Below are 576,716 nucleotides of genomic sequence, written 5' to 3'. Positions count from 1 at the left end.
TTTACTGTCCAGATTTAAGAAGTGTTATTCTTTGATAAACACCAGTGAGGTCGTGCAGCGTTACTGGAATCAGCAGAAGATTAACAGCTGTTTCTTGCCGTAAGTTAAGAAGCTGAAGTTTTTTTATCATGCAGCAGGTTTATCCATGTTAGCAAAAACATTATACAGCTGTTCATACTAACAGCTGTTAGTCTCCATTGTTGTATAGCTTGTTTCGTCCATACTTTTTCCTGAATGGTGGGATCTACGTGACACGGAAGACGAATATATGCATACCGCAGTTCACTGTGGGCTTTAAGAAACACTTGCACAGCGTGAGAAGTATTTGACTGCCTTTAAGAAATGGAGAGACCCCAGCTGTTAACAAGTAAAGTAACACGTTTTATGCTAATATGCGCGTCACGAACGTTTCATTACCCAGACACACGCAATTTTAGAGCAGCCCATGTCTCGACGAGAGTGCGCCAGCAGCTCGCAATGCATTTTATTATTTCGCCACTCACGGTCACGTTTGCCGTCACATAAATAAATGTTGCGCTTCATGGCCCAGGTTGCAGCGTTCTTTGAAGCCACTCCGTCAAAGACGGGCTAGTTGCACACACATACTCATATATGAAAGAGAACGCTCGTAATCAAATCATTGGGTACACTGGTTCTTTGATCACGATGATGAAAGAAAAAGGAAGAGCTACGAGCAATGTAGTAGAAAGGCGTTGCCGAACGTCTCACGTTTTCCTGAGTTTACTGACATTAGAAAGCTTAGTCAAGCCATGTAATTGACTTCTTCTACAACTTCTTGTCTCGTTAACTACATCAGCAAATTTCCGTACTTCTTTCCTCCAAACCTGAGCATTTATGGCATTCTATACGTTCCATCAGACTGATAAATCTTCGTTGAATCGAAAGGTTTCGGCTACACGCAGATTAAAAGAAAATTGCACGGCGGAACACACTTCAGAGTTCGAAACAAATTTACGTTTTCTTTTTTACAAACGAAACACGATTTGGTTTTTCTTTGCATCAATCCGAACGCATTTTTATATAGGAGGATGTCTGCTTCCGCTTTCTTCCGACTTTCACTGCGAAACAAATTTTCAGGAGTAGGAATAGTATACTAACTACAACAATGCTATTAAATAGCAGTGCAGAGGTATGAGAATGAAATTTTAACATGGTGGAAAAGTGTGTACTCAGTTCTGTGCTATGCTGACGACAGTGTATGGTGCTGGAAGAAGAACAACTACTTCGCCCGCAGAAAAAAAGCACACATGTAGAGTCACATGAACACTAACTGCCACTAAAGACGATTCTTAATAAATTGAGGCGAAATGCTTATTGCAAAACATGAACTGAATTTAACCAGTTGCATGCAGGTGAAACATCGAACCCGTTATTATGCTTAAGGACTTCAGAAATATTTTCAAGTTTTAAAACTCCTGCTCAATATCAACCACCTTTAGTCAACACGTACACATCATTTGCATGCCAACAGACCCAGAAATCAATCAGCGTCCCTGAGTGCTCCTGTCACCCACGGATTCATAATGAGCATTCGCCTATAATGTCGACGGCAATTACAATTACAATACGATCATTTGAGTCACAGTACATTTCGTAATTCCGATGAAGGGCATGATTGAGCCTTGATAACGATGTCACAGGTCACAATAACAAAAAGACTCCCTTTCAGTAGAAGGCAAGCGGCTTTGGGCAGTTCTGGGGAATTTTCCGTGAGTTAAGACGCTTACTACGAGAGTAATGGGACAAACACTTTGAGATGATTCGATCCTAATATGTAGTACGGTGGTAACATTCTCGACACCACCATATTGAAGTGAAGCAATTTTCTTGTGCTGAAGGATAATAAATATCACACAAAGTTTTCAGTTGCTGTCTATGAATTTCAGATCACTTCAAACACAGTATGAAGCCATCCATGTGCAACCTTTGATAAATCGACAACCACAAGAGAAGGGAACTATGTATTCGGCAAGGTGCTGATGTACGATGGAAAAACAACGCAGTATGGTGTTGGGTGACCAGGTTTCTCTGAAACCGCTCCCAACATATATTATAATACTTTATGTTCATTGCCTTGATCAAGTAGTCGATTACTGACAGTGCATGTAATAATTGCCATCGAGATTCAGTATCTCCAGTAACTATTCCTTTTATTGCTTTCTGTTCAGTTCTCTTTTTAGAAAGGAACTGCTCAGTTGGAAGCCTAAAAGCAGAATAGCTAAAGATAAGAATCCTTCTGAAGCCAGCCATTCAGTAGCCGACCAGTCAGTCGACCCCGCCAACATAGCGGCTCAACCCCGACACCTTCGGCCTTGTATGGACGATTTTATAGCTGCAGCGTCGAGGGCCCGGGTGCGTCGGCTCCACCGGCGCACCGCTGCCTTCTAGCCCCAGCCTCTACCTGCAGCTGCACACTGCGTCCTTTACCCTTATGTTTCGGCAGGATGGAAACTGCCACAGGAGCAGGTGCAGGTAGGATCCACAGTGCAGTCGCAGTGTGCCACACACACACAGCCAGACCGGTCGGTGACCCGCTCGGCGGGAGGAGGGGCGGTTGTTCGGTTCGTTGGCCTGTGAATGGGTGGCTTAAGAGGAGTTGGCTGTTCAGAATCTCGGGCAAAGAGACAGCCTCAGTTAAACTGAAAAGAATTGTATTTCCTCTCACCTCGCGTCCTCCAAGTGGGTCTTGGGACGCAGCTTTTCAAAGAATACAAGAGACCTCTTGCCAGGAGTCGCTTCCCAGTGGCACATGTGAATCTTCGTTTGACGCCTCGAAATAACGTTCTTTTTAAACTTTCAGAATCCTGGGATATGGTTGCTTCTTATTGCTATTTTTTCGTAGAGCACGCTCTTTTCGACTGTGCCTACGTGTCCGCTGTTTCACAGGTCCGTTTCACAATTGTGCCACGTAGTGGGAGACATTTTCTGCCTTCCTCCATACCTCAGAGCCCTATTGGTTGAAAACAGCGAAAATCCGCTAGAGTAGGAGCTTGCTTAACATCTTTACTTGTTTTATTGTCCGCCCCCGGTAGCTGAGTGGTCAGTGCGACAGAATGTCAATCCTAAGGGCCCGGGTTTGATTCCTGGCTGGGTCGCATATTTTCTCCGCTCAGGGACTGGGTGTTGTGTTGTCCTAATCATCATCATTTCATCCCCATCGAAGCGCAAGTCGCCGAAGTGGCGTCAAATCGAAAGACTTGCACCGGGCGAACGGTCTACCCGACGGGAGGCCCACGTCACATGACATTTTACTTGTCTTATTGGACGGAATTCACAATCTTTGCCATTATCGGGCTGCGAATTCCTTCTCTGGCGAAAAGTCATAGGGTATCCACCAGGAGGAGACTTCACGTTAGCCTTTGGAAGGGTACACTTCACGCTAGGCAACAAAAGCGCGACAACTTGTGGCTGGGAGATCATATTGTACAGACTCGTTGCTGAACGACTGACGAGGTGAGCCTGGCCGTCGCACGGAAAGATGTCTCCACTCGGGTACTGTGGACGAACAGAGAGCTGAACTGAGGGCGTCCAGCCGCTGTCGTCACCGTCTTCCGCATTACTCTACGAGTGTGATAACATGCGCCATCCTTGCGATCGGGAATTCCGTGGGGGCGCTATATTAGTTCATTCACCTTCGGAGTCACTTATTCCTATTTAATACTTCTCAACCAACTAGTTTGCTTTCACGATGAGGTTTGGTGATCTCATTGATGTAAGATCCTGTTTTTCTTTGTTATTTCCGTAATTTACTAACCATGCTTATAGTCACTGGTAGTATTCACGTATTATCTGTATAACTTGGCATTTATCGTGCCCATGTACCTGGAACGAGATTACTGTTCATTACTAGAAATCCCTTGTAGAAGTACTTAATGCTCAGTTGCTTATATCGGTGAAAAACTCATGTATTTTAATTTATGATAATGAATCTGCTTGTTATAATGACCATTTGCTTCTCTTACACATTAGATGATACCTCCACTTATTAATGTCTATGTGCGGGTGTTGTTACCATATTTTCACGGTTGATAGAACCATTGCTATTAATTTATTTGTATTTTATGTGGTTTCAGGTGGAGCCTATTCGAGTCCGTTTTAACAAGACCCAACAAACGCCACTTATTTTTTTCAAAATACGTTACCTGACCGGGCCTATTACTGTTGTACGAGCCTGACACAATGGCTAAAAGAAAATAGGAAAAAAGTCTGTATTTACCGTTGTAAACTGCACTTGAATGTAGCAAATTTTCATAAACTTCGACATCTCCGTTTTTTAAGAATTCACAAAACTCAGTTAGTCCTTTTATACTGCATGGTTAGCTAAAAAGGGTTCAAATGGCTCTGAGCACTATGGGACTTAACATCTGAGGTCATCAGTCCCCTAGAACTTAGAACTACTTAAACCTAACTAACCTAAGGACATCACACACATCCATGCCCGAGGCAGGATTCGAACCTGCGACCGTATTATTTAATAGTCCTTAGACTTGCACGTGTTTATTGTAAGGCAATCGCACAAACATTCTACAAGAGAAAAACAACTGTTTGCTAAAGGTTAGTTGGACAACAACGCGTATCCTCCCGCTTGATTCTCTTTCATGTCCAGCCACTGTACACTTTTGCACACTCAAATGAAGGTCTGAATATAGACTATAGCCATACTGTAACAACTTAAAGGAGACAACATACAAAGCATAATGTTGTGTTTCAATGATTTTATTCGTTTTAGAGATAGCCTGTATTTGAATAAAACAAAAGTTGAACAAAATCTAGGTTGACAGCTTTAACTGGAGCCAAAACCAGACAACTCAAAAATTTATTATTATTTTTGTTGTTATTACTCACAATACGTTACGCAATACATATGTTATGCACGGTACGGCAGTCAAACCTGCATTTATTATTAGTGCGCGGAAGCGGTGGAAGTAGTGGGGGGCGAGTAACCAAGGTCACCACTGCTTTCCCCACCACAAAGCATTTCAGAAGCCATGGAGCAGTGGACTAAGCAACAACGGTCGTTTGCAGAGAAAGCGTCCCACCAAAACGGTAGCTATGTAGCCGCTCAGCGTCGTTTCCGGGGGCATTTTCAGATTAATAGTAAGAGACCGGTGCATTCGGTTAACTCAATAAAAGCTCGGGTCGAAAACTTTGAAAACGTCGGTGAAACAACAAGGAAAAGAGGTAGCAGAACGAAGAAAGTGCGTGCTCGCGAGAATGTGGAACGTGTAAGAATTACTGTTGGAAGAAGAGCCCGGAGATCAGCGCGTTGACAGTGTTGCGCTTGGAATTTCTGACAGGACTGTTCGAAGGATTTTGAGGTGAGACGTATATCGCCACCCAAACAAAACCCAAGTTGTTAACGCTTTGAATAATAACGACTTCGTGGTCCGACAGAATTTCTTTGAAAGTCTTTCGCAAATGACTGAAGAAAACGAGGAGCTTGTTCACAACCTCTGGATGAGTGACGAGACAAATTTGCACCTCAATGAATATGTGAACAAACAAAACTTTAGATATTGGAGTGATCAGAATCGTCACCAAATCCATGAAAAACCCCTGCACTCAACCAAGGTAACTGTTTGGTGTGCAATGTCTTCGTCGGGAATAATAGACCCTCTTTTTTTTTTTTTTTTTTGAGAAAGAAAGAGAGCAATCTGTTACCATGAATGATGAACGCTATTCAACAATGTTCAGGACATTCTTCATACATCAGCTTCGTCAATATGCAGTGCATGATGAAACATTATTTCAGCAAGCTGGAGCAACAAGTCACACAGCCCGCGTGAGCATTAATGTTCTCAATGAAGTTTTTCCTAACCGGATGATTTCCAAGAATCGACCGATTGCTTGGCCCCCACGTTCACCCGACCTTACAGCTTGTGATTTTTTTTCTTATGGGGTTACCTTAAGAGCAAATCGTACGAAGAAAGACCTCGTAACGTTGGTGATCTCAAAGCAAGAATCCGGCTGGAAATCGAGGGAATTCCTTAGGGTATGCTCCGTCATGTGATGGACAGCTTCGCAGATCGCCTGCGAGAATGCCGTGATCGAGGACGCCATCTTGCTGATTTTATTTTCAAACAATGAAAATGATGTGTTGATGTTTCTTAAATGCTTTTTAACGTGGAGTAAGATCCTATGAATAAAATTTTTATATCTGCATCCGTGTTTATTTTAAATGAATTTAAAATATGCAGGTTTTACTGCCGCACCCTGTTGCTGCTGCAAAAGGAAGCACGCAGTTATTTGACACGATACTCACTGTTAGTACCGCGAATCCATCCATTTCTGCGGACAGCAAGTTTCTTTGCCAGTTATATTTTGAAGTTACACTTCTTTTCTGACTTCACAGCTTTAACAAATTCTTTCCCGTTGTCGGATTTGACAAATTTAGGAAATTTCATGCGGTAGATAAAATTCACAAATCGTTCGACTTTCACCACTTCCACTTCTAATGTCTGTTTCTTTCGTTGCTCCAGATATTTAGCATCAAACTCAAAATCCGCTGTACAAACGCATTGGATGGTGGCACTGCCAGTAAATGTTGAATAACTTTCAACAAACTATCTGCTTTGCATCACTTAAAAAAGTCATTCATTTGTTTTTAAATGTTTGAGTCCAGTAAGTCTTCAATTAAAGGCATGACGGCATTCAGTGCACATATTTCAGGGAATAGTTCGTCACCGTTTATATTTATGATGAAATAATATATAAGTTTCATTATGTTCTTCATACTCTTCAAGATTTAACTGAGAGCCGAGTTTGAAAACTGAATCTTCACTGAAGTCAAACTATTTTTCTAGATATTCCAGAATCCTAATTTGACTTGCTGAGCTTCTCTGACAAATTTTGCTTGTTCGTATTGCCGACATTATCTCAACTCTTATAATACTTTGAATCCGAAGAAATTATTTCTTTGTGTATTAATAGTTTCTGCACGCAACTTCAGGAATATAGAATATATTTCAGTTATCACTTTCCATGCGTTTTATGCTTGTATTAAATTAATACATAACATTGTGGACAAAATAAATATAAATCTCTGGGAGTGTTACTTCATCGTCCACTTCATAGGCTACAAATCTCCAAATACGTCTGGCAGTATTGTCTTCACCCAGGCTTAGAAAATAGGACTTGAACAATGGCCAGTTCTCGAGCAATCTATCGCTCTCTTTAAGCTTCTTGGTTGGATAAGTTAATGTTTCGTCAGCGTTCGCGCAAAAATCTATAACATCTGAAGACGTTCCAATTTCTTGGTCGAAGTATTCTATAGCATCTGGAAATACTTTCGTATTTCCTTTATTTGGAGCCTCACATGCAGTCGAGAATGGAGTTGCACCAATTTTTTTCAAAAGTTATTGCAGAGAATGTGCAACCAGTACACTCTCTACTGTAGCTTCAGTCCGTCCACAGTGGATTTTGGGTGATAGTTTCGAATCTTGAAACAAAAAGAGAGATAGAGAATTTCCATAGTCTTGCGAAGGGTAACTGTGATGATGTTTAACTCCATCGTATGTTAACATTAGTTCCGTTGCTGACACTTCCTCCTCCTGAATAGATTCCGATGGCACGAAATACCTATGAATAGTGGAGTTTCGTAACACACTTCGCACTTTACCAATATGAGTCTTGGTACTAGCATGAAGCTTTACCACTTCCACTGAGTCGTATTTCACTGTATAACTTACATGACATGTTTTACAGCATCCGTTTTTTCATCTTGTTTCGAAAGCCGCCTCGAAAAGTCTGTTTCTTGTAGCCATTTGTCATTGAAATAATACGGTTATATACGCACACGTATAACTCAGATCACTCACTCACTACAATGCCGTTCTTAAATACTTCAATTTTGAGCTAACTCATGCCGTGTACGGTTCACCTAAAACAGGCACAACAAAATACTTCTTTACAATCAACCGCGTGCAACAGTGGGTATACTTGGTGCGTTCATTTCTTCGACAGCGGTATTCTTTTTAAAATTAGTAGGTCTTTATTGCAAGCAACGACAATAAAATGAAAACGTGACATTGACGCGGTTTGTTTTGTTTGTTGCTTTTTGTCACTGTATAATATAGCTGTGCAGAAAAGCAAGTAGACATAAACTGATGTTGTAACTCTGCTTTATTGTCCACACGTAAGTGACATGCAGATGTCATAAGAAAACACAATCTATTATTAGCCTGACTATTCCAGTTCGTTCTTATTGGAGCGGTTTTCAAATGACTTGACAACAGTGAACACCGCGGTGTAATAAAAATACAAAGCCTCTTTGACATTTTTGACACGCCTTCTCGAACAAAAGAACTCGCCAAGCAGGTTCGAATCCTGCCTCGGGCATGGATGTGTGTTATGTCCTTGCGTTAGTTAGGTTTAAGTAGTTCTAAGTTCTAGAGGACTGGTGACCTCAGATGTTAAGTCCCATAGTGCTCAGAGCCATTTGAACCATTTTGAACTCGCCAACTTATATTAAAATACACTGGAATTCGTTGCGGCGAATCTACTTTGCTCTCAACTTGTGACACAATTTGATACAAATTTTTGATAGCAAAGAGTAATCAAACTGAAAACTTTATCTGACTCAATTTTTATTATTTGGCGTCCGTAAAAACTTTTTAAAAAATGAAACTAGTAAATATGAATTTAGCCTAATTTAAGGGGGCCAGAAAACTGGACATTTCACGTCCGGTCGGGACGTTCGATCGGACACCATAGCTGTCATTTGAAAACCGGATTGTCCAGTCTAAAACCGGATAGCTCGCAACGCTAGTGTAGGCTGGGCAATAAATATGCTCAAGCAGAAAATAATTGTAATCGACATTATTCATCCCAAATAAGAGTTAAATGAGTTTTCCGTAATTTCTGGCTTCTGTTTGATTTTTGATGTCCGAAAATCAGGCAACTTCCGTACTTTTCTCAATCTTTTTTTTTTCCTTATAATTCGATAACTATACCTCATACAGATCTCTTTGGACTGATGCAAACAAATGATTATGGAAGTGTTAAGATGTACTGTACTTGTTACTGTGTTCTGTGTGCTAGACAACGAAATTACCGACAAAAACGCGTCTTTATCGCCACATAACCTCACTAGCGCAAACAGCAAAGAAAACTAACGTTACTTCATTTCAATTGCAATGTAAAAGTAATTGTAAATGTGCCTGATGATCGCAGCATGCTGCATAAATAGGTCATGCTAATAAAATGTTAGTAACAAGTGACTGTTGTAGCATACGTTATTTCATAAAAATCTTTCAAAATAGTCACAGCCCTCAAACAACATACATGTAACGTGGATAAATTTAAGTAAAAATAAGAATGTTGTACCTTACAATATAGGTACGAAAACACTGTCAATACAGTGAGAAATGATCCCTCTGAATCACAGAAAGTATCTGTTTAGAATAACTATCGTGTTTTTGAGACGTTAGCCATTTGGTGTGACGGTATTTTATATTGAAAATTGTCCACATGAATCGGAAGTCTTGACAGTCTGCAGCTTCAGCCCCACGTTACAAGCTACAGCGTCTTTAAGGAAATATGTATTACATGAGTCTTCTATGGTGCAAAAAGAAACAATGAAATGTAAAGAGCACAGAACAACAAGAGAATGAGAACAATATCCACTGGTAGGGAGGTATTCGTCGTGCCGTATTTCTGTCACCTAGAGAAGTGGCGGAGTGGTAACGTGCTGCGTTCGTATTCGGGAAGATAGCGGTACCACTACCTGTCCGGCCATCCTGATTTACGTTTTCCGAGGTGTCCCTAAGTCGTTTAAGGCGAATGTCGGGATGGTCCCTTCAAAGGTGACGACCGATTTCTTTCCTTATACTTCACCTGTCCAAGTTTGTGCTCCGTTTCCAGTGAACTCGACACGTCGTCGAGAGGACGTCATATCTTAATCTTCCTTCCGTACCTCTACTAGATTGCGCTTCGACCTTGAACATTATGCCTGCTCTGCGGCAAAGTAACCAAAATCAGCCAATCTGTGTTTGTACTAATTTTTCTGTAATTTTAATTTGCTTTTACCATACAAAGCCGTTTTGATTACCTATTGCTTATCATCGCTTTTTTTTTCCTCCGGAGACTCGGTCTGAAAATCTTAGCCTGACCAGCACATTTGGGCGGTCCTAGAAAGCGCTAGCGGTAGATAATGCAAGTTTTGTGCATTTAAAATGGAAGTCTGCTCCTCTAGACGTTATGGCTAACTCGACGCCGGTTCTATGTTGAAGCAGAGAGCCAAGAAATGACGGTGTGTCACCTTGTTTGAACTTCTTAGTGTCTTTCTGCCCACGTATTCGAACCAAGAACGTATCAATATACTCGTATCAATTAAAGCAGTCTTTCTCAGGGCACTACTTACGAAGTATTCCATACATGCAATGGACACAACCAATGTTACGTACGGTCCTATGAGTGTAGATCTGACATCTGACAAATTTATGTTGCAAGAACTACGTTGGTTCTAACGTGCATTTTGGATAAAATCTTCTTAGTTTTTAAGCCTTGTTATTTTTAATAAAACCCTCGACCTTTCGACAGCATCCTGAGTAAGTATACCAACTGCTGGGTATCGTTTCAGATGCTTAATTGTATTAAATATCCCTTCGAACAACCTGTGTGAAATTCACAGCTACTGTTCTTTCTTGCTAATAGCAAAGGAAGAATAGAAAATCTTCACGAAATTTTAGAAATTGGAAATTTGCGGTAAGTCCTTATGGGAACAAACTGCTGAGGTCATCGGTCCCTAAGCTTACGCACTACTTAATCTAACTTAAACTAACTTACTCTATGGACAACACACACACTCATGCCCGACAGAGGACTCGAACCTCCGACAGGAGGGCGGGGGTGGCAGGGGACAGGGGCGCGGGGATGGGGGGGATGGAGGTTGGGGGTAGAGCCGCGCTGACCGTGCAGACCGTGACAAAATCTTTAAGAGTTACTTCATACGGAGTGTACGATAGTTCTAAGCAGCACATTACTGAAAATTGTTGGCAGGCCAAAAAATTAACAGCCGACTAAAAATGGCCATTAATTTTTATACCGCGAAAGTAACCGCACTTAAAGAAGCAGTTATCCTTGTTATGCCGGACGGAGTGGTCGAGCGGTTGTAGGCGCTTCAGTCAGGAACCACGCGACCGCTACGGTCGCAGGTTCGAATCCTGCCTCGGGCATGGATGTGTGTGATGTTCGTAGGTTAGTTAGATTTAAGTAGTTCTAAGTTCTAAGGGACTGATGACCTCAGAAGTTAAGTCCCATAGTGCTCAGAGCCATTTGAACCCTTGTTATCATGCCAACGCTAGAAGTGCTTCGGAATAATTAGTGCGTCGCAAGTTGAAATCTCATGTTAGTATCCATGTTTATGACACGGTGGAGTAAATAATTACAACAATGAAAGAAAATAAGGGTTAGTCAAGAATTCGGTATAGCGAAGTAGACGATGCCCTTACGAAGATAGCGTGAAAGATGGGGATCCGTAACTTATAAGTGTTCCGTACTCGATTTTTCGCGTTTCAAAAATAGTGGGAATGGAGATGACTACTTCACAGTGGGAAAAACGTTACACAAGCTTCATTCCAGGACGCCATACCAACTAAATTGAGACATAGGAGAATCTTGCAGATAGACATGTTATATCATTTATTCGAAAAAGATTAGGACCCACTTATGTCCCTGTGTGTCACTACAGACTCGGAATGACAGTTTATTGTACCTGCAGTAAATAGCTAGAAGACGAGGATTCCAAGGCACTTTGTGTCAGTATGCAACAATTATGATGCAAACCAAACAACAAAAAAATGTATTTCCGTATTATGAGCCAGAGAAATTTCGGAATGAAGACACGTTACCTCCAAGAAAGAAAGGTAAGAAGGTTTGGTGCTTAAAGTCTAGTGAACGACGAGATCGTTATACGTGGAGCACAAGTTATTATATAGGAAGATTGGAACGGCAGTCAGACGAGGCGTTTCCAAAGGAACCAGACCAGCATTCGCGTTAAACGGATCAGAGAAATCACGGACCACTTAAATCTGGATGGTAGGACGGATGTTTGAATCGCTATCCACCTGAATAGCAATCTAGTGTCTTCCTTTTGCTGCACCTGGCTCATGTTACGTACAAGAAGTAGACACAAATCCCTGATGTACTGTTGTAAAACGACCGTAGGCTGCAGAGAAATACCGTAAGTAAGCGTAGACTACGGTAATCTTCCTACTGGCCTTGGTCAGTTGAGGTCGTACCCACATCATCTTTACGTAAGGTGTATCGCATAACTATTAGGCTTTACCTTAGTTTGATCGCCTTGGTGACTATGCTATCGGTGTCTTACTTAATTCCCGTTGAAACTTGGCGAGGTGAACCATCTAGAAACTGAGTGAGGATATATAAAATGTAACCAACGGAACATTTTTGTTCTACATAGTTATCGTCCTGTCCTTTGATTACAAATAAACAGTATTTATACCAAAAGTGAAACTGATTCAGGTTTTTTCGAAACCTGTCCTTAGTGTACTATAAGCCAATTGTTATAGGGGCATTATTAGTTACCGAAAAGCGGCCGTCAGCTTTACTTCCCAAACATTAGTGTAGTCGTTTCTGCTGGCAGTTCGGCGGTTCCTGATGGCTCAAATAGAGCACCATTTCCATCCCCAAAGTCAATTAATAATGTGGAATTAAACACCGCTTTAATTAAATTTTGTTTGTGCGTCGTATTGAGGCGACGCTAATGGAGCATATTGATCGCATACAGTTATCACTGGTTTAGTTGTCGGGTTTCGAGTATTGGTATATCGCTGAAAAAGCTCATTAACAACTGCTACAGTACAAATGGAAATCACTGCAATCACGTTTGAAGAACACCTTCGGCTGCTGTTATGATAGAATACTAATACTATGCATACACTTCTTCATTTTCTTTTGTCCTTATCCCGTACCTACACGGAGTCGGCATTGTTAAAGTTGGAGGGTGGTCGGATGCCCCTTCCTCTCGCCATCCCTCCACCTCCTAGGACGGAAGTTCTGTGCCACAACAGTCTGTCTGTAGTGTCTTCCATGTGAAAATGTGCGAAGGTTTTCTAAATATTTGAGAATCGTGCAATTTGCGGTATCGGCCACTATCCGGTCTTTACTTTCAAATGCGAACGTCGCCAGGTACGCCGCCGCGTTTCCTGCAGCCATCTCGGCGGCACGAGGGCGCTGCCACGAACGATTACGCCGTTGCCAATGAGATGCAAGCATCCCCTCTCCGAAGCTCCAGCGGCGGTGGCACTTAAGTTAAAACGTTCATGCACTGAGCCCATTTTGTGTGTTTGCCAATGGAATAATATTTACAGACTTCCATAGTAGTCAGGGTTAGACATCTTCTGAATAGACATTGTACTGAAGAGTGACAGATTTATAAATCTTTTTTATCTAATATATTTCTACTTTCAAATCTACTGTTAGCAACGACGCTTCTACTTGAGCAACAAAGTTAAATATTATTTTTCCTAGTTGATGTCAGATGTAGAATAAATTAATATCTGAATGCTCACTTCATGAATGGCATGTGATCCTCGCTTTAGTTTGCTCTAAAGAACCACACAGGATGGACAGTAACACATAACAATTTTGAGGCATGGCTTGGGAACCACCTCGATATTCACCTAGTCTCATGTGGGAAACCGGCTAAAAGCAACATCCAGGCTGGCCAGTACACCGAACCTCGTCATTAATACGCAGTGCGAATGCGATTAGAGGCCACGCGCCTTCCCGAATCCAGGCAGCGGCGTACTACACTACTGGCCGTTAAAATTGCTACACCAAGAAGAAATGCAGATGATAAACGGGTATTCATTGGACAAATATATTATACTAGAACTGACGTGTGATTACATTTTCACGCAGTCTGGGTGCATAGACCCTGAGAAATCAGTACCCAGAACAACCACCTCTGGCCGTAATAACGACCTTGATACGCCTGGGCATTGAGTCAAACAGAGCTTGGATGGCGTGTGCAGGTACAGCTGCCCATGCAGCTTCAACACGATACCACAGTTCATCAAGAGTAGCGACTGGCGTATTGTGATGAGCCAGTTGCTCGGCCACCATTGAACAGACGTTTTCAATTGCTGAGAGATCTGGAGAATGTGCAGGCCAGGGCAGCAGTCGAACATTTTCTGTATGCAGAAAGGCCCGTACAGGAACTGCAACATGCGGTCGTGCATTATCCTGCTGAAATGTAGGGTTTGGCAGGGGTCGAATGAAGGGTAGAGCCACGGGTCGTAATACATCTGAAATGTAACGTCCACTGTTCAAAGAGCGGTCAATGCGAACAAGAGGTGACCGAGATGTGTAACCAATGGCACACCATACCATCACGCCGGGTGATACGCCAGTATGGCGATGACGAATACACGCTTCCAATGTGCGTTCACCGCGATGTTGCCAAACACGGATGCGACCATCGTGATGCTGTCAACAGAACCTGGAATCATAAGAAAAAATGACGTTTTGCCATTCGTGTACCCAGGTTCGTCATTGAGTACACCAACGCAGGCACTCCTGTCTGTGATGCAGCGTCAAGGGTAACCGCAACCATGTTCTCCGAGCTGATCGTCCATGCTGCTGCAAACGTCGTCGAACTGTTGGTGCAGATGGATTTGTCTTGCAAACGTCCCCATCTGTTGACTCAGGGATCGAGACGTGGCTGCACATTCCGTTACAGCGATGTGGATAAGATGCCTGTCATCTCGACTGCTAGTGATGCGATGCCGTTGGGATCCAGCACGGCGTTCCGTATTACCCTCCTGAACCTACCGATTCCATATTCTGCTAACAGTCATTGGATCTAGACCAACGCGAGCAGCAACGTCGCGATACCGTAAACCGCAATCGAGATAGGCTACAATCCGACTTTTATCGAAGGCGGAAACGTGATGATACGCATGTCTCCTCCTTACACGAGGCATCACAACAACGTTTCACCAGGCAACGCCGGTCAACTACTGTTTGTGTATGAAAATCGGTTGGAAACTTTCCTCACGTCAGCACGTTGTAGGTGTCGCCACCGGCGCCAACCTTGTGTGAATGCTCTGAAAAGCTAATCATTAGCATATCACAGCATCTTCTTCCTGTCTGTTAAATTTCACGTCTGGAGCATGTCATCTTCGTGGTGTAGCAATTTCAATGGCGAGTAGTGTAAGAGGTGTGTCTACCCTGGCGGCAATGGTAGGACGTACACTGATGAGCCAAGACAGGGACCGCTGCCCAGCGTGATAATTAATGCCACCTGGTGGCGTTGCGAGCGCGTGACGCGGCAAGGAAAGTCCATAAGCGGAGTAGGGACGAATGAGGAACTGTTCTAGCAAATGAACCAAGCTAAAGACATAAGTGACTTGACAGAGGGCAGACTTTAATGACCCGGTGCCCTAGAACGAGCATCTCGGAAGCGGCCACGCTGGTCGGCTGTTGCTATCCAGTTATGTTGAGTATCTATGGAAACCGGTTGAAGGACGTTGAAATCAAGAGTAGGCGACAGGATGCTACACTTCCACGCCTCCTCACAGAACGTGGCGTTCTCAGGCTTGCCCGTTCCGTGAAGCAGAATAGGCAGCGAAATGTGGCAGATCTGACGGCAGGGTACACTGCTGGAGCGGTTCAGGTTTTTCCGAGCACACGGTTCGGTGCACATTGTCGAACATGGGACTCCGCAGCAAATGACTGCTAGGTGTTAACGTGTCGACCCAACGATGTCCTCAATTGAAGACCTCAGCTGTGAACAGTAAAGCAGAACAGGTTGATTGTTTTGAGAAATTGCACAGTAATGTTTCAATAAATTCTCACAAATAAGATACTTCAAGTAGATCCATTGTGATTTTTTATTTCGGTACGTCAGTGTTGTCAAATATTTTAAACGTAACGTCATCTTTATGAAATAGTAAATTGTATCCAAATTTTCATTATTAAGTAAATCAGTGGTTACTTAACATTATTTCTTGCAAGCTGAGTGTATTCAGTTGCTCCTGATTTGCCACTGTTTTCCTGCTGGACGAGTTAACGAAATACTATTGTGAAACATCACAAAAATACAAATTTGGAATCTCCGGAATGTTTCAGTTTGTGACATTACCAATTTTTGAAATAATGACGTATGATTCAGCGCAATGATAAGGATGGGCCTTAATATTTCTGCCATCACTCTGTAACACCATGGCTCTAATGATCTACTGATCTATTTTTGTCTCTGTTTCATTTAATGTTTCATCATTGAGCTTCTGTAAATGTATTTGTTTGAATCAATAACATAAAATTGTATACTCCTTTCTTTGTACAAAATTTGATGTCATGTTTTGATTGTATGCTGTGTAGCATAACTGTCATTTATATTCTTTGTCCCATTTGGAGGGAACAAAACTTAATATATATAATTGTTATTTTGTGTGAATAATTTTTTGTAGACATGTTAATATGTGCAAATGTTCTGTTTTATTTAATGTGTTTGTTTGCTGTTATATAAACTGCTGACCTTCACTTAGGGCTCTTAGTTATTCTGTATGTAAAAGGTGTAGGGGTTCCCCTCAGGAACGGAACAGCGTAGCGCGCGCAAAATGTGGTTGGCCTAGGTGAAAAAGGTGGAACTGATAGTCAGTCGGAGGCGAGCTACGAGTCGGGGATTGCCGTGTAAAAGTTGCATAGTGCTGGTTTCGAGAGAGGCTTTTCTTTTATTTCCCAATGCCTCGGATGGATGGATAAATAGCTGGGCTATTCTGGAATTTGTATCTATCTTCGCCACCAAGAAATGACAGAGTCCAGCAATTCTGCCTGGAATTCCACCTACCAACATGCTGTGGCCACCACATTGCGCAATCATTGCAACATAACACTATAATGATGTACAGTGAAGGATCAGCGTAATGGATGTGTTATTGTGCTGAAATATAAGGTAATTCATATCTGAATTTATGTACCTACCTTGACTTTTCTCCTCATCATAACACCTATCAGGGTCCTTTCCGTTTGAACTAAAGTGATTACCGAGTATTCTTACTGAAAGTACGTTAAAACTCAGTTTGCTAGTTAATGCCTATTGGACAAAGTAAAGTTAAAGTTAATGTGGCAATTAGTGCAGTTAAAGTAAATATTATTTGCTCAAAATAACTTTCCTATTAAAACTGCTATTTAAAGTGCTGTTGCTAACTTCTATATTAAAAGTTCTTAAGACTGAGGCTTATAAGGCAAATAATCACATTATTGTCTGTAATAAATCCTAAAAAGGTGAGTCAGTTTCTTGCAATTTGGTCATTATTGTGTTTCACTGTAGTAAAAGTGAGAAAGCTGCAGTTGTGAAACTTTATATATATTCATGTTTGCTATGTGTTTGTGTATCTTGTATATTAGAGGTGCAAGTTAATAGTAATATTATAAAGACCATTCACTTTATGTAAGCCTGAAAGTAATAGGGTGTTTCGGTATCTCTTATAATTTAGCAGATAGTTTGCGCTGCTCCAGTTGTTAGCTTCAATCTTAAAATATATGTGTGCCAGGGTTCATTACACTCGCGTGTGGCCAAGTCTAGGTTGTGTTTGTCCATTATAGTTACTTATACCTACTTTCTTGAACGAGAATGTTAATCTTTCTCTTGCCTAGTTAGGCTGGCGGCCGTTTTCTTTATCTGTTGAACAGTGCAGATAGGCAAAATTTTTTTTGGTACTGTTCAAATATTTACGTAATTCTGTTCTTTCATTTCCGATAAGCCACTTCCGTTAGGTACAACACGGTAAATTTAACAAAATTCTTCTCAGAGGGTAACACAGCTCTGTTGATTTGTACTATAATTGCTTTTACAAAATAGTTTTATGTCACAATCTGTTTCTGGCATTGAGGTTATGGTGCAGTAATAACGGCAGAGAGGAGTGTTATAACTCTGTCACGTTAATTCGTACAAACATTGCTAAAGTACACAACTTAATATTGTTAACTTGCTTAAATAATTATTCACATTTGGGTGATTAACAACAATTTTTAAGCCGACTGGCGCCAGGGACGTATTGACATGTTCATGATCTTTATACGAATCGTGCTTACTCCATATCATCACCAAATCTGTGCAAATCGTCCCTGAAAGGCAATTTTCTAGCACCATCACCGCGCATGTTACTATTATTGGCAGCCATCTTTCTGGCACTTACCAATGTTTACACGCACACATCCTGACAAAATTTTCATCACTGAAAATACAAAGTTGCAGAAATATCCACCATTTCTCGGTCTGCAGTGAAGCCGTCAACTAATACGAATAAAACACACTGAAAAATCTCTGTAAGAAACGGTTCAAGTAGTCCCCCTTGTGTTACATTATATTCCCATTCAATATTGGCACCTCGAATTCTTGGTGCGTTTCTTGGCTCATTCAGTGAGAAAAATGATCATTGGAAACGTTTATTTTGTCCTAAATTAACTGAACGATGCACATAACCTGTGTTCTGCATCTCTTCAAAAAGTATTTTCATATCCATATTTATGATATACAGGGTGAGTCACCTAACATTACCGCTGAATTTATTTCGTAAACCACATAACGGTAAATTTAACAAAATTCCTCTCAGAGGGTAACACAGCTCTGTTGATTTGTACTATAATTGCTTTTACAAAATAGTTTTATGTCACAATCTGTTTCTGGCATTGAGGTTATGGTGCAGTAATAACGGCAGAGAGGAGTGTTATAACTCTGTCACGTTAATTCGTACAAACATTGCTAAAGTACACAACTTAATATTGTTAACTTGCTTAAATAATTATTCACATTTGGGTGATTAACAACAATTTTTAAGCCGACTGGCGCCAGGGACGTATTGACATGTTCATGATCTTTATACGAATCGTGCTTACTCCATATCATCACCAAATCTGTGCAAATCGTCCCTGAAAGGCAATTTTCTAGCACCATCACCGCGCATGTTACTATTATTGGCAGCCATCTTTCTGGCACTTACCAATGTTTACACGCACACATCCTGACAAAATTTTCATCACTGAAAATACAAAGTTGCAGAAATATCCACCATTTCTCGGTCTGCAGTGAAGCCGTCAACTAATACGAATAAAACACACTGAAAAATCTCTGTAAGAAACGGTTCAAGTAGTCCCCCTTGTGTTACGAATCGATTCCACAGACCGAACGTGAGGAGAGGGGCTAGTGTAATTGGTTAATACAAACCATAAAAATTGCACGGAAGTATGTTTTTTAACACAAACCTACGTTTTTTTAAATGGAACCCCGTTAGTTTTGCTAGCAAATCTGAACATATAAACAAATACGTAATCAGTGCCGTTTGTTGCATTGTAAAATGTTAATTACATCCGGAGATATTGTAACCTAAAGTTGACGCTCGAGTACCACTCCTCCGCGGTTCGATCGTGTGTATCGGAGAGCACCGAATTACGTAGGAATCCAAAGGGAACGGTGATGGACCTTAGGTACAGAAGAGACTGGAACAGCACATTACGTCCACATGCTAACACCTTTTTATTGGTCTTTTTCACTGACGCACATGTACATTACCATGACTGGTGAGGTACACATACACACGTGGTTTCATTTTTAAATAACGGAGTGTAATAGAGTGTGTCCCGACATGTCAGGCCAATAGATGTTCAATGTGGTGGCCATCATTTGCTGCACACAGTTGCAATCTCTGGCGTAATGAATGTCGTACACGCCGCAGTACATCTGGTGTAATGTCGCCGCAGGCTGCCACAATACGTTGTTTCATATCCTCTGGGGTTGTAGACACATCACGGTACACATTCTCCTTTAACGTACCCCACAGAAAGCAGTCCAGAGGTGTAAGATCAGGAGAACGGGCTGGCCAATTTATGCGTCCTCCACGTCCTATGAAACGCCCGTCGAACATCCTGTCAAGGGTCAGCCTAGTGTTAATTGCGGAATGTGCAGGTGCACCATCATGCTGATACCACATATGTCGACGCGTTTCCAGTGGGACATTTTCGAGCAACGTTGGCAGATCATTCTGTAGAAACGCGATGTATGTTGCAGCTGTTTGGGCCCCTGCAATGAAGTGAGGACCAATGAGGTGGTCGCCAATGATTCCGCACCATACATTTACAGTCCACGGTCGCTGTCGCTCTACCTGTCTGAGCCAGCGAGGATTGTCCACGGACCAGTAATGCATGTTCCGTAGATTCACTACCCCGTGGTTTGTGAAACCCGCTTCATCGGTAAACAGGTAGAACTGTAACGCAGTCCCTGTTAATGCCCATTGACAGAATTGCACTCGATGATTAAAGTCATCACCATGTAATTGCTGATGTAGCGACACATGAAACGGGTGAAAGCGGTGACGATGCAGTATGCGCATGACACTACTTTGACTCAGTCCACCGGCTCTCGCAATGTCCCGTGTACTCATGTGTGGGTTCATGGCAACAGCAGCTAACACACCAACTGCACCCGCTTCTCCTGTGACGGGCCTGTTACGGACCCGTTTGCGTGCTACGACCATACCTGTTGCATACATTTGGTGCCCGCATCTCGTGGTCGTGCGGTAGCGTTCTCGCTTCCCACGCCCGGGTTCCCGGGTTCGATTCCCGGCGGGGTCAGGGATTTTCTCTGCCTCGTGATGGCTGGGTGTTGTGTGATGTCCTTAGGTTAGTTAGGTTTAAGTAGTTCTAAGTTCTAGGGGACTGATGACCATAGATGTTAAGTCCCATAGTGCTCAGAGCCATTTGAACCATACATTTGGCGGTAGATGTTTTGCAATGTGCGGCACGTGGGATGCTCTCTGTCCAGGTACCGTTCTGCATACACTCGCCATAGATGAGTATCATCTCCGCCTTTTCAGAGTTCGAATACACCATGGTCACAGTTCCTACAACACTACACTATCTCAGACGTCTGGTAACACGGTGTACTACAGTTGGTCTGCGTGCGGAGACGAATGCAGAATAACAATAGCAGCAAGCGCTACATGCGGACACTGCGACAGCTAGACCAAACCACAACAGTGCACTACAGCTACACTCGTAAACACGATCGTCATCGTAAACATGTCCCTGCAGATGCTGCTCGCCGACCGTGGCCCGTCTTTGTTACAACACGCAACTGAACGTCGGAGGTTTCAAGCGTCAACTTTAGGTTACAATATCTCCGGATGTAATTAACATTTTACAATGCAACAAACGGCACTGATCACGTATTTGTTTATATGTTCAGATGTGCTAACAAAACTAACGTGGTTCCATTTAAAAAAATGTAGGTTTGTGTTAAAAAACATACTTCCGTGCATTTTTGTATGGTTTGTATTAACCAACTACACTAGCCCCTCTCCTCACGTTCGGTCTGTGGAATCGGTTCGTCAGTATTTGATGTGGATTACGAAATATATCCAGCAGTAACGCTAGGTGACTCTCTCTCTCTCTCTCTCTCTCTCTCTCTCTCTCTCTCTCTCTCTCTCTCTCTCTCTCTCCATATATATATATATATATATATATATATATATATATATATATATATATATATGCTTCCACATCTCATTTCTTTACTTATTCTTTGTGTGAAGGGATAAGTGAATCTCTATTTCTTTATTTCTTTCGTAGTTACTAGGACAGCCCCTTTCTGTCTGCTATAGTCACAGTGTGACCAATATTCAGGCGAGCCAAAGAGGTTTTTGATCTTTAAGTAGACGCACAGTAAAGTGAAAACAGCCTTCGGTGAAATTAAAAGCAAGGGTGGTAACATTAAAAGTCACGCCGCCTAGCGGAAGCACGTGAATGTGGAATTTTACTGTAGTCAGTAGCGAGCCAGGGAGTGAACAGGACATTCAACAAAGCTACCATCCTCCCTTGAAAATGTGCTCCGTAGATGGGGACGAAACGTCGGTTTTTAACGTGAAATCCATTCGACCACGGTATAATAGCCCGGAACATTTTTTTGGTTGTGAGTGCAACGGGAATTCCACTGATAAATGAAAAGGAGAGAGAGCGTAGGTGGAAAGAGTACATTGAAAGCCTCTATGAGGGAAAAAATTTGTCCGATGTGACAGAAGAAGAAACGAGCCGATTTAGAAGAGATAGGGCATCCAGTATTAGAATCAGAATCTAAGGGAGATTTGGAGGACTTAAGACCAAATAAAGCAGAAGGGATAGATAATATTTCATAATAAATTCTAAAATCATTTGAGGAAGTGGCAACAAAACGACTGCTCACGTCGGTGTGCAGAATGTATGAGTCTGGCGCCATACCACCTGACTTTCAGAAAAATTTCACCCGCACAATTCCGAAGGCTGGAAGTTCTGAATTATTACACTATCAGCTTAACAGCCCATGCATCCAAGTTGCTCACAAGAATAATGTACAGAAGAATGGAAAAAATTGAGGAGATGTTATATGACGATCAGTTCGGCTTTAGGAAAGGTAAAGTCATCAGAGAGGCAATTCTGACGTTGTGTTTGCAAATGGAAGCAAGACTAAAGAAAAATCAAGACACGTTCGTAGGATATGTCAACTTGGAGAAAGCGTTCGACAACGTAAAATAGTGCAAGATGTTCGAAATTTTTGAGAAAAATAGGATAAGCCGTAAGGAGTGAAGTCTAATATACAATATGTACAAGAGCCAAGAGGAAACAACAAGAGTGGACAACCAAAAACGAAGTGCTCGGATTAAAAGGGCTGTAAGACAAGAATGTAGTCTTTCGCCCCTACTGTTCAATCTGTACATTGAAGAAGCAATGATGGAAATAAAAGAAAGGTTCAGGAATGGAATTTTAATCCAAGGTTAAAGGATATCAATGATACGATTCGCAGATGACATTGCTATTCTGAGTGAGAGTGAAGAAGAAATACATGACTGGTGAATGGAATGAACAATCTAAGGAGTACAGAACCGGGATTGAGTGTAAACCGAAGAAAGACGACAGTAATATGAAGTACCAGAAATGAGAACAGCGAGAAACTTAACATCAGGACTGATGGTCACGAAGTACACGAAGTTAAGGAATTCTACTACCAAGGCAGCAAAATAACCAAAGACTGACGAAGCAAGGAAGATATCAAAAGCAGACTAGCACTGGCAAAAAGGGCATTCCTGGCCAAAAGAAGTATACTAGTATCAAACATAGCCCTTAATTTGAGGAAGAAATTTCTGAGAATGTACTTTTTAAGAACAGCATTGCATGGTAGTGAAACATGGTTTGGGGGAAAACCAGAACAGAAGAGAATCGTATCATTTTAGATATGGCGCTACAGACGAACGTCGGAAATTAGATGGACTGATAATCTAAAGAACGAGGAGATTCTGCGCAGAATCGGAGAGGAAAGGAATATGTGGAAAACACTGCAAGGTGAAGGTACAGGATGATATGACATCTGTTAAGACATCAGGGAGTGATTTCCCGACTAGAGGGAGCTGTAGAGGACAAACACTGTAGAGGAAGACACAGATTGCAATACAACAAGTAATTGAGGACGTAGGCTGCAAGTGTTACTATGACATGAAGAGGTTGGCACAGGAGAAGAAACAGTGGTGGGCAGCATCAAACCAGTCAGAAGACTGATGACTCGAAAAAAAAAAAAAGAAAAGAAAAGAAAGTAATCATCCGGCTTGAAACGTCCCCTTTGAAAAATTATACACGTGACTGGGCTTAAACTGACACACAATATTTTTAGCGCAACGCAATCTGACTTTCAATAATCCCTACAAAAGAATGGCCCTGACTAACATTAAACTATACCTTTCACAAATCACTTACCTCACCAAAATCTTCGTTACTCGAACTACTGCAATACAGCGAGCGCCACTACTGCCAGCTAAATAAAACATTCAAACTACGGAAGGCAGTATCTACTAATAGGCATAGTTAGCAAATGAAAGATTTTAATAGAGAACAAACAATGTATTTACCTTAATAGTGTTGAAAAATCATAATATACATAGCAGTTCATGACATCCAGTCTTACAAATTTCAAAACTCCCCCATTTCTCTCCCCACATCCACCACTGCTGGCGGCTCACCTCCAACTGCGCAACACTAGGCGCTGTTAACAGCAGCTGCCGCTGCCCAACACTACAATGGCAGACAACAACGCAAACTAGCCACAGACTGCACACAGCACAGCCAGTGATTTTCATACAGAGCGTTACGTGGCGTTACCAATAATAAAACCTAAACAACCTACTTACATAGCCCCCATGCTCCCCACAAAAAATTTTACAAATTGTTTTGGGCACTGGCCAATACAGATTTGAAAAATTTTTTTCATAATTATGGTAAGAAACATATCAAATGCACACACTTATTGATACAGTGTTGGTCAAAAGCTAAAATTTTCTCACAGCCCATAAAGACAGTCCTGATCGTTCATCATAGTAAAATAACAGTTTTTTTCTCAATGTCTAAGCAGTAAAAGAAAATGCACACGGAAGTAGTGGATTTCCATGCAGTCTTGAAGAAGTAGTGTTGTCCTTCCTACAGAAAGACAGTGCTGACTCTTGACATGCAGCCAGGTAATGGGCCACAACAGAGCAAACCCACCGCAGAGTCAGTCGAAGTTTTGAAGAATATTGGTAGGTAGGTCATCACAGAGCAGACCACTGTAGTCCTGGTAGAGAGTATGGTATTGGTAGGCCACCAGAGGTGCAGACCCACTGCAGTCCTTGTAGAAATAATGGTATTGGTGGGTCATCAAAGGTGCAGACCCACTGTAGACCTTGTAGAGACGGCCAACAGCCATCTGTTGCGACTGTGCAGGTGCACAATCACCATCGAAGAGTCTTGCGGAGAATATAGCAAGTCCATAAACCACCACTTGTCCACTCACAAAAAATTTGTTTGAAATGTCCTCAGAACCAGCAATGCTGTTATCCAGTCCCTTGCTGAATTATTAACACACGTGCAAACACCATCAGTCCCTACTTCTCACATATTGTCCATATACTATGACCAACAGGAATGTGTGCAGTGAAATGTAACTTATAAGTTACGTAATTTGATGAACTGGTGTCAAGTACAATTTTATAACATAAGAACACAATAACAAAGGTACAAAACACATCATTAAAAACATAATAATACAGATAACATTTGTAGTAATAGGGGCTTTACGAAAGAATAGAAATAAACATATACATCAGTGTTGCAGGAATTATGACATAAGTAAATACATAAAGGATCAGAATAACTTTTGAAACATCAACTTCACACATGAGCATTAAAATAAAACAGAATAAATAATGTCTAAGCATCTTTACAAGGTAAATAACATAGTATTTGAAAAATTCTACAACATAAATCTTATTAGCTAAACACTTAAAGACAGGAAAAAGACAGATACACAATGGTACATAAACACATAGCAAAATAACACAAGAGGAAAGGGCAGGGTTTGTTTTCAGTGTAACATTTGGTACTGCAGTCCAACCTAAAAACTTCATTCCATAGCTCTTTCGTCTTATTTCAACATTTTTTCCACCAAAAAAATCCTATCCAAGCATGCTTTCTGTATTTATATGTTCACATATTTCTTACCTCATTATTTATTTCCAAGAAAATCCTACCTAAACCTGTTGTCCCTAAACCCTACTTTTTTGGTTCATATCCTCATTCAAAATACTTTTTTGGCCAAACCATTTTCTTACAGCTTCTCAATGCATTTCTTCCAATTCATCACAACTGGTTCTCTCATATAGCCTACCCCATCTTAAGCTAACTTAAATCTACTGAGCTCAGATGCTAAACTAAGGAACGAGGCAATGCAGCAGCACAAAACAATTAACACAAACAGCAATGACAAAAAAATTCAAATTGGCAAAGTAAGCAACAATATTACAACTAATGTAAGGCAATGAGCAGCAAACAAGAAAAATAAATCAGTAGTAAACTGGCTTAGCAGAGTAACACAAAGTCAAATTCAGTAACACTATGCCTGGCAAACAGCAGCAGCAAATGAAATAACTTATATCTAAACATGACATAGCTCAAGCAAAAAAATAGTACACTAAAGACAAAAATGCACACATCTTAACGTCTCTGTATTTAAAGTGGTGCACCACAAGAAGTTATTCTACCAAAAAAATTACCAAGTAGTTGAAAAGAAAATTCCGTATGCAATTCCTGTGAAGGGAAATGTCTTTTTATGCTCCTTAGTTTTTTTTAATAAATCGTAAAATTATTTTCTGGATCTGTAGGCATAAAATATTTATATTAGTACATCTATTAAATTTTGTTTTAACCAATGCTACTGCAACTAGAAAGTTGATATTAAACAAAATGAGTAAACTCTCAACTAGAAAGACAATAGATGTAAAATGTTTCTCATCATTTCATTAGGCATTTTAGTAAATGTCATAAATTAAGAGCTCCACAGTATAATAATATGTTTTCAAGTTTGAGCGTGTCGTATTTGCAATGCTTTCTACAAAGGAATGTCAATAGCGAGGATAATGGCCTCCCTTTTTTTTTCTACCTGTGCCTCTGAAAAGGCATACACTAATGGCTTTTTCTCCAGGCGTCTGACGCGCAGCTGCCCACGACGCATTACGTGCAGGTGGTCACTTAACTTTCTTACGGAAATATTTACGACAGCAGTTTCCGCTACAGTGACAGTCTCATATAAAAATTTCACAGGTCGAGAATTTGCGTTTCAAATCTGTAGAAACAAAATCGTATTGATATAACAGTGTCCAAAAAATTTTTCGTCGGCATTGTAATACATTCACGCATTTACATACATTTCATAACTCTTAAAGTACGATTCTTGGTTTCCAACAACCTTTTTCACAAACCAGAGTCCCTAACCACTACTCTTTATTCCTTACCTTATTCGTCGACACTTCTTCAATATTTCATCATAACAGATACGTGGCATAATCAAATAACTCATATAGCGTCAGCTTATTGGTCATTGTGGTGTCACAGCTAGACACCACACTTGCTAGGTGGTAACTTAAATCGGCCGCGGTCCTGTAGTACATGTCGGACCCGCGTGTCGCCACTGTGTATTCGCAAACGTAGCGCCACCACAGGGCAGGTCAGAAGACACGGACTTGACCTCGCCCAGTTGTACGGACGACATAGCTTGCGACAAGACGTATCACGTCTTCCTCTCATTTGCCGAGAGACAGATTAAATAGCCTTCAGCTAGTCCATCGCTACTACCTAGCAAGGCGCCATGTGTATCATTGCTAATTGCTTACTACTATGCAAGAGATGTATTTCAACAAGAACAAGACTACATTAAAGTTAAGTATATTAACATCTCTCTTCTTTTCTTTATAGTTTTCATCCAGTCTCCTGTTTCAGAATTTACGCCCGTCTGCGTTAGTTTCGCGTGCACCTAGCCACTCATTGTGTCGAGACCTTAGGGAATCGACACAACAATATTTTGGCGACGAGGATGGGATGCCGCGCCCACGTTGCAGTCTTTGTGTTATACTTGCTCTAATTTGCTTGTGTCATGGCTTCGCCGCAATCTCCAGATGTACTGTCCGAATTTTTTCGCTTGCAGAATCAGCAGACGCAGGCGTTATTGGAAGCCCTTGGACAGCTCGTCCAGGGTCAACGTGCGCTGCAAACCGATGCGGCGGCAGCCGCTTCTTCGCTACCGCAGCCACACAACGCTGTCGCACCGCCATTTAGGCCCTTTGAGGCCACAACCGAGAGCTGGACTGAGTGGGCCGATCAGTTCCGGTTCCACCTCACAGCTTATGGAATTCAAGGTAAAGAGCGGCAGCCGTTTTTGCTTTCTTGTGTCGGTGTGTCTACCTACCGGGTGATAGTGAAATTGTTTCCCCGACGCGACGTAGCAACTCTGACCTACGAGGAAATTTTGTCTGCTTTGGATGCCTATTTCAAAGAAACAGTAAATGTAGTTGCCAAACGGTATACGTTTTTTCGTACAAAACGTACGGCCGGTCAGACTAACAGGGAGTGGGTAGCAACTTTGCAAGGACTTACTAGAGACTGCGCGTTTGCCTGTGAATGTGGCCTCCCATATTCAGATACTATGGTGCGTGATGCAATTGCACAGAACGTTTCTGATGTTCGCATAAGGGAACAGATTTTGAAGCTAGTTAATCCCTCCCTGCAACAAGTGATAGACATATTGGACAGGCAAGACACACTTGACTTTGCTCAGGCATCATTTGAAACTTCGCCAGCAGTGTGTCACATTAATCGGCCCGCCGGGCCCGCAGCACGGGACGCTCAGCGGCCCTCGCGCCCGACTTCGCTGCGGCCGCCTAGCTTGCAACCACGTGCGCCGCGTAAGCAAGCAAATGCAGTGAAATCTTGCCCGCGGTGTGCCACTAGACATTCGCGTGAAAATTGCCCGTCACGCCAAGCTATTTGCTTTTACTGTCACAAGAAAGGACATGTACAAAGTGTTTGCCGGAAAAAGTTAAGATCAGACAATCACACAAATTCCAGGCCCTTTGCTTCGCGCCGGAATCGAACCCAGGACAATCAGGCTCGTGGACCTTCGCCCATGGACATCCATGTAGTTCATTCCCACCCGTCCAGTGACACTTTAGCTGACAGTGACTGTGTTCGTCCCACCCACAGTGTGCGTCGCCGTCGCCGGAAATCCCGTAAAGTTGCAAGTGCTTCTGTACCTGTATCAGTTCAAAGTGCACGAGACAGTCGCTCTTGTCGTCAACAAGACAATAAACTTTTTGTGGACTTAGACTTTGCAGGAAAAGTGATTCCATTCCAGCTCGATACCGGAGCTGCAGTTTCATTGCTCAATCACGACACGTACAAACAACTGGGCGCCCCGCCATTGCGTGCCGCAAATGTTACGTTAACTAGTTACTCAGGACAGCATATACCTGTGTTAGGACAGTGCAGCCTTATTGCAACATACAAGGGACAGACAAAACTTGTGTCATTTTATGTTCTTCGTTCCTCTAGTGCAGTGAACTTGTTTGGTTTAGATTTGTTTCAATTGTTTAATATGTCTATTGTAAATCAGGTCCTTTCAGTGAATCAGACTGTGCCTTCCGCCAGTGTTTCTAGTCTTTGTGAAGAATTTGCAGACATTTTTGCACCGGGCCTTGGTTGCGCTAAGAACTATGAAGCGCATTTGGAACTGAAAGATAACGCGCAACCAAAATTTTTCAGAGCGCGCAATGTTTCCCACGCATTGCGTGATGAGGTCGCAAGAACGTTAGCCGAATTAGAATCTCAAGGTGTCATTGAACGTGTGCAGGCTTCTCTCTGGGCCTCACCCTTAGTAATTTTGCCAAAACCTTCCGGAAAATTGAGACTTTGTGTGGACTTCAAGGCCACTGTGAATCCACAACTTGTGACTGCTACTTTTCCTTTGCCCCGCCCGGAAGATCTTTTTGACAAACTGTGCCCGGGAAAATATTTTTCAAAATTGGACCTAGCAGATGCGTACTTGCAAATACCTGTGGACGAAGAATCCCAGCGCGTCTTAGTGGTTAACACGCATCTTGGCTTGTATCGCTTCAAAAGACTGCCATTCGGGTGTGCATCCGCCCCTGCTTTGTTTCAGCAATATTTACAAACTATTTGTGCGTCGGTCCCTACGGCTGCGAACTATCTGGACGATATTGTAATCTCAGGAAAGACAGAAGCAGAACTTTTGCAAAATCTCCGAACATTATTTCAGGTATTGCGTCAGAATGGTCTTCGCTTGAGGAAGGACAAATGTGTGTTCTTTGCTCGGGACTTACCGTACCTGGGCCATGTCCTTAACGCCCAAGGTATACATCCGAGTCCAGAGCGCCTTCGTGCCATTCAGGACTTGCCGTCACCGCAGAACTTAAAACAGCTACAGAGTGTGCTGGGTAAGGTAAATTATTATCATCGATTTGTGCGCAATGCTTCTTCCATTTCAGCTCCGCTTCATCGCTTACGCCGTAAAGGTGTTCCGTTCGTCTGGACAACGGAATGCGAACGCGCCTTTCGCCAGTTGAAATCGGCGTTACTTTCAAATACTTGCCTTACGCCCTTCGATCCCCGAAAACCCCTTTTGTTGATGGTAGATGCCTCGGATTTCGGGATCGGTGCTGTGCTTGCGCACAAGGATGGCTCGCATGATCGCCCTATTGCCTTTGCGTCCAAATTGCTCTCATCTGCGCAAAGAAATTATTCACAAATAGAGAAAGAAGCTTTAGCTCTCGTGTTTGGTGTTACCAAGTTCCATGACTTCTTGTATGGTCGTCACTTTACAATCATCACGGACCACAAGCCTTTGACATCACTTTTTCATCCGAACAAGACTGTACCTCCCCGTACAGCGCAGAAATTCATTCGCTGGTCACTTTTTCTCTCGCAGTACCGCTACGATATCTTGTATCGGTCCACTGCTAAGCACGGCAACGCTGATGCGTTGTCCCGTTTGCCTGTTGCTGAGGATAAAGCATTCGATTCTTCCGAACTTGCTTGCATGTTCATTGATTCGGAAGCCGATGACGTGGTCGCATCGTTTCCGATTGATTTTCGTCGTGTAGCTACAGCCACAGCTGCTGACCCTGTCCTTGCTCCCGTTTTGCGTTTTGTTGCTACGCAATGGCCCTTGTCAAAGTCACGGATCGAGGATCCTTTGGTTCGCCGTTTTTTTGCTCACAAGGAGAGACTTTTTGTCCGACGTGGTGTTTTGTTGTTGCGTTCCGATAATGATCAATCCCGAGTCGTGGTCCCACGTTCGTTAAAGTCCTCTGTCTTACGGCTTCTTCACCAAGGACATTGGGGTATAGTGCGAACGAAACAACTTGCTCGACGGCACTGTACTTGGTTCGGAATCGATGCTGCGATTACGAATATGTGCTCCTCTTGCGTGGCGTGTGCCGAACAACAATCCGCACCGCCGCGGAAATTCTTTGCATGGCCGAACGCCTCTTCCCCTTGGCAACGCTTGCACATCGATTTTGCTGGTCCATTCTGGAATGCTCGATGGTTGGTTGTGGTCGATGCTTTCAGTAATTTTCCTTTTGTTGTCCGGATGTCTTCCACGACGTCTTCTGCCACCATCCAAGCCTTGTCTGCTATCTTTTGCATTGAAGGTCTTCCGCAGACTATTGTTTCCGACAATGGCCCACAATTCATGTCCGCAGAATTTCAGTCGTTCTGCAAGGCCAATGGTATTCAACATCTGACATCCGCGCCGTTTTCGCCTCAGTCAAACGGTGCCGCGGAACGATTGGTCCGGACTTTCAAGTCACAGATGTTGAAGTTGAAAGAGTCGCATTCTCGGGAGGACGCTTTGTTGCTCTTTTTGTCCTCATATCGCTCTCAGCCCCGCGATGGTCGCTCGCCGGCTGAGTTGCTCCATGGTCGTCCTCATCGAACTCTGATGTCTTTGCTGCATCCGCCACATCAGGTTCCTGTGCAGCGGCAGACTCCTGCTTTTGCTCCTGGCGACGTTGTCTATTATCGCAACTATCGCGGTTCACAGCGTTGGCTCGCAGGGCGCATTCTTCGCTGCCTCGGCCGCGCGATGTATTTGGTTTTGGGGGCCTCTGGTGAGGTGCGTCGGCATCTCAATCAGCTGCGCCTCTGTCGTCGCCTGGGTTCTGCCGCTCCCCGTCTGCTTTCAGCGACGGAGCCGTCGGGTCAGCGCCCTGGGGACCCATCTACTGGCTCGCCTCATCCCCAGGTGTTACCGACGATGCCTTCCATTTTGCCTCATGGCGTCGCGCCGCCGCAGCCGCCGCCGGCGCCGCCAGCAGCGGACGCTTCGCTGCAGCCGCCTCGCGCCTCCCTGGGTCACGCGCCGCCGCTTGCTTCCCGTGACCAGCCGTCCTCCGCCATGGACCTCTTGCCCGCTCCGGACCAGATGTCGTCTTCGCCCGTCGGGTGCTCCGACCACATGGAGGTCGACCCCGCGGCTCCTCTTATATCATTACGTGCGCATACACCTCATGTTGACGTGCACCCTGGACTAGGTTTGCAGGCGTTTCCTAGCTCCCCTCGGACCGAATGGCCGGGTGCGGGTGGCACAGCCTCGCCTGTTGTTAGGCTCCCCACCTCATCGCATACGTCAACATGGGGTCCTCCCCACGGCGGGCGGAAGCCTTATCTCACGACCGTTCGCCGATTTGCGGGGGAGGAATGTGGTGTCACAGCTAGACACCACACTTGCTAGGTGGTAACTTAAATCGGCCGCGGTCCTGTAGTACATGTCGGACCCGCGTGTCGCCACTGTGTATTCGCAAACGTAGCGCCACCACAGGGCAGGTCAGAAGACACGGACTTGACCTCGCCCAGTTGTACGGACGACATAGCTTGCGACAAGACGTATCACGTCTTCCTCTCATTTGCCGAGAGACAGATTAAATAGCCTTCAGCTAGTCCATCGCTACTACCTAGCAAGGCGCCATGTGTATCATTGCTAATTGCTTACTACTATGCAAGAGATGTATTTCAACAAGAACAAGACTACATTAAAGTTAAGTATATTAACATCTCTCTTCTTTTCTTTATAGTTTTCATCCAGTCTCCTGTTTCAGAATTTACGCCCGTCTGCGTTAGTTTCGCGTGCACCTAGCCACTCATTGTGTCGAGACCTTAGGGAATCGACACAACAGTCATAGCATACCGCAACAGCATAATACACATCGTCGTCGTAAAAATAACATCATAACACCTCAGTTAAATCTCAAAAACGTCGTAGCTTTCTGCAATAATGTCAAAACCTAAATAAAAAACCTCTGCTCATTTCAACAGTGTCATCTACCTCCAACGTACTTTAAAAATCATGATCCCATACCAAATATATTATTCAGAGCTCTCATAGTATCACAATGGTTCTGAAAAAATATGAACAGTTCACAAAGTTCAGACAAAATACAATTTCATAAGTGTGACGTTACCCAACTGCATAATTGCGTAAACAAGTGTCACTGATGTAGTAAAAAAAATGTTTATCTCTCAGTTAAATGATCAGATAGCTGTGTAATTTGTGTGTTAGAGAAATATGGTACCGATGTGTAAAGTTGTATAAGCAAATACCATATTAGCTATGGCTCCTTGTGTTTGCCAAACACATGGTACACAAAGTAAGCGTGTACCCCCCTGAGGATTAATGTATAATACCCTCAGGTGTTACAGATTACAGCAATGGAATGAAATGTATCACGGAAAACTTTCTTTGTAATTCAAAAATCTTTAAAAATAAATGTTATAAGTATAAAATTAATCACACAAATGCGTGTCCTGTAGCGCTAATTGCGCATCTTGCTGTAAGATAATTCTGTGGAACTGTCATAGTTATCGTCCTCTGTAAGCAAAGTTATGCTGAAGTCAATGTACATACCTCATCATAAACGAAAGTGAAATGCTTTGCGTATAGATACCGTAGTTATTACGTACCTTACCGTGATCAAGAAAGTACTATAATGTAACGTATTGTTGTGCTACGAAAAAGGCTGTCTCATTGTAGCTATAGCACAAAAGTTACTAATAAAACATGTTTTACTTTCCAGAATAATACATAAAACTGTGCAGACATAAAACAGAAACACCACAAAAGCAACATTGTAAATTGTCACTCATTAGTAGTGTCATGATAAAATCGTGTAGCTGTCACATAAACTAACCACTGGGTCATCTGGTATCTCACAGAAAGTACTTTAAATCCAGAATGTATTTTCAAGTAAACCAAAATGTTGCATTAGAATCTCATTAGCAGTACCAGTATATGTTCTAAGTATGTAAGCCTTATAGTCGTTACTTAATCGTGCAACTAACAAACAAGAATGTACACACACAATAACACTGTGACGTCTGTTCACTATAACAATGCATTCGTAATTTTCTGTTTAAATAAGTTCTCTTTGTTCTTGACTGGATATTTAACTTCAAACATTGTTGCATGTTAACAGATTCTAAGTCTGACAAAGCATACTAGAAATGTGAAGTGAAAAATTTTATGGCAAAGACTAAGTTAAAAAGCAGATTATCTTTCAATAAACGGTTTTACATGTGAAATGTGGTGCAATCCTTTACTCTTCATAGTACTCACAGTTTCATTTGAATGCAATTATCATGCGGTATACGTCGGTAAAGAATACTGGAATTTTTCTCAAGGTTAGCGTTTATGTTATTTTTCTCTGAGCCAGCCGGCGCACGTGGCTGCCTGCGGTGCGAGTCATTGTCTGTCTCTTTGTTGGCGCGCGTCGTTATTGGGATTAGGAGACCTAACTTCTACAAATTCACCTTGTCGAGAGTGCCCTGCTCTGTTTGAATCCCGCCAGTTCTGATGGAATTCAGGTCTGTCGTTTTGTTGGTAGTTTACGTAGTTTCTTGTTTGTCGGTCATGTAGTGGAGAATTTCTCCCGGAATCGTAACTGCGCGCTGAACTGTTGCGTCTGAAGTTGTTCTGTCTCCCTTGATAATAATTGTTTTGGGTCCCATATTGTCTGTTTCTATGGTTATCTCTGTCATATTCATTACTATGGAAGTGCGATCTTTCTCTGTACCTATTATTCTGCCAGTGGTTGTCATAAGGGTGGTGTCCTTTTTGGTCACGATTTGTGTTGTGAGAATAGCCTTGTCGTGTCCAGTTATTATTTGTTTCATCGCGGAATTGCGACGGATGTGACCTGTAATTGATGTGTTCCTGTTTTCGCGTTCCACGATTGTCAGTGTCAATTTCCAGTTCTTGTAACAGTCCCTGAAAAGATTCAATGTCGTCTTTGCAACGTCCTGCCAAAATAATATGTCGTAAATGTTCAGGTAATTTGATTAAGCAAATGCGGATGAGTTCTGAGGGGCTGTATGGGTTTGACAGGTACTGATTCTTGTGCAACATGTCTTCAAAATATTTGACAAGACTGGAAAATTCAGATTGTTCAGAGTGCTTCATCATCATGATGCTATGTTTTACTCGGTCTTGTGTAGCTTGAGACCAATATGCTGAGAGGAACGCATGGTAAAATTCTCCTTCACTGTGACAATCGTGAATGACCGATCGAATTCTTTCAGCTGGTTTATTCTCTAAGTAGCCACACATAAATTCTAATATGTGCTATAACGACTAGTTGGGAGGAAAACAATGAGAGAATTGATGGAGCCATGCTTGTGGATGAATGTCGCTGCCAGAATTCTTAAATGTTTTGAATTTACGTGTAGTAATGAACAGCTTATAGTCAAAATCATCATGTCGGCGAGTCGCATGTCGGACATTGTTACGTCGTTTCGGCCATTCCATCTCAAAATTCGGTGTGCCTTGCCAATTTCTTTCATAATTTGCGAAGTGTCCTGTGTTATTATTTTGTGGTTGTTCCGTATTTCTAAGTCCCTCTTCCCGTATTGGAGCGCGAGTGGCCTCTGAAATGCGTAATTCTTGTATTACCTGTGTCAGCTGATCTTGTACTTCCCGGATTTCTCTTTGGTGTTGCGTATTAATTTGATTCTGATTTTGTTTGAATTTCCTAATTTATTCGCACTCTTCTGTGTCATTAAAGACTACCGGTTTTGTGTCATTCAGATTATCATCTACTTTCGTAGATAAGTTAGTGAACTGATCCGAAAGTTCGGCTACTTTCTCCGATAGTGAACACATTTCCTCAGTGTGTTTTTCTGAACCAAGTTTCAGAGTGTCCATTTGTGTTGAAATCGAATCTACTGTGTCCTTTAAGTTTTCTTGAGTTTTTGCAAGTTGCGTAATCGAATCGGTAGATGCAACTGAGTCAATTTTAGCCCAGAAGGTCTCATGATATTCATGAACAATGGTTTGCAGTTCTTTTATGGCTGCTTCGTGATTCTGTAATGCATTTTCATGCCGCGAAAAAATAGGTTGAAAATGCTCACAAATTTGTGTTTTTACGTCGTTACAGACTTTTTGACATTTCGATTCGATTTTATGTAACTCAGTAGTTAAATCTTCACGTGTTTGTTCAAGCGTGATGTGAAGATTTTGTTCCATTGCGTCTAACTGTTGCTGTGTTTGTCTCTGCTGTTGTTCCATTGTGTCTAACTTTTGAAGCTTTTGCTGTGTTTGTCTCTGGTGTTGTTCCATTGTGTCTAACTTTTGAAGCTTTTGCTGTGTTTGTCTCTGATTTTGTGCCATTTGTTGCATTAGCTGTAATAACTATGCATTAGTGTCTGGAATCTGTTCCTCTACGCTTTTCGGCAGTGCATTTGCACCGGCAACATTCACATTTTGACAAGCAGAAAATGTGTCTTGACTTATTTGAGAAAGCGGTGAGGACGCAAAACCTGAATCTACAGTATTTGCAAAATTGTGTCCTGTCATTTCGGATTCCTGAGGCGAGCTGTTGCCGACCGATCGATCGATAATGCTTCCCTGTTCACTAATTGTTTCACTGCCTACGCCATTGTTTGCCGCCCACTCCATTTCCCTATGCACAATTACCAAATTACTATGTTGAACATTAGTTAATTTATTACACGGTGGCGCTAACACACTGCTTTCGCCTTCACTGTCATTTCTCAGTTTACTTTGGAGCCTAGTATTACGTTTTTCACACGCCATTATTGTCACAATATTTCACACGACAACACAGAAAAACACAATTTGAAGAGCAAAAATAAGAGAACACATTAACATAGCACTGAAAATGATATCTAGTTAATTGCAAGCGCAGCTGCAAAATACTTGGTGCAAATCTACATGCATGCCAAACCTGTTTTACTGTACAACAATGAAAGACTGCAACTACAAAGGAGATTCCCTCTACAATTACGCACTAGCAATAAACAAAATCTACACTAATTACACAAACTGCAAGAAAAAATCAGAAGATTCCAGTGAGGTATCCTCGGCTAAGGGTCGACATATGAAACGTCCCCTTTGAACAATTATTCACGTGACTGGGCTTAAACTGACACACAATATTTTTAGCGCAACGCAATCTGACTTTCAATAATCCCTACAAAAGAATGGCCCTGACTAACATTAAACTATACCTTTCACAAATCACTTACCTCACAAAAATCTTCGTTACTCGAACTACTGCAATACAGCGAGCGCCACTACTGCCAGCTAAATAAAAGATTCAACTACGGAAGGTGTGGTGTCACCGCTAGACACCACACTTGCTAGGTGGTAACTTAAATCGGCCGCGGTCCTGTAGTACATGTCGGACCCGCGTGTCGCCACTGTGTACTCGCAATCCTAGCGCCACCACATGGCAGGTCACAAGACACGGACATGACCTCGCCCCAGTTGTACGGACGACATAGCTTGCGACCAGACCTACCAAGTCTTCCTCTCATTTGCCGAGAGACTGATAGAATAGCCTTCAGCTTATTCCATAGCTACTACCTAGCAAGGCGCCATTTGTATCAGTGCTTATAGCTTACTAATATTCAAGAGATGTATTCCAACAAGAGAATAAAGTTAAGTATATTATTCCAGCTACGTACTTTTCTTCTTATTCATTAATAAGTCTCATGTTCCAGTACTTCACGCCCGTCTGCGTTAGTTTAGCGTGCACTTTCAGCCACTTCGATCTACAAGGTGTTGGCCCAGCTGCCGACACATCACATGGCGACGAGAGAAAGTGTTTTTTCTGCTTTGGACTGAATTGTTCTTTTTCCCTTTTTGTGCTCTGATTTGCTTGTGTCATGGCTTCGCCACAATCTCCAGATGTACTGTCCGAATTTTTTCGCTTGCAGAATCAGCAGACGCAGGTGTTATTGGAAGCCCTTGGACAGCTCGTCCAGGGTCAACGTGCGCTGCAAACCGATGCGGCAGCCGCCGCTTCATCGCTACCGCAGCCACACAACGCTGTCGCGCCGCCATTTAGGCCCTTTGAGGCCACGTGCGAAACCTGGACTGAGTGGGCCAGCCAGTTCCAGTTTCATCTCGCAGCATACAGAATTCAAGGTAAAGAGCGGCAGCCGTTTTTGCTTTCTTGTGTCGGTGTGTCTACCTACCGTGTGATAGTGAAATTGTTTCCCCGACGCGACGTAGCAACTCTGACCTACGAGGAAATTTTGTCGGCTTTAGATGCCTATTTCAAAGAAACAGTAAATGTAGTTGCAAAACGGTATACGTTCTTTCGTACAAAACGTACGGCCGGTCAGACTAATAGGGAGTGGGTTGCAACTTTGCAAGGCCTTACTAGAGACTGCGCGTTTGCCTGTGAATGTGGCCTCCCATATTCCGATACAATGGTGCGTGATGCAATAGCACAGAACGTTTCTGATGTTCGCATACGGGAACAGATTTTGAAACTCGTAAATCCCTCCCTTCAACAAGTGATAGACATATTGGATCGGCAAGACACACTTGACTTTGCTCAGGACTCATTTGAAACTTCGCCAGCTGTGTGTCACATTAATCAGCCCGCCGGGCCCGCTGCACGGGACGCTAAGCGGCCCTCGCGCCCGTCGCAGCCGCGCTCGCAAACACGTGCGCCGCGTAAGCAAGCAACTGCAGTGAAATCATGCCCGCGGTGTGCAACTAGACATTCGCGTGAAACTTGCCCGTCACGCCAAGCTATTTGCTTTTACTGTCAAAAGAAAGGACATGTACAAAGTGTTTGCCAGAAAAAGCTTAGATCAGACAATCGCAATAATTCCAGGCCTTTTGCTTCACGCCGGAATCGAACCCAGGACAATCAGGCTCGTGGACCTTCGCCCATGGACATTAATGTAGTTCATTCCCACCCGTCCAGTGACACGTTAGCTAACAGTGACTGTGTTCGTCCCACCCAAAGTGTGTGTCGACGTCGCGGGAAATCCCGTAAAGTCGCAAGTGCTTCTGTACCTGTATCAGTTCAAATTGCACGTGACAGTCGCTCTTGTCGTCAGCAGGACAATAAACTTTTTGTGGACTTGGACTTTGAAGGCAAAGTGATCCCCTTCCAGCTCGATACCGGAGCTGCAGTTTCATTGATTAATCACGACACGTACAAACAACTGGGCGAACCGCCATTGCGTGCCGCAAAACGTTAAGTGAACTAGTTACTCAGGACAGCCGATCCCTGTGTTAGGACAGTGCAGCCTTCTTGCCACATACAAGGGACAAACAAAACTTGTATCATTTTACGTTCTTCGTTCTACTTCTGCAGTGAACTTGTTTGGTTTAGATTTGTTTCAATTGTTTCATTTGTCTATAGTAAATCAGGTCCTATCAGTGAATCAGACTGTGCCTTCCGCCAGTGTTTCTAGTCTTTGTGAAGAATTTGCAGACATTTTTGCACCGGGCCTTGGTTGCGCTAAGAACTATGCGGCACATTTGGAATTGAAAGACAACGCGCAACCGAAATTTTTCAGAGCGCGCAATGTTCCCCACGCATTGCGTGATGAGGTCGCAAGAACATTGGCCGAGTTAGAATCTCAAGGTGTAATTGAACGTGTGCAGGCTTCTCTCTGGGCCTCACCCTTAGTAATTTTGCCAAAACCTTCCGGAAAATTGAGACTTTGTGTGGACTTCAAGGCCACTGTGAATCCACAACTTGTGACTGCTACTTTTCCTTTGCCCCGCCCGGAAGATCTTTTTGACAAACTGTGCCCGGGAAAATATTTTTCAAAATTGGACCTAGCAGATGCGTACTTGCAAATACCTGTGGACGACGAATCCCAGCGCGTCTTGGTGGTAAACACGCATCTTGGCTTGTATCGCTTCAACAGACTGCCATTCGGGTGTGCCTCCGCCCCTGCATTGTTTCAGCAATATTTACAAACTATTTGTGCGTCGGTCCCTACTGCTGCGAACTATCTGGACGATATTGTGATCTCAGGACAGACAGAAGCAGAACATTTGCAAAATCTCCGAACATTATTTCAGGTCTTGCGTCAGAATGGTCTTCGCTTGAGAAAGGACAAATGTGTGTTCTTTGCTCGGGACTTACCCTACCTGGGGCATGTCATAAATGCCCAAGGTATACATCCGAGTCCAGAGCACCTCCGTGCCATACAGGACTTACCTGCTCCGCAAGATTTGAAACAGCTACAGAGTGTGTTGGGTAAAATAAATTATTATCATAAATTTTTGCGCAATGCTTCTTCCATTTCAGCTCCGCTTCATCGCTTACGCCGTAAAGGTGTTCCGTTCGTCTGGACGGCGGAATGCGAACGCGCCTTTCGCCAGTTGAAATCGGCGTTACTTTCAAATACTTGCCTTACGCCATTCGATCCCCGAAAACCCCTTTTGTTGATGGTAGATGCATCGGATTTCGGGATCGGTGCTGTGCTTGCGCACAAAGATGGCTCGCATGATCGCCCTATTGCCTTTGCGTCCAAATTGCTCTCATCTGCGCAAAGAAATTATTCACAAATAGAGAAAGAAGCTTTAGCTCTCGTGTTTGGTGTTACCAAGTTCCATGACTTCTTGTATGGTCGTCACTTTACCATCATCACAGACCACAAACCGTTGACATCGCTTTTTCATCCGAGCAAGCCTGTACCTCCACGTACAGCGCAGAAATTCATTCGCTGGTCACTTTTTCTCTCGCAGTACCGCTACGATATCTTGTATCGGTCCACTGCTAAGCACGGAAACGCTGATGCGTTGTCCCGTTTGCCTGTTGCTGAGGATAAAGCATTCGATTCTTCCGAACTTGCTTGCATGTTCATTGATTCGGAAGCCGATGACGTGGTCGCATCGTTTCCGATTGATTTTCGTCGTGTAGCTACAGCCACAGCTGCTGACCCTGTCCTTGCTACTGTTTTGCGTTTTGTTGCTACGCAATGGCCCTTGTCAAAGTCACGGATCGAGGATCCTTTGGTTCGCCGTTTTTTTGCTCACAAGGAGAGACTTTTTGTACGACGTGGTGTTTTGTTGTTGCGTTCTGATAATGATCAATCCCGAGTCGTAGTCCCACGTTCGTTACAGTCCTCTGTCTTAAAGCTTCTTCACCAAGGACATTGGGGTATAGTGCGAACGAAACAGCTTGCTCGTCAGCACTGTACTTGGTTCGGAATCGATGCTGCGATTACGAATATGTGCTCCTCTTGCGTGGCGTGTGCAGAACAACAATCCGCACCGCCGCGGAAATTCTTTGCATGGCCGAAAGCCACTTCCCCTTGGCAACGTTTGCACATCGATTTTGCTGGTCCATTCTGGAATGCTCGATGGTTGGTTGTGGTCGATGCTTTCAGTAATTTTCCTTTTGTTGTCCGGATGTCTTCCACGACGTCTTCTGCCACGATCCAGGCCTTGTCTGCTATCTTTTGCATTGAAGGTCTTCCGCAGACTCTTGTTTCCGACAATGGCCCACAATTCATGTCCGCAGACTTTCAGTCATTCTGCAAGGCCAATGGTATTCAACATCTGACATCCGCGCCGTTTTCGCCTCAGTCAAACGGTGCCGCTGAACGATTGGTCCGGACTTTCAAGTCCCAGATGTTGAAATTGAAAGAGTCGCATTCTCGGGAGGACGCTTTGTTGCTCTTTTTGTCTTCGTATCGCTCTCAGCCCCGCGATGGTCGCTCGCCGGCTGAATTGCTCCATGGTCGTCCTCATCGTACCCTGATGTCTTTGCTACATCCGCCGCATCAGGTTCCTGTGCAGCGGCAGGCTCCTGCTTTTGCTCTTGGCGACGTTGTCTATTATCGCAAGTATCGCGGTTCACGGCGTTGGCTCGCAGGGCGCATTCTTCGCTGCCTCGGCCGCGCGATGTATTTGGTTTTGGGGGCCTCTGGTGAGGTGCGTCGGCATCTCAATCAGCTGCGCCTCTGTCGTCGCCTGGGTTCTGCCGCTCCCCGTCTGCTTTCAGCGACGGAGCCGTCAGGTCAGCGCCTTGGGGACCCATCTACTGGCTCGCCTCATCCCCAGGTGTTGCCGACGCTGCCTTCCATTTTGCCCCATGGCGTCGCGCCGCCGCCGCAGCCGCCGCCGGCGCCGCCCGCAGTGGACGCGTCGCTGCAACCGCCTGGCGCCTCCCTGGGTCACGCGCCGCCGCTCGCTTCCCGTGACCAGCCGTCCTCCGCCATGGACCTCTTGCCCGCTCCGGACCAGATGTCGTCTTCGCCCGTCGGGTGCTCCGACCACATGGAGGTCGACCCTTCTGTCTCATTACGTGCGCATACACCTCATGTTGACGTGCACCCTGGACTAGGTTTGCAGGCGTTTCCTAGCTCCCCTCGGACCGAATGGCCGGGTGCGGGTGGCACAGCCTCGCCTGTTGTTAGGCTCCCCACCTCATCGCATACGTCAACATGGGGTCCTCCCCACGGCGGGCGGAAGCCTTATCTCACGACCGTTCGCCGATTTGCGGGGGAGGAATGTGGTGTCACCGCTATACACCACACTTGCTAGGTGGTAACTTAAATCGGCCGCGGTCCTGTAGTACATGTCGGACCCGCGTGTCGCCACTGTGTACTCGCAATCCTAGCGCCACCACATGGCAGGTCACAAGACACGGACATGACCTCGCCCCAGTTGTACGGACGACATAGCTTGCGACCAGACCTACCAAGTCTTCCTCTCATTTGCCGAGAGACTGATAGAATAGCCTTCAGCTTATTCCATAGCTACTACCTAGCAAGGCGCCATTTGTATCAGTGCTTATAGCTTACTACTATTCAAGAGATGTATTCCAACAAGAGAATAAAGTTAAGTATATTATTCCAGCTACGTACTTTTCTTCTTATTCATTAATAAGTCTCATGTTCCAGTACTTCACGCCCGTCTGCGTTAGTTTAGCGTGCACTTTCAGCCACTTCGATCTACAAGGTGTTGGCCCAGCTGCCGACACATCAGAAGGCACTAACTACTGATAGGCATAGTTAGAAAATGAAAGATTTTAATAGAGAACAAACAATGTATTTACCTTAATAGTGCTGAAAAATCATAATATACATAGCAGTTCATGACATCTAGTCTTACAAATTTCAAAACTCCGCTATTTCTCTCCCCACATCCACCACTGCTGGCGGCTCACCTCCAACTGCGCAACGCTACGCGCTGTTAACAGCCAGCTGCCGCTGCCCAACATTTCAATGGCAGACAACAATGCAAACTAGCCACAGACTGCACACAGCACAGCCAGTGATTTTCATACAGAGCGCTACGTGGCGTTACCAATAAGAAAACCTAAACAGCCTACTTACAGGCTGTAGTTAGGTTGGTAGAGGAAGGGACCCCTCTCCTCAGTTCCGGCTACATGGAGGGTTTCGTTGTTCTGAGAGCGTGCTTGTGCCCTTGGCACTAAACGATTAGTGAATCTTATGTCTACGAGTGAGATTAGAGACTTCGACTTAGAACGAAGGTGCATAGGTCTTCAGGTTACCTAAAGCACTTTAGTTGATTTAATTTTATAGCATTAGTATCAGAATTATTTTTCATAGTTTATGCAGAGTAAGCAGTGGTATTACTTCCAGCGTTTATTAACTTCCTTCTTTTTCTACTAGACCTTGTGGTGTGGAATTGCATTCCACCACGAAATGCTGAGTTTTCGATACAATGGTTTGTCCTCAGTGTGACTGCATGTGAGGTGTATATTTCCAAAGGTCGACATCTGCTTCCTAGGTAATTTAAAAAAAAAAAAAATGAATCGATTGTTAACAGTTCTCATATAAATGAAAATTATATTCTATTGTCATTAAAAATAAATCTAAGTATAAAATATATAAGCACGAATAAAATAAATTACCTATTTCATAAGTTTCTTAAACATGAATATGTCATGTTTTGGAAATAATTATTGAATATGTCTCCTTTTGGAACCAACAACAGTGAAAATTTCGGGCTTTGGAACTATTAATAAAGACATATATTCCTTTTTAGTTAATGATGTTCATTTTATTCAAAATGTTGTACATAAAATATTTAAAACATATGTTAGTCTCCTCAGTTATGCTCTTTTTATTTTTCCTTAGTTAGCAACAACTTGCACAATATTTATGTGCTCATATTATATTCATCTTCCTATGGTTCACAAACAACACAGTCTGGATGTGGATGCACATTTTCCTCCTACTCCTACTCCTCCTCCTCCTCTTCCGCCTCCTTCTCATAAATTCGATCTATTATGTTCCTGTAATACACCAAGGATTCCATCTGTCTCGAGCTACCTCCAGAATGTTCCCCAAGTAACTGCTCAACATCACGCAATTTTCCCTTCTTGATGATGAAGGAATCTATGGGAAGTTCCGTTTTCTCAATGTTAGAAAGTATATTTCCCCGTTTTAGTATTCCTCTGTATACATTCGTGTCACTTCTATAATACTGTTCACCTCATACTACAACTGAATTTTTCGACCTTCTTATCATACTTCTCCTGAAAAAATTCGTTTTGAAATGCTAGGCACTTGATGGTTTGAAAACACTTTGTATACTTGTTTTCAGATGTATCCATAGTTGTTGAATATATTGTAATATTCTTCCGGTTTAATAATGGTGTTCATTTTCTTTATGTCCTTTTCAATTCTCCTGCATACTCCGTCAAATAGGATAAAAGAGTAGCCAACAACTGGAAAGACCAACTGAACTTCATCGAAATTCTGTGGTGCTTCATTTCTCATCCATTAGGAAATCATGCCAGTAATTGTACCGGTTTTGTTTTGCCTTGTGCAGCCGTTGGCAACTAGCTTAATATTTATTATGGCAGAGAGATCACGCTTGTTTAATCTGTCATGAAGTGAATTCAGGGAGATATGATTCTAGCCAACATACATGAAAGTATATTCCTTATGTTGTGGAGCATAAGATGAACCAAAACAAGTAGTGACGTTGTACAACTGTCGAGAGTAATTACCTGCCTGATCAGGATTTTCAGCAGTACGAGTTTTTTTTTTGGCACCGATAACTAAAATTGAATTCATTTGTCCCATCCTTTTGTAAAATTTCATATAAAGCTTGCACTCTTTGAACTCTTAGAGTAGTCATCACTTTTAATTTGTCTTGGGGTGTTTTAGAGTGCTTTACTTTTTGTTTCAGCATCAAGCAGGTGGAAAAACGTCAGTTGAGGGACTTCCAAAGCCTACATTGTAATTCATACAAAAATGTTGTCGAAAATAAGCCTATTTAACTCTAATATCGGGAGTAACCAGTTCATCGAACATTCTCCATAGTTTAGTAATATTCAGATCACTTTGCAGGTACTGGCGGCTTTTAATCCGATCTCTGCAATGATGGAGTTCACTTACGTTACCTAACTGTTCGACAAAATTTTTCATAGCCACCTTTTTGATCTCATGTTTCTTGCTACGTGTATCACCTCTTGTTTCTTTGTGGTTGTGGTAGCCCAGTTTGTAAACGCCGCTTGCAGACAAGCACTACCCGATCCTTTGAGACCTCCAAGATTCCCACGATAGTTTGCCAGCACAAAGGGACAACAAGTGAGTCCATCCTTGCAAGTCTCACTCCTCGTTGTACAAAATACTTAACGAAGACAGTTTTTTCGCTTTTTGTTACCTACAGTGATTTTCTTGTCAACCTGGAAGATCAGCTGCTGTGTATTTCAGAATGAATGCATCCTGAACCATCTTTTTAGGAACACTGAAAACACTTTATGAAGATGCTTTATATCACGTAGAGATAAGAAACTACATTGGAAAGCTTCTGCTTTGTGGTTACAAACTGAAGTTCTGGGACTGATTTCCGCTGAATCTCTTCAGTGATGATAAAAACACAATTATAACATAAACAAACATGCAGTGTAGTAGTCATAAGTAAACAGGACGAAAAATACAATTTACCTTTGTCAGTTCAACGAGAAACCAGTCCAAAGTTGCATATTTTACTTTTTTTTAAATTATACAACGACTAGTTTTGGGCTGAGTCACATTTTCAAATCATCGTAACATAGTCAAAAATGGTATTTGCGAAAATGTGAAAACCGTCTCAAAAATGAGGAAAGAATAGTCACAGCGCGATGTTGTTTTGTGGTCTTCGGTCCAGAGACTGGTTTGATGCAGATCTCCATGCTACTCTATCCTTTGTAAGCTTCTATATCTCCCTGTACCTACTGGAGCCTACATCCTTCTGAATCTGCTTAGTGTATTCATCTCTTGGTCTCCCTCTACGATTTTTACCCTCCACGCTGCCCTCCAATGCGAAATTTGTGATCCCTTGAAGCCTCAGAACATGTCCTACCAACCGGTCCCTTCTTCTTGTCAAGTTGTGCCACAAACTCCTCTTCTCCCCAGTTCAATACCTCCTTATTAGTTATGTGATCTACCCATCTAATCTTCAGCATTCTTCTGCAGCACCACATTTCGAAAGCTTCTATTCTCTTCTTGTCCAAACTATTTATCGTCCTTGTTTCACTTCCATACATGGCTACACTCCATACAAATACTTTCAAAAACGACTTCCTGACTCCCAAATATATACTCCATGTTAACAAATTTCTCTTCTTCAGAAGCCCTTTCCTTGCCATTGCCTGTCTACATTTTATATCCTGTCTGCTTCGACCATCATCAGTTATTTTGCTCCCCAAATAACAAAACTCGTCTACTACTTTAAGTGTCTCATTTCCTAACCTAATTACCTCAGCATCACGTGATTTAATTCGACTACATTCCATTATCCTTGTTTTGTTTTTGTTGATGTTCACCTTATATACTCCTTCCAAGACACTGTAAATGATATTCCCTTTTCGACTACCCTGTGCATAGTGAATGTCTCACAGCTTTTGAACAACTTATCTGATTTCTTCAGAACCAAATGACAGACTGAGGGGTTTCAAATAGCATACATGTTTGCTTACATTTGGCCTTATAGGGCAGGCATTTGTGGAACCTCTCCTCCTGACGAGAGAACTGTGGTTTGCAGTGCTGTTACCTTGACAATATTTGATCGAGTACCATTCATGTTATTTCACTGAAGTTCAAATGCCACAGAAAAAATTATACAGTTCCATTGGAAAGAAACAAAATCGGTGTAGTAATTCGGCGACTAGAAATTATGAAATCACTTGCGATTGCCAGCAAATTTATCATATTTTCGACTATAATTTGGCGGAAATCGAACCTCGATATATTTAATCGTTTTAGCTGCCTCACCCTGCATATCCGACGTCGTGGAAGATGGGCAACAACATGAAGTAGATGAATGTCTGTGGGGGTGAAGTGCAGTGGGGAACGCGTGTGCCCCGAGATTGCTACGGTAGTTGTGGAAGTCCTGCAGGAACCCTGAACATTTACGACCAACGGAGGTCTGGTGAAGCTCCGGCAGGCCCAGCAACGCAGTTGTGGATAACCGATTTGCTTTCAACACTCAAGCGAGCCTCGGATCAAAACTAATACAAAAAGAAAGAAAGCTTTCGAGGAGATCTGTCACATATGCCGGCTAACATGGTCCAAAGAAGTATACAGAAACTGGGACTATTAATGTTGTGTCCTTAGACAAAGATTCAAGAACCTAGAAATCACAAGGACAATGACAGAGACGAACACACCGAAAATGGCACGAAGTAAGGGAAAAAAGGAAGATGCCGGGAAAGGGATATAAAATTCGGTGGTCAAGAAGCGACAAAGAAGAAAAAGAGTCGCACTAATAGTAGCTAAAAATTGGTGAACAAAATACTCAACCTGGAAAATGTAGAACCACGCTTAACATAGCGACACGACAGAACGTGAAAATTAAAAATTATACTGTGCAGTTACATTAATGCGACCACCTGTCAAAAGCTTGGATAACCACCTTCTGCAGCGCTGGCCGCTGCGATATGTGCGGGAAGAGAGTCGAGAAGGTTCTGAAAGGTACCGGCAGGGATGTGCCGCTATGCTGACTTACGTGCCATTGCCAACTGCGCCAGGTTTCTCGGCTGAGGATCCATGGCTCGAACTACCGGATCGAAATCGTCTGTGGCCACGGGAGCGCTCTTTGAACATCGCATGTCCTGCTGGTTGATGCCATCACGTCGAAAACAAAAAACTGCATATCTGCAGGCTGTTTGATTTCAGGCGTTTCATGACATACACGGCAATGGCCATCTGTCTGATGGAGAATAAAGCGTGATTCATCTGAAAAAGCCACCTGTCGGCTCTCAGTGGACGTCCAGTTGCGCTACCGACGTGCAAATTCCAGCCTTCGTTGCCGCCGAACAGCAGTCAGTACTGGTGCACGGAGCGGACGCCTGCTGCAGTGTTCGCTGAACTGATGTTGAGGAGACAATGTCAGTAGCCCGTTGGTTCATCCGGGCGGTGAGTTGCTAAACGGTTGACGTTCGCCAGTACACATCTCTGCAGCTGTCGTTCACCTGTAATATACGGGCCATCGTGCACCACACTTACCTTGGCGCCGGTTTTGGCTAGCCCCATTTTCCCACGCGTGGTATACTTAAACCATGATGAGACGCGAATAGTTTACAAACCTAGCTTCTTCTTCTACTTCTTTCATTATGATTTAGGCCATAGGCCTGTTACTTCCAAGTATCGAGCCATCTTCTTCTTAGTCTTTCTCGGATCTTGTACCTCAACATTTATAATTTAGGGTTATTTTGATAGTCTTGAATTTGGCATTCTTTGTAGATGTTCTATCCAGCTCTGTCGATTAGACTTGATCTTCTCATTTACAGCATATATCCCAAGCTCTGCTCTTATGTCTTCGTTTCTTAGACTATCTAATTTTGCATAGTCCTTAACTTCTCTCAGAAATTTCATTTCTGCATCTTGCTTTCCAGTAGTTGTCGATGTTTCGCTTCGAAACAGCAATATCGGGTGACGTAAAACTCCATTTTTGTTTCTTTTATAACTTTATTTCTCAATATTCTATTGACTGATTTTCGTATCGTTTGATATTTATGCAGTTTGTTGTCAATGTCGAGTTCACTCTAATATCTTATAATACGTGCAAAGTAATTGCTGTTTCGGAAACGCTTCTACCCTTTGCCAAAAGTCAATTGATAATGCCGCTATGGATGTCAGATACACTACTGGCCATTAAAATTGCTACACCACGAAGATGACGCGCTACAGACGCGAAATTTAACCGACAGGAAGAAGATGCTGTGATATGCTAATGATTAGCTTTTCAGAGCATTCATACAAGGATGGCGCCGGTGGCGACACCTACAAAGTGCTGACATGAGGAAAGTTTCCAGCCGATTTCTCATACACAAACAGCAGTTGACCGGCGTTGCCTGGTGAAACGTTGTTGTGATGCCTCGTGTAAGGAGTAGAAATGCGTACCATCACGTTTCCGACTTTGATAAAGGTCGGATTGTAACCTAGCGCGATTACAGTTTATCGTATCGCGACATTGCTGCTCGCGTTGGTCTAGATCCAATGACTGTTAGCAGAATATGGAATCGGTGGGTTCAGAAGGGTAATACGGAACGCCGTGCCAGATCCCAAAGGTGTCGTATCACTAGCAGCCGCGATGACAGGCATCTTATCCGCATGGCCACGTCTCGATCCCTGAGTCAACAGATGGGGACGTTTGCAAGACAACAACCATCTGCACGAACAGTTGGACGACGTCCGCAGCAGCATCGACTATCAGCTCGGAGACCATGGCTGCGGTTACCCTTGAAGTTGCATCACAGACAGGAACGCCTGCGATGGTGTACTCAATGACGAACCTGGGTGCACGAATGGCATAATGTCATTTTTTCGGATGAATCCAGGTTCTGTTTACAGCATCATGATGGTCGCATCGTTATTTGGCGATATCGCAATTGACGCACATTGGAAGCGTGTATTCGTCATCGCCATACTGGCGTATCACCCGGCGTGATGGTATGGGGTGCCATTGGTTACACGTCTCTGTCACCTCTTGTTCGCATTGACGGCTCTTTGAACAGTGGACGTCACATTTCAGATGTGTTACGACCCGTGGCTCTACCCTTCATTCGATCCCTGCGAAACCCTACATTTCAGCAGGATAATGCACTACAGCATGTTGCAATTCCTGTACGGGCCTTTCTGGATACAGAAAATGTTCGACTGCTGCACTGGCCAGCACATTCTCCAGACCTCTCACCAATTGAAAGCGTCTGGTCAATGGTGGCCTAGCAACTGGCTCGTCACAATACGCCAGTCCTTACTCTTGATGAACTGTGGTATCGTGTTGAAGCTGCACGGGCAGCTGTACATGTACACGCCATCCAAGCTCTGTTGGACTCAATGCCCAGGCATATCAAGGCCGTTATTACGGCCAGAGGTGGTTGTTCTGGGTACTGGTATCTCAGGATCTATGCACCCAAATTGCGTGAAAATGTAATCACATGTCAGTTCTAGTATAATATATTTGTTCAATGAATACCCGTTTATCATCTGCAGTTCTTCTTGGTGTAGCAATTTTAATGGCCAGTAGTGTAAATTGCTCCGTTTCCGCTTTAAGATATCGACTGCACTGTTTTCACGTGCCCTGACTTGTTTTCTATACGCTCCATGGCATCACTGCGCCCTGAAGTCTGTGAGTGTTTATTGCACGTTAACATCGAACATAAGTGGTTGTCACATCAACGTGACTGGGCGGTGTATAAACATGCTGTTCCGAAGCGTGGCGGAACGACAAATGAAGAGAGACACCAAGGGTATACGGCAGCAGCGTGAAGATGGAATATAGTTTTCCGGGCAAAGGCCAAGCAAGCGCTTTTACAGAGTAAACCAGGTCAGCGCAATAGACTGACTGCCGAAGGAAAACAAACTCTCCTGGTTGCGAAGACTGCAGAGGCAACACCGACAGCCAAAGGGATCCTGCGGCAAAACAGAGACTGTTATGTTTTCGAGGGAGGAAAAAAGCTTCCGATGTTACACGTCGCTCTGCTGCCGAATCGTGTACTTACTTGCTGTTTTCGTGTAGAACTTTGTTCCAGTAAAACGTCCATTCTCATAGTGTAAACTACAAAAATCCTTGTGGTATCGGACGGAAATTAACTTTACATTCCTATAAAAACGAAATACATCTGTTTTAGTTTAAAGCTATATTATGAAAGCCACTAAAATGCTTAGTTTCACAACATCTGCAGCAGTGCAACGATAAGCAGAACCGTTAAAGCAAGAAGAAAGTTTCTGAGCTTGGCACAGGGATAATGCAGATTTAAAACATTTTCTATTTACGTTGTTACATGCAGCAAAATGTGTAAATCACAATAATGTTCTTCTCGGGTTTGCAGCCAGTACATGCAATCATCTGCAATGAATATTTCCGCGGTCCACCTGGCCGTCATTTCAGGCGAGAACGGTATATGCTAATCTCGCCGGAACTTACTGATTCCGAAAACGGCGGCCCTTTTATGCGGTATGCGGTATGCGGTGTGGAGCGCAAACGGCGAATGCGCCGCCAATTGTCGGTGCTGGCTCCTCACTCACTTATACGTACAGCTCTGCTATGGAAAAAACTGGCAAATAGCGATGAATCGCTATCGAGTATTACTGTGAGTATATTCTGACGATCGACTGAACAATCACAGTTTTTTAATCTCTCTCTCATATATATATATATATGTGTATATATATATATACTCCTGGAAATGGAAAAAAGAACACATTGACACCGGTGTGTCAGACCCACCATACTTGCTCCGGACACTGCGAGAGGGCTGTACAAGCAATGATCACACGCACGGCACAGCGGACACACCAGGAACCGCGGTGTTGGCCGTCGAATGGCGCTAGCTGCGCAGCATTTGTGCACCGCCGCCGTCAGTGTCAGCCAGTTTGCCGTGGCATACGGAGCTCCATCGCAGTCTTTAACACTGGTAGCATGCCGCGACAGCGTGGACGTGAACCGTATGTGCAGTTGACGGACTTTGAGCGAGGGCGTATAGTGGGCATGCGGGAGGCCGGGTGGACGTACCGCCGAATTGCTCAACACGTGGGGCGTGAGGTCTCCACAGTACATCGATGTTGTCGCCAGTGGTCGGCGGAAGGTGCACGTGCCCGTCGACCTGGGACCGGACCGCAGCGACGCACGGATGCACGCCAAGACCGTAGGATCCTACGCAGTGCCGTAGGGGACCGCACCGCCACTTCCCAGCAAATTAGGGACACTGTTGCTCCTGGGGTATCGGCGAGGACCATTCGCAACCGTCTCCATGAAGCTGGGCTACGGTCCCGCACACCGTTAGGCCGTCTTCCGCTCACGCCCCAACATCGTGCAGCCCGCCTCCAGTGGTGTCGCGACAGGCGTGAATGGAGGGACGAATGGAGAGGTGTCGTCTTCAGCGATGAGAGTCGCTTCTGCCTTGGTGCCAATGATGGTCGTATGCGTGTTTGGCGCCGTGCAGGTGAGCGCCACAATCAGGACTGCATACGACCGAGGCACACAGGGCCAACACCCGGCATCATGGTGTGGGGAGCGATCTCCTACACTGGCCGTACACCACTGGTGATCGTCGAGGGGACACTGAATAGTGCACGGTACATCCAAACCGTCATCGAACCCATCGTTCTACCATTCCTAGACCGGCAAGGGAACTTGCTGTTCCAACAGGACAATGCACGTCCGCATGTATCCCGTGCCACCCAACGTGCTCTAGAAGGTGTAAGTCAACTACCCTGGCCAGCAAGATCTCCGGATCTGTCCCCCATTGAGCATGTTTGGGACTGGATGAAGCGTCGTCTCACGCGGTCTGCACGTCCAGCACGAACGCTGGTCCAACTGAGGCGCCAGGTGGAAATGGCATGGCAAGCCGTTCCACAGGACTACATCCAGCATCTCTACGATCGTCTCCATGGGAGAATAGCAGCCTGCATTGCTGCGAAAGGTGGATATACACTGTACTAGTGCCGACATTGTGCATGCTCTGTTGCCTGTGTCTATGTGCCTGTGGTTCTGTCAGTGTGATCATGTGATGTATCTGACCCCAGGAATGTGTCAATAAAGTTTCCCCTTCCTGGGACAATGAATTCACGGTGTTCTTATTTCAATTTCCAGGAGTGTATATATATATATATATATATATATATATATATATATATATATATATATATATATATTCGGCGGGCAGCAGTGAGCTGAGCAAATATGAAAATGATAGAGTTAACTGAATCTGCTCAACAGTATGCGGTGCATAAATTAAAGGTTTGCCGTCAGAAAGACACATCACAGGGTCCATAGCATGATGTATTATATTTGCACCTATCTATCATCTAAATATATTAATTATCTCATTGAGTAATGAAGTAAGTCCCTGTAAGGAAAATTAAATCGCTATCGCCCACTCATAGGTGGGTGTAACAGGCCGAGCGTGCTAATGAACGTACCATTGTTCGATAAGCATATTGACAGCGAAAAGTCTTACTTTAATTTCTACCGTAAATGGTGGCAGCAAAAACTGAGTCGGGCTTCGTATTTAAAGAAGCAGTTTCTATTCGGAATACAAAGCTGGCAAATGTTGTGTTTCATATTGTTCTGAATAATAACTAGGCATGTTTATCAAAGGCGTCTACATCTAAAATGTGGTCACCTATAGACTCCTCCCATGAACCATGGACCATGCCGTTGGTGGGGAGGCTTGCGCACCTCAGCGATACAGATAGCCGTACCGTACATCTACATCTACATCTACATCTACGTTTATATTCCACTGGCCACCCAACGGTGTGTGGCGGAGAGCACTTTACGTGCCACTGTCATTGCCTCCCTTTCCGGTTCCAGTCGCGTATGGTCCGCGGGAAGAACGACTGCCGTAAAACGTCCGTGCGCGCTCGAATCTCTCTAATTTTACATTTCTGATCTCCTCGGGAGGTATAAGTAGGGGGAAACAATATATTCGACACCTCATCCAGAAACGCACCCTCTCGAAACCTGGACAGCAAGCTACACCGCGATGCACAGCGCCTCTCTTGCAGAGTCTGCCACTTGAGTTTGCTAAACATGTCCGTAACGCTATCACGGTTACCAAATAACCCTGTGACGAAACGCGCCGCTCTTCTTTGGATCTTCTCTATCTCCTCCGTCAACTCGATCTGGTACGGATCCCACACTGATGAGCAATACTCAAGTATAGGTCGACCGAGTGTTTTGTAAGCCACCTCCTTTGTTGAAGGACTACATTTTCTAAGGACTCTCCCAATGAATCTCAACCTGGTACCCGCCTTACCAACAATTAATTTTATATGATCATTCCACTTCAAATCGTTCCGCACGCATACTCCCAGATATTTTACAGAAGTAATTGCTACCAGTGTTTGTTCCGCTATCATACAATCATACAATAAAGGATCCTTCTTTCTGTGTATTCTCAATACATTACATTTGCTATGTTAAGGGTCAGTTGCCACTCCCTGCACCAAGTGCCTATCCGCTGCAGATCTTCCTGCATTTCGCTACAATTTTCCAATGCTGCAACTTCTCTGTATATTACAGCATCATCCGCGAACAGCTGAGTGGAACTTTTGACACTATCTACTAGGTCATTTATATATATATTGTGAAAAGCAATGGTCCCATAACACTCCCCTGTGGCACACCAGAGGTTACTTTAACGTCTGTAGACGTCTCTCCATTGAAAACAACATGTTGTGTTTGTTTGCTAAAAACTCTTCAATCCAGCCACACAGCTGGTCTGATATTCCGTAGGCTCTTACTTTGTTTATCAGGCGACAGTGTGGAACTGTATCAAACGCCTTCCGGAAGTCAAGGAAAATAGCATCTACCTGGGAGCCTGTATCTAATATTTTCTCGGTATCATGAACAAATAAAGCGAGTTGGGTCTCACACGATCGCTGTTTCAGGAATCCATGATGATTCCTACAGAGTAGATTCTGGGTTTCCAGAAACGACTTGATACGTGAGCAAAAAACATGTTCTAAAATTCTACATCAGATCGACGTCAGAGATATAGGTCTATAGTTTTGCGCATCTGCTCGACGACCCTTCTTGAAGACTGAGACTACCTGTGATCTTTTCCAATCATTTGGAACCTTCCGTTCCTCTAGAGACTTGCGGTACACGGCTGTTAGAAGGGGGGCAAGTTCTTTCGCGTGCTCTGTGTAGAATCGAATTGGTATCCCGTCAGGTCCAGTGGACTTTCCTCTGTTGAGTGATTCCAGTTGCTTTTCTGTTCCTTGGACACTTATTTCGATGTCAGCCATTTTTTCGTTTGTGCGAGGATTTAGAGAGGGAACTGCAGTGCGGTCTTCCTCTGTGAAACAGCTTTGGAAGAAGGTGTTTAGTATTTCTGCTTTACGCGTGTCATCCTCTGTTTCAATGCCATCATCATCCCAGAGTGTCTGGATATGCTGTTTCGAGCCACTTACTGATTTAACGTAAGACCAGAATTTCCAAGGATTTTTTGTCAAGTCGGTACATAGAATTTTACTTTCGAATTCACTGAAAGCTTCACGCATAGCCCTCCTTACGCGAATTTTGACATCGTTTAGCTTCTGTTTGTCTGAGAGGTGTTGGCTGCGTTTAAACTTGCAGTGAAGCTCTCTTTGCTTTCGCGGTAGCTTCCTAACTTCGTTGTTGAACCACGGTGGGTTTTTCCCGTCCCTCACAGTTTTACTCGGAACGTACTTGTCTAAAACGCATTTTACGATTGCTTTGAACTTTTTCCACAAACACTCAACATTTTCAGTGTCGGAACAGAAATTTTCGTTTTGTTAGGTAGTCTGAAACTTGCCTTCTATTACTCTTGCTAAACAGGTAAACCTTCCTCCCGTTTTTTACGTTATTATTTACTTCCATATTCACGGATGCTGCAACGGCCTTATGATCACTGATTCCCTGTTCTGCGCTTACAGAGTCGAAAAGTTCTGGTCTATTTGTTATCATTAGGTCCAAGATGTTATCTCCACGAGTCGGTTTTATGTTTAATTGCTCGAGGTAATTTTCGGATAGTGTACTCAGTATAATGTCACTCGATTCTCTGTCCCTACCACCCGTCCTAAACTCTGAGTGTCCCTGTCTATATCTGGTAAATTGAAATCTCCACCTAAGACTATAACATGCTGAGAAAATTTATGTGAAATGTATTCCAGATTTTCTCTCAGTTGTTCTGCCACTAATGCTGCTGAGTCGGGAGGTCGGTAAAAGGAGCCAAATATTAACCTAGCTCGGATGTTGAGTGTAACCTCCACCCACAATAATTCACAGGAACTATCCACTTCTACTTCACTACAGCTTAAACTACTACTAACAGCGACAAACACGCCACCAACGGTTGCATGCAATCTATCCTTTGTAAACACCGTCTGTGCCTTTGTAAAAATTTTGGTAGAATTTATCTCTCGCTTCAGCCAGCTTTCCGTACTTATAACGATTTCAGCTTCGGTGCTTTCTATCAGCGCTTGTAGTTCCGGTAGTTTAACAATGCAGCTTCGACAGTTTACATTTACAATACCGATTGCTGCTTGGTCCCCGCATGTCCTGACTTTGCCCTGCACCCTCTGAGGCTGTTGCCCTTTCTGTACTTGCCCGAGGCCATCTAACCTAAAAAACCGCCCAGTCCACGCCACACAACCCCTGCTACCCGTGTAGCCGCCTGCAGCGTGTAGTGGACTCCTGACCTATCCAGCCGGCCGGAGTGGCCGTGCGGTTCTAGGCGCTGCAGTCTGGAACCGAGCGACCGCTACGGTCGCAGGCTCGAATCCTGCCTCGGGCATGGATGTGGGTGATGTCCTTAGGTTAGTCAGGTTTAATTAGTTCTGAGTTCTAGGCGACTGATGACTTCAGAAGTTAAGTCGCATAGTGCTCAGAGCCATTTGAACCATTTTTCGACCTATCAAGCGGAACCCGAAACCCCACCACCCTATGGCGAAAGTCGAGGAATCTGCAGCCCACACGGTCGCAGAACCGTCTCAGCCTCTGATTCAGACCCTCCACTCGGCTCTGTACCAAAGGTCCGCAGTCAGTCCTGTCGACAATGCTGCAGATGGTGAGCTCTGCTTTCATCCCACTAACGAGATTGGCAGTCTTCACCAAATCAGGTAGCCGCTGGAAGCCAGAGAGGATTTTCTCCGATCCATAGCGACACACATCATTGGTGCCGACATGAGCGCCCACCTGCACCTGCAGATGGGTGCACCCTGTATCATTCATGGCATCTGGAAGGACCCTTTCCACATCTGGAAATTGGTTTTCTTCCCCTGTCTTGCTGCCATATCCCTAAGGGGCCCCATTACGAGCCTGACGTTGGAGCTCCCAACTACCAGTAAGCCCACCCTCTGTGACTGTCCGGATCTTGCAGACTGAGGGACAACCTCTGGAACAGGGCAAGCAGCCATGTCCGGCCGAAGATCAGTGTCAGCCAGAGACAGAGCCTGAAACCGGTTCATCAGACAAACTGGAGAGGCCTTCCGTTCAGCCCTCCAGAATGTCTTTCGCCCCCTGCCACACCTCAAGACGACCTCCCACTCTACCAGCCTCAATGTGGGCAGTATCCCAGGCGGCCACAGCTCTAGTCCGATCGGGGGATACGTGGGACGAACTGGCCATCCCTGACAAACCCCCATCCGGACCCCCACAGTGATGCCCATTGGCAACAGCCTCAAGCTGTGTGACTGAACCCAACACTGCCTGAAGCTGGGAGCAAAGGGATGCCAACTCAGCCCACATCTGAACACAGCAGTTGCAGTCCCTATCCATTCTAAAAACTGTTGTGCAAAGAATGTCTGAACTAACCTACAGAGAGCACAAACAATTCGACACAAATTTTAAACAGTTATTAAAATACAAGATATCCTAGTAAATGCAGTAATGCTGCTACTTGCGCACTGCTGACCGTAGGTGCAACCACACTGGAGGGATATCTGTTGAGAGGCCAGACAAACGTGTGGTTCCTGAAGAGGGGCAGCAGCCTTTTCAGTAGTTGCAGGGGCAACAGTCTGGGTGATTGACTGATCTGGCCTTGTAACACTAACCAAAACAGCCTTGCTGTGCTGGTACTGCGAACAGCTGAAAGCAAGGGAAAACTACAGCCATAAATATTCCCGAGGGTATGCAGCTTTTCTGTATGATTAAATGATGGCGTCCTCTTAGGTAAAATATTCCAGAGGTAAAATAGTCCCCCATTCGGGACTACTCAAGAGGACGTCGTTATCAGGAGAAAGAAAACTGGCGTTCTATGGATGTGTGGAATGTCAGATCCCTTAATTGGGTACGTGGGTTAGAAAATTTAAAAAGGGAAATGGATAGGATAAAGTTAGATGTAGAGGAAATTAGTGAATTTCGGTGGCAGGAGGAACAAGACTTTTGGTCAGGTGAATACAGGGTAATAAATACAAAATCAAATAGGGGTAACGCAGGAGTGGGTTTAAAAATGAATAAAAAAATAGGAGTGCAGGTAACCTACTACAAGCAGCATAGTGAACTAATTATTGCGGCCAAGATAGATACGAAGCCCACGTCTACCACAGTAGTACAAGTTTATATGCCAACTAGCTCTACAGATGACGAAGAAATTGATGAAATGTATGATGAGATAAAAGAAATTATTCAGCTAGAGAAGGGAAACGAAAATTTAATAGCCATGGATGACTGGAATTCGATAGTAGGAAAAGGGAGAGAAGGAATCGTAGTAGGTGAATATGTATTGGGGATAAGAAATGAAAGAGGAAGCCACCTGGTAGAATTTTGCACAGAGCATAACTTAATCATAACTAATCATAGCTAACACTTTTCGTAGGCCAGTTTGAAATAGGTTTCCGACTTGATAGACCACAAGCGCCCTGTACCAAAATGTTCGTCTCAACTTCCTATATACGAGGTGCATTCTAGTTCTAAGGCCTCCGATTTTTTTTCTAATTAACTACTCACCCAAAATCGATGAAACTGGCTTTACTTCTCGACGTAATCGCCCTGCAGACGTACACATTTTTCACAACGCTGACGCCATGATTCCATGGCAGCGGCGAAGGCTTCTTTAGGAGTCTGTTTTGACCACTGGAAAATCGCTGAGGCAACAGCAGCACGGCTGGTGAATGTGCGGCCACAGAGAGTGTCTTTCATTGTGGGAAAAAGCCAAAAGTCACTAGGAGCCAGGTCAGGTGAGTAGGGAGCATGAGGAATCACTCCAAAGTTGTTATCACGAAGAAACTGTTGCGTAACGTTAGCTCGATGTGCGGGTGCGTTGTCTTGGTGAAACAGCACACGCGCAGCCCTTCCCGGACGTTTTTGTTGCAGTGCAGGAAGGAATTTGTTCTTCAAAACATTTTCGTAGGATGCACCTGTTACCGTAGTGCCCTTTGGAACGCAATCGGTAAGGATTACGCCCTCGCTGTACCAGAACATGGACACCATCATTTTTTCAGCACTGGCGGTTACCCGAAATTTTTTGGTGGCGGTGAATCTGTGTGCTTCCATTGAGCTGACTGGCGCTTTGTTTCTGGATTGAAAAATGGTATCCACGTCTCATCCATTGTCACAGCCGACGAAAAGAAAGTCCCATTCATGCTGTCGTTGCGCGTCAACATTGCTTGGCAACATGCCACATGGGCAGCCGTGTGGTCGTCCGTCTGCATTCGTGGCACCCAACTGGATGACACTTTTCGCATTTTCAGGCCGTCATGCAGGATTGTGTGCTCAGAACTCACAGAAATGCCAACTCTGGAGGCGATCTGTTCAACAGTCATTTGGCGATCCCCCAAAACAATTCTCCCCACTTTCTCGATCATGTCGTCAGACCGGCTTGTGCGAGCCCGAGGTTGTTTCGGTTTGTTGTCACATGATGTTCTGCCTCCATTAAACTGTCGCACCCACGAACGCACTTTCGACACATCCATAACTCCATCACCACATGTCTCCTTCAACTGTCGATGAATTTCAATTGGTTTCACACCACGCAAATTTAGAAAACGAATGATTGCACGCTGTTCAAGTAAGGAAAACGTCGCCATTTTAAGTATTTAAAACAGTTCTCATTCTCGCCACTGGCGGTAAAATTCCATCTGCCATACGGTGCTGCCATCTCTGGGACGTATGGACAATGAACGCGGCCTCATTTTAAAACAATACGCATGTTTCTATCTCTTTCCAGTCCGGAGAAAAAAAATCGGAGGCCTTAGAACTTGAATGCACCTCGTACTACTGTGGTATGTTGTAAACAATGACAATAATATAGAAAATAAATCGAAGTGTACATTAAAAGTGTTCTATCTCGGAAACCATTCAGAAACTTTGGTTCAGAATCACTAATGCTATCACCTGTCAAAACACGTAACTTTCCTCCTGATGTGTTTCTTTTTCTTTATTGTCAATTTGATACCTTACAAACAAGGTAGGCCAGCAGTGGCCTATTTATGCCGCTCTTCGGCCATAGAAAATACATACAGTACAACAGGAATACAAAAAACAGACAGACATGGAGGGCAAGAGCGGGAGACAAACATAATAAAAGAAACGAAGTCGTTCACTGACGCATTGCTCGGATAAAATAAAACGTTCAACACTGCACACAACGGAGAATACAGAATTTCACACGTGGACAGAGGAGCTCGGACAAAGAGACACTGATGCACTGCAGCGACGATCTCCAGTGCACGAAGATGCACTGTTCACAGAAAACAGCTGAGGGCCTGCCAGAGGGAAGATGTGTGGGTAGGAGGGAGAGGGGGAGGAGGTTGATGCCAGTGGGAGAGGAGAAGGGAGGGGGAGAGGGTAGGGGGTTATGGAAGCCCAGGGTGGGAGGGGAGGGAGGAAGAGAGGAGGGAGAGAATGGAAAGACGGTGCCCTGGAGGAAAAACCCAGGGGGAAGAAGGGGAGGATCAAAATTTGTTGGAGCGGTAGATGGAGGGGATGAGGGCATCATCAGGGAGGGGGAGTTGGCGGAATCCACCTTGGGCAAGGGTATGGAGTGTGGAGAGATGGAGCGCAGGTGGGATGTGGGAGTACAGGCGCGGTAGCAGACAGGGGTGGGAAAGGATGGGAGAGACAAGTGGGTGAAGGGGATCAAGTTTGTGGGAGGTGTAAACGATCCATATCTGTTCTAGGAAAAGGAGGAGGTGAGGGAACGGAATTAGATCTTAGAGGGTCCGCGTGGGGGAGGGGATGCGGATGCGATAGTCGAAATGGAGTGCATGGTGTTCCAGAATTTGAAGGAATTTGTAGAAGGTAGGGGGGACGGCGATCCAGGCGAGATGGGCATAACAGAGGATACGTTGGATGAGGCATTTGTAGGTGTGGAGGAAGGTGGAGGGGTCCAGACCACATGTGCTGCCAGAAAGGAGCTTGAGGCGGTGGAGTCGGGAGTGTGCCTTGGCTTGGATCATCTGGAGATGCGGGCCCCAGGAGAGGCGATGGCCAAGGGCGACGCCAAGGGTGGGGGTGCGGTTGATAGGCCAGCAGTAGATAGTGATATAGAAATCAAGAAGACGGGAGGAAGGGGTGGTTTTGCCTACAATGATCGCGTGGGTCTTGGAAGGATTGACCTTGAGCAACCACTGGTTGCATCAAGTGGTGAACTGGTCAAGATGGAATTGGAGAAGGTGCTGCGAGCGTTGCAGGGTGGAGACGAGGGCAAGGAGGTGTCATCGGCATACTGGAGAAGGTGTAAGGGAGGTGAAGGCGACGGCATGTCCGCCGTGTATAGAAAGCAGAGAAGAGAGGAGAGGACAGAACCTTGGGGCAAACCAGCGGAGGGGTAGAAGGTGTAGGAATCCGTGTTAGGGATGGTGGCATAGGAAGGACGGTGGGAAAGTAAGGAGGCAATCAGACAGACATAGTTAGTAGGAGGGGCGAAGGTTTGGAGCTTGAAGAGGAGACCAGAATGCCACATACAGTCGTATGCACGTTCAAGGTCGAGGGAGAGGAAGATGGCGGAGCAACAGGAGTTGAGTTGTTTGGTGAGGAGGTGAGTGAGGTGAAGGAGAAGGTCATCGGCTGAGAAGAATGGCCGAAAGCCACATTGGGTAGCGGGAAGAAGGCAGTGTTGGTTGAGATGCTGGTGGATGCTTCGGGTGAGGATGGATTCCAGGACCTTGCTGAAGACCGAGGTAAGGCTGATGGGATGGTAGGAGGAGACAGCAGATGGCGGTTTGTCGGGTTTGAGGAACATCAGGGTCTGGAAGGTTTTCCACAGGTCGGGGTAGAATCTGGTGGACAAGACCACATTATAGAGTCTGGCCAGGGAGGAGAGGAATCAGGCGGAAGCTTCACAGAGGTGACGATACGTAACACGGTAGTGACCAGGAGTGGTGTTGCGTTTCGTCCGGAGTGTAGATATGATATCTTGAGTAGTGATCGGGTCATTGAGTTTCATGAGTGTAATGTTGTCCAAGTATTGGAAGCCAGGAGCGAGTGGAAGGGCAGAGGTTGAGCAGGTGGGATTCTGGCGCCAGGCGATATCGATTCTTACTTCCATCTTTGATCGTTGTCCCTGTGCCTTGTTCTCTTTGCCTCTTTGAGACAGGCTATTTATGACGGCGCGCGTGGGCAAGTCGAGGAGAGTGGGTCCGCGCATGAGCCGAGTCAGTCCGTGACGTGACGTGCTTTCGATGTCGTCGTTGTGGGGAGTTGGCGACTCCATGTCACGTGGCACGACCGTATGCCGTGAGGACCAGTTGAGTTCGAGCAACGAAGAAGCATGGGCCGCTGCCGGAAAGTATTAAAGTTGTATTGAACCGGCTGGCCAGTGGTGACCAGGATTTGTTAATACCTCGAGAGCTATTTGGATGGATGGCGTGTGAATTTCACATGAAGGAGCAAAAATTAATCGCCAAGCTTTCGTGGTGGGTCCCTCCTTCCATATATAGTGAATATTATTATATACTTAAGGACTGTTGACTGTTGGAGTTGCTCGTGCTAGTGGGCAGCAAAACATTGACTGCAGTGGTGGTGAGGCAAGTTATGTTCTGGAACGGCCATGAAATTATGTTACTAAAGTGGTTAGAAATAGAGCCTCGCATTGGATTTGGTGCTTAGTGGCACGCTGAAGGTAGCTGGTTCACTTGAACGTCATTTCTTAATTTAGTTATAGATTTAGAACTTTCTGGTTTTACGAATTAGTGGTAGTTGTTGTTTCTTAATAATTTCTTGTGTGTATGGATTGTCACGTTAGGTACTTAGTACCTAGATTTTTTTTTTGGACCAAAGGAAACTAAGCTCCTTCATTCTGTTCATTGGTTAACTTGTAATATGTTCATATTAAGGTATTGCGTTTCTATATTTATATTTGTGTAACTTTTATATATTACAGTGTGCCTACCGCTCATTTTTCTTCTTTTCAGAAACGTGTATCGTGGTCAATGCGACTAAATCTCGCCCTGCGAGCTTGCAGTGTGACGGAAATCTCAAGATTTGAACTCGGGGCTATCTGGACCCCGTAAACGCTCGATTTCCCTATTCCATTCAACGAGAGGCTTGTTTTAGGCAGAAGATTTCATACTGCCCAAAGTTGAGTCTAAGTTCACCCTTTAGATCGTGGGTTTGTGAAATCGTAACAGAATAACGTTTGCTCACGTTCATCTAATTGAGTTTTTGCCTTAAGCTTCCATAAATGTAAAACTGAGTGATAATAAAAACAAGTTAGCAAATTTATGAACATAAACACACACACAAAGGGCAAATTGTACCCTGGTTGTACCTATCCCTAAGTTGCATATTGAAAGTAATTTAAGATTTTGTCATATTGCAGTATGGCTGTGGCAAGACTAAAATATCTTCTGTTTGCAAGTTAATTTATGTTACTGCTTCCATTACATCGAAAAGTGATATTCCTGTATAACATTTTTAAAAGACTATATATTTGAAGCTGTTTCTGTGCTCTACAATTCTTTATACTCATTTTTGTGCATTTTCAAATACCAATTGTGAATAGGGCTTTGATATGCAAATGTTGTTAATTGATTATTACTGCTGATGAATTCGTGTGTATGTGTAATCAATAAAGAGTTTCTGTGCTCTACAATTCTTTATACTCATTTTTGTGCATTTTTAAATACTAATTGTGGATAGGGCTTTGATATGCAAATGTTGTTAATTGATTATTACTGCTGATGAATTCGTGTGTATGTGTAATCAATAAAGAAGTGTTGCAACTACAAACTGGTTGTGTTACTGGTATACAAGGTTAGAGTGTGCAATCGCCACACCATAGGTGTCAGTCCGATCGCGGACATCGGGGAAGAGGGAGTCATTTCCTCCTGACTCACTCTATATATATATATGAGATTATTAAAGCTTCTGAAACTGTGTCATTTCATTTGTATAAGTACCTGCACCTGGGTGTCAGGCTGGGTCCCCAGTTTACGTTCGAAGTTGAAGTGCTATTCCATAACATGGAAAACCTGGCCAATTCTGTTCCTGTGTAAGGGAGAATTTAAAGTAGACTGGGAATGGTGGTGAGAATTTAGATCGATGAGGGAGATGTGCCAGTGTACTCCGTGCAGTTGTGCGAACGGTTGTGCCAAGGAGGATTAGTGGCTGGCCCACTTAACTAGTAAACAACAAGCTTCCTTCCATGTACATAAAACGCTACAGCTTTCATTAGACGTCTTGAGGATAGTGAGAAATTCAGAATTGAAAGAGGAGTCAGAGAAGGAGGCTCCATATCACCAAAATTGTTCTCAGCAATCATAGAGGTGAGCGTGCAGATAAAAATGGGAAGCAGCTAGTGCAAATTTGTACCAAGCCCGGGAATCGAACGTTTTAATATAACATATATGAGCCACCTTAGTTTTACTAATGACGTTAACCTTTACATTTTTAGTGTAGATAAATTAAAACAACGAATGGAAGGACTTAATACAGCAGATTTGAAAATCAGTTACAATAAGACTAATATGACAAACAATCGACACATTGGAAAAATTGATAATGAAATCGTGGAAAAATTCGATAAGATTTTGTTTCTAAGGCAGCTCTTATTTCTAAATACAAATGCAATAAAATAACAGACGTGCTTTTCGTAGACTATACAGGGTGTTACAAAAAGGTACGACCAAACTTTCAGGAAACATTCCTCACACACAAATAATACTAATTGTGGATAGGGCTTTGATATGCAAATGTTGTTAATTGATTATTACTGCTGATGAATTCGTGTGTATGTGTAATCAATAAAGAAGTGTTGCAACTACAAACTGGTTGTGTTACTGGTATACAAGGTTAGAGTGTGCTCCCTGCCGCCGTTGGATAAGCAGCTGCAGCAGCAATTCGTATACTCCTAGCTCACTCATTTCTTACATAGTTTAATTCTTAATTTCTTTGCGTGTTTTTGGTACTTGCATTGTTTGATACATAAATTTCGGGCGTATTATAGTATTTGAGAGTTGTAGCATCACGTTTTAGTACCTGAATAGTGTAAATTCGCGTAGTCGTTTGTCTTCTGTTTTTGTTTTGAACGGCCAGTGTCGGTTGGTCACAGTCAGTGTGCTCCCTGCCGCTGTTGGATAAGCAGCTGCAGCAGCAAGTCGTATACTCCTAGCTCACTCATTTCTTACATAGTTTAATTCTTAATTTCTTTGCGTGTTTTTGGTACTTGCATTGTTTGATACATAAATTTCGGGCGTATTATAGTATTTGAGAGTTGTAGCATCGCGTTTTAGTACCTGAATAGAGTAAAATCGCATAGTCTCCTTCCGCTGTCGAGCAGTGTGTCAGCAGTGCGCAAGTAGCAGCATTACTGCATTTACTAGGCAATCTTGTATTTTAATAACCGTTTAAATTTTGTCGATTTGTTTGCGCTCTCTGTAGATTAGTTCAGACGTTCTTTGCAAAACAGTTTTTAGCATGGATAGGGACTGCAACTGCTGTGTTCGGATGCAGGCTGAGTTGGCATCCCTTCGCTCCCAGCTTCAGGCAGTGTTGGCTTCGGTCACACAGCTTGAGGCTGTTGCCAATGGGCATCACTGTGGGGGTCCGGATGGGGGTTTGTCGGGGACGGCCAGCTCGTCCCACGCATCCCCCGATCGGACTACGACTGTGGTTGCCCGGAATACTGCCCGCATTGAGGCTGATCCCTCACCTGTGGTAGAGTGGGAGGTCGTCTCAAGGTGTGGCAGGGGGCGAAAGACATTCCGGAGGGCTGAACGGAAGGCCTCTCCAGTTTGTCTGACGAACCGGTTTCAGGCTCTGTCTCAGGCTGATACTGATCTTCGGCCTGACATGGCTGCTTGTCCTGTTCCAGAGGTTGCCCCTCAGTCTGCAAGATCCGGGCGGTCGCAGAGGGTGGGCTTACTGGTAGTTGGGAGCTCCAACGTCAGGCGCGTAATGGGGCCCCTTAGGGAAATGGCAGCAAGAGAGGGGAAGAAAACCAATGTGCACTCCGTGTGCACACCGGGGGGAGTCATTCCAGATGTGGAAAGGGTCCTTCCGGATGCCATGAAGGGTACAGGGTGCACCCATCTGCAGGTGGTCGCTCATGTCGGCACCAATGATGTGTGTCGCTATGGATCGGAGGAAATCCTCTCTGGCTTCCGGCGGCTATCTGATTTGGTGAAGACTGCCAGTCTCGCTAGCGGGATGAAAGCAGAGCTCACCATCTGCAGCATCGTCGACAGGACTGACTGCGGACCTTTGGAACAGAGCCGCGTGGAGGGTGTGAATCAGAGGCTGAGACGGTTCTGCGACCATGTGGGCTGCAGATTCCTCGACTTGCGCCATAGGGTGGTGGGGTTTCGGGTTCCGCTGGATAGGTCAGGAGTCCACTACACGCAACAAGCGGCTACACGGGTAGCAGGGGTTGTGTGGCGTGGGCTGGGCGGTTTTTTAGGTTAGATGGCCTTGGGCAAGTACAGAAAGGGCAACAGCCTCAACGGGTGCGGGGCAAAGTCAGGACATGCGGGGACCAAGCAGCAATCGGTATTGTAATTGTCAACTGTCGAAGCTGCGTTGGTAAAGTACCGGAACTTCAAGCGCTGATAGAAAGCACCGAAGCTGAAATCGTTATAGGTACAGAAAGCTGGCTGAAGCCAGAGATAAATTCTGCCGAAATTTTTACAAAGGTACAGACGGTGTTTAGAAAGGATAGATTGCATGCAACCGGTGGTGGAGTGTTCGTCGCTGTTAGTAGTAGTTTATCCTGTAGTGAAGTAGAAGTGGATAGTTCCTGTGAATTATTATGTGTGGAGGTTACACTCAACAACCGAGCTAGGTTAATAATTGGCTCCTTTTACCGACCTCCCGACTCAGCAGCATTAGTGGCAGAACAACTGAGAGAAAATTTGGAATACATTTCACATAAATTTCCTCAGCATGTTATAGTCTTAGGTGGAGATTTCAATTTACCAGATATAGACTGGGACACTCAGATGTTTAGGACGGGTGGTAGGGACAGAGCATCGAGTGACATTATATTGAGTGCACTATCCGAAAATTACCTCGAGCAATTAAACAGAGAACCGACTCGTGGAGATAACATCTTGGACCTACTGATAACAAACAGACCCGAACTTTTCGACTCTGTATGTGCAGAACAGGGAATCAGTGATCATAAGGCCGTTGCAGCATCCCTGAATATGGAAGTTAATAGGAATATAAAAAAAGGGAGGAAGGTTTATCTGTTTAGCAAGAGTAATAGAAGGCAGATTTCAGACTACCTAACAGATCAAAAAGAAAATTTCTGTTCCGACACTGACAATGTTGAGTGTTTATGGAAAAAGTTCAAGGCAATCGTAAAATGCGTTTTAGACAGGCACGTGCCAAGTAAAACTGTGAGGGACGAGAAAAACCCACCGTGGCACAACAACGAAGTTAGGAAACTACTGCGAAAGCAAAGAGAGCTTCACTTCAAGTTTAAACGCAGCCAAAACCTCTCAAACAGAAGCTAAGCGATGTCAAAGTTAGCGTAAGGAGGGCTATGCGAGAAGCGTTCAGTGAATTCGAAAGTAAAATTCTATGTACCGCCTTGACAGAAAATCCTAGGAAGTTCTGGTCTTACGTTAAATCAGTAAGTGGCTCGAAACAGCATATCCAGACACTCCGGGATGATGATGGCATTGAAACAGAGGATAACACGCGTAAAGCTGAAATACTAAACACTTTTTTCCAAAGCTGTTTCACAGAGGAAGACCGCACTGCAGTTCCTTCTCTAAATCCTCGCACAAACGAAAAAATGGCTGACATCGAAATAAGTGTCCAAGGAATAGAAAAGCAACTGGAATCACTCAACAGAGGAAAGTCCACTGGACCTGACGGGATACCAATTCGATTCTACACAGAGTATGCGAAAGAACTTGCCCCCCTTCTAACAGCCGTGTACCGCAAGTCTCTAGAGGAACGGAAGGTTCCAAATGATTGGAAAAGAGCACAGGTAGTCTCAGTCTTCAAGAAGGGTCGTCGAGCAGATGCGCAAAACTATAGACCTATATCTCTGACGTCGATCTGTTGTAGAATTTTAGAACATGTTTTTTCCTCGAGTATCATGTCGTTTTTCGAAACCCAGAATCTACTATGTAGGAATCAACATGGATTCCGGAAACAGCGATCGTGTGAGACCCAACTCGCGTTATTTGTTCATGAGACCCAGAAAATATTAGATACAGGCTCCCAGGTAGATGCTATTTTTCTTGACTTCCGGAAGGCGTTCGATACAGTTCCGCACTGTCGCCTGATAAACAAAGTAAGAGCCTACGGAATATCAGACCAGCCGTGTGGCTGGATTGAAGAGTTTTTAGCAAACAGAACACAGCATGTTGTTATCAATGGAGAGACGTCTACAGACGTTAAAGTAACCTCTGGCGTGCCACAGGGGAGTGTTATGGGTCCATTGCTTTTCACAATATATATATAAATGACCTAGTAGATAGTGTCGGAAGTTCCATGCGGCTTTTCGCGGATGATGCTGTAGTACACAGAGAAATTGCAGCATTAGAAAATTGTAGCGAAATGCAGGAAGATCTGCAGCGGATAGGCACTTGGTGCAGGGAGTGGCAACTGTCCCTTAACATAGACAAATGTAATGTATTGCGAATACATAGAAAGAAGGATCCTTTATTGTACGATTATATGATAGCGGAACAAACACTGGTAGCAGTTACTTCTGTAAAATATCTGGCAGTATGCGTGCGGAACGATTTGAAGTGGAATGATCATATACAATTAATTGTCGGTAAGGCGGGTACCAGGTTGAGATTCATTGGAAGAGTGCTTAGAAAATGTAGTCCATCAACAAAGGAGGTCGCTTACAAATCACTCGTTCGACCTATACTTGAGTATTGCTCATCAGTGTGGGATCCGTACCAGATCGGGTTGACGGAGGAGATAGAGAAGATCCAAAGAAGAGCGGCGCGTTTCGTCACAGGGTTATTTGGTAACCGTGATAGCGTTACGGAGATGTTTAATAAACTCAAGTGGCAGACTCTGCAAGAGAGGCGCTCTGCATCGCGGTGTAGCTTGCTCGCCAGGTTTCGAGAGGGTGCGTTTCTGGATGAGGTATCGAATATATTGCTTCCCCCTACCTATACCTCCCGAGGAGATCACGAATGTAAAATTAGAGAGATTAGAGTGCGCACGGAGGCTTTCAGACAGTCGTTCTTCCCGCGAACCATTCGCGACTGGAACAGGAAAGGGAGGTAATGACAGTGGCACGTAAAGTGCCCTCCGCCACACATCTTTGGGTGGCTTGCGGAGTATAAATGTAGATGTAGATGTAGATAAAGAAAAGATGTTATGTGGACATGTGTCTGGAAACGCTTCATTTCCATGTTAGAGCTCATTTTAGTTTCGTCCACCTACGCTCAATGGAGCACGTTATCATGATTTCATACGGGATACTCTACCTGTACTGCTAGAACATGTGCCTTTCAAGTACGACACAACATGTGGTTCATACACGTTGGAGCTCCTGCACATTTCAGTCGAAGTGTTCGTACGCTTCTCAACAACAGATTCGGTGACCGATGGATTGGTAGAGGCGGACCAATTCCATGGTCTCCACGCTCCCCTGACCTCAACCCTCTTGACTTTCATTTATGGGGGCATTTGAAAGCTCTTGTCTACGCAACCACGGCACCAAATATAGAGACTCTTCGTGCTCGTATTGTGGACGGCTGTGATACAATACGCCATTCTCCAGGGCTGCATCAGCGCATCAGGGATTCCATGCGACGGAGGGTTGATGCATGTATCCTCGCTAACGGAGGACATTTTGAACATTTCCTGTAACAAAGTGTTTGAAGTCACGCTGGTACGTTCTGTTGCTGTGTTTTTCCATTCCATGATTAATGTGATTTGAAGAGAAGTAATAAAATGAGCTCTAACAAGGAAAGTAAGCGTTTCCGGACACATGTCGACATAACATATTTTCTTTCTTTGTGTGCGAGGAATGTTTCCTGAAAGTTTGGCCGTACCTTTTTATAGCACCCTGTATAGCGTACTGAAAGCGAAGGTTCCAATACGTGTGGACCATAAACTTTACAATTAGCATTTATAACTTGTATTGATTACTAGCAGTGGAACATGGCTCTTTAAACAGAAAAAAGTCAAAAATTTAAGATTGCTCATCGTTATGGGAATGTTTCCTGAAAGTTTGGCCGTACCTTTTTATAGCACCCTGTATAGCGTACTGAGAGCGAAGGTTCCAATACGTGTGGAACATAAACTTTACAATTAGCATTTATAACTTGTATTGATTACTAGCAGTGGAACATGGCTCTTTAAAGAGAAAAAAGTCAAAAATTTAAGATTGCTCATCGTTATGGGAATTAGTACGTCACACGCTAAAACAGACAGATGGGTCAATAAACAAACTGGAGGACAGAGCTAGTAGCTAGAGGAACGTATGTTATGTGGAACTAGGAATTTCTTTGCTGGTTTCCAAAAGATAAGAAGGACACGTTATAAACCATGCAAGAACAACGTGTGTGATTCCCGCTAAAATGGTGACAAGTAGGAAAACGTAGAGGAGGCCTACCAGTGGATGTTAATCTGATGATGATTATGAGCAAGACGAAGAGGGGGTGAAGAGGGAGATCCTATCTTTCTTTCCTTACTTTTCATTTGCATGAGCAGTTGTCCATTAAGCTCACATTGAGTTCCAGGAGGAAAATCCTTAGTCAGGACTGAGATTCTACATCTATTCGTAGAGCTTTCTCTTTCACATTGCCCAATATGCCGTCAAGGTGTTCCATTATTCAGTATCTTTCTTCAAAGCGGATGCCGGTTACTGCGTTGTGAATTACAGTTTATAAAACGCTAAGAGGAATTATTTTCATGTTAACTGACTGTTCCGTCGGTTTTTGATAAAATATTTTACATTCCATTAATGAAAAAGAGACACCTCTGTCGCGTGTTATATATATATATATATATATATATATATATATATATATATATATATATATATATATATATATATTCGTTAAGTTATTAAGACACAAGACGACAGCATTGAGGACTTGACGCCTCTGCGTTTCAATAAACACTGTAGACTTACTTCTGGAAGGCAAATTCCACAACAGACGTTTGTCACACAACGACGACTAATCCGTAAAGCAGCTACATTTCTCCTTTAAACTTGCAATTCTCACGACACGACATTTAACTTACCCTCAGCTCGCAGCTGAAGCTACTGCGAGTGCTGAGTTGCGCACAGAGGGCCGTGCATTTCCAAAGTTTCTCTGGAGCTGTCCGCGCCTACCTCGACGCCACTGCGCGTGGGTTCACCGTTCCTCCAGTTCACACGTGGGCGGTCGACGTAGAAGAAGAAGATTGGATGTGCGCACGACAGCAGCGGCCGAATGGCTTGCTACGACCTTTCTCATATGGATTTCTCACACACATACATGGTAAGATGGGGGTCGAGAGAAACTTCAACCCACTCAGATTTAGAACCTTAGCATCTCACATTTCGCAGATGACAATTTCACGTTACTAGATACGTGTACCGTTACTTTTGAATTTTCGTTTATGGAGTAAATACGTAACTGAAGAAGAGTTTTTAAGCCTCTAAACACTTGATCCTAAAGCAGTAAATCAAAGTTTCGTAGCTTACAGTCTACAGTTTAGTTGTTTCTACGTTATTATTTTGAGTTGTCACAGTAGAAACGGTACCTAAATATCTGATTTAAAAGGAAAGCTCAGATATCAAAAACGACAATCGAACACGAGAGGTGGAAAGGGAGGCTAGCTTCTCTTCTCTTCAAACACGTTAAAATGTAGGAGCTTCAAGGAAAGCTGCCATAAGCACACGGCTTTGAACGCCATTAAATTCTCATCCTTCAAAGATTACTACTATTGGAAGGCATCTCGAAATACTGTACGTATTACACAAAGGAGTTGCTGTGGATGTACCGGAGGAACTAGAAATCTATAACAGTGTTCTCAACGAATCTGAGAAGTTATTGAACGAGCAAACCGTGTTCAAAGGTATGGCGCTTTTCGATCATATCCGACCAATTTCGTAATAAATTAAGCAAACAGTAATTATTTCATATTCCTGTAATGGGTTTTCATCCATTTGTATTTCCTTTTTTATATAACCGCAGAGCATATGAGCAAGGCATGTAGATCTTGATGACAGAAATGTGCATATGGAATTGTTTCTTTTGATGTAATAACGCCACATCTGAGGTCCGCTAGCTATGTGCATTGTAGGTTGTCCAAATTTTTAGTACATAATGACAGATTTTGAACGTGAAATGTGTAATGCCAGTAAAAAATTACCGTGTGTAGATGAATTTAGTACATATACACAATTGTCTGTGATATTCACCTTCTTAGCTTTTGCCGTGTGCAAATGACGTGTGATCAAGAGCTGATAACGAGGACATTTGTCTTAATACTATTTGATGTTCTGTACTTTACTACATGATTGCACTTTTCACTAAGTGGAAAGTCCGGTTATTTTCACGTATCTGTTGATACCGTTGTAGTCGAGGAAATTCACCCACTATCTGGTATAGGGGTGAGTGGTTTCTAGATCATGATAGGTATAGGCTTCTTTATCTACCCTGATGCCTTTTAGTTAGGACAGACTTCTAGCTTAGTTGTCGCTACTTTCTATATATGATCACTAGCCGGCTTCTGCCTGTAGAGATGACCTGTCGTTATCCTTAACACGGTTCCGTATAATAGTCTTCAGTGCTTGTGTAACATGTATACTAATCTCATTTTTGTACATAAGGGTCTTATGTGACATAGTGGTTTAGACTATTTGTTTCCGATTTTGCGATCATTTGTAGTCACTACAGAGGTTGGTTGTTTGTGTATGATGTCTTCGTTCGTACGGTGCAGTAGGTCTTGATCGTAATGCGAATAGCTAGATTTTCTGCATACCGCAGGTCTATACAGATCGTATTACTATACTATGTAGATAGTTTTCGCATTATATTTGTGCTATGCAATATAGCACTCCCCATTACATGAATTTTAGCACCAGTGTAATTTTCTACCCTACACATACTCACATTGCTACCGGTTACGTAGCAAAAATCTGAAATTGTGGCAGTTCCATAGAACGGCATACGACCATTTCTTGTACGACAGCTTAATTTAAATCGTCTATTGCCCCTGATTATGCAAGAAATCATACAGATATCCTCAAAATTAATGTAATATCGCACGTATGAATGCGCCCCCTAAAGAGTGTAATTCGTGCCACATACACTTGATCTTACTTTACCATACAGTTTTTCCTTCGATAATAAGAGTTCATTTCGATCTGTGATACATATCCAGGTCTACACCCAATTCTTGCAAACAAAAGTCTTACGCCCTTCTAGTGTGTAACCCCTTGATTAATGACTGACATTTGACTACTATGAGCTGTATAATGGAAGCTATATTACTACAGAAAACGATTTGAATATATTTTTCACTTGGTTAGTTACGACATGGAGTACCAGCTTACTTATTAGCATACCTTATGATTAGTTTATCATAACTGACGGTTTTTGTCATTTCTTGTCCTATGCATTACTAATCAGTACTAAGCCGTTCAGACGTCGGTGTATAACTTTTGACTGTCACTGGGAGCACATTCATCCATGATTATGTTCCACAGCCCCTAGTTCGACAGTTTTTACCTCTTTTATATTTCATAATCATGTATTCACAATAGTGTTTTGACTTCATCTTCGTTATAGATGTCATATCCAAATTGGTGTATGCGTTTTTGTTCGACAGCTTTTAGCTCTTCTACATTTCATAATCATATGCTCACGATAGCGTTTTGACTTCATGTTGATTTGAGATGTTACATCCAATTTGGTGTTTGTATTATTGAGTAACTTGAGGTTATATTTTCCCCCCATATGACGCCGTGTGGGGAGCCAAATAACTGATGACGGTCGAAATAGAGAGGATATAAGATGTAGACTGGCAATGGCAAGGAAAGCGTTTCTGAAGGAGAGAAATTTGTTAACATCGAGTATATATTTGGGAGTCAAGAAGTCTTTTATGAAAGTATTTGTGTGGTTTGTGGCCATGTATGGAAGTGAAACATGGACGATAAATAGTTTATACAAGAAGAGAATAGAAGCTTTCGAAATGTGGTGCTACAGAAGAATGCTGCAGATTAGTTGGTTAGATACCGTAACTAATGAGGAGGTACTGAAGAGAATTGGGGAGAAGAGGAATTTATAGCACAACATGACTAGAAGAAGGGATCGATTGGTAGGAAAGGTTCTGAGGCATCAGGGGGTCACCAATTTAGTACTGGAGGGCAGCTTGGAGGGTAAAAATCGTAGAGGGAGAGCAAGAGATGAATACACTAAGCAGATTCAGAAGGATGTACGTTGCAGTAGTTACTTGGACATGAAGAAGCTTGCACAGGACAGAGTAGCATGGGAGCTGCATCAAACCAGTCTCTGGACTGAAGACCGCAACCATAGAAAAAGTAACAACAACAACGTCGTAATTATGTTCGGATGGATTATCTTTGTACCAGACACGGGCTCATAGGTGACTTCCATAGAGGCTGTTATGTTTCTGTTTTACTGACTTAGACTAGGTTTTGTCATATTTTATTACAGGAGATATACAAAGCACTTAGACCCAATTGCACTTTTGATAGCTTACACCTGTGGTGATGGCACTGATTCTAGTGTCTCTTATTGTTAACAACTTGCATTTATCGTGTTGATAATGCCGCTGAAGGTGATTCATAGCCATTTAAGTCGTTACTTAACACATGTGTGATGGTTGGTTACAAGGTGTAGTGTGCTTTGGTAAGACCAGCTGTGTTTCTGTTAACTTTGTGATTCCTTTTTCAGCTGCTTTGTTATTTGGTTACATGACGCATATTAGCAGGACAATTTTTTTTCTAACAACCATAGTGTAGAATGGGGGACTACTTACGTATTCCTTGTCTCTTAGTCAGTGTAACATGGAGCACAGCGCACCATTCTTACTATTACGTTGGAGTAGTACACTCCCTTCTATGTCAGCTGACCTACATAAATAACAAGTACATCGTGTTCTGGGATAGTATTGACGCATCTTACTTGTTTCTAACTACTGTCTCTTCCACTGATTTCTGGTTACAGTTTTCTTGTCACCTATCATGTGATATTGTTTATCAATCTGTTTTGGTACTACTACTACTAATTTACTTAACACTTACAAGGCTTCTACTTTTTTTAGTCTTTGACGTTATATCTGTTTTACTGTACTCTACTGTACTGTACCGTATGTATTCTATTATATATAGTAAGTTGCGTGATATGTACTTTTATTGGTATACTAGAACATACACTTCATTAGCAGTCTACTCACATTCGGTAACTCACTGATTGACAGTTCTTATTCCTACTGTCTTTTAACATAAGGAACATAGCTTGTGGAATATTTCATACATGATGGCCTTAATTTCACACTTCCTCAGATAAGACCATTAATGTCAAATATGTTTTGATGCATCTACTGTATATACCTTTGTTCAGTGTAATTCTTGATGGTAATATGGCTGGCAATTTTGTTGTTTAAGGGCCTGATGATGGCGTATTGTAATGCTGAAAACGGTAGCCAATAAATTGGAGACGAAACTACAGCTGGCGGTGTTCATGACATTTTAACATACATATCAGCTATTGTCCCCCCATTGAGTAAAACGCAAATGGATGCATTTCATCTTCTATAAATATATGTCATCTAATGAATTTTTTCACTTATAATTGGCATGATTTCAAATATCTATGTCTCTTTTTATCAAATCAAATACTGTTGTGCATATCAACTTTTAAATTTACTGCTGCCGCTGCAGTTTCTGTAGACTTCCAGCCGCCAGTACCAGCAGCAGCAGATTCTCTGTGTACGCAATGTTTAGTTTAGCCATTTTCTCCCATGCTCCTTAGATGAAGTGAATAAATTGTGTGTATTTATCTGTGTTGAGTAGTGTTTAAGGTTTTGTAACAGCAGAACATATTTATGGGTCCCAAGTTACCCAGGGCCCATAAATATCTTCTACTATACTACCAATTCTAGGTCAAATTCACTTATTTTCGTTTAATAAACACCTATTTTAGTATTAATTACTTAGAAAATTAGTAATAAATTAATATTTTTCTTATTATGTTCACGTATTATAAAATAATAATTTCTTTATACAAAAAGTGAATGTATGAAAATAAATTTAAAATTGTTTTGTAACACATGCTTGTAAGGAAAAAGCTGGTTCATTCTCACAAAGAATAATTCATATTAAAATTTTACTGGCTCTCCAGTTCAGGTTAATTTATTATAAAAGGTGAATGTAAGTAAACAAATAAAAACTGTTGTATTCCTTATTCAAAATTTTTCTAATTGTTTCTTCTTGAGCAGCAATAAGATTTTTATGAACAATTGATTTCTCTTTATTTAGATAAGTCTTATTTACAGTTTTACCACACTCATATGTAAACGTATCTGGTAATATGATGCACATTTTTCAGAAACCCAACGATATCTATCTTTACAATACTTATCTTTATGAAATTCATTAATATTATTTCTCTCTGGACAGTCACACAGCTGAAAGAACTTACAAAAGAACATTATTATTTATTAGATTTAGATACAACATAAGATTTTGCAAATATTTGTGACAAAGAAGAAATGAGGAAATATTTAATAAATAATTTTAATTGCTGCATACAAGGAGAATATAAAAAAGATTGTAATGTAATAGTTAACAACAATGATTCTGTAGGAGGAGACTGTTTAACTTGGATTAATTATAGTTCTACAGTGAAAATATACAATACATTTCTTTGCCAATTATCGAGTCCAGGAGTTAATAAACAACTTGGTAACCATACTATAGATTTTTGAAAATTGTCCAGACATAAGATTGAGAGAAACATTTTGCTCCCCATCAGCTAAAGAAAATGGAATTACGAGATTAGAAGCAACAGTCTATAATTATATTAAACCAGAATTCGAAAATAAACAAGAATTTCATACATTATCAGATTGTTTGGAATTAATAGCTAACAATAGCAAATATTTCGAGAAAGCTCCTTTTCATACTGTTCCAAAAGCTAAAATGTGGGAAAAATTAATGGATTTCTTGCAAAATATTTAGTTGTTGTACTGTTTTAATGATCTTTTACAATACCTGCATTGTAGTAATAAAAATACTAAAAAATTAACAGAAGTACAAATAAAAATTGGAACAAAAAAGAATGAGGAAAGAGAAAAATTAGTTAAATTTGTTATATCTGAATTTAATTTTAACTATATACCTGTTAACTGTAGAGAAAATTCGGAAAAGACAAATAATATAATTTTGGTAACCCAAAAATGAATTATTAAAGCTGAAGAAACATTTTTATAAATCCCATAGCTTGTTTTCTTCCATATCAGAAAATATAAATACTGAAGAACCAGGATTACGAAAAACAAATAGTATTATTCCATTTGAATTTAAAAAAAGAATAGATATTTACAACAAACTCTACCCATACTCTATTAAAGAAATTGAACCAATTAATATGGTGTGTTTAGAATCCACTAAAACTGAGAACAAGAATTAGAAAATTTAAGCATACATGTAAGAAAAGTAGAATATCTGGATGAAACATAATCCTTAAAGGAAGAACACAAAGATGTTTCATAAAAGGAACAGAAAATAAGAGAAACTGAAGAAGAAATAAGAAATTAGTTCACACAACAATGGATAGACTTCCCTACAAGTGGAGTTTTTAAAATTTATGCTTTTGTGGTAAACAATAAAAACAAGTTTGAATATGTAGGTGTATTCGATGAACAAAATGGTAAAAAATGTGTTATATTGTTAAAGCTAACAATAAAAATAAATTTATAGAAATTTAGAAAAATAGCAATCTTCTTAAAAAAGAAGGATTTACTTGTATTCCATATAACAGTTCTATGTATGAATTAGAAATTCTTATGATCCCAACGAAGAGCTACTTTTGGAAATAAAAACAGGTGGTCTTTCTACTCTTAATGGAACTTCTTTCCCCAAAATATCTTACTTAAAAATACAACCAATCTTCGAAAACAAAGATTGTTTATTGTATAAAGCAGAAGCTAAAGACACAATCGAAAATATAAAATGGGTCATATATTAGGAAATATAAAAATAAAAGTCTGTAAAAGAGTAGAAGTTCTACAAGATGGATTAGATCTATTTCCAGCATTACCATTAAAAAGGTTTCAAGGAAAAGACAGATATATTTTTAAATTCGAAAATGAACTGCATTGTCATTGTTCCATTTATTGGATGGAAGAAGAAATTAGAAAGAAAAAAAAGATCTAAATTACAAGCTCATTAAAACAACACTAAATGAACACCAAGAAAGATTAGTTTTTGTTGTATAATTTTTTTGAACGTATTTTAACTATTCCTAATTTCTCTTGAATGACTATATTATTCTGTTTATTATTCTGGATAGCTTTAATTAAGTCCAACTGAAATTGATATATATTTATGAATATATTAATCTCCAAAAATATAACTAGGAGAAATTAAATTTCCATCTTCTACAGAATAAATATGGTAAACACTATATCCTAAATAATTAAATAATAACAGAAACCATTCCTTTTCTATAATTTTCTTGGTTATATAAATACATACATTCTCTTCCCCAGTTACAATATCTTTAGGAATAATTAGTTTTTCCATTTATTTTAATTGAAATTATTTATAACTTACAAAAATTTGTAGTAATAAATAGAGGAATACATAAATGCTAAAATTTTAGACCTATTGTAGAAGAGTAAAATGCATACCAAGATACGAGAGAAAAATAAAATAGTTTGTTGGACAAAGAATCGAAGAAGAATGTTTGGATTGAATTTTACTTAAAAACATTTGCGTAAAAATTAAATTTTATTATAAAGAAAAAGATGCATTTGTGGGAACAAAAGCTATAAAGGAAGTAGAGGGAAATATATAAAGAAATTTTTAAGGAAATTAATAAATGTTATTTGGAAGAAAACGATTCGGATTCTAGCGAAAAAAAAACCTAATAGATATCGACAAATATTGTTTTTGTTGTTGTCGTCTTCAGTCCTGAGACTGGTTTGATGCAGCTCTCCATGCTACTCTATCCTGTGCAAGCTTCTTCATCTCCCACTACCTACTGCAACCTATATCCTCCTGAATCTGCTTGGTGTATTCATCTCTTGGTCTCCCTCAATGATTTTTACCCTCCACGATGCCCTCCAATACTAAACTGGTGATCCCTTGATGCCTCAGAACATGTCCTACCAACCGATCCCTCCAACTAGTCAAGTTGTGCCACAAACGTCTCTTCTCTCCAATCCTATTCATTACCTCCTCATTAGTTATGTGATTTACCTATCTTCTTCAGCATTCTTCTCTAGCACCACATTTCAAAAGCTTCTATTCTCTTCATGTCTAAACTATTCATCGTTCATGTTTCACTTCCATACATGGCTACATTCCTTACAAATACTTTCAGAAACGACTTCCTCACACTTAAATCTATACTCAATATTAACAAATTTCTCTTCTTCAGAAATTCTTTCCTTGCCATTGCCAGTCTACATTTTATATCCTCTCTACTTCGACCATCATGAGTTATTTTGCCCCCCAAATAGTAAAACTCCTTTACTACTTTAAGTGTCTCATTTCCTAATCTAATTCCATCAGCATCACCCAACTTAATTCGACTACATTCCATTATTCTCGTTTTGCTTTTGTTGATGTTCATCTTATATCCTCCTTACAAGACTCTCTCCATTCCGTTCAGCTGCTCTTGCAGGTCTTTTGCTGTCCCTGACAGAATTGCAATGTCATCAGTGAACCTCAAAGTTTTTATCCTTCTCAATGGATTTTAATTCCTACTCCGAATATTTCTTTTGTTTCCTTTACTGCTTGCTCAATATTCAGATTGAATAACATCGGGGAGAGGCTACAACCCTGTCTCACTCCCTTCCCAACCACTGCTTCCCTTTCATGCCTCTCGACTCGTATATCTCCCATCTGGTTTCTGTACAAATTGTAAATAGCTTTTCCCTCCCTGTATTTTAACACTGCCACCTTAAGAATTTGAAAGAGAGTATTCCAGTCAACATTGCCAAAAGCTTTCTCTAGGTCTACAAATGCTAGAAACATAGGCTTGCCTTTCCTATTTTCTAAGATAAGTCATTATTGCCACACGTGTTCCAACATTTCTATGGATTCCAAACTGATCTTCCCCGAGGTCGGCTTCTACTAGTTTTTCCATTCGTCTGTAAAGAATTCACGTTAGTATTTTGCAGCCGTGACTTATTAACCTGATAGTTCGGTAATTTTCACATTTGTCAACACCTGCTTTCTTTGGGATTGGAATTATTATATTCTTCTTGAAGTCTGAGGGTATTTCGCCTGGTAGAGTTTTGTCAGGACAGGCTCTCCCAAGGATGTCAGTACTTCTAATGGAATGTTGTCAACTCCCAGGGCCTTGTTTCGACTCAGGTCTTTCAGTGCTCTGTCAAACTCTTCACGCAGTATCATATCTCCCATTTCATCTTCATCTACATCCTCTTCCATTTCCATAATATTGTCCTCAAGTGCATCGCCCTTGTATAGACTCTCTATATACTCCTTCCAGCTTTCTGTTTTCCCTTCTTTGCTTAGAACTGGGTTTCCATCTGAGCTCTTGATATTCATACAAGTGGTTCTTTTTTCTCCAGAGCTCTCTAATTTTCCTGTGGGCAGTATTTATCTTATACCTAGTGAGATAAGCCTCTACATCCTGACATTTGTCCTCTGTCCATGCCTGCTCAGCCATTTTGCTCTTCCTGTCGGTCTCATTTACGAGACCTTTGTATTTCTTTTTGCCTGCTTCATTTACTGCATTTTCATATTTTCTCCTTTCATCAATTAAATTCAATATTTCTTCTGTTACCCAAGAATTTCTACTAGCCCTCGTCTTTTTACCTACTTGATCCTCTGCTGTCTTCACTACTTCATCTCTCAAAGCTACCCATTCTTCTTCTACTGTATTTCTTTCCGCCATTCTTGTCAATTGTTCCCTTATGATTTCCCTGAAACTCTGTACAATCTCTGGTTTAGTCAGTTTAAGCAGGTTCCATCTCCTTAAATTCCCACTATTTTGCAGTTTCTTCGGTTTTAATCTACAGTTCATAACCAATAGATTGTGTTCAGAGTCCACATCTGCCCCTGGAAATGTCTTACAATTTAAAACCTGGTTCCTAAATCTCTGTATTACCATTATATAATCTATCTGAAACCTGTCAGTATCTCCAGGCTTCTTCCATGTATACAACCTTCTTTTATGATTCTTGAATATAGTGTTAGCTATGATTAAGTTGTGCTCTGTGCAAAATTCTACCAGGCGGCTTCCTCTTTCATTTCTTATCCCCAATCCATATTCACCTACTACGTTTCCTTCTCTCCCTTTTCCTACTACCGAATTCCAGTCACCCATGACTTTTAAATTTTCGTCTCCCTTCACTATCTGAATAATTTCTTTTATCTCGTCATACATTTCATCAATTTCTTCATCATCTGCAGAGCTAGTTGGCATATAAACTTGTACTACTGTAGTAGGCATGGGCTTTGTGTCTATCTTGGCCACAATAATGCGTTCACTATGCTGTTTGTAGTAGCTAACCCGCACTCCTATTTTTTTATTCATTATTAAACCTACTCCTGCATTACCCCTATTTGATTTTGTATTTAGAACCCTGTATTAGCTTGACCAACAGTCTCGTTCCTCCTGCCACCGAACTTAACTAATTCCCACTATATCTAACTTTAACCTATCCATTTCCCTTTTCAAATTTTCTAACCTACCTGCCCGTTTAAGGGATCTGACATTCCGCGCTCCGATCCGTAGAACGCCAGTTTTCTTTCTCCTGATAACGGCGTCCTCTTGAGTAGTCCGCGCCGGGAGATCCTAATGGGGGACTATTTTACCTCCGGAATATTTTACCCAAGAGGACACCATCATCATTTAATCATACAGTAAAGCTGCATGCCGTTGGGAAAAACTACGGCTGTAGTTTCCCCTTGCTTTCAGCCGTTCGCAGTACCAGCACAAGAAGGCCGTTTTGGTTAGTGTTACAAGGCCAGATCAGTCAATCATCCAGACTGTTGCACTTGCAACTACTGCAAAGGCTGCTGCCATTCTTCAGGAAACACACGTTTGTCTGGCCTCTCAACAAATACCCCTCCGTTGTAGTTGCACCTAGGGTACGGCTATCTGTATCACTAAGGCACGCAAGCCTCCCCCCCCCCCCAACGGCAAGGTTCATGGTTCATGGGGGGGGGGGGGGGGCGATAAATATTATAAAGACGAATTTCCAAAAGAAGAAGCTGTTTATAATCACAATTGTGGTCGAATTTACCAAAGAAGGATAATTCTTAATCTCGGGATTTCCATAATAGCTTCCCTTCAGAAAAAAAAAAATATATATAAGACGTGTCTGCTTCGACACCTCCACAAAAATTCAAATTTTTTAATAATAAATAATGGGGTGGTTATTTGCTACACATGCAAAAATTCAACATGCACTGGAGTGGTCGGAAAAATCGGTCGCTAAAAAGTAAACTCGAAATGAAGATAAACTGATTAACGAGACATTTCTCTTGTTGGAAAAGGGTCGAAATTAATCCACTTAAAACGAAAATAAAATTAACAAATATTTTCTGTTGAACGACGGTCGACTATTGTCGAGACGACGATAAAACAATACAACAACCAAACAATACGTTAAACTAAACATGAATATTAACATAAATATAATTTACCGTTTGTTAAACGCTCGTTTAAATTTTGGCTGGTTGGTTGTTTTATTGCTTTATCGTCGTTTAGAATTTAGTCGATTGAATAAAACAGACCAAGTTAAACATAATTCGGCATTTTTAGACCATCTGAAGGCTAGTGACCATTGTAATACCTAGTGGACCGTCATAAATAGTGACATTGAATATCCAATTTGCCTGCTCTGATCTGTAAACTCGCCTGATACTCTTCCACTGGGTCATCTCTGAGATAGTGTTCGTCAACAAATCGTTCGTGATGGTCCACCAACAGCAGTTGACTGGTGTGATAAGCTTAAAGACGAAAGTAACTGACACATGATGTGTGACTGCCAAGTAACATAGCTCCGTGTAGCTTGGACCATATATAGGACAAAGTACTACAGTATAGTGCAAGAAATACGCAATGAGACGAACGGAAATGACAGTTATTAGAAGACGACAATTAACTGACTTCAGTGTATGATTCAAGCTTCATCGTGCTATATTGCTTGGCAGCCACACATCACGTGACAGCCACTTTCGTCTTTAAGTCTTCCACACTAGTGTATTGTACATGAAGCCACGAAGCTTAAACACAGCTGTTGGAGGACCGTCGCGAACTATTTGTTGACGAACATCTCAGAGATGACCGACTGGTAGAGTATCAAAGGAGTGTACAGATCAGAGATGGCAAATTGGATATGCAATGCCATATGTTGCTGGGTACTGTCCTGCTAAAAAAAAAATGCTCACAAAAAGTTTTCGTTAACACACGTTAACACACGTACTTCAACTCTCTATCGCCCACAGGAAATCGCCAAGTGCAGCCACCTGTCTAATGGAATTGCAAGTAAAGCTATGTTCTCATTGCGGTTCCGTTGCCCATGCTGTTTCGAGTTATGAACAGCAGAATGTGTGGAGTCTGTCAGAAATCCTCTAGAGATAATTTTAGGCTTAGACAGTGTGCGTACTGTCCACTTTGCAGCAAGATGGGTAGTCAGCACGTGGAACTGCTCGCTGCTCGAGTGTACCGTAGTGATGCCAGTGAAACGTTCAGCCCCTACCGTGAGACATACAACATTGAAAATCTGTCATTCATGATGAACACCACCTGCTGATAGCCGCTCCCTACAAACTATGCCTCCTAGGCACCTCGAGGAACGAAAGCAAGACTGTGCACCTTTCTGAGGGCAACTCCGAGGGACGTGTCAGCACATATAGTACACCACGGTCTCCTACTCGTCATCTAGACGTCCATTGCTGTCAACAGTACAAATCCCCCAGCATTGTGGTTGGGGAAATGGTCAGGCGACACATCAGCAATTCAACCTGGGTCCATAGCGTCGGTTTCCCTCCAACGAGTTCAGGATTTTTCTAACGCCTGATGATTTAGATGTGGCCAGGTAGCAACACTAGTCTTGGCAATCTCAAGGATTCGTCAGGGAGGTGGATCGGTCGCGTTCTGTGCATGTATGACGTAGAGATGCATGGCGCCTCTAATCGCTGTCTAGGGTAATTTGATGGGTGTGCAGTATTACGACAGGGTTTTTCAATTTATTGTCCAGTCCTGTAGTCGACATTTCGGTGATGGGTTTGTTTTCAGAATGACAACGCAAGAGAACATAGCGCTCACCTGGTGAATAGCTTTCTCCAGTTGGCAGGAATTAAGCGGATGGAATGGCCTGCTGGAACTGCTGACATGAATCAACCAGGTTTAGGAACAGTTGAAAAACTTACAGTGGGTCGTTGCAGGAATGGGTCTGACACACTGGATGACTCAGAATGGCCGCCCTCGAAGAGTGGGACGGGCTTGAGCAGCAACACACCAAACATCCAGTGGACAGCATGCCAAGGGGGACCTAAGGGTGTTACCATGCATAAGTTGCTCTGGAGCCGCGCCTGCCAACACGCCACTGCACGTGGATATGACTGATCCTCCAGTTCATGAGTGGGCGGCCAACATAGAAGAAGATTGGATAGAGAGTACGATATAGAAGCCGAATGGCTTGCTACCAGTTGCCAAAGATGCATTTCTCACACACTTGCGGGGGAAGTGGGTGAGGGGAAACACCGGTCAACTCAGATTAAGAGCCATAGTATCACGTATTTCGCGGCTTGAGAATGGTGCACTACTAGGTACCTATGTTTTTACTTTCGACTTGTCGTTAATGGCATAGACACGTAAATGAAGAAAAGTATTAAGGCTCAGAATATTTGGTATTAAAATAATAGATCAAAGTTTCATTGCTTACCGTGTCCAGTATTGCTGTTTATATATTATTATCATCTTGAGCAGCAATGGTAGAATAGGCCTCAAATATCTGCTTTAAAAGGTATGGTCTGCTATAAAAAATCACAGTCGAATGTCAGAGCTAGAAAGAAACACTACATTCTGTATTCTATGAGAGTGTACCACGTAATGACATTTTTCTCTCTGATAATTCGTGTAATTTCGAGTACCTATTTTTTTCTTCAAATTAAGTACTACGGTACGTAATAACATTTTTTTCAGTCTCTATAGACCTCCAGCTGCCTGCACCAGCAAGAGGAGTTTCAGTGTGAACATAACGTTTAGTGTTTTTATCCCATGCTTCTGTGATGAAGTAAGTAATATCTGCATATTTACACTGTGCAACAAAGCAAAAGGGTCACTTTTTGGAAACCACGTAATTGTCTCCCATTGCGACTCAGAAGTTTGAAGTTTTTGCCAAAAGGTGCCTACAGGCTTACCCTGTAATAAAGCAAAAGAATGATACCCTGCACCGTCACCCTTGGGCTTGGTGACGCTTCAAACAGCAAGGTCTCGACATAGCGAAAAGATGATCAGAACTCAGAAGTTAGGAAAGTGATGTCACATTGCCACCAAGTTTCACCACAATTCCGCCCATCGCCACAGTGGAGGTGACACACGATGAGAAGTCGTCACGCCCCCTATTACTAAAATTTTACGCTTTCTCTGTACGACTCTGCGATGAAGGTCAATGAGTTGAAGTCTTAACATCTTAAGGGGATACGGAATCACCTATCCCCGCAATGTTAATATATGCCTACTATAGGGAACATTTTCTCACAAACTACTGGAGACAGAGAGGTAAAAATTTTACTGTATGTGCATTCATATGTTACAACAATACTGAAACAACAGTTTATTGTCAAAGTATTTTCTTACAGAGATATTGTACATTTATTTTTAAGTAAATTTTTTCCATCGCTTTTTACTAGACTATCACCCCTAAGTCTTTTGTAAATCAAGTAATTAAAAAATCGTTGTTTCAGTATGTAATAGGGACCTATGTCACTACGTCATAAAAATTTCAGACTTCTAGGTTGACCAGTACCTGAGATAATGTTCCTAGATGAAGTAAAAAGTAAACTTACGGGAAACGGAGAAAGAAGATTAAACCATTCCTGATCCGTAGCTAATACCCCCTTCACAGTCTTCATAATCATTTTCAAGTCTTCTTTTGGCACCCCTCTGCACCTGTCTTGCTTTTTTCACTAATGTCTTGATTATATTATCAGCATGCCTTAGTCTGTGCTGATCTAAAAAGAACATAGCACGTACCGTACGGGAACCAACACACATACCCAACTTTTGAAGGACCTGGCATTTAGTTATATTTCCAAGATTGAAGGTTGCCACAGCATCATACACACCAAAATGTAGTGTATTAATTCCGACAAACACTGTTTTTGGGAGACGATGCCATATCACACTATTCAAGCACTCGTTGGGGTTCTGCGTTTTTCCGTGAAGACATTTCATCAGAAGACTTCTGTCAGCCAGATCTCTGAAAATGGGCTTTATTTCTGCCATGATGGCTGATGGTAGACTGTGGTGGTGAATGTATTTCTCTCCTGTTGTTAGTCCCCTATTGTATTTACACCAGCTGTTTTCACCTTTGGGGCACAAACCATGTTGTGGATGCTTATCCGTGGATGCGGTGTGGAAATATAAAGCCCATATAGCTCTCCTCATTTCTTCAAGATTGCCTGTATTTTGCCTGATTGCAAGGCCATAGCAGTTCTGAATGTGGTCTATTATGGAATCAGTCAATCTTCCTCTGCCATCCAAGGTTTTCCCATCATCTAGTTTTTTCCCTTTCATAACTGATTTTAACCTTCTCAGCCTGGCACCCATTCTCTTCTGCACATGTCCTATACATTCAAGTTTGCTTATATTTACACTGTTCCCATATGGTTTGCTTTCCAAAACTTCTTTGAATGCTTTAGAGTCACCATCTCCCAGATATTTGACATAGCGAACATTATACCACTGTGAAGAGCGATGAAAAATTTTCTTCACCCCAGCAACCTCCATGCCACCACTACTACCATAATAATTAGCAATACAGTCATCACTGTGTTCATTTTTCAGCCTGCCTGTGCACCTACAGTATTTAGACATTATTGCAACATCAATAACCTTGCCAGTATCAACACTAGTTGCTGTTACAACACCATTGTTGGAGGTGTGGCCCCTTTTCTGCCACGTGCCATCAAACGCCACTGTGAGGTCACGACTGCCGTCATTTTCTTCCACTGCTTCTTCCACAGCAACCTGCATTGACTTCTGTGCTACATCTTCAACTGCAGATCCTAGTACATAATTGTAAGCTTCAAACTTTGAAGGTGCACTTGGAAGATTTAGAACACCACATAGCATATCACCAGCTGCTTTGCCCTTACCAATTGCTCGCAATCCATAAACTAACCTAATATTTACACTATAAAGTTCAGTTTTCTTGTATCCATTATTTACAGTTACTGAAACCGAACTTGGAAACTTACAGCTGTATTTACAAACACTGCATATTAAATTAAACTGGGCAGCCAGGCCAACATGGGATTCTACTTTCAGAGAAACGTTTCCATGACATTTTTTGCAGCACCAACTGTTTTCAAGAGCTTCACACAATATATTCGTATCAATGAGTTCAAAAACTTCATTCCCTCTATCAAGTAAATTATATTTCTCTTCCAAATCTCTTAGTTTTTTATGAGAAGCACTGTTTTCATTTGGTGTAAGTTCGTTCGGCAAATCAGTAATAAGTGGATTCACATTTTCCAACAGTGATGATGATGAACTGCTTTGCTTTGCTAATGAATCATTATTTCTTTTCTTTTGCCAGTTCACACGCTTTTTAAATACTTTTGCTTTAGCTCTAGGCATTTTCACTGCGAAAAATGAAGCACTAAATACGAAATAACTCAACAACAACTACTTTCTTATATCGCACTGTTTACAAAACAGTCCCGCCACAAAGTCAAAGAGTAACTTGAGGAAACCAGAGAGAAACATTTTCGGGCAACTAGTGTATAAATAGTCGCTGGAAACCGGGATATTTGAATTCATGTCACTTTAAAGGTACTGCCAAAAAGTTCATGGTCAGCCACGAGAGACGTGTATAACTAAAGCGCAATACCCGATCAAAAAAAAAATAAAAATAAAATAGTTATAATTGTAGTAGAGCTATGTATGATACGTCATTTTAAAGAGGAAACATGGCAGAATATAATACGCCAATAAAAAAAAATTCGATTTTTTAACCCAAAATCCGATTCCGTATCCCCTTAAAACCTTTGAAGTAAACTATTTGCTAACAGAATTGTTCAAACGTGAAACACCAAACTCTGAGGTGAATACAGTCACGCGGTGGTTCAATTTCACCAAGCTCAGTACGAAGCAGCAGAAACTGTTCCGTCAGGACGGACGCCGACTCAGCGGCTCGGGGTCCAACGGCGCCCCCCTCCCCTTAACCCTCGTCAAAGAAAGCTAACAACCGCCCGGGGCGGACAGGGGATTACGGAAATCTATAAGAGTCTATACCAACAATTGTATTATACAATTTCTGGCCGAATAACGGACAAACCAATATACAATCAGAAACAAAGGTCAAGTAAGAGCTTCGTGGTATTAAAATAAATCAGTCTCGACCGAACAAAGGCCAGTTCTAACAACGGATTTGCTTCGCACTATGTATAAAATTTCTGTAAGTGTTACTAAAAATAAAAATTTTGGCTTACTGTTAATTGATTAATGAAAACTCAGAGATTATTTTGTAATATTCTAGGCTATCATGAGCTTAAATAACTATTTTAAACGTTGCACAAGTAACACCATGGTTGTAATTAAGGCTTGGGAGAAATTTCAGGAAACCGCTACTACTAAGGGAAACAGGTTAGAGTAACCCGGACTGCAAATTAGTGACCGAACAGCAAAAGAATTAGTAGAGAGCAGCAAGTCCAACTCCTGATCACGCTTACAATTTAAGTACCAATGCACTCACACTCATGACCTCACAATGTAACAAGCACATGGCGAGCTCAATCACTATGACTGCTTGAAACAATTAACACAATTAGTCACACAAAAGCTCAAAATAGAATTTCACGAAATTAAAAACTGAGTACAGCCCACTGCAATATTACAATCATGGCCCCTACTGTTTTGTCAAACTAAATAGTAGGGAACATTAGTTAAAAACACGAGCTCACTCGGGAATTTCACTATCAGTTGGTATTAGCCTTATGCTTGAGTTAAGGTAACACTCTCACAGTTCTTTTTTCTTTTTTCTTTTTTTTCTTGTTTAGGGAGCATTTGGAAATACATCCAACTTCCTGGACAGCCCAAATATAAATTTCTGCTCAGAAAAACTTCTAACATATTTGGGTAGAATCCTTTGCAGCCAGAAATTCAATAATTGTGCACAAATTAACGACCGCAAGCACTCATGTAAAACACGTAAGTCAACCTGTATCAATCTTTTCTCCAGATTTTTTTCTGGAGGAAGAAAAATTTTTCTTTATTCTGTAATGTGTTTAGGTAATTTTTTGATGATTTAAATGCAAGATTTACATAAAAATATGTATCCATTTTCAAAATATACATTGTACATTTGGCTTATTATTATGAATTAAAATAACTAATTTTGACGTATTCACACTTTCAATACAGAAACACATCACTCAATAATTACCATGCAAAATAACAATGATAATATTCATTTGTACAATGGAATGTAACTAACCAACCTCTTCCGTGTATTGTGGCGGTCACAAGCCACTCCACACTGCTACATTGACTTGATATATTTACAGTGAAGCCCAAAGATGGCAGCGCTTGTACATAGTGAAATGATTCAACATCCACACCTGTGTACATGAAGTTTCCACTGGGGAAAAGCATTTCTGTTTCAAGTAAGATGCAGTAAAATTTAATGTACACAATTGTAGCCAGAGGGTCTGAAAGGGTTAAGAGCACGGTAGGAAAGTTCAGACAGTAACTCCACTACAAGTCCACAACATAAAACAGAGTCCAAAACTGCTCACCAGCTGTGTATTATTCGATATGCGAACCGTGAGTGACTCGGCAGACGTGAATACGGTAATCGAATTCTTGCCATACCCGTCCCAGCATGGCATCGTCTACTGTGACAGTCGCTTCCCATATTCTCTTCCGGAGCTCTGCTACATCACATGGTAAAGCTGGTACATACACCAGATGTTTAATGTGTCCGCACAGAAAAAAGTCACACGGAGTGGGAAGATCTGCTGACCGTGGAGGCCATTTCATGAAACAGCTCGCTCCGCACCTGAACTCGCCATGTTTGTCACTGGCGCTGACTATCGGCAAGTTACCAAACTACGTTGTGGCGATATACATGAAAAAAAAATTCTTTTCAAAATGACATATGTACGATATCTGCACAATGTTTGGTTATTGCACAATAAATAATTGAAAGTGTTCCCAGACTTAATGTACCACCTGTACTTGCTTCGCAGGACATAGGTTTCCGGAGCAAATGACGGACACGCCTCGGTACCCGACATGTAGCATGCATTCAACTCACATTGGCCAGTCGAAGCACGCCCCTGCCCCAACAGGAACACGGTGTCGCTGGCATCACTTGAGCCTCGCATCGCGATTTCTTTCAGCCCTTGCCGTTCGGAGCACTTTCCCCTGATTGCCACGAGGAGGTGCTCCCAGCCCGCCGCCGAGCCGCCCTCCGGCAAAGACGCACGCTCGATCGCGCAATCAGAGGTAGAAGTGAGCCGCAGGGCTCAACGGGTGGCGGAGGATAGCATTTCTTACACACCGCCACTCAGAATTGACTCGAAAAGGTCTCACGACGTGGCACAAAAGGTGTCAATGGAATCACACCTTCCCTTGGCGTGTTGATTCCCGAGTTTTGCACTTTACAGTGCGATAAGTAACACAACAACGTCATTGACATTCTTCGACGCTGCTGAAACACCAGGCGAATAACCCCTTTTCCAAGAACATCGTGGGCATGCAACATGGTGGAAAGTGGTCGCACAGCTTTGGCGTATAGCACAACCACAATTTTTGCCGGATGTAAGCGTTAGAACCAGTTCCAAACCCTTAGGCGAAATTTGAACGCGATCCGAAGCAGCAAAGGATGTTTATGCTTTTACAGCCCGCCAGTTTCGTACCCTCTTGTGGTTTGATATGACAGTGACACTTTCGTGAATAAAACGGTAAAGGTTTTCTAAAAGCCCCTAGTACGACAACAACCTCAGTGCCACCGACGCACGGTTGTTGACCGCTTTAAAAATTTCCCCGTTCAGAGACAGCCATTCATTAATCTCTAGGCACCAGAGTGACAGGCATTCCTTCCAACACCTCTTAGATTTAGTATGTGGCCAGCAGGCGCTGGTTCAGCGATGCAGCGCCACTCAGCTGACGCCTAGTGGGACGCTTTGTCAATGTCGCACCCTCTGTGATCACGCCAAAGGAGTGTGCGAAAAGCGTAAACACACGCTACTGCTTTGGATCGTTCAAATTTTGTCGAACGGTTTTGGACAGTACCTAGTGGTTCCACACTGTACACTACAGCACGAGTTTGGTCGGGCTAAACTTCAAAGGGGTGCTATCATGCTGAGTGGGGTTGCAGGCTTACGATGTCCTTAGAGAATGGTTGAATCGTCCGTGGGGAGCGGTATCAGCAGTGTCAGAGATGGTCAAGAACGTCATCCTATTGATCAGGGCACTGCAAACTCTCGTTTTCGACTGCGAAATGAATGGGTTTATAGAAACCTTTACGCCATTCTGAGATGTTTCCGAGTGGATTCTGAGCTGCAGTGTGTCTGATATGTTTCCCTTCGCCACCAAGAACAAAACCGCGTGATGTCAACGCTGGGAATGGCGTTTCTGGACTCCATACAATAGGTGTGAAGAGAAGCGGTAAGACGTGCGTAAGTGGACGCGCGACGACTTAGCATCTTGTCACGTTCACGGTGTCGCTGGGCAGAATTGTAATGAAATTTTGAGCCAGCGTGATACAACTACCCCACGTTACAGCTCACATGAATTTCCGAGCTCTGGTCTTTTCTCCGCATGTGTCAAAACGTTGGTGTTTGAAGAGTCGCCGAGCCCAAGGGTGACGTTGCACGCTTCTGCACCACTACAGTGGAAGTTTGTAGGCACCTTTGAGGCAAATTTCAAAATTCTGCGTCGCAATGGGAGGCAATTACGAGGCTATGTTAGGTTAGTTTAGGTGTATAGCAGTGAGTATTTCTGTACCGCTGTCTTTTCCTACCTTATATGTTCTGTGTCGTGTAAAGCATTTGGAAAGAATGATTGCTGGTAAACCTCCTTCTGAGCTCTAATTTCTCTGAATTTTTTCGTTGTGCGCATTTTTGCTGAGGTATGTTGAAGTAGTTGCTCGACTCTTACCGGAACTTACACTCTCAGGATTTCAGTGGTAAACCTCTCCAGGATGCACAACACCTCTCTTGTGGATCTGCCACTGGAGTTGTTTAGCTTCTCTGCAAAGCTCTCGTTTTCACTAAACAGACTGGTATCAAACACGCAGCACTTTATTAGATGTCAAATATACTCCTATCATTTCAGTCTGGTAAGGGTCTCATAAGCGAGGTGAGGTAGTAGTTATCGCAATGGACTCAAATCATTATCCAGCCAACCAGGTTTAGGTTTTCTGTCAATTCTGTAAATTGTTCAGGCAAATGCCAGAAGGCGCCTTCTGAAAAGGGAGCGATCAATTTCCTTGCCATCCTTTTGTAACAAGAGTTTTACTGATCCGGCTGTAATGACTTCGCTGCACAATGAACGTTAAGCTCCAATCTTTATTATTATTATTATTAGTTCGCTAAGGCTCAGAGACTGCAGAGTAATACTGAGCAGTTAGTCTTACAAGTGTTTTGTAAGCCACTACTGTCGTGGAGGTATTACATTTGCTCAAGTTTCTGCCAAGTAATCACAGCCAGGTATTTGCTTGATGAAAGCAATATCTGACATTTAGCAGCATGCGGCCACTGAACGAACCCATCTGTGACAGATGAATATTTGTGCCGGACCGCGAATGGAGCCCCGATATCCTGCTTTACGCGACCGGTCCCCTTAACTGCCTCGGTATCAGAGCATGTCCCCAGTCCGAAACACATCTCCATAAGTCACTTGCTACTTAGTTGTGCACACTAACTATTAAGCAACTTGCCTGCAACCTAAGTATATTCCCGTAGTGTTGCGGATACTGTTGTACATGTGCACTGAAGTATCGTAACCCCGTCTGGCGAAGATATATAGGAATGGTGTCTAAAGAAAAGACATCATCCCTATATAATACAGACATGTGCTTTATCTGGAATTTATTATCTGCCGAGCTTTCTCTTTAGGTCCCTCCAGTCAGTTCCCCCTAGATATTCTATAACAGTTGTTGTTTCCAGTAATTACTCGCCAATATGTAAGTGTATACTACGGGATTTCTCTGCATGTTCGTGCGCAATGCGTTACATTTGTAACATTCAGGGTTAGCTGCCAATCCTAGCACCAGTCGCTGTCCTGCAGGTTTTCTTGCAATTCGCTAAATCCTGTTACATTGTTACCTGGCTATTGACAACTGTGTCGTCTGCAATCAGGATCACTGAGTTTCTGGTGTTATCGATTAGATAAAGGCCGTATCACAGCGTGACGTTACGGGAAACCGGCTCACAGGCCGAGAGGCACTGGTATGTATTTGACAATTCCCGACGGCTAGCCGAGTGGGCGAAGCAAGCAAGGCAGTCGAAGAATGCGGGGCACGCAGGTGCCTGACGGCCGGATGCGAGATTTTCGAGAGAACCGAACATGCACTGTGGCTGAATGGTAGAGGCGACACAGTGGCAGCTGAGATGGATGAAATTAAACACGTTAACGGAAACATCATAACATGCAAAAATAATTAAGTCAGAGTAACGAAATTTCAGCCTTGGGAGAGCCAGTCCTGACAAAACTCTACCATCTGGTGAGCAAGATGTACGAGACAGGCGAAATTCCCTCAGACTTCAAGAAGAATATAATAATTCCAATCCGAAATAAAGCAGGTGTTGACAGATGTGAAAATTACCGGACTATCAGTTTAATAAGTCACAGCTGCAAAATACTAATGCGAATTCTTTACAGATGAATGGAAAAACTGGTAGAAGCCGACCTCGGGGAAGATCGGTTTGGATTCCGTAGAAATGTTGGAACACGTGAGGCAATACTGACCCTACGACTTTTCTTAGAAGCTAGATTAAGGAAAGGTAAACCTACGTTTCTAGCATTTGTAGACTTAGAGAAAGCTTTTGACAATGCTGGCTGCAATACTCTCTTTCAAATTCTGAAGGTGGCAGGGGTAAAATACAGGGAGCGAAAGGCTATTTACAATTTGTATAGAAACCAGATGGCAGTTTTAAGAGTCGAGGGGCATGAAAGGGAAGCAGTGGTTGGGAAGGGAGTGAGACAGGGTTGTAGCCTCTCCCCGATGTTATTCAATCTGTATATTGAGCAAGCAGTAAAGGAAACAAAAGAAAAATTCGGAGTAGGAATTAAAATCCATGGAGAAGAAATAAAAACTTTGAGGTTCGCCGATGACATTGTAATTCTATCAGAGACAGCAGAGGACTTGGAAGAGCAGTTGAACGGAATGGATAGTGTCTTAGGAGGGTATAAGACGAACATCAACGAAAGCAAAACGATGATAATGGAATGTAGTCGAATTAAGTCGGGTGATGCTAAGGGAATTAGATTAGGAAATGACACACTTAAAATACTAAAGGAGATTTGCTAATTGGGGAGCAAAGTAACTGATGATGGTCGAAGTAGAGAGGATATAAAATGTAGACTGGCAATGGCAAGGAAAGGGTTTCTGAAGAAGAGAAATTTGTTAACATCGAGTATTGATTTAAGTGTCAGGAAGTCGTTTCTGAAAGTATTTGTATGGAGTGTAGCCATGTATGGAAGTGAAACATGGACGATAAATAGCTTAGACAAGAAGAGAATAGAAGCTTTCGAAATGTGGCGCTACGGAAGAATCCTGAAGATTAGATGGGTAGATCACCTAACTAATGAATAGGTATTGAACAGAATAGGGGAGAAGAGGGGTTTGTGGCACAACTTGACTAGAAGAAGGGATCGGTTGGTAGGACATGTTCTGAGGCATCAAGGCATCACCAATTTAGTACTGGAGGACAGCTTGGAGACCAAGAGATGAATACACTAAGCAGATTCAGAAGGATGTAGGCTGCAGTAGGTACTGGAAGATGAAGAATCTTGCACAGGATAGAGTAGCATGGAGAGCTGCCTCAAACCAGTCTCAGGACTGAAGACCACAACAACAACAACGAAGTTTCCGGAATACGTTTGTCTAGGTTACGTATTAACATAGCAAGATCACAGGTCAATGCAAGCACAGGATAAGCCATTGCAAATGTGAAACGCTGTTACATTAGTAGCCGATGTGACAGCGAGAATGTCTAATTTAAGCATGAAGACCGGCCTGCATTGTATAGTACCGGTGCCGAATGTCAGTTTCTGGGACGGAATTCCATGCCTGTTGCGCTTGGTCGGTCGATGCAGGGATGGTTAATGTTGTTTGTGGATGATGCTGAAGTTGTCAGCCGATGATATCCCATATGTACTCCATTGGAGACAGATCTGGTGATCTAGCAGGCCAAGGCAAGATGTCGACACTCTGAAGAGCATATGGTGTCACAACAGCGGTATATGGGCGAGCATCATCCTGATGGAAAACACCACATGGAATGCTGTTAAAATGACAGCACAATAGATCGAAACATAAGATTGACGTACAAATTTGCAGTTAGGGTGTGTGGGATAGCTACACGTATCCTCCTGCTGTCATACGAAATCACATTCCAGACTGTAGCTCTTGTTGTAGGTCCAGTGTGTCTCCGACGCAGACAGGTTGGTCGCAGGCTTTCAACTCGGCTCCTTCTAACCAACACAGGGCCATCACTGGCACCAAGGCAGAACGAGCTTTCATCAGAAAACACAACAGACTCCATCTTGCCCCCCAGTGAGCCCTCGCTTGGCACCACTGAAGGTGCAAATGGTGGTGGTTTGGAGTCAGTGGAAAGCACACTACGTGGCATCTCGTCTGAGCTGTCATTGAAGTAACCAATTTGCAACAGTTCATTGTGCCACTGTTGTATCAACTGCTGCTCAAACTGCTACAGTGTGCTAGAGCCGTAAGTCGAACATGACTGGCTTAGATCTCAGTAGTGCCACCTGGCCATCCCGAGCCCAGACTTCTTGCGACCATACATTCTCGTGACCTCCGCTGCCAGTAATCATTCCTACCAAGTCTTTCTATGGTATCACAGAAGGAACATCCAGTCTGTCGTAGTCCTACTACTCAACATCAGTCAAATTCAGTGAGGTGTTGATAATCCTGTCTTTGCTACCTTAAAGGCATTCTTGACCAACATCAACTCATCACGTACAATCTCAGTGGTAGTAGGTGAACACAGACGGTTCTGACGCAAATTTTGATATCAAATTGTTATAAAATTAATTATGCAAATTAATTAATTGATCAATTAATAACGCCCAACACCTGAAGACGTCATTAGTTTTCCCCAGCTGGTACGTGGGTCCCATAACGGAGCTCCCCACCTTCTCTCCTCACCCTTCCTGCCCCTTCCCATCCTCTGATGTAATCGAAGATGGCAGCCTGGGAAAAAAATGGCAGGAAATTCGTTCAGTCTGTGTTGAGCAGCTGGACTGGGAGGATCTCACAACAGCAGGCTAGTATAGGTACACAAAGCATTGTTTAAACAATTTGTTTAAAAATATTGTTTATTTATTTCTGACATTGCAATATCTACGAAATTGACTGTGGTGTTTAAACAATTTAGACGATGTTAAACAAATGCGATACTTTTTTTTATCCTGATAGCAAAAGGAATCACGTAATTTCACTGTCACAAATCACACCAAACATATCTGAAAAACTTTCTCACATGCGCTTTGTTCACTGGAGTCACGCGCTCTGGAAGTAGCCATGCTCTGTGTTCTCAGCATTGGCCAGGGTCCAACATGTGGCATCCGCAGCACTGCACTAAATACTCCCTGATACATGGGAAATACCCTAGCCTTCCGCCTCAGTGACGTTCCTCCTTTCTTTGTAGCACATATGTATCCCTTGTTGAACATGAAATGCTTGAGGAATTATTCAATATAGTGTTTAAGCAATGTGCGGAATACTGTCAGACACATGTTTTGAAGATGTCCAAAACTCTGCGTATGCTGCTGCTTCAGATGGTGTGCCTTCGTAAACTGAATATATCACAAAACTACTACTCCAAACATACTTACGCACAAATCACTGTGACAGCTGTGGTTGGAGCTGTGACCATCTCCAGACTCTGGAAATGTATAAATATTTATTTTCTATGCTATGTCAGTGAGAAATGATTCGTTAATCGCGAATTAATTTACCGATGACGAAACAGATATCAGTTGCCACATCCGATATCATACGCGAAAACGATATTATTTGGAAGTCGAAATAAATAACTCTGTAACTCTAAATAGTACGCTCAGCAATTTTCGAATTTCAGCTGCTTGTTTGAAGACATTGCCAGCGAGAGAAAAAAATACCCGACTCCTACTGCTGCTGTGGTGTTCATCACTTTTCTGAAACGATGAGTGGGGTTAGTTTATATTTGCTGCTAGAGTCAGGTATGTTAGGGCTCTTTTATTTTATTTTCCTCACTTTTCGAAGCACACTGTTGTCCTGACAAGTGAAATGAAATGTCGTGTGGGGAGAGCCTCCTGGCGGGTAGCCCTGGTGCAAGTCTTTTGAGGCGACGCCACTTCGACGACTTGCATGTGGACTATCAGATCAATTGTGTCATTGGATCGAAGAGTTCCTAGGTAACAGAACGCAGCATGTTATTCTCAATGGAGAGAAGTCTTCCTGAGTAAGAGTGATTTCAGGTGTGCCGCAGGGGAGTGTCGTGGGACCGTTGCTATTCACAATATACATAAATGACCTTGTGGATGACATCGGAAGTTCACTGAGACTTTTTGCGGATGATGCTGTGGTATATCGAGAGGTTGTAACGATGGAAAATTGTACTGAAATGCAGGAGGATCTGCAGCGAATTGGCGCATGGTGCAGGAAATGGCAATTGAATCTCAATGTAAACAAGTGTAATGTGCTGCGAATGGCTCTGAGCACTATGGGACTCAACTTCTGAGGTCATTAGTCCCCTAGAACTTAGAACTAGTTAAACCTAACTAACCTAAGGACATCACAAACATCCATGCCCGAGGCAGGATTCGAACCTGCGACCGTAGCGGTCCTGCGGTTCCAGACTGCAGCGCCTTTAACCGCACGGCCACTTCGGCCGGCTGTGCTGCGAATACATAGAAAGAAAGATCCCTTATCATTTAGCTACAATATAGCAGGTCAGCAACTGGAAGCAGTTAATTCCATAAATTATCTGGGAGTACGCATTAGCAGTGATTTAAAATGGAATGATCATATAAAGTTGATCGTCGGTAAAGCAGATGCCAGACTGAGATTCATTGGAAGAATCCTAAGGAAATGCAATCCGAAAACAAAGGAAGTGGGTTACAGTACGCTTGTTCGCCCACTGCTTGAATACTGCTCAGCAGTATGGGATCCGTACCAGATAGGGTTAATAGAAGAGATAGAGATGATCCAACGGAGAGCAGCGCGCTTCGTTACAGGATCATTTAGTAATCGCGAAAGCGTTACGGAGATTATAGATAAACTCCAGTGGAAGACTCTGCAGGAGAGATGCTCAGTAGCTCGGTACGGGCTTTTGTTGAAGTTTCGAGAACGTACCTTCACCGAGCAGTCAAGCAGTATATTGCTCCATCCTACGTATATCTCGCGAAGAGACCATGAGGATAAAATCAGAGAGATTAGAGCCCACACAGAGGCATACCGACAATCCTTCTTTCCACGAACAATACGAGACTGGAATAGAAGGGAGAACCGATAGAGGTGCTCAAAGTACCCTCCGCCACACACCGTCAGGTGGCTTGCGGAGTATGGATGTAGATAGATGTAGATAGATAGATAGATACCGTCTGGGCCAGATGCCTTTCTGGCGTCTAAGGATCTTAACTGTTTTACAATCCCGGATACACTAAACACTATGTCAGCCATCCTTTCGTTTGTTCGATAATTGAAAGGGGGAATGGTGCTGCAGTCCTCTATCGTAAACGAGTTTTTGAAAGCTCGGTTTAGAATATCGGCCTTCTTATATTAGAAAAAATAAGCACTCGGTCACAAATATTAAGTCAAAATTGACCAGGTTTCGACGCTACTATGAGCGTCGTCTTCAGATTTAAACTGACTGTTCTAAAACATATTAGGTATATAATACAGTAATAAAATTAAAGTTTGTACTGACTGGAAAGAGATGCAGTACTTACAAGTCACATTTAAAAAAATCTAAGCCGGAAAGGCGACGTCATGAATAGTTGTAAATAAGATAGCGAGCCGCTAAGGGCTGTTCGTACTTGAGTGAACAAGGGTTGCAACAAGACTGAGGTGCCCACATTAGAAAGCGTGGGCAAGTAAACATGGTGTTGCTACGAGCGCCATCTAGTAGCCGCAGAAACAACTAGGCTACTGAACATTCAAAATTAGACACATGAAATTGTGATGCAGCTGATTCAGGTATTGTTGTGGCGTAACAAGCTAGTCACGCCACACTGAGGAGGAAGCCGAAAGGCACGCGTACACACACGCCGACTGGCGTCAAGTCTGGAACAGGATACGTATTGAATACTATAAAGAAAATACGTATCTTTGGAATATACTTAACTTTTAATCAATCCTTGTGATACATCTCTCTTGACTATACAAATGAGACTCGTAAGATACACGCACTGTGACAATTGGCGCCTTGCTAAGTCGTAGCCATTAACTTAGCTGAAGGCTATTCTAACTGTCTCTCGGCAAATGAGAGCAAAGGCTTCGTCAGTGTAGTCGCTAGCAACGTCGTCGTACAACTGGGGCGAGTTCTCGTACGTCTCTCGAGACCTGCCGTGTGGTGGCGCTCGGTCTGCGATCACACAGTGGCGACACGCGGGTCCGACATGTACTAATGGACCGCGGCCGATTTAAGCTACCACCTAGCAAGTGTGGTGTCTGGCAGTGACACCACAGGTATAACGTAAGCACTAATAATAATAGGATGAAGTTACATATTTATCTGCTTTAGATATATATTTGTAACGTAAAAAAACGTTAGTTATGACATACAGGAAAACGGCAAAGATGTAACAGGAACACAACATTTCGGTAAACGGCATGAGGAAATCTGAAACAAGGATCAAGCAATGGCTTTATACAGTTAAAAAACTTTTTATTTCGCAGCTGCAGCTGTTCGTTGAGCATGAGGTCATCATGACGAGAGAGATGTTTGAAAATATCCAATTCCTCTAAAACATCTAACTTACGCCCCTTCTTTTCGGTGTGCAGAATATTGCTATCGCCTATGGCTTTAGGCACGTGTCCAGTAATTAAGAGATGATCGGCAAAGGATGAATTTAGGGGGCTGGTGCCGTTCTTTCTCTAAATATGTTCTTTATATCTGATGTTGAAAGCACGTCCAGTTTGCCCTATATACGAGTAATAGGAGGAGCAGGTATCACAGATGATCTTATAAACGCCAGAACTTTATGTAGGGGAGCGAATGGATTTCAAATTATGAATGAAGTTTCTCTTTAGATTATTATTAGTAGAGAAGGCAACATTGCAGTTGTATTTGTTGCGAAGCATGCGCTAAATCTGATAGGAAATGTGTCCTATGAAAGGAATAGAAGCCGGCCGGAGTGGTCGAGCTGTTCTAGGTGCTACAGTCCGGAACCGCGCGACCGCTACGGTCGCAGGTTCGAATCCTGCCTCGGGCATGGATGTGTGTGTTGTCCTTAGTTTAGTTAGGTTTAAGTAGTTCTGAGTTCTGGGGGACTGATGACCTCAGAAGGTAAGTCCCATAGTACTCAGAGCCATTTGAACCATTTTTGAAAGAAATGGAAAAACGTTTTTTGGTTTAATTTCAGTGCATGAGGTGTTGAGCGTGGTAGTTCTTGCAGTTTTCTTTTTTAGGATATCGTCCACTATGTTAGGCGTATATTCATTACTGACTGCTATGGTTTTAAGTAAATTAATCTCCTCATTAAACTTTTCTGTTGAAAGTGGTATAGAGGTGGCTTGGTGGACGGCAGGTTGAAAAAAGTCCATCTTTTGAGACTGTGGATGAAAAAAAGTTTTATATATATATATATATGTTTAAAACAGATAAATCTGTAACTTCATCCTTCTATTATTAGTGCTTACGTTATACCTGAATCAGCTGCATCACAATTTCATGTGTCTAATTTTGAATGTACAGTAGCCTAGTTGTTTCTGCGGCTACTAGATGGCGCTCGTAGCAACACCATGTTTACTTTCCCACACTTTCTAACGTGGGCACCTCAGTCTTGTTGCAACCCTTGTTCACTGAAGTACGAACAACCCTTAGCGGCTCGCTATCTTATTTACAACTATTCATGGCGTCGCCTTTCCGGCTTAGATTTTTTTAAATGTGACTTGTAAGTACTGCATCTCTTTCCAGTCAGAACAAACTTGTATTTTAGTACTGTATTATATACCTAATATGTTTTAGAACAGTCAGTTTAATTCTGAAGACGACGCTCATAGTAGCGTCGAAACCTGGTCAATTTTGACTTAATATTTGTGACCGAGGGCTTATTTGTTCTAATATAATTCTGACACGGTCACTGAACGTTAGCAGCTATGTTCAAAGTTTATGTTTAAAATGGTTCAAATGGCTCTGAGCACTATGGGACTTAACTGCTGTGGTCATCAGTCCCCTAGAACTTAGAACTACTTCAACCTAACTAACCTAAGGACATCACACACATCCATGCCCGAGGCAGGATTCGAACCTGCGACCGTAGCAGTCGCGCGATTCCAGACTGTAGCGCCTAGAACCGCTCGGCCACACCGGCCGGCATCATCAGTTACATTACCCGAACTGTCAGCAAGGGAAGGTATTGAATTATTTGTAGCGTTCATAGATTTTACGTGCGACCAAATTTTTTTGGGGTTACTTTTAGAATCTGCAGATAAAATATTGCTTTCAAATTCGTTAAAAGAGTCTCTCATTGTCCTTCTGACAACTGCTTTCATTTCGCATAATTTCTGTTTGTCAACGGGGCAGTGACTACGTTTAAAATGACTGTGCAAAATTCTCTGCTTTCTCAGGAACTTACTAATATGTTTGTTGTACCAAGGTGGATCCTTTCCAAAAATGGCTCTGAGCACTATGGGACTCAACATCTGTGGTCGTAAGTCCCCTAGAACTTACAACTACTTAAACCTAACTAACCTAAGGACAGCACACACATCCATGCCCGAGGCAGGATTCGAACCTGCGACCGTAGCAGTCGCGCGGTTCCTGACTGAGCGCCTAGAACCGCTAGACCACCGCGGCCGGCGTGGATCCTTTCCCTCCCCTATACTTTTGCGAGGCACATACTTCTCTAGCACCTGGTCGACATACGCGATGACTTGACAGAAGCCTTAGCATAGGTATACTGGTGTTGTTATGCTCTTGGAAGCAGGTTCCACTTATGTATTAGATATATTATTACTAAGTTACGTTAAATGAAACCTTATGATACTGAAATGTATCAGCCATCATCGTTTTTCTTAATCACGCCTTAGCACGTAGTTTTTATTTCAAAAATCGTGTACAGTCTCCGCCTATGAAGCGTTGTACTCTGTCGCGCTTTTAATGCGCAGTATGAAAATGGCTGAGACTGCTTTCTGTTCCGTAGCGAAACACGAGTATGGAATACAGTTAAAAAGTGCAGACGAAACACGAGTATGGAATACCGTTAAAAAGTGCAGAGAAATAGATTGTTCTTAATGTTTTTCATAAATTTACGGAGATAGCTGGCTTTGAAGTTTTCCCAAGCACTGTATGTAATACACTTGCTAGATAAATACTCAACTAAGGTGTAGCGCAGTGGGCAGCGTAATGGAATGTTAACCTCCTGCAGATGATGGTTCGCTTGTTCAAGTCTCCCCACTCTTACTTGTTTTCTCGTTCAGTTTCAAATATCTACATCTTGTAATTAAAAAAATCATTTTTTTATGAATAATGCACTTCTTCTTGTTTCTTATTACTTAATGGAAGTGAAATTCCTGTTTTCATTTCAAATACACATTCTTAATTATCAATTTTTTGTGAAAGACTGTTCATAAAAGTTGCTTAAGTTAAGAAAACATAACAATTTAATTTTTAAGGCAAAAATGAAAAACCAAATCCTCTTCATCTGGACTATGTCCATCGTTTTATACCACAGAGGTAGATAAGTATCGTAGAAACATGAAAAACAGTCACATTCACAGCGTCGAACACGTCATACAAACGCTGCATTTTTACATTTGCTACTGTACCATTACAATATGAACCCAGCAGAACTGATCCGGAGCCAGGGTGTGGGATTTGGCCCGAGAAGTAACAAGACTGTTAAGGTGCCAGACGTACAGGAACTAACGCACGTAGCTTTTTCAGATGTCACTGCCTAACGCTGGCGGGATATAGAACGGCTCGTAATAAAAGAAGACGAGAAAATGCGGCGCCTGGTTGGCTTCGTGGATCCTTCACCGCCAGCGCCTACCAACATGGTATGAAGTCTGAGGTGGTCAGTAAGTGACCGAAATCGGTAACCACAAAAATAAAGGTTTCATGTGGTCGAGACAGTCTATGTTACTTTTTAAAATATTCTACGAGAAACATTGGTTTTGTAAATAAAACGCCTTTTCTTGCTGCAACTGTAATTTATTTTTCCCACATGCTTTTCACCTTTTTCTTACGCTAAGGCATCTTCAGTGGGATCTATAACGATACGGCTTTGTTATTTCTAGATTATCAAACAGTTCACATCGCGTTTTTTATGTAAATAAGTAATTACTTTTTCAATTAAATACTTATGTAAGTAATTACTTACGGTTTTGGTATCTTCAGATTGTCGAGCAGTTCACAGCGTGTTTTTTAAGTACATAAGTAGTTACTTATTTAATTAATGACTTATTTTAGTAATTACTTACTTACATTAAAAAACGCGACGTGAACTGTTTCATAATCTAAAAATAAAAAAACCTGTATCGTTCTAGATCCCATTGAAGATGCCTTAGATTAAGAAAATACCAAAACGAGTCTGGGAAAAGTAAATTGCAGCTGCAGCAAGAAAAGGTGGTTTTATTTACAAAACAAATATTTCTGTGCTTGCTGCGGAGGACGGCCACGCAAACAAACTTGTTGTTACACGAGAAATGTTCTCAAAAATTAACCATATCTCTTTACACCGGAGCAGCCACAATTCCACCTGGAAAGATCTGGAAGTCTCAACATCCATTTGAAAATACGCTGCTTCATATACAGGAAGTGGCAGGTTGGAAAGCATCCTTCCCGGAATTCATGAATGGTGAAAATTTCGCTCAGATTTTTTTTCTTTTTATTTCTTGCATCATCAGTCTTCTGATTGGTCTGATACCTACTTTCTTTCCCGAGATAAACCTTTCATCTGAAAGCAGCACTTATACCCAGTAACCTCCATTATATTTAGTTGACGCATACGTTCGTAGCATTTTTCCACAAGTTTAAAAACACAACACATAAACGTAACAAATAGTATATTCATCAATAATATACTCTCCTTCACTATTTGCAACAGTCTGCCAACGCTGGGGTAACTTTCCGATTCCGCGACTGTAGAAATCACGTGGTTTTGATGGTTCAAATGGCTCTGAGCACTATGGGACTCAACTGCTGAGGTCATTAGTCCCCTAGAACTTAGAACTAGTTAAACCTAACTAACCTAAGGACATCACAAACATCCATGCCCGAGGCAGGATTCGAACCTGCGACCGTAGCGGTCTTGCGGTTCCAGACTGCAGCGCCTTTAACCGCACGGCCACTTCGGCCGGCTCCGTGGTTTTGAGGCAAAGAACACGTTGAGCCACGTTCGGAGCGCATTTTCATCCGAAAAGGATGGTCCTTGAAGGTTGTTCGATATAGAGCGGGAAAAGTGAAGATCTGAGGGCGCCAGATAAGGCGAATAAGTTGGGTGCGGAATTGCTTTCCAGCCCAGATCCTGTATAGTGCTATCTGACAGCCCAGCTGAATGCAGGCGGGCGTTATCATGCAGAAGCATCACTTCGAGCAGTCTTCCTGGTCGTTGTTCTTGGACTGCGTCTGTAAGACGTCTCAGTTGCTGACAATAAACGTCAGCAGTGGTGGTTACAATCCGGGGAAGCAGTTCGTTGTACACACCACAGGCCATAAATAACATAGACTGAGCACGTTCCTATCCCTGCCGTGTTCCGGTTTTAAACTAACATCTAAGTCATGTAATTCGGGGCAGGAAAGAGAGTTTCTATCATTACAAGCTGTGTGGAGTGTAGTTGATAGCTACAGTTTTTATCATTTACAACTGAAATCAAGCATTGATTTCAACAATAAAACAATGTGCTTCTCAGGAGTAGAAAACAGAATGACGAATCCTCAATAACACATGTGAAATGTTTTGTTATGCTTTTTAAGAAATGAAATCCTTTTATATCCGTAATGTCTGTTTTCTACGCAAAATAAAATCTATATTTTGTGACTTCGGGCAATCCAGTCGGATACCTAAACAATATATATCGTAACATATTAGGAAACGTTGATTATGCAGATAACTCCTGTAGTTAGTTGAATATTAACGTTCTGTCGTTTTAAAACCTTTAGTTTTTTATCAAGTTTTACTTCTAATGACCAATATACATCCTACCTTACAGCTCACGGAAATATATCAGCGAGAATTGTGAAATAGTTCACTTTTACAACTGAGATTTTCGTCGGTTTGCCTAATCTATAGGATTGATAATTAATAATTTGTATTTGAAATGAAAACAGGAATTTCACTTCCATTAAGTAATAAGAAACAAGAAGAAGTGCATTATTCATAAAAAATGATACTCTAAGTATATATGGACTCATTACTTCTGTTCCTAATATAAAACATACAATCAGAATTGAGACAAAATTCCATGATGAAGGAGAACTTTCAGAGATGTAGAATAAGTCACAATTTACATCAACAAAAGACAAGAAAATTGTAGACCTTAATCTGTTTCGGTATTAACATTAATCTACTTACCACTGTATTGATTAGTATTATTCGTGTCTATATTAGAGAAATTTAACTAAGAAAACTAAAAATAAACCATCCTGCACAGTTATTCTAAACAGTAGCTGATCATCTTCTACTGGTAACTTGATATGTAATTGATTACCCCTGTTTTCATAAAAGAAAATAGTTGATTCCATCCGTAAATTACTATTTGACACAGAGCTTTACAAAGAACACTCTTACCTGACGTGTAACTGACACATCATTTAATCCTTCTATCTAGATCTTCTGATAATTTTTAGAAAGAGTAGCTAACTAAGTGATTTTTTCGTTTAAATTGGTAGGAATGCCCCATGCATAGCTCAACCCTGAACTCAGCGAAAAAAGCCAAAGAGTACATGAAGATTACATTGTATCTCTTGTCTGGTGCCTGCGTACGTCACATTGCACCTGAAGCTTGTTGTTGTTGGCTGCAAGAAAAATCATTAAGAACAATATGAATTGGGGAGTGTGTGAAGAGTTCCAAGGGTCTTAAAAATCGTTCACCACAGTTCATTGTTATGTGCTTTACACAATGATCTTGCTGTGCAATTCTGGTGAAAAAGCACTCGATTCATTTTAAATATTTTGCCTTATAGGATAATTCCTTACTAGGTAAACAGCCTCTGTTTAACAGGATCGTTATTAGTTTCATGGTAATTCATTGACGTCTTTAGGATTTGCAGGAGGCTATACGGTATGTGTTAGAGAATCAAGAGTGCTGTCTCTTCTGGTAAGTTGTCAGGGACAAGTTGATTCGTGGTGACCAAAATTTCAACAGGTCCCTTAGGACCCAATGAACACAACAGAATAATGAAATGAACTGTTGATAACAATAGAAGCACTTAATTCATGAGTATTTATGAATATTGGTGTCATAGAAAAACACCACTTATGCAAAGTGGAAATTTGTTACTGTATCAGGTAACACAGATCTTTTAGAATCAACTTTATTTAATCCAATTTTTTCTGCAGTGGAAGCTCTGTATGAAGGGGAAGAAGAAAAAAATCTTTCAGTCATCTTAAAAATTAAGATCATAACACAATTATAACACATAGAAATTTAGATACTAATATTCTGAATAACATACTGAAACAAATATAAGGCATTAATTTCACACTTGTCAGTAACAGAGCTTAAGAAAAGTACAGAGAAGGTTTACAGAATGGGACTCAAATTCATATTAACTGAATCTTCCGTCAATGCTTGATAGAACAACATTATAATAAATGAAAAGCACCAGCTTTCTTTTGTTCTACAGTATTACTTTACCATCACACTGTCAAGATGTTACTTACTGTATGTGTCAGTTTCAATCTACACATAGAACTTCTCCTCCAATGTCGGTTACAAATATTGAAACTTCTTTGGTGTCAATGCTCAGTAAATGTCCGCAGATGGCCTTGTAAGCCGAAAACCGGTTAACACGATAAAAGTACTACTGTAGAGCAAAAGCAAACTGGGACTCAAATTCATTAATTTATTTCACACAAACCTACGCACAAACTATAGTTCAGCTGTAGGTGACTCGAATTCCGAACTGTAGGTGCCACCACTTGTAATTCTATTTTCAAAACAATCAGAAAATAACTGATTATTTAACAAAACTACAGGGTGTTTCAAAAATGACCGGTATATTTGAAACGGCAATAAAAACTAAACGAGCAGCGATAGAAATACACCGTTTGTTGCAATATGCTTGGGACATAGTACCTTTTCAGGCGGACAAACTTTCGAAATTACAGTAGTTACAATTTTCAACAACAGATGGCGCTGCGGTCTGGGAAACTCTATAGTACGATATTTTCCACATATCCACCATGCGTAGCAATAATATGGCGTAGTCTCTGAATGAAATTACCCGAAACCTTTGACAACGTGTCTGGCGGAATGGCTTCACATGCAGATGAGATGTACTGCTTCAGCTGTTCAATTGTTTCTGGATTCTGGCGGTACACCTGGTCTTTCAAGTGTCCCCACAGAAAGAAGTCACAGGGGTTCATGTCTGGCGAATAGGGAGGCCAATCCACGCCGCCTCCTGTATGCTTCGGATAGCCCAAAGCAATCGCACGATCATCGAAATATTCATTCAGGAAATTAAAGACGTCGGCCGTGCGATGTGGCCGGGCACCATCTTGCATAAACCACGAGCTGTTCGCAGTGTCGTCTAAGGCAGTTTGTACCGCCACAAATTCACGAAGAATGTCCAGATAGCGTGATGCAGTAATCGTTTCGGATCTGAAAAATGGGCCAATGATTCCTTTGGAAGAAATGGCGGCCCGGACCAGTACTTTTTGAGGATGCAGGGACGATGGGACTGCAACATGGGGCTTTTCGGTTCCCCATATGCGCCAGTTCTGTTTATTGACGAAGCCGTCCAGGTAAAAATAAGCTTCGTCAGTAAACCAAATGCTGCCCACATGCATATCGCCGTCATCAATCCTGTGCACTATATCGTTAGCGAATGTCTCTCGTGCAGCAATGGTAGCGGCGCTGAGGGGTTGCCGCGTTTGAATTTTGTATGGATAGAGGTGTAAACTCTGGCGCATGAGACGATACGTGGACGTTGGCGTCACTTGGACCGCAGCTGCAACACGGCGAACGGAAACCCGAGGCCGCTGTTGGATCACCTGCTGCACTAGCTGCGCGGTGCCCTCTGTGGTTGCCGTACGCGGTCGCCCTGCCTTTCCAGCACGTTCATCCGTCACGTTCCCAGTCCGTTGAAATTTTTCAAACAGATCCTTTATTGTATCGCTTTTCGGTCCTTTGGTTACATTAAACCTCCGTTGAAAACTTCGTCTTGTTGCAACAACACTGTGTTCTAGGCGGTGGAATTCCAACACCAGAAAAATCCTCTGTTCTAAGGAATAAACCATGTTGTCTACAGCACACTTGCACGTTGTGAACAGCACACGCTTACAGCAGAAAGACGACGTACAGAATGGCGCACCCACAGACTGCGTTGTCTTCTATATCTTTCACATCACTTGCAGCGCCATCTATTGTTGAAAATTGTAACTACTGTAATTTCGAAAGTTTGTCCGCCTGAAAATGTACTGTTGTCCCAAGCATATCGCAACAAACGGTGTATTTCTATCGCTGGACCGCAGCTGCAACACGGCGAACGGAAACCCGAGGCCGCTGTTGGATCACCTGCTGCACTAGCTGCGCGGTGCCCTCTGTGGTTGCCGTACGCGGTCGCCCTGCCTTTCCAGCACGTTCATCCGTCACGTTTTTATTGCCGTTTCAAATATACCGGTCATTTTTGAAACACCCTGTATTTTTGTGTGGACACTTCTAATCAGGGCATGGTGTGGTTTCTTGTTGTGGAGTCTCACTTTATCGTGTAGCCTTAAATTGCAGCACTCAGTGAATACAGTCTTTTTCTGTTGATGAATATGATTACGAAGGGGAAGACTGTTGGAAACACGTTTATTCAGCGAACATCGTTCGTTATGTCCTACAACCTTAGGTAACTGATTTCTTAGAAAGGTTTTTCACGTTAAAGTTAATATTTTCTGGTCCATTTTGCGCAGATAAACGTGATCATTGGATATAATAGATAAGCCACCTTTGTTTTTTTCTGTTCGAGAAATCGGGACCAGAAATTTTAGGACATGGTGAAATTTGCCAAATAGGACATTCCAATTCACGTTCAGATTGCTAGCCAAAGAAAAAGTGTAAAAACTGGATAAAGTATGTAATAATAATCGTTATTTATTAAAATGGCAGAGCAATTAGCACTAGTAGATGTACCAATCTGAATGTGTACCAAAAATATCTTAGAAGCAGCTACAGACTGCTGGATTGATATTCTGCTGCTCCTCGACTTATCACAAAATTGAAAGCACATCCAGCTGGTCTTGAATGAGTTTATATGCTAGTGCGAAAGTCCTTCGAGATGCAGATCTGCTTCTAGGGCGTCATACATAGCAATAGGAGTGTAGGCTGTCAATTACACCTACAAAACCTGTTCTTGTTGAGTGAACCAGTAAAGTTCCCTCAGAAGATTCTTTTGACATAAACTGGCAATATTTTACTTGCTTTACATACCAGCATCACTAAGTGACAAAAGACATAAAACATAAATGCTTATTTTGCGTATTCCGGTTATAAATGGTTATCATTTCTTATAAAAGCATCACAAAACATACCAAAAGTTTTGTTGAGTAATCGCCAGAAAAGTAATGTTGCCTTCCAAACTTATATTTTGTGTTCGACTCCCGTGTAAATGGTGGACTAAAAGAGTTGCAGTGTAACAAAAACAAGCATTCACTGAAGAACTTTAATTTTTCTGCTTATAGACCAGAACTGTCAATAAGTTTCACTGCGCCACATGTAAAAACGACAATCATGGCATTAATATTAGGAATTTCGGAAAAACCTGGTTAACTATACTACCACATGTGTAACAGCAATAAGAAAAATAGTTTTCCTGTTAAAATCGGTGCCTTATTTCAGCTGTAAATGAGGAAAACTGTAACTGTCTACTCTACTCCAATAACAGAAAGTCGTCGTCCTGATCCGAGACACGTTACTTAGTTGTTGGTTTTAGTGTAATGACGTCCAAATGTGTGAATGCCTAAAGGACCAAACTGCTGAGGTCATCGGTCCCTAGACTTACACACTACTGAAACTAACTTACGCAGGTGGAAAACACACCCATGCCCGAGGAAGGATTCGAACTTCCGGCGGGAGGCGCCGCGCGATTCGTGTCTCGGCGCCTCTAACAGCGCGGCAATTGCACGCTGCCTAATGGCATCACGAGCAGTCAGTTTTATCTACGGTCTATGGTACACATCACCGTTGCTGTTCCACCAGGTGCATAATATTATCTTTTGTGGATGCACGCTGGTCTTTGTTCTGGGAGTTGCCGCTTTGTCTTTCTTTCCCACTACTTTAGCATAAGGAAATCCTTTCTCGTTACCAGTAACAATGCAGGACACTAATACTGGTTGCTGTTCACGAGCCAATTGATGACGAAACCATGGTTCAAATGGCTCTGAGCGCTATGGGACTTAACATCTGATATCATCAGTCCCCTAGAACTTAGAACTACTTAAACCTAACTAACCTAAGGACATCACACACATCCATGCCCGAGGCAGGATTCGAACATGCGACCGTAGCGGTCGCGCGGTTCCAGACCGAAGCGCCTAGAACCTGTCGGCCACACCAGCCAGCTAATTGATGACGAGCAAGCAGAGATGGACACATGGCCACCCAACTATTTTTATGATTTTGCCTTAGTGCAGGCGGTACCCATACACCCTATTTTTGAACCTTCCCCACTGCATGCAAATGTCACACGATGGTGAAATGATCATAGTTAATCACATTTGCCATTTCTTGAGTATAGTGACGTGGGTTATCAAACCCCGAAGGTCTTCCTGAACATCGAAAGTCACTAACGTGGATACAAAAGCAAACACCGTCCGAACAAGTCATGAAGAACCAAAGGTACCGAGCGGCCGCCACGTCATTCTCCGTTAAGCGTCACCGGATTCAGATACAGAGAGATATGTGATCAGCACACCATTCTCCCAGCCTTTGTCAGTTTTCGTTACCGGTGCCGCTACTTCTCAACCAAGTACGTCTTCAATTGACCTCACAAGGACTGAGTCCACTCTGTTTGCCAACAGCATTCGGCAGACCTGGGCGGTGATCCATACAAGTGCTAGCCGAGCCCGACAGCGCTTAACTTCGGCGATCTGGCGGGAACTAGTGTTACCAACGCGGCAAGACCTCTGGCCACTAACGTCAAAGCGCTCCTCCTTAAAACGAGAAAACCATTTTCTTGCCCTGCTCTGTCCAATGGCCTTACCCACATAACAAGGCACAAATGTTTATGGCTGTCTCCGCTGCTCTCAATCCTGTGTTGAACTCAACCAGAAGAATATGTCGGAAATGTTCTCCACTCGGCACTCCATTTCCTACAGGCTACAGCTCCACTCACTACCTCCAAATGAGAAAACGACAATATGTAAACTCAAATTGCAATAGTGAACTACCAAAAAAAAATGACAACCGATAAGTAAACCCCATAGCAAACGAAATACCAACACGCAAAATAAAAAGGCTACGAGCTTATGCACCAACCTAATATGTGGGATACATTCCGTCTCTTCTCAATACATCTTTTGCCCTCTACGGCTCCGTCTAGTACCATGGAAGCTACTCCCTCGTGTCTTAATGCCTGTCTTATCGTCGTCTCCCTCATTCCTTATCTTATCATTGCAACTAATTTTCACCCTCGTTCTGAAAAACCGCGTCTCGATTCTCCTCTATTCCTTTTCCCCACAGTATATGCTTCCCTCCCTTACGATGCCAAGCTCCAGACGCACTTTCCCGGAAATTCATTCCTCAGATTATAGCCTATATTGGATATTAGCAGATTTCTTTCAGTGACTGTCTCCTTTACATGCGATTTTCTGCTTCTTATAAAATCACTGCTTCGTCAGCTAAGAGTTATTTTGCTTGCAAGGCAAAAGAGATTCTACACTTTGTCTACTACGTGGTCCCCATTTTCTTTTTTAAGTTTTCCACTTGTCATGTTAAATTTATCGCTCGTTTCTTTTCTGTTACCCTTCATTACTTTCGCCAGTCGAAATTCTGTGCCCATTATATTGTTCATTCCATTCTTCCTCGCTTTCACTGGGAGAAACAATGTCACCATGCGAATCTTATCATTCACGTCTGAACCGTAACTTGGAACGAGTAGTGTGTCGGCTCTTTCCCGTGCCCAAGATTTGCCGCGGTACGACTGGCCGCGGTCGCCTATTTAGGCGCACGTTGAACGATTCGAAGGGGGTTGGCGCAGCAGCGAGACGCGGTGGAAGTTACGCAGGTTACCGAGAGAGGGCAGCGAACCTGTCAGTCGTCGTCGTTGCAGTACGGGTCGTGCTGTGGTCGGTGGTAGCCCCACCAGCCCGGAATTTATTTTGGCCGAGTACGGAAGCAACGCTGGTGAGTGGAAGACGTGGCGTCAGACTTCACGCTAATAGCGGAACTGGGGCCTTGCTACGTCTGGAGGAGAGTGCTGCCGTGCAGAGGCCTGAATACAGCCGTCTGCATCCTCTCACCGTACCAAGACTTCTGTTTGCCGCTGCTACCTTCAGCTGTGTTAATTCTGGGTGGTAAGTCGTTTATCCATCCAGGATCGTTTTTGTACGATTAACTTTTGGGTGGCCCTTTGAGACTTTCGCGCTGAGTTGAGGTACCTCAAATGTGCCGTGGCGTTTTGTGTGTGGAGGTTCCTCGCCCTGTAGGTGCCGTTGTGCTGACAAGTGCTATCTGTGTCTATTGCGTAATTTACTGGGTCTAACTTACGAAAGCTGTGTAGAGTCTTCAAACTGCAAAGAGCTCGAGTCGGGGAAATTTTGCTGGAGTAATATCTGTTTATTTAAAGAACAATGCAAGGCAAGTTCTACAAGCGAGACTGTGGTAAAGTCTATCACTTTGTTTTAAGTATGTTGTATTGAATAGCAGCTTGTGTAGTCTTAACTGTGAGTCAACTAGCCGGTTTTGTGGCCGAGCGGTTGTAGGCGCTTCAGTCTGGAACCGCGCGACCGCTACGGTCGCAGGTTTGAATCCTGCCTCGGGCATGGATGTATATGATGTCCTTAAGTTAGTTAGGTTTAAGTAGTTCTAAGTTCTAGAGGACTGATGACCTCAGATGTTAAGTCCCATAGTGCTCAGAGCCATTTGACTCAACTAGAGTGCTGGTGAACGTTTTTCTGGCAGTACTTGATTACGTACTGCTTACCTCTGCTCGACTGCGTGCGGAGGTAGCTCAAATTATGGAATGCTATTTTATTTGTAATTCTAAAGGTGTAATTTTACCTTAACTCTATAGTGAAATGTGCTGATACTGCTTTGCATACTGCTAGAATATTTCAATAAGCCTCCTACTGAAATCATTTGATGGTTAAAGTTGCAATGAAGATGCCTTACGTGCGTTAAAGTATTGCAATTTGCTTTAATAACTTCGGGCATATTGCCTGTTTGCCAGACTGTACGTTAATATCTGATTAACATCTTGCATGCAAGAAGTTGGTTTCCTTCACAGTTGCGTAAAACGCACTTGTTCCGATAGTTTGTTTGGTGTATTAAAGAAGGAACTTGTTTTCTAAGCCAGCTGGGATGCGCCTCATGCGTTGCCGCCTGACCAATACAACTAAGTGCGTCTACGACCGCGGAGGGCTGCTAAGTTTGAACAGTACTGTAATTTCAATGAAATTAACACCCTTAGGTGCTTACAGGCGTTGGCATACGTCAACGGGGACAGATGAAAATGTGTCCCTCGACCGGGACTCGAACCCGGGATCTCCTGCTTACATTGCAGACGCTCTATCCAACTGAGCCACCGAGGACACAGAAGATAGCGCGACTGCAGGGATTTATCTCTGGCACGCCTCCTGCGAAACCCACATTCTCAACGTATTGTCCCGTAGTACATTTGTAGTGCCCCCGTCCATTATACTCATTACTAGCGGCGCGTTGCCGGTTCCCGTAAGAGTTCGGGCACTGTTTGTGCATTCGCACAGAAGAAGAAGATGGTCAAGTAAACTAGACTATATAGATTTACTATACAGATTTACTAAGATAGTATCTGTTCTTTCGGACAGGCTACGAGCTTATGCTTAAGATACCATCTTAGTCAATATATAAGTACTGTAATTGATGCGTGTATTGTACCTTTAAGAATTTTTTTCCTGATTTAAGTTTGTAGCTTGAAAATAATGTTCTTAGTGTTTTAAAGATTTCAAACCCTTTCGGAGCCGCCAGGCTTCTTAGCCCTCTTTCAATTAATTTTGTCTAAAGTTTTGCATTGTAGTGTCTTAAAGATTTCAAACCATTTCGGAGCCGCCAGACTTCTTAGCCCTCTTTCAAATAATTTTGTCTAAAGTATTTGCATTGAACAAAAAGAACTTCTGTATCGTCTTTTCTTAAAACCTTTTGTTTTCATTTATTAACTAAGAAAAAAGCTATGTATTGCAACTAAGTTTTGTCACAAGAAAAAAATTCTTTTGTTGAGGGAATTCTCTGCCATTTGTCTTAAATTAAAATTTGTTCGCCGCTCGGGATTAGCCGAGCAGTCTAGGGCGCTGCAGTCATGGATTGTGCGGCTGGTCCCGGCGGAGGTTCGAGGCCTCCCTCGGGCATGGGTGTGTGTGTTTGTCCTTAGGCTCATTTAGGATAAGTAGTGTGTAAGCTTAGGAACTGATGACCTTGGCAGTTAAGTCCCATAAGATTTCACATACAATTTTTTTGAACAAAATTTGTTCTTACACGTTACGCTTATTGCTTTGCAAGATTTTTTAGTTTTTTTACTTTATTATTTGAACAATTAATAAGTTGTAATATCATTGTGTCTCTGTGCTATTACCAGTTTTGGTTGCTTCGATGCCTGGTAAATAAGTTTTGTTACTGAGAATCCTCTATGGACTTGGCCCTTTCACTCCCCCTACCCTTGAGACCTGCTATCAATATATCGGTGTCGTTTCAGGCTGAATTTTAATCCGAATCGTGGACCTTTATTTTATTCTTGTCATTGCTTCTACGATGTTCAGGTTGAACAGAGTGGGGGAAAGACTGTATCACTGACTTGCACCCTTCTTAATCCGAGCTATTCTCTCTGGGTATTCCATTCTTGTTGTCTTCACATCAGTCTAGAAACTGATGTGCCGGGTGCCAGACCTGCTGTAAACTGTTACCACAGTGCCTGAACGACACAAAGACGAACATTACACTAGGCGTTCACCTCCAGCGGCGTTTGATCTACGGCAAATCTCCCAGTGCCTCCAATTCGTAATTCACCCAGTAAACGGTACCACTCGGACAAATTGGCTAGCTCAGCTGCTTTCTCTCTCCCTCCTACCCACCTCTCTCTCTCTCTCTCTCTCTCTCTCTCTCTCTCTCTCTCTCTCTCTCTCTCTCTCTCTCTCACACACACACACACACACAAAAGCCCCGACTTCAATACTACTCTCCAACATACAGTTTTCTGCTGAGTGCAGCGCTGCTCGTTTACATTTCGCTGATTAGAACTTGTACTAGCAGGACTCGTTCCGACTGCCACCACTCACAAATGGACCGCGCCTACTCGTCACCGATTTCATCCAAATTTATGTTCGATGCAGGGCTTGTGCAGAAAAAAAAGTAACAGAAGCAAAAACTCCCCAAGGCAAAGGGTTTGCAAGAAATAGTGTTTTATGGGCGAGTGTTGAGCTTTAATGACCTATTTTTGTTATCGTAGTTGCCAGGTAGCTGTTGGAGCGGCCGGAAGAACGCAGAACTGTTATCCGACAGTCGTGGTGTCAATTCTCTATGTGGAAATGAATTCTTTATTTTCAATCTTTAAATTAATCTCACAAATACCAGAAATAATGTTCAGTATATTACATTTATTGTTTTCGTAGTAGGCATGAAAATGAAAGGCAAAGGAAAATTTGGAGATGCAAATAAATTTCCAGGAAGTGATTGTGAAATGTATACGAGAACTTCATGTACAAAATTTGACATCCGTTATTTTACAGTCGATGATTTATACGTGTTGGGATGAAATTAATCGTACCAGCAGAGGAAGCAGTAATGTTATCGAGATGTTGCACACGCTGTAAATGCCCCATTTTTACAGGTGCGAAGTTCTCTGAAAGTTTCTATAGAAATACACTCTTGGCTTACATTCATAAAACTTTGTCTCATCGCACAGTTAGGAAATAAACGTGTAACGCATTTCATCAAATATTGGCTTTGATGGCAGATGATGTAGGTTTGAATGTATCCTGATGCAATCTTCTCGGGATGTGTTTCTTTTCCACGCTCTATGACGTAAGATCAGTTTTGAAGGTTTTTGATCAAATTCTTTCCCGACGATAAAAATCCAAAAAAATTAAGCCATCACGTTAAATCATATTGAAGCAATTAACTAACAACCACTACCGGATATTATTTTGCAAACATACTTTACTAAAGAAAGGCAAAATGCGTCGTGTTAACATAATTGGCAAAGAATGACTGAAACAGCGAAACTGTATTGAGAATATTCCAAATTTTCGTCCAAATCACACAACTCACAGGAACCTACACACGCAACGAGATAAAACTTAAGATAACAGACGAATTTTTGTCACCATCAGGATTTTTCTTTTCATACATAACTCAATCAATAAGTAATACGTTCTGAGAGATGCTAAACGGCAGTCGTACCATAGAGCATGCAAGAACAAGGTGAAAGTTTCTCAACCTGGCATAGAAAAAACTAGTTTTTTGCGGAGAAATTGCAGTTCGTTGTAAGCAGTCCCACTTTTTTTGGCCGCGCACTTTGTCTAATGTTTTATCAGTGAACAGTTTGTCTCCCTTAAGTATTTTTGATGAATCTTCAATAAATGTAGTACGCATTTCGCACAAATTTTCTTCATCGTTTATTTCTTGCGAAAACGTGCGTTCCATTCCTTCTGATATTATTTTAATATCATCTGTTTCATACGCCTTTTGTCATCCCATATGGTTGTCCACCATGTCATCGTTATCCGTAGCTGTAGGCTGGGGGATGTCCTTCGCGCGGTCGTGTTTAATAGAAATATGCTCATGCTTCAAACTGAGCTGCTCAGTTCGTTTTGGATTACAATATTTTGGCATGTGTTAGACAGCGTTATTTCAATCATGACTATTGCAGTTTTAACAGTGACGTCATTTTAAAGTGATAGATTTCGTCTCAAAACACCTCAAAATAATTTGTACATTGCCTTGCAAACAAAAATTTCACGTCGTAGATAACACATTTTAGGGAGAGTTTCTTTAAAGTACCGGGTGATTCAAAAAGAATACCACAACTTTAGGAATTTAAAACTCTGCAACGACAAAAGGCAGAGCTAAGCACTATCTGTCGGCGAATTAAGGAAGCTATAAAGTTTCATTTAGTTGTACATTTGTTCGCTTGAGGCGCTGTTGACTAGGCGTCAGCGTCAGTTGATGCTAAGATGGCGACCGCTCAACAGAAAGCTTTTTGTGTTATTGAGTACGGCAGAAGTGAATCGACGACAGTTGTTCAGCGTGCATTTCGAACGAAGTATGGTGTTAAACCTCCTGATAGGTGGTGTATTAAACGTTGGTATAAACAGTTGACTCGCCTAAGGTGAACGTTTTCTGTGCCATTTCAGCCAATAAAGTTTTTGGTCCCTTTTTCTTCGAAGGTGCTACTGTAACTGGACTACAGTATCTGGAGATGTTAGAGAATTGCCTGTTAGCTCGAACAAGAAGCACAACAATTCATATTTCAGCAGGATGGAGCGCCACCACATTGGCACTTATCTGTCCTTAACTACCTGAACGTCAACTACCCGAGGCGATGGATCGGCCGCCAGGCAGCCCGTGACAGAGCACTTCATCACTGGCCTCCAAGAAGCCCTGATCTTACCCCCTGCGATTTTTTCTTATGGGGGTATGTTAAGGATATGGTGTTTCGGCCACCTCTCCCAGCCACCATTGATAATTTGAAACGAGAAATAACAGCAGCTATCCAAACTGTTACGCCTGATATGCTACAGAGAGTGTAGAACGAGTTGGAGTATCGGGTTGATATTGCTCGAGTGTCTGGAGGGGGCCATATTGAACATCTCTGAACTTGTTTTTGAGTGAAAAAAAAACCTTTTTAAATACTCTTTGTAATGATGTATAACAGAATACACATTTTTAAAGTTGTGGTATTCTTTTTGAATCACCCTGTATTTGACACGAGCACAAGCACTAAATCGTTCACTCGAAAATCTACCTTTATATGGGGCAATCAAATGAAAACGAGACATTCGGTAAAAAGTAAGTAAACTGTTTCTTATTTTAAAAGTGTTCGCCATAACTGTTAATACATTTACCCCACTGTGAGACAAGACAGTCCAAGTCTTCATGGAAAAATGTTAGTGGTTACCTACGGAATGCAGGGATAGGATTAATAATTAATAAATAGGAATGCGGGTAAGCTACTACAAACAGCATGGTGAACGCATTATTGTGGCCAAGATAGACACGAAGCCCACGCCTACTACAGTAGTACAAGTTTATATGCCAACTAGTTCTGCAGATGACGAAGAAATTCAAGAAATGTATGATGAAATAAAAGAAATTATTCAGATAGTGAAGGGAGACGAAAATTTAATAGTCATGGGTGACTGGAATTCGGTAGTAGGAAAAGGGAGAGAAGGAAATGTAGTAGGTGAATATGGATTGGGGCTAACAAATGAAAGAGGAAGCCGCCTGGTAGAATTTTGCACAGAGCACAACTTACTCATAGCTAACACTTGGTTCAAGAATCATAAAAGAAGCTTATATACATGGAAGAAGCCTGGAGATACTGACAGATTTCAGATAGATTATATAATGGTAAGACAGAGATTTAGGAACTAGGTTTTAAATTGTAAGACATTTCCAGGGGCAGATATGGACTGTGACCACAATCTATAGGTTATGAACTGTAGATTAAAACTCAAGACACTGCAAAAAGGTGGGAATTTAAGGAGATGGGACCTGGATAAACTGACTGAACCAGAGGTTGCACAGAGTTTCAGGGAGAGCGTAAGGGAACAAATGGCACGAAAAGGGTAAAGAAATACAGTAGAAGAAGAATGGGTAGCTTTGAGGGATAAGATAGTGAAGGCAGCAGAGGATCAAGTAGGTAAAACGACGAGGGCTAGTAGAAATTCTTGGGTAACAGAAGAAATATTGAATTTAATTGATGAAAGGAGAAAATATAAAAATGCAGTAAATGAAGCAGGCAAAAAGGAATACAAACGTCTCAAAAATGAGATCGACAGGAAGTGCAAAATGGCTAAGCAGGGATGGCTAGAGGATAAACGTAAGGATGCAGAGGCTTGTCTCACTAGGGGTAAGATAGATACTGCCTACAGGAAAATTAAAGAGACCTTTGGAGAAAAGAGAACCACTTGTATGAATATCAAGAGCTCAGATGGAAACCCAGTTCTAAGCAAAGAAAGGAAAGCAGAAAGGTGGAAGGAGTATATAGAGGGTCTATACAAAGGCGATGTACTTGAGGACAATATTATGGAAATGGAAGAGGATGTAGATGAAGATGAAATGGGAGATATGATACTGCGTGAAGAGTTTGACAGAGCACTGAAAGACCTGAGTCGAAACAAGGCCCCGGGAGTAGACAACATTCCATTAGAACTACTGATGGCCTTGGGAGAGCCAGTCATGACAAAACTCTACCATCTGGTGAGCAAGATGTATGAGACAGGCGAAATACCCTCAGACTTCAACAAGAATATAATAATTCCAATTCCAAAGAAAGCAGATGTTGACAGATGTGAAAATTACCGGACTATCAGTTTAATAAGTCACGGCTGCAAAATACTAATGCAAATTCTTTACAGACGAATGGAAAAACTAGTAGAAGCTGACCGTGGGGAAGATCAGTTTGGATTCCGTAGAAATATTGGAACACGTGAGGCAATACTGACCCTACAGCTTACCTTAGAAGCTAGATTAAGGAAAGACAAACCTACGTTTCTAGCATTTGCAGAGTTAGAGAAAGCTTTTGACAATGTTGACTGTAATACTCTTTTTCAAATTATGAAGGTGGCAGGGGTAAAATATAGGGAGCGAAAGGCTATTTACAATTTGTATAGAAATCAAATGGCAGTTATAAGAGTTGAGGGGCATGAAAAGGAAGCAGTGGTTGGGAAGGGAGTGAGACAGGGTTGTAGCCTCTCCCCGATGTTATTCAATCTGTATATTGAGTAAGCAATGAAGGAAACAAAAGAAATATTCGGAGTAGGTATTAAAATCCATGGAGAAGAAATAAAAACTTTGAGGTTCGCCAATGACACTGTAATTCTGTCAGAGACAGCAGTTGAACGGAATGGATAGTGTCTTAAAGGGAAGATATAAGATGAAATCAACAAAAGCAAAACGAGGATAATGGAATGTTGTCAAATTAAATCGGGTAACGCTGAGGGGATTAGATTAGGAAATGAGACACTTAAAGTAGTAAAGGAGTGTTGCTATTTAGGGAGCAAAATAACTGATGATGGTCGAAGTAGAGAGGATATAAAATGTAGACTGGCAATGGGAAGGAAAGCGTTTGTGAAGAAGAGAAATTTGTTAACATCGAGTATAGATTTAAGTGTCAGGAAGTCGTTTCTGAAAGTATTTGTATGGAGTGTAGCCATGTATGGAAGTGAAACGTGGACAATAAATAGTTTAGACAAGAAGAGAATAGAAGCTTTCGAAATGTGGTGCTACAGAAGAATGCTGAAGATTAGATGGGTAGATCACATAACTAATGAGGAGGTGTTGAATAGGATTGGGGAGAGGAGAAGTTTGTGGAAGAACTTGACTAGAAGAAGGGATCGGTTGGTAGGACATGTTCTGAGGCATCAAGGGATCACCAATTTGGTATTGGAGGGCAGCGTGGAGGGTAAAACTCGTAGAGGGAGACCAAGAGATGAATACACCAAGCAGATGCAGAAGGATGTAGGTTGCAATAGGTACTGCAAGATGAAGAAGCTTGCGCAGGATATAGTAGCATGGAGAGCTGCATCAAACCAGTCTTAGGACTGAAGACCACAACAACAACACCTACAGAATCACGATTGTATCCAGGCATTCGGTAAAAAGTAAGTAAACTGTTCATTATTTCAAAAGTATTCGCCACAACTGTTAATACATTTTTGTCCGCAGCTCGTGGTCGTGCGGTAGCGTTCTCACTTCCCGCGCCCGGGTTCCCGGGTTCGATTCCTGGCAGGGTCAGGGATTTCCTCTGCCTCGTGATGACTGGATGTTGTGTGATGTCCTTAGGTTAGTTAGGTTTAAGTAGTTCTAAGTTCTAGGGGACTGATGACCATAGATGTTAAGTCCCATAGTGCTCAGAGCCTCTTTTTTTTTTTTTTTTTTTTTGTTAATACATTTACTCCACTGTGAGACAAGACAGTCCAAGACTTCATGGAAAAATGTTAGTGGTTACCTACGGAATCACGATTGTACCCAGGCTTGCACCTCTTTGTCCGAAGCAAATGTAGGGCCAAACATTTCTCTCTCCTCCGCTGCAAAAATATGGAAATCGCATAGGGAGAGCTCGGGGCTGTACAGACGATGTGTAAGTGCTTCCCAAGGAAAAGTTTGCAGTTAATCGAAACAATCTTGGCAACATGTTGGAATCATTAACCTTGGCAGTCGATATGCTTCGGAAGAAGAGCTGCACGCCTGGGTACAACAACGGTTCCGCAAACAACCAGAAATATTTTCCATGAAGGCTCTGACCAACTTGTCTAACAGTGGAGTAAATGTATTAACAGTCATAGCGATCACTTATAAATAATATAGAGTTTGTTTACTTTTCCCGCGTATCTCGGTTTGATTTTCCTGCCTGTTATGCATCTGCATACACACTGCACAACCCATTACATAAGTATTTTGTGCCGTTATTGCCAATCTTCTGTTCTGCTCCAATGCCGTACTCAGCGAGCGCAAATTGAATAACATTTGCTTCTTTATGAAACATAATCTCTCATTTATCTACATGAGATATAGACTACAATGACAGCAACAAAACTGTTGCATCATCTTCTACCATCGTAGCAGCGTCCCTCTAAATTTAATCTGTGTATGCATCCAGGCATTCTTGATACGGACTCCAAACGGCGGAGCAATAATATGGAACTGGGGGCACTAGTGTCTTGTGTGGTATTTTGCTTTGGAGGTGCGAGGCAATTTGGAACAACCCTTCTGGTATATCTAGGTACGTGCGATCGAAACTGCAAGCGTGGTGACAGGTTCTCTTGCTGTGTCCCGATTGAATAAAGGCAAACTACTCACTCTAAAACCAAGATCGACAGTAAGTCGACATCCGGAAGCGCAGTCTAAATCAAGAAAACGAGTTAACAGTTGTATTCGCGAATCGATATACAGAGGCTTCAGTAATGAGGTACGAACTGCCAATCCACCCTCCGGGCCAGACATTTATTTTCGACAGAGACTCCACGGTCATCTCCCTGTGCCGTGTTTGCCGCGGTTCCAGGTGTTGCGGCAGCTGGAATCTACATGGTACACAAATACACTGGAGTCCAAAATTAAAGCAACAGACGGAAATTTTACAAGGTTGTGTTTATTTTGCCACGGTACAATACAAACAGGCAACAGTAAAGTAGATACAATGTAAAGAACACAGAGCATTAACAATTGCGACAAGCTTAACGGTAGATAAAAATGTCCTTCGTTTCTTCCAACTTACCGGATTTTCACGCACATTCCGATAACTGACTACTGTGCTCAGTATGGGGTGTGACTGCCTGTGGCAACAATACAGACCTGACAATGACGGAAAATGCTGTGAACGGTGTCATCAATCTCATGTTGAGGCAATAACGCCCATTCTTCCTGAAGAGCTCCTAGGAAGTCTTGGAGAGTGGTTGGCGGATGCTGACGTCATTTAATCCGTTAATCTAGTGCATCCCAGATATGCTCTAATGGATTCATATGGGGAGAGCGAGCAGGCCATGCCATTTGTGCAGTATCTTCCAAGAAATCATCAACTGCCCATGGCCTATGAAGTCGAGCATTATCGTCATCGTCGTCCGTCAGTGCGAAGATTGGGCCCCGTAGATACGCCCATAAAATTTCACAAAGAGTTGTTTCAATGGTCAACATAGTCCCTGCCCACACTATTAGGGATGCTCCTCGATATCGGTCCCTTTCTACAGTGTTTTGGTCCCAAAATCGTGTTGTACGTTCCCTCCAGATGCGAATCTGTCAAGAATCACTCTTCAGACCAAATCGGGGCTCATCTAAGGAAAGAACATTGGCCCACTGTTCGACTATCCAGGTGGCGTGTTGACGACTCCACTCTGTACGTTCCCTTATGTGAAATCGCGTCAGAGGTACCCACATAGCAGTTCTCTGACAATAAAGGCCACTCTGCCGATGTCTTCTGTGGACTGTTTGCCTCGATGCAATACGTCCAGTGAATGCTGCGACGTCAGATACCAGTTGCCGTTCAGTACTAAGGCGATACCTGTCGTGCCCTAACAATCGTCCTTTCTGATGTCACACGTGGTCAGCCCTATACTGGTTTTTGGATACAGTTTCGGTCTCTATAAACTATTGCCACATCCGAGAAACAATAGATCGTCACACATTAAGCCATTTGGCCTCATCAGTTTGCGACCATGCTGCTTCCATTCTTTCCATCGCCCCCCACCACAGAGAGTCTTGTAGGTGTCTTCCCTATGCAATACTGCACCGTCTGTGACTATGTACACAGCGATTATGGATGTGGGACTACCCAGCCAACACTAACCCGTTTGACAGACACCCTGACGTCATCGTTTGCATCATTGTTCGTTGACGGGAATGCTGTCTTCCGGGCGGAACAGGACCCTATGCACATCTATTGAGAGTTTGTATGATTATATCATGAATTAGACACAGGACAGGGAAATAGCTGTTTGTTACTTTAATTTTGGACACCAGTGTAATATCGCCGTTACTCACCGACTCCGCCTCCCTGTCACTGGAGTGACGGGATGTTACCAACTGAAATGCGACGTCCTCGCTAGCACGCTTGTCTCACCAAATTTTATTTCCTGATCTCCATCCTTAAAAACATGTTCCGCTACTGCCGATTTGTCGATATGTCCCAAGCGACAGTTTCTTTTGTGCTCCGTCAACTGTGTATTGATGCTTCTTTATGTAGTTCCTATGTAAACCCTGCCACAACTACACGGAATTTTATATACCCCTGGGGTGGCTAGGGGGTGACGAGCATCTTTTGTTGATCTTAGGCGTTCACTAATTTTCTTAGTAGGTCTGAAAATAGTCTCCACCTGAAACTTAGAACCCAAGTTTTTAAAAGTGAGAACAATGTTTCATTCGGCACAAGCTAACAGTATTTATTCTCGTATGGAACTGGCATTACTACGTGAGCGGATACATCAGACACGACGAGGACTGGCGGTATGTGATAGTCAACTGCTAAATCTTCATTTACTTATTAGCAATACTATGCAGTTTTGTCATTGGAACAAAGTGGACAGTTTAACATTTAGATCTATGGAGATTAGTGCAGAAGTGTCTTCTAATAGGCAGAAGGAGAAGTTTGATCGTCTACAAGAGGGTCGACAGGAAACACCGATTCTAAACAATTCCCAAACGGTTATTAATTTATCGGAAAAGGAATTGTCTAAGGAAGAACTTTCTGTTCTGTCTAAAGGAGGGAATTTTGCAATCACTCCATCCAAGGTTCATATGGAGGACATTATTGCTAATATAGAGGCAGGAATTCGTCAGTTACCATCATATTCTGCTGATGAAATTAGGATGGAAACCTCCAGGATATTACGTAAAGCTAAGCCACCCAGCAGCAATCTGTCTCAAGGGGAAAGGAAGGCATTGCGGGAGATCAATGCAGATAAGAATATTATTATAGTTGCCGCTGACAAGGGAAGTGTTACTGTTTTAATGAATACTGAGGATTATCACAAGAAGATCAGTGATCTCCTGGAACCCAGCAGATACAAGAAGTTGAAAAAGGATCCCACAACGAATGTGCTGAATGCCGCCAATCGTCTGATAAAACAGTCTTCCATTCCTACAGAAGTTAAAAAGTATCTTTGTAAAACGGAGGCTTATCCTCCGAGATTATATGGATTACCAAAGATACATAAGCCTGATGTTCCTTTGAGACCGATAGTCAGCGCAATTGGAGCTCCTACCCAAGAACTAGCCAGACACCTCGCCTCTTTGTTACAACCTTACATAGGCAAAACTGAGAGTCATATTAAAAACTCTCTACACTTCATTGAGAAATTGAGGGAAATTACTGTCGGTCCTAATGACTTCCTTGTCAGTTTTGATATAGTGTCTTTGTTCACTATGGATCCAGTTGATGAAGCTCTCTCTCATATAGCCGATATGTTCCCTACTGATATAGTGGCCTTCTTCCAACACTGTCTATCCTCGACCTATTTTCAGTACAATGGTGAATTTTATGAACAGATTGATGGGGTAGCCATGGGAAGCCCCCTAAGCCCCGTAATTGCGAATTTATTCATGGAATATTTTGAACATCAAGCACTGCAGTCGGCCAAAAAAAGCCCGTCGAAGTGGTATCGGTATGTGGATGATACCTTTGTAATATGGAATCATGAGAAAGAAGACTTGAATGATTTCCTGGTGCACCTAAATAGCATCAACCCAAAGATCAAATTTACTATGGAGAAAGAGAAGAATGGACAACTTAACTTTTTGGATGTATCAGTTATCAAACGGGTGGATGGGATCTTAGGCCATAAGGTCTACAGGAAATGTACACATACTGATCGCTACCTCCATAAGAACTCAAACCACCACCATAGGCAAAAGAGGGGGGTCATAAAACACTAGTGGATAGGGCCAATAATATTTGTGAACCAGGCTACTTACAAGAAGAACTAAATCATTTACGAATGGCTTTTGCGAAAAATGGTTATACGAAAAACGAGATTAACCGAGCACTTCACCCAAGTATAAAAAGGCCTAAAAATATGAGACAGCAACGATCAGCTGGAAATGTATTTCTTCCGTTCATCCATAACATCACGTATCGCATTGGGAAAGTACTAGCCAAGTTTCAGGTGGAGACTATTTTCAGACCTACTAAGAAAATTAGTGAATGCCTAAGATTAACAAAAGATGCTCCTCACCCCCTAGCCACCCCAGGGGTATATAAAATTCCGTGCAGTTGTGGCAGGGTTTACATAGGAACTACATAAAGAAGCATCAATACACGGTTGACGGAGCACAAAAGAAACTGTCGCTTGGGACATATCGGCAGTAGCGGAACATGTTTTTAAGGATGGAGATCACGAAATAAAATTTGGTGAGACAAGCGTGCAAGCGAGGACGTCGCATTATTATACACGTATGTATAGAGAGGCAATTTAAATCCACAAACATCAATACAATTTTAATCGTAAAGAAGAAGGATTGAAATTGGACAAGATATGGCGGTCGACGTTGCATCAATCACGTGACAATCGATTGCCTGCAATCGAGAGAACAGACGATAGCCAGAGATAGCTACACATCGACGCCACGTGACGTGCGGTGGCGCCCTCTACGATCTCCATATAAGCGGCGGCCCCAGCTCCTAGCAGCCAGTCGTCGGCTCACCTCGGAAGATGTTCTCCGTAGTTGAGAACGAAACGTCAGGGAGAAGAAGTTCTACAGATCGACCACGGCAACTTAGCCCGGAAGTGTTTACTGATGAAAACGCCGGCCGTGAAAGCCTACATGGGATGGTTGAAGTGTTCATTTTTCAAATGTACTTTTCGAGAATAGAGTGGTCTGAAAAAGTGGTTTTGCGAATCACAGAGTTGTCATGTACACTGAGGTCATTGAATACCTCCAAATATTGTGTCAGAACACCCTTTGCCAGGTGTAGTGCAGCAGCTCTACGTGACTTGGACTCAATAAGTCGTTGGAAGGGCCCTGTAGCAGTGCTGAGCCATGCTGCCTCTATAGCTGTACATAATTGCGAAAGTATTGCCGGTTGCATGTGCATGATTCGTGCACGAACTGACCCCTCTGTTATGTCCCATAAATGTTCGGGCAATTATCAGTGGCCAAGTCTCAATCGAATTGTCCAGAATGTCCCTCAAACCAGTCATGAACAACTGTGGCTCATTGACATGACACCATTCTTTCGGAACATGAAGTCCATGAATACCTGTAAATGGTGTTAAAGTAGCTGAATATAACCATTACCAGCCAATGATCGGTTCAGTTGGACCAGAGGACCCAGTCCATACCATGTAAACACAGTCCATACTGTGGAGCCACCACCAGCTTGCAAGGAGAACATAAGAAAATAAACTTTAATTTTTTTATATAAGGTAGACATAGAACAATAAATAAAACTAATTATGGTGAATGTAAAAAAGTAAATAAATAAATAAATTCATTTTCTAAACATCTAAAATTTTCGCATTACAACTTCAGTATCATGAATTTTATTATTTCTATTTTTAAGTTTTTTCATTCTTTAATATTTCATTTTCATTTGTTCATTTTCAATTAACTGAAGGTCCCAAACAATAATTAATTTCTAAAAATTTGAACATAGCTGCTAAGGTTCACTGACTGTGTCAGAATTATATTAGAACAAATAAGCCCTCGGTCACATATATTAAGTCAAAAATGACCAGGTTTCGACGCTACTATGAGCGTCGTCTTCAGAATTAAACTAACTATTCTAAAACATAATAGGTATATAAGACATTAATAAACTAAAGGGTTTACTGACTTGAAAGAGATGCAGTACTTACAAGCCACATTCTAAAAAAAATAGCTAAGCTGGAAAGGCGACATCATGAAAAGTTGTAAATAAGATAACATGGCGAGCCGCTAAGGGCTGCTCGTAACTCAGTGAACACGGGTTGCAACATAACTGAGGTGCCCAAGTTAGAAAGTGTGAGCAAGTAAACATGGTGTTGCTACGAGCGCCATCTAGTAGCTGCAGAAACAACTAGGCTACTGTACATTCAAAATTAGACACATGAAATTGTAAAGAAGCTGATTCAGGCATAACGTAAGCATTAATAATAATAAGATGAAGTTACATATTTATCTGTAACGTAAAAAAAACGTCAGTTATGACATACAAAAAAACATCAAAGACGTAACAGGAAAATAACATTTTGCAAACTGCATGAGGAAACATGAATCAAAAATCAAGCAACGGCTTTATACAGTCGAAAAAGTTTTTATTTCGCAGCTGCAGCTGTTCGTTGAGAATGAGGCCATCATGACGAGACAGACGTTTGAAAATTTCCAATTCCTCTAAATTTTCTAACCTACGCCCCTTCTTTTCGGTATACAGAATATTGCTATCGCCAATGGCTTTAAGCACGTGTCCACTAATTAAGAGATGATCGGTAAAGGATGAATTTAGGGGATTGGTGCCGTTTTTTTTTTTCTCAAAAGATGTTCTTTATATCTGATGGTGAAAACACATCCAGTTTGCCCTATATAATAGGAGGAGCAGGTATCACAGATGATCTTATAAACGCCAGAACTTTCTGTAGGGAAACGAATGGATTTAAAATTATGAATGAAGTTTCTCTTCAGGTTGTTATTAGTAGAGAAGATAACATTACAGTTGTATTTGTTGCAAAGCATGCACTGAATCTGATAGGAAATGGTTCCTACGAAAGGAATAGAAAAACGTTTGTTTTGGGTTAACTTCAGCACGCGAGGTGTTGAGCGTAGTAGTTCTTGCAATTTTCTTTTTGAGGATATCGTCCACTATGTTAGGCGTATATTCATTATTGGCTGCTATGGCTTTAAGTAAATTAATCTCCTCATTAAACTTTTCTGTTGAAAGTGGTATAGAGGTGGCTCGGTGGACGGCAGAGTGAAAAAAGGCCAATTTTGAGACTGTAGATGAAAAGAGGAAGCAGGCACGATTTTGTCAGTACACGTTTCTATTCGGAAATATTGAAATCGATGTTATTGTCTTCTATTGTAAGTGTCAAGTCTAAATAATGTAATTGGCGGTTTTCGTTTTCGAGTTCTATAGTGAAAGAAATTTTTTCATGGAGGTCGTTAAAAAGTTTAAATATATGATCAATGCTATCAGCGAGTCCGTTATAGATGACTAGAATATCATCAACAGATCTTATGTAAGAAAGGATACCTAGTGACGCGGATGAGAAACAGTTAAACAGCTTTTCTTCCAAGGAATTGATAAAGATGTCGGCAAGGTTGCCAGCTAAAGGGTTGCCCATAGCGAGCCCATCAGATTGCTAGTACAGTTGTCCGTTGTATTCAAAGGTGTTCTACTTGACAACGACATTAATGAGATTCATAAAATAGGTAATCTGTTCATCTTATAGACTGGTGTAGATTTTCTTCCACAATGATGAGTGTCTCATGTACCAGGACATTGGTATAAAGTTTTTTAATATCTAAGGAAAAGAGCTTGGTGTCTGAACTGCATACTAAGTTTTTAATATTTTGGACCAAAACGTAGCCGTTGGGAACAGAATAATTGTTTTCGAAAACGAAAGATTTTTTAAAGTTTCATGTAGAAATCGGGCCAAATCGTGATATGCGCTATTCATGCTATTGGAAATTGGACGTATTGGGTGATTAGGTTCATTAATTTTGAACTGGGACCAATGTTTAGGGGGCTGAGGTTTCATATTAATGAGTAGTTTCTTTGCGAAGGTTTTATAAGAAATTTTGCTGTCTTAAAGGCTGACCTCACTTCTTTCTGCAATTAAGGAGGCGGATCCTCATGCAACTCCGATATGTTGTTTTCACTGAAGAAATTTTCAGTTTTTGAAGTATACTCAGAAATATACGCAATGACTAGACAACAACCTTTATCAGATTTAATTTTTTAAGCATTTGCTGTTTTAAGTTATAGCTGTACTTTTTTCTAGCATGCGGGTTACATCATATGCAGTTCTGGCGTGAGAAGCATTATCTATCTTATTATAATCGAGACCGATTTTTAAATCAACAAGCATATTTTCTCTCACACTTCTGTCTGACAGGTTAGGCCTGACATTGTATTTTAGTCCTTTTCCTAACACGCCTTTTTCATTCTGAGTAAAGTCGATGCTTTCTTGTATGTCATAACTGACTTTTTTTTTACATTACAAAATGTATCTCTGTTTAAAGCAGATAAATATGTAACTTCATCTCATTATTATTAGTGCTTACGTTATGCCTGAATCAGCTTCATTACGATTTCATGTGTCTAATTTTGAATGTACAGTAGCCTACATGTTTTTGTGGCTACTAGCTGGGGCTTGTAGCAACACCATGCTTACTTGCCCACACTTTCTAACGTGAGCACCTCAGTTATGTTGCAACCCGTGTTCACTCAGGTACAAGCAGCTCTTAGCGGCTGGCCATCTTATCTTATTTAGAACTTTTCATGATGTCGCCTTTCTGGCTTAGATTTTTTTTTTTTAGAATGTGGCTTGTAAGTACTGCATCTCTTTCAAGTCAGTACACACTTTTGTTTATTAATGTCTTCTATACCTATTATGTTTTAGAATAGTTAGTTTCATTCTGAAGATGACGCTCATAGTAGCATCGAAACCTGGTCAATTATGACTTAATATTTGTGACCAAGGGCCTGTTTGTTGTAATATAGTTAATTTCTAATTTCTATCTGGTAAAATAATCAAAAAACTCATTATTAACATCAATACAAATTTTTGTCTCCATACCTAGTATATAAATATTCACATCCAGTGACATAATACAAATGATTTATCTGTAACTGATTTAATGTTTTATCTCTTTTGTGACACATTGTTGAGATTGTTGATTGGACTCACCATTTATAGAGAAAAATTTCTATTACATTTTTATAGTTTAAAATGATTGTATGGTAATGAATCTATTTCATTTTCCAAAACATGTCTTTCATCATTATGAGAATTCAATGTTTGCTTGATTATTTCAACTGTGTGTATTTCATGACTTTCACTTTGAATTGTATTAATTCTTCTGTACTGTTTCCTATTGTTAAACAAACAATACTTATATTCTTCTAAGCATATTGCATTTTAGACAAAATGTTTCTTAACTCCTTTAGAGTTTTTCTCTAATTTATCACCAAATTTATAAGCTTACATTTTCTCTCTCAGGCCTCTCGTTTGTTCAATTATTTTTCCATTTCATTCATCTCTCATTTTCACTACAACTTTTTTGTTAACTTGTGGAATACCATCAATACTATTTTCAAGATAATCACTAGTATCAAATTTATCAATCATCCATTTCAGATCTTCATAAAAATCTTGTTTGTATGTCATAGATATAAGCGTCTGTATCTTGATAACACAATTCAATATTTTCTTAATATTTCGCATTCATTATTCTATAGCGAAATTCATACATTAGTTCTGTAGATAAATCAAGTATACTCATTGCAACATAGATTGGATTTTTCTGTTATTCATTTGAATAACAGCAAGATTTTCTTTAAATAGAGTTCTTCCTTTAAAGTTTGGGTTAGTTATTAATTTATTGCATTTCTTTTCAACTGACACTAATTATATATTGACTCTATTTCTAATATTTTCCATTGTCTTACCAAGTATTGAATTATTCATCAACTTATATAAATTGATTTCAAATTTATTTTTCACTTTACCTCTCATTTCTGTATTTAAAACTATATACTTCTCACACCAAACCGATTGTATAAATTTTAAAACTGTGTATTTTCGTTAATTTCAATCATAATAATGAATACTGTTTAAGATTTGTATAATGAACTACATATTTATTTTGGTTTTCTAAGGTAATTAACAAATTGCTTTGTTTAAATCTGGTCAGAATTTTATTTTAAGTAGCTAATGGTTAATCTTTATGTAAATCATGAAATTCTTTTGGATACTCTAAATCTAATTCAAAAATATATCCAATTTTTAGCAGTATCTGAAATTTCACTTATTTTTATACAATCAAAAATATTTAATCTGTCCCATTCAAATTCATCATATGATAAATATTGACACATAAAATATCCATACAAACTATTCACATCTAAATATGCTAGACAATTCAGTATCATTTTACTAGCAAAATCATCTATTTATTTTTTGCTTTAATGTACCTATTGCAACACTGTGATATTCCACCTCTTACTCCTTTTTCAAGAAATAAATCCACAATCATGCAATAAATCTAATTCAAATTTTGTCATTTTTAATATAGAAACCCAAGATAATCCTGGTGCAGTAAAATACCAATATTACTCTAAGTCATATGCTTTTATACAAGTTTTACTAAAAATTTCAAATACATCAGGTAACAATAATATGTTAGCCTTAAGACATAAACCATGATATTCACCTAGATCCTTGCTATTAAATTTTTATGAACTAACTTTGCTTGTTTATAGTGTTTATCACTTACTTCACTGTCAATCAATTTACTGCAAAATACTTCCTTTGCTGGTATTTCTCTCTTCAAATTTTTTCCTAGAATCCATATAATCATACAGATACACACATTTTCCAACCAATCAAGTAAATAACTCTTCCAAGAAAAACTTTTCAATCTTTCTCATTTGACCCTTTTTCTAAAGTTGGATTTTTTAACTTTCTGTGCTCTTACCAAAACTAATATATCTGTCTTCATTGTTTGGTATTAGCACTATTTCTTTTTCATCATAACCATGTTCTTTCACAAATAGATGTGAATCAAGTCCCGATAAATTATGTAAATACATTGGTACAAAACTTGCATGTGTTAACTGTAAATTACATTTATTACATAACAGAATTATAAATAATCCAGTTAAATGATCATGATGATGAACCCTTGTATTTTTCAGTGGATAATGATAATTGAATATGCACATTCTTTCGGTATTGCATATCTTGATTCTTCATCAGTAGTTAATGGTTTCATTTCTCAACTTCACAATAAATTCTTCCAACCTCATTTCTTATACATTCAATAAAGTTATGACGACTTGGTCCTTTAGAAACAATAGGGTCTTTATAAACTCCATTTTTAAATTTAATATAATAACAGAATCCATTTGATTTATGCCCCTGATATTTCACTGCACATGAATTTTCTGGATTTGGTTGGCAGTTATCCATCTTCAACAGTTAACTTTGAAAATCAGGATAAATAATGAATGGAACTTTTTGTGTATGTTGGTAATTTTTATTTTCTTAGATTATCTTTTACAACTTTCATAATTCACAGTTCTACTACAGTTTCTTATCTGAAAGAAGGTTGTATACATGGAACAAGCCTGGAGATAGTAGAAAGTTTCAGATAGACTATATAATGGTAAAACAGAGATTCAGGAACCAGGTTTTAAATTGTAAGACATTTCCAGGGGCAGATGTGGACTCTGACCACAATCTATTGGTTATGAACTGTAGATTAAAATTGAAGAAACTGCAAGAAGGTGGGAATTTGAGGAGATGGGACCTGGAGGTTGTAGAGAGTTTCAGGGAGAGCATAAGGGAACAATTGCCAAGAATGGGGGAAAGAAATACCGTAGAAGAAGAAGGGGTAGGTTTGAGAGATGAAATAGTGAAGGCAGCAGAGGATCAAGTAGGTAAAAAGACGAGGGCTAATAGAAATCCTTGGGTAACAAAAAGGATCTTGAACTTAACTGATATAAGGGGAAAATACAAAAATGCAGTAAATGCAGTAAATGAAGTAGGCAAAAAGGAATACAAATGTCTCAAAAATGAGATCGACAGGAAGTGCAAAATGGCTAAGCAGGGATGGCTAGAGGACAAATGTAAGGCAGCAGAGTCGCATATCACTAGGGGTAAGATAGATACTGCCTACAGGAAAATTAAAGACACCTTTGAAGAAAAGAGAACCACTTGCATGAATATCAAAAGCTCAAAGGGAAACCCAGTTCTAAGCAAAGAAGGGGAAGCAGAAAGGTGGAAGGAGTATATACAGGGTCTATACAAGGCAGATGTTCTTGAGGACAATATTACAGAAATGAAAGAGAATGTAGTACTGAGCAAGATGTATGAGACAGGCGAAATATCTTCAGACTTCAAGAAGAATATAATAATTCCAATCCCAAAGAAAGAAGGTGTTGACAAATATGAAAATTACCGAACTAGCAGTTTAATCAGCCATGGCTGCAAATATACTAACACGGATTCTTTAAAGACGAAAGGAAAAACTGGAACAAGCCGACGTAAGGGAAGATCAGTTTGGATTCCGTAGAAATGTTGGAACACGTGAGGCAATACTTACCATACAACTTGTCTTAGAAAATAGATTAAGGAAAGGCAAACCTACGTTTCTAGCATTTGTAGACTTAGAGAAAGGTTTTGACAATGTTGACTGGAATACTCTCCTTCAAATTCTGAAGGTGGCATGGGTGAAATACAGGGAGAGAAAGGCTATTTACAATTTGTGCAGAAACCAGAAGGCTGCTATAAGAGTTGTGGGGTATGAAAGGGAAGCAGTGGTTGGGAAGGGAGTGAAACAGGGTTGTAGCCTCTCTCCGATGTTATTAAATCTGTATATTGAGCAAGAAGTAAAGGAAACAAAAGAAAAATTCGGAGTAGGCATTAAAACCCACTTTTCATAAATCAGAGATCGTTTATGACCAACAGAGTTACTCCAAAACGACTGCTTCGTACAAAAACTGCTCTGTTCGTCAAATCTAAATTCTACATAATGAAAGTTAGTTCTTTTGTAACGTAACAAATACTTCCAGCCCTTACACAAAATTGCTTGGAACTGTCCCTCTCATCCCTTATCTCTCTTTTTACATTACATGTTTCGATGGCTGGGATCATCTCCAGATCGATCAGAGTACTCTATTATGAGGTTCTAAATAGACAGGGCGGATTGTTGACGCAACTTCTTAGATCTGAAGATGATCCACAGTTACTGAAAATGTCATGCAATTAAATGTGTGCAACTGAGACTGAAGAATAAATGGGTATTGTTTTAAATCCCTCATGCCGGAAGGAATATGTCATTGCTTTCTCTGATCTTTGAACTGTCTTATTCAGCTTGTTTTAGGAGGACCAGCAGTTTAATGTGGATTCCCAACCTCGCTTCAACAGCATTTTTCACGTCAACAAATATTGACAGGGTTGAAAGAACTGATGAGTGACAGATAAAAACCCTAGGATTGATCGACCATCGAAACCGTAACCTTTGTTGTCTAACCTTTAGTACCGAGCCACCGACGCATAATACTTGTTTCTAGAAAAGCTTGTTCATGTAGATTATGTATGTCAATCGAAACACCACGTCACAATACCGCTACTGACAATTAGTTACACTTAAAAGAAGATGCTTTAATTTCTATTGATTAATTATAATCATCAGCAAAATACATCGATAACTTTAGTAACACTATCGCAAGACAAAATTTAATGTCAATTTCGTAATCTTCTGATCAAACGGAATCATTCTATATAGGCCCTACACCTCGAGAACATTTTGTTTGATTTTTATTTTGACATTGTTCTAGTGAGTTTCTGTTTTCGAGGTTTTTTTTGGGTTCCTCCACCTCCGTTCAGCCCAGTCCCATCAGTATATCCTGACAACGACCGGATGTGATTAGATTTAGCAAGCGGTGAAGAACTTACATTGGAATTTGTATGCACTGAACTGTCTGTAAAATTGGCCCTCAGGTAGCGTAAAATTACACGAAGCTTAATTTGAATCGTAAATCACGTGGTAATTTTGACATGTTTGTTTGATATCCTGGGTAAGGCACTGGATATACCCAGCTGAACAATCCGCCATTTTGAATCCCAATCCGAGGACAGTGTTGCATGCTACGCGTGGCGCAGGAAATTGAATCAGCGAATTTTGCTTAATTATATTGTTCCACAGCGTCAAATGGTTGGGTGTGCAGCTCCAAACGGCTCAAATAATAGCATACGTGGCCGTTATGTTTTATCAGTTTCCTTCAGATATAGATCATCATAAAAGATGGCTTGCAAATTCAAAGAACAAAGGTTGTACACTAAAATCGAGAACTAGCTGTGTAATCTAATTAAAAAGTTTTTAGTCTTTATTTTAGAAATAGGTGTGTTCACAGAGCGGTGGTAATGATATTATACATGTAAGAAGTGTGTTTATTTTAACCTTGCTGCAGATTACGTAACACGACGCACCATTGTAAGTTTGATTTTATTTACAACTGTATCAAACCACACGTCATCCTAAGGAGCTGTTAGTTTTATAGAAAGTTTAAATTAATAATACTTTATAGCAAGTTGTTGGTTATAGAGAGAATTTGCAGCTTTTTTACTTTTTAAATAACTTGTGACAGATTCCTTTTAAGGCTTTTCATTTGAAATAGTCAATAAAACGGGAATCAGTATTATACTTTGAGTGTGTATGCAATTCCCTCTTGTGATGACATTAAATTTTTATGCCTGTTGTGTCCCATTTTAACATTATTCCATAAGTACTTACGAATGCAGCTCTTACTTACCGTAAACGTAAGTGGATGTACCATACACTAACTAGAGAAAAGATGCTGCTAACACATTTCAACTGGATCTTGTAAATATTTAGAACACCAATGTATGTCTTATATGGAACGTAAATGAATTTATCATATCTCGAAATACTCGTCTAATCACATACCTTAATTTGCTTGTCTCGTAAAGTCAAATGAAGTCAATACATGTACTATGCTGTAATATTATCTGCACAAGGAATGTACATATTCAAAATGGTGGATAGTTCAGCTTGTACTATACGGTGCCCTAAGCCTGGGGATGACATCACAAGCAACTGGAATGAAAGCAGCTACCTCAGATAAAGGTGAGCACTCGGCATTTGGCCAGTTATGGCAACAGTCTTGACTCGAAATTGACGAGTTAGCTAGCAATTAGTTGTAGACAGCGGCGGATAAGTGAATGTTTCCAAGATGGTGCTATATTGTTTTTGCCTAGGGTGAAGATGACAACCTAGGGCGTCATCGCTGGGAGAGGACGTGACATGGAATGTGTCTTCAGTTCCTTCCAATCAATTTCTTTAGTCTTAGTTGGCAAATGACACCATTGAACGAATATAACCAAGCTTAACTAATTACAAATACTAACGGTTCTTGCGCGTTAAGAATTAATGATTTTCAGGATTTACTAACGTGCCATTATATCAGATCCACTTCTATTATCGCTAAGAATACATTACATCAAACTTTAATTAATTGTCTTGGACGACTACGAGTGATGGACTGGGATAGATAGGCACGCATCTGCTTGGTCTTGCTGTAATTTTATAGGATGTGTGGCCTGGTGACAGACTGTTAACAATCTCTGAAAACAGAACTTTAACTCTTTCGTCTACGGTACAACGTAAAATACCTGAAAGACGAAAGATGTTTTGATTTCTATGGAAAAAGAAGTTCGAAAATAATTTTCTAATGTTGAAGCAATGGTTAGGACTTTTGCTTCTTTGCCCAGTTTCCAGCTACGAAGGAGAACAATTTTATTGCTCTGAAGCACTATTCACGTTGAACAGCAGGCGTTCACTCACGAAGCTGTTTCCACAAGTTGCTGTTAGATCAAACAGACTTAAGAAATGTTGCTAGAATATTTATTTTCAATTTTCACGAAACTGGAAATGTATTTGGAACATAATAGGATCAACTTTGTAAGATTATTTTACCTTATGCTCTTGAAATTGTATTTAATTATCCTTTCTGACTTTTTTACTACTTACCTTTTTATTCCTAGTATCCACGTATAAGTACGTGGTATCACGTAACATTCCACCAGTGTGCACGGTATTTGCTTCGTGATGCATTACCCATGTTAAAATGGTGCTCGGTATCCTGGACGACAACATCCAAGTGTCCGGACCGTTCGCCGGATAGTTACGTTATTTAAGGAAACAGAAAGTGTTGATCCACATGTGAAACGTCGACCACGACCTGCAACAAATTATGATGCCCAAGTAGGTGTTTTAGCTGCTGTCGCGGCTAATCCGCTCATCAGTAGCAGACAAATTACGCGAGAATCGGAAATCTCAAAAACGTCGGTATTGAGAATGCTACTTCAACATCGATTGCACCCGTACCATATTTCTATGCACCAGGAATTGCATGCCGACGACTTTGAACGTCGTCTACAGTTCTGCCACTGGGCACAAGAGAAATTACGGGACGATGACAGATTTTTTGCACGCGTTCTATTTAGCGAAGAAGCGTCATTCACCAACAGCGGTACCGTAAACCGGCAAAATATGCACTATTGGGCAACGAAAAATCCTCGATGGCTGCGACAAGTGGAACATCAGCGACCTTGGCGGGTTAATGTATGGTGCGGCATTATGGGACGTAGGATAATTGGCTCCCAATTTATCGATGGCAATCTAAATGGTGCAATGTATGCTGATTTCCTACGTAATGTTCTACCGATGTTACTACAAGATGTTTCACTGCATGACAGAATGGCGATGTACTTCCAACATTATGGATGTCCGGCACATAGCTCGCGTGCAGTTGAAGCGGTATTGAGTAGCATATTTCATGACAGGTGGATTGGTCGTCAAAGCACCATACCATGGCCCGCACGTTCACCGGATCTGACAGCCCCCGATTTCCTTCTGTGGAAAAAGTTGAAGGATATTTGCTATCGTGATCCACCGACAACGCCTGACAACATGCGTAACCGCATTGTCAATGCATGTGCGAACATTACGGAAGGCGAACTACTCGCTGTTGAGAATGTCGTTACACGTACTGCCAAATGCATTGAGGTTGACGGACATCATTTTGAGCACTTATTGCATTAATGTTGTATTTATAGGTAATCACGCTGTAATAGCATGCGTTCTTTAGAAATGATAAGTTCACAAAGGTACATGTATCACATTGGAACAACGGAAATAAAATGTTCAAACGTACCTACGTTCTGTATTTTAATTTAAAGAAACCTACCTGTTACCAACTGTACATCTGAAATTGTGAGCCATGTGTTTGTGACTATTACAGCGCCATCTATCAAAAAGTGAGAAAAGTGGTCCAACTAAAACATTCATATTTCTTTATGTACTACACGAATATGTAATAAAAATGGGGGTTCCTATTTTAAAAAAACGCAGTTTATGTCCGTTTGACCTATGGCAACGCCATCTACTGGGCCAACCATAGCACCATCTGTTTCCCCTTCAAGTTAGACAAGTTTTGTTCTTTGTAGTTTTTCGTTTGACGCTTATTTCGTGAGATATTTGGCCCGGTCACGATCAATGGATCACCCTGTATATACCGCATCTACTGAGTCCCCCTCCCCCACCGTCCATCCACAAAAAATTAGTGCTGATGACGTCCGTGATGGCAACACTGAAGTAGCGAGATATTTAAGTGCATCGATCTCTTGTTATTGTTTGTGTACAGAACAATAATTAACCTATGTAACTCGAAGTTTTCGTTTATTAATCATAAATTCAGAAAAATCTGAATCAACTTACGAAACCGTGAACCTACAACCCTGGACGACAAATCGTTGTAAGTTGTGGATTTGAGAATTACGTTATTAGAGGGGAATCGAAATGATGACGTTTAAAATAAACTGTAGGTAGATATCAGCGTACAGAATGAAACAGTGGGAGCAGCTCCATACACTGCACTCGGAGCGCGTGCGCCCCTTGCGGCCTAGCCTGGTCTCCCGTTTCGCCAGAGACAGCCACTGATGGATGCGTCGCTGATTAACGACCTCCGCTGGTCTGGGGCTCCGACACACGGCTTCCGCAACCCCGCCCTGTCCTGCACTACTCTTGTCCTAAACTTCCCTGCTGCCAAAGGGTGCTCAGCGCCTCACCACGCCTGTTTTGCATAGCTGTTGCGGTGCTGCTGCCTGTGGGTACCGTAAATGGTCCGCTTCCGTTAGCAATTCTGCTAAAAGCTCTATTGCTGGACCGCTTGTCCAGTGTCGCGATAGTTGCTACTATCTACTGGGAGCAGTGCCGCAGCTGTTCAATCCCGATACGTAGCGGTTGCAGAATCAATAACCATTGTGTGGGATCCCAAGATTAACTGCAGGCAGTAGAGCTCACAATTAATTTCTTTCATCGTCCAAATGTGATGTCATACAAAGACATTTTTTTCAATGTTAGCGATAATATAAAGCTGTCTTGCTACTGTACTGGTTTGATGATAGAAGTCACGGAGCCTTACGTATAATTTTGGACGATGTGTTTTAAAAGAAGGCTTTCTCGCCGACGGAACACAGCGGTACTAACCGTAACAGTCGCGTCACTCGAAGGATCTTCTGGAGAAATTAAATGAAGACGGCAATTTTCAACTTATTCTATATTTTTATCTCTTCCTTGTTCCATAAATAATTTAGCCATTGTCGACTGTTTAGCAGCGTAAAAAGTACACTACACTTCCTTACCTAGAACAAAGTGTGATTCTTTTGAAAATGGTAGTGTATTCACATGGCGTGCTTCCGTTCGTTTTGATTTACAATTTGTACTGTTCTTGATGGTCTGACACAGTGTGTGCACTGGGAGATCGAAAAATGTGTAAAGATGTAACGCCGACAAAAAATTAATGATGACAAACAATTTTTTAGATCTAGGCATGAAAAGAGGTTGAAGAACTTACCTGAATAAATGTTTTAAAACTGACGGGTAGCTGGTGTCTCGTGACTTACGATCTATTCCAGGCTCAAGTTCTGATATTTCCCTAACTTCGCCGCGCTTATGGCTTAATGCGAGAACAACGAATGTCAAAAAATCTTATACGTGGAAATCGAGTATTAGAATTTAGATATGTTATTTGTAGGATGTTAACATTCTCTATGATTTTCTTTAATTAGATTTTTTCTGACATTCGTTGTTTTAATACTGAATTACTCTCAGTAACTTTTGCACATCAGTTGTCCTCACGACATTTATTAATTGCGATATACGCTATTTTTGCTGTTTTAGCAATGAAGTGAGGCACTCGTATAACTAAAATTTTTGCATGTTCTACATTTCATTCTTATTCCTGTTCGTTGATACAAAGAGAAGCTATATTTGAGAATGCTGTATGTTACAATATTTGAAGGCATTCTCCATATCGAATCTTCTCTGTACATATCAGTCCGTAGTAGGGAAAGATGGAACAGCTCTTTAAAACTCAAACAACATGTAATTTTTACGCTGTAACATTTTTCACCATCAGTTTCTACTGGCGAGCACTCTGCACAATCTAATGGACGATCTGGATTGTTTCCACGCTATATTTTTGCAAAAAGTGTGTGCTGGTACCTACTACATTCTCTTCTCTAAAGTGACAATTTTCTTAGTATATTCCTGTTCAAAGCATGGTATTTGTTGATTCTGTGCCTTATTCCATAGTTTACAAAGCTCATTAAAATATTTTTCCGTTCTTGCTGATTAAATTTCTCAAAGCACTTGATAGGTAGCACTGCAGGGCACAGGGGCTACTGGAGTAGTAACACTGAGTCCAATACCGGTAGAGAATACACATTTTAATTTTTCATTTACTGCAAAATACATGAAACAAGCTCCACTAGTGTTAATATAAACGTCGACTGAGTAACACATAATGAACACATTAAATAAAGCAGCAAGTCACAACCTTACAAGAGCCACACTGGTTAAACATCCCCCCCCCCCCCCCCCGAATGTCGGTTTTTAAAAACCTTAAACAACAATTAAACAATAATATTATTGTTTCTCCCTTTTCTCTGTACCACTGGTAAGAGCACCAAATTACCAGGTAACTGAAACAGATTACTATTGATCACTCAGTCTGATGAGTCATTCGTTCTGTGAGATTGGATCATGACAATTAATAATAAAGGAAACTCCTAACATAAAAATTGCCTTGTTCTGATCTCAATCTCAATAAGGTCGAATTAAGAGGCGGGTAAGCAATCATTTTACCACTTACTTCTAAAAGCCTTTCTGGTTATCACACATCAAACTGGCATAAATTAAGCTACAGCTGAAGAGTCAGTTCTGACTCCCATCACTTGGAGTTAATTAAAAACAATAAACCCCTTTCCCCTATTAAAAATTTTCATCTTGTGGACAAACTACAACTACTAATTATACTGTATTCTATTGTATGGAGCTGGGGACCAAGAAACGACGGAGAGGCTTCGTCCCCACCATAGCCTGCAGTGGTACACAACCCCACAACAGGCTACAGTAGTCCACTAACCCCACCACCGCCCCAGACCGAACCCAGGGTAATTATGCGGTTCGGCCCCCAGTGCCCCCCACCCACGCCCACCACCACCCCAATGTTTGGGTGGTAGAGTAGATTATGGTGTATGCGTGCATGGAGAAAGTGTTTGCGCAACTATCGCCGACACAGTGTAACTGAGGCGGAGTAAGGGGAACTAGCCTGCATTCGACGAGGCAGTTCTAAAACCGCCTTAAAAACCACCCTCAGACTGGCCGGCACGCTGGACCTCGACAATCCGCCAGGTGGATTCGTGCCAGGGACCGGCATGCCTGACTGCACGGCTAACCGGGAGGGCCTACAATTACTTCTACTATGAGAAAGAGCAAAAATATTTCCTTTAAAAACGAAGTCGAGAGACCGCAAGCTCGTGTGGCCAGTTAGTCATCTCAAGCCACTTACCCCAACTTGGTCACTCAACCGAACATCCCTAGGAAGGACCTCAGATCATGTACAGATAGATTAAAAGCGCTCTTAACACAAAGAACTAAACCCTGCTATATCAGTCTTACAAGCTTGGGCGCTGTCGTGAACCAAGCCACTAGTGATTATACAGGGCTATTACAAATGATTGAAGCGATTTCATAAATTCACTGTAGCTCCATTCATTGACATATGGTCACGACACACTACAAATACGTAGAAAAACTCATAAAGTTTTGTTCGGCTGAAGCTGCACTTCAGGTTCTGCCGCCAGAGCGCTCGAGAGCGCAGTGAGACAAAATGGCGACAGGAGCCGAGAAAGCGTATGTCGTGCTTGAAATGCACTCACATCAATCAGTCATAACAGTGCAACGAGATTCAGGACGAAGTTCAACAAAGATCCACCAACTGCTAACTCCATTCGGCGATGGTATGCGCAGTTTAAAGCTTCTGGATGCCTCTGTAAGGGGAAATCAACGGGTCGGCCTGCAGTGAGCGAAGAAACGGTTGAACGCGTGCGGGCAAATTTCACGCGTAGCGCGCGGAAGTCGACGAATAAAGCAAACAGGGAGCTAAACGTACCACAGCCGACGGTTTGGAAAATCTTACGGAAAAGGCTAAAGCAGAAGCCTTACCGTTTACAATTGCTACAAGCCCTGACACGACAATGACATAGTCAAACGCTTTGAATTTTCGGCGCGGTTGCAACAGCTCATGGAAGAGGATGCGTTCAGTGTGAAACTTGTTTTCAGTGATGAAGCAACATTTTTCCTTAATGGTGAAGTGAACAGACACAATGTGCGAATCTGGGCGGTAGAGAATCCTCACGCATTCGTGCAGCAAATTCGCAATTCACCAAAAGTTAACGTGATTTGTGCAATCTCACGGTTTAAAGTTTACGGCTCCTTTTTCTTCTGCGAAAAAAACGTTACAGGACACGAGTATCTGGACATGTTGGAAAATTGGCTCATGCCACAACTGGAGACCGACAGCGCCGACATAATCTTTCAACAGAATGGTGCTCCACCGCACTTCCATCATGATGTTCGGCATTTCTTAAACAGGAGATTGGAAAAACGATGGATCGGTCGTGGTGGAGATCATGATCGGCAATTCATGTCATGGCCTCCACGCTCTCCCGACTTAACCCCATGCGATTTCTTTCTGTGGGGTTATGTGAAAGATTCAGTGTTTAAACCTCCTCTACCAAGAAACGTGCCAGAACTGCGAGCTCGCATCAACGATGCTTTCGAACTCATTGAGGGGGACATGCTGCGCCGAGTGTGGGAGCAACTTGATTATCGGCTTGATGTCTGCCGAATCACTGAAGGGGCACATATCGAACATTTGTGAATGCCTAAAAAAACTTTTTGAGTTTTTGTATGTGTGTGTGCAAAGCATTGTGAAAATATCTCAAATAATAAAGTTATTGTAGAGCTGTGAAATCGCTTCAATCATTTGTAATAACCCTGTACTATCTGCACAATTAAAGGTAGTGTACGTATTCCACTTGTTAGCAGCAGACACAGTGGCTGCGTCAAAGACTGAGACGGCGTGAAGTTTTACAATTTTTTATTGAACTTACTTTACAATTTCTTCCTCTTCGTCGCTGCCCAGCCCTGCGGATCCCTCCGCCTGGCTGCTGCTGTGTAGATTCTCCGACAACGCGAGCAATGCGCGTCGCTGATCGCATTCGGGAGCCTCAGGCCACCAGTGCTTCACTGAAGCCAGGATGCCCTGTGGTTGAGATGAACTCGTCGCTGCCTGGCGCCCCAGTACAAGCACGCCCACAGAGCCACATCACCGTGAGGTCAGCTGCCGACGCCTGCTGCACTGGTGGCTGGGAAGCCGTCAGTCGCGATGTCCGTGAGGTCCCATCATGGACGGACCACGCACTGTGGGGTTGGGTTGCTGTGAAGTCCGGGCGTCAGTCCCCGGCGGCGCCTGTGACCAAGACCGCGCTGTGGCCGGTCCTGCTGGAAGTTCTCCCTGTAGTTAGTCAGCCCTGGTGCCGACCGAACTCAGGCCGACCTCCAGAGCTGAAGTTGATATCTGGCAGGGAACGGATGACTCTTGAAAGCTGGAACAGACTACCAGAATCGTCACGTACGAAGACTGAACATTCGGATACGGACTACATCCATCCTCAGATACGAACTGCTTCCTAATGGCTTCTGTCTGTCGCTGCCTGTGCTGCACTATTTATATCCGGCAGGAGGACGTTTTTTTACTCTCGGTGGTAGCTTTTTGTTATCACTCCCGCATTATCTTACAGTTTAACTTAGCATACTGGCCTCACTGCACTTACTCAGCACTCTCCAGGCTTCGTTCGGCACTCGGTCTGTGTGCATCCTTGCGTCAGCTTGTTGGTAGACTGCTGCTGTCAGCAAGGCTATCTGTGCCTGCGTACTTCGCAAAGCCGCGGTCGCCGGCATGCCGCTGTTTTGCCAGTCTCCACTGCGTGAAGCAACACTTACTACATGTGGCCGCAACACACGAAATACAAATTTGACCCTATAACTTCCATGTATGGTATTCTCATAACAGCGCCCTTTATACATGGCTTAATCAATAGAGATATTAATCCAACAAGCACTCCCAAACTCTGCTTCAACAATATTTGTTTAACGTGTTAACTGAGACAGCCCCAAAGAAAGTAGCAAGAAAAATTTTACAGCTCTCAACAGGGATCTCACAAAAAGAAACACGTTCCGCTAGAACAACAAGGAAGCACAGTGAAGCTACTTTTTAGTACTTTCAACATTGCAGCCCAGTCAGCAGTCGTGATAATCTAATATATAAGAAACTATCAGCCTCGATTGCGGTAATGAAACCAACCTTTACTTAGGTTTCAGCCCAAGTAATTGAGCGTTCTTCAGAAGATAAACCTGATTCTATAGTACGTCTACGAGGGCATGGTCTAGAGATAAAAATAAAACAGCCTGAATAGGCGTAGTCACTTTTTGAAAATGCGGTACATAGGTACAAAGTCACCTGCAAGACTTAAGCTCTGGCGAGCGCCTCGTCTCCATGGACGCCGTGCGATGGGCCTTGGGAGCTCACGTGAAACTAAGCAGGACTAGATGACGCGCTACATATCAACATGGCGGGGAACAATGCGCATGTCTAACTGAGACCATGACTGTCAAATATAAAAGATCAACGCAGTTATATCTTAAAACAAATAACTTATAGAATGGTTGAAACTCTGAAACATAAAGCCTCTGCACCAGGTTTTGATTAAAATGTAACAAACTATGCATGGATTTATATGAGTGCGAACGCACTACCCCGACTTACACTATTACAATATATCAACCCTTTCACAACGAATGCTGCATAACGCAACCATCATTATTAATGAAATATGACATGAAACAGCGAAACTGTAGTATGTAAACGCCAAAATGCAATAATTTCGGATAACCTGTACACAGATGGTCGAGTAGGTGTTTTATCAGTTGATGTAGATTTACTTCTTATTGCTGACACGCACTGAATGAAGAATATTATCAAGATTAATTTTTATCTTATTACTAAAAATAAAGCGTGAGTGAACGAACATCACCACTTCATCGCCATGTAATAGCAATTAACTAGCATAGGTCAATTATGTTTGCGTCTAAAAAATATGGTCATTGCATGAACAGACGTACAACGCCCTTTCATCGCCATTATACTCTATCAACCGACAGAGGTCAATTTCACTACGTGCTACAAAAGAGAATTATCGCCTCTTATATTAAAGGCTACTGTTAAATAGATATGATATGATAAAACGTGCTTGACCCGAAAAGACACCTTGGAAATTTTTTTATGTACACTAGACATGGGAAAACGGCATGTTCTTCACAAGGAAGAATTAAAGGAAATAACAGATAGCTACTACTATGCCCATGTGCATACCATAAATGAACAAGGATGAAGTCGTCACTGGATTGCAACTATAAATAAATACAAAGGGAATTACCGTAAAAGGTCGAGCCGGACCAGCTAAACTTCATCTTGCCACCTGAGCCTCCATTTCACCGTTCGTGAGCTGGTAACCACTTATATAAATATGACTATTGTCTATGGGATGGATACGGGCATCTTAATTATTGAAACCATGTATGCCACATTATGTAAGCATCGTAAGTGGAAAGACCACCTGATGGGAATCTTATACCAAAATGTTACGTGGTCAAACACACCCATGCTAGCTACTACCTTAAGGAACGTCTAAAATAAAGTACATCAAACACCGACCAGCTGTGTCACACCGCCACCGAAATAATGCTCGGCTCCAGCGAATCATCCATTATCTGGTCACGATATTCTAAATAATGGCATAAAACATTAAAAATATTTCCTGCTTTTCAACTGAAGTTGATCATTAAGGAGGTGATCCATATCAAATTGCAGATGTTTTTGAAAATCTCCTCCAGTATGTCTAATCTAGTACCTTTGATCTCATGATAAAGTAGCTCTGTGCTGGTTAGGGGATTAGGCGCATGTGCCATTTGGATCAGGTGTTCGGCGAAGGAGGAACCTCGTGTGCCGTCACCACTTTTGGTTGGAATATGCTCCTTATATCTAGTAGCAATAGTTCTGGCTGTTTGACCTACATAATAGTTCTAGCAGTCCCCACAGGTGATTTTATAAACCCCAGAGCGAAATAGTTTGTCATGTGGTGCTTGCAGTGTATGGACCAAAGTTGATTTCAGATTATTATTGGTTGAAAATGCTACCTTAAACCCATGATTCTTAAGCATTCGGCCTAATCTGTAAGATACACTGCCTATGAAGTGAATAGATAATATGGCAGCAGGTTTACTTTCTCCCCCATCATTTAATGAGACTACGTCAATCAGGCTGTTTTAGTTTTATTTATAGACCATGCCCGCATAGACATATTACAGAAACAGGTTTATCTTCTGAAGAAGGCTCAGTTACTTGGGCTGAAACCTAGGTAAAGGTTGGTTTAATTACCACAATCGAGGCTGATAGTTTCTTATATATTAGATTATCACGATTGCTGACTGGGCTGCAATGTTAAAAGTACTAAAATTTTAACTGTCGAGATGTATAGCGCAGCTGACAAATATTTAGATGTTACGTACAAGGTGGTCAAAACTGGCATGTCAATTAATTTTATTAAACAATGTAAAGAGCGAAATGTGTCCCCGAAGTTTATTGATGGTTGTTTAGGTATATCTTTCGACAAATCTCCCACTTTAAGAAAGAAGCTTACCATGCAGGTTTTCAACTGTAGGATAGGTGATCTTTATGCAAAAATAGGTAGGTCAAATGAAGAAACCTACATGTTGTACCTTCAGATTTCAAAGTTTAGTTCAACCTTTATAATTTTCAAATCGATTCATTCTGGGTAGCGGCCAACGATTGTCTTGCTCGACGTAAAGAAGAAATTGCGAAGAAACATGACAAGAAGCTTTCTAGCTTGACAAGTAAGATTAATGTAGACAACAAGTCAACTACTTACAATAGAGCAACAACCGAACCAAAAAATATTTATGAACGGTTATTAATAAAACAAATATTATTTTTCCACCTTCTCAAAGTGCAGTATTAGCCAAAGGGCTTAAATATAATGTTAAACCCTTGATGACAGAAACAAAAATCACGGAAAATCGGTTTAGAGGGGTCTAAAATACCCAGAAATACGCAAACAAGCATAGCCTATGAGTTTTGAAAAATTTTAGAAAATAATATAAAGAACAATCAAAAGGTTGGTAACACACATAAGACCATAAAAAGTATCAATCAGAAGCTGATACATAACGATGCCCTATTTACGAAAACCGATAAAGGGAATTCGATAGTTATTCCCACTAAAACGGAATATATAAATGAAACAGAAGTTTTTTCCGATGAAAATGGGATTGTCCCACTTGACACTGATCCCACTCCCGTGGTGCAGAAAGAAATCAGGATTGGGCTTCAGAACACTAAAAGTTAATAGGCGATTTCCGCAAAAAGTGGCTTATCAATATGAATCCCAAACCACCGAAGATGAGAGGTCAGTTTAAGATTCACAAATGTAACCATCCGATCCGCCCAATCGTGGCTAGTACCGGGAGTGTGTACCACAAGTTAGTTAGATTTCTGCATCAGAAAAGAAAAGATAATTTTGTGTTTGCAAAGGATTACGTCGTTAAAAATTCTACGGTTGGAACGTGTAACGTGTTCTGAAAACTCCAAGATAGTGTCTTTCGATATAACAAGTCTATACACCAATGTTCCGGTGGACCAAACCCTCCATATTTTAGAAGGTAACTTGCATCAATATAAGAAAATGTCGGACAATGAAATAAATGAGTTAATGAATCTTCTGCGCATTGTGTTGAAACATAATTATTTCATATAAAATAGAAAAATATATTCCCAACCATGTAAACTAGCTATGGGAAGCCCGCTGGCTAGCATTCTGTCTGAACTTTTTCTAAATTATCTACAATGTGGTTTTTTCGCCAGCAACGTAGACATCATGGATAATATAACCTTTTACGCAAGATACATAGACGATATACTTATTATTGACGGTAACCAAAACGACATAGACAAAGTTTTCCTAACATTTAACGAGCTCCATGAGAAGATTAATTTTACACTTGAAAATGAATCCTCTAACAGATTTTTAAATTATTTAGATCTTACCCTCACGATAGTTGATAGCCACATTGCGTTCAGCATTTTTCGTGAAAGTACGTACTCTGATAATATCATACCGGCCGATACCGCCATCCACAAGCTCATAAGTTAACATTTTTTCATTCTAGTATACATCGTGCCCTGACAATTCCCCTGCCTCCAGATGCTTTAGAATCTGAATTAGTAACGCTCGAGGACATTGCTAGAAATAATGGTTACAAGGCTGACTTGGTGAGGTAAATGTAAAACAAGAAACTAAATAAAAGAAATAATACATCATCCACATTGAATGATGCGTGAGAAAGTGCACCTGCTGCCATGTTATCAGTTCCCTTCATAGGCACGGTTTCTTACAGATTTGGCCGAATGCTTAAGAATCATGGGTTTAAGGTAGAACTTTCAACCAATAATAATCTGAAAAAAACTTTGGTCCATACACTGCAAGCACCACATGACAAACTATTTCGCTCTGGGGTTTATAAAATCACCTGTGGGGACTGCTAGAACTATTATGTAGGTCAAACAGCCAGAACTATTGCTACTAGATATAAGGAGCACATTCCAACCAAAAGTGGTGACGGCACACGAGGTTCCTACTTCGCCGAACACCTGATCCAAATGGCACATGCGCCTAATCCCCTAACCAGCACAGAGCTACTTTATCATGAGATCAAAGGTACTAGATTAGACATACTGGAGGAGATTTTCAAAAACATCTGCAATTTGATATGGATAACCTCCTTAATGATCAACTTCAGTTGAAAAACAGAAATTATTTTTAATGTTTTATGCCATTACTTAGAATATCATGACCAGATAATGGATGATTCGCTGGAGCCGAGCATTATTTCGGTGGCGGTGTGACACAGCTGGTCGGTGTTTGATATACTTTATTTTAGACGTTCCTTAAGGTAGTAGCTAGCATGGGTGTTTGACCACGTAACATTTTGGTATAAGATTCCCATCAGGTGATCTTTCCACATACAGTGCTTACATAAGGTGGCACACAGGGAATAATTAAGATGCCCGTATGCATCCCATAGACAATAGTCATATATATATATATAAGTGGTTACTAGTTCATAAACGGTGAAATGGAGGCTGAGGTGGCAAGATGAAGCTTAGCTGGTCCGTCTCGACCTTTTAGGGTAATTCCCTTTACATTTATTTATACTTGCAATCCAGGGACTTCATCATTGTCCATTAATGGTATGCACATTGGCATAGAAGTAGCTACCTGTTATTTCTTTTTAATTCTTCCCTGTGAAGAACATGCCGTTTCCCATGTCAAGGGTCCAAAACATTTGCCTATGTGTCTTTTCGGGTCAAGCACGTTTTATCATATCATATCTATGTAACAGTAGCCTCTAATATAAGAGGCGATAATTCTCTTTTGTAGCACGTAGTGAAATTGACCTCTGTCGGTCGATAGAGTATAATGGCGATGAAAGGGCGTTGTGCGTCTGTTCACGCAACAACCATACTTATAGACGTATTCATAATTGACCTATGCTGGTCAATTGCTATTACATGGCGATGAAGTGGTGATGTTCGTTCAGTCGCGCGTTATTTTTAGTAATAAGATAAAAATTAATCTTGATAATATTCTTCATTCAGTGTGTGTGTCAACTTACAAAAACGCCTATCGACCATCTGTGTACAGGTTATCCGAAATTATTGCATTTTGGCGTTTACATACTACAGTTTGGCTGTTTTATGTCATATTTAATTAATAACGATGGTTGCGTTATGCAGCATTCGTTGTGAAAGGGCCGATATATTCTAATAGTGTACGTTGGGATAGTGTGTTCGCACTCATATAAATCCATCCACAGTTTGTTAGATTTCAGTGAAAACGTGGTGCAGAGGCTTTATGTTTCAGAGTTTCAACCGTTCTATAAGTTATTTGTTTCGAGATATAACTACGTTGGTATTTTATCTTTGAAAGTCATGGTCTCAGTTAGACATGCGCAATGTTCCTCGCCAGCGCGCGATCTCGTTCTACTTAGTGCCACGCGAGCTCCTGAGGCCCACCGCACGGTATCCATGGAGACGAGGCGCTCGCCGGAGCTTAAGTCTTGGTGGTGACTTAGTACCTATGTACCGCATTTTCAAAAAGTGACTACGCCTATTCAGGCTGTTTTAGTTTTATCTCTAGACATAATATAGGATCAGGTTTATCCTCTGAAGAAGGCTCAATTACTTGGGCTGAAATGTAGGTAAAGGTTGGTTTCATTTCCGCAATCGAGGCTGACAGTTTCTTATATGTTAATCTACTTTTCTTTTTCTTAACTTTACGTTCAGAATGGCCAGGGTGCAGTCAGGACCAAACAAAGAGTTCTACCCTACCAGTGTAGAGCGCGAGCTTACCAAATAAATCTGGAGCAGTAAATGTGGCTCAAAGTTTAAGATGAACGTTAGCAGCATAGCAAAACAGCAGCTCCACATCTTCCGCGTACCGGCTGCGGCAGGTACCGACAAACACTGACAGCCCTCGGAACGACCACGTCTGCTTCACGCCCGCAGCCAAACACCATTTCCGCATCAGGAAGACGCTATGTCACCTTGTCCGACAGAGTCGTGCTTCCAAACTAACCGCTGTGCCACTCACTGTCCGATGCTCGGTACTGACTGCCTCCTTCGCGAGCTGCGAATCAACCGCAGCAGTTTCCAACAAAGTTCTACACTCCCAGATAACCCAGCGCGAACCAACGATATCGGCGGGAGTTAAGGATCAGCACTTTTCTCGACAGTTAACCGTTGTTTCACTCTCTCATCCTGCTATTTTCCTGCTGTATGGCTTCCCTAGCATTCCGGCTGCTTTTGGAATAGGGATTAAGAGTCCATTTTGCTTGGTCAAATGTTTGCACTTTTGTGCACTTCTTCCCTTGAAAACTATGCGCTACTGTTTGTGAGGTAACGGGCGAGTTGTGGCGCCCTGAAAACATTCGAAGTTCGGAGTCGGCGTGGCCCCGCGGAGGCCGCTTGGCCGGCTGCAGCTCGCCAGCAGCCACTTGGTGCCGAACATTGGCCGGAGCAAGAGGGTAGCCCCAGCGCGTGGTCCAGGCCAACCGCGTGGCTGGGAATTCCATGTTGACGCTGTGTCGAGGACTGTGCTTTGTGTCGATGAAGGAGATTTGTATGCTGGGAGTTCCAAAGATGGCGGACTTTGTGAAACCTTTTAACACATCATGTACAAATTAACAATATCCAGAGCAATCTTGATACCATAAAATGAAAAATGCACATTACCATTATTTTCATGATGATTCTGATGGTGTAATCAGATTTTCAATATCTTTATTAGCTTAAAGTTTAGTATCTCACTGCAAATTATACAAGTAACACCCAGCAACGATTTTCCAAAATCTAAATGTTTCATCCGATTTTGTCAGTTGACGTGTCTTTAGAAACCTATTAGTGTAAACCTAAACTGGTATGAATTACAGCCATGTAACTTGAATAGTACATGAGTTATTGGAGGACAAAGTGGCCAGTTAACATTGGTCGCGTCAGGCCATAAGTGCTCCACAGTTACACGAGGAAACGGTAGCGGCATGCTTATAAAAATATTTATTCGTCTATGTCTTTGTTTACATCCGATATATACTTTTCGTGAAGAAATTGGTCAAATATTTACTGTGTTTTAGAAAGCACAGAGACATTATGCTAATGGCCTGCATTTGTTTCTATTCCTTTGATATATGTTTATTTCATTTGTTTATGGATTTAATAATGTATGTTAGAGCGTCCAGCCGTAGGAATATTTATTTAATTTCAAGTTATTTAAATGTAAATCCAGTATTTCGTGTGTGTTTCAAGATGTTTGTGAGAGTGCGTTGGCTTGGAGAAATGGCGGGAGCGCTCTAGCCAATCACAGTGCTCGTTAATGGGGAGACTGTATGGAAGTGGGGGAGGAGCATTGGGTAGAACAGGACACTGGGGAGTGCTGGACGGTAAGCAGCGACGGACGGTCGCAGGAACTACTGGAAGAATGGAGCAGTTTTGCGTGTGGTCGCGGGAGATATAAATATTTCGTATTGCCGACTTGTGCACTTGTGAGATTTCCGATTTCTGCAGTGAAGACATAGTGTGCGTTTAGAAGTGAATATCTCGTGAGCTATGTTGAAGTTCATAACTAATTAAGTGAAGTAGGAATCTATTTTTTCTCTGTTAGTCAACTTGTATTTTATTTTATTGCTGGACCATCGACACCAATAAGTGTTTTGCAGTAATAAACGGTGTGCTTAAAGGTACTTTCGCAATAGTACTCATCACTTAAAGTCGTTAAAAATAGTGCCTGCAGATTATATTTAATTACAATCTTTCATTTATAAATTTCTATGTTACATTCAAATTTCGCAATTGCCAAGTGATAGGAACCTTCGACCATTCGATTCATGTGTATATTCATATTGTATAATGTAGACTCAGCGGTATTTGGCTTGCAATGCGACAACTACGTATCCCAGCCCCTAGACAATGAAACCAGTCAAAACTTTTAATATTTCAACTGTGAGTCTGAGGGTACATAGTTGAGGGCCACCACCACCTCTTTGTAGGAAGATCGCATGTTTCACTTCAAAATTGTCATCAGTTTCAGTTGTAGTCTTTTTCTCTTACATTGTTTGTTACACACTAAAATGGCAAAATCAGAGAAATCAGAAGTTGCTGTTGAGATACATTCATTTGCAATGCCTGAAAACAAAGAACCAGCAACAATAGCAGTTTCGGATGCAGATATTTCGTGCAGATGTTTTGCATCTGGCACAGAGCTTTATTTCTTTCCTTTAGTTGTACCACTTTCAGGTGTAGAGAATGTAGCATTGATAGTGGCTTCGTATGTGGGTTGTTCACAGAAAACATCACAAGCAAAATCAACACGTTAGTCTGAAACACAAAGTCATTTTCAAACCAAATATAGTAAAACTGGACTGAACTCACTCACAGATTTTGAGATTGTCGTAATCTAATATTTTGACAATAATCATGGTTAGTATAATGGAAATCACAGATCAAACGATGACAAGTTCATGTCAAAGAGCAAACTATGGGAAATCAAAGTCACGTAACCAAGCGCATTCTAGTATTAACAAAGTACTCAGTGACTGTTCTAAAAGTTAAAAACATTGAAGATTCTTCACCAATGCATGCATTGGTTTTTGTCCCTTCAAGTGCTTCTGTGTCTATGATATGACACTGGTTTTCCGGTAGCCATCTTCCACCATTCCCGTTAAAGCCAGACTTTGGTTATTCTTATATACGCGGGCAATTCAGCTAATTCTATATAGACGTTTTATGCATCCCGCCACGCCTTCAAATTTTGTCTTGGGATAAGTTGTCGCTGAAGGCCACGGTTATCGAGTTATGCAAGGCAAACGTGTTTGAAGGTCAGTATTGTACATTTTTCTTGAATTATTCGAAAAGTACGCTCTCTACCGAAAATGTATCCCTGGACAAAATTTAAATATGTTAAATTTCCTACAATAAGGTCGTATTCAATTTGTCCTTAGGACTAAGAGTTTGCTAGCAAAAAGCGAGAGAGTATGAAAATCTCTCATGTGGTTTTTGAAGGCATTGCGAATTGCAGGAAACCTATAGGTAGGAGCAGCGACATCTGAATCACCCCACACAGATCTAGGTAACTCTATCTGATTACGTAACGTACCTCATGTTCATTGACATTGGTTGTTCTTAAATTAAGCCACAGTTATATCCAGTACTATGCATTATCATGACTCCTAAATGTTGAGCATTTTGGCTACTTTTATTCCATTGCAGTCTATTGTCTCCATGAACGGCTAACACTTTTTCTACAGATGTTCTCGACAGAAAGATGTGCAATATCTGACATCTTATTTACATTTTGCCATTCAAGGAGAAGTATACACAGCGCCTAAATTTGAATTTTTCTCTGGCCCTTTATAATAACAACTGCTATCACCACTAAGTCCTTATTGCTGAGTCTAAATCACGACTTACACAGAGGAGACAAAAGACATGGGATAGCGATATGCACGTATACAGATAGCGGTAGTATCGCGTGCAAAAGGTATAAAAAGGCAGTGCATTCGCGGAGCTGTCGTTCGTACAAAAGTCATGGGATAGCGATATGCACGTATACAGATGGCGGGAGTATCGCGTGCAAAAGGTATAAAAAGGCAGTGCATTCGCGGAGCTGTCGTTCGTACTCAGGTGATTCATGTGAAAAGAAGTCCGGCTTGATTATAGTCGCACCAAGGAAATTAAGACTTTCAACATGGAATGGTAGCTGGACCTACACGCATGGGACATCCTATTTCGCGAGCCACAGCGTCAATGTATCCGAGAATACCACAATTCAGGCATTACCTCTCACCACGCACAACGCAGTGGCCGACGGCCTCCACTTAAAAAGAGTGGCGGCGTTTGTGTAGAGTTGTCGATGCTAACAGACAAGCAACACTGCATGAAATAACCGCAGAAATCAGTGTTGCGCGTACGGAGAACGTATCCGCCTTTTTTTTCCATCAGCCTTCTGGCCGCCACGAATTGCTCTCCTGTGCTAACCTCTTCTTTCAGAGTAGCGCTTGCAACCTACATCCTCAATTATTTGCTGGATGTATTCCAGTCTCTGTCTTCCTCTATAGTTTTTGCCCTCTACAGCTCCCTCTAGTACTATGGAAGTCATTCCCTCCTGTCTTAACGGATGTCCTATCATCCTGTCCTCCTTATCAGCGTTTTCCACATACTCCCTTCCTCTCCGATTCTGCGTAGAACCTCCTCATACCTTACCTTATCAGTCCACCTAATATTCAACGTTCGTCTCTAGCACCACATCTCAAATGATTCGATTTTCTTCTGTTCCGGTTTTTCCACAGTCCATGTTTCACTACCATTCAATCCTGTACTCCAGACGTACATTCTCAGAAATTTCTTCCGGAAATTAAGGCCGATATTTGATATTAGTAGACTTTTCTTGGCCAGGAATGCCCCTTTTGCCATATCTGGTCTGCTTTTGGTGTCCTCCTTGCTCCGTCCGTCATTGGTTATTTTACTGCCTAAATAGCAGAATTCCTTAACTTCATCTACTTCGTGACCATCAATCCTGATGTTAAGTTTCTCGCTGTTCTCATTTGTACTACTTCTCATTACCTTCGTCTTTCTCCGATTTACTCTCAAACCATACTGTGTACTCAGTATACTGTTCATTCCGTTCAGCAGATCATGTAATTCTTCTTTTGTTTCACTCAGAATAGCAATGTCATCAGCGAAACGTATCATTGATATCATTTCACCTTGAATTTTAATTCCGCTCCTGAACCTTTATTTCCATCATTGCTTCCTTGCTGTACATTCTTGTCTTACACCCTTTTTAATACGAGCTTTTCGTTCTTGGTCGTCCACTCGTATTATTCCTTCTTGGCTGTTGTACATATTGTACATGACCCGTCTCTCCCTATAGCTTACCCCTACTTCTTTCAGAATTTCTAACATCTTGCACCATTTTAATTATCAGTTAGGGCAGCGAAATTTGGTGTTAATGGGCTATGGCAGGAGACGAACTGCGCGAGTTCCTTTGCTAACAGCACGACAACGCTGCAGCGCCTCTCCAGGGCTCGTGGCCGTATTGGGTAGACCCTAGAAAATCGTGGCCTGGTCACATGAGTTCCGATTTCCATTTTTAACAGTTGATGGTACGATTTGAGTGTGGCACAGACCCCACGAAGCTATGGACCAAAGTTGTCAACAAGGCATTGTGCAAGCTGGTGGTGACTCTATAACGGTGAAAGCTGTGTTTACTAGGAATGGCATGGGTGCTCTGGCCCAATTGAGGTGGTGGTGGTGGTGGTTAGTGTTTAACGTCCCGTCGACAACGAGGTCATTAGAGACGGAGCGCAAACTCGGGTTAGGGAAGGATTGGGAAGGAAATCGGCCGTGCCCTTTCAAAGGAACCATCCCGGCATTTGCCTGAAACGATTTAGGGAAATCACGGAAAACCTAAATCAGGATGGCCGGAGACGGGATTGAACCGTCGTCCTCCCGAATGCGAGTCCAGTGTGCTAACCACTGCGCCACCTCGCTCGGTACCCAATTGAGACGATCATTGACTGGAACTGGTCATGTTCCGCTACTTGGAAACCATTTGCGATCATTCATAGACTTTGTGTTCCCAAACAACGATGTCGTGCCACCTCGCCACATCTGTTCGCGATTTGTCTGTTTTGGACAATTCGCCAGCCGCACTTAGACCCGTGAGGCAGAGTCAAGCAGTCACAGGCACCATACCGCTACTCCACACCCTGCAGCAATTTGACTAACTTAAGAGACTCTCAAACACGACTACTCGTTTTGACAACAAACAGCGTAATCAGTCTCTATACCATCTCCATCCGGTTTCTACCATCTCCTCTGTAAACGACACAGGAACACAGTTAAAACCCAACGAGGGGAAGGGAACACAAGAGAACTGCACAATTCAAATTTCTGTTGATGCAAAACACAGTTTATCCTCGTCTAATATTCTTTGCCGAGTCCGCTTCGTCCATCAGATAACGTCTCTCGCTAACCCGTTGCTCCACCCTCTGTTAGTCAGCCCCTTAGTTCACAGTCCTTGTGCACTCGCTAGCATCAAACCCCATCCCGGAAACAGCAATAAAGTAAGATGTTTCCCATGCGCGGAAGAGAACGCACTACCAGACGCATCTGAACTTTCCACATCTAGAGAAACAATCTTACTACTCCCTGACTACGAACTTCCGAACTACGCCTCCATTCTTCCTGCGTCCCGGAGGACTCTACTCACCTTCTGTACCATACCACTGCCACCGATCGACTCCTCGATTACTCTCACGTGCAGACATTTCAGCCTCCAGGACAATAAATAGTCACTGCCATTGGCCATTCCCTGCTAACGCTCAAGGTATATATGTGATGTAATGCTGCCTGCCGACACTTTTAGTAGTTAGCTTCCCGAAGGGTGCTAGGAAATGCCAGCCATTCTGTGGGGACCACCCTCACCTTGACAGACCATCCACTCAGGCCAGGCCAGCACCCATTATCCGGATTAAGAGAAGGTCAGCCTTTATCGCCAGATTGGAGAATAGCCTCTGTCCCACGGACAGTGGGCCGGCCGCTGTGACCGAGCGGTTTAACAGCGCTGCTGCTACGGTCGCAGGTTCGAATCCTGCGTCGGGTATGGATGTGCGTGATGTCCTTAGGTTAGTAAGGTTTAAGTAGTTCTAAGTCTACGGGACTGATGGCCTCAGATGTTAAGTCCCATAGTGCTTGGAGTCATTTGAACCATTTTGAACGGACAGTGGCAAACTAGCAGTGTCAATCATAATAGTGCCCGGCACTCGCCGACTTTCGAACCGGAAATGATCCACTGTAAACCATAAAACCGAGTTCTCGACCGTCTTTACAGTGGTCCTTTTCAGGGCAAATAAAGAGTATCCTTTCAAAGACAATCGGTTTTATAGTTGTTAATAGTGGTTGAAAAAGAAGGGATTAATGTCCAAAAGGATTTTCTTCAAATTGACTCTGATCGTGAAAGCCTAAGAAAAAATAACATCATTCATAGACTGAAAAAAATCTTATATTCCGTATCTTTAAGCTCGTCAAACGATTAATACACATAAACTTTTTTATCGGGGAACAAAATACCACATGCCCCGAAATTCCAAAAAGGAAAAAAAGCACGGAATTTATTTCATTAGCGAAACCAGCAATTTTTCGCAAATGCTAAATATGTAAGGGAATTGGATATACACTATGTGATTAAAAGTACCGGGGCCCGCATCTCGTGGTCGTGCGGTAGCATTCTCGCTTCCCACGCCCGGGTTCCCGGGTTCGATTCCCGGCGGGGTCGGGGATTTTCTCTGCCTCGTGATGGCTGGGTGTTGTGTGCTGTCCTTAGGTTAGTTAGGTTTAAGTACTAAGTTCTAGGGGACTGATGACCATAGATGTTAAGTCCCATAGTGCTCAGAGCCATTTGAAAAGTACCCGGACACCCCCAAAAACAAACGTTTCTCATATTAGGTGCATTGTGCTGCCACCTACTGCCAGCTACTCCATATCAGCGACCGCAGTAGTCATTAGACATCGTGAGAGAGCAGAATGGGCCCTCCGCGGAACTCACTGACTTCGAACGTGGTCAGGTGATTGGGTGTCACTTGCGTCATAAGTATATACACAGAGATTTCCAGACTCCTAAACATACCTAGGTCCACTGTTTCCGATGTGATAGTGAAGTGGAAACGTGAAGGGAGACGTACAGCACAAATGCGTACAGGCCGATCTCGTTTGTTGACTGACAAAGACCGCCGACAGTTGAAGAGGGTTGTAATGTGTAATACGCAGACATCTATCCAGACAACCACACAGGAATTCCAAACCGCATCAGGATCCACTGCAAGTAGTATGACAGTTAGGAGGGAGGTGAGAATACTTGGATTTCGTGGTAGAGCGCTTGCTCATAAGCCACACATCAATCCGGTAAATGCCAAACGACGCCTAGCTTGGCGTAAAGAGCGTAAACATTGGACGACTCAACAGTGGAAGAACGTTGTGTGGAGTGACGAATCACGGTACACAATGTGGCGATCCGATGGCAGGGTGTGGGTATGTCGAATGTTCGGTGAACGTCATGTGCCAGCGTGCGTAGTGCCAACAGTAAATTCGGGGGCAATGGTGTTAGGGTGTGGTCGTGTTTTTCATGGAGGTGGCTTGCACCCCTTGTTGTTTTGCGTGGCACTATCACAGCACAGGCCTACACTGATGTTTTAAGCACCTTCTGGCTTCCCACTATTGAAGAGCAATTCGGGGATGGCGACTGCACCTTTCAACACGATCGAGCACCTGTTCGTAATGCACGGCCTGTGGCGGAGTGGTTACACGACAACAACATCCCTCTAATGGACGGGCCTGCAGAGAGTCTTGACCTGAATCCTACAGAACAACTTTGCGATGTTTTGGAACGCCGACTTCGTGCCGGGCCTCAGCGACCGACATCGATACCTCTCCTCAGTGCAGCACTCGGTGAGAATGGGTGCCATTCCCCAAGAAACCTTCCAGCACCTGATTGAACGTGTGCCTGTGAGAGTGGAAGCTGTCATCAAGGCTGAGGGTGGGCCAACACCATATTGAATTCCAGCATTACCGATGGAAGGCGCCACGAACTTGTAAGTCATTTTCAGGCAGGTGTCCGTATACTTTTGATCTCAAAGTGTGTGTTCTAATCACCTTCGGCCCCCTCTCTCTGCCCGTCGTCTGCTCCCATCCCTCGTTCTTCATGTCGTCCCCGTCCCTCTTCTGTACATAAACTCATCTTTTCTCTCTGTCTCCATCTCCTTCCCCCATATCTCTCTCCATCTCCTCCTCCACCATTTCTCTGCCATCTCCCCCTTCCCTCCTCTATGTCCATTCCTTCCCACCCTCCTCTCTGTTTCCATCAGCCACATTTTCTCTGTTAATTCTTATTCTGAACGAAATTGTGATTGGGAATTGAAGTCGCTTAAAATGAATGGGTAAATCGGTTGGTTTCTTTGGTATACAATGTAGTAGAAAGAGGCCTCTCCAGCTGCTGGATCTGTGAAGACAGTAGTTTCAATGACAGTATTTCATATAGTTTTAATCTGCGAACGATAGGATTACGAAGTTTCTAACAATTCATATTTCGTAGTAACACTAATCATAAGCCAATAAGTCGTAAATGCTACTTTCTTGTTTTATCTCAAAGCCGACTGCAAGAAAGAAACCAAAACAGCGCTCTGTTGTACACACAATATCTGTTTAAAATTATATACAAAGAGAAACAATGTATGTCGAAGACGCTGTTCGTCTAATGCCCCAGCTTCGTTGTCAAAACTGTAAGGAAGAAAACGAAACCAACCACATATTTTCACAGCACTTCATAGCGCAGCATATTCTTTCCCGCAGTTAGTTTTTATAGAAAATTTGTACATTTCTGTTTAAAAAATATATAGCATGTATCGGTTTAAATTTTTATGAGACTGTTGCTCAAGCGGTTTTTGAGATTTTTTAGAATAACGTTTCTGTAGTATACACTGAGATGGCAAAAGCCATGGGATAGTGACATACTTATGTACAGACAGCGGTAGTATAGCGTACGTAAGATATAAAAGAGGAGCGTATTGGCGGAGCTGTCATTTATACTCAGGTGAGTCCTGTGAAAGGGATTCTGATATGATTATGGCCGCAAGACGGAATTAACAGATTTTGAAGTAAAGTGGAGCTAGTCGCATGGGACATTCCATTTCGGATTGAGGTAGGGAGTCCAGTACTCAGAGAGTCACAGTGTCAAGAATGTGCCGAAAATACCAAATTTCCGATACTACCTGTCACCACGGACAATGCAGTGGTCGGCGGTCTCCACTTAACGACCGAGAGCAGCAGCTTCGCGAAGAGATGTCGACGCTAACAGACAAGCAACAGTATGTGAAATAACCACAGAAATCAATCTGGGACGTACGACGAACGTATCCATCAGGACAGCGATACGCAGATTGGCGTTAATGGGCTCTAATAGCAGACGACCTTCGATAGTGCCTTTGCTAATAGCACGACATTGCCTGCAGCGCCTTCCTGTGGTAGTGACCATCTCGGTTTGACCTAGAAGACTGAATGGTTTGGTCAGATGAGTCCCGATTTCAGTTGGTAAGAGCGGATGATAGGGTTCGAGTGTGGCGCAGGCGCAAGAAGACAAGGAGCCAAGTTGTCAACGAAGCACTATGCAAGCTGGTGGTGGCTCCACAGTGGTGTGGGCTGTGTTTACATGGTATGGACTGGGTCTTCGGTCCAACGGAACCGATCGTTGAGTGAAAATGGTTATGTTCAGCTACTTGTTCCCAAAAAACGACGGAATATTTACGGACGATAATTCGCCATGTCACCGGACCACAGATGTTCACGATTGATTTGAAGAACATTCTGGGGAGTTCAAGCAAATGATTTGGCAACTCAGACTGCTCAACATGAATCTCGCAGAACATTTCTGGGTTGTAAGAGAGAGCCATTTCATGCAGAAAATCCTGTAGCGGCAACACTTGTGCAAATACGGACAGCTGTAGAGGCAGCATGGCGCAGTCTTTCTGCAGGGGACTTCCAACGACTTCTTGAGTCCACGCCACGTCGAGCTGCTGCGCTACACGGGGCGAAAGGAGGTCCGACACGATATCAGGAGGTATCGCATTTCTTTTGTCACCTCAGTGTCTATTAAAAATGTGTAGTTTATCCGCTCAAATCTTTGTTAGAGTATCGTGTAAAAATCTGAGGTAAATCAGATATGTTATCTATATCGATCCGAACATTTATTAGACCATCCTGAAAATTTTGAAGTAAATGGGTCAAGAAAGAGATTTTTGCTAACAATGTTTCTCCCTTGTATATTACCCATAAATATTTATATACTACAAACATTAAAAATATGTAACCTATGCCCGTCAGAATGTTTATTAGGGTCGCTGTAAAAATCTTGTGGAAATCGGTCACGATTTTTAGAAACAACCTTTCGTTTCTATATACACTACTGGCCATTAAAATTGCTACACCACGAATATGACGTGCTACAGACGCGAAATTTAACCGACAGGAAGAAGATGCTGTGATATGCAAATGATTAGCTTTTCAGAGCATTCACACAAGGTTAGCGCCGGTGGTGACACCTACAATGTGCTGACATCAGGAAAGTTTCCAACCGATTTCTCATCCACAAACAGCAGTTGACCGGCGTTGCCTGGTGAAACGTTGTTGTAATGCCTCGTGTAAGGAGGAGGAGAAATACGTACCATCACGCTTCCGACTTTGATAAAGGTCGGATTGTAGCCTATCGCGATTGCGGTTTTTGTATCGCGACAATGCTGCTCGCGTTGGTCGAGATCCAATGACTGTTAGCAGAATATGGAATCGGTGGGTTCAGGAGGGTAATACGGAACGCCGTGCTGGATCGCAACAGCCTCGTATCACTAGCAGTCATGACAGGCATCTTATCCACATGACTGTAACGGATCGTGCAGCCACGTCTCGATCCCTGAGTCAATAGATGGGGACGTTTGCGAGACAACAACCATCTGCACGAACAGTTCGACGAAGTTTGCAGCAGCATGGACTATCAGCTCGGAGACCATGGCTGCAGTTACCCTTGACGCTGCATCACAGACAGGAGCGCGTGCCATGGTGTACTCAACGACGAACCTTGGTGCACGAATGGCAAAACGTCATTTTTTCGGATGAATCCAGGTTCTGTTTACAGCATCATGATGGTCGCATCCGTGTTTCGCGTCATCGCGGTGAACGCACATTGGAAGCGTGTATTCGTCATCGCCATACTGGCCGGCGTAATGGTATGGGGTGCCATTGGTTACACGTCTCGGTCACCTCTTGTTCGCATTGACGACACTTTGAACAGTGGACGTTACATTTCAGATGTGTTACGGCCCGTGGCTCTACCCTTCATTCGATCCCTGCGAAACCCTACATTTCAGCAGGATAATGCACGGCCGCATGTTGCAGGTCCTGTACGGGCCTTTCTGGATACAGCACATTCCCAAGATCTCTCACAATTGAAAATGTCTTGTGAATGGTGGCCAAGCAACTGGCTCGTCACAATACGGCAGTCACTACTCTTGATGAACTGTGGTATCGTGTTGAAGCCGCAGGAGCAGCTGTACCTGTACACGGCATCCAAGCTCTGTTTGACTCAATGCCCAGACGTATCAAGGCCGTTATTACGGCCAGAGGTGGTTGTTCTGGGTACTGATTTCTCAGGATCTATGCGCCCAAATTGCGTGAAAATGTAATCACATGTCAGTTCTAGTATAATATATTTGTCCAATGAACACCCGTTTATCATCTGCATTTCTTCTTGGTGTAGCAATTTTAATGGCCAGTAGTGTGTGTATGTATCCTTCATTCTGTCCGAATGTTTATTAGAGCATCGGGTAAAGTTTCGAAGTAAATTGGTTAAGTTATTTACGAGATTATTGGTAACAACGTTAAATAACGTTTAGTCTTTGTGTAGTAATACGGAAGATTATAGATACATGACATGACGTAGTAAGTATAACGTCTTGCCTTTGTGTAGTAATACGGAAGATCATACATGCATGACATGACGTAGTAATTGCGTCAACATAGAAAGAAACAAATGTAGCTGTCAATAATAGACGCATTTTGTGTGGCGCAGCTTAATAAGGGAGAAATGCATTGTCGTTCCTATATTTTCCAGTTCCTTGAAAGGCTGAATCTTCTACTCTGAAGACGTAACTGCTGCATCCTTTCTTCAAAGGAGAGCTCAGACGAGTTGTTACGTAAATGGCGTAACGGAATAAACGACAGTTACTCATTTCTTTGTCCTCAGAAGATGAAAAGCGCGAGCAGACTAATTAATGGTCTGGAGCAAGAAAGAGTTGCCTTCACTTTAAAACGTGCAGAAGTGACAAAAACGCAGGAGGAGACGACAAAGAAACTGGAGATTCTTGAGTCGCACTGACCTTGTTCAAGGCGTGGCATGATTTCGTTTACTGGGTAGTAAATATGATATCTATAAAACTTCCTGGCAGATTAAAACTGTGTGCCCGACCGAGACTCGAACTCGGGACCTTTGCCTTTCGCGGGCAAGTGCTCTACCACTTGCCCGCGAAAGGCAAAGGTCCCGAGTTCGAGTCTCGGTCGGGCACACAGTTTTAATCTGCCAGGAAGTTTCATATCAGCGCACACTTCGCTGCAGAGTGAAAATCTCATTATGATATCTATATTCTGGATATACGGGGTGCTAGAGGTGTAAGTGCAGATATTGTGATCATTAGTATCTTAAATCGTACCCACTTCAGAGCGTTAGTTGTTTCTTTCTTGCTTCTAATAGTCTTCCTGCAAATGCATAGGATAGTTTACAAATTGATGTTTTCTGCAGTGTCTTAACTACACCACTAAATGGACCAGGCCTGTCAGTATAGAGTAACAGTTTTGTGTCCACGCATCCACACTTCACTACCTGACCCGATGTGCAGGGCAATACAAGCATTGCCACATGCACCCAAATAAATGTCGTGTGACTAGGGCCTCGCGCCGGGTAGACCGTTCGCCTGCTGCAAGTCTTTCGATTTGACGCCACTTCGGCGACTTGCGCGTCAATGGGGATGAAATGGTGATGATTAGGACAACACAATACCCAGTCCCTGAGCGGAGAAAATCTCCGACCCAGCCAGGAATCGAACCCGGGCCCTTAGGATTGACATTCTGTTGCGCTGAGCACTCAGTTACCGGGAGCGGAGCCACATGCTCCTCATGGTACTAATCTACAGAAAAACAACCTACTCCTAGAAGCTATAATTATTAGTCTGACAATGAAATAAAAACTGATGTAATGTTGTTCAGTAAACTGTCATCAGCCACCAGTAAAAATGAAACTTCCTGGCAGATAAAAGCTGTGTGCCGGACCCATACTCGATCTCGGGACCTTGCCTTTCGCGGGCGAGTACTTTACCATCTTTTCTACCCAAGCACGACTCACGCCGCGTCCTCACAGTGCCAGTACCTCGTCAGTAAAAACATTTGCAGTTTTACGCCTGACACCCTATGCATGTAAATTAGCATTCTTTAGTCTTTTTCTTCGGAATACTTGGTTAAACAACAGTCTCTGCACATGACGCAGAAATCTGAATATTATTGCGCATTGTCCGAATCAGGAAACTTGATAACGATATGATCTTGGATCGCGAATACTGGGTATACTAGTCAAACTCTTCAAGCCTCTGCCTTATACTAGACGGAAGGCTATTTTGGCCTGTTCGAACACACACATTTCATCTTTTGACTACGAAGAGCAGTAACAGACACTTCTTTCAGCCTTACATTTGGTCTATGCATAACAACTGCTTTTCCGGTACGTCGTCTTATTGCTAATCTGACCCCTAATAGCTGGTGAATTTTCCGCTCTACAGGTTTAAGTTAATTCGGGCGAGTCTTTCTGAGTCTTTCTGAGTTTTGCAATTTTCGCAAACGTTAGTATGAAAGCTCATATTATCTCCCATGTACACACGATTAAGATGACTTGGTAATCGTTGCACGGGATGTAAGTATTGTTTAAAGTCGTTCCCCTTTCTGTTACACCTATCTAGCTATTACGTGCACTTTCCTGTAGACAACACCTATTTCTGCATACGATGGCTGGAACCCCTCGTCAGCTATTATAGCATCGCTTCTTGAAAAAAGTAATGTAAATCAACTTATCGATATGCAACTACAATGGAACCGCTATACGAGCTCATAGAATTGTAATTATTATTACCTCTATATCGTAGTATATAAGAAAAAGATTTATTTGTTTCACGCTCTTGTCTTCTTCTTTGTCTTCTGTGTCTGGTTGGTTGTGATGTGCTATCTGACGGTCGCATATAGATCGCGATCTGTAAATAATTATTTCAATTATATGTAGTTCAAATGGTTCAAAATGGCTCTGAGCACTACGGGACTTAACATCAGAGGTCATCAGTCCCCTAGAACTTAGAACTACTTAAACCTAACTAACCTAAGGACATCACAGGCATCCATACCCGAGGCAGGATTCGAACCTGCGACCGTAGCGGTCGCGCGATTCCAGACTGAAGCACCTAGAACCACTCGGCCACACCGGCCGGCAATTATATGTAGTGTCATGATAATTTTTGTTAAATATATATGCAAATAGCTTGGTAGTATGTTTTTTTGTTAGTGGCAAAAATACCTTCTCTGACCCATAATTATCATTTACGTAATAATTAAATGTTGCCCTGGCCATTTTGTGTAAGTCCATTGTTGCAGCGACGCCATTGGTGCTAAAAATGATAAAACTATTTTAATAATCATTTAATTGCAAAACGTATTAAAGACAATACTCTAAATAAATGCAGAACGGCGTCTTGTAATATTTTTCATTTCTTTTTGTAGACCAGAGGTATAGTTTTAATAAAAACAATTATTTCAATTGTATACGCTGCCATTGCACATACGCAGCTATACTGGGGCATCAAACCTAACAGAGAAACATAAATAATTAATTATTATATTCAATTTGCTTGTCGCGTAACATTAAAGAAAGATATTTTTTATCCATCGTGAGTAAGACGGATGCCTTCACGTTGGAATACGTATGGTGTTTCTGGAGATAGCACCCTGAGAAAAATTAGCCGTGGCTTTTAACGAACATAAATGAGATTTTTTAACGAAACATTTCATTCCAAATTTAACAGGGTATTTTATTTCATTCACTTTTTCAAAAAGTTGCGCGATATTATGGAGCGCCTAACCCGGGCTACTCTCAAGGTCATTTCCGCGTCTTAATAACCGTCCATCGCCCGCTTTCAGTCACTGAAGTCACTGCTGGAACTCAGCGGTCGATATCGTCTCTGTCATCGCATGTCATCCTAGTCGGCACCACTGCAACTACACACAAATTTTCTCCACGTACACCGCTTCTCGAGCGTTTTGCCACTTCTGTCACTAGAATCACAATCTGAGACCTTCGCATATTACCGAGCGAGGTGACATAGTGGTTGGCACACTGGACTCGCATTCGACAAGACGACGGCCCAAATCCAGGTCCAACCATTCTGGTTAAGGTTTACTGTGATATCTCTAAATCGCACCAAGGAAAAGCCAATAGGTTCCTTTGAAAGGTCACGGCCGATTCCCTTATCCATCCTCCAAACAATTTGTTCGTTTGCTCCGTCTCTAATAACGTCAATGACGGCGTGACGTGAAGCCCTAATCATCCTTTGCCTATTACTCGCTGTTTGCTCTTTCCGGACTATCTACATAATCATCAACTACAATGAATGTTTCCATTACTAGTTGGTTAAATGTTATTGAGACACATATCTACTCTATCTCTGCGACTACATTTACTTTTAGCTCAATTTTTATCAGTTCCTGCTCTTTCTACCTACTCTGGCTACCCTATCACCTAGTCAGTTCTGGCTCTCCCTGAAATCGCTCTTGAGAGAAAGCATCGTTTGGCAAGAAAAGACCTCAGTTCAATAAAATTTCGTTACGTTGAGTGAAACTGAAATAACATGTACAATGATCAATGTCGTTGATCGAATCCTACTAATCTGTAAATTCAAGTACATGTTGAAATGTGGCACTTGGATTACAGATTTATGCAATCCTAAAGCATAGGGGACGGATAAAAGATAAGTATCTGTAAATCAGTCTAATAGTACTTTTGATGAAAAATTCCATAAGTTTAAATGGATAAAAAAATTCGTACTACGTCGTTTTACCAAAAAGATAAACTTGAAATCGGAGCTCAGTGGCCTCAAAGAAAAGGAAATAAACCGGTATCTATCAGCAGGTAGCCATAATAATGTTTGACACAGAAATTACATCGATGGTTGAATGAGAATGAAAGTAACTGCAAGTAATTAGGATTTCATTTCTGTAGTTTTACGAATCTAATTGTTTCCTTATATGCAACTACCACTACTGAACCCCAATGCAAGAATTCAATTAAGTGTTAATCAGTTAACATTTCATTCGAACATCCAAGTTTACGCCAAGATCCACTGAATCTGACCACCACATATTATTTAATTCTTGTAAACTTAAATTTTTTATTACAGTAACATAATTTACAGGAGTGGCCGTGCGGTTCTAGGCGCTGCAGTCTGGAACCGAGCGACCGCTACGGTCGCTGGTTCGAATCCTCCATCGGGCATGGATGTGTGTGATGTCCTTATGTTAGTTAGGTTTAATTAGTTCTAAGTTCTAGGCGACTAACACCGAGCGAGGTGGCGCAGTGGTTAGCACACTGGACTCGCATTCGGGAGGACGACGGTTCAATCCCGCGTCCGGCCATCCTGATTTAGGTTTTCCGTGATTTCCCTAAATCGCTCCAGGCAAATGCCGGGATGGTTTCTTTCAAAGGGCACGGCCGACTTCCTTCCCGTCCTTCCCCAATCCGATGAGACCGATGACCTCACTGTCTGGTCACCTTCCCCAAAACAACCAACCAACCAACCCTAAATCGCTTCAGGCAAATGCCGGGATGGTTCCTTAGAAAGGGCACGGCCGATTTCCTTCCCCATCCTTCGCTAATCCGAGCTTGTGCTCCGTCTCTAATGACCTCGTTGTCGACGGGATGTTAAACAGTAATGTCCTCCTCCTCCTCCTCTAGGCGACTGATGACCTCAGAAGTTAAGTCGCATAGTGCTCAGAGCCATAATTTACAAAGCATACAAAAATACATAGCTTAAAATAGTCTCTGGTCTATATCTTATTGATGATCGTGTTATATTAATCATATAATTAAATTTCCGGACCCCTTTTACCTTCTGATTCTCTCAAAGGAACCTGCCTGGGTTCAAAGACTTTCAGCTTGGCCTCAATGTGAGAAGTATAAGATGTCCATAGATAAAGTTCAGTTTCAAAATGACGTCAAATTTGAACAACGTATTATTGACGCAGTGGAAACGTCATGGAAACAAAAAATTAACGAAAATTTCATCAACATATGGCAATGTAAGAGTCAGAATATGCACACCAAAGGACACATGGTACACGTCTGTTCCTCAGTTTGCGCCCGATACGCGCAAAAAAACTGTCCATGAAGGATCGCTCGCTGCTGGTAAAGCTCTTTTACAAGAACAGTGATGGTGCGCCCAAAGCCCTGCAGAAGTTCCGTAGACTCAATGGTACGGAAAAGACATTGGTGTTTGATGCCTGCTAAGAGAGTAGAGAAAATAATTGTTGTTGTTGTATCTTCAGTCCTGAGACTGGTTTGATTCAGCTCTCCATGCTACTCTATCCTGTGCAAGCTTCATCTCCCAGTACCTATTGCAACCTACATCCTTCTGAATCTGCTTACTGTGTTCATTTCTTGGTCTCCCTCAACGATTTTTACCCTCCACGCTGCCCTCCAGTACTAAATTGGTGATACCTTGATGCCTCAGAACATCTCCTACCAACCGATCCCTTCTTCTAGTCAAGTTGTGCCACAACCTCCTCTTCTCCCCAATTCTATTCAATGCCTCCTCATTAGTTATGTGATCTACCCATCTAATCTTCAGCATTCTTCTGTAGCACTACATTTCGAAAGCTTCTATTCTCTTCTTCTCTAAACTATTTATCGTCCATGCTTCACTTCCATACGTGGCTACACTCCATACAAATACTTTCAGAAACGACTTCCTGACTCTTAAATCAATACTCGATGTTAACAAATTTCTCTTCTTCAGAAACGCTTTCCTTTCCATTGCCAGTCTACATTTTATATCCTCTCTACTTCGACCATCATCATTTCTTTTGCTCCCCAAATAGCGAAACTCCTTTACTACTTTAAGTGTCTCATTTCCTAATCTAATTCCCTCAGCATCACCCGACTTAATTCGATTACATTCCATTATCCTCGTTTTGCTTTTGTTGAAGTTCATCTTATACCCTCCTTTCAAGACACTGTCCATTTCGTTCAACTGCTCTTCCAAGTCATTTGCAGTCTCTGACAGAATTACAATGTCATCAGCGAACCTCAACGTTCTTATTTCTTCTCCATGGATTTCAATACCTACTCCGAACTTTTCTTTTGTTTCCTTTACTGCTTGCTCAATGTACAGATTGAATAGCATCGGGGAGAGGCTACAACCCTGTCTCACTCCCTTCCCAGTCAGTTGTAGGGTCAGTATTGCCTCACGTGTCCCGATATTTCTACCGAATCCAAACTGATCTTCCCCGAGGTCGGCTTCTACTAGTTTTTCCATTCGTCTGTAAAGAATTTCGTTAGTATTTTGCAGCTGTGACTTATTAAACTGATAGTTCGGCAATTTTCACATCTGTCAACACCTGCTTTCTTTGGGATTGGAATTTTTATATTCTTCTTGAAGTCTGAGGGTATTTCGCCTGTCTCATACATCTTGCTCACCAGAGTTTTGTCATGACTGGCTCTCCCAAGGCTGTCAGTAGTTCTAATGGAATGTTATCTACTCCCGGGGCCTTATTTGGACTCAGATCTTTCAGTGCTCTGTCAAACTCTTCGCGCAGTATCGTACTTCCCACTTCATCTTCATCTACATCCTCTTCCATTTTCATAATATTGTCCTGAAGTACATCGCCCTTGTATAGACCCTCTATATAATCCTTACACCTTTCTGCTTTCCCTTCTTTGCTTAGAATTGGGTTTCAATCTGAGCTCTTGATGTTCATACAAGTGGTTCTCTTTCTCCAAAGGTCTCTTTAATTTTCCTGTAGGCAGTATCTATCTTACCCCTCGTGAGATAAGCCTCTACATCCTTACATTTGTCCTCTAGCCATCCCTGCTCAACCATTTTGCACTTCCTGTTGATCTCATTTTTGAGACGTTTGTATTCCTTTTTGCCGGCTTCATTTACTGCATTTTTGTATTTTCTCCTTTCATCAATTAAATTCAGTATCTCTTCTGTTACCCAGGGGTTTATGCTAGCCCTAGTCTTTTTACCTACTTGATCCTCTGCTGCCTTCACTATCTTATCCCTCAAAGCTACCCATTCTTCTTCTACTGTATTTCTTTCCCCCATTCCTGTCAATTGTTCCCTTATGCTCTCCCTGAAACTCTGTACAACATCTGGTTCTTTCAGTTTATCCAGGTCCCATCTCCTTAATTTCCCACCTTTTTGCAGTTTCTTCAGTTTAAATCTACAGTTCATAACCAATAGATTGTGGTCAGAGTCCACATCTGCCCCTGGAAATGTCTTACAATTTAAAACCTGGTTCCTGAATCTCTGTCGTAGCATTATATAATCTATCTGATACCTTCTAGTATTTCCAGGCTTTTTCCATGTATACAACCTTCTTTTATGATTCGTGAACCAAGTGCTTGCTATGATTAAGTTATGCTCTGTGCAAAATTCTACCAGACGACTACCTCTTACATTTCTTACCCCCAATCCATATTCACCTACTATGTTTCCTTCTCTCCCTTTTCCTAGTCTCGAATTCTAGTCATTCATGACTTAAATTTTCGTCTCCCTTCACTACCTGAATAATTTCTTTTATCTCATCATACATTTCATCAATTTCTTCATCATCTGCAGAGCTAGTTGGCATATAAACTTGTACTACTGTAGTAGGCATGGGCTTCGTGTCTATCTTGGCCACAATAATGCGTTCACTATGCTGTTTGTAGTAGCTTACACGCACTCTATTTTTTTATTCATTATTAAACCGACTCCTGCATTACCCCTATTTGATTTTGTATTTATAACCCTGCATTCACCTGACCAAAAGTCTTGTTCCTCCTGCCACCCAACTTCACTAATTCCCACTATATCTAACTTTAACCTATCCATTTCCCTTTTTAAATTTTCTAACCTACCTGCCCGAAAAGAGATCTGACGTTCCACGCACCGATCCGTAGTATGTCAATTTTATTTCTCTTGATAACGACGTCCTCTTGAGTATTCCCCGCTCGGAGATGCTAATGGGGGACTATTTTACCTCAGGAATATTTTACCCAGGAGGATGTCATCATCATTTAATCATACAGTAAAGGTGCATGCCCTCGGGAAAAATTACGGCTGTAGTTTCCCCTTGCTTTCAGCCGTTCGCAGTACCACAACAGCAAGGCCGTTTTGGTTAGTGTTACAAGGCCAGATCAGTCAATCAGCGAAAAAAGTGGTCCAAATAAAACATTCATATTTCTTTACATACTACACAAATATGTAATAAAAATGGGGGTTCCTATTTAAAAAAACGCAGTTGAAATCCGTTTGACCTATGGCAGCACCATCTAGAGGGCCAACCATAGCGCCATCTGGTTTCCCCCTTCAAGCTAGACGAGTTTCGTTCTTTGTAGTTTTTTCGTTTGATGCTTATTTCGTGAGATATTTGGCCCGGTCACTATCAATGGACCACCCTGTAGTTAATCTGAGAAATGTAGGGTCTTTCCTGCGAGTTTACGACGTAGCTCAGCAAGGCAACACAATATGATAATTGCTCTATAGTGTAAGCTAGCACCTTGCTTCTGACAAACATCGCGGTTTCCCCGTAAGCCGTTACTGAACTGGGAGCGGCTGCTCTCGTGTTGGGCTCTGCGGCCCGCTGGCACGTGCGCGCTGGCGCCGGGTGACAGAGCGTTCCAGACGGCGCACATTTTTCTGCCTGTCGCGTTCTGTTGCGGCCGCCATTTCCGCAGCAGCTCGTGGGCTTCCGCAGAGCCGTGCCAAAATAAGCCGCTGCGTCCAGCCTTCTACAAAGGTAACTGCTTCTGAATTTCTGCCAGCACATTAATATCTGGAGCATTCTGCAGCTGCCTCCAATTGCTTGACGTTACTAACCAATTTTGATGAGGGATCTGTTAAGTTTTCTCAAGGTATTTGCGAGAAAGTATCATGCAGTTTTCTAAAAGCGATAGTAACATTAATCTGGATAGTGCCAGAATTTAAGGAGTAAAACGGGAGCACCAGAAAAATAATGAAAAGCGGCCGTTTGCTGCCTGTGTTACACGGCCTGTAAAAGTAAGAAGCAACAATATCTAATATTTCGCGTTAGGAAGTATTTTACTTTTAGAAAGAGCCATCAGAAAATGTTTTACAGCGAAACGATCAAAACAACGCGCTTTTGGAAACAGCCAGTTAAGAATAAAAAAATGGGACTTAACATCTGAGGTCATCAGACCCCTAGAATTTAGAACTACTTAAACCTAACTAACCCAAGGACATCACACACAGCCATGCCCGAGGCAAGATTCGAACCTGCGACCGTAGCGGTCGCGCGGTTCCAGACTGAAGCGCCTAGAACCGCTCGACCACTGTCGCCGGCAGCTAAGAATAATTTCTTAACAAAGATGATATGCTGTCCATTGACCACTTTTACAGGGTTTACATAGAATATGCGAACCCACTAATATTTATGGTTTTGTAAAAGATTTTCAGTAATTCGGGTAAGTTCATACTGATGCAGTTCTCCAAGCTCTTCTGCCGCTGAGACATCGTAGTTGAAGTTCATCGTATTCACTACACAAGGTAACTGTTTTCAGAAAACTGTGCGTTGTAGGTAACAGATGATGAAGCACTTGTCCTTGCAGAAATTAGAACTATAAGGTGGGATTTACTATACTTTGACGCAGTGTAGTATGTGGTAGTTCACATCATTTCTCACTATTCAGTTGTGTTACCTCTTTTACGCTTTGAGTAGTTTGTCGTCTCCAATTACTAGTTAAGTCAATTGCGTTATAAATAGCTCACATTCACTGTATGGGAGGGAATATAAACTGTGTTCATAATCTTGCATGAGAGCTCATGTGCAGTTTCGAAAGGATTAGTTGCTCATAAGGTGTCAATAGGTATTTGTTGAACAGGAAGTCGTTTTAGAATATTGTTTCCTGATGCGCTAAGCATAGCTGACTTAATATTGACTTACACAGGAGAACATTCATATTTTTATTATACAGGGTGATTCAAAAAGAATACCACAACTTTAAAAATGTGTATTTAATGAAAGAAACATAATATAACCTTCTGTTATACATCATTACAAAGAGTATTTAAAAAGGTTTTTTTTCACTCAAAAACAAGTTCAGAGATGTTCAATATGGCCCCCTCCAGACACTCGAGCAATATCAACCCGATACTCCAACTCGTTCCACACTCTCTGTAGCATATCAGGCGTAACAGTTTGGATAGCTGCTGTTATTTCTCGTTTCAAATCATCAATGGTGGCTGGGAGAGGTGGCCAAAACACCATATCCTTAACATACCCCCATAAGAAAAAAATCGCAGGGGGTAAGATCAGGGCTTCTTGGAGACCAGTGATGAAGTGCTCTGTCACGGGCTGCCTGGCGGCCAATCCATCGCCTCGGGTAGTTGACGTTCAGGTAGTTACGGACAGATAAGTGCCAATGTGGTGGCGCTCCATCCTGCTGAAATATGAATTGTTGTGCTTCTTGTTCGAGCTGAGGGAACAGCCAATTCTCTAACATCTCCAGATACTGTAGTCCAGTTACAGTAGCACCTTCGAAGAAAAAGGGACCAAAAACTTTATTGGCTGAAATGGCACAGAAAACGTTCACCTTAGGCGAGTCACGTTCATACTGAGTTATTTCCCGCGGATTCTCAGTGCCCCATATCGTCGATTCACTTCTGCCGTACTCAATAACACAAAAAGCTTTCTGTTGAGCGGTCGCCATCTTAGCATCAACTGACGCTGACGCCTAGTCAACAGCGCCTCAAGCGAACAAATGTACAACTAAATGAAACTTTATAGCTCCCTTAATTCGCCGACAGATAGTGTTTAGCTCTGCCTTTTGTCGTTGCAGAGTTTTAAATTCCTAAAGTTGTGGTATTCTTTTTGAATCACCCTGTATATCACTTACACACTTTTGAGAACTGGGCACATCCGTATTCTCGTTAAAGAGGGAGCGTATACCCATCTTGAAAGACTCGGAAGTTAAAACAATGTAATAAACACCACCAGTCGCGTTGATGTTGGTGTATGTGCGAATCATAACATTCTGCACTATGTATAATACATGAGGAACCTAGATGGTAAAACGACGTTTTGTCCAGCAAGAAAGTATTGCCAAGTATGTAACGTATTATAAGAAATTTTATCCATTTATTACAGTGTGATATACAAACATCATTGTCTCTTTGTGTAATATAATTATCAGCTGCCATAAATGGTCCGGATAGACTGAAGCTAGTATCACATTTCAGTAATGTTCATACAGCAGCTGATGGTGCTGCAATTGATGTTATGCCGTCAGTTTTAACTAAGAACAACAATAAGTTTTTTCTTCGTTAAAAACTACTATCATAATATTAAAATTATTTCAAAGGTTAATACGTTACACATCACACCCTACCTGTTAACTAAGACAGAATGGTACTGGAGATTATGCATTATTGCTATATGTATGCGTGACTGAAAGAAATTTCAGCCCTTCCATTTCAGATTTGTGTAAGATATTTGTAATGTTTCCGCTGCTAGCGGAGTCTTCGTCAATTTCGTTCGGGGAAAATTTAATGTTGATTGATACTAAGCATGCAGTTCCCAGTTGTCTAAAGCTGTAAGTTGATTTGTAACAACTGTTATAAGAACGATCAAAATTTGTGTGCTTTTCCATCTTAAACGTACGTTCTGTTATGCGTTATTCTTCCTATTAGTAATTAATCTAACGTTATTAGAAAGAAAAACCAGTTACATTTAATAATTTCTCTCAACTCTTTTCAACTGTTTCATAAGATGGATCATTTCATTATATGAGCCAAACAGTACTGAAAACGTGCTTGAATTCACAAAATCATTCGACGATGTAGGTATATTCAAACTTTAATATGTGGATTATGTATTTATGTCACCGAAATGGCAACAGAACTTAATACCGTCTCTTCCTGTATAGTTACACACAAAATAGGAGTTGATAATTATTTATCTGATCCTCAGTTAACTTGATTAGCAGGAACACACGTTCTGTGCTACAACCAGAACCTCAACAACGCGTCGTACAGAGGAAAGAATTAATCGCTTTGAAGTCATCGTGCTAATAAACATTAATTCACTCACATTAATTTTGTCAGAATTAATGAGACGGCGAGAAGTATCTCGGCTTCATCTTTTTAGAGTGTAAAGAATGCTCGAAGTAAGTAAGGATGATCAGTCTTGATAAAGTCGGTAATTATTCAGCGTAAGCGATAACCGTCTAACATGAAACAAAATATGACATTCGTTAACATTAACCATGGTCTTTTTTCTTTCTGTGCTTGCTGAAAAAACTGGTGAGATATTGCGCCTTGTGCAGGACATTGTTTTCTTTTTCCCAAACAGTTCCAGCACATTTGTGCTATCATTAGTGAAATTTTATTTTCCACTCTGATGATTGTCGTGAAATAGTAACATTTGAATTTCTACTTAAAGCTGTTTATATTCATATAAAGAAGTGATAATTGAGCGTCAGATTTTGCACTGGTTCACTCGTGATACATCATAAACCACACATGGAGTTTACGCAAAATTTGACACCTAATTATCACTCCTTTGCATGTCCATAAATAACTTTAAGCTACAATTCAGTGTCACTTAGTATCACAACTTTCAGACTGAAAAGTGAAAATTCACCCTGAAGGTAGCACAAAAAATTCTGAAACATGTTTGGGAAAAGTAAAAAAACAGTGACTTGTGTAAGAGGTAGTACTACACCACACGTGCGCTTGTTCTCCAAACAGCAAAATATTTCCGGGCTAAGATAGTCGCTGTTGCTACCAGGCAGAGAGCTGAAACAGGCTAACACTCGATTTTGTCTAGTGATCTATTTTGCCAGCCAAAGATGCTTATTTTGAAACGTTTTACGATCTGACGTAGTGCTGTTGACAGGCGATGCTGTTCTGAGAACATACATCTGCAAGAGAAATTTAACCTGTCCTCTTAGATTCCTTGCTACATACATCCTCGGAAATTTCGACATACTCGGGTATAAACAGCAAAACATTTGTGACAAGCAAAGAATGTCTGCCTCACCACACCCCCAGAAACTGCGATATATTCAGAAATACAGTCAGATACTTGTGACAAGCAAGGAGTATAAATATCTTTCCATCTCGTTTCACTAGCAGCAATTCAAGCTGTATTCTTACATTCCCTCCTAACCATACCCTCGGAAATTGCGAAATATTAGGAAAAATCAGCCAAATATTTGTGACAAGCAAGAAAACGAATATCACTGCAGGTGGTTTCATCCACAGCAATTCCTTCCTTAATTTTATAATCAGAAGTCTGAAAACCGAATAAATCCCTTCCTGAGCGAGAACACTCTTATATGTAAACGACATCGAATATTGGAGAACGTACTTCTGTTACATGAGTAAGAAAGTCCCAGAATGTGTCATAAACGCAAAGATGAAAAAAAAATATTAGCACACAGCAGAACACAAAACTTCCTCCTTCCACTCCATATTTCACGGTCTTCGACACTGCTGCTTCGCTATCCCGAGAACTTCAACCCGCGTTGTTCGTCTTAGAGTCTTTCGACGCTTTTACCGTTGATGCGTTATTACTGACAATTATAAGAAATCAAGCCGAGATTAACGCTTCAGTTGCCCTGAAAAGGCGTACTGGAAGTTATAATACCAAAACTGCGAAACACGTCAAAGCAGTATGGCGCCCGTCGCATGGACGCGTCGAGTGACACGACAGTTTGTCGTCACTTGCTAGCAAGCCGAGCGTGGCGCTCGCTTCTCCCGTTACACAAGCTCTTGCTGCTGAAGCCCTTTTGCTGAGTACCTGCTCATTGGCTTATAGCAGAGCGAGTCTCATGGCTGGGAAAGAATTTTATGTTCAGGACATAAAAACTCCTCCTCACAACTTCGTCAATATTATTAATTAGGATATTAGGGTTCGATGTAACGCGAATTATTATTGCCATCCCAGGATTATAATGCAACCATAATGTTATATTCATTTTTGACTGTAAATTCAGTTCTGTCACTAAGTCCTTACAACACACAACACCCGTATTCTTTCCACAATTCTCCAGATAAATGCAAGAAAACTTAAATATCCAGAATTTTATACACTTGATACATCCCAGCCAATAGCTGCTCGAGCGTTTGGGATCCCCAACAGGTCGGACTGAGGGAGGACATGGAAGCAATTCAGAGGCGGGCTGCTAGATTTCCTCTAGAGACTCCCACCCAAGTTCCTGAAGCATTTCCGTAACATTCGCGTGATGATCAAACCTACCAATAACAAATCTAGCAGCCCGCCTCTGAATTGCTTCTATGTCCTCCCTCAATCCGACCTGTTGGGGATCCCAAACGCTCGAGCAGTATTCAAGAATAGATCGTATTAGTGTTTTATAAGCGGTCTCGTTTACAGATGAACCACATCTTCCCAAAATTCTACCAATGAACCGAAGACGACTATCCGCCTTCCCCACAACTGCCATTACATGCTTGTCCCACTTCATATCGCTCTGCAATGCTATGCCCAAATATTTAATCGACGTGACTGTGTCAAGCGCTACACTACTAATGGAGTATTCAAACATTAGAGGATTCTTTTTCCTATTCATCTGCATTAATTTACATTTATCTATATTTAGAGTTATATCTAACCGAAAAGTGAAACACAAATGATCTGAAATTTAAGCTTTTTATTTTTTTAGTGTAACGGAGTATTTTCTTAAAAATTTTCATCCCCTATTGCATTCTCCTAGGGGTTGAATTTCCAGAAACACTGAAATATGTATTTTTTAATTTCTAACTAAGAAGTCAAATAGCAATTGTCATAGATGTAGTCCTAAAAATGTTTTAATAATTCTTTAGTAATTATTTATTTACAAAAAACTTGCACCCACTATTAACCCCTCCCCCCCCCCCCCCCCGAATTAAATTTCCAAAAATGCTTACAAACCTGTTTCTTTGTTTCTGATCAAAACACCACATACCAAATACGAATTTTCGAACCTCTAGTTTCAAAATCTCCTTGACAGCGACGATTTTCGAAAAAAAACCTTCATGACCTATTTCACCTCCTGGGTGTTAGAATTTCGGAAACTCCATTCTTAAAAGACGCCTATAGTATAAGATCCAGACCTTCGCTATATTTCAAGTTTATATCCTTAGGATTTGGGCTGAACAATGATGCCTCAGTCAGTCAGGACATTTCCGTTTGTATACAGAGATAACTGTATCACACATACGTCATGTGTTGTATACTGCCCCTGTTAGTGCTTGAGTGGCGTTAGTGTTTGTTTCTCATTCCTGGGTACGCGAAAGTAAAATCTTTTTCTTAGTAAATATTCCAGAGAAAACAAAAAAGTAAGGGAGACAGGCACTGTGAAACCCTACCTCCCTCACTCAAACGTTGTGTTCTGTATATCATGAAAGATGACTAGAGTACCGACAGAGCGGTGCAGTATAATAGCATGGAGACAAAGCAGACTTCAAACATCGTACTAGCATTACAGAGAGAAGCTACATTTTTACTTCTAATTAATAATGAAAATTTTGTGTTTTCTACAAATACAGCCTGCCATAGTACATAACTTTTAAAAAAGTGTCGTTTAACAGCGCTGATTAACTTCACGCTGTTCTCGTAATGTATTCGTCAGCATAATTAACTGAGATCGAAGTGCGAGCTCTTTAAGGAGAAAAGCTTTCACCCAACTTGTGGTTTCAGTATCATTACTACGATAAGAAAACGCAACTATAATGCATATGCCCATGTCCCAGAGTGCTTTGTGGGAAATGGAAATTTCAGAATATATTGCAAAAAGAATGCACTAACGTTACATTTCAGGCATTGCAGCACGCAACATATCAGTCACGTCGAAAGTCAAACTAAACAAGTCAAGAGTACGAAGAAAACAGCCACATCTTATGAGTCAGTCAAAATATTGACTGAAAATGGTATTAACGTTCACAAACTTCTACAACACACTAAATTAATCTGTCAACAAAAAAATGAAAATTAGATTGCTCAGTAAAAATATCTGTAACCAAAAGTAAAAATTTTAATTTCATTTTAATGATCTACTAACTACATATCAATAGCGACACAAAATTTGATCCTTGAAATGACATAGACTTTTTGCGGCGAGCTCTAGTGCATGCCGTGTGGTGTAGTGAATAGCGTTCTGGTTGAGTAGCGTTCTGGGTCGGCGGTTCAAAACTCACTACCAACAATTATTTGAAACTTCGTAATTATCATTTGTGGAAAGTTCTTCAGATATGTTATAATGGTCGTATATCTGGAGTATTTAGTGGTTGTATAAATACTAACATACTGGAATATTGCATATCTGCGTAAATTTCTGCACTCCCTGCTCTGCTCTGGCTGTATGCTGGTGTCAACAGCAAACGCACCTGCAGTTCACTGACGACCCTCTTCGAATTCGAACCTAATTTTGGTTTAGACGTGACACTGCTTCAGTGTCTTGAGAAAGAGGTGCAGTTCAAAAAGTACTTTCAACATACATCGATTGCAAATAATGACTAATTCATGAAAGGATGGCCAGCAGTAGCAGTCGAGAGTGGTTTATGATAACTTTTAATACAATTTATTTAAGATATACATTACCTCTACCAATAAGACACAGAAATAAATAGTAGTGCAACTGGAAAAGACTAAAGTATATATATATATATATATATATATATATATATATATATATATATATATATATATATATAGCATGGGACTTTACTCATACAAGGAAAACTTTAAGCTACGATATAATCACACTGTTTTTTGATACATTTTTTATTTGAAATGAAAAATCACGAGGATTTATGAAATTTTACAAGACAGTGAAATTATTACCAGCAAAACATTGCATATGTGCCAAAATTAATATAGTTTAGGCATGTAGCCAACTGCAATCTTCAAATATGGCTCTGTTCTGGAGCTATATTTACTGACAAGTATCCTGTTTTGAAACTTAAGCTGGAATAAAAGAACATGTAGATGAGCGAGCTACTGTCTGACAGCAAAGTCATGATAGTGGGTACTGGAATGACCAATGAGATTCGCCTCTCAGTTTTAATCCTGCGCTTATGAGGCATCAGTGAATTTAATGCCAAGACAAACTGACAATGCTACATGCATACAAAACACGTAAAAACGTTTTCTTTGACCAATAAATTCTGTGTATTGTCAGTGAAAGTATTAATGATTATGTATGTTTTATGTACGTTTTAATGTTATCTTCTGTAAAATCAGTCTTGTAGCGAATTTTGATATTGTGAATGATGAATATTTGTAAACTTCGTAACAGAAACATGAGTAGGGAAACGGGCGACACGTCGATAGCGTTTAATATATCAGCCGCGTGTCGGGCATGAACGGTCCGTTTGACAGGCGACACGACAAATGAGCTGTAGCTGAACACCAGCAGCACCGCCGTCGATCTGTTAACTTTCAAGGGCATCCTGTGCTTCCTAGGCAGCTGTGGACACAGCAGCGAAAGACAAGAGAGGCTGTCGAAATAATTAAAGGCCTTAAACAGCATGAACAGGAAGGATGTCTACCAGTTAGCGAAGGCCTATCTGTCGGCGATCCCAGTCCATCGAGCCTCGTATGTTCGCCAACCAGAAGCTCCGTATGACCCGCGTTCAACAGCGTAAACATGCTACCAAAGGAGAACTTCCGTGTGGCATCAACGTCTCACTGCAAGAAAACGCTACCTCAAATTGCCAATTCGCTATTTGTTACCAATCACCTGCTAGAGTGGCATAGGCAGTAGCCTACCGTACAACTGCCTCCCCCACCCCCCATCCCCCACCCCCACCCCCTTCATATTAATATCTACCTCGAACTGTCCAATGGAATCCCAGAATGTGACGTTGGTAGCAACTTGACAACTGATATGAGGCAATATACAGTGGAAGACCGTCCCAGAATCCAGCATTTCGTCGTCTTGAAGAGGACCGCTGCAAACGTCGGCATTTCAGTCGCTTTAGTATTCCATACTACCCGGGTATAATATCCAGAATGACCTTTCTCAAACCCCATGATCTCGATAAGTCGAAACGTCAGCGACGTTTCTTACTAAACGTGCAGGTGGTCCTTTGAAGAAAACTTAATGGACGAGGGAACCTTCGCTTTCTGCCAAGAGCTCTTCCGAGATTGCTTTAAGATATTCCTCTTGCACAAGTTGGGTGCTGTGGTACATGCGTGCTGATTGAAGACATCTAACGCGACAGTCTGGTCCAAGACTGATAGGACGAGCAGGGCTTGTAGGTTGGCCTCCAAGAGCACCTGACCACAAACCCCCGGATTTTGCTGATGGGATCATCACAAAACTAAAAACTGAAAAAGAAACGTTAATTTGGTTGAAGAACTGGAGTAGCGAACTGTGTAGGGTTTACACAATATTCTGGTGGTGTTTAAAAGAATTTGTAATTCATTGAAGAGACGAGTGCAGTATTGTATGCAAATGCGCCGACCTCAAGTACAGCTCCTTCTTTAGCATCTAAAAGAGTAAGGTAGACTCAAACACATTACGTGCTGCGGTGGTATCGTATTTATTGCTAAGGTGAGCGATGACAGAAAGTTGAGCTTAATTAGACGGCGACTCATTGACAATCGAAAAGTTAACACCTCAGATTCATTTGTATTAAATTGTACGACATTTCATAGTGAACTCAGTGGTGATTCATAACCAAACATCCACATTTAAGCCATAAACCATGTTCACGGGAACCTTTTTCCTTCGTATACTTTAACCTGCGTCATTTTATGCTATTAAGTACGACTTATCTTAGAAGCTAGGTTCAAGAAAGACAAAATTACATTTTAGGTATTTGTAGAGAAAAGCTTTTGATAATGTTGACTGGATGTGCTGTTTGAAATCCTGAAAATATCAGTGATAAAATATAGCCACTGAAAGGTTATCTGCACGTTCTACAGAATTAGACTGGGTATAATAGACACGAAAGGCACGAAAAGAAAACTGTAGTGGAGAAGGGAGTGAGACAGTGTTGTAGCCTATCCCCGACGTTATTCAATGTGTATATGGAGCAAGCTGTGAAGGAAAGGAAGAAGTTCAGAAAGGCAAATAAAGCTCAGAAAGAAGAAAAACAGCTTTGAGGTTTGCTAATGACATTTTAAATTTGTCAGAGACGGCAAAGGACTTGAAAGAGCAGCTGATCGGAACGGAAACCGTAGCGAAAAGATATTATAAGCTGAAAAGCAAGCAGAGTAAAACAAGGGTAATTGAGTGCAATCGAATTAAACCAGGCGAGGCTGAGAGAATTAGATTAGGAATTGAGGCATAAAAGTAGCTGATCAGTTTTGCTTTCTGGGCAGCAGCTTCGCTAAGGATTGCCGAATTGGGCAGCAGTGGTGTCTATGATGGCCCGGACCCCACTTGCAGAGGGGCACCGAACGGATTTTGCGGAAACTATATTATGATTAGAGTAAATTCTATATATTATATTACTATATCTGTTTGTGGACGGTGGGTGCCAATAAAGTATAATGTCGTAACTGTCGTAGCCCAGGCGCCGAGAGGAAGGGTGGGTGGGAGGAGGGATTTGGGGGGGGGGGGGGTCTGGGCGTCAATAATGTGTGGCATCCCGGGTGCCAGCTACGTTCGCTACGACACTGTTGGGGATAATATGAAACGCAGACTGGCAATAGCAAGAAAATCAATTCTGAGAAAGAGAAATTTGTTAACATTGAAGGTGAATCTAAGTCTTAGAAAATCTTTTCTGAAGGTATTTCTCTGTAGTGTAGTCCTGAAGGGAAGTGTATCGTGAATAATAAATAGTTCAGACAAGAGGAAAATAGCAACTTTTGAAATGTGGTGCTACAGGAAAATATTGATAATTACATGGAATAACGAATGAGGAGGTACCGAATCGAACTGGGGGAAAAAAATGTGTGGCACAACTTGGCTAAAAGAAAGGATCCGTTGATAGAACACAACTTGATGCATCGCTAAATTGTAAATTTGGTAGTTGAGAAACGAAGGAGTGTAGAAATTGTGGCGGGAGACCAAAGCTTGATTACAGTAAGCAAATTCAAATGAAAGTGCGTTGTGGTAGTTACGCAGAAATGAAGAGGTCTGTGCAAGATAGAGTTAGTCTTCGGCCTGAGGACAGCACTAACAACCTGATGGCGCACCCTGTATAACTTTTAGTAAGAACTAATTTCTGCGAGAGGGTAAAACAGTGCTGTCTAGGTGGGATTTTAAGCGCGTTTTGGAAGCATTGTAACAATTAAGCTAAGCGTCAGGATGGTTTGAACTCGCGCCAGTAGAGGCGTCCACGGACGCTTCGGCGCGCCTGCTGCCATCTCACGGTGTCGGCTGGTAAGACGCTGCGCGGCTGAGGCTGATGAATCGGCGCTTCAGCTGCCCTGTCACTCTGGCCGCCCATCAGCGCCTGGCCCAGGCGGACAGTCGCGAAGTACACCAGCTCCACGCTGCTCACCAGGCTCGCCCCCACGAACAGCCCGCACACGCCACCAAAGTTACCTGGCAGCACCCAAGCAGAAAATGATCAACTGGCTAATTATAAGCTTAACAAATTTGCATATTCTAGCAGCTATGAGCGTGCATGCAGACGTGGAGGGAGGAGGAGGGTGTGGGGGTTTGCAGGGTATCTGTAAATAAAGCTCTTTCAAACAGCATTTTAGTAAAAGCAGGTCTCGGGGCAGGTCAGTTCATTTCAGGAATATTATTGAACACAAACCATATTTTCACAGCTGCTGCTTTACAACATAGAACGTCGTCGAGCTGGTGCAAACAGTCAGCGTCTCCGAACTGTTGCTCTACTGTATTTAACGCGAAATGCTGTAAAATTTATTCATATCCTTCAGAATTTACTGTTTTCTTAAGAGCAACGAGCAAACCACAGCCTAACCACGAGAAAAACCCCCATGCCATGGCACAAACTTCCCTGTTTTTCACTGTGCCCCCCCCCCCCCCTATACATGACGGCATGTAACATTCTCCATTCATCGGCCAAATCCAAACCGTTCCATTGGATTGCTAAACGGGGCAACGTGATTTACTGCATCGAATCACTCGTTTCCAGTCAACCGCTGTCCAGTGGCGCCGCTCTTTGTGCAACGTCAAGTGCCGTTTAGCACTTTCAGCAGAGACGAGTGGCTTACGAGAAGCTGCCGGACCATTGTATCCCATTCTTTTTACCTGAGATGCAAATCTTCAAGAACAATCTGTCGCAATGTCTCCCGATTGATTCCCACCTGTTGTGCAGCTCGCTGATCGATTTCTTGGGACTGGTTGAAACACAGCGCGTGTCTTCTCGATGTCTTCAGGCATTTTCACCCGTTTTAGACGACAGAAATTCATCATGAATACTAACAGTTCTATCAAACATACGGATCAAATTCTTGACTGTTAGCACCCTTGGTACGGTTGTCTTCAGCTTGAAGTCGATCACAAACTTCCTTTGAGCCGCAGTTGGACTGTTATTTCTCGCGTAGTAGACTTTCACAAGCGTTATACGCTTAGGCACGCTGTACCGTGACATTTTCATGCGCAAATAGCGCATACTAATGCCCGTCATGCCCCGGTGCCAAACGTGCAATTTGAGCGTCGTAACGCAAACCGTTCAGAAGTTATGACGATTTTATTTTAAAGAGTTCAATAATTGTCACCTCGTAAGTTTTCCATGGTCCCTATCTGCCCTGAACAGAACGTGTATACTTGCCACTGACACTCCTGTGACATTCAAACGGACGAGTATGCGTGCTACTGCAATTTCTTCGACAGGAAGGTGCGCTTTTTCAGCAGTCCAGTACACAGCCACGTAACATTGCTGCAACGCGACGTGCTCTTCGTAACAGATTCTGTATTTCCTGCAGAAGGCCAGTATCCACAGATGAGGATAGTACTTAATGTACTTCTGGTAGCTCTAGTGTACTACCCTCAGTAGCCCTCCCAAGACAGCATCTTCCAATCATTTGACGGTAGTTGGGCTGATTTTCAGCAGCTAGCACATCTCTCGCCCAGGAACAGCACACACAGCGAGGCTGAATTGTGGTGGTGCAGCCAGGACAGTCACCAAAAAACTTAAAACCAAGCCTGCTGAAGCTCTTTGAATTTAATTTGTAGGTCTTTCGCGGTGGCATGTTTCAATAAAAACTTGTCGGTTTTCAAACTATGTTCATTCGAATAAAGTTCTCGAGCTTTCGGTGGCAACCTCCGCCATCATCGTCAGGAATGAAACCACTGACTGACGGGGCTGGCACAGTTTTCCACTTATATACACAACACTGCTGCTTCAGGTCCAGCCAGAGAAGGCCTAAACGACACGTGCATGGAAGGTGAGTTTCGCAGCTCCTAGCAGCTCCGGCCCGCCGCGGGACCGAGTAACGTCAGGTGGCGCGAGGGGCCGGCGCTACGTTTGAAACTCAGAGCGGTCTGAGGCGCTGCAGTCATGGACTGTGCCGCTGATCCCGGCGGAGGTTCGAGTCCTCCCTCGGGCATGGATGTGTGTGTTTGTCCTTAGGATAATTTAGGTTAAGTAGTGTGTAAGCTTAGGGACTGATGACATTAGCAGTTGAGTCCCATAAGATTTCACACACATTTGAACATACGTTTGAAACTGACACTCACTCCCGCCCCTCCACAAGCGTTAAGCGTCCGCCGTTGCTTCCTTTCGACATCCAGAGCCCACTCCAGCGCACTAAGAAGTGCATACCACTGGTCTCTGTTAAAGTTGTTGCAGTTCATTTTAATCTCAGCAGCCTCTTTTGTATCGGAACCAAATATGCTGACGCGTGAGCCTAGACTGTTGTGTATTCAAATCGTATTTTGTGTCCGTTTTCCAGGCAGTTCTCAGCTATGGCCGCCTTGTCAAGCTCCCTTTGTTTAGTATGTCGCTTGTGCTCGGTACAAGGCTCTGTAACTGTGCAAATTGTCTGACCTATACAGACGCTGCCGCACTCGCAAAGGGCAACATAAACACCGAGCACACGAAGTGGTTTGTCGTCTAACAGGGTGCAACATATCTGCTATCTTAGGGCAGGCCGGAACACGTGTTAGTCCATGTCCCTGCAGCACACGTCCTAACTTGCTACTCGTTGCCCCCGCACGGCAGGAAAGCAACCGACATGGGCTCTTCTGTTAAGTCACAGGCGTCCTTCTTCGGTGGCATCTGAAAGCGTTTGTAATGTCTCTCTTGCTACAACCATGCTATCTGCACAAACGTCTCAAGTGCTGCAATTCGGACTGTAGGTGATCGTCGTCAGAAATAACTTTTGCTCTGTGTGCTAACATGTTCAGGACCACTTTCTTTTGTACAGGGTTGGAGAAACTAAGAGCGTTCAAGTATCGCTCAGTGCGCGTCGGTACACTGAACGTCCAAGGTCGCCTCATGCCTTCCACTCTACTAAAACATCTATGAACAGTAGCTTGCTGAGACCTGAGTTTCTCCTGGCGTATACAACTTTCAAATAACTTCCGGGAGTTCAGCCAGGTAACACTTTCAGCGACCGCCGATATTTCGGCGGGATAACACCCCGCCATTTTCAAGGCAAACTGCAACGGACAGGCGGTGTACATGCAAATTTAAAACCTCGGTTCTCGGACAGAAGCAGGAAAGATAACACACACACACTGAACACTAGTGCCACCAAAGATGACCAAAGTCAGAGCTATCGATAGTGAGACTATGAATTCGCAGGTGAGGTAACACTGACTCTGTCCCTCTGTTTTTTGACAAGGGAGAGAGCCGGATTCCAAACAGAGTTTAAACAGAAACCTCCATCCCTGTTAACGAGGTTGCTCGCTAATTTAATCTCAACTGCCTCCCTAATAACACTGTCCCAATAGCTGGACGTGCATGCCAATATCTCGGTGTTATTATATAACATGGGGTGACCAGTATCCAAGCAATTTCGACAATAGCAGATCTATTTGGCTGCTGTAATCGTGTGTGCCGTTTATGCTTAGTACATCGGTCCTCCACGGTCCTGATAGTTTGACCAATATGTGCCATGCCGCAGCTACAAGGTATACGATATACACCCGCCTTACGCAGTCCGAGATCATCCTTAACGGAACTCAAAAGTGCTCTAATTTTAGATGGAGGTCGGAAAACACATTTCACATCGTATTTCCGTAAAATACGACCGATCTTGTTGGACGTGTTTCCTACGTAAGGCAAAAAGGCAGTAGACTTAGGTGTTGACTCAGAATTATCATCAATCACCCGATGTACAGTGGGTCGATAGCGCAACGTACGTTCAATCTGTCTGTCACTATAACCATTTTGAGGAAAAGTAACTTCAAGATGGGACAGCTCAGCTGGCAAAGACTCAGCGTCAGAAACGACATGTGCCCTGTGAACCAAGGTACGAAGTACCCCTCCACGCTGAGCCGGATGGTGACAACTATTAGCCTGTTGGAGGGACTGAGGTTGAATGACTCTGATATTTTAGTGAGTTTCGATGTGGTCTCTCTCTTCACTCGTGTTCCTCTGTCTGATTCGTTGCGGTTAATTGAGGCCAGGTTTGGTGCTGAATTAACTAATCTCTTTAGGCATGTGTTGACATCCACTTACTTTTTATTTAATGACCAGTATTACGAGCAGACAGATGGAGTTGCGATGGGTAGTCCGTTGTCTCCTGTGATCGCAAATTTGTTTATGGAAGACTTCGAGGAACGTGCATTGGAGTCGGCGCCTTTGAAACGAGCCTGTTTCTTTACATACGTTGACGATACCTTCGTTGTTTGGCCTCATGATAGGGAGAATTTGAATGTCTTTCTAGAACATCTGAACTCGATCCTCCCGAACATTCGTTTTACCATGGAGGTGGAAGAGGATGGTTGCCTTCCCTTTCTTGACGTGTTGGTTAGGAGGAAGGATGATGGATCATTGGGACATGCAGTCTATAGGAAATGTACTCACACCGACTTGTACTTACAGGCTAATAGTTGTCACCATCCGGCTCAGCGTGAAGAGGTACTTCGTACCTTGGTACACAGGGCACATGTCGTTTCTGACGCTGAGTCTTTGCCAGCTGAGCTGTCCCATCTTGTAGTTACTTTTTCTCAAAATGGTTATAGTGATAGACAGATTGAACGTACGTTGCGCTATCGACCCACTGTACATCGGGTGATTGATGATAATTCTGAGTCAACACCTAAGTCTACTGCCTTTTTGCCTTACGTAGGAAACACGTCCAACAAGATCGGTCGTATTTTACGGAAATACGATGTGAAATGTGTTTTCCGACCTCCATCTAAAATTAGAGCACTTTTGAGTTCCGTTAAGGATGATCTCGGACTGCGTAAGGCGGGTGTATATCGTATACCTTGTAGCTGCGGCATGGCACATATTGGTCAAACCATCAGGACCGTGGAGGACCGATGTACTGAGCATAAACGGCACACACGATTACAGCAGCCAAATAGATATGCTATTGCCGAAATTGCTTGGATACTGGTCACCCCATGTTATATAATAACACCGAGATATTGGCATGCACGTCCAGCTATTGGGACAGTGTTATTAGGGAGGCAGATGAGATTAAATTAGCGAGCAACCTCGTTAACGGGGATTGAGGTTTCTGTTTAAACTCTGTTTGGAATCCGGCTCTCTCCCATGTCAAAAGCAGAGGGACAGAGTCAGTGCTACCTCACCTGCGAATTCATAGTCTCACTATCGATAGCTCAGACTTTAGTCATCTTCGGTGGCACTAGTGTTCAGTGTGTGTGTGTCATCTTTCCTGCTTCTGTCCGAGAACCGAGGTTTTAAATTTGCATGTACACCGCCTGTCCGTTGCAGTTTGCCTTGAAAATGGCGGGGTGTTCTCCCGCCGAAATATCGGCGGTCGCTGAAAGTGTTACCTGGCTGAATTCCCGGAAGTTATTTGAAAGTTGTATACGCCAGGAGAAACTCAGGTCTCAGCAAGCTACTGTTCATAGATGTTTTAGTAGAGTGGAAGGCATGAGGCGACCTTGGACGTTCAGTGTACCGACGCGCACTGAGCGATACTTGAACGCTCTTAGTTTCTCCAACCCTGTACAAAAGAAAGTGGTCCTGAACATGTTAGCACACAGAGCAAAAGTTATTTCTGACGACGATCACCTACAGTCCGAATTGCAGCACTTGAGACGTTTGTGCAGATAGCATGGTTGTAGCAAGAGAGACATTACAAACGCTTTCAGATGCCACCGAAGAAGGACGCCTGTGACTTAACAGAAGAGCCCATGCCGGCTGTTTTCCTGCCGTGCGGGGGCAACGAGTAGCAAGTTAGGACGTGTGCTGCAGGGACATGGACTAACACGTGTTCCGGCCTGCCCTAAGATAGCAGATATGTTGCACCCTGTTAAACGACAAAACACTTCGTGTGCTCGGTGTTTATGTTGCCCTTTGCGAGTGCGGCAGCGTCTGTATAGGTCAGACAATTTGCACAGTTACAGAGCCTTGTACCGAGCACAAGCGACATACTAAACAAAGGGAGCTTGACAAGGCGGCCATAGCTGAGAACTGCCTGGAAAACAGACACAAAATACAATTTGAATACACAACAGTCTTGGCTCACGCGTCAGCATATTTGGTTCCGATACAAAAGAGGCGGCTGACATTAGAATGAACAGCTACGACTTTAACAGAGACCAGTGGTATGCACTTCTTAGTGCGCTGGAGTGGACTTTGGATGTCGAAAGGAAGCAACGGCGGACGCTTGACGTTTGTAGGGAGGCGGGAGCGGCAGTTTCAAACGTGGCGCCGGCCCTTCGCGCCGCCTGACGTCACTCGGTCCCGCAGCGGGCCGCAACTGCTATGAGCTGCCCGACACATCTCCGCGCACGTGTCTTTTCGGCTCACGCTGATTGGGCCAGAGACAGCAGTGATTCCTATATAAGCGAAAAACTGTGGCAGTTCCGGCAGTCACTGGTTTTTATAACTGACGACAGTTTATTCTAAACGCAAACGATATATACTGTTAAAAAGAAGAGTAACGTGACACGATATGTTAGTTACTTAGAGGTATTGTAATTCACAAACACCGATTTACAACCAGTTGAGAAAATTCTCGAAATGTGCGTTGGCAAGCGTCGGAAAATTCTTATAAATATATATTTTCCCACGTTGGTAAATAATGAAATTAAGGAACGCGTAGCTCTTAAGGTGGGTGCACTATCCGAACTGTCTAAAATGCACAAATAAAATTTACAATTGACGATAAGGTACGAGGTTTACGCGTTATTAGAAAATATTCTAAAATACACAATATAACACGATACACACGAATATTGACACAATCAATCTAAAATTATAATAAAACGACACGAACAGTAGAATGTTAGAGTTTAGAGTTTCAAATCGGATCTTTCTGGCACACGTGGTCTGACACTAAGGAAAATTCAATGCGTGGCTTATACAAGTAAATAATCGCGCGGATTGCAGGTTTTTTTTCCCACTTAGATGACTCTGTGACAACTTCTACACTGGCCTGCCGACGATGAACATAGCAGCATCAGTTTATCTCAGTCAAAACTGCGAAAACTGTGAAGCGCCAGCAAAGCACGTCTTACGGCAGCTAACCAATCAACCGTTGAGTCAAGTGCTGTTAGTAACTCGATGCTAATCCCTTAGGTTAATGATTTTCCCATCTTTCCTGTGTTAAATACGTTTCAATAGCGCTTTTCGATCACTTCCGATATTTCGCAAATGTAATTTACTCAGTCTAACCGAGGTTTCCTTTGTGAACTCGTACACTTGGCACCTGACAATCTTCTGAATGTCTCACTTCCATACCTGTGCAGTATTCCTCCTTTATGAAACAAATTGCAGAAAGTATTTCAACTGTCATTTGATATGTTGCGAGCTGAATTCCTCTCATTTACTCAACACCTTCATCAACCTGGCCACGTGACGGTCAGTGACAGTAGTGAGACGACACAAATTTGTGTTTGGGTGGGATCTGTCTCGAGCAAAACGTAATTTTTCTTCCTTTACCCCGATATGTTTCGCTGAACTTACAGCATCATCAGCGGATTTTTATTTCCCTTCTATTATCAACAGGAAAAACCCTGCTCGCTACATGTACCCATGTGAATTCGAGTTTTTGAGAAGATATTCACAAAGTTGAAAACAGAGTTTTTTCCGTTTTTTATGCGATAAATTACAGTTGTTTTCCTTTCACAGTTTCATGTTTACAACAATATAGAAGTTAATGTAGGTAAGCTATTTACATCGAAAATTTACAACTAGGGATGTTAATATAGTTTCACTCTCATTCTTTTACTGAAATCCTCAACATCTCCTGTCCTTAACGATTCTGAGTATTAATTACTTTCCAGTCGCCAACTTCTCATTTTCATGCGTCAAGGCCACTAATCAAAACTAACTCTGATGTGGACATCCTGCGTAAACGGTTACTCATACCACAGTCTTGCTATAAATAACGTCTTCTTGCCCCCCCCCCCCTCCACTGTCCACCTTGCAAGTTCTCGGAGGGGAATTCTGACAAACTTTTTTTCAAAAAAAAAAACATAGTTGCTCATATTCAGTGTATTATTTGTCACAACTGATTCTACCATAGTTTTGTCAATAGGACCTAAGGTATAAGAATCTATGTCATGAAGATTTTGTCTTGCAATTTGTAGCGTTCGAGGATTAAAGACTTTACCAAGTACTTATTTGTTTTACGCAGTCACACCATTCGAGACTTCTTGCAACGACTCTTTTTGTATCCCGTTGTGTGGGTGACGGATACTGCAAGACGAGAAATGTACCCAGGTAATCAAGAAAAATAGGACTTTATTACTGAAGAGAGAATACACGATAACGTTAGGTTCTGCACAGCTTCTAAATAAACACAACTGAAAATATCGCCCCGATCTGATGAGAAACTGGATTACTCGATAACCGTTCTTGAATGTACAATTTGAGTACAGCGTCTGTCACAGTAAGGAAGCGCTACTGTAGATAAAGTACGTATCTGCTACACTATCGATTCTTACTTCCGACTGGCATATCGAGCTCTATGGATGATGGTGCTCACTGAGCGTCGATGTCGAAATCATGAATTATTAACTAGAAGTCGCAAACTCGCAGAGTGATTGGCGAGCTGCTGAGTGATGTCTCATATAGCCATCCGGCGGAGGAATACTGCGAGGTCGTGCCTGTGTTGCGGAGGCGAGCTAGTGCCGCCGGCAGCAGCGCTGTAACCGGCAGATGTGGCGCCAACAAATACCGCAGCGGCTGCCGCTGGAGTTGTGAGGTGTGGTTGAATTGTAGGCCCCTTGACGGGCGGCAACCCGCGGCTCTTTTCTGTGTGATTGGTGGCTGTATCTTTAGGAGCCAGACATGGCTACCACAGTACGCTTTCCTCCGGAGGAGACAGCGAAGCAATCCCGCTGTGTAGTTGGCGAATTTGATGCAGGGGATAACCAAGGGTGCAGCAGCTATATTGAAAGCAACACTCGTGGTGTTATCACTGTACAGCAATGCCCAAGGTATGTTCAGTTGCAGATCAAGTGATCATGTTTGTGACCGAAGTCAACAACAGTAACAGTGCCGATCAATCACGGATCCCAAATGCCAGCAGCAAACAGCTGGATGGGCCAGCTGGGCACTGCATACTTTCCGTCTCCGTCTGTACCATTACAGTCGATGTCATGTGTAGGCACTTTGTGGTCGCGATGTACTGCGCTATATGTAGGTCCTGACGGTGTCTTCTCGAAGCTAGAGAAGCAATGTACAATGTTGCTCAGTAAGTTGGGCAACACTGGCAGCAGTCGTGGTATCACAACCCTCAATGAAGACACACTGACTACCAAGCAGCACGTTGATGTTTCAAATATGCTATCAAAATACTGCCTTTCCCTTTATCCCACTTTCAAACAACGCATGTGAATCGCGCCAGAGGGTCGCATTTAAGCTGTTAATTTTTTATTTTTAGATGAGCGGTTTCGATCATCTAAAGAGGTCAACATGAGACCTACACTCCTTGATGACAGTAGAAATCGCGGGCGTGGAGCAGGTCCGTCCGTGTTGGCGTGTCGTCTAGAAATAAAAATTAACAACTTAAGTGCGACCAAGACTGTGTTTACGAAATAAATTGTAATATTAATGGATCGCTATTTTTCATGGAATAATTTTCCAAAAAATTTTAGAATGATAATCGATGTCTTAACGCAAATTGCATTTCCGCCATTTTGGAGAAATGTAGTTAATGTTTCGTGCAATTGCAATACGAGTTCTGCATTGACTTTCATTCTGCTGCAAGCTGCTTAATGCTCAGTGCTTATAACAATGTTATGCAATAAGGAAATACGAGAAACACGAAGCTTGGAAAGCATACTTCGTAAGTATAACATCCGACATGCAAATAAAACGTTAAATAATCATAACAGCCTACTAAATGATGCCAAAATATCATTATGCGAGCAACACAGGCAATTCCAGAATCAAGAATACGGAGCCCAACATAACAAGAACTACGGTGGACGACGGTGAATGGTAAATATGTCCCTGCGAACGTAACACGTCAGTATCGTTCCTGGTCTATCTCCAGCTGCAGTTTGTGTTACCCATCTAATGACTTCGTCATCGTCGGAACATTGCACCCTAACCTTCCATCTGCTTTGGAGCGTTGCGCCTTTGTGCTTTAAAATGAATCACGGCTTGCACATTTTTCCGTTTACTATGAGTCTGATAATCATGTCGTCCTGCAATGGGAAAGTAATTACGAGGGTTGTACAGAAAATAAGTTCCGATCGGTCGCGAAATGGAAACCACAATGGAAATCAGAAACGTCTTATTTGCAAAAAGTTAGGTATACCTTCCACCTACTTCTCTACATAGTCGTCGCTCCAATTTCGCATTTTGTCGTAGTGTTGTATCAACCTTCCAATATCCTTGTCATAGAAAGCAGCCGCTTGTGCTTTCGGCAGTGGTCTGCAGCTGGTTGTCTGTGGAAAAATTTTGCCTTCATAGCCAGCGGTTCTTGTGAGCACAGATAAGACTCAGGGGGAGCCAATTACGGACTGTATTGTGAGTGATCGAACACTTCTCATCGGAAACGCTGCAGGAACGTCTTCATTGTCCCTGTAGTGTACGGCCGAGAATTGTCATGAAGAAGGAACTGCTCGACAGTTGTGTTATGTGGGCTGCACGACACAGGCGAAATCTCTAACCAGGCCCTTATACTTGGCGGGATGCGCTATTCCCTACGCATCTTTACGTGCTCACTGTTCACTCAAAATTGAAAGGAGCGACGCGGCACGATCGACGGGCGTACTAGAGACACTGCCCAACACATCTGTGCAAAGCTTTACTGGATTTTCCCAGTGGTTTCCGTTTCGCGACCGATCGGAACTTACTTTCTGGATAACCCTCGTATTATTTTAGCATTGCGTTCAGAAACGCTAAGTATGCCATTCATATCTAAAGTGCAGTCAGAGTAGTGGATAATTTATTATGTTATAAAACAATTGAAACCTCACTCTATACTCTGCCTGACAAAAAATGTGAAGCACTCAGTAGGATGTGGGAAATGAAATGGAACTACACAGGCTGAGAGGGTATGTGCGTTTTTTCAGTGATTACAATATAGAGTAAACTTTACAAACAATTTGGCAATACGTATCCACTTATCACTATGGCGCTGCAACATTTCTGGCCCGGATACATGCAGAAGTGTGTCATAAAGACGTTGCATACTCTCCCGATTCAAGCGGGCCCACAGCTGTAACTGTTTCTTGATATCCCGACATTGGGACAGAGTTGGTGTCCGAGCTGAGCCCACATGTGTCCTATAGCGGACTGATATGCGAATCTTGCTGGCCACGAGAGTCCGTCAGTATCACGCAGGCCGTCTGCAGAGCTACGTACCGTGTGTTGATGAGCATTGTCCTGTTGAAAAAAGGCACCATCATACTGTCGCATGAGAGGTAACACGTGAGGGTGCTAGATGTCCGTGACGTACTGTTGTGCAGTCAGTTTCCTCACTCACTACGAGGCATTGTCGGGAGTCATACTGAATGGCTCCCCACATTGTGGCGCCATGAGTAACAGCGCTGTGCCTCTCGAAAACATTGGGAGAATGTGACGTCCAATTTCCGCCGTTCTTGCTGCGGTGTTAGCGGCAGCCACCGCATGAGACGGATGTGCAGAATGACACAGAATATTGCAGGGAATCCATTACTTGTCATCGGATCGAAAGCGCAGATAGGTAGGGGTTACAATGTTCTAGTCGTACACTAATGGGATCCTCCCTTGCGGTGGCCAGACGCGGTCGACCGTAACCTTGACGGCGAGTATGACTGCCCTCACGTTTCCATGAAGCTCAACACTAGACCATTATCATGTCCAAATTCTCCACAAATTTGGATGTTACACAATTCGACCAGCCGGCCATATGGAGACCCACAATTAGGCCCTTTCAAACTCTGTCTGGTGGTAGTAATGCTGTTTCACATGAGTACGCTGCATCTCCGCCTCCTTCACAGAGATCACTCAGCATCAGACTCTGTTCATGCTCGTTAGACACACTACCAGGACTGAGAAGAACACCAAACACGAGCAACACAAATGCACTCTGGTGGTCGCTCTGCCTGTCATAGAGAATTGCAACTCCAATCGTTTACAAGCCCATGGTGTGTATATGTACGAAGTTATATTGATATATCTGTCCATGTCTTCTGGATGCTTCGACGTGCTATTCATGTCTTCTAGATCGTTTCTTTTTTTTTTCTTTTTTTTCACGCAGTGTATTTCATGAAGACCCCATCTGCGGTGAGCCGGCCGCGGTGGTCTCGCGGTTCTAGGCGCGCAGTCCGGAACCGTGCGACTGCTACGGTCGCAGGTTCGAATCCTGCCTCGGGCATGGATGTGTGTGATGTCCTTAGGTTAGTTAGGTTTAAGTAGTTCTAAGTTCTAGGGGACTGATGACCACAGCAGTTGAGTCCCATAGTGCTCAGAGCCATTTGAACCATTTGAACCATCTGCGGTGACTTATACGCTCTGCAACAAGGCAGATATAAGGTCAATACTGATTTGCTTTAACGCTGAACGGCTTCTATCCAGACGTTCAATGGACACAAGGAGTTTCCTTTCAGGAAGGATCCAGCATTCACTGGAGACTGAGGAAACACCTTTGATTCAAAGACGGCATGGATCGAGAAAAATTTTTGAAATTTACGCTGTGTAAACTTAAATATATTAGTTAACCAATTAAAAGTGCATACTTGTCGCTTTTGAAACTTGTAAATGCTGTAACAGTAATATTAGGCGACCAGGTGTGTCTCAACCGCTGACGTAAGTCATGGCAGGTGAATTGGTGCATATGTGCCACTCGGTTGTATGGAATCACCGTAGTGAGACGAGTCGACATGGACTCTTGACAGAATAGCAGAATGAAGCTACCCAGTTTGGACATGCTCATTTGCACATTGTGAGGGAGTCGGCCCTATTTCTTGATGTCTCGAAAGGGATTGTTCAACGTCCCTATAAGGAATGGTGTAACTTTCGAAGCCACGTAATACATTGTAAGAACAAGAGCTACAAAAAAATATCCTCAACTCAGGAACTGGAGACGAATAGCACGCCTTGTCAATGAGAATCTATTTCATTTCCGACAGTAATTGTTGCAGTCAGGGAATGCAGATTCATCTCAATCATTTTCCGAAGGATCACTGCGAAGGAAACTGTATGTAATGTACATTCAGAGGGGGACACCGGTCCTAATTTATGAATCAAAACGTCAAAAGGGGTGGCATCCTCCTGCCGTACACCATCTGAAATAGCGATAAACCCACTGCAAATGAACCTTCGAATTATAGGAAAACTGTATACAAGGTAAATAGGCATCCCAGTCGTCGTACCTGGAAACTACGTAATAGATCAACACTTGTGCACGCGTTCGGTTCTCCCATTGCTCTGAGAACGAAACGGACTTGTTCGCAATTTCCATATACACAACATGCGGCGTAGTTGTTCCATTAAATCCGAAACAAAATTCGTGCCCTGTTCCGTAATTATGATCTCGGGCACCCAATACTTTAATGTCCACTAGTCTACTAACGCCTGCCGTTGGTCTGGCATCGGTACCATTGCCAAAAATCGAGAAAAATGATCGATGATCATCAGAATGTACCTATTTCCTGCAGGTGTTTTATTAAATGGCGCGAGGACATCCAACCTTAACGCAGAAAATGGACTGGACGTCTCTGGTAACGTTTGTAGCGTCACTTTCAGATGTGTAATGTCAGCCCTCTGCGCGCCCGGCACACAATCCTTAACATACTGCTCCGCGTCACACTTCCTATTCCCGCACGAAAACTGCTCTGCTACGCCCATCGCACGTTGCCTACCATGACTTGACAACATATGGTTGTGAGCTTGCTTTAAAACTTCCTTCCAGAAACCCTCTGGAACCACCACGCCTGGTCCACACCTCGTCTTTCTACACAACAAACCCCTGTGCGTAACGAAATGTGGTTGCAACTTAAATGCCTGGTGCTCCTTATCCCTTACCTTGCCCGCTGCCACTGTCTTTCCTTCGCCCTTAAATAACAGATACCAGCCCCGCAAAATTGGTGATGGTATTAAAAGATGTAATCTTTTCTAAATTTTACAGCAATGGGCCGCTAACAAAAATGCAGCCGTCATCAACAATGGTAGTCTGCTCCAGTTAATTTCAACAGTTTTCTTTCCAGTGATTAATTTCAATTTCTACTTAAAACCAAATTTTAGCAATCTTGTGTGACCAGACGCGTCAATATTTCTATTCGTTCATGTCCTTATATGTGTCCAACGATACGTCAGGAAGAGATCTGACAATTTAAGTTCGCTTGGCGGCTGCTTCGTGCGTCTGCCGAAACCAGTCACGTAAAGCGACTTTGTGTGCATTTACATTGCAATGCTTCCGTGTTGCCGCATCTCTGTTGACGACCATTGTTTTCTGTGAAAGTTTCGCCCCGGCGTCTAGCCTACATCCTTTTGTTATTCATAGTTGAAAGCTGGCAACAGCGCTGGCAATTGTCAGGGTTCCGCTTTCACCGTTGTCGTTAAGTTCAAACTAGTCGACAATGGTGAATAAACATATTATTCAAATAGTGCATTCGTCACTTGAGCCATGACTTATTTTAATCGAAGTTTGAAAAAATATGATAACGTTGTTAACATCGTAAAGTGACATACGGTCAACGCCGTTGCCTCTCGTTTCAGAGGAAAGAAACTTCGAATGTAAGTCTCCAAAATACAAAATCGCAGTCAGCACTTTTCAGAAGAGCACGATAAAAGTTACCAACCACTAAAAAGGCAATGACATGAGAAATGTGAATACATCAAATGGCATGCTTGCAGGCGTTCGGTTGAACTTTAAACAAAGAAAACATTTGACATAAAAAACGCTATCCTTTTTATGCTCTTATCTTTGGTGTGTCTGCAAAAAGTACAGAGCGATCCACCGAGGTCAGGTCAATGAGCAAAGCGAGATAAAAGTACGCTTTACATGCCACGCAAATCACGATATCACAGCCACCGGAGAACAATAGCTCTCATGCGACCTTTAAATATTTGATTGGATTTCCTGTTATCATTTTCTGTCAGAGTACTTGTAGCTGGCGCACACAGTTGCGTGCTCCGGAACAAGCGCGGCTCCCGCAGATAGAATGTAAATACCGCGCATTCGACTTCGAAGCAACTGTCACGCACCGCCGCTCTGACAGCAAAAAGCGTGCACTGACCTCCCCACATGCATATGGGGGCAGCGTGGGCGATGACTGACCACTGCTGGCGGAATTTGATTCTACCTTTTCCGATGCAAACGATACATAAATACAGCGTAGCTGCCCAACTGCTATTCAGTAACCCATTCAGCGTCCTTTCTTCTGCCCACTTCCTGCAGTACGTGGCTTCCAGAGGAACGAAGAAAATAAAGTTTTTTCTGCAGATCGGTTTACTGTCCCTCAAAAAAAAATTCGCCTTTAAAATTTCTACGCTTTTGCTTTTGTTCGAACAAATTCTGGAAACATTTTCACCGTAGTGATGTTGATGCCTCAAAACTTTTTCTGGAAAGAGACAACCGCTACATGAGGTAATGAAAATCGCTGCCCACACACGTTTTCAGTGACGTAAAAGAGAAAAATGAAATCGTCGAGGGATAGATCACGTGAATATGAGCAATGAGACTTTATGTCGCTCTTTCTTCCCAACAACTAAACTGTTGGACGCTGTTGAAAGCCTGCCCTCATTTCTCTATATTAATAAACGGCTAATCCCGGAGATAACCACCTAATCCGACTTGCAGGCTGTCTGTCTAACGGGTTCCAGGGGCAACAAATACTGCACTTTCATTATTTCGTAAATTATTAACAGTATTTAAAAACTGAAAACGCTGTCATAATGTACTCAATAAGAACTCTCTACGTCTGCATCTATATGATTACTCTTCACAATCAAGTGCCTGGCAGAGGGTTCATCGAACCTATTTCAACATATTTCTCTACCAGTCCATTCTCGAACAGCGTGCAGGAAACACTTAAATCTTTCCTTGCGATTTCTGATTTCTCTTACTTTATGATGCTGATCATTTCTCCATACACAGTTAGAAGAAAGTTGGTGAATGAAATTTTGTGAGAAGATCCTGTCGCAACGAAAAACACCCTCGATTTTATGATTGCCACCCCAATCGGTATATCGTATCCGTGACAGCCTCTCCACTATTTCGCGATAATACAAAACGAGCTGCCCTTATTTGAGTGTTTGTCGGTTTCCTTCGTCAGTCCTATCTAATGTAGATCCTATAGAGCGCAGCAGTGCTTCAGAAGAGGTCAGGCAAGCGCAGTGTAAGCAGCCTCTTCAGTACACTTGTTGCATTTTCTAAGTGTTCTGCCAATATATCGCAGTCTTTGGCTCGTTGTCCCCACAACATTATCTATTTGACAGTTCCAATTTAAGTTGTTTGTAATTGTAATCACTAACTATTGATCCGAATTCACAGGCTTTAGATTTGTGTGATTTATTGTGTAACCGAAATTTAATGGAATCCTTTTATCACTTTTCATACTTTTCATTACTTAGAATAAATTGCCACTTTCTGTACCACGCTGACATTTAAAAAAAATAATTTTGCAGTCGCTTTTGATCACCTGATGACTTTACAAGACGGTAAATGATAGCATTAACTGCAAACAATCTAAGAGGGCTGTTCAGGTAGTCTCCTAATCGTTTATATAGATTAGAAAGAACAGAGGACCTATGACACTTCCTTGGTCAATGCTAGATGTTACTCCCATTTTTCTCGATGACTTTCCGCCAGTTACTTTGAACTGTGGCCTTTATGCCAGGAAATCATGAATCTAGTAGCGCAACTGAGACGACACTCAGTTAGGCATGCAGTTAGATTAGAAGTCGCTTCTGAGGAACGATGTCTACAGCCTTCTGGAAGTCTGAAAACGTGGAAACAGTTTGAGGTTCCCTGCCAGAAGCACTCATTACTTCGTGGTAATATAGAGTTAGTTATGTTTCACAAGAACATTATTATCTGAATCCATGTTACCTATTTGTCAATAAATGGTTTTCTTCGAAGTAATTCGTCGTGTCTGAACACGCTATATGTTTCAGTTGCAAAACCCTATTGTAAATCAAAGTTAGTGATATGGGTCTGTAGTTCAGCGGATTACTGGTATTTCTTTTCTTTGGTATTGGCGTGACCTGTGCAGCTTTCCAGTTTTTAGGTATGCATCTCTCAACGAACGAGCTACTGCAAATGATTGACAAGTATGGAGCTACTATCGGCATACCCAGAAAGGAACTCAACTGTTATACAATATGAATCGGAGGCATTGCCTTTGTTAAGTAATTTAAACTGCTTCGCCGCATCGGTGATATCTGCTTCTAAGTTAGCTCATATTGGCAGTTGTTATTGACTGGAATTCTGGAATTTTTACTTCGTCTTATTTGGTGATGAAATTTCGGAAAACCGCTTTCAGCGACTCTGCTTTAGTAGCATAACCATTGGTGACAGTAAAGGTACTGATTGCCACTGGTGTACTTTACATATAACCAGAATCTCTCTGGGTTTTCTGCCAGATTGCGAGACACAGTTTCATAGTGGAACTATTCAAAGCATCTCGCACTGAAGGTCGCCCAAATTTTCGAACTTCTATAAACCTTGCAGATATTGCGTTATTTTAAATTTCGCATATACACACATCGAGTTTTGCATCACCTCAGTTCTGAGAGTTCCTGAACCTGTACAAGAAAACTGGAATAGAGATCAACATGAACACCATTTCCGCCCTTTTTATTGCTCATGAAAACCACACATTGCATATTGTACTACCACAAAGAGAGAACTTCAGAGGTGGTAGCGCAGATTGCTGTACATACCTGTATCTTTGCCGGCCGTTGTGGCCGTGCAGTTCTAGGCGCTTCAGACCGGAACCGCGCTGCCGCCACGGTCGCAGGTGCGAATCCTGCCTCGAGCATGGATGCGTGTGATGTCCTTAGGTTAGTTAGGTTTAAGTAGTCCTAAGTTCTAGGGGACTGATGACTTCAGATGTTAAGTTCCATAGTGCTCAGAGCCATTTGAACCTGTATCTCTAACACCCAGTAGCACTCCTCTTTATTGATGCATGCCTGTATTCGTCGTGGTATACTATCCACAAGTTCATCAGGGCACTGTTGGTCCAGATTGTCCCACTCCACAACGGCGATTCGGCGTGGATACTTCAGAGTGGTTGGTGGGTCCCGTCGTCCATAAACAGCCCTTTTCAATCTATCCCAGGCGCGGTCAATAGGTTTCATGTCTGCAGAACATGCTGGCCACTCTAGTCGAACGATGTCGTTATCCTGCCGGCCGGAGTGGCCGAGCGGTTCTAGGCGCTACAGTCTGGAAATGAGCGACCGCTACAGTCGCAGGTTCGAATCCTGCCTCGGGCATGGATGTGTGTGATGTCCTTAGGTTAGTTAGGTTTAAGTAGTTCTAAGTTCTAGGGGACTGATGACTTCAGAAGTTCAGTCACATAGTGCACGATTGGGGCGCGAATTGTCGTCCATGAAGATTGCCTCGCCAATATGCCACCGATATGGTTGCACTATCGGTCGGAGGATGGCATCGTACAGCCGTTACGGTGCCTTCCATGACCACCAGCGGCGTACGTTTGCCCCACCCCAAAGCAGCAGGGAACCTCCACCTTGCTGCACTCGCTGGACACTGTGTCTAAGGCGTTCAGCCTGACCGGATTGTCTCCAAACACGTCTCCGACGATTGTCTGGTTGAAGGCGTATGCGACACTCATCTGTGAAGAGAACGTGATGCCAATCCTGAGCGGTCCATTCGGCATGTTGTTGGGCCCATCCGTACCGCGCTGCATGGTGCCGTGGTTGCAAAGATGAACCTGGAGAGATGTTGCGCATCATGCTGTCTATTGCGCAGTTTGAGTCGTAACACGACGTCCTGTGGCTGCAAGAAAAGCATTATTCAACATGGTGGCGTTGCTGTCAGTCTTCCTCCGAGCCATAATCCGAAGGTAGCGGTCATCCGCTGCAGTAGTAGCCCTTGGACAGTCTGAGCGAGGCATGTCATCGACAGTTCCTGTCTCTCTATATCTCCTCCAAGTCCGAACAACATCGCTCTGGTTCACTCTGAGACGTCTGGACACTTCCCTTGTAGAGAGCCCTTCCTGACACAAAGTAACAATGCGTACGCGATCGAATCGCGGTACTGACCGTCTAGGCATAATTGAACTACAGGCAACACGAGCCGTGTACCTCCTTCCTGGTGGAATGACTGGAACTGATCATCTGTCGGACACCCTCCGTCTAACAGGCGCTGCTCATGCATGGTCGTTTACATCTTTGGGCGAGTTTAGTGGCTTCTCTGAACAGATGGACTGTGTCTGTGATACCATCTCCACAGTCAACGTCTGCCTTTGGGAGTTCTGGGAACCGGGGTGATGCAAAACTTTTTTTTTGATGTGTGTATATTGAGACAGCGTAACTCAAGCAGTGCGGGTTACAAGGGTTGGACAAAAATATGGCAACACCGCGCCTGCCCGTATCTGCCATTGCTAGCCAAACCTGCAAGTCATGCTGTTGAGTTTGACCGAGAACGACACCTGTTGTGTGTAGTTGTGAGTACATCATATCAGATATAAGGGAATTCGAACATGGGTGAACTGTTGGTACTCTTATGGTGGGTGCTTCCGTAACCAAGGCAGCCGAAGTGTTTGGTATTGCAGAAGGCCTCATATCGAAGAATTATACAGTTTCAGAAGGAAAGCGGAAAAACATCATCCACTAAGTCACAACGCGGACGAAAGTTTGTTTGGAGTGATCGTGTCAGACGGTCATTGAAGAGGGTTGTCACGGAAAATGGGAGGACGACAGCTCCAAAATTCTCTGCAGAACTGTTGTACTCACGAACCCTGTCAGGACCGAAACAAGATGAAGCGAGCTCCATGAACAGGGAATTGCAGGGCGAAGTGGAATTACAAAACTACTTATCACTGAGGAAAATACCCGTAACGAAAAACGTGATGGCGAAGCCACAAAACCGAAATTATAGAACAATGTAAGGAAGTCATTTGTCGGATGACCCTTGTTTCACACCGTTTCCAACTTCTGCCGAAGTTTACGTCCCAAGATTGAAACTTGGGAGAAACGGGTTCGGTAATGATTTGGGAGGCCGTACTGTGGTATTCCCTATACCCCATGGCTACCGTGCGAGATCGAATTATTGCAAGTATTATGTCACCATCTTGGCTGCTCAGGTCCATTCCTTGGTACAATGACCGTTCCATAATTGTGATGCCGTGTTCCAATGAACAAACAGCTCGCATAGCCCACGCTGGTTTTGTGGGCATGAGGATGTGTTGTCGCTTCTCCTATGGGAACCGCAGTCACCAAATTTCGATATTATTGAGCCTCTGTGGTCTACTTGGGAGAGCAGGGTACGTGATTGCTAACCACCGACATCATCGTTACCAAATATTGCCACTGTTTCGCAGGACGAATAGTATAAGCATCGCTTGAAAACCATACAGGACATGTGTTTATCCAATCAGGGACGACTGGAAGCGGTTTTGGCTGTCAACGGGTTCCTACACCGGCATGGTAACGTGTTTTTTGGTGCGGCCGTATTTTTGTGTTCCCCCGCACCTAGATATCATTCAGACAGTAATTGTTCAGGAGAGCACTTAGCGACGTTCAAGAAGGTTTTTACGTAATTTCAAACCCTTACGAAACTTTTTTCTCGCTGATAGCCCCCATAACATGACGAAACTATAAGTTTATCGCTTAATGCATTTTCACTCTTCACGCAGTAAACCTTCAATATCAGGCATGACGTTATAATTTATTACTTCCTTACTACTTAATCAATTCTCAACACATTTTGCAGACAGTATCAATATATATCATGAATGTATATGCAAAATTCTACCATTATACGACACTTATTTCAGCTCTGTTTCACAGAGGAAGACCGCACTGCAGTTCCTTTTCTAAATCCTCGCACAAACGAAAAAATGGCTGACATCGAAATAAGTGTCCAAGGAATAGAAAAGCAACTGGAATCACTCAACAGATGAAAGTCCACTGGACCTGACGGGATACCAATTCGATTCTACACAGAGTACGCGAAAGAACTTGCCCCCCTTCTAACAGCCGTGTACCGCAAGTCTCTAGAGGAACGGAAGGTTCCAAATGTTTGGAAAAGAGCACAGGTAGTCTCAGTTTTCAAGAAGGGTCGTCGAGCAGATGCGCAAAACTATAGACCTATATCTCTGACGTCGATCTGTTGTAGAATTTTAGAACATGTTTTTTGCTCACGTATCATGTCGTTCTGGAAACCCAGAATCTACTCTGTAGGAATCATCATGGATTCCGGAAACAGCGATCATGTGAGATCCTACTCGCTTTATTTGTTCATGAGACCCAGAAAATATTACATACAGGCTCCCAGGTAGATACTATTTTCCTTGGCTTCCGGAAGGCGTTCGATACAAAAATGGTTCAAATGGCTCTGAGCACTATGGGACTTAACTTCTGAGGTCATCAGTCCCCTAGAACTTAGAACTACGTAAACCTAACTAACCTAAGGACATCACACACATCCATGCCCGAGGCAGGATAGCGGTCGCGCGGTTACAGACTGTAGCGCCTAGAACCGCTCCGACACTCGGGCCGGCCGTTCGATACAATTCCGCACTGTCGCCTGATAAAAAAGTAAGAGCGTACGGAATATCAGACCAGCTGTGTGGCTGGATTGAAGAGTTTTTAGCAAACAGAACACAGCATGTTGTTCTCAATGGAGAGACATCTACAGGCGTTAAAGTAACCTCTGGCGTGCCACAGGGGAGTGTTATGGGACCATTGCTTTTCACAATATATATAAATGACCTAGTAGATAGTGTCGGAAGTTCCATGCGACTTTTCGCGGATGCTGCTGTAGTAAACAGAGAAGTTTCAGCATTAGAAAATTGTAGCGAAATGCAGGAAAATCTGCAGCGGATAGGCACTTGGTGCAGGGAGTGGCAACTGACCCTTAACATAGACAAATGTAATGTATTGCGAATATATAGAAAGAAGGATCCTTTATTGTATGATTATATGATAGCGGAACAAACACTGGTAGCAGTTACTTCTGTAAAATATCTGGGAGTATGCGTGCCGAACGATTGAAGTGGAATGATCATATAAAATAAATTGTTGGTAAGGTGGGTACCAGGTTGAGATTCATTGGGAGAGTCCTTAGAAAATGTAGTCCATCAACAAAGGAGGTGGCTTACAAAACACTCGTTCGACCTATACTTGAGTATTGCTCACCAGTGTGGGATCCGTACCAGATTGGGTTGACGGAGGAGATAGAGAAGATCCAAAGAAGAGCGGCGCGTTGCGTCACAGGGGTATTTGGTAAGAGTGATAGCGTTACGGAGATGCTTAGCAAACTCAAGTGGCAGCCTCTGCAAGAGAGGCGCTCTGCATCGCGGTGTAGCTTGCTGTCCAGGTTTCGAGAGGCTGCGTTTCTGGATGAGGTATCGAATATATTGCTTCCCGCTACTTATACCTCCCGAGGACAGCACGAATGTAAAATTAGAGAGATTCGAGCGCGCACGGAGGCTTTCAGGCAGTCGTTCTTCTCGCGAACCATACGCGACTGGAACAGAAAAGGGAGGTAATGACAGTGGCACGTAAATTGCCCTCCTCCACACACCGTTGGGTGGCTTGCGGAGTATAAACGTAGATGTAGATGTAGATGTAGAGATATGACACGATACACAGTACGATGCTTGAGGCGGAGCGCAAGCTACCCAGTCCATGCTCATCGAGTGTTTGATAAGCAAAGCGCTTAGCCACTTCCAACCAACTTTAAATATAATTTAAAACCTTTTCTACACTTTTTCTCGCTACAAACTTAGCTTCAAATATTTAAAAAATGACTCATTTGTAAAGTAATCAGATGTTTGAAGCTGTTTAGTACAGAAGATTTAGATTCTTGTAAGAATAGGGGATGGGAGATTTATGGTTTAGTTCTAACCTGGGTATTCGCATGAGATTTTGATCCCGATTTTATATCCTGAAATGTTACCGATCTATATTAAATCTGACCTATGTCTAAGTAAACGCAGCCTGACAGTGATGAGTAAACTTTCAGAGAGGCAAAGACTTTCCCAAAATGCAATGGAAGCTAGAGCAGTTAACCAGAGTTGACCAAGAAAAACTGAAATCAAAATCCTCACTGGAGACTTCATGCACCTGCTGGATGTGCATTAAAGAATATTTCATCTTATAGATACTGCCTGTGCAATAAAATGTTTATGCCATCTCTGCCGTACACTAATTAATAACCTGAAAAAAAAACTGAGCGTGTGTGGTAGCAGAAATTATGTCGATGACTCTGTGTCCATCGGCACGTTTGTTATGGTTACACAGCGACGTCGATTTGTCTATAGAGGGTGTCCCAGGAGGAATGGTCATTAGTCAGTGACATGAGAGGAAGGATCATTTGAAGCAAAAAAGAATCATATGGAGATATGCCCTATTCCTTATGGTTTTCGAGATAGAACACCTTTTATGTACGATATCATTTATTTATTTACTTAATTTTTTTTTTGTATTATTCAGTACATTGTCATTGTTTACAACGTACCGCACAAGTGCAGATGAAGTAGAGACGAACAATATGACACAGAACACTTGCGACCTATCAAGTCGGGAGACTAGTACAAAATGGCATAGAAAAACTACGTAAGCTATAGCGCATGCGCATCGCGCGAGATTTTCCAGTATTCTTCCGCTCCCTCGATGCAAACTATTAGTCCTGAAGAAAAAATGAACAGGGCCTTTTTTCGTAGTAAAGACAATGTATTTTGATTTTGTATTGCGGCACATTTTCGCTAGAGGCCGCGGTTTTCCGAATTACTCCAGAAAAACGTACAAAAGTAATATTAAATGTGTTCTATCTCGCATACCAGTTGGAATAGGGCGACTGTCAATATGAAGTATTTTGCTTCAAATGAGTGTCCCTGTAATATCCCTGAATATTGACGTTTCCTTCTGGGAAACTCAGTAGAGCTGAAATTTCTTACATCATATAATTGTGGTCATTGTTTAACTCAAGCTGCTTCAAACCAGCAGTAAATTCAAATATAATGAGTGAAAATTTATGGAAGTATGGAATACGTGGAAAGGTTCATTGAACAAAGACCAGGGAGAAGGATAACAAATTCGTAAAATCCCAGTTGTACTCAAATGTAATAATGTTCAAAGTTCAGGGTAGCATGCTTCACTGATAAACTCAGTTGAACAGATCACAAAGTTTACACGCTCACCAGAAATGAAAGGCAAAGAATAATTACGATATATTATTTTGATTTACGAAGCAGTGTCTTAAGAGTAGGAGAATATTGAGGAGTGCCACTTGGAACCTTGACTGACTGAATTAGAAATATATTTCGATCCTCGCGTGCTTTAAAGAATTTGAAACCGTGTGCAAAATCCTAACATTCCCACGCCAAATAAGACTGCAAACTGAACCGTGGATGGAAACCTAATTCTGCATTATCTGAAAGGCTGCGTAATTGAGAGTAAGTGCAGCGCAAATGTGCGAAGCAAGCAACAATTTCACCATAATATAGAGCGAAGTCGGTTTAATGTGTCTATCTTTAGACCGCAAGACAAAGCTTCGGCACAGGCAGTCGTCACGGCAAAAGGATCAGAAGTGTCTGTCTGTGCTGTAGCCACGAGATTTCCCAACTGAAATATACCGCGGACCTTTCTGACTTGTCGCAAGCTAACAAAGCTCGTTCGTCACATCAACATACACTTTGGAATTTCTACCCAGAAATGCTGCATGCTGACAGGAAAATAGATGACTGTAAATCTTCGAGGTCAACACGTGACTGTCGCACAGGGATACGCAGCATGAAAGATGTTTGCACTAAAGCAGAGGCGTTTCCCTACTTACAGATGGCATTATCACTATAATAATGTTGTTTTCCCTGATTTCATCGATGACTTGTGGCAAACAAATTGTTGTACGCCATTCGGAACTGTTGTTGGATCCCGTAAAGAAAGGTCGTGACATGGCAAGTGTAGCCAAAGAAAAGGCGAGCTGATACTATTTTAACAATAACAAATTTTAATACAGTAGCGACATCACGTCTCAGTTGTGATTGTACAGACCCATTGACCTCGTCTAATCGAATAACATAAAGCCAAGGATATGAAAACAGTCTGGAATGAAACATTGTCTTACATTTCTTTCCTCTCAGATGTGAACTGAATTAATAAAAAGTAGATAATGTTAAAGAAAGAAACCAGTCTCTAAACTTTTTGGATGGTGTACGGGCACAAAATTCATAAATTTGTATATTAGCTGAATAAAAAAAACTCACCAGAAATCTAAAAGCAGACGTCAATGAATAAACTGAGTGATGCATACACAGAGTGAGTTAAAAAGCACTTCTCAACTTTGGAATGTTACAAAAATTTGAGATAACTTGCAGAATCGGTAGATGTGTCATTTTGTAGCAAACAGCCTCAAGTTTGATTCACATAGTGCATCAGTACCTCATTCCGACGCCATGAGCGCCAGCGTAGTGCACAGTTAAAATGGCTACTTTCATTGGTGCGGAGCATACTCGCTGTGTGTCTTGGTCTCGTGAAACGAACTCTGCAACAACTGTTCGCCGTAAATTTCGCACCCAATACGCTAAAGATCCTCCAAGCAGGCCAATAATTTATTCTTCGCACAAGAACTTTGTTGAGGAGGGTTGTTCACTGCGACGTGATAAACCACCAGATCGCCCGCGTTGGTGATTACGTCGCACAGGTTAGGGAGAGCTTTGGCAGCAGTCCACAAAAATCAACGATACGCGCATCTCGCGAGACTGGCATTCCACAAAAGATTGTTTGGCGAGTATTGCGTAGGTGTTTACACTTGTAACCATAGAGATTCGCAATTGCGCAGCACATTAGTGATGCAGATAAGGTTGCTCACGGGAAATTCTGAGAGGAAATGATGCATCTGGTTTTGAGGCCAATAGATGAATCTCGGGAGAAACCAGGAGCTATACGACGAAATAAAAATTCATCGTAAGGAAACAGACATCCTGAGATTTGCTGATAAAATCAGTGTTAAGTGAAGATGAAAATTAATAAAGGTAAAGCAAAAATCTTAGTGGTGAGTAAACAAAGCACTGTTGCGCAACGCTGACTTAACAATGACCGACTGGAGACTGTCGAATCATTTGGCCACATACAGTGGCGGATAGATAATGTAGTAGGACGCATGATATGGGACCTTTGATACGTCTAGATACGACTCAGACAGGTGACACGTACGTAAGCATCCTATCATTATCCGCCACCATTTACGTTCATTCTGCATTCCGATGGACTTGGACAATTCCAGCAGGACGATGCGACATCCCACACGTCCAGAATTGCTACAGAGTGGCTCCAGGAACACTCTTCTGAGTTTAAACACTTCTGCTGGCCACCAAACTTCCCAGAAATGAACATTATTGAGGATATACCTTGCAACGTGCCGTTCACATGAGATCTCCACCCTTTCGTACTCTTACGGATTTATGGACAGCCCTGCAGGATTGATGGTGTCAGTTTCCTCCAACACTACTTCGGACATTAGTCGAGTCCATGCCACGTCGTGTTGCAGCACTTCTGCGTGCTCGCGGAGACCCTACACGATATTAGACAGGTGTACCAGTTCCTTTAGCTCTTCGGTGTATAACATATCACGTTCTTCCAGCTCTCCAGTCAGCTATTGTGTTCATGACAGCTGTCAACGGGACTAACAAACACGGCACACGCTCTACGAAAGAAGTCGCATCTTAAGCCTGCCGGAGGTGGAGTGTTGCCATATTGTATATATATTAGCTCCGAGCGCCTTTGGCTAACACGAATAGAGGAAACCATGCAGAACTCGAGAGGTAGAATCGAATCGCAAACGTCTGAAACCACTAAAATTGAACAAAGCCCCAATTCTCGATGTATTCCTAATCAGATTCTACAAGGCTTGTCCAGAAAGTAAGTTCCGATCAGTCGCGAAATGGAAACTACATTGAAAATCAGAGATGTTTTATTTGCGACAGTTGGCTCCATCTTCCAGTTACTTCTCTACATAGTCGCCACTCCAGCTAGGACTTCTGTCGCGCCGTTATACCAACTTTCCAATACCCTTGTCATAGAGGGCAGCCGCCCGTGCTTCCTGCCAATTATCTACGCTCATCTATAGCTCGTTGTCTGTGCGAAAATGTTGTCTTCATAGCCAGTAGTTAATGTGAGCAGAGATGAAACACAGAGGGAGACAATTACCGGGTGTAGTGCTTTTGATCATACACTTCCCATCGAAAACGCTGCAGGAGCATTTTCGTTGCCCCTGCAGATTGCGATCGGGAATTGTCACGAAGCAGGAACGGTGTGACAGTTCTGTGATGTGGGCTGCATAACATCAGGCGAAATATCTCACCAGGACTCTTGTCGCTCATCTTGTTCAATAATAATCTGCCAGACAAAACTATTAATAACCTCAGATTTTTCGAAGATGATGCAGTTGTCTGTGATGAAGTACTATATGAAAAAAGCTGCCTAAATATTATGCCAGATTTTCATAAGATTTAAAAGTGGTGCAGAGATTGGCAGTTCGTTTTAAATAATCAGAATGTCAATTTGTGCATTTCACTTAAGAATCATGTGACTACCGTATCAATGAGACACAACTGGAATCAGTCAACTCATACAAATACCTGTATGAAACTTTTCACTGGGAAATGAAATGGGGTGGTTACTTAGGTTCAGTAATATGTGAAGTAGGTGGCTGACTGCGATTCATTGATAAGAAGTGAGAAAATACAATCTGTAAAGGCGACTGTTTACAAAAGTCTCGTGCGGCCTATATTAGTATACTATGAGACACACACAAATTACAACAAACACGGATACTGAACATATGCAGGGAAGGGCAGCAGGAGTGGTCACAGATTTGTCTGAAGCTCGGGAAAGCGTCACGGAAATCCTGAAAAAATAAAAAACTGAAATGGTGAACTTTGGAACATACGCGCCAGTTACCCCATGAAAGCCTACTTATGGATTTCCAAAAATCAACACTGAGTGAGGAATCTAGAAGTATACTACAGCCTCTTACGTATCCTTTCCGTGGGGACAGCGAAGACAGTGTATGATTAATCACAGCACCCATACAGCCTTTTATGCAGGCACTCTTCGCGCGCCCCATGCGCGAATATAACGGGAAGAAAGACTAATGAGTGGTACAAAGGGAAGTACCCTTCGGCATGCACTTACAAGTGCTTTGCAGAGGACAGCTGTAGATGCATAATTACTGCTTTCATCGAACAATGACGCCCTGAGTATTCTTGTCTCGTAGGCTGGTGGTTGCGCGGCTCAGAAATACTCGCCAAGCGTTACGGTAACTGCCCTAATGGTACGGCAGAATCGCTAGCACAACGACGGTGATGTGAATGACGGTCATGGAGCCGTGCAGAATGAGGGCTGTTAATCATTAGCGATGACTCCCGCATTTCTCTTGGTGGCGCGCTCAGCAATGCGCCCACGTATGAAGGTCAAATTCGCAGCCAAAATGAACGATGTGTTGTCATATGTTGACGTCTCGACAGTATGGTGTCATTTGTGTTTGTCACAGTATTCAATGTTACACCAGTTCATCATGTACGCCAATATGCGACAACGATGCCCTGCAACTGTAATTGCTAAAGCCGACACACACCATAGGGTGCGGAACAAAACATCTAGTTTCAGCAAGTGTCATTATACGCAAGCATCCATCCAGAATTACAGTTTCTCTCTGGGGGAATATTGAATAACCAGACGTATATACAACGAGAGAAGCAAACTACGTTCATCAGCAGAACAACCAGATTAAAAAAAATGTTCAACTCTTTTAGTCATGACGCACAAGACTTAGAATCCTTTAGACGCGGTTGTCACACAAAGCACGAATGTAGTTCGTAACTCACCACAATCTGCCGGTTTGAAGTCACTTAGCATTCACGAAGTATCTGGAAAAATTTATCTCTTGTTATCATAAGCAACTAAAGTCCACATTTCGGGACGGTGAATGTACCAAACACGGAAACATTAAAACGTGTAGATAAGTACCGCGTTATCAACAATCTAAAAGCTTTTTTTTTTTAATTTTAGATTTCCAATCGAACGAATTGCCACAGTGGTTACGACACTGAATTCGAAAGGAGTGGTGTTCGAATCATCTCCAGGACATCCATATTTACCTTATCCCTGACTTCCCTACATTTCTGGAATCCTTTAAAATCGGAATGCCAATTTCTTGACCCATTCTTGTACTATTGTGTCCGATACATCTACTCTATTGTTAAACTTGAAGGGACTGTCCCATTTGCCATTTGGATTTTCAACAAGTTTCGGCCACAATTTTGAATGAAGTTGCGAATTTGTTAAATTTACTCAACCTCCGTAGTTTCGATATAAACATATTCTTTGTAAGTCTCTTGCTGGGACCATAGAGCTTGGTCAGAGAAGTTAGTTTTACTTTATCAGAGTAGCAGTCAGGGTGTGCTGGACAGTCTGGCGATGTATTTGATCTGAAAAGGATGGAAGTTGGCCTGACGTGCAGTGGAGGCAGCAGTATTTAGAAAGAATCTCGATATAATATGTTTTTGATGAAAAATACTGAGTAAGTGGGATTGTACTAATGGAGGAATTATCTAAGCCAACATTAAGGTAATCCACTTTTCTTATATTTGTAATTGTGTAGTTTCTTATTGTTAGAACATTGCGTATGACTGAAGTTTGGCGTAAAAATTTTGTAATGCAAGATATGATTCTGTTTGTAATTAAAAATTCCTGTACCCAGGAAATGTTATTAAGAAAGATTATTGCTAACTTGTCTCGTTGTGAGAACTTTATGAAAGGGAGTATTGCTGTTAACGAAGCATAGCTATACTTCGAGTCTTTGTTCTCGTTTATCAGTCATTAAGTTTAGTTCCTCATTTTTCAGTCTTTACCCTTATCAATGTGTTTTGTATACTCGCACTTCACACCGTGAGTTAAGTGCTGCAGAAGCATTTTTTAATGAAGGTGCTAAGATAACGTCTTGCATTGCACATCACAGGTAAGGTAAATTAACTTTGATTTTGACAGTTCCATTATTATCTTAATAGTAACAAGTTGCAGTACAGGCGAGCGTTCCGTGCGCACAGGTCGGCCAACAAATTTAATTATCAGCAAAATTCATGTCCACTATAAGATACAGTGGTTGTCTGAATGTATTTGTGAAAATATCATACCAATTTAGAGGTTTCATATCAGTAAAATATTTCAGAAAGTGCTATCTTGTGATTTTTCACGTTCATTTGCAGTGAAATGGGAATTACATCTCTGATACAGCGATTGTTTGCAAGACTAAAGAAAAAGATTAACAATATTCGGGGCCAACATTTTAATCTGAGTCGTTTGTTTCGCAGTCAAATAGCATATCCATAAATTTTTAAACAATGGGAAATCCAGGATGGAATGGAACAGTATTATGAGAAGGAAAGTTGCTATTCACCGTGTAGCGGAGATGCTGAATCGCAGATAGGCACACGACTTTCACAATTATAGCGTTCGGCCATTGACCTTCGTCAACAATAGACACACATACGCACGCACACACACACACACACAAACACACTCACTCAAATGCAACTCACACCTAGATATCTGTAAATTTCATTGAAACGGATTTCTCTCTCGCACGCGAATTGTTTAATGTACTGGCTAGCCTGCATTTTCCATTGTGTAACGTGTGCTTCACATATTTTCGTTCAAAAATTTAACACAGTTCTGTTGCCCTACACTCAGATTTACACATTCCAATATCAAGATAGGTTTTACTACAATTTCTCAGATACCAACCAGACACATAAAAACACGAATTTGTAACTTTTTTACACATTACTTTCAAACTCTAAATTTCTTTCCTTTTCATTTCCCACCGAATGGAAACGTCATTTGTTTACTTCTCTAGCTCAATTCACATTAGATGCATTCGTTTTTTTATTACTGTATTTGATGAAATATTTGTGCCGATTGTTTTTAGTCAGTTGTGTTTCAGTTACAAAATTAACATACCATCGTTTGACCATCGCACCGACTCCCGTATGGAGGACATCAAAACCGACAACCCTGGCTTTGCGAAGCAGTTGAAAGACTTGCATACAAATAAGTCGCTATTTCTGGATGGAATCCCAATTCGCTTGTACAGAAAGTAAGTACTCTTTGGCATTGGCCCCTTACGTATCTTGCATTTACAGCGAATCTCTCGCCCAGCACTAAGTCCCAAGCGACTGAGAAAAAGAGCAGGTGATTTTTGCATATAAGAAGGGTAAAAGAACGGAACGGCAGAATTACCGACCAATATACTTAACATCAGTTTGCTAAAAAATATCTTGACCACATTTTAAGTTCAAATGTAATAAATTTATTTGAGATAGAAAAGCTGTTGACCACAAATCAGTACGGATTTAGGAAGTGTCACTCGTGCGAAACTCAGCGTGCCTTTTTCTCGCAATCCGGCGGTCCACGAATGAAAGGTGACCGACAGACTCAATATCTTAGATTTCCGGAAAGAGTTTGGAGCAGTGCTCCAGTGCAGACTGTTAACTACGATGAGAGCGTGCCGAATAAGTTCTCAGATACGACAGTGTCTCGAAGACTTTTCAAGAAGCACATCCCACGACCATGTCCTGGACGGCCCATGTTCATCACGGGCGAGGGGATCGTCAGTTGTTTCCCAAAGAACTGTGATAAGACCAATCTTGTTCTCTATACTTACAAATTACCCGCCAAGTGTGAGCAGCAGTCAGCGACTATTTGCCCGGGTTCGATTCCCGGAGGGGTCGGAGATTTTCTCCGCTCGTGGACTGGGTGTTGTGTTATCCTCGCTATCGTTCGTAAGTCGCCCAATGTGGTGCCGAATGAAATAAGACTTGCACTTGGCGGGCGAACCCGAATAGGACATCCTGGCTAACAAGGCCATACGATCATTTCATTTCATTTCATTTTTTTTTTCTGGTCACCAGCAGTGTGCGTAAAAGTATCGTCGTTGATGACTGTAGGTGATACAGGACGATTCAGACAGACTTACTGTTTGGTGTCATAAATGGCAGCTCGCTCTAAATATATAACTACGTGCGTTAATGTAATAAGTAGAAAAAAACAATTCTCTAATATTCGAATAAAGAATTAGTGGTATGCTGCATGACAGTCACGAGAATGAAACAGTTAGGCGTAAAGTTGAAGAGTGGGATGAAACATGTAAGTACGCTGTTTAGGTTTTTATATTGGTAACGCCATGTAGCGCTCTATATGAAAATCACTGGCTGTGCTGTGTGCAGTCTGTGGCTGGTTTGCATTGTTGTTGGCTATTGTAGTGTTGGGCAGCTGGATGTTAACAGCGCGTAGCGTTGCGCAGTTGGAGGTGAGCCGCCAACGATGGTGGATGTGGGGAGAGAGATGGCGGAGTTTTGAAATTTGTAAGACTGGATGTCATGAACTACTATATATATATTGACTATTAAGGTAAATACATTATTTTTTCTCTATTAAAATCTTTCATTTGCTAACTATGCCTATCAGTAGTTACTGCCTTCCGTAGTTTGAATGTTTTATTTAGCTGGCAGTAGTGGCGCTCGCTGTATTGCAGTAGTTCGAGTAACAAAGATTTTTGTGAGGTAAGTGATTTGTGAAAGGTATAGGTTAATGTTAGTCAGGGCCATTCTTTTGTGAGATTATTGAAAGTAAGATTGCGCTGCGCTAAAAAATATTGTGTGTCAAATTAAGCACAGTCATGTATAATTTTTCTAAGGGGACGTTTCATATGGGGACCCTGCCAGGATACCTCACTGGAATCTTCTGATTTTTTCTTGTAGTTTGTGTAATTAGTGTAGATTTTGTTTATTGCTAGCACGTAATTGTAGAGAGAATCTCCTTTGTAGTTGCAGTCTTTCATTGTACATTAAAACAGGTGTGGCACGCATTTAAATTTGCACCAAGTATTTCGCTGCTGCGCTTGCAGTTAACGAGATTTTATTTTCAGTGCTATGTTCATGTGTTCTCTTATTTTTGCTCTTCAAATTCTGTTTTTATGTGTTGTCGTATGAAATATTGGTACAATAATGGCGTGTGAAAAACGTAATACTAGGCTCCAAAGTAAACTGAGAAATGACAGTGAAGACGAAAGCAGTGTGTTAGCGCCACCATGTAATGAATTAACTAATGTTCAAAGTAGTAATTTGGTAATTGTGCATAGGGAAATGGAGCGAGCTGCAAATAATGGTGTAGGCAGTGAAACAATTAGTGAACAGGGAAGCATTATCGATCGATCGGTCGGCAACAGCTCGCCTCAGGATTCCGAAATGACAGGACACAATCTTGCAAATACTGTAAATTCAGGTTTTGCGTCCTCACCGTTTTCTCAAATAAATCAAGACACATTTTCTGCTTTTCAAAATGCGAATATTGCCGGTTCAAATGCACTGCCGAATAGCACTGAGGAACATGTTTCAGACACCAGTGCACTGTTATTACAGTTAATGCAACAAATGGGACAAAGGCTACAAAAGTTAGACACAACGCTTGAACAAAATCAGAAACAAATGGGACAAAATCTTCAAAAGTTAGACACAATGGAACAAAATCTTCAAAAGTTAGACACAATGGAACAACACCAGAGACAAACACAGCAACAGTTAGACACAATGGAACCAAATCTTCGGAAGTTAGTCACCACACTTGAACAAACACGTGAAGATTTAACTACTGAGTTACATAACATTGAGTCGAAATGTCAAAAAGTCTGTAATGACGTAAAAACACAAATTTGTGAGCATTTCCAACCTATTTTTTCGCATCATGAAAATGCATTACAGAATCACGAAGCAGCCATAAAAGAACTGCAAACTATTGTTCATGAAAATCACGACACCTTGCAAGCTAAAATTGACTCAGTTGCATCTACCGATTCGGTTACGCAACTTGCAAAAACTCAGGAAAACTTAAAGGACACAGTAGATACGATTTCAACACAAATGGACACTCTGAAACTTGGTTCAGAAAAATACACAGGGGAAATAATTTCACTAACGGATAAAGTAGCCGAACTTTCAGATCACTTCACTAACTTATCTACAAAGGTAGATGATGATCTGAATGACACAAGACCTGTAGCCTTCACGGACACTGAAGAGTATGAATAAATTAGAAAATTCAAACAAAATCAAAATCAAATCAATACACAGTACAAAAGAGAAATCCGGGAAGTACAAGATCAGTTGGCACAAGTAATACAAGAATTACATATTTCAGAGGACACTCGTGCTCCAGTACGGGAAGAGGGACATAGAAATACGGAACAACCACAAAATAATAACACAGGACACTTTGGAAATTATGAAAGAAATTGGCAAGGTACACCGAATTTTGAGATGGAACCGCCGAAACGACGTAACAATGACCGACATGCGACTCGCCGACATGATGATTTTGACTATAAGCTGTTCATTACTACACGTAAATTCAAAACATTTAAGAATTCTGGCAACGACATTCATCCACAAGCATGGCTCCATCAGTTCTCTCATTGTTTTCCTCCCAACTGGTCATTGGAGCACAGGTTAGAATTTATGTGTGGCTACTTAGAGAATGAACCAGCTGAAAGAATGCGATCGGTCATTCACGATTGTCACAGTGAAGGAGAATTTTATCATTCCTTCCTCTTCCTCTCAGCATATTGGTCTCAAGCTACACAAGACCGAATAAAACATAGCATCATAATGATGAAACATTTCGAACAATCTGAATTTTCCAGTCTTGTGAAATATTTTGAAGACATGTTGCACAAGAATCAATACCTGTCAAACCCATACCGCCCCTCAGAACTCATCCACATTTGCTTAATCAAATTACCTGAAAATTTACGACATATTATTTTGGCAGGACGTTGCAAAGACGACATTGAAGCTTTTCAGCGACTCTTACAAGAATTAGAAATTGACACTGACAATCGCGGAACGCGAAAACAGGAACACAAAAATTACAGGTCACACCCGTCGCAATTCCGCGATGAAAGAAATAATAACTGGACACGACAAGGCTATTCTCACAACACAACTCGTGACCAAAACAAGACACCACTCGTATGACAACCGTTGGCAGAGTAGTAATAGTTACAGAGAAAGATCGCACTTCCGTAGTAATGAATATGACAGAGACAATCATAGAAACAGACAGTATGGCAACATGAACTATTATTATCACGGGAGACAGAATAACTTCAGACGCAACGGACCACCGTCCCAATAACGACGTGCGCCAACAAAGAGACAGACAATGACTCGCTCCGCAGGCAGCCACGTGCGCCCGCTGGCTCCGAGAAAAATAACATAAGACGCTAGCCTTGAGAAAAATTTTAGCATTCCTTACCGACGTATACAACATGATAATTGCTTTGAAGTTGAAACTCTGCGTAATAGGAACAGTAAAGGTTTACACCACAGTTCACATGTAAAACCGTTTGTTGAAAGATAATCTGCTTTTTAACTTTGTCTTTGCCATATAACTTTTCACTTTACATTACTAGTATGCTTTGTCAGACTTAGAATCTGTTAACATGCAACAATGTTTGAAGTTAAATATCCAGTCAAGAACCAAGAGAACTTATTTCAACAGAAATTACGAATGCATTGTTATAGTTAACAGACGACACAGTGTTGTTATTTGTACATTATTGCTAGTTAGTTGCACGATTACGTAACGACTATAAGGCTCAAATACTTAGAACATATATTGGTACTGCTAATGAGATTTTAATGCAACATTTTGGTTTACTTGAAAATACATTCTGGATTTAAAGTACTTTCTGTGAGATACCAGATGACACAGTGGTTAGTTTATGTGACAGCTACACGATTTTATCACGACGCAACTAATGAGTGACAATTTACAATGTTGCTTTTGCGGTGTATCTGTTTTATATCTGCACAGTTTTTCTGAATTCTTCTGGAAAGTAAAACATGTTTTAGTAGTAAATTTTGTGGTATAGCTACAAGGAGACAGCCTTTTCTGTAGCACAACAATACGTTACAGCACAGTACTTTCTTCATCACGGCAATAAGCGTAATAACTAAGATATCTATACGCAAAGCATTTCACTTTCATTTATCATGAGGTAAGTACATTCACTTCTGCAGAACATAGCTTTCGGAGGACGATAACTATGACACTTCCACAGAGATTATCTTACAACAAAACGCACAGTTTAGCGCTACAGTACACGTATTTGAGTGATTAATTTTGTACTTAAAACATTTATTTTTAAAGATATTTGAGGTACTATGATACAAAGTTTTCCGTGATACATTTCATTCCATTGCAATAATCTGTAACACCTTAGGGTATTATTACATTAATCCTCATGGGGGTACACGCTTACTTTGTGTACCATGTGTTTGGCAAGCACAAGGAGCCCTAGCTAATATGGTATTTGCTTATAAAACTTTACATTTCGGTACCATATTTCTCTAACACATAAATTACACAGCTACCTGATTATTTAACTGAGAGACAAACATTTTTTTTACTACATCAGTGACACATGTTTACGCAATTACACAGTTGGATAATTTCATACTTATGAAATTGTATTTTGTCTGTACTTTCGGAACTGTTCATATTTTTTCAGAACCATTGTGATGCTATGAGAGCTTTGAATGATGTATTTGGTATTGTATCATGATTTTTAAAGTACGTTTGAGGTAGATGACACTATTGAAATGAGTAGAGAATTTTTTTTTAGGTTTTTAAATTATTGCAGAAAGCTACGACGTTTTTGAGATTTGACTGAGGTGTTATGATGTTATTTTTACGACGACGATGTGTATTATGCTGCTGAGATATGTTTATGATCAATAAGCTGATGCTATATGAGGAATTTGATTATGCTATGTATTCGTTATGATGAAATATTGAAGAAGTGTCGACGAATATGTATATGTGTAATAAGGTAAGGAATAATGAGTAGTGGTTAGGGACTCTGGTTTGTGAAAAAGGTTGTTGGAAACCAAGAATCGTACTTTAAGAGTTATGAAATGTATGTAAATGCGTGAATGTATTACAATGCCGTCGAAAATTTTTTGGACACTGTTATATTAATAGGATTTTGTTTATATGCATCTGTAACGCAAATTCTTGACCTGTGAAACTTTTTATATGAGACTGTCACTGTAGTGCAAACTGGTGTCGTAAATATTTCGGTAAGAATGTTAAGTGACCACCTTCACGTAATGCGTTGTGGGCACCCAGCTGCGCGACAGTCGCCTGGAAAAAAGCCATTAGTGTGTGCCTTTCAGAGGCACAGGTGGAGAAAAAAAAAAGGGAGGCCATTATCCTCGCTATTGACATTCCTTTGTAGAAAGCATCGCAAATACGACACGCTCAAACTTGAAAACATATGATTATACTGTGGAGATCTTAATTTATGATATTTACTAAAATGCCTAATGAAATGATGAGAAACATTTTACATCTATTGTCTTTCTAGTTGAGAGAATTTTTTTTGCCTTTGGAGATGTCATTTGCGTAGTGAATGACATTTCATATGTTGCTTTATATATATATATATATATATATATATATATATATATATATATATATATATATATATATATATATATATATATATATATATATATATATATATATATATATATGCTCATTTTGTTTAATATCAAGTTTCTAGCTGCAGCAGCATTGGTTAAAATAAAACTTAATAGATGTACTAATATCACTATTTTCTGTCTACAGACCCAGTAAAGAATAATTTTATGATGTACTTTCGTATAAAAGAGAGCACAAATAGACATTTCCCTTCACAGGAATTGCTAAAATAATTTTTTAACAGTAAGTCAAGGTGATGCATCATTCTAGTGTTAAGATGTGACATAGGTATTAGACATGGGCATCTTTACTGTAATATTTTTTTATGCTTGAGCTTTGTCATAATTAGATATAAGTTATTGCATTTGCTGCTGCTGCTTGCTTTGCCAATTTCCATTTTTTTTTTGTCATTGCTGTTTGTGTTAATTGTTTTGTGCTGCTGCATTGCGTCATCCCTTAGTATATATATCTGAGCTCAGTAGATTTAAGTTAGCTTAAAATGGGGTAGGCTATATAAGAGAACGAGTTGTGATGAATTGGAAGAAATGCATTGAGAAGCTATAAGAATATGGTTTGGCCAAAAAAGTATTTTGAAAGAGGATATGAACAAACAAGTAGGGTTTAGAGACAACAGGTTTAGGTAGGATTTTCTTGGGAATAAATGATGTAAGATAATGGAAAAAAAATAATGAGGTAAGAAATATGTGAACATATAAATACAGAAAGCATGCTTGGATAGGATGTTTTGGTGAGAACAAATGTTGAAAGATCTATGAAATGAAGTTTTGGGTTGGACTGCAGTACCAAATGTTACACTGAAAACGAACCCTGTCCTTTCCATTGTGTTATCCCCCTATGTGTTTGTGTACTCTTGTATATTTGTGTTTTTCCTGTCTTTATGTGTTTAGCTAATAAGAGTTATGTTGTAGAATTTTTCTAATAATATGTTATTTACTTCGTAAAGATGTTTAGACATTATTTATTCTGTTTTGTTTTAATGCTCATGTGTGAAGTTGATGTTTCACAAGTTATTCTGATCTTTTATGTATGTACTTATGTCATAATTCCTGTAACACTGGTGTACATGTTTATTTCTATTCTATTGTAAAGCCTGCATTACCACAAATGTTATCTGTATTGTTATGTTCTTTAATGATGTATTTTGCACCTTTGTTATTGTATTCTTATGTTATAAAATTTTAATTGACACCAGTTAATCAAATTAAGTAACTTGTAAGTTACATTTCACTGCACACGTTTCTGTTGGTCATAGTATATGGACAATATGTGAGAAGTAGGGACTGTTATAGTTTGCACGTGTGTTGATAATTCAGCAAGGGACTGGATAACAGCATTGCTGGTTCTAAGGACATTCCCAAAAGTTTTGTGAGTACACAAGTGGTGGTTTATGGACTTGCTATATTGTCCGCAAGACTCTTCAATGGTGATTGTGCACCTGCACAGTCGCAACAGATGGTTGCTGGCCATCTCTACAAGGACTAAAGTGGGTCTGCATCTTTGATGGCCCACCAATACCATTATTTCTACAAGGACCGCAGTGGGTCTGCACCTCTGATGGCCCACCAGTACCATAATCTCTACCAGGACTGCAGTGGGTCTGCTCTGTGATGACCTACATACCAATATTCTTCAAAACTTCGACTGACTGTGCTGGGGGTTTGCTCTGTTGTGGCCCATTACCTGCCTGCATGTCAAGAGTCAGCACTGTCTTTCCGTTAGAAGGACAACACTACTTCTTCAAGACTGCATGGAAATCCACTACTTCCGTGTGCATTTTCTTTTACTGCTCAGACTTTGAGAAAAACACTGCTATTTTACTGTGATGAACGATCAGGACTGTCTTTATGGACTGTGAGAAAATTTTATCTTTTGACCAACATTGTATCAATAAGTGTGTGCATTGGATTTCTCTGTTATTGTAATTGTGCAAAAATTTTAACAAATATGTATTGGCCAGTGCCCAAAACAATTTGTAAAATTTTTTTGGGGGACCATGGGGGCTATGTAAGTAGGCTGTTTAGGTTTTTATATTGGTAACGCCATGTAGCGCTCTATATGAAAATCACTGGCTGTGCTGTGTGCAGTCTGTGGCTGGTTTGCATTGTTGTTGGCTATTGTAGTGTTGGGCAGCTGGATGTTAACAGCGCGTAGCGTTGCACAGTTGGAGGTGAGCCGCCAGCAGTGGTGGATGTGGGGAGAGAGATGGCGGAGTTTTGAAATTTGTAAGACTGGATGTCATGAACTGCTATATATATTATGACTATTAAGGTAAATACATTGTATGCCTATCAGTAGTTAGTGCCTTCCGTAGTTTGAATCTTTTATTTAGCTGAGAGTAGTGGCGCTCGCTGTATTGCAGTAGTTCGAGTAACGAAGATTTTTGTGAGGTAAGTGATTTGTGAAAGGTATAGGTTAATGTTAGTAAGGGCCATTCTTTTGTAGGGATTAACGAAAGTCAGATTGCGTTGCGCTAAAAAATATTGTGTGTCAGTTTAAGCACAGTCATGTATTTTTTTCTAAGGGGACGTTTCAAACGGAATGAACACGTAAGGCCGAATGATCGACTTCGGTTTATTGTGAGGATTCTAGGGAAGTTTATCTCATCTATATGCATATAGAACATTAGTTCGGCCTATTCTTGAATACTGCTCGAGTGTTTGGGATCCTTAGCAGGTCTGATTGAAGTACGGCATCGAAGCAATTCAGAGGAGTGCAGCCAAATTTGGTACCAGTAGGTTCGACCAACACACTGGTATTATGTAGGTACTTCGAAACTCAGATGGGAATCCCTGGAAGGAGAAGACGTCCTTTTCGCGAAACATTATTGCGAAAATTTAGAGAACAGGCTATTGCGAGTGACTGCAGTGCGATTCTAGTGCCACCAACGTGCGCGTGATGATCGCGAAGACAAGATAAAAGTAATAACGTCTCGTACGGAAGCACATATTTTCCTCTTGTTTCATTTTCTAGTGGATGAGGAAAGGTTATGATTAGTAATGTGGTACAAGTTACCCTCAGCCATACACCGTATGGTGGCTTGCAGAGTATTCATGAGGATGTAATATTACCAAAGTTGAAATTTCCAAATTTCACTATATAATTCTGATAGAACTATAATTCCTCCATAAACAGTATTTGAAGACAAAACGATTGGATGTGAAATATTGCATACACTATAGGCTCAGTCATTTGTACCTAGATCAGTCTTCAAACCAAATAATTTGAGTGTTCAAATAAAGTTTCTGAAAGAAGCCGAAGACTTTCTTCTCCGTACAAATGTATATTTATCTAAAGTTCTTTGTATAACCATGTTCTCTGTATGACTGTTTTGGTCTATTCAATAGTAACCAAAAAAGAATGCTGCGTCTCACTTTACTAGCTCGTGTGCTTGTCAGTATAATTATTCATCTTCTAATGAATTTCAAAATCAAAATGCACAGCACAACGAATTAGAGGATCACTTTTCTAAAACGCCGTAACTACCTCCCATAGAGACGCAGAAGTAAGAAATTTGGCTCAAAGATGCTTACAGCCCTCCTCTGCAATTATTCAAAGGCGTGGCGCCTAGCGGTGTCACCCAACGACTCGGCAACACTTCAAGCAGCAAGATATCGACACTTGCCGGAAAAGGCCAGAACTCAGGAGTTGACGTGACGTGTAAGATAAGTCAATGATGTCACACTGGCACCAAATTTCACCACAATTCTGCCCAACGTGGACGTGTCATACGGTGGGAAGGGCGTCACATCTCCTCTTACGCATATTTGATCCCTTCTTTTTACGGCTCTATGAAGGAGGGCAGAACTACGTCACCCAGTTTTGAAATCAAGTGGTTTTTTGGTCGATGGCCTAGAAAACCTTGCAGACACACCACCTCAGAATCTACACGAAACGACCCCCAGGAGGTGCCATAAAGTGTGTCAATAAAACCACCTCTTCCCTTGGGACATTGATTCCCATAAATTTCCTAGTCTAAACAATAGTTTACAGAGCGATGAGCGAGAAAACAATGTTCTTGACGACGGTCGACACTGTTGACACCCTCCAGACGATTCGTCTCTTCTCTAAGAACAATGTGCGCCTGAAACCACATTAAACGTGGTAACATAGCTTTGTAGTGCAGCATGACCGCCGGTTTTGCTTTGGTGTACAGGGTTAGAACCACCAGGAAGCGTTCAAAATCATTCGACGAAATCTGAACGTGAACCGAAGCAACAAATGGTGTTTATGCTTTAGACACCCCACTTCGGCAACACCCTCAATGTCACCCATACACCTTTGCTGAGCAATTTAAAAATGTACTTGTACAGAGACCTCGACACACTTTCAGCTGAGTGCCGCTCTGCTTCCTGTCTAGCGCTTGCTTGCGGGCATGCAGGACCTAAGGAGGGTAGAAGGGCTACCTGCCCTCAGGCGCTAGAACAGCAGTTAAGCACCACTCAGCTGAATGAGCGTCGAAGTCTCCATACTGACATATTTTTAAAGCATCAACAAATGTTCATCAGATGTAAAAAAGGTGTTGTTGAACTAGTGGATCTTAGAGGGGTCCTTTGCCGTTTTCCTCACGAACATCATGTCAGTGATGTACCCCCTCGTGATCACGCCTCAGGAAGGCGTGAAACAGGATGGATGAAAAAGCATAAACGCCCACTTGCGGCGGGGCGGGGTCGGTCGGTCGTTCTTTCCTTACTCTCTCTCAGTCACTTTCATCGAACAGGTCACCTACCGACGACCCTTCACCCTGAACCAGTAGATACATGCTAGGCAGTGTAAAGCAGCGTTGATGAAACCATTACCTTATACCTGCCGCATAACTCGAGTTGGAAATCAGTACCTGTAAGTTCATTTTCACAGATTACAGGCGGTAGGAGAATGCAGATTAATTGCAGTAAGCATTTGAAAATTCTGTAAAGTCTTTTTATTCATAAGGAAGGACATTAAATGGCTATCAAGTCCGTATTTAATAATGCAAAAGCTCTTTCATTTCAAGTTCACTGTTTATCCGACATATATCACACGTAAAAGCAGCCAGAATGTCTGCAAGTCCGACCCGATTAATTTTGCGATCTAACAGTCACTGGCCCACCACTATTAGCGGGTTGAACATTCAGTCGTTTCAGTGGTCTTCTATGTCAGAAGTGCTCGCTAAAGTATTCCATCAAGAACTCAGAATATGCCACGCGGAATTGTCTCTACGACCAAAAGATCACACGCTAATAAAACATCAACTAATTAGTTCCGAAACATCACACTTTCCTCAAAATGTTCGTAACTTAAACCGCTCACTAGTTCTTTATTTTACATAGTATTTTCACGGAGACATCCGGCATGGTGTTACTCGGAAGCAGGTTATCGAGCGACTCTCTAGATGCTCCTCTCCTCTCTGCCTATCTATCTGCACGCGGGAACTGCTTAATTCTGATTGGCTGTTGATCTGAATGACCAATCAGAATGATCCTTCCAGATCATTCTCGCGGCAAAACTTGCCTCAGCCAACCACTAATCAGATAGTCATTTACGTCATCACAAATTCAATTGCTAATATATTGTTTAATGAAATAGAATCAAATGCAAAATATTCTTTAAATTAATATGGAAACTTTTTCCGCTTCAAACTTCTATTCTGGCTGCTCTCTTACAAAATCAGGCACACATCGACCATACGTCATCAGTATCGTGGTTGCAACACAATTTTCCCACGGCTCAATTTTATAAGATTTTACATAAAATGAAATTAAGTTTTAACATATGTCCCGCATACACTCTTCATTCATTCCTGTGCATTCACACAATAAAATAATAAGCAAATAATAATTTTGAATGATTTTTGTACTACATAACGTAGAGCGGACTGATGCTGGAAAAAACATTTATTTACAATTATTTACAATTTCATGTTATCTCCTTCAATGTACTCTCCTCCTCGGTCTCTACACCGCTCCATACGAATTTTCCACTGTTCATAGCAATGCTGCAGATCATTTTCGGTAAGTCCATACATTACTTCCGTCGCTTTTTCTTTTACTGCTTCAACAGTCTCAAATCTAGTTTCTTTCAAAGCTGACTTCACTTTAGGGAAAAGAAAAAAGTCACAGGGGGCCAAATCAGGTGAGTAGGGTGGATGATCTAAGATGGGAATGTTGTGTTTTGCCAAAAACGTCTTCACTGACAACGCACCGTGAGCTGGGGCATTGTCTTGGTGAAGGATCCATGACTTTTTTCTCCACAAATCGTTCCGTTTTCTCCGTACTCGCTCACGTAGGGTAGCCAGGACGCTAATGTAGTAATGCTGATTCACTGTTTGTCCCTCTGGTACCCAATCAATGTGCACAATCCCTTTGATGTCAAAAAAAAAAAATCATCATCATTGCCTTGAATTTCGATTTTGACATTCGTGCTTTTTTTTGTCGTGGAGAACCAGGAGTTTTCCAATGCATCGATTGGCGTTTAGTTTCGGGATCGTAAGTAAAAAACCACGATTCATCGCAAGTAATAACATTTTGTAAGAAGGTGGGATCACTTTCAATGTTTTCCAGGACGTCAGAACAAATAATTCTTCGGCGTTCCTTCTGTTCAATTGTGAGACACTTTGGAACCATTTTTGAACACACTTTGTTCATGTTGAAACTTTCATGAAGAATCTGCCTAACACTTTCCTTGTCAACTCCTGTTAACTCAGACACTGCTCTGATTGTTAAACGGCGATCTTGTCGAACAAGTTTACCGATTTTTTCAATGTTTGCATCAGTTTTTGCTGACAATGGTCTGCCAGTGCGAGTGTCATCACTGGTGTCTTCGCGGCCATCTTTAAATCGTTTAAACCACTCAAACACTTGTGTTCGCGATAAACAATCATCGCCGTACACTTGTTGTAACATTACAAACGTTTCACTTGCAGATTTTCCTAGTTTGAAACAAAATTTGATGTTAACACGCTGTTCTTTCTGTACACTCAACATTTTCCGACGCACAGACAAAACGTCAACTACTTAAAACAGACGCCACGGGCAGACTGAGTGCAGGAGGCAGATGAAACTCGAGCAGTAGGCGGAGCGAGAGTCACGTGACAGGCCACGAGACTTTCAGCCTTATTGCATTCGTTATATTGTTTCACCAGTACTAGTCCGGTTTTTTTCTAGCCACACCTCGTATGACTTCAGATAATAATAAAAGATATTTGGTTATTGTTCCTAACTGAGTTTTGAAATCTAAATGTCGGTTTTAGGACATTTAAATAATTTTTTCAATCTCCGTAACTATAATAGATAAAAATCTGAAATTTTAACAGGATCCCTTCGTTAATAACAAAAGATTGCGTACCAAGTTTGAACAAAATCGGATGATCATTACTATGGTTTATTTAGATTCGTAGGGGATATGAACTTGCGTACCGTCTGAATGTTACTTGAGATCGTTCTCACGGCTGGTAACGTCAGCTGCACTGTGAGTCAGGGCGAAGAAAAAACGTATCCATCCTGAAGCCACCTAGCTATACGGCTGCATCGATTGTTATTTCGCAATAACTTGCTACGTTACACACTGCTGCTTCGCATTACGTTCAAATTTCGTCTAATGGTTTTGAACGGTCCCTAGTGGTTCCACAATGTATACCAAAGTAAAAGTTACATTCGCGCTAATCTCCAAAGGCGTCAGATCACGTTCAGTGGGGTTACAGCCCTTAAGATTTAAGGGTTGAACCGTCCGGCGGGTGTCGCCAATGTCGAGCGCTGTCAAGAACATCGCCCTGTTGCTCACCGCACTGTGAACTGCCGTTCTGAAGCGCAGAATGCGTGAGAATCAACGCCCCGAAGGAAGGGATTGTTTCATTGACGCACTTTATGGCACCTCCTGTGGGCCGTTTCTTGTCAGTTCTGAATGGTGGTGTGTCTGCTGTGTTTTCCTCGCCCACTCACAAGAAAATCGGTTGATTACAGCATTGGACGTCACGCTTCTGACCTCCACCGCAGGGGCGTCAAAGAAAGGGGCGAAATGTGGATGAGAAATGTTGATAAGAGGGTGTGTGACTATCCTCCCATCGTGTGACACGTCTATTGCGGAGCTGGGAGGAACTGTGGTGAACTTTGATTCCAATGTGACATCACTAACCCATCTCACAAGTTCTGAGCTCAGGCCTTTCTTCCCACGTGCCGACACCTTGCTGTTTGAAGTGTCGCCGAGCCCGAGAGTGACGTCACAGGGCTCCACGCTTTTGCACCATTGCAGAGGAATGAGAGGAATTTGTAGGCACCTTTGAGCCAAATCTCTAATTTCTGCGTAACAATTCTAGAAAATTACGGGGTTTCATAGAAGTGACTCTTAAATTGTGATATGCATTGTATGTACGTATCTACATACTCCCCGTTCACTGTAAATAAGGTATCAGTCGGTACGCAACGATTTTATTTGAATTAATTTGCAAATATCGAAAATCTAGTTGATTATGACAGACAACAACATGCTAATTTCAGTAATAAAGTGTACTTAGTAACACTGAGCTGTACATTCTTCCGCAAGAATATGCGCACAAATGTCAGTGAACAGGTTAAACTGTAGAGGAAACGCATAAAAGGGAACTACAACAAACGAAGTGCCCTTTTTCAGAAACGGAATTTTGCAATACTGATTTATGTGGAAAAGTATCCGATCAGCCTGTGACTAATCTGATCATAAATCCTTTGTTTGTCCCCCTACATAATAAGAGGCCTTCCAATTTTCAGTAGTATTTTACCAAACACGAATGCATCATTCAAAAACACGTGATAAATAAACTAAAAGCTAATAAATAGGTATTATTGTGAATCGTAACCAAGCAGTCGCATCTTTGATTAGCTAACAAGTGTCACAGTCTACCCCACTAAGAAATAAACGCGAAGCTTTTTCATTGCTGTGAATAAATAGCAATCTTTTTAATCCTTAGCCTTTGTACCACCATTTGATATTTCCTCTTGAAAAGCCCGTACAGACCAAAATTTGTTTTCTGACATACGGTAACAACGCAATGAGCCTAGGCAATACAGATAGTTCAAGTCACAAATTCGTTAACAAAGGCACGTGTAGTAATGCCCTCATAGTCATCTTTTATTTTCTAGTGATTTACTTCTGCCACTAAAGACATCGCGCTTCAGTAGCCCCTAATCATCACGTTTTGGTTTAGGCTTTGAGCCCTGGTACCTAACTTACAGATGCAAAGTATCCTTCACCTAAGATGAACAAAGACGAGTGTCTCATCTGTCTTTGAGTCGTGTTGTACATTTGAAACAAACACGAAAATGGTCTACCTATTGTGATATAAAAGTAGATAATTTTGTTCTACTCATATTAATAACTATAAATTAGTACCGTCTGTGTGCAAAAGAATAAACACAATATCTGTTTTGGCAGACATGTTTCGCCTCAGCTTATTAAGCCATCATTTCTTTGCAGCCCATTGAGCTATTCTGCTATTGTATGCGTAAATTGCAAACAGATCTGACCTAGGCAATTTCCGCTCAGTATTTGTTTCGTGACTTACTGCGTGTGTAGCTATTGCTCTACGTCTGAACTTACTGTACTGCTGGAAAAACTATTTTCAGGACAGAACAAAACCTCCACAAATACTCTTCCACCATGTTAACTTATTTAGTGTTAATGTACTGGGTGTTCTGAAATTCTCCTCACAAATTTCAAGGACTTGTAAATAGGACTGAATATATAATATTTTGAATCAGAATCCATGTCCGTAAACTTAAAGTTTCCGTACTTAAACCATTTGAAAACTCGTTGGTAACGCGACCACTATTACAAGTAATTTATTAGACGTGACCCAGTACGTAACTTGTTTTACAATTCCACTCATTGATAACCAAAGAAACAAAAAGAGAACTAAATAAGTTTTCACAAAGACTGTTGTTTACAGTTAAACTTATACCGTTTTTGTCCTTTTCAAAGGACGGTTGGCATTCTGATCCACTACAAGTAAGGTTCGACGTGGCGACCACCAAGTTCGGTGCACATATTGTACCTACAAATGACGTTGAGGTACACACGCTCTCTCATACCTGGTGTCCCTGCAGCGACTATAACTAGTGCTGTGGTTTTCTTCTGTCTCTACAGGAGTCTCTTAAACCAATCTCTTCATTCGTCTCCACAGAAAAAAGTCCAGTGTGGTTAAATCCAGTGATTGTGGAGACTATGCGACTGGACCGACTCGACCTATCTATCTGTGTAGGAATCGTTGGTCCAGATGTTTCCGAACATGATGTGAAAAGTGAGCAGATGCGCTTGCACGCTGAAACAACATGTTGATGGAGGTTCAAGGGCAGAGTATCCAACAACACGCCCAATACTTGTTGTAGGAAGGTCAAGTAGATGAGTCCCATGAGTTTGGGAGTACGTATCTACGGCCTATTCACATTTCCAGCTGAATGCATGCCAACACACTGATACCAAATGTATGTTGGTAACCCTGAACAGGAGTGGCATGTGAGTATTTGTCTGCCCAAACATGGCTGTTTAGAGAACTGAGAACACAATCCTTAGTAAAAACGTGAAGAGAATGCGCCGTGGAAATACTAGGGGCTCTCTGATGCAGCGGCATAGAAACTGCTTACAGAACTCAATGCGTGGTGCAAAACCGGCTGGCGTTACTGACTGTATCCTTTGGAGACGTTATCGATGTAGTTGTCACTCATGCAGAACATATAACACGGTGCTGGGAGCTACACTCAATGCATGAGCAATTGCTCGTGTTGTCGTTGATGGTTTCTCTTCCAATACTGGTCTGCAGTGTCTCTTTGGAGCACCACAGTCACGCCTGCCGACGATGAATGTACTCCTTTCCCGAAGCCGTTGTATAATTGTGGCGAAAAAGGTATCGATGAAGTCAGAAGTTGTGGATAACGATCTTGGTAAAGGCGACGAGCAGCTTTTCCATACAGACGGATCATGTCATTGTATTTTTCAAACGTGTATTCAACCATGTAGCTCTTAACACTCACAGATACGCCAATCAGGCTCGAATCAGCTCAGAGAGGTAGAACAGACGTTAAATGACATCAGTCGATCTGACGTAACCACCCGTCACCATGATTACCGTGTTTCGTATCTACCTAGAGGACATGTCTTCAAACGGCTGTAGCAGGGAAAGGATACTTTTCCGGTCATGGATTCCTTGTAAGTAGGCTGTTTAGGTTTTTTATTGGTAACGCCACCTCTGTATGAAAATCACTGGCTGTGCTGTGTGCAGTCTGTGGCTGCTTTGCATTGTTGTAGTACTCGCCATTGTAGTGTTAGGCAGCTGGCTGTGAACAGCGTGTAGCGTTGGGCAGTTGGAGGTGAGCCGCCAGCAGTGGTGGATGTGGGGAGAGAGATGGCGGAGTTTTGAAATTTGTCATGAACTGCTATATATATATATATATATATATATATATATATATATATATATATATATATATCAAGGTAAATACATTGCTTGTTCTCTATTAATATCTTTCATTTGCTAACTATCCCTATCAGTAGTTAGTGCCTTCCATAGTTTGAATCTCTTATTTAGCTGGCAGTAGTGGCGCTTGCTGTATTGCAGTAGTGGGAGTAAGCAAGATTTTTGTGAGGTAAGTGATTTGTGAAAAGTACAGGTTAATGTTAGTCAGGGCCATTCTCTTGTAGAGATTATTGAAAGTCAGATTGCGTTGCGCTAAAAAAATATTGTGCGTCAGTTTAAGGACAGTCTCGCGTATAATTGTTAAAAAGGGGACGTTTCATATGGCGACCCTGCCAGGATACCTCACTCGAATCTTCTGATTTTTTCTTGTAGTTTGTGTAATTAGTGTAGATTTTGTTTATTGCTAGCGCGTAATTGTAGAGAGAATCTCCTTTGTAGTTGCAGTCTTTCATTGTTGTACAGTAAAACAGGTGTGGCATGCATGTAGATTTGCACCAAGTATTTTGCAGCTGCAATTAACTAGATATTATTTTCAGTGTTATGTTAATGTGTTCTCTTATTTTTGCTCTTCAAATTGTGCTTTTCTGTGTTATCGTGTGAAATATTGTGACAATAATGGCGTGTGAAAAACGTAACACTAGGCTCCAAAGTAAACTGAGAAAAGCGAAGACGAAAGCAGTGTGTTAGCGCCACCGAGTAATGAATTAACTGATGTTCAAAGTAATAATTTGGTAATTGTGCATAGGGAAATGGAGCGGGCGGCAAACAATGGCGTAGACAGTGAAACAATTAGTGAGCAGGGAAGCATTATCGATCGGTCGGTCGGCAACAGCTCGCCACAGGAATCCGAAATGACAGGACACAATTTCGCAAATACTGTAGATTCAGGTTCTGGGTTATCACCGTTTTCTCAAATGAGTCAAGACACATTTTCTGCTTGTCAAAATGTGAATGTTGCCGGTGAAGGTGCACTGCCAAAAAGCATAGAGAAACAGATTCCAGACACTAATACATTGCTATTGCAATTAATGCAACAAATGGAACAAAATCAGAGACAAATGGGACAAAGTCTTCAAAAGTTAGACACAATGGAACAAAATCTTAAAAAGTTAGACTCATTGGAGCAAACTCTTGAACAAACACGTGAAGATTTTACTGAGTTACATAACATTGAATCGATATGTCAAAAAGTCTGTAATGACGTAAAAACACAAATTTGTGAGCATTTCCAACCTATTTTTTCGCGGCATGAAAATGCACTACAGAATCACGAAGCAGCCATAAAAGAACTGCAAACTACTGTTCACGAAAATCATGAGACCTTGCAAGCTAAATTTGACTCAGTTGCATCAACCGATTCGGTTACGCAACTTGCAAAAACTCAGGAAAACTTAAAGGACACAGTAGATACTCTGAAACTTGGTTCAGAAAAACACACTGAGGAAATGTGTTCACTATCGGAGAAAGTAGCCGAACTTTCGGATCGGTTCACTAACTTATCTACGAAGGTAGACAATCGCGGAACGCGAGAACAGGAACACAACAATTACAGGTCACATCTGTCACAATTCCGCGATGACAGAAATAATACACGACAAGGCTATTCTTATAACGTAAATCGTGACCAAAACAGACACCACCCGTATGACAACCGTTGGCAGAGTAGTAATAATTACAGAGAAAGATCACCTCTCCGCGGTAATGACTATTACAGAGACAATCAGAGGAACAGACAATATGGGAACCAAAATAATTATTATTACGGGAGACAGAATAACTTTAGACGCAACGGTCCAGCGTGCAGTTACGATTCAGGGAGAAATTCTCCACCACTTAACCGACAAGAAAGAAACTACAGGAACTACCAACATGACGACAGACGATGTGATCGTAACGACAGACCTGAATTGCATCAGAACTGGCGGGATTTAAACAGGGCAGGGCCTTCTCGTCAAAGTGAATTTGCAGAAGTTAGGTCTCCAAACCCCTATAACGGCGCGCGCCAACAAACAGACAATGACTCGCACAGCAGGCAGCTGCGTGCGCCCGCTGGCTCAGAGAAAAATAACATAAGACGCTAGCCTTGAGAAAAATTTTAGCATTCTTTACCGATGTATAAAACATGACAGTTGCCTTTTAGTTGAAAGTCTGAGTACTATGAAGAGTAAAGGTTTACACCACATATCACATGTAAAACCGTTTATTGAAAGATAATCTGCTTTTTAAATTTGTCTTTGCCATAAAACTTTTCACTTCACATTTCTAGTATGCTTTGTCAGACTTAAGAAACTGTTAACATGCAACAATGTTTGAAGTCAAATATCCAGTCTAGAACCTAGGGAACATTTTTAAACAGAAATTACGAATGCATTGTTATTGTGAACAGACGACACAGTGTTATTGTGTGTGTGCACATTCTTGCTTGTTATTTGCATGATTACGTAACGACTATAAGGCTTACATACTTAGAAAATTTACCAGTACTGTTAATGAGATTTTAATGCAACATTTTGGTTTATTTGAAAATACATTCTGGATTTGAAGTACTTTCCGTGAGATACTAGATGACACAGTGGTTAGTTCATGTGACAGCTACACGATTTTTATCACGACGCTACTAATGAGTGACAATTTACAATGTTGCTTTTGCAGTGTATCTGTTTTATATCTGCACAATTTTTCTGAATTCTTCTGGAAAGTAAAACATGTTTTAGTAGTTAACTTTTGTGGTATAGCTACAAGGAGACAGCCTTTTCCGTAGCACAACAATACGTTACAGTACAGTACTTTCTTCATCACGCCAATAAGCATAATAACTACGATATCTATACGCAAAGCATTTCACTTTTGTTTATTATGAGGTAAGTACATTGACTTCTGCAGAACTTAGCTTTCGGAGGACGATAACTACGAGACTTCCACAGAGATTATCTTACAACATGACGCACAGTTTAGCGCTACAGGACACGTATTTGAGTGATTAATTTTGTACTTAAAACATTTATTTTTAAAGATTTTTGAATTGCAAAGAAAGTTTTCCGTGATACATTTCATTCCATTGCTGTAATCTGTAACACCTGAGGGTATAATTACATTAATCCTCAGGGGGGTACACGCCTGCTTTGTGTACCATGTGTTTGGCACACACAGGGAGCCCTAGCTAATATGGTATTTGCTTACACAACTTTACACATCGGTACCATATTTCTCCAACACAAAATACACAGCTATCTGATCATTTAACTGAGAGAGACAAATTTTTTTACCACATCAGTGACAGATGTTTACGCAATTACACAGTTGGATACCTTCACACTTATGAAATTGTATTTTGTCTGTACTTTGTAAACTGTTCATATTTTTTCGGAACCATTGTGATACTATGAGAGCTTTAAATGATATATTTGGTATGGGATCATGATTTTTAAAGTGCGTTTGAGGCAGATGACACTTTTGACATGAGCAGAGAATTTTGTTTAGGTTTTGAAATTATTGGAGGAAGCTACGACGATTTTGAGAGTTGACTGAGGTGTTACGATGTTATTTTTACGACGACGATGTGTATTATGCTGTTGCGGTATGTTTATGATCAATAAGATGATGCTATATAAGGAATGTGATTACGTGTTTATATGTATATGAATAATGAATAGAAGGTAGGGACTCTGACTGGTGAAAAAGGATGCTGTAAACCGAGAATCGTACGTTAAGAGTTATGAAATGTGTGTAAATGCGTGAATGTATCACAATGCCGGCGAAAATTTTTTGGACACTGTTATATCAATACGATTTTGTTTCTACAGATTTGTAATGCAAATTCTTGACCTATGAAATTTTTATATGAGACTGTCGCTGTAGCGAAAACTGCTGTCGTAAATATTTCGTTAAGAAAGGTAAGTGACGGTGAAGTAATTCGTTGTGAGCGGCCAGGTGTGTCAGACGCCTGGAGAAAAAGCCATTATTGCGAGCCCTTTTCAGCGGCACAGTTAGAGAAAAAAAAAGGGAGGCCATTATCCTCGCTATTGACGTTCCTTTGTAGAGAGCATCGCAAAAACGACACGGTCGAACTTGAAAACATATGTTGACACTGTGGAGCTCTTAATTTATGATATTTACAGAAATGCCTAATGAAATGACGAGAAATATTTTTACATCTGCACATCTGATTATGACAAGCGTCTTTCTACAAGAGTTGAGAGAATGTCTACTAACTTATGAAATGTCACATGACTATTGAATGATATTTTTATGCTTTGGTTTGCGTAATTCCTTATTTCATTTGATATCTAGTTTCTAGCTGCACTGCAGCATTGGTTAAAATAAAATTTAATAATTGTACTAATGTAGTTATTTTATGCCTACAGATCCAGTCAATAAGAAATTTATGATCTACTTCCAAGAAAACGAGGGCACATAAATAGACATTTCCCTTCACAGGAATTGCATAAATAATTTTTTTACGATTTGGTAACTTATCTGCTAGTGTAAGTTCTCGTGATGCATCACTCTAGTGTTAAGATGTGACATAGGTATCAGACATGGCCATTTTTAGTGTAATACTTTTTCTGCTTGAACTTTGTCATGTTTAGGTATAAGTTATGCTGTTTGCCAGGCATAGTGCTACTGAATTTTAATTTGTGTTACTCTGCTAAGCCAGATTTATTTTTCTTGTTTGCTGCACATTGCCTTATATTAGTCGTAATATTGCAATTGCTTCGCTAATTTCTAAAATGCTGCTTCCTTTGCAAATCTGCACTTTTTTGTCATTGCTGTTTGCGTTAATTGTTTTATGTGCTGCTGCATTGCCTCGTCCCTTAGTTTAGCATCTGAGCTCAGTAGATTTAAGTTAGCTTAAGAGGGGGTAGACTATATAAGAAACTAGTTGTGATGAATGGAAAGAAATGCATTGAAGGTATATGAAAACGTTTTGGGCCAAAATGAGTATTGTACAATGATCCGTAATTATTTTGAAAGAAATATGAACAGAGTAGAGAAAGCAGGTATTGATAGGACTTTTTGGAAATAATGAGGAACGAAGGGAGATCTCCGAGAAGTAAAGAAAGTTTTGTTTGCAAAATACTGCAGTAAAAGAAACCCTGTCCTTTCCTTGTGTTATCCCACTATGTGTTTGTGTACCCATGTGTATTTGTTTTCTTCCTGTCTCTGTCTACTGTTTCATAGAATTTTTTTTCTCTTCTAATATTAAGCTACATTCACTATGATGAGGAATACTGTTATCCTCAAATATAATTTGCATTTATAATATGTAATGTTCTTTGTGAAGATGTTTACACATTATTAATTCTGTTCTGTTTCAATTCTCATATGTGAAATTAATTCAGCAAGGGACTGGATAACAGCATTGCTGGTTCTAAGGACAATTCCAAAAACTTTGTGAGTGCACAAGTGGTGGTTATGGACTTGCTATATTATCCGCAAGACTCTTCAATGGTGATTGTGCACCTGCACAGTCACAACAGATGGCTGCTGGCCATCTCTACAAGGACTGCAGTGGGTCTGCACCTCTGGTGGCCCACCAGTACCGTAATCTCTACAAGGACTACAGTGGGTCTGCATCTTTGATGAGCCACCAGTACCATCATCTCTACAAGGACTACAGTGGGTCTGCATCTTTGATGGCCCACCAATACCACAATCTCTACCAGGACTACAGTGGGTCTACTCTGTGATGACCTACCTACCAATGTTCTTCAAAACGTCGACTGACTCTGCTGTGGGTTTACTCTGTTGTGGCCCATTACCTGTCTGCATGTCGAGTCAGCACTGTCTTTCCGTTGGAAGGACAACACTACTTCTTCAAGACTGCATGGAAATCCACTACGTCTGTGTGCATTGTCTTTTACTGCTCAGACTTTGAGGAAAACACGGCAATTTTAATGTGATGAATGATCAGGACTGTCTTTATGGACTGTGAGAAAATTTTAGCTTTTGACCAACATTGTATCAATAAGTGTGTGCATTTGATTTCTTTGTTATTGTAAGTATGAAAAAATTTTTCAAATCTGTATTGGCCACTGCCCAAACCAATTTGTAAAATTTTTTTGTGGGGAGCATGGGGGCTATGTAAGTAGGCTGTTTAGGTTTTTTATTGGTAACGCCACCTCTGTATGAAAATCACTGGCTGTGCTGTGTGCAGTCTGTGGCTGCTTTGCATTGTTGTAGTACTCGCCATTGTAGTATTAGGCAGCTGGCTGTGAACAGCGTGTAGCGTTGGGCAGTTGGAGGTGAGCCGCCAGCAGTGGTGGATGTGGGGAGAGAGATGGCGGAGTTTTGAAATTTGTCATGAACTGCTATATATATATATATATATATATATATATATATATATGATATCAAGGTAAATACATTGCTTGTTCTCTATTAATATCTTTCATTTGCTAACTATCCCTATCAGTAGTTAGTGCCTTCCATAGTTTGAATCTCTTATTTAGCTGGCAGTAGTGGCGCTTGCTGTATTGCAGTAGTGGGAGTAACCAAGATTTTTGTGAGGTAAGTGATTTGTGAAAAGAACAGGTTAATGTTAGTCAGGGCCATTCTCTTGTAGAGGTTATTAAAGTCAGATTGCGTTGCGCTAAAAAAATATTGTGCGTCAGTTTAAGGACAGTCTCGCGTTTAATTGTTAAAAAGGGGACGTTTCATCCTGTTCAAAATATTGTCTACTCAGTCCGCTCTACAAGCCATAGCAGATTGTAAAAGGAATTTTAGAGCACCTTGTAGTGCTGCCAACGGTGGGATGTAGTTCTGTGATACGCAGGGTGTAAACGACAACTGTTAACAACGTACCACAGTGGTGTAGGTGAACCTTGGACACTTTTGGTAAGTCAAGCTGGGAAGAGTATGTTGGCCTAACATGGGCTCTACGAACCAAAGTACAAAGATGGTTCATAGGACCCATGTCATCTCAGATCTTGAAAGTTTTTCAGCTGAATTAGCCCATCTCGAAGTTACCCATCGTCAGAATGGTTATAGTAAAAGACAGAATAGACGAGTGTTTTTCTATCGACCAACTATGAACCGGGTGAATGATATTAATAACGAGTTGGCACCAAAGCCTACAGCCTTTTCGCCTTACGCAGGAAGCATTTATCACGTAACTGGTCGTGTTCTGCGTAAATATGATGTGCCATGTGTTTTTATACCACCATGTAAGATTAGGGCTACCTTGGGATCCGTAACTTAGTTTGTGCAAAGCGGATGTCTAACATATTTCTAGCAGTTGTGGCTTGTGATATATTTTTCAGACTATCAGGCCCGTGGAGATCCAGTGTACTGAGCAGAAGTGTCCCACATGCGTACAATAACCAAGTGAACCTGCTATTGCAGAACATTAACTCAAGACCGTTCATCCTGTGGAATACAACAACAGGAAAATTGTGACATGCACTTCGAGCTATTAAGGTAATGTTAATAAGGAAGAAGTTGAGATTAAATTAACAAGTTGTCTTATAAATGGAGATGAAGGTTTCTTGTGTTGCGGTGTGTGTGTGTGTGTGTGTGTGTGTGTGTGTGTGTGTGTGTGTGTGTGTGTGTATGTGTATGTGTTTTATCCTTCCGCATATGCTAAGCAAACCAAGATTTTAAATTTCCTAGCACACTGTTTTCTCCGTTTTCCCGTTGCATTTGTGTCTTGAAACCGACAGGATGTGCACCTATCGAAATATGGGCGGTTGTTAAGGATATCACCTCGCTGCATTCCCGAAGTTATTTGAACACCTGATACTTTCTTTATACTGGGTGGTTTTAATTGAATAGCAGCTACTTACGGAGATCCTGTGGGGGCTATAATTAATTATCGTATGGCAGTGAAACTTGGTAGATATGCTAATGCGTTAATTCGGAACCGATACACGCCGGAAAACAATAGCTCCAATTTTGGCCACGAGGTGCAAATCTGCCCCTGTGCAGCATCTCTTCGATGTCTCTGGTGATCATACTGCACAAACTATGTAAGCGGTGATTAATAATAAAATTAGCATTATGCCTCTCTCAGTTGTTTGACATTTTCTGCCCAGTCCTATTCCTAATCCATTACATATTGAAATATTTCTAAACCTTTTTCTTGCAATCGCAGCACCAAATTTGAACCTGGTGATGCCTCCCGGCATGTTATGCTAATAATCCTGCTTTTCATTCCATTATACACTGTCCTGCAGATTTGGATTTGGCTTGGTATATACCGGATATTGGAATTTGCCTGTCTGTGGCAGTAAGGAGTTTGCATACCTTTGTACTTTGTTTGCTGTTTTATACGCAGTATTGAAGTCTAAGGTCTTTAGAATGTATGGAACTTTGTGTGTTATTTTATGAGTGTATGTCACTTTGTACCACTTCCTTCCCGCGCGGTGTGGCCATGCGGTCTAAGCCGCCATGTCACGCATTGTGTGTTACCTCCCGCCACAGGTTCGAGTCCTCCCTCGGCCACGGGTGTGTGTGTTGTTCTTAGCATAAGTTAGTTTAACTTAGTTTGAGTAAATAAGTCTCACGGACCGATGACCTCAGCAATTTGGTCCCTTAGGAATTCACACACATTTGAACCACTTCCTTTCCGTTTCTGTGGTGTGGTCTCCATGTAATATCATACAAAAAAATATCCAAACGATATGAATGGCGTTTCACCTGATTTTAATGCAGCCCACGTAACGTAGCTGCCTTGCAGTTCCTCTAACGTCTTTGTAGTACAGTCGTTTCAAAAATTGTTCAAATGGCTTTGAGCACTATGGGACTTAACTTCTGAGGTAATCAGCCCCCTAGAACTTAGAACTACGTAAACCTAACAAACCTAAGGACATCACACACAGCCGTGCCCGAGGCAGGATTCGAAACTGCGCCCGTAGCGGTTGCGAGGTTCCAGACTGAATCGCGTAGAACCGCTCGGTCACACTGGCCGGCTGTAAATGAACACTACGATATCGTAAATACCAGGAAACGCGTCATTAGAGATGAGACAGTCCTTAACACTTGTAAACTCAATGTTATTACAGTAAGTGGCATTTCAGAATATTACCACACTCATTATAATTTGAGTTAATCAACTCCGTCATACAGGTCATTCCAACAATCTGTAGGCAAAATTAAATATTTTTATCAACAAGAGATATTGCGAGAGTCTTATGACAATTCAAAGTATTTTTACTCTTTAAAAGGTTTTCCTACACCTGTGAAACGTCGTTCCTGATACCAGTAGGTTATTGTAAACTGGCTGTTGAAATGACCAGTTAAAAGCATTGTCATTATCAGCGGCAGGCCTCAAAATTAACATCGTATCACCAGTAATTTCTCTGTACTCACGATTGAGCAATTATTTGTGCACATGTTCCAGCTTTTTGAGTGTTTCTTGTTCTGGGTCTGTATTGAAACCAAGCACCTATAACCGCTGAAACTAAGCAAAACTATCGTGCCTCACTGGTGACTAGGCGCAAAGAGTCGCGAAATATAAAAGTTTGCACCAGTATCAGTTAAAAATTTGATCTCGAAAATTTTTTTGTGCTCTGCCTAGAAGCCTGTCAAGACCCTTATCTCGCTGGTAACTAAACGCTATAAACGTTTAATATATTTTCAAGTGACGAAATTTGTACGTGTTTAAAACGAAGCGCCATGAAGTAAAGTTTTGTGAAGGGGACTCGAGCCCAGCAAGTAATCAGATTGTTAACTAAGTAAAATCAGATGTTTGATATCGAATATTCATCAGCGAGATGTTTTACTTTGAAATGAGGGCAGAAGTTTTATTGCCTGGTCGGGAATGAACGTGGCACCTACCGCTTTTGTTTTCTATCCACGAATTGTTTGCTCACCAGTAGTGAAATTTATGCATATTGGACAAGAGATAACGGCACTTGTTTTTGCAGACAAAACGTGAAGAGACATTAAAACTGCTTATCACTAGTAGTTCGGTGTGCATATGACTTGAAATGAAACCATGGCTATTTTTCTGCTGGACCAGGATTCGAGTCCACGTGTGTGAATTTCGTGGAGACCTAGAGAAGTTTGTGATCTTCCGGAAAACAACTAAACGATCGAACTATACCAGTCTGTGTGGCTCATATACCACGAAAGACGAGATCCAAGTTCCAAACCCACTCCAGCATCATATTTTTGAACTCCCAAGTTCAAATAAGTAAGAACGTTTCGACCTTAAATAAAGTTCCCAGTGTAATAAAGTTCACTGGCGACAGAGTTTCTGTTTCCCACGACATCCGCCTCTACTATGGCCCAACCTAAACCGGCTCTGCCCCACTGGGTAAGCAAGAGATGTGATGTTTGTAATGCAGATTCTGAACTACGGTGCAACTCGACTTCTTCATTTGGCATTACTAAAGGTGAAGGACGTCTGTTCATGTGTGTTTAAAATACATGCCGGGAGTGAGAGTCGAAGACATACCTTCTTACAACTAAGAAAGTAGGATCAGTCCACCAGACCACTGAAGCCCACATTTGCTACAGTCATGAGTGTGTCATAACGTATGATGTCCTTAGCGTACAAATTAGAAATGGTGAAAAAAATATCTTGATTAAGTAGTTAACTGTCAGCAGCCTTCTGGAGGGGAAATTTGCTAGTCTCATGTCAGCGGAATGTAAAGATGGTTTTAGCCCTCATAGCCTCGATTCGAATCCATTATGAAATTTTCACGATTTCAAGAAATTTCTTAGATCGACAAATACCATTCAAGGATATGAAGTTACCAAGTACTTTGTTTATTATTGACATTATCGCTAATTACTTCTTCACTCTGCTGCTGTTACACGCCCGCTTGAAGGAAACATTTAAGGCTTCTTGGTCATTATTAGAAGCAGTTGCCCAAATACAAGGAAATATTTAGCTCGCAGCAAACTGTTGGGGCGTTCTGCGGCAATTGGACCATCCGTTTTCCAGTTGTTACTACTGCGAAATGCTGGAGAAAGTAATGGTTTCTTCTGTTTGTCAGAGATTTCATGGAGGTGGAATAACCTTCCAACATGACCGTTCTCCTGTCCACACTGCGAACTGTGTAAAACACTGGTTTCAAATGAACTCAGTTGCTAAGCTGTTGGAATGGCCTCCTATAGGTGCCGACTTTAGTCCGCACCGACCAACTGGACAGCATTGTCCGAAGCAGTTTATGACGTATGGAAAGAGTTGTCACAGAATAACACATTCATCCGGAAACCTGTTGACTCGATTCCCCTGTGGCTAAATGCAGTTGTACAGGTGGACGAAAACTGGATACGGTACTGAATTATTTGGTCGCTTGAGAGTAATTATTTATGACAAATGAAGGTTTTGTCCTTCCTCGAAGATGAGAAAAATTCTTTTGTCTTATATCTTTTATTTCTTTTATTTTTATTTTTATTTTTTTAAGAAAAACCGAGGACAGCAGATCACACTTAAATACTAGTCTGTCTATTTCAGTCGTTTCAGTCGTTCAATAGACCATTGATTTTAGATTATTTTACGACTATTGGTCAAAAAGACTGTGAGCAACATGAAACTGTTTTTTCGTCACCTGGCGAATGACATCAATGCCGATGAAAGCATTAAAGAGAAAGTATTTTTTTTTTTAAGTTGAGAAAAGTCATCGTATTAACTTTTGTTCTCTTTATTTACATCCAGGCAGGGCGCCAATAAAAACGAAAACGCAAAAGTAGTGTATTTTTGATTGATATCAAGCAAAAATCACGCTACATTAAGAGAGAAAGTGGTGTAAAACCGGCAACGAAGACGTAATACATTAAAATTATAAATACTCAATAATTCTCGTCGTCAACCTCAACTAGTATCTTTTACCACCAGTTCCAACTCATGAAAATGACAGGATTCGAAACCTCTGCCTACAGATTAGAAACTGTCCGCTTTAACCACTACGCCATTCTACCAAACGCGTTCGCTACGTTACTGTTTTGAAATATAATGACCATTAGTTATTTGAATAAGTAGGCGCTACACTCTGAGTCACAAGTATTTGACACGTTTCAGTGGTATCACATAACAACAGCTAAGTAAATAATGAAGCTAAAGCTCCATTACTCAGACAACAAAACAAATGGCCGCCGGTCGTTGTGGCCGAGCTGTTCTAGGCGATTCAGTCCGGAACCGCGCTGCTCCTACGGTCGCAGGTTCGAATCCTGCCTCAGGCATGGATGTGTCGATGTCCTTAGGTTAGTTAGGTTTATGTAGTTCTAAAAATGGTTCAAATGGCTCTGAGCACTATGGGACTCAACTGCTGAGGTTATTAGTCCCCTAGAACTTAGAACTAGTTAAACCTAACTAACCTAAGGACATCACAAACATCCATGCCCGAGGCAGGATTCGAACCTGCGACCGTAGCGGTCTTGCGGTTCCAGACTGTAGCGCCTTTAACCGCACGGCCACTTCGGCCGGCTGTAGTTCTAAGTCTAGGGGACTGATGACCTCAGATGTTAAGTCCCACAGTCCTCAGAGTCATTTGAACCATTTTTTAAAACAAATGTTCGCAAACCACTTGTATTTTCTCACAAATCAAGTATATATAAAATGCCAACCGAAAAATTTTTGACTCGCAGTCGAGCAGTCGAACCGAGCGGACTGCTGCTCTCTGCACCTGGCGTAGCTCCCCCTCGGATACCTCAACTTGAGTGGTCTCTAATAAGCTGCAACAGGCGTAGCTGCTGGTGGCGCTCTACCAACGCAAGCCGCTTAACACTTCCGAGCGCTAAGTGGCAACAGCTTCGGCTCAACTCTCAGCAACCTCGGCTGCAAGCCCCCCAGAGGGATCCTCCCGTCGTTTGGTAGTGTTTTTTCAGTGTCAGGGGGCCATTCACGTCAAATAGCCCCGCGCACTGTAGGCCGCTCTCTTCTATCCGAGCTCTCTTGTGCCGTGCATTGCACTTCACGCAGATAAGTAGTAGGGACTCCCCCCTTCTGTAGGAACTAATATATTGCACGCTCGCCGAAAAAGCAAAGTTGTTGTTTTAGAAAAATTGTCGTACACCCTGCCCCCTTTGAACCTATCCAATTAAAAACATCCCTATGCAGGAAAGATGTCCGATCCTTCTTGCATATCCCCTCCACCAACCCGCAGCAAAGTTGCAGCACAAGAGGCGGGAATGCGCGTTGCAAGAGGCAGTTGCCTCGAAGGACCTGCAGATCGCCGAACAGCAAAAACTGATCGAGCTGCTGATGGAGGGTGAACATCCACGAACACCGAGACACGCACCACACACACAAGTGCCTGCCGTGAAGACAAGAGATGTGCCCCCGCTTTCACCTCTGTCGGCTCAGGCACCGACAGAACCGGAGCCAGAGCCGACAGAAGACACAAACCACTCCGAAGACGGACCGTGGCAGCAGGTCGGTCCACGACGCAAACCGCCCCAAATCACACAAACAAGTGAGTCCACAAACTCACGAGATAGCCGCCGAGTGCTGCTGCCAACTCCAACTACATCTCAAAATAGCAACACCAGCAACACAGGGAACAATGCGAACAACCCTGCGACTGCAGCACACGCGAACACACAAGCAGCTACGTAGAATCCGAACGAGTCCTCGGCTGGTTTCCCACCAGTTATTCTACATAACTGTGGAGACCTTAGTCTCCTAAACAAAAAATTTAATAAGAAACACAACCCCACAACCTTTTACTGGAAACTCACCGGGGACCACGCTGCACTGTACGCGGCGAACAAATCAAATACACGAATCTATTGGACTTTCTAAAAGAAAGAAAAGTAGAACACTTCACGTACAGGACAGCTTTGGAAAAGATTCAGCAGTACGTGATCAAGGGGGTAGACTCTCGAACCCCGATCGAGAGGGGTGCCCGAATTGTGTTCGTGCGTATTTGTGTCCTGTTGTCTGTGTGCTTATTGTGGTGTGCTCGCGTCTCTCCTCTTACGGTTGTTTCTCGTTCTCCTTCTCCGGCGTTGTGGCTGTCCGTGTGTTGGTGCGTCTACTGCAGTCTGTGGTGACGAGGACTGGAGTGCATTCGTGTAATTCGAATGACAGAGTTCGGCACAGCGAGATCATCACACAACTACATGGTGGAACTGGCCGACACGGCCAAGAGCCGCGACCTGCTGAAGTTAAAATTATTTTCAAGTGGTCGTCAATATAGAAGTCTACAACAAGCCGCGCATACCCAACAATGCCACAACTGCCAGCGCTTTGCGCACGCGGATGTACGATGCGGTCTCGCTCCCCGCTGCCGCTAATTCGCCGGTAGCCACACTACAGAACAGTGCAAACTCCCCAGCAATGCCCCACGCAAATACGCCAATTGTGGTGCGGCCCATCCGGCCAACAATAGGGGGTGTATTGAGTACAAAGAAACTCTGAGGCGAAAAATAGCGAAACACACAAAAACTACCGCCATCGCGGCTCCTAAACCAGTAAGGAGTGGAATGTCTACATCTACATCTACATACATACTCCGCAATCCACCATACGGTGCGTGGCGGAGGCTACCTCGTACCACAACTAGCATCTTCTCTCCCTGTTCCACTCCTAAACAGAACGAGGCAAAAATGACTGCCTATAAGCCTTTGTACGAGCCCTAATCTCTCTTATTTTGTGGTCTTTCCGCGAAATATAAGTTGGCGGCAGTAAAATTGTACTGGAGTCAGCGTCAAATGCTGGTTCTCTAAATTTCCTCACTAGCGATTCACGAAAAGAACGCCTCCTTTCCTCCAGAGACTCCCACCCGAGTTCCTGAAGCATTTCCGTAACACTCGCGTCATGATCAAACCTACCAGTAACAAATCTAGCAGCCCGCCTCTGAATTGCTTCTATGTCCTCCCTGAAGCCGACCTGATAGGAATCCCAAACGCGTGAGCAGTACTCAAGAATAGGCCGTATTAGTGTTTTATAAGCGGTCTCCTTTACAGATGAACCACATCTTCCCAAAATTCTACCAATGAACCGAAGACGACTATCCGCCTTCCCCACAACTGCTTGTCCCACTTCATATCGATCTGCAATGTTAGGCCCAAATATTTAATCGACGTGACTGTGTCTAGCGTTACACTACTAATGGAGTATTCAAACATTACGGGATTTTTTTTCCTATTCATCTGCATTAATTTACATTTATCTATATTTAGAGTTAGCTGTCATTCTTTACACCAATCACAAATCCTGTCCAAATCATCTTGTACCCTCCTACAGTCACTCAACGACGACACCTTCCCGTACACCACAGCATCATCAGCAAACAGCCGCACATTGCTATCCACCCTTTCCAAAAGATCATTTATGTAGATAGAAAACAACAGCGGACCTACCACACTTCCCTGGGGCGCTCCAGATGATACCCTCACCTCCGATGAACACTCACCATCGAGGACAACGTACTGGGTTCTATTACTTAACAAGTCTTCGAGCCACTCCCATATTTGGGAACCAATCCCATATGCTTGTACCTTAGTTAGGAGTCTGCAGTGAGGCACCGAGTCAAACGCTTTCCGGAAGTCAAGGAATATGGCATCCGTCTGATACCCTTCATCCATGGTTCGCAAGATATCATGTGAAAAAAGGGCGAGTTGCGTTTCGCAGGAGCGATGCTTTCTAAGGCCGTGCTGATGCATGGACAGCAACTTCTCTGTCTCAAGGAAATTCATTACATTCGAACTGCTGGAGTGGTCGCTGGCAGCCCCAGCAGTGCAGGGCGGTCAGAGGAACCTTGGACCTCAGCACACGCACAACAAACATCCCCAGCAGCAGACACAACCAACACATATGCCTACAACACCCAATACCACACCCGCACCGGATACACCACACGCCACAAATAACAACACCACCCTACCCCCCTGAGATCGTGGACTGCACAGAGACCACACAGGCGCCCACAACCGTCACTCAAACAGCTGACACACAAGCCAGCCCACACTAGACACCAACACAAATACCAGCGGCCGCCAACACAACCAACAACCCACAGGCCGACACTCTCAACATTACCTCAACACTCCGAAGAATAATGGAAACATTATTCCCCAGACTCACGACCACCTGTCATGAAGATTGTGGGGTGTGTCTCACAACTCTTCACGCGATTCATGTTGGGCTCACTCAACTGGACTAGCATACAAGCCATTATCACACCACTATTTACACCAATACATGGATAACATGCCACAACAGCCCCGAAACGCAGACGCCACCACAAACTCACAGGTCCTGTTTTGGAATGCCAACGCAACAAAAGAGCCGAAATAGTTGCGTTCATGAAGAGAAAGGGTGCCCAAATCGCCCTAGCGAACGAAACACTGCTTACGCCTCGCAAACAGCTAAACATCCCACGCTATTGCGTCTATCGCACCGACCGAGCGGATGGCATGAGCGGAGGCGGCACAGCAATCATCATACACAAAGGCATAGAACACACGAACACTGAGCTCCCTGTGCTTGAGAGACTAGAGGCCACGGCCGTCAGGGTCAAGTTCAACGGTATCGCTGTACAGTCCACCTAGAAACATAGTAACACGCAATATCAGCACAGTTCTCAATATAGCACCGCGGATAATCACTGCTGGAGATCTAAACGCAAAACACCCCGACTGTAATTCACGAATACGTGCCTCCAATGGTAAGAAACTATATGAACATGCACTAGGTCGAAACCACATTGTACTTGGGCCCGATGTTCCATATGGTTGAAAATAATCTGGACTCAGACCACATGCCTGTAATACTGCACATGGAAGAAACACTACAGGACACAGAACCAAGCAGGATACTGAAATACAAGGGCGCGAATTGCACCCTGTTCAAGGAAACGCTTGCTAGCTGTCTTCCAGACACCCACGAAATTAATAAGGCGCAACAAATTGATGAGGCAGTGGAGGATTTTACCACTGCCAAAACGAAATGGTTGACGCCATTCCAAGTACGACACCACAACAACACTCAACGGCCCTGCCCCAGGAAATTCTGGGCCTTATCTCAATGAGGAACCGCCTCAGGAGGTACTGGCAAAGTACCAGTGTAGTGTCGCGGAATAGTAAAGAGTTGGAAACGTGAAATATTGTCCAAGTTTCGTTGCCTATGCCGAGAGCCAGAGGCAGTAGGTTAGCTAAGAGGTAAGAGGATTGCACATATATCGGAATGTGTCGTCACTCATGGGCAATGGCCTGGTTTCACACAACAGGCGAGAGAGAATTGCTTAGCACGCGGGTTTGTGTTAGACGGAGACTTTAGTAGAGTGCAAGACAGAGGTATAGCGTCAGCTGTATCGCTTTACACAACTTCGCGTAAGTCTGCCGTAACAGCTCGTAACTCTGTCGCAAGAACACCTAAGGGGCGAGTACGACAAATAAATCAGCATGACGTCAGGACGTCGCTCGTGCTTCCTTTAAATACGCCAGCTTTGATAGCAACAAGGCACTCGCAGTTAGACTTGCAGTTAGATGTGTACTGGGTCGCTGTGTAGCGCTCAGCTCGGTGATCGACACGTTAATCTTTATTAAGGAGATGTTGCAGTGAGGGCAGCCCATCCAGCAGCAGTCCGGAACCGTGCGACTGCTACGGTCGCAGGTTCGAATCCTGCCTCGGGCATGGATGTGTGTGATATCCTTAGGTTAGTTAGGTTTAAGTAGTGCTAAGTTCTAGGGGACTGATGACCACGGCAGTTGAGTCCCATAGTGCTCAGAGCCATTTGAACCATTTGAATCGCCGCCAATGCTGACCACATCAGTGAGCCATTGTCGGGATCGTGCAGGGCCTAGGCCCTGTGTATCCGCCGTCACAACCGGGTGAGCCGACAACGCTGTGGGACTGCAGCCCGTTCCGCCCATCCCCCGTGGACGAGCCACCAGGAGGAGCAGGGAAGAAGACGGGTTGGGATAGAGTACACTCCGCACTACGGGAATGCCTCTCGTGCCGACAGCGCCGGGACTTCAACCCTGAGCCTCCTGTCCGCCGCTGAGCCGGCCGGCCAGCCGGGCGCCACCAGCCACGCGCGGCTGAAGTACGAAGTAAGTACATTCCTCCGCTACGTCACAGCACACGGTGCTGCGCTAGCAGGACTGGTGCGGCCCGGAGGTGGTATCATCGCTACGAGTCAGCGATGACTCGGGGAAGGTCGTTGATATCACCAAGCTCAGCCAGCCTGCGTTACGCGGGCCACATTGTACTCGGCAGGAATAAAGGTGTTATGAATTAATAATGTGTCTTTGGCGTTTCTGACGCGTCCACAGTCATTTCGTAGCATCCTGAAAGCTGGAGAGGTCACCGCTCGACCTCCAGTCCACCGTAGGAGACCGGGACCACCGGGGCGCCTACACCAGGCACCCGTTCTATAAACTGCACGTCAACAGACTCCGGGATATAATATGGGACAAAATACAAACATTTCGAAACGAACAATAGGGACAGGAACTCGCAGAGCTAGATACCACACGTCCTGGTGCGTGGAAGCTAGCCAGACACTACACCAGGGAGAATCATTACATTCCCACTCTACAAGGACCAAGACGGCCCATCTTACTCCGTGACGGAGAAGGCAGAGCTTATGGTCACAACACTTGCAGCATCTTTCATGCCGAATCTCGCTCCTTCAGATCCAGTATTCATACTTGAAGCAGACCATGAAGTTACACGACTTGTAGCCCAGCCCTTGCGTGACGAAGTTAGACGCGTTAGCACAAACGAAATTACAAGAACTATCAAGCATACCAACGCTAGGAAAGCCCCTGGGCCTGATGGCATTCAAAACCGTATCCTCCAGGAGTTCACGTATAGAGCCGTAGAATACCTTGCACACGTAACGAATGCCATCCTAAAACACCGACACTTCCCTGACTTTTGGAAGGCAGCCAAGGTCCTGATGTTCATAAAGACAGGGAAAGATCACTCCCTCCCACAAAATTACCGACCCATCAGTCTGTTGTGTTTGCTAAGCAAGATTGTTGAGAAGGTAATACTAAAACGCATCACTAGGCACTGCATCGCCAACGACACCCTAAGACTGGAGCAGTTCGGCTTTAGGAATCACCACTCAACAACACAACGTTTCCTCCGCGTAATCTAACATGTAACACACGGCTACAACATGAACAAAGCCACAGGGGCCGCGTTCCTGGACATCGAAAAAGATTTCTACCGTCTTTGGCACAACGGCCTTATACGCAAACTAAGCGCACTGGACGAACACGTACGTCTCATACACTCATATCTCATGAACATATGTCTTAACACTGACTTGCAGGGCAAACAATCGACACAACACGATATCCAAGCTGGAGTATCCCAGGGAAGCATCCTAGGGCCCATCTTGTTCAACCTGTACATTAACTACTTCCGAGCAACACTAAACACGACGTTAGCCATCTACGCGGATAACACAGCCATCCTTGCGCAAGATTGGAAACCGTCGAACATTAATTCATGAATACAGACGGCACTCAGATCTGCTGAACCTTGGTTGGAACAATGGCGTATTAAAGTAAACGTCGACAAGTCCGAAGCAGTTCTGTTCACACGCAGACAAAAACTACAGGGCAAACATCAACATTGTAGACAGGTAACACTACATACACGCCCAGAGAGAAAGTCAGATACCTCGGTGTCTGGCTGGACCGGAAACTTACGTGGGGGAGACCACATCGAATACATTGCCAACAGAGCGCACGCGAGGCTCAAACAACTCTCCCCAATGCTCAATAGGGAAAGTACACTGAATAAGAGGGTGTCGAGGTCCATATACATGACACTGATTAGACCTCTGACGACGTACGCAGCTTCCGTCTAGGGGTATGCAGCTCCTACACGCATGCGCCGCCTGCAGATCATACAGAACAAAGTGTTACGCATCATTAGCAACGCTCCACGCTACACACGCACCGTGGATCTTCACAATGAATGCCGCCTTGAAACTCTCAAGGCAGTATTTAAAAAAACACGCACACGACTATACAGTAACTCGAGACATTCGAACAATCCTTTCATCCTTACTCTGGGAAATTGTGATCACAACCATAGGTGGAAGCATAAGCGGCCAAAGACACTGTTAGCTAGGGCATAACCACGTATGGCAAGCTATCACACACCAAAAGCGACAAACGTCGGCAAGCCCCTGCATATCAGCAACGTTGACTGGATATACCGACGAACTCGCACGCTGACGTACAAACAAATCGCGAACATCACCCTACACCGTGCATCTGATATATGACCTATCTGACACAAAACGATGATGAACCTAACTGTTACAGGTTTGCTGACGCTGACCGAGAGATCAACACCGGCTCCCAGCGGCAGCCGCCGAGTAACAGCACCGCACAACTTCAAAAGTATCGACCTGCATGATACCCACTACTAACAAAGCCTACCCTTACGTGACCTGTCGCAGGCAACAAGACATCTGCTACTGCTCTCACTACCCGACATAATTATCGCAGAGGTTTTTTTCCCTTAGCTCTTGCCTTGCCACTTTTTTCCGCCCCCCCCCCCCCCTCTGCCCATCAAACCGCTTCGCTTCGTTCGACTTACGACCCGCTCTATTTCCAGATGAGCGCATATTAATGGTTAACCTTAACTAGACGTACGCAAACATCGCAGTACCCACATCATGCAACATCTCACTTTAGTGAAAACTAACCATTACGCAGAAATGGCAGTAGACATTTTGTGTTTGCAATCATGCCGGTGTGGGCATGGAGAGGCTCCACCTACAACAACAAAAAAAAAAAAAAAAGGTTGGCCGCTCAATGACAGTCGACGGACTTCCGGGATTGGAACTAAATTGTGCTACTCAGTTCACAAGGTATTTACTTGCATTTCTGACGAAATTTTCTGAAAAATTCGTGCGAGGTACGTAATATGGGTTGGAAACTTTAAGTTTTTGACTGCATGAAGATTATTTAACGGGAAAATTATAATGTTTCTCATCAGTTATTTTGTGGGAAACGTGCTTCTCTCTTCATTAATTGTTGGCACGCTTGTTAAGTTTAGGACCCATGATTCTGTGGAATAATTACGTCCAAATCAGTGTCGGTTAAGTAGTCCAAGAGTATAATGTTACAACACAGCTCCTCCACAGGACCAGAAAAAGGATTTTGGGAGCCTAATTGGCAAATGAACAACAGACATATAAAAAGTACACATATAAAAAGTTATGCATCACCTCGGTTCCCAGAACTCCTGAAGATAGACGTTGACTGTGGGTATTGTATCACCGATACAGTCCCTTTGACTGTTCAGAGATGTCACTAAACCCGCCCAAAGATGTAAACAACCACGCATGAGCAGCGCCTATTAGACGGAGGGTGTCCGACAGCCGATCAGTTCCAGTCATTCCACCAGGAAGGAGGTACACGGCTCGTGTTGTCCGTAGTTCAGCCATGCTTAGACGGTCAATACCGCGGTTCGATCGCGTCCGCAATTGTTACTTCGTGCCAGGAAGGGCTCTCAACAAGGGAAGTGTACGGGCGTCTCGGAGTGAACCAAAGCGATATTGTTCGACATGGAGGAGATACAGAGAGACATGAACTGTCGATGACATGGCTCGTTAAGGCTACCCAAGGGCTACGACTGCAATGGATGACCGCTACCTACTGATTATGGTTCGGAGGAGCCCTGACAGCAAAGCCACAATGTTGAATAATGCTTTTCGTGCAGTCATAGGACGTTGTGTTGCGACTCAAAATGTGCGCAACAGGCTACATGATGGCATCTTCACTCCCGACGTCCATGGCGAGGTCCATCTCTGCAACCATGACACCATGCAGCGCAGTACAGATGAGCCCAACAACATGCTGTATGGACCCCTCAGGATTGGCATCATATTCTCTTCACAGATGAGTGTCGCATATACCTTCAACCAGACAATCGTCGGAGACGTGTTTGGAGGCAACCCGGTCTGGCTGAACGCCTTAGAGACACTGTCCAGCGAGTGCAAAGTGGAGGTTCCCTGCTGTTTTGGGATGGCATTATATCGGACGGACGTACGTCGTTGGTTGTTATTGAGGGCAGCGTAACGGCTGTACGATACGTGAATTCCATCCTCCGATCGATAGTGCAACCATATCGGCAGCATATTGGCGAGGCTTTCGTCTTCATGGACGACAATTCGCGCCACATCGTGCACTTCTTGTGAATAACATCCTTCAGGATAACGACATCCCTCGACTAGAGAGGCCAGCATGTTCTCCAGACATGAACCCTATCGAGCATGCCTAGGATAGATTGAAAAGGGCTGTTTATGGACTACGTGACCCACCAGCCACTCTGAGGGATCTGCGCCGAATCGCCGTTGAGGACTAGGACAATCTGGACCAACAGTGCCTTAATGGAGGTGCTACTGGCATTAGAGGTACCGATGTGTACAGCAATCTGGACCACCACCTCTGAAGGACTCGCTGTGTGGTGGTACAACACGCAATGTGTGGTTTTCATGACCAATAAAAGGGGCTGATATGATGTTTATGTTGATCTCTGTTCCAGTTTTCTGTACAGGTTCCCGAGCTCTCGGAACCGAGGTGATGCAAAACTCTTTTTGATGTGTGTATATCACACGATACCACATCTATGTTTCCCACAGAGGCCATGGTGTCAGTTACAATGAGACACATCTCCACGCCAGCAGAAGGCACCAGTCGACGTTGATTTCTGATCAACTACTGACACCGCTACCTTCAAATACGCGAACAGTGAACAAAACACCATTAAATTAAATTAGGTTAAGACAATTTATCTCTACATTTACCAAGCGAGGATAGCACACTGGACTCGCATTCGGGAGGACGACGGTTCAAGCCAGCGTCCGGCCATCCAGATTTCGGTTTTCCGTGATTTCCCTAAATCGTTCCAGGCAAATGCTGGGATGTTTGCTTTGAAAAGGCATGACCGATTTCGTTCCCCACCCTTGAAATAATCCGAGCTTGTGCTTCGTCTCTAATGACCTCGATGTCGACGGTACGTAAAACCCACTATTCTTTCATTTCTGTCTTTATGTAACAGTTTCCTATACGCACAAGCGCCTGCCAATGGGCAAAACTTACTTGAGCTGCGTTGAAGTATGTTAAATTAAACGTGAAATAAATGATTAAATTGCTTCTTTTTACCTTAGTCTGTACAAAACCTTTGAGAGAATGTTCTTCACGGCCGGCCGCAGTGGCCGAGCCGTTCTAGGCGCTTCACTCTGGAACCGCGCGACCGCTACGGTCGCAGGTTCGAATCCTGCCTCGGGCATGGATGTGTATGATGTATTTAGGCTAGTTAGGTTTACGTAGTTCTAAGTTCTAGGGGACTGATGACTTCAGATGTTAAGTCCCTTAGTGCTCAGAGCCATTTGAACCATTTTTTGTTCTTCACGTTCTTGATTCCTCAGTAGCTAAGTGCTGCTAAAGCTGTAGCTGTAAGCTCAAATCCTGCTGTAATAGTATATTTAAAGTCAGACTGTTTCCTCCTTCTCTATCTTAACTGATAAAGGCCGTAAAGAATTTCAGTACCAGGTTCCTACGGAACCCTTATGTTTGTACTGCATTGATATGTAGGTCACAATTTTTGGTGTAATGGATTTGGAAGAATGCAAACATTTGATGATCGCCAGTCAGTATATTCTTATTTACTTTAAGTACTTCTCTTCAGAGCAGCGGCAGTCAGAAAAGTTGACAAGAAGCTGGATAATGTAGATATAAATCTGCGTTTTATGTCATGATTTACGAGACATCCACAGTGGGTGTGGTGGGTGGTTGGAGGAGTGGGCGTGAACGATGTTGTAGTAGACCATAACACTCATTTATCGCCTTGGTAATGGGCTGAAAGACCTGCGATAGAAATTAGGTCATGGGCAGAAAGAGGCGAACACAGATCATTTTGCAGGGATCGACTGGCATATGTTGGGACTATGTTATGTGTAGGATGAGGGGTTAGTGCTGTTCATGCACTGTTGAGCAATTCTTTAATAGGTAGAAATTAAGTATCGCCTATAATCTGATATGGTAGTAATTTTTCATTATGATTCAGCAGCATAGGGACAGTTTCTGGAAATTCTAGAACCGTCTGACCGTCTATGCCGCCTCAATAGAACTCGATAATTCTGATGACTCTGCGTGTGCAATGCATAGAATCTCAGCACCACACTCAGCTTGAAGAACCTGTTGTTGTGTTGGGTTCTCTCTGCCTAAAGCATATTCCACGTTGAGAAGCTCTTCAATATAGGCACTTTTCACTTTTATTCACAAAGCACCAGCAGCCAATATATTTTAATCGTAATGAGTAGATGACATGTATCTTTCTTTTAGTATTTACTCATAGTGTAAATGACAGCTTTACTCAAGGATTACTTATTCTAGACGTTACTGTTAGCATTTTGTGTTCTATGTTCCACTTTCTAATAACAGCTGCTTCTTCTTTAACGTCAGAAGACGCTGGATTTGAAGTTGTGCAGCATACTTTCGCTAGTTTAATTTTCAAAGAAATTTTGAGCGTGCATTTCTGTCATTTCTTGTGGTTTTCTGCACACCAGCTTTTCTTGAACTGGACCTTCATGTTATTCACAGCTTAAAAAGTAGCCCCGTGGATATTCCATTTTATAATCGATGTTGTGTTGCTGTGTCTTCATTTTTGTGCCTGTATTTCATGGATAGTGCCATTGACAACGATCTCAAGATAAATATTTTCCAAGTATATCATCACAAAAAATATGTGTTGCCTGCTCATGACATTTACAGTATAATTACTGGAGACGTTCTGAAAATGCGAAACTTGTCTGACTATGGGATTTTTGGTTTCAGTACTATTAAGACAGAAAACACAAATAAATGTGATATTTGATGATTTCAGTTGTTTAGTTTGCAGTTGGCGCGTATTTGCATTATTAGTGATGAAGCTCTGGTCCATAGACCCAGTTACAGAAGCGCAAATAATACTCACTGACATACATTGAGTATTTTGGCGCTCATCCAATACGTCTTTGAGACACAAACTGTAGTCACATCCTAAACACTCGAGACTGGTATTTGCTGCTAGAATTATAACTGGATGTCGCCAACAACGCAAGATTTGTTTGGCAAATCTGTGACCGACGAGTCACTTCCTGGATGACGAAGGAGTAGATTACAAAATTCGCTTGATATGTTCATACAATTTAAATTAAATAATCTGAGTAATTTTCACATAAGACGTGAAATAAAGTCATCAGTTTATGGTTTTGAGTCCAGGAAAGCCATTAGATGTGGGGACTGGAGTTAAGCTCGTCTTTCACATTGCGAGCTTATAACGTCCTAGCCAGCACCGTAGCGATAAGGGAGAGCAGAATGGTGCAGCATTCCGCTAGCTGTGAGACAACGTCGTCACCTGTAAAGTGGGGGCTCCTTTGGTTCCCGGTTTCAATCTCGCTGAAGGATACATTTTTAGCCGTTTTGTGACAGAGCTACAAACAGTTCGGTCAAAAACCAATAAGCAAATTTTATTTATTTTACTTATAAAATGTCGCACTTCCATACTGCTTCATTGTCACGCAGGACAGCAAGTAAACACAGACCATTTCGGAGTCCAGAGTGAGTAATATATTGGTAATTCATGCTGATATAGGCACGATCCTGTTACAGATACTTCATGTTTGACTACAAGAAGCTTGTCATAAGGATACTGTGGTAATCTGAATATCATTTGAATTAGTACAGTGCATATTTTAATAGTGTTGTCCATTATTCTATTGAACACAGTAGTAAAAATCAGAGAGAAATTAATCATCAATAGTATATTCTCTCGCATTATCTAAAACAGTCTGACAATACTCAGTTAGTTTACCAGTTACACATCTGTAGAAACCTACTGTTTCAAAGTGAAATATGTCGTCAAACCAGATTTGAAGTGCATTTTAGTCCAGAGAGGAATTTTGTTGACTGTTTTTCCATAAGAAGCTTGAAAACTAAACATTCGAGAGCATAAGATCAGAAGAATAAGTGTATGATTGATGACGTTTCAAACTTCTGTACAGATTTGTTAGTGAAATCGGCAAAGTACATTATCACGTAGTATCAACACCTGATGAAGTTTTGTAGGTCGTTTTTCTTACACTGCGACCAATACGTGTCTTAGTTGTTGGCAAAAAATTACCAGCTCTTGTATACTCTCTCCTGGGGAGATTTCGTAATGCACAGCACCCTTTTCGAGGCAGAGTAGGCAAAATATTATGTTCACATTGCCCTTTGATGAAGTATATGCCTTTTGTTAGGGCTCAGCCATTAACTCTTCTTAAGAAGTGAACATAAAGACATCATAGCTAGTAACCAGTGGGAATACTGCACTATAATTTTCAATGAACCAACTGATAATGAACGAACAAAAATGCATTGATAGTCACCCATTTGATTTTTGTTGTTTTAAATTATAGCATGCAGTACTACTGCTGCTGACTTCTGAACCTTGCCTATTGAATGTAAATGTTTCATGACGCTTAAATGGTCGTACTCCATCATAATATGTGTCTGCTATCGAGGCTTCCTGAATGTGCAAAGTAATTCATGCAAGAACGATGTTTTTGAAGCAAAGAAAAAGTCTTTCTCTGACGTGTTTTGCCAAAAGCACTCACACCACACACGATACAAAGGTTCAAAGGTGCCTCTGTTGCCTTCACTCCTCTACTAAACCCACAGAGAATAACGTTATATCTTCTCCACGTGCTACTATATATACTACTGGCCATTAAAATTGCTACACCACGAAGATGACGTGCGACAGACGCGAAATTTAACCAACAGGAAGAAGATGCTGTGATATGCAAATGATTAGCTTTCCACAGCATTCACACAAGATTGCCGCCGGTGGTGATACCTACAACGTGCTGACATGAGGAAAGTTTCCAACCAATTTCTCATACACAAACAGCAGTGGACTGGTGTTGCCTGGTGAAACGTTGTTGTGATGCCTCGTGTAAGGAGGAGAAATGCGTACCATCACGTTTCCGACTTTCATAAAGGTCGGATTGTAGCCTATCGCGATTGCGGTTTATCGTATCGCGATGTTGCTGCTCGTGTTGGTCAAGATCCAATGACTGTTAGCAAAAAATGGAATCGGTGGCTTCAGGAGGGTAATACGGAACGCCGTGCTGGACCCCAATGGCCTCGTATCACTAGCAGTCGAGATGACAGGCATCTTATACGCATGGCTGTAACGGATTGTGCAACCATGTCTCGATCCCTGAGTCAATAGATGGGGACGTTTGCGAGACAACAACCATCTGCACGAACAGTTCGACGACGTTTGCAGCAGCAAGGACTATCAGCTCGGAGACCATGGCTGCAGTTACCCCTGACGCTGTATCACAGACAGGAGCGCGTGCCATGGTGTACTCAACGACGAACCTGGGTGCACGAATGGCAAGACGTCATTTTTTCGGATGAATCCAGGTTCTGGTTACAGCATCATGATGGTCGCATCCATGTTTAGCGACATCACGGTGAACGCACATTGGAAGCGTGTATTCGTCATCGCCATACTGGTGTATCATCCGGCGTGATGGTATGGGGTGCCATTGGTTAAACGTCTCGGTCACCTCTTGTTCGCATTGATGGCACTTTGAACAGTGGACATTACATTTCAGGTGTGTTACGACCCGTGGTTCTACCCTTCATTCGATCCTTGCGAAACCCTACATTTCAGCAGGATAATCTACGACCGCATGTTGCAGGTCCTGTACGGGCCTTTCTGGATACAGAAAATGTTCGACTGCTGCCCTGGCCAGCACATTCTCCAGATCTCTCACCAATTGAAAACGTCTGGTCAATGGTGGCCGAGCAACTGGCTCGTCACAACACGCCAGTCACTACTGTTGATGAACTGTGGTATCGTGTTGAAGCTGCATGAGCAGCTGTAACTGTACACGCCATTCAAGCTCTGTTTCACTCAATGCCCAGGCGTATCAAGGCCGTTATTACGGCCAGAGGTGGTTGTTCTGGGTACTGATTTCTCAGGATCTATGCACCCAAATTGCGTGAAAATGTAATCACATGTCAGTTCTAGTATAATATATTTTTCCAATGAATACTCATTTATCATCTGCATTTCTTCTTGGAGTAGCAATTTTAATGGCCACTAGTGTATTTATCACACTTGAACAACGTTCATAAGTTTCAGTCATGCAAAATCGAAATCGTAACTGCGAGATACATACGAGAACTTCAAATGAGAAAAAGACTGTTGATAAATACACCCATAGCGCCGCGCCACTTTCACCTAATCGGAGGTGTCTGATATAGGTGGCGGGTGGCATACAGTGGGTAGCCGGCAGCTGCTGTGGGCTGAGGAAACTATCGAGCGTAAACGGTTCTAACATTGAAACTACCACGAGGTGCTTGGTGGAAATGTTTCCAGGACTTTGTGACTACTGCAGGTGGATATAAAATGAAACGACTCATGTTTAAAGTTCCATCAGACTGATAACCTAAGCAGATATCCGATATATGATTTAATGAAACTTGGGAATTAAGTGGATTCGAACATGTTTACAAAGCATAAAGCTTACCACCACACGACGAACAGATATTTCCGTAACACTCCGAGAAGACTGACAGAACTTCCTCCATATAATACTGCATCCCTCAGTGTTGCCAGTTGCTGCATATGGCCAGACGCTTGCATATTGAATGAATTCTGAGGGACCGCCGGGATTATTCACTGCCTTAAGTGAATGAGTTGGACTTCGTCTCTCAAGTGGCCAGCCAGCGGCTAGAATTTATATTTCTTGTTATCTCGATGAGCCGGCCACGGTGGCCGAGCGGTTCTAGGCGCTTCAGTCCGGAACCGCGCGACCGCTACGGTCGCAGGTTCGAATCCTGCCTAGGGCATGGATGTGTGTGATGTCCTTAGATTAGTTACGTTTAAGTAGTTCTAAGCTCCAGGGGACTGATGACCTCAGACGTTAAGTCCCATAGTGCTCACAGCCATTTGAACCATTTTTTGTTATCGCGATGAAATATTCTAAATGGTTTCCGTTTAGGATGTTGCACAAACTAAAATTCCTTGGTTGAACCCAGATTTGACGTTTGCACTTAAGCAACAATTGCTCTCTTATATCACATTCCGAGTAATCAATATTAGGAAATATGGACGTAATGAAGAAAGGTATACCGCAGCAGTGTCATGTTGCCTTAGTGGTAACACGCTCTATTTGCATTGCAGTGGTCGATCTACATGTCGGTTCGGATCTCTGTAGAGAAACACTACAGTTTGTCAATCTTTTTCTCGTTATCTCTATTAGATCTACAAACGGCCAGAACGAAATTCAGTGACTAAATCATCGGACATGCTCTGCATCATAAGCTATCTCACAAGCTCCATTCAGTACGTTTAGGATTGAATAGAAGTGTCTATTTTGGAAATACTGACCTACTTCACAAGAAAGCTGAGAAAAAGGTCCTATGGGCCATTAATGGCAATAGTTAGTCTGGATGTGAAAAACGTATTCGGTAGCAAAAATGCACACTTTTTCATGTCTATCTTTTTATATCTGAATCAGAAGAGATAAATTTTCCTAGTAAAGAGACATTTTGATTACTGTGTGATATACTTGAATCACTTCACAACTGCGCCTGAAAAAAGAGTTTCCTTCCATTACATTAAACTTTCGTCAGAAGATAGTTGCGATAAACGTATAATTCAACTGCATTTTCTGATGCATTACTGTCATGGTGACAGTATATGCTTCAAAGATTCTCAAGCCATTTTCTGCAAGAGCAATTGCCACATGAGTAACTTCGCCAACACTATGTCGAAATCTTATGACACTTGCATAAGCAGCTGTCAAGCTCTTACACGACATCTCTAAAATCAGCAGACCTGATAAAACCTAGCAAAATACCTATTGTGTCACTTTCAATTAGCTTATGTCCTTCATAACTCGGTTCATGCAATTCAGAGTCATATAGGGTGTCTGCATTTCCGTCGAAGACGCACTGCGCCACTTTCGCTCGGTATATCACTTCTGTTTCACGGTAAAGGCGTGACACCGCAGACCATACGATATTCTTTCGTAAGCGTAGTGTACGCTATTGGTAGAATGGTATAGCGGTTAAGGCGGTCAGTTTCTAGTCTGCAGACAGGGGTTTCAAGTCCTGCCACTTCCATGAAATTTAATTGGTTGGAAGAGTTATTCGTTTAGGTTGCAACGAGAATTATTAAGTATTTATAATTTGAAAGTATTACTTCTAAACAACCGGTTTTGCGTCACTTTTTCTCTGTATGTACCGTGATTTCTGCTTGGTTTTAAAAGAAAATGATATCATGATATCTCTTTTGTGCTTTCGTCGGTATCAGCTTCCTACCTGCATGTAAATAAAGAGAAAATAAATTAATATGATGCCTTTTCTCGACGTCAAAAAAAAACCAAATACTTTCTCTTTGATGTCTTCATCGGCTTTGACGTCATGCACCATGTGACAAATAAATAGTTTCATGTTTCTCTCAGTCTTTTAAAAAAGGAAAGGAGGTAAGGCAAACTAATGTTGTTTTAAAAGGAGAACATTCATGTTGGAAGGTTATTCCCACTCTTCCTGAAATCTCTGACGAACAGAAGGAACCATTATGTTCTCCTGTATTTCGCAGTAGTAATGACTAGAAAACGGATGGTCCAGTTGTCGCAGAACGCCGCAACTATTCACTGCGAACAAAATATTTCGCTGTATTTGGGCAACTGCTTGTAATAACGACCAGGAAGCATTAAATTTTTCCTTCAAGCACGCGTGTATCAGCAGAAGAATGAAATAGTTAACAGCGATAATGGTAGTAATAATCGAAGAATTTGCTGATTTCATACTCTGCAAACGACTGATATCTTAAAGAACAGTGTATCAAATGTTCAAATGTCTGTGAAATATTATGGGACTTAACTGCTAAGGCCATCAGTCCCTAAGCTTTCACACTACTTAACCTAAATTATCCTAGGGACAAACAGACACACCCATGCCCGAAGGAGGTCTCGAACCTCCGTCGGGACCAGCTGCACAGTCCATGACTTCAGCGCCTTGGACCGCTCGGCTAATCCCGCGCGGCTCTTGTGGTATCGATTTTGCTTAATGAAACTACTGTACTGCAAAGAGATTAGAGGACCTGCAGAGCAACTACATTATGTGGGCTACATGCAAATCAGGCGAAACGCATTTCAAGTCATTTGAATTCTTTTGGGTATGATAGTACGTGTGTCATCTCTGTATGTAGTCTGCTGATTTTCGTAGTTGCCTGTATTATGTGTATGTGATTGTACTTCCATTCTAGTTTTGTAATTAAGCTGTACGTTGTCTGTGTATCATGCCAAATATTAATTGCTATTTGTTTAATTTACTGTATTTAATTCTCATAATTTCTCTTGTTAAGGAGAATCATATTTACCCTTTGAAACATCTGACTCAGTGCAGCTTGCTTTTGGTTGAGGGCTGATCAGATGTGGAATGCAGAACTGTGTCCCTGACTACAACTTTTCTGCATATGTAGAAAATGTCTTTACAATTTTCCATTCTTATTCTTATGACAAGAATGTTAATCCGTTCTTCTTTTTAATTTTCTAATGGGAATATTATGTTCCTGGGTTCATGTGTGCCATGTTAATATCCATTTTGAATTTGTCTGTACTTCCTCGTGTTTCAACTATATATGTCATCTAATTATGTCATTAACATATCTTTATGAGTATATGAGTTCATATTTTCTTTGTGTGGCTGCTCCCTCAGAGATTTGATTTTCTAAATGGTTTATGGAGATATTGCGGTACGTTCTTGATATTGGGGATCCCATTGAGAGACTATCACTTTGTAGATAATATTCATATTAAAAGGAATTGAGGACTGATAGATCAACAATACTAAAGCAGATAATGCTATTTGTTGATCTGCAACCAAACACTTCGTAGCCATTGAAACTCGGATAAAGAAAAGCAAACCGAGGCCTACTTACTCAGTAGGTCGTACCAGTAGTAAAGGACATCTTGACGCAGAAGGACGGAGTCGGCGCGTTCGAAATACAAGTTGATGATGCTGTGGTTGCCCAGTTCCACGCCGTCGCTGCAACAAAGCGTAACATACAATAACAGTTGTCTGTTTATTAAAAACAGTACGAATGTGAACCACATCAGCCACTGTCAGTTTACGATCTATTTACAACATGTGATAATAGCCCCAGCACTTGAAAGTAGTTACTTACGTATGTCAAACACAAGATTGCGAAGTAATCGGCTGCACTCCCATCAAATCCTTAACCTTTAATCCAACACATTCATTTATTTTGCTGTGATCTGACTCCACATTACTAAATAACAAAATTCTACCCTTTGAAATAAAAAAAAAAAAATTACTTTCTAATCGAAATATACAGCAGCATATATTATTGTCTATGCTGTCGGACTGTAGGCGGAAGGTCTCGCAGTGTTATTTGCTATTCAATGATAGCAATAGATTGCCACGATCGCCAGTGGAGAAGATGGAGCCAGCTGCTGCGTAGAAATGTCTTGTCTCATACGAATGCGATGCTCTATCGTCCCGGTGGATGTCAGTTTTGGACACGGGCTTCCATCCGCAGTTTATTTTTCTCCTGGAACCCTCTAAAATCTCCACAGTTTTTCAGTGCACAGAAGAAAAATAAACTGTAGAGAAACCAGTGGCCTAAACAGTCGTCCACCAAAACAACGGAGCATCGTATTCATAGAAGACAAGGCCTGTCTACACAGAAGCTTCTTCCGTCTTCTCCACTGGCGGTCGTTGCAATCATTTACGATCTTTGCGATCAATGAATAACATAAAACACTGAAAGACGTTCCGCCTATGGTCCATCAGCGTACAAAGTCACTTTTGCTGGCGAATGGGTGGTCTAGTGGCAGGAGCCAGCACCTGTAATTGGATGATGTTTCCGGAAACTGGTTCCTAATCTCAATTTTTTACTCAAGACATCCTCAGTAACCCGTCGAAGTTTGTCACAGCTTTTCTGGGACACCTCATATATTATGCATACACCACAAAGAATCTGTAATCAAGTCTTCAAGTTCTAGTTTTCACTCCTTCATACTGCTTGAATCACCACATAATCTTTGGTACCCATGTTTCTGTCTCCTAATCAATGTTCCATGGGCTAGACAAACTCAACTACCTCATCGGTCGGCGACCATTACTACTTTGACCATAGGGACTGTCACCGATATTACAATATATGAGTGTCAGCCGAAGTTGATTTCTAACCTCAGCACCCAGATGCGAAAACCTGTACACATCCACAATAACCCAAGTCCACATTCCTTGTTGGTATTTTCTCAGAATCTACTTTATCTGTCAGCTACACAACCGATGGCGCTTTCATTTATCAATGCATTGCGTTGAGCCTTTCTCTTGACAAGCTCCTCCATATCTTTCTAATCGAATAAATATTTATTAAACGCCCACCATATTACGTAACACGATGAGAGAGTTCAGCGGTGGTCTGGAGCAGAGTCCTTAGGCAGCATGAACTTGCAATTTAAGAAAATTTTTCCGTAAGCAGAACCCATAAGGTAATCCGGGACAGAGTCCGTTCAACACCAATAACTTGTTAATCCGAAGGTTAATACGGAGGCAGTGTCTGTAAGGCAATCCTCTGCAGATTCTAATACACAGCAGTCACTCGTAAGTCTGAAGGCTAGTCGATAAGCAGAATCCCAGTCACAGCTATGTCAACAACGGTGTGTGAAACTTGAGGCAGACGGAATCACGGAGAGATTCAAACACGAAGTGCCTGTAGCAGCAACAGCAGCCAAATCCTTACTGGGTTAATTCTTCCAGAGAAAGTGGTGGAGGGTAAATCTTTCGGCTGTTCCTCTCATCTTTCGGTCATCCATTATTATGTCAGTAATTTTGGTTCTCTTTGTTTTCTTTTTCTCTATCTGTAACTTTCCATTACTATAAGTGTACAGCCGGACTGGCCAGCACGTACTGATGCGCCAGTAACGTTTGTGTCCCAGTTCCTCAATGTGTCTCTTCTGGGAGTCTTCTTTAAGAAGGCTCGCAACTTCATGTGGAAGTGCTTCCGTGTTGTTCAGCTGCGTTGCCCCAGGCTACAAGTGCTTAATCAATGAGCGTCCACAAGAGCAAGTGGCTGGAACTAATTATAACCAACATACAGCACTGGACATGCGGAACCGACCAAGTCACACGCTGCCGCCGACATGGCTCAGAGATAACATGAAGATCGGCGGCGCGCTCTTGGCTATGTTCCGGTAGTGCGGCAACTAACGCCAAGTCGTAGGTACCCTCCATGTTATTGCAAGTGACTTCCGTAATCAGTCTGCTGGCTGCACGCCTGTCTCGGCAGTGCCCTCTCTGTTGCTATGGTCTGTTTCTGAAGCTAACTCCGTTCCTACGTCTTCTGTTTATGGACGAGATACAAGACAAACCATTACCAAAAACGTCACATAGCCGTATATAATGAGCACTTAACTTAAGACTATAACAATAAACCTGGATCCTGACTGCAAGTCCGATCACCTCCTAAAACAATGTTCTAAACTGCTTTACTCAACACTAGTAACCTGTTCCAACCCATCTACTTCTATAAATAAAGTGTACCGAGCGAGGTGGCGCAGTGGTTAGCACACTGGACTCGCATTCGGGAGGACGACGGTTCAATCCCGTCTCCGGCCATCCTGATTTAGGTTTTCCGTGATTTCCCTAAATCGTTTCAGGCAAATGCCGGGATGGTTCCTTTGAAAGGGCACGGCCGATTTCCTTCCCAATCCTTCCCTAACCCGAGCTTGCGCTCCGTCTCTAATGACCTCGTTGTCGACGGGACGTTAAACCCTAACCACCACCACCACCTCTATAAATGTATGGCTAAAGCTCCTACGACAATAAATTATCTCATCGCGCCCCACCGGTCGACAACAATAAATCATTGTATCCCTACCCCTTTACTGAAGACGTTATCCACTTCGTTGCCACTCTCCTCCAAAAGGTCCACGCCTTTCACCACTGTCACAACCTCCATTATCCAGATTGACTGCCCACTGCCTATTAACCACGAATGCTGCTGAGACTAACAGTCGAAACAACCCTCACTTCATTTTACCACATCTACCCTCATCTATTCTCAGTACCATTGTAACCTTACTTACAAGACCAAATTCAGCTTTATCCAGTCCTCTCCACTTGTACTGGTTTTGAAGTTCCTGTTATTACCCGAATCCTTATGACATCTAATATGTTCGCTTCTCTATACCGCTGAACAGAGCTCTATCGACCCACAGCAGATCCCATATCACAGTCTAGAGCAGCAACACATCAGGACCACGAAGACCATCATAGAAAGTGTTCAGTCGGTAGAGAAGTCAACTGTTTGTAGGACAGGAGAAGTTGCCACTTGCTTGATTGGATGTGGGCTGTAGAGGTGATGGTGGCTGGAATTGCTTGGCGAGTCGTTAGTGAAACAAACCTGATTCCATTACCTTTATGCATTTTAGCACAGAGTGAGATTACAGCAGCGTGAGGCTGTTGCCAGTCAGTGGCACCTGGCGTACTGAGTGCCGTGGTCAGCAACTGCCGGATCGGGAGCCAGCACAGCACTTGTTAGTAGAAGTGTGTCAGTTGCAGTCGACTAACTCGTTGTCGTCTCGTACCACACCGGGATAAATGGTGTTTGAACTACAACATCCAGCATGACCAAATCAAAAGGCATGTTGGGTAGTGATTAGTAAAGAAGGAGTCGCTCTGGCAACGGAGAGACCAGGCTATCACCTCCCCAAGCTCGGACGTGGCCGCCAGCAGGGTACACTCACCCAGCAGGGACACAGCAAGACACCAATTCTTCCGTATACGGACACCCAGCTCAAGCGGTTTCCTGTTGTTACTGGAGACGAAGTCCTTCGTAAGTGACTGGATATCTGCCACTGCAGTTGACTCTACCTCAAATTCAGAAGCTGATGGGAATGGCAGTGATGAGTGTCAAATACACACCTCGATAAGTTCATGTACAAAGAACGTTGCCAAGCATGATAGAACACCTGAGAATAATAGTCTGATTTGTAGGGGGGGGGGGGGGGGGGCATTTATAAGAGTCTGCTAGCTAGTACTTCTCCAACAGCAGTCCACCATCCTGGAAGGCACAAAAGGTTAGTGACTAAGCGTCACCACTGGGCTCACTGCGACTCACCCCATCGAAGATCATGTCTGCAGTAAGCTTCAGTGTGTGAAGTTTGGCCCATTGAAGACGTGCAGCTTTCGCGCCGTGCTGTTGCAGCTGTAGCAGTTATAAAGCTAAGTACTGCCAAAGTTGTTTGTGCACTGTATTCGAATATTAAATTTAGTAGTTTTCAATCTTTCATCCAAATATTAGCAGTGTGTTTACATTTCGCGGCAAGCAGCTGCAGCTGTAGCGGTTCTTAAGTTCTTACTAAGCTGTTTGTGCGCTGTTATCAGTTATTAAGTTTATTAGTTTCCAAAGGTGTCTCGTGCTGTTTCTGGCGAAATAATGGTTTAATAAACTTTAGGAAACGTTCCCTCACTATGTTTTTTTAGAATTGTAAACTTTGTGTGTGGTAGATTTCAGTTGAAGTTTCTTATTGTTTCTAGTGAAATATTTCAGTACAATTTTCATTCCCTGTTTTAACTTCGTTGAGTCTTCCAGTGTCCACTTGAATTTTTGGTTTCAGCTAAGAAATTGTGTGTAGATTTGGTGGTACTGGTATTAGGTGTGGTTTAGGTGTGGTTTAGTAGTATTAATAAAAGTTGTTGCTTTATTAGTAGAGAGAGAATTTCGGATCCACTATTGTTAGTTCTGTAAATAGTACTACTGGTGTAATCAGATAACTTAGACTTTTTTTCAGTAACTGTAAAATTTTACCGTAAGTGAGAAGGGTGGGCTTTGTGTCGTAGGTTTGTGAGTAATGGGTTACAGAGTGCGATTTGTTCAAATTATTTTCATTTGCGGGAATGCAGTTGGGAAGCCATTGGGCATTCTAGCGAGATCCTGTCCTGCGAATGCAGAATCTGTAGCAGAAATAAGTGCATAGAGGAGCAGGATCGTAAGATCTGTGCCCTTCAGGTGCAGTTACAATACGCAAAGGAGGAACTGGCAGTTAGCTACAAGGCAGCTAGGAGGAGGAGGTATTTAGACAGTTGTACTTTGCGTATGTGCAATAGATTTGACCAACTATCAGAGTTGAGTGGAGAGGAGCCTCTTGTAGCTGTAGGTGTAGGAAACATGCAGTAGTCCTCGGTATTAGGAAAACTAAGTCAGTTGCTAAGTCTAACAGAAAGAAGAAGGTTCTGTTGCTAGATAGTTCTTACAGTAGAGGGGTGGACCCTCAGTTGCAGGAAGTGTTGAGGAGTGAGTACCAGGTCACCAACATTGTGAAGCCTAGTGCAGGACTGGCTCAAGTGACTGAGAGAATAGGGGAGTTATGTAGGAATTTTACGAAAGAGAGTCAGGTAGTGACTGTAGAAGGAGCAGGGAGTAGTCTTGATAGGGACGGGGAATATGACGTAGGTGGAGACCTGGTAAAGATAGCTACTCAAATTGGTGGCACTAATGTACAGTTTGTGCAACTGTTTCAGCGTCATGATCGGCCTCATCGTAATGCAGCTGTTAGGCTGGAGAAGGCACTGATGGCAGAGGGCATGGCTCACATTGCAGTGATGCGAGTTGAGTCTGTCAATAGATCGAGTTTCACTAGGTATAGCGTACACCTAAACAGGTATGGGAAGGGAAGGCTGGCAAAGCGTATAAGTGACACTGTAGTGGGTGGTGGTTGGAATACTCATTGAAAAATTCCTGTAGTAATTGGTGTTAGAGCTGCAACTTTTTTTAGGTTGAAGTCAGCCGATAGATATACCTGCTTCAAGGAAGTCCCTCTAATAAAGGATCACCTTCAGAGAAGGTCAGGTACCCAAGTACAGAAGGAATTAGCATATTTCATCAAAATATAAGAGGTATTAGAGACAAAGTTAATGAACTGCTTATAGATGTTGACTCCGACATTACTGATGAATCGGAGCACCACTTAAATGACTTGACGATTCAGAGGCTTCCTTTACCAGGATACAGATTAGGTGGCTGTTTCTCAAGGAGTTTCATGCGGAGTGGGGGAGTGGCCATGTACGTAAAAACAGTATTCCATGTGACTCCGTAGACGTATCACGGCACTGCACTGAACAGGCATTTGAATGTCGTGCAGGTGCCCTTGAATTTAGTGTTTGTTGTTTATAGGTCCACTAACTCTGACTTCAGAGCATTTCTGCTCAAGCTAGAGAGGGTTTGTTGGTTCACTTTATAGAAAGAACGAAAAATTTATTATATGTTGTGACCTCAATATTAATTTTGTTTATGGTTGTGCAAGAAAAAGGATGCTGGTAGATCTCCTAAACTTATATTATGTATACTGTGTTTTTTCAACCAGGGTGCAGGGAAACAGTAGCACAGCCGTAGATAATATTTTTATTCATTCTTCATTATGGAGTGGGCATTCTGTTAGTAAAATAGTGAATCGCCTTTCAGACCATGATGCACAAATTTTAACAGTAAAAGGCTTTTGTACTCAAATGCCACATATAATTACAAACTATGTAGGAAAACTAATCCAGCGGCAATAGAGAGTTTTTTAAACTTTGTTAAGGAACAAGAGTGGCAGTATGTTTATAGTGCCGATAACATAGATGACAAATATAATGCTTTGCTTAACACATTTCCCATGCTCTTTGACAGTTCCTCTAAATCGGGTACTAGCAGTATAAGGCAGCCTGAGTGGCTGACTAGTGGGATAAGGATATCATGTAGAACAAAGTGGAAACTATATCAAAATTTTAGAAGTAGCCACAATCAAGCTATAGTAGCCCATTACAAACAGAATTGTAAGGTGCTTAAAATTCTTATTAGAAAGGCGAAGAGTGTGTGGTATGCAAATAGAATAGCTAATTCACAGGATAAAATTAAAACCATGTGCTCAGTTGTGAAGGAAGTGTCTTGTCAGAAGCACAAGTCGACGATATAAAGTCAGTTCGCAGTAAAAATATTTCTGTTACTGATAAGTCAGATATATGTACAGTATTAAACAATCATTTTCTGAGCATTGCTGTAAAATTAATAAAAACTCTCTAGAAAAAATGTGTTTCCGAGATTGGTGTCTGAAATACTCCTCTGTGGTACTCACAAGGGAGATATTGAGTCAATAATTCAATCACTGAAGACTAAGGACTCTCACTGATATGAAGGGGCTCCTACTAGAATGCTAGTCAGATGCCAGCGCTGTGCTTAGCCATATTTGTAATTTGTCCTTTTAAGAATTGTCAGTTTCCTTAACAATTAAAGTACTCAGTAGTAAAGCCGTTTTATAAAAAGGGAGAAAGGGATAATGCCGACAATTTTAGACCTATTTCTATGCCGTCAGTGTTTGCTAAAGTTATTGAAAAGGCTGTGCATGTAAGGATAATTGATCATTTTATATCACATAATTTGCTATAAAACGTACAGTTCCGCTTTAGAAATTTAACTGAAAATGCTATATTCTCTTTTCTCCGTGAGGTACTGGAGGGATTAAACAAAAGGTTTCGAACGCTAGGCATATTTTTTGATTTAACTAAGGTGTTTGATTTTGTTGATCACAAAATGTTGCTCCAGCTGTTGGACTATTATGGAATACGGGGAGTAGCTCACAATTAGTTAACTCTTTCTTTAACAACAGACAGCAAAAGGTCATTATTTACCGTGTTGAGAAAGGCTGTTATGTGGGGTCTGAATGGGTACGGTCAAAAGGGGGGTGCCCCAGGGATTAGTGTTCCTCATTTATATAAATTATATGCCCTCTAGTATTACAGTTAATTCTAAATAATTCTGTTTGCTGATGACTCTAGCTTGGTAGTAAAGGATGTTGTGTGTGACATTGGATCTGTTTCAAATAGTGCGGATCATGACATAAGTTCATATCTTGTAGACAATAAACTAACGCTAAATCAAAGTAAGACTCAGTTTTCACGGTTTCTAACATACAATTCAACAAAACCCAACGTTTTATTTTCATGGAATGGCCATATGATTAGTGAAACTGAACAGTTCAGTTTTCTAGGTATTGGGTTCAAATGGCTCTGATCACTATGAACTTAACTTCTAAGGTCATCAGTCCCCTAGATCTTAGAACTACTTAAACCTAACTAACCTAAGGACATCACACACATCCATGCCCGAGGCAGGATTCGAACCTGCGACCGTAGCGGTCGCGCGGTTCCAGACTGTAGCGCCTAGAATCGCTCGGCCACACCGGCCGGCTTTCTAGGTATTCAGATAGATAGTAAACTGTAGTGGAAATCCAACGTTCAGGTTGCTATCCAAAGACATAATGCTGTCATTTTTACTGTTCCAACGGTATCCGAAGTAAGTGATCGTTCGACACGAAAATTAGTCTACTCTGCTTATTTTCATTCGCTTATGTCATATGGTATTATATTTTGTGGTAACTCTTCCAATTATCAAAGGATATTTTTGGCTCACAAACGGGCATTTCGGGCTGTAAGTGGCGTAAGTTCGCGAACCTCATGTCGACCCTTGTTCACTGGTATGGGTATTCTGACATTGGCCTGTCAATACATACCAGGTGATCAAAAAGTCAGTATAAATTTGAAAACTGAATAAATCACGGAATAATGTAGATAGAGAGGTACAAATTGACACAAATGCTTGGAATGACATGGGGTTTTATTAGAACCAAAAAATACAAGAGTTCAAACATGTCCTACAGATGGCGCTTCATTTGATCAGAATAGCATAACAAAGTAAGAGAAAGCAAAGATGACGTTCTTTACAGGAAATGCTCAATATGTCCAATATCATTCCTCAACAATAGCTGTAGTCAAGGAATAATGGTGTGAACAGCACTGTAAAGCATGTCCGGAGCTATGGTGATGCATTGGTGTCGGATGTTGTCTTTCAGCATCCCTAGAGATGTCAGTCGATCACGATACACTTGCGACTTCAGGTAACCCCAAAGCCAATAATCGCACGGACTGAGGTCTGGGGACCTGGGTGGCCAAGTATGACGAAAGTGGCGGCTGAGCACACGATCATCACCAAACGACGCCCGCAAGAGATCTTTCATGCGTCTATCAATATGGGGTGGAGCGCCATCCTGCATAAACACCGTACGTTCCAGCAGGTGTTTATCAGCCAGGCTGGGAATGCGATTCTGTAACATATCGGCGTACCTCTCACCCGTCACGGTAGCAGTTACTAACGTTTTGCTGTCCAGCGCCATCAGTAGGACATTTTGTGAATTTTTTTTTTGTTCTAATAAAACCCCATGTCATTCCAAGCATATGTGTCAATTTTTACGTCTCTATCTACATTATTCCGTGGTTTATTAAGTTTTCAAATTTATACTGACTTTTTGATCACCCAGTATATTCATTACTGCTGTTTCTTCTCAACAATATCAAATTATTCCCAAGGATTAGCAGCTTTCACGCAGTTAATACTAGGCAGAAATCCAATCTGCATTTGTATCGCACTTCTTTTAAGTCTTGTGCAGAAAGGTGTGCAATATACTGCTGTATCAAAATTCTTAGCATTAATCCACGCGCTTCCAAATCGAAACTGAAGAATTTTCTCATGGGTCACTCCTTCTATTCTGTTGAAGAGTTCCTTGAAAAATTAAGCTAATTCTGGTTGTATTGTTGATTGTATTTTCTGAAACTTATGGCTTGAATTTTTTTGGGTTCATAAACATTTTATTTTATCTGTTATTACATTTAAGTTGTAATTTCATGTACTGAGACGTTTCATGACCTTAGAGATTTGCTCCTCAATCTGGTCTTACGGAACTAGAGGTTTAAATAAATAAAATAAAATAAAATAAATACTTGTTACTGCAAACAGTGGCCTTCTGCAAGGTACCCTACTGCAAATGTCATATTCATACCGTCCCTTAGCAATGTTCATTCAGCAACTGATTGAGTTGGATCTGTATTGTCTGAAATGAGTAATTTCCATTGACAAGGCGTGACTAGATGCGACTAGATGTAAACTGTAGAAATGTCACATTTTCAATTTAAAACTGACTACTTAAGTGTCCATTGAAAAGCTCACTTGTGCCGTTTTATATGAAGCTTTGTTTACATTGCAGCAAGCCACAGGTACTCACAGGAGTGGGTGTGAAGTGTCGAGCCCGTTGAGTGGCGCGAAGGGCGCGGAGTTGGCCCTGATGGTGTAGTGGACGTCGCTGCACGAGGGCAGGCACTCAGGGCAGTCGATGGACTCCTCGCGCTCCAGCTCCAGCCCGGGGATGCCGTCTGGCGGCCGCGGCGTTGCCCACTTCTCTGCCACAGCCAACATCGTGTCGTTCAGGGCTCGCTGATACCGGTTTTGCATCTCGGTAAGTGTAGTGTTGGAAATGCAGAACATTATAGTTGAAGTGACCTAGGCCAACTGATCCAACCAGTATCAGGTCTTGACTTGGCATATTTACGATGTGGCATCTGGGATCATAAGCGTGCAAACAGGAATATTTCGCTTTCAGTTGCAGGTTATAAGTAAACGTCAAGAAAGTTACAGAGTACAGGCAACATAGGTAAGGTTTCTAAGAGCTGCAAAGCGATGCTCCAAAGCTGAAATTTGAGAAGAGTTGATTATACTAGGGTTGGATAAAAAAGCAGGGCAACACCGCCACAACACGAAGGGTGGGCATAATGGCAGGCGCGCTGCCTGGAACTGATAGCATAAGCTCAATTGAAGTAGTGCAGTGAGTGCCAACAGCTGTATTTGAGTCAGCTGCAATGTATATTGTCCGAAAGTGCGGGCGACCAGTTCAAGTGCCCTAACGATATGTTTACAAAACAGGAACGAAATCCATGGATGAAGATTAAAAGGCATGTGGTCTGAGCGCACAACAATGTTTTCAGGGATGGCGTGACGCAACATTGCCATAGCGTACAGTGGCGAATGGGTGAAAGTGTTTCGTGCTGGCAAGTATGTCATTCGAGATTGGCCCCACTTGGAATGAAGCCCCATAGACGATATGACAATTGAGCTGTGGACCTCCCTGCTTCATGTGGATCGCAGATACCCTACATCCCATCATACTTCGTGACAATGCACGACACCACACGAAGAAACACGTGCAGGAGCTCCTTCTTGTGTGGGAGTGTGAGACAGTGGAACATCCGCCTTATTGACCCAATATGAGCTCTTGTGGTTATGACCTATTCGCCGAAATGAAGAAAACTCTTCATGTCATGCGCTACAGCACAAGAGAAGACGTTATCCGTGTCATGGGATGGTCTTTGCGAGACGTCGACAAACATGGATACGCTGATGGCACATGCACCTTCCATGTGGTGGAGAATATGATCGATATGCTGGGCCATTATATTGAGGGCATGTAATATGGTGAACGTCTGTCAATACAATCTGGTATGAATTGTACACTGAAGAGGCAAAGGAACTGGTACACCTGACAAACGTCCCCACGAGCACACAGAAGTGCCGCAACACGACATGACATGGACTCGACTAATGTCTGAGATAGTGCTGGAGGGAACTGACAGCATGAATACTGCAGGGCTGTCCATAAATTCGTAAGTGTACGAGAGGGTGGAGACCTGTTCTGAACAGTACGTTGCAGGGCATCCCAGATATGCTCAATAATTTTCATGTCTGCGAAGTTTGGTGGTCAGCGGAAGTGTTTAAACTCAGAAGAGTGTTCCTGGAACCACTGGACGTGTAGGATGCCCGGGCTGGAGTTGGAGCGCGAGGAGTCCTGCTGGAATTGTTTAAGTCCGTCGGAACGTACAGTGAACATGAATGGATGCAGGTGATCAGACAAGATGCTTATGTACGTGTCACCTGTCAGAGTCGTACCTAGACGTATCACGGGTCCGATATAACTACAACTGCATACGCCCCACATCATTACAGAGCCTCCATCAGCTTGAGCAGTCCCCTGCTGACATGCATGGTCCATGGATTATTGAGGTTGTGTCATACCCCTACAAATCCATACCCCCGATACAATTTGAAACGAGACTCGTCTGCCCAGACCAGTCATCAACAGTCCAATGTCGGTGTTGATGGCCCAAAGTGAGGCGTAAAGCTTTGTATCGTGCAGTCATCAACGGTATACGAGTGGATCTTCGGCTGCAAAAGCCCATATCGATGATGTTTCGTTGAATGGTTCGCACTCTGACACTCGTTGATGAAATCTGCGGCTACTTGCGGGAGGGTTGCATTTCTGTCACGTTGAACGATTCTCTTCAGTCATCGTTGGTCCCGTTATTGCAGGATCTTTTTCCGGCCGCAGCGATGGCGGATATTTGATGTTTTACCGGATTCCTGATATTCACGGTAACATGTGAAATGGTAGTACGGGAATATACCCACTTCATCGCTACCTCGGAGATGCTGTGTCCATCGCTCGTGCGCCGACTATTATACCATGTTCAAACTCACTTAAATCTTGACAACCAGCCATTATAGCAGCAGTAACCGATCTGACAACTGCGCCAGACACTTGTTGTCTTATGTAGGCGTTGCCGACCGCAGCGCCGTATTCTGCCTGTTTACATATCTCTGTATTTGAATACGCTCGCCTATACCAATTTCTTTGGCACTTCAGTGTATCAGTGTTACTATTACTTTTTATCCAACCCATGTATTTAACATCTTCAATAAAATACAAAAATTAAGAGAATCTGGAATGAACAGCTCCAAAGAGTGAGTGGAAGAGGATTACCTCTCCAAATACAAAAATTTGAATCAGTCGGTAGAAGTCAAGGATGACCATGAAGCGATGGCTTCCATAACAGGCAAAACAAAAAAAGCCTAAGGCTTGAAGTGAAGAAGAAGTAGAAGAAGAAGATGGTGGTGATGGTGGTGGTGGTGGTGGTGGTGATGACGTTCAATTGTGAAAAACAAGTTCTTGTGGCTCAGTGACTGCACGATAGATTTAAGACAAATATAAATCTATAGATACAGTGGCAAAGGACAATATGTGAAGGCCTCAATGACTCCTTTCTTGTCGAAAGACTTCTTACAAAACCTGGAAAGTCCTTGTCATGTATAATGGCAGTCACTAGCAACAAAGTTAGTATCCAGACTCTCATGGATGACAAATAAATCGAAATTCGTGATAACAAAGCAACAGCAGAAATGAATGATACACATACGTACGTCAGTGGCGTTGAGAAGCAGCTGAAATTACTGAAAGTGAACAAAGCCCCAGGGTCTCACCGAATGCCTGTCACATTCCACACAAAATTTGTGTGAGTTAGACCCCTTTTTAAATTATAATAGCTATGTAATGAGGTATCCCGAACAAAATGACCTTCTTTATAATATACGCCATGTCTCAAGGAACCATTTTCTTTTTTGTGTACTAAAATTAATTTGCGATTTATCGCTTTCGCCAGTTTCTACCGCCGGCGGCGCTGCAATTCTTCGCTTCCCAGGGGGCAGCTCTTCCGCTTCTCGCGCAAATGCAGTGACCTGGACCCGGGGTATAAAGGATCCGCCGTTTCTGATGTTTATTCGGTTCCGGCGTGATTGTCTCAACGATCGCACCTGTAAATGGCGGTCAGATGGATCACCGAAATATCGTGTATTGAAGGCGATTATATCCGGCAGCATACCCGTGAAGAACATAACCAAAATGTGTCTGAGCACACAAAGCGCGATGGGCCTCCATAAGCTCCTTTATGACGATCATGTTTCCCGAGAGCAGTGGCATTTTTAAACAAGATAATGCGCCATTTTACAAAGTCAGGAGTGTGGTGGAGTCGTTCAAGAAACACATTTGCGAGTTCCAATTGATGCACTGGCCCATCCATCCCCTATCTCGACAGGTCTGAACCCCATCGACCACATCTGCGATGTGACTGAACGTGGCCTCAGCCTCATCGCCCCCTCCGTGGAATTTATGGGCGTCAGGTGACTTGTATGTGCAAATGTGGTGCCAACTCCCTCCAGCGACGAACCAAGGCCTCATTGCTTCCATACCACGAAGTGTCGCCGCTATCATCCGTGACGGAATTGACATACCGGCTGTTAGACAGGTGGTCATGATGTTCCAGCGATCAGTGTGTGTCTCTGCGTCTGCTGAAAAATATAGGAACGTGTCTCGTAGTCTTTGACAGTTCTTGTCTGATCGTTCTGGGTGACCAGTCAGTGATAAGAAACTGTTGCCTAAAACAGGATGACAAATATTTGAAACTTGACTGCTTCTGTCGGAAAGTGATATGCCTACAAGCTGCTGCCAATGAACCTCAATTAAAGTTCGTCTAAAAAGCACCTAAATTGGCAGTTACAGATGTCTGGTTCCACATTCTCAGTTAAAACTGCCACCCTTATGTTGTACGTACCGATTGCGCACGCGCTGCTGCTCAGCGTATGGTAGTTTCGTACCTCTACAGTAGCACCACATTTCACATTTCTTTGTTTCCCGTATTGTAGTCTATTTGGGTTGTTTTCCTAAGGCAGGGTGACTCAAAAAGGACTTTATAGCTTTTGGTACATGTTTCAGTTTGTAGCAAAAAACATTAAACTTTATTCAGGTAGTGCATCAGTCCCCAATCCACGCTAGCGTAGTGCGTTTTTGAAATGGCTACTTTCATTGATGCGGAACGTGCTCACAGCGAACTTTGGTGTGATGGAACGAACCCTGCTACAGCTGTTCGCCGTAAATGTCGCACCGGATACACTAATGAACCTCCAAGCCGGTTATTCACTGCGACAAGATAAATTACCAGATCGCCCGCCTGCTAATAATTACGTCGAATAAGTTAGGGAGAGCTTTGCCTGCGGTCCATAACAATCAACGTGACGTGCGTCTCGCGAGACTGTCATTCCACGAACGACTGTTAGGCGAGTATTTTCTAGAAATTTACACTTGCAACCACACAGATCCACAACGGCGCAGCACATTATTCATCAAATAAGGTTGCTCGTGGGGAATTCCCTGCGGAAATGTTGTATCGGATAGCGGACGACGAGACATTTATTTATTGTTCCGTTGGACCAAATTAAGGAGAAGTTGTAAATGGTTCAAATGGCTCTGAGCACTATGGGACTCAACTGATGAGGTCATAAGTCCCTAGAACTTAGAACTACTTAAACCTAACTAACCTAAGGACATCACACACATCCATGCCCGAGGCAGGTCGCGCGGTTCCGGACTGTAGCGCCTAGAACCGCTTGGCCACTCCGGCCCGCTAAGGAGAAGTCTCCATGGTCATGGAACGAGTCAATACATGAAATTATAACATGATAGTAGAAACAGATAAAATGAAATATAAGAAACATATTCAGGTGACAAGTCGTCAGTTTAAATAAAGAAAATCAACAATGTAACACTGGAATTTGCTTAATTTTTCAGCTCTTCCAGGAGCTCCTCGACAGAATAGAAGAAGTGAGCCATGAGGAAACTCTTCAGCTTAGACTTAAAAGTGTTTGGGCTACTGCTAAGATTTTTGAGTTCTTGTGGTAGCTTATTGAAAATGGATGCAGCAGAATACTGCACTCCTCTCTGCACAAGAGTCAAGGAAGTGCGTTCCACAAAAAAATGCTCAAATGAGTGTGAAATCTTATGGGACTTAACTGCTAAGGTCATCAGTCCCTAAGCTTACACACTACTTAACTTAAATTATCCTAAGGACAAACACACACACCCATGCCCGAGGAACGACTCGAACCTCCGCCGGGACCAGCCACACAGTCCATGACTGCAGCGCCCAGACCGCTCGGTTAATCCCGCGCGGGTACATTCCACATGCACATTTGATTTCTGCCTAGTATTAACTGACTGAAAGCTGCTAACTCTTGGGAATAAGCTAATATTGCTAACAACAAACGACATTAAAGAGAATATATACTGTGAGGGCAATGTCAGAATTCCCAGACTATTGAATAGGGGTCGACAAGAGGTTCTCGAACTTACACCATATATGGCTCGAACAGCCCGTTTTTGAATCAGAAGAATTACCCCAAAAAATAATACCATACCACATAACCGTATGAAAATATGCGATATAGACTACTTTTCGTGTTGAACTGTCACTTATTTCAGATACTGTTCTAATGGTAAATAAAGCAGTATTTAGTTTCTGAACAAGATCCTGAACATGGGCTTTCCACAACAGCTTACTATCTATCCGAACGCCTAGGAACTTTGACTGTTCCGTCTCGCTTAGAATATGCCCATTCTGTCTGATAAAAATATCGGTTCTTGTTGAATTGTAAGTTGTTGTGGTTGTTGTGGTCTTCAGTCCTGAGACTGGTTTGATGCAGCTCTCCATGGTACTCTATCCTGTGCAAGCTTCTTCATCTCCCAGTACCTACTGCAACCTACATCCTTCTGAATCTGCTTACTGTATTCATCTCTTGGTCTCCCTCTACGATTTTTACCCTCCACGCTGCCCTTCAATACTAAATTGGTGATCCCTCGATGTCTCAGAACACGCCCTACCAACCGATCTCTTCTTCTAGTCAAGTTGTGCCACAAGCTCCTCTTCTCCCCAATTCTATTCAATACCTCCTCATTAGTTATGTGATCTACCCATCTAATCTTCAGCATTCTTCTGTAGCACCACATTTCGAAATCTTCTATTCTCTTCTTGTCTAAACTATTTATTGTCCACGTTTCACTTCCATACATGGCTACACTCCATACAAATACTTTCAGAAACGACGTCCTGACACTTAAATCTATACTCGATGTTAACAAATTCTTCTTCTTCAGAAACGATTTCCTTGCCATTGCCAGTCTACATTTCATATCCTCTCTACTTCGACTATCATCAATTATTTTGCTCCCCAAATAGCAAAACTCCTTTACTACTTTAAGTATCTCATTTCCTAATCTAATTCCCTCACCATCACCCGACTTAATTCGATTACATTCCATTATCCTCGTTTTGCTTTTGTTGATGTTCATCTTATACCCTCCTTTCAAGACACTGTCCATTCCGTTCAACTGCTCTTCCAAGTCCTTTGCTGTCTCTGACAGAATTACAATGTCATCGGCGAACCTCAAAGTTTTTATTTCTTCTCCATGGATTTTAATACCTACTTCGAAGTTTTCTTTTGTTCCCTTTATTGCTTGCTCAATATACAGATTGTAACATTGGGGATAGGCTACAACCCTGTCTCACTCCCTTCCCAACCATTGCTTCCCTTTCGTACCCCTCGACTCTTATACTGCCATCTGCTTTCTGTACAAATTCTAAATAGCCTTTCGCTCCCTGTATTTTACCCCTGCCACCTTCAGAATTTGAAAGAGAGTATTCCAGTCAACATTGTCAAAATCTTTCTCTAGGTCTGCAAATGCTAGAAACGTAGGTTTGCCTTTCCTTAATCTTTCTTCTAAGATAAGTCGTAGGGGCAGTATTGCCTCACGTGTTCCAACATTTCTACGGATCCAAACTGATCTTCTCCGAGGTTGGCTTCTATCAGTTTTTCCATTCGTCTGTAAAGAATTCGCGTTAGTATTTTGCAGCTGTGACTTATTAAACTGAGAGTTCGGTAATTTTCACATCTGTCGACACCTGCTTTCTTTGGGATTGGAATTATTATATTCTTCTTGAAGTGTGAGGGAAATTCGTCTGTCTCATACATCTTGCTTAGCAGATGGTAGAGTTGTGTCAGGACTGGCTCTCCCAAGGCTGTCAGTAGTTCTAATGGAATGTTGTCTACTCCGGGGGCCTTGTTTCTACTCAGGTCTTTCACTGCTCTGTCAAACTCTTCACGCATTATCATATCTCCCATTTCAACTTCATCTACATCCTCTTCCATTTCCATAATATTGTCCTCAAGTACATCGCCCTTGTATAGACCCTCTATATACTGCTTCCACCTTTCTGCTTTCCCTTCTTTGCTTAGAACTGGGTTTCCATCAAAGATCTTGATATTCATGCAAGTGTTTCTCCTTTCTCCAAAGGTCTCTTTAATTTTCCTGTAGGCAGTATCTATCTTACCCCTAGTGAGATAAGCCTCTACATCCATACATTTGTCCTCTAGCCATCCCTGCTTAGCCATTTTGCACTCCCTGTAAATATCATTTTTGAGACATTTGTATTCCTTTTTGCCAGCTTCACTTACTGCATTTTTATATTTTCTTCTTTCATCAATTGAATTCAATATTTCTTCTGTTACCCAAGGGTTTCTACTAGTCCTCGTCTTTTTACCTTTTTGATCCTCTGCTGCCTTCACTATTTCATTCCTCAAAGCTTCCCATTCTTCTTCTACTGTATTGTGAGTTAGAAACTGTGAGTTAGAAACTGTAAAAACTGAGTCTTACTGTGATTTAGCATCCAATTATTTTCCACAAGCCACGAACTTATTTCATGAACTACATTATTTGATACTGTTTCAATATTACACACAAGATCCTTCACTACCAACCTGGTGTCATCAGCAAACAGAAATATTCTTGAATCACCTGTAATACTAGAAGGCATATCATATATACAAATAAGAAACAGCAGTGGCCCCAGCACTGACCCTTGGGGAATGCCCCACTTAACAGTGCCCCATTGGGACTGAACATCACTATCACTCTCAATATTGCGGAGAACTACCTTCTGCTTTCTGTTCTTAAAGTAAGAAGCGAACCAATTGTAAGCTACTCCCCTTACTCCATAATGGTCCAACTTCTGCAGTAATATTTTGTGGTCAACACCGTCAAAAGCCTTCGTTAAATCAAAGAAAATACCTAGCGTTCGCAACCTTTTATTTAATCCGTGCAAAACCTCACAGAGAAAAGAGAATATAGAATTTTCAGTTGTTAAACCATTTCTAAAACCAAACTGTACATTTGACAGCAAATTATGTGAATTTAAATGCTCCATAACCCTGTATATATAACCTTCTGTATAACTTTAGCAAACGCCGATGGCATAGAAATAGGTCTAAAATTGTGAACATTATCCTTGTCTCCCTTTTTATAAAGTGGCTTCACTACCGAGTACTTTAATCGGTCAGGAAACCGACCATTCCTAAAGGAAAAGTTACAGATATGGCTAAGTACTGGGCTAACATACATAGAATAATACATATGATGAACACCCACAACTCCAGGATACAGGACAGCAAAAACCCATGTGTAACCCTGGAACACGTTCGTTACTGCCCCCAAACGTTAATGTGTTTTTTGCCCCTAGCAAATTCAAAGCGTATGGCCTTTTCTTCTTCATGGAGAACAGATCGATGAAGATGACCGAGATGGGATGCTTTAGTACCAGCAAGATGGGCACCACCTCATTTCGTCACGGAAGTTTGAGATTTCCTGATAAGCGCTTCACAGGTCGGTTGGCTGGCTGTGAAGGACCAATCGCATGGCCAACTCGCTCCCCAGACTTAACACCACTGGATTTCTTTCTCTGTAGTTTCATTAAAGACTCTGTGTATGTTCCTCCCCTACCAAACTATTTAACCGGCCTGAGAAATCGAATCTACGCTGCCGTCGCACAAGTTATGCCCGATGTGCTGCAACGAGTTTGGGAAGAAATTGATTACCGGTGAATTACTGAAGGAGTTTGAAACCAATAAGTCACCAGATCCTGATGGAATCCCAATTCGGTTTTTCAAAGAGTATCCTGGGGCATTTGTTCCTTACTATAGTCTGGGAGACGAGTCTTTGGTATTGACAGCTCGGTAGCGTCTTTCCGTTGCCTAGCGACCGCATGCAGGCAGCCAATGACGGCCTGACTTTGAGCGGGTAGCAAGGGCCACGTTGCCGCTCTGAAACCCGGTCGTTCGTCGTTTGTCTGAAGTTGAATTCGCAGTTTATTTCGTTTTTGTTGTTTTTAGTGTTTCTTTGTTTATGTTTCGTTGTAAACAATGTCTAGTGCGGCGGGTAGTACCAGCCCAACACAAGAAGTGAAACAGAGGAAGAAAAGTGTGCTACACACCCAGGCCCGTGAATTCGTGTGCTCTGTGAGGGATTACTTTGAGAAAGAAAAGGACAAAGGTGGGCCCTTAATTCCTGTTGTTCAGGTTGTGAAGAGAACTGCAGCAGCATTGAAAATAAGTAAGAACACTGTTGTAAAGATAGGGAAAGAACAGTATAGTGTAGATTGTGACGAGAGTGGCACAACAAAGCTGCACACACCAGGAAAGAAGCGACCGAGAAATAAGCAGGTGACAGCTTTGGACGATTTCCAGAAAGACGCTATTCGTCGTCATATATACAGCTATTATAAGAGAAGGGAACATCCCACTCTATCTAAATTGCAGGTGTCGCTTCAGAAAGACGATCTTTTTAAAGGGAGCAAATTTTCATTGCGTACAGTGTTGAAAGACATAGGCTTCAGCTATTCACTGTTTAACGGACGCAAAATATTAATGGAAAGGACAGATGTAGTTGCATGGCGGTGCATATTTCTGCGCAGGATCATGGGTGTGGAATTCGAAAGTATAGTGTGGTTAGATGAAACTTGGGTCAATGCCAGCCATTCTTTACGTAGAGGCTGGAATGATGGAACGCCCGAGGGGACAATGGCAGTGCCTGTTGGCAAAGGAGGGCGTATTATTGTCTTACATGCAGGAACATCGAAAGGTTTTGTCCCAAACTGCTTGAAAATGTTTCGGTCAAAAAAGACGGGAGATTACCATGAAGAAATGAACAGTGTAGTATTTCAAGAATGGTTCGAGACGTCGCTTATGACGAATCTGACAAGTCCATCAGTGATTGTTATGGACTATGCGCCTTATCATTCCGTTGTTCACGATAAGGCACCAAACTTGGCAACAAAAAAAGACGATATCATTCAGTGGTTGAAACGGCGAAAAGTAGATTTCAGAGAAGATTTAAGGAAGGCGGAACTGCTCGAAATTGTGGCACAAAAGAAACCCCAATTTCCAACATATGTAATTGACGAGATTGCTAAAAGGTACGGGCATGAAATCGTTCGGCTTCCTCCATACCACTGTCACGTCAATGCAATTGAAGGAGTGTGGGCGCAGATAAGAAATTACATTGCTGCAAACAATAAAAAATTCACGATCTCTGAAGTGGAAACTCTCCTTCCAGCAGCTATCAATAAAGTGACAAGCGAGACGTGGGCTAAAATTGTAAACAGCACTGCAAGTGCCATCAGAGAGGCGGCCAAAACCGAAGGGGTTGTGGAAGAATGCATCGAAAATTTAATTATACATCTGGGAGAGAGCAGTGATAGTTCGAGTAGTGCTGAGGAAGACAATGTCAAATCAGATTCTGACAGTGATGTGAGTGGTGTTTTTCCATTACAGTAACTACAACGTATTCAGGAATGTAAGGAGGAAGTTTGCTATCGACCTACAACCAGATCATCATATTGTGAGTACTTTCTTCAGATTATAACTCTTAATACACTGACCAATTATTCTGTAGCTTGTAGTAGAACAAATTAATAATGCTAATACTTAACAATGGAAACCAAAACTGCTAATGTTCAACAACTTGCGAAAATAGTTTTCATTTCAGTTGTGAAGTTTAACAAATAACTTTATTATGTTTCAGCATCTTAGATACTTGTACTAAATACCTCTTATCAGTTTTCGAGTTAATATATTTCAAGCATCAACTTCAAATAAATTCACGCGTACCAATACGACTTGTATTTTGTCTCGCTTTTATTTCTGCTGCTAGAGAATGCGTGTAGCAGACAGGGCGCCGCGTGCTGTGAGCCACGTTCGGCAACAGCGCCGTCTGCCCGCCGGAACTGTCAGTACCAATCACTCGTCTCACGGACTATAATCTTGCATTTATCGTGAAGCACTAGGATAGCGCGAAGTGCCAAGCGGCTGCAAAAAAGCTCAGATGACTCCTGTGTACAAGGACGGAGCCGAAAAATTTCAGATCAATACCCCTAACATCTGTTTGCTGCAAAAGCCTTGAGTATATTCTCAGTTTGAATATGATACATTCTGTTGAGACCGAGAAGCTTATGTCCACGACCATCAAGATTTTAGAAAGTATCGCTAGTGCGAAAGTCAGCTTGACCTTTTCTTACGTGACATACCGCGAACTATGAATGAAGAGCATCAGGCAGATTCCATATTTCTAAATTTTCGGGAAGCGTTTGACACGCCGGCCGAAGTGGCCGTGCGGTTAAAGGCGCTACAGTCTGGAACCGCAAGACCGCTACGGTCGCAGGTTCGAATCCTGCCTCGGGCATGGATGTTTGTGATGTCCTTAGGTTAGTTAGGTTTAACTAGTTCTAAGTTCTAGGGGACTAATGACCTCAGCAGTTGAGTCCCATAGTGCTCAGAGCCATTTTTTGCGTTTGACACGGCGCCCTATTACAGGTTTTTACATAAGATAGCAGCATATGGAATACGTTCACAGATATGGAAGTGGCTCGAAGACTTCTTAGTTACAAAATCCAGTCTGTTGTACTCGACGACGAGTGTTCATCAGAGACAAGTGTCTCTTGACACTCAAGTGACACTTTTATATGTAACTTGAGATATGGCATAACTACCGATTCTGCAACTTATCTCAATAAATTTCTCTATCATTACAAAGCTGCAAAGTGCTTTTTTGACTCACGCTATATACAGAAACCAGTTATCATTATATAATGACTGGTGTGTAAAAAGCGCGGCATGGAAAAAGTTTCTACATACATCTAAAAAGAGCCTGTAGTATTTAGTTCAGCATTTGTAATACGCCTTTGGACTGAGTCGTGTAGGTGAAATACCGCTTAAAGCATTTGAAGAGACCGAGCGAGGTGGCGCAGTGGTTTGCACACTGGACTCGCATTCGGGAGGACGGCGGTTCAAACCCCAAATCGCTTCAGGCGAATGCTGGGCTGGTTCCTTTGAAACGGCACGGTCGGCTTCCTTCCTCATCCTTCCCCAATCCGACGGGACCGATGACCTCGCTGTTTGGTCCCTTCCCCCAAATCGATCAACCAACCCTTTGAAGGGGAATGTCGTGTGAGTGAACCAAAGACACACAATCAGCGAAAGTGGGATGACAACTTATTGGAAGATCCTGATACATTGTCTTGCATAAGCAAAGGAGATTGTGTACTATTTCCACGGTGACCTGTTTTTAGCACAGTTTGTCTAGTGTTCGCGAAGGAGCACTGAGCCCAAAATTAGATGGAATTCAAAAACATGAATGTGGAGGTATAACTGGCAGCTTCAGCCGCTACATGTATGTTACACAGACTCTCTGTAGACCTCCATTAGGTTCGCACAGCACTGATCTCGCAACGAAAATCATCTGGGAAATTCGAGACTGTTAAACTGTTCTGCTGCCTCTTTAGTTTGTTTTACGATAGGACCATAAGAACCACATAAATGACATTAACACAGCTTACATTGCAAAAGTAACATATATTCCCCAAGTGAATATCGTAATAACTATTAGGTGGGTCTTTCGTGTATTTTTATTGAACTGACTCTAACCTTACATTTACTAAAATACTCACGCATTACGATACTATTTACTCAAAACTTCCTGTGCAGTGTGGAAGCAGTTGACAAGTAGAAACAATTTTTGTTTCCTATGAAAAGTGCTGGCATTGGCAGTCAGCAAGCATTATTCCATATCATGGTTAGATATTTTCATGTCAACATCTTTTTCTCCTCTCTATACTACGGATAAACCATTCATTAAAGAGATGATCTAAATTACAAGTATTATACCTGTTAATGCCACTGGCGCTTACAAATGTTTAATCAATTCCTAATATCAAACTTATAGGCGAACAACTGTAACGTGGAACTGTTCTTAACATGGCTAGTTATAGATGAATTGGAGAAAAAAGGTTTGTTTACGTTCATTACATATTACCATTATAGCATGTTTTTTGTGATAAGCATACTTTGTAACTTTCTATGGATTTGAACGGTATCTTATTTCATGCCATATTAAATGAAGAAAAAACTTTTAGATACGTATTTGACACTGTAATTGCGGCAAACAGCAATCACACATAGAACGAAGATAGCACAACATGAAGTTTGCAAATATTCAAGAGTTAGAAAATGAAAAAGTTAAATAAACGTAAATTATCTGTCTTCGTCTATCCTCTTCCTTTCTGTTCTTAATGACCATATTGAAACCATAGTTTCATACTCTGTTTCATTTATTCTCCGGCTGTCTTTTGAATCGAAAAATTGGTTATAAATGGCTGATAACGGTAATCCGTGATTGACCAACAACCTGCGAAGCGTCTACTGCCCATCGGCGGGATGCATTATCACGCAGCAAAAACCCATCACCACGTCGTATTGAGTCCGGTGCCAGTCGTGGAGTTCGTTAATTACTCGGTGCATAATTTGTAAATGCTGAAAGGTGGTGTTCGATAAGTAATTTTACGCGCCGGTTGACCATTCATCTCTCGGTAAATAGGTCTCTCTTCCAGACGACTTACGGAAATTAAAAAATATATGTATCTTGAAGACAGAAAACTGTATCCAATTCTTTCTCAGTTGAGAGTGGTGACGCAGAATTATCTATAAACGCAGTAGTTGGTGACTACGTACATTTATAAATATTTTTCAGGAACATTCAGTATTTTGTAATGGCGACGTATTTCTAACAATTTTGACTATTCCTCGAAATCAATGCATTTTACCGATAACTGGATCTCTGATCTTTGGTAATTTTGGTAACATAATTGCTTGTGAAGCTGTTACTTACATTTTAAAAATTGAAATTGTTATTTTTATTCGATCTGTAAGACGTTATTGTGTGATTAATAGATGTGAGAAAAATTCTTGAAATACGCCAGTGTAGTGTTGTGAACTGTGATAGGTCGTTACGTGCAAATTCCACCAGAAGAAGACTGATAATCTGGTATCGGTTACTCGTTAACGATAACGCTCGTACGTAGCCAGTCTGCTGGTCTGTATTAATATGAAGCTGTTCAGTAATATTCTAAAAATGGTGCAAATGGCTCTGAGCACTATGGGACTTAACTTCTGAGGTCATCAGTCCCGTAGAACTTTGATGTCCTTAGGTTAGTTAGGTTTAAGTACTTCTCACACATCCATGCCCGAGGCAGGATTCGAACCTGCGACCGAAGCGGTCGCGCGGTTCCAGACTGTAGCGCCTAGAACCGCTCGGCCACGCAGGCCGGCAGTAATGTTCTCCGACCATATCTTAAAATTTCGCCTCCCGAATGGATACACTGCCTTAACTGCAGAACTACTTCTACCTGCGATCCTGAAGACACTGAAACAGATAGGGCATCATCAAAGCAAGACGTTTCTCAAAAACCGCGATTCCCTTAATGCACTATAAGCGTTGCAACAAACGAACCCAGTAAATAAAAAAAAAAAAAAGGAACACAAGTATCATTTTGCTGGGTATCAAGGCGCGTGGTAGTCAGGGACAATGTGGAAGCGCACCAAGCAGCCCACGAGGCCTGCAGATGACACGGCACGCCATTTCGCTTCAGGCTGTCGTCTCACTGCTGACACGATCGTACCACTGTAGCTTTTCGGGGAAGGTTGGTTGACAGTGAGAGGCAGTAAGCTGCGCACGCTGAAGTCTATTGTGTGGTATGGAGTATCCAGGCCTCTGAATAAAGCATTGTGCACTAACACATGGTATCTTACTCTGTCGAGCTGACCTTCCCCTCCACACACACACACACACACACACACACACACACACACATGTCAAGTGAGTAAGTCTGTTGCGAACGAATCACCCTACGTCTTATTTTAGCTGAGTACATTTTACGGTAGGCGCAAATTCAATTCCGACGCGTGTAGAGCGTGTGGCACGGCGCGGCGCAGGGCAGCGCGCATTTTTGTAACTTGTTAATAGGTTCAAGTGGACCCGTGCAAATGGGGACGCGATGCGATGGTGACGCGACGCGCGCGTGCGCCATGTCGCCAGGTCACGTGGCGTTGTGGTTGTGGCACATCATTTGGCACCGCGCGTCACGCTGTCACTGCGGTAGACGTGAGGCGGCGAGCGGGAAAGCAGTCTTGACACGTGCCCCCTTCGGCACCGCGCATGTGGGCAGTGGTAGTTGCCATGAAGCAGCGTTTCATTTTCACCATTTAAGTTCTCGTTTTATTTTTATTTTTTTATTAGTACATTATATTTTTCAGTTATTCATATCTCTATAGTTGTGCTGTTTTGCTTCGTTGTCGTTTTTGTTTTGTCAACAACAATGCGCCGTTCAATGTCTGGTGAGCCGTTGACCGCTGGGATTACACTGATAAACCAAAACATTATTACCCCTGCCTACCGCGCCACTGGATGCCGCATGGTGGCGTTGCGGGCACGAGACGCGGTAACAAAAGTGTGTTAGCGGAGCAGACACGGACAAGGGACCACCCCAGCGGAGATATGGGCTGCAAATGGGGAAATCCATTGAGGTAAACGGCTTTGTCGAAGGGCACATTATTATTACGCAGAACTGTGAACGATTATCTCGAAAACGGCGAAGCTGGCGAATGTTCACGTGGTACTGTCGTGAGCATCTACGGGAAGAAGTAGAAGCACAGTGAAACGGCCCCTAGGCGTTAAGCGGTTGGACGTCCAGGACTCTTCACAAATCGTGGGATTCGGAGGCTTGTCTGCTCTGTAAAGTAGGAGAGACGGTGATCTCTGGCGTCATTGCCGAAAGAGCGAAATGCTGCTACACGGACAAGTGTTTCGGAGCACCAGCAGACCACCCCTACGCGTTCATATGTTGAACCAAGGACATCGTCAATTACGACTGCAGTGGGCAGGGGACCATCGGGGTTCAACCGTCGATCAACTGACACGTGCCCGCTCTTCAGGTGAATCACATTTTTACTGCACTAGATCGAGGGTCGTCTCTACAAAAGCTGTCACCCAGGTGAACGGCGGAACTACAAGTGTAGCACGAAAACCGACGCGGGGTGGTGGGAGCACTGTTATGCTATGGGAGACATTGTCCTGCGCTTGCATGATTCCTGTGGTAATTAGGAATAGAAGACAAGCTGACACTGCGAACCACCTGCATCCCTTCATGCTTGATGTCTTCCCCGACGGCCATATCATCTTTCAGCAGTACAATTGTCTGTATCTCACAGTGGTTTGAGGAGCCTTATAGTGAACTCACTTTGAAATCTCGGCCGCCGAATTCGCCCAAGTGGATCGCTATGGGACGCCATCACCTCGTACGCATTTTAGCGGCCCTTTTTTACACGAATTACATGACCTGCGCTTAGATATCTAATGCCACATACCTCCACCAAATTACCAACAAACTGTCGGATCCCTGATACTCAGAATAGCTGATGTATTTCGTTCCAAAGACGCACAAACAAGCTACTAAGCAGGTGATCATAATTTTCTGGCTCATCAGCGTACATACTCAGCAAGCCCTCGTATTGTGGGTGGCGGGGGTACCTTGCCCTTGTACCTACCAGTCATTTCTTTACCTGTCCCACTCGCAAATAGAGCACATCAGTGTATATCTTCTGCCTCCACAATGTCTTCAGATCGCAAGAATGGAAGACGATTCATCGTGGAGTTAGTGAAATAGTAAGGAATGTAATAAAATCATGTGATCAAGAGTGAAGGCAGGAAATTTTAAATACTATAAAGTGAAACAAGGTTTTCTTTGTGCTGCCTATTATGCTGGTGTGATTGTGCGATGTTAAAAAATGCGAAAAGTGGGAACTTCCCCAGTTGTATCCCCTCTCTCCTTCTGGTAAAAAGCGCCCAAAATCTGAAGTATATAATGATCACTGTGATATCTTGGATATCGGTGTGATAAGAGGCATTATACTACATGCATGCACATCTTCACTGTAAGCCAGAAACAGGTCGAGGAAGTCCAAAGCCTGAAAATATTATAATTGGTTCGTAGTGACGAGAAAAAGCATTTCACGCTGTATTAGCATCAATAAACTAATTATGCAACAGATTACAGAAATGAATATGGTCGGTATTGTTTCGAAAGTATTAGTATCCTGAAAGGTTGTGGTGATGAATTTAATTTGCTGAAATGCATTGTTGACAAAGGCTGCCCTGTAACCATGAAAATACTTTTCGGGTGAGGTAGACTCTTCCCTCACAAGGCACAACTGGCTAGCTTCCTTAATCCAGTTGCACGCATTATTCTCAGCTCCTGGTGGTACACTGACCTTGTGCCCGCCCAGCTAGCCGCGCTGTCTAACGCGCTGCTTACCGAGCGGGAAGGCGTCCCGGTCCCTGGCACGAATCCGCCTGCCGGATTAGTGCCGAGGTCCGGTATTCCGGTCAGCCTGTGGATGGTTTTTAAGACGGTTTTCCATCTACCTCGGCGAATGCGGTCTGGTTCTCCTTATTCCACCTCAGTTACACTATGTCGGCGATTGCTGCGCAAACACTACCATCACATACACGTACACCATCATTACTCTATCATGCAAACATTTGGGATTATACTCGTCTGGTATGAGACGTTCCCGGGGCAGGGAGGGCGGGGGCAGGAGACCGTTGGAGCGGGGCCGAACCGCACAACAACCCTGGGTTCGGTGTGGGGCGGCGATGGTGTGGGTGGACTGCTGTGGCCTATTGTGGGGTTGTGAACTGCTGGGCGTTACAGCGGGACAAAGCCTCTCCGTTGTTTCTAGGTCCCCAGTTTAATACACAAGACACACACACACACACACACACACACACATTGACCATAGTGTTGTGCAATGGATCAACTGTTTACTTTTCTCAATAATAACTCTTTTATTCGCAGATGTCAGTTTGATAAGTCGTAGGGTAACCAGCAACTGGGATGTGCCGTAGGTGAATAACCAGCAACTGGCATATGCGCTTCGCTCCACCTGAAGGGGAAACTCTTCATTATTTTTATATTTCTCGGATGAAATGAAATGTCGTGTGACGAGGGCCTCCCGTCGGGTAGACCGGTCGCCTGGTGCAAGTCTTTCGATTTGACGCCACTTCGGCGACTTGCGCGTCGATGGGGATGATATGGTGATGATTAGGACAACACAACACCCAGTCCCCGAGCGGAGAAAATCTCCGACCCAGCCGGGAATCGAACCCGGGCCCTTAGGATTGACAGTCTGTCGCGCTGACCACTCAGCTACCGGGGGCGGACATTTCTCGGATGAAGAACAGGAAGAAAATCCTTTGGTAAGTTTCCATTCCAGCCCTTCGCCATCAAAAATTTGATCGATTACGGAGATTCTGCCAAAATTGCAACACAATTGGCGATTTATTTTTGTATGAATTGTTAACCTTTTCTGATTTGAAGACGCATCATCATTTATGACTAACGGTTACATTTCTCTTGTTGACAGGTCTTATTGTGCTTCTTTTGCCAAAAAACAGCATAATTTTCACAAATTGTTCTTGCAATAGCTATTGCAAACAGAGTCCTGGTGTCCCATTAAATAAAGCCGACGACCAGTGAGAGCAATAGCTTACAGAAAACCTCATTGCATCATTCTATAGTAACACACGTGAACAAACCTTCATGTTTATTTTCATGCTACAAAATTCTGTCTCCACTAGCTGCTGATGACTCTTAGAAAGGTACAGCGCTGGACTGAAAAAAATAAAATAACTATACTCTCCGAGCCGTGGTGACGGCTTGTTATCGATTCTTCCCCGCCTTTCGTAGTCGTATATGTCTATGGAGCCCTTCGTGTATCGATTCTCCGTGCGAAGCAAAATCTCTGGTGGTGCAGCAGGGAGCACCGGATTGCGGAGGGAGCCAGTATGACGAGGGCAAGATAACACGTGGGTACGGCGGACCAGGACGACCAGCGGCCCGAACTACCAGCGGCAGCTGGTGTTTGTTTTGGTCATGGCCTTAGCGTTTCTCGCCTGCTGCAATTTTTGGGGAGATGGCGTCCTTTTGTTTGAATTCTTGACGTCCGTTGGTTTGTGGTTTTGGCGATTCAGTGCTATGTGCAACTGGATATGTAATATTCAGCTTGCCTTCGCCTTTTGGACCTTTCATGCACAGTGGTCGTGCTACGAGAGCCTCTGGCTTTGCCTGGTCTTGGTGGCTTCTTGAAGGGGTGAACTGAATGTGATTAATGATTGAGCGCCTTTTTCCATTTATTGGTATTTTTTTACAGTGCCTCTCCAAGGGCAGTTTTCTGCGTTATTTATTGCGCGTGTAATTTGGTCGCTTAAGTCCAGTTACAATGACCGAATTTAACATATGTTATTTATCATTTTATTGTATTAGTGATTACTTTGAGGTTTGCCCTGTTTTATTTAAATGTTGGTGGCCATCCTGTAATTGAAGTTTAGTCCTTCAGTAATATTTAAACAATTATGTGGTGTAACTAGGTCACAGTTTTCTTATGAATGTTACGTGAAATTCTGATTGAAGCGAAATGTTTAGTCATATGAACCACTGAGTTTAAACTCAATTAAATTTACTAGTTGTATTTTCTGCTACTGGTTATTTTAACAGTTGCTTCTTTGTGAGGGAGTGGATTTAAAACTTGTATGTCTAATACATATGGAAATTGTGTTATGGATTTCCTTGACTTAATTCCGTTGAGTAAGCAGCTAATGGGCGTGAGTAACTGTTTGATTACAGTTCTGTATAGGTAAGCTCGTTCCTTCTTGCCTTATCGTAGTACGCGCCAACAAACGGCTTGGTGGCAGTTATCGGCTGTATTTGTCGCTGAACCTCTGGTTACAGTTGTGACTAGCCAATAGATTAAAGCTTGAGGCTGCTTTTAATTATCAGCCGACCACTGTGACTGAGCGGTTCTAGGCGCTTCAGTCTGGAACCGTACGATCGCTACGGTCGCAGGTTCGAATCCTGCCTCGGGCATGGATGTGTGTGATATCGTTAGGTTGGTTAAGTTTAAGTAGTTCTAAGTTCTAGGGCACTGATGACCCCATATGTTAAGTCCCATAGTGCTCAGAGCCATTTGAACCATTTTTTAATTATCATGGTCTCTTTTCTTGAATAGATATCTTTATTAAGAGAGTTAAAGATAATTTGCGACTCTTCGGTATGTTCTTGCAAGGCCTTCATTTATAATTGCTAAACCACTGATTTGGCCCTAACTCACTTAGTGCCTTTTGTTAACAGTAATAACGTGCCTCAGCTTGCGGCCGACTTTTCTACGGCCTCACGGGCGCTGGGACCTCTTGATGGTACGCGCCGTCTTGTTGTTTGTTAACTAAGCACAGAAATTTAGACCGTCTGTTGGATCGGGGAACCTAAGTTCTCTCGTGTATTTTACGTCCTGTATTCTCATTCGGGAGTGTACCCTTTACCTCACAATATCTTGCTTATTAGACTTTTTAGATTTAAATAACTGCACTGTTCAGCTTTGTCCCAACTATTAGGGAGTCATAGGTTATTTGACGGTGTTTCTTTTACAGTTTTAGCCTGAGCTGCCAAGGTACTGCTTTCACCTTGTATCCTCCGCAAGCACTTTAGTGTTATTCATTTTTGAAAAATCTTATAAAAAAGGGGAATGGAAATGTTCCGCTTTAATACTATATTCGCTTCTTTTCCTGGTACAAGGAACTGTTAATGTTACTATGAAATAACTTGTTGCTCTTCATGAAATTACTGATTGTACTATAAATTGTAGGGTAATTTCCAAGAATGATTGCCTATCGAAGTTGGACGGCTCCAAACGATACATATCGAACGCGCGATATTAAATCGATTATGGAAGTCTCGTGGCGCGCATTATGATCAATTACTTGTGATCGTTATTTTTATCACTTTTCCGCTGTTTGTTCGCGTACATTATATTCCCGCCGCAATTATTTGTGATTTGATTGGGAAATCCACACGGTTTCTGTTGATAGTGAGTGTAATGTGTGCTGCTTCTCAAATTTCTTCTGCGGATTGTCTGACATGGAAAACTCAAATTCCATGCAAATCCAGCGTAGACAAATATTTGACTTTTTGCCGCAAATATGGAATTCTGACGGACGAGGAAAGGAGGGACTGTGTTGACTGTGGTGCTGCGAAGTCTGTAAAACTTCATGAGAGGAGTGTAGACACTGAGATTCCGTTGCAATTTCATTGCGGACTTTGCGGAAAGCGAACCAGCAGCAGGGAAAATACGTGGTTCGAGTCCTCCAAATTATCGATTCAGACGAGCGTAATTCTTGTGTAGTGTTGGATTCGAGATTACACGTTGCAAGCTACAGCATCATAAACTGAGTTATCGGCAAATACCGTGTGTTACGTTGTAGTGATAAGTATGACAGTGTGCCAATTGGTGGACCGAATAAAATAGTAGAAGTTGACGAATCTCATATTGCTAGACGAAAGAAACATACAGGACGACTTTCTAAAAGTGAAGTAGATCATATCTGGGTTTTCGGTGGGATAGAAAAAGAGTCCCGCAAGTGTTTCGTTGTGAGGGTATTGTCCCGAGACAAGGTGACTTTAGTGGGCCTTAAATAAAATTATAAACAGCCGACCAGTTGCAATGGATAAAGAAATTCTTTACCTAGGTTTCGACAAATATAAATTTGTCTTCTTCAGAAGGTAACAATTTTACATTAGTAAGGACTAATGTACCATCGCCGTTTTTACAATTGTCGGCATAGATCCATGTGTCAAAAATAAAATATAGCCCAAGAATTAGGGTTTGTCACGTTAATATAAAATAGCTCATGGATCTTACAGAGCTTACAGACGACTAATTCTAGGGCTATATTTTATTTTTGACACATGGATCTATCCCGGCAATTGTAAAAACGGCGATGGTACATTAGTCCTTACTAATGTAAAATTGTTACTTTCTGAAGAAGGCAAATTTATATTTGTCGCAACCTAGGTACAGAATTTCTTTATCCATTGCAACTGGTCGTCTGTTTATAATTTTATTACGTGAAACCTTTGCTGTTGTGCAGCTATGTTTAAAATATTTAGTGGGTCTCATAAAACACTTCATACTGCCTGGAACAAAAGTCATCACAAACGGGTTTCAGTCGTACCAGACTCTGATAGCTGAAGGGTTCGACCACGAATTCGTGAACCACTCTGTTGAGTTGGTCTCTTCAGATGACGTCAGTGTCCATACCCAGGCTACAGAACGGCTGTGGACGTCTGTCAAGTCTACCATAAAAAGTGAAGGGCGTCCAGGACAGAGGCAAGAACTGTACTTGTTCCAGTACCTATACTTCCACAACTTGCGTTTGCAGGGGAAAGTCGACGCATGCGACACTCTGCCGATATTCCTGAGCAATATTGGCCGAGTTTACCCTGGGTACGGGAAAAAAGGAATTGCCCCTGTAGCTTTTACATCACACGAGCTGTCACAAGACGACAACACCGACGACGAGTAAGGTAAGTCGTCTCCTTTGAATTTACAAGAGCTTCTCTAACGCTTTTCTCTAGTCGTTGCTGTAGTGACAACTTGAAACATACTCATAACGCTTGCCACGAGTCTTCCATAATCGATTTACTATCGTACGTTCGATATGTATCGCTTGGAGCCCTCCAACTTCGATAGGCAATCATTCTTGGAAATTACCAATTGTAGCAATTTCTGCAATTAGCAACACATTGGTCGGGTGCAGACTGAATGTGGGAATAGGCCCCGAGACTTAAGTTTTTACCACTTTGCTAATGTGACATGTTACTGTTCTTTATTGTGTGTGTATCTCTGTTATACATTTTGATATACTTGCCTTTTGATTGTTGTTTGTTAAGAGGGAGTCTGATAATCACTGTGTTTAATATTATTTGTTGTTATCTGAATAAATTTAATCAACTACAAATGACATTACTACCGTGGGTTGCCCACTCACGTTTCCTTATGCTTCCATCCTGTGTAAAAGGGTTATCAGCCTCGACTATATCGCCGTAGACAAGAAATTCCTGTGTGTTAACTATTTGGCAAAATACTCTCCATGTTTCGTGATATCATTTGCCAAAATCTTGTTTCGATATCTCCACTGGTTTAGGAGACAAGTGAGATGTTATGTATACTTCATTCTCACGCGCGTGCGATGGGAAGCGAATAGCTACACACCATAAATTTTCTGGAGATATGAGAGGGATAGAGACCTCGTCCCAAGTCTAAAGAAAAATTCTCTATGCTAGCTAATTTTGTACGCAGCAATATATACAGGGTGATTTTTTCCACCGAGTACGAATTGTAGCAACTGATCGATGAGAGGATACGGAACAAAAATAGCCTAATGAACTTACGTCCGGAAATGTATGGTTTCCACGCTAGAGATCATTTATTCAATGATATTTTGTCACAGAGACAGCCGTCTAATACGTGCTGTACCATGCAGCCACAGTTACAGTATGCATGGTTTTCTCCTTGAGGGTTGTACTGTTCCTCATACGTCATGCATCCTCTCCTGCCATAGTAATTGCTAATGTTGTGTCCGATTCATTTCTCTTGCTGACTCACCTTGTAGTTGATGTGATGCAGCATGGTTCCGTATTCGAATCGAGAGCTTGCCGACATGGTGTTTACTTACTGAAAGGCAAATGGCAACGGGCGGCTGGCAGCAAGGTTGTATCACGAGACCAATCCCTGCCAGCAACAACCACAGCATTCAATGTTTGCAACAGCGTTTCGGCGTTTGCTGAGACAGAGTCGCTTCAGGAAGTAGGAAATCATGAAGGACGTACCCGAAATATTCGGACACCAGACTTGGAGGAAAATGTGATTGACGGTGTACAAGGCGATCGCCGTGTCAGTGCTAAGCAGTTGACTCGCCAGTACACAGTAAGCCAGACGACAGTGTGGAACGTTCTCCATGACTATACCCTTATCACTTACTGCGTGCGCAGGACTTATTAGCGGCAGACTTTCCAAAAAAATGGCTCTGAGCGCTATGGGACTTAACATCTAAGGTCATCAGTCCCCTAGAACTTAGAACTACTTAAACCTAACTAACCTAAGGACATCACACACATCCATGCCCGAGACAGGATTCGAACCTGCGACCGTTTCGGTCTCGCGGTTCTGGACTGAAGCGCCTAGAACCGCTCGGACACCGCGGCCGGCGCAGACTTTCCACATTTGAAGTACTTTTGCCACTCGTTTCTTCACCAGGCAACCACAACTCCGGGATTTGTGTCATCCATGCTATTCACAGATGAGGCCACTTCTACGCTGGGTGGTATCTTCAACATTCATAAAAGTAATCTGTGGGATAGTATGCAGAACCCCCATGTTATAGTGACAGCGAATCATCAGTATCGCGCAGCCAAAATGTGTGGGCCGGGGCCGGCCGTTGTGGCTAAGCGGTTCTTAGGCGCTTCAGTCTGGAACCGCGCGACCGCTACGGTCGCAGGTTCGAATCCTGCCTGGGGCATGGATGTGTGTAATGTCCTTAGCTTAGTTGGGTTTCAGTAGTTCTAAGTTCTAGGGGACTCATGGTCTCAGATGTTAAGTCCCATAGTGCTCAGAGCCATTTGAACCATTTGTGTGGGCCGGGAAAATTGGCGACGATATTTTGGGACCGGTCTTCGAGCTGGCTGGAACTGAGGCGTTTCTTGCAGGTAACTTTGTCTCCCCTGCTGGAAGAAGTGATGGTTCGAAGGGTTATGTGTCTGCTACATGATGGTGCTGCAGCCCACTTCGCCGTTAACGTCCGGACGAATCTCAATCGTGTGTTCGCTGATCGAAGAATCTGACGAGGGGGTTCAGTTGCATGGCCTGCTCGTTCACCGGATGTCAACCTATGCGATTTCTAGTTATGAGACCATCCCAAAAGTATCGTGTATGCAGAGCCCATTCCAGATGTGGAGACACTGGAGCGGTGTATTCATACTGCCTTTGACACTGTTCGGACGCAGCCTGGCCTATGCGCATGCGTTGAGGCCCGTTGGAAACCATTTTCAACACATGCTGTAACTGTGGCTGCATAGTGCAGCGCGTAGTAGACCGCAGTCTCTGCAACAATGTATGATTGAATAAATGCTCTCTAGTAAGGAATCCATGCTCTTCCGGACATAAGTTCATTAGACCTTTTTTGTTCCGCATCCTCTCATCGATCAATCCCTAGAGTTTGTACAGTGGAATAATTCACCCTGTAGTCTGTTACGCATCAAATACAAAACCATAGTGACCCCTATTTTTCACTGCGAACGTTTCGTTTTTCACGCAGTGTCGTACTTAAATAATAATATTGAAATAATTATGACCATTAGCGAGAAGATGGGCACTTCACCACGAAGTTTACACATAAAGCTACAAGCAACACAAAAATCAATTTATTTACTGTATAATTTCTGTAAAATCGTACGTGCTATACGCGTCTCTTCCTGCACTTACATTTATACCTTGACAACAGGGCAATAACAAGTGTAAGTGAGGATCTGCCCTCTATTTTGGTTAACGACATGACGAGTGTAGTAAGGCTTTATAAACTTCTGTACTGTCATCACTCCAGCCTAAGCTTATAGCCTATACGTTTTAGTGTACTGTGGAGTGGCTGGTTTATCCTTTTTACTGTGTGATCAGAAACCATATTTAAGTGCTGTACAGCGTTAAATAGTTTCCCGGAAATTCTCTTTTGGAATTTATATAGGGTATTTCAAAGCCTTTTCAAAAAGCATCTAGGGCTGGTAGATCACGTCACAGGAAATGATTTTTGTTTAAAATAAAATGTTCGCTCAAGCTTCTTGGCGATGCAAGCCGTTTGTTATAACTGATTATGTTCCTGGGAGGCAACATGATGTAGGCACTCTGCGGCATTCGTATGCAATGAACGTTGTCTACAAGCCAGTCATCTGCTCTGCGTGAAAGGTGGTAGGCTGCTTCTAAAATAACTTTCTGCACTCATTCTTAATGTTTTCTTCTTGAAATTTCTTGTTGAAATTAACGCTATCGCTTTACTGGGGAAGGCAGTATGTGTGAGAGTGTGTGTGTGCGTGCGGAGGGGAGGGGAGGGGGGAGGAGGAGAGGAGGGTCCCATACAAGTTTTGAACTGGCAATAAGAACCTAGCTGTCGCGCGCCCAGATCAGTATATCATCAAATGGTTCAAATGGCTCTGAGCACTATGGGACTTAACATCTTAGGTCATCAGTCCCCTAGAACTTAGAACTAGTTAAACCTAACTAACCTAAGGACATCACACACATCCATCCCCGAGGCAGGATTCGAACCTGCGACCGTAGCGGTCTCGCGGTTCCGGACTGCGCGCCTAGAACCGCGAGACCACCGCGGCCGGCTATCATCATCTAACAAAGGGTTAGAGCAATTGCAAATAACATACAACAGTAACACTTGTTGGTTATACGCACGACACAGGTCCCAATAGAAAACACTCTCCTATATTGGGTTTGAACCGTTGAGTGCCTGTAAAACAAATGTTCTGAAATACAAACAAGGAAAAAAGACGGTCTGAAATATGTTTCTGCTGTCAAATACGTTTTCAGCTATTTGATTCAAGCAAAGGTGAATAGTTGGCACCACCATTAGTTTATCGACCTCATTTTTACAGTGATTCGTCATTAGTTCAGCCTAAACAAGCTAGCTTCTTTGAAGTACAGATGTCGGAGGAGAAACATCGCGATTGCAGGGGCAGCTAATGAATCTCTGTCTCTTTCTTTTACGTATTGCGATTTACTGTCTCTCCTGACAGTCTACGAGATTCATTAAAGGATCACTGTCCCTTCTAGTGTTGTGAATATCTTCATTACTCTCGAACTCAGATGAATTCTTCATTACAAAATTGCATACAAAAATAAATGTATAACGTAATATACCCAGCTGCTTGAAGTGCTCAAGCCGTATGCATACAGGAAAAAGTGTAATTCCCGAAATGTTTCGTAACTTTGGCTCTCTGAATATTCTGAGTAAGGATTTTCACCCGCAATGTCCAATGCGGTTTGCATTTTGTTGAAAGCGTGACTAGGAGTGCACCCATTCTTTGAGTCTTCTGTCTTTTAGTTTAATCCATGTCGTTGCACGTTCATTAAAAAGGAATATAAATACAAAAATGTAGAAATAAGTAAATTCTATATAGATCAGAATATGCACTAACTGATCAAAAGTATCCGGCCTTTGTGGACATTAATATGGGGTGTGATACCCTTTGCTTTTATAACGGTTTGGACTCTGCTGGGGACATTTCATATGAGGTGTCTGAATGGCTGTGGAGAAATGGTAGTCCATTCTTACTCAACAGCTGAAACCAGAGTGAATGCTTTGTGGAGGCTGGAGTCTGGCGGAGAAGCCGATGTTCTAAACCATCCAATTGGTGTTCCACTGCGTTCATGTTGCGACTCGATGCAAGCAAGTCCATTTCATGAACGTTATTATCAAAACATCATTGCCTCACACATGCTGCTTTGTGACATGGTACGTTTTCAGGTTGACACAAACAACCATCATCTCCGAACTGTTCCTCCACTGTGAGCAGTACACAATGCTTTAAAGTGTGTTCGCATCCTTCCGCGTTTAGCGTTTCCTTAAGTGCAGTAAGAGGACAGAACCTAATCACGAAAAGCGTCCTCATATACCAACACCATCTCCTGTACTCTTCATTGTTGGCGTTACTTATGATGGCTGCTAACTTAGTACCGCTTAGCAGTGACTACAGACATGTGTGGCTTATGGGGACCTGCTCGATCATTGCACCCCATTCTCTTTAAATCACTGCACACAGTCACTGTGCCAGCTGGATTGCTGGCAGCACACAGGAACTCACGAGTGATTCCTTTCGATAATTTCATGCGACTGCTTACAACCACCTGTCGCAGTGTTTGACGGTCACTACATGATATGTGCCTGGCCCTGGTTTAGCACTGGTTCTTCCTTCGCGTTTATACTTCAGTCATATTACTAACAGTCAACGTGGGCCGCTTTAGAAGGGTTGAAATGTCCCTGACAGATTTGTTACGCAGCTGACATTCAATGACTAGTCCACGTACGAAGTCATTGAGCTGTCCTGACCGATCCGTCTCTGGTGACATCTGGTGACTAGTTTTGCGTTACATATGAGTGACCGGATTCTTTCGATTATGTAGTGTAGGAGAATGTGTTTGTGAGTAATTGGGTAACTGGAGAAGTTTCATGAAAAATTTTAATGTGTTATTGTGCTCTGTCAGACAGAATAAAAGGGATTATTAATCCATGGTGATTATAATGTAAATTTCTCCAGGGAATCTAACAGAATAGGTGATCTAGAGATACTGTTAGTCACTTACAATTTACTATTATTTCTGTACTTGAGTTTCTCAAAATAGTAATACCTTTGCATATAATGTTTTTAGCAGATAAAGAGATGCATGCCCATCCTGTGCTAAACTGATTGTCAGGTCACGATGCACTATAAGTTACATTATATAACATAGCTCCAAGTACAGTCCGGAAATGCTCTGAGAAAACAGCAAGGCTGATCCGTGACAAACAAGCCGAGGATTTTAAATAAAGCTTTAAATATGTTGACTGTGGCGAAGTTTGCAATGAGTCTAATGCTAACTACAAACTGAACAAATTTCTTAATGAGTTTTTATTCCTTTTTTAAAGTAATTTTCCTAATAAGATAATTAAATGTAATAATGGGAAGTTATTAAAGAAATCTTGGATTACTACATGTATCAGAGTCTATCTATAATGAAGAAAGGACTGGTACAAAACAGCCAAAGCAGCTACTGATTCAGAAATGCTCCCGTGATATACAGAGTATTGTAACATATTAAGGTAAGTTGTAAAAACTCCAGGAGTATGCACATTTTGTCTCAAACTGAAAGATCAGACAGTGAAATCAAACCAGAGTCGAGTGTTGTTAAAAACGAGACGGAGAAAGAAGCCATACAAGACGACATTAGTTGTGTTATAGAGAAAGGGATCACCGTAAAGGACAATTCATGTGTAGCAGGTATTTATAATAATTACTTTTTAAAAATAGGAGAGAATAGACATTTAGTGAAATAAAAATTAATGCCATATCCCCATTTAAAATAATGAAGATCATGAGCCTAAAAAGGTAAAGTTGATATGGGCTGGATACTTTTGTAACATCGAAAATGCAGATAAAATACATTCTGCACCATCCAAAAATTTTCGCCCTTTAATATCTATGACAACTTGTACTGTACTTCTAATTCTGAATCTGTAGGCTTTATCATAGAAAAAGTATTTAGTATATAATGGATGTAATAATGTATTTATTTGTGAATGCATATAATTGATTGTAATTACAAAGTAAATATTTTAAATTGCAGGTTAATAGCAAAGAGAATTTTACTTCAATATATCAATAGCAACGACGAGGTGGTAGTAGCTGTGCCGATGTTTATCTTTGTTTATGGAGAGTCTCTGTCGCGTTGCGAACAGAGAGGGAGCAGAGCAGCTTGAGTCATGAACGAGTGCGAAAGCGTTTGTTGAGCGCTCCCACAGACCCGGTATGCAGCTATGATCACGCTAGTGTAGGCCACCTACTACGTTAACCCGCGAGTTTTGAGAGCACGGTAGGAGTGAATATGCGGATGAAGCCTGATTTTAACTGTTGCCTGTCCCGTAATTATCCGTGGCTCAGGAGATGACTCGTTGTTCTCAACCAGCGGCAGCTCAGCATTGTCGTTGGGTGCAGCGCTCGTCATTCGTACAGTTACAACATCATTAGGCTGTTAAGTGACAAAGCATAACTGATACTGTAGAGGCATTAGCCAGTGGCATTTCTTTCACAAAGTTTGACTTTCGTGAATAATAACCTGCAATAGTTAAAACTTGCAGGGCATCTGTGTTGTCATTGTCCTCAGACATTATTACCAAGCAGGGTCCCTTTTCTTTCCATGCAATCACCAAGTGTTGTAAAAAAATGAAAATTGATTTACTACTTACTGCCAGTGTTGTTTGTTTGCTAATGACCAGTTTTAATCTAAATTTTGCTTCCTCAGTAACTGTTCATTCTTGTATTGCGTAACAAAGACTTAACTAATTTGCAATTTTGAGTATGAACTTCGCCCACTTAAAGTAACGTAAAATTTCACTGGAAAAACTAATAACTAAAGATACGGCACAAATTAAGAGAGCGCAGTTTAATTGATTCTATATTTAGCTTAGCGAGTAACTTCTGCTGGCTTGATACGTATCTTATTGTTGTGTTAAAAGTAAATCATGTACTCATTTGCTTAAAGCAAATTCAATTCAGTCTTTCAAAAATTAAAAAAATTGCTTGCCTTTTCCCAAATTTTGCTTTACGTTGCTTTACGTTATCCTGTGGTTACTGAAAGTCATTTTTTACGAAGCAAAGTTTCGGTTACAGTCAGTTAGTTATTGAACTAGCAACTTCATTTAACTTTACTTTCAAAATTTAGTATTCCAAATTAAATAATGGCAAATTCAGTGCTTTCTGATTTATTTATTTTCTCGTGAACTGTTGTGTCATGGAAAAGTGTGACAACCTTTTGTTGCCACGCCAGTGATCATTTGCTTAGTTTCCTTTACCATTATCTTTCTTGAGATTCTGGACATTCATTGGCCTAGTGGGCTGGCGACCGTTTAATTATCCCTGTTTTGCTAATCAAAATTTTCTGTATCAAAACATTAAGTGGTACCCTTCACCCCCCCCCCCCGCCCCCCCGTGCGGTTCTTGATAGACTGCACTAAATTACACCAATTTCAATATTACTATCAGTATTTAGAATAGATTCTTCCTTCAGAAGGGTCTGTTGTATACTTTCCTCCTCCTAACCGGTGTTATTTTCCTTCTGCAATGGCAACTTTACGCACTGTAAAATTTCATCTGGCATATGCGATCACGGTCGATTATATCGCAGTCCAATAGGTCGATTAGGAAGGAGGAGGTTACACTATCTCCTCTAAAACACATATTTTCACAGGTAGATAGAAATATGCCGTTGTCACTCCTTACAACATTTTCTAAAATACAAAAAGGGACGCTACGTCCTTTAAATAGTTAGGAATTATTGTGGTAGACCCAGAGAGCTCGATGATTGGCGCGTTACTGTTCTTGCTTCATGTCAATGATCTGACATTTTATTTGAATCAAGAGGCACAATTGCTTCTATTTTCAAATGATACAAACGTTGTTATGAAGCCGAGTAAGGAAGCATCAACAAAGAAAATTGCAAGTAAAGTTCCTGCGAAAGTTACCGATTGGTTTTGCAGAAATTGACCAGCTTTAAACTTTGAAAAAAGGCAACTCATCCAGTTATGTACTTTGAAAACTGTCCAAACTGCTTTTAACCTGGTATATAAATGATAATACTAAAACTAAATAGAAAGCTCAAAGTTCTTAGGTACGCGTAACTTAAAGTAGAAAAACCATACAGCACACCTGCTAAAACGTTCAGGTTCTGTTACCTATGCTATGACAATAATTGCCAACTTTAGGGATACAGAAGTCATTAAGTTCACATATTCATTCAATGGTGTCATTTTCATTCACTGACGTCTTATGGGGTAATGTTCTGGAGGAATGCATCATTTAGGCAAAAATATTGATTGTACAAAAGAAATTGATAACAATTATGCGTGGCGTTTACACACATTCGTCTCACAACCATCTCTTTAGGTAGCTACGAATACGATCTACAGCCTCGCAATACATCTATTCACTTATGAAATTTATTATCAATAATTCGTCTTAGTTTGAGAGTATCAAAGATATTCACAAGTACAAAGTAATATTTCTGGCTTTACGGCCATGATATTCAGCTACAAGAAGCTCTTTTTAGACAAGTCAAGAAGGTAGCAGTGGGAAGATGGCGGAATATGGTGTAAGGTACCGGTGACATGTGGTTTATTCGCTACGTGTATCTCGAGAAAGACGGCGTAAATAGTGGGCCTTTCTGCGATTGGCTGCTGTGTTCGGAAATAGCGCGCCAAAATTATAATCTTCTGTTATTAATACCAGAGAGCCTAAACAGTTAAATTTACTTGCATTACGTCTAAAAGCATCTTTCAATAGCAGTCTATCATTTCATTTTTTCAAAAGCGTTTATTACCAGCAGAATAATAAACAAGTGCTAAACTAAAAGGCAGATGAAGGACTTGGGAGATCTTCAGGTCGCGCCTAGCTCGGATGGCAGGCGAGGTGGTTGCTCTGTAAGGCCAAAGCTCGATCGGCAGCCTCGAGCAATCTGGTTTTTGGACATACAGTCGAGAACTAGTCACACAGTTCATTATTTTGTTTATTCTCTATGAAAGAGTGAGGAATGGAAGTTATTTGTGATTCATAAAGCAGGCTGTAATTGTGCAGTTTCTTCTACTCCGCTAATAAAAAACGAATGGCATACCTTTTAAACAAACTCATTCAAAATTTAATTATGTGTACAATGCCGGTTCCTCGATAACAGTTTATTACAGCCTCAATCCAACGGACTCACGGCATACGTGCTGTTTTCTTCGCAGGGGAGACTGTAGGTTGGTGAACATTATTCGGAACTTACGGGTTCCACTCAGGGCGCTGGAAGCAACTAGGCACCTCGCGTCTACTATAGTCTTAGTACAAATGAGATCAGTGACACGACATCTGTGATAACACAGAGGAAGCATGAAGGAAGAAAATTTTCGAGGACAGGGATTTATCTCTCTTTTTCTCTTTCACTTGCCGTAACAACATCAGAAGGAAAAACGATCTGAATTACTCTTTAACGGATCTGATTTCGGCACAGTAAGCTATAAAACTCTTTGTAATCTACTCATTGAAATAAAATAACTAATGGACAGGAGAAATGTTTAACGTTTTCCTCCTCAACGAGTCCTTCTACACCATATAGGAATTTAAAAACTTATCTCTATTGCACATTCCTTTCTCTTTTTTTCACAATATGGCTAGTTTCATCATATGTGATCATATTCAGATCTGTGTAGCTGTGTAAACAACCCGTCATGTCTCGGAGATACTACAGATTGGAATACTATCACAGTGGTCTAATGTGTAGTTTCTGTATGACACTTACTAAACTACACACATCTATTGATTATCACAATGGTCGAAGTTAGTCATATTGCACAAAATATGCTGCTGAGACGGAAAAATAATGTACATAAAATTTTTAATGTCAAGACAGTGGCTGAATCCTCTCACGACGAACATGTTGGGTACAGTGGAATAGAGGGGTTCTTGCATAGAAATAATAAGTCCATTTTACAAAAAAAGGCTGTAATTGGTCAGCACGCAGCCATATAATTCTTATTTTTTCTTTCTCCTTTCGTATATTTTAAATTCGATTTTGTTACATATGGTGTTCCTTATCTATTCGTTCATTATAATATAGGATGTAGAACACATAGAAACGAATATACACTCCTGGAAATGGAAAAAAGAACACATTGACACCGGTGTGTCAGACCCACCATACTTGCTCCGGACACTGCGAGAGGGCTGTACAAGCAATGATCACACGCACGGCACAGCGGACACACCAGGACCCGCGGTGTTGGCCGTCGAATGGCGCTAGCTGCGCAGCATTTGTGCACCGCCGCCGTCAGTGTCAGCCAGTTTGCCGTGGCATACGGAGCTCCATCGCAGCCTTTAACACTGGTAGCATGCCGCGACAGCGTGGACGTGAACCGTATGTGCAGTTGACGGACTTTGAGCGAGGGCGTATAGTGGGCATGCGGGAGGCCTGGTGGACGTACCGCCGAATTGCTCAACACGTGGGGCGTGAGGTCTCCACAGTACATCGATGTTGTCGCCAGTGGTCGGCGGAAGGTGCACGTGCCCGTCGATCTGGGACCGGACCGCAGCGACGCACAGATGCACGCCAAGACCGTAGGATCCTACGCAGTGCCGTAGGGGACCGCACCGCCACTTCCCAGCAAATTAGGGACACTGTTGCTCCTGGGGTATCGGCGAGGACCATTCGCAACCGTCTCCATGAAGCTGGGCTACGGTCCCGCACACCGTTAGGCCGTCTTCCGCTCACGCCCCAACATCGTGCAGCCCGCCTCCAGTGGTGTCGCGACAGGCGTGAATGGAGGGACGAATGGAGACGTGTCGTCTTCAGCGATGAGAGTCGCTTCTGCCTTGGTGCCAATGATGGTCGTATGCGTGTTTGGCGCCGTGCAGGTGAGCGCCACAATCAGGACTGCATACGACCGAGGCACACAGGGCCAACACCCGGCATCATGGTGTGGGGAGCGATCTCCTACACTGGCCGTACACCACTGGTGATCGTCGAGGGGACACTGAATAGTGCACGGTACATCCAAACCGTCATCGAACCCATCGTTCTACCATTCCTAGACCGGCAAGGGAACTTGCTGTTCCAACAGGACAATGCACGTCCGCATGTATCCCGTGCCACCCAACGTGCTCTACAAGGTGTAAGTCAACTACCCTGGCCAGCAAGATCTCCGGATCTGTCCCCCATTGAGCATGTTTGGGACTGGATGAAGCGTCGTCTCACGCGGTCTGCACGTCCAGCACGAACGCTGGTCCAACTGAGGCGCCAGGTGGAAATGGCATGGCAAGCCGTTCCACAGGACTACATCCAGTATCTCTACGATCGTCTCCATGGGAGAATAGCAGCCTGCATTGCTGTGAAAGGTGGATATACACTGTACTAGTGCCGACATTGTGCATGCTCTGTTGCCTGTGTCTATGTGCCTGTGGTTCTGTCAGTGTGATCATGTGATGTATCTGACCCCAGGAATGTGTCAATAAAGTTTCCCCTTCCTGGGACAATGAATTCACGGTGTTCTTATTTCAATTTCCAGGAGTGTATTTCGATAAGAAGCACATGGTCTCTAAAGTCAGCTTCTAATGTTAGCAAACATTTTATTGATGGCGATGACGTAAACCGTTGCGTCGGTGTCGCTGACTGGGAATGTGTACTGACGTTTAAAACTGTTCTGTGTGCGGGTTGTTGACTATACTGGTTGGATGTACCTCTGAGTTTTAGACAAAAAATGTACTTCCAGCAGCATGAGGCGCCAGTCCATTTCAGCATTGATGTGAGAAATCGGTGAATGACCGAGGTGGCCCTGTGACCTGGCCAATCAAGTCACCTGACTTCACGTGTCTGGATTTTCTTTCTCTGGGGGGGGGGGGGGAGGGGGGGGGGAGGATATGAAGCAGCTGGAATATGAAACCGTTGTAATGGTAGAGGTACCCCTCGACTCTAGAATTGCAGCCGCTGCTGGCACCATTATGGACATGCCAGGAATCTTCGGACGGACGCAACTGATAATGGCCCGACGATGTACTGCGTATATACATGCTAATTATCGCGCATTCGAGCAGTTCCTGTGTATGCCACTGCTGCAATTAGCATGCTAAACTACCTTCTGTGCAAATTGTTCCTAGTGCCTGAATATGCTATCAGGAACATTATACACCTTAACTAAAAATATTTGTTGTCTTCTTTGTTTTTTGGCCTCTTTTTTCCTCAGTTGCCCATATGCAAACTTTATAGGTTAATTGCCGTCTTTAACAACTGTAGTAACAGTCTTGTTCAGACCATATGCGTTGGGCTTTATTTTAAAGCAACTTCACTGGTCAGATTTTTTGTTGTTTATTCCAGTCCTTTTCGTCTTCCACGTGTATGTGTTGACTATCTGCATTTGCACACCGTACTTTCACTGCACTCAACACATTTACACTCCTGTGCACTGTCCTCTCATAAGTTTGCCTGTAAGCAACATAGAACCTGACCACTGAAGAAGCTTTAAAATAAAGCGAAACGCGTCTGGTCTTAATAAGACTTTTATTACAGTTGCTAAAGACGGCAATTAACCTATACAACTTGTAAATATATCTGATTTGATGTTCTTTGCCCGCATCTCGTGGTCGTGCGGTAGCGTTCTCGCTTCCCACGCCCGGGTTCCCGGGTTCGATTCCCGGCGGGTCAGGGATTTTCTCTGCCTCGTGATGGCTGGGTGTTGTGTGATGTCCTTAGGTTAGTTAGGTTTAAGTAGTTCTAAGTTCTAGGGGACTGATGACCATATATGTTAAGTCCCATAGTGCTCAGAGCCATTTGAACGATTTTTTTATGTTCTTTACCTCCTGTATCAATTTGAACGCATAGTTTCGGAGCATTAATAAAACCGACAAATTACGTGTTCCTGACTGGAAATGGAGAAAAAAGGGTCATATGAACATGTGTCTGGAAATGCATCGCTGCCACGTTAGATGGCGCTGAAAAATGAAAGTTCGTCTGACCATTTGCTATGTGTTCCTTGTGTTATTCGTGTCGGAAGGAAACCAAGATGGTGTTTGTGTACTGTCAAGCAGATAGAAACAGTCGAGAGGCAGCACGGCTATACCAGAAGACCCTCACAGACGCCAACCGCATCACACAACATTTCAAGCCCTTTTTGGGCGTTTGTGTGATCGCGGGTCTTTCCAGACGGATGAACGTGTAGGGAGACAGTGTAGTACGTAAAGAATTATGAATGTTTTAGTTGGACCACTTTTTTCGCTTTGTGACAGATGGCGCTGTAATAGTCACAAACATATCTCTCACAATTTGAGACGAACAGTTGGTAACAGGTAAGTTTTTTAAATTAAAATAAAGAACGTAGGTACGTTTGAACATTTTACGAGTATTTCAGTTGCTCCAATGTGATGCATGTACCTTTGTGTACTTATCATTTCTGATAACGCATGCTGTTACAGCGTGATTACTTGTAAATACCACATTAATGCAATAAATGCTCACAATTATGTCCGTCAGCCTCAATGCATTTGGCAATACGTGTAACGACATTCTCAACAGCAAGTAGTTCGCCTTCCGTAATGTTCGCATATGCATTGACAATGCGCTGACGCATGTTGTCGGTGGGTTACGATGGCAAATATCCTTCAACTTTCCCCACAGAAAGAAATCCAGGGACGTCAGATCCGGCGAATGTGCGGGCCATGCTTCGACGACCAGTTCACCTGTCATGAAATATGCTATTCAGTACCACTTCAACCGCACGCGAGCTATGTGCCGGCAATCCATCATGTTGGAAGTACATCGCCATTCTGTCATGCAGTGAAACATCTTGTAGTAACATAGGTAGAACATTACGTAGGAGGTCAGCATACCTTGCACCATTTAGATTGCCATCGATAAAATGGGAGCCAATTATCCTTCCTCCCATAACGCCGCACCATACATTAATCCGCCACGGTCGCTGATGTTCCACTTGTCGCAGACATCGTGAATTTTCCGTTGCTCAATAGTGCATATTATGCCGGTTAACGTTACCGCTGTTGGTGAACGACCCTTCGTCGCTACATAGAACGCGTGCAAAAAATCTGTCATCGTCCTGAAATTTCTCTTATGCCCAGTGGCATAAATAACGTAACTATCCGGCGAACGGTCCGGACACTTGGATGATGTCGTCCAGGATACCGAGCAGCATACATAGCACACGCCCGTTGGGCATTTTGATCACAATAGCCATACATCAACACGATATCGACCTTTTCCGCACTTGGTAAACGGTCCATTTTAAGACGGGTAATGTATCACGAAGCAAATAGCGTCCGCACTGGCGGAAGGTTACGTGATACCACGTACTTATACGTTTGTGACTATTACAGTGCCATCTGTCACAAAGCGGAAAAAGTGGTTCAGCTAAAACATTCCTATTTCTTTACGTACTACACGAATATGTAATAGAAAATGGGGGTTCCTATTTTAAAAAGACGCAGTTGATATCAGTTTGACCTATGACAGCACCATCTAGCGGGCCAACCACAGCGCCATCTGGTTTCCCCCTTCAAGATAGACAAGTTTCGTTCTTTGTAGTTTTTTCGTTTGATGCTTATTTCGTGAGATATTTGGCCCGGTCACTATCAATGGACCAACCTGTATACACAGGAGAGCGTATCATATTGGCAGTCCTTTCTAGGATCGTGTGCTCTTGAAATTTGAACAGCAAATCACGTCATGATGCAGAACGTCTCTGTTGCACCGTCTACCAATTGAGTTGCCTGCGCATCTCCGTAATGCTTACGAGCTTATGAATGAACCTGTAACAAAACGCATTGCTCTTCTTTGGATCTTTCCTTTTTTTCAAATGGCAAATGGCTCTGAGCACTATGGGACTTAACAGCTGAGGTCATCAGTCCCCTAGAACTTAGAACTACTTAAACCTAAACAACCTAAGGACATCACACACATCCATGCCCATGGCAGGATTCGAACCTGTGACCGCAGCGGTCGCGCGGTTATAGACTGAAGCGCCTAGAACCGCTCGGCCATTTCGGCCGGCTCCTTTTTTTTTTTTTTTTTTTTTTTTTTCCCTCTCTCTCTCAATCCTATCTGGCACAGATCCCAGACTGATGACCAATATTCAGGTAATGATAGGACGAGGCTTTTGTATGCCGCTTCCTTTTTGGCTGGACTACTCATCCTGAGGATTCTTCCAGTGAATCTCAGTCTCGAATCTGCCTTACCTGTGATTAGTGTTATATGGTCTTTCCACTTTAAATCGCTCTGTACCCATATTTCTAGATTTCTTATGGATATGAGTGTTTCCATTTCCATATGTTTATTTTGAGGGTCAACTTCCAGTGCCTGTGCCAAGCGGTCACCTGCACGTCTTCCCCCATTCCGGTACAATTTTCTACGTTTGCATCTTCCTGTACACAACAGTATCACACCCGAAAGCCCTTGCGGAAGACTCGATTTTACTTCGCCTTTAAAAATGTTTCCCCTTTAATAACTGCGTACTGAATTATGTTTGCTAGGAATTCTTCAATCCAGTCGCACGTCCGTTCGAAAAATTACATATGAAGGTTTCTTGTTTACGAGGGGATGGTACGGGACTGTGTCGAATATAGTCTTGATGTCAAGAAATTTTATTTATTCATTAATTGTAGAGCACTTCCACGTAAATAGTAACGGATGGCGGCAATTCACATTTTAAGTGACTTAAAAATGTAATATTATATTTTCAGTATGACGTTCTTTACTGTGAGTGCTAAGATTAAAATTTTCAAGTTTGTTGTGTGCTAAATCATAGTTTGTGTTTACAATGCTTTTTACATTAAATGTAATGTATTTATTTACTCCTACAACTACCATTATAAACGTCAGTTGAAACTCACAGGTATACAGGATCAAGCTGAACTCCACTGTATCTGTATGCGTATGAAATGAATTAACAGAACGAATTCGTATTCACATGTGCGGTGCCTGCAGGAACCATAGCGATTTCTGCAAAGCAGATGTTTGCTCTCCATGGAATAGATATACACGTGAACAGAAAGTACATTTCACATTTCTGTAACATTGACATCAGTGAGGTAGGCTTTAGTTCTATAATGGGTCCTGCGCTCCTTCTTACAACCGAATACATTTGTCGCACATCGGGTCATCTAGACAAACAATTATAGAAGAACTATTTCCATATACTGTAGTACATAATACAGGTACTGAAAATATTTCAGTAACTGCGATAATAAGTCTAGTATCAGTATATCCTTACGTGAAGGCCTATATCTCGACCGATTCCGTACTCGTTCAATCCGTATTTTTTTTTTTCAGTCATCTCCTCATTTCTAAGCAAGGACAGGTATTGCAAACCGTGTATCTTGCGACACATAATTTTCTCTAAGTCAGTTTTCACGCCCTCGGGAAGACTATGAAAGTTTATTGATCAATTTACCTTCATATTTCGTGAGGCAGTCGATATCTTGCAAGTTGCACACACGTGTTTCCCCTGAAAATGAAGGGAAACGAGCTGTGTCAATAACAATACAATTAAAAGTATGTCGTTTAAAAAACAATAAACAAAGAAATTCAGAGTAAATAGACAGAAAAGAAAACATTCAGTTTGTATGAAGCATTTTCTTAAAAATTTATGCATCTATAATTATATTCTGAAAAAGTGATACAGTCTCAAATGAGAATTTCGTCACTGATATAATGTTTTAACAGCTTTGTTGCCAGGTATGATTAACGGCATCTGTTGACAGATGACTCGTTTCGACCATCACTCGTTCGTTATCTTCAGATCCTCGTACAACAAGTACCGGCTTGTGTATTCACTAGCCATGAGCTGTTACCAAAACACATGGGCTCGTTATTTATAAAGTGATCTGTTTTTTGGGTTCGTTGGATTAGCCATGTCGTATTTTATCGACTTTGTTTGAAAATTAATGACAGGTATCACCTCTTGCCAATCGATCCACCAGCAGAAGCTCCCTCGTCTCCTTGTTCTACTTCTTTTTCTTCTAGTCCGTTGCTCGATCCTAACTGACGAGTTGTGTGTTTCAATTCGGAACATAATATTAGGTACTACAAGCTGCTAAATATTTTTGTGTGATTGTAGATGAAATTCAAGAATTACTGAATCAGGTATAATACTAATGTGGTGTATATAGCAAAAGATCGAAACATAAAGATATATTTCCAATAATCGTTATATGGATGATATGTGAAACTTACAATCTACCAACAACAAATGTGATTGTAAGCCTCCTAATTTGTAAGAATGATTTAAAATTTAAAATCTTCCTTGTATATTCCAAATCTCTTCAACTATACTAGAATAAATTCTTAGAACAGAGTTACAAAGAACTTAAATCTCATTCCATATTTTTAGCTTTCTTATCAGAAACATGGAGTGCCACCCAATGAGGCACTGACATCTTATTTGCAATAAGCAGCATATGATGATATGCTTCACTGTGGATCATCGTTATAGAGAAGGTATCGTTTATTTTGGTCAAATAACAGCAAAACTCGAAAACAATTAATTTGGTATAATTTCACTGTTCATTGCCAGCAGTATGGTCCTAATTTAAAGCATTTTTTTCATTGTTCAAGTAAATCTCGATATATTATTTAATGCATTCCTCGTAATGTGTAAAAAGCGTGGCGTGAGAATACATGTAGTTTTCTTGTTATGTGTATAGGTAAAGGATTAGATCATGGCTGTTATTACTTGATTTTGATAACTGCGTTTTTATTTAAACAGACTTTACAGCTCCAGGACGATTAACACAGTTTTCAAGTATCAGCCTCTAGAGAAGACATGGATTACATTTATTTTCGATGTGACTGAGCAGTCATCAGCACGCTACGAAATTCCACTGTAATCTGAGACAAGTTCTGTGATCTGGCGAAATATTCGAAAAAAGTGTTTTTCGCCTTAAAAAAGGGATGGAGAGGCCGTATACGTACTGGTGAAAGCATTTCAGACAATTTCGTAGACACTAAAGCAGTTTATTTCCAAATCTCAAGGAGGGTAACGATCTCAAAAGAGAATAATAGCAATGTTGATGTCTGGAATGTTAAAGGGAACGTGAATATCTAAACGAAGATGAAGGACGTAATAGGTCAGCAACAGGATACCACGTTACACTGAAGCTCCCCTTTGCCTGGTTGGATAACTGATTAGCGACATACACATGCAAGTCACAACTGCATAGCGGTATAGCTTATAGTTTTCAATTATTTATGCAGAGTGTATAACGGAGCATGGAATGCAGCTATATTTCGTTTACACAAAGGAAGTCTTGTAGAAGCGCAGCACATGACTCAACTTTAAACTTGGTACTTTGCATGAGTCAAACACAGATGCGAACATGATCCTCTGTGTGTTAGAGCGAAATATATTATTTGTTTCGAGACTTATAAATTATACAGAAGGCTGGTATACGAACCTAGAGTGGTGACAAAGAAACTTGTCTACACAATCTCGCACTGTGAGATGTCCAGATTATGAGCTGACGCACTGAAACGTAGGTCTCTGCCGTAAATAGCTGGAAGGACCGGCTCTCAGAACAGAGGAAGGAAATCACTAATAGGAGCTTGACTAATAAAGTACTGTAACGTTCACGTCAACCTCTGGGTTGATGAGCGGTCCACATTAATGTAGAATCAGTTATGCGTCACACCTGTTTTGTGCCCATCTAACGATGCTCGAAGGAGCGTTATCTTCTCAAGTTTAATTCTCTGTACAAGAAATATGCCACGTTAATCGCCAGTGACATGCTAACGCTGTGAGTGTGGAACATAGGTCTCTCTCTTCTGTAGACAATATGACATTAATTGCACTTCCCAAGAGCGCATCATTAATTGCCTCAGATTTTCAACTTGACGCAAGTCTCTCCCTTGGCCCTCCTGTGCTGTTATAAATTGTGACCAGCGCAGTGAATACTGCATGTACGAGGTGCGTTCAAGAAGTAAAGCAATACTTTTCTTTCTTTTTTTTTTTTTTTTTTTGAAAGCTGGTTGGTTTTATTCTCGATTTCAATACACCATACTATTTCCACTCTTTTGACTACAAAACCTTATGTTTCAACATAATACCCGTTAAATGCGACGGCATTACGCCACCTTACTCGGAGGGCCTTTATGCCCGCATGTACCATTCTAATGGTCGATGTCGCTGCCATCGTGTTGCTTCATCAATAGCGTCCACATTATCCACTTGCATGCATCCTTCATTGGGTCGCCCAGTTAGCCGAGCGGTGTAACGCACGGCTTTCCGTAGTGGGAAGGAGCGCCTGGTCCCCGGCACGAAAGCACCCGGCGGACTTCTGTCGAAGTCCGGTGAGCCGGCCAGTCTGGATGATTTTTAGGCGGTTTTCCATCTGCCTCGGCGAATGCGGGCTACTTCCCCTTACTCAGACTCACCTACACTGTGTTGGCGATTGCTGCGCAAACAAGTTCTCCACATACGCGTACACCACCACCACTCTACCACGCAAACATAGGGGTTACACTCATCTGGTGTGAGACGTTCCCGCGGGGGGAGGGGGGGGGCGAACCCCACAATAACCCTGGGTTCGGTGTGGGGCGGCGGAGGGGTGGACTGCGGTAGCCGTCGCCGGGTTGCGGACCGCTGCGGATGCGGCGGGGACGGAGCCTCTCCGTCGTTTCTAGGTCCCCGGTTAACATACAATACATTGGGCCACACAGATGGAAGTCGGTAGGTGCGGGATACGGGCTGTACGGTGGACGAGGAAGAACAGTCCAATGAAGTTTCGTGAGCTCCTCTGTGCAGACTTGTGTGAGGCCTTGCGTGGTCATGAAAAAGAGAAATTTCATTTGCGTTTACGTGGCGACGAACAGCTTGAAGTCATTTCCTTAGTTTTCTGAGAGTAGCATAATACACTTCGGAGTTGTTCGTTGTACCATGAGAGACGACATCAAACAGAATAATCCCTTCAGGGTCCCAGAAGACCGTCTCCATGACTGTGCCGGCTGACGGCTCGTCTCAGAAGTTTTTCTTCGGAGAAGACGTAGTGCGGCGCCACCCATCGATTGCCATTTTGTTTACAGCTCCAAGTGATGAACCAATGTTTCATCGGCTGTGACAGCGGTCGACAGAAAATTGTCACAGTCAGCCTCATAACGTGCAAGCGGTTCCACACACTTGATCCTGCAATGCTCTTTATGGTCTTCTGTGACGCAGCAAGGAACCCGGCGGGCATACAGCTCTGAGTACCCTAACCGATGGACGAATGTGTCAGCACTACCAACACAGGTGCCTAGTTGAGGACCGAGGTGATTGATTGTGATACGTCGGTCACTTCGAATGAGAATATACGCACGTTCCAACACTGCTGAAGTCACAACTCTGAGCTGCCAGCCAGCACGCGAGAGATCGGACAGGTTTCTGCGACCTTGTTGCCACGATAAACGCCTCACCTACGACTCTTCGTTCTTTTGTTCACTGCAAGATCTCCGTAGACACTCTGCAAGCGCCTATGTATATCTGCAAAGCTCTGGTTTTTCGTCAAAAGAAACTCAATAACGGTTCTCTGCTTGGAACGCACCTCCTTTACAGACGCCACTTTGAAGGATACGAATAGGACTGCCACTTATCGGAACTTCATGAAACTATATGGGCTGAAGCGGGAGTATTCCACATTGTCTTCCTACAGATTCTGCATTTCTCCAAGCTAAATTGGCGAGAAAATAAATGTGTTGCAATACTTATTGAACACCCTTCGTAGAATAAAATACTCCAGTCTCAGCAACAACCCTGAGATTATGGATAACCTAAACTCCCTATTCTATATGCTCTAAAGTAAGTTCCTAGATCAACAGCATCATATGATAGCCCCTGCGGAGATTGAAAAGCATGGGAGAAGACTGCGCCACTTTTTAGTTTTAAGTAGCTCATAATGGTGCTAGTTGTACTACCAATAAAGGATGGGAATCCAAGTTCTATGTGGCACATACTTCCATCTTGTCCTTATTTTTGTCCAGTAGTCCATGAAAAATGCCGGAAATATTCTTTAGATAAAGGCACGGCAGACTGTTCTCTCATTGCCATTCTGCGCTGGGAGAACACATCCTTTGGCTAAGCTGGCGCCTTCCTGAGAAAGGTAACGATCATGTTGAACCATCCTGTCGCCATTCAATACCATTTAAGCGTGGAAGCCTGTCAGAGGCACGCGGCGATTCGTCAGGCTGGCGACGAAGGTTGGACCATCAGGGAATGTGGCACTGTGATAGCATTTGCGGGATACACAACAGGTGGCCTCTAACACAAGATTTTTGGGACTGTTTCAAGTGGTTTAGCAGAAAACTGGCAGCTTGGGACAAGGAAGGGAAAGGAGGAGAACTGCCCTGGAGGAATTGCCTAATGACTGGTCAGCCAAAAATAAGATTAATAAGACGAGATGACATAGCGAATACTTGTCATGAGATGCTCTTGATTCCCGACGTGTGTCTGATCCACAACACTTCTCATATCGCCCCACAGAAGAAGTTTCAGGCAAAATGAATGAGTTTGTTTCGGAACAGGATATCTCATGATGTCCACGTACATCTTACAAGGTGATCATCAGGCCTGTTAATCACGGATTTTGATGAGCCTCAGGTATGTTGTGGAGGGGCCTATCATAAGTACCTGACTGGCGGCTTTTCATGCGAAGGCCCCTCCCTAGTTTCTGAGAAAATCGATGTTGAAGTTTTATGCGTACCTTCTATACCCATAACGTCAACATTACTTCCTCCAGGCGAGAGTAGCGCAGCGGCTACAGCTCACGGCTACCGTGTTGGCGGTACGGGTATGACTCTTTGACATGTACATTATTTTTTTTAAATCTCATTGTTCTACATCTACATCTACATCTACATGGATACTCTGCAAATCCCATTTAAGTGCCTGGTAGAGGGTTCATTGAACCACGTTCACAATTCTCTATTATTCCAGTCTCGTGTAGCACGCGGAAAGAATGAACACCTATATCTATCCGTACGAGCTCTGATTTCCCTTATTTTATCGTGGTGATCGTTCCGCCCTATGTAGGTCGGTGTCAACAAAATATTTTCGCATTCGGAGGAGAAAGTTGGTGATTGGAATTTCGTGAGAAGATTCCGTCGCAACGAAAAACGCCTTTTTTTTTAATGACGTCCTTCCCAAATCCTGTATCATTTCTGTGACACTCTCTCCAATATTTCGTGATAATACAAAACGTGCTGCCCTTCTTTGAAATTTTTCGATGTACTCCGTCAGTCCTATCTGGTAAGAATCCCACTCCGCCCAGCAGTATTCTAAAAGAGGACGGACAAGCGTAGTGTAGGCAGTCTCCTTAGTAGGTCTGTTACATTTCCTAAGTGTCCTGCCAATAAAACGCAGCCTTTGGTTAGCCTTCCCCACAACATTTCCTACGTGTTCTTTCCAATTTAAATTGTTCGTAATTGTAATACCTAGGTATTTAGTTGAATTTACGGCTTTTAGATTAGACTGATTTATCGTGTAACCGAAGTTGAGAATATAATTTCCTATATGTCTTACCAATACAGATGAAAGTACTCATCTCTATTTCTGATCTCGTTTATATAATCAGTACCGATCAAACCGGTTGCCAGTACCATCTGTAGTACAATAGATCCCATGCGGAACGAGAAGCGAAAAAACCATTTGAACAAGATTTGTCATTTCTTCACAGCACAGTGTACTATTACTGCGTTGTAAAAGACATCCCCTTATGTTTTCTTACGTTTGTTAGAACCATTCGTGAAATTTGGTCCGACAGTTCTAAACAGTGTTGATGAAATGACTCCTAATTAGCAGATGTAATTCTGACCTGCACGAAACCAGAGAAGTTCGCGAAACTGCTGTACGAAAAGTTTTTAAAATACGCAGTTCGTACGTTCGTGGGACACGAAAAATTTGTATACCATACTGATTCGTGGGGAGGGCACCCTGATCAACACTCGGCTATCAAGTCTTTGTAGATGAAAGATAAGCATGTAGCTGTGCCATAATAATTATCGCACTAAAACTTACTCCGCTTTCCCTTCCAAGAGATGTTTAGTTTTAGACCTTTGTTAAAACTTTAACGAAAAATTCAAAACGCTCCTGACTTGCTAAAGACTAACAGATCGATCGCTTCAAGGGAAGAGCGCGTAGAAATATTATTTAACTTTCCTTCAGTTTTCTGCACCTGCTTTCACAGGAACGATCAAACACTCGTGCTTCGCATCGAAATTGATCGAAGAAACAACAGTGTTTTTCAGTTAAACGAACTGTGTTTTCCTGCATTGCTTTTGGAAAATCCGTGTGATAACAAGGCTGTAGTTTCCATTAAATAAGTGTGTTGCTCAACGATTTTGTGTTTCAGTTGCTTCTACGACAAATACCATGTGGAACTCTGTTCTAGCACAGCAAGCGACGGAAGTGACAGCGGACGGCTCGAAGACACACCAGGCTAGCGCCACCGCCGAGCCGCCGTTAGAAGACGCCGCACCGACGCCAGTCCAATCTGACAGCGAAGTTCACTCAACGCATTCAACGCCTACTAGTTAGCCTCATATCTGAGTCGTTATTGTCTACTTTGAATGGTATAAAAAACCCATTGGAATACAACTGGACTTACTGATCTGAAGTTAAGTAAAACAAACTTAAGAACATATTATGCGGGTTTCTCCTTACTTTGATCTGTCTCAGCACCCACCTATATCTATTCCTCGACATCCACCCCTGGTCTGACCCAGTAATTTGCATATCCAAGCAGGTAGTACAGTTTATGCGGATTCGACTTTCATTTTAATGGGCAGCAGTGACTCTGGGACGAACATGTCTTCAGGTTTTGACATTCCAATAACGGAAGCTGCAGAAACGAAAGAATAGGTAGTGAACTCAGTCATAGCGGTTGATCGTGAGTTTTGAACTCTATGCCAATGCCTTGCAAATTTCACACTCTGTGTGCCGTCCCCAGTGGAAATGTTGCAAAACACTCGAACGTGATATTTAAAATCAAATAAAGTGGACGAGAGATTTTATCTCGACACAAAATATTATGTTGTGTGCGAATACTGACCGCGCAGGCGGCAGATAATTTTTCTCATGGGTATTATTATTATTGTTATTATTATATAAAGTACTGATGATACTGAAGAGACTGTCGATTGCAAAGAGTAAAAAGTACGCATTAATTAACAATGGACAGTTTAGGTAAAGGAGGACTGTATTCATTTGTCTTCTTTTATCGGTACACTCTCTCTCTTGACTGCCGTGTGGGTAGTCGTACATATTGGTTCACTGCAGTTGAATATAAGCTCAATTGTAATATTAATCTGATAATATATTAGTTTAATGTTATTGTCACTTTTATTTGTCAGAGGTGAGCCATATCTCGTGTCCGATTCCTTTAAATACCAAGATTTTGAGTAATTTTTAGCTCAACGATTCAGCTACCGCTGCAGCCCTAGACGCCATTACGTGGCAATCGTAATTCATAAAATTCGCAGAAGCGAAGAATTCGCCCGCTAAAATTATGATAAACATTTTCTCCACAGCCGACTGACGCAGCAGCAGCAGACGTAGTTCTTAAGATTTTCATTTTCAGTGCTTGGCCGAGATCCAGAGCCACGACTCGGACTACAACTAACTGTTAAAAAGTGGTAAGAAATAATTCTCTCGCTCGTGTATGGACAATTGCAAATAATAATCAAAGATCTCATGCTCGAGAAGAAATATTTAGGCGAGCCAAAAATACCAAAAGATCATTTCAGTTCGTAACTTAAATGTAACGGATTTCAAGATTAGTTCCTGAACAGTAAATTTGCTAGGATTAATCTTTATTAACCAACCAATGTTAATAAAGTAATTTAAATTCAAATCTCAACCATTTTAAACAGCCCATCACGTCACACAATTAATAAATTATTTTACATATATTTTTTAATTGTTAGGCGAGATCTGTTATCGTTCGTTTGTTGTCCCGAAGGCTATTGAGTAGTTTGTTTTCCGGAATTTTGCAAGATCAGGGCACCTTAGGTGAGTTGAGAGCCCGTACAGAACAGAAGTCATCGCCACGCAATCGAAATGGTCTTGAGCGTGCACATTGTTGGTGGCAAAGCACCCACTGCGGTGTCTGCCATACAGATAGAAGTTATGGAGCAGAATAGCGTTTTAAATACACTATGTGATCAAAAGTATGCGGACACCCTCAAAAACATACGTTTTCCATATTACGTGCATTGTCCTGCCATCTTCTGCCAGGTACTCCTTATCAGCGACCTCAGTAGTCGTTAGACATCGTGAGAGAGCAGAATGGGGCGCTCCTTGGAACTCACGGACTTCGAACGTGGTCAGGTGATTAGGTGCAACTTGTATCATACGTCTGCACGAGAGATTTCCACACTCCTAAACATCAATAGGCCCACGGCTACCGTTGTGAAGTGGAAACGTGAAGGGACATGTATAGCACAAAAGCGTACAGGCGATCTCGTCTGTTGACTGACAGAGACCGCCGATGGTTGAAGAGGGTCGTAATGTGTAGGCAGACGTCTATCCAGACCATCGTACAGGAATTCTAAACTGCATCAGGATCCACTGCAGGTACTAGGACAGTTAGGCGGGAGGTGAGAAAACTTTGATTTCATGGTCGAACGGCTGTTCATAAGCCTCACATCACGACGGTAAATGCCAAACGACGTATCGCCTGGTGTAAGGAGCGTAAACATTGAACGATTGAACAGTGGAAGAAACGTTGTGTGGAGTGATGAATCACGGTACACAATGTGGCGATCCAATGGCAGGGTGTGGGTATGGCAAATGCCCGGTGAACGTCATGTGCCAGCTCGTGTAGTGCCAACAGTAAAATTCGGAAGCGGAGGTATTATGGCGTGGGTGTGTTTTTCATGGAGGGGGCTTGCACCCCTTGTTGTTTTGCGTGGCACTATCACATTGATGTTTTAAGTACCTTCTTGCTTCCCACTATTGAAGAGTAATTCAGGGATGGCGACTGCATCTGTCAACATGATCGAGCACCTGTTCATAATGCACGGCCTATGGCGGAGTGGTTACACGGCAATAATATCCCTGTAATCAACGTGCCTGCACAGAGTCCTGACCTGAATCCTATAGTACACCTTTGAGATGGTTTGGAACACCGACTTAATGCCAGGCCTCATCGACCGACATCGATACCTCTCCTCAGTGCAGCACTCCGTGGAGAATGGGCTACCATTCCCCAAGAAACCTCCCAGCACCTGATTGAACGTATGCCCTCGAGATTGGAAGCTGTCATCAAGGCCAAGGGTGGGCCAACACCATATTGAATTCCAGCATTACCGATGGAGGGCACCAGGCCGGCTGTTGTGGCCGAGCGGTTCTAGGCGCTTCAGTCCGGAACCGCGCGACTGCTACGGTCGCATGTTCGAATCCAGCCTCGGGCATGGATGTGTGTGGTGTCCTTAGGTTAGATAGGTTTAAGTAGTTGTAAATCTATTGGAATGATGACCTCAGATGTTAAGTCCCATAGTGCTCAGAGCCATTTGAACCATTTGAGGGCGCCAGGACCTTATAATTCATTTTCAGCCAGATGTCCGGGTACTTTTGATCACATAATGTATCTTGGAGGAAATGAGGCCGGAAGATCGTTCACGTTTTCGCTCAAAAATCTACTACATTTTTCGAATTGAATAAGATTCGCGGACTAACAGCGTCACCGAGGAAAGATCTCATCCCTTAACTGACACCCACGTGAGCTACCCCCCCAACTCTCCACGCAGTAAACATTGTTTTAGGTGTGGCGCGGGTGATCACTTGGTGCGCGATTGTTCGATTAAGCCTTTTCGGGCAGGGCCCCCGCACATTGCGATGTTAGGAATCTTTGTCTTCCGTATTGACGTATTCGCACTAACGAGGAACCTATCTGCGACCTTTTAGACTCGGGGAGTTCTGTTTCGTTGCTGAATTACAGTTGGTATTTGGAATTTAGCAATTTGTGCAACATGCTTCCCTTGCGAGACGTCGTGTTACGAGTGGGCAGGAGTTGTCTCTTGTGTTTGGGGTGCAAGGGTGATCGTCTATTTGTATTTCTTCCTAGCCTATTAATTGTGGTTAAGAACTTGTTTGTTACCCTGCTTCTTTGTTGTGATTTTATTCAACGAACAGGCTTGGTGCTCGATTTTAGTAGTAACACCTTCTTTAAGGTTTGTCATTTGGAGGGGATAGCTCTCTGTTCTTGCCGTACCACTAACAATGTTAATTCACTTGAAATAGGACATTTCGAGTTTGAGCTTGGTTTTCTTAGTGGAAATGGGACCAAGTGGTTATTGGGCATTTTAAGGCACTTCGGTCACGTTCTTAATCAGTTGGGATTAATGCACAACATTCAGTAAAAATTCGTTCGGTTGATGATATTTCAATACGTCAAGCTCCATATCTCTCGTCCCCTCCGAAGATGAGGGTTGTGTTATTTGGGGAAGGAGACCAGACAGCGAGGTCATCGGTCTCATCGGATTAGGGAAGGACGGGGAAGGAAGTCGGCCGTGCCCTTTCAGAGGAACCATCCCGGCATTTGCCTCGAGCGATTTAGGGAAATTACGGAAAACCTAAATCAGGATGGCCGGACGCGGGATTGAACCGTCGTCCTCCCGAAGATGAGGATAGTGCAACAAAAGATTAGTGGCATTCTTCGAGATGGGGTCATCGGGCCATCAACTTCATCCTACGCTTTTCCTACATTTTTAATGCCGAAGGGCAAGGCAAGGATTACCTCCCAGTGAGCTATTATAGAGCACTTAACAAAAGAGTCATTCTGGAATCGATGCTGCTCCCTGACCTTCACAATTGTTTCACTTGGTTTCCGGCCGTGCGGTTCTAGGCATTTCAGTCTGGAACTGTGTGACCGCTACGGTCTCAGGTTCGAATCTTGCCTCGGGCATCGATGTGTGTGATGTCCTTAGGTTAGTTAGGTTTAACTAGTTCTAAGTTCTAGGGGACTGATGACCACAGATGTTAAGTCCCATAGTGCTCAGAACCATATGAACTTGGTTTCCTGGGGCTCGTTATCTTACTATGCTTGATCCTAATCAAGCTTCTTATTACATACCTTTGACAGATGATGCCAAGCATGTTACTGAATTTTGTTCCGATTGGAACCTCTATGAGTTTAATTGGATGCCTTTTGTGTTGTCTACCGGTGCAGCCGTGCTCTCCAGACTTTCAGGTCATGTCCTGGACGATCTAAAATTTAGCTGTGTTCATAACTTCCCGAACGATGTTATGGTGTATAGCCGGTCTTTTGATGACCATTTGTGGCACCTTGGGTAGGTATTACTCAGGTCTCGAGCAACCAGATTGTCAGTTAAGCCGTCAAAGATTACTTTGGCTAGGCAGCAAATTTCCTTCTTTGGGAAGTTGTGTTAGGTGATGGAATTAGGATAGACAAGGAACACAACTCCGGAAATTTCCTCTCCCAAGAGTCCGCAGCTCGTGGTCGCGCGGTATCGTTCTCGCTTCCCGCGCTCGGGTTACCGGGTTCGATTCCCGGCGGGGTCAGGGATTTTCTCTGCCTCGTGATGACTGGGTGTTGTGTGATGTCCTTAGGTTAGTTAGGTTTAAGTAGTTCTAAGTTCTAGGGGACTGATGACCATATATGTTAAGTCCCATAGTGCTCAGAGCCATTTGAACCATTTGAACCTCTCCCAAGAATTGAAAGGTGGTGGCCAGGTTCATTGGCACCGCCAATTTTTTCAGGAAGTCCGTTCCCAGTTTTGCCCAAGTAAACGCTCCCCTAAACAGTCTCTGCAAAAACAGGAAGACCTTTGTCTGGGGCAGAGCCAACAAGCTGCTTTCGATGATGTTAAGACTGCCTTTCAAAATTCTCCTGTGCCAGCCAATCCTCTCTTTGACAAAAGGTTTATTGTCCAGAACGATGCGTCTAAAGCTGACGTCGCGGCTGTGCTCCTGCAGGGGGACTGTGGGGAGAGACTCCCACTTCCTTACGGTCTGAGGAAGTTAACAGTTGCCAACTCAAATAATCCATCTATGCGTGTGAGGCCTTGGCTGTCCTGTTCGCCCTCGAGATGCTTAGATTCTAATTCGAGCACAGAGAATTCGATCTAGAGACAGATAACAAAGCCTTGAGCTGGGTTTCGGCGAGGTCTAGAAAGACAGGTAGAATTGTTGTATGGGCGGATCGCATAACTGCCTTCCATTTCCGGGTTGATCATATTAAGGGCTCTGATAACTAGGTCACAGATGTTCTTAGTCATATGTTGCACGAAGGTATTGAGGAAGCAGGAAAGCTCTCGTTACCGTCAGAGGCTTCTGTTTGTAGTAATTTGGCTGAGGTACCTGAGCTTTTCGGCGATTTTAAATCCAAGCAACATTAGGACTTTCATTTGGTGCCTATTAGGAAGCGGCTCTTGGTGGGAAGTAAGTGCCAGGTTCTTTGTTAAGGAAGGACATAGTTTGTGAGGAGGTCGGAAAACCCGCTGACGTAAAAATTTGCTCGTTCATTCGGTGTTGCGTTATTTTTATGATTCATTGCTGGAAGGTCATTTAGGAGTTTATAATATGCAGCAGCTGTGATGTGGCCGTCATTGTATAAGGATATCCGTCGGTTATTCGGTGAGTGCAAGTGGTGCAAGATAGGTAAACTCAGTCATAGCTCACGCAAGGGGCTTTTGCAATCCGAGAGGGAGCAGCATCCTGCTGACAAATTATTTATCGATTACGAGGGTCCCTTTCCCCTTCCCCGTACCAGGGAGGGGGGGGGGGGGGGGGGATCGTTTCATATCGGTTGTGGTCGACGCCTTCTCCCGATTCGTTTGGCTTGTCGCTATTAGGGGTGTTACCGCTTCCGTTACCGTCCATCATCTGTCTTCTTCTCGTTTGGACCACCTAAGGCTCTAGCCAATAATAGCACTCTCGGCTTTACGTCCAAGGAGTTTAAGCTCTTCTGTTTTGGTAATGCCGCTAAGCACATTACCACCACCCCCTACTATTCTCAACGATCCTTCGCCGAAAGAGTGAACAGGAACTTGAAGGCCGCGCTTACTATTTACCACGCCAAGTCTCAGACAAAGTGGGACGGCTATCTTCCTTGGATTAATTTTGCTTTCAACTCCGATCAGAATGACGCTTCCAGGGCTCTGCCTGTTGATATTATGTTTGCCTATCCTCGTAATTCTCCCTTAGCAAATTCATGGAACATGATTTTTTGCCTGACAACATCGCTCCCATACGTTAGATAGAACTGGAATAGGGGCACAAGGAATATAAAGTTAGCTCATCGACGACAGAGGCGTTACAATCGAGGGAGGCAACCTTTTCAAGCTAAAGTAGGCGATAATGTACTTGTCCGTAATTTTAATGTCGGTGGAGGAACGGAAGGCGGTATTTCAAAAACAAAACTCGCACCGCGATTTATAGGGCCTTGTTCAATTATGAGGGTACTGAGTCGAGTTAACCTGTTGCTTCGTAATCCCGCTACCGGTAGGGCTCCCAGTGTCCACGTTGCCCAGGTTAAGCAGGCGAGATAATGTTCCTCGCCTCTACTCAGAAAATGGGGGGAGGGGGACTTCCGGTTTGAGTGGGGGAGGTTGAGCCATGCTGGCTCGTATCGATATCTGCTACGCGGCCTACTGGCGTGAATTCACCGTTCTGGCGCGCCGCGAGGTAACGCGACTGCACGCCGTTGCGGGTTTTGCGGTGATCTTCAAATCCAGTAAAAGACCGGTCTCTCCGGGGAGAGGGAGAGAAGGCTTGTATTGAAATAGTATGTTGCCTTGTACGCTGTACCCGGTAAGGTGGAAGATTGATCTATGGGGAATCTAGAAAGCTCGGTGTTTGGAAAGGTGTTTTCCTGGTACAATCTATTCATGCACTAAGTGGATCAGCCCACGGCATACCTGGCGGTGTACGCTGAATTAACTTGGACGCCGTGCGCCTCCTGATAGAGTTTACAGATTGCTCATAGATTTGGCGAGACGCTCAATCGGATGACGCGAGTTGTTTTACGGTAGGCGTCTCTGCCTTTCTCTTGCGTCGTACTGTTCCCCGGCATCATATTAATGCTAATGTCAGTTTCAGTACAACCTTAAGGTTTTACATTTGTAGTTATTCCTCTATTAAAGTCTTTGTCATTCTAAGCAAATAATTTGTAAAACCTCCTCTGCAACTCGTGATCAGTGTCCTTCATAGTGACCTCGCGTGTGTTTAAGTTTATTGTACTGAGCTAAAGGTTTCCGGGCACGTCATTGTGTTTAATATTCTCGCCTCCCGGAGTGATAATGTCAAACGAGTTCGTGCCAAATCGCGCTTAATCTCCGTTATTCATTCCATGTATGTTCAAGTTTTAGTTACGTTTTAAACGCTTGGCCTGGGCAGATCCTCAAGCTGTTTATTGAGACCGTTAATAAAGAGAAATTGGCCAATTGCTCGACATTGCCCTGTCTGACTCTGAGGTAAGGTCTCGTTTAGCTTCTCTTATGTGACTGCATCCATCTCTGGCCTTACGGTCATGCCTCAAAACCCAAACATTTTCGACGTGCTATTTGACCTTTCTCGTTATCTCTCAGGGCAAGTAATTGTAACTATTTTCAATTTAATTGGTGTTGCAAATTGTATTAAATTTGGTTTGTCTCTTTTTAGAGCTTTTACTGGATCAATTTCTTTAATACATAATTTAATGGATACTCGAATTCTAGTTTAGTGGTCAGCAAGTTGATTCACTTTGTTTTTACAAATGTGTTATTTAATAAAATCTAATTGAAGTGGCTTAGGTGTCTATCTTGCGCTTCCTTTGGTGTAGCGTCTATTTATCTTGTGCTTCCTTTGGTGAAGGACTATTGTGTCAGTATTACTGTTTGATTTGGACCTGTCTGCAGCGCGGTGTAGCCGCGTGATCCAAGGCATCCCGTCACGGTTCGCGCGGCTTCCCCCTTCGGAGGTTCGAGTACTCCCTCGGGCATGGGTTTGTGTGTTGTCCTTAGTGTACGTTGGTTTAAGTTAGATTAAGTAGTGGTTAAGCTTAGGAACCGATGACCTCAGAAGTTTGGTCCTATAAGATCTTACCACAAATTTACAAAATTTTTTGGACCTGTCTTGCTACGGCGATTCCGTCGCTGGGCTGTTTCCTTCCTGGCAGCGCCCCTCGCCTTGGTTTCGGGGCCGGGGGACCCAGCACTGGATTGGCTGTCCATTGCCGCGACTCCGGCGTGCCGTTTGTGGGGTAGCGCGACATCTGACAGCGTCACTTGCCTCTACGGGCACCTCTCGCGCCGCTTCGTAAGGACGATATTTATGGCGATGCAGAACACGAACAACACTACTCTGGCTCAAGCCAGATCCCGTTGCGATTTGAAGAGAACTAACACAAGGATCTCGAACCACACTGGCAAGAGTACCAATTCCAGTTTCCTCGTTAGTAACATTCCTTTGCCGGATATGTTTCCGATGCGTTAAAGTTATCCTCAATTTATCATACACATATTTAAATGAACGACGTTTACGGTGAGTACGTTGAGGTTATCTTTCAGCATATAAGTCTCTAGCTCTCACTGAATTTCGTTGGCATTCTCTGTAAATGAGAAGAATATCGACTTGTTCTTCGAAGAAATACATCATTCACATTCGCTCGATTCGACGATACTACTCTTACCGTTCCTATTAGTGTTGTACTGCGAAACCGTCGAATTGTGTTTGCATGACAATGGCACGTTAGATGGATACGCCGTATTCGGGTAATATTTACTACCTGCGCGATATACGTGCGAGAACTGTCAGAGCATGTGCTTCGATAAGTGCCGAAGTGATAAGGAAAACCACTCAATCCATGATAACAAGATGGCTGTACTGCATTGATACCAATGGTCATCACTTCGAACACCTTCTGTAAATGGACGTTCATGCCACCTTTTTTGACCTTCGTTGACCTTCAAACACCTTACTGTTACACATCATTGGATTCGTCTCGATAGCCGCTGCTATCAGAAAATAAGTACCAAAGTATAGCATCTCACTTTAAAAAAAAAAGTTGACCCTCATATCTCTGACGCGACCCCACCTATCAACATAAAACTAACGTCATATTATGGCCCCCGTTGTCCGATGCAACATCTGTCCCACTAACTTTTTAGCTACTATCACACTTTCGGAGGTATTCTAGGTGGCAACAGTCAGTGACTCAACCTGTATATTCATTTCCTCAATTATTTTCTAATTTCGAAATGTGGCGGCTCCCTTTAATGCTCTTACAAATCTCTTCTTTGATGCCTGTATTCGACTTTCCTTCCGTAACATTTAGCCACTTGTGCCAGAGTACCTCACGTACTGAGATTCTGTGTAACCCTTGATCGTTAACACTGGTGCATTCCTATGATATTAAGGACTTACTACCCTTCACTCAAACACTTGTTACACAATTGCATTTTGCTAAATAATTCATTCTCTTACAAGGGACCTTTCTTAAATATTGTTGCACTGAAATTATTTCGGGGTCCACTGTTAACTTGGGATTGCTTTAAATACAATTGTAAGTTTTTTCACCTGTTTGATTTTGTTAAATTCACAAGTTATTCAGCATCTAATATTTGTACAGCGCGTTATATGTCAATGCTGTAGTTCTTCTAATTGTCATTCAGCACTGCCTCAAGTAAGAATTTTAGTTGTTTGATGCTCCCTTTAAAAAGAATTGGATTGTGAAGCATAATATTAGAACTTGTAATGTTCTTAACTATTTTACAATTGGTCGAATTCTTTGGGGCAAATTACCCTTTTTTCAACTGTGATTATTTTCTTTAAAAAAAATCAAATTGTGAGAAATGATGAGTGATGTCATACCCAGTGCTTAGCCTTCCACGAGGAGTTTCAGTGCTTGTTCTATTCAGGCGGACTTCATGAGCGTAACAACGAGACTCTCCAGCCTCGTTCGAGGTCATTTAGAAGCGTTTAGTACACCATTGGCAACTGGAACAAGTGCTGACCTGTGTCCGGCAGGTAGAACGGCCGACAGCGGCACAGCGTGGTGATGGACCTGATGCGGCAGCTGACGAGGCAGTCGCTCTGCGAGTAGTCCATCCCCAGGCGTTCCTGCAGCTCATCCTCGAAGAGGCAGCGGCGCTTCTGAGGGCTGAAGGAGCGCACCTCGCTCGTGGCGTCCACGGTCTGCGCGGACAGCCGGATAAAGAACTCTCGGCGCGGTCCCAGTAGCTTCTCCACCAGGCCGCCGCTCGACGCGTCCGCGAAGTCGCCGGGCTTGAACAACAGCAGCTGCCGCCCCGCCCCCACCACCTGCTGTCAGCCTTCCTCGCTCCAAGACATGGAATGTATTCGTCTGGGTAAGAACAGGATATCACAGGCCAAGTCAACATCTGTTTTTCGGGAGCGCGCTAGCACAGTCGAGTCTACCCAGTGTTCCAGCTTCCCTCACCACTGTGCTATTCCCAGCAGGTGTGTGAGTGAGACGAATATTTGCTGAAGGCTATACACTCGGAAAACTTAGGAAGACGTGTTCCCAACGTAGTGCAACTATTTCTAAGAGATGAATACTGCAGCTTACTTTTATAAGCAGACGTTTGTCATGTGTGTCTATTTCCAACTTTTTATATTTCTGCCAAAGCAGTTACTTTTATTACTAGGTTAAATAAATATGTTAGATAGTGCTAATATGGTGAGCAGAACAACAGAAAGCACTATATACAGGCATTTAACAGTGCGTTGTGATGTTTATAAACTTATAGATATTTCTACACTACTGGCCACTAAAGTGCTACACCACGAAGACGACGTGCCACAGACGCGAAATTTAACCGACAGGAAGAAGATGCTGTGATATGCAAATGATTAACTTTTCAAAGCATTCACACAAGGTTAGCGCCGGTGGCGACATTTACAACCTGCTGACATGAGGGAAGTTTCCAACCGATTTCTCATACACAAACACCAGTTGACCGACGTTGCCCGGTGAAACGTTGTTGTGATGCCTCGTGTAAGGAGGAGAAATGCGTACCATCACGTTTCCGACTTTGATAAAGATCGTATTGTAGCCTATCGCGATTGCGGTTTATCGTATCGCGACATTGCTGCTCGCGTTGGTTGGGATCCAATGACTGTTAGCAGAATATGGAAACGGTAGGTTCAGGAGGGTAATACGAAACGCCGTGCTGGATCCCAACGGCCTCGTATCACTAGCAGTCGAGATGACAGGCATCTTATCCGCATGGCTGTAACGGATCGTGCAGACACGTTTCGATCCCTGAGTCAACAGATGGGGACGTTTGCAAGACAACAACCATGTGCACGAACAGTTCGACGACGTTCGCAGCAGCATGGACTATCAGCTCGGAGACCGTGGCTGCGGTTACCCTTGACGCTGCATCACAGACAGGAGTGCCTGCGATGGTGTACTCAACGACGAACCCGGGTGCACGAGTTGCAAAACGTCATTTTTTCGGATGAATCCAGTTTCTGTTTACACTATCATGATGATCGCATCTGTGTTTGGCGACATCGCGGTGAACGCACATTCGAAGCGTGTATTCGTCATCGCGATACTGGCGTATCATCCGGCGTGATGGTATCGGGTGCCATTGGTTAAACGTCTCGGTCACCTCTTGTTCCCATTGACGGCACTTTGAACAGTGGACGTTACATTTCAGATGTGTTCCGACCCGTGGCTCTACCCCTCATTCGATCCCTGGGAAACCCTACATTTCAGCAAGATAATGCACGACCGGATGTTGCAGATCCAGTACGGGCCTTTCTGGATACAGAAAATGTTAGACTTCTTCCCTGGCCAGCACATTCTCCAGATCTCTCACCAATTGAAAACGTCTGGTCAGTGGTGACCGAGCAACTGGCTCGTCACAATACGCCAGTCACTACTCTTGATGAACTGTGGTATCGTGTTGAAGCTGCATGGGCAGCTGTACCTGTACACACCATCCAAGCTCTGTTTGACTCAATGCCCAGGGTTATCAAGGCCGTTATTACGGCCAGAGGTGGTTGTTCTGGGTACTGATTTCTCAGGATCTATGCACCCAAATTGCGTGAAAATGTAATCACATGTCAATTCTAGTATAATATATTTGTCCAATGAATACCCGTTTATCATCTGCATTTGTTCTTGGTGTAGCAATTTTTAATGGCCAGTAGTGTATTTCAGAATATGTAATAATTCTGGAACTATGATTCATGATACAATCAAACACATGAAGTTACCAGATAATAATCTGTTTAACGCGACGCTCGTGGGGCTCTGTCAGTTTAGTAACAGAAGAAAAAACGTTCACACACAGTTGAACCAAGCACCGGAATAATTTTAGCGGACTGACTGCGTAGTCGAGGATATTGTTTTTGGGGTAATATTTCATAAAAGTCTTGTAAATTCTTGGAGTGGACAAACAGGTCGTTGAGCTGGGTGCTCCACTGTACACCTATCAGCTCAAGTCGGAAGTCATGAGGTACATTAGCAGCCAAAAGCGAAAGTGGTCTGACAAACAAATCGATATCTATCTTCAGTCGTGCAGGTCCACAGATGACTGCCTTGAGTTACGGGAAGTGTTTCATGTCATAAACTTGGAGATGATTTTCCCACAAGGTCAGTATTTGTTTGATAGCATCACTCTTGTCCATCACATCTTTTACCAAATGATTCTCCCCTTGCTTTCAGACCCCTAAAAAACTCAATTAAATTGTGATGCCAACAATAAAAGATACTGTCATCACTTTACTTACACTTAACGCAGTTTTGCTCTCTAATGGTCGCCTTCAGTACAGCTACTATTCACGGTTGTTCTTCAGAAAACAAGTGCATCGTATCCATCTTCGTGGCTGGCGCTGTAATGACATTTCAATAATTTTTTTCCAGTTCGTAAGTGTGATGCTATATTAAGCCCTCTGCTTAGCCTTTAAACGACATGAAAGTTAAGGCAAGTCCCATTAGCTATTAGGCGAGAGTGGTTTCTCCACTTTTACTATTATGGAAACGTGCGTAGGCGCCATAGTACACCTAAGGCAGCATAGTACACCAGAACGCAGCATGTCATTCTCAATGGAGAGAAGTCTTCCGAAGTAAGAGTGATTTCAGGTGTGCCGCAGGGGAGTGTCGTAGGACCGTTGCTATTTACAATATATATAAATGACCTTGTGGATAACATCGGTAGTTCACTGAGGCTTTTTGCGGATGATGCTGTGGTATATCGAGAGGTTGTAACAATGGAAAATTATACTGAAATGCAGGAGGATGTGCAACGAATTGACACATGGTGCAGGGAATGGCAATTGAATCTCAATGTAGACAAGTGCAATGTGCTGCGAATACATAGAAAGTAAGATCCTTTATCATTTAGCTACAATATAACAGGTCAGCAACTGGAAGCAGTTAATCCCATAAATTATCTGGGAGTAGGCATTAGAAGTGATTTAAAATTGAATGACCATATAAAATTAATCGTCGGTAAAGGAGATGCCAGACTGAGATTCTTTGGAAGAATCCTAAGGAAATGCAGTCCGAAAACAAAGGAAGTAGGTTACAGTACACTTGTTCGCCCACTGCTTGAATATTGCTCAGTGGTGTGGGATCCGTACCAGATAGAGTTGATAGAAGAGATAGAGAAGATCCAACGAAGAGCAGCGCGCTTCGTTACAGGATCATTTAGTAATCGCGAAAGCGTTACGGAGATGAGATAGACTCCAGTGGAAGACTCTGCAAGAGAGACGCTCAGTAGCTCGGTACGGGCTTCTGTTGAAGTTTCGAGAACATACATTGACCGAGGAGTCAAGCAGTATATTGCTGCCTCCTACCTAAATCTCGCGAAAAGACCATGAGGATAAAATGAGAGAGATTGGAGCCCACACAGAGGCATACCGACAATCTTTCTTTCCACGAACAATAACAGACTGGAACTGAAGGGAGAACCGCTAGAGGTTCTCAAGGTACCCTCCGCCACACACCGTCAGGTGGCTTGTGGAGTATAGATGTAGACTGCAGAACATAAATCTAATTTATCGCAAATAATATTGTCGGCAGACTGCTTAGCGTCTGCCAAGGTGTCTGTGCATCTCTAGCGCTATCCTGTCGCAGCCCCCACTGTCTTTCTCCCCAGCTGTCAGCCCCACTCGCAGCTACGCTGGGAGCGCTAGGCAGGAGCGCGGCCGGGCGCTCGCACTCACGGAGCACTGTATGGCCAGGCCTGGTATAGCACGATGAGCTGATGGACAGCGATCCGCAGGCAAACACGCAATCTAGTGTGTGCTCCAGAGAGACTGACACGCTCATTACTCTACAGTTCAAAGAGGATTCAGACTGATCTAGTAGAAAAATGGAGAAAGTTAAGATGGTAATTCTAATATTTCACGTGTTCTGCATAGTCTCCGCCCATTTGAGTGCAACGCACAGAATGCTCATACATCCACGTGCAACTATTTTATAAGTTCTTATTCGGGACGTCGTTCACCTCGCACCTAACTCTGGCTTGAATGCCGGTTCTATTGTCAAAGCGTTGTCTCTTCTTGCGAATTTCGCACTGTACTGCTTTGTGGTAAGTTCATATTGATAATACGATGATGATTTTTTCTGGAAAAGAATTCTCCGTGTTTTGTTTTTCAGACAAGTCATGGTAGGTGTGCACACGCCTTTGTTTCACTGTTTTTTTTCCGCTGTTCAAGTTGTGTGGGGCAAACTTTCCACATACTTTTATCTTTCTCAAAACATTCCTGAAAATGTCTTGAACATTTGATTCAGAGATATAGCTCCACTGCGATTTGTGACAGAAGATTGTTGACACACTACAGCTGCACGCCCACTACTTAGCACTATGCGCTCACAACTGGCTTGTCGACTGCAAATCTGTTGTTTACAGTTGTTGTTTGAAGATGCCACCACAGTTACGGTGATGACGTCGCTTATACGCCAGAAATAAAATCAGTCTTGAGACTTTTTGTGCGGATATTGTACATTATTGCCTTAGCCAATAGTAGGCTACTATCTACAGCCTCAGACTTCCCGCAAATGATGAAATGTATTCGCAAATTGTGGATACGGTACCACCAAAGCTATACAACTTACTGGAAACAAATGAAAATTTATGCTGGACCTAGAGTCGAAATCAGATTTCCCACTTTACGTGAATGGTCACATTAGTCGCTTCAGCTATCTGAGCATACTTCACGGACATACCCAAATTTCCAAACGTCCCAGTGTCTGCTACTCATATTGCTCACACAACTATGCGATTCCCGCACTGGGAGACGTGTTTAGTTTTCTCGTCAGATTGCCTTGGGTTCGGCATGTCGAGGGTCAAAGATGAGACTGATTACGTTAGTTAAAGGTAAGCTAGCCGTGCGGTCTAACGCACTGCTTCCCGAGTGGGAAGGCGTGCCGGTCCCCAGCACGAATCGGCCCGATGGATTAGTGTCGAGATCCGGTGTGCCGGCCAGTCAGTGGATGGCTTTTAAAGCGGTTTTCCTTCTGCCAAGGCGAATGCGATCTGGTTCACCTTATTCCGCCTCAGTTACACTATGTCGGCGATTGCTGTGCAAACACTGACTCCACGTACACGTACACCATAATTACTCTACCACGCAAACAGTGGGGTTACACTCGTCTGGAATGAGACGTTCCAAGGGAGGTAGGGGGATGGGGTCCACTGGGGGCCGAACTGCACAATAACCCTGGGTTCGGTGTGGAGTGGCGGTGGGGTGGGTGGACCGCTGTGGCCTGTTGTGGGGCTGTGAACCGCTGAGGGCTACGGCGGGACGAAGCCTCTCCGTCGTTTCTAGGTACCCAGTTCAGTACATACATACATAATTAAAGGTAGGAGATTTGCAGTAATAAATTTAGTTAAAATGTTTAGAATATTGGGAACCAGGAGTCATATGTATCTTACGTTACGTTGCGCAGTTCAGTGTTACGATACCATGGCGTAATTAGGTCGGCGGAACGCCGAATTCAGCAACACGAAGGAGGAAGCTATGTCAGTGGCTGGTTCGCCACACAGCAGAAGATGAGACAAGAAGCAGCTCTCCGCAAGCCATGGTGTCGACTTCGAGGGCGGTAATCGGATCAGTTACGCCAGCCGAATAACACCACAATATTCCACCGACTTGCTGGAGAAGAAGAACAGCAGACATCAGCGGAGAAAGCCGTATTTAAGAACCGGCAGCCAGCTCGTCAACATCGTCCATGTGAGGCGTTAGAGCGACGCAGAGCCTGTGTCACTTAGCGCCGCCATCAGTTCGGAGTCGTCACTGCCATCGCAGTCGTCATAACAGTCACCGTCGCAATGCAGGTCGACGCCTAGGAGGAGCCAGAGTGACGCCGCCGCCGTAACAATTTTGGAAGCCGTCATGGGAGTCACCGTTTGGGGAGCTTTGTGGTAACTCACTGTCATCGTCCTGGGACGCTGCCGCCACTAACGCCATGCCTGCCCCAGGAGCCGGAGATCGTCGCCCGGCAACGCCAGGCATCCGCCGCCGGGGACGTCCGCTGAGACAGCGCTCTGCCCTGTCCCGCTGCCACGTCTCCCAAGCTGCCAGCACAACAGAGGCCCGTGGCGCGTGGTTCCAGCTGCCGCAGTAAGTCGGTGCAAGGCCGGACCGCTGCAGCCGACGCAGCAGATTCATGTTACGCCAGCGCAGCTTCAGGCACAGCAGCGGGCGCACATGTGAACATCCGCCGGTCACCTCCGTAGCCACCAAGAATATTACGAATGGTAGCAAACCTCGCCCAGAGCGCCCACAACCAATGTATTGCAGCTGATTAACAAATGTTGTTGCCGGCCGCGGTGGTCTAGCGGTTCTAGGCGCTCAGTCCGGAACCGCTCGACTGCTACGGTCGCAGGTTCGAATCCTGCCTCGGGCATGGATGTGTATGATGTCCTTAGGTTAGTTAGCTTTAAGTAGTTCTAAGTTCTAGGGGACTGATGACCACAGATGTTAAGTCCCATAGTGCTCAGAGCCATTTGAACCATTTTTGAGCAAATTTTGTTATTCTATCATTGGGACACCTCTGTTGTCACATCCTCAGCACCCTCTTCTTCACATGCCCCATTTACAATGGTATCATATATAGTAGTTTACAGCACTTCATTAGAGCAGTGTCTGCATGCATGCATGCATGTCTGAAGTAACATTGCATTGAACTTTACAGACACTACACCAATGTATTCCTGCAGATGACAATGTTATCTAAGGTAGTGTCATTGGCTAAAACTTTTAGTTCCACAAAGGTAGATTTGAAAAAATACCAATGTGGTGCATTGACTAGCAAGTGGCTCTTGATGTAAAGTTGAGTGTTTTACGAAACGATAAAAAATTCAGAATCCTTTGAATTTACGATTCAAGAGTCACAACTGGACTAACTCATCGCATAAAAATAGCTGCAGGCAACAATATGAAATGGAATGATCACAGAACACAGCTCTAGCTTTAACAAATGGTTGGCTCCGATATATAGGCTGGATACAGGGCTACTGAGGATTATCTACGGAAGATCTCACAGAAACTTATATAGAGAACACTACATTACTGACCAAGTATGTATAGATATGACTAACATCGGATATAAAGTGAGTGCAAAGAATGGTGCTGCAAATCGTCACAGGCTCGCTATATTTCTTGCTTCTCGAGAAAGGGTAGGATAAATGATGAAAAATCTGAAATTGCAAAAACTCGAAGTAAGCAGTCGAATATCTCTTGAAATTCTTCTTAAAATAGCCAAAACCCGTTTCTGTCAGATGACTCTGTGAGTACCATACTTGCTCCTTCTTATCGCACCCGTAGAGCCCATGAGAACAAAATTATACTGACAACAGTTTACGAACTCGCAGCATGCTGCAGCTGACAAATAGGCCCACAACTTGTTTTATAATTGAAATAATTGCATTGAAAAGTATCTTTTTTATTTCTATTTCTTGATGTTGACTAGTTCAGGACATCTGTGTCCCTCCTGTTGAGTCGGCCATACTGCCGCTTTGATCATCGCTGCAGGGGCAGTTTTTGTACGTGGGCTATCGTCTGTATTGTCACACTTACGATACAGATAGTTTGAAAATGGCCGCAGGTCGTCCGAAACTAGTCACCATCAATAAATAGAAAAATATACTTCTTAATGCAACTTATTATGGAATTAGAACCATTTATTTCAATAATAACCGTTCATCTAGGGGGCTATAAACAATGATTCTTCCTCGTGTCACCATTGAATGGAACAGGAAGAAAGTCCAATGTATTGTACAAAAAGTACCTTCTGTGTAGCACTTTTCAGTGATTCAAAAGGTATATCATGCATGTCAAACCCCATGTGTCAAAATTATGCATTTAGTAAAGGACTGAATATTTTGGTATAAAGAACCCATGGTCAGAAATCGATATTGCTCAGTTTCTAGAGGCACAGGTAGGAAGACCCTTACAGTGGCAGTGCTGGCTTCAGGTGAAGGGTAGTTGTTAGGGTGATGACCGATGGTTGCTCAAGGAAATAATAGCACTCGTCATGCATGTTATTGGGGAACGAACTGCAATACTTGCAGAGACACTCTCTTGCAACAGTACCCCCTGGGCGTCTGCTGAAGACAGTAAGTGCAGCGTTTTCTGCAACTAAGATCGCATGTTGTGACGTTTTTATTTTATTTCCAAAATGACCGGTTTCGACAGAATCTAGCTATCATCTTCGGATCTACTTGAAATAATATTATTGTGCATGAATCGCACAAACATAACGAGGACACACTCCACTTACAGCATAAAACAAAGGCACCACAAAGTAAAACAAAAAACAAAAAAACAAAAAGCCGTCTTTGCTTTATACGTGGAGAGTGCTCTCATTATGTCTGTGCGATTTATGCAAAGTAATATTATTTCCAGAAGATCCGAAGACAACAATTAGACTCTGTCGAGAAAAAATTTTACACACGCGATCTTGGTTGCCAAATATTCTTGTTTACGAAGTATTAGATGGCTCTCAGCAACATGTGCAACTTATAAAAGAATGGCAAAATGATGAACATTTACATATTCGTCTTTTACAATAATATTAAGCTACATTTATTTTTATACTATTACAGATTCATATATTCTTCTATGGAGCAGCAGTTTTCTGGCATAGCAGATATGATTTCAGTTGAATCCTTTCTATGCCACACTCCGACTGATTAGCGTGTACAGTAAGTCATAGCTCCATGTCTTTGTAGTATTATATTTATGAAAGTCGCTATTGTTTCTGAAACTGTGCTAGACTGATGATAACAAAGTTCATATGGTTATAAATATGTGGTGCAAGTTAGTCATTGTACCACTTCGACTCAAGTGACACTGTGTCATTGCCCCTGCCAGCCTGTGGTCCAATATAGGCCATGCACCTTCAACTTCGTCTAGCAGGTTCATCAACTAACCGATGGTCTCCAAGTTGCTGCTAGACCTGATGGTTGCGTGCCTCAGGGCGGGGCCACCAAGCGAAGGTCTCCTCTAGCGTATCTTCATCCGGCCCTCTGGGCGTCTCCAAGGGATCATGGGTTCGATGCCTACGCGCCCAGTCGCCTGACCAACTGCCGTGAGCGGCCGGCCGCCCAGCGTATGCTTGCAGGACAGCCATTGGTCTGCAACGCCGCACAAGCTGTGCCTTATGTCGCTGTGGCACAGCTACCCGAGCGTACTCGCATTGTCGCAAGGGAAGCAGACTGTGGTAGCGGCCGCTACCTGGGAGACTGTGCACGGCACCGAGACACCGCCACCAACATCTGTACGGAATTCTTGCAGAATGAAGGATGTTCTTGCTAACGGAGCTCTTCAGGCTCCACGCTCAATGTGGTACTGGAGCGTATGCAACACAGCTACATACACCATTGCCGAAACGACATGTACACGAGTTGTTATGTTGTGCATATCCATGAGTAGAGTACTATAAGCTTGCTCCTTTAAGTGTCCACACAAATGAAAATCTAGTGGAAACATGGAGGCTGGAACACTGGATCGCCATGGCCGATCCATTTCCCTGGAAATAGTTCATTTCAAAAGTTCGCACATTCATTCCAAAGTGTGGGAGTACACCAACATGCTGAAACTATAGCTGTCACTGAACACTAAATGGACCGTTTTCTAATACGTCAGGCAAAGTATTGCAAAGAAACTTACGATAAGGAGCGCATTCAACTTGTCCAACAATAGGCAAGGCAAGGCCAATTTCCATCTGCAACCAGCCCTCCGTAATGATTTCCTCTTATATGGGTCGTTATATCCCAATAATTTTTCTTTTCATAGTCTCGGAACATTTCTTACATTGTTAGTTCCCGTTTATAACTTTTTTTTTTTTTAAATCGAAGAAACCTGCGCGTTCTTCGCTCCGGACAGTGAGGTATGGAGCCCTAGTCATGGTAGGGATACAATCCTCATCCGAACGTCCAAATTGATATTCTCAGCGTTTCTCAAAAATGTCTAAAATGAGTGCCAAGACTGTTCATTTGATAAAGTCCTGCTGGTGCCTCATGTAGGGTGTCCTGAGGAGGAACGACAGCAACCCCGCGTGATGCGATAGATATCCACGGGCGCACGTTGTAGCACTGACTTAAGTTGTCCTGGAGAGCCAACAACGCAGAGGCAGTGTAGTGCATGACGTGTCAGGCAACGCGATGTGTCTTGTATGTCGACCAGCTGAAAACAGAGCAAGAGAATGAGCATGTGACCATTCTGGGAGGATAGATAGTGTGGATAATATGGTAACAGGAGAAGCATGCAAGGAATCATAGTACAGTGCATAAGGCACCAGACAGGGATGTATCGTCAGCACAGTTATCCAGAGGTGGAGGTTCTGTGCGAGCCAGGAAGTACACATGGGAATACTGCAGCATGGAGTGGCAGGGGCAGTGTCAGTAAGGCGTCTGCAGCCAATGGGAGGCAGCGGCTCGACCAACAGTGGCCGTCGGAGACACAACAGTGCCGCCGGGGTATGTTCGACCAACGATGGCTGCCAGAGACCCAAAGGTACCAGCAGGGTGATGGCAGCTGATGGGAAGGGAAACTCTACCAGTGGCAGCAGTCAGAGATGTGATGGTTGGCAGCGGGAGCCAATGGGAGACAGGTTCGACAACCTTCTGTGGCCAGTGGGAGACAAGTCTGACCAACGATGGCCGCCAGAGACCCAAACCTGCCAGCATGGCGATCGCTGCTGATGGGAAGGAAAATTCGGCTAAAAGCAGCTGCCAGAAACGTGATGGTTGGCAGGGTGCCTGCAACCAGTGGGAGACGGAGGCGACCATCGATGACAACTGGAGCTACAAAGATGCCCTCAGGCTGACAGAAGCCATTGGGAGGCAAACTGGGCCATTGTGGGTGCTAGAGACGTGAGAGCAGCTAACATGTGGAACCACGGGCCAGAAGAGCACCTATTGTGTCCAAAGGATGCTTGACTATTGAGCTAAAGACATGATGTCTGCACTGTCAGGATCGTGAGGTCCCTGAGAAACACCTAGCGGAGAGAGGCTACAAGTAGAAAAAGGGTCACACTTGGATGTCGTAACATCCATAGCCATAGAAGAATGGCTTCAGGTGAATGGCAGGGTCACTGAAGACGCAGCCACAGCCCTGGCAATGGATGGGAAAGCAGACACTACCAAGAGCAATATAGCAGAAGCTGAAAATATTTGAGGGACCGACAGTCAAATGAGTCTTTGGGTGGTGCAACATCATCAGCAAATTGAGGGAAGGAGTCAACGGACTGTGCTTGTGTAGTGGGGATAGGACCCCATGTGATAAACGAGACAGGAAACAAACCCTGAGAAGAGGGAGAATCGGTGGCAGCGGTGGTGCTGGAAGTGAATATGTAGTCGCTGGGACCAGTCCTGCGAGCTGGGCCACCTGCAGAGACGGTTCCGCAGGCGGAAGCCTCACATTTGGTACCACTTCAGACAACCCTGCTCAGTCCATAGACTTATCGAAACCCATTAGCTCTGTTGAGGGCGACGGACTCCTAACCCGGCATCGGCGCAGCAAAGAAACAGAACAATACTGCACTCTCTTTGAGTAGCTGCTGCTGCAATTGTTGTTGCTGCTCCTGGAGCCCTAATTCCTCCCACCAGCATGGCAGAAATGCTCTGTTCATGGTACTAACAAAGTACCTTGAAGAGAGAAGAATAAGCATCACAGGCGTAAGAACGTCCAATGTCACCACTTTTGTATTTTTGACCTAGGGGAACAAATATTACTATTGATGTAGTCAGGCAATAAAGAACAAAGATACATTTATTAAGTCTAATGAAGAAAACACAAAACAGTTTCTTGGGACGTGAGCGTTCACAACTTTACTCACGCTGAATATCAATAACTAACATTGCCTTTGAATGTCCTTGACTGAAAGTCTATCACAAACATAGCATTGTAATGTTCTTCTTACACAGCCGACATTCGTGAAGCCATAGTAAGGGGTGAACTGCTCAGAGACGGAGTGAGGACTAGGTTCAGCAAGACAGGGAGCTCAAATACGCTTGAAGATGAAGTCCAGCGAAGCACAGATCGAGGACAGTTGAAACGAGGTACAGTAAGATGATAATTCGTGGTCGGTTCCGAAGTAGTTCAGCAACGCGAGGCCTCAAGTGTGAATTTCTATTGATGGGCTGCTAAGCGCAGCACCTCCAACTTGATCGGCTCCTAAGCTCAGAGTGTGCACTGGCTAAATACCCGCCTTGCGGAAGGATATAGGCGCGGCGTTTAACAGCCACGTCATTTCAAGGAAGAAGACGGGCGCCGGCGGTTGCAGCGCTATTTACTGTGATATGTGCCCCGCTAAAGGCGAAGCTGGGGCCAACAATATCGTGTAGGCTTTTGAGGTTTGACTGAAAACAAGCCAGCCTGTTTGCGTTGATACCGGTTTCGGTCGATCTCCTGAAGGCAGAGTAGCTAGCGACCCTGAACTGCGGCAACCAGCAGTACATGCCTGTATGGTTGGTGGTGTGTTACTGGCAGCAGCATCTGGATGCAATAGCATTTCATTTCAATACAACCAATTTAGATAATTGAAAGTCAACCAATCATTTACACCAAGCGAACTTAAAACGAGAGAATCTTTCTTAAATTAAGTAGCGAGAAACATTTTTCAGACGTTATTACCCAAAAACCTTGAATGACAATGGTATGTTAACTGCCTGCCTCTTTCTAATGTTCTGTCCATACTTTGAAACTGAGGAAGTTAAGGTGTAAATATTTTTTAGGAGGAGCCTTAGCATTTTGACTGGTTTGATCTGACTCATGATGGCTCCCTATCTTGTCCAACGTTCCCAATTCTTCATCTCTGAACTGTCCTCAATTACTTCTTAGATATATTCCAAACTCTGTCTTCCCCTGTAGGTTTTGTACTCTTGTAAGGTGTCAGGCATATCCAACACCTTCCATGAAAACCCTGACATGATAAGCAAATCCAGTAGTATGTCACATAGCTCCGAATAAATCGTGACATTAAATTAACCAAAGTAATACGAGTAACGAGTGAGCAAATGGAATACCACAGACTAACACAAGAATGCCTAAATGCATGTCATACCTTCCCACCGTGAGACAGACGCAGTTCCGAGGGGAGAAACGAGAACAGAAGCCGAGAGCAGAACCGTGTTAAGCTGGAAGGCCCTACGATAAGGGACGGACACCCACGTCGCCAGCTAACCGCTAGGACCACCCCCAGCCCATGTTAAAAGCTAGAGCCCTCCAGAAGAACAGTATAGATCTTACGATAACAGTAAACGGACCACCCCAGCCGCAGGTTTTAGCGTGAGACTTTTTCGCGTCTCTGTTACGTCAGGACCGCCCCCCCAGCCCATGTTAAAAGATAGAGCCCTCCAGAAGAACAGTATAGATCGTACGATAACACTAAAAGGACCACACCAGCTGCAAGTTTTAGCGTGAGACTTTTTCGCGTCTCTGTTACGTTGCAAACTTTAAAAACATTGCCCCACCACGAAAAGTATAACGTTTCTCATTGGATAGACAGAATTTTTGTAGGCGGAGCTTAAGGTTAACATTGAGACCCTGATTGGTCAGATGAAAACACAGCCAGATAGTTTTTTTAAACCAACTTCGGTAAATTGTAGTAAGGAGAAGTTTGGAGAGAGTTGCTTCCGAGACGGCGAGGTGAGCGGAGCTGTGCTGGCCGCCGCCCCCCCGACGAACACCGACAAGGTAATGAATGCACGCGATGCCACATAACAGCGCATAAAGCTTCACTCAGAACTGCAGAAGTCTCATCTATTACACCCCCTTTTTGCGTAATACTAGTGTCGATCGTCAATTAAAGCTCATGGTGTTCACATTTGCCACTTGAAGTAAAAATCTGAAACGCGATGATTTTTCTGTTATATAGTAATTGAGAAGCCACATCAGCCACTGTAATTTACGACAAGTTAGATAAGTAATTAAAGATAATTGAGGGTGACTGTAGACCAATTTGATAGTTTTCTCTCTTGTGAAACTTAATTTAAACCTACATTATAGATGTGATATGGCATAGGTCATACTTCGATCCATTGTAGAACTTGGAAACCCACTCAGGGAATATTCGTTCACATTTTTGTTGAACGCAGTTGGTTTTTATCATCCTGTATTAAAACATTTCCTTTTATCAATAGTGCAATTTATAAACAATGTTTTGTGAGTAGATTAAAATTTCCAATGGTAAACTTAACTGCTTTTTCGACATTATTTTACCAGATAACTAAAAATAGGAAAGCCTTGAACCCCTTCCACTAAATTTAGTTAGTATTAAGATGCTTTTACTGGGAGTGCAGTGGAGCTGACGCTGAAATCATTAAGTATTTGGTTATATCATCGCTAGTCTCACTGAATTCTTCTGAACTCTACATGTCATGTGTGGTCTGGCGTCTCCTTACCAGCAACAGGTCCCAGGTTCAAACTAGTCAATTCCCTAAAAAACAAGCTCAGGGCGTCGTTGCGCGAAAGTGGTAGGGAGACACGATATAGAACAAACAGACACCACGCAGAATGTTAGACTCTTCAGCTGGATGTAGTGCCATAACAGCTATTCTATGATGTCTTAACACACATGCTGTCATCCTGACCCTTCTTATAGTAAGTGTTCTTTTTATATTCATTCCCTCGCCGGTGTTGCAGGGAACCTCATGTTTACTTTATCAGATCATTTAATTCCCAGCATTCTTCTGTTGCGCCACTTATCAAACGGTTCAGTTCTTTTCCAGTCTTACCGGATTCCATGATTCACTTCAGTACAGTTCAGTACCCTAAACGCTAATCCTAAGAAATTTCTTCCTTAAATGAAGGTATATGTTTGATGCTACCAGACTGCTTGTGGCGAGGAATGTCCTCTCTCCTGTGCTAGTCTGCTTCTTATATCCTCCTTTGCTTCTCCCGTTACACGTTATTTTGCCTGTAAAGAAGCAGAATCCTTTCATTCCACCTATTATGTAGTCCCCAATTTAACTGTCGACTTTATCAGTGATTTTATTTCTGCCACTGTTCAGCACTTTCGTCTTTCTTTGCTTTGCTGTAATCCCACATTCTGTGTACATTAGACCAATCAATTCCTCATATCTATTAATTCACCCTCGTTTTCACTGAGGATATCAGTGTCATCAAAGAATCATAATTGGTATCCTTTGCCACTCCTGAACTTCTCTTTTATATCCATCATTGCTTCTTCGATGTACAGGTTGAAAAGGAGGGGAGAAAGACTGCATCCTTGCCTTACATATATTTTGTAATGGGAGCACTTTCAACTTGGCCTTCCACTCTTGTTGCTTCTTCTTGTTTCTTGTACATATTGTATATTAGCCGTCTTTTCCTATAGGTTATACCTATTTTTCTCAGGATTTCAGATACCTTAAACTACTTTTAGCTGCTGAACACTTTTTTCTTGGTTCAAAAAATTGAGAAGGTAGAGAGCGTGCAGTTAGCAGTGGGAAAGACCAGTAAAACCAATTTACCTAAAAAATCGAAATTATTTTTATTTTAACTGGAAGTCAGACTTCCTCTTTACGGAAAACAATCAAAAATTACAAAATTCAAATTATGTGCTCCACAGGTACTGAAAGAATTTATAAATGTGCGTATAATGGATCCAATTTACAAAGAGCATTTAGCCTTCGTCACCAACAGTCTTGACGAGCACACCACCTGGTAAAATGATGTCATTTTACAGTTTTTCCAGGGCACTGAACGGGTCATACATGGTAATTAAAACTATTGGAAAACTCTCATAAATCACGGATACATATAAAACACGCACAGCAAAAATAATATGAGAAAGACCATTCCACGATAATACGAAGAGCTTGAAGAAAAGACACTTTTAAATGTCGCTAGTTATTGATTATCGTCCTAGTTCCCGACTTTCAAAATCCGAATATTTTATAGTTGGAATATGTTTGGTGTGGACGGTTCTGTTTATATCATCGCAATTAAATTTAGGCCAGATATTTACAACCATGCCTGTGTGAAATGTCGTAAATTAGCCAGACCACCAGGGCGGTGGACATCAGGTGTAAAGAACTCCAAAGGCGTACCAGACTTATACAAGGAACCAAATCAGTAACATTAGAGCAGTATATCTCTGTCACTCAGGAACTACAATAACACCAAGATTGTGACACAGACCACGAGATATTGGGAAAATGTGAAAAAAGAATCTATCGATACCAAGGTCACGGAGAATCTCATCAACTGTGACGGTGGATACCAGCTCAGCACGACCTTGAATCTCGTACTCGAGCTTCTGAAAAGTCAACGGAGGTAACATCGTTCCGTGATAAACAGAAACTGGAGTGGAGACACAGAAAACAGCCCTTGGACAGAGCATCAGACACTACAGACAGAAAGAGTCACGTCACCAACAGGGCCAACAGGAGCGGATGTAGGACGGAGCACGCTGAGAAGACAGAACTCGTGGAGCGCGCAATGAGAAGTACGAAGCCAGAGGCCTACTCCAACATGCGTGGACTTCACACTCAAGCCCAAGACAACCAGAGGAGGATCAAGCAGTCGGCAGATAGAACGCCTCGCACAGCGCGGACATGAAACACAGCGTCAGAGGACGGTCAAGCCGGGTGCGGACGGAGGTTGGAGCACCAGCGGTAAGAGAGGACAATTAGAGCCGCTCGTGACGGGCGCTGACTACGGACGGAGTAGCTGACGCGAGCGGGTCGAAAACAGCCTCAAACGACTGACCCTTAAGCTCCTAACGCTGAGGCGAGCTTTCCTTGCTCGGCCTGTTGAACAGCGTAAGCATTAGTATTCTGTTCCTGCTGTTCCTGTGAGGAAGAAGTAAAACAAAATCCTTATCTATTTGACTTGGCCTGGGGTGATATGGTGGTGATATTCTATATCTGCTAGATGAGGAAGTACTATTCTCGCAACATGTCAGGCCAACACGTCATTGGCCTGTAGTGAAGTTGTAGGCCCAGTTCGCTGACGAGCCAATTGTGGGATGTCCCACCTTCTCGTAGAAGCGGGATGCCGATGTCTTCGTGCAGCAGAAGAGTGGAGTACTCCCTCGGAAGATGCAGAGCAATTTTCAGAGCGCAGTTCTGGATCCTTTGCAGAGTTGTGATGATTGTATCAGCGGCCTTTCCCCATACCATGGCAGCAAATACCGGCACTGATCGAACCAATGTTATGTACAGCATGACACAGTGGTGTGTTGGCAGCGTCGACTGCGGGTTCAGCAGCAGGTAAAGAACGGGCAGACACCCTATGGCTCTGCTTCTGCCGTTACGAATGGGACGAGCCCAGGAGAGTCATTGGTCTAGGGTGACCCCAAGGTTCTTCACCGTCCTGCTGCGTGGGATGGGTTCTCGCAGGAGCTCGACAGGCGAAAGATCTGCCGGCAGCAATCTTCAGACGAAGATTGCTTCACGGTTCTCCGCTGCATTGAATTTCAGCCGCCACTTCGTCAACTATGTGTCCGAAACGTCGCACACGAGCTGGAGGTGACGTCTCATGGTGTGTATGTTCGTGCTGCGGGTAAACAACGCTGTGTCATCAGCGCAAAGCGCCAATTCAACACCTGTCACCTGCATAATGTCGGCACTGTACCGGGAGTAGAGCAAGCGGCCGAGTGCCGATCCCTGCAGTAGCCCTGCTCCTATCTTCCGATCCGTGGATGCACAATGTTTTGCCATCACGTGGAAGGTTCGCTCATTTAGATACGATCTGAGCAGTATTCCCCAAGTACAAAAAGCTTGTACACGATGTGGGGCGGCTGGTAGAATTTTACTGTTGTATATAAATGTTTGTAGAATGTAGAAAGACTTCCCGGCCGATGCACCATATGTGGGGCGGCTGGTTGGAAATTATGTTGTTGTATAAATGTTTGAATGTAGAAACACTTCACTTCCCGGCCGATTAACCATATGTGCGGCGGCAGGTGGAATTATTGTTGTTAAATGTTCCTATTTTTGCTGCTGTTGTTTGCCGTTCTCAACACTGGCTCTCTAACTACAATATTGGCTACCAGAAAGTGATTAGCAAAACGTGAAGCCTGTAATTAGAATTCCTAGTGCCCACTTCATCTGAGAATGCACTTATAGTTACAGCTTATAGCTCTGAGGAATTAGGAGATTGTCCGGGATTTATAATCAAAAACAGTCGTGAAAAAAACGTCCTGTATTCTGAAAGTCACAGATGAAAACAAAAGAATCCACACAATCTAACTAACAGAGCAGTTCAGAGTCTAATGCGCTGATGCCACTATAACTGTCCAAATTAAATATTTAAATGAATGCTCGCCATAATTTGATGATTAGTTTCATCAAACGCCACGCTAAATAATTGGTAGAATGTCTGTCCCGCGGCGGCACGTGAAAATACGACATACGCAAACTGAATATCGATAATTAAAGTCATCCCAGAATTAACACTTCACTCGAAAATGATTTCATGGTTACGCGTATCTCGAGTAACTTAATACGGCATCCGAGGCGGTTTGTAGCAATGATACCGACGCGACGCGACTCCCGACACATATGGCGTGCTATTCAGCATCTGGAGAGAACTGGGACCTTCTTCCTCGCGCAGCGTTCTTATATATAAAGCCGCGGTGCGGACGGCTAAGGGAACGCCTGATCAAATCGGCTCTCCCGACTAGCCGCTGAGCTAGTAATGCACCACTTTAAGTTACCTAATAAATCATAGCTTCTCTTGCTGATGGCCGATGAAGCTCTTAATTTAAATGTGCATTCATCACGCAGGTAAGTATTGATAATAATATTTTGACGTGGCTAAGTTAAATATTTTGGGCGAGAGAATTAATTTAATTACACTGCACGCAGTAGACGAGCTCTGAACTGGCCCTTTGGAGATACGCTATCGCTATAGTTTTATAGGTATTCAAATGAAACTTCTCACATCTTCATAGTTATAGCGGATCTCCAACCTACTTAAATATAAACATCCTAGCCTTATTTATTAGCCTACTTAATCTATCTTGCTTCCTTAAGTTTTAAGACAAAAACCAGAAAATATTGAATTTCAACTAAAATCTTAAATTCTGAGATCCAGAAGACTGTTTCTATTAAATATTTATGAAAAAGGAATCTAATTATAAATTTTGAAGTCTCTAGCTCCTTTCTGTTGCGCCAATGATTTTTACAGAAAAACGTCCAAATTTCGAAAATGGCTAAAGTTATCGAACTGCTATTCAACACATATTAATTTAGTATTACTCCTGACATGCTAGAAACATTTTAGGTTATTTATTTGATTTTTAAAGTATTGCGCAACATTTATGACGTCAGAGCTGGTTACAGCGGACTGGCTGGCACATAATGGAAAGACTGATGTGAATTTATTATGGTATGAGTAGGCCGCTTCCCTACAACGAGGCCGTTATACCAGGCAGAATCGAATGCCCTGTATACGTCAAGGAACGCAGCTCAGAGGTATTCCCAGTGCTCTTATCGCCGGCTCTACCAATAGCAGTAGCTTGTGAGAGGTCGAGTGGCTACTTCGAAAAACAAATTGTTTGTCTGGAATTACACCCTCCTGGGTGATGTATTCCATCAGCATTTTGCATACAGCCTCTCGAAAACTTTCGAAAGAGATGGGAGCAGATTCATAGGTCGGTGGTTGATTTTCTGGTGTGGGTCTTTGCCGGTCTTCGGGATGGCCACAACTTCAGCGTGTTTCCACACAGAAGGGTAGCTGCCCGAACGGAGTATCTCGTTGAAGACTTCGGCAAAGTGCCGAGGGGTCCCAGCACAAGGTTCTTCAGCAAGTGGTTGTCGACACCATCGCTGCCTCCTACTTTCCTAGCGTTCGGAAAGAGCAGTTGCACCGCGACTTCATCGAGCTGCACACAGAGATCGATGCATAACGAAAATTAATAAAGTATTCAAGTACAGAATATCCAAGAGTTCTCACGCTACCAGGCACGTTAAAAACGTTCTCCAAACTGTGCACCAAGGCGCGCCACAGCACTGCTACAAGACTGCTCTGATAATACTGCAACATTAGACACATTCTGCAACTATAACGGATACAGAGTGGTGGAACGAACATCCATTGTCTTATGTTTACGATCTGTTGTAAGGTAAGAGTCATTCAATTCTTATGGATGAAGTTACCACCACGAGGGCCGTTCAATAAGTAATGCAATACGCTTTTTCCCCGCCCAAATTCCCCGCGGAATTTGTTATGGGACATTGAGGATTATAGCCACCGCTTCAGCCTGTACAGTCTCATGGAGTTCGGAAAGGTGGCGGTACTACTAGCAATCTTCAAAATGGCGTCTATAACGGAAGTGCTTTCCAAGAAGAGAGCTGCCACTGCGTTTCGTTTGGAGAAAAACTAGGGCATCGCCGATATTCGCAGACACTTGCAGAATATTTACGGAGATCTGGCAGTGAACAAAAGTGCGGTTAGTCGTTGGGCGAGGCGTCTTTCTTCATCGCATCAAGGTCACGCATATGTTTCCGATCTCTCGCGTGCCGGCCGGCCGCACGCAGCTGTGATTCCTGCAATTTTAGAACGTGCGGACACTCTCATTCGAAGTGATCGACGGATCACAAACACTTCGCTGCTCAACTGGACGCCTCTGTTAGTGGAAACACACTCGTCCACCACTTGCTGTACTCAAATCTGTGTCCCCGCTGGGTTCAGCGTGTTCGTTGCGATAAAAATGCAAACGAACTTCTCCTTCTCCATGACAATGCGAGGCCTCACACAAGTCTGTACATCCAAGAGGATCTCACAGAATTTTTTTGTTCTTCCTCTTCCACCCTACATCCCGGATCTCGCACCTTCCTACTTCCATCCGTTTGGTCCAATGAAGGATACAGTCTGTGAGAAGCAATATGTGGGTGATGGGGAGGTTTTGATGCAGCACGATGTTAGCTCCGACGTCGATCATTGGAGTGCTGCTATGCGGGCTTACAGGTCCCCCACTAAAGTAGCGTAAGGCCGTAGCACTGAACGGAGATTATGTCGAAAAAAAAGGGTTTTGTAGCCAGAAGAGTGGGGAACCACATGGCGCATTGGAATCCTGAATAGAACCATCCTGCTTTCAGAGTAAAACGTATTTCATTATCTATTAAACGGCCCTCGTATGTTGTTAACAGAAATGCTGAACCAAGTACGGAAAAAATCAATGATTATTTTTCAATGTTACAACAGTTTTTAATATCTAAAGGAGTTGTTTGTCTTAAAATGAAAGATCTGTTTAGCAAATCACATGTCTCAGCTTTTCAAACAGTTCGAAAAATACTTCCAAGAAGGTAGTATCGACAGATCTGCATGTATTTAAAACTCATTTGAATTTAAATCTTCGGAACCAAATATGTTATTGAATTGTCTTGCCACAGTACATAATGACAATCTGGCAGCAAAGAAATTCATGACTTTTTGGGTATCAGTAAAATATAAATTATTGGCTGTTCAGTGCTACAACTCTATGGAACTTCATTTCATTTGAAACTTCCTAATTGTGCTAATCTGTGGTTTCGATGGTAGTCGTAATGCAGAGTAAATGACGTGCGAAAATTAATGTGAAAGAGGGAAATGTGGGCAGCTGTAGCGAGTCTGATTCCGAGAATTGCTAAGCTAGCCACTTAAAAAGTTCAGCCGACAAATTAATTTTACTGACAATAAATGTGTTCGGTAAACTGTTTGTGAACTGTTTGTGAACCAATCAACTATTTTAACTGCCAGACCAGTGTTTTCATTTAGGGCGCTGATATTTTAACAATGGCGGATGCCGGAAAAGTCTGTTCAAAAATGGTTCAAATGGCTCTGAGCACTATGGGACTCAACTGCTGTGGTCATAAGTCCCCTAGAACTTAGAACTACTTAAACCTAACTAATCTGAGGACAGCACACAACACCCAGCCATCACGAGGCAGAGAAAATCCCTGACCCCGCCGGGAATCGAACCCGGGAACCCGGGCGTGGGAAGCGAGAACGCTACCGCACGACCACGAGATGCGGGCAAAGTCTGTTAACCAATGCACTACAGAGTGGCAGAAAAACGCCGTGATGTTGCGCTGCGTTTACGTAGACTGAATATTGCTCACAACATTCCCCGACCATACGAATTACAGCCACGTATTTGGTAACATAGCCTGTCATTGTTGCCCGGCAATGTTTGCGGCAATGAATGTCTAGGCCAGAGGTGTTTACAAGGGCTAAAAGCAGCGGAATGGACGAAAGCAAACTAATGGAGGTGAATACGGCACGCCTGCTTTTTCATTTCATAAGCCCTAGAGAAATCAGCTTTGTGTACTAGTTCTTTTTCTAAGAAGCCCTAGAAATTAACAAGATATCGAGAAATCAGCTTTGTAGACTAGTTCTTTTTCTAAGTTAGTGACCTGCTTGCTTAACTGTAACTCGTGAACTGGTAGTGGATATGTACTTCTACCAGAATGTTTAAACATGAATTTGAATGCATCATAAAATCATAAAATCCAATATTAATAACAAAGATTGTATACCCGTTTACAACCAGATTACCAATAATGTTTCCGTTTTGGGCTACTGGTGATTTATATGGGAATTTGGTGTTAGTCTTCAAAGAGAATTTCTCATCGACATGCCGTTTGTTACCAGACGTTTTGATGGAAGGCCTTAAGAAATTCAGTAGGGTAGTTTGAAATAAAATTGAAATAGTTTTGCTAATTCTTTGTGGTGGTTTATCATTTCAGTAAGAGAATTATGAAAATCATAAATGCAGTACATTTACGACGAGAGTCATGTGAAAAGTAACGTAAACAAAGACCATAATAAAAAAGACAGCTGATAAGTTGCTACCCATGAACGTAGAAACATACCTGATGAAGCTTATAAAAAGTTTAGAAGTCTTACTAACCCATATAGAATACAATTATGGCTCGCTGCTGCAAATCTTCCGCTATGACGTAGCATCGAGAAGGTGATTCTTCAAATTGTGGTCTTTATATACATTACTTTCTGTGTCACATAGCTCAGGCAGTAGATGTACGAATCATATTTACGTAATTCTTGGTTCTCTCGTTTCCCCATTTGTACATTCTTGCAAACAACAAACAAAACGGACAGCCTCTGTATACGAGCACCATCTTCCGAAATAAGGCGAAATGATATTGTTTCACCACTCAGATTTCGTGACTTGGCAATGGAGCACTGTCGGTGTCAGAGAGAGGCAGAGAGAGAGAGAGAGAGAGAGAGAGCGAGAGAGAGAGAGAGAGAGAGAGAGAAGCATATACAGTCAAGGACAGAGATACATGAAATATTCTCCACGCTTGGAGGCCAACACTGGCACACCTCGGCCATACATTGGCAAGTAGCTGGGATAGCCTGCTCCATCAGAATATTGCCAGGCCACACCACTATAGTGTCGTACATTGCAGCCATGTTGGATCTACGTTGACCGCAACACTACTGCAACCACACCTTGCCGTGAAATATAGTCCTTGCAAAAGTTAATGATAACCTGACGCTATTTAAGAGTAACTAGTAAGACTGCACACGTACCTTGAGGCCATGGGAGGCGATGAGTGGGTATACGTAATCATGCGTCATGGTGTCGACCAGCACCGTGAGACCCATGTAAGGCCCCGTTGCGTTCACACGTAGTACCTTTCGTATCCGCGCCGTCCCCTTCCTGCACACAGGACGAATTATTGTAAACATCTTCAAACGCGCACATGAGATTTAAGTCCGCGAAGTGCAAGCTCTGTTAACTTGTGAATTATCGATGACTAGCTGAGTACTCAGCATTGTTCGGGTATGTAATATTCCAATCTTCCATTAACCCACCTCCCTCTCCTCCCTCTCTCTGTCCACATCCTCCACCCCCACTCTCTTTTCATCTTATCCTGCTCTCCCTCTGTCCAACTCCTCCTATTCTTCTCTATGTCAGTCTGTTCTTCCCTCCTCTCTCTGTCCATATGCTTCTCCCCGTCTGTCCATCTGTTCCTTCTCCCTCTGTCCATCTCCTCATCCCCTCTCGAACTCTATAACCTCCTCCCCTCTATTTGTCCATCTTCTCCTCCTCCTCCTCTTCTCCCCAATTCTATTCAATACCTCCTCATCAGTTATGTGATCTACCCATCTAATCTTCAGCATGCTTCTGTAGCAATGTGTCGTATAATGAAATATTTCTGTAGTAGTAAATAAGTAATAAATTAAAATGTCGTGCTTCATGCGGCAGTTCGACTGCATGAACAGCGAAAATGCATTAACCAATAAACTTCTTTCCTTTCAACATTTTTTGTTTGTTGTCAGCGAGAAAATTTTCGTAAAGTTCGTTGCAAGTCACTATGTGCTCTAATTCTGAAATATTGGGTGGCTAAAATAAGGATATTCGCACGTCGGGGGTTACGCTGCTTTTTCAACCAGACCCCCACCCCTGCGATAAGTAGGTGGTTCTTGCCACCACCACGACACTTTGCAGACAAAAAGTGATATCCGTACCAAGGTTGGTTGAAATCGGTCGAGTGCTTCAGGAGGGCGTGGTGTCTCTCCTAAGAGTCGTGAGGCACATACTTTCTGGTATTTAAGCAGATATTTGGAATTTCGTTCTTGCATTGTGTAGCTGGAGTCACCCCCAACAAACTGCACTCATCAAGTGCTTCATGCCACGCCCTTTGCCAAGCAAAAGCTTCTGCTTGTTTCCAATTAAAGACAAAATTAACTTTAAACGGGAATTTTACGTGCTCATTCGATAGAGCACTTCAGAATTACCGTAGTCCGATATTCGTTTTATCGATATGTATAAAAAGGGCCATAAGATACGAAGAATAAACAGAAACCCAGCAGCGACTCGGTAGCGCCTGACGCTTGGTGGTAGCAGTCAGCGCAGACGAGGGCGGTGCTTCCGCTGCTGGAGTACTGGTTATTCTTAGAGTTTTAATGTTCCTGTTAATACATATCGATAAAACGAATATCGAAGTAGACTAATCTTGTACCGCTCTATCGAATTGGCACGTACAATTTCGGTTTAAAACCTTTTGTTTGTAACGGAAAACAAACCGCGGCTTTGCGTCGACGCCGGGCGTCGCATGAAAGACGTGATGAGCGCTATTTATTTGGCCTGAATCCAGTTACACAACGCAAAAACGAAATTGTAGATATCTGTTGAAACACCAGAGAAAATTCGCGTGACGACATTAGGAGACATACCCTGCATACGTACATCCGTTTTTATAATATGTATGGATGTAGAAACGTAAGGTAAACCCCGTAACTTTTCACCGCCCTAGTTTCTCTGACAATGAGAAATTAACTGACAGCACGTGTCGAGCACTAAAGTGGAGTGCCTTGTTAGTCACGGTTAAGCTTTGCAGAGGATTCAGTTGTAATTCAGCTACATGACAATTAACAAAATTTTTAACAGCCCAGCGTTTTTTTTCACAGGAAAGTCCGCTCTCTACGCTTCTTTTCGTGCTGTCCATCGAGCCGTTGCTACAACTTTTTAACGGAATGTCGCTGTCCTGATAAAGAATGAAGATGAGACAGTGCTCATCAAAAGGAACGTTGACAATATAGCGTCGCGTCGGGGGCACAACTCACAATCAGTGACCGAAAATGCAAAATCCTAAACATCAGGGGACTCGACAACCAAGGTAAACCGTGGATACGAGTTGTGGTCAGTCACTAAAAGCTAGGAGTCATCTTAGACAGGTGCTCTCTAAAGATGACAACCAAACAACAAAATACAGGAGGCAATTACGGAAAATAATTGGAGCGCCGTTGAACCTAGTTGAAAACATTTGATTCACATAGACTTAAGTAGTCTTCAAAGCATACTATGTCGCGCTTTTCTTTCCAATTCTTAAAATGCATAGCAACCTGATAACTAGCAGATACATATGGAAGGTAAACACACTCAAGCTGTCGTATGATACTCTGGTCAACTCGAGGGAATCTTGTGGGCTGGAACTTGTTCACATCGATAGAAATGCAACGGCGTTGTTCCCCAAGAAAACAATAACACTGCTAAACGAAAGTACAAGCAGTATGACGACACAGGTTTTCCAAACGTGCGCCAAGCCAGTATGCATCCTCCGATCGACATAAAGAAAATTAATTACAAGGTAAAACATATCTGGGAATTCTACCTCAAATTCAGTCATGTAGACGCTGGTCTCCTAAATAGTAACTACCTAACAACAAGAGATTCCCAATGTGAATAGAAAAGGTGAAAAATCTCAACAATATAGAATACAAGCCACTGACTGGGATACTGTGTGGACAAACATACCATCAGATTAGATACATCTGACGTTAAATCCACATGGTAAAAGGTTGTTAACAATATCATTGAGGCAAACAAAACGTTCTACCCGGTAGGACTACGTGACACGGATAAATGCACTCCCTGTGGATCGCTTGCTGCGGTCATTTGCGCAACTGGAGATGGATCAGGAATACACTTGTCCTACTGAGTATACATGCGGTACCAGGGAGAGATTTTGGGCAGTGTTATTCTTTGTCTTTTGAGGGCAGTGCTTTTAGATAGATATTTATTATATATTTTTTTAGAGGCTAACTTATAATTTTTTGTGAATATGTATTTTGGAGTGTTGTTTGGAGGTGGTAAATCGTTCACTTGTGTTTTTGTTACTTACTGTAAGGACAAAGTGAAAGATGAGCAGAAAGGTTAGACTGGTTCGAGACAAGGCAGAAACAATAGATCTAAGGTGATGGAGTAGTTTGATTCTGCTATTGTTTTGGCTGCTGCTACCACTCAAGGTGTTAAAGCTGTGTCCTTTAGTGATTGAGTTAGTAAATCAGTTAGTCAAGTAGAGAGTGTTGAATCCAGTGGTGTTACTGTTGTAACTCAAGACGTTTGTTGTATTAACATGAGAGAAAGTGCAGTTGATTCTGATGTCGTTCTGCCACTTGAGTCTACTAATTATTGTGCTGTATTAACTGATGCATCTGAAACTCATGCTGATTGTCATGTGCAAGTTACAAGAGCAGAGTATTGATACTTCAGTTCCGTAAAATACTTTTGATCAAGGTTACCTCAATATAATGGTGGCAGCTCTAAGTGAAAAATTGGAGGCTAGCGTGATGGGACTTAATGAAAAGTTAAGCGATAAAAAAGAATTGGGTAACAAGGTAAGGGGAAGAATAGCAGCTAGTGCTAGAGAGTTGACTGAGAGAACAGAAGCTAATACAATGAAACAACAAACTAATGTTATTACCTTACAAGGACATATCCACAGCTTAGAGTACAAATTGGAAGCCATTGGTGAAGATGTTGCAGGTAGACAGGAAAGAGCTGCATTCTGATTTTCATGAAAGGATTACTTGTGTTGCAAATAAACTTCCTACTGGAGAGGAAGGTCAGATTAAATTTCAGCAGGTTGTGAATGAAGGGCTATTTCCTGGTTTTAATGGAATAATATGAAAAGTGTAAGACAGATTTATCAGAAGGGTCGGATGTGGTGCGTAGTTAGGAAGTTGTTACGCAGATCCAAGAAAAAATTGAAAATCACACTAAATCGCTACAGGATTTTGAAGAGTTGAAGGTTAATTAATAGAAGGATATGTCAAAGAACAGAGATGATGTTCAGAGGACGATTAAGAAGATCGATGATTTAGCAATTGCTGATGCATAATTAGCTGTTATGCTGAACAGTGTTCATGTGTTACTGTATCTGTATTTGCTGGTTATTCATAAGTAGTTCAAAGAACAGCAGCTGGAGATTAAGAGGAGGACTAAAACATTAGGTCAGGAACCAAACGAGAGGGTTTATAAAACTGGAGAGAAGTTAGGTGAAAGTTTTACTGGTGGTCACTGTTGTAGCAGCAGTTATGAGCTTGATGGTAACTCTGATTCTGGTCATGAAGATTCGTCATATCCTCTGTTTCACTATGAAACACGTTGAACTCATTGCAGCTGTTGTAACTTCAGTTGTGAGATTTTAAATTGTGAAGGTATGTGTGGTTTTCACTATGATCATTTCTGTTTGAAATTTTTAACTTTTCAAAAATACATCAAATAGTAAGTTTGCGTGGTCATCCTCCTCAGCAAGCATAGAAATACTTGTTTTGTAAATAAATAAATAAAGTGGCAACAGGAAAAGGCGATTTTAGTTACAAAACAAGTACATCAAATAGTTGGTTAGAGCAGTTTGAGCTTTTGCTGCCTCCAACTTGGCATGACAGTCATAAAATCAAGTTTGTGTGTGTGGATATTTAGAAGTTAAAACTTTCATTTGTGTGTCCAGTTTAGGTAGGAATTGTGAATGTCATGAGGAGTTTCGTCATTTGTTCTTGTCTGCATATTAGTCTGAGGGAGCACAAAACAGTCAACATGCTACAGTGATGTAGCAAAATTTTCGTTGTTCTAGTTTTACCAATCCTGCTCTATTCTTTGATTTTATTTTTTTAAAAAAATCAGTTTTTGTACAGTCCTTACAATCCTGTTGAGTTGATTCACACTTGTCTTACGAAATTTCCTTCACGTTTGTACCAAATTAACCTTGCTGGTCAATGTAAAGATGATTTGAGGGTTTCCAAAGTTTAATACAAGGGTTGATATATGACAGTGGCGAAGGAAACGGTCGTGTGAGAGTGACAATCAGTTCTCTTACCCAGATCCGAGGCCACAGAGGAATCGAAATTATGATGTGGGTGATATGATTCGAATCATGATAAGTATGGAAATGGTGGGTGGAAACAAGTAAACCAACAATTTTTGAAGAGGCACGGATGGCTGGAGTGATAGACATTTTGATCATAATCGAGGTCGTAGAGTAAATGACAGACATGGTCGCTAGGAGGATAGAGATTCAGGCCTGCACTTTGTGGATGTGTGATAATATGAGCTGCGAAACAATGTGGATATGGAGAGCCTGCAGCCACATAACTGACAACTGCTGTCAGCAGATGATTCAGGTGCTACAAATATGATGTACAACAGCTATGAACAAATGAAATATTTTGAGGATGTGAGGGAATTCCTGCTTATTGAGAGCATGAAAATATAAATTCTTCGGTAGGTCCAGTATATCAAATAAGTATTAATGGAATTATTTTGTGTTGTATTCTGGATACAGACAGCCAGGTGGTCCATATTGAGTGAGACAGTATTTCAGAAGAGTGAAGGTGTAGGTTCATGGCCTATTCTTCCTTTACAGTAGCGTAAGGTGAGAGCAGCAACTATTGAAGAAAATGTACAGTTGAAGAGACAAGATATTGAATTTCATTGTCAGTGTTGTAGGATTTCTATGAATTATGTGACTGTACCGAGGTAAGTTACTGATCCAAATTTAGGGATTGATTTTTTGTCCACACACCAAGTTGAGATGGACCTGGGTTGTAGTGAAGTGAGTCTGAAATGTAATGATGCTACGTTTAAGTTGAGTTTTGATGAGTGCGTGATAAGGGAGAATAGTTCAAAACATCCTGTTAAATTTCTTACCAGATCTCAGCTATCTTTTCATTCAAGGCCTGTTGTGAGTGATGGTAGCGCTCAAGCCTGCTGTCAGTTCTTACTGTAGTGTCGCTATCTGCTTTTAAGTGAAACTTGTAGGAATTTGTAAGGAAGCTGCTATGAAGCATTGCATTAGCCACCACTGGCCGATAAGTGGATTTTGGTGAAATGCAGATTGTAACTACGGTACACAAAAAGATTGCAAGATGGGCTAGCCGTGGTTGGTGAAAGCTCCACTTTACAGAGCTAACAGCCAGAGTGGGCAGGACAATGTCAGCAGGGGTATAAATAGCTGTGAATTTTGAGCCAGATTCATTTGGTGTCCAGCAGCATCATCATGATGTCACAACCATGGGTACACGATGAGACAATTGGGCATTTCCAGCTGCAGCCATGGGCTCAAGACTGGATTGGATGATACACCTCCTGCACTATGCCTCCCCTGTGGACTTGGTGCGACAGTGCTGCTGACCTGCTGTCTGCACCTGCTGTGGCCACAAGCCTGTCAGGGGACAGCGCATTGTATCCCATACGTAGCAGTCTTCCCTCCTCTACATAAAGGATGCGAGCTGGGCCTGAGTCACTTTGGTGTGGGCGTTATACAGCAGAACACAGTCGCAACAGAAAGAAGAAACGCACTGCTGACTTCGAACCCATGGCCTACAGGAAGACTGCTGGCTGCTACCCAGCCTGAGATTAGCGATGCAGGCCACTGATATGTGTATCTCTTCGCCAGAGTGAAAGCCAGCCACCTGTTTGTCACAGACGACATGCCGAGCCAGAGTGGGTTGTGTCTGCCTTACATTTTCAACGACGAGGTGTGTAATTGAAGTCTAATAAAGTACTTCCCTCGAACAAGAGTCTATCACTGGGCCTCACTGCCTCATTGCTACACCCATTCACCCCTGAACTCTTCACTCTGCTCATCTGTTGTTGGTGGTTCCAGAGAACGAGTACGGTATTAAGCTGATTCTAGATTCAAGCAGATAAATATGACTTTTCTACCAGCAATTGTTAGACCACTGACATTGGATGAGTGTTTTCAAAAACTTCAGTCCTGTCTCCTGTTAAGAGAATGTTATTGGCAGATTGAATTGCAGCCCTCATATCAAAAATTTTCAGTATCTTTGTGTCACGATCCTTTTATCAAGAGCGCTTTGGGATGAGTGTTAGTTTGGCTGCATTTTTTAGAGGCTTTAAAAGTGTTCTTCCACTGGATTTGAAAAAGAGATTGATTACTTATCTTGGATATGTGTCAGTTTCTGAGGATAGTTGCGGAAAAAATATGAGGTGTTGGACAGATCGTTGAAGGTGATTAAAGAGTATGGTATGACTGTAAAACCAAAATCACAGAGTTTGGTCACACTCAAGCGAAATTTCTTGGACATATAGTGACTGCACCAGGGATTTTAACTGATCCAGATCTGATTGAGGTTTTGTTCAATTTCCATGTTCCCACAACCAGGAAAGAGATTTGTGCATTCCTGGGTAAGCTAATTGTTAAAAAATATCTCATCGCATCTGTCAATGGATTCCTGCGAATTGGTGGGCAGCACTACGTGGTCGTTTTCAGACTGTGAACGGCATATAAACTTCCATCACCGTAAACACCGATAAATGCAACAAGATAAATTATGGAGACGCACTTGGTTAAAGTCACAGAAAAACCACTGCGGCATCAGTGATGGAAAAAGATCTAAATTTTGTGTCCACTTCAAAGAATGTGCCCATCAAAGATTTTATCAGCGTTGTTGAGCAGGGTATCTTGAAACTTGCCAGTGAGACTTCTGAAGAAATGAGGAGAGAGACTTGCAAGACCATAACTAGGATGTCTGCATCCAAGCAGAATGTCACCACTGAGGGTAGAAAAGCGCTCCAATCTTTGAGAGGGAACACAGAAATGGTAATTTTACCTGCAGACAAAAGGAACACAACTGTTCTTCTACCTGCAACGTTTTACTTTGGCAATATGATGGCTTTACTGCAGGAATCAGTGTGTCGTCAGCTCAAGGATGATACAACAGATGCAGTACAATGGAACACATCTGCCCTCCTAAATACTCCAACCAATTTCCTGACCGTACGAGAAGAGCTTAAGAGTACGAGCACCAGTTCCACCATGACCTTATGGCCTGCCAAAGATACCCTAAATAAGGTGTTCTGCTTCGTCTCATTGTGAGCAACATAGGAGCCCCAATACACTACCTACAAAAATATTTGGCTTCTTGTTTGAGAACTTCAGTAGGGAAATGCGAACACCATATTCTAAATTCAGAAGATTTTATGCTGCGACTGGAAAACTTGTGCCACGAACCAATCGATGTATTAATGACTTCCGATGTTTCTTTGTTCCAATGACTACCACTGATGGATTCACCACAATTCTTAGGAGCTAAACTTAGAGGAGATATATTAGAAATTTTCATACATGTGCTTACTTCGACGTATTTTTTATGCAGCACCCAATATTTTGAGCGAAAAGAAAATGCTCTTATATGTAGCCCTCTATCTCCCATACTAGCTAATATTTTTATGGAAGACATCGAGGACAAAGCAACTCAGTCGGTGGTTTTCAAACCTATATGCTTTTGGAGGTAAGTGGATGATACTTTCGTGGTGTATCCACATCGGACAGCAACGCATCCTTCATTTTTCAAACATCTTAACTTCCTGCATCGGAGCATCTGTTTCACGATGGAAGTGGTGGAAAATGGATATCGCCTGTTTCTGGACGCCATGGTTCATAGAAAAGAAGATGGCTCCTTGAGTCAGTGAGTTTCATAAACTTGCACACACTGGCCTATATCTATAAGCTATGAGCTCTCATCACCTAGACCAAAGCAGTGCTGTATTATGGAATCTGATTCATAGAGCTAGAGATATCTCATTTCCAGATAGCTTATTAACAGCGTTTAGTCAACTCTGGTCTGTGTTTGTTTGGAATGGGTACTCCGCTAAAAATGTTCGCAGTGTATTTTTTTTTTGTTTTGTTTCTTTACATATACATTTCACATTGTAAGACATTTCCAGGGGCAGATGTGGGCTCTGACCACAATTTGCTGGTTATGAGTTGTACATTAAAACCGAAGAAATTGCAAAAAGGTAGGAATTTAAGCAGATGAGACCTGGATAAACTGAAAGCACCAGAGGCTCCAGAGACTTTCAGAGAGAGCATTAGTGAACGACTGTCAAATACAGGGGACAGAAAGACAGTAGAAGAAGAATGGGCAGCTTTCAGAGATGAAATAGTGAAGGCTACAGAGGATCAAGTAGGTAAAAGGACGAGGGCTTGTAGAAATCCTTGTGTAACAGAAGAGGTATTGAATTTAAATGATAAAAGGAGAAAATATAAAAATGCAGTAAATGAAGTAGGCGAAAAGGAATACAAACGTCTCAACAATGAGATCGAAAGGAAGCGCAAAATGGCTAAACAAGGATGCCTGGAGGACAGTTGTAAGGATATAGAGGTATATAACTCTAGGGGTAAGATAGATACTGCTTACAGGAACATTAAAGAGACCTTTGGAGAAAAGAAAACCACCTATATGAATATCAAGAGCTCAGGTGGAAAACCAGTCCTAAGCAAAGAGGGGAAAACAGAAAGGTGGAAGTAGTATATAGAGGGTCTACACAAGAGCGATGTACCTGAGGACAATATTACGGAAATGGAAGAGGAAATAGATGAGGATGAGCTGGGAAATATAATACTGAGTGACGAATTTGACAGAGCACTGAAAGACTTAAGTCAAAAAAAGGCATTAGGAGTAGACGACAGTCCATTAGAACTACTGATGGCCTAGAGAGAGCCCTCATGACAAAACTCTACCATCTGGAGAGCAAGATGTATGAGACAGGCGAAATACCCTCAGACTTCAAGAACAATATAATAATTCCAATCCCCAATAAAACTGGTGTCGACTGGTGTGAAAATTACCGAACTATCAGTTTAATAAGTCATGGTTGCAAAATACTAACATGAATTCTTTACAGACGAATGGACCTCGGGGAAGATCAGTCTGGATTCCGTAGAAATGTTGGAATACGCGAGGCAATACTGACTTTAACACTCATCTTAGAAGATAGATTAAGGGAAGGAAACCTACCTTTCTAGCATTTGTAAATTTAGAGAAAGCTTTTGTCAATTTTGCCTGAAATTCTTCCAAATTCTGAAGGCGGTAGGAGAAAAATACAGGGAGTGAAAGATTATTTACAACTTGTACAGAAACCAAATGGCAGTTATGAGAGTCGAGGGCATGAAAGGGAAGCAGTGGTTGAGAAGAGAGTAAGTAACGTCTCTGATGTTATTCAATTTGTATATTGAGCAAGCAGTAAAGAAAACAAAAGAAAAATTTGGAGTAGGAATTAAAATCTATGGAGCAGAAATCGAAAGTCTGAGGTTTGCCGATGGCATTGTAATTCTTTCAGAGAGAGCAAAGGACCTGGAAGAGCAGTTGAACAGAATGGACAGTGTCTTGAAAGGAGGATATAAGATGAACATCAACGTAAGCAAAACGAGGGTAATGGATCCTAGTCGAATTGAAATCAAGTGATGCTGAGGGAATTACAATAGGAAATGAGATACCTAAAGTAGTAGATGAGGTTTGCTATTTGGGGAAGTAGAGAGGATATAAAATGTAAACTGGCTTTGGTAAGGAAAGCGTTTCTGAAGAAGAGGAATTTGTTAACATCGAGTATAGATTTAAGTGCCAGGAAGTCTTTTCTGAAAGTATTTGTATGGAGCGTAGCCACGTATGGAAGTGAAACATTGACTATAAATAGTTTAGATAAGAAGAGAATAGAAGCTACAGAAGAATGCTGAAGATTAGATGGTTAGATCATGTAACTAATGAGAAGATATTGAATAGAATTCGGGAGAAGAGGAATTTGTGGCACAAACTAACTAAAAGATGGGATCATTTGGTAGGACACGTTCTGAGGTATCAAGGGATCACCAATTTAGTATTGGAGGAAAGCGTGGAGGGTAAAAATCTTGGAGGGAGACCAAGAGATGAATACACTAAGCAGATTCAGAAGAATGTAGGTTGCAGTAGTTACTCGGAGATGAAGAAGCTTGCGCAGGTTAGAGTAGCATGGAGAGCTGCATCAAATCAGTCTTTGAATTGAAGAGCACAACAACTTGTGGTCTCCTATGATCCAGTTCAGTGCCCGATTCATGACATCACATGACAGGCCCTCCTTATAGGCGATATCATCAGTCCCATCAGCCGTATCATCAGCCTAATAAATGATACCATCAAGCTATGCCCCCCCCCCCCACCTCCCTCAGTAGTCCTTTCCAATCCATTCCTCTTCCCCTTTCTTCAGCCGATCAGAATCCAAGATAGCGTTACTTGCCCAGTTATCCTTTGTGCGTCCCCCTCTATAACCACTCTCAGTGAAGTATTACAGACAGACAAAAAATGGCACCAAGTTCAAAGGTATGCAACAGAAAATTTTGTAACCATCACTTGAATAGGCACTGTGGTCAAAGATATAAAAAGTGTTTCCATAAACCTGCGCTTGAAAGTCAAAGACAGTTGTGTAAAATTTTCATACACATACACATGTGTGTATTTAATCAGTATAATATTAAAATGATACTATCAGTTGCATAAAAATTGTGTCAAGTTCAAAGATATACATTATTTCTGTAACCTTTCTCTTAAAAGTCAACAATATTTCTGTAAGATATTTGCCTTCGAATTGCGCGCGCACACACACACACACACACACACACACACACACACACACACACACAACTTCACATGACTGGTGAAAGCTAACTGTGGCAGATGGAGGAAGGAGAGCAATGTGATTCTTTGAACAGCAGCTTTGTCAGGTCTGGACTTGTCTGATTTCGCAAAAACCAGACATAGAACAGTGACAAATTGTCCTCCATATTGCAGTAAATCTGTGATAAAATACCTACCTCACAGTGATATTTTAACAAATTACCTTCCAAGTTACAACAAAATTATAAAAAATTGTCCATGTTACAGTGATATTGCGACAAGTTGCTCTCGATACTACAGTGAAACTGTAACATGGACCTGTAAGTATTTAAGTGCCTGTGTAGATGAATTTTATTTTGTTCTTACATCGTAATACCATGACATGTCCAAAAGCTTTCTAAAAGGGATTTACAGGTGAATAAAACTGCTGCTACTACTACTACTACTACTACTACTACAGACATCCAAGGATGCTTCATTTCTGAATTAACCAACTAACAGGAAAAATTATGACTCGCAGGAACAGAGGCAATATTCAGCCATTTGTTGACATTGTGTTAGCATCAGGCAAAGTTGACTCAGGGCTCAAAATTATTTATATCCTGTTGCTTGAGTTTATCTACGGCGATAAATTTTCTTACAATTAGGGCGATGCTAGTAGCAAAACTTATGATTTTCATTTAGTTTTCTGGGAAATACATCCTACTACATCGAAAGCTGTCTGCATGTCTGAAAGCTGCTGTTAAGTTTGTGGTTTTAATGCTGCACGTGTTACACGTTATCTCGCCTCACTTGTGTAAAATGCACGAACGTTCATACAGCCACGTGAAACCGTCAGAAAAGTTCTTCTTCGGCATGTTGTTCAACTTGTGTGTCGCATTGGCTTGAATATCACTTATATCATCAAAGCCTTCATTTAACTTCCTGTACCTTGTCATTTTGTGGGTGGTCCGTTTGTATTGATAACACCATATCTCGTCACCAGTAATGATTGTTTGCCAGAAAAGAATTGTCAATTTTTTTTCATTTCAATCAAGTCGCAGCAGGCATCTATGCATCTTTGTTTTCATTCAGGAGCCGAGGTGTGTGAGAAGAACTCTGCATACATTTGTATCTTTTTTTAAAAATTCTGGATAATGTCTTGAACACTTAATTGTGATTTGTGATACAACAACGTTAACACACTGAAGTTTCATGTCCGCTACTTAACGCTGCCTGCTCACAACTGACTGGTCGACGCACGTCTGTTATTTACAGTTTTCAGTTCAAGCTGTCACCGTATTTCCTGTGCTAAAGTCACTTCAGGCGAGGAATAAAGTCAGTATTAGAAACGTTTGGATGGACAGTGTATAAGAGTAACCAACTCTCGAATCTTTCACAATGTAATAATTTACAGAAAATAAACTTGTAGTATACACTCACCATTGTGAGTAGCGCATTTACCGCTACAGCTGTGAAAATAGAGCCTTAGACGATGGCTATGTTAGTGTGTCAATAAGTGGAATTGTGCTTCTTTCTGTCGTTTCTGGGAAATCAGTCTCCCTGTTCTTCTTCTTTCTTTTTTTTTTCTTTTTAAGGAAAGGTTTTTCCCCTTCCTTTCTTGCATTACAGAACATCCTCTGTTTTGCCAGCTCTATATGCGGCTCATTAGCCATTTCAGATTTGTAACTGACACAGTCAGCCCGTGGATGTATGCCTTTCCTCTCCGGAATTTTCTACGCAGTTAGACCTGTGAACATGGGAAGCTCTATCACAAGCAACTGCGTTGAAAGCAGTAAAATTCTTTTTCAATTTTAAATGGCCAACATTTGCACTCTAATTTATTCTCCGAAAGTTGGCTAGGAAATTTCGAAATTTATGGATGTAAAAATATGAACGCTTTTCGTAAAATGCTTATCTTTGGGGAAGGGATGTCATACCCTCAAAAACTCACGCACCACCCACCCCGTTGGACCGCGCCTGAACACCCAACTACACGCAACAAGTGCCATCAATAGCCCAAGACTGATTTGCCAGTATACCTCGTGTATACATATATGATACAGGAATGTTTCCAGTAACCCATCAACCTATAACTGCTCTCACAGTGTCACCAACAGCCAATCATTCACTGTATCACCGTCATATCTACCAGTAAAATCTTCAGAGTATACGCAATGACATTAGGTCTAGGTATAATGAACCACTCCGGTGAAGCAGTGTCAGCTAGACAACATAGTAGCAGTGACCAGTTTAGGTGCAGGAGCTTCGGACAGAAGGGCTTCAGTACTGACCCGAAGTGGTCCCTCGTGCGCCGGTAGTTGAAGATGCAGCAGTAGCCGTCGCACGTCTTGCGCAGCTTGAACAGCTCCCCGCAGGGCCGCGTGTGGCCCAGCCAGCTGCAGCGCACCATCATCTGCTCGCACTTCGGCGTCAACTGCAAGCAAGCGCCACCTCTGTAATTCTGTAGTAGTAGATGTGATGTGACTATGCTACATTCTACACGTCATCTGGCACCAGAGCTGGCCGCATAAGTGTTTGGTCTAACAGCTACTACAACAATGTTGAAAGTAAGTAGCTCTGATTAACATGTACCTTGGATGTCGAATTGTCATTAATTTTCGCTACTGAGAAAAATTCACTCGACAGCAATATGACAGTGAGTCGAATATGCATTGTGGTGTTGTATAAAACAGAGCTGTACGCTCCATTCTAAAAGCATTTTAATGAATGCAACTCTACTGATGAGTCAAAACATTATGACCACCGCCCATTACTGGACTGAAAGCTGCCTAGTGGTAAAAGCGGGACGTGACGCGGTAAGGAAAGTGGGTAAGCGGATCAGAGGCTAATGGGGAACCTTTCTTGCAACGATACTGCCCGCAAACGGGGAAATCCACTGACGTAAAAGTCTTTGACAAATGACAGATTTCAAACTTCCTGGCAGATGAAAAGTGTGTGCCGGACCGAGACTCGAACTCGGGACTCGAACTCGGGATTCAGTAGGTAGAGCAATGGTTCTGAAAGTAAATGGTCCCAAGTTTGAGTCTCGGTCCGGCACACAGTTTTAATCTGTCAGTAAGTCTCAGATTATCGCACACTGCGCTGCAGAGTGAAAATTTCATTCTGAAATGGCAGATTGTTATGGCCTGTCGCCTGGGAAAGCCACCTCGGAAACAGCGGCCTGCTCGGATGTTCGCGTGATATTGGGGTTCGTACGCCGTGAAACTATGGAAAGAGGTCAAAGGACGGTGAAACCAAGAACAGGCGACAAAGCCTGGTGTACGTCCACGTCTCAAAACAGAAAGTGTAGGTTGAAGGCTTCGCCACTCTGTAAAGCAGGGGGCTCCAAACGTCTTAGACTAATTCCACGCTGCATCTTTCACAAAGTCCCATGTGCCACGACCCATTTACAGTCTGTGTAAGTTTTCTTGAGAACTGATAACATAGTACTGCTCGGAACTCTTCCGTAAAATTCAGAAGTTTTCGTGACGCTCACCACTGTCGCCAACCTTTACAAGCTGACACTGAGTGGCACTGCACTAGTCATTACGCAGTGAACTACATACGTTTGAACTCAAGATGTGGCCTTAATTTCATTTCAAATACATTGCTACAAATAAATATTACTCGTGAAGGTCGCTCTAACGCGCTTTCAATAATGTTATTTTCTGATATTTTATTATCACAATGAATTTTGGCAGCATGCTGCCACCATCAGGTGCATTATACAGTTACTTACACATCAGCTGACAGGTTATGTACATTAACTCATCTTCACTACAGATGTATATTACTGTGTTTGAAATTGTAAATAGTTTAGCTTAGATTTTATAACTCTCTGGAAAGATGTTAACAGTCTTCGAAATTGTAAGTAGTTTATCTTAGATTTTAAAACCCTTTGGAAACATGTAAATAGATGTTTGTGGAAATGTTAAGTTGTGATGCACGTGTTACTGTGCTCTGTGTGCCAGAAAATGAAATAGCCTACACAAATGTGAGTAAAGGTATTAATACATTATCTAATCATGCTATTCACATAATGTACACACTGTAACAGATTTATCCTTCCACACAGGTTTATTTTTCGATTCTTAACCCCACTGGCACACATAGCTAATGTTCATAACCTATCAGCTGATGTACAAGTAACTGTATAATGCACCTCATGATGGCAACATGCTGCTGAAATGCATTGTGCTAATGAAATATTAGTAAAAAGTGATTGCAGCAATATAAATAATTCCTCATAATCTTATAATACAGTCGCAGACCTCAAACAAGGTCCATATAACATAGATATATTTAAATGTTATTTTCGTGCGTCATTAACATCAGAGCAAGTGATCAGCTGCATATGGTATCAACACTGCGGAATATCTTCCCACTGCAACATTAGTTCCGTACGTTCCATACGGGCACTGCAGACATGGACTGCAGAAAAGTTTGACTGACTACAGTTCATAACGCCAACATACTGTAGTGTTGAATTAGGCAGAAATTTTCGTTTCAGAACTAGAGAGTAATTGAGATCTATGGCATAGGGAGTGGGGGTGAACTTCACTCCGCATTTTCTGTCGGCACCTACGGGCATGTGTCTAGGTCGTTTCATTGCTGAAGTGATAGCTGCGCTTTACGTATTGTTACGACTTCTGCTGACAATGCTAAATGTATAGTAGTGACATCTCCAGGAGAGTAGAGAAGTGCAGTAGCACAGCACCGTCTTGTGGGTGGCGACAAAATGTGTGATACGAAAAGCACAATATAATGAGACTAGCGGGTTTTGTGACTAAAGTTTCTTAGTGAAGATACAGTGTGTTAATAGCTAGTATTTAATTAACATTGCTTGAAAGCTAAATCCAGCGCACCTCTTTACTCAGAATCCTTACTCTTCATACTAATACACTCCTGGAAATGGAAAAAAGAACACATTGACACCGGTTTGTCAGACCCACCATACTTGCTCCGGACACTGCGAGAGGGCTGTACAAGCAATGATCACACGCACGGCACAGCGGACACACCAGGAACCGCGGTGTTGGCCGTCGAATGGCGCTAGCTGCGCAGCATTTGTGCACCGCCGCCGTCAGTGTCAGCCAGTTTGCCGTGGCATACGGAGCTCCATCGCAGTCTTTAACACTGGTAGCATGCCGCGACAGCGTGGACGTGAACCGTATGTGCAGTTGACGGACTTTGAGCGAGGGCGTATAGTGGGCATGCGGGAGGCCGGGTGGACGTACCGCCGAATTGCTCAACACGTGGGGCGTGAGGTCTCCACAGTACATCGATGTTGTCGCCAGTGGTCGGCGGAAGGTGCACGTGCCCGTCGACCTGGGACCGGACCGCAGCGACGCACGGATGCACGCCAAGACCGTAGGATCCTACGCAGTGCCGTAGGGGACCGCACCGCCACTTCCCAGCAAATTAGGGACACTGTTGCTCCTGGGGTATCGGCGAGGACCATTCGCAACCGTCTCCATGAAGCTGGGCTACGGTCCCGCACACCGTTAGGCCGTCTTCCGCTCACGCCCCAACATCGTGCAGCCCGCCTCCAGTGGTGTCGCGACAGGCGTGAATGGAGGGAAGAATGGAGACGTGTCGTCTTCAGCGATGAGAGTCGCTTCTGCCTTGGTGCCAATGATGGTCGTATGCGTGTTTGGCGCCGTGCAGGTGAGCGCCACAATCAGGACTGCATACGACCGAGGCACACAGGGCCAACACCCGGCATCATGGTGTGGGGAGCGATCTCCTACACTGGCCGTACACCACTGGTGATCGTCGAGGGGACACTGAATAGTGCACGGTACATCCAAACCGTCATCGAACCCATCGTTCTACCATTCCTAGACCGACAAGGGAACTTGCTGTTCCAACAGGACAATGCACGTCCGCATGTATCCCGTGCCACCCAACGTGCTCTAGAAGGTGTAAGTCAACTACCCTGGCCAGCAAGATCTCCGGATTTGTCCCCCATTGAGCATGTTTGGGACTGGATGAAGCGTCGTCTCACGCGGTCTGCACGTCCAGCACGAACGCTGGTCCAACTGAGGCGCCAGGTGGAAATGGCATGGCAAGCCGTTCCACAGGACTACATCCAGCATCTCTACGATCGTCTCCATGGGAGAATAGCAGCCTGCATTGCTGCGAAAGGTGGATATACACTGTACTAGTGCCGACATTGTGCATGCTCTGTTGCCTGTGTCTATGTGCCTGTGGTTCTGTCAGTGTGATCATGTGATGTATCTGACCCCAGGAATGTGTCAATAAAGTTTCCCCTTCCTGGGACAATGAATTCACGGTGTTCTTATTTCAATTTCCAGGAGTGTAGTTGGCATCATTTTTATTTGGAGTTACATCTTTTGTGTGAATTTGTGTAAATTTGGAAAAGAAACGGAAGACAGATAGTGAGTGCAGAGATTTTAATACCAGTGAGGACATCAATATTTCGTGGTTGAGTCAAGGAATACGGCAATGTGTATAGTTTGCAATGAAATAATATCTCTGAAAGGACAAAATGCAAAACTTCTTAAAGAAACTAAACATTACCAGAGTTATTTTAAATTTACCGGAAGGCAGCGGTTATTAATATATGCGTCTTTGAAACGGGGATTGAAATCTCATCAAATGTTGTTTCAGGAAGTAAATGCTGAAGAAGAAGCCGCAAATCACGCTTGTTTCCGCGTGGATCATTCAACAGCAAAACGTGGAAAATCCTTTACCGACGGCGAATTAATATTGCATCAGTTGAAGAAATGAAACCAGAAAAAGGTAATTTATTTGAAAACATTAGTTTGTCAGCAAACACTGTGGCTCAAAGAGTAAGTGATGTTGCTTGAAAATATATTAACTCAGTTGTCTGAGAAAATTCGACACTTAGAGTGGTTCTCTTTGGCTCTGAATGAGTCAACAGATGTTTCAGGTACTGCACAGGTATTCATTTTTTATTCGAGGGATAGACAGAAATTGAAGTGTATGAAGGGCTTTTTGAGGTTCCTGGTGTACGATTGCAATTGCTATGTGATCATCGAGAACAGACCGTGGATAATTGGAAACGTGTCGCCAGATCGTAAGAGTCACGTTTCTTGTTATATCAAATCGACAGTCATGTCTGCATGCGCCATCATCGAGATTAACAGCTGCTCAAAACACGCACTGCCATGGCAAAACAATGCTGTACCGAATATAGACCCACGCTTCCGTGGAACGTGTGGTAGTAAAAATTGCGAACCCCCTGCAACCCTCCACGTTTGAGGTTTTCCGCAATAGCGATGGCGTCTTCCATTAGCATAACTGTCCACATCACGAGGCCAGAATTTTACTGCAATGACTTGAAGAGCATAATAGTGATGCCTTGGTCACCTCGTCGGAGTTTCGAGTCTTCCCTCGGGCAAGGGTGTGTGCGTCGTCCTTAGCATAAGCTGTGTTAAGTTTGATTAAGTGGTTTGTAAGCTTAGGGACCAATGACCTCAGCAGTTTGATCCCATAAGACCTTACCACTAATTTACAATTTTTTCCCCTTGGTCACCAGATTCCTCTGATATGAAACCGATGGACAACGTCCGGGGCGCTGTCAGACCCCAACACTGCGTTCACAGATCACTGGCCCGTGATTTATGGCAATTGTGTGACCTTTGAGTAGGCATCTGGTATCACATACCTCCACAAACCTACCAAGGACTTGTCGAACTGATGCCACTTAAAATCGTTGCTGCAGCCTGTTCCAAAGCTGGACCAATGCACCATTAGAAATGTGGTCATGATGTTTAGATTCATCAGAGTACGTGAACACTGTACAGTATCTGCTACTAGCTTGAGCTCTTCTTTATTGGGGGCCACAGGCATCCAGAAATTTCTGACATTTTTGTGATTTGATGGTAATCATGTCCACTATGGCGGTTTCGGTTTTGGAACCATTTTTAAGTTTAGTATGTCATCTCTCACCACATGTCAAACGTGTCAGGCGGATACCTGCATATACATATCGTCTTCGGACATACACCATCTGATACTTTTCCATCATATTCGGTACTAATCTCAACAAACCAAAGTACGGTAGTATACACGAACATGCCCAAACAAGAAACTAAAGTGTGACTAGCTGATCTTCTATATAAGGTTCGAGCGACTCTTCAGCACAATTATATTTCTGCAATAATATTCGTGAAATTCTTCTTTCATACGAAGCTATAGGTATTTTTCCTCTCTAATATTTACGTATCACAACCATGTTTTACGCAATTCAAACAAACTATGGATTTCAAATAAACTAAAACTATGATGGAACATCATTTTAGTTACTAAGAATGGAATTTCTGCACATTGTTTCACAAATTTTAAAGATGTTGTGTTTGGTAAGCATCCTGAAAAAATGAGCATGTCTCCATTGTTAAGTTATTTGCCAAATTCAAGAAATATAATTATATTTAAGTGCGTTCCTACGATACTATAGAAAATAATTGTAACGCAACCTTCCACTTTCTGGACCACCATATTTCCACGGGGCTATCTGAGAATGTTGAAAACACTGTAGTCATCACCCCTGAGGTAAGCGGCTCGTGGTCTAGTGGCTGGCGTTGCCACCATTGGATCACGGGGTCTTGGGTTCGATGCCTGGCCGGGTGGGGGATTTTCTCTGCCCAGTGACTGGATGTTTGTGTTGTCCTCATCATTTCATCATCATCATCATCATTCGTGACAGTGAGTAGACTGGACTGTGAAAAAAAACTGGACTGTGTAAAAATTGGGACTTTGTACGGGCGCTCATGACTGCGCAGTTGAGCGCCCCACAAACCAAACATCATTATCAGCCACCCTAAATAAGGAATAAGGACGTATAAGATGGCCAGACAGTCGCAAATATTTTGGGGGTTTGGTTAAATAGAAATGTTATTTGATACATACCAGCCACGTGTTTCAAACATGTCCAAGGTAAGTTCCACAGTGACTACTGGCAACGAAGTCCGTTTTCCAGGACACAAACAGTTTAATCCTCAATTTCTGTAAAGGTTGCTGACAGGGTCAGCCTTCATGTACTGTGCTGAGTGAACCAGCTATATGCGCCATCGCGGCTACCGATAGGGAACGTGGAGTCACATGTGTGGTTGCTGGAGCGTCTTGGAAGACAAGGCGCAACACAAGCACCCTCTTGAACTTCAGTTCCTGGCCAGAGCGGTCAGAGGTCGGCGGGGGAGTGGAGTGGGGGGGGGGTCACTAGGACTGGCCGCCAGCCACACCTATAACGGGTGTTCGTCTGTTGCCCTAGCCAGCATATTTTCGAGGTCTCTCACCCACTGAAACCATTGGCCATGGGTTGCTAAGAGACTGACACCCAACCAGTTACCAGCCACTACCAGCGATATTACGGCACAGAGTTGAAGCAGCATGAAATATCGTATCGGATCTCGTTTTGTCCAGCTCGACGTGGCACCAGCTCAACAAGTCGTTACAAATTCCCTGCAGAAATACTGAGCCATGCTGTCTCTAAGGCTGTCCATAATTGCGAAAGTGTGCCGGTGCCGGATTTCCAAACTACGTCCCGTAAATGTTCGATGAGAGTCAATTCGGGCGTTCTGGGTGGCCAAACCATTCGCTCGAGTTATCCAGAATGTTCTTCAAACCGAACGCGAACATTCGTGGCTCGGTGTCATTGCACATTGTCACCCATAAAAATTCCAACATTGTTTGGCAAATTAAACATTTTTTTCAACCGAAATTGGTCGAGAAGAAAAAGGTGTTGCATTAAACTGAAGTGACAAAAGTCATGTGATAGCGATATGCACATATACAGGTTACGGTTTTATCGCGTACATAAGGTATAGAAGGGCAGTGCATTAACGGAGCTGTCATTTGTACTGAGGTAATCCATACGAAAAGGTTTCCGACGTGAATGGCTGAAAATGCTCTCCAAGTAGCCGAACATCCAGAGGACCCAGTCAATTCCATGTAAACACAGCCCACGCCATTATGGAGCCACCATCAGCTTGTGTAGTGCCGTGTTGACAACCTGGGTTCCTGGCTTCGTAGAGTCTGCGCCACACTAGAACCCTTCCATCAGCTCTTACCAATTCAAATCGGGACTCATCTCACCAGGCCACGGTTTCCCATACGTCTAGCGTCCAACCGACACGTCACGAGCCCAGTAGAGGCGATACAGACGATGTCGTACCGTTAGCAAAGGCACTCGCGTCGGTCATCCGCTGCCATAGCATAATAACGCCAAATTTCACCGCATTGTCCTAAGCGAAACACCCGTCGTACGTCTCACATTGATTTCTACAATTATTACACACAGTACTGCTTGTCTGTCAGCACTGGCAATTCTACGCAAGCGTCGCTGCTCTCGGTTGTTACGTGTAGGTCGTCGGCCACTGCGTTGTCCGCAGTGACCGGCGATGCCTGAAATTTGGCAACCTCGGCACACTTTTCGGCACTGTGGATCGCAGAATATTCAATTCCTGACGATTTCCGTAATGGAATGTCCCATGCGTCTAGCTCCAACTACTATTCCGTGTTCAAAAGCAGCTAATTCCCGTCGTGCGGTCGTAATCACGTCGGAAACCTTTTCGCATGGATTAACTTAGTACAAATGACAGCTCCGTTAATACACTGCCCTTTTATACCTTATGTACGCGATACTACCGCAACCTGTATATGTGCATGTCGCTGTCACATGACTTTTGTCACTTCAGTTTAATGCAACACCTTTTTCTTTCTCGACTGATTTCGGTTGAAAAAAATGTTGAATTTATTGTGAGGCATCGTGGAATATTGCCACTTCAGCCCTCACACTATCTTAAATTTCAGATAGGTGGCCGCGCGATATGGACCCTTCAAAATGGCTTCTGAGATACTGCTGACACACTAGTCCTCCAATTGGGTAGTAAAAGGTATGTTCCCGCTGGGTTCCCCGACTTATTACAGCCCGGATCTCACATCTTCCGACTTTCATCTATTTGGCTGAATAAAGAATACACCTCAGGGGAAGCAGTAAGTGAATGATGGGGAAGTTATTGATGCAGCAAGACATTGGCTCTGACATCGACCAATGGAGTGTACCAAGAGGAAAACAACCTACTTCCAGAAAAAAAGAAACTTGGTTGCAGTATTTATTGAAGATATCACTTAGGCTATGTCACTCTGAAGTTGAGGAACGTCAGTCTACAGACTTCGTAAACTAGCTCATTTACGATGCTTCACCGATCAGACAAGTTTCTGACCTCTTCGTCACCCCTTAAAAGTTTCAGCTGTCAGGCTAGTTGATCTGGTAGAAAACAGACTGTATGGAAATCTCTGCGCCCGGCTGCTAGTAACCACTTCAGCTGAATCGGCCTAGGAATAGATCTCCTTCCAAACCAGTTCGACAGCGAGGTGTAGCACCAGAAACAAGCCACGTTAAGCCCCTTCTACACGAGCTACTTCGTTGTCTCGACGAACAATGGGTGGGAAGAGAGTCAATTGCAGCAATCCTGACCTTATATTCCTGTACCGTATTTCGCCTGTCACGATTGGTTATTTTTGTTTACACGTCAGCGCCAGAATTCCTTATATTGAGAGTGCTGTCCGCTGTGCGATTTGGCAGTTGAAGAGTGTATATGAGATTTTGAGGGACTATTCTTCACAGAAAAGTTGAAGTACAGTAACAGAATTAACGAAGGAATGATAAGAAGACTTAATCAAAAACCAAAGTGAAAGCTGCATTTTAAACTCACTGCACGGCTGAGAACTGAAGGAATGTGAAGAGCGTCCTCGGGAATTTTTATAACACTAACATATCTTTGCTCGAGAAAATAGCTACATTAAAAAACACATCAAACAATCCACAGAATGGGAGCATCGCCGTATAGTACACGAGGTACAATGTAACACCTCCATTCAGAGCAAGTGAACGACTCCCTGCGACTTTCTGTGTCATCCTGCTCCATTGGTCAGAGACTCATAAGCCAGATTAAGGAACTATCCCACTTGTAGACACCATTAACACCACAACATAAAAGGGCTGTCTCTGGAGTGATTCAGTTACCGAAAGCAAGAACTGTTCATGAATGGCGTCGCATTGTATTCTGTGACGAATCATAGGTTTGATTTACCTCGGATGACCATCGCCTGCGAGTATGGAGTTGATTTGTGGGGAGCTCCCTTTCTTCCAATGTTTGAAGAGCCACAACGGTGTTACTCCTGGAGTCACGGCGTCAGGAACCAGTGGGTATGACTGGAGTTCACAACTGGTAGTGATTGAGAGGACTCCGACGGCACAACGATACGTCATGGACATCCTGTGACCTCATATGTTTCCAAGCTAGATGGCACAGTTGCTAGCACACTGGACTCGCATTCGGGAGTACTAAGGTTGAAGTTCCCGTCCGCCCATCCAGATTTAGATTTTCCGTGATTTCTTTCAATCTCTCCAAGCGAATGCCGGGATGGTTACTTTGAAAAGGGTATGGTCATAATCCTTCTCCATCCTTTCATAATACGAGATTGTTTTCCGTCTCTAATGACGTCGCTGTCATCAGGACGTTAAAATTAGTCTTCCTTCCATCCTTCGTTCCTCACTACCTTCCTTCCTTCCTTCCTCATGTCACAGTATTGCAGTGTCACTTTTTCAACAGGGCAGCACTCGCCCCTGAGTGGCATATTTAGCTATGAATCGTCTGTTTAATATCAAGCTACACTCGTGGCGAGCGAGATCCCTAGATCTGTCCCTGATAGAACATATGTCGGACCGGCTGATATTCCAACTCTGTCCCCGTCCCAGTATCCAAGCTATCAAGAACATTTTTGGACCATACTGCCTTAGAAGGTAACATAACGGCTTTATGAAAGCCTTCCTAACTGAATTGGTGCACCCATTCGGGCCGGAGGGATGCAGCCTCGTACTGGTGCGTGGACTTATAGTGTCAAGCCTTTTGTAAATTTGACTCGATTTTGTAGTCACTGTAATAATACCACACATCCTCTCAAACCACAACTTTTCATTTCGTTCCCCCTCCCCTTCCGGGTCCTGCACTTTTTTTGTCAGGTACTGATAAATTAGACTCCATGAGTTGTTCAGGATTTCCTTGGGGATTGCCACCTTACCGTTGGCGAGGAAGTTCTTGCACTTTGCAATGACCCAGAGAGGTATGCTGGCGGGAGCGTAAGGTCCTGACCGGGACATCCGAGCCAGATGGATCTCTCGGGCATGAGTCAGTCCACAACGTAGGTGGGCAAGGGGGAGGGTGGGGGCTGCTAGGTGGAGGGTCGTAACTCTCTTAGAGGAGGCAATCTTGATTAAAAACAAGGAATGACAGTCTACAAAACCTGGAGAGATGGATACATAGCTCTAGTGAAAGCAACCAAGCAAGGAAGACAACTTCAAAACAGGTATGCTGGGATACCTAAAGGTGGCAGCCCCAGCACGTAGCTATCCTGGCTACAGGCCAGTATTCTGTAACGCGGATTTTAGTATTACTCAGAATCTACAGAAAAAAACTAGTAGGACGGATAAATTTAAAACAGCCTTGGTATACAACAGGAACAAACGACCAGGAATAGACAGTGCATTCAGATTGGCTATTTGGAATGGCTGTAGTCCAAACGATAAAGAAATAAAACTAGAAAATGAATTCAGTTCACAAAATGTTGACATGAGAATCGCAATGGGAACCAAAAAGAAATCAAGAGGTTCTGCAACAATGAACAGGTATGATACATTCTGAGCGGAGTCCCTCAAACGGAAAGAGCCTGTTCTGGAACTGCTGTTCTGTGGAAGAATACTTGAGCAAACACTCTTATACCTTCATCAATGAACGGATAATTTTGGTCTTAATAAAGATATCAAACGGCTATCTATCGGTAATTGGAGTACATGCCCCAAAAGAGGGGCGGGATGATGACTCTGAAGACTTCTATGATATCTTGCAAAGTTCCTTATACAAGATAAACAAAAATAACTATCTGATAATAGTAGGAAATTTAATACAAGGATGGGTAACACCACTGTGCAAATGTTACTGGTTCTGAAGGGGAAAATATAACAAATAATAAAAGATATATACTTAGGCGTTCTCATTAAATAATGAGCTAAGAACAACAAACCCATAATTCGGGCATAAACAGAGCTACAGATATACCTGGTTAGACAGAAGTTATGTCACAATTATAGACCATGTAATTGCGAATAGGAAGAAATGGTCTTTAATGCAAACACAGGGGTCTTCAGGGATCCAGATGTCTCTGCAGATCATTTCTTGCTAGTCTCAAAAATAAAACTGTTTAAAGAATGGAAGATATCTTCCGAACAGCAACAAAACAATATTGATGCAACATTTAAAGTAAATATGAAACATTTAAATCACATTTACTACTTGAAGAGAGTATCCGGCTATTACATCAGAAAATGGTTGAAGAATACACAAGTTTAAATATAAAAGCAGATAATACATAGTGAATAGAAGATAAGAAACATGCCTGCTTAAAAATGTTGAATTCCCCAGACGATCAAGATCTGAGACTACATTATAAAAGGAAATCAGCTCTAGTCAAAAGGAAAATGAGACAAGTTAAAAACCGTAGTTGGGAAAAACATGTTATAAATATTAAAGATAGTTGAAGAGGAAGGCAAGACAAAGCACATAAAATTATGAAACAGTCAAAAAAATAACATAAGGACAATCTGCAAATAGACACAATATCTGAATCTAATTGGTAACAATACTATAAAACACTCTGAATGGTTGTGTGAGATACACATGTCATTCTGTCTGAACCAGACAGGAATGTAGACTTCACAACGATGGTGGAGCTACGGGATGCATTAACGTCTAGCAAGGACAGGAAGACTCCAGTGTGAGACAAAATCACTACTCAGCTGATAAAACATGCATCAAATATTGCAAAAATAAGAATACTCGATTTTATGAATGTGTGCTGCCGAGGTGGTCATACGAGGTGCGGCTAGAAAAAAACCGGACTGATGCTGGAAAAAACATTTATTTACAATTATTTACAATTTCATGTTATCTCCTTCAATGTACTCTCCTCCTCGGTCTCTACACCGCTCCATACGAATTTTCCACTGTTCATAGCAATGCTGCAGATCATTTTCGGTAAGTCCATACATTACTTCCGTCGCTTTTTCTTTTACTGCTTCAACAGTCTCAAATCTAGTTCGTTTCAAAGCTGACTTGACTTTAGGGAAAAGAAAAAAGTCGCAGGGGGCCAAATCAGGTGAGTAGGGTGGATGATCTAAGATGGGAATGTTGTGTTTTGCCAAAAACGTCTTCACTGACAACGCACTGTGAGCTGGGGCATTGTCTTGGTGAAGGATCCATGACTTTTTTCTCCACAAATCGTTCCGTTTTCTCCGTACTCGCTCACGTAGGGTAGCCAGGACGCTAATGTAGTAATGCTGATTCACTGTTTGTCCCTCTGGTACCCAATCAATGTGCACAATCCCTTTGATGTCAAAAAAAAACAATCATCATTGCCTTGAATTTCGATTTTGACATTCGTGCTTCTTTTTTGTCGTGGAGAACCAGGAGTTTTCCAATGCATCGATTGGCGTTTAGTTTCGGGATCGTAAGTAAAAAACCACGATTCATCGCAAGTAATAACATTTTGTAAGAAGGTGGGATCACTTTCAATGTTTTCCAGGATGTCAGAACAAATCATTCTTCGGCGTTCCTTCTGTTCAATTGTGAGACACTTTGGAACCATTTTTGAACACACTTTGTTCATGTTGAAACTTTCATGAAGAATCTGCCTAACACTTTCCTTGTCAACTCCTGTTAACTCAGACACTGCTCTGATTGTTAAACGGCGATCTTGTCGAACAAGTTTACCGATTTTTTCAATGTTTGCATCAGTTTTTGCTGACAATGGTCTGCCAGCGCGAGTGTCATCACTGGTGTCTTCGCGGCCATCTTTAAATCGTTTAAACCACTCAAACACTTGTGTTCGCGATAAAAAATCAGCGCCGTACACTTGTTGTAACATTACAAACGTTTCACTTGCAGATTTTCCTAGTTTGAAACAAAATTTGATGTTAACACGCCGTTCTTTCTGTACACTCAACATTTTCCGACGCACAGACAAAACGTCAACTACTTAAAACAGACGCCACGGGCAGACTGAGTGCAGGAGGCAGATGAAACTCGAGCAGTAGGCGGAGCGAGAGTCACGTGACAGGCCACGCGACTTTCAGCCTTATTGCATTCGTTTTATTGTTTCACCAGTACTAGTCCGGTTTTTTTCTAGCCACACCTCGTATAACTGAAGAGTGGAATATAGCCCAGATACGCCCAATTTATAAGAAAGGAAACAGACATTAATGTCATAACTACACAGGTATTAGCCTTTGGAATTTATGTTATAAATTGTTTGCTAGAATTTAAATAAAACGACTGTCTCCAATCGCCGAAACTGTACTATATGATGCCCAAGAGGGTTTTCTGTAGACAATGATCGGGCTGTACCTTCACCATGACGTAACTAATGGAAAAACACCGTGAATTCAATTTACCTACTTTTCTTGCCTTCATTGACTACGAAAAGGTGTTTGGTAAAGTAAATCGAAACAAACAGTTGCAAATTTTAAGAAACAGAGGGATTACATCTTATCTTATAAGAGCTGTACAGGTTTTATATGTGAATAACATACCACAAAAAAATAGCAGGCAGTAGACATAATTTGGCTGAAACAAATCAAGGAGTTTGACAAGAGTGTTCCTACACACCCACTCTTTTTAATATGAATATCTACGATGTAACCAGAACTTGGTAATAGACAATGAAACATTTTAAAATTAACGATGTGGATGTTAGTACACCACCTTTTGCTGACGACCATGTAATTTTTAGTCAGAATTACAAGGAGCTGTCTTTAATTTAAATAAAATAGTCAATGAACACAATCTGAACATCTCCATCACAAAGCCTTGCGAGTTAAAATTTCGATTGACAAGCAGATCATAGAACAATTTAATGCATTTAAACATTTAGGGTACAATATTACATATAGAGAAAACAATGAAATGAATCATTTCTGTGGAACTTCCGGTAGAACACTGGGAAAGAGAGTCCAGGGAGATACTCTACTAAAGTTCTTATAGAAGGTTATGGCTACACCAGCAATAGCAATGCTCTATGGTTGCGAGAAATGGACTGTTAAGAATAGAAATGAAAAAAGAACAGAAACATGTGAAATGAATTTCCTTAGGTACGTGGCTGGGTATACTTTGATTGATGAAAAGAGAAATGATGTCATCCAAGCTGAACTGATAATTCAAAACATAATTAACATAATAAAATAACATCAGTTAAAATGGAAGGAACATGTAGACCGTATGCCAGATGCAAGAATCACTACAACCATAAAAAGATATAAACCAAGAGACCTCTAGGAAGACAATGAAGAGATGACTTGACCAGTTTTGAAGGAGACAGAATGGACTAAAAGTTCCAATCCTTCATATTGGTGTAGACGTGAAGTTCTTCAGGACATACGCTGAAGATGATTTATTCCTTCCTGAGGGGAGGTAATTCTTCGTCTGGAATGGTAATCATTGAAGCAGCATAAAACTGGTGTTGCCTGGCGTATTGCAGTGTTCAGTTGTGGGTCCTGTATTGTTTTCTATCTACACTAACGATATATCCAACCAGGTGGGAGAGGAAATCACTCAGTATGCGGAGGGCCCTGCGCTATTAGAGCGTTGCCACAACCTAAACGTCATTGTTAACCATTTACAAAGGAAAGAGAAAATCAAGTATAATAAGAGCCAAGCACTTCTCTTCACTAAGCTCAAGTTCCCCAACCACCACAGGATGACATGCTGGGTGGGAGGTACAGGACTCATCGGCCTTACATAATTCACATACCTTAACATGTGCTCCATGCTTCCATGCAATCAGAAGTCACATAAAAAGGTGAAGATCACTTAAATCCTGGTGGTAATCGAAACTGAAAACGTCTTATGTATTAGGTTGGTCCATAAGTTCGTGGCGTTTTCTTTGTAAATGGTTAACAATGACGTTTAGGTTGTGGAAGCGCTCTAATAGCGCAGCGCCCTCCGCACACTGAGCGATTTCCTCTCCCACCTGGTTGGATATATCGTTGGTGTAGATAGAAAACAATACAGGCCCAGAACTGAACCCTGCAGTACGCTAGGCGACACCTGTTTTATGCTGCTTCAATGATTGCTATTCCGGTTGCTATAAGTTTCTTCATCGACTGTCGTTTTTTAATTGTAGTTGACGGCTGGTAATTGAATTTAGATATTGTCATCTTGTTATCTGGAAGAAGAGAGTGGAGGTGTGGACTCTAGAAAAGGAGTGCCAATGGGAGAAATCGGAACATTTCCAACATATTCTTCTGTTTGAGTTCAATGGAGGGGTGACAGCAGCGGAAGCGGCTAGAAACATTTGCACAGTGCATGGGGATGATACCACTGGACAGAGCATGGCAAGAAACTGGGTTTCTCGTTTTAAGGACTTTCCACATTCAGAAAAATCTTCATGTTTTGGTGAATGTCGTTTAGAAGCATTAATCCACAATGATCCACGGCTTAAAATTCGTGAACTGGCAAATGTGATGAACTGTATTCATTCCATCATCGTGCGACATTTGCATACAATTGGGAAGGCTCAAAACTCGGATGTACAGGTACCATATCCTCTGAGCCAGGCACGTCCAAGAATTGCGCCCAGCGGGCGCAGCGCACCGTACGCGACCGTGCGTTGCTAGTGTCGACATAGGAGCGAGACATACAGCTGCGGAGCGGGTGAGACGGCACAGCACTGCTCTGAGCTGGACTGTCCCTCGGTCAGAGCCAACGAAAACAAAATAACAGAGGAAGCGCAGCTCCGTAAAAGTGGTCGATGAGCGGTAAAAGAAGCAAACCATTTACTGCTTAGGTAAAAATTAGTGTTCGTGCGGCAGAATTACTACGCAAAGCTTTAGAAAACAATAACGGAAACAACACTCGAAGAACAACTTAATAGTTTTCTGACCCACAGGTTGATTCTATTAGCACTGAACGTGCACACTCCTCATATGAACAGTAGGCGTCTTCTGTAAGATATATCAATTTATTAAATGAACTAGTATCATAAATACCCTATTTCAGAAACAATTTTACGTAAGGGACGTAGAGTCTCATTCTTATTGTTAGTAGTTACAAGTAAATATTTTTTGTTCTACTTCGTGTTACACCTTTTTGTATCCCTTTTCACAATTTAGACAACGGATCCTTAGTTTATTGTTTTGTACACAATGATTTTATTTGACGAAGTTTGAAAACTTACGAAAAAATAGAATTAAGTTTATAAATACCTTTAATCCTTACAGTCAACAGTGTGAATGAAGACAACCTTTTACACGTTTTTCTTTTCGATGAAATAGTTTTTCTACATTTGGTACAATATTCCGGATGACTAATAACCTCAAAGAATTAGTCAAATTTTTATCGCTAAGTAGTGAACGATTCTTAGTTTTAGCAAGCTTTAAAAGGGAGAAAAAGTGCTCATAAATATACGTGGAACCAAACATTGAAAGAACTTTGGCCCCGTGCTTGTGCTCTCGTGAAAACAGCTGTAAAAGTCATCCAAAGTTTTACACATAAGAAAGCGGTCCTTCAGGCGGATATCGCACTGCAGGTCAATCAGCACTACTTGAAACACTTGTGAGACGTCCTCTGCCAGAAAGGAAAACGGGCGAACAAATATATCTAAGGCCGGTTGAAGCTCACTTATCTCCAAAAATCGGTTTTCAAACTCTTCTTGTAATTCTAAAATGATTTCAACATAATCTGAAAAATCCACATTTTCTTTAACGCTGTCTACTGCAGGGAAGTGTCCACAATTCTCATCGTGCAACTGTTTTTCCCACAAAATAAGTTTTTTTTAAATGCTTGAATTGTGTGCACTAAATTAACAACAGAGTGATGGTGTATCAGACAATGGACTGCTGCGAATAAGAAACAGCCGACTTCAGCCATTTTTGACCTGACGTAACCCAGGAATCCAGTACGTTTCCCTCGTAACTCAGGGGCTCCATCCAGTGTTACACTGGTCAGGCGTTCCCATTTTAAACCCGTTGACTCGAACACGCTTTCCATTGCTAGAAAAATATCCAAACCTGTGGTTGTGTCTTTTAATGATATAAGGTCGAGAAATTCTTCGGTGACTACCCGAATGAATATAATGAGCTAAGATATGTGCGCAACGTCCGTGGACTCATCAAGAGCGATAGAAAATGAAACGAAGTTTGCTGCTCTCTCCATTAATTACTGCTCCATATCTGACGCCTTACCTTCGAATCGGCCAGTAACAGTTTGAGGCGAAAGAGCTATTTTTTTCAAATTTTTCCATGAGGTTTGCTGGACAAATACACTCCCCCGTGTCGACCAGGCAATCCTTGATGGGATTCCCAGCCGCAAAGGGTTACCCTGCTTTCGCAGTTCTCAGCGAGCATTTGTAACTTCCTTGCCAGCTTTGCCCACCTGTTTCCTGCACCTACCACGGCAAAAAAACCTTACAATTAATTTTGTACAATCCTGTTTTTAAAACGCTTTTAACGTTTTAACAATTAATTGTTTCATTTATTAAAACCCAAATAAAAACCTAGCAAAAAGATTGGCTTTAGGCGCGTTATCCCCCCAGTTCCTTTGAAAAGCGGTCATAGACGCTAGCAAGGACAGCGAAATGTCATCGCAAAATATATTTTTATCTATTTGAATATCTGCGTTTTAATTAATTGAAAACATAGAGCAACTACAACGTACATTTTCCCATCCATAAAACACAAATAAACAAAGACAAATGAGGACTCTTAGAAGCGCGCGGTGGCCGCGCGGTCTTAGGCACCTTGTCACGGTCCAGGGTACCTAGTCACGGTCCGAGCGGCTCCCGCCGTCGGAGGTTCGAGTTCTCCCTCGGGCATGGGTGTGTGTGTGTGTGTGTGTGTGTTGTGTCATAGCGTAAGTTGGTTTAAGTGAGATTAAGTAGTGTGTAGGCTTAGGGACCGATGACCTAGTCCCATCAGACATTACCTCAAATTTCCAAAAAAAAGGCTCTTAATGACGCTTTGCTGTCCGAGAGAGCGTTTGTGACGGCTTTTCAGAAAGTGGGAAAAAATAACGCACCTGAAACTCTTTCTTATGTCTGTCCGACGCGATTTAATGTAACCCAAATATAAAAATTAACCGAAAAGAAAAGTTCCTTGCTGCAGCAATCTGACATTCGATAACTGGTTCATTGCTAAGTGATGTATCAGATTATATAATATAGTTTCATTTATCATCTTTATAAATAATAAAGAGTCATACGATAGGAAACACTTACTTCACTGTAATGCTGCTTGAAATCTGATCTTCAAGCTTTGACTGGCGTTCCTCTTGCGACAAATTTCAAAATGGTTCAAATGGCTCTAAGCACTATGCGACTTAACAAAAAAATCAAATGGCTCTAAGCACTATGGGATTTAACATCTGATGTCATCAGTCCCCCAGAGTTAGAACTACTTAAACCTAACTGACCTAAGGACATCACACACATCCATGCCCGAGGCAGGATTCGAATCTGCGATCGTAGCAGGCGCGCGGTTCCGGACTGAAGCGCCTAGAACCGCTCGGCCACAGCGGCCGGCTTGACAAATTTCGAACTGATCTTTGTGACAGGTATTAAAGCGCCGTTCAGTCGAGTACTTTTTTACATACGTAATGTTCCGATGACACGATTTTCGATAGCAGTACAAAAGAAATTAATTTTGCTCTCGGGCTTAAATAGTGCGGACGCCCCGATCCTCCTTTCTTTTGCCTGCTGCTGTTGACCATCCACCTCGATCCACTGTAGCACTATGTATGTCGACTAACGGCTTTGTGTCGTATCAATGCTTTTGACCGCTGCTGGCGCGGCGGTCTGTCTTCCGTACGAAGGACGCGTAGAGCGCCATGGCGAGGCGCGGCGGGCGGACAGCACGGTCGGCGTAGCTGCACGTCTCGGCCACTGCAACAACATACGATTTCGCCCGGGGCACTGGCCTCGGGCGATCGCGGGTGCTAGCGCCCCAGGGGCACGGTTTGGACGAGCCTGCTCTAAGCCAAAATCGCTCAAATCATCGGTTGGCCATATGTGCTTCTCTTACTGCTCAACATGAATTGGCTCATGAACAATACCGACCATTGCTATCCTGTATCGTTACTGGTGACGAGAGTGTCTTTATGGAAACATAAGGAGAAGCAATGAATAACTGAGTCCAAACAGAGCAGCAACTCCCCGTACAAAGATCTGCGCGCATCTACAAAAGATAATGTTATGCATCCGGTGGAACATCGACGGTATGGTGTGCTACGAATTGCTTCGCCGAGGTGTAAAGCATCACTGCTGACATTACTGTCAACAACCGAGGTGTCGTGCAGACGCAATCTAAGGACAACTACCATTTAGACTGCGTGAAGTAACGCTACACACCATAGAGGGGTTGAGTCCGGAAGTCATTCCACACCCAACTTATTCACGTGATCTTACGGCCTCAGATTCTCACCTTTTCCGCTCTCTATAAAAAAAAATCACACAAATGTGTGAAATCTTATGGGACTTACCTGCTAAGGTCATCATTCCCTGATCAACACTCGACTATCAAATCTTTGTAGATGCAAGATAAGCATGCAGCTGCGCCATAATAATTATAGCACTAAAAGTTACTCCCCTTTCCCTTCCAAGAGATGTTTAGTTTTAGACCATTTTTAAAATTTTAACGAAAAAAAATCAAAATGCTCCTGACTTCCTAAAGACTAACAGATCGATCGCTTCAAGGGAAGAGCGCATAGAAAGATTATTTAAATTTGCTTCAGTTTGGTGCACCTGCTTTCACAGGAACGATCAAGCACGAGTGGTTCGCATCGAAATTGACCGAAGAAAGAACAGTGTTTTCCAGTTAAACGAACTGTTTTTCCCTGTATTGTTTTTTAAAAATCCGTGTGACTACGAGGCTGTAGCATCCATTAAATAAGCGAGTTGCTCAACAATTTTGTGTTTCGGTTGCTTCTACCACAAATACCATGTGGAACTCTGTTCTAGCACAGCAAGCGACACAAGTGACAGCGAGTAAAACGATTCTGTAATCTATTCTGTAACTGAGGAAATACACCTTTGAAGAAAGTTTGCTCTAATGATTGATTTATTAATGAAATTAATAAGGTTAAAATGGCAACTTTTGAATAGTTTTACAGGTACTATTTAATAATATTCTGTATGGTGAAATTGAAAAAAAGGACATGGCCAGGATTTATAAACACACCACCAGCGCAATAACAGTGAATCGTAGCCGCTGCGCTATCCTCACTTGGGCAAAGTAATGTTAATGACGTGAGTATAGGAGCTACGCATAAAACTTCAACATCGATTTACTCACAAAATAAGGAGGCGCCTTCGCACGAAAAGCTGCCATTCAGGCACTCAGGATAGGTCCTTCTACAACGTACACAATACTCATCAAAACCCATGATTAACAGCTCTAATGGTCTCCTACTTACTCATAATTCTCTACCCCACAAATTCAGCAACTACGTATATAGTTAACCAGGTTATTACGTTGTTCAAGCAACGATTCCTAGGTTCTCATTTTGCTCGGGCAGTGTCATCTGACTACACGTCTGGCCTCGTAATCCAGACGAGGCTTCCTTATTTCAAAAATGTTCAAATGTGTGTGAAATCTTATGGGACTTAACTGCCAAGGTCATCAGTCCCTAAGCTTACACACTACTTAACCTAAATTATCCTAAGGACAAACACACACACCCATGCCCGAGGGAGGACTCGAACCTCCGCCGGGATTAGCCGCACAGTCCACGACTGCAGCGCCTTAGGTCGCTCGCGCTCTCTATCGAGCAACCTTCAAGGAACTTCCTTTCCGGATGAAAATGTCCTCCGGAAATGACTCGACGAGTTCTTCGTCTCAAAATTACGTGATTTCTACAGTCGCAGAATCGAAAAGTTGCCACAGCGTTGGCAGATTGTTGTAAATAGAGGAGGAGAATATATTTTTGATTATTAAAATCTCTATCCTGTGTTTCTGTTTTTACTGAACTTATGGCAAAGCGCTATGAACTTATGCAACAACACATTATTGACATGAAACTTCCTGGCAGATTAAAACTGTGTGCCGGACCGATACTCGAACTCGGGGACAGTTTTAATCTGTGAGGAAGTTTCATATCAGCGCACACTCCGCTGCAGAGTGAAAATCTCATTCTGGAAACATCCCCCAGGCTGTGGCTAAGCCATGTCTCCCCAATATCCTTTCTTTCAGGAGTGCCAGTTCTGCAAGGATCGCAGGAAAGCTTCTGTAAAGTTTGGAAGGTAGGAGGTGAAGTACTGGATGAAGTAAAGCTGTGAGGACGGGGCGTGAGTCGTGCTCGGGTAGCTCTGTTGGTAGAGCACTTGCCCGCGTAAGGCAAAGGTCCCGGGTTCGAGACTCGGTCCGGCACACAGTTTTAATCTGCCAGGAAGTTTCATATCAGCGCAGACTTCGCTGCAGAGTGAAAATCTCATTCTGAACACATTATTGACATGGTTAATAAAGATTCTATCTACAAGAATTACGGTTTGATGGAGTATTGTGCAGTAAAAAACAATCAGAACAGTGAAGTAGAGGACAGTAACATAGCAGACAATGTCAAACTACTGTCAGTTAGGTAACGTTGTCTATCATCAAAAACAAATCACTGCCGGGTGAAACCGGCCGAATTCTGCTCATTCGGATCTAGGGAGCCGACGGCTCCACTTAACACACTCTGTAGTCGATTTTGGCCAGAAAGTCGCCCTTGCAGGGAAGCGGTGTTTTACGAACGTACCTGACGCATGAGGTGTGTGACGTGGTAGGGCGCTTCGCCAGCCGCGGCCGTGGCTCGCTGGGCGGCCAGCTCGAGCGCGCCGTGCAGCTCCCGCAGGCGGGGGTCCGGGTGGCGCGGGTCCCCGGGCTGCGTCTCGTGCAGGCGGCCCAGCAGCGGCAGCAGACGCTCCAGCCGCCCAGCATCCAGCCCGGTGGCGGCGCTCCTGCCAACACGGCACAAAAACCACACTCTGGGCCTCTAACCCACGCAGTGTGTATGCTATGTTGTAACTGTTCGTGTCAGCCCACCCAGTATAACCTACTCCCTGTTGGGAAATTTGAGACTGTATTTGTGCACGCCTTTGTTCAGGACAGGCATTCCAATATCCACGACACTATGTTCTAGCCACAAGATATTAAAATGAACTAAGTGAACAAACTTTGAAACGTCCCCTTAGGAAAATTATAAATGACTGTGCTTAAACTGACACACAATATTTTTAGCGCACCGCAATCTGACTTTCAATAATCCCTACCAAAGAATGTCCCCGACTGACAATAACCTATACCTTTCACCAATCACTTACCTCACAAAAATCTTCGTTACTCGAACTACTGCAATACAGCGAGCGCCACTACTGCCAGCTAAATAAAAGATTCAAACTACTGAAGGCACTAACTACTGATAGGCATAGTTAGAAAATGAAAGATTTCGATAGAGAACAAACGATGTATTTATCTTAATAGTGTTCAAAAATCAGTTCGTGACATCCAGTCCTACAAATTTACTGTCTCTGATGGACACACGTCCAGATCATCCGCTCTCAAAACTCCGCCATCTCACTCCCCACACCCACCACTTCTGGCGGCTCACCTCCAGCTGCGCAATGCTACGCGCTGTTAACAGCCAACTGCCCAACACTACAATAGCATATTCCAACAATGCAAACCAGCCACAGACTGCACACAGCACAGTCAGTGATTTTCATATAGAGCGCTACATGGAATTACCAACATAAAAACCTAAACAGCCTACTTACATAGCCCCCATGCTCCCCACAACAAATTTTACAAATTGTTTTGGGCACGATTTACATTGTAATAATAGCCTTGTCGTGTCCAGTTATTATTTCTGCCATCGCGGAATTGTGACGGATGTTACCTGTAATTGTTGTGTTCCTGTTTTCGAGTTTCGCGATTGTCAGTGTCAATTTCCAACTCTTGTAACAGTCCCTGAAAAGCTTCAATGTCGTCTTTGCAACGTCCTGCCAAAATAATATGTCGTAAATGTTCAGGCAATTTGATTAAGCAAATGCGGATGAGTTCTGACACTTGCCGAATGGACACTATGCCTCGACGGTTCAACATTCGTCACTACTTGTATGTTTAGTTCCAGCTGAGAATTTCTGCCTAGACAGGTTACGTTATAGACTTGTGTTCCATGTTATGATGGCGCTGCCTCTCTCCGCTCCAAGATGTTAACGATATATTGATTTGATTTGCTGGTAGTTTGAGGAAGCAGATAACGACGGCCTCGATTAAGAATACTTATTGTTAGCATATCACGGACTGCACTCATCTCAGACACTTACCAACACACTCATCGTCTCAACCCAAACGACTTGATCCCAAGCAAACTGCGGTGGTAAGAGCTCGCACCAAGCAACAACAACTGACACACTATCCCGAGGATTGTCAGTAGGCAGCGATTACCCTGGAATGCATCCCTCGTCTAAACCAGTGGTAGCTATATTAACGTAACATACATTCTGCGATGAAGCATAACAATACGTTGGCAGTCGAATGTTACAAAGAGTGGGAAACATATCGACATAGGATGATATAGGATCATCACCTACCCTTGGATCTCAAAAAATAAATGTCGCCTGGAGTTTTATGGTGACATATGGTGTTACCCACCGAGCTTGTCTGGAATATAGTAGGAAGACTTATACAGGGTGTCTCTAAAAGAATATACGTATCACAAATTATTAGGTTGTCAAAATTATCGATCACTCCTCCACGGTTCGTTGCAAAATGGTTACTCTGCAGCAGAAATCATTTTGTGTTCTCGATTTTGCGAAATATAATTCCGGGATTGCAGAGCAAAGATGTTTCAGACCGAGGTACCAAACTGATCCCTCGAATGGGTGGAACGTTCGCAGATACTATCGACAGTTTGCAGACACAGGAGTCGTGACCACCCTCATGTTTCCGACGAAAATGTTGCACGAATTCAAACCGCTCCCAGGCGGGAGTTACAACTGCCAACAACAATTTGGCGTGTTTTGAGACGTCGGTTGTCTATGAAGCAGTCTTTGGAACGCAGTGCAGTGATTCTCCGTGGGATACATTTGACAGGTCCTTGGTAGGATTCTGGAGGCATGTACCACCAGATGTCCGTGACCAGCTCATGCAATTCTAATAAATTACGGGCCGGTTGCCTGCATGAGAGGAGCTGTCGTCCGATAGCATCGCAGATGTGTTTCACAGGGTTCAGATCAGGCGAATATGGTGCACAATACACAACGCGAGTTCACTGTAATTCTCTTTAAGGAAGCGTGACACGATGACATCGACAGTTACCCCTTCGTAGGCTGTCATCACCATTGAAGGGATGCAGGTGCGCCGCAGTAATGGTCATATAGTCCACATCTGTCATGGTGTCTTAGATTACTACCATCAGTGCTGTGAAAGCCCAGATGAATGTCCTCTATAGCAAAACACTGCTTCCTCCGGTCTGCATCCGCGGCGCGGTGCATTTTTTCGAACAGCCATTGGCCTGGATGACAGCGTATCTGAACACGACTGTTGCCCTGGTGTAACAAGAAATTTGATTCATCCGCCCAACAGACAAGTTTCCATTCATGCACGGTCCAATCTCGATGATCCCACGCCCACTGCAATCACGATTGACGATGTCGTTGGGCCAACATGAGAAAACGTAGGGGTCGGTTGGTATGGAGCCCACGTTGAGCAGTGTGCACTGAACGGCGTGCTCTGGAACACTTGAGCCGGCACCAGCACTATACTCGGCCGTCAGATCTGCACAGATCGACACGTATCCTTCTCGACAGAGCGGGCTAGTCTCCGACCTCCACGTTGGCTGATGAGGCATAGACATCGAACACCGTGTCACATACTCGTAGTTTCACCATCCCTCAACCGTTTTCTGCACACTCTCTCGATCGTAGCACGCGAAAAGCCAACCAGATTCGTAGAGAAAGTAAATGAGTCATTGAACGGGTGATTCAGTACATTCAGTACATTCAATTCAGTCCCCAAGACTATTAGATTTTCATCTCCCTTGATGAAAATCTAATAGTTATGGGGACTGGACTGCGGTTGTAGGTAGAAGAAACGGTTACAGGAGATAGTAGGAATGAGAAAGAGTAATTGATTTCTGCAATAAATTTCAGATGGTAATAGTGAATACTCTGTTCAAAAACCACAATAGTAGGAAGTATAGCCGGCCGAGGTGACCGAGCGGTTCTAGGCGCTACAGTCTGGAACCGCGCGACCGCTACAGTCGCAGGTTCGAATCCTGCCTCGGGCATTGATGTGTGTGATGTCCTTAGGTTAGTTAGGTTTAGGTAGTTCTAAGTTCTAGGGGACTGAAGACCTCAGAAGTTAAGTCCCATAGTGCTTAGAGCCATAGGAGGTATACTTGGAAAAGGCCGGGAGACACGGGAAGATTTGAGCTAGATTACATCATGATCAGACAGAGATTGCGAAAACAGGTACTGGATTCGAAGATGTAACCAGGGGCAGATAGAGACTCAGATCCCAATTTGGTGATGATGAAGAGTAGGCTGAAGTCAGAAAGAAACAATGCGCTAAAAAGTGGGATACGGCACTACTAAGGACTGCAGAGATACGCTTGAAATTATCTGAGGCTATAGATACTGCGATAATGGATAGCTCACTAGGCAGTTCAGTTGAAGAGGAATGGTTATCACTAAAAAGGGCAATCACAGAAGATGAAGAGAAAAACGTAGGTACAAGAAAGGAAACTGCGAAGAAACCATGTGTAACAGAAGAAATACCTGATCGACGAAAGAAGGAACTACAAAATGCCCAGGGAAATTCAGGAATACAGAAATACAAGTCACTTAGAATGAAATAAATAGGAAGTGCAGGGAGGCTAAGGCGAAATGGCTACATGAAAAATGTGAAGAAATCGAAAAAGAAAAGATTGTCAGAAGGATTGATTCAGCATATAGAACAGTCAAAACGACATTTGGGAACATTAAAAGCAACTGCGATAACATCAAGAGTGCACTGGGAATTAACACTGTTGAATGCAGAGAAGAGAGCGATAGGTGGAAAGAGCACAGTGAGTGCGACTATGAGAGGGAGGACTTATCTGATGACGCGACAGAAGAACAAAGAGGAGTTGATAGGGAAGAGATATCCAGTACCAGAATCAGAGTTTAGAAGAGCTTTGAAAGAGTGAAAATCAAATAAGGCAGAAGTGATAGATAACATTCCAACGGAATTTGAAAATCATTGTTAGAAGTGAAAACAAAACGACTATTAACGTTGGTGTTTTGAATGTATGAGACTAGCGATATAATATCAGACTTTCGGATAAAGATCATCCACACAATTCCCAAGATTGTAAGAGCCGATAAGTGCGAGAATTATCACATATTCAACTTAACAGCTGATGCACCCAAATTGCTTTCAAGGATAATATTGAGAAAGAAAATTTACGATGTGTTAGATGACGATGAGTTTGATTTTAGAAAAGGTAAAGTCATCACAGGGACAGTTGTAACGCTGTGGTTGATAATGGGAGCAAGACTAAAGAGAAATAAAGACACACTGATACGATTTGCCAATCTGGAAAAAGTGTTCGACAATGTAAAATGTTGCAAGATATCCGAACTCTAGATTGCGGTTTATTGGTAGAATCCTGAAGCGATGCAGTCCTTCAACAAAGGATATTGCTTACAATACTTTAGTTCCTCCACTCTTAGAGTATTGTTCGTCTGTATGAGGCCCTTTCCTGTTGGGCCTGAGTCAAGAGATTGAGAAGGTCCAAAGAAGAGCGGCGAGATTCGTGACTGGTACATTTAGCCATCGCGAGAGCGTTACAAGTCTCATAGAAAGTTTGAAGTGGGACACATTTGCAGATATACAACGCGCTAAATGGAAGGGGCTGCTCACTAATCCGATCATCGCCGAGGAGGTAGAGCTTAGATTATTACCGTCGGCTTTCAAATCGCCCAATGATCGCTATTCAAAGGTAAGGGAAATTAGAGCTCGTACTGAGGCGTTCAGACAGTCGTTTTTCCCTCGCGTGATCCGCGAGTGGAACTGAGGGCAGGGGGGGGGATATGACTTTGGCGCGAATAGTACCCTCCACCACACACCGCTTAGTGGCTAGCGGAGTATACATGTAGATGTAGACGTAGATCAATTTCTGAGAAAAATAGCGTTAAGCTGTATGGAAAGGCGGGTAACATGCAATATGAACAAGAAGCAAGTGGGAACAATATGAGTGGAAGAAAATGGTTCAAATGGCTCTGAGCACTATGGGACTCAACTGCTGAGGTCATTAGTCCCCTAGAACTTAGAACTAGTTAAACCTAACTAACCTAAGGACATCACAAACATCCATGCCCGAGGCAGGATTCGAACCTGCGACCGTAGCGGTCTTGCGGTTCCAGACTGCAGCGCCTTTAACCGCACAGCCACTTCGGCCGGCGCAAGAGTGGAAGACCGAGAACGAAGTGCGCGGACTATACGGGATATATGACAGGAATGTTTTCTTTCGCCCCTGTTGTTCAATCTATACGTCGAAGAAGCAATGACGGAAATAAAAGAAAGGTTCAAGAGTGGGCTAAAAATTCAAAGTGAAAAAATATCAATGTTAAGATTCGCTGATGCCAGAGCTATCTTCGGTGAATATGAAGAAGGTTTACAGGATGTGTTGAATGGAATGAACAGACTAATGAGTACAGAACAGGGATTGAGAGTAAATCGGAGAAAGACGAAAGTAATGAGAGATAGCAGAGATGATCACAACGAGAATCTTAACATCAGAACTGGAGATTGTGAAGTAGACGAAGTTAAGGAATCCTGTTACATACGCAGAAAAATAACCCACGGTTGATGGAGCAAGGAGAGCATAAAAAGCAAACTAGCACTGGCAAAAACGGCACTCCTGGCCAAAGAAGCCTATTACTATCAAACATGGGCCAAATCTGAGGAAGATAATTCTGAGAATGTGCGTTTGAAACACAGCATTGCATGGTGCTGAAACATGGACTGTGGGAAAAATGGAACGGAAGAGAGTCAAAACATTTGAGATGTGATGTTACATACGAATATTGAATGTTAGATGGACTGATAAGGTAAGGAATAAGGAGGTTCGCCACAGAATCGTCGAGGAAAGGAATGTATGTAAGACTCTGACAAGAAGGGGCACGATTGTAGCACACTGTTTAGAACTCAGGGAAATAACATCTGTGGTACTAGAGGAAGCTGTAGGGAGTAAAAACTGGAGAGGACAGAGATTGGGACACATCCAGCAAATAATGGAGGACGTAGGTTGCCAGTGTTACTCTGAGATAAAAAGTTCGCACAGGAGCAGAATTCGTGGCGGATCTCATCAAACCAGTCAGAAGACTCACGAATCAAAAAAAAAAAAAAGGGGGGGAGTGGAGGTGGGAGCATTTGCGGTACTCACATATTGGCAGCCATTGCGGCAACGGCAGCCCGGCTAATCCTGTTGATGTTGCAGACGGCGAGCGCGGGGAAGGGGACGCTCCAGATGGGGTGCGTGGTGGACTCGACGGTGGTGGCGGTCGGCGTGTCCTGGTAGTCGCGGTACACGGCCAGGATGTAGCGGGCGCACCACACGCCCGCCGCCACTTGCACGACCGCCCATAGGAGCCTGCAACGCGCAGGACATCACTTAATGGCGGTGAAACCAATGTTTTTTAAAGTATCAAGTGGCAGTCTTGTAGGTTGAGAACTGACACAGTTCTGATCCCTCGTGAGGGATGAATTCAGTGTTCCTGTGAATTAATTGCACCAAAAATTTAAAACCGTTAGGCAGGATGATCAATGTGAGACCTGAGTTTCTCCTGGCGTATACAACTTTCAAATAACTTCCGGGAATTCAGCCAGGTAACACTTTCAGCGACCACCGATATTTCGGCGGGAGAACACCCCGCCATTTTCAAGGCAAACTGCAACGGACAGGCGGCGTACATGCAAATTTAATACCTCGGTTCTCCGACAGAAGCAGGAAAGATAACACACACACACACACTGAACACTAGTGCCACCAAAGATGACCAAAATCAGAGCTATCGATAGTGAGACTATGAATTCGCAGGTGAGGCAGCATTGACTCTGTTCCTCTGTTTTTTGACAAGGGAGAGAGCTGGATTCCAAACAGAGTTTAAATAGAAACCTCCATCCCTGTTAACGAGGTTGCTCGCTAATTTAATCTCAACTGTCTCCCTAATGACACTATCCCAATAGCTGGACGTGCATGCCAATATCTCGGTGTTATTATATAACATGGGGTGACCAGTATCCAAGCAATATTCGGCAATAGCAGATCTATTTGGCTGCTGTAATCGTGTGTGCCGTTTATGCTCAGTACATCTGTCCTCCACGGTCCTGATAGTTTGACCAATATATGCCATGCCGCAGCTACAAGGAATACGATATACACCCGCCTTACGCAGTCCGAGATCATCCTTAACGGAACTCAAAAGTGCTCTAATTTTAGATGGAGGTCGGAAAACACATTTCACATCGTATTTCCGTAAAATACGACCGATCTTATTGGACGTGTTTCCTACGTAAGGCAAAAAGGCAGTAGACTTAGGTGTTGACTCAGAATTATCATCAATCACCCGATGTACAGTTGGTCGATAGCGCAACGCACGTTCAATCTGTCTATCACTATAACCATTTTGACGAAATGTAACTTCAAGATGGGACAGCTCAGCTGGCAAAGTCTCAGCGTCAGAAACGACATGTGCCCTGTGTACCAAGGTACGAAGTACCCCTTCACGCTGAGCCGAATGGTGACAACTATTAGCTTGTAAGTACAAGTCGGTGTGAGTACGTTTCCTGTAGACTGCATGTCCCAATGATCCATCATCCTTCCTCCTAACCAAGACATCGAGAAAGGGAAGGCAACCATCCTGGCCTCACGGTAGGGAGAATTTGAATGTCTTTCTAGAACATCTGAACTCGATCCACCCGAACATTCGTTTTACGATGGAGGTGGAAGAGGATGGTTGCCTTCCATTTCTCGACGTGTTGGTTAGGAGGAAGGATGATGGATCATTGGGACATGCAGTCTACAGGAAACGTACTCACACCGACTTGTACTTACAAGCTAATAGTTGTCACCATTCGGCTCAGCGTGAAGGGGTACTTCATACCTTGGTACACAGGGCACATGTCGTTTCTGACGCTGAGACTTTGCCAGCTGAGCTGTCCCATCTTGAAGTTACATTTCGTCAAAATGGTTATAGTGATAGACAGATTGAACGTGCGATGCGCTATCGACCAACTGTACATCGGGTGATTGATGATAATTCTGAGTCAACACCTAAGTCTACTGCCTCTTTGCCTTACGTAGGAAACACGTCCAACAAGATCGGTCGTATTTTACGGAAATACGATGTGAAATGTGTTTTCCGACCTCCATCTAAAATTAGAGCACTTTTGAGTTCCGTTAAGGATGATCTCGGACTGCGTAAGGCGGGTGTATATCGTATACCTTGTAGCTGCGGCATGGTATATATTGGTCAAACCATCAGGACCGTGGAGGACCGATGTACTGAGCATAAACGGCACACGCGATTACAGCAGCCAAATAGATCTGCTATTGCCGAACATTGCTTGGATACTGGTCACCCCATGTTATATAATAACACCGAGATATTGGAATGCACGTCCAGCTATTGGGATAGTGTCATCAGGGAGACAGTTGAGATTAAATTAGCGAGCAACCTCGTTAACAGGGATGGAGGTTTCTGTTTAAACTCTGTTTGGAATCCGGCTCTCTCCCTTGTCAAAAAACAGAGGAACAGAGTCAATGCTGCCTCACCTGCGAATTCATAGTCTCACTATCGATAGCTCTGACTTTGGTCATCTTTGGTGGCACTAGTGTTCAGTGTGTGTGTGTGTGTTATCTTTCCTGCTTCTGTCGGAGAACCGAGGTATTAAATTTGCATGTACGCCGCCTGTCCGTTGCAGTTTGCCTTGAAAATGGCGGGGTGTTCTCCCGCCGAAATATCGGCGGTCGCTGAAAGTGTTACCTGGCTGAATTCCCGGAAGTTATTTGAAAGGATGATCAAGTATATACACACGTACACCGTCTGTCCAAAAAGTTGCGACATTGATTTTATTCCTGGCGGAAAGCGACGTCAGACGTCAGAAACAGTAACTATGGCGGCAGCTTCAACTAACAACTCCAAACAGCTCCTGGATTTAATCTTAAGCACACCATGCGACAAATTAAGTTACCTCCAGGGGACATTTCGCTAATACCGTGTAACACCACAACTGGTCTTGATAATGGCCCCAGTTCTCTGAGGACGTGGGTTTAAAGTTTCTCTAAGTATACCATAATCCAACTGAAGACACTCATTGATGATTAGATCCTGGAGAGCTACTAAACTAGGGGATGCTGACTGACATCTTTCACCTTCTGTCCCATATAGTCTTATACATTTTTTACGAAATTCAGATCGGCTGATTTAGTGGCCCGGTCGAGCTGCAATTGGGAGCTTCGATGTGCGTCAAATCAGGAACTTACCCCTGCAGAATTGTGAACATGCCTTGGAACACTTGAGAGACCACAGCAGTGACATCATAAAAATGTAGAAGAAAGGACAAGACATTGCCGCCGATAAAGTTGAGATAAATGCCCTGGTTCACGTTCACGCTAACGTGAATGGGTGGGCCAAGTCAGTATACGAAAAACGCTCCCAAAAAAATTCAGAATCGTCTCCAGCCTGAACTACACACTACACAAACTTTTTGTTAAACGCCTCATTGTAAAGTCGGTGCACTGAACGCCTTGCTTTATTTCAGAAGACCTAAAAGCCACGACTCATCGGACAGCATTAGACGCCACAGTCAGTTACTGAACATTTTCTGTGTTGTTTGGCCCACTGAATACGTGCAGCTTTGCGCGTCGCTTTGAGCAATGGCTTTCTGAGAGGTAATCGACTCAAAATGTCCTTTGTTTACACTACCCTTCACACTTTTAGCTTGGAAAACTCGTTGAGGTCGATCTGTACTCAGTGACAACAGCAATTCCTGCCTTGTTTGAAAACGATTGTCATTGACAAAACGTGACCTACCAGTTAGGCCCTTTTTATGAATACTGTCCTCACATTGTATTATATGACTGCGAGTGGTACATCCTTACTCGTAAATACGTTGGAAATCCCCGTTGATTCACCAACAAATCAGGTATTATCATTAACGGTGTGGTCATAGGCACATTCAAAAACAATAGCTCTTTTCTCCCATTCTAATAGGTCTCCACGTCGGCCCATATTACTGCGCTAATTCTATACAAACGACAGGTAAACACACACACACACACACACACACACACAAGCCACTCCACTGCCATGACCGCTTGGTACAGGTTCCAGACTATCGACAGCGAACAAAATCGACCAGTGTGCTCTTTTAAGGCAGAGACTGATACGAGGGTCGTCCACAAAGTAAGTTCCGTTTCTGTTTCCATCCCCGGCAGCGCTTCGATCGCAGTTCCGAGCATGCGCGGCAGTTACTCTGACTCAAGGAGAAGACATGTAGGCCATTTTCAGATCGCTGCTGTCGACGTGTGCCTTGTAGTGCTTGTTTATAATGTCAGCCGTAATTGAAAATGCCGCCACGTGAGAAATCAGATCTGTGATTCGTTTTCTAAATGCAAAGAAAGTTAAACCAAAGGAAATTCATCGGCAAATCTGCGAAGTTTACGGACAAAATACTATGAGTGATTCAATGGTTAGAAGATGGGTCAGAGTGCTCAGTGAAGGACGTGATCAAGTGCACGATGAAGAACGAACTTGACGCCCATCTGTGGTTACTGATGAACTGGTTCACACAACTGAAGAGAAGATTAAGCACAACCGTAAGCGTACACTTACTGCCCTTGCTATGGAAGTTCCGCAAATCTCACGATCACTAATTCATAAAATTGTTACTCTCGAAAGGTGTTGTTCTTTTCCACGATAATACCCGACCTCACACGGCAAATGAGACCAAACAACTCTTACGGGAATTTCACTGGGACGCGTTTGATCATCCTCCGTACAGCCCGGACCTCGCTCCTAGCGACTTTCATCTCTTCTTACACTTAAAATCTGTCCTTGGTGGTCAGCACTTCAACGACGATGACGAGCTGAAAGAACATGTTACCACATGGTTGAATTCACAGGCGGAACCTTTTATGAAGAAGGCATACAAAAACTTGTGCCGCACTATGACAAGTGCCTAGAAAATTTCGGAAGTTATGTAAATAAGTAATTTAACAGTTGTAGATTTTTGTACAATAAATATTTTTTCTGTATGTGTACACGTTTGTTTTATATAACCAAACGGAACTTACTTTGTGGGCGACCCTCGTATTTCGTCCTGTGAGCTTACGAGGACGCAATTTCAGACTGTTAAATCAAAAATAAGATATGTACATTCATATTAATAATATAAAAAGATGTACTTTGCATATAGTATTGAAATATGCTAACCATTTAAGTATCAAAGTTATCTACCTTAAAAGTACTAAGTACTATCATTTGTTTGTGGTACAATAAGTTTTGTAACATTGCTTTCAGATTTTGTTCTTGGAGCACGATACATTTTCACACACATTCAGTCACATAAAAAATGGCAAATTTATAAGCTTGCTCCCCGTTGGGGATCAGTTTCTGTCGATCCTCATAATTGTATTACTTTTATATTCTGAAACACAACAGAAACTTTACGCAGTTGTATAAAAGTTTTGGGTTTATCCCTTGGTAAAGCAAAAGGTATGAAAAGCAGGTCAGTATGAAACAACAGGGTGGGATGCCGAGAAGGAATGGCCACTGATGTTGCATGTAATGTGGCTGCAAGACAGGGTAGTTAATTGCTAGATACGATAAAGTCTGGGTGTCCAATACAGAAAAATGATATCATAGAGAAAGAAGGATTTCATCATTGTGTTGACACACAGAGTGGAGTATGAAAGCATATCTTGGCCGCAAAAATAACTAATCAGTATACTGACTGCAAAATACGTCTGCCACTGCTCCTGGAAGGCGAAGCTGAGACAATTTTCAGCTGCAATTAGGGCGACTGAAGAAGCTGACCAGACAAGAAAAGCAGCTTAGGCGACATCATAGCCGCCTCACAGTGGCAAATCATATGGCCTAACGTTATAAGAATTTTACTCCTGTTCCAGCAGAAGTATGCTATTCTGCCGCTGACGAGTTCAGAGGAGGGCTTGTCTTGTCCGGCATCTACTCAGTTTTCAGTCGTCCAACCTGGAGGTTGGATCTGCGTCAGTCTAAATGCTGCTTTTCTAACAAGTTCACCTGGAGGACATAACCAACATGAGCCGCAACGCCACCATCCGAGTCAAGGATAGTGGAGAGTTGACGGCGCTGTCTTCCAGCAAGCTTTCTAGTGGGCTAAACATCAGGCCACGGGAGCAGACCATCATCCGTCATCGTGGAGAACATGTGTAGGTGCCATCCACCTCTATTACTGTGGACACATTTCGATACTATGGCCCTTCCTCCCGTCAAGAGGCCACAGCATAACTCAGCATGACTATAGGCGCTTAGAGCAGAGTTGGTAGATGCCTTCCGGGAGGCTGTCTATGGTATGATCAAGTGCGCCACAGCCACTCATTTCCTGAAGGTGCCAGCACAAGTTAAAATCGCAACGATTACGCCAGTACAGCGTGTCCTGTGTCCTATGACGTCGCTGGGTGCTGACTCCACGGCTCCCTCTGTTGCCACTGCTGAGGCAGCACCCTGCTCCCACATGTCAACGCATTCCAGCATGGCACGTGCCATCTCCATATACTGCCGCTGCAATCAGCCTGTGAATCAGGACAATTGTGTGCCTCTGAACAATGAACGTTTACTTTGTGAATGACGTTTCATGCTCGTCTTTAGGAGCCAGACAGGCCATTTCACATCTAGCTACTGCTAATACTCATTCACGGATGAAGATTCATCAAGATTTTGACCTCAGCGACCTACCATCACCACCCAATGTAACGTTCAGACTCGTGGGACACACATCTGGTGTTAGAAGTAGTTGAGTCTGACACCACGGTATCCACTTCAATAAAATTCTTCAGGGTATCAGACCGCATCGTCATAATTTAAAATGCGCCAACGTTTCGGCCAGCGTTGCAGCTAGCCTTCATCAGGGCCTTACGTTAACGTAAGGCCCTGATGAAGGCTAGCTGCAACGCTGGCCGAAACGTTGGCGCATTTTAAATTATGACGATGCGGTCTGATACCCTGAAGAATTTTATTGAAGAAGACAACGGCCGCGGAAGCCTACGCTTACACCACGGTATCCAGTTTCGGAAATCATTTGGCGCTGGCAGTGACCCAATGCCAGGGTTCAAATGGTTCAAATGGCTCTGAGCACTATGGGACTTAACATCTGTGGTCATCAGTCCCCTAGAACTTAGAACTACTTAAACCTAACTAACCTAAGGACATCACACACATCCATGCCCGAGGCAGGATTCGAACCTGCGACCGTAGCAGTCGCGCGGTTCCGGACTGAGCGCCTAGAACCGCGGCCGCCAATGCCAGGGGTTCAGCTTGTTCTGACAACATGACTTCAGCAGCAGCATTCGGATCAGCAGCAGGAGGTGATGAGTGGCTTTGTTATGTGTTGGATTTTTTGGTTTCTTTTGTTTAAAGCCGTGGTTGGGCGCTGTGTGCTCACAGGAAATTCAGAAGTATCGTTTGTTAAGCTGCAGGGGCAGTTGAAGAGAAGTTTACTTGTGGCTGGTGAGCTGCCCAAATTGTAACTTTGATGGACACAGTTGCCATTCACGCAGAAAGTGCCAGCAGATGTAGAGGGGTTGGCCACAAAGTACATCAGTTCTCTGAATCACCTTAGGCCACGATATGGTGCAAGGGCTAGTATACCTCGTATAATCATGTGTGGGTTAGCGAGTAATTTCCGCTGTTGTATTGTTGAATGGAGGTTGCACAAATGCCAGAAACGTTGGCTACAGCTATGCAGGAAGCAACTGAAACCCTGCAAAAGCAACTAACTAAATTACAGAAATGTAATGACGTGTTGCATAGACAAGGGGGCGGTCAGTAAAACATACCCATTGCTTCGATAGATTGCTTACAGCTAATCTGGTGATTCTTTTTTCTGGTAAATCGAGGGTGCGTTAGTATTTGTCGGTAATCTGAACGCTGCCGCAAAGTTACAGAATTTTCGGATGAAATTTACTTGAATATGGCGAAGCTACATTTCTTACGTTAAGTCATGCTTATGTACCATGAGGTACTGAGAAAAGCACAGACGTCTGAGCGACTTGAAAAGGGTTTTTATCAGTGGCATTACAACCAAAATAATGCAAGGTTTTTCAGGAAACAGCTCAATGATCTGTCACAAAAACATATAGAATCAGTAGAAGTATTTTTGGATAGTGCATCAACGAGCTAGCAGCCTGCTTATTCCCCTTAGAGCAAGGAGGAAAATGATGCACGTTCGAGCACGGCGATGCCTACTTGTCTAACAATGGTAACTGCACGTAAGTGGCACAATGAAAGGTGTCCGATTGATCCGTTGTTCGTTTTCGTCACATGGATTTGTCCGGAACACTTTCTTGTGTTTTCAGTTCTGCAAACGCCAGCGACCTAGCAGTTGCATGGTGAAGTTAAACGTTGAAGTTTCTGTTGGTAGCGCCGAGCGACGCTGATTAAGTCAGCATTTCCCATCATACGTCTCCGTCCCCCAAAAAGGCCAATCTTGTCATTTAGAGTTTTGTTAATCATTTTCAGCAACTGTTTTTGAAGACTGCCAATGTGAAGAAATAGCTCACAAGTCTTTTTTTTTTTTTTTTTAACGCAATTGGTATGCTGTTTCTTCGTATCGGAGATCTTGTTATTCCTTTGACACTGTCAGACTCCATTGCAATCGGACTTCTTCTTTGTGCCACCTATACTTGATTCACACAGTCGAAGAGAAAGGTTGGACGTAATGAAAGCTCAAAAAGTTGTAAGACTCCTTCACGCAGTAAAAGTAAAATTATGTTCTACTACAACTTCAAAGGAACAATTTCAAATATTCATAGAAAATTGCGAAAAATGTAATATAAAATAAAAATATCCGCACTTGATATTGCCATTTCGATACGGATATATACACTCCTGGAAATTGAAATAAGAACACCGTGAATTCATTGTCCCAGGAAGGGGAAACTTTATTGACACATTCCTGGGGTCAGATACATCACATGATCACACTGACAGAACCACAGGCACATAGACACAGGCAACAGAGCATGCACAATGTCGGCACTAGTACAGTGTATATCCACCTTTCGCAGCAATGCAGGCTGCTATTCTCCCATGGAGACGATCGTAGAGATGCTGGATGTAGTCCTGTGGAACGGCTTGCCATGCCATTTCCACCTGGCGCCTCAGTTGGACCAGCGTTCGTGCTGGACGTGCAGACCGCGTGAGACGACACTTCATCCAGTCCCAAACATGCTCAATGGGGGACAGATCCGGAGATCTTGCTGGCCAGGGTAGTTGACTTACACCTTCTAGAGCACGTTGGGTGGCACGGGATACATGCGGACGTGCATTGTCCTGTTGGAACAGCAAGTTCCCTTGCCGGTCTAGGAATGGTAGAACGATGGGTTCGATGACGGTTTGGATGTACCGTGCACTATTCAGTGTCCCCTCGACGATCACCAGTGGTGTACGGACAGTGTAGGAGATCGCTCCCCACACCATGATGCCGGGTGTTGGCCCTGTGTGCCTCGGTCGTATGCAGTCCTGATTGTGGCGCTCACCTGCACGGCGCCAAACACGCATACGACCATCATTGGCACCAAGGCAGAAGCGACTCTCATCGCTGAAGACGACACGTCTCCATTCGTCCCTCCATTCACGCCTGTCGCGACACCACTGGAGGCGGGCTGCACGATGTTGGGGCGTGAGCGGAAGACGGCCTAACGGTGTGCGGGACCGTAGCCCAGCTTCATGGAGACGGTTGCGAATGGTTCTCGCCGATACCCCAGGAGCAACAGTGTCCCTAATTTGCTGGGAAGTGGCGGTGCGGTCCCCTACGGCACTGCGTAGGATCCTACGGTCTTGGCGTGCATCCGTGCGTCGCTGCGGTCCGGTCCCAGGTCGACGGGCACGTGCACCTTCCGCCGACCACTGGCGACAACATCGATGTACTGTGGAGACCTCACGCCCCACGTGTTGAGCAATTCGGCGGTACGTCCACCCAGCCTCCCGCATGCCCACTATACGCCCTCGCTCAAAGTCCGTCAACTGCACATACGGTTCACGTCCACGCTGTCGCGGCATGCTACCAGTGTTAAAGACTGCGATGGAGCTCCGTATGCCACGGCAAACTGGCTGACACTGACGGCGGCGGTGCACAAATGCTGCGCAGCTAGCGCCATTCGACGGCCAACACCGCGGTTCCTGGTGTGTCCGCTGTGCCGTGCGTGTGATCATTGCTTGTACAGCCCTCTCGCAGTGTCCGGAGCAAGTATGGTGGGTCTGACACACCGGTGTCAATGTGTTCTTTTTTCCATTTCCAGGAGTGTAGATGTATCGGGAGAAAAGACGTAGCCAATATAAATCGATATTTTTTGGAAAATTTTTTGCAAAAGCCCATACTGAGATGCAAAGGGATTTACTTTTGGTGTTAATGGAAAGAACGTTCTAAGTCGGTGATTTCACAGAAATAATGGGTAAAGTTCAAGGTTTTCTACCACAGTTTACATTACATCTGTTAGGTCAGCTGGGTGAATCATCACAAGATGAAAGTGAGAAGCCGTTTGTTAATCAGTCAGCTAAAAATACACTCATGCTCATAAATTAAGGATAATGCTGATACATGGTGAAACAACGCTCTGGTGGGCAGTTTGCGGGTTTAAAGCACATCGGGGTATGGCCATGCGGTGCATCTGACCTGCGGTCGTCGCACGATGGCGCTGACAGCAGTCCACATACGCAGAGGTTTGTTGGTGCATGTCGGAGTACGGTGCAGCGAGTAAGTGTGCAGACGTTTTCAGACTTTCTAATGGTGACTGTGTGTTGAAAATGACTCAAAGAACACATATTGATGATGTTATGAGTGGCAGAATACTAGGCCGACCGGAGGCTGGTCAAACACAGCAGGTCGTAGCACGGGCCCTCCGTGTGCCACAAAGTGTAATCTCACGATTATGGCAACGATTCCAACACACAGGAAACGTGTCCAGGCGCTACAGTACGGGACGTCCGCAGTGTACAACACCACAAGGAGACCGATATCTCACCATCAGTGACCACAGACGGCCACGGAGTACTGCAAGTAGCCTTGCTTGGGACCTTACTGCAGCCACTGGAAAAATTGTCTCCAGACACACAGTCTACAGACGAGTGAACAGACATGGTTTATTCGCCCGGAGACCTGCAATGTGCATTCCACTGACCCCTGGTCACAGGAGAGCCCGTAAAGCCTGGTGTCAAGAACACAGTACATGGTCATTGGAACAGTGGTCCCAGGTTATGTTCATGGACGAGTCCAGATATAGTCTGAACAATGATTCTCACCGGGTTTTCATCTGGCGTGAACCAGGAACCAGATACCAACCCCTTAATGTCCTTGAAAGGGACCTGTATGGAGTTCGTGGTTTGATGGTGTGGGGTGCGGGGGTGCGATTATGATTAGTGCACGTACACTGTAACAGGTCAGCTGTATCGGGACGTCATTTTGCACCAGTATGTCCACCCTTTCAGGCGTGCAGTGGGTCCCACCTTCCTCCTGATGGATGATAACGCACGGCCCCACCAAGCTGCCATCGTGGAGGAGTACTTTGAAACAGAAGATATCAGGCGAATGGAGTGACCTGCCTGTTCTCCAGACCTAAACCCCATCGAGCACGTCTGGGATGCTCTCGGTCGACGTATCGTTGCACGTCTTCACAACCCTAGGACACTTCAGAAGCTTCGACAGGCATTGGTGCAAGAATGGGAGACTATTCCTCAGCAGCTGCTCGACCACCTGAACCAGAGTATGTCAACCTGTTGTGCGGCCTGTGTACGTGTGCATAATGTCGGGGTTCATGCGCAGGAAACAGTGTCGTTTTGTAGCACATGTGTTTTGGGACGGTTTTCTCAACTTACCACCAATACCGTGGCCTTACATATCTGTATCGTGTATGTTTCCTATGTGCCTATGCTATTAGCGCCAGTTTTGTGTAGTGCCACGTTGTGTGGAACCTCATTCTGCAATTATCCTTAATTTATGAGCACGAGTGTGGAAAAAGTTATGGCAGAATGAGTCATATTTGTGGGGACCTTAGCACAATGTCTCATCAGTTACGCAATAACTGCAAATGCTCATTGTTTGAGTGTCTCAAACGAAACAGACACCACGAAACTGAACAGCTGATCAAAGATTTTCATTTGTTAGGTAAATGGAATGATTACCCTTCATATGTAACCAGCTTAGTTTCTGTGATATTAATTGGTCGAAGAAGGCCTAAGCATGACGATGCAAAGCGAGAGATTGCTCTTCCTGATACATTGTCAGACTCAAATGAAATTGTATCATGAGTGAAATTCCTGTTTGCCAAAAGGCCTTCATTGCTTTGCATGGAATAACAAATCGTAGATTGCGAACTGTACAGTCGAGTATGAAGGATACTGGAGTATCTCCCAAAGACAAAAAATGGTTCAAATGGCTCTGAGCACTATGGGACTTAACATCTATGGTCATCAGTCCCCTAGAACTTAGAACTACTTAAACCTAACTAACCTAAGGACAGCACACAACACCCAGCCATCACGAGGCAGAGAAAATCCCTGACCCCGCCGGGAATCGAACCCGGGAACCCGGGCGTGGGAAGCGAGAACGCTACCGCACGACCACGAGATGCGGGCCCCAAAGACAAAAGAGGCATGCATACTAACCGGCCTTTGTAACTATCCAAAGAAATGAAGGCAGCCGCTATAAACCACATAGACGCCTTTAAGGGAAGAAAGAGCAACTACGGCAAGGGAAAGATAGACAGAGTTTACCCACCTGAAAAACTGTAAATAAGAAAATTCCATGAGTAACACGAAGAAAAATATCTTGACTTCCTGTTGCGTATGAGACATACCGGAAAACGATTTACAGAAAATTCAGCTTATTATTTGACGTACCCGTGTATTGATATCTGCTCAACATGTGACAAAATTCTAGCACAATTAAAAGGACTGAATGCAAAGCTTTCACAAAGTATCTCTGAAAAAGAAAAGTTAGAAATCACAAATAACATTAAAGTATTTAGTGCAAAGGACCAGGATCACAGGCTAAGGACTGTTACATTTTATTCAAGAAAGTGAAAAGCGATACAAGAAAGTGAAATGAATTATGGAAATTGAATCAATATGGATGGGTTTTTAAAATAACATAGCCTTGCCAAATATCAATACTAATAACGTTTATTACAACAGTCTGTTGTCGTTTTACAGTTCCAGCGTTCATCACTTGTCCAACAGTGGTGCAATATTTTATCCTTACACTAAAGATGTGAGGCATAAAGAAGCTAATGAAATAATTAGCTTTTTTGCACCATTATGTGCGTGAAACCGATGATCCAAAAATAAGGGTTCTCGTAACATCCTATGAGTCTGTGCTCAGGACAGAATAATAATTATGCAGTGCTCTTGTATCTTCACAATGTCGTTCATACCATTAAGAGCTCTGGTAGAGTTAAAATAGTATTTCCAATAAAATGACACTCTTATATGGAATGCTATAAAAACGTTGGTTTTATAGATAAGAAAACTGTTGCTGAGTTACCGGAAGGCTGCGTTAACGCTTTTGAAACGGCTAGAGTGACTCCAAGGTATTACAAAGTCATTTCCGTTCAACAATAAATAGCACACAATTTTTAAAAGTATCTTACAAACCAAAGTTCAAGACACGACCACTCAAACTCTAGATGTGAAGGAAGATAAGGTGTTCTAATAGAGCATTACTTACGCTGGAGTCTGGATACCAGTAGATATGGAGCGTTCTTGTGGTCTACAAGTAGACGTCGAGCCTGAGTATCAACAGCTGGAACCTGACGAATTCTTATGGCCTCACGAGCATATAATGGTAATTCTTTTGTAACATGAAACTTTTTGTAAGGTAAATCAAGATTGTTTTGCAAGTAAACTAATTCTAGGGGTATATTTTTAGAGCTCCTGCCTTATGAAAAATATGCAGACCTTCAAGAACTTAAACAGTTTCGTGGTCAAGACGCAGGAAATTTCTATTCCAGTCTTCTATATTACGAACCAAAATCCAAGGCTAACAAAAAGAAACGTCCAAAGCTAAACAACACAAACAAGGGATGAAAGCGTATCAAAAAGTGATGATCTTATTACTTTCTTTCTGTGGCAAAGATATACTTTCTTCACATGTTTTGTCTTTTTTATCAAATTATTTCAATTGTTATTTTATTCTAATCTACCTTCTTTACAGATTTTAAACTTAGCATGATAATTATATTGGCTACATTCGACCGTAGTGTTTTAAGTATTTTTTGTAATCTTGACAGTTTAAATTTCCCCTTCTGATAATTGTACAAACTGTGACTTCCTCGTTTTTCCGTGAGTTCTTCAAATCATAACACGAACTCATTCAGTCACCTGTGTTCAGTTGAAGGTTTCGTGAGTACAATGTACACCAATGATAAAAATATAGAAATGGTACTCATCTCTGGAGAATATAAGATAGCAAGACAGTAACAGAAATCATGTTTTTTTTCCAACAATATGAGTAGTACATTACTGTAGAACTTTTAAAGAATATTTATACCTTCCCTTTGTTGGGGTACAGTACATTGCACTCAAACAAATCTTTAACTGAAGACAAGTTAAGTAAATGGCCCGTGTGCATTTTTCCTTCTGTTTCTATTTGTGTACTGTCAACTCCAGTAGGTGGACGAGTTACGTTACTACGGGTACCTCCTCTTTATGCTAATACATTACAGTCAAAGTCAGTTTTGTGTCACCTTTTTAATAACGTCATGTTTACGTGATTGGAACACTACAAAACATTTTAGAACAGGTCTTGATTAGAGGAAGTGGATTAGCGACCAAAAAATATAGGGTGCTATTTGAAAAAGACGTACTGTTATTCAGATCTTCGCAGCGAACAAAGTTTCAAGAAAGACATTCGTGATTGCGTGTATCCTCCTGGTACCCAAACAGCGTTTGTTTGATACGTGTTAGTAACGCGCTACATAGGTATGGGAGTGGCCCGAGTTGGTTTCTGACAAATGGTGAGTGACCGTAAGCAACGAGTGGTTGATGGCAAAAACAGGACATAAAAGCCAAAGAACAAACCAAGAGTCATCGAAAACCTGAAGGCCAAGAACCATCAACAACATACAAACAAAGCAACGACAACAAACCGAGAGAAAAACCAATAGCGATCGAGTAACAAAGTATGAAAATAACGACGACGGTCGAAAAGCTCCGGAAACACCAACACAACTGGACAAAGAAAGCACTTCGATTTTCCTCCTAGCTTTTGCTGACAGGGGGTCTTCCCAACTGATGCAACGACCAGGCCGCTCGCCGTGCGGACGCGAAAACTGACAACTCTGGATGGCCAACGCTGCTACGTCAGCTCAATGCGATGTTCATTTCCGGCGAGCAGAATAAAAGTATTAATGAAAAGGCATGTTGGAAGCGCAGCTACATGTGGGTGCGAAACAATAGAGAAAAATGAAACGCTTGCAAGCCTTTGAAATGTAATACCACAGGAGACTTTAATAATGTACATTGTGAAACGAAGATATGGCATGGTAGACCACGTATTACGATATGAGTAGTTGTTGAAAACACTAGTTGAAGGGGTGGCAGACGGAAGATTCGCAGATACGGGACACGGCAGTTATGTGAAAATGAAATTCATAGGTGACAAGTAATAGTGCATCATATCAGCTTTAGAGTTGATGGCCCAAACAACAGTTCCCGCTGAATTACAAACTCATCATATTGACATCGATTTGCAGTAAAATTCTGGAAGATACACTGTGTTCTAACATTATGAAATACGCCACAGAAAAAGATATATTGGCATATAACCAACAAGGATACAGAAAATGTTATTCTTATGAAACACAACTGACTCTTTATTCAAACGAAGTAATGAGTCCTATCGACAGGGGATCTCAGGTTGATTCAATATTTCTAGATTTGCAAAGGCGTTTGGCATCATTCCTTACAATCCGTTTCCAAATATGAGCCTGGAGTATTGTCTCAGTTGCGCAATTTGATTTGTTATTCCTGTCAGAAAGATCTGTTCGTAGCAATAAAGGGAAGTCAACTAGTGAAACAGAGGTGATACCTTGGGTTTCCCAAACAAGTGTTACAGGCCCTTTCCTGTTCTTAATCTATATAAACGATTTTACAGACAATGTGACTAGCCATCTTAAATTGTTTACAGTCGATGCTGTAGTTTACCGTCTAGTAAAGTCATCACAAGATCAAAAGAAACTGCAAAATGATTTAGACAAGATATCTGAATGGTGCAAAAAGTAACAACTCACCCTACACCACGAAAAGGGCAAGCTCATCCACACGAATGCTGAAGAAGTTCCGTTAAACTATAGTTACACGATAAATCACATAAATTTATAGATTGTCGATTCAACTAATACCTATGGATTACAATTACGAACAAGTTAAATTGGATCCATCACAATGAAAATGTTGTCGTGAAGGCGACTGAGTTTCATTGGCAGAACACCTAGAATTATCATATAGATAAGAAAAAATTCCGTCCCTTGCAACTGAATGTTTAATTTTTTGTACCAAACCTATTTCCTCTATTTATTCTACACATCTTCAGTGGTCTATAAGACACAAGGCAATTATTGAATTACAGATATTTCAGTAAGAGACTTGTAGTGATTCTTAGCAGTTCATTTAATTATCTAATTATTTGCAACTATATGGCTGTGTTTCTAACACTTACATACATTTCTGCGTTCTTTTCACACATCCATCTGATCTTCTGTATGTAGTCAGGTTTCTTCCAAAGAATAGACCAGATTTAAACATTTCGCTGTACATGACCTATACTGCAACACACTGCACATATTCTCCCTGACATGCTTAAGGCTGACAGGGATCATGGGAGTTGCAGAGGATGAGAGTGGAGTAGGGTGTTGGGTGGAACGGAGACAGGGTGGGTAGAGGTGTATATGTGTATGTGTGTGTGTGTGGGTGGGTGGGTGGGTGGGTGGGTGGGTGGGTGGGTGGGTAGGTGTGTGTGTGTGTGTGTGTGTGTGTGTATGTGTTGGTTTTTTTTATTAACTGGAAGAAACATGTGCTATATGCATTTAGTACATAGAGAATATCACATGTATTCATGAAAAGGACATATAATGAATGAAAAACACATGATCATATAGTTGTAAATAGATAATTAAATGAACGGCCAAGAATCTCTACAGATCACTTATCAAAATATATATAATTTGCTATACAATGTTCTTGTACATTATAGACCACCGAAATTGCTTAGCATGGAAAGGCGCAACATGGGGCCCACAAATAAAACATTCAGTTGGAAAAGAAGAAATTTTTCTTTTCTATATGATAAAGCATAATTGAAGTTGTAACTGACAATAACTGGCCCAAAATATAAAAAGCGTGAACACTTTGAAGATGTGACAAACTGACTGACTGCCTACACTATGCTCACACAAATTCTAATGAACTATTACTGTGCGGTATGGGATCTTTTACAGATTGCGATAGGAGGGATAGAGGGCATCAAAAAGTTCAAAGAAGGGCAGGTCATTTTATACGCCATCTGGAAACATGACTGTCATGAAGGAGTAATTTGCAACCAGTGTACGATACTCCTTGGTCATCATGGTGTCTTGCGCGAGCTCCATTGGACAACTAGATCCCCACATGAATTTTCCCCAGAGCATAATGGAGCCGCCGCGAGCTTTCCTCCGTCCTCCCAGTACAGGTGCCAAGGAGATGTCCTCCTGGAAGACAGATGATTTGGGCTCCCCCACTGCATGACGAGGAAGATATCGGGATTCATCAGAACTCTGCGCCAATGTGCAGTGCCGATAGTCACCTGCCAATTTCAGTCGTAGTTGCCGACGTCGCGGTGGTAAATGCATGGGTCTTCGGTTGTGGAGGCCCACTTTAGGAGTGTTCGGTGCACTTTGTGGTCACACACTTGTTCTCTGCTCAGCGGACTTTAGAAACAGGATGGAAGAGCTAAAGATTTTGAGGCGCACATCGTATCGTACTAGATCTGTCCCTCATGCTATACCAACGCCCTGCGGAGGAACATGGCTGTGCCCCCACCACGGCGACTGAGCCTTTCAGTCCAATAGCAGATCATGTTGCGTAGGCGAAACTCGTCGGTCAGCTTAAGGTGTGTTTCAGTAACAAGGAGAATATCCAGATGGTAGTCATGAATGAAGGTGTTCAGTTCAGTCGTCATCCTCTTGATACCACTGGCATTAATGATGCAGACGACGAGATCCCTAAGGGGATGGTGGTCGTGTGGAGAAATCAAACACGACGCGGCGGCTCCTTTATACACAGATCGTGGGTCCACCGCACGTGCGCGAACATAACTGCCCTCTAGCGCAAGGCACGACAGCGCACCGGTGATGAAATCTTGCGGAAACGATAAATCGATATCAAACACTATTGACATCTTTTGATGACCGAAACTAGGACCGTTGTTTCTGAATGTCAAACAGAACAGGGTGCAACTCTTACTTAAAGGATACCCCTTATCTCTCTTTATAATATCGTCAGATAGCCGGATTTCAATGGTTCCTCTCACTACACAGTCCCAATACCGCGACGCAGGGGCAACCACTTGTATCTCATCGTACAACATTTTATGTCCTTCAGTAAGACAACGTTCCGCCACTGCAGATTTTTCTGACTGAAATAAACGCGTGTGGCGATGATGCTCCACGCACCGATCCTGGACCGTACGAATCGTTTGTCCAACATAGGCATTCCAGCAATGGCAGGGAATTCCTTCACTGAGCCCAGCAGAGCTCTGGTCTTAGCTGGCGGACGAAATACGCTTTTAATATAAAATTTCTTTAAAACTCTTTCTGTTTTTGAAGATATTCTCCTCCCAAAAGGTAAGAATACCACCGATTTGCTTGTATCTTCTGTTGGTTCCCGTGAAGGTCCAGTCTGTAGAAAATGGTTCAAATGGCTGTAAGCAGTATTGGACTTAACATCCGAGGTCATCAGTCCCCTAGACTTAGAACTACTTAAACCTAACTAACCTAAAGACATCACACACATCCATGCCCGAGGCAGGATTCGAACCTGCGACCGTAGCAGCAGCGCGGTTCCGAACTGAAGCGCCTAGAATCGCTCGGTCACAGAGGCCGGCGGCCAATCTGTAGAGCGCGACGGATCTGTTTGTCAGTATAGCCATTCTGCTTAAACACAGCTTTTAGATGATTCAGTTCTTGTGTCGAACTATGTGCATCTGAGATGACATAAGTTCTTATTGCAAATGTACGTGGTATCCCATCGCTTTGGTACGATGGATGACAGCTTGATGCCTGAAGATATCGATCCGTATGCGCAGGCTTACGATGAACACTATGTCCTAACGTCCCATCATCCCTCCTGTAGACCAAGACATGTAAAAACGGAAGTTTTCCATCCTTTTCAACTTCCGTCGTGAATTTAATATTGGGATGCAGGCATTAAAATGATCTAGGAAACGATCCAGATCATCCCTCCCACGTGGTCATACCAGAAACGTATCGTCGACATATTTCCAGAAACAAGTTGGTTTTAAGAACGCCCTCTTCAGTGCCATGTCCGCAAAATATTCCGTAAACCAACTGGCGATTATGGGGCATAATGGACTCCCCATAGACTTTCTGTCAGTTTGTTCAAAGTATTTGACATTAAATGAAAATACGCCGACGTCAACACATGCCGACCGCTGAAATATTGTGTCCGGATAACGATATTTTCCGGCTGGAGACCCGACATGAATACAACCAATTATTATGCTGGGAAAGTTTACTGAGCCACATCTTTCGTTGTTACACTTTAAGTCAGACTTGGTGAGAATTTGAAATAAACACTACATTCGCCAAATGTTCTACAGGCGTACAATTCGTGACAAGTATGTCATCCATATAGTGTCTACATGACGAGACTCCAGCTGTTTATTGTTCCAAAAAATGTTGAAAAATAGCAGCAACTGATGCACTTCCGAAACTGGAACAATCCCAGGTGAGTATTGATCAGAAAAAATTGCTTGGACTGCTCGTGTAGTGATACCTGTAAATATGCCTCACATAAATGAATCTTCAAGAAGGATCTGCCCTGTTCCAATCTGTCCATCAATTCCTCCAGTCATTGGAAAGGAAAAGAATGAATGACTCTTTGTGGGTTTACCATGGTTTGAAATCAGCAAACAAATGTAAACCTTCTGATGGCTTTTTGACTATCACCAGACGGGATGCCCACTGGCTTGCAGAAGCAGGTTACGTTACCCCATTGTCTTTCCATCGTTGCAGTTCCTTTGCAACTTGCTCACGTATAGCATGAGGGACAGATCTAGTACGATACGATGTGCGCCTCAAAATCTTTAGCTCTTCCATCCTGTTTCTAAAGTCCGCTGAGCTGAGAACAAGTGTGTGACCACAAAGTGCACCGAACACTCCTAAAGTGGGCCTCCACAACCGAAGACCCATGCATTTACCACCGCGACGTCGGCAACTACGACAAGTTATCAGGGCCCATTGTGGACCCTGTACCTACCATGCAACAGGACACATGCAGTAGAAATCTTCACACAGTCTGTTTTCATGAAGTTAGTTTCTACGTATCCCTGCATCGTAGCTATTTTCTCAGTGAGCGAAAAACATTTCACTAGTTGCGGTGTTATATCCTATTACTCAGTTCTTATACGTCTGAGCAGCTTCTGGTTGTGCTACTCGTTTGTCTGTTAAGTGGTGTTCTCTGAAAACTCCTAAAAGTTTACCTTTCCATCCAGTGTCTCCGTTTCTCGGTGAGGTACCGGTAGCCATGTAGGGTCGTGTTTTGAGTGTACTGGATAATCACGGCCCAGACGGCATCGGTCCAGCGAACTGGACTTCCTGCAGATGCGGCTGGAAGCAATACATGCAGCGAGTTTAACATACATGGAACAATTATGAATCTCAATGGGAGTATACTGTCAATTGTGTGTGTGTGTGTGTGTGTGTGTGTGTGTGTGTGTGTGTGTGTGTGTGTGTGGAGGGAGTTTGGGGACGGAGATAGTTCTGCTCTTTTCTTAATATGGCCCAATGATCTGACAATAGAAGTGACAAATGATTCTAACTTATTTACTCTGTTTGCATATGCAAGAGTGTGACAATGAAAGAGCATGAATATTACGCAAATTATTTAGCAAACAGAGCAGCAGATAAAATTGGATCATGGTTTTTTTTTACTATAACAAAACATGGCGCACATGGTTTCTGACTTGGTACTTCATACAAGCGAAGTTTATCGGCACAAGCTGGTCAGCTAGTGAGTGAAGTGGAACATTTTAAATCCTTACGACTGAAGACGGATGAAATATTTCTTTGGATGAGTTGCATTGAGAATCCTGTTCAGAAAATGTATTTTTCCTTCTTCACTACGACTAACGGTGAAACAGGAAACTTTTTTTACTTTGGTTATTTTGACTGTATGATGTCATATTTTATTGCATTTCTGATAGCCTTGTGCCTTCACAAAAAAATATTCTTTGTCCAGAACAGGATGGCCAGGACGATCTGTGAATACAGTTCACGAACTTCGTGCAGGGCGTTGTTCAAGCGTCTTTCAACTCCAGCGTTACCATGCGCATGTACTCCCTAGTACGATCTCTCGTTAATACAGAGTAAACCTGAGGAAACCGCAGCAGTCATTCAGGAAACATTAGCGAAAAGCTTTTTAGTAAGCTATTTATAAAATTGAACATTTTACAGCAGCTTTCAACTTTATGATTTGCTTGAACGTCTAAATCAGTGATAATTCCAACTTCAATAGCTCTCGAAAGAAAACTTCGTTGTGCTCTTCCCTTAGATAAACTTTTGAAGTCTGGCGTTGGCTCACGGTAATGAATCTTTAAGCTGCTGCCTCTCCCTCTTCTTCTGTAATATTCCGAAGGTAAAATGTCCAGTTTTAACTTCGCTGAATTACAAATCCATTATGTCAGGCTCATCATTGTTGTAACTACTGAGGCCGGCAACTTCCTGAGTTTGTACATCATAAATTGAGATGGGTGTTTATAAGTCGTAGATCTGACTGGAATAACTCTTTAAAGTTCTGAATGAAGGAAAGAAAGGTTATTTACAACTTGTAATGGGTCGAAACTGCAGTTATAACAGTTTAGGGATATGAAACAGTGACATAAGTTGAGACAAGAGATAGGGTTGTAACCTATCCCCCTTGATATTTAATTTTTGTATTGACAAAGCAGCAAATGAAATCAAGGGTAAATTTGGAAAATGAGTTAAAGTTCAGAAAGGAGAAACAAAAAGTCAGATTTGACGATGACACTGTAATTCTATTACAAATGGCAAAGGTCTCGGAAGACCAGTTGAACCCAATGAACAATGGCTTGGAAACAGGTTACATTATGAAAAGGCGGGAGTAAAATAAGAATTGAAGAAATGTATTTGCAAATTACAAAAGTGGTCTACATCAGCTGTACAAATGATTAGTGATTTATGAGAATTTGTGCCAAACCGGGATTCGAAACTGTATTTCCCGCTTCTCGCGAGCGGTTGTCTTAATCACTTCGCCTCTCCATGCCCGCTCCCTAGACCGACCCAGTCACTGTCCGTGTCCTTTGCTCGCACACCTTTTCATGTGATTCCTGCACTGGGAGCGACATGGTTATTCTCGTCGCGTTTACCTTACTGGGCATGTAATACATGCTTTTAATGTCTGTATTCTGCTGTGTCTGTATTGTTCTGTAAAATGTCCTTCGGACATGCATGCACCAGTATCCGAAAGGCGTTGTATATAACGACACAGACACTATAAAATACAGACATGCAAAACTGTAAATTAAGAAAAACTGAATGTAGTCGTATTAGGTCAGGAAATATTGAGAGACTTAAAGATTAGGAAATGAGATACTGAAGACAGTAGACAAGTTTTGTTATTTTGACAGAAAATTAACTGATGATGCCAAAGTAAGGATGATTTATAATGCAGACTGGCAGTAGCAACAAAAGCGCCTCTGAAAAAGATAAATTTGTCGACAAAGAACATAAATTTAAATGCTAGAATGACTTTATTGAAAGTATTTGTCTGGAGTGCAGCCTTATATGGAATGGAAACGTTGACGACAACCATTACAGGCAAGGGAAGAATAGAAGCTTTTGAAATATGGTTTTACAGAATAATTCTGAAATTTATATGTATAAATTGAGCAACTAATGAAGAAATAGTGAATCGAATTTTAGAGAAGATCGTTATGGCACAACATGACGGAAAGAGGGGGTAGGTTGGTAGGAAACGTTCTGAAGTATCTAGGAATATTTAATAAGGAACGGAGGGAAGAAGGGAAGTATAGGGGACGAAAATTGCAACTGGGGATCTGGACCTGATTTAGTTAGCTGGTTCAATAGATGTAAGTTGCAGTAGGTGTGGAGTAAGATAGGAACTTGCACGGGATGGACAAGCATGGAGACCTGCATCAAACCGGTCCACGGACTGACGAACAGAACAAGACAGAGAAAATATCTCGGTGGAATATTCCTGGAAATGTGAAGCATATTACTATTTAAAGGGCATACAATAACATCTTTGTAGCTAAAAACTGACCTTCTTGAGTGGATTGACGTGATTCCATCACGTCGTGGAATTCCTTACGCCTGTGAGGAAGGACGATTTAAATTGTGAGCTTTTGCGATTTTTGTTTCAGAAATAAGAAAAATATTTTACGATTATAGTATGTATTTACAAAATAAGACACTGCTGCTATTTTTTATGGTCGTAAAAGTGAGGCAAAATAAAAAAGAGAGAAATTACTACAGGCCTCAATATGTACAGTTGCAACAAGTTCGTTGCAATGGACACATCAGTGGCTTCAATCATTGTACCTGTCGCCCTACACCAATACGTTTCCGAGCAAATACGCACTTCGTAACGAACTTTTCTTTTTTTGTTGCATTTTATCGGCATCAGTGCTTTTATGTCAGTGTATCGATGAGGAAAAGTGAGATACACCACGGTGAGCCCTGAGCATAAAGAGTCATGGGACTACTTAAGCAACCCCTTTACCAAGTGAACCTCATTGAAGGAACTGGTAACGGAACCTATTAAAGGCTTTACTTTACCGAAATATGCGATACCCTCCAAATTCAACCAGTTTAACGAGTATTTATGATTATAGAAAAGTTATTGTGTATGTTAACAATGATTGCATAACATGTCTCCGTAAACAGTCAGCCCATTAAATTATACTGAATAACTGACCCACACAAAAGTTAATATCACTTGATCACTGATATAGCAAATGTCATCATGTAAAAACACTAAGTTCATCTTACATAATTAATATGAAGTACGAAAAATAGTGGCCAAATTACGTATTTTGGATCTCCTTAAATAAAAATCACCCAGCGAAACCTATTTGTTCACTAGGACCGTTTTCACTCAGTATTCACGTAAATACTCCTATTTTAGACGAAAATCAATGTAATTCTGAATAATTCATGTTATTTACTTATTTATGCAAATTAGAGAAGTCAATTGACAAACTTCTAAAAAACGGCCCTTTTGTAACAATGAATTATTCTGTCAAGTCAACAAATCTGTCTGTCATTTTAATAACTTGTTAAATTATGTCACTCGATATAAATTAATAACTCTTCTGCACAAATTACGATAATGGATGTACATGTGACTTATAAACTATATCTCTTTTTGTAGTTCTTTGACAAGGTTATAAATACAAGCAGCAAGAAGTGTCGGGAGCAGAGTCTGAATGTCACTTTGGTAAAGAGTATGTGTGTTATTGTTCGAGTCGGATAAACATTGCAAAGAACATGTAAAAGAAGTGCTACTTTGTGTTGTGTCATTGTTTTAGGTGGACAGTGGAAATAAGATGGCCACCAGAGTAATAAATATTTGAAGTTTAAATATTTGTTGGTTTCGCTCATTGTTTATCATCAAAAGCACATCAAAAACACGGGACCTCATCCTTTTACCCCAAGACAACCAGATTTAGAGCCAGCATTAGCATCGAGACACAGCAGCGATCCAACAAGCAGCAGCGATTACCACAATGCATTTTAATGGCGCCAACCTAACATCAAGTGCTAACAAGCTCCGTAAATGGGAGTGAAATAGTGCGATTATAGCAATATCTACGACTAGGCGACCATTATAAACTTAAATTAAATACAGTTGAATTTTTACTTTTTCATCCAGGTGTGACTTCGTCGATCAATTAGACAAAATAATAAAAACACCGTGTTGTAAACACCTTTTGTCTGGTGCTTATTTTCTGAGCAATCGTATCATACTGATATGGTGTTTTGTGTTCCGCTTGTGCTGTAGTATCCCTTGAAAAATTCTGAGACGACATTGCCGTTTATGGTGGCTGCAGCGTATTTGTTATTGCCAAGTCGGACGTTACTGTATTCAGTGTCACGACAGAGTTCACACGGAAATGTTGTGTGTTGAATATGTCAGCAGGAAGAAAACAGAGCTTAGCGTCAGAAGGGCAACAGAGACAATCGTTCTCAAATAATACACTACTGGCCATTAAAATTGCTACACCACGAAGATGACGTGCTACAGACGCGAAATTTAACCGACAGGAAGAAGATGCTGTGATATGCAAATGATTAGCTTTTCAGAGCATTCACACGAGGTTTGCGCCGGTGGCGTACCTACAACGTCCTGACATGAGGAAAGTTTCCAACCGATTTCTCATACAAAAACAACAGTTGACCGGCGTTGCCTTGTGAAACGTTATTGTGATGCCTCGTGTAAGGAGGAGAAATGCGTACCATCACGTTTCCGACTTTGATAAAGGTCGGATTGTGACCTATCGCGATTGCAGATTATCGTATCGCGACATTGCTGCTCGCGTTGGTCGAGATCCAATGACTGTTAGCAGAATATGGAATCGATGGGATTCAGGAGGGTAATACAGAACGCCGTGCTGAATCCCAACGGCCTCGTATAACTAGCAGTAGAGATGACAGGCATCTTATCCGCATGGCTGTAACGGACCGTGCAGCCTCGTCTCGATCCCTGAGTCAATAGATGGGGATGTTGGAAGACAACAACCATCTGCACAGAGTTCGACGACGGTCCAGCAGTATGCACTATCAGCTCGGAGACCATGGTTGCGGTTACCCTTGACGCTGCATCACGGACAGGAGTACCTGCGATGGTGTACTCAACGACGAACCTGGGTGCACGAATGGCAAAACGTCATTTTTTCGGATGAATCCAGGTTCTGTTTACAGCACGATGATGGTCGCATCCGTGTTTGGCGACATCGCGGTGAACGCGCATTGGAAGCGTGTATTCGTCATCACCATACTGGCGTATCACCCGGCGTGATGGTATGGGGTGCTGCCATTGGTTACACGTCTCGGTCATCTCTTGTTCGCATTGACGGCACTTTGAACAGTGGACGTTACATTTAAGATGTGTTACGACCCGTGGCTCTAACCTTCATTCGATCACTGCGAAACCCTACATTTCAGCAGGATAATGCACGACCGCATGTTGCAGGTCCTGTACGGACCTTTCTGGATTCAGAAAATGTTCGACTGCTGCCCTGGCCAGCACATTCTCCAGATCTATCACCAACTGAAAACGTCTGGTCAGTGGTGGCCGAATAACTAGCTCATCACAATACGCAGTTACTACTCTTGATGAACTGTGGTATCGTGTTGAAGCTGCATGGGCAGCTGTACCTGTCCACGCCATCCAAGCTGTGTTTGACTCAATGCCCAGGCGTATTAAGACCGTTATTGCTGCCAGAGGTGGTTGTTCTGGGTACTGATTTCTCAGGATCTATGCATCCAAATTGCGTGAAAATGTAATCACATGTCACTTCTAGTATAATATATTTGTCCAATGAATACCCGTTTATCATCTGCATTTCTTCTTGGTGTAGCAATTTTAATGACCAGTAGTGTATATTTGCTACCAAAAAAAATTATATCTGAGCTAAATATATGCTTAGAGCACACAATACCAACAAAAAACAGTGCGAAGGAATTGCGGAAAGGACATATCCATAGCAGAGTTACCGTCGAGGAATCTCTAGTAAACTAGGTGTATATACTGAAGAGCCATGAGTTATGAAGGAGCACAAAACCTAGAGAATGTATCAATGGGAACACCTTATGTGATCCAATTAGTCGGTTGCTAAATTTTTCCCTGTCGCAGGACGTATTTCAGTGTCAAGAGAAGCACCATCAGTGTTAGTGTCTAAAGCATGAGGGAGGTTCGTAATTGTTTAGATAATCAGATCGTGGTTTTCACGGAGTTCTAATGTCGTACACAAAGAAAACGGAACTAGTATACGAAAAGCTTTTTAAAAAAGCCATGCATGAAATCTCCAATGAATAATTCTCAGCAGATTCACCCTGCTGGTAATTTCCAAGGATGAACATAGGCTCCACAACCGCGAGATGTTGGTATTCTAGGGTCACTATAAGTATAATAAACAGAAGAATGGAAAATAAAATTAAATATTTCAAAAATAGAAGAATGGAAAATAAAATTAAATATTTCAAAAATGGTTCAAATGGCTCTGAGCACTATGGGACTTGTGAGGTCATCAGTCCCCTAGAACTTAGAACTACTTAAACCTAACTAACCTAAGGGCATCACACACATCCATTCCCGAGGCAGGATTCGAACCTGCGACCGTAGCGGTCGCGCGGTTGCAGACTATAGCGCCTAGAACCGCTCGGACACCCCGGAAGGCAATAAATATTTGTAAGATGATCAGTTTCACCCTTAGGAAAGGTACAGAAACCTGAAAGGTAGTTCTGACGTTGCGCTTGCTGATGAAGGTAACACTTACGAAAACTCACAAGACGTTCATAAGATTTGTCGACCTGTAAAAACCGTTCGACAACGTAAAATAGTGCAAGATCTATGAAAGTCTCAGAAAAATAGGTACAAACTATAGGGGAAGACTGCTAATATACAATATGTACAAGAAACAAGAGGACTCAATAATAATGGGAGACCAAGAAATGAGAGCTTAGATTAAAAAGGATGTAAGACAGGGATGGTCTTTCTGCCCCACTGTTGAGTCTGCACGTCGAAGAAGCAATGAATGAAATAAAAGAAAGGTTCAAAAGTGTAATTAAAACGGAAAGTGAAAGGATGTCAACGATAAGATTCACTGATGACATCGCTATCCTCAGTGACAGTGAGAAAGAATAACAGGAGCTGCTGAACGGAATGAAGAGTCTAATGAGTACAGAATATGGATTGCGGGTAAACTAAAGAAAGACGAAAGTAAAAAAAAAAAATGGTTCAAATGGCTCTGAGCACTATGGGACTTAACTGCTCAGGTCATCAGTCCCCTAGAACTTAGAACTACTTAAAGCTAACTAACCTAATGACATCACACACATCCATGGCCGAGGCAGGATTCGATCATGCGACCGTAGTGGTCGCGCGGTTCCAGACTGTAGTGCCTAGAACCGCTCGGCCACTTCGGCCGGCTAGATGAAAGTAAAGTTGAGTAGTAGAAATTAGATTAGCGATGAACTATACAATAAAATTGGGGCCCGCGAAGTAGACGAAGGGACCGAATTCTGCTGCTTTAGAATCAAAATTACGTATGTCGAAAGACTCAACGATGATACGAGATGCACAAGAACCAGACTAGCACGGCTAAGAGAGCGTTTCCCGTTAAGAGAAGTCTGTTCGTATCAAAGATATACCTTAATTTCACGAAGAAATTTCTGAGAATGTACGTTTGAAATACAGCATTGTAAAAAAATGACTGACTGTGGGACATTGGAAAATAACATAATTGAAGGTCTGAGGTGCGGTACTACACACATCAAGAAAAGTTTGCATCACACCGGTTACCAGAACTCCTGAAGAGAGACTTTGACTGTGGATATTTTATCACAGACACAGTCCCTTTGACTGCTCAGAGAAGTCACTAAACCCGCCCAAAGATGTAAACAACCATGCATGAGCAGCGCCTATTAGACGGAGGGGATCTGACAGCCGATCAGTTCGTCATTCCACCAGGAATGAGGTACACATCTCGCGTTGTCTGTAGTTCAACCATGCCTAGACGGCCAACACCGCGGTTCGATCGTGTCTGCATTGCTACTTTGTGCCAGGAACGTCCCTCTACAAGGAAAGTGTCCCGACGACTCGGAGTGAACCAAAGTGATGTTCGGACATGGAGGAGATACAGAGAGAAAGGAACTGTCGATGACATGCCTCGCTCAGGTCACCCAAGGGCTACTACTGCTGTGGATGAGCCCTACCTACGGATTATGATTCGGAGGAACCCTGACAGAAACGCCACCATGTTCAATAATGCTTTTCGTGCAGCCACAGGACGTCGTATTGCGACTCAAACTGTGCGCAGTAAGCTGCATGGTGCGCAACTTCGCTCTCAATGTCCATGGCGAGGTCCATCTTTGCAATCACGACACTATGCAGCGCAGTAAAGATGGGCCCAACAACATGCCGATTGGACCGCTCAGGATTGGCATCACGTTTTCTTCACCGATGAGTGTCGCGTATGCCTTCAACCAGATAATCGTCGGAGACGTGTTTGGAGGCAACCCGGTCAGGCTGAACGCCTGAAACACACTGTCCAGCGAGTGCAGCAAGGTGGAGATTCCTTGATGTTTTTGGGGTGGCATTATGTGGGGCCGACGTACGCCGCTGGTGGTCATGGAAGGCGCCGTAACGGCTGTACGATATGTGAATGCCATCCTCCGACCGACAGTGCAACCCTATCGGCAGCATATTGGCGAGGCGTTCTTCATGGACGACAATTCGCGCCCCAATCGTGCACATCTTGTGAATGACTTCCTTCAGGATAACGACATCGTTCGACTAGAGTGGTCAGCATGTTCTCTAGACATGAGTCCCATCGAACGTGCCTAGGATAGATTGAAAAGGGCTGTTTATGGACGATGTGACCTACCAACTAGTCTGAGGGATCTACGCCGAATCGCCGTTGAGAAGTAGGACAATCTGGACCAACAGTGCCTTGATGAACTTGTGATAGTATGCCACGACGAATACAGGCATGCATCAAAGCAAGAGAACGTGCTACTGTGTATAAGAAGTACAGGTGTATACAGTAATCTGGACTACCACCTCTGAAGGTCTCGCCGTATGGTGGTACAACATGTAATGTGTGGTTTTCATGAGCAATAGCTGGCCGTGGTGGCCGAGCGGTTCTAGGCGCTTCAGTCCGGAACCGTGCGACTGCTACGGTCGCAGGTTCGAATCCTGCCTCGGCCATGGATGTGTGTGGCGTCCTTGGGTTAGTTAGGTTTAAGTAGTTCTAAGTTCTAGGGGACTGATGACCTCAGATGTTAAGTCCCATAGTGCTCAGACCCATTCGAACCATTTTTGAGCAATAAAAAGGGCAGAAATGATGTTTATGTTGATCTCTATTCCAATTTTCTGTACAGGTTCCGGAACTCTCGGAACCGAGGTGATGCAAAACTTTTTTTGATGTGTGTATATATGGATGTGAAAATTAGGGGGACTGATTAGGTAAAAAATGAGGTCTCTGCAGAATCGAGGAAAGCGATATATGTAAAACAAAGAAGGGCAAGGCAGATATATGTATCCAAATAATTCAGGACGTTTGCTGTAAATGCTACGCTGAGATGAGGGGGATCGCAAGGGAAAAGAAGTCATGGCGAGTCGCACCAAACCAGGCAGAAGACTGATGACCAACAACAAATAAAGACAGAGAGGAACACATTGTGCCCTGTGTCAGAAGAACAACGATAAGACCTGAGTCCGCCTTCAGCATTTCTACAGAAGATTTCACGGTAACATGACTACCATTCAGCTTTGAAAATATCAATTCCTTGGAGGAAGATGGGCAGGCGCCACAATACGTCTGTGTTCCTGTTAAAGTGCCTCAAAACTTTACTTTTAGATCCTGACGATACAGACAGTGAAACTGTGGATAACTACACTGTCACCCTTACGTGGAGATGGAGTTGCGGAGAAGTTTCGGCTGGCCACGTTCTTCATCGGCAGGCTGCAGAGGGAGCTCGCTACCCAGCGGATGGTCGGCTACTGCGACACCGGCTTGCCTGGAGGGCGATTATCCGTCCCGGCGCCGCGCTAGCCGTCAGGTAGCCGCAGACACGCGAGTTCGCGAGCCTCGCCACATCTCGCTATCGCCACAGCCTGTCAGCTGCGCAGGGGCCTGCAAACACATCAACGCTATCTGCCCGGCGTGCGGACGCCGCTCGAACCGTCCTGACCTGCAGACAAGCCCAGTCGTCACGAGTAGAGTTGAACAACTACCGTAGGCTGCGGTAGTTTTCATACTAGTTTTGGTCAGTTATGATAGTAACCGCATTACATGTACGTTAGTTGTGTTGCATACCTATCGGGCGTTACCTCATTTCGATTGCTTCATTTGCGTATTCCATCAGTATCTTACTAGGTTCCTCTAGAAACTGGAAGCGATGAACCATCAACAAACTGAGTGAGGATTGTATAAAGGACTCTGTAACTTACAGAACATTTTTGTTCTACACAAATTGTTGGAAAAAATTGGAACTCTGCTTTAGAAGTTTCCAGGTCACCCAAGATCTTTTGTTGCAGCAGTGCATGTGGAGTACCTGAAATGTTTACATTTAAGGTCAGTGGTACAAGCAGTTGTGAGATACCAGGTATCGACCACGCTGAAACACTCATTTTAGTATGTAGTGCAGCGCCGACTCTGACTTTGGCATGCACTCTATCGTACAGATGGCGAGCATTGTCCTGGGATACGTTATGCCACTCCTGCTCGACCTGTTCATGTAGTTCTGTAAGAGTTGTTGGCTGACGAGTTGCAGGAGTCACTTCTTGTCCCATCTCATCCCACACGTGCTCGATTGGAGACAAGTCCAGAGATCTTGCTGGCCAGGAAAGTTGCTGTATGTCTTGCAGAGAACTTTGAGTTTCATGGGCGGCGTTAGGGTGAGCATTATGCTGTTTGAACAACACGTCACCGTCGAGTTGCAAGAATGGCGGAGCAACGGGTCTAACAATAATCTGCACATACTAAGCGCTAGTTAGCGTCCCCTCCAGAAACACTAAAGATGAACGAGAATTGTAGGTAATCGCACCCCAGACCACGAGGCCTGGAGTGAAGCCAGTGTGTCTTGGACGGATGCACTCTGTGAGACAGGCTTAACAAGTCTACGTCGTATATGCAAACGACCACCACTTTCATGCAGACAGAACCTGCTTTCACCTCTGTAATCTTAATGGTTCAAATGGCTCTGAGCACTATGGGACTTAACTTCTTAAGTCATCAGTCCCCTAGAACTTAGAACTACTTAAACCTAACTAACCTAAGGACATCACTCACATCCATGCCCGAGGCAGGATTCGAACCTGCGACCGAAGCGGTCGCGCGGTTCCAGACTGCAGCGCCTAGAACAGCTCGGCCACCCCGACCGGCTGTAATCTTACAAACCATTCCATCTTACAAGTGATTTTCTGACGACACCAGTCGAACCGAGCGTGGTGGCGCTGTGGTTAGCATACTGGACTCGTATTCAGGAGGACGGTGGTTCAAATCCGCATTCGGCAGTCCAGATTTATGTTTTCTGTGATTTCCCTAAATCGCTTCAGGTAAGTGCCAGTAGTGTTCCTGTGAAATGGCAAGGCCAATTCCGTTCCCCATTCTTAAAACAATCCGACCTTGTGCTCCGTCTCTAGTGACCTCGATTTCCACAGGATGTTAAACCCAATCTGCCTTCCTTCCTGTTTTCCAGCATCAGTCGAGCCGTCCAAGTCGAGGTTGTGGTGTGAGTGGAAGATGGGCTACAGGTATGGGTGCTTATAGTCCCAATACTAGTAATGGTTCGCAACAGTTCGTGTTTACACGTCTGGGCTCACAAGCCCTCTTATCTGTACCGTGGTAGCTGTAGGATCTGCCATTCCTGCCCTTACAGTACGACGATAGTGACGGGTATCTGTGCTGCATGGTCGTCCAGAACCTCGTCTAGGGGTGTGAGAATGTTCATGTGACCACTGATACCAGCATCATAGCACAACTGACGCAGCACGTCCACCTTGTGTGGCAATTCTCCGAAAGTACTATCCCTCCAATCGGAAGGCCAGATTTTGACCCCTTTCAAACTTACTCAGTTGGCTGTAGGAATCACGAGTGCGTCTCTGTGGCATGGCTGCCTGTTTGCTTCGCACGTCTGCATCGCACTGAGCCTTCTGCTTGTAAGCATTTCCTATAAAAGTGTAGACACAGAGGGCGCTCTGGTAGCTATTCCACTACGCTATCTGTTGGCGGACGGCGTTGAAACTATTATCAGTACATCTGCTATCTCACAGGTGGCATATGGTTCAAATAAATCAAATGGCTCGAGCACTATGGGACTTAACATATGAGGTCATCAGTCCCCTAGAACATAGAACTACTTAAGCCAAACTAACCTAAGGACATCACACACGTCCATGCCCGAGGCAGGATTCGAACATGCGACCATAGCGGTCACGTGGTTCCAGACTGAAGCGCCTAGAACCGCTCGGCCACTCTGGCTTAGCCACAGCCATGTCTCCGCAATATCCTTTCTTTCAGGAGTGCTAGTTCTGCAAGGTTCGCAGGAGAGCTTCTGTAAAGTTTGGAAGGTAGGAGACGAGGTACTGGCAGAAGTAAAGCTGTGAGTACCGGGCGTGAGTCGTGCTTCGGTAGCTCAGTTGGTAGAGCACTTGCCCGCGAAAGGCAAAGGTCCCGAGTTCGAGTCTCGGTCGGGCACACAGTTTTAATCTGCCAGGAAGTTTCATATCAGCGCACACTCCGCTGCAGACTGAAAATCTCATTCTGGAAACATCCCCCAGGCTGTGGCTAAGCCATGTCTCCGCAATATCCTTTCTTTCAGGAGTGCTAGTTCTGCAAGGTTCGCAGGAGAGATTCTGTAAAGTTTGGAAGGTAGGAGACGAGGTACTGGCAGAAGTAAAGCTGTGAGTACCGGGCGTGAGTCGTGCTTCGATAGCTCAGTTGGTAGAGCACTTGCCCGCGAAAGGCAAAGGTCCCGAGTTCGAGTCTCGGTCGGGCACACAGTTTTAATCTGCCAGGAAGTTTCATATCAGCGCACACTCCGCTGCAGAGTGAAAATCTCATTCTGGAAACATCCCCCAGGCTGTGGCTAAGCCATGTCTCCGCAGTATCCTTTCTTTCAGGAGTGCTAGTTCTGCAAGGTTCGCAGGAGAGCTTCTGTAAAGTTTGGAAGGTAGGAGACGAGGTACTGGCAGAAGTAAAGCTGTGAGTACCGGGCGTGAGTCGTGCTTCGATAGCTCAGTTGGTAGAGCACTTGCCCGCGAAAGGCAAAGGTCCCGAGTTCGAGTCTCGGTCGGGCACACAGTTTTAATCTGCCAGGAAGTTTCATGGATTTACTTGATTATTTACATCTCGGCGGATCTCATGTATCTTTCAGCCAGACCATTTTATTCGGAGTGCTACAGTGCTGATCTAAAGTGTTTGATGCCATTTTCATTACAAAGTTTCCCAAATTCATGAGAGGTAGACTGCGTGGTATTCTCTGTAATCAACGTCGTAGGTAACCCTTTGATTTTAAAAATTCTTGATTTTGCTTGAACTATTTTCAAGGAAGTCGTCAACTGTATCCCTGTGATGTATGGAAACTTATTACATGCACCCACAATAATGAACCACTGAGGACATAAAAGTGGTCTCACAAAGTCTGTTTGTACCCCGGTGCAAGATCTAGTGGATTGTGACCACAGAAAGTACTTTTTAAGGTAGTGCTCCTAGTTAGGGTTGATACAGTGTACAATTTGTAGGGTAGCTCAATATCTTTATCTTTGTCTACTCCTTTGGAAAAAAAAAAAAAAAAAAAAAAAGAACATGTTCTCGTGTAATCCTTTTAGTGAAAACGATGCCACAGTGACCCTGGTGCAGCAAACTAAGTAATTTTTCATTGTTGAACGTTACGCGTTATGACTGTAGTTTTTCCATTCTCACAACAGCATGAAAGAGCCTTGAGACACGGATATGTCTATAGTTATTTTCTGTGAAGAACCATTACTCATGTGGAAAGCGAACATGGTGCTACTTCTGTGTCCATTGTCTTCGAGTGTGTCTGCTTTCGCTACAGCAGAAAGGGAAACGCACGTTTCCTCCATTGTCCATATCCTAGTCACGTTGTTCTATATGTAATATACACAAAAACTTCAATAGCGATGTACATGTTTTAAGACAAAAAATGGTTCAAGTGGCTCTGAGCACTATGGGACTTAACTTCTGAGGTCATCAGTCCCTTAGTGGTCGCGCGGTTCCAGACTGTAGCGCCAACAACCGCTCGGCCACCTAGGCCGTTTTAAGACAAAAAGGGAAGTACCATGCCAATCAATAACGACACACGCTTATAAAAGTTCCATTAGAAACAGTGCGATACAAATTTGCAATAGTTCTCCACATAAGATAAAAGTTATTTTATCTTTTTCACATTTTGGTAAAACCCTAAGGCCATTCTTACTTGATGACTGTTCCTACCCAGTAGCAGAATCTTTACAACACGTGAATTACGAAACCCAAAAGAAAAAGGAACACAATACTGTATCTTTATTCAAGTAGCGCAAGCTGTCCTGTATATTAAGCCAAGCGAACAAACTCACTCCTCAAAAAAAGGTGAACTTATATTTACGTAACATCAAATATTGTAGTATATACGTACATTAAACTAATAATAAAGCATCAGAAGCTATTAAATATGCGAATGTTATGAGAAAAGTATGTAGACGTGGCGAGACAGTTCTCGGGTATCCGATTGGGTAGCGTCGTAATTTCTCCACAATATTTCGCAGACGTACACACTGCCATCTTCAGGTGGTTCCTGACGAATGCTCTGCTGTTCCTCGTTTTACCACACATCTGGTCGTGGATCATTAACGCTATTCACTACGCTAAAGTGACAACAATTGATTTATGGCCAATTCTAACATGTAACCACATGCTAAATGCTTTAATAGTGGCTATGTTACAAACTGAAATTTAACTGTAACAAATTGAACCAAGAACAATGCATTTTGGTGGTTTCTCAGTGTGTCGCTACCTTCAAATGACATACTTTCATAACTCCCAAGTTACAATATTCCTTTTACCACGAATATGACGTTTTTCATTATTTTATTGCAACGAATCACACAGTTAACAACGGGTTTTCGAGTGATTCTCAATTTGCTGGTGCTCAGAAACGCCATATATATGTATAGGCTTGAACTGAATGCCAATGTGGCGCCTCACAGCTCTGTGCTGAAGGGAGATGTCGTGCGTGTTACGTACGTGGCGTTGTGCCATCTGATTAGTCAACGCTCAGACGCACGCTTAGAATATCTGACATGCTAGATATTCGATCTGAAGTTTTCCCGGCGTATTTCCAATTTGAACAGTTCTCGGGTATCCGATCGGGTAGCGTCGTAATTTCTCCACAATATTTCGCAGACGTACACACTGCCATCTTCAGGTTGCTGCTGCTTTCATCTGTTACTTTCCCCTCTTTGGGGAAGTGTGAGGGGGAGTTTGTAGCCTTTCGGCTTTTACTCCCCTGTGTACGTGTGTGTGTGATTTTCCTATAGTTTTTTGGTGTCTGTGATATGTGATGATTGTTGTGAATGTGTCTGGTACTTGCCTGAGGTAGGCGATATGATTGGTGTTATTTGGGAAGGAACTGGATTAGGGATTGGGTATTGGGATTTTCTCTTCGACTTAATCGTCGAAGATCGTCATAGGGCGCTTGTGTTCATCGCAGGACATGTCATACCGACCTAGGGAGTGGATGAGTGCATTTCCGGATCTGGAAGAACCTTCATAGAAGGTCCTTGCCAGATCCTGGAAACGCTCTCTAAGGAGTGGGATTTCGGCTGCGGCGTGCAGGTCGTCTGTGGGTAATCCAAGAGGTAGATGCAGTGCCCTTCTGAGGGCGCGGTTCTGCAGCCTCTGGAGTTTGTCCAGGTGCTGCTTTGCTGCGTATCCCTAGAGAGGGCACGCATACTCCATTACCGGCCGGATCAGGGCCTGGTATACATTTACTGCTACTGGGCAGGGAAGGGAGCTGGTTGTGTTCAGGATAGGGTATAGGATGGACATTCTGGCGCAGACCTTCCTGTGGACCTCGTCTATGTGGGGTTTCCACGTAAGACGAGAGTCCAAGGTTACGCCAAGGTACTTGGCGGTTCTGCGCCAGGGGAGTTGGGTTCCATTTAGGTGAAGGTGGAGATGTGGGGGGGGGGGGGGGGGGGGGACGTTGAGGAGGTCCGCGCCTTCCGAGCCTGCGGGTAATCAGCATTGCCTGCGTCTTCTCAGAGTTGATGGTGATGCGCCAGCGACGGGCCCAGGTTTCTGTGTCGTCTAAAACCCTTTGTAGCCTACGAATGACCAGGTCCTTGTTCGCATTTCTCGTGTAGAAGGCTGTGTCGTCCGCGCGGTGTGCACCAGGGGGGCCGCTAGAGTGTCCACAGTGTACAAACTGTACAATACGGGCCCCAGGACCGATCCCTGTGGCACCCCAGCACGAATACGCCTTCTGGTGGAGGTGGCAGTTTCTACTTTGACGGAGAAAGTCCTGTTCGTGAGATAGCTCTTGATCAGCTCTCTTAGGAGCTATGCTCCTGGGAAACCCTTGTGTGTACAACTTGTAGAGTAGCCCTCTATGCCATACTGAATCAAAGGCTTTGGCGACGTCTAGTAGCACTATCCCACAGTAGCCTCTGTGGTTGAAGCCCTCTGTGGCTGCTTCAACCATTCTCATGACCTGTTGTGGGGCAGAGTGTTTCTGCCGGAACCCAAATTGGAAATCCGACAGAATTTGCTCTCTGGTAATATGTTCTTGTATGGGTCTTACAGGAGGCGCTCATAGATCTTGCTGAGAGTTGGCAAGAGGCTAATCGGTCTGTAGTGCTGCGGGAATAGATGGTCTTTCACTGGTTTGTGTATCGCGACCACTTCCGCATGGTTCCAGCAAGCTGGGAACTCGCGGGAACGAGTAATCTCGTTGAGGACGTTCGCGAGGTGTGTGATCGCTGTGGGTGGGAGTTTTTTGACTAACTGGTTTGTGACACTATCGTGCCCTGGCGCCTTTTTTGTAGGGAGAGACCTGATTACTCTTGCCACGTCTTCGGGGGCAAAAAGTATGGGTTCGTCCTCTGGGTCCTCCTCAGCGTTGAGGAAGACAGCCAGTTGACGACTGACTACCTCTTCATGCTCTTCATCCTGGGGTTCTGCCGTTTTAAACTGCTTCTCGAAGGAGTCGGTGAGGGCGTTGGCCTTCCCAGCTTGGCTGTAGACCAGTCCCCGCTCGCCGTGCAGTGGCGGCATCCTAGCGCGTCGTTTTGTGAATTGTTTGGTTGCTTGCCATAGTGTATGATCGTCTACTTTGAGAGCTGTGAGGCGGTTTTGCCATTGCTGGTTTCTGTGCTCATTTAGCGCTACCTTCAGTTCTCTCTGTAGACGATTGAGCAGCCTCCTGGTGGCCTGATTTCTGGTGATCTTCCACTCTTTTGCCACTCTGTTCTTATGTCGGATTTGCGCTAGCAAGTGTTCCGGGAGCTGTATTTGCGGTGGAGGGCCATCCCTTTGTGGAGGGGTGGCCTCTTCCGCTGCCTGCAAGATGGTGCCTGTCAAGTCTTGTAGCGCTTGTTCTACTGTTTCGGCAGTAGGTGGCGGAGCGCGAGCGATATCAGAGGCGACAGTTTCTTGGTATCGCTCCCAGTCTGTGCGTTTTTAAGACGTCTGGTACCGTGGGAGTGCTACCCATTCTCCCACATCGACTTCTAGAATCACTGGGTTGTGGTCGGAGGACATTCTGTTGATTATCCTTGCGGCCACAAATCCTGCGATCCTCCTAGTGAGAGCTATGTCTAACACATCGGGCCTGCTTCCGTTTTTCGGAAAATGTGTGGGCTCGACTGGACCCCATGTTTCGAAGTGGTGGGTGCGGGCTGGTTGTTGCAGTTTGGCGCCTGCTCTGGAGGTTACTCTAGAATTCCAGTCAGGGTGTTTGGCATTTAAGTCTCCCCCTATTACGAGTTTGCCTTCAATTTGCCCTAGAGCAGCTATGTCTCCCTCATCTATCTGGTCATGTGGGGGTCGGTAGACTGCAACAATTGATAGGGTCCAGTGGCAGTGGTTACTTCCATCGCCACTGCTTCGATTTTATTGGTAGCTGGTAAGAATACCTGGTGGTGGGGGATCCCTCTTTTTATGTATATGGCCACTCCTCCGCCTTGGGTTGGCCTGTCTTTGCGATAGCTAACATAGTTGGGGACTGTCGCTTTTATTCCCGGTTTCAGGTGGGTTCCCCCATCATGCATATGTCGGTGGAGAACTCCTTCATGAGTTCTCTGAACTTGACCTCTTGATTAACAATGCCATCTGCGTTAAAGACGCACATTGTCAGGCCTTGGATGTTTGGTCGTCTATTCATGATGGGGTTTTGATACTACTGAGGAAGTCGCAGAGGGGAGCGACTGCTGGACTGTTGCCTGAAGGGCAGCGAGGATCTGTGTGTTCTGCTTCTGGGCTTCCCTGAATTCCTTCATCATTTCCATAACGAGGTTCATGGTCTGCACCGTTACGCCTAACAACTGATCCGGGGGGGGGGGGGGGAGTGTGTGTGGGGTTCCCTAGGGCTTTCTCTGTCATGGTGGACCTGGTCGTTGTTGTTGTGTATTTCCCGGTGTTGTTCTTGCGATAGTGTCTGGTGTTGTGGTGGTTAGGCAATGCTTTCATGGTTCCTCGGGGGAGAAACCACTTCCGCATATGTTGCCCTTGGTGTGTCTGGCCTTGGTTTCACCAGGCCTCGTCCGTGTGTGTTGTCATGTTTTGGTTTCTTGTGTGTCTGGATGGGTTCATGGTGTTTTCTTTGCGTGTGTGGGGGGCGGCCTTTGCGCCCTTTGCCTGCTGTGTGTATTGTTTGTGGACCTCACAACCTTGGTAACCCGCTGTGTGGTTTTTGCCACACAGCGCGCACCTTATTTGCGGGTCCGTGTGTTTCATGTTGCATGTTCTTGTGTCATGGGCCTCGACGCATTTTCTGCACCTCACTGCCATGGAGCAGTGTGCCGCAATGTGGTTGAGGCCCTGACATCTGAAGCACTGCACCGTCTTGTTTTTGCGGCGCAGTGGTTCAGTGGTCACAGGGACTGCCAGGATCATCTTAATATCCCTTTTGTTTTGTGGGACGTCTGGCAGTGTGACCTGATACAGGGGCCATTTGCTCCCTATGTTGCCCATCTGTTGGACCGCCTTGACGACGAACCCCTGGGCAGTCAGGTCTGTTTTGATCGCCTGGGGGGCCACTCGTCTCGGTAGGTCTGTGATGACAATGTTTTTGTTACGTGTCTTTGTTGTGGGGAAAGTGTAATGTGGTATGATTTTGGTGTTGAGAAGTGTTTTGATTGTGGTGTAGTGCTCGAGTGTGTGTACTGTTATTTTAATTTTGTCACCACCAGCAGGTTTCGCCTGGAAATTGGCTCCCCCGATTGCTGTTTTTAACATTTCGAAGAGTTCCTCGTAGTTCTGAGTGAACTCCGTGACGATCGGAGGGAGGTGGTGGGTGACCTGATTTTGTGTGTGTGTTGTTGTGTCTTGTGGTGTCTCTGGCTCATCGGCCACTGCCTGAAACCTGTTCGGGGTGGGTTCCACTCCCCGGGCCGGCGGGAGCCTCGGCTGGCGAAAGGTTTTCTCGCCAGCACGAAACCATCCGAATCCTGCCGGTTACGCGGTTCCCTTCCAGTGCCAGTGTTTCCTGGTCCCCTCCCAGGACGACGACAGGTGCTGTCGGGGGCGCAGGCTCCTCAGAGGGTGTGGGAGTGGTTGGGGTTGGGGTGGTGGAGTGCTTTTTCCCCTTGGAGTGTTTCTCCTTCCTGTCCTTGCTCACATGCCGTTGCTTGGATGTGGTGGACCTGAGTGGGGGGGGATTTGAGGAACTGGGATCGGGTAGGGGGTTGGGTGGCAGTTGCGGATTTGAGAAGGATTTTAGTCGGTTGACTGGACTTCTGCTTGACATTTAGGTTGAGGATATGTTCAGCAAGGCGGTTACAGCTGTTGGCAAGCAGGAGAGGGCTGAGGAGAGGGGAGGGAGGGGCGGGATCGCAAATACTGACGATGTATTTGTTTTTTTGTGTGTCGTGTATTTTTGCCATGTCGGTAGCGGAAAGGGGGCTTGCTGCCAGGTTATTGTCAGTTGCAACTTTTGTTGACACCGTTGGGTTTTCCGGTTGCATTGCTGACCCTACTATCACGATGGCAGACGCGGAATTCTGGACGGGGGCGGCGGAAAACCTTTCTGTGGTTCCGCGGCCCGCTTCCAGGTCCTGGCCTACTTTTTCCCTGTTCTTGGGGGGGGGGGGGGGGGGGAGGGGCAGAGACTGACTCTGCGGCAGCTGAAGTGCTCGAGACGGCCGGCCGCTCGGCCCGCGGCAACAAGAAAACGCGCCTCGTGTTGTCGGCGGAGAGAGACCGCCGTGACCCCAAGGCGCCACCCAAGCTCGACATACCGCAACGACGAGAAGACACGACAATTCTTCCAGGCGACGCCATGCAAAAATTTACCAAGTGCCGTTCCTGCTGAGACCTCGGCGCAAGTGCCCGTCAGTGTTTTAACAAAAACAGAGCCGGAGAACACTTCTGTTTTTACTCCCGTGCAAGCGGGGGCCTATGGCTGACAGTAAGCGAGTAAGAGGAGCGATGCTCAACCCTTGACTGCCACTCAGCGAGTCCATCTTCAGGTGGTTCCTGAAGAATGTTCTGCTGTTCCTCTCGGCACCATATATATACTAGCCGTTACCCCCTCCACCGTTCCTCTTCTGTTGTCTTCGGTGCGGCCAGCGCGGCGGCTACTGGAGGTGGTGGGGGAAGCGGCGCCTGGGTCTGAACTGGGGTCTGCAGTCTCCCTGCTGCCACCGTCGGGGGCGGTCCTCGATCTATGGGAACGCATCTTTCTTTCCAGGCTGAGTGCAGGGTTCCAAGCCTGACTAAGTTGAAGGCCGCTGTCTTTATTAATTAGATCGTCCTTTAGTCGGATTTTGATGGCCTCTTTAGTAACGCAGTCCCAGAAGTAGTGGGATTGACAGAGTATTTTTGTTTTTTCATAGTCCATAGTATGGCCAGTCTTTATACAATGATCAGTCACGGCATATTTAGTGGCCTTGCGTAATTCGGTATGGCGCTTGTGTTTGCGGCACCTCTCTTCTACAGTGCGGACTCTCTCCCAAATGTATGATTTTCCACACTGACAGGGAATTTGATAAACGCCTGGTTTTCGAAGGCCTAGGTCATGTTTCACTGAACCCAGTAGAGTCAAGGTTTTTGCAGGGGGTCGGAATAAACATTTCACATTGTGTTTTCCCAGGATTCTACCGATTTTTCTTGAGGTTTTTCCGACAAACGGAATGCACGCCAATGACTTGTGTTCTTCTGTTTCTTCTTCTTGTTCTCTTGGCGCAGTCTGTCTGAATGCGTGTCTTATTTGCTTCTGGCTGTACCCATTTTTCTGAAATGTTGTCTCGAAGTGCTGCAGTTCTGCTGGAAGGTTCTCCTGATCGCAGATCGATCGCGCCCTGTGAACAAGTGTGCGCAAAACGCCTTCACGCTGGAAGTTGTGGTGGCAACTGAAGGCATTTAGGTACAAATCGGTGTGTGTAGGTTTTCTGTATACACAGTGTCCCAGCTTGCCGTCAGGTTTCCGTTTCACCAGGACGTCAAGAAACGGTAGGGCACCATCCTGCTCCACCTCCATCGTGAACTGTATGTTGGGGTGCAGCGAGTTGAGGTGTTCGAGAAATTCATTTAAGCTGTCCCGTCCATGTGGCCAAACAACGAACGTGTCATCTACGTAGCGGAAGAAACAAGTTCGTTTTTGTTTGGCTTGTTCTAGTGCCTTTTCGATAAAAAAGTTGGCTACAACCGGTGAAAGCGGGCATCCCATGGCGACGCCATCTGTCTGTTCATAATAATTTCCGGCTGATTAGTGTCGAGGTCCGGTGTGTCGGCCAGTCTGTGGATGGTTTCTAAGGCGGTTTTCCATCTGTCTCGGCGAATGCGGGCTGGTTCCCCTTATTCTGTCTCAGTTACATTATGACTGCTATTTCTGCGCAAACACTTTCTCCACGTACGCGTACACCATAATTACTCTAGCATGCAAATATTGGGGTTACACTCGTCTGGTGTGAGACGTTCCCGGAGGGGGGTGGGGGGTGGGGGGGTCCACTGACGGCCGAACTGCACAATAACCCTGGGTTCGGTGTGGGCGGCGGTGGGGTGAGTGGACTGCTGTAGCCTGTTGTGGGGTTGTGAACCACTCAGGGCTACGGCGGGGACGAAACCTCTCCGTCGTTTCTAGGTCCCCAGTTCCATACAATAGAATACAAGCACAATGCAGCAACGAATTTTTTTTCCCATGGTGACGATGATATGGGAAACAATTGATATAAATTCAGATCAGTTTTTTGCTGTATATAGTGAAGTAAACGTTGCTAAAAGTATGAAGTGAAACAATTTGTGCCTGCATATACACTAACAGAAAACAATCACAACAAAAAGAAGGAGTTATCCTAAATAAACGGAAGTTGGTACGCTTCCTTTAAGATTATGTCTGTTTAGATTTCACGCCAGTTGCATAAGACTGGCGCTAGTAGCGCCACCATGAGGATGGAAATCAAGTTTGCCTTAAATACACACTGTAATGGCCTTGAACGCTATTTACCTTTCACAATCGATGTAGTGAGTTAATTTTAGTCAAGAATGGCTTTAAGGCGACAAAGACGCCGTTATCGAAACCTCACTGAGTTTTTACGGGTTTGTGTAATAGGTCTACGAGAAGCTGGATGTCCCTTCAGTGATACTGCAGAAAGACTTGGCAGGAATGTAAGCACTGTACATGATTGCTGGCAGCGGTGGTCACGAGAATGTACGGTCGCAAGAAGACTGGGCTCCAGTTGGCCTAAGTGCTGCTACCGAGGTGAAAGACCATCGCATTCGGCATATGGCTCTGGTGTATCATTCTGCATCTGCAGCAGCAATTTGAGCAGCAGATGGCACCACAGAAACACAAAAAAACTGTCACAAATCGGTTACTTTAGAGACTGCTCCGAGCCAGACGCCATGTAGTGTGCATTCCACTTACCCCAAACCACCACCATTTGCGACTTCAATAGTGTCAAACGAGAGTTCATTGGAGGGTGAGGTGGAGGTCTGTTGTATTTTCTGATGAAAGTTGGTTCTGCCTTGGCGCCAGTGACAGTCGTGTATTGGTTGAGGCTAGTTGAGGGCCTGCAACCTACCTGTCTGCGAGCTAGATATACTGGCCCTACGTCTAGGGTTGTGGTCTGCGGTGCGGTTTCATATGATAACAGGGGCACTCTCGTGCTTATCCCACACACCCTGACTGCAAATCAGTACATCAGTGTGGTGATTCGACCTGTTATGCTGCCAATCATGAACAGCATCCCAGGGGTGTTTTTCAACAGGATAACGCCCGCCCACCCGATATTGTAACCCAATATGCTCTACAGAATGTCGACGTATTTCCTGTGCTTCTCGATCACCAGATCTGTTTCCAGTCGGGCACATGTGGGACATCATTGGACAACAACTCCAGTATGACTCACAAACAGCATTAATCGTTCCTGTATTGACCAACCAGGTGCAACAGGTATGAAACTCCATCCCGCAAACTGATATCCGGCACCTGCAAAACACAACGAATGCACGATTGCTTGCTGACATTCAACATTCTGGCGGTTACACCGGTTATTAATGTACCAGCATTTCACATTTGCAATGGTTTATCTTGTGTTTACGTTAGCCTGCAGTCTTACAATGTTAACGGCCTAAGTATGTTACCTAGGCGAATGTATTCCCGGAATTTCATTACTCTATATTAATAATTTTTTGGTGTTGCGATTTTTTTCCTCGGCGCCTTTTTATTAACTGTCATAATAGTGAAAACTTTAAGTTTCAGCATGGAAACTTCAAAAGTGGATGTCTCAAAGCAAGCGCTAATCTTGCTACAAAATATGCAGAGGATGCAAGAACATTTCTTGAAGTCGACGAACCTAGAAAAAGAATCAGCAAAGGAGATGAAATTTCCCCCCTCCGTTCACGAGTTTCAATAAGAAAGTGGAGCCGTGGCTAAATTACATGGCGACCCAAAAACCTCTTACATTTTAAAATGTACTGATTCGCGGAATGATGTAGGTAGAGAAGTAAACCTTGAAACACATGCCTGAAATGACATAAGATTTTATTGAAACCAAAACTGAGTGCAAAAACCGTCCAACAGATGGCAGTGGGCTGACGAAGCCCACCTCATGCTCCGAGAGTCTACCAACACCCACAGCTGTAGAATTTGGGCTACCGAAAATACTAGATCTGTCCTGGGTATCCCTTTCCATGACGAGAAAGAAACGGTGTGATGTGGATTTACCGCACCAATCGTGATGGTGCCCTTTTTTTTCTTTTTTCGAGGAAATGCGGGTTTTTGCTTTACAAACTGTCAGTGCCCGCACGTTGCAGAATCGCATCGTTCCTAGCCTGGCTGACAAACACCTGCTGCAAGATATGACTTTTTATGAATGATGATGCTCCACCCGATACTGCTTCGCGTGTGGAAGACCTCTTGCGCACATCGTTTGGAGAGGATTGCAAGGTGAGTCGCCACTTCGTCGTGCTTGAATCCCAGGTCCCAGACCTCACTCCGTGTGATTATGGGTAGTCGAGTTACCTGACTTCGCTAGTTTACCGCGATCATTAGGAACGCTAAAAGACTGTATCCGACGGCAATTTCTCACAATACCTACTGATATGCTGTGCAGTGCTGTTTACGGCATTGTTCCTCTACAGTAGATTTTATTGATGACGCCCGACATACTGAATAATTGTTTCTTAAAAATGAATTATTATGTTCATTATTGCTTTCGTATCGTATGTAGCGCCATCTGTTGGTCATTTTGTGCACCTTTTTTGGTTTCAATAAAATCCCACGTTATATCAAGCATGTGTGGCAATTTTTACCTCTCTAACTATATTATTCCGTGAACTATTGAATTATGAAATGTTAACAGACTTTTGGTCACCCTGTACATCGTCAGGTTAGAATAGTCGTTCTTCGTCCACAGAATAACAGGTGACATAAAGCAGAAAGTTTTTCTACTTCCATTTACTGATGCAGACATTTATATGCTTACACATGAACTTACTCAAGAAGTGGAGCCTAATACGACTACATTAGCGGATATGCAAACGGAAAAGAAGTTAGCAGAATATTGTGATTCGCAAATTTATGAATCTGCTGCAAGGGATGATTTTTTCAGTTGTGTTACGAAAAACGGGAAAAGTACAGAGAATGGACTTGTCAGTTGCAATGATTAACACATGACTGGAAAGCCCAGTACCTTAATGATAAATATAAAAAAAAATAGCATGCTAATTCGGTAGTGAGGGGCATAATGGTAGTGAACTCTCGTAATAAGACTTTGAAAAATGAGTTTTTAAACGAACTCTCATTATAAACATGAATGTCAATCAAAAGCGCACTTGAACAATCTCACAAGGAGAGCACGCCCACTTGTCATCACCAGTTGCGTCCATATTTGTGGTACATGCAGGGCTTGAGAATATATGAAAGCGACAGAAGGGGTAGCACCAAATGGGTAGACGTTGGTGGAAAAAAAAAGAACAGCATTTCTGGCGTGGGTTGTGCGTGGCATGAGTCATTTATGTTAGCATAGTTTTCAGGCAGCGGTTGGTGCAGCGGAAAGAGTGCAGAACAATAATCCGACGGTCGTGGGGTCGAATCCCTACTTGGGAACTATTTCTATTTTCAATTTTTACGTTACTTACAATGTGAAACGTCCCCTTAGAAAAATTGATAAATTACTGTGCTGATTAACCCCTTACGCTATTTGATTTTCAAACAGCTGATCACAACTGAACGTACTCAGACATTTCTCTCTTTACTTATTCTGATCATCACTAAACTGACACACAATGTATTTAGCGCAACGCAATCTATCAAAAATCCCTACAAAAGAATGGCCCTGACTAACAATAACCTATACCTTTCACCAATCACTTACCTCACAAAAATCTTCGTTACTCGAACCACTGCAATACAGCGAGCGCCACTACTGCCACCTAAATAAAAGATTCAAACTACTGAAGGCACTAACTACTGATAGGCATAGTTAGCAAATGAAAGATTTTGATAGAGAGCAAACAATGTATTTACCTTAATAGTGTTCAAAAGTCATAATATATATACCAGTTCATGTCATCCAGTCTTACAAATTTACTGTCTCTGATGGACACACGTCCAGATCACCCACCCTCAAAACTCCGCCATTTCTCTCCCCACATCCACCACTGCTGGCGGCTCACCTCCAACTGCGCAACGCCACGCGCTGTTAACAGCCAACTGCCCAACACTACAATAGCATATACTCCAACAATGCAAACCAACCACAGCCTTCACACAGCACAGTCATAATTGCAATAACAAAGATATCAAATGCACACACTTATTGATACACTGTTGGTCAAAAGCAAAAATCGTTCTCATAAAGACAGTCCTGATCATTTATCACAATAGTAATTAGAGGTTGTCAAAGAAAATGCACATGGAAGTAGTGGTTTTCCATGCAGTCTTTAAGAAGTAGTGTTCTTCTTCCAACGGAAAGACAGTGCTGACTCTTGTATTACCTGTGTCAACTGATTTTGTACTTCCCGGATTTCTCTTTGGTGTTGCGTATTAATTTGATTCTGATTTTGTTCGAATTTCCTAATTTGTTCGTACTCTTCCATATCATTAAAGACTACCGGTGTTGTGTCATTCAGATTATCATCTACCTTCGTAGATAAATTATTTAGCTGATCCGAAAGTTCGACTACTTTCTTTGATAATGAACTAATTTCCTCCATGTGTCTTTCTGAACCAATTTGTAGAGTATCTACTGTGTCCTTTAAGTTTTCCTGAGATTTTGCAAGTAGCGTAACCAAATCGGTAGATGCAACTGAGTCAATTTTAGCCCGCAAGGTCTCGTGATTTTCATGAACAATAGTTTGCAGTTTTTTTTATGGCTGCTTCGTGATTCTGTAATGCATTTTCATGCCGCGAGAAAATAGGTTGAAAATGCTAACAAATTTGTGTTTATACGTCATTACAGACTTTTTGACATTTCGATTCTATGTTATGTAACTCAGTAGTTAAATCTTCACGTGTTTGTTCAAGCGTGGTGTCTAACTTTTGAAGATTTTGTTCCATTGTGTCTAACGTTTGAAGATTTTGTTCCATTGTCTCTAACTTTCGAAGATTTTGTTCCATTGTGTCTAACTTTTGAAGCTTTTGCTGTGTTTGTCTGTGATTTTGTTACATCGTGTCTAACTTTTAAAGATTTTGTTCCATTGTGTCTAACTTTTGAAGCTTTTGTCCCATTTGTTGTATAATTGTAATAACAATGCACTGGTGTCTGAAACAGATTCCTCAGTGCTTTTCGGCAGTGAATTTGCACCGGCAACATTTACATTTTGAGAAGCAGAAAATGCGTCTTGACTTATTTGAGAAAACGGTGAGGACCCAAAACCTGAATCTACAGTATTTGCGAGATTGTGTCCTGTCATCTCGGATTCCTGAGGCGAGCTGTTGTCGACCGATCGATCGATAATGCTTCCCTGTTCACTAATTGTTTCACTGTCTACACCATTATTTGCAGCTCTCTCCATTTCCCTAAGCTCAATTACCAAATTACTAGTTTGAAAATTAGTTAATTCATTACACGGTGGCGCTAACACACTGCTTTCGTCTTCACTGTCATTTTTCAGTTTACTTTGGAGCCTAGTATTACGTTTTTCACACGCCATTATTGTCACAATATTTCACACGATAACACAGAAAAGCACAATTTGAAGAGCAAAATAAGAAAACACATTAACATAGCATTGAAAATAATATCTCGTTAATTGCAAAAGCAGCTGCGAAATATTTGTTGCAAATCTACATGCATGCCACAACTGTTTTACTGTTCAACAATGAAAAACTGCAACTACAAAGGAAATTCTCTCTATAATTACGCGCTAGCAACAAACAACAGCTACACTAATTACAGAAACTACAAGAAAAAATCAGAAGGTTCCAGTGAGGTATCCTCGGCTAAGGGTCGACATATGAAACGTCCCCTTAGAAAAATTAATGAATTACTGTGTTGATAAACCCCTTACGTTATTTGATTTTCAACAGCTGATCACAACTGAACGTACTCAGACATTTCTCTCTTTACTTATTCTGATCATCACTAAACTGACACACAATGTTTTTAGCGCAACGCAATCTGACTATCAAAAATCCCTACAAAAGAATGGCCCTGACTAACAACAATAACCTATACCTTTCACCAATCACTTACCTCACAAAAATCTTCGTTACTCGAACTACTGCAACACAGCGAGCGCCACTACTGCCAGCGAAATAAAAGATTCAAACTACTGAAGGCACTAACTACTGATAGGCAAAGTTAGCAAATGAAAGATTTTGATAGAGAACAAACAATGTATTTACCTTAATAGTGTTCAAAAATCATTATGACATCCAGTCTTACAAATTTACTGTCTCTGATGGACACACGTCCAGATCATCCGCTCTCAAAACTCTGCCATTTCTCTCCCCACATCCACCACTGCTGGCGGCTCACCTCCAACTGCGCAACGCTACGCGCTGTTAACAACCAACTGCCCAATACTACAATAGCATATACTCCAACAATGCAAACCAACCACAGCCTTCACACAGCACAGTCAGTGATTTTCATATAGAGCGCTACGTGGCGTTACCAGCATAAAAACCTAAACAGCCTACTTACAAATGCAAGTAGTCGAACGCTGGGAAACTTAGCAACAGCCTAATACAAAAATATTTGACTGATGTGATGAAGCCCTGCGTGTAGGAGAGTAAATTTCCTCTGTTAATTGACTGGTGGAGAGGACAAACAAATCCACCATTACACGACAAGATTTTTCAAAATGAAGAAAGTTTGCCATCGTGCAGTATTAAAGTGAATACCACCCCCCGTAAACGTACTCCGCTAAGGCAACCACATATCTATTTTTATCGTAAGTAAAGAATATGGTCAAAAACTTCAAAACAGCTCTTATCTCATCGAGAGAGAGAAAAATAAGTCGTATGCCGAGAAGGCTGGATCAAAATACAGTCCACTTGTAGTATTACTTTTTAATTAGTAGTATTTATTTTGCTTTTAAAATTATTTCCGACCTTTAGGAGTCAGAGATTTCATATTACATTCTGTCTTATAGTTTTATCTGTGTGTACTTATCGATGTATCTGCTGACACACAACCTCTGTTTAATTTCGTTAGTCATTTTCATGTCTAATTCTTTTGTCTAGTGTCCGCTGGTTTTTGCTCTGTTCTGTTCCTGCTCTGATTAGGTACGGACGCATTGCCATGACTCTCTGTATGAATCTATGTTAAAATGTACCTCAAGTGCTTATGATATAGTCAAAGTTAACTTTACTACGATTTTCATTTCCAAATTTCAACCCTCCATGTCACTTTGTTATTAATATTTTATGATTTATGTTTTTTCAGACGATCACGGCTGGAAAAGAGGCGCTGACGACCCATTGTTAGTAGACGTATATGGCCGAACACTTCTCGTGTTCAGTCATTAATTTCAAATCACGTTTATCGCTCCACGTCCCTGAGATCGGTGCGCCGATCAATTCATTTGCATCTTGCCGCAGTTTTCGCGCGAGTAACCCAAAGAATGATTCGGCCCTCCGTCCACTAACGGTGACGTCGTTGTGCGACCTACACCAGTCGGACACAGGCCCCACTTCGTTCAAATTATTGATGGTGCTCCATGTTTTATTTTTTAATTTATACTAGCCGCTTCACACCGAACTCGGCACGGAGCGTTGCAGTTTCATCACGCTGCGTCGTTCGTATTGCGGGCGACAATACGCGCGCGACCGCCATCTAATGGCACTTTCCTCCTTCTTTATTAATTTGGAATGCTAATTTACATTTTTGATTCCCCTTTAAGGCTAGGAAACGTGTCACACTGTACATCAGCATTTATCCTCGCCAATACTGGGCGATATGATGTTTTACGTGTGGTTTGGTGCCAGACCGTGGGTTGAGAGAGAACCTTTCATGAATATAATCCAGTCTGTTTTTTTTTTTATAGAATCTTTGAAAGAACCACGTAATTGTAAACATGCGACGTTTGCATAAGATACCGAGAAATTTACTTCTGCATCTTTTTCGGCGAGCATCGTCCCAGCAGCGCAAAGCATCTGCTGTGAAATAATAAAAGCGCCTTATTTGATATACTACGTTCTCCTGTACGCCTTACAGTTTATTCTTGAAAACTTATTTGCAATCCCAAATTTTTGTTTACGTTTTTATGCCTTGGATGAAAATATTAATACTCTCAATATATTGAGCATTATTTCAATTTATTATCAGCGTAAATAAGGAAAAAATTGAAAATAATAAAATTAAGAAAGCTTCAGTCATAGAGACTCGCACCCACGACCCTCGGATCACCGTTTTACGTTCTTTCCGCTACGCCAACTGCTGCCTGTAAATCAAGTTCACATTTCAAGTAAATGCAGTCTTACTATGTAGCAGTAAATCTTTAAATTTACAACTGCATTTCCCATTAAATTTGCAACTGTCACGAGCTCATCTCCCACACTTTGTTAGGGTCACCTAAGTCGGGGATGTATTGGCCTGCCCTATACAGACTAGGCGAGTGCCTAGGGCAGCGGATTTTAAGCAGGATCGCCAGGTTTTTTTCTCAACAAAATTAGGAATCTTTTTTTAATAAAACCTAGAGTAAACACATGTTGTTGTTGTTGTTGTTGTGGTCTTCAGTCCTGAGACTGGTTTGATGCAGCTCTCCATGCTACTCTATCCTGTGCAAGCTTCTTCATCTCCCAGTACCTACTGCAACCTACATCCTTCTGAATCTGCTTAGTGTATTGATCTCTTGGTCTCCCTCTACGATTTTTACCCTCCACGCTGCCATCCAATGCTAAATTTGTGATCCCTTGATGCCTCAAAACATGTCCTACCAACCGATCCCTTCTTCTAGTCAAGTTGTGCCACAAACTTCTCTTCTCCCCAATCCTATTCAATACCTCCTCATTAGTTACGTGATCTACCCACCTTATCTTCAGCATTCTTCTGTAGCACCACATTTCGAAAGCTTCTATTCTCTTCTTGTCCAAACTGGTTATAGTCCATGTTTCACTTCCATACATGGCTACACTCCATACAAATACTTTCAGAATCGACTTCCTGACACTTAAATCTATACTCGATGTTAACAAATTTCTCTTCTTCAGAAACGATTTCCTTGCCATTGCCAGTCTACATTTTATATCCTCTCTACTTCGACCATCATCAGTTATTTTACTCCCTAAATAGCAAAACTCCTTTACTACTTTAAGTGTCTCATTTCCTAATCTAATCCCCTCAGCATCACCCGATTTAATTTGACTACATTCCATTATCCTCGTTTTGCTTTTGTTGATGTTCATCTTATATCCTCCTTTCAAGACACTGTCCATTCCGTTCAACTGCTCTTCCAAGTCCTTTGCTGTCTCTGACAGAATTACAATGTCATCGGCGAACCTCAAAGTTTTTACTTCTTCTCCATTAATTTTAATACCTACTCCGAATTTTACTTTTGTTTCCTTTACTGCTTGCTCAATATACAGATTGAATAACATCGGGGAGAGGCTACAACCCTGTCTCACTCCCTTCCCAACAACTGCTTCCCTTTCATACCCCTCAACTCTTATAACTGCCATTTGGTTTCTATACAAATTGTAAATAGCCTTTCGCTCCATATATTTTACCCCTGCCACCTTCAGAATTTGAAAGAGAGTATTCCAGTCAACATTGTCAAAAGCTTTCTCTAAGTCTACAAATGCTAGAAACGTAGGTTTGCATTTCCTTAATCTAGCTTCTAAGATAAGTCATAGGGTCAGTGTTGCCTCACGTGTTCCAATATTTCTGCGGAATCCAAACTGATCTTCCCCAAGGTCGGCTTCTATCAGTTTTTCCATTCGTCTGTAAATAATTCGCGTTAGTATTTTGCAGCTGTGACTTATTAAACTGCTAGTTCGGTAATTTTCACATCTGTCAACACCTGCTTTCTTTCGGGTTGGAATTATTATATTCTTCTTGAAGTCTGAGGGTATTTCACCTGTCTCATACATCTTGCTCACCAGATGGTAGAGTTTTGTCTGGACTGGCTCTCCCAAGGCCGTCAGTAGTTCTAATGGAATGTTGTCTACTCCCGGGGCCTTGTTTCGACTTAGGTCTTTCTGTGCTCTGTCAAACTCTTCACGCAGTATCATATCGCCCATTTCATCTTCATCTACATCCTCTTCCATTTCCATAATATTGTCCTCAAGTACATCGCCCTTATATAGACCCTCTATATACTCCTTCCACCTTTCTGCTTTCCCTTCTTTGCTTAGAACTGGGTTTCCATCTGAGCTCTTAATATTCATACAAGTGGTTCTCTTTTCTCCAAAAGTCTCTTTAATTTTCCTGTAGGCAGTATCTGTCTTACCCCTAGTGAGATAAGCCTCTACATTCTTACATTTATCCTCTAGCCATCCCTGCTTAGCCATTTTGCACTTCCTGTCGATCTCATTTTTGAGACGTTTGTATTCCCTTTTGCCTGCTTCATTTACTGCATTTTTATATTTTCTCCTTTCATCAATTAAATTCAATATTTCTTCCGTTACCCAAGGATTTCTACTAGCCCTCGTCTTCTTACCTACTTGATCCTCTGCTGCCTTCACTACTTCATCCCTCAAAGCTACCCATTCTTCTTCTACTGTATTTCTTTCCCCCATTCCTGCCATTTGTTCCCTTACGCTCTCCCTGAAACTCTGTACAACCTCTGGTTTAGTCAGTTTATCCAGATCCCATCTCCTTAAATTGCCACCTTTTTGCAGTTTCTTTAATCTACAGTTCATAACCAATAGATTGTGGTCAGAGTCCACATCTGCCCCTGGAAATGTCTTACAATTTAAAACCTGGTTCCTAAATCTCTGTCTTACCATTATATAATCTATCTGAAATCTGTCAGTATCTCCAGGCTTCTTCCATGTATACAACCTTCTTTTATGATTCTTGAATCAAGTGTTAACTATGATTAAGTTTTGCTCTGTGCAAAATTCTACCAGGCGGCTTCCTCTTTCATTTCTTACCCCCAATCTATATTCACCTACTACGTTTCCTTCTCTCCCTTTTCCTACTACCTACGTTATCTGGGTAGAAATAATATCAGCTTTGGAAGTTATTCAGGATGATGAAACTTAAAGGCGTCACTAAGTTGGAAACTGCGATAATGACAAGTTTTTGGTACTAATATTGAAGAGATTAGATTTAATGCTAAAAATAAATTGTTGCCAAGTGTTGATACCGATAATGGGACTGTAACAAAGCTGTACGGTTCTTTATTTGATTACACTCGAGAAAATCGTTCTATGTGCAACACATATGAAAGCGCTGGCATTGAAAAGAGTAAGATAAATACGTTCAAAACAGTCACAAAAAGAAACAAGTCAAGAAAACTGAAAGTGGACGAAACAGTCCCGCTTGTTAATACTTCTGAAGGTAAGGAAGATTTTCGGGTGAACGCAGTTTTGGTTATCGTAAGTTCCCTGATACCTGAATTAGAGAAAAGAAAAAATCTTTGGAATAGTTTTATAGCAATTTGAGCTCCTAAGTAAATGTGCTAAAAAAAACTACGACGATATTACCAAGACGACTTGGAAGCCTTTTGGTGCGATGAAGTTATTCATTTTAAAGTATACGCGAAGAGCAACGCAATAAAAATCTCCTATCTAAGTACTTCAGGGTCTTGTGTCAAAACCACGTTCAAGAATTGCTTCTTAATTTGGAGACTGTAGTATGAACATTTTTGTCAACCGCTGCAAACAGCTACTCGGACGAGCGATTTTCTCACTCCTCAATAGACTGAAGAGTCCGTCATCCGTATCATACGATGGAGTCACAGTCTTGCCGTCCGTCCCATGAATTCAGACGTAACACAACTATACTATGAAGATGCGATCGCGAATTAGCCACAAAGAAACAACGCCGTTAACTGTTCTGCCTAACTTTGAATGTGGTGAGTCTAATATCCATGTATTTATTATATTATTATTACTATTATTACTCGCAAAGCTCCTAAAGTGGAAGGCACTACTAAGTAAAGATGGTTCATTTTCCGTTCTTGTTCTTTTTATTTGCCCACCAGTTTTTCATTGTTTGCAAGAATTTAGATCTTCTTTCTTCGCTCCGTTTTGTTCCGGTTCTTCGGACTTTTGTCTCTGATTTAACCTCTCATTTTTCTGCTTTTATTCTAAAATTGTTCCTTACGTATATTTCTACTTTGGTGATTTTGGCTAATTCCAAGTCTTTTTTAACATTTTGGATCCATTCTCCTCCATTAGCGAGGGAATCTACGTATTTTACTATTCCTTTTGTTAGACTGTGTTCGAAAGCCTCATTATGTGGCCATAGAATTTGAGGCGTCTTTTCTTCATGTCTGTCTCTTTGTTAGAATACACTTCAATTTTGGACGTTTTCTGTAATCTATATCCATTCTTGGTCCATTTTGGTCTCAAAATGTTTCTAATATTTTTCTTTATTCTTTATTTAGATTTTCTATATCAGTTTTCCTATTTAGTGCCAAGGTTTCGCTGGCATACAACATTGATGGTTTAATTACTGTTCTGTAATGTCTAATTTTGGCATTTAAAGATAAGCATTTTTTTACTATAGAGGTTTCGCACTAATCATAAACCTTTATGAACTTTTTGTATTCTTTCTTGTTGTGCATATTTTTCAGAGGTAATTTCTCCTAGATATTTAAAGTGTGATACTCTGTTAATTTCACCATATTTGGTTTGTAATTTGAAAATTTCTAAATTTGTTGTTCTAAACACTGTCTTTTCAAATGATATCTGCAGGCCGACTTTCTTTGTGCATTCTTTTAGAGTTTCTATCTATTTTATAGCCCTCTCACAAGAATCTGCCATTATTGTGAGATCGTCCGCAAAGACTAATAGGGGATACGAAAGTTTTTATTCCTAATGAAATTGGTTTCCAGCAATTTTCTTCTTCAAGTTTCTTTTCCCACTCTTCCATAACACTATCTAGAACTACATTGAACAACAAAAGCGATTACCCATGACCTTGTCTAACCCCAGTTTTAAACTCGAATGGTTGTGGAAGTTTTCCCATAAATGTCTCTTAGGATGTTGTATTTGTTAATGTCTGCCGAATGATTTTCGATATTTTCCGATCCAATCTTTTTCTGCAAAAATCCTAAATAGTGTGGGTCTGTGAATTGAGTCATAGGCCTCTTTGAAGTCGACAGCCGGCCGCTGGCCGAGCAATTCTAAGCGCTTCAGTCCGGAACCGCGCGACCGCTACAACCCTTAAGTTAGTTAGGTTTAAGTAGTTCTAAGTTCTAGGGGACTGATGGCCTCAGATGTTAAGTTCCATAGTGCTCAGAGCCATTTGAAGTCGACAAAGACATGGACGGTAGGCTTGCCTCACATCTTCCTTATTCTTGTGATTAATTTTGTGTTTAAAATTTGCTCTGGGCTCGATCATTTAAGCACAGATGTTAGTTACTTATGACCGAAATGAAGGGTAGAAATAGTTTTCTCTGCCTAGGGACGGCAAACAGCTAAATTCATCCTTGTCCTAAGTTACTGTCATTTAACAATACTTATCCAGTTAGAGTAACAACATTGCTGTATGCAATCAAGAGTGCTCTAGTGTAAAGTATAAAGATAGAATTGTAAAAGCAAGATTCATTGTAGTCAAGTCACAGAAAGACAGTAATATATTGGTATATGTGATTACAGTCTTTCTCGGCGTATTCCACTGATGAATTCTCCTCGGGTTATCAGCCGAGTGGTGGCGTCGTCTTGTCGCAACGTTTCAATGAGTTTCGTACCCATCATCTTTGCCAGAAGATTATTCATCAATAATGTATTGGATCTGGATTTGTTCTGTAAATTGGATCATGCTGTCCAAAAAATGCAACAACCAAGTGTCAGCTCAAATGCCTCAAACACCACTTACAGAATTATTATACATATAGGCGAAGAATTTTTAATACGAAACTGCAAGCATAAAAGCTCACGGAGCGAGTAAAACACAAACTTACAGCTGCAATGCACAGAACATGTCTTTTACTTTGAAAGATAAACTTAGTCACAAAAAGTACAAGAGGGTGAAATAGAACATATAGCTAAGTGGCAAGGGGCTACACCAATAATGTTCGTAGAAAAATCCGGTTGGTTCCTGAGAATCTGCAGTAACTTTTAAGCCATAATTAACTCACAAATAATTTTAGATACTTATCCGACCCTCAAAGTGGGGGATATCACGACTAAACTGACCGAAGGTACACTTTTTGTGACCTGAGGGAAGTTTTTCTTCAGTTGCCGTTGGATCAACAATAACAACAGGTTATGGTGATTAATATTCCGTTTGGCTTATGTAGATGTAAAAGATTGTCATTTAGTGCACCAGCTGTTTTCCAAAGATATCTTGGACTGTTAATTAGGAGATCATATCAAAGTGATCGAAAAAGAGGCTAATGATCTTTCAAAAAATTTAGAAACATTATTTCAAGCTCTAGAACAAACTAATTTAAAGTAAAAGGAATGCAATACCTGAGATACATATTCAGCGTTAATGGTACAACGGCCACGCTAAAACATACTGCGGCAATTAAAAAGTATCGCCACCAACTAATGTGATGCAGCTAAAGAAAATGTATTCAGAATGCAGCGGCCAATGCAGAACCTTTACACAGCTTGTTAAGAAAAAATGTGCAATGAAACTGGAATAACGAACCCCAACAAGATTTTAACAAAATTTGTATCCAGTTGCATGATTAGCTACGGCCTGAAGAAATTGACTAGTGGCTGCCGATGCTTCGAACTATGGTTCAGAGCTTTCTTTACAAACAAGATCAATGGAATGCAGTGATAGAGCCACTGTAGAAAACAAACTGGATGTAGGGGCGGACATGGTCCCTAGGGATAGATACGTAACTTCGTTGATCCACTGTGTCTTCCAGAAAGACGAGATCACCCAGGAAATTCCACGAAAAATTCCAAAACCTTAACTATCCTTCCTTGTTTGTGTTCAGATGTTTCACACTGTACACACTAATGGCCATCTGTCCAATGGGGCATAAAACCTTATTCATATGAAAAGGCCACCAGCTGCCACTCAGTGGACGTCCAATTGCGTTATTGGCATGCAAATTCCAGCATTCATACTTGGTGAACACGGTCAGCATGAGTGCATGAACCAGGCGCCCCCTGCAGAGGTCCATATGCAACAACATTCGCTGAGCTGTTGATAAGGAGACACTTTTGGTGTCCTCTTAGTTCATCTGGATGGTCAGTTGCTCAACAGTTGCATTTCTGTTCACCCGTACACATCCTCGTGGTTGTCATTCACCCCTGTCATCTATGGCCCGTGGTACACCACAGCTACCTTGGCGCCAGTTTTGGATAGCGCCAATTTCCCACGCACAGTACACTTTAACCATGGGGGCCTGTGAACAGTTGGAAAATTATTTGTTTTGGAACTTTTTCTCCCTTGGTCCAAATGCCTGTGATCATATACTTTTGGACACCAGATAAATCACTTCATTTCTCCGCATTATGACAATGTATGCACCGCTGTCCAACCCCCCCCCCCCCCCATCCCCCCTCCCCGCCCCCTCCGAAACGCTTTGCGTACCCTCCACTGCTAATGCTGCCACCTGCCATCTATAATAATTACTGCCTGGACTGTCCATAGTTTATTATCAAACACTAAACATATGTGCAAAAATGCAATTTATACTAAGGCACTACATACTGTACAAGATATTTCTGGCAGAATTTGAGCATACTAACAGTTATTCACGGCACAGTAAGTTGAATCAGAGTGCGTGATAGTATACAAACATGTATATCACTATTAAGAGCACTAAGCTCAGTTGCATGTTGGATGCAGTATTATACTGTATTACAGAGCCCGTAAACATTCGAGGCAATCATATGGACTGTAATATGTCATTGCATTGTACTGTATTTAGAAAGTAGGTGCCTCCAAAGAACTCTCACAAAGTGTTCTGATGCAGGGCAGAAGTTTACAGACAGGTGTATCAGAGTAACTGTTCCTAATTTTTTTGATGTCATAGAGAACATGAATGTAAACATTGCTTATCAATAATACAGTGTCTGCAAATCCTTCATTTTCTGTGTAAAAGCCAGTGTTCATCGCTTAGATTTCAAATGTTTTTATTTCAGGTGTCACTCTTACCATGGAAACAATGACCTACTGAAGTTAGTTTGTTATTATAAGTTACAAAATATGTTTTGTGAAATTAGTATATTTGGTTTTGAATGTTAAAATAAGAAACATTGTTTATCTATGCAATTTTGATTTAATTGTAATTACTAAGAACATGCTCTAAATTTCATATTCATTTTGAAATGAAGTCCTAGCAGCACTTTTACAACAATACACTGTTTCCCTCACCCCATAATATGTTCAAAATGATGCATTACTAGACACTGCTTTATTAGGAAAAATGTTAAATTTTGTGCCTTCTATAATTTCAAAAACCTAGAAATGGTTACTGTAATACACCTTGTATGATATTCTATTACAATAAAAATCATTTGGAATGTAGTAAAACAAAAATAGTTGAAAAACCATGTCTCTAGTTTCCCACTGTAGCTTTGAAAGAACTAATACACCTATTGGATGGACAATGAACGAGTGTGAAAAAGTAAAAAAATATATCAGGTAAGAATATCAGTGCCACACCAATTTCAAAGAGTAGGAGCCTAAAACAATAGTAATAAATATTGGTTTGAAAAGTACTGATGAACAAATTTATGGGGTATGCCCAAGAGCACCACAGTTAAGGAAATGGATGACAACCCGACCGAGATCTACGTGGTAACGTTGGAAACTCAAACGACTGACGAAATTACAAGTTCAATTTCAGATGCTACTCAGTAGTGAATTATTGTAAAATTTATGTATGCTCCATTTAATTTTATTTTTAAATTGTTTTAATTTACTATACTTCACTTTAAAACAAAAAGCTAAGAATTACAATGATTTGTATAGGATTAAATAGCAGGTTCCAGTAACACTGCAATATGGGGTGTTCTCTCCCTGGTAGGCCCACACAATCAGTAAGCAGACATCAGAACATTCACCTGTAAACAACAGTGAGTCAGGCAACAGGTAGCTTATTATAACCTACTTGCTTATCTCAGTGTCAATGCCGCTTTGTGAGCCACTGATTCAGCAAATGTTTGAATTACAGCATCAAAGTCTAGTTGCCTTGCCAAATTACAGAGTATTCAGAAATTCCCATTACAAACTTCTAGGACTTACTCTATGACAGTTTCAGTTCAGATGTTTAACTCATCCACTTCTGCTTGAGGATGAAATACAATTATTATGTAACAGTTCAAAAGGAAACATAACAAAACATCCATTTATCACTTAAGCATGTCTGTTTGTATCAACACTTTTATTATTCCAAACCAAAAAAAAACAAGCATACTGCACACACAGAACAGTACTGTTTCATTACAACAGCAGCTCAATATGGTGACTACCAATGTTGTTACAGACACTGTAACTATGAAGCATGCTGTGGTACACAATCTCCTTCCCACCAGATGTCTCTTCAATTTCTAGTGCAGCATACAGATCTTGTACCAGCAAATCTTCCTCTGTCTCTACAGGAGTCTTGTAAATTAAACTTTGCATACAATCCCACAAGAAATAGTCTATGGAGTCAAATCCAGTGATTGTGATGGCCACATGTTGAACTACGTTAGCCTATCCAAATTCAGAACAAAGTCCCTAGTGAACTTACATTTATCTGTGAACAGAATTCAATGTGAGAAGAGGGGTGTGTCAATACAAAAGTGCAGGAACCACATGCAGTAGGCAACCTGTTGAGGAAAATTGCCTGGACCTATAGCGTTTAAAAATTTTAAGTGGTACGGCTGTAACTTGTACTCGCACAGAATGTCGCAGATGATACCGTGACTAACACCCATTGCTCACACAATTGTTTGAGTACTCATTGATGGGTTCCCTTTAATGTGATGCAGTACATTTTCTTCAAATTTGGGTCTGTGGTGTTGCTGTGGATCAACACAGCCCTGCCTCCTCATGGTGATGGTACCGGTTTCTTGGAGCCATTGCTTAACTTTGGCCAAAAGTTTGTGCAATGGCATGCTATGTTGCAGAAAATGTTTGTGCTACATCTGACTTGTAGCTCTTCCATTACCTTGAGCTTCACCATACACAAGGAGCATGTCTGTGTATTCCGAAAATGTGTAGCAGACCCTGTTTACTATACCAGAGATGCACAAGCGTAGAATAAGTCTTGCAGCAAGGCAGATGTCAAGTGATCTCCGATGACCATCTGATGAAGTATATGTCATCCTGTCTACCCTACTGCATGCCAGGACAATCAATTCTGAGACTTTTCTCTTTCCCTTAGCAAATGTGAACATGTTACACATCCGAATCATAGAACAGACACGAGTTCCTACCCCAAAATACTATATACTCACTCCCCTCTACAAGTACTAGAAGTTTGTAATGTGGATTTCCCACACTCGATATAGTCAGTTGCCAAGGTCCCCAAATCTGTGAGACACTGTTGATACGTTGTTGACTTGGGACAATTTTTAGCAGAAGCCAGAGTGCTTAATAAGCTTCCTGATTCAGCTACAGTCATTGGAAGTTTATAAAAGATACACAAAGCTACTCATACATTCGAAAATAAGCTCAATATTTTAACCTTATACATCTTATTGCAGATGTCTAATTTTTCCAAAGTTATGTATTCAAAGTTTGAAGTATGTATTGCTTTCAAATATTAAATATCTACTTCTAAATCTGTTGTGGCTTCAGCATGGTACTTATTGATAAACAATACATCAGTGATCTTGTTGTCAGTAAGCTCTGAGTATTTCCATAAAAACCCAAATCTTCATTGCTTCATACTGGATTTTCAAATCGGACACTAGATTGTCAATAATGATATAAAATACATTTATCTTGAATAAATGTTCTGAATTCACATCTGTCACTTCATTCCTGGTTTCAACATGAAATTATTTCCTCTTCTTAGTGCACACCTCCAGAAATTCAGGATCATTACTAATTGCACTGGCAAAAACTTTAGATTCGGGAGAACAGTGTCCCAATTTTGGTGAAAACATTTTAAGTCTTTAATAAGCTCTCAAAGTGTCATACCTCAACATTAATGGTACTATTTTGTGTTTGTAATAATTTGTTTCTGTAGTCAATTGTTGCCAAGAACTTTAGTCAAATTGGTGCCATAATTAAACACTTGTAAGATATCACATAATCCAAAACAACCCGTACCACATAACACATTTCAGCTGACAAATTTAACTTGCTAACAGCAACGTTTGTCCGCAGCTCGTGGTCGTGCGGTAGCGTTCTCGCTTCCCACGCCCGGGTTCCCGGGTTCGATTCCCGGCGGGGTCAGGGATTTTCTCTGCCTCGTGATGACTGTGTGTTGTGTGATGTCCTTAGGTTAGTTAGGTTTAAGTAGTTCTAAGTTCTAGGGGACTGATGACCATAGACGTTAAGTCCCATAGTGCTCAGAGCCATTTGAGCCATTTGAACAGCAATGTTTGTCTTGTCCAATTGGTCCTACAGTGACAACCTGAGCACTGCAATGTGTATCAGACATGATATATAAAGAACTTCCAACATATTGTCCAAGAATTTCCAATCATTGCGAACAGCAATGATGAGGTTGTAAAGAAGCTGAATCACTTAAAAAAAAGTATCTGTTTCATGATAACACTCAGCTGCATGTGCTCCATATATGGGTATGATAATCCTCCGCAATATTGAGAGTGATAATGATGTTCAGTCCCAATGGGGCACTGTTAAATGGGGCGTTCCCCAGGGGTCGGTGCTGGAGCCACTGCTGTTTCTTGTTTATATGAATGATATGCCTTCTAGTATTACAGGTGATTCAAAAATATTTCTGTTTGCTGATGACACCACCTTGGTAGTGAAGGATCTTTTGTGTAATATTGAAACATTATCAAATAATGTAGTTCATGATATAAGTTCGTGGCTTGTGGAAAATAATTTGATGCTAAATCACAGTAAGACTCAGTTTTTACAGTTTCTAACTCACAATTCAACAAGAACTGACATTTTAATCAGACAGAATGGGCATGTTATAAGCGAGACGGAACAGTTCAAGTTCCTAGGCGTACGGATAGATAGTAAGCTGTTGTGGAATGCCCATGTTCAGGATCTTGTTCAGAAACTAAATGCCGCTTTATTTACCATTAGAACAGTATCTGAAATAAGTGACATTTCAACACGAAAAGTAGTATACTTCGCATATTTTCATACGCTTATGTCATATGGTATTATTTTTTGGGGTAATTCTTCTGATTCAAAAAGGGTATTTTTGGCTCAAAAACGGGCTGTTCGAGCTATGTATGGTGTAAGTTCGAAAACCTCTTGTCGACCCCTATTCAATAGTCTGGGAATTTTGACATTGCCCTCACAGTATGTATTTTCTTTAATGTCGTTTGTTGTTAGCAATATTAGCTTATTCCCAAGAGTTAGCAGCTTTCACTCAGGTAATATACTAGGCAGAAATCAAATCTGCATGTGGAATGCACTTCCTTGACTCTTGTGCAGAAAGGAGTGCAGTATTCTGCTGCATCCATTCTCAATAAGCTACCACAAGAACTCAAAAATCTTAGCAGTAGCCCAAACACTTTTAAGTCTAAACTGAAGAGTTTCCTCATGGCTCACTCCTTCTATTCTGTCGAGGAGCTCTTGGAAGAGCTAAAAAATTAAGCAAATTCCAGTGTTACATTCTTGATTTTCTTTATTTAAACTAACGACTTGTTGCCTGAATATGTTTCTTATATTTCATTTTATCTGTTTCTACAATCGTGTTATAATTTCATGTACTGACTCATTCCATGACCATGGAGACTTCTCCTAAATGTGGTCCCACGGAACAATAAATAAATAAATAAATAAATAAAATGATAAGCACACAAAGAAATTTTTACAGGAGGATGCCACAGAAGAAAATGTGTCTGAGCTCCTTTATAGGACCATATCATGTTACTTCTGTTATCATAACCTCGCCAGTGAATTCGTTTTTAGAAGTTGAATGTTTTGCAAGTATTGATCAAACCCTTCATTTATTGTAGAAGTATCAATTCCCTAATTGAAGTAAATATAATAAAGGATGAATATCATATGTTCAACATGATTTTGCTAGTGCTAGGCTGCTTTTTGTGTCCTCCTTACTCCATCCATAATGAGTTATTTTGCTGCCTAGGCAGCAGAATTCCTTACCTTCATCTACTTTGTGATCCCCAATTCTTATGTCAATTTTCTCACTGTCCTCATTTCTACTACTTCTCATTACTTTTGTCTTTCTTTGACTTACTCTCAATCCATATTCGGCACTCAACAGACTGTTCATTCCATTCAACAGATCCTGTAATTCTTCTTCATTTTCACTCAGGATAGCAACATCACCAGCAAATCTCATCACAGATTTCCTTTCACATTGAATTCTAAACCAACTCTTGAACCTTTCTTGCATTTCTGTCACTGCTCCTTAAATGAACAGGTTGACCAATAGGGGTGAAAAACTAATCCCTGTCTTACATCCTTTTTAATCTGTACACTTCATTCTTGGTCCTTCTACATAATGTATATTACCCAACTTTTCCCTATAGCTTATCCCTATTTTTCTCATAATTTGAAACAGCTTGCACCATTTTACATTGTCAAATAGTTTTTCTAGGCCAACTAATCCTATGAACATGTCTTGATTTTTCTTCAATCTTGCTTCCATTACCAACTGCAATGTCAGATCTGCACCTTTGGTGCCATTATCTTTCTCAAATTCAAACTGATAGTCATCCATCTAACAGATCCTCAGTTTTCCTTACCATTCTTCTGTATATTATTCTTGTCACCAGCTTGGGTTCATGAGATGTTAAGCTGATTGTGTGATAATTCTCACACTTGTCAGTTCTTGCTATCTTTGGAATTATGTGGATTATGCTCTTATGGGCATCTGATGGTATATTACCAGTCTCTTACATTCTACACATTGACAGGAATAGTCATTTTGTTGCCATTTCCTCCCAATGATTTAGAAATTCTGATGGAATATTATCTATCGCTTCTGCCTTAGTTGATCTTAAGTCATTCAAAATTCTTTAAATTTTGATTATAATATTGGAACCTCTATCTCTTCCATGTCCACTTCCATTTCTTCTTCCACCTCATCATCAGTCTAGCCCTCTCTTCACAGACGCCTTCAATGTACTTTTCCACCTATCTGCTTTCTGCTCTGCATTTAATAATGGAATTCCCATTGCTCTCTTAATATTACCACTAATGCTTTTAATTTCCCCAAAAGATGTATTTACCTTTCTGTATGCTGAGTCAGTCTTTGGAAAATCATTTCTCTTTCAGTTTCTTCACATTTTTCATGCAGTCTTTTTGCCTTAGTTTCCCTGCACTTCCTGTTTAATTCATTCCTAAGAGACTTATGTTTCCGTATTCCTAAATTTCCCTGAGTATTTTTGTACATTTTTCTTTCATCGACAAACTGAAGTATTTCTTCTGTTAGCCATGGTTTCTCCATTTATGTTCCTTGTACCTATGCTTTTCTCTCCAACTTATGTAACTGCTCTTTTTAGAGATGTCCATTCCTCTTCAAGTGAACTGCCAACTGAGCTATTCATTATCACAGTATCTATAGCCTCAAAGAACTTCAAGCATATCACTTCATTCCAGAATGAGATTTTCACTCTGCAGCGGAGTGTGCGCTGATATGAAACTTCCTGGCAGATTAAAACTGTGTGCCCGACCGAGACTCGGAGGTCCCGAGTTCGAGTCTCGGTCGGGCACACAGTTTTAATCTGCCAGGAAGTTTCATATCACTTCATTCCTTAATACATCTGTATCCATCTTCTTTGTGCATTGATATTTCTTGACAAGTCTCTTAAACTGCAGTCTGCTCTTCATCAGACCACATCTTTTCCTGGATATGCCTTACAATTCATTATCTGATTTCAAAATCTCTGTCTAACCATGATGTAATTTAACTGGAATCTTCATGTGTCTCCTGGCCTTTCCCAGGTGTACCTCCTCTTCATGTAGCCCTCGAACAAAGTATTCATTAGTACCAGCTGAAGTTTGTTGGAGAACTCAGTCTTTCTTCTTTCTTATTCCTACTACCAAGTCCATATTTTCCCATAACACAAGTCTCTTAAGCTGCAGTCTGCTCTTCATCAGACCACATCTTTTCCTGGATATGCCTTACAATTCAATATCTGATTTCAAAATCTCTGCCTAACCATGATGTAATTTAACTGGAATCTTCATGTGTCTCCTGGCCTTTCCCAGGTGTACCTCCTCTTCATGTAGCCCTCGAACAAAGTATTCATTAGTACCAGCTGAAGTTTGTTGGAGAACTCAGTCTTTCTTCTTTCTTATTCCTACTACCAAGTCTGTATTTTCCCATAACACTTTCTTCTGCTCTTTCCCCTATAATCACATCCCAGTACCCATGATTATTAGATTCTCATCTCCCTTTACACACTGAATTACCCATTCAGTATCATCATGTACTTTTTCTATCTTTTCATCTTGTGGGGAGGTTTGCTGTTGATTCGGATGAGAATAACCTTATCACTGAACTGTTCACAACAACTCACTCTCTGTCCTACCTTCCTATTCATATTGAATTCTACCCCCATTATACCACTTTCTGCTGCTGTTGGTATTATGCTATATTCATCTGACCAAAAATCCTTGTCTTATTTCCATTTGACTTCACTGACCCCTGCTGTATCTAGATTGAGCATTAGCATTTACATTTTTAGATTTTATAGCTTCCCAACACATCTGACATTCCATGCCTCAATTCATAGACGGTTATCCTTTTGTTGGTTATTCATTCTTTTTCTCATGTTCATCTCCCCCTTGGCAGTCCTCTCGCAGAGATCCAAGTGGGGGCTAATCTGGTATCTATTGCCAATGGAGAGATCATAACAACACCTTTTCAAGTACAGACCACATGTCCCATTTATACACATTATGTGTCTTTAATGCAGTGGTTTCCATTGCCTTCTGCATCCTCATGTCATTGATCATTGCTGATTCTTCCACCTTTTGAGGGCAGGTTTCTACTCCAATGCCCTGAACCTCTGTCTGCCCTTTTTGACAGGCCATTGGCAGAACTAGGCTAACTTCTTATGCTGTAAGTCTTCGGTGAATGTTGCTGATGATTTCTGTTCAAAATTTGGGCAGTGGTGAGGCTCAAAACCGGAACTGAGGATGTTTTGATTACTAGTCAAAAATCCCACCCATAAACCATGGATGTGGCTATTCTACAGATAAACAAATGAACAACATTACCAGTTTACTTCTAAGCATCAATATGGCCAATTTACCTTTTTCATGTCATTTCATTTCTTCACTTTTAAGGTACCTCCAGGACAACTACTCATGTATACAAACGTATATATTTTATTTTGTGTTTATTTCGCTGTCTTAAAAGAGAGGAGTTTACACAGTGAAACACTTTAGATGGATTTTAAAATATATTGTTAGCCAAAAATTTATTTTATAATTAATGAACTGCATTTTCTGTGTTTTAATAGTATTTCAACATTGTAACCTTTTAGCCATTCAAACGAAGATTTTGAAAATACATTGTATGTAGACATATGATTCACAAGCCACTTAATGTATTAACTTTTCAAATTATTTTGAGAGTGCTAGCAAAAGTGTTACTGGATGGAATTTTAATGGTATTTCCTTCTCCCCTTTCTCACACAGAGCATTTACTGCAGCATATATCAGTGAATCAGGAAATAGTAATAAATGTATGTTTAACAAGATGTTACTAAACTTGGAAGAATTTGTACATTTTGCTTAATTTTGTTGTTGCTTCATTATAATAATTATTAAGATCCTGTAATATACTTTACTGAAGTCATTAACAAAAGCTGGTCTCAGATACACCAGGTCAATATTTGCTGAACCTGACATCATCGTCATAACAATAACAGATGAAATTAAATGATCATATGGCATTGGTGGCTGGGAGTCCCCAGCTGCAGAAGCTTCGCTGCCGAGTTGCAAATCTTTCCAGTTGATGCCACATTGGATGACTTATGTGTCGATGATGATGAAATGATAAGGACAACCAACACCTAGTCCCCAAGCAGAGAAAATCTTCAGCCCAGATGGGAATCAAACACAGGCCCACTGCATGGCAGTCAGTTGTGCTGACCACTCAGTTATGAGGGCAGAGCATTTTAACAGATATAAAGTGCTAATACCACACTTGTGTCACACACGGTGTACATTGCCTAACAACAAAGATGAAGGATGCAGAAGGGGTCAGGGAAACGAAATGAAACCTTATAGGTTGAGATGGTATGTGATGTTATTTCAGTGATTACAAATTAGATTCAAATTTACAAAGAACATGGTAGTACGAGCCCCTTTCTCACAGTCATGTTGCACACCCAGCAGCCTTGATGCCTGCCTTGTGTCCACTCATTTCATTGGGAAGGGTGCCATAAAACTATTGTATCTTCTCCCAAGACAAGCTGGCCCACAACTTTTGTAACTGGTCCTTGATATCCTGAATAATGGCTCTGAGTTGATGTCCGAGCTAGCCTCACACACTAGTCCCACATAAATTCTACCCAGTACATATGTGGGGATTTTGCTGGCCTCAGGAATACCACAAAATCATGCAGAAATTTCACTGGCACACATGTGGAAGAGTAGTGTCCTGATGAAAAATGGCACCATGGTATTGTCACATGCAGTGGCTTACCAACTATTTCCTTAGAGGAGGGCCAAGCAAATCCATTTACTGATTTTGTATTTCAGCAAAACTGTTAAGAATACATGCATACCGATAGTGTGGGAAGGTGTGCTTAGTAATGAGCACTATGTTGTTCTACAGAGAGAAACAACTCATTAATACTAACATGGACCCAGTTTTATTGGTCGTATTCCTGAAAACAATTTTGTTGCTTTAATTTTTAAAAAGACATCATTTATGAGGAAAGACATTGGTCCTACTTTGTTTTGAGACCATTTACAAAAAGGAATTCATATTTACTGTAAACTGTAATATCAATCGGCCAGAAAGAAACCTTTTATTATTATCACTATTTTACGAACACTGTGCAAGAATTACATAATTTGTTTGAAAAATAAGAAGATATTTATTTTCTTTTTATTTAAATTTTACTTACAATTTCCAAATGTAGTTTTCTTTTCGACAGTTCAGTAAACAAATTCTTTCAAGACACCCATAAAATTAATTTTTCCAGCCCTGTCTTGATAAACATGGAGGAGCAGTAGATGGGTGAGTCTTGACTGAGTCATTATTGATGTGAGGTAAGTTTTAAGTTGTCTCAAGGCACCAAAGACCTCTCAGAGGATGCTCACGATACTGGAACTATCCGAATCAGAATGATGAGGCAAATAACATCCCAAAAGAGTTCTTTAACCATACCAAATTCTGCAATATGTTTTCTTCCAATTGAGAGTACATTACATGGTTTCATACCAATCATAATAGTTTGCAGCATTTCAAGCTGTGCATGAAGCCTATCCAGGCTGAAGTCTGTTGTATGTACTCCAAGCAATTCTTCCAAACACCATGTAGATTGAGAATGTGCTTGGGAGGATGTAGTAATTATCTCTTGAAGACAGAGAAGTTGCTTTAGATCCTCTTGATTGAACCTTCAACCAGTCTCATTCAGAAGAATATCAAGAATTTAAAACAAACTTTTCCTAAAGTCTCATTCTTGAGACAATTCTTTGGGAACAGACAGTGTTTCTGTGTGTTACAATTTCACTGGTAATTTTCTTGGACATGAGATATTTGGGTCTTTCATATTTAGGTTTTTAGAATAATCTTTGGATTTCTCTAACAGCATATCAAACACTTATGTAGTCTAAGATTTGCAAGAGCTACTTTTAGAACCTCTACAGAATTACATTTATGTTCTTCAATGAATTACTGAGAACAATCGGTATTGAGCTAGGAGATTTAGGACAAATAAATGACATAAAATAATTACATACCTTTCACCACAAAGATTCACTCATATCACCATGAAATTGCAAAACAAATGTGTATCCTTATCTCTGTACAGAAAACTGGAGAAAAAACACTGACTACACTGCACATGTGTCATGTTCATTATCAGAGCAATAGTTCATAGTGATGTGGCTATGGTGTGAAGACGTGGTCATTGTGAAGGAAGTGAAAAGGCGGGAGCATCAGAATATTGCCTCTCCTCACATTTAGGTTATCATGTTGTTTATATTTTCTTAAATGTTGGATTGTTCATAGAGTGCAGCGGACATTGTCATAGCAGCGAGCCAGGTCAGGCTTGCCAACTGCTGTTTGGACATTGTTGGCTGGTGGTAGTCATTCTCAATGAGACAGCACATGGCTTGTGCCTGTGTGACCATGAGACTAAACTGGTCAAAAAAAGTTTTGCACCGCCTGCAGATCTGGGAACATGTATGGACTTAGATTCAATGAGGGTGGTGGCAATACTTGTTTTGAACAGTATATCATTACACAGGTGCAAAGGATAATTGTTAACAATGTAAATGGACAGCAAAACCAAATTTTTACAGTCAAGATTTATGCCTTAAGTCTGGTGCTCCTACCCCAAATTGCATCAGTGGCCACTCTGGTAGTTCTCCTATGTGACATAAATCTTTGGATTTCTCTAACCACATATCAAACACTTATATAGTCTATGATTTGCAAGAGCTACTTTTAGAATCTCTATAGAACTACATTTATGTTCTTCAATGAACTACTGAGAACAATCAGTATTGAGCTAGGAGATTTATGACAAATAAATGACATAAAATAATTACATACCTTTCACCACAAAGATTCAATCACATCACCTGGAAATTGGAAAACAAATGTTTATCCTTATCTCTGTACAGAAAACTGGAGAATGAAAACACTGGCTGCACTGCACATGCCCTGAGGGCCCAAACAGTCTCAACTATTGTTCGAAAGTGCTATCCAGAATTTGTTACATATGCATAAAGGGGCTGACTGAAAAATGGGATGAAAAGAGAGAACAGAATGTAGTGCGCATTATAAGATGCTTCAGTCAAAAGCAAATATCACTGCCAACAAAACTACTGATCCCATATTTCTTGATGTCATCATAGTTTATTCATTGGCTATGCATATAAATCAAATAAAACTCAAATTGAATTTGGGAGGGGGGGGGGGGGGAGAAGGGGCCCTCCCAGAGTTGGAAGTGGGGGAGGGGGCAACTGTCCCTACTGCCCCCCCCCCTCTCCCTGCCACCCTGTTTCATATGCCGTTGGTTACATGAGAGTTGACACATGATGATGCAGGATGTCCATGATGTACCACTTGCTGTCAGAGTACCCTCAGTCATTACCAGCTGTGATCTGAAGTCATATCCTGTGGTTCCCTACACCATGGCACGAGGAATTACATCACTGTACCTCTGCAAAACATTGGAAGAATGGGACCTCTACCCATGTCAGTGCCATACTCACTGATGATAATCATTCTGAGTAGTGCAAAATTGCAGTTCATCACTGATGCCATCCATCAACTGTCCATGCTTCTCGATCAGGTACCACTCCAAATGCAGCTGTTTGTGTTGTGGAGTTAATGGCAGCCTACACATGGTTTGGTAATTCCCTGGTCCAGCTCCTGCTAGTCTCCAACCAACGGTGCACGATGATACAGAATGTTGCAAGTAGTCAATTTCTTGTTCTCAGATGGCAGGCACAGATGTGAAGAGGTTACAATGTGCTTGGTGGGCAATATGGCTATCCTCCCTTGTGGTGGTCAGACGTGGGTGATCAGAACCTTGATGACAAGTATCCCTATCCTCACATTCCCATGCAGTCCAATATCAGGCCACTGTCATATCTGAGTCCCCAGTAAATCTAGATATTGCACAATTTGACCACCTGGCCTAATGGAGACCCACAATGAGACTCCTTTCAAATTCTGTCAGGTGTTGACAATGCTGTCTATCAAGAGTATGTGACATCCCTGGGTCCTTCACAGTGATCACCCAATATCTGATTCTAATGCACCTCTTGTATACCTACCAGCTCTGCCAACAACATTAAACATGAACAACACTAATGCACTGTCACAGAGAATTGCAGCTCTGATCATTTATACACCTGTCAATGGTGTGTACATGTATGAATTTACATTGACATCTGAGCATTTCTTCTAGGTACTTACATTTTTTTTTAAAAAAAAAAAAAAAAAAAAAAAGGCAGTGTGTGATACTTGGTAGTAACATTTATCAAATACGATTGTAAAGTGCAATTAGCTATGACCTTTGCTAATTCTAGTATTTGCTGGTTCAAATATCTTCCAATTCCAGTGTCTGAAAAAATTATTAGACAGTTCTTGTGCAATGCTGCAGATCAGGTACCAGGTATACTCGAGTATCAACTATTACTGGTGGTTACAAGTTAAGCAGTTTTAACAGTTGTGAGATACAAGTTCCACCTCAAATGCAATTTGGCTCTTTATTAGTTCTCCAAGCATCCAGATTACATGACACAACTCAGTGTGATGTATGAGTTTACAGTCAAAGTATTTGGTACACAACCTCTTCATCTTGGTGCTACAATGGATAGATAATGGCAGGCACTCCTGACTCATAACAGATCCATAGTGACTCTCTTGTCTACTGTTACAGTAAATTTCAACAAATTTCAAAGACCATATCCACACAAGAGGCAAATAAATTATTTATAACAAATTTCTTGAAAACTTTATAATAAAATTTAATAGAGCATTTGTAATTTAATCATGCTTAAGTTTATGGATGTATTTACAAAATTATTTGTGTTGTTGTCACTTTGTTTTGCAGTCCAAAGACTCATTTGTTGTAGCTTTTTAAACTAGTCTATCCTGTGCAAGGCTCTTCATCATTCCATACCTGCTGCAACTGACATCAATTTCAACCTGCTTATTGTAATCAAACAGCAGTGTCTCTCAATAATTGTTACCCCACACTCTCCCTTCCATTACCAAATGGATGATTCCTTCATTCTTCATCATGTGTTCTATCAACAAATCCCTTCTTTTAGTCAAGTTGTGCCACAAATTATTTTCTTCCCTGTTCAAATGATTACCTATTCATTAGTTATTCAATCTACCCATCTAATCTTCAATATGCTTCTATTTTCCTCTTGTCTGAATTGTTTATTGTTCATATTTTGTGTCCATACATGGCTACACTCCAGATAAATACTTTCAGAAAAGACTTCCTCACATTTGCATTTATATTTGATGAGAAAATATTTCTCTTTTTCAGAAACACTTTTCTTGCAATTGCCAGGCTACATTTAATAACCTCTGTACTTTGTCCATCAGCATTTATTTTGCTGGTCCAAAGAACAAAATTCACTTACTACACTACTGGCCATTAAAATTGCTACACCAAGAAGAAATGCAGATGATAAATGGGTATTCGTCAGACAAATATATTATACTAGAACTGACATGTGATTACATTTTCACGCAATTTGGGTGCATAGATCCTGAGAAATCAGTACCCAGAACAACCGCCTCTGGCCGTAATAACGGCCTTGATACACCTGGGCATTGAGTCAAACAGAGCTTGGATGGCGTGTACAGGTAGAGCTGCCCATGCAGCTTCAGCACGACACCACAGTTCATCAAGAGTAGTGACTGGCGTATTGTGATGAGCCAGTTGCTCGGCCACCATTGACCAGACTTTTTCAATTGGTGAGAGATCTGGAGAATGTGCTGGCCAGGGCAGCAATCGAACATTTTCTGTATCCAAGAAGACCTGTACAGGACCTGCAACATGCAGTCGTGCATTATTTTGCTGAAATGTAGGGTTTCAGCAGGGATCGAATGAAGGGTAGAGCCACAGGTCTTAACACATCTGAAAAGTAACATTCACTGTTCAAAGTGCCGTCAATGCGAACATGAATACACACTTCCAATGTGCATTCACTGCAATGTCACCAAACATGGAACCCACCATCATGATGCTGTAAACAGAACCTGGATTCATCCGAAAAAATGACATTTTGCCATTTGTGCACCCAGGTTCGTCCTTGAGTACACCATAGCAGGCACTCCTGTCTGTGATGCAGCATCAAGGGTAACCGCAGCCATGGTCTCTGAGCTGATAGTCCATGCTGCTGCAAATGTCATTGAACTGTTTGTTCAGATGGTTGTTGTCTTGCAAATGTCCCCATCTGTTGACTCAGGGATCGAGACGTGGCTGCACGATCCGTTACAGCCACGCAGATAAGATGCCTGTCATCTTGACTGCTAGTGATACGAGGCCGTTGGGATCCAGCATGGCATTCCGTATTACCCTCCTGAACCCACCGATTCCATATTCTGCTAACAGTCATTGGATCTCGACCAACGCGAGCAGCAATGTCGCGATACGATAAACCGCAATCACGATAGGCTACAATCTGACCTATATCAAAGTCAGAAACATGATGGTACGCATTCCTCCTCCTTACACGAGGCATCACAACAACGTTTCACCAGGCAATGCCGGTCAACTGCTGTTTGTGTACGAGAAATCAGTTGGAAACTTTCTTCATGTCAGCATGTTGTAGGTGTCACTGCCGGTGCCAACCTTGTGTGCATGCTCTGAAAAGCTAATTATTTGCATATCACAGCATCTTCCTCCTGTCGGTTAAATTTTGTGTCTGTAGCATGTCATCTTCGTGGTGTAGCAATTTTAATGGCCAGTAGTGTACTTTGTGTCTCATTTGCTAATCTAATTCCCTCAGAATGACTGGATATGACTACATTTGATCGCCATTGTTCTACTTTTTTTATGTTCATATTGTAATCTCTCTTCAAGTCAGCATGCATTCCATTCAATTGATCTTCCAAATCATTTGCCGCATCTTACAGAATTACAACATCATCAGCAAACCTCTTCCATGTGAACTGTAATAACCTTTCCAAATTTCTCATTTGTTTCCTTTACTGCTTGTTCAATGTATATATTGAGTAATGTTAGGAAGTGGCTACAACTCTGTCTCAATCCCTTATCAACTACCGCTTCCCTTTCAAGTCCTTTGACTCTTATCACTGCACTATAGTTTCTGTTGTAGATAACTTTTTTCACTCTGTATTTTACCCCTAATACATTCATTATGTTGGAACACATACCTCACCAGCATGAAATTACTGCAGCATGGATGGCATGTGCCTGAGAGCAAAGGGACCATGATAACAACAACGAAATAGAAAGTACATTCAGCAATGACAATAATAAATCAAGTAATGGAAAAGTTCCAGATGCCATCACTATGACAATGGGCACTGGCCTCACAGACAAAAGGCAGCAGCAGTGCTCCATGGAAGTGCAAATAGTTCATGAGCAATTCATAAGCCTGCTGGTATTTAACCTGTCACCCCAGCTCATATCTGGCAGTTGCAACCAGCAAGACAGCCAACCAGGAATCACAGCATTCCAGAGCTACATGGAGTCACCAGGAAGTTCTTGTCCTGGCAATGTAGAGACTTAGCCTCTCAATGGCCAAGGCCTCCCAGACTTTGGTATCATGGCTCATATGATTGTGTCATCTCACTATGTTATCCTTAAGACTTTCTCTCTGTCATATTATTTGAGACCTTACCATTCCTACTGAACAGTTAAACTTTGACCTGAACAATCGACAATGTTTAGCAGAAGACTTCAAATGAATAACTGTTGTTTTTTGTGGTCTTGTGAATTTATGCTCCAAAGCGGAGAAGACTGAATTATTATTACTTACAATAAACTTGTTGTTCATTGTATACTTGGGTGTTAGTTTCTCCACACCAAACCCAGCACAGCCCACTTCACTTTCAGAATTTAGAGGAATGTTTTCCAGTCAACAATGTCAAAAGTATTAAATCTACAAATGCTACAGAATTGCAGGTCTACTTTCCACCAGTTTACCTTTAGGGTAAGCTGTAGTGTCAGAATTGTCTTGTATGTTCCTATGTTTCTTCGGAAACCAAACTGATCTTCCCTGGAGTCACTCCCCACCCCCCAAGGGGTTCACCACTCTTTGGGGAGTAAATGCTTTGCTGCCATGGGGCCCCAGCCTTTAGAGTACTACTTCCTCTTTCTGTGCTGCAAACTTACACTTTGATTATCTCTTACTTCCTCTGATTTTCCATTGGATGGTCCTTTTGTTGCAGATCCTGCTTGGACGTTATTCATGATTTTGGTCTTCATTTCCAGTTTTACTCCTGGTGCTATCTTCGCCTTCCATTGACAATTATATGGACCCCATTATTGGGTTTGACCTATCATCATTTCCAAACTTCACAGAAGTGTGTGTCATGAACAAAAGGTCACCCACTATGGTGTATGCTCTGCCTCTGTGTGCCATTCCATCCTCGATCCCTTTCTTCCTGTTGCCATAGTATATAGTATGCCCCAATCCCTGCATGGTAGCCATCCCCTAGTGGAGGGGGGGGGGGGTCATCAAGTACCCTGCAAGGACCACACCATTGGTGCCTTTGGGTGGTGCACACTCCCCATGTATGCCATGGATTATATGCCAGTGGCAGATACATATGGGGGGGGGGGTGCACGAGGCGTGTGCCCTCCCCTTGTGGGGCCACCCGCGTTGCCAACCACGCTGCCCTCGCCAGTCAGCCCACACGCTATTTGTTCATTTCTTTCAGCAGTCGACTTGAATTAATTGAGTTATCGAGTAGTTGCACTTTCCTATGTAGCATGCACGTCCGTGTCGTCGTATTTTATACATTTCTGTCTGGCACATACATAGCTAATACATACCTAGGAGAAAAGCTGCAGCCATTCTAGCTATCTCAGTATGTTATTCTATCTGGCATTTGTTTGAGAAAAGGGGCGAATATTCTACTGTTTTCTTGTACAGAGAACCTTCGAAGCATACCATACAGAGACATGGCTGACATCGACAATGAAGGAAGATACACTTAATGGCTTAGCTCTGTTGAACGCTCACCCTGACATTGATTGTCCTATTGACGATATAATCAACCAATTTGCCAGGAAGAATAAGTGAATAGAATTCATCATTTAAGGGAGGGAACCACAATTGTAACTTTTTTACATCATAAGATGGCATTGCTTGTATATGTATATAATCAGTTTAAATAAAACTTTCTTAAACTTTGCATGTGACTTGATTATTTTTCATTACAGTAAAAGTAAAGGTAGCTCAAGATACCTTCTTTAGTGCCCCCTCCTTGAGATTCTTCTGTATCTGCCACTGGTATATGCCCGTCATGACTGGGGCACAGGGATTACTGGCTGGGTAGCCATTCCTGTGGCTAGATGGCACTCATGGAGGCCCCCATCCAGAGTGGGTGGCACCATGGCAAGTAGTTTGCACAGGAAGCAACTTAAACTTTTTCCCGCTGATGGCTACATGGTCCCAGCAGTCTCTTTGAATGGAAAGGCCTTGTATGATGTAATGAAATATGATCCCCACACATTCCCTTTCCTGGCCATGTCATGGGAGGTATGTAGGACTAGACGACAAGGATGAAAATACTCCTTCCAATACCTGGTCTGTACCAGGATCAATGGGGACAACTTTTTGGGCACAAAGCCTTTATTTTTTGTTTGAACACACTGAAGGAAAATACAGGGAACTGCAGCCATCTCTAAGATAAAGAGCAGTTTCCTCATCATTAAAACGTCATCTCCTGCCCACTCACAGGCACTTCTCTCTTGTGAAAATTTGGGTGATATTCCCATGACTCCCACTCCCCACAAGAGTCTCAATATGGTCTAGGGTGTCATATTTCACTGTGGTCTTCTTCTGCAATCCAAGGATGAGCTACAGGCCAATTTAGATTGATGGGGTGTGGACTTCATCAATCGTGTCCATAGGGGACCAAGGGAAAACAGAGTTGCTACTGGAGCCTTCATCTTGACATTTGAGGGTGATACACTGCCTGAGAATGTCTAGGTAATGGTCTACTAATGTGATGTGAAACCCTTTGTACCTCCACCTATGAGATGCTTCAGGTGTATAAAGTTTGGACATATGTCTTCCCATTGCACCGCTACTCCTATCTGCAGGGATTGTAGATATCCATCACATGAAAACATTCCTTGAGCCCCTTCCCCCACGTGCGTAAACTGCAGAAAACTACACTATCCCAGCTCATCCGACTGTTCCATTTTTAAGCATGAGAAGAAAATACCTACACAAGCTCACGTACTAAGAGGCCAGAAAAATATTTGAGAATCTTAATCCCATACAAATGACACAATCTTATGCTATAGCCACAACATCATTGCTTTCTCTGTCAAGAGTGGTTCCCTCTGTTGTGTCTCTTACAGTGAGCCCTCAGAACCATCTGCTAATATAGGCCCCCCAAGGTGGTTAGGAGCCTTTCTGGTGTTTATACCACACTCACTTCAGGAGCATTGACTTCCAACCTGCCAGGGACACTGGTCCTCTTCCCCCAGCTGGATGTGTCTCATCCTCTACCAGGTTCTCCAGCTAAGAAGAAGTCCCTCAGGTCTTTCATTTCCATGGTTCCTACTGGTCCTCAGCCAGTTGCCAGCTGGTGGCTGAAGGAACCACAGGCTGCAGATTGTTGGGCTTTCCATTCTTCCTCTGTCTGTGAAACCAATTCAGTGAAACCCCCCCAGTCCTTATCTTCTAAGGGAAAGGATGATGAAAATAAGTCCTCTAAGATGACGGAAACTCTGGTGGCCCTTATGACAGCAGACTCTACACATGCTCTTCTGTGCCCAAGGTGGAGACCCTGATGGTTCCTGACGCACCAGATTTCCCCAGGCTATGTGATGCAGAACTTATGTCAGTGGATCCCCTGATGTCTCAACTGGTGATAGCTCATGGCTGTGGGTCATAACCTGCCCCCCCCCCCCCCCCCCCCCTGCCAATCCCCATTCTCCATCCTTTGTCGCTTCATCCCCTCACAGTATTCAGACAGTCTGATCCTTCAGTCGAGCTGTAATGGATTTTCCTACCATCTGATTGAGCTACAGAAGCTTTTAAGCACTTACCCTGTGAAATGAGCTTTCATTGGTGGCAGCAGGAATTCACAGAAGGGACAAGCCACATTCAACGTCATTTGTGGTTGACAACATCTAGATTTAGTTCATTAATCTTCAGCAAGCAGCCACGCAAATAAAATTTCCTCCACTGATATTTCAGCCAATGCACTAAACAGATTCAGAAGGATGTAGGTTGCAGTAGGTACTGGGAGATGAAGAAGCTTGCACAGGATAGAGTAGCGTGGAGAGCTGCATCAAACCAGTCTCAGGACTGAAGACCACAACAACATCGTCCAGCCATCCTCAGAGTGAGTCACAAGACTGACGACAAGATGCCAAGCGTGGCCTTATATGCTCTACCACAGTGGTACTGGGCATGCGGGTCACAGATGCTAGTCGGTGGCAAAGAAATATGCTTCCACATGTGCTGCCTGTGGCAAAGGCATACAGACATTCGATTCACTTAGATATGTTGGCTACTTAGTTCTGGTGCATACCAGAAGATTAAAAAAAATCCTACTAACGAGGTGACAATAAAGACTGCTGCCTTACTGAATGCTTCATCACTACCAAAGGAAGTCATAAGAAGTTTAAAAGTGTGAGGTGCAGTACCACCGAGATTTTATGGTCTTCCTAAAGTTCACAAGAGGATAAGTATGAGTATCTAGAGGACTTGTCTATGAGACCTATAAAGAGCACTTTGGTTCACCAAAGTATTTTTCTGCCAAATATTTAGCTTCCATATTAGAACCATTGGTAGGATAATGTAGTCACCACATTCATAATTCTATGGATTTTATTCAGAGACTTAGCAATGTCAGGCTAAATAGTATGGATGTGCTTGTTAGTTTTGACGTGGTATCATTATACACAAAAGTACCTTTAAAGGACTCTTTATCTCTTATTGGCCAACATTTTGATAAGAACATTATGGCCTTATTTGAACAGGTATTTTTATCATCTTATTTTCAGTGTAATGGTGAATTTTATGAGCAGACTGATGGCATTGCTTTGGGAAACCCCCTCTCCCCTCTGGTAGCTAATTTATTCATGGAATTCAAGGACAAGACACTGGACTCAGCAAGTCTTAAACCAATGGTCTTCTGGAGATACGTGGATGACACATTTATGGTATGGCCGCATGGGATGGATGAATTACTTCAATTTCTTGAGCATTTGAATTCTATCCATGCTAGCATCAAATTTACTAAGGAAATAGAAAATGATGGCTGCTTCCCCTTTTTGGATGTTGTCATTCACCATAAAGTTGATGGCACATTAGGACATGCTGTATATCAGAAACCAACACACACAATTCTATATCTACATGCCAGTAGCTGTCATCAGCCTTCACAGACCATAGGTGTCCTTAAAGACTTTTGTGCATAGGGCGCACTGTATATCTGATAAAGATAATTTGCAAGAAGAGCTCACATACCTCAAGAGCATTTTTAAATTTAATGGATTTCCTCCACAACAAATTCATACAGCATTCAATGCAAAACCTAGAATGCAGGTATTTGATGGGGAAGAAGATAGTAATTCTTTCAGATCTAGTGTGTTTTTGCCCTATGTGGGTGCTCTTTCCTCAAAGATAGGCTGTATTCTTGAGAAACACTGTGTTAAGGTGAACTTCTGGCCCCTCACGAAGATTACAGTTTACTCAGCTCTGTGAAGGACAACTTACAGCTTCGTAAAGCGGGTATGTATCAGATTCCTTGCGGAAATTGTGAGAAGTCGTACATAGGTCAAACAACATGCACCGTTCATGAGAGATGTGTGGAGCATCGAAGATACACACACTTATTACAGCCAGACAAATCAGCTGTGGCCGAACATTGTATTGATACAGGGCATTCCATGAATTACAGTGATGTGAAGATTTTATCACCCACCTCTTCCTTTCGGGAATCCGTCATCCAGGAAGCTAAAGAGATTACATTAGCTAATAATATAATAAATAGAGCTAATAGTTTTTATTTGGACAAAGCATGGAATCCAGCTCTTGGGGTAATTAAACTGCAGATAAGTCATCATGGTGTCACCGTCAACAATCATACATCGATAAGTGAATCAAATGTCTGTACGCCTTTGCCACAGGCAGCGCATGTGTAAGCGTATTTCTTTGCCACCAACCAGCATCTGCGACCCGCATGCACAGTACTGCTGTGGTGGAGAACATAAGGCCGCGCTTGGCATCTTATCATCAGTCTTGTGACTCACTCTGAGGATGGCCGGATAATATGCAGCCGAAATATCAGTGGAGACAATTTTATTTGCACGGCTGCATGCCCAAAATTTAATGGGCTATTCATTACGCTGTGAGAAGTTGAAAATGAATGTCTAGATTTATTTCATGAAAATGTTTAAAATTTTCCTTGTAAACGGAATGAAGCATAAAGCCAGTTAACAACAACCAATAATCACAGAGTGCCAGTAGGACTTAAAAATTTGCTTTGAAAAGTATCCTCTTCTTTTTTTAATCACAACAAGATTTACATCAATAATCAGAGTGCCAGAAGGCTTTGAATTTACTTTCAAAATTCTCTCTTACAAATTTTACACCAAGATCAAAATCAATAATCACCATGCGCCAGAAGGCTTAGAAATTGCCTTGAAATTTTTAAGTATTACAACGAGGTCAAGATCAACACAGAGGCCCAGAAAATTAGAAATATTCCCTTTTAAAAAAATTTAAATATAAATACGTTAACTAAAGTAGATCAAGATATTTTACAATTCTTCCAAAACAATTGAATAGAATAAATGCCCCACTTCAAAACAACTAGGCCACAGTGGTGGCTACCAGAAATAAAATAAATGTGAAAACAGTGACAGCAAGCAGGCCTTTAGGGGCTCAAATGTTTGGTAAATATGCAATATGTCTGTGGCGAACTAAACTTGCAATAGAGTTTAACTTGGTGAAACAGTCTGATAGCTTGAAACCTTCCTCGATTCCAGGAGTGCAAGGCAGGCAAGGGCAAATTTAACAAGGAATGGGAAATTGAGAAGATCCCTGGGTCGGAGTGTCACAATAAGCATAAGAACTTAAGTGACCGATGACCAACAACCACAACTCGATACAGAATAGTGGTCCTAATGATGTCCTAGCACCCGCCTCCACCCAGAACGGTGCCCACTTCCTCTCCCATCATGAAGTCAGCCAGTTGGTGAGGCTCACCAGAACAATTTGTTGGCTGGTCAGACAACCAGGAGCTTGGTAAGCATACAATATGCTAATTAACCCAGCCTGCAAAACTGACAATCTGATATTAGCGTTAGATCAGCTTAGACAGGAACCACATAAAACATAAGAATAATTCACCACTTGAACCTTCTGCAAATTAGTTCCTTTTTTAAAAAATAAAAAAAGGAGACAAACACTTACATAAGATTATAACAGTTAAGCCCAAGACATAATCAAGATTATTGCAATATAAGTTTATGTATTTATTTATTTTCAGAGTCTGGGGACAATTGCAATAATCTTGCAATAATCTTGATATATATATTGAAATAATCTTGATATATATACATATATAAAAAATCATTACTACGTGCAATTGACCTTGTTGGATCACGCAAAGCTTCTATATTATTTTTTTTTCCCTTTTTTTCCACAGTGCTCTCATTTTTTCTGCATGGGCTCTCTTCCTTTCATCTAGCCATTTTGTTCCCACTTTCTTTGGAGCTTTGTGCTCTGATTTAACTTTCCATCTGTCAACTTTCTGCTTAAATACCTTTCTGTCCAAAATATCTGAATAATTTATCTGAGCCGTTTGTAGGTTCTTTTTGACCTCTTGTATCCAGGGTATAGTTTTAAGTCCTCCTATGTATTTAAGAATTTTGTGTGTAAGTCTTGTTTTGGAAAGCCTAAAGACATGACCATAAAATTTTAATCGCCATTTTCTCATGTCTGCTGCAAGGTTGGACAATTTCTCAGTTGTTTGATGAGATTGTAGTCTACAGCCCTCTTCTGTTTTCTTTGGCACTAGTACCTTTCTGATGGTTTTACGTTCTTCCTTTAATAAATTTTCTAGGTCACCTTTTATGTGGACTTCAGGGTTTCACTGGCATACTGGACTTCAGGTTTTAATATTGTATTATAGTGCCTAATTTTAGTGTTTTTGGACAAGCATTTTTTATTTTACACCTTGTAGGTTCTTCCATAGGCTCTCTTTAGTTTTTGGAGGCAAATGTTTTGTGCTATTTTCTCTCAGCCTGTAGGATCAAGGACTTCACCTAAGTATTTAAAATATGGGACCCTACTGATATGACCGTATTTTGTAGTCAAGTTTTGGGTGTCAGTTTTTGTGGCAATGAACTCACACTTTAGGAAAGATATTTGCAGACTGACTTTCTCTGCACATTCTTTAAGGATTTCAACCTGTTTGATTGCTGTTATCTCATCATCCACTAGTAAGTCTAAGTCATCAGCAAAAGATAAACATTAAATTCTTATGTCATCCTTGGCTCGCCAAATCAGTACAGGTTTCCAGCAGTTTTTATTCTTCAATTTCTTTTCCCATTCATAGACGACTATGTTCAGCACAAAACTGAATAGGAGAGGAGACAGACCATCACCTTGTCAGATACCAGTTTTGATCAGGAAGAGCTCAGATATTTCACCCATGAATTCCACCTTGGAGGTAATATCAGTCAGTGTAGCATTTAGTTGGGTTGGGGGTTGGGTTGTTTGGGGGAAGAGACCAAACAGCGAGGTCATCAGTCTCAACAGATTAGGGAAGGATGGGGAAGGAAGTCAGCTGTGCCCTTTCAAAGGAACCATCCCGGCAGTTGCCTGGAGTGACTTCGGGAAATCACAGAAAACCTATATCAGGATGGCCAGATGCAGGATTGAATCGTCATCCTCCTGAATGAATGTCCAGTGTGCTAACCACTGCGTCACCTCACCCGGTCGTAGCATTTAGTCTCTTCTGCTTAACAGTCCTCGTTTCATACAAGAAGTGGTGCCTTACGCAACTGATAATCATTTTGACATGATTTTAATTTTATTGCACCCCAGTACAGCTGTAGCAAATTATAAGTAGGCCTGTGGACTTCCAATCATTGTAGGACTAATAACAGTAAGACTCCACCAAACAGCAGATTCCAGTAGAAGATACAATTCTTGTTTGTACGTACACACCTAGTTATGAGTTAACTGGTGTAGAAACATGGTTTGCCTGCTGAGTTGAGGGAGTTAGCGCAGGCCTACATTCATGACGTACACAACATGGCCTGTCTGTCTCCTAGGCCTCAGTTCACACATTCAAACATCCTTCACCCTGTCACTGCCCCAATGTGATACGCATACATGTTGAATGGGTCTTGCTGTTTGTCTCCACCTCACATCAGAGGCATTCACATGTAAGCTTCGCTTCGGAGCACACACATGTCACCTAAGGTTTAGTCCTACAGTAAGCATGGCGGCACAGTATTCATTTGAAGAACAATGAGATATGGTTTTTGTTTATGGACTAGCCGATGGTAATGCTCATCAAGCTCAAAGGTTGTATGAGGAACAATACCCAGAAAGACACCACCCACACCCGCAAACGTTAACAGCAATTCACTGGTGACTTGGTGAAACAGGCTCATTAGCACGATATCACAGCAATGATGGAAGACCTCGAACACGACGAGATGCTGCATTTGAAGAGACTGTTCTCAAACATTTCGAGGAAGCACTTACGACAAGTACTCAAGCAGTTGGACACAACATGGGGGTCATTCATTGGTTAGTCTGGGAGGTTTTGAAGGATGACGCCCAGCATCGATTTAGTTTCCACCCTGTCCAAGACCTAAATCCTGTGGCGGACTATGAACACAGGCTAGGGTTTTGCCAGTGGTTTCTGCGATGTGCTGCATGAGATTCCGACTTCCCCACCATTGTGTTGTTTACTGACAAGTGCACCTTACATCGGGATGGCGTTTACAGCACTCAGAACATTCATTACTGGGAAAGGGGAAATCCTCATCTCACATACATCTACAGACCACAGGAATGACTTTTGTTCAACATTTGGGGAGGCATTGTGGGTGCCCATCTGATTGGGCCAGACCATCTACCTCCTCAACTTACCAGGGCAAATTACCTTCACTTTTTGCAAGGAACTCTACCTGGCCTGCCAGAAGATGTTACCCTGCACATATGGCTACACATGTGATTGTAGCAAGATAGGGTGCGCACACAGTCGTGATGTGAGCAGATATTATATGAACTCTTTGACAGCTGGGTAATTGGCACGGTGCTCACAGGACATGGCCCCTGCTATCACCAGACCACACACCACTGAAAGTTTTCATGTGGGGATTCTTCAAGGTCCTAGTTCACCCACCCAGATGTAAACCACCTAGAAACAAAGAGGAGACCAATCAGGAGAGGATATTACTCTGTTCTGTTACTGGCCAACTTCATTCTTTTCTGTTCTCATAAATCTAATAGCCCTCTTTGTGTTACACTCCTATGTATAATATTTTCATTCGATAAAACATTCAGTAAAGTGCCAGTATATTAGTTCAGCTGCCATTTTTCTACCACAATTTATCTTACAGAAACTGCATTAACATTACTTCTTCATAACTTACATACAATATTGACCAACTGATCAAAAAATACACTGAAGTGCCAAAGGAAGTGGTACAGGCACTCGTATTCAAATACCGAGATATGTAAACAGGCAGAATACGGTGCAGTGGTCAGCAACACCTATGCAAGACAACAAGTGTTAAATCAATTGCTGATGCTACAATGGCAGGTTATCAAGATTTCAGTGAGTTTGAATGTGGTGTTATAATAAGCGCATAAGCAATGGGACACAGCATTACCAAGGTAGCAATGAAGTGGTCATTTTCCCGTGTGACCATTTCCGAGTGTACCATGAATATCAGGTGTAGTAACACCGTTCACGTTACGTCGCACTTCACTTAGCGTAGACCGGGACTGTGTTCTAGGCATGCCCGATGTTAACTGACTGGGCACAGCCCATGCTGCCGGAGTTATTGTTCTTGTTCTTGTTGTTACGCCGGCAGAGGTCGTGTCCGAATTCTCGCGTGCCCTCTGGTGGACGGGACTCTACGTGCGGCAACTACCGCCCGTGACGTGCCGTGCCAATGTGCGCCTCCCGTGATCTTTCTGGTGGCTACTACACTCCTCCTCCTTCGGGGGGTGAAGCCACTGTGATCCACTGCGTCGGAAGGTGGAGCGTTGGGCAGGAGCGATGACCTCCACATCCATTGGATGGCCGGAGTCGAGGGGAGCTGCCAACCCTCGAGCCGGAACCTTCGAATACGGCTGGAAGTGACCCACACGAAGAGGCCCCCGTCATCCCCCAACCGGAGCTGGGGACAGAACGGGTGACAAGCTGTCAAACTCCGGATCCTGTTCCACCTCGGGAGGGGCAAGACCCAGTGGCGGGGACGAAGGGGAAGGGACGACCACAGGTGAACTAGCCCCCTGAGAAACGAGGCCTGCTAGGGGGGCCGGCTCTCGCTGGGGCATCTCGAATGATGGCAATGCCGGTGCTGGAGCTACTGGAGGCTGCCAAGGCTGAGAACCATCGCAGTGCGGCAGAGTCACAGCAGGGAGAGGAGGTAACGTCCCCTGTGAAACCAATACAGGTGCCGGCAATGGGGAAGCCGGCGTCTGAGAGGTCGGAGGGTGGGTGCCCGAACGTGGACGTAGCTGATTTTGGTGACGACGTACCACCCGATCCCCTGCCTGCAAGGTATAGAGCCGGCGGCCATTAAGAGAACGCTGCCCTGGGAGATGCTTGTTGGCTCGCACACTGGGAACAGGCGGCCACTAAGTGCTCAATTTCTCTGTCAATACCGGGCCAGTACACATGTCTGCGAGCCAAGGTTTTAGTACGGGAAACACCCCAGTGCCCCGCATGTAATAACGTGAGGACCTCCCTTCGTAAACCTGCAGGAACAACCACGCGAGGAGCTGTATCATCGGTAGCCAGAAGGAGAACTCCTTCCAAGACCGAGAGGTGGTCTCGTAGAAGAAAATAATTACGAAGAGGGTCAGAGGCCCGGCCCGGAGGGCGGGAGGACCACCCCTGCTGAATGAGGCGAACTACTTGCCGGAGAACCGGGTCAGCCGCCATTTCCCTGGCGACTCGAGAACTAGTGATCGGGAAGCCATCAACTGCTTGGCGGGACGCCACATCCAAATGAAAACACATAATCTCCTCTCGATCGAACGTAGTATCCGGGCCCACCGGAAGACGGGAAAGAGCGTCGGCGTTGGCATGCTGTCCTGTAGGGCGAAAATGAATGTCATAATGGTACTTAGAGAGGAACAAGGCCCAGCGCTGTAGTCTGTGGGCCGCCCTATCCGGAATCTGAGAGGCAGGGCCAAATAACGATATTAACGGCGTATGGTCAGTGATTAACTGAAACTTCGTGCCATACAAGAAAGGGTGAAACTTGGTAACAGCGTAGACAATGGCCAAAGCCTCTTTTTCCACCTGGGAGTAATGGGCCTGCGCGGGACTAAGCGTTTTAGACGCAAAGGCCAGTGGTTGCTCGGAACCATCTGCGTTGCGATGGGCCAGGACCGCCCCCACCCCATACTGCGAAGCATCTGTAGCCAGGACCAACGGCTTATGGGGATCAAAAGTAGCCAAACAAGGGGCTGAAGTGAGGAGGCCCTTCAATGAGGTGAACGCTCGCTCGCATGCAGGCGACCAATCAAAAGGAACACCCTTGTGCAGAAGGCAGTACAGGGGGTGGGCTATAGTGGAAGCCCTGGGAATGAACCGGTGGTAATAGGCTATCTTGCCTAAAAAAGCTTGTAACTCTTTCAGCGAAGTGGGCCGAGGAAGGTTGACGATACCTTGGACCAAACTTCCTAGTGGCTGGATGCCGTGCCGAGATATGGTGTAGCCCACATACTCAATGGACGGTTGGAAGAAGGTTGACTTATGCAGGTTGCAACGCAAGCCCACAGACCTGAATTTGAGAAAGAGGGTGCAAAGGTTGTGCAAGTGTTCCTTCGTGCTGCGGCCTGTGACAATTATGTCATCCAGGTAATTAATACAATGAGGGATTGTCGACGTGACATGCTCAAGATAACGCTGGAATATCGCCGGGGCACTGGATATTCCAAAAGCCAACCGCTGGTATTGGTAAAGGCCAAACGGGGTGTTGACGACCGCCAGCCGTTTGGAGTCCTCATCAAGTGGTATCTGATGATAAGCCTCCCAAAGATCGATTTTCGAAAAATATTGGCCTCCCGCTACGGCGGAGAACAATTCATCAGCACGAGGCAAAGGATAGGTGTCCACCACCAATTGGGAATTAATGGTGGCCTTGAAATCACCACAAAGACGTAAGTTTCCCGAGGGCTTCTTGACAATAACGGGGGGCGAAGCCCACTCACTGGAAGAAACGGGAAGAACGACCCCTAGGGCTGTCAGCTGGTCTAGCTCTTCCTTTACCTGAGGGCGGAGAGCCAAGGGGATCTGTCTCGCGCGTAGAAAACGCGGGCGAGCCGACGCCTTCAACGTTAAGTGAGCTTCAAAATCGGAAACACGCCCCAGGCCCTACTCAAAAATATCTGGAAAGTCTGAGATCAAAGATTCCAATGAGTGATAGGGAACGTCTTCGGAGACCAACTGTATGGTGTCAGCAATAGAAAAACCGAAAGCTTGAAAGGCATCCAGGCCAAAAAGGTTAGCGGAGCTCGCATCACTGACAACAATAAAAGTAATAGGCCGAGTGACTGATTTGTAAGTCACGTCGGTAGTGAATTGACCCAGTAGGGGAATGAACTGTTTACCACAACCGCGTAGACGCCGGTAAACTGGCGCCAACGGGGGCGATCCAAGGTCGGAATAAGTTTGTGCATTCAACAACGAAACTGCTGCGCCTGTATCTACTTGCAGTTGTAACCGGCGCGACCGAACCGACACCTCGATAAAGAGTTTGTGGGCCGATGCATCGGGAGCCTGGCCCAATGAAACTTCCTGAATATCAACATCCATGTCCTCTGTACGTGCTTCCTTCGATTCTTTCGAGGCTGAGCGGCAAACTTTAGCAATGTGTCCTTTTTTATTACATTTGCGACAAACGGCCCAACGCCGGGGGCACTCTGACCGATCATGATGTATATAGCACGACGCACAGGACGGCAACAGGGGCCGCCGGCCGGAATTCTGTTTACGCGCCGTGCGGGAGCGGCCGTAACGGCCGGATTGTACCGCTCGCACGTCGTCCACCCCGGACACAGTGGACGCGGCCGCGCCGTCCTGAACCTCCGCGACGTCGCACCACGCTTCCAGCTGTTGACCTGCTGCGTGAGAGACTTCATACGATTGAGCAATGGACAGGACTTCCTCGAGGGAAGGGTCTTCTAACTGCAGGGCCCGTTGCCGGACCTCCCTATCAGGGGCCGAACGAACAATGACGTCGCGTACCATAACGTGGGCATACGACTCTCGCGACTGCTCCGTGACAAAATGACACTTGTGACTAAGACCGTGCAGGGTAGCGGCCCACGCCCAGTAAGACTGATGGGGCTGTTTCTTGCATTGATAGAACTCGACCCTAGCCGCCACAACATGCGTGCGGCGGCGATAATATGAAGACAGCAATGAACACAATGCATCAAAAGACAAGGACGAGGGTTCCTGCTATGGCGCTAGCTGCCGCAAAACTTGATACAGCGAGGGAGATATCCAAGACAAGAAGAGAGCACGACATACCTCCGCATCGGCAACATGAAACGCCTGGAAATGCTGCCGAAGGCGATGTTCATATGCGTCCCAATCCTCCGCCGTCTCGTCATACGGGGGAAAGGGAGGAGGGAACTGCGCCGGAGCATACGGCGTGGAGAGCAACGCCGGAAGCACTTGTTTCATGGTGGCCATGAGCTCCGTCTGCTGCGCCACCAAAACCTGTACCAAATCCTCCATGCCGTGGAGAAGCTGCGAAACCGGAACAACGACGCAACACGCGAAAGAACGACCCTACTCGTTGCCAATTGTGTAATAACACTGTTCACGTTACGTCGCACTTCACTTAGCGTAGACCGGGACTGTGTTCTAGGCATGCCCGATGTTAACTGACTGGGCACGGCCCGTGCTGCCGGAGTTGTTGTTCTTGTTCTTGTTGTTACGCCGGCAGAGGTCGCGTCCGAATTCTCGCGTGCCCTCTGGTGGACGGGACTCTACGTGCGGCAACTACCGCCCGTGATGCGCCGTGCCAATGTGTGCCTCCCGCGATCTTTCTGGTGGCTACTACATCAGGAAACCAGTAAAACAACAAATCTCTGACATCACTGCAGCCAGAAAAAGATCCTACAAGAACAGGACCAATTACAACTGAGGAGAATTGTTCAATGTGACAGAAGTGCAACCCTTCTGCAAATTGCTGCAGATTTCAATGCTGGGCCTCAGCAAGTGTCAGCGTGTGAACCATTCAACAAAACATCATTGATATGGACTTTCGAAGCTGAAGGTCCACTCATGCACCCTTGATGACTGCAAAACACAAAGTCTTTGTGTAGGTACATGGTGAAAGACTCCCAGGATATTGTAAAGTTAAAATTTACTAAAAACAAAAAATGAAACAGTGATCAACCATAAGCATCGGCAAAGACATTAATTATAAATGCATGGTAAGACGCAGACAAATGAAAAAAAGAAAGAAACCATCATTCATTTTTCCTTGTACATGATTTTGTTTCTCACTCTCTCATGTGGAGAAGTTACTGTTATGGTGTGAGGCTCGAAGTATGACAGGCTACGAGTGTTTTGTATCATATACGTTTCAAAATAAGAGAAGATTTGACATCAGTATTAAGTAGTTTTTACTGAATTGAAGTGGAAGCAAGTAAGGAGGATTTTCTTATTTTTGACATGCACTGGTGTCCTTGAAGTCTGCTACCTGCATCTACAATTGAAATGTAAGAGAGGAAGTCCGATTAGCCAAAAATTATACAAGCACAACATTTCTAATAATGCAATTGTAATATACTTTAAAATTAATTTTTTCCATTCATATGTAGTATTATGTATTATTATTATTTTTTTCAGAAAAAATTGATAGCAATAGCAAAAATGCAATCAGCCAAGATGGCATAGAATTGCGTGATTGAACAATTGAAGTTCAGGTGCTATGCATGCATACTGCAGAAAGTTTAAGTGGGTCAGAGATGAGTGTCACAGGTGTGACAAATGATAGTGTCATTCCACAGCAGAATAACCTTGATGACACAATGTTTACAATTGATGAGCCAATGTCACTCATCTCCCAAAGCAACATACTGCTCATGAATGAAACATTGGAGAGTGATTCCACTATGAATCTTGACAACACATTACAAACACCACTTGGTCACAACACAAACATTAACTTGGAAAGTACAGCTGACAGCAACCACAGTAGTACAACTGAAGACCTGCTACGGCAGTTATTATCAAACAATAAACACAAAATTTGATGATATGAAACACAATTTGAACACCAATTTCAGTGATATAAAACAAGATATGAATACCAAAATTGATAATATGACACACAATCTGAACACCATCACACAAGATCTAAATACAATGTAACAAGAAGAAAAACAAGTGTTCGAGGATTTGCAAGACATGGTCTCAAAGAAGTTTGATGACTTAGCCAATAATTTTCGCACCAAAATTGATGAAAGATTGAATGATATTAAAAAACAAGTAAAGCATGAAGGACTTTCTGAAGAGAACTGTAACATTATGGAGCTTAAACAGAAGGTAGATTTTGTAATGACCATAATGATCTATTACAGCAACAGATTAAGACAATATCAGATGTGAACACAAACCAGTTAGTTTCGACAGTAAAAAAAGTAACCACTGTCATTATCAAACTAAATAAATGTGATTGTAGGATTTCTTGGCATATTTCAGCTATTAAATCTTCACAGGTTATCAGCCGAGTGGCGGTGTCTTCTAGTCACAATGTTTCAATGGATTGTGTATCCATCATCTTCAGGTGAACGTTTTAGCTGATAACCCATGAAGATTTCATAGCCAAACTAAATAAAGGCTATGAAGGTGTACCTCTAGCTGTAGAAGAGCTTACTTTAAGGGTAACAACATTAGAAGTTGACTCAGCATGTGCTAAGAAGGAGAGAGAGAGAGAGAGAGAGAGAGAGGATCAATGAAAATCTGATTGATATCATTAGCCAAGCTGAAGCAGGTACATTAGATAAGGATAATACCATTGCAGAGAAGTTAGTAACAGATTGTACACTATACACAGATGTAGTAGGAAAGGCTATTCAGCAAAAAGAAAATGAAACAGTGAACAAGGTAAACATTAACCTATAAGCTGTGGAAAATAGGATCCGTAATCTTTTAGAAGAAAATATTACTGGATCTCAAAATATGCACATAAATAATACACAGGCTACAGTGAACAAACCACAAGCTGTTGGTATTTATCCACAAATTGCCATGAGTCCCACAGCAGGTACCAGTGACAGTTCGAGAGTGCAAAATGTAAACATACTCATAACTCCAATACCTGAACAATTGCCAACCGGAATTACAGGTAACTACAATAACAACATAAATATGACCAAAAATTCCATGTGTCTATCAACTATTTCTGCAGACAAAGGTTTGCTGAGACATCGACAGTTTCCTACTTTCACTACCAAAGGAAAAGAATGAATCCGGTAGTACTTATCAGTGCTTTTCATCATGTATTTCCATGTAACTGGACAGAAGCACAGAAAATCAGATTTGTCATGGGATATACGCAAGGTGACGTTCTTTTATGACCTATTGAAGTGGCCAAAAGCTGCACCACTTACATCCAATTTGAACGAGCTTTCCTCAACAAATACTGGTCTGAGGCAGCGCAAGAAAGACTCAGACATGAGGTTTTCAACCCTGCACTATTCAATGGCAAATACAGTAGTCTACGTGGATACTTTGAAAAATACCTGAACAAGACACGCTGCTGGGCAAACCCAATATCACAGGCAGACGTATTAAAAATTTTGAAAAGTCGTTTACCCTCACACATTAGAGAAAAATTAGTCACAACGCCAGAGCACAACACTGAATATTTTCTGTCAATGCTTGCTTCTATTGACTTAATCTATGAGGAGAGACCTGTACCCAATAGAGCAACAGAAAATCAGGCACAACAACAACATAGTTATATAAATCAGTCAGTAAAATGTGATCTAAACACACAGAAAGGATGGAACACACAGCAGCAAAGTTACATATCCAGCGGTAATGAGTACAGTAACAGGAACAGAAAATACAAACAATTTAAAAGAAATTTTGAAAACAACAGGAGTAATTTCAATGCACGAGCGAATTACAATCCACCACCACAAGGCCCTATGCCAAACATAAACAGTCAGCCGCAGCAGTGGCCGACACATGGCAACAATGCCATGCCTTACTCTGTACTGCATCTGACCTTTGGGCAGCAAAATAACAGCACAGCAGCAAACGACACAAATTGGCAAAGCACCCACATAGTGTAACTAACTGAGATTACTCCGCCAAACATAAACAGTCAGCCGCAGCAGTGGCCGACACATGGCAACAATGCCATGCCTTACTCTGTACTGCATCTGACCTTTGGGCAGCAAAATAACAGCACAGCAGCAAACGACACAAATTGGCAAAGCACCCACATAGTGTAACTAACTGAGATTACTCCGCCAAACATAAACAGTCAGCTGCAGCAGTGGCCGACGCATGGCAACAATGCCATGCCTTACTCTGTACTGCATCTGACCTTTGGGCAGCAAAATAACAGCACAGCAGCAAACGACACAAATTGGCAAAGCACCCACATAGTGTAACTAACTGAAATTACTCCAGGTAATGAATTAAGTCACACTAAGCCTTTTGAAAACACTAACTGGTCGTAGTTAAGCCCCAGTCTATTGACCTCTCTGGGAGTGGGGACAAAGCAAAACTACAAACATGTTTCATAAGGTTTGACAATCAAGGATGATCTGTATCAGCATGAGTTAGACACAACAAATAATATTCAGGAAGAACAAATACAAGCATTCGTTAAGGTGAAAATATTTAATATTGACACACAGTTAATTTTATATACAGGTTCAACTACCAACCTAATGTCAAATGCATTTTTCTGTGAGTTGAAGAAGAGAGGGAAATTCCCAACATTTCCTGTCCAAAATTGCAAGGTGCAAACTGCTAAGGCAGTAAGACTAAATTGGTTAAATATCAGGCATTTACTCCATTACAAATTGAACATTTTACAGTGAAGTGCAATTTTCTTATAATTGACAACCTTATAGTTAATTGTCTTATTGGCATGGACAAGTTTAGAACATATAAAACACAGATTGACATAGGTAATGGTAAATGCCATTTTTATGTAAAAGATCAGATTTTTTCTGCTGATTTAGTCAAAACACCTGATGAAAGTCAAAAAACAAACCAGAGTCAAATGTAATAGTACAGTATTCCTTTCCAGCTGTATATTTCACAACCAAATTTGATATTGAACAAAAAGCAAACACCGAGGTTAGTTATGAAATAGTAGAGCAGAAACTAAGTGAATAACAGATACTAAATGATATGCAATGACAAGAACTTTCTAACTTATTGTTTAAGTATGCAAATGTTTTCAGTGAGGAGCCAGGAGTAATCAAAGACTATAAATATAAATCTGAAGTCCATCCACATGAAACATTTTGTGTAATGTCATACCCTATTCCATGGGCAAAACAAGAGGCAGTAAGGGAATAGATCAATCATATGATTAAATGGGAAATTACATGACCTTCATGTTCACCCTATTGCAGTCCTACATTACCAGTAAGTAAACCGGACAATGCTGTAAGATTAGTTCTTGATGCTAGAGGTATTAATAAGATTATCGTACCAGTACACATAAGACTAGACAACTTGGACGAACAGCTTCTTAAGTTTTACAATACAAAATATTTCAGTATACACAATCTCAAGATGTCCTACTGGCAAATAAAGCTCCATGAATAAAGTTGAAAATACACAGCATTTGTTTGTGGTGGCAAAAGTTATGAATTCCGTGTTCTACCTTTTGCACTGAACATCAGCACAGGCATGTTTATATCTGTATTGCACAAGGTTTTAGGAACAAAACTGCTTAGCAAAGTCACTGTTTATGTAGACAACATGCTAATAGCCACACCTAATTGATTAGAACAAATCAGGCTCATTGAACAGGTACTTCAACGATTTGCAGATTATGAATTAACAGCCAATTTAGAAAAGTCTAGTTTTGGTAAGGAGCAAGTCAACTTTTAGGACATGTTGTGTCAGAACAAGGTGCATTACCTGATCCAAAAAAACTTGATGCCATGCACAATTGTCCAGCTCCAAGGAATAAAAGAAAAACTAAAAGCCTTTTTAGGACTAGCATTTCTTTTTCGTAAATTCATACCACAGTAACTGATGAACAGTAATGCATTACTCGATTTGTTACATAAAAATAGACCTTGGTTATGGGATAAGAGTCAGGAGGACTTTAATAACATTAAGCAGGAATTAGTCAATGCAAACATTCTAAGCCACCCTGAATGTCCAAGGATTTTTGTCTATGCACAGATGCATCATCTCAAGGGCTGGGGGCATGCTTGTTCCAGATGCGAGAAGAAAAAGATAAAGAAGTACCCAAGATCATCAGTTTTGCTAGTCGCACATGATCAGAAACAGAAAATCTTACTCTGTGTCAGAAATGGAAAGTTTAGCTGTAATATGGGCATTTAAAAAGTTTGAATATTTTTTGTGGGGCAAGAATACCAAAGTTTACTGTGATCATCAGTCACTGTCATTTCTTTCAACATGAAAACTATTGCACCACAGATGGTGTCTATATTTACAAGAATCCAATTTTGAGATCACTTATATTAAAGGAAGTCAGAATGTTGTTGCAGATGCCTTGTCTAGGTTACCACAAGGTTTAGGAATTTGGTGAATTAACAGACCAATATGCAGAAATCAAAACATTATTAATGCAAGGTACAACACAACAGTATGATTGCCATAAGCTTTGTACGCAAATGAAGATTATACAACAGCAAGATTGCAGATGGAGTAAAGCCATGCAAAACCTTCAGCAAGAAGAAGATGGGAGGGTAAGTAAATGGTATCAGGAGTACAAGGGTGTTTTGTTTAATAGGAAACATGAAAAATCTGATCAGTGGTGTGAGTGTGTTCATGAAAATTATATCAAAAAAATTTTAAGGCACACACATGAAGTATAGGGACATTATGGAGTAGGCAAATGCACTGAAAAAATAGCAGCACTCTGTTATTTTCCAAATTTGAGAAGGCGAGTCCTACAGGTATTAAGAAAATGTGCAGTATCTCAAAAATCAAAACAGTCCAATGTGTCAAAATATAATGAGCTACACCCAATACCCACAAAAAACCCTCTACATATAGTATCCCTGGACATAGCTAGTCCATATCCAAAAGTAAAGGAGCAGAATGATATGTAGTAGCACTATACAATAGTTTCTCGAAACATATCAAAATGTATGCCATTAAAAATGCAACAGCCACAAACATCAGAAAAAGAATTGAGGAAGGTTATCTGAGAAGAGTAGGTAAACCAAAGGTACTGCTAACTGATAATGCTTCATATTTCGTTGGGCAAAATTGGAAACAATTTATGACCTCACAGAGCATAAAGCATATATTAGTAAGCTTTTTTCACCCAGAAGCAAGCCCAGTAGAATGAGTCTAAGAATTTAACCAGTTTACTAGGACATACACCCCTCACAAACACACCCGATGGGTACAATACGTAACTCCCTTCATGCAAGTTGTCAATAACCTTCCACATTCTTCAACAGGTTTCACACCTCAAGAACTGATGTTCTGATGTTCTGGACAAAACAAATGAATGAATGGGAGTTGCACATACCAAAGGTACCTACTACAGAAATGGCACTACAATACAAAATCAGACAAGCCATGGTTACACTAGAAAATAGGCCAAGTATAGAAAGAAGATTTATAAGAAGAAACTAAAACGTGTTACTCAATTTTTTGAAGGATAATGAGTCCTCTTATGGGCGCACCCTAAATCAACAAAATTTGGCAAACTGAATAACAAGTGGCAATTACTCTACTCAGGATCATACATAATTTCCAAAATACCATAGCCTGGGACGCAGAGATTAGCCCACAAGAAAACAGGGAGGGACAAGGGCCTCCACCCTCACAAGGATATAAAAGCTTTTATCGAATAATGAAGCTAGGTAGCATTTTTTCTTTCTATTATAAAATAATTGTACGTAGTGGACATAACTCTAAGTGTAATAATTTTTCTTCTGGAGTGTATTTCAAGATAAAGTAACGTGTGTAGGCATAAGTAATTCTTTTGATTTGTACACGTAAGAATAAAATTAACAGCAATAAGAATTAATACATCATTTCATGTGAAGCAAAAGTATAAACAAAATTAGCTTGTGGCTCAGCTGTCCACGCTCACAAATATGCACTGATGTCAATAGTAGGGGAGGAGGCATTGACCTGTGCGCACGCGCAACAGAATAGGAGTGCAGTATGTACAAGTACTTAACTTAAATACAAAGTAAATGGAAATACTAAGCAATTGCATCTACTGTCTTAAGTACTAAGGAACCTATTGATAAATGTACACAGGGATTTAATTAAATACTAATCTAGTTACAAGATATTTACAAGCAAAAGGAAGCATTATGAAAAATTATACGAGATGTGTAAGCTAAGGAGAAACAACAAAATACCATATGAAATGTCAAATAATTTTCTTTGCAGGGTAAATAATCATAAAGGGTAACAGAATAAATGAATGTCTATGAATTTAAACAAAGTATGGAAATATCTGCGGATGGATGTAATGACCAAATGTATCAGGGGTCACCGAGCTACGTAATGCAATTAGTTTTAAGTTTTTCTCTTTCACCAACCAGTGCATCGTCACGGTGCAGAAGAAGAGAATTACATCAGGAGTAGCAGGTACCATATGAAGAAATGGGCCACACCATGAGTAAATAATTTAGTTATAAGGATATTTATATAAAGGTCATAAGGCAATGAAAACTAAAAATATGTGTTGTTGCAGTATATCTCCGTAAAACTTATTAGTACCTATTCGCTGAACAGTACACATAAACATTTAAGCATGCGAATTTACAAAAACAAATTAATTTTTATCATGTCACATGAAAGATTGAACAATGACATTTCCAGGTATTCGAGAAAGATAAGTATACAATGACTAAAACATCATATTTCACATTAAGCTACATGTGAATTGAAGTAAACAGCACTAGAACATGAAGAAACAACATGATACTATGTCAGTGATTAGTCAGTACACATTATTTCCATGAAATAAAAGTTCTTTGGAAACTAGTCCATGACGGTACGAGTAACATTTCCTCATAAACCCTTGAACCAGTAGATAAGTATTTCCTTTCTTCCCTCCCAAACAAGGGAGGCAGTGCCAAGCATAGTTAGGCCAGCAATGCAAAATGTTTTAATCCTATTTCAAATGTTTTTCTCCCTCCTCTACCTAAGGAAGAAATGAGATCATATAAGTGATAAAAGTCTGCCTATAAAATGAGGCATAAATGTATCATATGCTTGTATTGTATAACAATAATGTGTATGTAATTAATTTGTACATGTGATGTCAATGGAGATAATTTAAAATAAAAAAAAAACTGTGGTAACAGAACCCAGTTTACCTAAGGAAGAAATGAGCTCCCATTAGTGAGAAAAGCCTATTTATAAAATGAATATAATGGCAGAATTGTACGGCCATAGCAGACAGCGCCAGAGCCGCCACGCTGTGCGCTTATCACGCGGAATGCTGATGGGAAATGCAATCTGGGTCATGCGCCATGGCGTGTACACAGCCACCGGCTATGAAGAGCACTCTGAGACCGGCCAGTTGCGAACATGTATCACTCTCGACACAGTGATGGCGGGTTACCAGACGCGCGTAATGCATTGTCGCACCGTCTTTATTAATAAATGGTAAAACTAAGTTTTCCATGTTCCACATTCTGCACTACCCGGAACTACCACCCACGCATCCCATCCTAACAGCAAATGGACGCAATAACATTTTACTCGGCCGTCCAAATGACCCCGTTAGAAAAGTGGTGCCAGGTGTGGGAAATTTTTCAGAAAACCTACAGTCCTGAAAAGTGCAGCGATGTGTAAACTTAACATTGGAGCATCTTCATGACAACACAGCAAGCAGCAGCAGCCAACATTGTCCGACAACACAGGGACATCCAGCGCTGGAATTCAGGTTAGTCTACTCAGATCAGCTTAAAACAAAAGGCGGTGATGGATTTTAAATTTTTCTGTATTGAGTGACCAGTATAGACTGCATTCAAAATGGTAGATGCAAACGCAAGTAACACGGTCGATCTCCAAACCATTATAGAAGAACTACAAAGAGAGATTCAACAATTAAAAGCAGATAAAAGTGAGCGTAACCTCCCGGCTGATTTGTCACATGACGGCACTTCTGTTCCAATAAAGAATTTCTCACTGTTGCCATCTGTACCAGTGTTCAGCGCAAAACCTGAGGAAGATGTGAAAGTATTTCTTTGGGAACTCGAAGGTGCAGCTCTGTTGGGTTCATGGACTGATTCAGATAAGCTAGCAGTTGCTAAATTGAGAATCCAAGGAGCCACACAAGATTTCATTAGCACGGAGCCGATTTGTGTGAAAACAGAAGTTTACAATGATTTTAAAATGGTAGTGGTTCAGAGGTTCAATCGCAAAATGCAATCAGATTCTACCATGAGCAACTTCATAGTTTGCACGTGCAGCATGACAGATCTATCGAGCAATTCGCTTATAGAATCCGAAACATAAATGCTCAGACTTAAGAGCTTGTAGAGGACGAAAATGAGAACCGGATCCAGCTTTTTGAAGCCGATCAGAGAGCACTTGACACATTCATCCCTGGGTCATATGGGGAAGAAGCAAACAAAGCAGTCAGACTTGCACGCTGTAAAACATTTCAAGAAGCAGTAGAGGCAGCTGTTGGTTTTGTCAAAGCATTGAGACGCCCAAATGACATGCGAAAAGAAGAACATCGTGTGTTCAACTCAAATGTGGAATGTTACCGATGCAATAGGCCCAGTCACAAGCACAAGGACTGTAAGGAGAACAGGACCTGCCACAACTGTGGGATAAAGGGTCACTTAGCGAGGAACTGTCATAACAAAAAGAAACCAAATGTGAGCAGCAGACAACTCGGCAGATCTTTAAACAAGTGCGGGGACATACGTGCCACCACAGGGTCCGCCCCTTGCCCGGGACAGTGATTCCTGTTAGTGCAGCTGAAAATCAATTCAATAATGACTTCGTGATAGGTGCTGTTTATCGTGGAAAAAATATTAAATTATTGATCGACACAGGAGCACAGACCTCATTGATGTGGTGTTCTATAGACAAAAGCAACAAGCTGAGACCGCCAATGTTTAATGTGCGGGGGCTGAACGGTTGGAAACTATGAAACTATGGAGAAGTTGACGTAGAATTGTGCCTAGGCCAGGACAAATACACAGCAACAGTGCAAGTGGTTTCAAATAATGAAACGTGCTATGATGGTGTACTTGGATTTGATTTCTTAACCGCTAATGGGGCAGAGATATTTGTCGCAGAAGGAAGGATCAGACTAGGTTGTAACAATTACAACCTGGAATATCATTCTTCATGTCGCACTCAAAGGAGCCAAAATTCTGACGTCAAGGGACCGACCACCCCGACTGATGTATCAGTTGGAACCCTCCGAGTTGAGGTACAAATTACTCAGCCACAGCAAGTTCCTCAGCGAACAGGAAAGACAATCCATGTTGAAGTAAAGTTGCCACTGATCAGAAAAGGAGCTCTGTTGTTGAACGAACGGTTGGAAAATTGTCAATTATTGGACGTAATGCATTGTTATGTTGCCCGAAGTATAGGCGTAGCTACAATGGTGAGGCTGAACGTGGCGAGAGTCCCAATAACAATAGCAAATATGAGCAATACAGATGTCATTTTGCCACGAGGAACGAAGGTTGCTGAAGTGTCGAGCATAAGTAAAGATGATGTAATACCGATTCCAAATGAAACAGCAGATGTAGCAGTCACGAAAACAGATTCTTGTAGTGATATTGAAACACTGAAACAAGGAGCTGAAAATGAAATCGAATTAACAAAATTTGGGAGAAGATTGAACATTTGTCAGCTGATGATCAGAAGATTTTAGCACCTGTTTTGTTAGAGTATTCACATCTTTTCAGAGAACATTCAAATTTACCTGTTACTCACTTAGTTCAGCATCAGATACACACTGGAAATGTAGCACCAATCATGCAGAAGCCTTATCGAATTCCATTCACTCAAAGAGAATTGGTCGAAGATATGTTCAAGGAACAACTAGAGGCCAGAATTATTAAACCAAGAGATCCTGCTGATCCACCATGGTCATCACCAGTGGTCCTAGTAAAGAAGAAATCTGTTTCAGGCGAACCACAGTTCCGATTTTGCATCGATTACCGAGCTTTATATGGCGTTACCACACCAGACATTTACCTGTTAACAAACTTGGTAGAAACCCTGGACTATTTGGGCAGATGTCGCATATTCTCAGTTTGGTCTAACTAGCGGATATCACCAATTAACAGTGCATCCAGATGATCAAGCAAAAACTTCATTTGTAACTGCAACAAGAGTGTACAAATACCTCTGTATGCCCTTTGGACTACGTAACACCTAGCTACCTTCCAACGCCTAATGGATTCTGTTTTACGTGGGCTCACCCCAATACAAGCTCTTGTATACCTTGATGATGTGATAATTTTTGGTGAAAACATGAGGCAACACACTGAGAGACTTCAAGCAGTATTTGAGCGTATCAGAAGTGCGAACTTGTCTTTATCAATAGATAAATGTCACTTTGCACAAAGTGAAGTGAAGTACCTTGGACATGTTGTAACCAGTGAAGGTGTCCGCGCTGATCCAAAATTAATCGAAGCTGTCAAAACTTTTCCTGAACCACAAACAGTCAAAGAATTACAATCATTTTTGGGTTTATCGAATTTCTATCATCGCTTCATAGCCCATTATGCAGATATCACAAGGCCAATGACACAGTTACTTAAAAAAGGAGCCACATTCAATTGGTCAACAGAATGCAAAAATGCAATGGGAAAACTGAAAACTGCTCTAACCACAGCTCCAGGTTTGGCCTATCTGGATTTCAGTAAGCCCTTCAACCTCTCCACAGATGCTTCAAATTTTGCAGTTGGTGCTATTTTGTCCCAAAAATTTGATGGTCAAGAACATCCAGTATCATTTGCTTCCTGGCAATTAAATAAGGCAGAACGCAACTACACTACCACTGAAAAGGAACTTTGTGCTCTGGTCTTTGGTATCAAACAAAACAGATGTTTCTTAACAGGAAGAGAATTCACTGTAATCACAGACCATGCCACACTTGAATGGCTATTGAGCTTAAAGGATCCCAGTTCGAGACTGACAAGATGAGCATTAGAACTGAGCGTTTACCAATTCACAGTTATCCATCGTCCTGGGAAACAAAATGTGAATGCTGATGCGATGCGTCGTAAGGTTCGTGTTTGTGTCACCATAAGCCGGGAGGAGGAATTAAAAGCAACCCAAGAAGAAGATCCACAATGTGAAATATGGAAAAATGATCAACGGTTCATTGAAATAGATGGATTGCTGTAAAAAGTTACTAACAAAGGGAATCGCCTAGTTATTCCAGGAAGCACGAGATAGTAAATCTTAACTGAACAACATGATTCCTTACTATCAGGACACTGTGGTAAAAAGGCAACGAATATCAAAGTAGCTGAAAAGTATTGGTGGCCAAGTCGTAAGGCTGACGTATTTGAGTTTTTTTCACAATGTGATTCCTGCAACAGACGGAATAATTCAGGAAGAACTAAGGCACCATTACAAGAACTGCCGGAGACTAGTGAACCTTTTGAAATAATTGGGCTAGATGTCGTCGGTCCCCTGCTGAAGGCTAAGGATGGAAACAAGTACATATTGGCAATATCAGATCATTTCTCCAGATATCTTATGATGGTACCAATACCTGATCAAAGTGCTGAAACCATAGCTAAAGTTTTTGTAAAGGAATGGATTCTAAAGTTTGAATCTCCATCAGTGACCAAGGGATGAATTTTATGAGTGATTTACTTAAACAAACATGTAAGCTGATGCAAATAACGCAGTTGAGAGCCACACCAGCACATCCTAAAGGCAATGGTTGCATTGAGAGAGTACACAGAACCATCATTAAAATGCTTAGCCACTATGTAAGCAGAAACACGATAATTGGGACGTCTGTCTTCCATATGTTGTAAATGCCTACAATGCTAAAATGCACTCATCAACAGGCCTCAGTCACTGTGAAATTGTATATGGATGGAAGATGCGTTCACCCTTGGACTTTGCACGATCGACAGCTGGAATCAGCAATGAACACATAAGGGAGTTAGGTCGCAAACTGAAGGACGCATGGAGGGGAGTGAAACAGCAGAATCATCAGTCCTTCCTTCAGTAAGCCAAGCAACATGATTGCCAAGCGGTCACGCCGCAGTATCGAGTGGGAGACTTTGTCTACCTGAGCAACGTAGTGCTAAAGAAGTCGCAGGTCAAAAAGTTTAAGAAGGTTTGGAATGGACCATACCCGATATTGGAGGTTGTGTCACCTGTCACCCTAAAGCTCCAACTGCCTTTTTGTTCGGTTGTCGTCCATGTCAACCGTGTAAAGCCCTACCTGGGTAGATTCTCTGTAGCAACGCAGGACGACGATGAGGACCGACTGAGGAGCAGACCAACTGCTCCAAAACCCACAAAACCCAGGAGCCGAGCACCGCGAGTTCACAGTCCAGACTTCAAGCCCGAGGTGTCACCACCATCAACCCAGCAATCCAGCCCAAGACACACTTACAACCTCCGTAAGCATGTGTAGTGTGAGTGAATGCAAGGTGGGTTGTGTTTAGCCGAGTGTATATGTGAATGTGCTGTGCAACATAAAATTGCAGCTATTGCGCAAGGTGTTCAAGTGTAAATATCATCTGTTCCACAGGTCGCTGAAGATGCATATTTCTTCATATTCATTGTTTAATTCTAGTGTGTAGAACTTATTAACCATGTTTACTGTAATTCCATTCTTTGTTATGTTAGTGTGTTCCATTAATCCTGTAGATGTAGTATTACAGAATGCAGGTGTGTTGTTTGAACCACAATCAGACATGGCAGTCTCAATGCACAGTGCTACAATTGTGCTTAAATATAATTTATCTGAGATTCACCAACAATTTGATTCTGTTAAAAAACAAATTGATTTGATCTGTTCAATTAAGAATAATGATATAGTCTTGGAAACTGGAACCTCTTGGTATAACAACTGGATTACTGCAAAAATGACTGGATTACTGCAAAAATGCAAATAGAATCCACTTTCACTAGGTATGAGCAAGAGATTTACTGTTTCTTAAAACTCTTGCCACATAAAAGCTTCATTAGGTGCAAACGTGCCTGGTTTGATTTTGGAGGTAGAGTTCTTCGTACTGTATTTGGTACCTTAACTAGCCAAGATCTATTGGACATAAAGGATAAAATACTAGCTCTAGAGCAGCAGTCTAACACAAATTCAATTAACCTTTCTAATTAAATAATTGTGTTAAGAAATATGCAAAAGACTGTTACTAACCACACATTGTTTATTGAACAAATTGTGAAAGAGTTCATTACACATTGTAACACAGTTCCTGGTGAAATGAATGCAACCATCTGTGAATTATATGCAATTCTTCAGGCTGTAAGTGCACATTTAGATTTAAACACCCTACTGTTGAGAATTACTGACAGTTTATGAAACATTAAATTTGATGCTCTCAATTTAAGAATAGCCTTAGAAAGTAGTTCAAATGATTGCTTGAATAGTGTTTTATTGCATCCAGACCAATTTTTACAAATGTTACTGTTGATTGAACGTAAGCTAGATGCATCATCTACCATGATTTACCCTGTCAGTTCCTAAAATTTATATGCTTATCACCGATTAACTACCACATATTCTTTAATGATTGAAGATCAATTAACTGTAATTGTTTCTATACCAATTGCCAGATCCAAGCATAATTTTGAAATGTATAAAATTCATACTTACCCTGTGAAATGGAATCAAGTAGGTATTCAGGCAATGTATCAGCTAAAGGATTATTTATTAATCAGTAAAGATAGAAGATATTTTGTATCCCTGAATGAACATGATGTTCTTAAGTGTAAATGTAGTCATAAGCTAATTTGCCCAGAGATGGCAGTATTCTTAGATACTAGAGTGTACAGTTGTGAGAAAGATTTGTTTATGAACAATCCGCCTCACGGTGATTGCCCTAGGATTTTAATGCATCTTCATTAACCATTCCTTAAAAGATATTCTGAAGGTATAATATATTTGTTTAACTCAACTCTCGAAATCACATTTATGTGTAAAATGTTTGACACACCTGAACTACCGTTCACATTCAAATTAACTGGTAGTGGATTAATTCTGAATGTTACGCACTGTGATTTATCATGTGACCTGTTTGAAATGCCTTCTGTATTACCAACCACCTTTCATGCAGATGCAAAATTCCCTTTAACAAGGATGTTACCTGTTTATTACAATGAATCATACTTACTGACCCATGCAAATCATTCTCTGTCCAGCTTACCCAGGGATGACAATTCAATTGCGGGTATCCATGAAAGTGTTATAAATACTAATAATGAGTTAAATTTCTTAGAAGTAGCAACCAAAATTAAGCCTATTGAATCTTCCAATAATGCTAATCCATATTTGATTGTCAGTGTTGTGTTCTTTGTGCTTTTATTGATGTCTCTTGTAGTACAGCCTATGTAATGTATGAAATTGTTGTCCTGAAAACCCGCTCGTCAGTGCCCATCGTCACCGTGTCTGCAAACAGAATAAATGTTGAAGTGCCCCCCAATGCCGCCATTGGCAAGACAAATGCATGACACCCAGGAGGTCGTCTCAAGCAACCTTCGGTAGCTCGTTTTCATGAGGGAGGGTGATTGTAATGGCAGAATAGTACGGCCATAGCGGACAGTGCCAGAGCCGCCGCACTGCGTGCTTATCACGTGGAATGCTGACAGGAAATACAATCTGAGTCGCGCGCCATGGCGTGTACACAGCCACCGGCTATGAAGAGCAGTCTGAGACCAGCCAGTTGCGAACATGTATCACTCTCGACACAGTGATGGCGGGTTACCAGACACGCGTAATGCATTGTCGCACCGTCTTTATTAATAAATAGTAAAACTAAGTTTTCAGTGTTCCACATTCTGCACTACCCAGAACTACCACCCACACATCCCATCCTAATAGCACATGGACGCAATAACATTTTACTCGGCCGTCCAAAAGACCCCGTTAGATGAAGTATAAATGTATCATATGCTTGTATCGTATCATAATGATGTGTTATGTAATCAATTTGTACCTGTGATGTGAATGAGGATAAGTTAAAACTAACAAACAACCTGTAGTAACAGAACCCAGTTAATTAAAATTTTATGATGTTTTATACTTGTTCATAGTATAAGCATTGGATGGAATGTCAGCCGTAGGTGTAAGTTACCATGTTATGCATATTGTTGTAACTCAATACTTGTATGAAAATGCATTGGAAACCAAACTCCATGTGAAGAAATGAACTTTAAAGACAAACAATTTATACAATGTTTTGGACAGCTATATGTGTTTTTCAACAAGTGGATGGTCAAGTGTGTTGACATTAACATGCGTGTGAGACAAAATAATTTCTGAGTATCATAGCTCACAATGCTTGATACATTAATAAGTGAACTAGTTGTTTGAGCCAGTACTTACATCGTCAACAGATGCTGTTGGCCGGGGTTCTCTCTGCTGAAAATGTTAGTATGATGGGTAATAATGATGTCCGGGCTGTAAAAATGGAGATCTTCATCCACAGCATTGGATTTTGAACAATAAGCACACACCCACTGCACAGAGAATGAAGACAAATGCCACAGCAATTCTTCAATGTGGTACTCAGGTGAAAGTGTGACACTCAGTGTGAAATTAACATTAAGAAAATGGGTGCACACATGTGTGATGGTAGCAGGTAACATGTTGACCATTAATGACTAGTTCTTAGCTGCCAAATCTGCCAGTGCACAAGCGTGAAACCCAGCAGCAAGACCAAAGCAAACTTAACATTATTGTCAACCACTAAATTCAAATATGTAATGGACTATTATATCATGTACATAACCTTTCAATTACTGTAAAACTTTAACATACGTAGGTTAAGCTGGCATATACATTCCATTACATAAAAGAGAAACTAAAAAATAAAGGGCATCGATCCCTATTGGCAAATGGAAATATGTACATGCAAAATACACTGTACATCTCCATACCATGTCAATGTACAGTGTGGGGGCAATTGTGTAGGTACATGGTGAAAGACTCCCAGGATATTGTAAAGTTAAAATTTATTAAAAACAAAAAATGAAACAGCAATCGACCATAAGTGTCAGCAAAGACATTAATTATGAATGTGCAATAAGGCGCAGACAAATAAAACAAAAGAAACCATCATTCATTTTTCTTTGTACATGATTTTGTTTCTCATTCTCTCATATGGAGAAGTTTCTGTTAAGATGTGCAGCTCGGAGTATGACAGGCTACAAGTGTTTTGTATCATATATGTTTCAAAATAAGAGAAGATTTGACATCAGTATTAAGTATTTTTTATTGAAGTGAAGTGGAAGCAAGTAAGGAGGATTTTCTTATTTTTGACAAGCACTGGTGTTCTTGAAGTCTGCTGCCTGCACCTCCAATTGAAATGTACGAGAGGAAGTCCGATTAGCCAAAAATCATACAAGCACAGCGTTTCTAATGATTCAATTGTAATATACTTTAAAATTAATTTTTTCTGTTCATATGTATTTATTATAACACACCTTATGCCTCGCCTGGGCCCATCAACACAGACATTGAACTGTTGATGGCTGGAAACATGTTGCCTGGTCAGACAAGCCTCTTTTCAAATTGTATCAAGTGAATGGACATATACAGGGTTGGAGACAAACTCATGAATCTGTGGGCCCTGCATGTCAGCAGGGGACTGTTCAAGCTGGTGGAGGCTCTGTAATGGTGTGGGACATGTGCAGTTGGAGTGGTATGGGACCCCCAATATACGACTCTGACAGGTGACATACGTCACCTTTATCCATTCATGTCCATTATGCATTCCGACAGACTTGGGCGATTCCATCAGGACAATTTGACACCCCACACATCAAGAATTGCTACAGAGTGGCCCCACAAACACCTTCTAGGCTTAAACACTTCCGCTGGCCACCAGATTACCCAGACATAAACCTGGGATGCCTTGCAACGTTCTGTTCTCCGCCCGTCTCGTACTCTTATAGATTTATCGACAGCCCTGCAGAATTCATGGTGTCAATTCCTTTGAGCACTACTTCAGAGATTAGCTGAGTCAGTGCCATGTCATACTGTGGCACTTCTGCGTGCTCACAGGGTTTCTACATGACATTAGGCATGTGTGCCAGTTTCTTTGGCTCTTCAGTGTATCTCCAAACATAAAGTTGGAAATGGACTAAAGTCGTCTTACAATGGGGCAACATTAGCTCATGTACGAAAAAAGTTTTTTTTTTTTTAACAATTATCATTAATTATGCATTCCATGTCAAAATGTTCTCAGAAAACTATCACTTTTACCACAAATTTTTTTTACAGTTTTGGAAGTAAAAATGGAGGACATATATTTCAGTCTTGAAAAACTGGAAAAAATGCACCAAAGTTGGCCCTGTTTACAGTAGGTTCTGCGTGCAGCATACAAGTATATACACTAATGAGCCAGAACATTACACTCAGCTACCTAATAGCCGGTGTGTCCACCTTTGGCACAGATAACAAAGGCGACGCATCATGGCGTGGAAGCAATGAGGCCTTGGTAGGTCATTGGAGGGAGATGACCACACATAAACACCCAAGTCATCTAATAAACGTAAATTCTGAGAAGGGGTGTGATGAGTTCTGATGCCACATTCAATCGCATACCAAATGTGTTTGATTGGTTTCAGATCTGGCAAGTTGGAGGGCCAGCACATCAAATGGAACTCACCACTGCGTTTCTCAAACCACTCAATCACACTCCTGGCCTTGTGACATGACAGATTTTCTTATTGAAAACTGCCACTGCTGTAGGGAAATATTACTGTCCTGAAGGGGGTGTGTGTGCCTGCAACCTGTGTATGATACTCCTTGGCCATCATGGTACCTTTCACGAGCTCCACTTGATCCCTTGATGCCCATGTGAATGTTCCCCAGAGCATAATGGAGCAGCTGTCAGTTTGTCTCATCCCACAGGTGTCAAGAAGCTGTTCCCTCAGAATATGATGGACCTGTGCCATCCCATCAGCATGATGAAGATGGTATCAGGATTCATCAGACCATGTGACATTCTGCAACTGTGCCAACATCCAGTGCCGATGAACATGTGCCCATTGCAGTCACAGTTGCCAATGTCATGGTGTTAACACTGGCACATGCAGTGGTCGTCGGCTGTGAAGGACCATCGTTAGGAGTATTTGGTGCACTGTGTTTCAGACACACTTGAACTCTGCCCAGCATTAAAGGCTGGTGTTGATTCCATCACAATTTGCTGCCTGTCCTGTTTTATCAGTCTGTCCAGCCTATGATTTCCAACATCTGTAATGAGGGATGGCTGCCCAGTCCCATGACATGTGGATGTGGTTTCACCACACATTGAAGATACTCACCACAGCACTCCTCAAAATGCTTGAAAAATCATGCAGTTTCTGGCATGCTCATACCAAGACTCTGGGCCATTACAATTTATCCTTGGTGAAACCCAGACAGATTACGCGACTTCCCCATCCTACACACGGACAGCATGCTCATTGATTCTACATGTACCATGCATGTTTCTGGATTGCAGTCATTCCTCGCCAGGTGACATTGCTATTGCCTGGATGTGTTTATATTGATAGTAGTTCACTGGTCATAATGTTCTGGCTGATCAGTGGAAGTATCAGTTATTGGTGTCTGATCTGATAATAAAATGATATCATTATAATTCCTTTACTTTCGAATACACTAAAGATTTATTTGCTACTGAGACAGCAGGACTGGGCTTGATTTTTTGAAACCACCTATACAGTAGTGTAGAATTTCAGTGCCATGTTTAAGACAATGCAACCATCTGTCTTGGTGTACCCTTGTTTGTGAAAATGTGACAAAAATGATTTCTCATGAGACAGTAAACTATTAAAAAAATAAATAAAACATGAGTTTATGCACTAGCTCCATAGGACAATTGCTAAGGTTCTAAGCTCATAAGCTAAAGATTGCATATTCAGTACTTACAGAATGGTAATTTTTTAAAACCTTCATAAAAATGAGTGTAATCTCTATTTTTATTCATTTAATTTGGTTTTATATATAGTTCTTTTCTTAAATTTAATTTCTAATACTTAGATGCCTCATTTAAGTCACTCTATTAACTTTATTATTTTGCACAGATTAAGTGGATTTGTATTATAAAAACTGACTCCAGTAAGGTAGCATATTTATTTTTGCATGGTGCAAAAATAATTTATGTTTTACATGTTAAATTGATAGTAGCCATCCAAGAAAATATACATTTCATTTTAGGACCAATGCATGGCAAATATGGTCTACAAAACTTTTAGTGAGCCTAGCAACCCTAGTTCCATTCAATAGATATCAGAAGAATTCAATAGACATTATGTCACTTCTTACTGCTGACAGTCTTTGCTGAACTGAAGTGTGGAGTGTTCAATTTAATTTCATATCATTACTATAAATAAGTACCACAGATGAATGTGAGTATCTTTCACAGCAATCTTTCACCAATTTCTGTAACTTCTGTGTGCCATTTCTACCATAGCAGATGATTGTCACAAAACATGTTATCACACCAGATGCAATTGCTTTTGCTCCACAGCAGCGATCACCCAATGGAAGTTTATACATTCCTTCACCCCTCCCTGCATACCACTCTGGTGAAGGCTTACAAAAATCTTTATGGACTGTAAATAGAATGTTTCATCTACTATGTGGAACTGAGAGATCAGTAATTTTTAAAAATGTAAATATTATGATAAGATTAATAAAAATACCAGATTATAATGACATAAGCAAAGATTCCAAACAAATAAAAAGAATGACTACAAAGTTTTTTGAGACAGAGTCCTTGCATAAAAAGTTCTCGGTTTACTTGCCGCATCAAATTTGGATAACATCCCAAGCTTTTGATGACTACCTCCATCTTCTTTATCAGGCATAAAACTGACTGTCGTGGACCGGTGAGGCTTCTGATTTTATAAGCAGTGGACGGCTTCTCATTGGCTGGATGATGTCACGGTGTAAACGGCCTGTACTGAGGTGGTGGCCTCTATATCCATAGATTTTGTATGCACGCTTTATCCAGCATTACTTGCAGCGCCATCCATCGCAACAGGCGGACAACTGCGACGAATGTAAGAAGTCTCCCTCTGCGCTCTTTCTTTATCAATTGCAAGCTTCCATTCATTGCTCAGTGCATAAACGGAGTCTATGTAGAAATTATTTTCACAGAGTCTAATTTTAACTGCTTCCCTGGTGACAGAGTCCCAATAGTTTGAAGCGTGAGCAAGTAGTCTTGTTTCATCAATTAAAATCTTATACTTATTTAACAAACTGTGCTCAGCCACTGCTGATTTTTCTAGATACCTTTATTTCAGGTGACACTGATGTTCCACACAGCAATCGGCAACAGTTCTTATAAACTGGCCCATATAATTTTTGCCACACTCAGAAGGAATGCTGTAAATTCCCGGTATCCTGAGACCAAGATTATCTTTCACGGAACGCAACATTTCCTTCATCTTCCTGGGTGACCAGAAGATTGGTCTGATTCCCTGCTGGCTCAGGACTCTGCTGATCTTGCTGGTCATTGCACTGCAGAATGGTAGCTGCGCGATGTGTTGGTCCTCTTGATATGTTTGAACAGCATCCTTCCTAGGTTTCTTCACCAGAGTAGATCTGATATCATGATTGGAATATCCATTTTTTCTGAATACTGTTGTTAGATGGTTAATCTCGGAGCCGAGATGATTCTTGTCCAAAATAGTCCTTGCTCTGTGTACCAAGGTATTCAGCACAGCTCTCTTCTGAGCTGGGTGGTGAAAATTTTGCACTTTTAGATATAAATCTGTATGCGTCAGTTTTTTGTTGTACACAGAATGTCGAAGATGTCCATTTGATTTTCGCTCCACCAGCACATCTAGGAAGGGTAACTTCCCATCCTTCTCCACTTGCACTGTAAATCTTACGTTCTGATGTATAGCAATCAAATGATCAACAAACTGCTGCAGTGCCTCATTGCCATGTGGCCATATTTAAAATGTATCGTCAACATACCTGAAGAAGCAGGATGGACGTAAGAGAGCACAGTTCAACGCTTGTTCTTCGAAATCCTCCATGAAGAAGTTAGCTATGGCTGGTGGCAGTGGCGAACCCATGGCTGTTCCATCAGTCATTTCATAATATTTTCCACCATACAAAAAATAGGTGGTCGTCAAAGTGTGTCAAAATAACTTCAGTATTTCATGAGAGAAATGAGCAGCCAACAGTTTTAACATATCTTCCACCGGCACGTTTGTAAACAAAGAGACCACATCTAGGCTGATCATGATGTCATTCGGACCTATCCTCATCTGCTTTATGATGTCAACAAACATTTTTGAGTTATTAATATGATGGCTACAGTGGCCAACTATAGGTGCTAATAATTTGGTTAAGTATTTTGCCAACCGCATTCCGCGCTGTGCACGATTTCGTCATCACTGCACTGCTCGCCTGTGCAGACACATGGTGTTCCGACTGCTTTGGCATGCTTATCATTCAATTTAACAAAAACTATTTGCCCTAAAAATTTGATTTTTACACATCTTCTTGACTGATACCATCTCCTCATAAATGACTTAATTTTGTTTCGATGTTCAACGCAGTTATTATGCAGCATTAAATGTAATAAACGATTGCACGAAATTTTGAAGAGTTTGTAGAGGTAAAAGTCCATAGCGTTTACTTTCTGTATGGTCGATTTTAGTTGCCACAATGTTGAGAATGAAATGTGGACAAGATACCTAAATTTCATATAAAATTTACTGTATAACAATATCTCATTTAATTTAAGTACCAGGTAGGTGTGGTATGTAATATTTAGAAATATTCCATCTTTCGCAACTGTAGCAAAAGTTTTATTTACACCGGGCGCGTTTGGCTTTATTTTAAAGCACTACAGTCAATCAAAAGGAAGTAGACAAAATACATTAAACAAAACTGTGGACTTACAAAAACATTGGACTTGAATATACCGTCTATCAGTGAAATGCTCTGAGCTATATCAAACACAATTTTTGTGTGTGGCACAAACAAACAGCATTTATTTGCTAAAACACTGATCAGCTGATACAAACGTTGAGTATTGTGTTACTGCACTACAAAACTACGGAAGGTGACTTGGCAATGGAGGAGACAAAATGAAGATGTTCCAAAAGAGAAAAACACATCTGGTCTAATTAAGACGCTTATTAAGTTGCAGAAGAGGAATATGTTTCAATACCATTGGTAAAACTGTGACTGTGGAACAAAAACAAGAAAGAGAACATGAGTACCATTGTGTATGTGTCTTACCTTTCATTGATTGTAGTGCTTTAAAATAATGCCAAACAAGCCCGGTGTAAATATAACTTATATTACAGTTGCCAAAATGGACTATTTGTCAATGTTACATACCACACCTACCTGGTACTTAAATTAAATGAGATATTGTCATACAGTAAATTTTATATGAAATTTAGGTATCTTATCCACATTTAATTCTCAACATTGTGGCAACTAAAATCGACTATACGGAAAGTATATGCTATAGACTTTTACCTCTGCAAACTCTTCAAAATTTCTTGCAATGGTTTACTACATTTAATGCTGCACAATAACTGCGTTGAACATCAAAACAAAATTAAGTCATTTATCAGGGGAAGGTATCAGTCAAGAAGATGTGTAAAAATCAAATTTTTGGGCCAAATAGTTTTTGTTAAATTGAATTTTAAGTGTGTCAAAGCATTCGGAACACCATGTGTCTGCACAGGCGAGCAGTGCAGTGGTGACAAAATCGCGCACAGCGCAGAATGCGGGGAGCACGTCTCTGTAGCAGCGAAAGGGTTCATGAAGAGACAAAGCACTAGAAATTTCAAAAAATTACATTAAAACGAATAAAATTCATGAAGTAAGACACTTCGATATTGTTTTTAAATAAAGAAAATATTAAGCACCACACAAGGTCTGAACTCATAACCTTTTGCTTAGCAGCCCAACTCCTTAACCATATGCTAACGCAGCTCGTCAGTCAATTAAACTCCTTGAGGACTCTAAAATGTCATGCAAAATACCAACAAATACTGTTGGTATGAGTATGAATACTCACGCTTCGTCGAAGTACAATAGGAAATAAACAATTACCGCTGTTCTTTATTGCGAAAAAGCAGTTCGTGAGATTGATACCAACACCTCTCCTTGCTATCGCCTGAATTAGGAGGCTTATTGCTTGTTTGGTTTAATTAATTAATAGAATATGAAGCAATTCGTATAAAGAATGCTTTTTCCAAACTTTCTATAAAAGGAAGTCTGCTATCAAGACATTCCTTTGATTCTATTACTTTATTTATGACTGAACGTTTCTAAAACTGAAGACACTCGTCTGTGCTCTGCGCTGCAGTCGAACTCTGGCAATGTCGTTCTCTGTTCATTGGCTGACTGTGTTTTGTGACGTCAGATGTGCAGAACGAACCTAAACTCGGCCAACGTCATAAATGTCACGCACTATAGTTCTTCTGGGAGGCCAGAGTTCGTTAGGGAGCTCCCCTGTCTTCCTACTAAGTGCTGCTGTGGGACCCCATTTAAGAATCCAGTACATGGCATCTTCCAATAATAGGGACACTTTCTTATGATAATCGGTAGCATTGAGGATAACTATGACATTCCCTTTGTCGGCTGGTAGTACAACTAACTCTTCATCCTTCCCCAATGATTTCAATGCCAGTTTCTCCACTCTGCTTACATTGGACTTAGGAGGCTTGGCTGTTGCTAAAATCTGACTAGCTGGAAGCCTTACCTCATCTGCTGCCTGTTCAGGAAGGTGCCGAACCACTTCTACTTCTCCACTGATAATCTCGGCCACTGGTAGCTTTTGTGGAGCTGGAGAAAAGTTCAGTCCCTTACTGAGAACCGAGATGGTGGTGTCATCAATTTCCTTGTCGGAGAAGTTGATAACAGTGCGACAAAGGGAATGCTACAGTTATCCTCAATGCTATGATTATCATAAGAAAGTGGCCCTATTATTGGAAGATGCCACATACCAGATGCTTAAACGGGGTCCCACAGCAGCACTTAGTAGGAAGACAGGGGAGCTACTGAAGAACTCTGGCCTCCCAGAAGAACTAGTCAAGAATCTACGACCAAGAGCACCAAGGCCACCCAGGTTATATGGTCTACCCAAAGACCATAAGGATGAGGTCCTGTTGAGACCTATTGTTAGTGCTATTGGGTCTCCTATATATCAGTTGGATAAATACTTAACCAAATTATTAGCACCTATAGTCGGCCACTGTAGCCGACATGTTTGTTCACATCATAATACAGATGAGGATAGGTCCGAATGACATCATGATCAGCCTAGATGTGGTCTCTTTGTTTACAAACGTGCCGGTGGAAGATATGTTAAAACTGTTGGCTGCTCATTTCTCTCCTGAAATACTGAAGTTATTTCAACACACTTTGACGACCACCTATTTTTGTATGGTGGAAAATATTATGAAATGACTGACGGAACAGCCACGGGTTCGCCACTGTCACCAGCCATAGCTAACTTCTTCATGGAGGATTTCGAAGAACAAGCATTGAACCGTGCTCCCTTACGTCCATCCTGCTTCTTCAGGTATGTTGATCATACATTTTAAATATGGCCACATGGCAATGAGGCACTGCAGCAGTTTGTTGATCATTTGAATGCTATACATCAGAACATAAGATTTACAGTGGAGGTGGAGAAGAATGGGAAGTTACGAAGATACCCTTCTTAGATGTGCTGGTGGAGCAAAAATCAGATGGACGTCTTGGACATTCTGTGTACAAAAAACCGACGCATACAGATTTATATCTTAATGCGCAGAATTTTCACCACCCAGCTCAGAAGAGAGCTGTGCTGAATACCTTGGTACACAGAGCAAGGACTATTTTGGACAAGAATCATCTCGGCTCCGAGATTAACCATCTAACAACAGTATTCAGAAAAAATGGATATTCCAATCATGATATCAGATCTACTCTGGTGAAGAAACCTAGGAAGGGTGCTGTTCGAACATATCAAGAGGACCAACACATTGCGCGACTACCATTCTGCAGTGCAACGACCAGCAAGATCAGCAGAGTCCTGAGCCAGCAGGGAATCAGACCAGTCTTCCGGTCACCTGCGAAGATTAAGGAAATGCTGCGACCTGTGAAAGATAATCTTGGCCTCAGGGTACTGGGAATTTACAGCATTCCTTCCGAGTGTGGCAAAAATTATGTGGGCCAGTCTATAAGAACTGTTGCCGATTGCTGTGTGGAACATCAGCGACACCTGAAATACAGGTATCTAGAAAAATCAGCAGTGGCTGAGCACAGTTTGTTAAATAAGTATAAGGTTTCATTTGATGAAACAAGACTACTTGCTCACGCTGCAAACTATTGGGACTCTGTCATCAGGGAAAAAGTTGAAATTAGATTCTGTGAAAATAATTTCAACAGAGAATCCAGTTATGCACCCAGCAATGCATGGTAGTGCACAATTGATACAGAAAGAGTGCAGAGGGAGACTTCTTACATTCCTCGTAGTTCTCCGCCTGTTGCGATGGATGGCGCTACAAGCAATGCTGAATAAAGTGTGCAAACAAAATCTATGGATATAGAGGCCGCCACCTCGGTACACGCCGTTTTCATCGTGACGTCATCCAGCCAATGAGAAGCCATCCACTGCTTATAAAATCAGAAGCCTCACTGGTCCACGACAGTCAGTTTTACGACTGATGAAGATGATGGAGGTAATCATCGAAGGCTTGGGACGTTATCCAAATTCAACACGGCAAGTAAACTGAGAACTTTTTATGCAAAAAAAAAGAATAAAAGGCAGAAAGAGTTAGACCAAAATAAACTCCATACAATGATTGAAATGAGGTGGGCAACGATTCAAAATGACATAAAAAAATAAATATATTTAAAACTAAATTATACAGATAAAAATGAAAACCATCGACATTTACTGTGAAGTTTATTAAAAAATTAGCACACTGCCAGAATTGAATGAATGACCAGCGGTTTATGATACTACAGCTTTGGTCTCCTTTTGAAATGAAATTTTTAGGGTATGTGTAAAATTTCAAGGTTTTGACATTTTCAACACACACATTGCAGTTCAGGTGGGTCACTTAACTGCCAAACAGACATTGAAAATAAATGTATGTTTTTATGGGCAGTTGTGTGGATCTCTTTGAGATCTACAATTTAGTGTGTAATTTAGTATCTTAGGGGACACAATGAACAATGTCTTTTGATGTAAATATATGAATCCAGAAAATTTTGCGGCCTCTACACGCTGGCTAAACCCTATCAGTTACATCAAAATGACATGAAAATGACATAATACTAAAATGTAGACCTCAAAAATATGTACATAAAATACATTATATACATGTTTGTCTTACATGGTTCACCCACAAGCATGAGTTTAGTGTTTTGTATTCACTGTGTACAGCAACTACAAATCATGAAAATGGCAACTGTGGCTAAACCATGAAACACAAACAGATGTTACCACAGTGTTTTACATTCAGTACCTTCTTTGGGTGCATGTCATTGCAGACATTACTCTACTAGAACATTCCAAATATTGAGTTATTTTTATTTTCATGATATGAAGATAGCATCTGTTCTTCCGGACATGTCCGAAAGAACAGATGCCATCGGTGAAGGTGCAGCTCTCTAGAATGAAATTACAATTAAATCAATACCATTAGCTGTTGATGGGCATTTATATACATCAATGGGGACAGTTGAAAATGTGTGTCCCGACCGGGACTCGAACCCAGGATCTCCTGTTTACATGGCAGCCGCTCTATCCATCTGAACCACCAAGGGCACAGAGGATAGTGCGACTGCAGGGATTTATTGCTGGCACACTCCCCGTGAGACCCACATTTTCAACTTATAGTCCACACACTACATACATAGTGCCCCTGCCATTATACCCATTACTTGTGGCAGACAATCCACCGAGTCCTGTCTTCATATCATTTTAGGCTAACTGTCTGATGACCTTCTTCAGTGTGGATGGACACAATTTGCCTGAACTCTTACGGGACTCGGTGGATTGTCTGTCGCGAGTAATGGGTGTAATGGCAGGGGCACTACGAATGTAGTGTGTGGACTATAAGTTGAGAATGTGGGTCTCACGGGGAGCAAGCCAGCAATAAATCTCTGCAGTCCCACTATGCTCTGCGCCCTCGGTGGCTCAGATGGATAGAGCGTCTGCCATGTAAGCAGGAGATCCCGGGTTCGAGTCCCGGTCGGGGCACAGTTTTTAACTGTCCCTGTTGATGTACATCAAACGCCCATCAGCAGCTAATGGTATTAATTTAATTGTAATTTTATTTTCATGTGTTAATTAAATAAATAAATAAACAAATTTTTAACACTCTGGTGACCAAGCCCGGGTGTAGCTCAAGCCATGGCACTGAGCTCAATGGACTATGCCCGAGTGTAGCTTGGACCACAATGTTCCACATCGTGCAAGCCTCCTGTCACTCAAAACTGACTTGTTTTGTGTGAGAACATTGCATAGACATCTGGCTAGCTGTTGCTTGACAGGTGCTGCCCTCTGTTATCAGGTTCTAGAATTACTTCAAATGAAGCAGTAGCAAACTTTAGTGCTGCCGTCGCGCCTGACTGAGCCTTTATGTGCTTGCATTGTCATCATATTCGCTATGTCATGTTTATTGAGTGATCAAGAAATTTTAGAGGCACTGGAAGAAGAATTGATTGATTCTGGATTGGAGGGTGAAATACCTGAGTGGGAACAGTCTGAAGAAGATTCAAATTCAGGTAAGCTACAGACTGATATAACATGTCATCTCTAGAACTGTTGCCTCCGTTACTGGGACTGCAATTACAAATAAGTTACATTTTACTTGTCTTCATCTCATCTTTTTTTTACACATGAATCTGATGATGAATATGCCGCTGTGCAAACAACTTTCAAGTGACAATGTTCTTCTGCTGTAACACAGTCTTCTGCTCCACCACAGAAGAGGCAACAGTCTTCACAGTTAATGATTTAGAGGAAGAACTGTACGACAGATTATGCTAAAATAGTGAACAAAAGTGGACAAGATGTAGAGTATGCGGAGGAACTCAAGAATATGTGGAAGGAGTATTTTGAAGAACTCCTGAACCTGAATGGGGACCTGGATGAGGAGGAACAAGCTGAGGAGAAAAAAGAGAAGGAACAGTAAATAGAAAAAGCCCTTAGATGGGGAGAAGTGGAAGAGGCATTGGGCAAGATGAAGGGAGGGAAGTCACCAGGTCTGGATGAGCTAAGTGTAGAGATGGTGAGAGCAGCAGGAGAGGTGGGGATACAATGGCTATATTGAGTAATGAAAATTGTGTGGAGACAGAAGATGATCCCAGAAGACTGGAAGAAGGGAATAATTGTCTTGATCTTTAAGAAGGGAAATAGGAAAGAGTGCAAGAACTATCGGGGGATAATATTGATGAGTCATTGTGCAAAGATTTTTGAGAAAATTTTGGAAGCATGAATTCGGGCAAAATTAGAAGAAAGAATGAGGGAAGAGTAACATGGCTTCAGAACAGGAAGGTCCACAGTGGCTCTAATTTTTGCTGTAAGATAACTGCAGGAACAGCATTATGAATATGGAATATATCTACTAATGACCTTCCTGGACATTGAAAAAGCGTATGATAGTGTACATAGAAGCAAAGTGTGGAAAGCCCTGGAGAAGAGAGGAGTAGCAAAACAGATTATTTGGAGGATAAGGAAATGTACCATGGAAGTGTAAGCTGTGTGAAAGTGGGAGGAGAGAGATCGGCTTGGATTGAACAGAAGAATGGCTTGAGGCAGGGAAGGGCACTTTCACCATTACTCTTCATTGTAGTGATGGATGATATAATGATTACAGTAGCACAAGTAATTGGTAAAAGTAAGATGAAAGCTATGGTGTTTGCAGATGATCTGATGATTTGGGGGAATAAGGAGGAGGAAGTACAAGAGCAGTTGGACGTGTGGGAACAAACAGTACAAGAATATGGGATGAAATTTAGTATAAGTAAGAGTGAGATGATTATCACAACAAGAAAGAAGAAGAGAGGAACAACTGGAATAACATTTGGTGAGGAATGATTGAGGAGGGTGGAGAGTTTCAAGTACATAGGAAGCCTGATACAGGAAGATGAAAAAAATGATACAGAAATAACGAGTGGGGGAGAAAAGCAGAAGCATTTCGGAAGAGTGTCAGAAACCTGATATGGAGCAAGGATGTACCCCAACTCAGTAAAAAGGTTGTATACTGGTCATACTATGTCCCAATCCTGACATATGCATCAGAAACCTGGGTTATGAAAGGAAGATAGAAAAGCAAAGTACAAGCTAGTGAGATTAAATTCTTGAGAAACAGTATTGGAGTGACAAAGATAGACAGGTTAAGAAATGAGAGGATCAGAGAGTTAATGAAGGTGGAGCCATTACAGGAGGAGATAGAGAAATTAAGGCTGAGATGGTATTGACACGTTAAGAGAATGGAGGAGAAGAGGATACCCAGGAGTATACACGAGACAAAGCTGGAAGGAAAGAGACCAAGAGGAAGACCAAGAGACATATGGCTGAAAGGAGTAGAGGAATGCGTCCAGAAGAAAGGAGAAGACTGGACCAAGGTGAAGATGGAGAGATGGTGGCAAGACAGAAGACTATGGAGAGGCCTATGTTCCATACAGACCCAGCCAGAGGCTGGAAACTGTCCAAGATGATGATGATGACTGATTTAGGTTGGAGATTCAAGGACCTACAGCCTCCTTTACCACAGTTCCCTGACACAACTGGAGTTAAAGGTGCAATTGATGAAAGATGCACACCACTTCTATGATGAAACACATAAAATCAGAAATGAACAGGTATGCAAAGCGTGTTTATGATAAACTGAAGGCAGGTTCCAAACTAAAGCCACACAGTGTTTGGCATTCATGCATTGGAGAGAAGCTTCATGAAATGTATTTGATTTTCGCAATAATTATTCATATGTGCCTCATGAAGAAACCAAAATTGGCAGGCTACTGGTCTGTCAATAGTTTTATTTCAACCCCTTTCCCAGGATCTATAATGAGCAGAAATAGGTTCAGGGCCATACTTTCAAATTTACATTTGAATGACAATACAACCTACATTGAAAGAGGTCAACCATAACATTATGCCATACATAAAATCAGACCTATTCTCGATTATCTATTGTGAGAATGTACGAAATCATTTAATCCCTTCAAAAACCTCACCACTGATGAAGGCATGTGTGTATTTTGTCGGTGTGTGGTCTTTCATGTCTACATAAAAATTAAACCACGCAAGTATTGAATAAAAATGTTTAGTGTTTGTGATTCAAAGACTGGTTACATTCTGGGATTCGAAGTATACACCGGTAAGGGATTGAAAGACAATTCCATAATACCACTCTTTCAGACGTTACTTGCTGATTATCTGGGTAAAGGTAACATTGTTTATATGGACAGATTTTACAGTTCACCAGCAGTTTTTGATTTCATACATCAAAATAAAATGAAAGCTGTAGGCACATGTGTGGCTAATCGAAAGGAACTGCCAAAAGAAAATGTTGTATTGAAGATACTGAGAAGGAATCAATCAGTGTCAATGAGGAGAAACCACCTGCTTTGTTTGAAGTGGAAGGACATGAGGGATGTCTTATGCCTTTCCTCTAAACACAAAATGACAACCTCTAACATTTCTGTTCGTACGAAGAATGGTGTCAAGATCAAGTAAAAACCGGATGCAATTTTTATTACATATTGCCCTTTAAGATACATCAAGCACAGATGTGCCAGTAATAATTTAAAGAATGGCATAAATAGCTCGTTTTCTCTGCCCAAAATTTTCTGAAGTGGCTGGACCTCGAGGTGTTAAAAGATATTCTTTTTATTTTTTAAAAAAATTATTGATACTTGTTCTCACAACTTCAAGTGCTTTGTTCTCCTGTTGAGAAATTTGATATTTGTACTTGGTAGTTGACTGGGCATATTTGCTTTCTTTGCAAGGATTTTGTCCAACAAATGTAATTTTTGGGTAGTTTCACTGCAGTGCCTACATTGTCAGCTCAGAGTGAGTAGGTGGAGATGTCTGTGCACATGTTGCTGTATTCACATTTGACTGATTATGCCCTTTCCGCTCTTCTGCTGGCAGTGCATTCAAATATTGTTCTGTAGTAGCACTGCCTGTGTATTGTGAGACTACTGCAGTACCAATGCAATTAACAATATTTTTGAGGATATACTGTACCACAAGATATAATTTTTTGCAAATTTTTCGCAAACGGGTGTCAACTAGGGTGAACAGCTGAAGGTGGTGAAAACTGGAATTCATCTTTACACCACCATATAGGTGGTTTCGAAAAGTCAGTTCCATTCCATCAGTCCTCCCCTGTAAGAACTTATTCAGTCTTACACCTGACATAGCCAAATGGCACTGGTTTCAATACAATATGGATGTAAATTATAATACCGATGTAAAACACAGTCTGATTAAACAGCAGAATTACATTTTATTTCGTAATTTATTTTCATTTCTATGCAAATCAAGGTAGCCATCATGAGCAGCAGGCCTACTCATATGGAAGACACTAAGCATCTGGAAGCACAAAGGATAAAGCAAAAGATGAAAAGGAAGTAAACAAACTGTTATATCAAAAACACAAAGCTGTCATAATTTTTTAATTTCCAGCATGGTGGTGCTGAATCTAAAGAAACTGAAGAAGAAAATATATGGATTGAACCTCATTGTATAGATGATGGCAGTAGCCTCACTATAAAATATTTATTAGGATCTGCAACTCTTTCCTACATAGCCTCATTTTCTACAGATGATACTGTAGTCATAATTTTTGAAAGAGGGACTAGATGAGTGGAAGAATGCAAACTGTTGTTAAAAAGTCATGAAAGAAGCATTTCACACAAACAAGCAGCAATTTTGTTGTTAGTTCACAAAAACAAGAATGTGTGGTTTGATCCTCAAGTTGTGAGTCAAACTGAGACTGAAGAAAAATATTGCAGATGCTCTTGGAATGAATTATTGCAGATATAACTTTTTTAGCAGAACAAGGTCTTGCATTTCAGGGTAGTCATGAAATTGTTGGATCACCTCACAATGGAAATTAATTAGGTTTATTAGAATTAATAGCTAAAATTGACATTTTTCTTGGCCAAGATATATATTTTCAAGCAAATATATTAAAGGAAAGGGGCTTACGTCATAGTTGTCAAGGTTGTAAGGTTAAGGTTATTGGATAGGGAAGGCCATACTACTGAGCAACTCACCCACAGCTTACTAGGTTTTTTAAATGAGAATAACATTTATATCAGAGATTGTCATGGGCAAAGCTACAACAATGCCAGCAACATGAATGGGAAGTACAGTGGCTTTGAAGCAAAAATGCAAAATAATCCCAGCTTTGCACAGTCATTAAATTTGGTTGCCAAGAGTGCTGCAGAAAGCAGTGCAGCAATATCCTATTTCATCAATTAATTTTAAGTTGAAAACCTCTATAGCTACATTTTTTTCCAATTCTGCCTATTGATGGGGTTTTATTTTGAAAGAACTCAAAGAAATTAATTCAAAATTTCTGATTTTGAAAAAGTTGGCAGCCAGTAGATGGTTGGCCCAAGCCGATGCTACATGGGCACTTGTATGTGGTTTTACCACCATCAGGTTCGGGATGACATGTCTAATAATACAGATCAAAAGACAGACTGTCATAATCAAGCTTATGAACTAGTTTTGAAGATGGATAAATTGGAAAATTGCAGAGTGAAAAATTCATTCTGGAAGTGACTAATGTATTTGGAATGTTTGAGCAATTTAAGTCTTAAACAGCAGAAGAGATCTTGAAAAGAACTCTAGCTGTCATCAAAATTTACGCAGATGATTTGGAAGAAAGCCTAGGTGACAAACTGATGCAGTTAGCTGAGCATATCAGAACAGATATGGCTGCTGCTAGTGACAGTAAAAGGAACAAGCCTCTAGAACTATATTTTTATGAACTTTTAATGGAAAATTCATTAGAATTACATTTCCCAAATTTAGAAATTGTCTTATGCATTTACTTGTCTTTGATGATCACCAGCTGCAGTGGAGAACATTCTTTTCCAACATTAAAGCACATTAAAAATAAGTTAAGGAACACCATGGGGCAAGAACATCTAAACAACCTCACCTTCATGAACACAGAATGTGATATGCTTAAATACATTGGTTTGATGAGTGTCATCTCTAAATTTACGCACATTAAATAGAGAAAAATTGTTTTGTTAAGTGCTGTTTTGTTTTATATCCTAAACTTTGAGGTCAAACAAACCAAGGTCTTCTTCTTAGCATTTGCTATGGGCCCCATGCTGGCTTAATCCGGCACTGGTTGCAAGGGTCATTTCACAATACAGAAGAGTTCCTAAACCATACGGTATAGTATCCATCTATCTGTAATGCTTGGATACATTCCTAGATCCTTATTTGTGTGCATGTTTATTTATTACTGTAATATATGGACTGTCCACAATTAAGGCAGTTCAAGATGATGTTTTGTGTGCCTTACATGGCACTGAAAAAAGACAACACACTCATGCCATTCTAGCTGATCTTAATAAACAGTGGAATAATAGGCAATGGACTAGCACTTCTGAGATCATATTTGGCCAGCAGGAAACAAATGATGTTCATATATCCAAGCAAAAAATCTGATTTTATAAATGTAAGATATAGAGTTTCACAAGGTTCTGCACTGGGATCTTTCCTGTTAGTTATATAATGTAAATGACTTGCCTTGTCTTGTGCCACGTAAAGCAGTGATGTATGCAGATACATGACTTTTGAAAGACCTCTTGATGAACGAGACAACTCAGTTGTTCAACAATAATAAATTAAAGCTACGTGATAATAAAACAGAACACATGATTTTCTTCCTTATGATTCTAGATACTGACCTGTACAGCCTCAAGGAAAAAGTCAGTGAGACTGTTAGATATCCATCTAGAAGACAAGTTATGCTGGAAAACCCTGACAGAAAAGTTTGCGATAAGCTACGTAGAGTAGTGTACCTGATAAGAAAATTAAAATCTTTTGTCAATCAAGACATTCTCCTCATATATTTCCATATACACTATGGGCTACTGCTCTGGGGAAACTCTGCTGGAGCTACAAATGTCACCCTCTGACACACACACACACACACACACACACACATACACACACACACACACACACACACACACACACACACATAATATGTACAGTAGGCTTACTGTTCATACTTATGAAACCAGGAAAAGAAACCTGATAAATGTCCACTGGACTAAGCTATCCAACACTAAGGATGATTTTGCACGCATTAGTGTGGTATTTCTGAAGAAGATAGTACCAAGAGTTAAGAAACTGCCACACAATAAATTTAAAATGGTGATGGAATCGTGGTTAAAAAAAAGGCCTTCAATATTGTTGAACAATTCATATGTAATAGAGTAAATTATTTAATTATAATGGAAACTAAATGCTGTACAATATAAGCTGTGTAATATACAAGTTTAAATTGACATTTATGTAAATTAAATATGCAATACTCTGTCCTGTTATAACATTATATTCTGTAAAAAAGTAACTTGTACCAGATGATGTTTCACTCAACAGCAGTGTTTTCTTCAAAGAAATGGATTTGATGTAATGTTTAAATACTTTTATTTTTCTGTAATGGTTTCTAAGTTGTAGATACCTAGTATGAAATTGATAAGTACTGCTTACGTAATACCATAGGATGTAACCATGACAAACTGGTAAAATTGACACTTTCCACATCATATGGTATATTCATAACATGGATACCAGGAGGAGATAAATAATAATTAAATAAATTTGTATTCAGTAATCTATGGTATTCTTGAACTTAAATCTAATTATTGCTAACTTTGAGTAAAACAGTTTTCATGTCACATGAGAGAGTAATAAATGCTCTGTATTTACATTCATGTCAAAGGCACTGTTATGTCTCTGGTTCATGTCTTCTAGCACTTTGTAAAATGATACAATTTTTGCTTATTAACTTTCCTCCTGAACTCAGAGTTAATATATATTTGTATCTTAATTTACATTAATATTTAAAATAATGAACTGATTGTCAAATGGAAAATGTAACTCTTTCTGAAACAGCACATTCATAATTGTTCTTCCTTAACACAAACCAGGGTAAAAGCAAACAGTAACAAGGATAAGGGATGAACAACGCCAGAGATCAAAATATCTTGTACTAGGAAGGGAGAAAGCTCTATTTAATTAAGAGGACAAACTGTAATCAAAGACTGAAACTTCATTACCATTCATATTGTAAAATCCTTCAATCTCATATTAGAGAAGTGAAACACATGGACTGTGCTAGAAATAAAAAAACTCCAAGAATAAGGCAAAAAATATTCTTAAAATTATTAAGTTAGAGATAAATAAAGGTAGTGACCTAAATGAAATGGAGCCTCCATAAAATAGCTTTGGCAGAAATGGGGACGCTTTCAAATTACTGGCCACCAAATCCAATGGTTACTTCCTTACAGTGACAGCAAACATTGCACCCACTAATAAATGACCAAACATAGATGTATTAGACTTACTTGGTACAAACACTGCATGTGCCTGCAACCTCTAAGGAAATTTATAAAAACTTCATCACTTTACCAAATAATATATTTGAAGAAGTGAACACAGTTTACTCAAATATGACCTTAATATAGTTAGTGACAAGACATTTTGAAACATCAGCTATTGAACTAACAAGTTTTGGAATTTACAAAATAATCATTCTTTGTGTGTTCTGATCACATAAAGGTAATATAGAAATCTTTTTGTAAGCTAAATATACTGATCTGGAAAAAGTTTCTGTGCCCAAGAACAAGATAATCTCAGGTATAGACATAAAAATAAAGACGAACACAGAGTGGTTATAATTAAATTTTTGCTACTTGAGGTCATAGGACAATGAAATTTTGTGGAAACATTCATAAAGACGCACAGAAGAGAAATAACAAATAAACCAATGAAAGAAACACATTTTAAACTCCACATGAGACCTTGCCGTTGGTGGGGAAGCTTGCGTGATTCAGCGATACAGATGGCCATACCGTAGGTGCGACCACAACGGAGGGGCATTTGTTGAGAGGCCAGACAAACATGTGGTTCCTGAAGAGGGGCAGCAGCCTTTTCAGTAGTTGCAGGGGCAACAGTCTGGATGATTGACTGATCTGGCCTTGTAACATTAACCAAAACGGCCTTTCTGTGCTGGTACTGTGAACGGCTGAAAGCAAGGGGAAACTACAGCCGTAATTTTTCCCGAGGACATGCAGCTTTACTGTATGATTAAATGATGATGGCGTCCTCTTGGGTAAAATATTCCGGAGGTAAAATAGTCCCCCATTCGGATCTCCGGGCGGGGACTACTCAAGAGGACGTCGTTATCAGGAGAAAGAAAACTGGCATTCTACGGATCGGAGCGTGGGATGTCAGATCCCTTAATCGGGCTGGTAGGTTAGAAAATTTAAAAAGGGAAATGGATAGGTTAAAGTTAGATATAGTGGGAATTAGTGAAGTTCGGTGGCAGGAGGAACAAGACTTTTGGTCAGGTGATTACAGGGTTATAAATACAAAATCAAATAGGGATAATGCAGGAGTAGGTTTAATAATGAATAAAAAAATAGGAGTGCGGGTTAGCTACTACAAACAGCATAGTGAATGGATTATTGTGGCCCAGATAGACACAAAGCCCATGCCTACTACAGTAGTACAAGTTTATATGCCAACTAGCTCTGCAGATGATGAAGAAATTGATGAAATGTATGACGAGATAGAAGAAATTATTCAGGTAGTGAAGGGAGACGAAAATTTAATAGTCATGGGTGACTGGAATTAGTCAGTAGGAAAAGGTAGAGAAGGAAACATAGTAGGTGAATTTGGATTGGGGGGAAGAAATGAAAGAGGAAGCCGCCTGGTAGAATTTTGCACAGAGCATAACTTAATTATAGCTAACACTTGGTTCAAGAATCATAAAAGAAGGTTGTATACCTGGAAGAATCCTGGAGATACTAAAAGGTATCAGATAGATTATATAATGGTAAGACAGAGATTTAGGAACCAGGTTTTAAATTGTAAGACATTTCCAGGGGCAGATGTGGATTCTGACCACAATATATGTGCAGATTGAAACTGAAGAAACTGCAAAAAGGTGGGAATTTAAGGAGATGGGACCTGGATAAACTGAAAGAACCAGAGGTTGTAGAGAGTTTCAGGGAGAGCATAAGGGAACAATTGACAGGAATGGGGGAAAGAAATACAGTAGATGAAGAATGGGTAGCTCTGAGGGATGAAGTAGTGAAGGCAGCAGAGGATCAAGTAGGTAAATAGACGAGGGCTAATAGAAATCCTTGGGTAACAGAAGAAATATTGAATTTAATTGATGAAAGGAGAAAATATAAAAATGTAGTAAATGAAGCAGGCAAAAAGGAATACAAACGTCTCAAAAATGAGATCGACAGGAAGTGCAAAATGGCTAAGCAGGGATGGCTAGAGGACAAATGTAAGGATGTAGAGGCTTGTCTCACTAGGGGTAAGATAGATACTGCCTACAGGAAAATTAAAGAGACCTTTGGAGAGAAAAGAACCACTTGTACGAATATCAAGAGCTCAGATGGCAACCCAGTTCTAAGCAAAGAAGGGAAAGCAGAAAGGTGGAAGGAGTATATAGAGGGTTTATACAAGGGCGATGTACTTGAGGACAATATTATGGAAATGGAAGAGGATGTAGATGAAGATGAAATGGGAGATAAGATACTGCGTGAAGAGTTTGACAGAGCACTGAAAGACCAGAGTCGAAACAAGGCCCCGGGAGTAGACAACATTCCATTAGAACTACTGATGGCCTTCGGAGAGCCAGTCATGACAAAACTCTACCATCTGGTGAGCAAGATGTATGAGACAGGCAAAATACCCACAGACTTCAAGAAGAATATAATAATTCCAATCCCAAAGAAAGCAGGTGCTGACAGGTGTGAAAATTACCGAACTATCAGTTTAATAAGTCACAGCTGCAAAATACTAACGCGAATTCTTTACAGACGAATGGAAAAACTGGTAGAAGCGGACCTCAGGGAAGATCAGTTTGGATTCCGTAGAAATGTTGGAACACATGAGGCAATACTAACCTTACGACTTATCTTAGAAGAAAGATTAAGAAAAGGCAAACCTACGTTTCTAGCATTTGTAGACTTAGAGAAAGCTTTTGACAACGTTAACTGGAATACTCTCTTTCAAATTCTGAAGGTGGTAGGGGTAAAATACAAGGAGCGAAAGGCTATTTACAATTTGTACAGAAACCAGATGGCAGTTATAAGAGTCGAGGGGCATGAAAGGGAAGCAGTGGTTGGGAAAGGAGTGAGACAGGGTTTTAGCCTCTCCCCGATGTTATTCAATCTGTATATTGAGCAAGCAGTAAAGGAAACAAAAGTAAAATTCGGAGTAGGTATTAAAATTCATGGAGAACATGTAAAAACTTTGAGGTTCGCCGATGACATTGTAATTCTGTCAGAGACAGCAAAGGACTTGGAAGAGCAGTTGAACGGAATGGACAGTGTCTTGAAAGGAGGATATAAGATGAACATCAACAAAAGCAAAACGAGGATAATGGAATGTAGTCAAATTAAATCGGGTGATGCTGAGAGGATTAGATTAGGAAATGAGACACTTAAAGTAGTAAAGGAGTTTTGCTATTTAGGGAGTAAAATAACTGATGATGGTCGAAGTAGAGAGGATATAAAATGTAGACTGGCAATGGCAAGGAAATCGTTTCTGAAGAAGAGAAATTTCTTAACATCTAGTATAGATTTAAGTGTCAGGAAGTCGTTTCTGAAAGTATTTGTATGGAGTGTAGCCATGTATGGAAGTGAAACATGGACGATAACCAGTTTGGACAAGAAGAGAATAGAAGCTTTCGAAATGTGGTGCTACAGAAGAATGCTGAAGATAAGGTGGGTAGATCACGTAACTAATGAGGAGGTATTGAATAGGATTGGGGAGAAGAGAAGTTTGTGGCACAACTTGACTAGAAGAAGGGATCGGTTGGTAGGACATGTTTTGAGGCATCAAGGGATCACAAATTTAGCATTGGATGGCAGCGTGGAGGGTAAAAATCGTAGAGGGAGACCAAGAGATCAATACACTAAGCAGATTCAGAAGGATGTAGGTTGCAGTAGGTACTGGGAGATGAAGAAGCTTGCACAGGATAGAGTAGCATGGAGAGCTGCATCAAACCAGTCTCAGGACTGAAGACCACAACAACATGAGAGGGTAAGATTTGTTAATTGCATACCATGTTCATGTTGCAGATTACAAACATTGCTCAATGTGACAACCATCTACATCCATGAGGGTGTGGAACCATAGAAGAGATTGGTCTATTGCTGTCTGAAGCATCAGCTATTGAACTAACAAGTTTTGGAATTTACATAATAATCATTTTGGTACTTGAGGTCATAGGACAATGAAATTTTGTGGAAACATTCATAAAGACGTGCAGAAGAGAAATAACAAATAAACCAATGAAAGAAACACATTTTAAACTCCACATGAGAAGGTAACATTTGTTAATTGCATACCATGTTTATGTTGCAGATTACAAACATTGCTCAATGTGACAACCATCTACATCCATGAGGGTGTGGATCCATAGAAGAGATTGGTCTATTGCTGTCTGAAACAATGGTGGGTCATGGAATGTTCAACTGTCATGACACAGGTTGCATGCACCTTGAATATCGCACATTGCATCCAGCATTCTCAGCCATGGCAACTAACTACTTCCATAATTTGTGGTGCAATTGGCCATTGGCTTCTCCCAGGAGCAAGTCCCAAATCACCAATTAATTGAAACTTCTGAATCATGTTCTTCAACCCCAGTAAAGGAGGCGGACCTCTCCACATTCCTTCAATGCATCATCAATACTTGCAAAGAGTAGCAGTACTTTTGCTGTTGTTTTGATAAAACTGCTTTAAGAGTAAAGCCCTACTCATTTTGTCCAGACCCATGTTGGCTGTTCACAAATGTAATGCACGATGATGCTTGTGTTTCAACCCTACATCACCATATCAGTGCCAGTGCCTTTTAGCATATCTTGACACTAACGCTATTAACAACACAAATCCCACAGTGCACAGTCTGAACATCATTCCTATAAAGTTGAATACCCCTATGGTAAATAGTTTCCATTTACACTGGCTCAAGTAGTGAAAGTTTAATACATAACCAGCCTGTATAATGGATGAAACCAGTAGCATTCTCATAAATGTTCTTCACAGTTCTGAGATGTCACAGCTGGCCAAAGTGTAACAAGGTGAACGAAAATCTCAGCATCAGTTATGAGTCATGTTGGCACAAATATAGACAGGGAAAACTGCATTGTACATGTAGAGACCTTGCACACTTTGATTATTTCTTAAAAGTTATAGCTGTGCTGAGTAAGCCCACTGGACTCAGGTCTATAAAAGACTTATTTAAAATCAGAAATTTTGAGGGTATTGTTAAACCAAAGCCGGAATGAAGTGTATACATAAAGGCATGGAGATACAAATTTCTCTTAGTTCTGTAAAATATTTAACTGAAACATTGAGCAATCAGTTCCAAAAGCTACCACACCAGTAGCAACACATGTGGATAACAGTAGATATAATAGAATTCTCCCAGACTACAAAATATCTCAGTTCCCTATGAAAAGTTCCCTACAGTAAATCAGAGTTTCTCAATTATTATCAAAGATTTACAGCAATATGTTGTTTGTCAGAAAAAAGTCAACAGATGATAAAACAGTACTCAGTGTTCAAAACAAAAGCAAAGCAGCCTTTTAGGGTCTATGAGAAATGGAAAATATCCACATGAAGAACGAGAAAAAATGTAAGTGAAGGGAGAACAATCAGGACCAGTTGACGGCTGCTAGGCTTTCTGTTTGTACAGAAGTGAAAGTGGACATTCAGCACACATCTCCACCTACTGCAGAGGGCATGCATTATTCCATGTAGATGTGAGTGGAAAGTGTCATGAAAAGTGTTCATGGAGAAGAGAAAAAACTTTAATTAACAATTAATAATGTATCTCTGACATATTCTTCAATTGTTCTTGTTGTTTGTCTTGTTATTGATCTTGGTATGGAAGAGTATGTGCAGTGGAGGCAAATATTTGAGTTGAGATCCACAAGTCTGGACACTCATATAATGAAGTTGTATTACTAACTGAAGAAAGAATGTAAGTTTTAAATGCAAAGAGGTGTCTGAGATGTTTTTGTAGCTAGGTCAAGAATTAAACTCTCTTTCAGGGTATTCCTTAAATCTTCAGAGAAGAGGATCTAGTCATGGCACAAAGAAGAACAGAGGCTGGAAATGAATGGTGGGGCCAGCTCTGGGATCTGTAGCAAACAATACATGCAATCGGAACTTCAATGAAGTTCTGTGATGCAAGCATATGTGGACTTCAAGAAGTAAAGAAACGCCTATAGCCCAATGTGCAAACATAATACACACATATCCAGTCTGTAGACAGGTTAAGACTCAAACCGAGCAAAAGCAGTGCACAGTTTGTAAAATTAGAAACAGAAAAAGAGAAACAGTAATTTACAGAGAAGACAGGGGAGGTCAAAGAACTAGTACATCTTGCGTATAAAAACTTTCAGGTATAGTAGAGAAAATATAACAAAAATTCCCAAAATCAAATATCATTCCAGCAAAAAAGAAACAATGTGGCAAGGACAATGATTTTGCTAGTCACCAAAGGGAATGATGTCAAGAAAACAGTACAAAAATTAGCATATAAGAAATTAGTAGCCAATGTGTACTTAAAGGATGCATAGGCAATGCACATGCCTCTTTAAGTAACATAATAAATGAATCTTTCAGTTCAGAAAACTTTCCAATATGAAACAGACAAGAGTAAAGGGAGATAATGCAGAAGGCACACAGAATATAGATTCATTTCACTGTTGTCATCGCTCTCAATAATAATAGAATCCATTATAAAAGACAGACTTATGAGTTACTGTAAAGAAAATTCTGGTAGACCATGGGAATATTTAGTGAAAACTAAAGACAAGTTTAAAAGAAAGAAACTTAATGGAAACTGCGAGTTCCCAATAAAGTTACTGGAATACCTTTGTCTGGAACATGGGGCACATTTCAATAATCAATTTCTGAAATTCATACCAGAAGGGGAGGTTTATCCCACGCATTTTTGAGAGTATTTGATAGGTCACTAACTAAACATTGAAATGCCACAAAATTTTGTCATTAGTTACTCAGAAGGGAAGGCTGCAGAAAGGGGCTACAGTAAATTCTGAGGAGTTCACTTCCTGACATGATTTCCAAGACAAGATTAAAAAGTGGTCATCAAGAACTTTGAAAAGTTAGCACTTGGAGTTGTAAGACCTTCATTGTTATAACAGCAGTTGCGGTAGTTATAATGAATGTATTGAGCAGCATTTCACTATCACAAATTATGTAGATTATCCCACAGGGGAAAGTTATTTAATGAATGTATTAGTTCATAAACTACCACACCAAGTGTGAAGGAAATATGGTATCACATGTCAAAAAATGTTAATGAATTACTAACATTTGTAGAGGAACTAGATATATCAAATAGCGATAAAGGAGACTATATCTATGAGGAAATTTCTCAGTTACATCTTAATAATAATGGAAAGTGTAGTAACACTGTTCACGTTTACGTCGCACTTCACTTAGCGTAGACCGGGACTGTGTCCTAGGCATGTCCGATGTTGACTGACTGGGCACGGCCCATGCTGCTGGAGTTGTTGTTGTTGTTCTTGTTGTTACGCCGGCAGAGGTCGCGTCCGAATTCTCGCGTGCCCTCTGGTGGACGGGACTCTACTTGCGGCAACTACCGCCCGTGACGCGCCGTGCCAATGTGCACCTCCCGTGATCTTTCTGGTGGCTACTACACTCCTCCTCCTTCGGGAGGTGAAGCCACTGTGATCCACTGCGTTGGAAGGTGGAGCGTCGGGCAGGAGCGATGACCTCCACATCCAATTGATGGCCGGAGTGGAGGGGATCGGCCAACCCTCGAGCTGGAACCTTCGAATACGGCTGGAAGTGACCCACACGAAGAGGCCCGTGCCGTCCCACAACTGGAGCTCGGGACAGAACGGGTGACAAGCTGTCGAACTCCGGATCCCATTCCACCTCGGGAGGGGCAAGACCCAGTGGTGGGGACAAAGGGGAAGGGACAACCACAGGTGAACTAGCCCCCTGAGAAACCGAACCTGCTAGGGGGGCCGGCTCTCGCCGGGGCATCTCGAATGATGGCGATGCCGGTGCTGGAGCTGCTGGAGGCTGCCAAGGCTGAGAACCATCGCAGTGCGGCAGAGTCACAGCGGGGAGAGGAGGTAACATCCCCTGTGAAACCAATACAGGTGCCGGCAATGGGGAAGCCGGTGTCCGAGAGGTCGGAGGGTGGGTGCCCGAACGTGGACGTAGCTGATTTTGGTGACGACGTACCACCCGATCCCCCGCCTGCAAGGTATAGAGCCGGCGGCCATTTCGGTGCAGGACCACCGCCGGTATCCAACGTGGATTGCGACCAAACCCACGGGCCCAGACCGACATACCCAGTGGAAAGCCAGGTACTTCGTTTTGTGAAGACTGGCGAGGACCAGGCCGGAGGAGGTGCAGCAGAGTCCTAGGTTGACGCCCATGGAGGAGCTCTGCGGGGCTGCGGTCGCCCATTGGTGTGGTACGGTATGCCGTCAAGAAAAACGTCAAGGCTTCCTCTGCAGGAAATTCGTGCACATACTTTTTCATCTGCGTCTTAAATGTGCGCACCATGCGCTCGGCTTCCCCATTCGATTGTGGATGGAAGGGGGGAGAGCAAACGTGCCGAATACTGAAGCGCCTACAAAAATCCTGGAAGGTCTGCGAAATAAACTGCGGTCCATTGTCTGAGACCAGGGTGATTGGCAGACCTTCCACAGAAAAGATTTTTGCTAGTGCCTGGATTGCAACTTCTGAAGTGGTTGAGGAGCAGCGAACCACATATGGGAATCGGGAATAAGCATCAATGACAATGAGCCAAAAGCCATTGAGAAACGGGCCCGCAAAATCGATGTGAACACGTTCCCATGCTTGGGTTGCCGGCGGCCATGAAGAGAACGCTGCCCTGGGAGATGCTTGTTGGCTCGCACACTGGGAACAGGCGGCCACCAAGTGCTCAATTTCTCTGTCAATACCAGGCCAGTACACATGTCTGCGAGCCAAGGTTTTAGTACGGGAAACACCCCAGTGCCCCGCATGTAATAACGTGAGGACCTCCCTCCGTAAACCTGCAGGAACAACCACGCGGGGAGCTGTATCATTGGTAGCCAGAAGGAGAACTCCTTCCAAGACCGAGAGGCGGTCTCGTAGAAGAAAATAATTACGAAGAGGGTCCGAGGCCCGGCCCGGAGGGCGGGAGGACCACCCCTGCTGAATGAGGCGAACTACTTGCCGGAGAACCGGGTCAGCCGCCGTTTCCCTGGCGACTCGAGAACTAGTGATCGGAAAGCCATCAACTGCTTGGCGGGATGCCACATCCAAATGAAAACACATAATCTCCTCTCGATCGAACGTAGGATCCGGGCCCACCGGAAGACGGGAAAGAACGTCGGCGTTGGCATGCTGTCCTGTAGGGCGAAAATGTATGTCATAATGGTACTTAGAGAGGAACAAGGCCCAGCGCTGTAGTCTGTGGGCCGCCCTATCCGGAATCTGAGAGGCGGGGCCAAATAACGATATTAACGGCTTATGGTCAGTGATTAACTGAAACTTCGTGCCGTACAAGAAAGGGTGAAACTTGGTAACAGCGTAGACAATGGCCAAAGCCTCTTTTTCCACCTGGGAGTAATGGGCCTGCACGGGACTAAGCGTTTTAGACGCAAACGCCAGTGGTTGCTCGGAACCGTCTGCGTTGCGATGGGCCAGGACCGCCCCCACCCCATACTGCGAAGCATCTGTAGCCAGGACCAACGGCTTACGGGGATCAAAAGTAGCCAAACAAGGGGCTGAAGTGAGGAGGCCCTTCAACGAGGTGAACGCTCGCTCGCATGCAGGCGACCAATCAAAAGGAACACCCTTGTGCAGAAGGCAGTACAGGGGGTGGGCTATAGTGGAAGCCCTGGGAATGAACCGGTGGTAATAGGCTATCTTGCCTAAAAGAGCTTGTAACTCTTTCAGCGAAGTGGGCCGAGGAAGGTTGACGATACCTTGGACCAAACTTCCTAGTGGCTGTATGCCATGCCGAGATATGGTGTAGCCCACATACTCAATGGACGGTTGGAAGAAGGTTGACTTATGCAGGTTGCAACGCAAGCCCACAGACCTGAATTTGAGAAAGAGGGTGCGAAGGTTGTGCAAGTGTTCCTTCGTGCTGCGGCCTGTGACAATTATGTCATCCAGGTAATTAATACAATGAGGGATTGTCGACGTGACATGCTCAAGATAACGCTGGAATATCGCCGGGGCACTGGATATTCCAAAAGCCAACCGCTGGTATTGGTAAAGGCCAAGCGGGGTGTTGACGACCGCCAGCCGTTTGGAGTCCTCATCAAGAGGTATCTGATGATAAGCCTCCGACAGATCGATTTTCGAAAAATATTGGCCACCCGCCACGGAGGAGAACAATTCATCAGCACGAGGCAAAGGATAGGTGTCCACCACCAACTGGGAATTAATGGTGGCCTTGAAATCGCCACAAAGACGTAAGTTCCCTGAGGGCTTCTTGACAATAACGAGGGGCGAAGCCCACTCACTGGAAGAAACGGGAAGAACGACCCCTAGGGCTGTCTGCCGGTCTAGCTCTTCCTTTACCTGAGGGCGGAGAGCCAAGGGGATCTGTCTCGCATGTAGAAAACGCGGGCGAGCCGACGCCTTCAACGTTAAGTGAGCTTCAAAATCGGAAACACTCCCCAGGCCCTCCTCAAAAATATCTGGAAAGTCTGAGATCAAAGATTCCAATGAGTGATAGGGAACGTCTTCGGAGACCAACTGTATGGTGTCAGCAATAGAAAAACCGAAAGCTTGAAAGGCATCCAGGCCAAAAAGGTTAGCGGAGCTCGCATCACTGACAACAATAAAAGTAATAGGCCGAGTGGCTGCTTTGTAAGTCACATCGGTAGTGAATTGACCCAGTAGGGGAATGAACTGTTTACCATAACCGCTTAGACGCCGGTAAACTGGCGCCAACGGGGGCGATCCAAGGTCGGAATAAGTTTGTGCATTCAACAACGAAACTGCTGCGCCTGTATCTACTTGCAGTTGTAACCGGCGCGACCGAACCGACACCTCGATAAAGAGTTTGTGGGCCGATGCGTCGGGAGCCTGGCCCGATGAAACTTCCTGAATGTCAACGTCCATGTCCTCTGTACTTGCTTCCTTCGATGCCTTTGAGGCTGAGCGGCAAACTTTAGCAATGTGACCTTTTTTATTACATTTGCGACAAACGGCCCAACGCTGGGGGCACTCTGACCGATCGTGATGTATATAGCACGACGCACAGGACGGCAACAGGGGCCGCCGGCCGGAATTCTGTTTACGCGCCGTGCGGGAGCGGCCGTAACGGCCGGATTGTACCGCTCGCACGTCGTCCACCCCGGACACAGTGGACGTGGCAGCGCCACCCTGAACCTCCGCGACGTCGCACCACGCTTCCAACTGTTGACCTGCCGCGTGAGAGACTTCATACGATTGAGCAATGGACAGAACTTCCTCGAGGGAAGGGTCTTCTAACTGCAGGGCCCGTTGCCGGACCTCCCTATCAGGGGCCGAACGAACAATGACGTCGCGTACCATAACGTAGGCATACGACTCTCGCGACTGCTCCGTGACAAAATGACACTTGCGACTAAGATCGTGCAGGGTAGCGGCCCACACCCGGTAAGACTGATGGGGCTGTTTCTTGCATTGATAGAACTCGACCCTAGCCGCCACAACATGCGTGCGGCGGCGATAATATGAAGACAGCAATGAACACAATGCGTCAAAAGACAAGGACGAGGGTTCCTGCAACGGCGCTAGCTGCCGCAAAACTTGATACAGCGAGGGAGATATCCAAGACAAGAAGAGAGCAGGACATACCTCCGCCTCGGCAACATGAAACGCCTGGAAATGCTGCCGAAGGCAATGTTCATATGCGTCCCAATCCTCCGCCGTCTCGTCATACGGGGGAAAGGGAGGAGGGAACTGCACCGGAGCAGACGGCGTGGAGAGCAATGCCGGAAGCACTTGTTTCATGGTGGCCATGAGTTCCATCTGCTGCGCAACCAAAACTCGCACCAAATCTTCCATGCCGTGGAGAAACTGCGAAACCAGAACAACGACGCAACACGCGAAAGAACGACCCTACTCGTCGCCAATTGTGTAGTAACACTGTTCACGTTTACGTCGCACTTCACTTAGTGTAGACCGGGACTGTGTCCTAGGCATGCCCGATGTTGACTGACTGGGCACGGCCCGTGCTGCTGGAGTTGTTGTTGTTGTTCTTGTTGTTACGCCGGCAGAGGTCGCGTCCGAATTCTCGCGTGCCCTCTGGTGGACGGGACTCTACTTGCGGCAACTACCGCCCGTGACGCACCGTGCCAATGAGCGCCTCCCGCGATCTTTCTGGTGGCTACTACAGAAAGCATTGTCCAGCAAGATTTCAATGGAAAAAACACTGTGAAGTTGGGAAGCAAAATAGTAATACTAGAATGAACAACCAACATCATAACAGCAATCAAACATTTAACCTTATCAATGGTAACAATGCATGATCAAATATACTAACAGATAGTCATTTTCCATATCAGTCATTGGAAAACCAATAATGTTCTGGTGTAGGGGCAGGCTCCAGGATGTCACAATGGAACAATAGCCCCCATATGTAAAAGGCAATAGGCCTCAGCCAGTAAACATGAGTGCTTACTAGAGAAGAGAGAATAAAATCTGAGAAGCAGCCAGTAAATTCTATTGTAGTTGGTGATATTTTTGGACAAAAATAAACACTCATTTAATTATTAGTGTGCTTCCAAGTGCTCTACTGAGGTTTTTTTTCCATATTATGCACAATACTTTGATGACTGACTCAGTTTTTCTGTTATGTTTATCTGCTGCCTGGACTCCACCAGCTAGTCTGGTCCAGGCAGCAACAAATCTGCTAGTCTGGTCCAGACAGCAACAAATCTCGCAGCACCTGAAGAATATGGTTGAGTTGGTCATAAAAATATTGAGCATAATGGGGAAACAACAACATGACAAAACACCTGGAAGCACACTATAAATCAATCATGCTGAGAAAACATGAGAAATCATGATATTCATTTAAATACTGGTAGCACAAAATCATTATCATCATAGGAATGTCTGTCAGTAATTTGATAAAGATATTTGTGCCCTATTAAAGCAAGTATGCTGTAGTGGACATTAAGACTGAATACTTGTGATGTTAAGGACATTTTTGTGGAAAAATAATGGCACACTCCTTTAATTACAAAATGTCACACTCTTTTAATTACAACTGAATCTTAATTACTATTGTATTGTTAATCATAGTGAAAAACACAATAAAAATGAAAAGCATAGTACTAAGGTAGCCATAAATGGAGAGATTTATCTAAAGAATTATATTAATGCATAGAAAGTGTGGCGCCGATGAGGTTGACACCAGTATCAATCTGAGTATCGTCTTTGAACTAAGCTAAACATTATCTTTGTGCAGTTCCACCATACAGTTCTTTGTAAGCCTTGCTTGTGTAAAGAGGTGAATAAATGAACTCCTGATAATAAGGTTGTTATTTGATGTAACTGACCCGAACATCCAACTCAAAAGTATTGCTAGCCTGTAGAAGTTTGACATGTGAAGGAAGCAAAGCAGTCTTATTTACTGTGAGATCATTTGCCTAGGTGTTCGGCGGGAGTGGGAGGGGGGGGGGGGGAGGGGGGGCTTACATGGTGTCACATACCGCATACTACTCTGGAAAAGTGACTTGCATCCCTATGTATTCTTACTGACTAACGATACTCATGAATGAAATACTATACAGGAAGTTACCTTTACTTTACGTCTATTGTCACAAATTTTTTGTCATCAGACTACCAGTTTTGGTCTATAATAACCATCTTCAGATCTGTTTTATAAAAACATTATAGAGCGAAACCGGTAGTCTGGTAACAAAAAATTTGTTACCATAGACATAAAGTAAATTTGTGACTATGTTGCAGCTTGTGAAAATAAAGGAAATTGATATATAAGAGAGCACAATTATTATGTGGATTGACTGTATTTTTTGTATAGAACCATGTCAAGAGATATGGTGTGCTTCAATATGGGAGAGAAATTGCAGTAGCATTGTGAGAGGAAACACCTGTGCAGGCACAGATATTTGAAGTCCTTGCATCACTGCCCAACACTGAAGAAGTGTGGTTCCCTTGGACTAAATACATGATTGGACATGGTTCTGGGGAGCATATGGAACTGACAAACCTGTGTGTGAAAAATGTTCGTAAAATTATTCAAGAGACATTGAAGTTGCTATATTATAGTTCCTTCCACCAAGTAGAGAACATAGAGGAGATAATGTCTACTACTGTTGTACCCAAGGTAATGGTCAAATAAAATAAGAAGGAAAGCAGAAAAATTTCTATTGGATCAAGTACATCCAACACAACCAATACACTACAGGCTACAAAGGGTGGATGCAGCACAGGCTCCAAATAAAGTAAAAAATTTTTGTCTAACATTTATTAGATTCCAAGTTATTGAAATAGGTGTCCCTCAGGGCAGCATCGTAAGACCAATATTGTTTTTGATGTACATCAGTACCTTCCCAGACAACATTAAGATGAGGAAAAATTCTGCTCGCAAATGACAACAACAGTGTAATCACAGATAAAACATGAGAGACAGACAGAGAGAGAGAGAGAATCATTGTGCCAGTAGATGTATGTAGTAGAGCCACTACAGGAAAATGAGGAATAAGATAATGCATGGTGGTTTCTATGCATAAGTGTACTACAAGTACAGGAGATAGATGGTGAGCAGATACTACTCATCAGCTTAGAAAATTTTTGGACGGTGGGAAATGAATTGCCCATGACACTGACAGTCACCAATTTGGAATTCTTAGAAACAAGTTTTTCGTACAGCAAGCTAGCAGTTCAGTTGCATTATGCAGAAAGTAGCGCACTTTGAAGGCATAGAGAGGATGGCGATGGGGCAGTTATCATTGGAGTATGAGGATCTGTTTAATCTTCCTATTACAAATGGGTCTAACTGACCTAGTTTGTTTACAAAAATTAACATAAAACCACGATTAACACTTGTGTTTATACTCTAACAAGATCTTAGGCAATCCTGAGATATGTAATAATTTATGTTGTCATCAATTTTGATTTCAAAATTTAAATTAATTTGGGAGACACACAGCTTTGATGCGCTAATTGTCAATGGGTCATATAGACCCAGTCAGAAATTGTCATTTGAATTCTAACAAAATTTTATTTGAAACAAATGTGCTTGTTGCCGTATGGTCTACAATGGTTCAGAGGCATTTCACATTGTTATAAGAATAGGTACAAGTATGACAACTACTACACTAGCATGTGTGTCAATATGGCTAAACGTTTCCTAAGTTATGATCAATTAGAAAAGCTTTTGAATGAGTCAGATGATGAAGAAGTAGACAATCCTGTCAATGATCCTGATTTTCAAGATTTTCTTGGTGGATCAACTTGTGATGACAAAGTATCGGCTGTAAATGAGGAGAATGATGTGAATGAAGGAGATGGGAAGATGTTGTCTAAAGAAACTAAAGTCATTGGAGATGTAAATACATCACATAATGGTACAGAGTGGTCTACAAATCCTCGAGCAGAGCATGGTGAGCATAATAAATATATTATACGTACTTGTATTTTATGGGTATACTATTATTATTACTGCACCACATCATAGTCTAGTAACTAGCATGCCGGGTTGTCACTGCTGTGATCCCAGGTTCGAAACTCAGTCCAGCCATAGGTAATTCTCTTGGTTGGGAACATGGCACTGGGATAGACTTTTTCATGGTTATCCCTTTACCACCTCATAGTATCGATTGCCCAGAAAGATGAATACCTCTATCATTCATCACTCCTTGAGGCTTGTATGCAGTATATTTTTACTTTTCACTAATTGTCATGTTTAGGTTTTACTTTATTCCTTTGTAATTTATTTTATTGCATTCTATTTAATTCTATTTTCGTTTACTCTTCTTTATTTTACATGTTCATTTTAGCACTACAAACTGTATCCGTTCTCTTCCAGGACTTATACAGTGTGCTCCCCAATGAATTGAGGAACCACGGTATCATCATTTTCATTGTTCATAACTAACGAGATGTTTCTAGCGATTTTGAATGAAACCAGCAGAGAAATGACACAGGTATCACAAGTGAAAGTAGCGATCTCTACTAATATTACAAGTCAGGAACTGAAGGCTTATTTAGGAGTTTTTATATTAGCTGCTCGGGAATCTCTTGAAGAGCTATGGGACAACAAGAAGGGTCAGCCAGTTTTTCATGCAACAATGTCACTTTAGCGTTTCCATACAATCAGCAGATTTCTCAGATTTGACAACAAAGAAGATCGGACAGCTAGGCATTGTCATGATAAACTGGGTGCTATCAGGACTCTCTTTGAGGATTGTTGAAAGTACTGAGAAAACTGGGCGAAACATCACCACGGTAATTTATTTAGGGACTAGACCTCGGCGACAGAATTTCTCAAGAAAAATCTAATATTAGTAGGCATTCTCAGAAAGAACAAAGCTGAAATTCCGAAGGAAATGTTGCCCAACAATAGCAGACCAATACTTTCAACCATCTTTCTGTTCCAGGGGGATGTAGTGTTGGTTCCAAAAGTGAAAAAAATAAAATAAAATAAAAATAAATAAAAAAAATAAATAAATAAATAAAATATTGTCTTTTGTATTACTCTCTACAAAGCACCATGACTGTAGCCTATTTTTGGAAGAGCATAAGAAGCCTGAAGTAGATAAACTTGCCAGCACTTATTCCTGCAAAAGGTGTACCAAATGATGGCCTGCTAGTTCTATAACATGCTAGACATTGCTGCAGTTAACACCTATGTGTTGTAGCCACACATTAATCCAGAGTACAATCAAAATAAATTGTACAGAAGATGGCTATTTCTAAGACAATTTGGATATGAGCTAACAAAAACAATGCAAGAGGAAAGAATGACCAAAAAACTTTATAACAAGATTGAAGTTAGTCTGGAGAATATTGCAGGAACGAGATCAGGAGCAGAAGAACAGAAGATGGGCTGCTGCAAAGAGTGTGGACCGAAAGATGACCAAAAGAAAAAACAAAAAGTGTAACAGATGTCAATCATTCCACTGCCAAGAGCATGCAAACAATTTCTGCAGAAATTCGTAAGTTAATAAAATAGGCATAGAAATTAAGTTCAATATGGTTCATCAAAGTCAAATTCTGTAATTTAATTTAAATTTTATAGTAATTATTGTATGGAATAAATGTTGAAATTTAAACTCTAATGTGTGTGTTTCTGCAAAAAAGTTTTTTGAAGTACTGTGTAAGAATAAATTATTTTCCAATTAAAATTTTGTAAATATTTTTGTATTTTGTAATAATCATTTTCAATGTGTTGATACATTCCAGTTTCTGTTTTTCTACATAAAAACCATCTGAAAAAAATCTGAAGTGCCACCTAAGAACAAAACCGTTTTTTTCTTAATAGTGGGTCTAATTGGCCTATTCACAATATCTGTCTGAAACACAATAGGAAGGTTAAACTTTATGGGTCTTTATCAGGAACCCCAGTGACATAGCACAGAATACCAGCTGGGAATGAACTGCCTTTGCACCATAAACTGAACTGTATGTCAAATCACTTGCAACTGATGATGGAAGAATTCATCAACCACCAGTTATCAAATGATATTGTTGAGGAAAGTATTAGCCCCTTGGGTATGGCAGTGGTAATCATCCTGAAAACAACGACAGATGGGACAAGGGCTTATCCCTTTTGTTGTCACTATCAATACCTTACAAACATATAGTTAAAGATGCATATTCCATCCTGAATATAATGGAAAATTAAATAACCTGGTGCAATGCAGTTATTTTTCTACAATGAATTTTCAGAGTGGTTATCAGCGGTCACAGATAGCATCAAAGGATGACCAAAAAGAATAACATTTATGGCCCCATCAAGATATTATATATATCATTGTATGCCATTTTGATTGAAAAATGCACCAGCCACATTTCAGTAACTCTTAAATGGGTTATTGTGGGGGTTTAAAACTTTGAAATGCATGGCATATTTAGGCACAGTAATTGTCTTTGTGAAGAACACGTAAGAGCATACATTATTGCTAAGGCTGTAGGATTAAACAAATGATGTCGTCCTTTTAGACATGTCCTAAAGAAAATACTCCATATCTATACATATACATATACATAAATAGGGCTAGAAGGCTCCAATAATTCCTTCTTTACAGATGCATACATATGCTCAAACTCATATGAGAATCAGTGAATGCTATGGGTATACAGGTTTAATGGGCAGGGACACTATGTCAGTAGTGTGAGTATAGTTTGAAATTTGTGTCAGTCAGGGACTGTGTTTGTATGTTTGAAGTGGTTAAGACAACTGCTCACGAGAAGTGGTAAATCTGGGATAGAATCTCAGTCCAGCAGAAATTTTCAGCTTTCTCCATTGATTTATTTCAGTGCCTGCTGACAGCCATTGCTGTGTTTTCTTCAATTCATATTCATACAAGGCAAGAGGATTAAACAAATCGTGTCTGTTCTTTTGGACATGTCTGAAAGGACATCATATCTATATACTGTATAGTTGTGGGAGAGTCTGAATGGACCCAGGATAATAAAAGCCATTCAGGATTTTCTGGAACTGTACACAGAAGAAGAGTTGCATTTCTTCTGCTTAGTGAATTATTACTGACTGTTTGTACCAAAATTTCCATAAATAGCATGACTACTTGCCCTAGATGGCATTTTGTAGCAACAGAAGTTATTTCATATTCTGTCACAGACCACTGTCTCAAATGATTTTGAACACACTGGGAGGAGTGAAATTAGTTTGTAATTAGTGGTAACAGATTACCACCAGTTTTATACTCATCTGGACATTCAAATTGTAGTACCATGAAGCATAAAACATTTCTTATTATGTACAAGCAGTACACTAGGAAAAATATATGATGAAATCTGTAAGAGATATGGGGGCATACAACACAGTGCTGCCACCTCTGGCAGCAACAATGGTTCTAACCCATCTGAGTGATGACTCTAACTGAAGCAGATGACAGTTACATCATTTTATGACAGATGTAATCAATTGTAATGGCTGGTGATTGGTGACAAGCCAATCTGTCCAGTACTTAATTTCTAAAGGTTTATAATTTATAAAAAAAACAGCTACCAGCCACATGTATGGTTAAAAAAGGTTTATTATCTTCAGACCATGACCGGTTTCGGATTTTTCTTTACACATCCATCTTCAGATGGCAGTTACAAGCATTCTAAGTTGGACCTAGTTTTGTTTTTGTTATTCGTTTGCAAAAACAAAACTAGGTCCAACTTAGAATGCTTGTAACTGCCATCTGAAGATGGATCTGTAAAGAAAAATCTGAAACCAGTCATGGTCTGAAGATAATAAACCTTTTTAAACCATACATGTGGCTGGTAGCTGTTTTTTATAAATTATAAACCTTTAGTACAACAGCCACAACTTTTGACAAAATAGCCTTAATTTCTAAACTTTTAGGTGCCGGAACGTGCCCCCTTGTACCACTTCATATTGGCACAAGTCGGTAGGCTTCGTGACTATGACATCATGTTTTCAAATGCTGCCAGCCGCAACATTTGAACAGTTGCTTTGTAGCTGCTCTATGAATGTGTGTTCAGTATTAATCAACAAGGCATTTAGATATTCCTACTCCATCTGGGTCCCTTGTAGGAAATGCAGTCAACACATTTGGCATGGGGAGAGAATTATTACAAAAATAAACATGCACTTAAATTAAAATCAGCTTCAAAGCGAAGTTGACCATTTCAATCAACATCACACTTATAACAATCATTGATCTTTGGTGAATATTCTACAAAAATATCAAAGCTTCTTGAGTTCCATTATAACTCTGTTAAAATTACTTTTTCATTTCCAATAACATACTGTGTATATAAAAAAAAGGTTGGTATATTAAACCATTATTTAAAAAATTTTACTTCAGTGGGCTGCATGAAGAATTACACTGTTTCAAGCACCAGTTCAGAATTTTAAGAATCCCGCATCTCAGTAGATTTTTGGCTCAATTTGCCATTCAACAATTAAAACACTAATGACCAATAAACTGAATCGGTCAGACTGAGTATCGACCTGTTATTAACTCATTTATGATAAAATTACAAATGATTCCAAATCAAGAAAATCACATTAATAATAAATAGTATTCCGCGCTAATTTTAAGATTACAATTTTGTAGTCTGAAATTTGAATTTAATTTGCCTTCACTCATAAAACAACAAGTCCTGTCAACATGCAGTATACAGGGTGGTCCATTGGTCGTGACCGGGCCAAATATCTCATGAAATAGGCATCAACCAAAAAAACTACAAAGAACAAAACTTGTCTAGCTTGAAGGGGGAAACCAAATGGTGCTATGGTTGGCGCTGCCATAGGTCAAACAGATATGAACTGCATTCTTTTAAATAGGAACCCCCATTTTTTATTACATATTCATGTAGTACGTAAAGAAATATGAATGTTTTAGTTGGACCACTTTTTCTACTTTGTGATAGATGACGCTGTAATAGTCACAAACATATGGCTCATAATTTTAGATGAACAGTTGGTAACAGGTAGGTTTTTTAAATTAAAATACAGAATGTAGGTACGTTTGAACATTTTATTTTGGTTGTTCCAATGTGATACATTTATCTTTCGGAACTTATCATTTCTGAGAACACAAGCTGTTACAGCGTGATTACCTGTAAATACTACATTAATGCAATAAATGCTCAAAATGATGTCCGTCATCCTCAATGCATTTGGCAATACTTGTAACAACATTCCTCTCAACAGCGAGTAGTTCGCCTTCCATAATGTTCGCACATGCATTGACAATGCGCTGACGCATGTTGTCAGGCGTTGTCGGTGGATCACGATAGCAAATTCCTTCAACTTTCCCCACAGAAAGAAATCCGGGGACGTCAGATTCGGTGAACGTGCAGCCCATGGTATGGTGCTTCAACAACCAATCCACCTGTCACGAAATATGCTATTCAATACCGCTTCAACCGCACGCGAGCTATGTGCCCAACATCCATCATGTTGGAAGTACATCACCATTCTGTCATGCAATGAAACAATTAGTAGTAACATCGGTAGAACATTACATAGGAAATCAGCATACATTGCACTGTTTAGATTGCCATCGATAAAATGGTGGTCAATTATCCTTCCTCCCATAATGCTGCACCACACATTAACCTGCCAAGGTTACTAATGTTCTACTTGTCACAGCCATCATGGATTTTCTGTTGCCCAATAGTGCATATTATGCCGGTTTACGTTACTGCTGTTGGTGAATGACGCTTCGTTGCTAAATAGAACGTGTGTAAAAAATTTGTCATAATCCCGTAATTTCTCTTGTGCCTAGTTGCACAACTGTACACGACGTTCAAAGTCATTGTCATGCAATTCCTGGTGCATAGAAATATGTTACGGGTGCAATCGATGTTGATGTAGCATTGTCAACAGCAACGTTTCTGAGATTCCCGATTCTCGTGCAATTTGTCTGCTACTGATGTGTGGATTAGCCGCGACAGCAGCTAAAACACCTAATTGGGTATGATCATTTGTTGCAGGTCACGGTTTATGTTTCACATGTGGCTGAACACTTCCTGTTTCCTTAAATAACGTAATGAACGGTCCGGACACTTGGATGATGACATCCAGGATACTGAGCAGCATATATAGCACACGCCCGTTGGGCATTTTGATCACAACAGCCATACATCAACACGATATCGACCTTTTACGCAATTGGTAAAGGGTCCATTTTAACACGGGTAAGCTATCATGAAGCAAATACCATCCGCACTGGCGGAATGTTACGTGATACCACGTACTTATATGTTTGTTACTATTACAGCGCCATCTATCACAAAGCGAAAAAAGTGGCCCAACTAAAACATTCATATTTCTTTACGCACTACATGAATATCTAATAAAAAATGTGAATTCCTATTTAAAAAAATGCAGTTGATATCCGTTTGACCTATGGTAGTGCCATCTAGCGGGCCAACCACAGCGCCATCTGGTTTCCCCCTTCAAGCTAGATGAGTTTCGTTCTCTGTAGTTTTTTTGTTTGATGCTTATTTTGTGAGATATTTGTCCCAGTCACTATCAACGGACCACCCTGTATATCTTTGACCTAAAGGTATACAACTTTGTTTAAATACTTCCCTTTAAATTTTATTACACTTTCAACATAGCATATTAACTTAAAATGACAAACATCTGTTATTCTGACAAGAGTCAGTGGTATATGACCAGTCAATTTATACAGAATATACGTTGTACATTTATTGTTAAAAAGTATCTTTTTAGGACGTATTGAATTTTAACTGAGCTCATAGTTTTAACTAAATTCATACTCAGTGGCTCAAACAAAGGAAGAAAAAGTAAGCACTGCGAAATTATTTCAAACACAATTAATCACAAACAGTTTGAGATGGATTAAGAAAAACATTTCCATAATACAATATTGTCTTCATGATACACTTTATCACTTCGTGCTTTTGACTGTGTAGCAAGTGCAGAATGCCAGTCAGCCAAGACTTTACATGACGCCCAGTTTCATATCTAGCTACAGGTGGTCCCAGAAGTCTGATGTGTAATAAACTACAAACAGTGCTGATGTAGAGTGAAGATCTCAGTGGTGTCATAATTAAGTTCATTGCAGAAAAGCCAAGTACACACTCAACACTGCAATGCTGTTTATTACTGACAAGAATTATTTGAACGTTAGTGGCTGTACAAGAATAGTTGGCATTTCTCCGCTTAGTACTGATTTCAGACCCTGATTTTACTCCCCAAAGTCCTTTATTATTTCACTTGAGCTATTAATCTTAAATCTTTCACACATTAGAAAAATCTCATTTTCTCCGTAAGTGATCAATATGTTTTTAGGCCAGAATTTGGGGTGAGTGACCTTCATGTCATTCATAACAATATCACAGCTTTCAGATGTATTCATTGTTGATAACAGCCTGGAAGACAAATCATTTGCCAAGCTGCAATGAAACTGTTAATCAGGAATCTTACAAATATTTGTTCTTTCAGAAAGTTTGATACATTGACAGTTCATACACTACTGGCCATTAAAACTGCTACACCAAGAAGAAATGCAGATGATGAATGGGTATTCATTGGACAAATATATTATACTAGAACTGACATGTGATTACATTTTCACGCAATTTGGGTGCATAGATCCTGAGAAATCAGTACCCAGAACAACCACCTCTGGGCATAATAACGGTCTTGATATGCCTGGGCATTGAGTCAAACAGAGCTTGGATGGCGTGTACAGGTACAGCTGCCCATGTAGCTTCAACACGATACCACAGTTCATCAAGAGTAGTGACTGGCGTATGGTGATGAGCCAGTTGCTCAGCCACCATTGACCAGAATTTTTCAATTGGTGAGAGATCTGGAGAATGTGCTGGCCAGGGCAGCAGTCGAACATTTTCTGTATCCAGAATGGCCCGTACAGGACCTGCAACATGTGCTCGTGCATTATCCTGCTGAAATGTAGGGTTGCGCAGGGATCGAATGAAGGGTAGAGCCACGGGTCATAACACATCTGAAATGTAACATCCACTGTTCAAAGTGCCATCAATGCGAACAAAAGGTGACCGAGACATATAACCAATGGCACCCCATACCATCACGCTGGGTGATACACCAGTATGGCAATGACGAATACACGCTTCCAATGAGCATTCACCACGATGTTGCCAAACACGGATGCAACCATCATGATGCTGTAAACAGAACCTGGATTCATCCAAATAAATGACGTTTTGCCATTCGTGCACCCAGGTTTGTCGTTGAGTACACCATCGCAGGTACGCCTGTCTGCGATGCAGCGTCAAAGGTAACCGCAGCCATGGTCTCGAAGCTGATAGTCCATGCTGCTGCAAACTTCGTCAAACTGTTCGTGCAGATGGTTCTTGTCTTGCAAACATCCCCATCTGTTGACTCAGGGATCGAGACGTGGCTGCACAATCCGTTACAGCCATGCAGATAAGATGCATGTCATCTCAATTGCTAGTGATACGAGGCCGTTGGGATCCAGCACAGTGTTCCGTATTGCCCTCCAAAACCCACCAATTCCATATTCTGCTAACAGTCATTGGATCTCGACCAATGCCAGCAGCAACCATAATCATGATAGGCTACAATCGAACCTTTATCAAACTCGGAAACGTGATGGTACACATTTCTTCTCCTTACACGAGGCATCACAACAACGTGTCACCAGGCAACACCGGTCAAATGCTGTTTGTGTATGAGAAATCGGTTGGAAACTTTCCTCATGTCAGCACTTTCTAGGTGTTGCCACTGGTGCCAACCTTGCATAAATGCTCTGAAAAGCTAATCATTTGCATATCACAGCATCTAAAATTTCGCGTCTGTAGCACGCCATCTTCCTGGTGTAGCAATTTTAATGGCCAGTAGTGTATTTTCCAGTGCAATGTTAGCTACATTTGCATTTTGTCCCATTGCATCAACCCGACTTTCAAACACTTTTATCAAAAGTGTAATGTCGTTGTGAGTTTGAACAAGGTTTACACTTGATCTTTGAAGCTGTAGGGATAGATTGACCAACTCTTCTAAGGCATCATACATTACAGCTATGTTGGAGACAAAAGATGTAGATGACAATTTATTACAAAGTCGTTTGTAAGTAGACCGTTGTTTTGAGTTCCATTTCATGTCTTCTGATGCTTCTAAAAAATGATAGTACAGAGCCCTGTAATCTTTCCATACACCTTGTACTGCCAATAAACTGGAGGCCACCCAATGAGTGTCAAGCACACGACTGATTTTTAAAATTTCTTGCTCCAAATCTTTAGCAACAACTGCCAGCTCCCTGCTGTTTTTCAGAGAGCAGATGAAGATATTTCTAACTTTATCCACAAATATATTAAAGAGATTAATTCCCACCGCTTCTTCTATCGTGTCGTGCACAGCAAGTTCTAAATGATGATTCAAACAATGCCAGACGAATATGTTTGGATGGCACCTGACCTGCTTTGCAAGGCCAGCCTTTTTTCCTAACATGACAGAAGCTCCATCGCAAGTCAAAGCAATTAAATGGTCTTACAAAAAATCATAGCCTAGACCTAGTGATTCTAACTGCTTTAAAAGTTCTTTCTTTCAAGATACCAGATGCTGTTGTGTCATTTAGCTCCAAAAGGGTAAAAAAATTGTCATGGGGTTTTCTATCCCTTTTAACAAGGATCTAAAGTATGCAATCAAAGCGTTTTGTTTGAAAGAGAAGTAGCTTCATCCAAAAGAAGTGAAAATTTGGAGTCACTCTTTATTAAATTATTTATTAGATCTGATGTCATCTGGTCAGAAATATGAAGCACTATATTAGAGCAAGCAACATTTGAACGCAGTATTTGGCCCATATCCAAACCATTTTTAATTTGGAGATCAATTTCTGTCTCAAGCTCATAAAACGGTCTATTTAACTTTGCTTGCTTATGAACTGTGTGAAATACACGCTCAGCAACAACTTGTTGTTCCTTTACCATGGAAGTAACTTAGTTTTGAATGTGATGTTTTTCTGCGGTAGTCTGGATTTTGTTCGCTAAACCGTGAGCTTGAGATGTGCGGTGATCAAACAGTTTTTTCCTAAGAGACGTTAGTTGATCTTTTTTATTTGTCCCATATGAGCTTACAGTTCCTAAAACCCATTGCTCACTCAGTTTTAATTAACCCTTTCGTTTTTTCAGCACCTAGTGCAGATACACTTCTACAAACTTGGCAACCTAGCTTTTTTTAATAATTAACAATGGGTTTTTTAGTTTTTTAATCTGTACATTATTCGATAGACCAACAATCTCGCTTTTCATCATCATTACAATGATCATTACTGTCTATAGATTTTTTGTCCGTATCAATATCCACCAACTTATGGAAATTTTCATTTAGCAACGACGACGTAGGAGAAGAATTGTCTGCTTTGTTGTTTGCATCTTCTTCTCCAGAAACAGTTGCAGTCATGGATTCTACATCCAAACTGCGGTTTTCTTTGCTCTCACTAACTTTTTGTCTTTAAGGTTTAAAGAAGTCACTAATTTTTGTAGAGGTATACATAACTATTAAACTCTCATGTCCACTCTCAGTCACAACGTGTAAATAAACACTAAGAACAAACTGAAACAATTCTATCGGTTCTGAACAGAACAACAACTGAACTGCAAGCGACTGACATACATAGAGTGAGTGAGTAATATTGTTGAATGTGAATTCCGAAAGTACCTGTTGGATTGTTTGTTGGCTTCTCTGTGAGGCAGCGATGACTAACAAGGTAAACTGATCCAAATTGAAAAAGCTATAGACACAACCTGTCTGAATCGTGGACTACAAAGACCGAATTCACAAACAGACATGCAGACAGGCAATTATAACTCAAGAACCACTTATGCGATTGACATGTTTCTTTCTTTAACTCACAGATTTATTCATTTACTGTCTATTAGTATATATTTAGCTACTTTAGGTAGCACAATAAATAAGCTGTGGCTATAATTGTAAGTCAAGTCGCAAGAAAGTGGGCTGCTGTTATGCTCTCTTACAGTATGCTGCTTAAACTATTAGAGCAAAATCATTTGATTTAGTAATGAATTGTAGACCTCAAAAAGAACCACAAAAATTCAGTGAGAGCATATGTTTGTCTTTCACAGTTGAGTCACGATCACACTTTTCCTGCTTTGTAGGTGCTGAAACAGGCGACTTCAGAAGACAAATATCATCATCATTCAACTGTTATCTTTTATATAAGTACACCTTTTTTAGCTCTAAAACCTGGTACTACATAATGTGATGTAGTTCTTATGGACTATGTAACGTATTTCAAGAGAGCACGCTGGCTGAAACATTTTTACTTCATATAGCTGATGAAATTTAATGGCTGAATAGAGCTTCAGAAATATAGCTAAGAACCGCCCCGATTAAACCACCGAATCTGTTGTTGAGAAGCGTGCAAACACTTCGATGAAATGTGCAAGAGCTCTATCGTGCATGAACCACATGTTGTGTCGTACTTGTAAAGCCACATGTTCTGGTTGCACAGGTAGAGTATCCCATATGAAATCATGGCGATGAATCGAAGAAGTTCAGTACATACTGACGAAACTAAAATGAGCTCTAACATGGAAATTAAGCATTTCCGGACACATGTCCACATAACATCTTTTCTTTATTTGTGTGTGAGGAATGTTTCCTGAAAGTTTGGCCGTACCTTTTTGTAACACCCTGTATTAATGACCTGTCATCTGTTACATTACCAGATGCCAAATTTGTCTTATTTGCAGATGATACAAACATTGTAATAAATAGTAAATCAAATATAAATTTAGAAAGGGCAGCTAATCAAATTTTTACTGACATTAATAAGTGGTTCATAGCCAATTCACTGTCATTAAACTTTGAAAAGACCCACTATATGCAGATCAGAACTTCCAAGAGATTTCCTTCTAGTGTGTGTATAAAATATGACATGGAAATAGGAGAAGTTGAGAGTGTAAAATTCTTGGAATTACAACTTTATAATAAATTCGGTTGGGAGCAACATACCAACAAACTGCTAAAGCATATAAACAAGTCTGTGTTTGCAATGGGAATGATGTCAGACATAGGAGACATAAATATTTTAAAAAACTAGCATATTTTGCTTATTTTCACTCCATTATGCCATATAGTATCACATTTTGGGGTAACTCTACAAACAGAGAAAAAGTATGGAAGCGTATGATAAGAGTAATGAGTAGTGTAAATCCAAGAACATCATGTCAAAACCTATTCAAAGAATTGGGCATATTAACCAAAGCTTCTCAGCATATTTATTCCTTAATGAAGTTTTTTGTAAATAATACATCACTTTTTCCAACTAACTGCTTAGTACACAGTATCAATACTAGGAATAAGAACAGTATATATAAAGATTTAAAATCACTTACTCTTGCCCAGAAAGGAGTCCAGTATTCAGCAACGCATATTTTCAATAAGTTCCCAGCAACCATTAATAGGTTAGTTTCAGGCAATAATTTAAGAAAATTATTAGTTACCTTATGCTTTGTAAAATCACAAAATTATGTGGGAATTTTTTATTTTCCTTGTTTGATGATAGTTACCTTTCAAAATACATTCAGTAATGAGGTAAAACAAATAATTATTATGGTAGTAAGCAGGTTAACTGAAAACGAGTGGTATGAATCATGATAGTGATATGGTGGTGCGGGAACACTTAGAATTTGTCCTGGATAAAGTCTAGCACCAGTGGGCCAGCGCTGTGGCTGTGGCAACATCAAAAGGACTGGAGCAGAAGTGCCTGGAACCCTCCACTTCATGTCGCCTAGACGCTTCAAGAGATTACGACGCCGCAGCTATATAAAGCCCATGCTGCTGTCGCATTCATTCAGTGTGGATAGTTTCATTCAGTGCATGCTGCAGATGTGTTTAGTGTTCCGACTTTAGTGTCTATTGGACTATTTTATATGACTATATTTTATTTGTTTACTTTAGTCTCTTAGTGTATTGTGAATTAAGTTTGCAATGGATTAATTTGTTACCAAAAAGGCGCACTTGGAAGTTGATGATACTGCAAGTCAACCTCCAACAATTATTGTGTCGTCAACTGCTTTGTACTCTTCAGGCGAGAACCATTCACAGTCAAAACCTGGACAGTCCAGTATGGGAAGATGATTTCAGAAGTCTTGGTTGATCAAATATACATGGCTAGAATATGAAGCATCTATTGAAAAAGTTTTTTGCAAAACCTGCAAAGAGACAGATGCTAAAAATCTATTACAATTTTCTTAAAAAAAAGAAGATGCATTTACTTCTGTAGGGTTTTCTAACTGGAAAAAGGCTTTGGAATAATTCCATCTTCATGGAAATATGTTTACATATAAAGAACGTGTTCTGAAACTAAATTCTATCACTAACTGAAGTGTGGCCTCCCAATTGAATGAACAGTTAGATAGTGATATGAAGACAGGCTGTTTAGCTCTTGAGACAATTTTTACTACCATGCAATTTCTATGTCAACAAGGACTAGCACTTAGAGGGCATGAAGATGTAAGCTCAAATTTTTTTCAATTGTTGGAACTCCGAAAGAATGACATACTTGAGTTTAAAGATTGGTTAGGGCGTTCGGGGTATAAGTGGACGTCCCACGATATTCAAAATGAGATCATTGATCTACTAGGAAAGTCTGTGTTGACAAAAGGTATTGCCTTCAATCAAGAAGACTGAACATTTTTATATTATGGTTGACGAAACAAGTATTCTTTGATTCATTAACAGGTGTCATTTTGTATTCGTACTGACAGTGATTCCTTAATCATCAATGAAGACTTTTTTGGCTTATACAAGACCCTCAACAATGAATCACAAATCTGTTTAAAAGACATTTTTGCTCGTCTTGATTTGTCAATGGATAGCTTAAGAGGACAGTGTTATGAGGGTGCCTCAAGTATGAGAGGTAAGTTCAAAGGACCAAAAAAGTTAGTTTCGGATGTACAACCAAAAGCACGTTATGTACACTGCACTGCTCATAGTTTAAACTTGGCAGCTGTAGACAGTCTCCGCCATCTTACATCTATGAGGGATATTATGGCTTTAGCCAAAGACTTAATAAACACCATAAGGGATCCAACAAAGGGATGGGACTTTTCAGAAGCATACGCTGTGGAAGCACCAATAACTAAGCTGGTCTACGGCCCTTTTGCCCAACTCGATGGACTATGCAAGCTTCTAGTATCTTGAGAATATTGAAAAACTTTGAAGAACTTCTAGAGTTTTTTGAAACATTTTCTGCAGAGGACAAACAGAGGGAGGTTACAAATGTGCAGGCTACCTTGAGTCAATGTTACAATTCAAGACTTATTTCTTTTTATGTCTTTATTACCATGCAATGAACCCAGAAGAGGATGTCAATGAAAAAATTCAATGCCCTCATCTAAGTGTTGCTGATCTGGAAAAAATATATGAGAGCTTGATTTGTATATTGAATGGAAGGTGTGATAGTTCTGAACACTTTTGGTGATTGTGTTTAAAAGAAAAACCTTCACAAGCTGACGATCCTTCGTTTCCTCGGAATCGAAGTATACCAAAGAAGTATGCAAACAATGAAGCCAACTCACCGTACACTTTCAAAACCCCAAAGGAATACTACAAAGCTCTTTACATTGACGTTTGTGAAACTGTGCAATCTTGCACTAATGAGCAGTTTGCTTCAATTGGGCTCACACAGGTCATTGCAGTTGAACAAGAGTGCTTGCTTTTAGTAAACAGAGGTGAAACAAATTTGGAAAAATCGACTGAGTTTTTAAAAAATGACACAGACGTAGAGAGACTGCACTTACACTTGAATATGTCAGCCAACATCGCTAATAAAAAGCAACTAGTCTTAAAAAACATGCATGATGAAAGAAAGTACATTACACAAGAGCCTGCACTTGGAGAAATGTTATGTGAAGTAGTGAAGTGCATTAAGCTTCTCCAAGTAGTTCCAGTTATGACAGCAACAGCAGAATGGTCATTTCCACCCTCGGACATCTGAAGTCATATCTCCGATCAACAATGGTAAAGAAGCAATTGAATAACTTGGCTGTTCTTCATGCCCACTGAGATGTTTTGGATGAATTCTTTATCTGACCAGTCATCAACAAGTTCATATTCAGTAATCCAGTCAGACGGTTGACATTTGCACCTTCCTAAAGACATGCTAGCCTTAATAATCGCATTTAGAGCAATATTAAAAATCTTTATAAAATAGAGAATTAAATACGTACATAATGTTAAATTTTCAGTTTCGAAATATTAGTACTAGTTTCGTCCTGTATTACTATATTACTATAGTACTGCATTAGTTATTTTCAAATACTTAAATATTTTTACGGTGTAAGACCCAATTAAAACCCGCTATTTACATAGTTTTTGACTGAAAGTATTAGGCATACTGTATTAACTTTATTAACTGTATTAAAGCATGAACTTTGAGATGTTTTTATTTAATGAACCCTGAGTCTTATTCAAAGTAAGCTTAAATTAACTATTTCACTTGTTAATGAAGTGCTATTACTGTGTGACAGCAATATTTTATGTTTAATTCTTTTAATGATAGTTTAGGATTTATTTAAATATAATTTCAGTCTTTTCAGAGCTATATATTCACTGCTCTGTAATAGCCTACAAGCATGATTATTACTGTAAATTAAATAGCTTTTCACTAAAATACCATGCGTGTTACATCTTTTTTCTTTTTTCAATACCAAACAAATGTGTCAGGCTTGTCGAGTTTCCTGCAGTGTCGGGTTATCGAGAGTCCAGTTTTCGGGGTTCTAATGTTGATCATATGACTCTAAAATGATTAAAAAACTTTAAAACTCACTGTTTTTCATCTATAATTCAGAAAATTTAATGGGGCAAGACCCCCAGTATGCCCCCCCCCCCCCCATATTTTTTATTAGTCGGTGATCTGATCTGATCATGTCTACATGAAGTCTGAAAAATTACACAATCATAAGCTTCAGAACTACACAGCCACATGCATGCATCATGAAAATGACCAATTTCTTCATAATTAATCCCTAAAATACAAGCATCTAAAAATCACATTGATTTACATACAGAATTACCAAAGATTAAAATCACTTTATGCTTTCTGAAAAACTTCATATATTTGCACCTTTATACATGAAACATTACATTAATTTTTAGCTTCAAGGCATTCTTCAACACTGTAGGACAACTCTTACTCAATTGACACTTTAGTTTATTTTGAAAACAGACGTGTTTTCTATTACCTTTATATATTTTGGATAACTGTTGTATAGAAGGCATCCAATTTTACAAGCTCTTTGTCAGTTAATTTGAACCAGTTTACCTTCAGTATTATAATCATTTTATTTCTTGTGATAAAATTATCGATATCTCTGTCTAATGATGCAGCGTAGCTACATTTTACATAAATAATGTTTCTTATATGTACAGTAATTTTCTGTTAGTTGTTTAATTCCCTGAATTTATTCCTGCAGGAACTTCTAGGAGATAATTTTCTTATGCATCTTACAGCCTTCTTTTGTAGCTTTAGTAGTTTTTGTATGTGCACATTTGCAGAATTTCCCTGAACCAGAATATCATATGAAATTTGTGGATGGACCAGCCCACAGTATATTGTTAGTCCTAGTTACGTGTTTATTGCCCTTGACATTTTTCTCATTAGAAATATACTTGAATTCAATTTGTGACAAATGTTATTTACATGATACCCTGATGTCAATGACCTATCAATTCTCACATACAGGAATTTATGAGTTCCTGTCTCTTTTCTATCAAGTCTCCCAGCTTGACAGTAATATTGTTCAAGCAAAGGAATTTATGAGTTTCTGTCTCTTTTCTATCAAGTCTCCAAGCTCGACAGTAATATTGTTCAAGCAAAGTGATTTCTTTGCTTGTATTTACAAATAAGTGGTTTTTTTTGCATTAATAAAAAGATCATTTCTTCAGAAATAACTGTTTCCATTTTCCATATTTAGAGAAGCTTGCTTTTGTAAGTTACCTGTTGATATACTACTTATAACAAATGAAGTGACATCTGCATATATGATTGCATTTCCACCTACTATTTCAGGCATATCAAATATATATATATATATATATCTATATCTCTGTGTGTGTGTGTGTGTGTGTGGATGTGGATGGATATGTGTGTGTGTGTGTGTGCGAGTGTATACCTGTCCTTTTTTCCCCCTAAGGTAAGTCTTTCCGCTCCCGGGATTGGAATGACTCCTTACCCTCTCCCTTAAAACCCACATCCTTTCGTCTTTCCCTCTCCTTCCCTCTTTCCTGATGAGGCAACAGTTTGTTGCGAAAGCTTGAATTTTGTGTGTATGTTTGTGTTCGTTTGTGTGTCTGTCGACCTGCCAGGACTTTCATTTGGTAAGTCACATCATCTTTGTTTTTAGATATATTTTTCCTACGTGGAATGTTTCCCTCTATTATAACCATATATATATATATATATATATATATATATATATATATATATATATATATATATATATATATATATATATATATATATTTGACACTTTAGTTTTTCTATTACCTTTATATATTTTGGATAACTGTTGTATAGAAGGCATCCAATTTTACAGGATCTTTGTCAGTTAATTTCAACCAGTTTACCTTCAGTATCATAATCATTTTATTTCTTGTGATAAAATTATCGGCATCTCTGTCTAATGATGCAGCGCGGCTGCATTTTACATAAATAAACCCACATCCTTTCGTCTTTCCCTCTCCTTCCCTCTTTCCTGACGAAGCAACTGTTGGTTGGGAAAGCTAGAATTTTGTGTGTATATTTGTGTTTGTTTGTGTGTCTATCGATGTGCCAGCACTTTCGTTTGGTAAGTCACATTATATATATATAATAGAGGGAAACATTCCACGTGGGAAAAATATATCTAAAAACACAGATGATGTGACTTACCAAATGAAAGTGCTGGCAGGTCGACAGACACACAAACGAACACAAACATACACACAAAATTCAAGCTTTCGCAACAAACTGTTGCCTCATCAGGAAAGAGGGAAGGAGAGGGTCGATAGACACACAAACAAACACAATGTGTGTATGTTTGTGTTTGTTTGTGTGTCTATCGACCTGCCAGCACTTTCGTTCGGTAAGTCACATCATCTGTGTTTTTATATATAGCTCGCTGGGGCACTCTGGTATGGTCTCATATATATACACTCCTGGAAACTGAAATAAGAACACCGTGAATTCATTGTCCCAGGAAGGGGAAACTTTATTGACACATTCCTGGGGTCAGATACATCACATGATCACACTGACAGAACCACAGGCACATTGACACAGGCAACAGAGCATGCACAATGTCGGCACTAGTACAGTGTATATCCACCTTTCGCAGCAATGCAGGTTGCTATTCTCCCATGGAGACGATCGTAGAGATGCTGGATGTGGTCCTGTGGAACGGCTTGCCATGCCATTTCCACCTGGCGCCTCAGTTGGACCAGCGTTCGTGCTGGACGTGCAGACCGCGTGAGACGACGCTTCATCCAGTCCCAAACATGCTCAATGGGGGACAGATCCGGAGATCTTGCTGGCCAGGGTAGTTGACTTACACCTTCTAGAGCACGTTGGGTGGCACGGGATACATGCGGACGTGCATTGTCCTGTTGGAACAGCAAGTTCCCTTGCCGGTCTAGGAATGGTAGAACGATGGGTTCGATGACGGTTTGGATGTACCGTGCACTATTCAGTGTCCCCTCGACGATCACCAGTGGTGTACGGCCAGTGTAGGAGATCGCTCCCCACACCATGATGCCGGGTGTTGGCCCTGTGTGCCTTGGTCGTATGCAGTCCTGATTGTGGCGCTCACCTGCACGGCGCCAAACATGCATACGACCATCATTGGCACCAAGGCAGAAGCGACTCTCATCGCTGAAGACGACACGTCTCCATTCGTCCCTCCATTCACGCCTGTCGCGACACCACTGGAGGCGGGCTGCACGATGTTGGGGCGCGAGCGGAAGACGGCCTAACGGTGTGCGGGACCGTAGCCCAGCTTCATGGAGACGGTTGCGAATGGTCCTCGCCGACACCCCAGGAGCAACAGTGTCCCTAATTTGCTGGGAAGTGGCGGTGCGGTCCCCTACGGCACTGCGTAGGATCCTACGGTCTTGGCGTGCATCCGTGTGTCGCTGTGGTCCGGTCCCAGGTCGACGGGCACGTGCACCTTCCGCCGACCACTGGCGACAACATCGATGTACTGTGGAGACCTCACGCCCCACGTGTTGAGCAATTCGGCGGTACGTCCACCCGGCCTCCCGCATGCCCACTATACGCCCTCGCTCAAAGTCCGTCAACTGCACATACGGTTCACGTCCACGCTGTCGCGGCATGCTACCAGTGTTAAAGACTGCGATGGAGCTCCGTATGCCACGGCAAACTGGCTGACACTGATGGCGGCGGTGCACAAATGCTGCGCAGCTAGCGCCATTCGACGGCCAACACCGCGGTTCCTGGTGTGTCCGCTGTGCCGTGCGTGTGACCATTGCTTGTACAGCCCTCTCACAGTGTCCGGAGCAAGTATGGTGGGTCTGACACACCGGTGTCAATGTGTTCTTTTTTCCATTTCCAGGAGTGTATATATATGATGTGACTTACCAAATGAAAGTGCTGGCAGGTCAACAGACACACAAACATACACACAAAATTTGTTTGTGTTTGTGTTTGTTTGTGTGTCTGTCGACCTGCCAGCACGAAAGCACTGGCACGTCGATAGACACACAAACAAACAAAAAAACATACACACAAAATTCAAGCTTTCGCAACAAACTGTTGCCTCATCAGGAAAGAGGGAAGGAGAGGGAAAGACGAAAGGATGTGGGTTTTAAGGGAGAGGGTAAGGAGTCATTCCAATCCCGGGAGTGGAAAGACTTACCTTAGGGGGAAAAAAGGACGGGTATACACTCGCGCACACGCACACATATCCATCCACACATATACAGACACAAGCAGACATCTCACAAGCAGACATATTTAAAGACAAATATGTCTGCTTGTGAGATGTCTGCTTGTGTGTGTATATGTGTGGATGGATATGTGTGTGTGCGAGTGTATACCCGTCCTTTTTTCCCCCTAAGGTAAGTCTTTCCGCTCCCGGGATTGGAATGACTCCTTACCCTCTCCCTTAAAACCCACATCCTTTCGTCTTTCCCTCTCCTTCCCTCTTTCCTGATGAGGCAACAGTTTGTTGCGAAAGCTTGAATTTTGTGTGTATGTTTGTGTGTCTATCGACGTGCCAGCGCTTTCATTTGGTAAGTCAGTAAGTCACATCATCTCTGTTTTTAGATATTTTTTTCCCACGTGGAATGTTTCCCTCGATTCCACAGACCGAACATGAGGAGAGGGGCTAGTGTAATTGGTTAATACAAACCATAAAAAAATGCACGGAAGTATGTTTTTTAACACAAACCTACGTTTCTTTAAATGGAACCCTGTTAGTTTTGTTAGCACATCTGAACATATAAACAAATTCGTAATCAGTGCCGTTTGTTACTTTGTAAAATGTTAATTACATCCGGAGATATTGTACCCTAAAGTTGATGCTTGAGTACCACTCCTCCGCTGTTCGATCGTGTGTATCGGAGAGCACCGAATTACGTAGGGATCCAAAGGGAACGGTGATGGACCTTAGGTACAGAAGAGACTGGAACAGCACATTACGTCCACATGCTAACACCTTTTTATTGGTCTTTTTCACTGACGCACATGTACATTACCATGACTGGTGAGGTACACATACACATGTGGTTTCATTTTTAAATAACGGAGTGTAATAGAGTGTGTCCCGACATGTCAGACCAATAGATGTTCAACGTGGTGGTCATCATTTGCTGCAAACAATTGCAATCTCTGGCGTAATGAATGTCGTACACGCCGCAGTACATCTGGTGTAATGTCGCCGCAGGCTGCCACAATACGTTGTTTCATATCCTCTGTGGTTGTAGGTACATCATGGTACACATTCTCCTTTAACGTACCCCACAGAAAGAAGTCCAGAGGTGTAAGATCAGGAGAACGGGCTGGCCAATTTATGTGTCCTCCACATCCTATGAAACGCCCGTCGAACATCCTGTCAAGGGTCAGCCTAGTGTTAATTGCAGAATGTGCAGGTGCACCATCATGCTGATACCACATACGTCGACGCGTTTCCAGTGGGACATTTTCGAGCAACATTGGCAGATCATTCTGTAGAAATGCGATGTATGTTGCAGCTGTTTGGGCCCCTGCAATGAAGTGAGGACCAATGAGGTGGTCGCCAGTGAGTCCACACCATACATTTACAGTCCACGGTCACTGTCGCTCTACCTGTCTGAGCCAGCGAGGATTTTCCATGGACCAGTAATGCATGTTCCATAGATTCACTGCCCCGTGGTTTGTGAAACCCGCATCATTGGTGAACAGGTAGAACTGCAACACATTATCTGTTAATGCCCATTGACAGAATTGCACTTGATGATTAAAGTCATCACCATGTAATTGCTGATGTAGCGACACATGAAACGGGTGAAAGCGGTGACGATGCAGTATGCACATGACACTACTTTGACTCAGTCCACCGGTTCTCGCAATGTCCCGTGTAGTCATGTGTGGGTTCATGGCAACAGCAGCTAACACACCAACTGCACCCGCTTCTCCTGTGACGGGCCTGTTACGGACCCGTTTGCATGCTACGACCATACCTGTTGCATACAGTTGGCGGTAGATGTTTTGCAATGTGTGGCACGTTGGATGCTCTCTGTCCGGGTACCGTTCTGCATACACCCTGCAGGCTTCAGCTGCATTTCATCGACACTCGCCATAGATGAGTATCATCTCCGCCTTTTCAGAGTTCGAATACACCATGGTCACAGTTCCTACAACACTACACTATCACAGATGTCTGGTAACACGGTGTACTACAGTTGGTCTGCATGCAGAGATGAATGCAGAATAACAATAGCAGCAAGCGCTACATGCGGACACTGCGACAGCTAGACCAAACCACAACAGTGCACTACAGCCACACTCGTAAACACGGTCATCATCATAAACATGTCCCTGCAGATGCTGCTCACCGACTGTGGCCCGTGTTTGTTACAACACGCAACTGAACGTCGGAGGTTTCAAGCGTCAACTTTAGGTTACAATATCTCCGGATGTAATTAACATTTTACAATGCAACAAATGGCATTGATTATGTATTTGTTTATATGTTCAGATGTGCTAACAAAACTAACGTGGTTCCATTTAAAAAAAAACGTAGGTTTGTGTTAAAAAACATACTTCCATGCATTTTTGTATGGTTTCTATTAAACAATTACACTAGCCCCGCTCCTTACGTTCGGTCTGTGGAATCGGTTTGTCAGTATTTGATGTGGTTTATGAAATATATCCAGCAGTAACGTTAGGTGACTCACCCTGTATATAAAAAAGTACTAGGTCAAACACTGATCCTAGAGGCAGTCCATATTTAACAAATTCAGAATCTGAATAGACAATTGTAATAGTATTGTCCATATTTTATTTCATTTTTACACACTGTTCTCTATTTTTCAAGAACAATTTTGTGATATCGGTTGCTTTCCCCCTATACCACAACACTTCAGCTTTTCTAATAATATGTTGTGGCATACACAGTCAAAGGCTTTTGAAAGCTCAAGAAACATACAACAAGTTTTCTTTTGTTGATCTAGTGCCTTAGTTACACACACTGTAAATTTAGCTATTAATAGAACTGGTGGATCTACTCTTCCTAAGCCAATACTGTGCACCATTCAAAGTATTGCATTTTTCTACAAAATTTACCATCCTGTCTTTAAGTACACTTTCTATTATTTTAGGTAAGACAGGTGTAATAGTTATTAGTCAGTAATATCCCGTATCTTCCTTGCTGTCTCCTTTGAAAATAGGGATCATTTTATTCTTTTTTAAACATGAAAGTATTCCTTCTACTATACCTAGGTTTATGAGAAAAGATGCTTGACTACTGACTGCATGCAGCATTTCATTAGTCTAGCATATATACCATCTAGTCTCTCAGTATTTTTTTAATCAGTGTATTATTTTTAATAATTCAGGTTTATTTACTGGGAAAAGAAACAAACAATCTGTCTCATGAAGAGTCCTTTGTATGGACTTTGTGTCAGGAGAGTTCTGCTTTATTAATTTGTCCACTACCTCAACATATTATTGGATTGAAATATTACCAACATCTTTAGAGTTCCTGATTCCCTTCACATTTTCCATGGTAGTTATGTTTTTTTATTTCTATACCTTTCCTTTTTTCTTTACGCGAGACATATGGGGATCTTCATGTTATTAGGAGTGGTAGTTTTTTTATATGTAATAATTGGATTTGGTTTCTTTAATCAATTTATTATGAGATCTCTTCTCATTCCAGTAGACATCACTGTTTGCTTGTGTCGGATTTATCGGAGATCGGTAATACATAGTTTCTAGTTCTTCCCTCTTTCTTTTTACACCTGTTGTGACCCAGTTTTTGTTGCACTTGTCATTTGAGTTTCTACATATTAATGGATATGCAAGACCTATGTAATAGGATAATGTTTTGGCAAATGTTTCCCATCCCTTATTTATATTTCCTATTAAGTATATATAGCTCCAATCTATTGATTGCATTAATCTTTGTAGTCTCTATAGGTTTGCTTGTTTTGTTTGCCACAGCTCTTTAAAGATTTTTTCTAATATATTATCTTACCTGACATCTCTTATAATATCCCATTGTGGGCATCAATGGCTGTTTTTATGACCTGTCCTTTTTATCTGTACTGTGGTACATTGATAATTACATGAACTATTAATATCTATGTATCTTTACTGCACCTTGTGGGACTGTTCACTACTATATTTAGATCATAAGTGTTGATCAGGTCATTGAAATTCCTTGTATAACAGTTTTCTTACAGTGTGCTAATATTTAGATCACCTGCCAATATTATGTATGGGGATTACCTAACAGCCTTGTCCAACAGAGCTTCTAGTTACTTTAGAAAACCATTTAGCTGACTATTTGGTGATCTGTACATCCCTAATATCAAATACTTTTTACATTTGAACATTATTTGTATTGCTGCTAATTCAAATAGCATTTCTCTAGTCATCCACTGTCTATGGAATAAAATCCCTCATTTAATTTGTGTACATATACTGCAACTCCTCCACCTTTACGAAGTGAGGTGGCACAGTGATTAACACACTGGACTCGCATTCGGAAGGACGATGGTTCAATCTCACACCCGGCCAACCTGGTTTCCCTCAATCACTCCAGGCAAATGCCAGGATGGTTCCCTTGAAAGTGCATGGCTGACTTCCTTCCCCATCCTTCTCTAATCCAATGAGACCGATGACTCTGCTGCTTGGTCTCCTCCCCCCAAAAAACCACAACCCCCCCTCCTCCACTCTTTACATTGACAACCATTTTTTTTATAGTCCTGTATGTTGTGAACACCAGTTTCATTTTCTTTTTTTATTTCTTAAGAGTTTATGACTGTTATCATCTTAATTAAGATCTCTGGTAATGCAGCTAGAAAATATGTAGAAGTTCTGGAAAATCTAAAGCAAGTATTGAGGAATCCTCTTGAAAACAAAAACTGTGAATGAGAAAGTGCTTACAGAAGGCCTAGGTCTAAAAAACTACAGAACAATTTCGCCATTCTAGACAGTGTAAAAGCAAACAAGGAAGACTTTAATGATACTGATTACCATCTAACTGACACTGCTAATATACCAAAATATAGAAATAGCATTGCCCCAAAAGGCAGTAATGGCAGAAATACATATCTTAGGAAATCCAAGTTAGTTGTTTACTCAGACAGTCATAGTCGCGATCTCACAAATGTTGATGGACAACATTTTCACTACTGATGGAGAGATTGTTCTGTATTGGGCATGCAGTAAGCAGATTGGGTGCTCTATAAAGCCCCAACTTCAGCAACATGTACATAATACGCATGTACAAAGAGCAAAGAAGTGCAGATGTCTGACATAGTCCATCTCTACAAAAGCAGATTCCTGATGAAGGCTCTTAAAAGTTTGCATCGCTATATGTAAGTAACTATCACATATAGCCATCAATGAAACAATGAACATGGGAAAGTTTCATTGACAGTTTCCTTGTTGGCAAACTCAGCAGAGAAGAATCCTTAAAGCCATAATCCCAGCTGGCAGCCATTCTTGCCATAGAGTGGCAAAGCATGCACAGTCTAAGCTTGAAATGACCTGTTAGCAAGTTGGGCAGAGAACACATAACATTATCCGGAAACTTTAGAAACATTGTGCACTCTACTAACCTACATTAAGAATGCAGGTTTACTTTTACCTCAGATACACAGGTGGCTGTAAAAAATGATTCCTGTGTTCAAAAGAGGGTTCAGAAAGAGATTTCTGAAAATGTAAATAAAAATTTTAAAAAACTATGTAAGTGCTAAGGGGGTGCAAACCTTTTTCTGAGCAGTATGTCTGTGAATGTTACTCTTGTTTTTGCCTATGAAAGATTATTCAGAACGAATTTCATAAGAGATTAAATATACTCTGATGTGGTAGTTAGTGTGTCCAACTGTTTAAGAGGTGTCTACAAGAGGTTCTAGAATGGACATAATATGTGCAATGAACATTTTACTTCACATAATATAATACCATAAAATATTAACAAATAAAAATAGAAAAAATAAATAAGCTTCCTTACATTTTCATCTTCATTATTCAGAAAGCAAAAGTTGCAGAACTTAAACATTTCTGAAGACCTATAACAAATGACTTCCAGTTGAAATTCTTTTCACTATAAGCACCTGAGAAATTAGAATTATTTAGTCTTCAGTCCAAAGAGAGATTTGCTGACACACACACACACACACACACACACACACACACACACACACTCCCTGCCCACCACCATCAAAATGATCATCTGAGTTCTTCACTGTCCATGTCAAAGATTGTCCAAAGATGTAACTGATATAAACATAGGTTTGCTTTTTTCAATCTATCTTCTAAGGTACATCATAGGTGCCTCATGTGCTGCTACATTTCTCCAAAACTGATCCTGTATGATTTCAGCTTCGACAGCCTTGGAAATTCTCCTGTAAATAATTTGCACTAGTATCTTGCAACCCTGACTTATTATTTATTTATTTAGCCATCCATGGACATTTTAAAATGTATGGATGTTGTCAGTTGCGTACATTCATATATTTAAACAGTTTGTTGTTACATGTAGTTAAACATTGTGACATATAAGTTATTTACAATCATTTTTGCTCCTTTCCAAAATATTGTGAAACAAAAGCTATTTACAATCATTTTGTACTAAGGAATTCACTTATAGTGTAAAAGCAGTGTTCCTGCAAAAACAATTTAAAATTTTTCCTAAACTGGGACATGTTATCTGCTTCTTTTATTTTCTGCGGCAGTTTATTATACAGTTTTACACCTTCATACAAGAAGCTATTTTGAGTCTTATGTTTATTCTTCCTGTCTAGGTGAAGACACTAACTTGTTCTTGTCCTATAGTTATGAAAACTGCCATTTGTGCTATAATTTTCTATATTTTTCTTGATGTACACTATGGTTTGGAATATAAATTCGCAAGGAACAGTTAGAATTTCTAACATTTTGAAAAGTTCTCTGCAGTGGGTCCACTTACTGCTTTTTGTTATAATTCTTACTGCTCTCTTTTGCATTTTTCTGAGCACTGTTTCCCCAGAAAATAATACCATAACTGATTACTGAATGAACATAATTAAAGTATACAGTTATCAAACATTCACTACTGCATGCAGATACAAGGACTCTAAGTGCATAACATGTTGTGGATATCTTTTTCGAGAGTTTCATAGCATTTTCATTCCACTTCATTTGGCTGTCAATGTGCAACCCTAAGAATTTTGTTGTGGGTACATTATCTATGGAGATGTTATCTGGTTTTAAATTTAAGGGACTCTGTTTGCTGTTCATTCTAAAGCATATTGTATTTGTTTTCTTTACGTTGAGAGTTACTTTGTTTTCCTGAGACCATTTGTGAACATCCCTCAGCACTTCAGTAGAATTTTCCAACACTTGTGCCGGTGTCTTACTGGTGATTACTATGTTGCTGTCATCTGCAAACAATATCTTCTCTCCATGGCTGATATGTTGCAGGAAATCATTTATTACACTTTCCTGAGGGACCCCAATATTGATATATTATGGATCAGATACATGTTTCTCAATGTACTTTGATCCACTGGAGACATATGTGATCTCTACTGACTATACTCTGTTTTCTAGATATGAACAAAACCATTTGAGAACCACTCTCCTTACTCCTAGTGCCTCTTATTTATGTGACAGCTTCTGGTGGTCATCTGTATCAAATGCCTTAGACGGGTCTAGGAAAAGGCCAATTACATAGCTATTCCCATCTAGTGCTTCTAAAGCTGTTTCTGTAAATTGTGCTATTGCAGATTCTGTACCTCTACCAGGCCTGAAACCATGCTGGTCATTGCAGAGGAGGCTGAATTTACTTAGATAGCTCAAAAGCCTGTTTTTCATTATTGTTTCTATCACTTTGGAAAAGCATGACAATAGGGCTATTGGTCTGTAGTTCTCAACGTTTTCTACGTCACCTTTCTTGTGAACTGGTAAAATTTTGGCATGCTTCAGATAGTCATGGAAGCAACCAGTTGTGAACGATTCATTTATGATTTCTGTTAGTGGAGCTTTGATACCGTTTATGCATTTTTTCAGCATGCACATTGGGATTTCATCTAAACCTGCTGAGTTTTTGTTGTTTAATTGCCTTATGACATTGCATACTTCCTCCTCTGTAGTTGGAAGCAATACCATTGAGTATGCTATATGCTTCTGTATTGGTTGATTAGCACCTTTTGGAAAAATTTTCTGTAAGTTCGTTGCAATGCTGCTAAAGTAGGTATTCACATAATTTGCTAATTCTTTCGGTTTACTTCCTAAGTTTTCCTTGTTGCTGATTTGTGTGTTTGTACCTCTCTGCTTCACAGTTCCTGTTTCTTGTTTCACTACAGCCCATGTAGCTTTACTTTTATTATTGGCTAAATTTATGAACCTATCGTTGGCTGATTTTTTTGCTGTGTTGAGTATCTTCCTGCAGATCCTTTTGTAGTTTTTGTAGTAGTGCAAAAACACTGGATCACTATTGTCCTTTTTAATGGAGTTTAGGTATTTACAAGTTTGAGCACTTTTTCTAATGCCTTTAGTAATCCATTTATTGTTTGTGGGTGTTCCCATGGGAGTTAATGCTTTGGGGAGTGTTTCTTCAAATTTTAATTTAAACTCAGAGATAAAATTGGAGAACTTGCTGTTCACTTTAGTTTCTATGTATTCTCCTTCCCAACTTTCATGTGCTAACTTTAAGGAAAACTCTTGCAAAGCTGATGGAGAGTAGACTCTTTTATATACATGGAGTTTTGATTCTCTTTTTACACGAGCTTTTAGTTTTATAATCTGACATAGATGGTCAGACAGTCCCAGATTTTTGGCAAGTACATCACAGTTTTCTCTGGCTACATCTGTAGCTACATGGTCAATGGTAGATGATGAATGTGTGGTTATTCTTGTTGCACAGCTGACTAGTTCAAATGGTTCAAATGGCTCTGAGCACTATGGGACTTAACTTCTAAGGTCATCAGTCCCCTAGAACTCAGAACTACTTAAACCTAACTAACCTAAGGACATCACACACATACATGCCTGAAGCAGGATTCGAACCTGCAACCATAGCGGTCGCGCGGTTCCAGACTGTAGCGCCTAGAACCGCTCAGCCACCCTGGACAGCCAACTGACTAGTGATGATAGACCAAAACTATGTAGGATATTCATAAATGTGTTACTGGTGTCATCTGATTTATTTGTATTTATGTTAAAGTCCCCACACAAAAGGATGTTATGTTTCAGAGTCAACACTAGATCTAGGCTTTGTATAAGTTTTGAAAAGAATTACCACTGGGAGAACGATATACACATAATATAGTTAGTTTCTTGGGCATATTTATAGCAACTATCTCTATTGCTGACACTTCAAAGTCTTTGTCTACACTTAGCATGATAACATCATTTCTGACTTTAAATTCAATGCCGTTCTTAACATAGATACATGGTCCTCCACCTTTCATTGTGTTTCTGCAATAAGAACATGCTTGGACATATGAGGGTAAATTAATATATAAGATTTCACTTTCTTTACACCAGTGTTCTGTAATACAGATAACAGTGCTGTCTAAGATTTGTAACTCGACTTCCAACTGTTGCACTTTGTTTTTTACTCACTGAATATTTTGGTGGAGTAATGTTCGACATTTAATGTTACTTATCTTGGTGGCTTCTTTTTCATCATATCTGCAATTAAAAAATCCTTCAGATGGGAAGGAGGCGTCCTTTTCCGTCTACTTGCTGCCCCATGGATGGTTGTTTCCACGTCAGCTGCTGCTCCTGCTATTGCTGGGATTTCTGCTGTTACTGCTGTCTGTGATGCTGCTGTTGATGGTGATGCTGTTTTTGGCATTTTTGCTTCGATTATTGTTTGTACTGCTGCATTTTGTGTAACTGCTATTGGTTGTGTTTGCTCTGCTGCTTTTTTTGTTCTAGAACCTATGAAATTTTTCCCATGAATATTTAAATGCATAACATGCCTGGTGAAGTATTTCCTTTCCAAGAATTTCACATCTAGGAAGTTTGTGTTACTGTATACTTTGCATATTTTGCGAAATTGCCCGTTGGCCTTAATAATTTCCTGGTTGACACACGATGTTTCTATTAGGTCATATCTGTGTGGTATTCCAGTCACTATTACACTTTCATTTTTCACTGTATCTAGGGTTTTCCGGAGGTCACGGACGGCACTTTTTAGTTCATTGCAATAAACACCGTTTGCACCACCAATTATAACCAAAACCCAATTTTCTTGTGTAGTGTTATCACGCTGTATGTTACTTATAACTTCGTTGATAGGGGCCCCAGGTTTTACATAGCTGGTAGCTCTAAGATTGTGTTCGTTTTGCAAGATTTTTGCGAGATTGCGACTATGACTGTCTGAGTAAACAACTAACTTGGATTTCTTAAGATATGTATTTCTGACATTACTGCCTTTTGGGGCAATGCTATTTCTATATTTTCATATATCAGCAGCGTCTGTTAGATGGTAATCAGTATCATTAAAGTCTTCCTTGTTTGCTTTTACACCATCTAGAATGGCGAAATTGTTCTGTAGTTTTTTAGACCTAGGCCTTCTGTAAGCACTTTCTGATTCACAGTTTTTGTTTTCAAGAGGATTCTTCAATATTTGCTTTAGATTTTCCAGAACTTCTACATATTTTCTAGCTGCATTTATATCACAATACAGCTCATGTAACACACTTAGTACAATTCTGGCACTGCACATTTCCGTTGCTACCTGGAGATCGTTACACAGTTGACCACATTCACACGAGATTTTATCAGAGTTTAATTTCACAAAACAACTTGAGTGGTACCATTTATGCATCACTGAGCATGCTCTAATACCTTTTTCCACTATAATATCACATTAACAACACTTTACTGATGATAATAACTCAAAATTTACGGAGCATTTTACCACAGTTTGTACATATGTTGCCATCTTGCCACTGTAGTTAGTACAGTCTGATGTTTTGGTAACATTCATATCCACACCTTTCAGCACCTGTCTTCCTTGAAATATGAGGGCATTTCACTGGTCTCATAGATCATGCATACCAAATGGAATAGTTTTGTTGTAACTATTTCTCACAAGGGTCTCAGTGATTCTTAGCAAATTTCAGCTCCTTCAAGTGCCTTGTTTTGGCTCAGATCCTTCAGTGCTCTGTCAAATTATTGTCATAGTATCATGTTTCCCATCTCATCTACCTCCTCTTCTTTTTTTCATAATAATGACTTCTAGCTTCATTATTTGCATGGCCCTTCTACATATTCCTTCCATCTTTGAGCCTTCCTTTCTATGCTCTGTACTGGGTTTCCATCTGAGCTCTTGATTTTCACACAGCTTCATCTCCTTTTTTTGAAAGATTTTCTAAATTTTCATGTATGCCATATCTTGCCCACAGTCATGTATGCTTCTACAGCTTTGCACTTCTCCAATCATTCCTGTTTTGCCATCTTATCTTTCAGATCTTTGTATCGCCTTCTGTCAGCTTCATTTTTATATATTTTCCTTTTTTAGTTAAATTCAGTATCACATAGCAATATGAGGGTTTCAGCTCAACTTTTTTCCCCTGTTTAATTCCCTGTTGTCTTCACTGTTGAATATCTCAAGTCTACCCATTTGTCTTTTATTTTTTCTCACTAATCAGTCTATTGTTGACTAATGTTCCATTGAAACTCTCAACAAACATGGTTCTTTTAACTTATCCAGGTCCCATATCCTTAATTTCCTATTTTTATGCAAAAGTATCCAGTACACTTCAAGGGTTCCAGTACATTTCCCTGGGGCACACTCGAAGTTACCTCTACATATAATGATGACTCTCCATCCAAGATAACATGCTGTGTCCTCCCTACCAAAAATTCCTCAATCCAGTCACAAATTTTACTTAATACCCTATATGATCACACTGTTGACAATAAGCATAGGTGTGGTACTGAGTCAAATGCTTTTTAGAAATCAAGAAATATTGCATCTACATGATTACCTTGATCTAAAGCTTTCACTACGTCACGTGAGATAAGTACGAGTTGAGTTTCACATGACCAATGTTTCTGGAATTTATGCTGGTTGGCACTGAGGAGGTCATTTTGTTCAAGATACCTCATTACATTTGAGCTCAGAATATGTTCTAAGTTTCTACAACAAATTGGTGTCAAGTATATGGGACGGTAGTGTTATGGATCACTTCTATGTACTACCCTTCTTGTAAATGGGTGTGACCTGTGTTATTTTCTCAGAACTGGACATGGTTTTTTGTTGGAGGGATTTAAATAAG

The 576,716-nt window shown here is 42.2% G+C and overlaps 1 protein-coding gene and 3 non-coding genes across 4 annotated transcripts; 3 read left to right on the top strand and 1 right to left on the bottom strand.

Moving 5' to 3' along the window:
- Positions 1–185,809: 185,809 nt before the first annotated feature.
- LOC126208398 (sodium channel protein Nach-like) lies at positions 185,810–425,564 on the bottom strand. The gene is made up of 11 exons (XM_049938887.1): positions 425,537–425,564; positions 422,715–422,841; positions 402,145–402,351; positions 395,470–395,671; positions 372,934–373,076; positions 359,012–359,141; positions 335,047–335,332; positions 317,519–317,572; positions 277,244–277,418; positions 267,058–267,164; positions 185,810–186,054 (listed from the first exon to the last, which is right to left on the bottom strand). The coding sequence occupies exons 1-11, from the start codon at positions 425,562–425,564 to the stop codon at positions 185,810–185,812; spliced, it is 1,704 nt and encodes a 567-aa protein (XP_049794844.1).
- Positions 425,565–435,925: 10,361 nt separating this feature from the next.
- On the top strand, positions 435,926–436,000 carry Trnas-cga (transfer RNA serine (anticodon CGA)). Its single transcript has one exon. It is a non-coding gene; the product is annotated as a tRNA-Ser (tRNA).
- Positions 436,001–436,226: 226 nt separating this feature from the next.
- On the top strand, positions 436,227–436,301 carry Trnas-cga (transfer RNA serine (anticodon CGA)). The gene has a single exon. It is a non-coding gene; the product is annotated as a tRNA-Ser (tRNA).
- Positions 436,302–520,933: 84,632 nt separating this feature from the next.
- On the top strand, positions 520,934–521,008 carry Trnat-ugu (transfer RNA threonine (anticodon UGU)). Its single transcript has one exon. It is a non-coding gene; the product is annotated as a tRNA-Thr (tRNA).
- Positions 521,009–576,716: the final 55,708 nt, after the last annotated feature.

This window comes from Schistocerca nitens, chromosome 1 (assembly GCF_023898315.1).
Source record: "Schistocerca nitens isolate TAMUIC-IGC-003100 chromosome 1, iqSchNite1.1, whole genome shotgun sequence".
Classification (NCBI taxonomy): Eukaryota; Metazoa; Arthropoda; class Insecta; order Orthoptera; family Acrididae; genus Schistocerca; species Schistocerca nitens.
The sequence above is the reverse complement of the archived record's forward strand: the minus strand, read 5'-3'. Positions and strand labels throughout refer to the sequence as shown.

Excerpts from the sequence above, each read along its gene's own strand:
- LOC126208398 (XM_049938887.1), bottom strand. The coding sequence starts at position 425,564 with ATGGAATCACGTCAATCCACTCAAGAAG. Across the intron at positions 422,842-425,536 it reads ACGTCAATCCACTCAAGAAG|CCGCATCTGCAGGAAGTCCA; the intron begins GTCAGTTTTTAG and ends TATTGCTTCCAG. Across the intron at positions 395,672-402,144 it reads GCCGCAATGGCTGCCAATAT|GAGCGCCGCCACCGGGCTGG; the intron begins GTGAGTACCGCA and ends CCGTGTTGGCAG.